Source organism: Saimiri boliviensis, chromosome 16 (assembly GCF_048565385.1).
Source record: "Saimiri boliviensis isolate mSaiBol1 chromosome 16, mSaiBol1.pri, whole genome shotgun sequence".
NCBI lineage: Eukaryota > Metazoa > Chordata > Mammalia > Primates > Cebidae > Saimiri > Saimiri boliviensis.
In genome coordinates, this window is record NC_133464.1 from 69,630,509 (window position 1) to 70,207,224 (window position 576,716).

The window sequence follows — 576,716 nt, forward strand, 5'->3', positions numbered from 1 at the left end:
GCTCTCCTGGCAAGACTGCTGGCGAGTTGCACCCTTCCTGCAGGAAGTACACTAGCCTTGCTAAGTGATCCATTGTCTTGGTGTGGATTTCCCCAATGTTATAAACCCATTTCCAACAGTTCTCAATGAAAAAAAGTAACTGAAGAATTTTATTCTTAGATAGGGTGAACAACTTGTCCTGGGTTACTTAATACCATCTCAGTTTTAACACTGAAATTCTACATCCTAGGAGTCCCCTTAATTCCCAGGCAAACTTTCATTTCAAGTATCCATACAATACTTATTGCAATGTCATGTATTAGGCTACAGTGAAAAGCTCGGGGAATTTCTGAGTATAATACGCATAACATTCTCTAGTTACTTGAAGTAAACCTAGAAGTTAATATGAAAGCTAAAAAGTAGAAAAATCTTACCATTGCCAATTTTCTTCCACCTCTGCCACCTGTGAGACAGCAAGACCAATGCACCTTCTTTCTCCTCCTCCTCAGCCTACTCAGTGTGAAGACAATGAAGAGGAAAACCATTATGATAATCCACTTCCACTTAATGAACAATAAGTATATTTTCTCTTCTTATAACTTTAATAACATTTTCTATTCTCTAGCTTACTTTACTGTAGAGGTACAGTATATAATACATATAACATACAAAATACGTTAATGATGTTTATGTTATAAGGCTACCAGTCAACAGTAGGCTATTAGTTAAATTTGGGGGGATTCAGAAGTTATACACATATTTTCGATTGCACAGGGGTTGACACCTCTAAACCCTGTGTTGTTCAAGAGTCTACTGTATAATGGAATAATTAAGGGAAGCAAACCGATTTCTTAAATTACTTTGAAATAAGTCAACACATTAAGATGGATTGCCAGATATATAGAGATAAATGTTATGAATGAGCATAAAGAAAATGCTATTGATAGAATCTATGAAATCAATACATCTATGTGTTCCCTGTGTAATTTTTTCAACTTTGTCATATGTTGAGAATTTTTCACAGCAAAATGTTGAGAAAAAAAATCTTAAGAAATTAGAAAGCAAATGATGAAAGGAAATCAATAGGATATATTTGGTAAGTATGAAAACTGAAATTGATGTCAAAACAGAAAAAATAATAATATGGAGTTAATAATTCCAAGAATGGCTTTAAAAATAATGACGTAGATAAACAACTAATTTAACAAAACAAATAGTATTAAGCAGAAGCATGTAACATTTACAAAGATAATAGGAAATTATCATAGACACACAGACTTTGATTTACTCACAGAAGAGTACCTCAACTGTCTGCAAATAAATTTGGAAACTGTGATATAAGGTATAATTGTTTATGACAATATAAAATGTCCAAAAAATGACACCAAAACAGATAAAACATTATTAACTATATATTTAAAATTTTGGAGTCCAGCCACAGTGGCTCACACCTGTAATCCCAGCATTTTGGGAGGCCGAGGTGGGAAGATCACTTGAAGTCAGGATTCCAGCCTGGTCAGCATGGCAAAATCCTGTCACTACTAAAAATACAAAAAAAAAAATTAGTCAGGCATGGTGGCAAGCGCCTGTAGTCCCAGCTACTCGGAAGGCTGAGGCACGAGAATCACTTGAACCCAGGAGTCAGAGGTTGCAGTGAGCTGAGACTGCACCACTGTATTCAAGCGTGCAAGACAGAGTGAGACTCTGTCTCAAAAAAAAAAAAAAATGTGGTTGCCTCATTTTATTCAGCAGTTTTGTATATGTGCTATAATGAGAAGGTTTTCTTCAGATATATAATCTACATACTGTCATAAATAGAAGTCTGTAAAAATCTCTTGGAAAGTTAAACTACAAACACTGCAAACACAGCACACAAAAAAGTGAACCCATAGACCATAGTCATTTATTAATATTGAATCAAAATCTTAAATAAAATACCAGTAAACATAATCTGTGAGAATCAATGCCTAGATCATTCGACATTAGGAAATCTATTGCTAAAGTATTATAGATCATCATATTAATTAGTCAAAAGAGAAAAATCATACTTTCATTTCCATGGATGCTTAAGGGCTTCAATACAATATAATAATATTCATTCTAGATTTTTTAAATGTTAAATACCAAAATTAGAATTAACATGAATCACACACATGTCTATCAGTCTATCTAGATACACATCTAGAAAGAGGATATCTGTTTGTCTGTCTGTATGTATGTAAGTATACCAGCTTCTTGCTAATGAGATATCATTGAAAGCATTGTTTTTAAAATCTGGAACAAGAAAGCATGGCCTTTGTAAGCAATCTCATTGATACTGTTCCATGCAATGAGGCAACAGAAAAACATTTTCTTAATTTAAGATGCAAAATTATTTTTATAGGTGATGTAATTGTTACCTGAAAAACTCAAGAGAATCAATCTAAAAGGATATCACAAATATGAGAATTCAGAAAAAAGACTGAGAAAAAATTCATAGTCATTTTATATATACATGTATATATATATATATATATATATATATATATGAAGAAGAACCAGTTAGATGGCATATTAACAAAAAGCATAAAAGCATTTAGAAATAAGCCTAATATAAAAACGTTAAAGTTATACTTAGGGGCATAAACAAAGACTTTAAAATATGGACATAAAGTCCAATCTTAAAAAGGAAGATTTAATATTATAAACATGTCAGTGCTCCTTAAGTCAATATATTTTAATTTAATCGACTCTCAACAAAAATACAAACAATATATATATATTTGAAATGCAGTCTTGCTTTCTCACCAGGCTGGAGCGCAGTGGCACAATCTGGGTTCACTGCAACTCTACAAGCTGTGTGTGTGCATATTATTATCTGCATTATTTTGAAGAGTAAATCTGAGTTTCTATTTGGTTCAGCCCTCACAGCATTTCCACAAAATGAAGAGTTGCAGAATAGACAGGGGCAGATGACAAAGCCATCTGGTCACATTTCTGCAGTCAGTCCCCAAGGCAGAGTTTTCTGAGATGACGTCACCTCCCACAACTGGAATGGTTCCAGAAGGACAAGGTCCTGCACTGGTTACAAGATGATGATGATCCGTGGGGTGAGCCTGTGAACAAATGTCAACATTCAAAGACAATGTTGCTCATGGTACAATTTCCTGCTTTGAATACCTCACATTCCTGCATGTTCACAGGGAGGGATGAAATAAAGGTTCATCCAGGACCATACACTGATTACTATGTGGTGGAGGATGTGTGAAGATGGAAAGGGCAATTAAGCACTCTGCTTATCGTTGATTATTTTATAGTGGTAACAGTTGTCACACAGGAAAAGCTCTAAGTATGGCATTTTGAGAAAATTCCATGCCAAAATATAATTTCTCCACACCTCTATCCTAAGTGGCTGAAATTCCATAGGAAGGAAGCATTGTTGCCTGCTGTCTGCCAACTGCCACTTTTTAAATGAAAATAAAATGAAATATATACAGTTAACCTTCACTATTGATGAAGAATTGGTTCCAGGATCCCCACAGATATCAAAATCCACCAATGCCCAAATCACTGATATAAAATGGTATAGTAGTTGTATATAACCTACTCACAATTTTCCCGAATACTTTAAATAATCTCTAGATTACTTATAATACCTAATACAATGTGCTTTGTTGTTATACTGTATTTTAAAAAATGTTTTAATGTTATATTATTTTTTCCCAAATATTTTCAATTAGCTGCTGTGAATGCCGAACCTGCAGATAGAGACAGCTGACTGTGTGTGTGTGTTGTATGCATATACGTGTGTATGTGTATGTATATATATAAATATATATGTATATATAAATCTATGTATAAATAGTTAACACAACAAATAATGTGAATTACATTAAAAGAGCAAAAGCATAGAATTCAGTCAGTTATTTGTTCAAAATTACTATGCCTCTTAGTAACTCTAGGCAGCCAGGCGATATTCATCTGTTTCTCCTCTGTAAATGGGGAAATTAATTCTCATTTCTTAGGATTGTAGGGTGAGTTAATACACACACACACACACACACACACACACACACACCACTTGATACAGAATCCAGTTAAATGCTAAAGCATGCAGTTAAATGTTCCACTAACACCAGTTTCCTCCCACACTTTCCTACCAATTAACCCCATCTTCTTGGCAGGCAATGCAAGAATACTTTGCTGAAACCAAATGTGACCACTTTGCCTGGAACTGGGTCCTTGTGCAGTGACCACCCACACTCTTTTTTTTCATTCCACTCCCCTGACCCTTGACCCAGTCTGCTCACTACAGTTCACAGCATGATGAGCCAACCTCACAATGAAGAGCAACATTTCCTACCTTTGAAAAAAAATGGGCAAAGAACCAGCAGACTTGTGGTGCCTTCCATTTCCCATCTGTAAATTTCTCAAAATACTTTCCAGTAAGCAGTCTCTTAGGGCTCATAATGTGATTAATAGTATTAAGTGTTTCAGTTGTCTTGAGCATTTCAGATGCAAATGTTTCTTAATAATGTATAGTCATTGAATTATGGACAGGAGACAGTTTGATCAGGCTTCTTTCTCTTCTCATGCATGCTAGAATCTCAGGGGGCTTATACAAATCAGTCAATCAACAAGTAAAAGTTTTGCTTCATTTCAGCAATGAATTAATTGGGATGCTCTGGGTAAAATCCAAGTGTCCCCTCTGGAATCCAGAGACCTCAAATCAGCAGGGCTAGTTAGAATTCACATCAGAGTGTGGCTCTTCCTGGGAGCCCTATAAAAAATGATTCTCAATTTCATATTTGTCTGAAATGCCACTGCTGTAAAGTTGAATCTTAAAAGTGCAAACGTAAGTGAGTACCACTTCCTCTCTGCAAAACCTGTTTCAATACCACTTACCCTATGGGGGTTGTCATTTTCTTGAAATGTGATTTCCAAACTGTCTAGTCCTAACAACTGTGCGTCTCCTCTCCACTCCCTGCCCACTGACAACAAACTGTAGGATCCCATGATCACCTAGAACCACATGCCCTTGTCCAGGCATCCACTATTCTCCTTTCACTCACTGTCAGCTGGATTAAAACAGGCCAAGCCAGTGTTCAGCCGCCCTCTTTATCTGCCTCCCCATTCCTTCCTCTGCCTATTCATGCTGCTGCAGAGGTCTGGACCAGCTTCCTGTAATCTCCTGGAGGGGGAAATTTCTCCTTTTAGCCTGGCCTCTGAGCCTGGTTGTTTTGGGTAACTGATTTCCTCCTCTCTTCTCATATAGCTTCCCTTGCTAGACTGCTAACCCTTCTCCAACCAGTGAGGAGTTTCTTCTAAGCCCTAGGATTTCAGTGTGCTTCTATGTTTCCTGCTGTCGTAGTACAGGATTTCCTGAACCAGGGATGCATATGGTTGAGGCACTGCTGGGCTCTATCCTGACTGTACCTCATAGGGATCATCCTCCTCTCTGTACATCACATTTATATCCCACGGCATTGATTTCTGTCCCGACTTTGACATACCATTTCCTTCATTCCCCAAAGCTGAGCAAAGTGGAAAATCCTCCATTCTCTAAGAACTCTTGACCCCTACTATCTCCCTGTTTTGATTTGGGAGTGGCCTCCTGCTTCAATTCCTAATCTGAAAAATTTAGTTTAAATACAAGATAAATAAGTAGAAAAACAAAATGTATGAGGTATAGTCTTCCAGCTGAGATCTCTTCTGAGTGCCCTATCAAAAATATTAAAATAATTAAAAAATAAAAGGATTAGCAGAAACACCTGTTAGGGTAAATTCTCTGATCCTTTTTGTTTCAGATGGAGGAGTGTTAAGTAGACACTGTTAACAATTTAAAGGACGAATTGTGTATACGAGAGAACTCCTGAATAGTAACTAGAAAATGACCATAGACATAAGGTAATCTTAAATCTGAGGAGAGCTGGTCTGATGGTAGTGGGTTATCAGAATGTATTAACATTAGTGTCAGAAAAGTTGGCATACAACCCCCAACTTTTGCTAAATTCAACTGGCTAGAAAAAAATAAATAAATCTGAGAAGGTAATATTTACCAGCAAAGACCCAAAATAAAATACTTAATTTCTCACATGGCCAGATAACAGGAAATCCAACCCCTTTAATCCCTGCATTACTACCTCCAGTTTTCCCACCTCCTCACAATATACCCTGATACAGCCCAGAATGCCAAGGAGTTTACCAGAACCTCATGGAATTCTCAGTTTTCCAGCTTCCTTTCTGGAGCAGGGACTCAGACACACCTTTTTTGATGACCTTCACTGTTGCTGCAAAGCAACTATGCTGCTCCCAAAGGTAGAGCCGGCTGAATTCCAGAGGTTCAAAGACGTTTTCTCTTGACCACGCTGTAGCCACAAGGCTGAAGCATATTGCAGTTGGTCATGACTGAGGCCAAGGACCTGAGACTGGGCCTTCACTCCAATTCCTGCCCCGTCCCTGGCAGTTCATCAAGTTAGACTTGCTCTTCCCTAATACATTGCTCATTTAGGAGTTCTCACAACCAAATGAGACTGACTTCAACATGTTAACCTTTAGACACATTTTTTCAGGCTACCAGACAGCCCCCAGGGTGCACTCACGTCTCAGTACCATATTCTGGGAGCTCCTGAACCACCAGCCTTCAGTGTGGGAGCCAAGAGTTTCCTCTCTTTCTACTCTCTTGAAAAATGTATTTGAAGGAGTTCACTGTTCTCCCCTGTTCCTGGGCCTTGGTTAAGGATATCATCTTCATCCAAACAGGTTTCCTTAACTTGGAATCTAACAGAACAGGAGCTGGAAATCTCCTTGCGGACATCTGGACAATTGCCACATGAGTTATTTGTTCCCTTACGGTCAACTAAAAGCTTTGATTATTTACAGTTTCCACAAATTTCACTTCAGTGAACTGCCTACTATGTTCTAAACTATGAACTCCTCGTGAACCTCTAGTCTTGCTGACTTCTATATCCAATGCTTAATGCCCCTTAATGCTCCTGGTGCAGGACAATGGTTAGCAAATACTAGTTGGATGGATCTGATGCACAGAGGCCTCCTGTTCCTTCTAGGTGGTGGTGGTCTCTCCTCCAGGTCTCTGTTGGAGTTTCTCAACTCATCTGGATTTCACCACTTATTGCTCACAGCTATTCCAGGCCTTGCCGTTACCCTCAAAGGCTCTCCTGAAGGTTCTGCACCTGAGCTATTCCTTGTAAATGAGGTCAGGTGTGCTGTACTCTTGACAAATAGGTATATCCTAAGCGTTCCATGAGTGGAAGCTCTTGGCCAATCATGAAGCTGATGACAGCTTTTCCAAGCACAGCCTTCTCATTACCTCTTCTTAATGTTAAATGGGCTGTGTGGAGTGGACAGATGGAGCCGGCCCTGTGTCCAGTTTTGCAGCAACCAGCTTGCTTCCCTTCTCACCACACTTTCTCTCCCCAGAATCATGCTGTTTGGAGCCACTTCCAGCCCAGCTTCCACTTCCTATGGGCTAGAATGAAAAATTATCTCACTTGCCTTCAGGTTATATGTTTATCAGAAACCCTTCCACAAAAAAGGAATGGAAAATGTCCTCGGTAAACTCAGAAGTTGGACTTCTATATGCAAATGGTGTTACAGTTGTATTTGGATGGCCACTTAGCTTGAGGAGGAGCTGCCTATAGATAAATGATGTGCAAGTGTGCTGAGATTACACTGAGACAGATTCTGAGACATCTGTTGGTTTGGGGTCAGAGTTCAAATTAAGGACTATATTTTATAATATCGAATATCTGGTCACTCTAGGTAGTTTGCATTAGTGTGTAGTCTAACAGTCCTCTGGGAAGTATTGTCCTTTTCAGTCTCACATGCATATTACTAATACTGCCAGTGGTAACATCATTTTAAAATAAAGACACAGTGCTTGACTCTAAGAATTTAACATCAAACCGAAGAGAATAGAACCATTTTAAAATAAGGCATTGTGTTTATGACATTAGGAATGGAAAAAATAAAACAAAACAGAATAAAAATGAACAAATATTAGTCATCTGGTAACTAAAAAATCCAGGCTTTTGTGTTGTTGAGCATCATAAATTTCTAAATAATTCCATCCTACTTGCCCAATGGCTACCACGCTCTTGTCAATGACAATATTTATTTCCATTTGAAAAGTAAATATTTCCTAACAAAGGGCATAGGATTGAATGATATAGCTTTGTCTCCACCTGCAGGAATAAAGAGAATGAATTCTTATTTGTTATTTGAAAGTAGGTAAAGTGTCTGAGATCATTAAAAATATGAGGTAAAATTAATACTCAAGCTTTACTAATACATCCTTCTATAATGAAGTAATTTGATAAAAACAGGGTAGTTTTAAAAATACATAATTAATGTGAACCACTATGTTTTTTTTAACTTTTTGTTTAGCTGTATGTATAGAAAAGTTCACAGTCATCAATATACAGCTTGATGAATGATCACAAAATAAACATACTTGTCTAATCATCATCCAGATCAAGGAACAGGATATTCATAGCACCCTAGAAGCTCCCTCATGAATCACACTTATTTTTAAAATCAGGATTCAAAATTCTAGTTTTTAACCTATGCACCAGTCACATCTCATGGGAATAAAGCATCTTACAGGCAGGTAAGCCACAGACTGCAGACATGCTCTTTCGCCCTGCACACCATGGTCCAGATGCTGCCCCTAAGGCCATCACTAGCCCCTGTTGTGATGGGGCAGACAGTCCCCAACTTCCTATGGCTCCTGTTTTCTACTGTGGCTCCAAACACAATTAGCTTGTGCTCATGTTCAAGGACAGATGTAGCCCTCATTTTCACTTCATCCTCAGTCTGGATGAAAATGAAGCAGAAATTGAGGTTTCAAAACCCATTTCTCATGCACTTCTGGAAGATCCATGGCACACAGTATTTAGGGAAGACTCCTGTCTGACCTGGACAAGAGTGGGGCTACCCACAGCTTACTAAAAGCAGCATGTCCAACATTCTACACTTCCACCAAGGAAAAAATTAAACTCCTTTGCTTATTACCCAAACTACAATTTCTAACTAAAATAGATCTGCATCTGCTTCAGTTTATCTTAAGCTTTCTGTTGCCCAGTGTCTTGAAGTGATTATTTCATAGTTTTTCAAATTTTTGGTTGTTTCAGACGGAAGGGTACATCTAGACCCTGTTACTCCATATTGGCTGGAAGCAGAAATCTGAAGAGTTATGGTGTGATGGACCTCTGGCTTCCTGAGAAGAGCAAGGTTTCTAGAAATACAAAGCATCTGATGATTCTTAGGCTTTTCTGTACAATGGGCAATGTTTTCCCCTTTACCCAATATGTGTGGTTGCTTATTCTGTGACCACAAAGTCTGTAGATATTTTCAGATTTGGATTTAAAAATCAATGAACAATGTCATCTCCCACTGATTCAGCTGGGAAAGAACAAGTTCACATTGTAAGTTAAGAACTCAAGGGAAATGAGCAGGAGAAGAGAGGAAATCAGAAATAAAATTACATAACAACCAAATTTAACAGGTTTAATTTTCTTCCCACAAAGTATTAATTAAAATCATTTGTTAGATCATTTCTATTATTTGTTAAAAATTATCTGAAAAACATTTGGATGTTTGTCACTCAAAGAGTTAAGCCAGACTCCATGGGGAGACTTGGGACTGGTGACCCTGCCAGGTGCTTTTGGTAAAAGGGAGGTAACAATGTGTCTAGTGCATACATATTGTGGGCACACTTCAGCTATTCAAACCCAAACAGAGGAAATGGGGGAATGGGGGTGGGAGAGAGATGGGGTTTAGAAAATGAATAAAAAGAGAAAATGGCCAAAAACTCTTTGCTGTGGCTCTTCATGCGATGAAAGCCTGCATTGTGTCAAGCTGTGAGTCAAAATAAGAAGGTTATTCAGCTATCACAGCCTGCATCTAAAATATGAAATAGTTCTATTTCAGTCATTTAGTTTCTCATACTAGAAAAAAAAAAAAAAAAAAAAAAAAAAAAAAGCCCTCTTCATTTGCTCCTACTTTTTTCAGCAGCCCACAGTCATTTCATATTTTCAGGGGGAAAAAATGTTAACTTTTAAAAACCTCTCTTCCCTAACCTGTCAACTGAATTTGCACATTCCAGTGAATTGGGATGAATGCTTGGACCTAATTTGATGTTTGCGAAAAAAAGAGTCCTCCAGCCCTCTAATAAGCGCCCATGTATTATGTGGGTAGCAGCTCTCACCTCCCCTTCTCTTCTCTAAAACAGCTCCCCTCTGCATCCTTGTCCCCACCCCCAGGCCCTTCGCCTCCATTTATTTTCCTTGGATGAGAGTCTCACAGTGAATAGGAAACATCTTTAAGAAGGGGAGAGGAGTTGTGAAAGAGATTTAGAGGCCAAATGGGGCCCTTGGAGAAAAAAGAATTCAGAACCGTTGATATAACTCAATGGTATTCACTGTTGCAGAGTAATGAACTTTTTACTTAGTTAGCAACAGTTCATCCAATGTCCTAGACTAATTTGAGGCCATTTTCCAAGAAGAAAAGAAAGCTACGCGGTTCACAGCCACACATCTGCGCACAGTGCCGAGAGCATTGCCTTTCCTTGTGCAGTTTTTGTGCAAGGAAAAGACTAGCTCTTATCTTTGTTTCCCTGCCTGGTTCCTTGTGTGGCATTTTTTTCATATGAATAAATACAAGCGGAAATTAAATGGCTCATAATCTATTCGGAAAGGTAAATTTTGCCTGAAAAATTATGTGCTATAACTTGAAAACAATATTCTATGTCCAGATCCCCTCAGACCTCCCTAAATAATAGAGTATATATAAAACATCCAAGCATTTATTCTAAAGCTCGGTCTTCTATTAAGTTGGCTGAAAGTGTAACACATTGAGAATCCATGGGATTTCTTTCCTCATTTCTTCCATATTAATATAGATACTGGGTCAGAAGCAGTATTTTTCACTTCGTGTATTAATATCTATAAATTACTTCACTTCACCACAGACATTGCCTTTGAATAGAAGGCACATTTCTTTCAGGGAAGGGTCAGCTGCCGGGGCATGCATGCCTGAGGGGAACATTTAGACTACTGGTGGTCTTGCCTTCCGTGGTGCCAGCCATCATGTTGCCTTATATATTCAAAAGCAAAGTTTTGATTATTTAAATTTAATTTGGTTAGATATCAGGAGTTGGGATATCCCGATCCTAGCAAACATTTTCTTTTCTCTTTTTGAAAGCAAGCTTCTTGGTGTGAGGGCTGTACTCGAGAAAAGTAGGGCTGTACTCGAGAAAAAGTAGATTTTGGTTTCTAGTTTGAACTCAATGCATTTGTAAGTCAAAAACTCAAAACTCTCTCCTCACTCAGCTTTCTGACACATGTTCTTGGAATATCACTGTGGACTTTGATTGGAAAATATAGCAATTGTTTTCTTTAAGTCCTGCGTGTGTTAAAATTCTATTCATTTCCCATCCATCAGCAGGTTTCTTCCAATGTAAGAAACACTGTGACTTGCCTAGAGTAGGCATCTAATAAATGTTTATTAATTTTATTTAATCTAGTATAATATTTCTATGGCCTCTTTGGTAGCCAGATTCTTGAACATTCTTGTAATGTTTGTTCATGATAGCTCAATTCTCAGAGGTGAACTTGAGGTGAATGATTCTGAAGTGATTTCTGGCCCTGGGTCCCCTTCCTATGACGTCAGAGACACAGCTTTCTGAGGTGACTTCAGGACAGAACCCTGGAGAGGTCTTTGTTCAATGAAGCCACACTAAGAATCTGAAAGGACCTATTCAAGGTTTCCTAAATGGCTCCTCGTGGCTCCAGCTGAGATTTATGCCTCTGATTTCAGCAGGACTCTGGGTGCCATTTGGTCTTTCTCATCTCCACGATTTGAACCTGAGAAGTCACATAGCCTGGCTGGCACTTGTCCAGAACACTTCCTCTGATGAGAAAAGAAAAACAAGGCATTGTAACACAGCAGAATGCATGCTGCCTGTCCTGGATCCACAGCCTAGGCAAAACAGTATCCAGGTTCCTCAAAGCTCAATAGTATGATGTAGTGATAACACTGTTGCTTATAGAAATGATCAATTTAAGGGACACGCATGACTGATGCCAGCATCTTTTGTTCTTATCTCTAGATTAGCTCTATCACAAGTTGAACAGACTCAGAATGGAATGAGTAATCAGCATCATTGCTAACACTTACTGAGAGCACTTACCATATACCCTGCACTGTTTTAAGGTCTTTACATTGATTTATTTTATTCTTACAACTCTATAAAGCAGATACTAATGTTATTTCTATTTTACTGGTGAAAAAACTGGAGCATAAAGCTTTGAAATAGATTACTTGAGATCATGCAGTGTGACAGTTTACAGCAGTATGCAAATTTTTTGATGCTACTTTCTTCAAAAAGTGGAGTATAATTTTCCTTCTCCCTTGATTTGAGCCAGACTTAGATACTCAATTCTAATGAATAGCATATGTGGAAGTGAGGGCATGTGCTTCTTAGGCTAGGATGTAAGACCTTACCCCTTTTACCTGGCTTTCTCAAGGGTTGTTCACTGTCAAGGAAGCCAGGGATCATGTGGTGAAGACCCTCAGGCAGCCTGAGTGTAGGCCCACAAGGGGAGGACCAAAACCAGACCAACGTGTCAGCCATGTGGGTGAGCCACCCTGACAGTGGTTCCCCTCCTGCCCCAGTCAAGCCTTCAGATGACAACAACCACAATAGCCCCTGAGGCAGAACTGCCCAACTATGTCACTTCTGAATCTCTGACCTAGAGAAACTGTGATATAATACCATTTTCAATAATTAAGTTTGAATAATTTGTTCTGTATTCATACATAACTAATATAGCTTCTAAATGGCAAAGGCAAGATACAAATCAAGGAGTTCTGAAGGCAGAGTCTACATTTTACTGCTATACCCTCTCCTGATACTAAAGAGATTATTAATAAGCTCAAATTCTGGTAATAAATGTCAGTAAATGTTTTCTCCAAGCTGTAGGAAATTCTGATGTGTTTTTAGACACTTAGAAATCAATGATGCACATGAGCTATGTAGTCACTTCTTTCATTGGCTCTTATGAACTAATGCTGGTCAAGGCCTTTTGCCCTATGCTGCATGCTGCGTTTTCTGGGTTCTAGGCAGATACTACCTTTCCATTAGCACATTACTTCAGAGAAGACTGTTATAGTTATAAATAGTCAGATTCTAGCTTCCTTTAGGGTCATTCCTGTCCTAAGAATACACCATATTCACTTTATCCAAATTGGATATATATTAAATCGATCAACCTCAAGTATTAAGCATCTTTCACGAACTATTCCTTTTAGGCTGGGAGGAAAATATAAGCAGCTCATCTCTTAGATAGGGTAACTTCTGCACATAGCTAGCTATTTCCCATAATGTATTGATTAGGACTGCTTAACTTTCAGAAGGCTGACTCTTTGCTGCCACCTTATTGATAACCATGAATGTTAATGCCCATGGCACTGGGCTTTGCACAGAGTGGATATTCAGTAATTGACAGTTCTTATTTCTCTCCCACATATGTAGTCAGGAGCACAATAGTCTTCTCAGAAATTGCTAGACAGCTGTCAATAAGTAACCATTATTTGACATAACCCCACTGGCTGCAGCAAACATACATTCCCAACTACCTTTTTTTCAGTATCTAGTTAACTGAAACATCTACTCAGAGCGTTAGAAGATACATGATGAGTAATTTCCTAGTCATTTAGAACCAGACCAGACAGACTTAAAGAGCGTTAGTGACTCTCCAACCAAAAAGAGTTAACCTGGGATTCCAACACTGGTGGCCCCTCCCCAGAGATGCCAGTCTCTCTGCTGCCTGTGTGTTCTTCACATGGCAGCCATACTTCTGTTCTTAAAATCCAAAGCATAGTTCAAGTTTTCCACCAGGTAATATAAACCTGGTCAGTTTCTGTCCCTGGCCTACCTCGTTTTCCAACAATTCTCACATTTTTCAACCTAATAACATTGAACTTTATGTAGTTTCCCTAGTAGTTGTCCTCTCCAGCTCCACATCCCGTCTTCTAACCTAGTTAACTCTTATTCTTACAGGAGTCAGCTTACAGGTCAACTCATCTGGGGTATCTCCTTCCCACACCACCGGACCTCTGCCCTTGTTCCTTGCTCTTCATTGCTGGAGTGGACCACCATCCTCTATGCTCCAGGATTACTCTGAAAATAGCCCCACACACTGAGTATGCTATGTTGACACTATGTGTTTGAATGCTTATCTCCCCTACTACATTATAAGCCCCTGCCAATGGTGGTAGAGTCATATTTAACTTTGCATTCTCAGTGTCTGGCAAACAGAAGGTGCTTAATAAATAAGATAATATATGTAAAGTACTTAGACTAACACTTGATGTAGCAAGCATTGTTGTTAATTTGGTGATGGAACCCATTGTTACTGCTCACCTATCCACAAACCAAAAAGAGCTATTTTATTCTCTTCCTGGTAACAACTAAACAGAGAAAAGCTGAATGAACAAAAAAAGAAAGAATTAGAAAAGACACATAGAAATCAACAGAATCTAAAGACACTAAAAAATAAGCAATTAAATAAAATCAAATGAGACTAATGAGAAAGTTAAACAAACACAAGGGGAATTTAACAAACTTTCCTAGCAGCGAGATAGTCCCCACTATGAAAGCAGCTTTCATAGTGGTAAATTCCCTATATCTGAGTCACTGAAGACCAGACCAGACCAGACAAACCGCTTGAAAGAATACAGCAGTAGACACCAGGGTACTAGCTGAATTAGTGGGCTTTTTTCATCTTCAATTTCTCTGATTCATTCATAAAATATTTATAACAGGGCTGCAAAACATTTGATACATCTTTTCCCATTTGTTCTCCTTCATTTTCCAAAGGAAAAGTATACAGTATTAATATTTACTTAGTTAACATTACCAGGAAAAAGGACTGTGCAAGATCAGAAGGGCGAATATCTAACAATAACAGTGGAGAAGACAGACAGCCATTTTACTGGAAACTTTTTTGACACAATCTGATTATTTTGATTAGGTCTATATTGGAAATAAAATACTTGGGACAGATTGCTTCTGGGTGTTTGTTGATTTATTCTTTGGATAAAATTGGTCAGAATACACCTCCTTAAAATAACAATCACACATAGCACATGAGTTGTACTTTCTCTTGCTCCCCTTCTGCCTCCTCCTCCTCCTCCTCCCTTCTCTGTCCCTTTTTTCCGTCTCAAAGTTCCTAGAAACCAAGCCAAGCACTGGAATGAAAGCACTGATATTACTATTCTTTTGCAGTTGTTTTTTTTAGCTTTTAAAATATAGTTAGGTTTTTCCAGCTCTTTGTTGATCAGAATTTTGCCTTAAAAAAAAAAAAAAAACTTTCAGATGTATCTTGGAAAGATTATTTTAGGATATTTCCCTCTTTTACTGTAGCTGGATTCTGGATGCTTTAACATATTTTGGTATGGCATTAAAATGTAAAACTACGTGGAAAAGAACTACATTATTAGGGCTTTGTGAGCCACTCAAGCAAGGTCATAGGATGTGAGGGGTGAATGGGAGCAGGGAGCCTCTTGTACAACCCTTTCAGTTTTATCGATGAGGAAACCAAATCCCAGGATGTATAGTAAGGTCAAAGGCTACTGAAAGTGAAAGTCAGGACTGGATCCCAGATGTCTTCATTCTTCATCTAAAACTTTTCGCATTATACCAGGTGGGTAGAGTGTGTGGAGACAACTGAGCTGTTGTATATTTTTTCTTTTTCTCAAATATAATCCTAGAAACATAACTATAATGAAAATAAGAACAGCTAACATCCAGTCAATGCTGACTTTGTGCCCTTCACTGTTCTACGCTTTCTACCTCTCTTAACTTATTTGAGTCACAACATCATTACCCCTATCTGATCAGTGAGGAAACTGAGGAAAAATAGGTTATGTTACTTTCCTAGAGTAACTTACTTTAGGTAACAGATGATAGAAAACATGGGACCTCCAGGCTTGGCTCCAGAGCAGACATACCCACCCATGATGCCTGATGGCTTCCCTGCAAAAGCAGACCTTCCTCCAAGTCTCAGATAGCAATTAAAATGCCCATTCCCCTGCCTGAGTGTTGATATTTCATTGTCATTTTCGTAGCTTTGCATTTTTATAGCCTCTTTTAATGTAATTATTAATAATAAATGTGCAATCTCTCAGAATTTCTGAATATAATCACACTGATTTTGCAATGGCATGAAAATATACTTTGAAATTTTTTTCCATCTTTGTGAACTATCTAGATGTAAAAATAAAATACTTTTATCAGCCCACTGATAAAAGTAAATTATAAACAATAAGATTTACAAAAGAACCAGCATAAAAATCTACAGATATGAAAAGAAATTTAAAAATATCCAACACCACTGAAGAGTTTTTGAGCATCAGGTGTACCAAATACTAAATATAGGTCTCAAATTTGTTTTTCAAAACCACATTTAACAAGAATTTTATATTCTGCTCTAAACAGCAGAAACAACTGGCCTAACAATTTGTGGAAAATTATTTTTCACTGACAAAAAGAAGCCTTCAAAACGTATATTACATTCAAAAAGTTTTAAAATGATATGCAGTTTGGGAAAGAATAAATAATGTGGAAGACCTTGAAAGTCAAGACTAAGGTTTCCTTTGGCAGCTATGAACTTGGGGTTAATTGCTGAGCATCGTATAAATACCTCTTATTTGCCTCCTACATATAGTCAGGGAAGCAGTCAGCTGGGCACCTCCTGCAATTTGACAATCCTGATCTGTGACTGTGGGGCAGCTACGAAACCTGTACCATCAGCCCACACCACATACTCCTATGGATTTCTACCCAAATGTCTGCCAACCTTCACATTCCCTTGTATGAGTAAGTTCTAGGTTTATTTCAGTCAGTATTTAGACACGATTGGGTAAAAAAATAAATAAATAAAAAGCAAAAATGTCAATAGATTTGTAATTTCCATTTACATCTAGACCGATTAGAGTATGCCATGATAGGTTTTACATGTGCTATCCACAGCATTTCTTATTCTAAAGAATGCATTGACTTTTAAACATAAGTAGCCAATTATAAGGTGAACAGAACCTAAGTCACCAAAAATAATTAACCTATTTCCACAAAACTGCTAGCTTTAAGAGAATCCTGATTTGAGTCAGGCTGGGACAGAGTTTCTATATTCCAGTGACTACTCTCTCTAAATAGAGTAATTCCTAAGTGATAATGGCCCAGCTCTCTTACTAAATGGGTACTGTCAATCTAAAATCATTCACTCTGCAGTTTAGGGCTTCTGTTTGTTTTCTTCTTGTTCTAATTGAGGCAGAGGTAGAAACAGACAATCAGCTTCTAGTAACTGAGAACTATGGTGTCCTTGCCTGTTTGGTTGTTAGATAATTAATGGCATTTTTACAGTTTTCCACTTTCTCTTTGTCAGAAGTTTCAGAAATAGACAATCTCCAGTGCTTATGATCATGGAAAGATCGTTCCCCTCACACTGCCAGGAAAGTAGATTTGGAAACTGCTTATTGTTGCTTCCATTTAGGCCTAAGCTTCTTCCCAAGAAATAAGTGATTGTAAATATCCCAGACAACCTGCACCCTTGGAAGGCATCTCCTCCCTCTGGTTGCCTTGAAGACAGACTGCCTATTTTTCCCTTCCTGGCATTAGGATGGAGGAAAGATAAAGAGAGAAGAGGGAGCAGGTGGTGGACACAAACGGCTTTGATCTTGCCATGCCACTGGGGCAAGTCCCTCCATCTCTAAGGCCCTTCTGATCCTCGACTGATAAACAGAGAGACCCATTTCTGCCTTGTCAATTTGATGTTAGGAGGAGATGTAAAATATACAAAGCTCCTGGCCCCAAATTGGTGATCCAAAATGGCAAATGTACAGAAAGAAACAGCCCCCAGAGACAGTGGCAGAAAGGCAAGTCTTCACCAGCTAGCAACTGCTCTGCAACTGGAGCCACTGGCTAGAAGATTTGGAGGCTCTGTAAAAGCCTTCAGTTCCTCAATGGGGGCAAGAGAGCCCAAGGTAAGAAATTGGAAGAAGGATGCCTGTTTCCTAAAGAGACCATAAGGAAAATCAAGCACTTGGTTTGAGCTCACAGGCCAGCACAAACAGTCTGAGAAGACCCCCTAGGCCAGGAAACAGATGATAGGTGATCTGACTCCATAATGCCAGGGAACTTTAGGAAAGCCTATGTAGGGTGTTTATTGACAGCTCCTCTAACTTTAAAAGACCCAGTCAATTCAACTGATGTTCAGAGGCTGATGTCCTGCAAAGAACACAAAGATGAGAAGGATCCAGCCCCCAGCCCTCAACAATGGAGAGCTGAAGAAATGAAGACTGCAAGCTCCATGAGGGTAGGAATCACGTCTGTTTGACTTAAAGTAGAATGCTTAGTGCTGAGCCAAATGCCTGGCACATGATAGGGCTCAAGAGATGTTTACGGAATAAAATATGCAAAGAATTATGATGTGAAGCAGGTACAGTAGATTCTGGAGGCTCAGAGGTTGAAGAGGCATTAATGGGTCAGGAGAGGAAATCAGGAAAAGTTTGATAAAATATTGCAAGAGTTTAAGCAAACTTGCAGCAAGAGAAGACATTTCAGGAAACAATGTGAGCAGAAGTAAAATACAAGATGTGTTCAGAGAACACCTATCTTCTGATACATGCTCTCAGTTCTAATCACACCAAGCTTGCTGTATGTGAGGAGCAGCGCCAGAACTGGACTGGACAGGACCTTGCTGGGGAAGATCTGGAAAGGAGGCTGAGGCCTTTGTACCTAATTCGGGAGACAGTTTTTGAATGAGACAGTGGAAGTTTTATTTCTATTCTGTGCCAGGCTTCAGCCTTCTCACCTCTACCTTGCATCCTTGGAAGATATGTATCTTGCTTAGTGCTTTTTCTCCAGCACCAAGTATAGTGCCAGGAACCTGGTGGGCATTAGAAAGGTGTTGGATAAATGAAAAAGTGAACCAGGCAGGGAGATGGGATGAGAAGGGCCTGTGGCCATTTTTAATAACCATAAGATCATATGTGCTTTTCAGTTACTTTATATGATTAAGATTTCAAGTTATTACTTTTGGGGATGCTCAAAACAATTTGGTGAGGTGGATAGACTATATATTTGTATTATCTTCCTCTGGCAAGTAAGAAAAGGCCAGTGGAGTTAAATGTACTTTGCCTCAGCAGCAGCTCAAATGAGAGATGGAATTGTGACCAACCTCCTTGACTGTGCCACTGAAATTCCTTGACTCTGACTCCAGTGAAGACCAAGTGGCAGGACTGAGCAGCAGAGCCAGGTCTCCCTTGGGGAGCCCTGGGCAGCGGGTAAGCCACCAGTTACCTATAACTCCATCCGGGTGTCTGTGGGACACACACACCTGGCTAATCTTGTCCAGTGTGGAGACGATGGATGAAGAAGTACTTAGAAATCTTTCAGGATGACTTAAACACAGCAAATGCCTTTCAGTACCTGCGGGAAACAAGCCAGAAAGATGGCTGGATCTGTTTCCTGCTGAGTGATACACAGAGGACAGGCCCCAAGTTGTTGGTAATTGGTGGCCCTGCCCATCAGCCTTGTATGGAATGACCCTGAGCAGTGGCAGGCTTTCTTCCCGCTGGTGTGGGAGGGGGTGGCGGTGCTCAGCAGTGCCGCATGTGTCTGCATGGACCTGATCTGCAGCTACTTATATGACATGAGGAGCAGCTAATGAGGAGCAGCTAATGCTTGAGCCCTAGAGAATGCGGGATTTTCTGTAATGAAAGTGAACACTAAAAGACAATTAATGTTATCAAGTGAGGTCTTGTAGAAACAAGAAGAGAAGGCAATGAGGCAGTGAAAGTCTTTTGAAAAAAACCTCTTGGCAATAGAGGGCGGTAAGTACACGCTTCAGTTGTTACTAAACTTTTCAGTAATTAAAACTTGATTGGGAGAAATGAAAGCCCGTGATCTTAGGCCTTTTTCATTTCAAATAAGCCTTTCACAATTAATTCTTGCACCATTCCTCTTAAAGCAAATTTGACAGTGAACTTTGTTCAGTATTCTGACTAATGGCTACTGCCACCTCTGGAGACCCAAATGGATTTCTTTCTCTTTTAAATATAATCAAATTGATTAAATTAAATAGCATTGAAAGGAAAAATGAATAAACACGATAAACACGTACTATGAAGCATAACACAGGGGGCAGGGTGAGGCAGTGGAAAAAAAATATAGGATCCAGTGACAGAAGACCTGGGCTTCAGTCAAGCTTCTGTCATATAAGACAAATCACTTAATTGTCTCTTACTCTTGCTGCTTTATCGGTAAAAATGGAATGAAAAATGACAAGTAACTCTGAGGACCTCAGTGAGGAGGGTAATGAGAGGCCATACATGAACGTGCTTTCTGAAAGCACTGTGAAAATCTTGGCTGCTCTTAGCATTTCTGCTAGCTGTCTCTAAGGACACCTCTGTCAATGTGAGGGAGACTTCATGTGGCATGTGCTGTCTTCCTCGAGTGCTGACGTCAGTGGCATTACACTGGACCCCAAAAGGAAAATCCAACTAATATGTGTAAGACAATAGTAGTCGTGGGTGTTATTAGATAAATTATCAAATTGCATGCCACCTGTGACATGAACCAGAAAATATTTTTATTTTCCGATATTGATTTCTAATTTTCTTTGGGGACAGATTTAAATTGTGAGCAGTACTGTAAGGTAAAGAGTTTGACAACGTGACTTAGCTACTTGCTTTAGTTAGTTCAGGCTGCTTAACAAAATACCTTAGACTGGGTAATTTATAAACAGAAATTTATTGCTCACAGTTCTTGGGGCTGGGAAGTCCAAGATCAAAGGCACCAGCAGATTCAGGGAGGACTTGCTTCTGCTTCAAAGATGGGAACTTCCATATGGTGGAAGAGGCAAAGAAGCTCTCCAATGCCTATTTTATAAGGACACAAAACCCTTTCATGAAGGATCCAGCCACATGACCTAATCATCAACCAAAGGTCCTGTTCTCTTAATACCACTACCTTGGGGTGTTAGGTTTCAACATATGAATTTCAGGGGGGACACAAACTTTCAGACTATAGCAGTACTGTATTCAACTATTTCCCTCTACTCCTAACTCCAGTTTTAACATAAAATAATAATTTCTAATAATTGTTGGACACTATTGTATGTCTAGTTCTGTACTAGATTATTTGGCTTTGCACAGATTATTTTAATACTCACAATAAGCCTATACCTTAATGCAATTTATAATTCCTACTTTGCAGATGAGAAAAGAGGCTGAGAGAGGGCAAGTAATTTTTCCAAGGTCCCACAGCCAACAGCTGGAATTCATTTCTAAATGAACTCTTAATATCACATTGGACACAAAACACTGCGGGAATCTGGAATACTGCAACTGCCTGGTTGGAGAAAGTATGAGTTGGTTCAACCACTACGAAAATCCATTTGGCACTCTCTTATCATCTCGAACATTCTCATATTCTGTAACCTAGAAATTTCACTCCAAGGTAGGGAAATTCTCATGCATTAGACTAGTATGTGTATGTAGAAATGTTATGGAAGCAACAAAACACATTAGAAAAGCTCAGACATTCTGTTGACAGGAGGGTGACTAACTTGTCACAGTGAATTATACAACGGTGAAGGTAAATGAACTACAGCTCCATAGAGGTGCAGAGATGAGTTTTTTTTGAGACAGAATCTTATTCTGTCGCCTAGGCTTGAGTGCAGTAACGCAATCTCAGCTTACTGCAACCTCTGACTCCTGGGTTCAAGCAATTCTTCTGCTTCAGCCTCCCAAGTAGCTGGGACTTACAGGTGCCCACCACCACACCTGGCTAATTTTTGTATTTTTAGTAGAGATGGGTTTCACCATGTTGGCCAGGCTGGCCTAGAACTCCTAACTTGTGATCCACCCACCTCAGCCTCCCAAAGTGCTGAGATTACAGGAGTGAGATACCACACCTGGCCCAGAAAGAAATCTTAATATTATATTAAGTGGGGGAAAAAAACATTACAGAGCGCTACCTACAGAATATTACCTTAATATGCAAAACTGAAAAATGATGAATAGGGATACATGCATATGTGAGAAAGTCTTTAAAAACAAGTGAAAGGTTGAGACAAAATTCAAGCAAATGCTTCCCTCTGATGGTCAACAGGGGTGGGATACATATGTACAGGCAGATGCAAGAGTATTAGAAACATTCCAGTTATTAAGTTGAATAGTAAAGTCCACAGGTGCCTGCTTGGTGGCTAAAACAGTATTATATAGTGTTTAAATGAAGCACATATCACATAATTACAACTTTCTTTTTAAAACTTACTACTGAGACTTAACTGCAAAAGTAGTATGAAGATGAGTGTATTAGGAGTCTCTGCTTCTCACTCCGACCCCCAGGAACCTAAAGCCTAAATGACTAAAAAGAAAAATCATCAGACCAAGGGCATGGTTATGATTATCCAGGTTTGTTTTTCTGGCCCCTCCAAGCTAGAGGACTACCTGGGGCTCTGAGCCCTGGATAAATAATCCTGCTGGTATAGCAAAGCAGATGAGAAAGATCTAGGCCACCCACACAGCAATCAAGAGCTCCACTGGGTGGGCCAGGAAATTGCAATTGTCCCTGCCCTATGGCAGCACTAAACCACCTGTGGAGTGGCAGTAGGGGCCAGGAGGAGTAGCAGTGTTCAAGGCTCAGCTGCCTAGCAGGCCCCCAGGGACCAGCAAGTGCCAGTGAGATATCAACACCAGGGCACTCCAGCTGAGGCAATTTAAAAGAGTGCATAATTGCACATAATGGAGTTAAAATATAATTGCCTCATTAAAATGGGTTACTAAATCTCATTGTGTGTGAGTGTGAAAGAGGTAGAGAGACGTGTGTTAAACTGCAAGAAAGCGAAGTTACACGAATGAATGTGAGCAGGTAACATTTGAGAGTGCTTAGCAGTGCCACCTAGACAGACGAGACCCTGGCTCCTAATGGACAGTGTGTGGAAACCCTCAGCTTGTGGCTGCTCTTGTGCAATGACAGCTCAGAGTTGGGACCAACTAAATGTAATCAAGTCTCGTCTTTTGCCGGCAGATCTCCATTTTTAAAATCAAAGCTCCAGTTTAGGAATACTTTTCTATCCCTTTGTTGTGTCTAGTTTACCTTGGCATGGCTACCAAAGCAAGCTGTAAAATTGGGACTTTTCACGTCTACTTGCCTTCATGGCGGATTCAGAGCTGGAGATGGGGCTGTTTGCTTGAGTGACAGGAGCATGGTTGCACGGTGAAATACTTCCAAGCAGCTGCACAAGTCCTTATCACCCTGTAAGGGAGCCCATAAAAGTAACATCTTCTGCTCCTTCCCTGAAAGTTTGTACACAATCAGGCTTTGGTTAGATTTAGTAAATGCTCCCACCACTAACACACACAGAGAGAATGCTCTTCTTTGCTAACATGTGGTACACAAACTACAATGCTTCCTGCCATTATCACCTCCATTTCTGTTCTGAAAATCATCAATGCCCACATAAGAACTCCTAGAGGAAGAAAAATGTTACCTACTCACCTCCTTTAAAATATTTTCAAGAAAAAAATCAGTAATTTCTGACAATAACCTAGAACTCTCACTATCCCAAGAGCCTCAAGGGGTCATGCTTCACTTTGTTCTCAATTTCCTAACATGAGTACAATCTGGCAATTAGCACAACTTAGCCTGGAAGGAGCAAAGTTAATTTTTGTCTCAAAACCCTCACACATTAAAATGTCAAGACTAATGAGTTATTTTCTTTTCTGTTGTAGAAAGCAGATAAACGTTAACAATCTGGTGTCAGTAAGTGTCACTAACAAGGCCCAAAACATGCTGAGTGCTTATTATACAGCTTATTGTACAGCTTAGGCAAGGAGATGAAGGAAGCAAATAGAGAAGGAAGGGGGAAAATGCGAGTTCGATACCCAGCCCTAACCTGTGCACAGAACGCTGATCATGCCCCATCACCCTTTAAAACAAGAAATGTCAAGTCAACATGAGAGGGCTTAACTTCACTCTAACCAGCCTACATGACTCATCTCTGCTGGTAAGTACCTGCCTTTAAAAGCAGATTTTCACTTATATGCACAGATTTGTTTCTATGCATGATTAAATACTCTTCTGATTCCTCAGATAAGTTCAGAAGTGCAAAAAAGTAGGAGGATAAGCTTTTTAATTACAAGCAATTCAGCCTGGCAAATAGAACTCTCAACCTGTCCAAGTCCTGGACTCCAAACCTTGCCAAGATCCCCATCTGCTTCTTCTGTGGGAGCTTGGGGAGGGGGTGCTGATTCAAGTTCCCACAGAAAGAATTAGAAAATCTTGGACCAAATGCTTAGTTCTAACTAATAAAGAGCCTCAGTTCTGGATAAAAGTCAAATTGTTAAGATATTCCGCTGCTCTGGTTTTGGGATTGGGGTAGTGGGTAGTAGTATGAGATGGGATAGGATGGGGAAATAACAGAACCAGATTTCAGCTCATCTTAATGAAATTTGGAGTCACAAAGGCTACTCTTGTTCCCCTAGGTTTTTTGGGGTATGGGCCAGGGGTGACTGGATGCCCAGAATCCTCTGAGTGGCTTTCCTTACCCCATTTCCATGCCCAGTTTCCTTGAGTGCCAGGATACTCCAGAAGCCTCTGAATGGAGGCCCCTGAAATGTTGTGAAACAGAAATTGGCAACCCTTTCCTTGCAAGTTGCCAAGCGGGAGAAGTGTTGGTAGGTGGTGAAGAGGGAAGGTGAATGCAATGTGTTAGCTAGGAGTCATGACTCAACATGTAAGGTGTCCCCAACGGTGTAGCCACTGTCCAAGTGACAGGCAGATGGAGAGCAGATGGGCAAGAAGGGTGGAGACAGAAGCAGTATTGGGGAGAGGGTCCAGAAGCCAGAAGCGGCTGGGTGGCAGCTGCTGTGTCGTAGCCAGGCTGGCACAGTTACCAGGAAGCCTGGAGTGCCATCCTCTGGTAAGTAAGCCAAGGGTTGGTTGCTAAATCCTGTAACAGAACCCTCCCTACAGGCACTTGGCATTTGAGCCTTAATGGTTTTGGCACTTGGCCTAATTGCTGAGAATATGTGCTCGGTTAGAGAGTAATTCCTTCATCACACTCAGTAAGTATCTGCACACAGCACAGAAGCTGTGATATTTTTATTCCAGTAGTTCTTTGTCGACCACCAAAATTCTATGAAACCTTCCTTGAGGCTATTGGATATAAACCAAATTCAGAGTTTTACATTAAATTGAGGCTCCAGATTATGAATAATTTTTAATGCAGCAGAATACATGGTAAGAAAACTGCTTTATTTTATTCAAGAAACCATCTAGAAGGAAAGTTGCAACATACAGTTAAAAAAAGGATTCATATTTTATTTTAAAAAACCGAAAGCTGGAAATCAGTCTGACATACTTGCTTATACTTGTTAATGTGATTAAGTACCAAAACTCATTTTGGGATTAAGGTCTTTTTAGTGAGTGAAATAAGATTGTTTCTAGTATATGAGATTTCTAGATCTTTCAGAGATTAAAGTCATATGCTAGTATTAAAAAAATCAGTCAGAGCCCATAGAATTTAACTCACCCAATCCAAGGTTTAGGAGAGAAGGATAAGTGAACAATATGAATAGGGCCTCAATATGCTGTGAGGATTCGCTTAATTTACCACGGGATCAAAGCAACTGGAGCTGCCAGTAATTCATATATCAGTGATTGGCTTAATTGGTAAGTCTACCAATTAGAAATAAACTGTAGACCAGAAGACAGAAAGAGGGAGATATCAGAGGGCATGGCAGAAGGAAATCTCTTAGTGATTCTTTTTTAAGAATCGCTCATTTCCTTGCTAAAAACTTTAATAGGAAAAATGCAAATAGCATAATTCTAAGTAACACATAGTTCAAAGAAGACGTCATAATAGATAGAATTTATATATCTAAAAATAACCTAAAAACATATAAAGCAAAAACAGACAACACTAAAAATACAGAAGAATCAACAATCACAGTTAAAGTATTTAACAAGTATCTCTCAGTAGCTGGTACACTATGTAGATTAAAAATCAGAAAGGGTATAGATGATTTAAACAACATTAACAAAATTGATCCTTTTACCATATGCAAAGCATTGGACCTAATACTATGGAAAACACATATTTCTAAATCTAAAAGGGACAATTTACTAAAACAAATCATATGTTGCACCATAAAGCAAGTATGAATAGATATAAAAGGATTGATACACAGAATATATTTTCTGGTTATAGTGGAATTAAGCCTGAAATCAGTAATATAAAGATAACTAGAAAATATTCATACGTTTGAAAATATACTTCTAAGTAACCTATGAGTCAAATAATAAATCACAATGGAAATTATACTTCTGAAGTGAAAGGTAATAAAATACAACATACAAAAACTTATGGATATAGCTAAACCTATGCTTCGATGGAAACACAGATGAACATATTAAATAAACATTTAAATGAATATATTTCAACAGAAAGGGGTCTGAAAATCAATAATATAAGCTTCCATTTCAAGAAGAAAAAAAGAGGAGAAAATAAAACACCAAAAAAGTAAAATGAAGGAAAAATATAGAGGAAAAAAAATGAAATAGAAAAGAAACATACAATAAAAAAAATCAACCAAATCAAAAATAGGTTATTTGAAAGGATGAATGAAATCCATAATTCTTACCCTAACCAAGGAAAAAAAGAAAGAAAACACAAATTACCAATATTAGGTCCACAGATCTTAAAAAATAAAATGATAGTAAGGAGCACATTATGACAAAAACATTTAGATAAAATGGGCATATACCTTGCAAAATAAAATTCACCAAAACTGACACAAGAAGAAATAGAACAACTAAAGAATCTTATATCTATTTAGAAAGTGGGATCTTTAATTAAAAACCTTTCCTTAAAAGCATCTCCAGTTTTAGTTGGCTCCACTTGAAACTCTTCTAAAACATTTAAGAAAGAAGTAACAAGAATCTTACACACATTCTTCCAGATAACAGAGAGAATATGTACCAAACTGTTATATGAGGCCAGTATTATCCTATTACCAAAACCTGACAAATACCTTTAAAGAAAGAAAAATTACAGAGCAATCTTTCTCATGAACAAAGATGCAAAAATTCTAAATGAAGTGTTATCACATAAAATAAAAAGATATATAAAAAGGATAGTACATTATGACCACTGTGTTTATTCCAGAATGCAAGGTTGTTTTGATGTTTGAAATTCTCCATATTAAGTAAACAAAAGAGGGGAGGCACAGATATCAATTCTCCCCAAATCCATAAATAGAGTCAAAGTAATCCAGACCATATTCCCAATAGTTGAAGAAATATAATTGGATTCTCTATTATTTTTCTGTATCTATTTCTAAATACAGAAAAAAATTTTGATAAAATTCAATACTCATTTGTGATTTAAAATAATCATGATACACCAGGAACAGAAAGGAACTTTCTTAATTGATAAATCTTATCTACAAAATACCTACCTAATGAACAAGCATAAGCTTCCTGTCCTTCCCCACATTTTGGAAAAAGGCAAGGGTGACCACAATTACCATTTCTATTCAGCTTTGTAATACTATAATGGTTAAATATTATGTAGTGCCATATCCATTAAGAAATGGATAAAACGTAGAAAGAAACTGTCACTAATCACAGGTTATGTGCTTGTCAATTCAGAAAATACAAAAGAATCCACAAATAAAGTTTACATTTAATAAGTAAATTTAGCAAGGTCACTACTCAATATACAAAAATATACAAAACTAAATCCAGTGATTTATACAGAAAGGGAAAATAGTATGATCAACTTAGGCTTATTTTGGGAATGCAAGAGTAATTTAATGTCAGGAAAATTATAAATATCATTATCACATTAACAAAGGAGAAAAGCCATATGATCATCTCAATAGATTCTGAAGGTCATTTAATAAAATTCAACACCCATTCATAATTAATAACTAACAGCATATAAGAATACAAAAGAACTTCCTCTCTGATAAAGATTATCTACTGAAAACTTATAGCAAGCATAATTTCTTATGGTGAGACACTGAAATCTGAATTAGGAAAAGTAACCACTATCATTACTATTAGTTAACATTCTGCTGCAGGTTCTAGCAGCATAAAAGAAAAGAAAAAAAAAAAAGAAAGGGTATATAGGCTGCAAAGAAAAAAACAAAACTGATTTTGTCTCAAATAGATCTATATAGAGAAAACTCGAAGAAAAATCACTGAAAACAATATTATAAAGGTGCCTGATCTATTACAATCAACATATAAAAATCAATTCCACTTTTTTCTTTTTTAATTGTACATATTTATGGGGTACAGTGTGATTTTTTTACATGCATCCATGCGTAATGATCAAACAGGGTAATCAGCATATCCATCACCTCAAATGTTTATCATTTCTTTGTGTTAGACACATTCAAAATCTTCTCTTCTAGCTATTTGAAATACACAATAGATTGTTCTTAATTATGGTCCTCCTACAGTGCTATAGAACACTATAACTTATTTCTGTATTTAGCTGTACTTTTGTATCCATTAACGAACCTCTGGATATCCCCACTATCTCCTTATATGTCCCTGCCTCTGGTATCAAATATTCTACTTTCTACTTCTATGAGATCAATGTTTTTATCTTCCATATGAGTGAGAACACAAAGTGTTTATATTTCTGTGCCTGGCTTATTTCAATTAATATACAATGTCCTTCAAGTTTATCCATGTTGGTGCAAATTAGCTAATTTTGTCATTTTTTATAGCTAAACAGTATTCTACTGTGTATATATGCCACATTTTCTTTATCTATTCATCTGTTGATGGACACAAGTTGATTCCATCTTGGCTCTTGTGAATAGAGCTGCAATAAACATAGGAGTAAAAATAAAATATCTCTTCAATATAATATCTCTTCAACATACCCATAATTTCCTTTGGATATATACCCAGTAGTGAGATTGCTAGATCATATAGTAGTTCTATTTTTAGTTTTTTTGAGGAATCTCTACACTGTTTTCCATAGTGGCTGGACTAATTTACAACAGTGTATTCATTCCCCTTTCTGTGCATTCTTGTCAGCATTTATTTTTTTTTCTTTTTGACAATAGCCAAAATGAGATACTATCTCATTGTAGTGTTGGTTTGCATTTCCTTGATGATTAGCGGTGTTGAGTGTTTTTTTCCCATATACCTCTTGGCCACTTGTGTCTTGTTTTGAGAGATGTCTTTTTGGCTCTTTTGCTCATTTTTATAATTGGATTTTTTTTTTGCTGCTCAGTTGTTTGAGGTCCTTGTATATTCTAAATATTAATCCCTTGTCAGATGAACAGTTTTCAAGTATCTTCTGAAGGTTGCCTCTTCACGCTGTTGATTGCTTCTTTTACTGTGCTGAATCTTTTTAGTTTGATATAATCCTATTTGTTCATTTTTGCTTTTATTGCCTGTGCTTTTGAGGTTTTCTCCATAAAATCTTCACCCAGATCAGGGTACTGTAATGTTTCCTCCATGTTTTCTTCTAGTAGTTTCATACTTTCAGGTCTTACATTTAAGTATTTTATCCATTAGGGGTCTAGTTTCACTTTCTACACATGAACATCAGTTTTCAACTGCTGTACATAGAAAACAATTCAATTTCTATATACAGCAACAAATAATTTTAAGTATAACTTAAGAATAAATATCATTTACACTCTTAACAAGAACTATAAGTTTCTTAGTAATAAACACCAAAGTTTTCTTAGATTTATATAAAAAAATTACAATGTTTTTGAAGGACATAAAAACTATCCTAATAGGGAAATTTTGACATGCTATGATTTGAATTATTTAATCTCATAAAGGTAACAATTCTCTCCAAATTGATATACAGGGTCAAAGTAATCTCAACCATATTCCCAATAGCTAGCTGTTGAAGAAATATAAATGGATTCTCTATTATACTGACAAATATACATTGCTATTTGTGGAATGGCAGAAAGCCAAGAATGGCTGAGGCACTCTAGATGAAAAGAAAATGAAGCACTGTGTCATATATTGAGACTTATTCTAAGCTTATAATAATGACATTCATTGTTAGTGCAGGAATGAATAAACCTATAAAAAGAGTGCAGTAAAAATACACATAAGTTTGTTCACATATGGGAATTTGATATACGACAGAGATGGTACTAGCCTTCCCTGACCATTATCATGCACAGAAAGAAGGAAGCAATACTAATTCTGCACCATCCCCCAGAGACGGGAGGTTACAAAGAGCAACACCATAGCTAATGATTTACCACTTGCAGAGAGTCTTTTGGTAAATCATAGTACTGACTTTGCACATTTTTTGGTTAATGCAAATTCTGTTATGGTTTGTAAATTATATGATTCATTATGTTAACCTATTAATATTCAGCTCAGTGGATAAATTATTTTCTTTTTTGTAAGATTTAGAATAAAGGCAGGGTACATTGTGATGTTGTTTCTGTTTTTGTTGTTTATTTTCTTTTTTAGCAGTACCTTTTTGGCTTTTTAATGCTTACTTTGTTTATATCTTTGTGAAAGAATATAATAGTTTTAAGCAAGAAAGATTCCTAGTCTGCAATTAAATATGTATGGCAACTATGTGGAATACTAATCAAATCCTTGGTGTCCTTTCTAAGACTTAGCTTCTAAGGTAAATGCATTTTTCTACCTCAGTTCAATCATCATTATCATTTTACCTTCCACTGCACTGAAGGCACAGCTAGCATGACAGTGGCCAGCTCTTGCCTGAATCCCAAAAATTAGACTTATATAGATGATAGCCCCAGAAAGACACATGGCATCTCAACACAGGAGACCCAACTTTTGATGCTGCCTTGCACTCTTGCTTCTTGTCATTTTGCTTTTAGTAGGCCAAAGCTAATGTTTCTACAGGGGAATTTCAGATGCTGACATTGATAGAAACAAAGAACATATTTAAGTAAATTAATTTCCTGATAGCAAAGTTATCAACTTTGAAATCCTAGACTGGTTTCAACTTTCACTGTTAAATTCACAATAATGTAACATTGCCAAAAAATGCTACATACCCTCAAAGCAAGCAAATATATCATATGAATACTTTTGGCCCTATCAACAATTTCCCCAATTCACCTAAGTTTTGTAAGCTTAGTACCATTTATTTTTATTTATTAAATTGTCAGTGCTAAGAAAGTTTTATTTTTAATGTTCATTGACATTAAGGTTAGTTGGATTTGATAGACTAATATGCTGTTATGAATATAATTATTAACATTAAATTCATTTCTCAGCTAGTTTATAGTAATTTCATATTTGGACTGGCAAAAATACATAATTATATTATCTATCTTCCAAAGCACACTCTCTCAGAGGTGAAGTATGCAATTTCAAGATGATAGGTAATCATGCTTAATACAATTACAGCCCCAAAGTAACCATTATGTTGGCCTATTTATAATATTATCTAAACAGCATATTTAACTAAATTAGGAAAAATTAACTGACCTGCTGTAAGTATTCAATATTATCATATGACTCTGCATTTTACTTATATATTTATTTTAAAGCCCATAGTGTATAAAAAAAACTGATAAATATTCCAAGACTGGACAATTATGTATCAGTACTATTGCCAGGTTCAAGGAAAATATCCCTCAATTTTTGGTTTTCAAATGAGGCCATCAAATCACAAAACCACAATAAGATCATAATAAAGACATGCAAACTGGCCTGTTTTAATTCCATTATACTTGTATTTCACTTGGATAAAAAATTTGTATAACATAAAATATAGCATTTAAAAAAGAGCACAATTCAGTGGCTTTTAGTATATTCAGTACTGTGCAACCATCATCACTGTAATTCCAGGGCATTTCTATCACCCCCAAAAAGTACCTGTTAGGAGTCTCTTCCAGATCAGTTCCTCTCCCTATCCCCTGGAAACTGCTAATCTACTTTATGTCTCTGTGGATTTGCCTATTCTGGAGATTTCATTAAAGTGGAATCAAATTATATATAGCCTTTTGTGTCTGGCTTCTAATTGGAATAATGTTTTCAAGATTCATCCATGTTGTAGTGTGTATAAGTAGTTTCTTCTTTTTCATAAATGAGTAATATTTCATTGCATGGATATATCACATTTTGTTTATCCATTCACTAGCTGATGGATATTTGGGTTGTTTCTACTTTTCAGTTATTGTAAATGGTGCTAGGAATATTTACATAAAAGTTTTCTGTAGACTTGTGGGTTGTCTTTTTACTTTCTTGATAGAGTCCTTTGATGCATAAATTTTAAAATTTTAATAAAAACCAATTTATTTTTTCTTTGCATGCTTGCACTTTTGGTGTCAAAGTTAAGAAACTGTTACCTAACATAAGACCATCTACATTTCCTTCTGAGAGATTTATAGTTTTAGCTCTTATATTCAGATCTTTCATCTATTTTTAGTTAATTTTTATATATAACATAAGGATAGATTTACAATTGTCACAGCCCCATTTTTTAAAAAGACAATTCTTTCCCCCATTGAATAGTCTTGGAAGCCTTGTTAAAAAAAATCAATTGAGCATAGATATATAGTTTTATTTCTGGACTCTTAAATTTTATTCCATTGAACTGTATGTCTCTTCTTATGCCAGTACCACACTATTTTGATAACTAGAGCATTGCAATAAGTTTTGATATTGGGAAGTTTCAAGTTGGATTGGCTATTTACAGTCCTCTGTATATCCAAATAAATTCTAGAATCAGTTTGCCCATTTCTTAAAAACAAACAAACAAACAAACAAACAAACAAACAAAACCCAGGCAGATGAAATCTTGATAGGAATGGTACTTAATCTGTAGATCGGTTTGGGGGGATATTGTCATGGTAATAATAAGTCTTCTGATCAATGAACATAGGCTGTCTTTCTATTTATTTAGGTCATCTTTAATTTCTTTCAACAGCATTTCGTAGCTTCCAGTGGATAAATATTTCACTTCCGTGGTTTATTCTTAAGTATTTTATTCTTTTTGGTGTTACTGTAAATGAAATTTTCTTAATGTTCAGATTGTTCTCTGCTAGTGTATACAACAGATATTTGCACAGTGAACTTATATCCTACAATGTTGCTAAGCTTATTAGTTCTAATAGTTTTAGGGCTTTTTAAAAACATTCTTTAGGATGTTATATATATTTTTTGATATTTTGTGTGTATGTATATATACATAAATACATTTATATGTATATATAACTATGTCATCTACAAATCAACATAGTTTTACTTCTTTCTTTTCAATCTAAGTGTCTTTTCTTTTTCTCAGCTAATTGCTATAGCTATAATATCAAGTACAATGTGGAATAGACCTGTTGAGCATCTATATCATGTTCATGATCTCAGGAAGAAAGCTTTCAACTTTTCACCAGTAAGTATAATGTTAGCTCTGTGTTTATTCATAGATTCCTTTCATCAGTTTGAGGAATTTCCCTTTTATTAGTGTTTTTGTTTGTTTGTTTTAATGATAAAGGGTGTTTCTTTAATTTAACTCTCACTCTGTCACCTGGGTTGGAGTATAGTGGCATAATCATAGCTCACTGCAGACACAACCTGGGAGGCATGAGTCACTATGCCTAGATGGTGCTGGATTTTATCAAACACTTTTTCTACAATCATTGAGGTGATCATACATTTTGTTTTGCTTTTATTAATATGATGTAGTATATTAATTGCCTTTCATGTATTCAATTGACCTTATATTCCTGAGAAAAATTCACTTGGTTGTAGCATATAATTTTTAAAAATATTGCTGGATTCTGTTTGCTAGTATATTGTTGAGAATTTTGCATAGATATTCATAAGGGATATTGGACTGTAGTTTTCTTGTGACGTCTTGCCTGCCTTTTTGTACCAATAACAAATATTAGCCCCATAGAATAAACACATTAGGGTGTGTTCCCTCCTCTTTTTTGGGAAGACTTTTTGATTAGAGTTAGTATTACTTTCTTTTTGAATGTCTAGTAGATTTCAGCAGTAATGACATCTAGTAGAATTCACCCGTGAAACCACTAGTGAATTCACCAGTGAAGCAATTCACTGGGCTTTGTTGTTGTTGGGAGTTTTTTGGTTACTGAGTCCATCTTGTTGCCATAGGTCTATTCAGATTTTATATTTCTCCTTGAGTTGATTTTGTTACTTCATGTTTTTCTAGATATTTGTCCACTTTCACTTGTTTGCATATTATTATTAATTCTGTTATCCTTTTTTCTGTAAGTTCAGTAGTAATGTCCCCTCTTTCACATTTTAGTAATTTGAGTCTTTTTTTTTTTTAATTGTTCAGTCAGCTAAAGATTAGTCAATGTTTCTATCCTTTCAAAGAATTAAATTTTGGTTTTGTTAATCTTCTGTATCATTCTTTCTAGTCTCTATTTTATTTGTGTCTGTTATAATCTTTATTATTTCCTTCTTTCTTGCATTAGGTTTAGTTTGCTCTTCTGTTTCTTAAGGTTATTTATTAGGTTGCTAACTTATTTTTTTCTCTTTAATGTAGGCTATAAATTTCCCTTAGAACTATTTTTGCTGCATTTCTTAAGATTTGTTATGGTGTTTTATTACAAACTTTCATCTCAAAGTATTTTCTAGTTTCCTTTGTGATTTCTTCTTTGGCCCACTGGGTGAGTGTGTGTTGTTTAATTTCCACATATTTGTATATTAAAAACATTTCTGTTATTAATTTACAATTTCATGTCATTGTGGTTGAAAACATACTTTGTGTAATTTCAATCTTTTAAAATTTATTGAGACTTGTGGCCTAACATATGGTCTATCTTGGAGAGTGTTCCATGTGCACTTGAGAGGAATGTGTATCCTGTTGTTGTTGGGTGAAGTGTTCCACTGATGTCTATTAGATCTAGCTGATTTAGAATAGTTACTGAGTATTTGATTTCCTTGCTATACTTTATGTCTTTTGTGGATTTTTAAAAATTATTATTTATTTATTTATTTATTTTTTGGTCTAGTGTCCTTTCATTCAGCTCCAAGTACTCTGTTGAGCACTCACTTAGGGAAGGTCTACCAGCAATGAATTCTCAGCTTTTGTTTATCTGGGGATGCCTTAATTTCTCCTATATTTTCACAGACAGTTTTGCCAAATATAGAATTCTGTGCTAAGTTTTTTTCCCTCCAGCACTTTGAATATACCATCTAATGCCTTTTGGTTTCTAGTTTCTGATGAGAAATTAGGTATTAATCTTATGGAGGATCACTTGTACATTATGAGTTACATCTCTCTTGGTGTTTTCAAGATTCCCTCTTAGCCTTTGGCTTACAACAGTTTGACTGTGTTGTGTCCCAGTGTAAATATTTTTAGTTAATCCAACTTGGAGCTCAGTGAACTTCCTGAATGTGTAATGTGTTACACCAAATTTCCAGTATCCTGACAATATTTCTTCAAATATTCTTTCAGATCCTTTCTTTTTTTTGCTCTGAGACTCCCATTGCATATTGTTGATGGTGCCCCACAGGCCTCTGAGGCTATTTTCTTTCATTCACTTTTTTTTTTTTTCCCTTTTCCTCAAATTGGAACATCTCAATTGACCTACTTTCAAGGTTTCTGAGATTTTTCTTCTGCCTGCTCTAAACTGTTTTTATCCCTGATAGTGAATTGTTTGTGTCCTGTAATTCTCACATCCAAGTAAGTTTCTTTTCCTAATTTCTATAAAATGTAACTTTAAATGATAACTTTAAAAATTTTAAATTCATAAAATCTTTTTATAATTGTATCCCTTTATTATATTCTGTATTTGGTGAGACACTCTTCTTATACTTTAGTTCTTCAGACTTGGTTTCCTTAAATCCTTGAGCAAATTTAAAATTGTTAAAATCTTTGCCTAGTAAGTTCAGTATCTAGGGTTTCTGTTGGAAATCAGATTCCCTTGCCTCACCCCATTTGTTGTTGCTGCCTTTTACAGCTGTGATTATATTTAGTGACTTTCATGAACTCATTCTATAAAATCTGTCTTGTCATGTGTGACCACTTATATGTCTGATTCATTAGCTTAATTGTCAAGTAATGATTGGATGAAGATTTCCTTAAATGCCTAAAACCAAAAAATTGCTCAGTATTTGCTGAAGGGCTCTGTGTGCCTGTTGAAACATGTCTTGAACACTCAGCCAGGCAGCTTCTAACTTTTCTTTTGCCTTCATTCCCTGCTTGCTCAGATCCTTAAAGTCAGGCAGAGGTGAGAGATTAGGGTCTCTGGTTGTTTGTGAGCACGCACACAGTCCTAAACATGCACAGAGCCTTCTGGATTTCCAGAAAATATGTCAGAGTTTTTTGAAGTCCTTATGAACATCTCATTCCCAACCTTTCTTCCAAAGCTTTCTGGTTTAATGTTTGCCCCAGTTGTTACCCATTGCTTCATGTAGCAGTGGCAGGTAAATATTTTAAATAGATTCCCCATCCACACTCCAGTACAGGGTCAGTTCCGTAATAGGCAAGATAAATTGTGAATTGGTTTTCCTGGGAGTTATCAGATGGCTCAAATAAGGACTCTCTCCAAATAAGGTCCATTCTGCTCTTTCCCATACCATGTATGTAGTATGTTCTTTTTAAGACTATTGCTGAACTAGGGAGCAAGGTATGGAACTGGCATAAGTTAAAATGCCAAAATGCTTGTTGTTCTTACTAACATTTGGCATTTTTTAAAAAAGTAACTCAGGTTACTATGAGTTTTTGATTAGTTTCTAGAGTACTGAAAAAGTTGAGTTTGACCAGTTTTTGAAGGCCAGTTTTATTGCTACCTTTATGAGGGCACAAAAATTTTAAAATTCCTTAATCTACCATTTTTGTTCTCACCATGCTATTATAAAATTTTACATCTTAACCCAATAGATAGTTAATAGAACCCAGTCATTATGATAATCTCAGACTAAACAATGGATAGCTGTGGTTTGAAACTGTTTTCTGTGTGTGCTCTCAACCTCTTATATATCAAGGACATCTGGTTGAATTATAAAGGATATTAGTTCACTCTTTTTTCTTGCCAACATGTACAAGCACTCTACCAAATTGCATTATGTTTATTTATAATACATGTAACTATCTCTGTGCAAGACTGGAATTCCTCAATGGGAAACAGATGAGTTCGCTATATTTTTAAACTCTGATGCTTATCACAGAGCCTAGTACCTACTAGATACTTAAGAAATGTGTTTAATAATAAGACTAATAAAAAAATAGCTATTATATATTGAATTCTAACTTTAGCCCAGGCCCTATGCCAAGCAAGTTTCTAAACTATTTTTTAAAATTGTAAAATATACAAACAAAAGTTTATATAAATATATGAAAAATTTTAAAGAATATTTAAACAGTACTAACAATCTAGCATAAGAATAAAACATTATCGGTAACTTCAACACATCCTGTGCTTCCCTCTCCATAATCTTAAATTGTATTAAGCATTTCCCATATTTTCCTTACACATTTAGCATATGTATATCTATGAATAATATATCATTTTACATTTTGTTAAAAATTCTATAAAAGTATTATATTATTCTGATTTTTTCCCTCAACATTACGTATTTGAAAACCTTTCATTTTCTCACTGCTGTTCTCCATCATATGGATATATCTAAAGACATTTAAGCGTTAACATTATTCTGGATAGAATGAGCTGAAGTAATAAATCCCTAAAGGAAGGATTTAAAAAAAGCATTCAGGATCAAGCCCTAAAGTATGGCAACTTTTAGAAATCATATAGAGGCAAAAGAGCCAGGGAAGAAGTTCAAAAGGGGGTTAGACTAATGAAATGAAAAGAAAATCAGGAGAAAGTGGTGCCATAGAAGCCTGGAAAGGATAGAATTTCAAACAGAAACGTGCGGCATGACACTGAAAGTTCAATAAATAGAGATACAGAAGAATCTGCTTGATCTGATAACATATAGCACTGGTGAAAAGCTTCTCAGGTAAGTTTCAGTATAGTGGTGAGAGACAAACTATACTGGGATACTTTAAAGACAGAGTGAGAAATGAGTAAGTAGATGACAGCATGTCCAAACCAAAAAAGGAAGCAGAGAAATGGACGTGTTAGGATCTCAGAGGTAGAGAATTTAAAAAAATATTATGAACATTACAACATTATGTATGACATTGAGAATAATCCTAGAGAGAGGTCAGTTGTTGCTGAAGCAAAATGAAGGGATAATCCAAAAAAAAGAAGACTCTAGTAAGGAGAAATGCAAGCCCAAGCATAAAGGGAATATCCTGTCACAGAAAGAGAAATAACGTCTCAAGTGCAAAATGAGGGAGGAGAGAAGATGGGTGTGATGTTTGAGAGTAGGAAAATGAGGAAGATTATATAATAGTTTCTAATCTTGGTGAATTATGAAGGATATTAACTGAGAATGTGGATGAAAAAGTCCTCTGGAAACATGGAAAGGTAAGTTTGCCAAAGAAACGGAGTAGAATTACAAAGTAATATTGAGTGTCTGTCTTAGTTCATTTGGACTGCTATACCCAAATACCATAAACTAAGTGGCTTATAAAAACAACAGACATTTATTTCTCCCTGTTCTGGAGGCTGGAAAGCCCAAAATCAAAGTGCCAAAAGATTTGCTGTTTAGTGAGGGCCTGCTTCCTCATTGATGGCTGTCTTCTCCCTGTAATGTCACATGGTTGAAAGGACAGGGATCTCTTGAGCCTCTTGGGTAAGGGTACTAATCCCATTCATGAGGGCTACATCCTGACAACCTAATCACCCCTCAAAAAACTCACCTCCTAATACACTCAGGTGTGAAGATTTCAACATGAATTTGGAGAAACATTTTTCAAACTATAGCAGTGCTCATTTGAACACTGTAATCACAAATTTCGAATCAAGTCAATCAGTCTATTTGTGTCATCTTCTTCCTCAGGTAATATCCATCTGCTCAAGTGAAGGCATAGAGAAAGAAATGGAAAAGTTCAACCACATAAGGGTTTTGTCATTCAAACACCTTCCTCTCTGAAAGAAGGGCAGACGGGCATTTTCTAGGTTATACTTATGCCAAATGAAAATACAAACAATGGAGTAATAGCAAATTAATGGATTACTACTTCCAATGTTTTTATTTTGCCTTAGTTCTCAAAATCATATATAGCACATTTGCCTATGAGTCTTTCACTAATTATCTCAGTTTTGCCCTACATTGTACTTCCATTTCTATTAGTGCCTTTTCTAAAAACACATCAATAAGATATGTATCTATAAGATAACTGCAATGATTGCTGCTCTAGAAATATTTTATTTGAAAAAAAAAAAACAGGTAAAAAGCAAAATATACTTTTTCCCTATAAAACAAAGGAGTTCACTTATGGCAAGGTGTCAATCTTCTTTTCACTGTAGAAATAAATTATATAAAATTTAAGTTCTTGATTTTTACTTTATTTTCTGTCTTATATATAACACATACTTATTGAAGGGAAAAGACTAAAAATACAGATTTATACCTAAATGGGTAATGATTACATAATCATTCTGACTCCAAAAATAATTGTATTAGTTATAAACAACTATAAACTTCAAATAGGCCATATAAATACTAATTTGTTATATACAACATAATTTTCTACAAATATTAGTTTTATGCTATTACTTTTCAAAATGTTTCAAACTAGTTATTTTTTTCCTTGTGCTTCAGTTTTCTCATTTGTAATTTAGGTACTTACTCCTTTTTATAGATCTACTAGACATTAAGCTTTTTTCTGCTGATAAGAATGTCAAATCAGGCACATTGGGATTTATCCCTTTAAAAATACAGTCATTCTGAATCTTCCTAATAGGTAATGGTCTAAAGTCAGAGTCCAGTTACACCATGGAGATAAGACACACTGCCCACTGGCAACTCCTTCTCTGGCAGTTTTTTTCTCCAGTGTTTCAACAGATCATTGTTTTAGTTTGAACGCCAGACAAAATTTGCAGTTGGTTGGATCTGGAACCCATATTGTATGACAAATACCTATCTTCAAACAGCAGACTTAGAAACAGCTCGGGCTGTCTACACGCCTCGAACTCATTGGAAAGGCTGAGCTCTACCTTGAGTTCCATCAAGGGCTCCCACAGAGTGGAATCCACCCTATTTAAATTACTTTTCGCGCTCCTTTTTTTCTCATCATTGCTGAGTGTATATTTAAAATTGCATAAAAATGTATGCAGTCAAATATATACAGTATGCTAAAGTAGAACAGAAATGAGATTCACTGCCATATATACCAGGAACATAATTCACTGTTATTTTTCTCTCTTTCAACAACTCTTTAAGGGTAGTTATTTTGGGGACAGAGACATAGGCTAGGTTCAGAAAAGCTACTAAGTATGCCTAGTCATATTAATAAGAAAGCAAATGAATCTTTAGGTAAGGAGACATTTATTAGGTCATATTCTTATACTAATTCTTAATTTAGACAGAATTTTTATATGCTGTTAATTTAGAACTAGTCTTGTAAAAAAAAACGTTCTTCAAACCTTTCATACTACTTTATGCTTCCTGAATACAGGGGAAACTGCAGAGCTGGAGAGATGGCTAACAAAAAAATAGAGCGTCTCATATTTAGAATAGATACACAGCAATACGAACTCAGGTAAACATGTTGCTTACTTCCATGTTACTGAGACAGAAAAAAAATTATCAGGACTCACAATCTTATGATACAAAGAAAACTGTAACTATCAATTTTTAAAGTAAAAATTCAAAGAATAAAAAATAATCTTCAGTGTTTTAGAAAGGCCATTATTTTGCTAACACAATGAAATAAGATAATCAGGAAAGAAGCGTCTGCACTTGCTGTGGTGATCTGTGAAGAATGTTCTCTGGATCTTTGTATTCATTGATTGGATTCATCACAGCTGCATACACTTCACCATAGGCTCTGCAGACTAATTCTGTAGACTGTTTTATGATCTGCTCTCTATAGATAAACAAACAAAGCATAAAGACATCATTTGAAAGAAATATATTTACTTAAGAATTATAAAACAGCTTGACACTTCAATCAATACAGTTCATTTTCATTATCATTACACATATACTATTTAAGAATCACTATATGGCTACACAGTTAATTCTGATTTGGGATAAAATATACTTTTATATTTATTATTTATTAAATCTTTCTCCATTACTATATAGGTTCCAGAGGGCATGGACTGTGTTTTGTTCCTGATATATAATGAACTGGTATATATTTGTGCCTGATATACAGTGGACTGCTAAATAAGAAACAAAAACTGTGACCCAATGTCAATGTATTGATATTGCAAAAGTAACTGGTAACACATTAAAAGGAAGATGCTTACAATTGTTCAAATTTATCAACACTTTCATCTCTCAGAAAACTTGAACTACTCTTTCGCCTATAGTTTTTACACTAACAACCTCATTTCCTAGCTTTCTTTTCATCTCTCTATATTACCCCAAGCTAAAATGTAACGCTTGCAACAAATCACAGCTTTCTCACAAATATACATTTCTACAAAAGCACACAAAAGAATGGAGTCTTGCAAATGTTTACAAAATTATCCGGCTAGAAGAAACAGTAAGTATTGGGTTCATTAAATCTGCAACAACTCTCCCACTCCATGACATTAACTTCCTGTCATCCCCAGCTACTTGTACTATTCATACACCACTATATCTCCTCATGAGAACACTGGCACTAGTTTTCTGATTTTTACAAAAACTAAATTAAAAATACGCCTTTAAAGCTTTGCTTCCAAACCTCCTTTTCTTGTAGTTTCCTATTTCTGTTAATGGCATAGCGATGTCTTATTACCTCAGCTCAGGTTCTAAAATGACCTCTTGCTTGGAGTACATAAAAAACCTCCTAGATGTGCGATGGTCTTCCCTCTTTCAGTCTCTTCCATATTCAATCCATCCTACGCACTGTTGTTAGGTTCATCTTCCTAAGGCATACTTTCTATCACATCTCTCTCTTACCTAGGCCTTCTAAGAGCTTCAATGGCCTCCTTTGGTTTCCAAGAAGCCAGCATTCCTTCTCCTACCATTCAAATTAATCCAACACTTTCCCTATCACTAGTCTAATTCCAGTGCAACCCCTGACTGTCCTCTCTGCTCTGGTCTTGCTGATCTCAGTTCCTTTACTCAATACTTCATTTCCCTAGAATGCCTCTTTCACCATTTCTAAATGCTAATGCTCAGCAAAAATGTTCTCTCTTATCCATGAAGTCTTGTCTGATCTTTAGAGCTTGAAATAATTACTTCCTCTGAGAATGTCCATGGCACTTTTTCTGTTCCTTTCATATGGCTTTTACCACTCCTAACTTATAATAAGCCTTCTACATTTTCTTGACGTTCAGATCCCAACAGCTTTATATTGAGAAGGGGTTAGTTCTGCATCAAATGTGGATGACTGCAATATAACCCAATTTCAAAATATACTTTAAAATTAATAATTACAGAAATATATGTTGTTCATGTCTTACCTGTCCTGCAAAATTTCAAGTAACCTGACACTGTTCATGTTCATATGTCCTTTAAAATCCAGTATATTTTAAATATGATGGATGCTCAATTACATGCTCACTGAATGCTTGATAGAGAAAAATAACTTTTTCCTTATTTACAGTCCTATTCTGGGCTTTTGAGCCACCACCATTTTTCATAAATGCCAAAATCAGTGGCTATTTCAGGACAAACTGTTTCTTCACAGTCAAGAGTACATGATTTTGACTAGTCAGACTAACGTAGTATTTATAGCAGTAATAGTGTGTTGTCATACAAGTCAATGTCATGAAGTCATCATCAACAGAACACATTCTTTGTTTTTCTAGGAATTATATTCTTGCATACAATGACTGTAACAAAATAATGCTAATAATGGAGAAAATAATACATTTTTAAGATGATCTGTAGAAATATATGCATCTGTAGTCTAGAATAGAACAAAAACAGTTGGATGGAATGAGGAAAGAAGTCCACTTATGATCTTGGAACATAAATACACTAATGGGGTCCAAACTAATGGGTTCTAATGGGGTCCAAACTCTTGGTGAGCTGAAGTAACTTGACATTTTCCAAAAACTGCCAAAGTTTCCAAAATGACAGTGAGTAGAAGAACGACATGCTCGGGGGGTGGGGAGTTGGGGAGAGACAGCATGGGGAGAAATGCCAGATATAGGTGAAGAAGAGAAAGGCAGCAAATCACACTGCCATGTGTGTACCTATGCAACAACCTTGCATGTTCTTCCCATGTAACCCAAAACCTAAAATGCAATTAAAAAAAAAAAGAAGAAGAAAAAGAAAGACATGCTAAGTAAATTTTCTGAGTGGAGTAGGGTACAACTACCAGTTATACTACCTTTCTGTTGAAAGGAAAGGGATGGTAGAAACTGGTTTAGAAAACTACTTAACTAAACGAGGCTTGGAGATTTTTTGTTTGTTTGAGACAGAGTCTCACTTTGTCACCCAGGCTGGAGTGCAGTGGCGTAATCTTGGCTCACTGCAACCTCTGCTTCCCCAGTTCAAGTGATTCTCCTGCTTAAGCCTCTTGAGTAGCTGGGATTACAGGCATGCACCACTATGCCTGGCTAGTTTTTGTATTTTTAGTATAGACAGGGTTTCACCATGTTGACCAGGCTGGTCTCAAACTCTTGACCTCAGGTTATCCACCCGCCTTGTACTCCCAAAGTACTGGGATTATAGGCATGAGCCACCGTGCCTAGCCTGGCGATAATTTTTGATCTATTGATTGGTAATATTTCCTATAATTAAATTTGCTTGACAATGTAACAAAATAATGCAAAAATTATTTTTCATTAAAAAGTACTATATGAAACCCCATCTCTACTAAAAATACAAAAAATTAGCTGGGCATGGAGGCGTGTGCCTGTAATCCCAGCTACTCAGGAGGCTGAGGCAAGAGAATTGCCTGAACCCAGGAGGCAGAGGTTGTGGTGAGCTGAGATTGCGCCATTGCACTCCAGCCTGGGTAACAAGAGCAAAACTCTGTTTCAAAAAAAAAAAAGTACTATAAACTAGTATTTTAAAACTTTGTTAGATATGACATACATTTGATATCCACTTTTGCAACAAGTCAGATACTGGATTTTAGAAATAATGTTCTTAGTTCTTTTCCAAGGGCAAGAACAGGTTTCTGAGAGGTGTATAAAGCACTCATTACTCATGTCTCATACTCAAGTCTATATTCAATCTCAGTACAGCATCTATTTGATAGTAGATAAAGAGCAGACAGAAACAAGGCTATCTTTCTCATAAAAGCATAAAATAAGAATAATGTACAATTATAAATACTAAATATGATTTTTAAAAGTTCAGAGTAACTTGTAAATGTGAATGTAGTTTTGTTGAAACTTCTGAAGTAGTGAAATTTAAATTTCATTTTCAAGTCCTAGTGATGAAAAATTTTAAACGTACTGAAATTTAGTTGTAAATTGACATATTTGTTTCTAAGCTAAATTAACTCACAAATGTCTGTAACAATGAAGCTGAAAATCCATTGTAAGTCTGCAATAAAGAAAATTAAAATAAAGCAGTACTGCATAAACACAGATAATTAAACAAAATCAAGCCAGTTAAAACCAAACAAGAGTTAATAATTTATTTTAAATTTTGGTGTTAGATAGTATAGCACATCTTCATTCTGCCCCTCAGTTTAAGAAGCCACTGAGATAGGGAAGGGGTTAAAAAAAGAATATGCATATGGTGGAGAAGATGAAGAAATGGCAAATCTCGTGGATAAAAAGAAATCTTCATGTACTACAAGAAGGAAGGAGGAAGGAAAAAAAGCAAAGGATAAGGAACTGCTCCTCCTGGCCTGCTAACTAACTGCTGAAGCCACTAGGATTGAAATAAATAGAAAAGGGAGATTCTCTAAAGGGAGTCTGAGTCAAACTCAAACTATGAAGACCAAGAACTCTGGCTGACAGTGTGATTCCACATTTCTGAACAAACATGAGTTCACTTATCACTACCAAAACAATAGGTTCCTACACATACTTCCATTAAATATTTTCTAATTAGTTTTATATGGTATAGTACAGATAAAATGGTACAGTGGAAGAAGACTTATGCTCTAATTGAAGCTCTGCCATTTATTACCATTGCCTTGAACACGTAATTTAACCTCTTCAAGACTGCTTTCTCCACTATAAACCAACTACTGAACTAGTTAATCTTTATAAGGTACTTAGAGCTTTTAAGCTATTTTATTCCATTGAGAGTTGAGTATTTTAATGAGCTATTATTTTTTAAAAAACTACTTATGTGAATAAATACATTACATGTACATACACATATATTATTTTGGGAAACTTAGACCTAATTTAGATGCTATTCTCTCAGACCTTATTTTGGATAACTAAATTTCCCAAAATAATGATTTATAAAAGCATTATCAGTCATTTGTATGTAAATGGATGCTTCTATAGTGCTAAAACCATTTTATTCTCTTGCCAGTTTACTATAATTTTTATAGTAATAATTACTATATAAATTCATCCTTTATCTTAAGAAGTATATTAAGTATCTGTGTATCAATCAATTGATCTATCTATCTATATTGTCTGCCAGCCTGCCTGGTGTCTTAGTCCAAATTATTCACTAATTACTAATATCACATATGAAATACAGAGTCTCAAATAATAACGAATCATTACTGTGATAAAAAATCAATGTTCAAAATGGAAAAGTTTCCAGTATTTTATAACTACATCCAAAATGACCAACGAATCATCTCAGTTCAGTCATGTGCGTCTGAAAGTTTGGAACGTCCTTATCAACTAAATACCCTATGCTGAGGCAGTGAAAGCAACACATGCTGAACACTGGTTCTAGCATGGGCATCTACCTGATTTTACTTACGTACTATTTTGATCAATCACAGCCTAGCCCATAGCTGATGGGGAGTACTTTCAGAATTGTTTTGCGTTCCTGCTTTTCACAAGAACAAAGGATGTGCAAAAAGACCAGTTGAAAAGGAGATGTAACTTTTTATTTGTATATAAGCTATGATCATCTGTAAAGGTAGGGTATTAACTTTCCTGGTCTCTTTGCTACCACGAAATCTTCATAAATATTAATTTATTAAGTGATGTCCTATGGGCCGTTGGATAGTTTAATTATCTTCCCAGTGTAAGTACAATTTTCAAAAAATTAAAAACATGATTCTCATAAAAATAAATAATGATGGGTCAAAAATCTAGTAACTCATTAATGAGGAAACTGCTAAGAAGGTAAAGCTGGTTCAAAGTGCATTTTGAGAAACTGGTCATTTATAGGTATTTGGAAAGGACAGTTATAACAAAACAGGTTAGGTAAAAATGTGCTATGGAGCAAGAAAAACCCTAACTTGGGGGCTACTTCTTCTACTGTACAGAATCTATAAATTAACATGTCCACAGAGTTTGGAACTTTTAATCAATAGTAAACAGAGAATCAGACAAAGGCCCATTCCTTAAATAATTATTGATGAACCTGTTAAAAGCAATGCTTCATTATAGGATTCATGCTACAATGACATGCTTTTTTCTCAGACCTTGTTTGCCTAAATTCCAAGTTTTAAAAGGTCTTTCTCAACATTTCTTACATTTAGGAAGTAGGTGCTATACCAGTGTATCATATAGCAAATATAATAATCAGGTAGTTAATTTACCATTAGGAAAAAAAAAGATTAGGTTACATAGTTTTAAAGAGGGTAACATTTTTTCAGTGACTAATGCATCAGAATACTACACATTGAGAAATTCAATTTGTCCAGTTACAAACATCATGGTGCCATAAAAATCTGGTGTTAATAAATTTTAAAATCTTGATAAATACTGATATATAACTAAATGGAGATATTGTCATTGTAAAATAGTAAGTTCAAAGAAATTTACTGTATTTTAAATAATTATTTAGAACTAAACTGAGATAAGAAATGAATTGCTTACTTCCAAAAATCAGTGAGCTTGTTGTTAATCTGTACTTTAGGATTTTGGTTGCCATAACAACATGATACAACTTTCATCATTAGCATAAACCCAGCATTTCTAAAAATAGATTATTTCAACATCAGGTTCTGTGATCACTAAAATTGAGCTTTATTTTAGCATCACAGTTAAGAGTGCAATCAAATGTGCCACGGGAGAAAAAAAGGTGTTAAGCCTAAAAACCCAAGAAGAAAAAATGATAATATCCTTATGAATAATAGATTAGTTAAAATTTTGATTTTTCTTTATCACCATATAAACATAAGAAATTTCACAATGGGTCAAGACAGTTTTTTCACCCCAGGTCAGCTTTCTGTCTGTGGGCGAAATTAAAGCATATTTTTTATGAGGCCAAGCTACATATTTCACGTTAAGTGTCATCTATCATCACATATGCCAAACGTCTATGAACATCCTTTAAAAGTAATAAAATAACCTCAATACAGAAAGAGCTAATAAAATACAGTATAGTCTAGTGTTGAAGAGAATAGGAGAATCAGAAATACTGGATTCAAATCATGGCTCTACTTCTTGCCAATTGTTTGATTCAATTACTTAATCTTTCTAATATCCTCTTTTTTTTTAATTGCATTTTAGGTTTTGGGGTACATGTGAAGAACATGCAAGATTGTTACATAGGTACACACGTGGCAGTGTGGTTTGCTGCCTTCCTCCCCCTCACCTATATCTGGCATTTCTCCCCATGCCACCCCCCCGACTCCCCACCCAGCACTGTCCCTCCCCTATTTCCCTCCAACAGGCCCAGTGTGTAGTGCTCCCCTCCCTGTGTCCATGTGTTCTCATTGTTCAACACCGCCTATGAGTGAGACCATGCGGTGTTTGATTTTCTGCTCCTGTGTCAGTTTGCTGAGAATGATGGTTTCCAGGTTCATCCACGTCCCTACAAAGGACACGAACTCATCGTTTTTGATGGCTGTGTAATATTCCATGGTGTATATGTGCCACATTTTCCCTGTCCAGTCTATCATCGATGGGCATTTGGGTTGGTTCCAGGTCTTTGCTATTGTAAACTGTGCTGCAATGAACATTAGTGTGCATGTCTCCTTATAGTAGAACGATTTATAATCCTTTGGATATATACCCAGTAATGGGATTGCTGGGTCAAATGGAATTTCTGTTTCTAGGTCCTTGAGGAATCGCCACACTGTCTTCCACAATGGTTGAGTTAATTTTCACTCCCACCAACAGTCTAATATCCTCTTTTGTAAAACAGAGATCCTAATTCATAAATTCATCGAAAGGATTGAACTAAGTAATTTATTAAAGGATCACTGTAGCTGAGGGTTCAGTTTAGGCTATAGGGGTTGGGTGAATGGTGGTGGAGAGGGCAAGTGTGAAAACAGAAGAGTTGAGAAGTTAATGTGATAATCCAGGCACAGATGATGCCACCTTGGGCCAGGGTGCTAATTGTGGAGATGTTCAAAATTGTGAGTCCTCTCTCATATACTTCTTCCTAGATAAATATTTAATGAAATGGTTCCATGAGAACTTTGATAAAGTTGAAGTTTTTTAAGTTGAAAAAACTTTTTTGAAAGTTCTTTTCTTTAAGGATATTGGATATTGGCCTCCACTTTCTTCTGGCTTGTAGGGTTTCTGCTGAGAGATCTGCTGTGAGTCTGATGGGCTTCCCTTTGTTGGTAACCCGACCTCTCTGGCTGTCCTTAGCACTTTTTTCCTTCATTTCAACCCCGGTGAATCTGATGATTATGTGCCTTGGGGTTGCTCTTTTTGAGGAATATCTTTGTGGCATTTGCTGTATTTCCTGTACTTGAATGTTGGCCTGCCTTGCTAGGTTGGGGAAGTTCTCCTAGATAATATCCTGAAGAGTGTTTTCCAGCTTGGATTCATTCTCTCCATCACATTCAGGTACACCTATCAAATGTAGATTAGGTCTTTTCACATAATCCCATATTTCTTGGAGGCTTTGTTCATTTTTCCCTCTTTAATCTTGCCTTCTCATTTTATTTCATTGAGTTGATCTTCAATCTCTGATATTCTTTCTTCTGCTTGGTCGATTTGGCTACTGAAACTTGTGTGTGCTTCGTGAAGTTCTTGTGTTGTTTTTCAGCTCTATCAAGTCATTTATATTCCTCTCTAAGCTGTTTATTCATATTAGGATTTCATCTAACCTTTTTCCAAGGTACTTAGTTTCTTTGCATTGGGTTAGAACATGTTCTTTTAGCTCAGAGAAGTTTGTTATTACCCACATTCTGAAGCCTGTTTCTGTCAATTCATCAGAGCCATTCTCCATCCAGCTTTGTTCCCTTGCTGGTGAGGGGCTGTGACCCCTTGTAGGAGAGCCATTCTGATTTTTGGTGGTTTCATCCTTTTTGCGCTGGTTTCTTCCCATCTTCATGGATTTATCTACCTGTGGTCTTTGTAGTTGGTGACTTTCGGATGGGGTCTCCGAGTGGACAACCTTTTTGTTGATGTTGAAGTTATTTCTTTCTGTTTTTTAGTTTTCCTTCTAACAGTCAGGCCCCTCTGCTGTAGGACTGCTGGTCGACTCCAGACCCTGCTTGCTTGGGATCACCTGCGGCAGCTGCAAACAGTAAGGGTTGCTGCCTTTTTCTTCTTCTGTTATCTTCGTCCCAGAAGGGTACCCACTAGATGTCAGCCTGAGCTCTCCTTTATGAGGTGTCTTTGGATATATGGGGATCAGGGAGTTGCTTGAGGAGACAGTCTGTCCCTTAGAGGAGTTCAAGTGCTGAACTGGGAGCTCTGTTGTTCCATTCAGACCTCCTGGGCGGGTACATTTAAGTCTGCTGCAGCAGAGCTCATAATCACCTTTTTTCCCAGGTGCTCTGTCCTGGGAAGGTGGGGCTTTATTTATAAATTCCTGATGTGCTGTTGCCTTTTTTCAGAGATGTCCTGCCCAGCAAGGAGGCAGTCTAGTCACAGTCTGTCAGCAGAGGCATTGCTGAGCTGCCATGGGCTCTGTCCAGCGCTGTGTGAACTTCCTTGTGGTTTTGTTTACAGAGGGTACAGTTAGAACTGCCTTGGTAATGGCAGTCTGCCTCGGTAATGGCGGACTGCCTCGGTAATGGCAGACTGCCTCAGTAATGGCGGACTGCCTCGGTAATGGCAGACTGCCTTGGTAATGGTGGACTACCTTGGTAATTAGTAGTGGCTGACACCCTTCCCCCCTACTGAGCTGGACTGTCCTGGGTCCAGCTGCGCTTGCTGCAAAACTGTCAATACAGAGTATTTCAGATTGGTGGTCTTTGTGCAGGTGGGACCCGCTAAGCCAGATCATCTGGTTTGATCTGTTTCAAGCCCCCTTTTTTTCAGTTGTATGGGCAGCTTTGTCTCTCAGGTGTTCCAGGTGCTAGTTGAAATGGCTGCCCAGATTTCTGTGAGTTTTTGTGTGGAGACTGGCGGCACTGGCTGACATAGCTGTGTGGGAAACTTGTGATGCTTTTCAGCCTGGGAATCCCCTGGTCTGTGGGCAGTAAAAAACTCATTTGGAAACGTGATGAGCCCTCACCATCTACATTATTCTCGCTGGGAACTGCACTCCAGAGCTGTTCCTATTCGGCCATCTTGGATCTCCCTGCACCACGCTTTTTTATCCAATCTAACAATTTTGTCTTTTAGTTAGAATGTGTAGTACTTTTACATTTAGTATAGTTACTTATTAGGCTACAGTTAAGTCTATCTTCCAGCTACTTGTTTCATATTCATCTCATTTGTTCTTTTACCCTTTTCTAGCTTCTTTTAATACAAGTACTTTTTTAACATTCTATTTTATCTTATCTATTGGTATGTTAAATAACTTTGTTTGTTTTAATGGTTGTGGGAAGGTTTACAATCTACCTTGGAACAACAGTATATATTTCCTGGATAACTTAATATCCTTAGAATATTACAATACCAAACTTCCACTTCCCTCCCACTGCACCTTTTGCACTTTCGTTGTCATGTTTTATTGCTGTGTGTTAAACATTCCACAATTAAGAGCAAGATGAGCAAACAGAAGCATCCAGCAATCATCCTCAAAGCAGGAACACCAAACTGAGTAAGAGAGAAGAATAGGAAGGACTTTGTTTTGTGTCATGGATGCCAGCTCAGCCACCGCAGAACAGAACCAGATATAATAGATTCTTAAGGTTCCTGCATTCCAGACAGGGAAACTCACTGCTCTGAAGGGAAGGACACAAGCCTCACTGATTCATTACTTGCGGACTACAGAGCCCTTGAGCCTTGAGGGAACATAGGCAGTAGCCAGGCAGTGATTCCTGTGGGCCTTGGGCAAGATCCAATGCTATGCTTGCTTTGGGTCTCATCCAGCACAGTTTCCAGTGGTGGTGGCACAAAGAGTCATGTGTCACCACTCCCTCAACTTCAGGCAGCTCAGTACAGAGAGGGAGACTCTCTTTGCCTGGGGGAAAGTAAAGGAAGAGAACAACAGTCTACACCTGATAATACAGGAAGCTCTCCTGGATCTCACCCAACACCACCAAGGTAGTAACTCATTGTGTTTGTAACAGCCACAGGGTTTGGGTGCCTCCAAATGCAGATATGGCTGCAATGACCAAAGACTTAACTCACAACACCCAAGTCCCCTTGAATACATGGAAAGCCTTCACAGGAAGGACAGGTACAAGGCCCAGACTGTGAAGATTATAATAAATACCCACCTCTTCAATGCCCAGACACTGATGAACATCCACATGTGTCAAGACCATTTAAAAAAACATGACCTTGCCAAATGAATTGAACAAGGCACCAGTGACCAACCCCAGAGTGACAGACATGTGTGACTTTTCAGACAGAGAATTCAAAATAGCTGTGCTGAGGAAGCGCAATGAAATTCAAGATAACAAAGAAGAAATTCAGAATCTTATCAGATAAATTTAACAAAGGGCTTAAAATAATCAGAATCAAGCAGAAAGTCTGAAGCTGAAAAACACTAATGACATGCTAAAGAATGCATCAGAGTCTCTTAGCTGCAGAATTAATCAAACAGAAGAAAGAAATACTGAGCTTTAAGACAGGATATTTGAAAATGCACAGTAAAAGGAGACAAAAGAAAAAGGAATAAAAAAGAATAAAGCATGCATACAAGATCTAAAAAATAGCCTCAAAGGAGCAAATCCAAGAGTTGCTGGCCTTAAAGAGGAGGCAGAGAGCGATAGTTTATTTGAAGGGATAATAGAGACCTTCCCAAACCTAGAGAAAGATACCAACATTCAAGCACAAGAAGGTTACAAAACACCAAGTGGATGTAATCAAAATAAGGTGATCTCAAGACCTTTAATAATCAAACTCCCAAAGGCCAAAGAAAAAGAAAGGAATGTAAAAGCAGCAAGAGAAAAGAAACAAGTAACCTAGAAAGGAGCTCCAGTACTTCCGTCAGCAGACTTACAGGTCAGGAAGAGTGGCATGACATATTTAAAGTGCTGAAGGCAAAAAAAACTTTTGTCCTAGAATACCATATCCAGTGAAAAGATCTTATAAACATGAAGGACAAATAAGGGCTTTCCCAGACCAAAAAAAAAAAAAAAAAAAAAGAAAGAAAGAAAGAAGGAAAAAAGAAAAGAAAAACAAAGGACTTAACACCAGATGTGTCCTATAAGAAATGCTAAAGAGAGTTCTTTAATCTGAAAGAAAAGGACATTAATGAGCAATAAGAAATCATCTGAAGGAACTAAATACACTGATAATACTAAGTACACGGAAAAACATAGAACATTGTAAACTGTAACTGTGGTGTGTAAACTACTCATATCTTGAGTAGAAATAGTAAAAAGATGAACCTATCAAAAATACTACATTTCAAGAGACAGGCAGTATAATAAAATATAAGTAGAAACAACCAAATATTAGAACGCAGGGCAATGAAGTTGAAGGGTAAAGAGTTTTTACTGGTCTTCTCTTTGCTTGTTTGATTATGCAATCAATGTTAAGTTGTCAGTTTAAAATAATGGGGTGTAAGATATTATTTGCAAGATTCACGTTAACCTCAAGTCAAAAAACATACAACTGATATACAAAAAATAAAAAGCAAGAAATTAAAATATACCAACAGAGAAAATCATCTTCACTAAAAGAAAGACAGGAAAGAAGGGAGTAAAAACCACAGAACAACTAGAAAACGAAGTTTAAAATAGCAGAGTAAGTCCTTATCGGTAGTAACACAATGTAAATGGACTATGGTCTCCAACGAAAAGTCACAGAGTGGCTGAATGGATTAAAAAAACAAGATCCAAAGGTCTGTTGCCTACAAAAAAAAAAAAAAAATACTTCAACTATAAAAGCAGACATAGGCTGAAAAAAAGAAAGAAAAAGATACTCCATGCCAGTGGGGGGGAAAAATAGGAGTAGCTATACTTATTTATATCAGACGAAATAGATTTGAAGGCAAACATAAAAAGAGACTAACAAGTTCACTATATAATAATAAAGGAGTAAATTCAGCAAGAGGATATAATAATTGTAAACATATACGCACCCAACATGGGAGTACCCAACACTGAAGCACCCAGATATACAAAGCAAGCATTATTAGAGATAATGAGAGAGGCAGATCCCAAAACAATAACAGCTAGAGGCTTCAGCCCTCCACTTTCAGCACTGAACAGATTTCCCAGACAGAAAATTAACAAAGACATATAGGACTTAATCTGCATTATAGACCAAATGCACCTATTCAATACTTATAGAATATTTCATCCAATGACTGCAGAATAAACATTTTCTCTTCAGCCCACAGATCATTCACAAGGAGAGACCATATGATAGGACACAAAAAAACTCCATCAAAATTTTTTAAAGATGAAATTATATTAAGTATCTTCTCTGACCCCCAAAAATATAACTAAAAATCAATAACAAGAAGAATTTTGGAAACTATATAAACACATGAAAATTAAACAATATCTTCCTGAATAACCAGTGGGCCAAGAAAGAAATTAAAAAGGAAATTAAAAAATTTATTGAAACAAATGAAAATGGAAACAACATACCAAAACCCATGGGATACAGCACAAGCAGTATTAAAAGGAAAGTTTATAGCTGTAAGTACCAACATAAAAAAGTAGAAAAACTTCAAATAACCCAATGACACATTTTAAAGAACTAGAAAAGCAAGAGGAAATCAAATCCAAAATTAGTAGAAGAAAATGAAGATTGGAGCAGAAATAAATGAAATTGAAACCAAAAAAAGTATAAAAGAGAGATGAAATAAAAGTTGATTTTTTGAAAAGATAAACAAAATTGACAAACCTTTAGCCAGACTAAGAAAAGAACCCGAAGACTCAAATAAATAAAATCAGAGATGAAAGGACACATTATAGTCAATACCCCAGAAATTCAGAGACTCATTACAGGCTACTATGTACAACTATAAACTCTGAAGAAATGAATAAATTCCTAGACACATGCAACCTGCCATGATTGAACCATGAAGAAATCCAAAACCTGAAGAGACCAGTAACAAGTAATGAGATCAAAGCCATAATAAAAAGTCTCCCAGCAAAAAAAGGCCAGGAACTGATGGCTTCAATTCTGAATTTTACCAAACACTTAAGGAAGAACTAATGCCAATTCCACTCAAACTATTCCAAGAAATAGAAGACAAGGGAATACTTCCACACTCATTCTATGAGGCCAGTATTACTCTAATATCAAAACCAAAGACAGATGAAGAAAAAAAAAAAGCAAAACAAAAATACAGGCCAATATTCCTGATGAATATTGATGTAAAAATCCTCAAAATACTAGGAAAAATAATAGAAAAAGAAAATGGTTTTAACAAATTCTTCCTTTTTGGCTGGGCACGGTGGCTTGCGCCTGTAATCCCAGCACTTTGGGAGGCTGAGGCAGGCATATCACCAGGTCAGGAGTTTGAGATCAGCCTGGCCAACAGGGCAAAACACTGTTTCTACTAAAAATACAAAAATTAGCCAGGCGGGTTGGTGGGGGCCTGTAATCCCAGCTACTTCGGAGGCTGAGGCAGGAGAATTGCTTGAACCCAGGAGGCAGAGGTTGCAGTGAGCCGAGATCATGCCACTGCACTCTAGCCTGGGTGACACAGCAAGACTCAGTCTTAAAAAAAAAAAAAAAAAAAAAAAAAAAATTCTTCCTTTTTGTATCCATTTCTTACAGTGCATTATGCTGGGGATAAATTTTCTCTACTTTGTTTATCTCAAAACATTTATTTCACTTTCAGTTTAAAAGATACTTTTGATAGATCATTTAAAGCTGACATTGTTTGTATACTCAGCTTTTTAAAGGTGATGATATTCTATTGTGTTCTGGTCTGTACTGTTTCTAATGAGAAGTCAGTGGTAATTTCATTGTTCCCTGCAAATGTCTTTTAAAATTTCTCTTTATCACTGTTTTCAATAATTTGATTATGGTATGCTTTGGTATTTAATTTATTGGGTCTAAGGGTTCCTATTTGCCATCACATTTAGAAAAATAATTCCCTTTTATTCAAATTTTTCTGCTTCGATTACACTGTGATATCTAATTATACATGTTCGACTGCTTAATATTATCTCACAGTTCTCTTAAGATTCCATCTATTTTCCAGCCTTTTAATTTTTTTCTGTCTGTGATTCAGTTTCTATTGTCCTCTCTTAAAGTTAACTGATCTTTCCCTCTGGAGTATTCAACTGGCGTATAAGCCAATCCAGTGAATTTTTCATTTTATATACTGCATCTCTGAGGTCTAAAATTCTAATTTTGTAAAATCCCCTATTTGTTCTCTCAAGATCATATTTTCCTTTAAATTATTGAATACATTTTTAATAGCTTTTAAAAACACCTTACCTGTTAATTCTGTAAACTTTACCATTTGTAACTATTTTTCTATTGATTGATTTTTTTTCTAGGTTTAGCTCATATTTTCCTGGTTCTTCACTGAAATAGTATTTTATTGCATGTTTAGCATTATAGATGTTACACTGTTGATTGTCTTTAACTGTCATCTTTAAGTATGTTACGTTTTATTCCAGAAGGCAGTTAATTTAATTACAGATAAAGTTGATCATTTAAAGCCTTGTTTTTAAGCTTAATTAGTATGAATCTAAAGTAGCTGTGATGGTTAATTTTAAGGGTTAACTTGACTGGATAAGGGATACCTAGTTAGTTGATAAAGCATAGTTTCTGGGTCTGTCTGTGAGGGTGTTTCCATAAGTGACTGCATGTAAGTTAGGAGACTGAGTGAAGAAGATTCACCATCAATGGGGCAGTTTCCATCCAATCAGCTGAAGGCCTGAATGGAACAAAAAGGCAGAGGAACAGCAAATTTGCTTTTTTCTCTCTTGCAGCTACGGTATTCTTTCTTTTCCTTCCCTTGGACATAGGAATTCCAGGTTCTCCAGCCTTTGGACTCCAGGACTTGCACCAGTAGTCTCCTGTAAGTGGGTTCTCAGGCTTTGGCCTCAGACTGAGAGTTACACCATCAGCTTCCCTTGTTCTGAGGCTTTTGGACCTGGACTGAGCCACACCACCAGCTTCCTTGGTTCTCCAGCTGGCAGACAGCCTCCTGTGTGTGCGTCTCTTTCTCTTGGTTTTGTCTCTCTGAAGAACCCTGACTAATATAGTAGCCTTTCCTGTAGGACTAGATTAACCCTGCTTTTAAGGTTTGGACTTTCTGAGGTCTCTAAAGCACTCAGTTCACAGCTGTCCAGTAGTTCTTTTCCTGGTAGTTTTTTTTTTTTTTATTTCACCCCAAACTTGCTTTATTTTGGTTTATATGGATATTCCTGATTGTACAGGTGAATAAAGGAAGGTAGTTAAAAGAAAAAAAATTTTTCGATTTCTCTAAAAAAATTGCTCCATTATAGATGCATGCTTTGCTTCTAGTGTATTACTTCTATAATAGAGAAAACATCTTGAATGAAAGTTACCAAATTTTATTCACTTTTCCATATGCTCACTTTAGAAAGCATCTACATTCTCTTTATTTCTTAAGTTATTATAGAAGTAACTATGTACAATAAGCAAAGATTTATTGAGAACATTTTATATATGCACAATTGTGGTTTCTATAGTCCAAAGAATCTCTATAGTCCAAAGTACTAATAGAAGGTGAATATCGGAGGTTTTACATTGAAAATACAGCTTCGAATTAATTCCAAAGGGAAGAATTCTTTAAAACCATTTTCTTTTCCATTTCTTTTCCCTATTTTCAATACCACCTTGTTTCCTAGCTACTTAAATTTATTCAATAGCTTATTCCAAGGCTAAGGTGCTCAATCGAAATCTCGTTGAAAGTCAATCAAACTAAGACAAGACAGTAAAAAGGGAGACATGAGTTACAGTTGTCCCAAAGGTATTACAACTGTGAAGATAAAGTTCAGGAGAAGAGAATATGAAAAAACAAAAACAGATAGTATACATGCAATTTAAAAGCCTGCTTTAGGGCAGGAGTGGTGGCTCATGACTGTAATCCCAGCACTTTCGTAGACCGAGGCAGGTGGATCATTTGAGGTCAGGAGTTCAAGACCAGCCTGGCCAACATGGTGAGACCCCGTCTCTAATATAACTACAAAAATTATCCAGGCATGGTGGCGCAAGCCCGTAGTCCCAGTTACTTGGGAAGCTGAGTTGGGAGAATCACTTGAACTGGGAGATGGAGACTGCAGTGTGCCAAGATGGCACCATTGCACTCCAGCCTGGGTGACAGAGCCAAATTCCATCTCAAAAAAGTAAAACAATAAAAATATGCTTTAATGTTAAATCTTTTTTTTTAAGATGAAGTCTCTCTCTGTCACCCAGGCTAGAGAGCAGTGGTGCGATCTCGACTGACTGCAACCTCTGCCTGCTGGTTCAGGTGATTCTCCTGCCTCATCCTCCTGAGTAGCTGGGGCTACAGGTGTAGCCATGCCTGGCTAATTAGCCACCATGCCTGGCTAATTTTTGTATTTTTAGTAAAAATGGGGTTTCACCATATTGGCCAGCTAGTCTCGAACTTCTGACCTCATGATCTGCCCACCTCGGCCTCCCAAAGTGCTGGAATTAAAGGCATGAGCCACCGCACCGGGCCTGAGGTTAAATCTTAAATGTGTAAAATGCCCTATATTTTCAAAGCAATCCTGATTTTGAAAATAAGTAGCTAAATATATACCATAATTTCTGTTCTTCTAAACAAATATTGAAAATTATATAACAGATCACATTTAATTTTATAATATTTTGCAAATAACATTTTAAAATATTTCTGAATAAAAACAGAGGTAGTTAAACAGGTACTAAGCAATTTCAAATTCTTGTTTGTACTATTAATACTTATAAAGATAATATGTATATCTCAATTTTAAATGTCATTATAATTAGTAAGGATTTATAACAGGATGTTAGGCACATACCATAAAATTATATTAAAAAAAAAACTAAATTAAAAATTCACATTAAAAAAAGTACCAAAATTTGTTCATTTGTCTGATAATAAAAACAAAGTTTACATTGTTACTGTTAGGCAATAGGTTAATAAGAGTAAATGGGAAACTAAAATATTCTCTTCAATAATAGAAGATAAACATTTAATTTCAAAAATAATTTAAGCTTTAGAAAATCTGAGAGGTTTTACAAAGAACTCAAATAGACCCACATACACTACTCAACCCCACCACTGGTTCAACAGTTTTTTTAAACTGTTACCAAGACTAAGAAAGAAAAATAAAATTTTAGAAGAGTCTAAGAATGTATAATTTTGAAATTTTGTGGAATGTTGCCAAATTGCTTTTTGAAAAGATTGTACTAACTTATACTCTCACTAAAAAAGTGTGAAAATGCCCATTTTCTCAGATCTGTTCCATTAGTATGTAATAAATGTTTTATTACCAGCAGTCTGATAGATAAAAGTGCTCATTGCTGTTTCAGTTTGCATTTTTTGATAATTACTATTTCCTCATATATTTACTTGCCATTTGCATTACTTCTGTGAATTGTCCATTCAGTGTCTGTTTTTCTCCAATTTGTATTAATTTATAGGATCTTACTACACATTAAGGATAATATATTAAGAATAATGTATCTGTAACATATTTTGCAAGTATTTTTCCATATTATTGTTTATATTTTAACTTAGTTTATATTATCTTTTTCTGTAAAAACCTTAAAATGTTTTAGAGCCAAATCCATCTGTTTCCTTTATAGCAGCAGTTCCCAATGTTTTTGGCAGCAGGGACTGGTTTCATAGAAGACAATTTTTCTGTGGCCGAGGGTTGGGGGATGGTTTTGGGATGAAACTATTCCTTCTCATAAGGAGCGCACCACCTAGATCATTCGAGGTGCAATTCACAGTAGGGTTCATGCTCCTAACGGGCCACAGACTGGGGTTTCTGGCCTGGAGGTTGGGGACCCCTGCTTCACAGCATCTGGGCTACATGTCATCCTTTAAAGTATATTAAAATTTATCTTCAATCATTGCATTATAAAGAGAATAACAGTAGATTTCACAGTTGTAGTGACACTGCTAACAACATTCAAATATTAAGTACTGAGATACGGTTAAGTTAAAAAGAATTACAGTATTCAGTTAAAAATTTAACAATTTAAGAAGCACACACAACCTGAGTCATAGCATAACAGTTTCTTTGGTAATCTCTTAAGTCTTTTGACATCAAATTCTGCATGGTGAGTTAAAAAGCTGCTTCCTTGCTCTGTTTTTTTTTGCTGTAGTTCTATGCTCCAGAACAGAAAATAAGCATATATCACCTCTATACCATTACATCCTTTTGGATATGGGAAATATTCTCTTCAACAGTTCTTTCCTTACTGTACATTTTCATATAAATATTTGTTCACATGTTTAACTGACCTATTAGGCTATAAGCTCCATGAAAACAGTCCAAATGTCTTTTAAACCTTAGCTCCTACTGCCTGTTATGTAACAGGAATACACTTACTGCACTGCTGTTTGAATAGAAAGAAAAAGAAATGTGTAGATAATGTTGCCTAATTTCTTACCTATAGACAATTTTGCCAATATTTTTCTTAAAATCAAGAAAGTCAGATTATATAATCTCAATCTCTGTTTCTTCTAATTATTATATTCTAATGTTTACCTGTATGGTTCTGTGCTCTGAATACATTCTTGATAAATGATTATCAAGTAATTTTACAGCTACAGAAAACCACCTTAGGTTCAAAATAGTCTATAAAACAGTTCATCTACATTGCACAATGAATACTTTATTGATTTTCCATAACATATTCAACATTGTTCTGACATGTTTGTTAACATAAGGAAATTTGGTATTGCAGCTATATAGCTTCAATTATATTCAAAGTAATTTTAAAAAATCATTTACTAATTAGAGATTTTGGAGTGACATATAGACATGTAATAAATACAGATATGTTCAGATCACATCCTTTGGCATCCTGAGGCAGAAGAAATGTTGAGAACTATAGATTTCAATGGTAAATTGTCTATTCTTAAAAATAAATTTTTTCCAAAAAATGTACTTGATGTTTAAAAATATATGAATCTTTACCAGCTACTTGGGACCAAAAATACTTACTTCACTGTGGCACTTAGAAGAAAGTTCAGCTGTGGCATTAACAGGTTGTCTGGGGCTGACAGAAAACGATCAAACTGAACCTAAATGAAACAGAGAAATACAAAATATAAAGTACATATATTTGCTAACAAATATCTCAAACATAAACACCTCTTTTAAGAATTAAATATATGAGACCAGTCGCAGTGGCTCACACCTGTAATCCTAGCACTTTGGGAGGCCGAAGTGGGCGGATCACGAGGTCAGGAGATCGAGACCATCCTGGCTGACATTGTGAAACCTTTTCTCTACTAAAAATACAAAAAAATTAGCCAGGCATGGTGGCACATGCCTGTGGTCCTAGCTACTCAGGAGACTGAGGCGGAAGAATTGCTTGAACTCAGGAGGCAGAGGTTGCAGTGAGCCAAGATTACACCACTGCACTCTAGCCTGGTGACAGAGCAAGACTCCGTCTTAAAAAAAAATAAAAATAAAAAAAAAAAGAAAGAAATATATGAGAAAAATTCCACACTCCAAATAGCTAGATTGTTGTGTTCAAATTGTGAATTATTTCCTAAACATTTTAACTAAAACTCCCTAAAACTATCAAATTTGTAATTAGTCAATATTAACAATATTTACTTTTAAAGTCCTGAATCCAAACCATTCATTTTAGTCTTCCTCACTGAGCTTTTAAGTAATAATATTAACAAAAAGTAAACTCATCAGGTTTCAGGTCTACTTTGTTTCTTGATTTTACTGTATTTGTTCATTTGTTCATTAATCCATTCATTAGTTCAACCAATACCTACCATTGAAACGGTACTATATTAAGGAATGGAAGTACAGTCCTTAGCTTCATAAAGCTTATGGCAGAGAGGCATTAAACTGATAATAATATAAATAAATATATAATTACAAACTTTGTTAAATGCTATTAAGGAACAAAACAAGGTATTATAAAGCATAAATCAAGGACTTAGTCTGTGGATTTGGCAAAAGCATCTCTCAGGAAAGGACATTTGAAGTGAAACCTTAAAGTTGAATATAAATTAAGTAAGTGGATGGATGGGTGAGGAGGTTTAGGGAGAGGAGACAGCATGAAGGCTTGAGGTGGATAGGAAAACTGCTAGAAAAGTAGAGATCATGTAGGACTGGCATGCTTACTTAAGGATTTTAATAATTTTAAAAGCATTAGTAAACTATTGAAGTTAAATAAGGGAGAAATCTGATTTAAGTTTTACGAAGCTAAATCTGCCCATAGGAAGAAGAACAGAATGGAAGATTGCAATAACACATGCAAGGACACCAATTAGGTACGCAGTGCAGCATTTTTAGACTATGGGGCAATCAAGGTGAAAGAAGGAAAATATTTGAGGACCATCAGGACTTGGCTATTAACAGAATGAAGAGGTTGACTCTCAGATTTTGGATCTGTAGAAATTAATTCGCCATATTATCATGACACGTAACTGTACTCGTCATCCATTTATTTAATTGTGTCGCAGCTGTATCCCTTACTAGATCATATCTGTTTTCATCCCAGTTCTTAGTATGATGCTTAAAAAACAGCAGAAACTTGGCTAATAACTATTTCAATGATAAACAGACATAAGGTCTTACAATTTTCTGAGTTAAGAGTGCCTGGAAGAGGACTTAGGTTGGGGTATAATGGGCAGGGTCAGTTTTGGACATGCTGAACTGAAGTGCCTTAGAAACCCCTAAATGGAGACAACAAATGGTTGTATATAATAACTTATTAAATACAAAATTCAAGTGAGATTTGCTTCTTTAGAGACATCATATATTGACTTTAATTGTTTTGAATATTAACACCAGAAGCATTAAGAATTTTTAATGGCACTTAAAAATATTTTATGAGTTGTATTACAGAGTGGATGTATGTCAAGAGAGAAGGAGAAACCAAGGAAGGAAACACACATTTGATATTAACTACTGTTACAGACTTAAGTGTGAACATAGATCTTCATTTTTTGGAGGGTAAATACTTGATGTGGAATTTTACTGGATAGTATGGTGAGTGTATATATAACTTCTTAAAAAACATATCTCTTAATCTAAAATTCATTTTCATCTATTTTTAAACTTTTTAACATTGAATTTTCTTTGCATTTCTAATTTTTGCTATTATATTTTGTTTTATATATAGAAATTATAACTGTTAATTCTACAGTGTCTTTTATCATGACATAATGTTTCTTGTTTGTCACATTTAGTCTTTTTAAATTCTACTTCAATAATTATATAGATAGCTCTACCTTCTTCTTTGCATCTTTAGGTATCATATGGGCCTATCCTTTTATTTTCAGTTAACTTGAGTTCTGGAAGATAATATATAGGAAAGCCCTGGCATCAAAAAACTATCCTAGAGAACTATCCAGGAAAGTCAAGCCATTATGGTAGTGAGTATATGCGAGTATTTTACTTAGGATCAGTAGGTTAGTACAGTAGTCAAGCCCATAAGCTCTGGAGGCCAACTTCCTGGATTCAATGGACTTGTCATGAGGATTAAAGACTTAATACAAGAAAAACACTTGCTATGCTCAGTAAACGTTAATGGCTGTTGTTCCTTGTTATTATTATTATTACCATTACTAGTAGTACTATCATAAAGCTTCCAAAAGGGATCATTCCTATGAAGGACAGAGCTATATGACTTAAATATCATACAATGAATGGTTATGCTTATAAGAAAAGTATATATTTAAGACACAGAAACACACTACAAAAAGTAGCGATCATGCAAAAAGACCTTCTTTACAAGGTCTTCCCTTGAAAAGAAGGTAAAGTGGAAATTCAGTGCAACTCACACTGATGAGTAACAAACTGTTTTAAGAGTAGAATCTAATTTCGATTTTGATATCAGGAAAAAGTCAAGAACTTTAAACCAAGGATTATGGTAGTAACAAGTTTATAATGATATACAGCCTAATTTCTTCATATGTGTCATTCCTGTTTCTCCATTAAATTAGGAATAAAACTCTAAAAATAAAGAGTAAACAGTAATCCTAAACAGTAATGAGGAGACTATCTGGGTTTAACGGAACACTAGTATGAATTTAAGACTTGGCCTGAACACTCTGGAATACAGGCTCAGTCATTATTATTGGACCCAATGTTAAAGAGCATATCAAGAGATAAAAAATATCACCCAGAACAAAATTATCACACAGCAAAAAATGAAGAATATTGATCCATAAGAAAATCTAAAGTGAAATGTTTTATTATGTACTTACCATTGCAGCCTTCAGTGTCACAGAATCTAGGTTGGGCATATTAGCTAAAGAGCCCTATTTTTTTTTTAAAAAAAAAAGCAGAATCAAGATGTAAAAAAGGAGACATACATTTCATTTCATTTCATTTCATTTAGTGAATATAGTCCATTATGCACTGCCCAAATTTGGAAAATCATTTAGCTTATTTGCAAATAACTCTAACGTAATTTCTTCGACCTCAGTAAGATCAGGGACTATGACTTGTTGGAGGGAGCAAGAGGCGTTTGAGTTTATTAACAATGGAAATATCATGATACTTCAAGTTTACTCATACCCAAGAAAAAGAAGGTAATGAAGCACTGGAAGATGCCAGTGACACATGGAGCCTTGAACAATTTCACTTTGATACTTTTAGAAAGTACAGAAAGGCAGCAAAATTGGTTCCTATTGGTAGAAATTTGCTTATCACTTTAGCAAGAAAAAATTGAAAAGTTGTGTTTTAAGAGCTTCATTTAAGAGTTCCTGAGTCCTAATACAGTCTTTATGTTAATGTCATTGGAAAGAATTCTTTGCTTTCTAAAGAAAGATGGCTTACACGATTTTCTAGGGTTCCCGTCACTTCTTTTTTTCTACTAGGGTTCTATAATTTAACAAAACCATATATTGGCCCCAGAAGTGACTATCTTCTCAAAGTAATGGGCAACTATTTGCTAAATTAAGAAGAAGATGACTGCTATTTATACAGTAATCTATGCATTCAATTAACTAACAGTGACATAGGAATCTGAAAAATTTGCCAGTATGAATATCCTTTAGACATTCTATAATACTAATTTTTGTATATTTTCATTACTTTTAACAAAAACTATGTGTAATAAAAAAAATGGTTAATACTTTGGGGCACTCTACCATATTTCAGGAAGTCATCTAAGAACAATAATGTATATGTCTTTTAATCTTAAGAAAAACCCTATCACACAGATACTATTATTACCCCCAATCCACAGGTAAGGAAACAGATACAGAAAAGTAAGTCACTTTCCGAGGAAAACATAGCTAATATGTGGTAGAGCCAGGAATCCAGAGTGAAGCTCTAGAAGCCATACTCTAAATTGGCATGTTCTTAGAATTAGGAAGGAATATCTATGCACTTACTTGCTCTGGTTTGTGTTGCTGTACAGTGTTATAGATGTTACTCAACCCTACCCTAGTTAAAACGTAAGAGGCTTGCTCATTTATAAGTGTGTCCAAATGTGCTTCGATCTAAAATAAAACACAGAAAGAAAACATTTTAGAAGAATAACACTGATGAGAGTAGAAGTAGACTACCTCAGACTCTTAGCTCTTCATCATGGAGTCTTTCCTTGTAGTGGCACAGATTATGAGGCACGGGGATGGTCTCTGTAACAAAAGCTTTTTCTTCCCCTAGACAGTAAGTCTTCCTATGAAAGGGGGAAAAAGTCTTACTTTAAAAATTATAAGCAAGGAGGATTCTAAGACTATCCTCCAGCCACAGATTTGGGGTTGCTTCTCAGCTCTTTTAAAAGCTGATAATAAACAAAACACAAACAAAAAACACTAACAAGCAACAACAACATGAAATAAAATATTTAGGAAGAATTCTGAGAAGATGGGGGCCTGATGTTCCTGACCTCCTGTCCTCCTCATGCTCCCAACTTGCTAGCCTGACTTAACAAATCAAACATACCATCTGGAGAAACCTAGAGGAAATCTCATTACAGCTCAGGCAGTAAATTCTCCTAAGGATATGGCAGATCTATGAATAGCAGGGAAGAGTTGAGGGCCCAGTAAAAACTTGGCCAAAGATTTCAGGTTCAGAAACTGCCTACAAAGATGCGGCTAACAGATGTGAGTAATATGGGCTCCCCACAAGCTTTGTGCCATTTTGGGGGATTCCAACTAATGCTAATGGAGCTAAAAACCACAGAAGAGGACCACCTTGACGGGTTGAAACATTCCCTGGTGAGAAAAACCTTGTTGTTCCTTTTTTTTTTTTTTTTTTTTTTGCCAGTACAATCTTGAGTCTGGAGGTCTTCCTTCTATTCCTCACCACAATGCTCCCCCAGGTTTTACCAGTTTGCTTGCTAATGACACAGTACCGTGTCACCTATGGTATATGTTACCATCTGAATGACTGCCATTTTCCAAGGAACTCCAATAGCTCTGCTCTTCCCACTAAAAAACTTAGAACTGACTTAAAAGAGGTGAGTAAGCTAAAAGAAAGCCCTTGTGAATAATCAGAACAAGTATGGTTTCTTTCCTGGGGCAATACTACTGAAAGACATAAAGTACTTTCATGATTTTTTTTTTTTTTTAATAAATGCCCAAGGAAGTACAATTAGAGTCCTTATTTGCTGGACTTAATAGAAATCAAAGAAAAACAAGATGTACAAAGGTAAACACTTAATGAAAGTGAAAAAAAAGTTACTGCTAAAAATCAAATTAGTGGTCTGAAGGAAACATGGAAGGAAGGAAAGTAATATAGGGCAAATAAATGTTGAAGAAATAGATTAAAGTAATGAGGTTTAAAAAGAAATTAGAGGACAAATCCATGAGATAAAACTGACCAAGGATAGGGGCGTCAAACCGTAAAAAGTAACATAGAAAAGTGATGATTAAAGAAATAGTGTAACTCTTTACTAAGCAAAAGAAAGTTTTGAATCTTTACATTGAATTGGTTCTCCAAAGTCCAAGATGGAAATAATTTTGAAAAAGAGACATACTAAAAATATCCTGGAAAAACATATGAACTCAAAGGAAAATCCCTGTATGTTTCCAGATGAATGGACTAGATAACTAAAAACAAAAGAGAATCAGACTACTCTGGACTTCTTGCTTGAAACACTGGAAGAAGCTATATAAGAGTGGAGAAAAAAAATAATAAGTTATTGGTAGTAAAGGTCCTAAAATCAAGAATCCTTTACACAACAAGGTAAATTGTTACTTTGGAGGAGCGTGATAAACCACACCTTCCCATATCCACACCCTTGTATTGTCCTCTATCACACTGAATCCAGGCTGTTCTTTGTGACCAGTCTCGGCTGACAGCACACTAACAAACATCATGCAAGTTTAGGTCAATAAGCACTTCCACACTGGGATTTGTCTGCTTGGAATATCCACTCAAGGGGTCTGCCAGTGGGGTCTAAAAAGGCACTGAGAAAATTGCTAGTGAAGTCTGGAGAAGGGAAAACCTCAATTATCTGCTGATAGAACAATTACTGAAAATGCTGCCAGGATTAATAAAGATCTGGCTCAAGAGATTTCTGGAGAATGTTGAAATACATGTGAAAAGTCCAGTTGATACATCCAATGGGGACAAAAGCAAGCAAGGACAGAGAGAACTTGAACTAATAAGCTCAATTTAGCATACAGACTAAGAATTTTTACCATGCATAAAATAGCTATGGAACACGTAAGAAAAACAGATAATTGGTGACAAAACAAATTGATAAACACCTAACATATCTGAACATCCTAAGATTTAGATAAATGGCAGAGATTTGAGTTGGAATTAGTGACAAACACAGAAAAACATGACATTTCTTAAATAAAAATGCTATTAGTTCCACAGAAAATGAAAAAGTTATCCAAGAAAGGTAAATTAACCATTTTTCATTACATGGTTCAGTCATCAATAGTATTTACACAGTGATAATAACTTAACACAGTATTGATCTAACCAAAATAATATAGCTGCATTGGAAAGACGGGAAAGCTCTATGTATGGCCATATTCTTATCTGGGAGGTTGATGGGTGGCAGTAGGTAACAAAATATTTAAAAACTTAATAGATAACTAAATTTAAACTAAAAAATTTAAAATTTAAAAATTTAGTAAATAACTAAATTTTCACTGTTCATTTCATAACGTATTAGATTATATCTAATGTAATACATTAGATATAAAACAAAAAAAAATCTTTAAGTAGCAATACACACAAGTGTTTAGAATTACAAATATAAGTACCAAAAGAAGCAACCATAAAAACTGAAAGAAACTGTGTTTTTGAGTGAGAAATGAGAGAGAGATGTTGGGGGTAGAGAGGATGGTACACTGGTGGCTTTTCATGAGAAGTTTTGTAGAATTATTTGACTTTAAACCACAAATCCATTATTTTTATTTTAAAAGAAAAAACTAGGCCAGGTGTGGTGGCTCACACTTGTAATCCCAGCACTTTGGGAGGCCAAGGCAGGCAGATCACAAGGTCAAGAGATCATGACCATCCTGGTCAACATGGTGAAATCCTGTCTCTACTAAAAATACAAAAATTAGGCCAGGCGTGGTGGCTCAAGCCTGTAATCCCAGCACTTTGGGAGGCCGAGGCGAGTGGATCACGAGGTCAAGAGATCGAGACCATCCTGGTCAACATGGTGAAACCCCGTCTCTACTAAAAATACAAAAATTAGCTGGGCATGGTGGCGCGTGCCTGTAATCCCAGCTACTCAGGAGGCTGAGACAGGAGAATTGCCTGAACCCAGGAGGCGGAGGTTGCGGTGAGCCGAGATCGCGCCATTGCACTCCAGCCTGGGTAACAAGAGCAAAAACTCTGTCTCAGAAAAAAAAAAAAAAATACAAAAATTAGCTGGGCATGGTGGTGCATGCCTGTAGTCCCAGCTACTTGGGAGGCTGACACAGGAGAATTGCTTGAACCAGGGAGGTGGAGGCTGCAGTGAGCCGAGATTGTGCCACTGCATTCCAACTTGGTGACAGAGTAAGACTATGTCTCAAAAAAAGAAAAAGAAAAAGAAAAAAAAAACACAAGAAATTAGAAAATTTCATAAATTTGGAAATATAAAAACTCATTGTTATACCCACTGACAAATTGTTGATATATGTGTGATAGCACAGAACATTGAGTTGTTTTTTTTAAAAAACAGTATATTTACCTATAATCACTGCTTAAAACTGGAATCCAACTATCTACTAAATTTTACAAATGGCTTTGTTTTAGTCATCATACACACTCTTAAGTGATAACCATTTTCTTTATAGGACTTGAGTGGTATAGCAATTTGTAATGTTTTGCCTAACACTAGTTTTCACATAGATAAAAATATATCTGTCCTCTGTAACACATTCTGAATTAACTATGCAGCTTGAAAAATATAACATATTATTCACAGTTCAAAAACTAAAATCTGCATACAGAATAACTGTTGAAATTCATCAGAAAATCTTCAATCTACCATCACATACTATGGTATGAATCAAGTATTTTAAACATTACATATTCTGGTTCCCCTAAAGCTGAAAACTGAAATACCAAATTTGTGTGTGTGTGTGTGTGTGTGTGTGTGTGTGTGTGTGCGCGCGCGCGTGTGTTGTATGTATGTGTGTGTCCTTTCATCAGATCATCAGATGATATCAAAAGATCTATAGGAATCAGGTCACTAAAATTAAGCCATTAACTTAAAGCTATCACATAGAGAAAAAGATAGAATCAAAGTAAACAGTCATTGCATAGAAAACTTTACCTGAAATTGTAGCATTTCTAGACGTCTGTCAGTGAATTCAAATAGCGCTAATGTTGTCTTCATCATATATAGTGAATTGACCATGAAAGTGGCCATGTCAGCTGTGCCTAAGTTGCTGGCTGATACAGTACACATCTGTAGGAGAGGATCCAAGACACATGATAAAACCTACAAATGAAAAATAAAATTAATTCTCAATCACTGATATGGTCTTCGGTTAACGACACTTTAGAATTAATGCCAAACTAGTTGGAAGGAAGTCAATTTATAGAAGCTTATAGGAAAACATTAAACATAGTTTAAAAAATAGCTGATCACGGAATCAATTCTTTTAAAATTATGAGAACTGGTTTAATATTTGAAGGAAAAACAACAATAAGAAAGGTTCTGTCAAAGTATATGAATTACAAAATTCCAGAATTGAAACAGAATGTACAATAGAAGAGTGAAAAACAATCATTAAAAATGAATTGACAACATACCTGCACAAAATCAGCTTGACGAGCATCTAATGGTACAACCGAAGAATCATGAGATGCCAAAACTTCACGCAGCAACATGAGTGTCTGATTTAGTGCAGAACTTGGTCCAAGATCAGGTGGTGGGAGTTCAACCTAAAATAAGAGATGATTTATCTACTCCTTATATTTTTCCACTAAATTTTAATGTGTAAATGTAAGTTAACAGTAAAAAAAAAATGTAAAATTACAAAGCATAGGCTCACGCATCAGATAGAAATCTATAACTTATTAATAGTTTGTTTAGAGCTACACTGACAGCACAAAAAATGAGAGAAAAGTTCTTTGTTAGATAATCTCAGAATATGTCACCTTGCACTCTAAAATTCAAAAACTAGTTTGAAAAGCTGGTGTTTACTTGAATTACAGAATTATATTTTAGTATGTATTTTAAATGGCGTATTTTATTTTTTAGCCCAAAACATAAGAAAAAAGCAGTCCACAGGCCAGCACTATCTCAATTATAATGTAATTGAGAAATATCACCTACTGTCAGGCCCAAATCTCAGAGATCTTAGTTATATGTATGTATAGGTTAGAGGTTCAGGAACTGACATTTCAACAAGCACCCCAGGAGTCGCTCAAGAAGGTAACCCATGGGTCACACATTTTGAAAATCACTTCACAGAAACAGTATAACAATACCATTAATTTCTTGGGCTCTAGAATTAAACGAATTAAGTTCAAATCTTGGATCTATCACTTACTAGTTGTGTAACCTTCAGCAAGTTATTTAACTTTTCAGAGATTCAGATGGATTCTGTAAATATTAAATGAGATTGTTGCATGGCTGACTAGTGTGCCTTGCACTTATTAAGTAGAAGGTATGCCAGGTTCACTAACCTTATTTGGTGGCACCATGATACATAAAAAGAAGTGCTTATGAATTTCTTTAAAAATATTTTCAGCATACTTACAATGTTAGTAATATTTCGTAAATTAAAAAAAAAAATAGGACTTAGAAGACAATGCAAAAGACTACAGCCTAGTGGTAGGTAGGTAGAAAGGTATAAGAATTTTTAAACATCAGCATTTAGTAAAAGACTGTTTCATGTAGAAAGTTAATGCATAAGTTACATAACTAGGCACAGCAAAGTAAGCATGCCCCAAAATACTCTCTCCTTCATTAAAGTAACGAGAACAAAAAACTAATAAAACATACCCCAAACATACAAGAAAATATAGGTCATGCTGAGAAAAACATCTCAGTAGAAACATTCCCCGAAGAAGTCCAGATGTTAGATTTACTAGACAAGGACTTTAAACAAGCTATTTTAGGTACGTTCAAAGACTGAAGGAAATCATGTCTGAAAAACTAAAGTACGAAACTAAAGTATGAAAACAATGTCCCACCGAATAGAGAATATCAATAAAGAGACAGGAATAATAAAACATAACCAAGTAGAAGTTCTGGAGTCAAAAAGTGCAATAGCTGAAATGAAAAATTCACGATAGGGGTCTTACAGCAGATTCTTTTTTTTTAAGACAGGGTCTTTCTCTGTCACTTAGGATAAAGTACAGTGGTGCTATCACAGCTCATTGCAGCCTTAACCTCCCATGCTCAAGTGATCATTCTATTTCAGTCTCCCAAGTATTAGTAGCTAGGACTACAGGCTCATGCTACCATGCCTGGCTAATTTTATTTTTTGTAGAGATGGTAGTCTTTTTATGTTGCCCAGGCTGGCCTCAAGCTCATGGGCTCAACTGATCCTCTTGCCTTAGCCTCCCAAAATGCTATGATTACCAGTGTGAACTGCTGTGCCTGGCCTTATAGCAGAGTTAAGCAAGCAGAATAAATAATCAGTGAACTTAAAAATAGGTGAATTATAGAGTCTGAGAAACAGAAAAAAAACGAATAAAAGAAAACGGGCTGGGCATAGTGGCTCATGCCTGTAATCCCAACACTTTGGGAAGCTGAGGTGGGAAGATCATGAGGTCAGAAGTTCGAGACCAGCCTGACCAACATGATGAAACCCCATCTCTACCAAAAATACAAAAATTAGCTGGGCATGGTGGCACGAGTCTATAATCCCAGCTGCTCAGGAGGCTGAGGCAGGAGAATCGCTTGAATCCAGGAGGTGGAGGCTGCAGTGAACCGAGATTGCACCACTGACTCCAGCCTGGTCAAAAGAGACTCAGTCTCAAAAAAAAAAAAAAAAAAAAAAAAAAGACCAGCACGTCAAAGATGAGACATCATCTAACAACATACATATAAAGGGGATCCCAGAAGGAAAGAACAAAGAGAAAAATGCAGTAAAGAAACAATGGCAGAAAGCGTTCCAATTTTGATTTTAAAAGACATTAATCAACATCCAAGAAGCTAACTGACCTCCCAGAAGGGTAAACTCAAGAGACTTACAGTAACACACATCAAAATCAAACTGTCAAAAGACAAAGAGATAATCTTCAAAGTAACTAGAAAGAAATAACTCATTATGAACAAGGGATTTCTGACAAGATCAATAGCTGATTTCTCACCAGAAAACATGCAGGCCAGAGGCACTGGATGACATATGCACAGGCTGAAATAAATAGACTGTCAATCAAGTATTTCAAATTCAGCAAAACTATTCTTCAAGAATAAAGGAGAAATTAAGACACTCCCAAATAAAGGCAAAAATTCTTCACTAGCATATCTGCCCTACAAGACATAGACTAAGGAAAATTGGACACTAGAAAGTACTTGATCCATATGAAGAAATAAAGAGCACTGGTCAAGGCTCCAACAAAGATAAGTATAAAAGATAGTTTTCATGTATTTTTTGTTCATAAGTCTAATTTAAAAGAAAACTGCATGAGGCAATAAAAGAAAAACTGCATGAGTCTATGTTGATGGGCATACAATGTAATAAGGTTTAATTACATTAATAATAGCATAAAGGAAGAGGAGAATTGAGCTATATAGGAGCAAAGTTTTTGTATACTATGAAAGGTATGTTGGTATTATCTTAATTAGATTGTTATAAATTAATATGCTAATTGTAATTCCCAGGGCACCACTCAGGAAATATAAGTAACCCTATGCCCACAAACATATATATTTAAGTGATAAGAGAATTAAATTAGTATACTAGAAAATATCTACTTAATGTAAAAGAAGTAACAGGGACACAGAGGAAAAAGGAAATCATTTAAGACATACAGAAAACAAAGAGCAAAATGCAGACATAAATCCTACTCTACCCCCACTTAAGTATAAATTGATAAAACCTGATAATCAAAAGGCAGAGACTAGAAGATTAATTTGGAAAACGACAACATGTACCAACTATATGCCAACTTCAAGAAACACACTTTTAAGACAAAAATAAATTGGATGTAAAAGGATATAAAAAGAAATACCTTGCAAACAACTGAAAGAAAGCTAGATTAAATTAGCTACACTAATATGCTAATATCAGACAAAACAGACTTTAAGACAAAAATTATTACTAGAAATAAAGCATGTCTGATAATAAAGGGTCAATCCATCAATAATTATAAACATACATGTACCCAACAAAAAAGCCCAAAAACACATGAAGCCAAAACTTACAAAACTGAAAGAAAATATTTCTTGTAAAGAGATACGTATTTCAAGTTCCCCAATTTCTTCAGTTTCATCTCCTTTTCTTTCATTAAATTCAAATAAATGTGAACTTAAAAAAACCCTCCAGAATATGATCTTACCTTCACAAAAGTATTCTTCTATCATTCCTACTTAAAATGGTATCTAGACTGTTGTTAAATTGATGATAATAAAGTTAACTAATATTATTTCTAAGTGGAGGCTTTTTAAACTTTCATCTTTGTGCTCTTCTCCATGGTTTAAATTAAGTATAAGTATATGCATATCAGTTTCACAAAATTAATAGAGTGATCTCTGCTCCTCTAAAAGCAATATGCAGTTAATAACAGTTAATTAAGGGTGAGAGGATGTGGATAACTGTTTTCTTCTTTGTGTTTCCATTTGTTTTTAAAATAAATGTACATTCAATAGAAATCAATATACTTATAATTCTAAAAATTTATATGTAAAGGTATTACATATATATACATGCATATACATAAGTAATATAAACTGAAGATACTCAAAAAATTTTTCAGTGTCATCTTTAGCTTAGTACAAATCAGAAAGATCTGCTAGCATTCTAATAGTTATAATATAGAAATAACCATAGAAACCAGAGCAAACACGTTATATGTGTCGGTTACCAATACCTTTCATAAATAGAAAAAAAAAAATCTAACAAATCCTCCAGGGAAGCTACATGAGGAGTACAGCTCTAGCAGAACTAGAAACCTTGTATAATTAAGAACCTAAACGTTCAATGTTTAATTTTCTCTTCTAAGTTATAAACTATAGTATATAGTAAGTGTGTGTGTATATACATATATATATATATATATATATATATATAGAGAGAGAGAGAGAGAGAGAGAGAGAGAGAGAGAGAGAGGGAAAGAGAGTATATAGTCTTTTGGAAGCAATAAATCTTAAAAATTTTTTTTTTTTTAAATTTTAATAGCTTTTGGTGTACAAGTAGTTTCCGGTTACATGGATGAACTGTACTGTGGTCCAAGATTTTAGTGCACCCGTCATTCAAGTAGTGTATATTGTGCTCAATATGGAATTTGTATCCCTCACTCCTCATCTTCTCCCACTTCTGAGTTTCCATAGTACATTATATCACTCTGTGTACCTTTGTGTACCCATAGCTTAGCTCCCACTTACAAGTGAAAACATACAGTTTTTGGTTTCCTATTCCTGAGTTGCTTCACTTAGAATAATGGCCTCCTGCTCCAATCAAGTTTTTGCAATTTCTTTATCCACTCATTGGTTGATGGGCACTTAGGTTGGTTCCATATCTTTACAACTGTGACTGTGCTGCAATAAACGCACATGTGCAAGTGTCTTTTTGATATAATGACGTCTATTCCTTTGGGTAGATACCCAGCAGTGGGACTGCTGGATTGAATGGTAGATCTTTTAGTTCTTTAAGAAATCTCCCTACTGTTTTCCATGGAGGTTGTACTAATTTACATTCCCACCAGCAGTACATAAGGATTCCCTTTCACCACATCCACACCAATATCTTTGTTCTGTTTTGTTTTTTTACTTTTTAATAATGGTCAGTCTTACAGGAGTAAGGTGGTGTCTCACTGTGGTTTTAATTTGCACTTCCTTGATGATTAGTGATGTTGAGCATTTTTTCATATGCTTGTTAGCCATCTGTATAGCTTCTTTTGAGAAATATCTGTTTATGTCATTTGCCCACTTATTGATGGAATTATTTGTTTTTTTTTCTTTTTGATTTGTCTGGTTTCATGTATTCTGGATATTAGTCCTTTTTCAGATGCATAGTTTGCAAATATTTTCTCTGTGGGTTGTGTGTTTCCTCTGATGATTATTTCTTTGGCTGTACAGAAGCTTTTTAGTTTAATTAGGTCCCATTTACTTACTTTTATTTATTTATTTTTGTTGCACTTGGAAGCAATAAATCTTAAAAAAAAAAACTTTCAAAAATCCACACAAGAGATTTTTAATTGCCAAACAAAACAGAAGATCAATGATGTAAAACTTACACACTGATGGGAGTAAGTTGAAAGAAAATTTTTTTCTCCCTTGAAATAAGTTCTTTAAGGAGCTTAAATTTAGAGCTAAAGTCACGCCTTGCCATAATTGAGTTGATGGTAAATTATTGCAAGTGAGTGCTACCTGAACTCAAATCATTCAACAAACTGCCATTCTATGAGGTGCTTTTACACACATCCATTAGATCAGCAACAGGTAAGAACCATACTTCTAAAGCAAAGTGAAAATTATGGCAGTTTATCAGATAAACAAACTTTGTGACTGAAATCCTATAGCAGAATAACAGAAAGAAAATGTGAAGAGGAAAAATAGCTCAATAATATCCTTCTGTCACTTTAGTTTCAGTTCATAAAATTAATTTCTAATGGTTAAACTCTGTATGAGACAAGTTTTTATTTCTTTTGAAGTCCCTCCAGTGCATTCTTGCACTTACTTTATACAAATCATAACCTTCCCTTAGGAAGAGACCCTCTTTACTATGTGTTTCATATTTCCATTTAAGGTTGTGGAGGCCAAACACTAGAATTAAGTAGGCTCTGTTATATAGAGAACCTAAAACAAGCAGTAGCAACCATTAGAAAATAAACAAAATACACTTTATGAACTTCATGTAAAACAATAATCACAATGCAGAAGATCCTATAAGCTTTAAGTTGTGTAGAAAATCCAAGTTTATTCACACTCTACTTCCTTGGAAACCAGCCAGCATCAGTAAGTGACTGGCAGATGCATTCTTAGAGTGATGTGACTGGGAGAAAGAGGTGTTAATATTATCACTGCTACTTATGCCAGGACTTGAGCTATTCATAGAAATCTTACACACTGATGGAAAAAAGTTGAAGAAAATGTGAACTTTTGCCTTACAAATAAAGATTTCCCTCTTTTTTATTCTGTACGTTTGACTTTCCCCTCTACTTTTGTCATGATCTTCAACTCTCAGAAATGTTAACGAGTTGTAACCTGACATGGGCCATACGACACTTTGCTGAATATCTACAGCAAGCATGCAAATACTTGCTCAGGCAGGTAAGCTTTGTTGTAAATATGGTCATATGTTACTTCCAAATATCTATATCATGGATATGTGCCATTAACCTAAGCTAAGCACGTTCATGTGAATGAATGGATATAAAATCACTGGTCATATTCAAAGCATACTCCCTTAGGGACAATGAGCAAATATCTTATGCTTGTTTTTAAATCCAAAGTACAAGGCTGCTAAAATGACATGTGAGAGTGTCTACTTCAATTAGATTAGACTCCTTATTTCAGGCACATATCTTCTTTACTGCTCTTTCACAATGTTTTAATCATAACGGATGTCAATAAAAACTGCTGACTGTGCCCCTTAACATTCAATTTACGTTCCTGCAGCATAGTTACAACGCAAAACATATATATATGTATATATATATGTATATATCACTATACATTTAATAAATTGTTTTGAAATGCCAATGGACTAAACAGCAAGTCATTTCTATTTTTTTTTTTTTTTTTTTTGAGACGGAGTTTCGCTCTTGTTACCCAGGCTGGAGTGCAATGGCGCCATCTCGGCTCACCGCAACCTCCGCCTCATGGGTTCAGGCAATTCTCCTGCCTCAGCCTCCTGAGTAGCTGGGATTACAGGCACGCACCACCATGCCCAGCTAATTTTTTGTATTTTTAGTAGAGATTGGGTTTCACCATGTTGACCAGGATGGTCTCGATCTCTTGACCTCGTGATCCACCCGCCTCGGCCTCCCAAAGTGCTGGGATTACAGGCGTGAGCCACTGCGCCCGGCAAGTCATTTCTTAATAAGTCTCTGGACAATAAACATGTTCCAACAGTACTAAAAGAGAATGCTTTGGCATTATTAACGATATTGAATAGGGAAAATGAACCAAAATAATTCATCTAAAACTGGCTTCTGCATGGAAGAATGGGAACCATAAGTACAGTATTGAAGATATTTGCAAAAATAAAGAATTAATATTTTATTAAGCCACAATAATATGTTAAATGAAAAATGCAAGACACACATCAGGGCTGGGCATGATGGCATACACATCAGGGCTGGGCATGATGGCTCACACTTCATGTCTCAGCACTTTGGGAGGTGCAGGCGGGCAGATCACCTGAAGTCAGGAGTTCGAGACCAACCTGGCTAACATGGTGAAATTCCGCCTCAACTAAAAGTACAAAAATGAGCTGGGTGTTGTGGCACATGCCTGTAATTCCAGCTACTCAGGAGGCTGAGGCAGGAGAATCATTTGAACCCAGGAGACGGAGGATGCAGTGAGCTGAGATTATGCCAGTGCACTCCAGCCTGGGCAACAGAGTGAGAAACCATCTCAAAACAAAAACAAAAACAAAATTGTATGCACATCATGTGTACAGGGGTGTGTAGACTCATTTTTAAAAGATTGAAATAAAAATACTGAATATTACCTATAGTTATGTTTAAACTTTATATTTCTATCTTCAAAATGAATAGATTATTTTGTAACATGTGAAAAAATAATCTAAAAACTGTACCATGTACTTTTCATGTCACCTTCATTTAATCCTAAAGCGCCTAAGGTATATATTATTCCCATTTTACAGAAGATGAGTAAGACTGATGAGAAGGAGGAGGAAGGAATAATGTCACATTTTATATATGAAGAAACTAAAGCAAGGACAGATTAAATAACCTGCCAAAGTGCCCAATGTTCGCAGAAGGGGCACAGCTTAGACTCTCACACAAGCATCGACTCTAGAGGTCATGCTTATAACCACGACACCAAAGTGTTAATTTGGATTTTCACAGGTGGTATTTTTACTTGAATTTTATACAATTAAGTTTTTCAGAGAGAATGCTGTAGATCTTAGATTCTTCTGTAGGATCATAGATCTTGATAGGATCATAGATCTATGATAAGGCAATATTAACAGCTGTTTCTTAAGATTATGACCGCATTGAAGTCTATGAGCACTAATGGCTCCAGTATCTTACAACCTATTTGAGGCCTTCTTCAAGTTTACAGAAAGCATCCTTTCTTCCTAAATGTTTGGTTACATTGAGATTTTGCTAGCTAATTTTATATCTTTGTGACTCACATGCTTTAAACTTTTCAAACCAGTGATTCTTACGTGTTACAGGGGGAGGAGGAAGACAGACATCTTTTAAGAATATAATTGAAATTACCATTTGTTTTTCAGAAAAAAAAGACAAATCTACGGAAAATTATACAAACAATTATAGATTAATAGAAGTCCACTCATGGGCTCCAATGTAATCTTAAACACAAGTAAAATTAGGTATACTGTTTTATAAGTTCAGAATTTTTAAAAGACAGAAATTAGCATTATATGGTAAGCTTAAATTTTTTATTTTGCCAAAAACAAAAGCTAATGTCAAAAAAAAAAAAAAAAGAAAAGAAAAGAAAGGAAAAAAGAACCAGCTAATGTCTTCATTAGCTGAAGACTAGGTAAGTAGTAGAAATTACCTACTGGGTGCAACATACAGTAATCAGGTAATGGTTACACTAAAAGCCCAGACTGCACCACTACATAATATATAAATGTAACATGATTGCATTAGTATCTTATAAATCTATAAAAATTAACAATAAATAAAAGGAAAATGTTAAAAAGGAACTATTATGTAGGGAACATCCACAAGGAAGTAGGTACAGGCTTAGCAATTAGGCAGACTTGGATTTATATTCACCCTCAGTAACTATGTGACCTAGGGCAGGTTTATCTAAGTTTACTGTGCCACAATTCTTTGTTATACATATAGTAAAAACTCAGTTACATAGTGACGACTTATTGAAAGTCACATAATGATTAGAAAAGTGAGACTTTCAGTCCAGCTCTAACAGACTCCAAAGCCTAGGATTTCTCCCCGAGCCATATATTGTCTTTCTAATGTGGAGCCATCAATTGCTTACATGAGATGAATTTTTAATTTAAGAAAGGCTTTACTTGTATTGCAGCACAAAAACCACCTGCAACTTCACTACTGGTACTAAGACAACCAATTATTAAACATCAACTTAACTGGAAAAAAACATAAAAATCAGTCTCAGGTAACCTAAGAAATACATATGTAGCTACAGACAAAGATGACTGAGAAGATTAGCTTCTAAAGCCCTTCCAGGTTTTCAAACTATCAAACATCTGTAGAAGACCTACTATGAGAACATGGTATTCGGTCCAGTTATATTTTACTAGACATTATGACATAAATCAAGACCAAAGGCAAGACAAATTTAAAGCAAGAAAAATAAACTAACTTAAACCACACTCACACAAATTAAACTGGACCCCTATCCTTATACCACACTAAAAATCTGAGATGGACTGAAGGCCTAAATGTGGAAGCTAAAATAATCAAGCTTCTTAGAGAAAAACATGGAAGAATATTCTCATGACCCTGGAATAGGCAAAGATTTCTTAAACAGGACACAAAAGGAACTAATCATGAAATGAAAGCTTGTCATACAAGCCTGAATTAAAAATTGAGACTTTCTGTTGATCTAATACACAATTAAGAAAGTGAAAAGACAGTTCAAAAACTGGTAGAAAATATCTGTAATGCTTATGATTCCATAAAGGACTTGTATCCAGACATTTTTGAAAACCGTTAGAAATCAATAAGAGAAAGATAACAACTTGATAAAGAATCTGTGCAACAGGCTTTAAAAGACAACTTCACAAGAAAGTATATCTAGCAGCCAAGAAATATGAAAAACTGTTCAACACCATTAATCTTGAAAGAAGTGCAAACTATAAACAAATGAAATACCACCACACACTTTCTACAACAGCTAAAATTAAGAAGACTAACAACATCACGTACTGGAAAAACATGGAACAACTGAAACTCCCACATTTCTGGTGGAGTGATCTAGCACAATTACTTTGGAAAAATGCTTAGTAATACCTGCTAAAGCTAATCAATGTTATAATACAGATATTCTATATCTGGGCATACATACAACAGAAATAAAAACTTATGTCCACCAATAAATGCATAATAATATTCATAACAGCTTTACTTAAAATAAGAACTAGAAATGTCCCAAATGTCCATCAGTAATAGAAAGGATAAATAAATTGTGGTGCATATATATAACAAAATTACTACACAGCAACTAAAAAATGAACTACTGAACAGGCAACATGTATGAATCTTACAGATATGTTAAATTAAACAAATCAGAGCCAAAAAAAGTATACACTGTATGAATCTATTTACATGAAGTTAATAGCAGAGAAAATAGGAGGCAGTCATCAGTCAGACAGCAGTTTATACTGGGGTTGGATATTGACTAGAAAGGGGAATGAGGATGCCTCCTGAGGTGCTAGGAATGTCTTATATCTTATCTGGGTGATAGTCAATGAGCATATGCAAATATAAACATTCAATGAACTATACACTTTAGACTTGGGAACTATATCTGCAGTTAAAAAGAAAGCTCATTTATTCTTATGTATATTATTGTATACATTAAAAATCAAGTCTTATTGTTATTATGAAATACTTATTTCATAATTTTAGTATTTTCCAAGTGACAAAGTTGAAGTACACAGAAAAATTTCACATTTAAAAGCATTTAAAGGCTGGGCATGGTGGCTCATAACTGTAATACTAGCACTTTGAGAGGCTGAGGTAGGTGGATTGCTTGAGGCTAGAAGTTTGAGACAAGCCTGGCTAACATAGTGAAACCCTGTCTCTACTACAAAAATTGGGTGGACATGGTGGTGGGTGCCTGTAATCCCAGCTACTCAGGAGGCTGAGGCAGGAGAATTCCTTGAACCAAGGAGGAGGAAGTTGTAGTGAACTGAGATTGCACCACTGAACTCCAGCCTGGATAACAGAGACACTCTGTCTCAACTCATCAATCAATAAAAATAAAAGCATTTAAGCTACTGAAAACTTCATATTCCATATATTAGAACCTCTCTTTTTTTTAATGTGTAGAGCTAGATACAGAAGTTCTCATTCTTCTTGTGACTACATTTTATCCCTTCTGTAGTCTAGGTGCTCTGACTTTTACTAGAGAAAAATAAAGAAGTTGCACCATAAAAATTCCAAAAGCTGTTTCTATGACTTCATCCACCTACCAACTTTAGTTTTATTCTTTCAGCTATCTTCCATTTAAGGTCCTCTAACTTTCTGTTCTGTAGTTTCTTAGAAGGCTCTTCAACCATTTGCTTTCAAATAATAAAGACGAACCAACCAAAAATAAAGTCCTCATATTTTTAAACTAATTTCCTCATTCTCTCTCTCTATATATATTTATTAAAAAAATATATAAAGGAATATATATATATATATATATATTCCTTTTGCTCTATCTAAATACATACCTTCTAGTAATTGACAATATGTGGAATTTAAGTTTTTAAGTCAATAAAATTGTCCAAGATAAATCTAAGAGTACAAACTAACATGTTTGAAATAATTTCAAATTACAACTTATTTTACACACTTTCATTTTTAAAAATGTTAAAGCATTTTGAATAAAAAAAATTTGTTTTTTTGTTTGTTTTTCCTGGCGGAACAATCTGTAAGGAATAATGTAAAACTCAAACTATTCAACCAGAACAGCACCTCTCAAACTTTAATGAGCACATGAATGTCCTGGGAATCCTATTAAAATGCATAATTTGATTCAGTAGGTCTGGAGTAGGGCCTGCGATATTTGCATGTCTAGTAAGTTCCCAGATGATGCCCAAGCTGCTAATCCACATATTATGCTATGCGTAGTAAAAAGATTCAAAACAGTAACCATATCCTAGAATTTAAATGACAATTTATTTAAAGAATCAAATTTTTTTCATTTGTTTGTTTTTCTCCAGAGGACTGAGCAAATCAATCCTGACTATTAATTTGATATGGGTTTCATTTAAGACAGGCTCTAGCCTTTCAATTAGAATTGCATTATTACTATAGTGAGAAATAATTTTAGAAAATGTCAGTCTAGCCTAAATTGATACAGCACTGTGTCTTTCGCAGTATAGGTACATATTCTCTTTAAACTTCAGTAGATTTGCAGTTATGAATATTTCAAGAGAGCTTGATAAGGAAGGGAGTATGCATACTTGAATACTCAAGTGCTTCAAACTGCTTTGTTAGAGAAAAGGTACGTCTTTCAATAAAATTATGTCCTTGAATTTTCTTTTTTTCATGCTGAATAAAGAATTAGCTCCCAAGTATGTCTTTTTAAAAGCACAAAAGCAACCATATTTTTTAAAATTCCTCTCTGGCTACACCTTTATTTTAAAAGCTGCTCTTTCTAACAATTATACTATCCACTTAAAATTCTATTAACAAAAATTTCCACTTGGGTGCTTTGCTAATGAAGAACATTCTACAATAAATATTGTTTTCTTCATAAAGCTACAATGCTTTTAGAGAAAGTGAAATGGTTTACAAGAAGCAGAATAAGGAAAAGATATAACAAATAGAAAATTACGGAACATTAAAATTTGATGAAAGGAAGATATTCTTTTAAAAAAACTGAAATGGTTGTAGATAAAAGCAACATATAAGTTGTAAAGAGAATCATAATACAGTCACAATCTAATGTAAAAATAAATCTAAATATGGCCCAGTTCATATTGGAGAAAAATATCGAGGGTTCTACTAATAATAATGATATCAGAACCCATTTGTTGCTATAAACTCACATAAGCTGCAATATTGATTGGTAATTAATAGATTTAAATTACTTCTTCCCTCATTTTCACCCTATTCTGTTCAAGTTTTAGTTGAAAGATGTCATCTTTTAGTTGCCTTTTACTATCCATTACAGATGACCCTTAAACAACACATGTTTAAACCACATAGGTTCACATTTACATAGATTTTCTTCTCCCTCTGCTACTCTCTGAGACAGCAAGAGCAATCCCTCTTCTTCATCCTCTTCAGCCTACTCAATGTGAACACAATGAGGATGAAGACCTTTATGATGATTCACTTCCATTTAATAAGTAGTAAATATATTTTCTCTCCCTTATGATTTTCTTAATAACATTTTCTTTTCACTAGCTTACTTTAAGAATATAGTATATAACACATACAACAAAAAATGTATTAACTGACTGCTTATGTTATTAGCAAGGCTTCCAGTCAATAGTAGGCTAATCAGCAGTTACATTTTGAGAGTCAAAAGTCATACACAGATTTTTCAACTGCACGGGGGGCAGCATCCGAACCTGTATTTTCCTGTTTCGTTGCCGCTTTCATTTTAACTTTAATGTGACTAATAAAATATACAGAAGTTTACTAAGGGGAAATAAATGGAAAACCACTTGGGGAAGAATAAAATTCTAACTTTTCAGTATGAAGAATAATAAACTTCAGTAGATTAAAAATTTGTTTTAAAAGTGAAACCAGGGCCAGGGCCAGGTGTGGTGGCTCACGCCTGTAATTAAATCACCGTGGGAGGCTGAGGCAGGATGATTGCCTGAGGCCAGTAGTTTGAGACAAACCTGGGCAAAATAGCGAAACGATGTCTCTATCCAAAAAAAAAAAAAAATTAAATTAGCCAGGCATGGTGACATGTGCCTATTGTCCCAGCTACTAGGGAGGCTGAGGCAGAAGGATGATTTGAGCCCAGGAATTCAAGGCTGCAGAGAGCTACAATCTTGGGCAACAAGAGTGAGGCCCTGTCTCTTAAAAAAATAAACAAATAAAGTGAATACATAGAAACATCTAAGAAAATACATCTAAATAAATGTATTAAACAATTTATCATTTCCCCACTAACAGATGCTAACTTTATTATACATTAAACTGTAAATGTATTTTCTTGTGGGAATACTTTCAAGCATGGAATGCTCCCAAGGGAAAAAACTATTTCAAAAGTTAATATTTAACTATAAAAAAATTAAAAGTTGATGTGTCAGAAAATACTACAGGTAAATTATAAAGGCAAATGATGTGTGGAGAAAATGTCTGTAATGTACATGATGGAGTTAATATTCTTAATGCATAAACAGTATCAGAAACGAACAAGACAACCCAATAGAAAAATGACAAAGGACTTGAACATGCAACTCACAGCCAAAAACATATCTCAAAATGTTCATTCTCACTAGAATCACAGAAATCCAAATGAGAAAAAAACCAAAGTATCTCACTTTTTGCTCATCATGGTGGCAATGATTCTTTTTAATGTCCATTATCCAGTTTTAGCCAGGGTTGGTACTTTTTTGGTAGGAGGTAGTATGGTAGATTTAAGGAAATAGGTGGAAGTAAGTAAGGTAAATATGAGTAGTACCAAAGGACAATCAGCATTTGCTGGACCTCACGGAGAGCTTTCCTGATGTTGGAGACAATTTTTAGTGACTCTTGTCTGTATGGGTATATAATTTTCTTTAGCAGTGCTTACCAGTCATAGTATGCACAGGAAAAATTGAAAAATTGAATTGATTCAAGGTGGTTTTGCAAAGCAAATGTGGTAAAATGGCAAGGGTGAAAGAGATTTAAAACTAATGGGAAGACAGTGATGGAATATAGGCCAGCAGAAAATGAACTGGACCAGTCATTCGTGTTATCAGTATTTACTGAGCACCTCATGAGCTGGCATATAAGAAAATTAATTACATTTGTATATTGATCTTTTCACCAACTATTTCAGTAGAATTCATTTTCTGGTTGTACAATTTCAGTTGATTCTCCTAAGTCTTCAAAATAGACTATCATAACATGCATAAAGAATCTAATGTCTCCTCCTTTAAAATATTTAAATTTCATTTCTTTATCTGGTCTTTCTACCGTGGTTATTATTTAAAAATATTGGCAAGCATTCTTGCTCTTCACTTAAATAGAAGAACCACCAGTGCATCCATATTAATTATGATGTTGGCTGTTAGTTTTACTTCTCTTTTTATGATTAAAGAAGTATTCTTCAATGACTTATTCACTAAAATTTTCCCCCAAACAATGTGATCAAATATGATAATACAAAATTTATTTTATATTCTGATTTAATATATTTCCTAACACTGAAACATTCTTATATTCATGAAATAAACCATCTTGGTTTTCATATACAAATGCTGAATTCTGAAGTTTTAAAACTTAAAAAGTGACTAATCTGTGTTTTTCACTGCTGACTACCTTTAAAAAGTTTATGTCAGTGTCGTATCACCTAGAACAAACTGAGAAGCTTTCCGTATTTTTCCATGTTCTAGAGAATTATCTGTTCCTCCTAAGTATGAAAGAAATTCTCTATATGATTTGAACTAGGCCTGGCAACATGTTCTTTAATAAACTTTTCTTCCTTCTTTAGGTATATTCAAACTTTCCACTTCTTTTTGACTTACATTTTACCAATTTTTATCACCTTAAAAAGCATTCATCTTACTCAGATTTCCAGATTATTACCACAAAACTGTACATGGTATTCTCTAAGAAGTTTTAATTCTCATCTGTGGATTGTCTCCAACTTCTAAAAACTTTTTTCTTTCTTGATTAGACTTGTTAGAAGTTTCTCAATTTCATCTTTTCAACAAATAATCAATTCTGCTTTTGTTTCCTTGTCACAAAATTTAATTCCATCCTTTCTATTTATCTTTAATGTTCTGTTTTAAATTTCTTAATACAAATGCCTAATGCATCTATTTTCAGTCTTGAGGCATGTATGCTTTCCAGTTGGTGAAGCTTTGGGTAACATGCTTACCCATGTGTTTTTCTATATACTGCAATCTGGCTCCTATTGTCCAGTAAGGTCACCTATCATCTATGTATTGCCAAAGATGACAAGCCTGCTACTAGAACTCTTTAAAGGCATCTGTCATTATTAACTATGCCTTCCCTCTAGAAACTCTCTTCTCTTGGCTTTTTCTGATAAAACCTTATCCTAATTTTTGTCCTGTCTCTCTGGTCATCCTCTCTCAGCATCATACTGTTGACTTTTTTCCTTCTCTTAGATGTCAGCATTTCCTAAGACTGTGTTCTGGTAGCTCTACTCTTGTTAAAAAATATTCCTAGTGACTTCATTCAAACCCATGAATTCAACCATCTCCTACATGTAAAACTCTCTAAATCTAAATGTATCACTCCCTTTTAGATTAGACCAATTCCAGAGGGATCTCTCATAGGGATCTCAAAATCAATTTATCTAACTTAGACAATACCATCTTTATCTCCCAAATTATACCCTCTTTTTGTATTCTAGATATTTGTAATCAGCTTAGGAATTATTCTAGATGACTCCCTTTCACTTACCAATATTCAGTCAGTCACCAAATTTTGAAGACTTTACCTTTACCCTTCAAGAATTTGTCTCCTCTTTCCTATTCCCAGAGTTTCTCCCTTAGATCATGTATGAATAACAACAACATCAATACTCCTTTAATTTTCCTATCTCCAACCTGGCCTTCCCACATACTATATATATATATATATATATATATATATATATATATATATATATATAATATATGTATACCATACGTGGGATATACATATATGATATATATGTATCATATATATCATATGGTATATGTATCTTATGTGGGAAGCACATTTTTCATTTATTAAAAAATGTCACTTGTAAAGTGGTATGTTTTTATATATACATACATGCAATATATGTATGTGTATATATGTTATATATAACATATATAACATGCTATATATTATATGCATGTTATATATAACATATATGCACATATATAACATATATACATATATGTGTGTGTTATAGATAACATATACACATACAAACATGCATATAACATACATATGTTTTTATATATGCGCGTATATATAAATATACATATATGTACATATATACATGCATATATGTACATGCATATATATACACATACATGTATATATTAAAACATACATACATGTGTGTATAAATAACATATATAACATATGCATATATAACATATATACACATACGTATATATGTACATGTGTGTTTTTATGTGTGTATATACGTGTGCACGTATATACACATATATACACATATATACATACACATAAATACACATACATGTATGTTATATATATATGCATACATATATGCATGTGTGCATGTATATACCTATGTTATATACATACATATATACATATACATGTATATAAAAACACATACACATACATATATACATGTGTATACATATGTATATATGTATGTGTTTTTATATACATGTGTATATATGTGTGCACATATACACACACATGTATACATACATACATATGTATATATATATAAACACATCACTTTACAAGTGATTTTTAATAAATGAAAAATGTTCTATGTTATATATACGTATATATACACACATATATAAACACAGCACTTTACGAGTGATATTTTAAAAAATGAAAAATGTGTTTATAGGTAACTCATAGCTCATGTTCGAACATATTCTATTTGTTTCTTCTATTTAAGATGACCCCTATCCACTCCTTTCTCTTTTTTTCTTCACCTATCTAAAGCCTTCATGTCCTTCAAAGTTCAACTCTACTACCTCTCTCTGTGGAAAGCTTCCTCTTTGTAAAGGAATACATAGAGTTTGCTAAATATACTCCTCTTTTGGTGCTAGTATGTACCCTAGGTACATTCTATAATAACCAGACTTATTTGGTTATTTTCCACCAAAGGAGAAGCAATCTTAATGAAGCCAACAGACCTTGAGTGTTCATCTTTGTACTCTAAATAGCTAGAACATATTTATTCAGATTTAATTTTGTATATCATGTATAAATTATTTTAGAAGAGGTCTGTCTAAATAAGAACTCATAAAAACAAACATAACCAGAAATGATTGTTAGTAAACTGCTGATGCAAACAGAAATACACTGGCAAGAAAAATTAAGGTAGATACTCCATCTCCACAAACTCATGTTCCTTTTCCAAATAAATCTGAGTCATGCAAGAGGGTCAGGAAGTATTAAGGCTTAGGAAAGTGAAGATTGAACTTACAAAAGTGAAGATTGACCAGGTATTTTGGACGAAATTGCTATTATTTTATACCATATTACAAAACCTGGGCTTAATATAGCTAGCCTATTAGCTACAGTAACAAAATGCCAGCATGGTGATTGTGACACACCCTTGAAAAACTCATGTCCTCAATAACAAAACAAAAATAATGATTTGATCACTGTAAATGTATTCCTTAAGGTCCTGCCACAATATCCTGCTCAATTTAAGATATTAGATCTTACAGGACTCTTTCAGGTTTTTGTTGCTTATTTGTTTTTTTGTGGGATGCTTTTTCTTGCTTGTTTTCATAAATAATTATATAACTCAGAGTAGCATACATTTCATAAGGACAAACCTGTAACATCAAAGGGTAAAAACATAAGCTGTCTGGAAAAAACATTTTGTAACATTTCTGGTTTTCCAGTCTGTATGTCATCTTATCCCTCAGCTAAATAAAGTAAGTTTGCTTTAATTATACAATTTTTGTTACAGAAAAAAATGGTAGTTAAATTGGAGCCTGAGACTCTATCTCCAATCATAACTAAATGTGATACTGTTTTAGGAATACAGACTACAATCTTAGGTCCAGTAAGCAATCTCAAAATGAAATTTGTTGGTCATAGGAAGACTCAAAAGAACATAGAATGTAATAGGAAAAATTACCAATCAATACAAAAATCATTAAAACATCTTTAATGTGAAAGATTCACATTCACATAATAATTACATTTTTCAAACATACCTTGTCCATTAATTTACTTGCATGAAGACTCAAGTTATTGAAGAATATTTTTTTGCTTAACAAATGCATTTCTTCAATGGTGGTCAATAACGTAGTTGCACTATTTCCAACAATGCCACTAAAAGCAAAGAATACTTCAGGTTGCAAAACAGAAACTGAAACAAAACAGTTCTTAACTGAGTAGAATGCTTTAGAAATATCTAGATTTACATAAAAGTTTTTAATGTAAAATACAACCTGTGAATTAAAAATACTCTAGTTTCATATTTTAAAAATCAGGACTTTTGTTTTTCTTTTGAGTTAGGTGATGAAAAAGTAAAAACAAACTAGTATGTTTTCAGTATTTCACAATCTCTTTTAGCAATACTGTCAGAACAGACATTTGTAATATATAAAATCCTCTCTCTATTTTTCCTCTGTTAGAGTAAATATGTCTTGATTATCTAAAACAGTCAATTTCAATTTTAAAAAGAGCATTAAATCAATAGCTCTATTGATAAAATATATAAATTGTATAAATACTGTGTTATTCTTTTAATTAAAACTGCTATTCTATAAAAATAACATATCTATAAATTAGGGTTTCTCAATTTTTATACAACAGGCCACAGAGCAGTATATTTACACTAACTGAAAAAGTCTGATGAGTTTGAAAAGTCTGATAACATTTTGAAATAACTAATTACATTAGTACATTCCATAATTCTCAATTTGCTATTTTATAAGGGTATTTCTTAGACCCGTTCAAAGAGGTTTCCCATTTTTGCCAAGATCTAAGACAAGTATGTATATAAAATAATTCCCAATTTTTTTCTCATAATTCACATACAAAAAGTGATTTATAATCTAGGGGAAAAGTTTCTTGTGGATATGAAAATATGCTATATTCCAGTAGGAATCATAATTTCTCAAGGCATAACAACATCTTCCATGCCTAAAAAAATTTAGATTGCTAAAGATGAATATAATGGCATTAAATACTAGTAAACAGTAAACTAAAACACAGCAAATTTACTGATAAATGACATACCACATATGATATATTATAAAAGCAAATACTGTAAAATGTAGTATTTCAGTACAATTCTGAAACAAATAAATTCTTACATAGTTCATGAAAACAGAGCAAATTATTAGTAAAATACCTATATAAGGCAAACAGCAAAATACTAGCAAATTAAACTAGTAGCCGTAATACTTATATTTTAAAGAAACAACACGTATTACAGTTAAAAATATTATAAGCCAAATACTAAAATAAATTGGATGGAATTCTCACACATGCCTACACATACAATAAAAACAAGTATTCCTCTGAATAAAAGTGTACATCAAACAACAGGGGAAGCAAATGAAATGAACATAAATAGAAACAATTTAATGAAAGATCTGGAGAGAGAGCAACATACATTTACATTCATTATGTTTTAAATTTGGAGTTATCAGCTGTACTTTGCAGTTATTCAGATCTAGAATTTACTAATGTTTACTGAGAACACACTATGCTCCAGTAACTGGTCCAGATAATTGTAGATGTTTCTTCTGACATTTCATTCCATACTTCTACCCAACATGCTTATATTCCTATTACTCTATTTTTCAGTTTTAGGTATTATCTACAAATTCCCTTATGTAGATGATGAGAGTTAAACTCTCTTACACAATTCTCCTCCTCCACCACAACACACCCAAACTTCACCTTCCCCAGGCTTCCTAATACAGCCATGGGCACAGAATTCTAGTAAATAACTGTTCAATGTTTATGTCACTACACTCATGTAAATATTATTCAGAGCTGACCAAAGAATCAGGGATACCTAAACAAGCCGATGAAGAGGTTAATGAAGAAGATAAATGCCAGTGTGACAGCCAAGCAGCTTGCAATAGGCCTGTAGGGCAACACATCTAGATTGGAGGGGAATGAGGCTTCCAAGAAGATTATCAGACAAAGGCAGGAGAGAGGGGGATTACTTGTTGGACTACATGGTGAGACAATGCAATGTCAAGTCCACTTTAATAGCTTGGATCTGAAATAATGATAAGGGCATAGGAAAGTAAACAAGTATAAAAGCAAAGTAATTATTAATTCCAGGGAGAAAAGTTTTACAAGAAAGGATATGTAATCCAAATATGTGCGAATCTCTGTTTCCTGGATTCTACATCTTCCTTTTGTTAGGAGTACATTTTTTGAGATCCTGCATGCGTCTTGTTTTTTCTCCAACTTCACTGGATCCCTTCCCAGTTTTCTTTGTGGTTTTTCCTCTTCTTGACCTCTAAATATTGGAGCTTCCCAGGACTCAGTCCTTAGCCCCATTCTTTATCTATATTCATTTCTTAAGTGATCTATTTTCTGAAAACTAAGAAACTTACAGCTTCAGCCCTGATTTCTCTATTATTTGCTCACTCAAAATCTCCTACTGTATGTTCACAGATATATCAAATCTGACAAGGCCAAAACTGAAGGGAACTCTTCCTTATCCACCACTCCCATCAACCTGTTATTTTCCAGCATTCCCTATCTCAGCAAATAATACCATTCACCCAGCTGTTCAAACCAAAAGCCAAGAATTCATCCTTGACTCCTCACACCTCACTCTATCTAGTATGTATATATGTCCTACTGGCTGTGGCATAAATTATCTCCAAAATCAACTACTGTTTACCATTTCTAAGACTATCACCCTAGTCTAACTCATCATCATCTCTGCTCAGGACCACAAACTGCTTCCTAAATATCTTCCTTATTTTCCCTTTTGTCTCACTACAGTACCTGATTCACAGGGTATCCAGAGTAACCTTGTAACACAAATCTGCTCAGGTCACTCAAAACCCTCACATCTTCCCCAATCTTATCCATTCAGTATAAAATCTAAATATCCACTATGGTCTTCAGAATCCTATGTGAGCTGGCCTCTCTCTACCTTTCTGATTTCATCTGCCCCTACTCCTTCCAATTCACTACACTCCAACTCCTGGTCTTCTTTCTAGTCCTCCAAAATGCAAGCTTTACCTTAGCTTCAGTACCAGAGTGTATTTTTGTCCAGGACACTCTTTTCCAAGATCTTTTCATGCCCAACTCCTTCATATTATTCACATCTGAATTCAAATATTGCCTCTACCAAACAGCCTCAAAAACAGTCATACATACACACATATATCTACTTACATGTGGTTACTCCTTATACTTCCTAATTATTTTCTTTTGCTTTATCTTTAGTACCCTTATCACTACCTAAAACAATTATTTTATATTTGCTTGTCTCCCCTACTAGAATGTAAGTTTAAACTGCTTGGTTAATTGCTGTTTCCTTACTACCTAGAAGAATGGCAAGTATACAGTCAACTTTTTAATTGACTAAATGAGGAAATGTGTGAACAAGTAGAAAAAGTACATGAAAAAAATCAATAGAAAAAGATTTTAATTGTCATCTTTAATATCTTCAAAGATAGAAAAATTATAATTCTCAGAGCCTAAAAAAAACCTACTATTATCTTCGGAATCAGAATTATTTTATTTCTAGCATTTTCTACATTAGAAACTAAGATATCAATATATTTAAATAATAAAATTGATGTAGTACTACCTTGGACATTATTAAATAAACATTTTAAAAATCATTTTACCAGCATCTTTTTATAACACAGTATTTGCTATGTCTAGCTGCTGTCAGCAGCCCTTGTGTTTTCTAAGGATTTATCATTCTCTTATTATAAGATACTATAATATTACAATTGAAACTAACTCACTGCTTTTGAATTGTGGGAAATGATGACAATAAGTTTGTATCTAAAATGTTAAGAAACTAATCCAAATCCTATCTCTGATCAGTTTTGTAGGCTATGGCTTGTTAGTTTTGTTTGAAAATCTACTATTAAGACGTAAAATCCATTTCTTAGCTGTGAAGTTCTGGGTGGCTACTCTGTGTCACTAAGGGGAAGGTGCTCCCTGAACCTTTCTTGGTAACATTAGTTATACTCTTCTTAGATTTTTAACAGTTGGCCTACTGTTCCTGATACTAACATACTGGATAACAAGTAATTTTGAAGTAATTGTTTAATGGAAAAATATAAAAACTATAAAAATATGGCTTGGAAAGACATGGTTTTTTTTTTTTTTTTGAGACAGAGTTTCGCTCGTTACCCAGGCTGGAGTGCAATGGCGCAATCTCGGCTCACCACAACCTCTGCCTCCTGGGTTCAGGCAATTCTCCTGCCTCAGCCTCCTGAGTAGCTTGGATTACTGGCATGTGCCACCATGCCCAGCTACTTTTTTGTATTTTTAGTAGAGATGGGGTTTCACCATGTTGACCAGGATGGTCTCGATCTCTTGACCTTGTGATCCACCCGCCCCGGCCTCCCAAAGTGCTGGGATTACAGGCTTGAGCCATCATGCCCGGCCGGGAAAGACATGGTTTTAACATAACTACACATATAACATAGTCTTGCAGTGACAGTTGTAATAAAATTCAAGGGTATATCACCAACAGACGTATGTCAACCGAAAATGAATGCAAATTTTGGAGTCAAAGATCACATTTTATATAAGACAAGTGGTTCCTAATTAAAGTTGCTGTTACGTAGAGAGGCTAACGTTCTATTTTACCACTTACAGTAAAATAAATGCTAAAAATTTAGGTTATTGACATCCAGAATAGAACATTTCATTCATCATGCTCTGTTGTGAGTATATGATACAGTTACTTTAGTTGCCTTGGAGGTCTTTTACTAATGCGGGAGGACTCAATAAAGACTTACATTATAGACTTGCACTGTTATATAAGTTGTGTGTGTGCAGGGGTCAAGCTTGGAGAGAAAAGGAAAGAGGAAATAACAGACCTCAAGTCATAGCATGTATAATATGCATATAATGATTTACACGGTGTGGTGGTTCTACTAGTTATGCTTAGTCTGTACTTACTGTATACTTACCATACACAATGTAAAACAAACTTATACTCCACTCTAACTGAAAAAAATATCACATGGGATTTAGCGATCACATTTTGCCATTCCACTTACCTGATTGTATGGTGATAAAATTTGAGGAGGTTAGAAATTTTATATAATAAAACTGCCCCAGGTTCAGCAACTATTACTTGCTCAATTCGAACCTATTAAAATATGTGAGAGGAAATTAAACATTTCTTAAATGTATAATCTTTCTTCATTAATAACATATGGTATAAATAACATAACAAAGATAAAATTTTATTATTGCAGAGATCACAAAATGCTTTCTCAATAATTTCTGAGTAGTAAGTCATAGAAGATGGTAAAGTAATAAACATTTTAACATAGATATACTCTACAAAAAAACGTGATCCATTATTTGCAGAATTTGGCTCAAGGTAGTTGTTACCAGAAATATCAACACATTGAGATAATTTTGAGATTTACCACCAGTATATAATGGAATCTGGTTCAATACTGAATGACAAAGGCAGCCACTACATCCCTAAAACAGATTATCAATGAAAACATACTACTTTACTACCAAATATTCAATTAAAAAATAAAATAAATTCCTGTCTATAAATTATTACATCAAGTTTGTCTATTGATCAAAAAAATAGAAAAGTAGACCAATCTTGAATTAGCACCAACATATCTGCCAAATTATAAGACTACCAGGGCAGAATCAGATCTGGTTCAAGATTAACTTGATCTGCCTCAAGATTTAGCAAATATGAATCTTTTCTAATTAAATTCCATCCCTCACTGATCTTATATTCTCTCATTAATGAATACAATCTAAACTACACTAATAAATGCTTACTTAAATATTGTATCTGCCCTTAAGCTACTGCTGACATTGTATCTTCTTGCTTTCCTAGTTTCTAAATACAAATACAGTATAGACATTATGTCTTCCTGCCTATTTTACATCTCTGTAGCATCTAGTAGAACAGTATACACACAACAGATGTTTAATAAATGCTTTTAAAAGTTAAACTTTGTTTGGTGGCTCACAACTGTAATCCTAGCACTTTGGGAGGCTGAGGTGGGCAGATTATGAGGTCAGGAGTTCGAGACCAGCCTAGCCAATATGGTGAAACCCTGTCTCTACTGAAAATACAAAAAATTAGCCAGGCATGGTGGCACATGCATTATCTCAGCTACTCTGGAGGCTTTGAGGCAGGAGAATCACTTGAACAAAGGAGGCAGAGGTTGTGGTGAGCTGAGATCATGCCATTGCACTCTAGCCTGGGCGACAGGGCAAGACTCTGTCTCAAAAAAAAAAAAAAAAAAAAAAAAAGTTGTACTTTCTCGGTATTTAAATTTTGGCATATCTCATAAAACAATTGTGATTTGCTAAAACGAGATTTTATATGTGCACACAAAAACCTCTTGTATTACAGAAATCAATTTACATTAATATGTTTATGAAACTGATTCATCTGTTGGTACAGGTGATACTGACTACCACAACACCATAGATCATGAATGGCATTTGAACTTAAAAAACATATTTTTCTATAGTATAATTTATTTTGAAATCAAGACCTTAAAAGTGACTTAAATTATATGTTACATCAATAAAAGTGGTATTTTCTTAGTTTTAATATCACAGCAAAATACAAAAAATGTTAATTTAGGCAAACAGCTCTTTACTAGCAGATTTTAAACACCATCTCAGGTATCTGGCCACCTGCCTTCCATAATTTTGAGGCATCAAGAAGATATTCTTAGTTCTAACTCCCTTAAGAAAGAAAATGAGAAAAGATAGGAGAGAAAGAAAGAAAGGAAAAGCAAAGAGGGAAGGGAAGGAGGAAGAAAAACCAAAAACAATTACCATCTCTCTCCATGAACACAAAGGTTTTGAGGGAAAAAGGCAATACAGAATACAACAGCTACAATACAAAATGCAACAGAGAAAGGCTGGAAAACCAGGAGACGGACAAACAATACACCAAGAATGCTTTGTTTGCCACACAGAAAGAAACACTCTGTCTTACGAGGGCTATAAAAGAGGCTGACCATTTTCAGCAAAAGCCAACAGTCACAGGAGAAACAACAAAAGGCAAGAGAAATAAAAAGTAAAAAGTAAAGGCGGTCAAAGAGACTGAAGAAGTGGTGGTAGCAGCAACTGGCTGGCAATTATCACTGTGATGACAGTACCGGGTAAAAATCATTAGCAGAGCTGGAAAGCAGCAATGGGAATAATGGCTCAGATACAAAGTGCGTTGGAACAGACCCTGGTACATCATAAGCACTCCATAAATCCTAGCTACATTGCGAGAAACGGCATCAATAACAAACGGAGATATTAATAGTAGCAAAATGGGCTTTAGTTACCTGACAGCAGAGAAGAGAAGGTAGGGGAGAGCTAAAAGACAGAACAGTGGCTCTTCTCTCCAAGGCAAGAGAGCTAGGAGCAAAAGCGAGAGAGAGAAAGAGAGAGAGAGGAGAGAGGAGAGAGGAGAGAGGAGAGAGGAGAGAGAGGAGAGAGAGAGAGAGAGAGAGAGAGAGAGAGAGAGAGAGAGAGAGAGAGGGGGTTTGTGTTCATGAAGGAGATACGGGAAGAAGGGAGGACTGAAAAAGATGATGATGAACTTCCTTTACCCTTAATATCATAGATAGCTGCTCAGGGTAGACATCTGATGCTATGTATACCTCAATCTGAGGGCCCAGTGACTGTCTTGTGTACAATATTCAGCTTTATTTTCCCTGCCATTAATCTTTTACATATACCTGCTTTCATAGAACCTACTATAATCTAAGGTCTGTAGCATTCACTACACTGAAGTTTTTATTAGAAGAGAAAATTCAAATGAGAGCTGGTAATCTCTCAGCAATCTAATTTAGCATAAAAGAAACACTTTATACCCATGGGCTTGAAAAAATTTTTTAATATTTTAGTTCTGATCTTTTCTAGCTACAGTTTTGGAGTAAAGACATGTACAAAGTAATAGGCTTGATGCTGATGAGCCATGGTACCCTCTACACAACATATGTAAACTTAAATTTAGAGCACCGATTCTTTAAACCGGCAAGTTTACAGATCTTATCTTAATGCATACATTTACAAATATTTAATCTACTACCTATGATGTTTCACTTTCCTAAGACAAAGAAAAGACTAAACAGGGTAGAATAAATCAAATATATAGTTTCTTAAGGATTACCTCCCATTACCACTATAACCTTTTCTTTATGCTTTTAAAAATAAAAATCTCCCATTCTAAAAAAAAATCATTTATACAAAGAAGAATGATGGACAGAAAAGTAGCTATAACATCCAACATCATATATCATTTGAAAAAGTTTAGTTGCTTATTAATTAGGAAGAAGAAATTTTGTATGAGTGGGTATAAGAGCAGATTGATCACTAAAAAAAATTGGAATTATAACTGCAAAATAAAATGTTAAAGTTGAAATTTTTCTAAACAACTATATCACTGAAAATATACCCAAATGAGGTCATACAGAAAGAAAATTCTTAAAATAGTATAACACTGTCTATCAATATATAAGGAAGGGAAGGTCTAAGAGTTGCTGGATTATATATCACTATCAAGCTAATTTGATATGTAACTATTGTGAACACCTGCTAAATATTCTCTGAACTATGTAATACATATTGTCATCATATGGAAAGATTTGAAGTTTCTGTCATTTCAGAAAAGGAATTTTTCTTCCTTTTACAACAAAAAAATACTTGTCTGCTTACTAGTGTCTTCTTTACCTTTGGCATCTCATATTTAAATTTGTCAGTGGATCACAATAATGTCCTACAATTGTCATAAACATCTTTCTGGGCATATACATTGAAGGAAGATGAAATAAGAATTTCTTTTATCTTTTTTTTTTTTTTTGAGACAGTGTCTCACTCCATCACCAGGCGCCAGGCTGGAGTGCAGTGGCGTGACCTTGGCTCACTGCAACCTCTGCCTCCCGGGTTCAAGCAATTCTCCTGCCTCAGCCTCCCAAGTAGCTGGGATTACAGGCACGCGCCACTGTGCCCAGCTAATTTTTTTGTATTTTTAGTAGAGATGGGGTTTCACCATGTTGGTCAGGAAATCTGTTGACTTCATGATCTGCCCGCCTCAGCCTCCCAAAGTGCTGGGATTACATGCATGAGCCACCGCGCCTAGCCATGAAATAAGAATTTCTAAGTGCATTTTGAAACAAAGGCAGACATCAGTATATAATGTCTAAGTGGTTGGTATTAAACATTTTTAATGTAATAACAATTCTTACTCAAACCAGGACAGGAAACTGAAAAGTCCATTATAAGGATTCAAAAGTTATAATATTTATACAATTACTTTTTAAAAAGAAAATGAAAAGCATATACCTACTATGTACTCACAAAAATTATAAATTCAAAAAAATTCTTTTAAAAAAAGAAAAGCTGTAAAAAGAAAAATAGTTACATAAGCAAGGAAGGGGGAAAGGTAAGGCAGATAAAGTACAATTTATTTACAAAGTGACTAGGAGTTTTATTTAACCATATGAAGTTATAAAAAGGTATAAAAGCATAGCAAAAGAAATCTCATTTTATTCTTCCTCTTCTTCTATTTTTCCAGTAACTGCCAGTATACAAAATAAGCAGCATTTATGTAAGTTATATATGTCTACATCAAACTATGACAAGTAAATATTTCATTTGGGAGAAATAAGTAAAATCATTTCAAAATACATTGCCATTTATTTACTGAATATATAGTTAGGTCCTATGAGATCAAGTTAGAGTAACAGTTAAATTTGTCAATATAATCAATTGTCACAAAGTGTGTCTTCTGAGATTTCCTTCTCTGGAACACATAACCCCCAAAAAACCTTAGAAATAAAATTAAATTTATTTTAAAGTTCAGTTCTTGATAAAAATTATTAAACTTCAGGATTTCAATTTCTCTGTATGAAATTGAAGTCAATCAACAAGGAAAAGTAAACCAACAATTGCCAAGTATTCTATAAATATTAATACAGGAAAATAAAGGTATTTACCATCTGCTAAATTCTTAGTAAGTGTCATAAACTATGTACTTCATCTACCCAGTTATCTTCACAACAACCCTGGATGACGGCTGTTTTAATATACAGGCTCCATGGGAGCATAATTCAGACACAGAATCTGAGTTAAGCAAATGGAGTAAGAAAACACAATTAAGTGGCAACATGGGAAGTCCAACTCAAATCTGATTCTAAATTCTGTTCCTTGTACTATAAATAGTATTGATAATCGCAATACATATTGTATCCTTGAATTAATATTTATTGCTATGATAAGCAAAAAATCTACTACGCTTGAAGCAATCAAGTAAACAAAATATTCTTAGTAAACTTCTGTTAAGAATTCATAGATGCACTGTTTAAATTTAATAGATTTTTTCTCAACTGAGTAAGAAAAATTACTACAAGAAACAATCTGTAAAAAATAAGTCAATATATGAAAACTATGAATATTTCCAATTTTCTTTCTCAGAGAGAAAACTGGCAATTATTATTTTAAAATGTTTCTTATTAGCCTACATTACTGTGCTAATTTGAAAAAAGTATAGATTGTGTTTGAGCTGGTATCAGTTTCTTAAGTTCCTATAAATAAAGTAGTAATTTAACCAGGTACCATATAGCATATGTAGAAACAAAATGTTTTACCTTGAGAGGCCTGCACACACCTTCAGTGATATGCCCAACAACTTCTTGAATATTTTCTTCAACACCTAAAATTAATACATTAATATTTGTTTTCATATTATACCTTGCTTCCTGTAAGTTCAAAAAGCTAACAAATAATAAATAATACATATAATTAATAGCACTAATAACTTTTAAAATAACCATAACTATATTTTAGTAAGTTTTATATCTTTTGGGCCATTACTAATTGTGATAATACCTAATGTGTTTCTAGAAAGCCTTGTTAATTCATTTGACTTTGAGTTACTAAAATGAATATTATTTCTTTGTGGAAAAGATTAAATTTATTAGAGAGAGGGAGAAAAAGAGAGTGTGAAATGTATTAATTGAATGAAGTGATGCCCAAATGTACTAGCATTTGTTTTAAAAACATCTTATTCCAATCAGTGCTGCTTAGCACATACACCGAGGGTTTAAAGATAAAAAACACACCCTGAAATCTAACAGAAAAACTGGTATTTTCTAAACACCAACTATTTATCAAGCTCTGTACTGAGTATTTGACACTTATTGCTTGTAACCATCTTCATTTTTACAGATGGAAAAACTGAGGTGCAGAAGATTAAAGTCATTCTTGTAGAATAACCTACTTCATCTAACTACAATCTATTTTTTTCCACCTCTTAATACTGTCTTATATATACTTTTCTAAAACATCTTTAAAGAAACACATTCACTTAAACTGGGTAATGATAATAATAACAGAAAGAGAGCCTAACAATGCACACTTTGTGCCAGTCTAACATATATGCCGAGTCTAATCTTGATACTGAAGAGTTGGAGGCTATGAGGTTAGTATTACCACCAATTTGTTAACACTGACTCCTCTTGTGATAATGTGGACCACAGAGATGTGTGGCTGATCTATATAAAACAGTCAAGTGATACCAGGCCACAGTGTCTCTCTTAACTTCCTATCAAAAATAGAACATATTTTAATCATACACTAAACTCTCAAACTCTAAAACAGGCCTCTTTAGGTAATCATAACTAAGAAGATTTGGAATTCTGTAAACAAGACATCAGCAACTCTCAACTACAGTTATTTGTCTTCCTTGCCATCAAGACAAAAATTTTAAGTACATTTGGATGTCTGTCTCCTCTAAACTTCATGTTGAAATATAATCCCCAATGTTGGAGGTGGGGCCTGGTGGGAGATGTTTGGGTCATGGGAGTGGATCTCTCATGAATGGCTTCATGCTGTCCTCATGATAGTCAGTGTTGCCTAAACGTGTGTGGCACATCCCCATCTCTCTGTCTTGCTCCCTCAATCATAATGTTACATGCTAGTTCTTCCCCTTTTGCCTTCCACATTGACTCTATGCTTCCTGAAGCCTTCACCAGAAGCAGATGTTGGCACCATGCTTCTTATACTGCCTGCAGAACTGTGAGTCAAATTAAACCTCTTCGTAGATTACCAAGCTTCAGGTATTCCTTTACAGCAATGCAAAAACGTACTAACAGATCTAATAACTGTTGTAAAATTTTAAAACAATGCCATGAGAATGAAAAAAGAGGTTGGGTAGCAGAAATGAAAGGATCAGTAGCTAATGACCCTAAACAACTTATTCAGCCTGTTTACTCACAGATAAAATTAAGATAATACCACCTTGTACCTTTAAAGTGTCATGCAGAAGATTTGAGATAATGTATGCTAGATATTCCAGAAATTTCATAAAAGTGCCACAGAGGAGTCTAGGCTGGACATGAAAGGTCATTAGGGTTGACTATAAAACTGAACAGTTGAGTGAGAGGACATAGGTGATGGAAGAGAAAGTCTATTAGCAAAGTGAGGGAGAATCTTGCAAAGAGAAGAGTAATCAGGATGCTTATTGTACCATCGAGGTGTTTATCTAAGTGAAGAAGATGGCAACAAGAACAGGAACAGAGATGCTTGTGTTATTTTCTGTATTTAGTCGTTAGCAATACTGTCGGTGGACCCACCTTGTGCAGTGACATGCTTTAAGAGAGCTTCAAGGTGTTCCTTTTCAGAAGCAGTAGCTTGATGGAGCCAAGCCAACATATCTCCCACATACCTAACGAAAACTAAATGTTAATAAAGATTTCCTTTGAAAAAACATCAAATCTTTTTCTGCTGTTTGATTACTATACCTCAAAGGGTCATGAGAGTGCATTTCAATTGGCCTAGGTGTACCTCCGGGGCCACCTCTTGTAAGCGCATCAATAAATCCACGAACAACTGTACTTCTCCTGGCTGTTCCAAATTCATCTAAGGTATATCTAGAAGAAACAAGTTATATAAAAAATGGTTGGGGGGTCTTTGTTTCTAGTGGCTATATCAGACTATTCATGCAATTTCGAGACAAGCAAGTACCTAAAGCTCCTTTAGGCACTGTCAAGCAACATTGCTTTCAAAGAAGAAAAAGCATTTAAAAGATAACTTCAGCACACTGAAAATTCAATCAAAAAGTAAAATCTTTTACTCCTCCTAAAAACAATGCTGGGATTTGGGACTAAAGCAGGGGCAGCAGTAATAAGCAATAACGCAATGGACTTAGTAAAATTAGGAAAATCAAGCCAATGTGGGAAGACTTAGTTTTTTAGGTTTTAGTATATTCGGTATATTAGGTTTCAGCATATTTTAGTATATATATTTGCAGTCTAAAAATATGGCTGTACTGTTTTACATAAAGCATAACAGTTCTCAAAAACTGATTATAATTAGAACTCTGCAATCCAAGGCTGGGTACAGTGGTTCACACCTGTAATCCCAGCACTTTGGGAGGCTGAGGCACGTGGTCACTTGAGCCCAGGAGTTTGAGACCAGTCTGGGCAAAATAATGAGACTCTCATTATTAAAAAAATAAAATAAAATTAGCCAGGCGTGGTAGCCCATGCCTGTAGTCCTAGCTACGCAGGAGGCTGAGAAAGGAGGATCACTTGAGCCTGTGTGGTTCAGGCTGCAGTCAGCAGTGACTGCTCCACTGTACTCCAGCCTGAGCCACAGAGCAAGATCCTGTCTCAGAAAAAATAAAAGAACTTTTGCAATCCAAAAATTAAGATTTTTTTCTTACATTAAAAAAAGTCTTTTTTATACATATTATCACAATTTATCACCAAAATTTGCTCCAAAATGGCTATCCATTTTTAAAAGCTTCTTTTGACTCCAGTATTAGACATGACAGATATTCCTTAAATTTACTGAACAATCACACACACAAGCAAATACCTTTTTAAAAAACATGTATTAAGAAGTCACCTATTTTAACTGAAAAGGTGTGGAAAGGCTTTTTAAGGTGAAGGAACTAGTTTGGGAATAGGACAATTTGGGATTCAATTTATAAAAATAGCCTGGAGCTGTCTAGAGTGCCCATTTCTTTGACTTGACTAAGACTTATTTCCCATTATCACCGATTCCTGACATCCATCCCTCAACTGAAAGTTCTTTCAATTTTAAAATTATAAAGACAAACAAAATACATTTCAGCAGTCTGATGTCAGCAGATTCTAGTAGACTCATTAACTTCTAAATCTTTAAAAGTATTCTACCATACTAAATTTTAAGAATGATATAATCTATATATAAACAAAAATTACCAAAACTTCCCAAGATGCCCCAAATAATTAATATCTTAGGCTACATAGCTTTCTTTCATATGCTGTTACCCGGATTAAAAAAATCCACATTTTGGTAAGCATGTGAAAGACAGATTATTTCCAAATCGAAGGGAAAGTCTAGAGAATTGCCGAATAGTTATAAATATTTAGGAATATGAACCTTTTTCGAGGACTGTTTACTATTAACTAGACTATGGTTCTTTGTGTGTTTGTTTTCAGTTAAAAAGAAATGGTTTTGAGATTCCCTGCGGTGCCATACTAGTACAGAAAAGTGAAGGCCCAATATCCAGCTAAGTTTTGCTAAATTGCATAATTGCCTTGCATTTAATTTCTAGTTTTTAAACAAATTAGAACCAAAATGCTCACTGCTGTTTTCCCTCATGTTTTCAAATTATAAATCATTTAGTATGAAGAATGCCTTCTTTTAAATGATCACCTGATTCTCTGAAATAATGAACTTATGACTCCTTATCACAGCACAAAATTCACAAACGTTTAACTTACTAAATATGTAAAACTAATCCTCATTCCCAAGACCCTACTAACCATAGTAAAAAATAAACAGCATACTTTGTTTCTAGCACTGTTCACTGGGACCACAGTTGTAACAAAATCCAGTGAATCTACTGGGATTTTAAATAGGGGGTAAATTACCAAGCCTGATAAACACTGGAATTTAATCTGTTTAATACTATAAAATATCAATAAACATTAATGTCATTCCTCCTATAGAACAAATATAAAGCAAAAACAGCATAAGCCTCATGAAACTTCAATATCTTTAGACATGAAACATCGTTTCTAGAGACAAAGACCAAAATCAGACATTCTTCCAACAATAATCAAAATTCAAAATGGAACTTCTTGAGAGTGAATGTTCGAATTATGTAAATATCTCAAATACCTCTAGTTAAAATTTGAAGTCTCATTTTAAAAATTGTGTTTAGCTACAGTTTAAACAATTCTGGTCAAAAAGCAAATTAAAAGAAGAAAAATTTTGATCAAAAAGCAAATTGAAAGATAATATAGAAGTGCCTCTTTGAAATACAACAAACAAAGAAAGAAGAAAAATCAGCACTGTACATATTACTACATTTTAAAATAACTTATATTTTAAAGGCTTACCAAAGGAAAGAAGAAATTATCCAATTTTTTCACTTCCATTTATAATTGTACTTGATTTATTATTAAAAGTCGATAATACATTAGCATTCCAGTTATATACTACATAAGAAACACTGAGTATGGTAATTTTCCCCAGGGACTTCAATAATTGACATTTTTCTTGCATATAATACTTAATTATTTGAGACACAATAATGGACAGCGAAGCTTTTATGCATTACTTATTAAGTTCATATGGTGCCATCTGGTGGTTAACATGATACATTATTAAGTTTTCCCTAAATATAAGGAAACCACCACTTGGAAAATAGATAATTACTTAATGAAAGGACAATTTTCTCTTTTTTTAGTATTCATTTTGACCTAATCATCTGGCCTTGAAAACTTACTCCCCCCACCCCAGCTTCTAAATGTCTTGAAAAATCTTCTAAATTGCCATTACTGCCCCCTGCTCCTTAGTATATGCCCTTCACAGATAAACCTTCTTTGCCTTTCTATTATAGTTCCATTCTTGACCTTCCAAGCTTTTCCCTGATTGCCATGTAGCCTTCAAAAACACCCCTCCTTAACTGATAACTTTCTAGTCACCTCCTCTCAAAACAAAAATAATATGTAAAACTCAGGATGTACCAAGTATTACACCAAGTACCTTAAGTGAACAAACTAACTTAATCTTCACATCAACCCTGTAAAATAGGCACTATTGTTATCCTTATTTTACAGCTAAGAAAACTGAAGCTTATAAAGGTGTAAGGACTTGTCAAAGAAATTTGACTCAAGAGCCCACGTCATAAGCCATTTAATATTGCTCCTTTCCAAGTTTTGATAAATAACTATAAAACTCAGTGAAAATGCATTTGCATGGCAGAAGCCTATGCTGCTGTTTTCAGGTGCCCAGAACACACAAAGGCTTTTTTTTTTAAAGATTAACCTTGTGAATAAATATTAATCTGTAGACAATGCAACACTTGTTAAAATCAAACACCAAATGTTTTAAGTGCTAAAAGACTCAAAATCAATGCCAATATGTTAAGTGAAAAATTTGGGAAAGGAATTTTAAAGCAGGAATAAACTGCTAAGCTGCTGATCAATAATAAACATTAACTTACCATATGTATACACATAACATTCAGGGCTATTATGATCTAGCTGTTGCTTGTAATTCAATAGCCCAGTGCAAGCTTTTGCAATGCATTTCCCAAAGGTGCATGTTCTCTCAGTGTATACCTTAGCATCACGGTTCCTTCAACCAGGAAACTGTTCTTTTTCTTCTAGGAAAATGCCTGTTCAGCCTTTAGAACTCACTTTATACCTTATTCCTTAGGAAACTTTCACTGATGTTCATCTCTTTCCCCTATACCAGAATGCTTGAGCCACACAGCATTTGGGACGTGACTTCTAGACTAGCAATTAGTATATTCAATTAAAATGCATTTGTCTATCTCTGGTTCCATAAAATAAAGCAGTTTGAGGGCAGTGCTTTACTGAAGTTGTGTTTCTAGAACTTAGAATGATGCTTAACACACTGTAATCAGTAAATAGCACTGGAGTGTTATTATTTTACACAGCTGTTCAGCATTTGTGTTCTGTAACCTTATGATAGGATAAGCAGTGTTCCAATCAGAAAGTAATGGGTATGTCCTCTAAAAATAGTATAAGGAGCATCTGAAAGGGATGATTCAGAGCAAGATGCACTACCTTGGTAAGAGTCCCCTGGTTTCCTGTTTTCAGAATTATTAATATCATCAACAACTCCTACATCTACCAAAAGTTTATGCTCATACTATTCCAGGCATTATTTAATTTTTATTTTATAAAAATTAAGAGAATAAGATTAAAATATAAAGTAATACAAACATCAATAAATTTAAAATGTATTAAATTCTTATCCAAAGGATTACCACACAGCTCTTGGTTGGCATAAATTACCAGATCAAAGACCTGGGTCCTGTATTCCTAAATCCTATTAATAGAACCTTGATATTAAATATTCTTTTTTTTCATCTCTGCATAACCATATTTCTCAGTCCTGATATGATTTCAATCTCTGTAGTGAAGGACTTATACAGGAGTTTTAGTTACTTACAATTCCAAGGGAGTTAATGAGATGACAGGGGAAAAAACACTGAGCCTCTGTATAAGTAAGAGGTAGTCTAGATACAGAGACTTCGTTTTTTGTTTCCATTTTGTATTCTATAGTATGTAATATTCAAATAAGCTGATACCCCATGAAACAAATTCAAGTTAAAGTAAACAATATTGTTGTAAATTATTATAAATATTACTCAAACGATTATATATGCTTTTGATAATACTGAAATTTAAAGTAAGTTATCAAAAGAAAAGTAGGCTTTCTTTTTTAATTAAGAAAAAGTCACCAACTTATATAAGACAGGTCTGTCCTGCAGGGCTTCCATTGCCTGTGTCAGTACTGCAGATATGTCACATGATTCTTGTGTCAATGTTCTACATTCACCTGAAAAATAATTAACATTATAACTTTTGTTAAATTCAGCTTAGGTGTTTATTATGTCTGTTGTATTCCAGGAGTCTAAATTCTATAGCAAATATCCCATGAAAAAAAATCCTCAGAAAAACCTAGAGAATACACCAATCTAAAACAAATTTATGTTGTCAACCAAACTAAAGAGTTAAGCTTAAGTAGTTATGTAAGTTTAAATGACCACATATGCTATCAGGTATGCCCCAAAGCTCTATTTTACTATAATAAAAACTAGAGTCCTGAAAAAAACCAATCAATTAACAAATATTTCCAAATAACTGCCATATACATGACAGTATTAGGGAGGCAGGGAGGAGTACTAAAAACATATTATCAGTTCCTTCCTTGGGACACAATCTTTAAGCAGTTTGCTAAAAATGTTAATGTGGTTAACTAATATATAGTAATAAAACTATAATTTCAAAATAGTTTGAACTTTAAACTCAAAAATCTCTACACCAACTTTTCTTTATTATTCTAATGTTATCTATAAAATGCTCACCAGTGCCTAGTACATTCAAAGAATTTAGAGCTTACCAGAAATTCCCAATCTTTGGTACACAAGGACTTTATACTAGCAGTATACTTTCTAGCATGCACTGACTGAAAAAAAAAACTATATATATGCATATATAGAATCGAAGACATCTTAAAATGACTTCATAGTCTCCAGGAGACAGAAGCCCACAATAGGGAATCACTATATAAGATGTTGTGAGAGCACAAAGAAATCTGAGTCAACGTCCTTGCCTTTGAAAAAGTAGAAAACTAACTTGTGAGATACGACATACATGAAAAAAATACAATGACATACAATAAGAGAAAGGCAGATAACACTCCAGATGGAAGCAAACAATGTAAAGGAGAGAGGTAGAAAAGCAAACAGGTATTAGAGATAAAGACTTAACCAACCAGACCAGAGAATTCCGTTTGCACAGTATAGTACAGGAGTAATTGGTTAACTAAATTACAACCTCTTTCAACAGTCGGTTAGTAACACCTACTAAAATATGTGCTCCTATTCCATGCTTGCTTGTTTTAAATACCTTCTCTCGTTTTAACAGGCTATTTTGCAAAACATCTATAGAAACATTTTCAAACAAAACTAAAGAAAATAAAGCATTCCTGATAGGCAAAATAATGGCCCTTCAAAGAGGGCCACACCCGAATCCCTGGAATCTGTGAATATGTCACCTTACATGGCAAAAGGGACTTTGTAGATGAAATTAAGGTAGTAGACCTTAAAATGGAGAGATTTTCTCAGATTACCCAAGTGGGTCCAAGGGAATCACACAGGCCTCACAATGGAAGAGGCTGGCAGAAAAGTTAGTCAGAGATATGAGATGGAAGAAGAGGCAAGAGAGATTCACACATGAGAAAATGACTTGACCTCACATTGCTGGCTTGGAAGATGGAGGAAGGGGCTGCAAGCCAAAGAATGCAGGCAGCATCTAGAAACTAGGAAAAACCCTCAGTGACAGCCAGCAAAAAAACACAGACCTCAATCCTGTGAACACAAGGAACTGAATTCTGCCAACTGAATGAGCAAGAAAACAAATGATCTCTTAGAGCCTACAGAAACAAATGCAAGTCTGTCAACATTTAGATTTTAGCATAGTGAGAACAATGTCTGATTTCTGACCTACAGAGGTGTAAGACAATAAATATGTGTTGTTTTAAGCCATTCAGTTTGTAAAAATTTGCTACAGCAATAGCAGAAAATTAATTTACCACTTATAACTTTATGGTTATGTAAACAACAAGAGATTCCTAATCTGCTTTAAGATAATCTAGGGCAGAAATATTGTCTTCATTTTTTTACTGTAATCCTTAATCAAGCATACCACTTGGCTGATAGCAGCTGCTCATGATACAAACACAAAAACAGTATGGTCAAATGTACGGTTTTTCTATTTTAAAATATTTTCGATTATTAAAATCAAAATATATCAAAGACTAAGTAAAATTTTAAAAATCAAATACAAATATTATTTTTATTTAAAAAATACTTTTGATTACTAAAATCAAAATATATCAAATAAAGATCAAGTAAAAATTTAAAAATCAAATATAAATATTTTTCTTTTAAAAAATATGTTTGATTACTAAAATCAAAATACATCAAGTGAAGCCCAAGTACAATTTTAAAAATCAAATACAAATGTTCATGAATCTAGACAACATGAAAGAAATCACTTACTTTGAGCCCATCGGTAAAGTCTTTCATAAGACGTTTCTTGAAGTAAGGCCATCTGTTCCATAATTTCTAAACTAAAAGAAATTAAATATTTATTTTAATTTAAATTTTAGTCAATAGCTGCATCTAAGTACCTAATTATTTTGTTGGTATATTACATATTACAGCATATTAACTTTTTATCATTTTATGAAATGATTTTTCAATAATTTTCTACAATTAAATGTCACATTTTAATCATCACTTACTTACCAACTGCTGTTTTATCCTAAACCTGTCAGGGTATAATGTCACCATTCTCTAAAGATAAATAAAGATTAAACTCCTATTTCACAAAATATTATACAGTTTCACAAACACTCTAGAATATCTTTAAAATTTTGGAAACGTAAGCAGCAATACAATTAGTTCAACGAGCAGTTACTCACCCTGCCGTTTGTTGATTTGTACGCAAGAGAACTTTGACATCATTATGAATCTGTTTTACTCTTCCCAGTGCCTTGAAAAAATCCTTTAAAATTAAGAATGTGACTTTATGTCCATGCTTCAGGTAAAATTACATTATTTAAAACTGAAAGGTCACTACCAAGGGCAAACAAACTATTTCACCTATTCTAATGAAGCCTTCCTATACTGATCTTAACTTTCTCTAAATTTTTATAGAAGGTGTAACAGGTATTTATTCACATTTTAAGACATTTTAATATACTAATCCAGTGCCTACTATGTGTCAAATAGTATTGACAGTTTCCAGGAATACAAAATTTATAAAGATAAAAATACTTGCCCTCAAGAAGTGTATGTAGTTTAGTGAGAGAGAAATGCAAAACTAAAAATTATTACATTGAAGAAAAACATACTAACTATTACACATCTTATTACTTACACCTGGCATTCTTATTGCTGAAGATGATGTTTTATATATCGGCTGTATATTCATTCTTGCTCCCTTATCCAAGAGTAGAATGCAAAGTTAAATATATAGGAGGTGACAGAGGCCAAACTGTTGCTTGACATGTAAATGTACTGGACGCTTAGGTGTCAGAGTGCCACAAACAGTGTTCCACCCATGAAAATAATGAATGTGTTATTTTTCTTTGATTAATAAAATTAATAATAACAACCTTCCTTTTCTAATTTCTATCAAGGGGAGGAAAAATGATATGTCAAATATTTCAATTGCGCAAAGTTCCTCAAAACACAAGGGCAGTAAATACTAATAAGTAATATCTCTATTAATTCTCTCACCTATTTACCTCTCTTCACACAAATGAGTGGTTCCATTTTAGCAAGCCAGTGAAAGTTAATACCTACTAAGAGATGCTCAGTGAGAATCCTTCCCCACCTCAAGAACCCTACTTGCCCTCTGATCCCAGAATGATGACAATAGGCTTAAGTTTACAGCTAGAAGACCAAAAGATTCCTTTCTGGAAAAACTGAATGTCTTAAAGGAAAAAAAAAGGAAATGAAACTTTTTCTTGTTATTTAACATTTTGAGAGGTATCATAATTCTGTCAGTTTGAAAAGAATGGTGTAGTTTTAAAAATTAATTAGATGAAAAAAATAAGCAATTTCTAATTTAAGGAAAGATACATAATTATAAAAGAAATAATACGCAAATATTGTAATGTCATTGTAATGAAAATGGAAAATGTATGGCTAGGTTCTATGGCTCAGACCTATAGTCCAAGCACTTTGGGAGGCCAAGGTAGGCAGATCACTTGAGCTCAGGAGTTTAAGACCAGCCCGGGCAACACAGTGAGACCCTGTCTCTACCAAAAATAAAAATTAAAAAAATCCGGAGTGGGCGGGCACGGTGGCTCACGCCTGTAATCTCAGCACTTTGGGAGGCCGAGGAGGGTGGATCACGAGGTCAAGAGATCGAGACCATCCTGGCCAACATGGGGAAACCCGTCTCTACTAAAAATACGAAAAAAATTTGCCAGGCGTTTGGCACACACCTGCAGTCCCAGCTACTTGGGAGACTGAGGTGGAAGTATTGCTTGAACCCAGGAGGTGGAGGTTGCCGTGAGCCGAGACTGCGCCATTGTGCTCCAGCCTGGTGACAGAGCAAGACTCCATCTCAAAAAAAAAAAAAAAAAAAAAATCAGGAGTGGTGGTGTATGCCTGTCATCCTAGCTACCTAGGAGGCTGAGGTGGAAGGATCACTTAAGCCCAGAAGGTTGAGGTTGCAGTGAGCTGTGTTCATGCTACTGCAGATCAGCCTAGGCTACACAGTGAGATCCTATCTCAAAAAAAGAAAAGAAAATAGAAAATATGTTCTAACTGTACCACGGCATATGAAGGAGATAAAGAGAACTTATGTGTGTACTGTCTGCGCTGGGGGAGGACACAGAGTGGGTAGAAAGCTAAATCCTCACATTTCACGACAGCAAATCAATAGAAAACAGTTAACATGGATAATCAAAGCATATTCTTTTTTACTATAGATCTAGAATACAGAATTTACAAAAGAAGAGATTAATAACATTGAAAATGGTTGACAAAAGACCTAGAAGCAAGAGTAAAAGAGGTGACACAGATTTTCTTTTCATAAGCTTTATTGACTCTGACTTTTTAAAAAGTAAATAACTTTGAAAAATAAAATTAAAAATTAAAATACACATCTTAAATTTCCAAACATAAAAATATTTTCAGATGAAACATTTTTTAATGGGAAATAAAGCTTTAAAAAAGCAATTTTCTCTCTAATACCTGTAACTACTAAACTTTAAATGATTATAACAGAAAGCCAGGATACCTCAGTAACGGGTCCTTCTCTTGTACCTCGGAGAAGAATCATTTCATCAGAAGTCAGTTGGAACTTGGATAAGAAGGCATCTGCAACTTGTGCTCTTATTTCTAATTTTTGGCTGTAATTTTCAAAACAAACAACAAAAATCAAGCATCCTATGCAGTTACAAAGCTTTAAAATGAATTCTACCTCAGACATAACTTTTAAAAACAAAGGTATGAAAACTTCTCAACATTTTCAAAAATCTTGTTTCTGCCTCAAATATTAGAATTTTACCAGACATGTAGGTGATAAAATTAGCTAATATTGTTCGATTTCAGATATCTGCACATAATAAATGGAGTTGATCATTATGCAAAAGAAAAAATAAGTCCATGCATGGTCCCTGCATTACAAATTTGTGGCTACTTACAAGTACTTAAATAGTTCACCTTGCAGTTTGCTAGGTTGGTTTTACAAGAGAGAAAATATGTACCTATTTACAACCAATTTCTTTTCAGTCACTAAAACAATTCCTAAGCCTTTAAAGTTTTCACATGAAGTACGTGTCAAATACCAAATCTATTAGTTTATTTTATGTTGGAAAGAGAAGAGCTTTATTAATTATCCATAAATTGCTAAAATCATTTATCCACTTTGGTCTTCTCCACTTTTTCTACAAAACATAGTAATATAAAAACCTTTTAAATTATATTTTCTGAATGCAACCTACCTAAACTAGCTGAGAGTTAGAAAAAGGCACACTCAAGGACCTATGGGACTGAGCAGAATCAATATCAATACCTACAGGCCAGTTAGCAACATGAACTACTTGAACAGAAACTCAACATTCCTGGTTTCTGTATCTCAGAACTGAAAACAAATAAATAAAATTATAAAAGTATTTCACCAGCAATTATCAGAGGTGTTTAATTATTCCACAATTAAACAAAACTCAAATAAGAATAAAAAAAAAAACGTTATTTGTATAGACGGTACAATGGATCTCCATCTCTGTTTTATTTGCACCTTTGGGATGGGAGGTTTTAAATTCAAAGTTGAATGCTCCTACTGAATAAAGACACTTACAAGGAAAAATCCTCCAGGTGGCAGCAAAGTTCTGTTTATTTCAAATGATAAATCACCCAATTGAGTCTATACAGATTTAAATACGTTGTTAATCATCTTACTACTGATATCTGAAAGTTACCTTAATATTCATCTTATTTTTGCTTTGTTGCCTGTGCTTTCGAAGTCTTATTTAAAAAATCGTTGCCCAGTCCAATTTCATGAAACAATTCTCCTATATTTTTTCTGGTAGTTATATAATTTGGGGTTGTATATTTTACTCTTTAATCCATTTAGAGTTTATATATGGTGAGAGGTAAGGGTCTAGTTTCATTCCTCTGTACATAGCTACCTAGTCTTTCCAACACCACTTACTGAAGACACTGTCTTTTCCCCAATGTGCGTTCTTGGTGCCTTTGTTGAAAATCAGTTGGGTGTAAATGCATGAATTTATTTCTGGGTTCTCTAGTCTGTTCCATTGGTCTATATGTTTTTATATCAGTACCATGCTGTTTTGTAGTATATTTTGAAGTCAGGTAGTATATAATGCCTCTAGCTTTCTTCTTTTTGCTCAAGATTGCTTTGATTATCCAGGTTCTTTTGCATTTCCATATGAATTTTAAGATTTTTTTTCTATTTCTGTGCAGAATGTCACTGATATTTTAATAAGATTGCATGGACTCTATAGATTGCTTTGGGTACTATGGACATTTTAACAACATTAATTCTTCCAATCCATGAACACAGGATTATCTGCCCATCTATTTGTGTCCTTTTCAATTTCTTTCATCAATGTTTTATAATTTTCATGGTAGAGATCTTTTACCCCCAGGCTTATTCATAGGTATTTTATCATTTTTGTAGTTATTATAAATGAAATTGCTTTCTTCATTTCTTTTTCATATAATTTGTTGTTAGTGTATGAAAACACTACTGATTTTTATACGTGGATATTGTTTCCTGCAACTTTACTAAACTCGTTTAACATTTATACAGTTCTAGGATTTAAATATAAGAAATAACCTAAAGAATGGGAAGTATTTGCAAACTATGCATCTGGCAAGAAGCTAATATCCAGAATATATAAGAAACTCAAACAATTCAACAACAGCGACAACAAATCTGACTTTAAAATGGGCCAAAAACCTAAATAAACATTTCTCAAAAGAAGACAGACAAATGGCAATGAATATATGAAAAAAAATCAACATCTCTAATCACCAGGGAAACACAAATCAAAACCACAATATCACCTCTCCCCAACTAGAATGGCTATTGCCAGAAAGAAAAAAAACCCAACAACAAATGTGGCAAAAATGCAGAGAAACAAGAAATCTTACACACTGTTGGTGGGAATGTAAATTAGTATGACCATTATGGAAAACAGTGTGGGGGTTCCTCAAAAAACTAAAACCTGTCATTTGATCCAGCAACACCATTATTGGGTATATATGCAAGGAAATAATATCAGTATGTCAAAGAAACAGCTGCACTCCCATGTTTGTTGCAGTGCTATTTACAATAGCCAAGATATGAAATCAACCTAAATGCCCATGTACAGAAGAACAGATAAAGAAAATGTGTGTGTGTGTGTGTGTGTGTGTGTGTGTGTGTCTGCACACATACAATTGAATACTATTCAGCCATAAAACAGAATGAAATCCTGTCATTTGTCGCAAAATGGATGAATCTGGAGGACATCATATTAAGTGAAGTAAGCCAGGCACAGAAAGACAAACACCACTAATCTCACTCATATTATATGTGGAACCTAAAAAAGTTGACTTCATAGAAGTAGAGAGTACAGTAATGGTTATCAGAGGTTGGGGAAGATAGTGGGGATGGGGGAGAGGAAGAGATAGGTTAACTCGTACAAAGTTACAGTCAGGAAGAGTAAGTTCTGATGTTCTATTATACACTAGGGTGAATACAGCAAATAACAATGCAGTGGTATTTAAGGATAGCAAAGAGTTTGAATATTGTCACCACAAAGAAATGATAAACGTTTAAAGTTGATAGATACGGTAATTATCTTGAAACATTACACTGTGCCCTATAAATACATATAATCATTATATGTCAGTTATAAATTAAAAATGAATTTTAAAAACCTTAAAGAATTACCTTAACGGGTTTTGTTTTATACTTTTAAAAGTTCCAGTCATTGTCCAGGCGTGGTGGCTCACGCCTGTAACCCCAGCACTTTGGGAGGCCTAGATGGGTAGATCATGAGGTCAGGAATTCAAGATCAGCCTGGCCAAGATGGTAAAACCCTGTCACTACTAAAAATACAAAAATTAGCCAGGCTCGGTGGCGGGAGCCTGTAATCCCAGCTACTTGGGAGGCTGAGGCAGGGAACTCCTTGTACCCAGGAGACGGAGGTTGCAATAAGCCAAGATCGTGGGACTGTATTCCAGCCTGGGCGACAGAGTGAGACTGTCTCAAAAAAAAAAAAAAAAAAAAAAAAAAAAAGTTCCAGTCATTATCCTAAAGAATTTAAAATAATTATAAAATTTCATGAAATTCCTTGAGACTATGCAAATTAACTATTTCAAAAAAAATGTTTTTGGGGGCTTTTTTGGATCCATCTTTAGAATCAATTTATTAGGCACAAAGGAAAATTTGAGTTTACAGTTTCATTTTGTTTTAATCAAAACAAGTGTTACTCACCTTGATCAAAACCCTTAATCATTACAACTGATTCCAAATGATGTGGCTGACTGGATCTAAAAATCAATCATGATATAAAGACTGAAACACAGGCTTTATATATAGCTACAGAAGAGATGGTGCAAAAATATTTTTATAATGGGTACAATACTAAAACAAGGGTTTGATATATCAAGATGGCAACTTTCAAAATAATGACAGAATAAATTCTAACATATTGTTAAATATCATATTACTCTAGTTTTACTACATGTATTCTTTCCAGGTAAATTTTCACAACCATTCTGACAGGAAGATATTGTTAGATGGCCCAGTGATTTGGTTTGGGAATTCACTCATTCAAATAACACCACTGGAGACTTACAACATATAAGGCCTACGCCAGAGACCAGTGTGACAAAAGGCACTTACGACACAGACCTTGTCATTACCTTACATCAACATAGGGAACTTTTGGAGGGCTTTTAATGTCTAAGCATAAAAAGTATATGAAATACGTATTAACATAAAATATACCTTCCAGAGTATTTGAGATTATGTTCAGGCAATCACTGTATATTATATAAATACATTAAATAATAAATCAACATGTGAAATATATACTATGGAAAAATATGTAGTAGATAAAACTGAGGTTGATCTACATGTGCTATCATAAAATGATCTATAAGGCATTTGATAGGTACAAAAAGTTGTAAGAAAGTATGTATAGGAATCCCCACTTCTTTTTAAGAACCACAATAGTCCCCCCTTGTCCTCGGAGGATACAGTCCAAGACCCCACAGTGGATGCCTGAAACTACTGATAGTAGCAAACCCTACACATACTGTTTTTGGATCTGATAACTGAGACGGCTACTAAGTGACTACTGGGTAGTGGCATATATAGCATCACACATTAAAAAAGGGATGATTCATGTCCCACCAAAGTGGGAGCCAACCACTTGAGATTTCATCATGCTACTCAAAATGGTATACAATTTAAAACTTATAAATTGCTTATTTCTGAAATCTTCCATTTATTACTTTCAGACTGCAGTTGATTATGAGTAATGGAAACTACACAAAGCAAAACCACAGACAAGGTTGGGAACTATTGCATATAAACACACATACATCAATTTTCAGTATATTCAGTCATATATCATGTAAGTATTTAAAATAAACAAACTACTTAATCTTCATGATTCCTTCAAATCATCCCCAAACATGATTTGTGAATCTTGTGGTACGTTTCTTTTTCTTGAAAACATACCTCTGTCATATTTTAATTCTACTTTTAGGTTCACCTACACCAAATAATTTCAAAATAATTTTTTTAATGGACATAAGATATAAACCAAAAAAAAAAAAAAGAAAGAAAGAAATATAAATGGCAAAACAAAATGAGAAACATGTTGATTCATCACTATTCAATGATATGTAAATTAAAATGGTGTGATATTTTTCATCTATATTGGCAAAGTTTTTAATGATGATACTTAATGCTGATAAGGGTTAATAAAATAGACACAGAATGGAAGTTGAATTGTTATTACCTTTTTCAAGAAAAATGTAGGCATTAAACTTCAGGACACTTCTAAAAATGATCCACTTGAAATAAAAAATCATAAAAAAATGCACATAAAATATTAAGTGAAAAAAGTAAAGTATTAACAACACACATACTCACTCTGGAAGGAAATACACCAAAATATTAATTGTGGTTATATCAGAGTGGTGGAGTTACAGCTAATTTTAATTTTCCTTAAATTTTATACAATAGATTTACATTATCATTATGTCAAAAAAAAGTTAAAGAAGAAAAATTGAAAGAAGAAAAGGCAGTTTTTTACACTTAAGAGATTCCTTTTAGCTAATTTATACAGTGGAAGGATAAGTGAAATAACCTGTTTGACAAAATCTTAAAGAATCTGGATGTCAATCACCATCTTAAGAAAAAGTGTTTCTACAATATTTTTCAGTCCTAAAATAGAAAAAAAAGAAACTTTTCACTTTAAGTTTCTATAAAGTACCAAACTGGAAGTTCAACATTTTTAAAACACTGGTTAAAACTCAATAGAGATAAAAATCCTGTAATGAGGTTGTTCACTTGTCAGCATTTCCAGTATCATGCCATGATTTTAAAACCTGATAAATTTCTAAATTTTTATCTTAGCATTTTAAAACAAGTAGACAAAACAACTTCAACATAAAAATATACTGAAAAATAAAGCATGTACAAATGACAAAAAACATAAAACTGAGCTACATCAAAATTTAAAAAGTTTGTGCTATAAATGATATGAAGAAAGTGAATATAACCCACAGAATGAGAGAAAATAGTTGCATATAATCTATCTGCTAACAAACCTACATCCAGAATATATAAAGAACTTTTACAACCAATAAATAAAAACACAAATAAATTTTAAAAACAGGCAAAAAATGGAAACAGACATTTCTCCAAAGAAAATGTGCACATACCAGTAAGCAATAAAAAAGATGCTTGACACCATTAGTCATTAGAAAAATGCAAACCTAAAGCACAATTACTAGTACTTCATACCCAGTAGCATGGCTATCATCAAAGTGGCAGATTAAAAACAAAGACGTGCAGAAATTGGAATCCTCATATGTTGCTGCTGAAATGAAAAACTGCGCAGCTTCTTTGGAAACAGTGTGGCAGCAGCTTCCCAAACAGTTAAACAAGGAGTTATCATACATGATCCAGCAATTCTACCCCTAAGTATATACATAAAAGGAATAAAACATATGCCCACGAAAAACTTGTAAACATATATTTACAGCAGCATTATTCGCAACAGCTAAATAGTAGAAATAACCCAAATGTCTATCAACTAGTGAACAGTGAACAAAATGTGGTGTACCTATACAATGGAATACTACTCATCCATAAAAAGGTTGAAGTAACATGGATGAATCTTAAAAGTATTTATGCTACGTGGAGGAAGCTGGCCAAAAAGGACCACATATTGTATGATCTTATTTACATGAAAGATCCAGAATAGGCAAATCTAGAGAGGCGAAAAGTAGATCAATGGTTGACTAAGGCTGGATGACTACTAACGGTCATGAGTTTTCTTTCTTGGATAGTGAAAATGTTGTAACTTCTGATCATAATGATGGTTGCACAATTCTTTGAATAAACTAAAAACCATATATTATATACTTCAATTTTATGATATGTGAATTATATCAACAAAGATGCTCTTACAATAAACAAAAAAAGGTCTACCTTTTGAATTACAATTACATGTATTATTGTAACTGTACAAACTACAGCTTGAGGCATCTAATACACTCTTCCAGCTTAATACTTTCCAGTCCTTAATAACATTTAGTTAAGTATAAGCACAATTGCTATTACTTTTATAAAGTAAGAGTCTTAAATATCAACAGGCAATGTCAGTAATAATTATTTAAAATGTTAAAATAATCGTGTAGATATATTCAATTGGTAAGTTTTCTGTGTAGAAATAAGTGGGTACAAAGAGCATTAATACACTGCCTTTGCCATCCAGGTAAAATAGTCAAAGACCATAATGTCTAGCAAGTGTTTAGAAATTAAGGGGCAGAAGATAAATGCTAGAAGAATAATGTATTGTGGGAGTACAAAGAAGAAACTAATTTTTTTTTTTTTTCTGGTGACTGAGTAAAGGCTCCTGGGTGAACATGGAAAACAGCTAGATAATAAAACTGTAAAGTACAAAAGTGGAACAAATTTCCTATAAGCTGAAGTATTTTTCAAAGTAAGAAAGACCTTCTTTGAAACATATATATGTACATACATATAGACACTCTCAAGGAACATGTACATGCATGTGTGACACACACATACACACACGATAGCCTAAAATTCTGAAATTTTGTAAAGTATTCTGAAATACATGATGGGCATAAACAACAGATGGAACCTTAAAGGACAAATGAGTTTTCAACAAATGAATTTTGGGAAATGGAATTCTAGGTAGAATGAATGAGAATGTAGAAAAAGTCTATCTAGTTGATAAATGTAGTTAAATCAGGAAATAAACAGCAATAGCCACTTTAAATGAAGTGTGCCCACAAAAAAAAAAAAAAAAAAAAAGAAGAGGAAAAAAAGTTCTTTTATATTGGTGGGGAAAATTCAATCAGACAAAATTTTCATTAAAAAAAAAATCCATCCATCTCCAAACCCAGTTTCTGAAATACTTACTTCCAAAGGTTATTTACAAATTTTTCCTGATACTGTTTCCCTTAGAGCATGTTCATCATAATCACAAGAAAGGTATAAGCTATACTATGCCTTACCCTCAAATTTTCATTTCCAGTCCAACATATGTGACTGAAATAAAATTATTATAGCTTGTCTGGGCTAGACCCCAGCATGTCACTGGTAATACCTTCTTTCGGATGGTTCAGATATCGCTACTATGTACAAATGAGAGAGGAAGAAGGAAGGAAGGAGATGTGATGCTCCCCTGCTTTCCCCTAACCTTTTAGTAGGTAATGCTTCTGCAATATATTTTTCCATGCAATATAAAACCATTTATCCAAGATAAAGTTTTATATTTTTATGCCATCAATTTCAAAACCTGAGTTAATGTAGTTTACAATGTACTTAAAGTTAATTAAAACTATTAAAAACTAAAATAGTAAGAAATAAAGGGAAAGGCTGAGAAAGTAAATAATACAGCTGAGGAAAGCTATTGCAATTAAGCACAAAATAGCTCTAAGCTTCCTAGTCGCCAGAGCAAAAGCAGAAATAAGATGTGTAACATAGATTTCTCTGTCGAATAAAAGGGGAGGAGAAGAGAAGGGTAACATTCTTTAATGTATGTCACGCAGTGTGTTCATCAACTTACATAAAACATTTAGTCATTTCAAAAACCCCATGACACAGATATTTTTCCTTCCTTCTTTCAGACATAGAAACTTAGGCTAAGGGAAGTTAAGAAATAGCTGTACAAAATAAAAAATCTAATAATCTCTTACCTAAGGTTTTGATTAAAATTCAGGTTTTTGTCTTAATTCCTATATTCCTTCCATTTTCACATATTGGACTTAAAAAATACACACACATAGCAACATTCTCCAGAGATTATTTTTCTGAGTCCAGAGATAAATCTTATAAGAGATAATAAAAATATAATAGTGATTTCAGTAGTATTTAAAAAATACAAAGGTATGTTCATGTACATATAGCCTTTCCTGATCATCAATAAAGCCCATCTTCTGACTATCAATGAAATATTAAAGGGAAATGCTAACCTACCATCCTGTGAAGAAAATGCTAATTGAGCTTTATCAATTAGAGCATCTCAGCTGTCCTCATGACCGACTTCCTTCCAACCCAGTTGGAAAAACATTCATATTATTATACATTTGTCTGAATAAGAATGTATTACTGAAGTAATCCCACAGTATTTCTATTTCTTTCTTTCTTTTTTTTTTTTTTTGAGATGGAGTTTCGCTCTTGTTACCCAGGCTGGAGTGCAATGGCGCGATCTCGGCTCACCGCAACCTCTGCCTCCTGGGTTCAGGCAATTCTCCTGCCTCAGCCTCCTGAGTAGCTGGGATTACAGGCATGCGCCACCATGCCCAGCTAATTTTTTTTGGATTTTTAGTAGAGACGGGGTTTCACCATGTTGACCAGGATGGTCTCGATCTCTTGACCTCGTGATCCACCCGCCTCGGCCTCCCAAAGTGCTAGGATTACAGGCTTGAGCCACCGCGCCCGGCCAGTATTTCTATTTCTAAAGCTATCTTCATGTTTGATGAAGTTTCTTTTTAAGTTTCTCTTAAAAAGATAATATTTTAAAATGAAAAAACAACTCCCTGCCAGCCTCTAGAGACCGGTTATCATTTTTGCTATGCAATTTTCCTAAAATATATTCACACAAATGTTCACTTGGCACATCATATCTATAGCTCTTGGGATACTAGAATGTCATGAATTTTCACTTCCCAAAAGCATATCAGCCCAAAACACTTCCATAGGCTTACTAAAATAATAAATATAAACCCTGCTTAGTTTTGAGAATACATGAACAGAAGCACAATGTTCTAATATTGTCTCCTGTATATATTATTTAGAGCCCCATATTATAAGCTTCAATATACAATGCTTATTTTTCAGTTTTCACTTTATATTCCTTTCCTGACCTTATAGTTGCTTTCCATATTCATTTACTCAAAAATTACTTATTGAATCTGTAAAATACCAGGCACTACAAATACAAAAAAAGAGCATAAGAAATTGTCACTGTTCTCAAGGAGCTCATCGTTTAGGAGAAAAAAAGACAATCAAATCAACAATTGTAAACAGCTGTAATACACATTACACTAAAGATGAAAACAAAAGCATTCAATTGAGAACAGGAAAAGTTTAAGCTTTGCATACAGGATTGCTGATCTGTTATCTTGGTTTTAGTCACAATTTTCATTAAAATAATGCTTGTTTTTGTATTCAGCATTAACTTAAGAGAATTCATGTCAAGGTCTCTAATAGGGAATGTTTTTTTAGAAAACTTTTATTTCAAAAGAATTGTTATAAAACGCAATCTAATTGTATGGTGAAGGCACAGGCTTAATTCTGATAAAAAAAATTTAACATTGCCTTTCCTCACAGAGCTGGCTACTTTGCAGGGTCAACAATCCCTCACATGGGCTTAGTCTACAACTTTTCTCACCACTGTCTACCCACCCCCAGGAGAGTTGTTTGTGGTGATGGAACTGTACTATATCGTGGCTATGGTGGTGCATTCAGGAATCTACACATGATAAAATAAAATATATAAAAATAAATACGCACACCAGTGAGGACAAGTAAAACTGCAAAATCTGAGTAAGACAGGTAGATTGTATGAAGGTAATTATCCTAGTTGTGGTACCACAGTATAGCTCTGTAAAATGTTACCTTTGGCAGAAACAAGGTAAAGACTACCTTGGATTTCTGTATTATTTCTTACAACTGCATGGGAATCTATAATTATCTTCAAAAAAAGATTAACTTTTAAAAAGTTAAAATGTGTTTTCAAGGAGATGAGAGAATTATGGTAGGGGGAGAGGGACATACCACAAAAAAATAAAAATACGAATAATATTTTATCTAAGGACAGGCCTTTCAAATTATAGTCTCTGGACCACTGCATAAAAATACCTGGGATACTGTTAAAAGGGCAGAATCCTGAGCCTGAATCAAGATTTACTGAGCCATTAATCAAAAAACACAATTGTTTGCTTTTTTCTGTCAGATTCTCTGAGGATGGAGGCCAAAACTTGCCATTTTATCAAGCTCCTTGATGGTTCTTATGTTTACTTGGATAAGGTGTGGGATACAGGAATGGTAACATAAAAGATTAGAAAGGAAAACTGAAATAAAAGATAGCTCCAAAATGTCACCTAATATCAGACTAAATATTTTCAGTGATTTAAACAAGAAAGACATCAACCCGCTCTCGTTTTGGCTTGTAGAAATCACAAAATGAGTGAAAGTGGATTTTAGTAAAAGAGACAGTAGCTAGTAAAAAAATGGGGATATAAATGCATGAAATTATGATTAAGTTTTACAAAGCTTTGATACTTAGTTTTTTTACGATTTTTCTCTGGCACAAAGAATAAAATCATGAGACTATTTTATTTGGTATTCTATCTTTCAACTAGTCTTAAAAATTGGGCAATATTTTTATATTTTCCTGCTGTCAAACCCTTTTTTCAAACAAAATCTTACATAGAATCCTATTATATTAAATGAGTAAAAGTGAAATTGCTCTAACTAAAATCAGAGTGAGAAAATCTGACCTCCAAAACTCTATTATCCTTCTACTTCTTACAAAGAAACCCTAAGGTTTAATGACCTATAGTTTGAAAGCCACAGGTCTAAGACAAGGTACAGTACATGCTCCAGTATCCAATAATGTATTTCCTATATGTGTAAAGAAAATGTTTGCTTCTTTTGTACTATTAAAGATAGTATTTTAAAAATAATATTGGTACATATATTTTATTTTGCTGATTATGTCACATTTTCTCCATGTTTTATAAGATAGAAAAGTAAGTTATATTGGTTACCATTTTAACTGCAATGGATCATTCCAGTTGATCTCTGAGTCCTTTGCAGCCCTAAGACCCATGATATCCTCTTATACAAGTAAATTTACACCTCTGCGCTCTTTATAATTTGTGATTCATCAATCTTAGTCTGAAGAGAACTGTGTTAAGAAGGATTAAGGGCTCAATATAAAAGAATGTCAAGATCAATGGATGTGAAACTAAGGAGTTGGGGGTCAGGCACTTGCCATGGGTCTAGGGCAGTGTTTTTCAAACTCTTGACTATGACCCATAATATTAAACCATTTAAAACCATTACCAGAAACGGAAAGAAAGGCTTCAGAAAATAATATTCACCCAAATTATTTTTACTTATTTATTTTTAAGATATAGGGTCTCACTCTGTCACCCAGGCTGGAGTGCAGTGGCAGCATCATAGCTCACTGCAACCTTGAATTCCTGGGATCAAATGATCTATCTTCCCACTTCAACCTCCTGAATAGCTGGGACTTCAGGTGTGCACCACCATCACGCCCAGCTACCCAAACTATTTTCTATTTTATTTTATCCTATTTTTTAAGGCTAGATATGATCTACTTAAATAATAATAATGATAGGTAAATCATAATTTGGAACCCATTGATCTTGACCTGAATTACAAAACACACCAGTTGGATCAGGAGTCACAGACTTTTTCTGTAAAAATCTTGACAATACATATTTCAGGCTTTGTAAGGCACATATGCTCTCTGTTGTAACCACACAACTCTGCTACAGTATGGTGAAAGCATCCAGAGACAGTATGTAAATACAACCATAGCTGTGTTCCAATAAAACTGGATTTACAAAAGCAGGTAGTGAGCTGGATTTGGCCTGTGGCCATAGTTTGATGACCTGTGGTCTATACTATAGTATATTCACCTACCCCAAAATGAGCAGTTAAAGTGGTAATATCTCCATATTACTGAAGACATACCTAGAATACTAAAAGATTTAAGTGATGTACCCAACTACTGAGAAGGAGACAGGTATACTGCATCATAATACAATGCTTCTCCCCCTCTGTACTACTGCACACATGAGAGATGCATTGTTAATGAGTTTTAGCACAATTGCTATGAGTTTTAGCAATATTAAACACAACACTTTACTACACAAACCCATATTGTACTCATCTTTATTCACTCATTCAATCAACCAATAGTACACCTACTGTATAAACTACAAGGATTTATAGAATTAACTCTTAATTATACCAGAGAGGATAAATCCTAGCTTAAAAACAAAAGACAATGAAAAAAACAGCAATAAAACTATTAAAATATGAAAACATTTACATTTTAAAAAGCAATCATTTCTCAAATCCACAGAAAACAGTAACAATACATTATCATTTCTATTCCAAAAAAGGAATAATCTCTCAACCTCAATATCAAGTTTAATGCTCCTTTATGCTTAAGCGACTATTGGACAACACAACAGCTTAGGACCTTATGAACCGTGTTTTTTATTATTCGGCTTTAATTTTGATTTAGAGTTATAATTTTCTTTGAATCCAATCTCCAAATTATTGAAAAGGTGGCTGTAAGAAAACAAACTTACCTTTCAGATTGAAGCTTAGTGGTTTTTACTATTAAATCTTGAGTCTGTTCCTTTGCTGCCTAAAATTATAAACAAATCGAATATAAGTACATTCCAACTTTATATTTTAGAAAACAAATACTACCACTTACTGAAATTTAGACTTAAATGAGATCACTCTATGAAATTCAAAAGAAAAGCATAAGAAAATGAAATATGTAGATGTTTCAAGGCTCATCCACTACTTTAATAGCAGGAACACACTCAGATTTCTTAATATACACATAATGCTAAGTCTTACAAGAAAGAAAAAGGTATCCAGATGCTAAGAAAGTTAATAGTTCATGAAGTGTTTTAGTGCAACAGAAGCACTGAAAGAATAGGTTAAGAATAAAGAACATGACCGCAATTATGGACATGTTGAACTGAGATACCACGAGACCTCGCCATGGGGTTGTAAACTAAGTCACTGAAATGCTAGTGTGGAGCTTAACAGAAATGTGTAAGACGGAGGTAAAAGTTTGAGAGATGTAATACACAAACTACCTGCCATATAAGGTTTTGGTGAGGATCAGAGCTAGTCCCATCTAAACGACACAAGGCTGTACCTAACCAACTTTCATTCTAAGCAATGCCCACTTTCTTAAGCCAGGCTTGAAAGGAACAAGAGTGCAAAGTCAATTAAAAAAGCATTTTCTCCAAAGATTAGAAAACATTCATAAAGTGGCTTTAAAAAAAAAAAAAAAGACAAGTGTGTAGCCAAAGAGATTCTCTCTCAAAGATCTGAACGAAGGAATATTACAAAAATAAGGCAGTAAACAACGAGAAGAGAAGCAAGCAGTCATGAGGCAGGTAGAGGAATAGGGTCCATGCCTTGAAGGAATATTAAACGAGCCTGAAATATGCATAAGTTAAGTCACTAGTAAAGTAAACAAAAACAAAAAATAGATCAGCCTGTTAAAGAGAAAATACCAGAGCAAATACCTGAAGAAACTGGGTCATTTTCATGTTTGAACACCATAATAAAGAATCAAGCTTCTGCTGCTAACGTTTCTTTCTAGAGCTGCCTTGGACCTAGACACCTCCAGTTCTGGGTTCTTAGAGGCCTAATCCTCTACAAACTCAGTTTTCAAACTGTGAGAGAAATTCTTTGTGTTACTGTTTTCTAGGTATCCTGTCAATAGCAGAGTCTGATCGCCGCCTCAAATGAAGCTATTTTGAGTATAAGTTCCTAGGAAATAGATTATTTAAGAAAATAGATTTGAACCTAGATAATTTTGCATATCAATTACATTTTTTTTTTTTTTTTAAGAGACAGGGTCTCACTCTGTTGTCTAGCCTGGAGTACAGTGGTGCAATCTTGAGTCACTGAAGCCTTGACCTCCTGGGCCCAAGGAATCCTCCTACCTAAGCCTCTAGAATAGCTAGGACTATAGGCATGTGCCACCATGCCTGGCTAACTTTTTAAAAGCTTTGGGTAGAGATGGGGTCTTGCTATATTGCCCAGTCTGGTCATAAAGGATCTTTCTGGCTCAGCATCCCCAAATGCTCAAAGAATAAATGTGAGCCACCACGCCTGGCTATCTCACTGACTTTCAAGGAATGGAGTTCAACATGATAGTTCCTAAGATAATCTTTTAAAATTGTTAGACTGCCAATAACTTTTTCAAATGCTTATACTTTTTAAGCTTTAAAGTTCCATTTCCACTCTTGTACATTCCTGCCTTATACAATTTTTAAAATATAGTATTCCCTCAAGTCAAAGATATATTTACATTTTAATATTTCTGAAAAAAAGAATGCTTTATCAACTCAGTATCAAAAAACATTTACCAGCTTTTTAGTCCAGTCATTATTGAGGGTGCACCTTACAATCAATGCCATTTATTAATCAGTGAAATATGACACTTAAACACAGTGTCACATAACAAAAATTTACAATTTTTTTGCATATTTCTTGATTTCTTCATTTATAAGCTATGGTAAGGATTCCAAAGTAATATTTAATAATATTAATGAAGATTATTATCTTCAATTTCCATTTATCATAAATGTTAAAGATGATTATTTTTCAATTAATAATAAACATATGCATCTAAATGTAATTTATCCAAGCAAAATCACAAAGGAATAAACAATAACACATATAAAGCTACTGATTACATTTTAAATGTTTTCTAACAATTTCTAAAAGGTACCATAGTCAAAGCATTTCAGAAAATATTAGATAATTAAATGAATCATTATAACAACATTCTATAAGAAAAAGGAAGAGTGAGGATACTCTAAGAAATACTTTCTTTATGAATAAATAACTTTAAACACATTAGAGTTGATATTATGAACATATACTATTAGAATTCCAATAGTACTACATCCAAATAAATTAGCTTTAAGCAAAATTTGAAGGAATAAACAAAAATTTCAAAATCAGGGACCTCCTGCTATTAGAAATAATATGTGGATCAAAAATGAATGTAAACAATAGGCAGTATCAAATAATTTAAATATTCAATTAAAAACCTATGAGAGAGTCTTGTAGGTGATGAAAATGTTCTGTGTCTTGATTGTGGTGGTGGTTTCACAGGTGTATAAAAGTGCCAAAACTATCAGTTTGAACACTTTGAATGGATGCAGTTTATTACCATTTCGTAAATTATTCCTCAGTAAAGGTGATCTGATAAAAGAAAGAAAATAGGCCTATGCCACCACAGAAGAAAAAAATAGGATGTGAGGTAGGTGCAAAGAAAATATAAAGGACTGGCCAGGCGTGGTGGCTCATGCCTGTAATACCAGCACTTTGGGAGGCTGAGGCAGGCAGATCACTTGAGGTCTAGAGTTTGAGACCAGCCTAGACAACATGGAGAAATCCCATCTCTACTAAAACTACAAAAATTAGCTGGGCATGGTGTCAAGCGCCTGTAATCCCAGCTATCTGGGATGCTGAGGCAGAAGAATTGCTTGAACCCAGAAGGTGGAGGTTGTAGTGAGCCAAGATCGTGCCACTGAGGATAGAGCAAGACTCTATCTAAAAAAAAAAAAAAAAAAAAAAAAAAAAAGAAAGAAAAGAAAAGAAAAAGAAAATACAAAGGACAAAATGAAAGAAGACACTTGGGTTGTAATTTAAAATTCTTATGAACTGTTTTAAAATAACACAAAGAATTAAAAATACTATGATATTTTTACATTTAAAACTCACTGATGAAAAGTATAAAAATATAAAGTACAAATTAAAAAATAAGAGATACTACCACTAAAAATCGGAAACCGAGTAATCTAACAAAGCATAATATTACTTAAAAAACACCAAAGTACAATATAGAAAATCTTATAAAGTATAATTTGAGAAAAGTCATTAAATCATGGAAGCTAAAAGATGAGAAAAGGAAAAAAAGTTAAAGAAAAAGAAGAGAAAAACAAAATAAATCACCGAGGAACAAAGTAAATATGTGCCAAAAATGTGAAATAGCAAAAATAATTAGTATATATTATACAATTATTTAAATATTGTCAAATTAACAAATATCTAAAGATTGGACTAAGAGACAATAAGTCTGCCAATAATATCTGATAGGTTAGTAAGAATATCAAAATTTAGACAAGACCAGAAAAGACAGAATTTTAGAGAAACAAGAAATAAACTAGTCCTGCAAACTGATGCTGCAAGTAGCCTGTGATTAATCTGTAGACTATGCATAGATTAATGATTCTTCCTAGAATCACTATTGATGCCAATGGTTCCAGGAGACTCTTAGAGATAAAAGCTTACTGTTAAAATGTGAAGGTAGTAGACATAATCATGATTGGCCCTTAGGAGGAAACTGCTCTATGTACTATTTCAAAATCAGAAGAATGAGGGGAATTAAGTCAAATGCTGATTCTACAGCCAAATTATAAGTTTAGGATTGTTTTGATAAAAAGACCTAAAATAAAACATATTTTCTCAGAATTTGTTTAGACCATGCATAAGTCAGAAGTAAGCTGGGTCTTTACAAGGCACAGCTTTAGTGAAATTATTCCTAAGGCTTATTACTAAAAAAAATCATTCCTCCTAGATTTCTAGAATATTATGGAATTAAAAGGTTTATCAAAATTCTACATAGTTAGCTCTGTACTGGCTAGACCAAAATATAAAGACTAAAATTAATTGAACAATATTAATAAATCATTATGCAAAGAAACACAAAGATACCTACAATTTTAAAGAACAAGCATTATATTTATATCCAAATTTCCCACAGGGCATGATGGATTAGATACACATACATTTTGTAGACCTAATAATATCTGAAAGTTTACTTCATAGCAGAAACTATGCCAAAATCTAGCCATTATACAATACCTGTAGGCGACTTGTCATATCTTGACAACAGTTGCTCATTGCTTGAACATCTTCACTTATGCTTTCAAGTTCCTGAAAAGGAGAAAAGTAACATCAAATATCTTAGATACAGAAAGAAAATTCTCTTCTCTTAGCTAAATCCTTATTTTAGTTCCATAGATTTTTTTTTGTCAAGGCATGACAAGAGATCCCATATTTAAAATTGGAAATTATTAAAAAGAATAATATCTAGCATTAGAAAAAAACGTAAACAGTCCATTCCTTTTAGAGAATACGACCACAGGAAAATGGTAAATGCTTTGTAAAAATGAATACGTCTTTATTCTTAGTGTTATTCAATTGTAGTTATTCTTACTGACCATCAAATAGTCCTATCTTTGGCCAATAGAATCCTCTTCACATTAGCTCCAAAGTCCTTTTGACATTTATCCAGTAGTCTCAGATAGCATCTTTGCTTTCTGATACTGATGATTGTTCCTTTTATCAGAAAATGGTATTTAAAACAGCCAGGCATGATGGCACGCACCTGCAGTCCCAGTGACTTGGAGGCTGAGGTGGAAGAATTGCTTGAGCCCAGGAGTTCAAGACTGTGCTGTACTATGATCATACCTGAGAACAGCCATTGCACTCCAGCCTGGGCAACAGAGCAAGTTTCTATCTCTAATGTAATTAAAGAAAAAAAAAACAACTTTCTAACTTATTAGTCTTCAGTCGATAAAAACCTACCAACTTGTTAAAAGCAATCTATTTTTATTAAACACTCATTGAAACCATGTGCAACACTTCCATAACTCACACAGAAATATGTTAATATTATAATATATTAATACAGGTAATAAAATATTACATAATAAGTAAGATATATCATAAATAAAATTTATTTTCACCTTATGGTGAGTGGACTACACTCACAAGTGTGATGAATCATTATTAATACATTGAAGTTACTGATCTTAATCTGAAATTTTTATATTTTAGGATACAGTAAAAGTAACTCAATTCTAATTAATCTCCAAAAGAGAAGTTGTTATCCAAAAAAGAGGGATATTTCTATTGGAAAGCCATTCAGGGAAATGTTAATTTTTTTGTTAAAAAAAGCTAAAGTTCCTAAGATAATCTTCTAGAACAATGTTACAACTTTCTAAGAACTAATATTTGTGGAAGTTACACATTAATACAAATAAAGACCCAGATGCAACAAGAGACATTAGCTAAGTTTTCTATTTAGGCATAGTACATACATATACTATGATATATAGCAAACATATCAACCTAATTCAAAAATATATATAGCACAGAGTCAGGCATATAGTAAGTTCTCAATATAAGCTAAGTGAAAAGAATTTACATACCTCCTTCACTTCCTTGAAAATGCTTACGAATTCTTCATTGATGGCTAAACTTTTACGTTCAATATCTCCACGTAAATTTCTTCGAGTCCGCAGAGTATTTTCAACAAAAAAGGTTGAAAGTGCCTTGAGAGCTTCTAACATCTCCTACACAATTAGTAACACAAGAAAGTTACTGAAACTAATTTTTAAATGTTTTCCAAATCTCAAGACCAAATGTAATAAAATCATTTTCAAATGATTTTTTATTAAACAATCCAAAGAGATGGCCTAAAGAAGCCAGCACCAGAATGCAGCTCCCAGGAAATGAGACGCAGAGGGCTAGAGGACTTCACAATTCCAAACGAGGTGCTGGGCTCGTTTTTGTGGGACTGATAGGGCACTGAAATTAGGCCCAGGGAAGGAGCCACAGGGCGAGAGCTGCCTAGGGGGTAAATCAAGATGGGGGGGGGGGCGCGTCCCAACTGAAACTGAGGGACTTAACCCCGTCGGGGCTTCGTTTAGGATCTTGTGCTTACCTAATCCCTCCTGCAACCCACGGTCCACCAGAGCCCTGCCAGGCAGTGGGGCAATGTGGGTAGTCAATGTAAATCTGAGCAGAGGCTACAGCCCAGTGTACCAAGTTGCTGCGGGGACCTGGGTGGGAATTTGGACTAACGCCAGCGGGAGGGACCATCCCACAGAGGGAGGCGGAGTTGAAAGCAGGGAAACAGACTATAAGGCCTGGCAGGCCTCACCTCCACAGAACTCAAACTGAAGCCCTGGCTAGAGGGCTTGGCAGCAAATACACCAGCTTGACCCCAACCAGGAAGATCCAGCTGGGGAAGGAGAGTTGCCATTGGGAAGGTGGGGCCAATCTCACCTGCAAATAAACTCCAGGGAAGGACCACCCACTCAACAACCTGACTGAATCCGAGAGAGGTCAGCAACGCCCTCTACAGGTCAAAAAAATACAGCTACAACCGCAATAGAAAAAAAGTCCACTAAGAGACTCCTCCTGAAATCACCAACTTCAAAGATTAAAGGTAGATAAATCCACGAAGACAGGGAAAAACCAAGCAAAAAGAATGAAACCATCAAAGAACAGGACATCTCTTCTCCTCCCAGGGATCACAACTCCTCACCATCACAGGAACAAAAAAAGGGCATGAATCTGATGAATTGACAGAAGCAGGCTTCAGATGGTAGGTAATGACAAACTTCTCTGAGTTAAAAGACCACGTTCTAATCCAATGCAAAGAAACTAAGAATCTTGAAAAAAGGTTAGATGAAATGCTAACTAGAATTTTTAACCAGCTTACAGAAGAACATAAGTGACTTGATGAAGCTGAAAAACACAGCACGGGAACTTTGTGAGGCATACACAAGTTTCAACATTTGAATCAATCAAGGAGAAGAAAGAATATCAGAGACAGAATATCACATCAATGAAATAAAATGAGAAGGCAAGATTAGAGAAAAAAGAGTGAAAAAAAATGAACAAAGCCTCCAAGAACTATGGAATTATGTGAAAAAACCTAATCTATGCTTGATCAGCGTACCTGAATGTGATGGGGAGAATGAATCCAAGTTGGAAAACACTCTTCAAGATATTATTCAAGAGAACTTTCCCAACCTAACAAGGTAGGCCAACATTCAAATCCAGGAAATACAGAGAACACCACAAAGATATTCCTCAAGAAGAGCAACCCCAAGGCACATAGCTGTCAGATTCACCAGGGTTGAAATGAAGGAAAAAATCCTAAGGGTAGCCAGAGAGAAAGGTCCAGTCACCCACAAAGGAAAGATCATCAGACTCGCAGCAGATCTCTTGGCAGAAACCCTGTAAGCCAGAAGGGAGTGGGGGCCAATATTCAACATCTTTAAAGAAAAGAACTTTAACCCAGAATTTCATATCTGGCCAAACTAAGCTTCATAAGTGAAGGAGAAATAAAATCCTTTACAGATAAGCAATTGCTAAGAGATTTCATCACCACAAGACCTGCCTGACAGGAGCTATTGAAGGAAGTACTAAACAGGGAAAGGAACAACCAGGACCAGCCACAGCAAAAACGTACCAAATGGTAAAGAATAACGACACAATGAAGGAGCCATATCAATTAACGGTCAAAACAACCAGCCAGTAACAAAATGGAAGGATCAAATTCAAACATAACAATATTAACGTTGAATGTAAATGGCCTAAATGACCCAATCAAAAGTCACAGACTGACAAACTGGATAAAAAGTCAAGACCTATCAGTGTGCTGTATTCAGGAGACCTATCTCACATGCAAAGACTCACAATAAACTCAAAATAAAGGGATGGAAAAAGATTTACCAAGCAAATGGAGAACAAATAAAAGCAGGGGTAGCAATCCTAGTCTCTGATAAAATGGACTTTAAACTAACAAAGATCAAAAGAAACAAAGAAGGGCATTATATAATGGTAAAAGGATCAATGCAACAAGAAAAGCTATCATAAATATTTATGCATCCAATGCAGGAGCACCCAGATACATAAAGCAAGTTCTTAAAGACCTACAAAGAGACTTAGACTCTCACACAATAATAGTGGGAGACTTTAACACTCCACTGACAATATTGGACAGATCAATGAGACAGCAAGTCAAAAAGGATATCCAGGACTTGAACACAGATTTGGACCAAGCAGACCTAGTAGATATTTACAGGACACTCCACCCCAAATCCACAGACTACACATTCTTCTCAGCACCACATTGCACTTACTCCAAAATTGACCACATAATTGGATGCAAATCACTCCTCAGCAAATGCAAAAGAACAGAAATCATAACAGTCTCTCAGACCACATCACAATCCAATGAGAACTCAGGATTAAGAAAAGCACTCAAAACCACACAATCACATGGAAACTGAACAACTTGCTCCCGAATGATGAATGGATAAACAATGAAATGAAGGCAGAAATAAAAATGTGCTTTGAAACCAATGAGAATGAAGACACAACATATGAGATCCTATGGGACACATTTAAAGCAGTGTCTAGAGGGAAATTTATAGCAATAAATGCCCACATGAGAAAGAAGAAAAGATCTAAAATTGACACCCTATCATCAAAATTGAAAGAGCTAGAGGAGCAAGATAAAAAAACCTCAAAAGCAATAGAAGACAAGAAATAACTAAGATCAGAGCAGAACTGAAGGAGACAGAGACACAAAAAACCCTTCAAAAAAATCAATAAACCCAGGAGCTGGTTTTTCGAAAAGATCAACAAAATAGGCCACTATCTAGATGAATAAAAAGGAAGAGAGAGACGAATTGAATAGATGCCATAAAAAACAATAAAGGGGAGATCATCACCGATTCCTCGGAAATACAAACTACCATCAGAGATTACTACAAACAACTCTATGCACATAAACCAGTAAATCTGGAAGAAACAGATAAATTCCTGGAAACCTGCACACTCGCAAGACTAAGCCAAGAAGAAGTTGAAACCCTGAATATACCAATAACAATGTCTGAAGTCGAGGCAGCAATTAATACCCTAACAACCAAAAAAAGGCCAGGTCCAGACGGGTTCACAGGTGAATTCTATGAGACATACAAAGGAGCTGGTATCATTCGTGTTGAAACTATTCCAAACAATACAAAAAGAGGGAATCCTCCCTAACTCTTTCTATGCGACCAACATCATCCTGATATCAAAATCTGGCAGAGATACAATTAAAAAAGAAAACTACAGGACAATATCCATGATGAACACTGATGCAAAAATCTTCAATAAAATACTGGCAAACAGAATCCAACAGCACATCAAGAAGCTTATCCATCACGATCAAGTAGGCTTCATTCCAGGGAGGCAAGGCTGGTTCAACATATGCAAATCTATAAACATAATTCACCACATAAACAAAACCAAAGACAAAAACCACATGATTATCTCAATAGATGCAGAGAAGGCCTTTGATAAAATTCAACAGCCTTTATGCTAAAAACTCTCAATAAACTGGGTATCGATGGAATGTATCTCAAAACAATCAAAGCTATTATGACAAACCCACAGCCAATATCATACTGAATGGGCAAAAATTAAAAGCATACCCTTTAAACACTGGCACTACAGAAGGATGCCCTCTCTCACCACTCCTATTCAATATAGTATTGGAAATTATAGCCAGAGCATATAGGTAAGAAAAAGAAATAAACGGAATTCAATTAGGAAAAGAAGAGGTCAAATTGTCCCTATTTGAAGATGACATGATCATATATTTAGAAGACCTCATCATCTCAGCCCAAAACCTCCTTGAGATGATAAGCAACTTCAGCAAAGTCTCAGGATACAAAATCAATGTGCAGAAATCATAAACATTCCTATACACCAATAACACACAGAGAGCCAAATCAAGAGTGAACTCCCATCTACAACTGCTACAAAGGGAATAAAATACCTAGGAATACAAATAACAAAGGCAGTAAAGGACCTCTTCAAGGAGAACTACAAACCACTGATCAAGGAAATAAGAGAGGACACAAACAGATGGAGAAACATTCACTGCTCATGGTTAGCAAGAATCAGTATCATGAAAATGGCCATACTGCCCAAATTAATTTATAGATTCAATGCTATCCCCATCAAGCTACCATTGATCTTCACAGAACTGGAAAAAACCACTTTAAACTTCATGTGGAACCAAAAGAGAGCCCACATAGCCAAGACAATTCTAAGCAAAAAGAACAAAGCTGGAGGCATCACGCTACCTGACTTCAAACTACACTACAAGGCTACAGTAATCAAAACAGCATGGTACTGGTACCAAAACAGAGATATAGACCAACGGAACAGAACAGAGGCCTTGGAAGCAATGCCACACATCTACAACCATCTGATTTTTGACAAACTGAACAAAACAAGCAACAGGGAAAGAATTCCCTATTTAATAAATGGTGTTGGGAAAACTGCTTAGCCATAGGCAGAAAACTGAAACTGGACCCCTTCCTTACACATTAAACAAAAATGAACTCCAGATGGATTAAAGATTTAAACATAAGAACTAACACCATAAAAACCCTGGAAGAAAACCAAGGCAAAACCAATCAGGACATAGGCACAGGCAAGGACTTCATGACCAAAACACCAAAAGCAGTGGCAACAAAAGCCAAAATAGACAAATGGGACCCAATTAAACTTAAGAGCTTCTGCACAGCAAAAGAAACAATCATTAAACCGCCAACCAACAGAACGGGAAAAATTTTTCGCAATCTACCCATCAAAGGGCTAATATCCAGAACCTACAAAGAACTAAAACAGATTTACAAGAAAAAAACAAACAAACCCATTCAAAAGTGGGTGAAGGATATGAACAGGCACTTTTCAAAAGAAGACATATATGAGGCCAACAAACACACAAAAAAATGCTCATCATCACTGGTCATTAGAGAAATGCAAATCAAAACTACATTGAGATACCACCTCACACCAGTTAGAATGGCAATCATTAGAAAATCTGGAGACAACAGATGCTGGAGAGGATGTGGAGAAAAAGGTACACTTTTACACTGCTGGTGGGAGTGTAAATTAGTTCAACCATTGTGGAAGACAATGTGGTGATTCCTCAAGGATCTAGAAATAGAAATTCCATTTGATCTGGCAATCCCATTACTGGGTATATACCCAAAGGCTTATAAATTGTTCTATCATAAAGACACATGCACACATATGTTCATTGTGGCATTGTTTACAATAGCAAAGACCTGGAACCAACCCAAATGCCCACTGATGATAGACTGGACAAAAAAAATGTGGCACATATACACCATAGAATACTACACAGCCATAAAAAATGACAACTTCATATCCTTTGTAGAGACATGGATGAACCTAGAAACCATCATTCTCAGCAAACTGACAGAAGAACAGAAAACCAAACACCACGTTTTCACTCATAGGCAGGTGATGAACAATGAGAACATTTGGGCACAGGGAAGAGAACAACACTCACAGGGCTAGGCAGGGCAGGGGAAGGGGAGGGGAGGGAGGTGCAGAGGGGGTGGGGAGGAGAGGATGGGGAGGGATAACACCAGGAGAAATGCCTGATGTAGGCGATGGTGGAGGGGAACAGAGACAGCAAACCACTGTGGTATGTATGTACCTATACAACAATCCTGCAGGATGCAGGACATGTACATGTACCCCAGAGCCCAAATACAAATTAACAAAAAAAAATCCAAAAAATATTGAATGACCTTCAAACTACTGAAACATACTTATTTCCTGGACACAATAAGGGCCATACTTACTTGTATATAATGTTATATAAACAAGATTATTCATTGCAGAATTGTTTGGAATTGCAAAGACTAGAAATAATTTAAATGTTCATCTCTAAGGGATTGGTTAAATAAATTATGATATACCCATCTACAAAAAAATTTATGCATTTACATGGGATGAGCATTGACATATGGTAGGTGAAACATCAAAGCATAGAAACAGTTATGATACCAATAGGTAAAAACTTAAAAGGAATATATACATGCATACTTACTTGCATATAAGTAATTTACACATATATAATGTATACACTAACTATCTCTGAAAGGATCTATTTAAGAATAAGTACTGCAAGCCTCCAGGCTAGGAACTGAATAACTGGAAGCAGAACTTGGAGAAACTTAAAGGGGAAGGCCTCTTTGAGGTGACTTCGAACTGAGGTCCAAGTGGGAGGCACAGTTAGTCATGGGGACAAAGCCTTCTTCAGACAGAACAAACAGTGAGTACAAAGGCCCTAAGTGATAGAAGGAAGCTATGACTGAAGCTATGAGAAATTATTACAATATTAGGCAGGGGAGTAATGTAATACGGATTTATATTTATAAAAGCTTATTCCAACCTTGTAAGGAAAATGAATGGTAGTGGAATGCAAGAAAGGAGGCAGGTAAGAGAAAAAAACTAAAATAATCCAAGTACGATTTGATAGTGGCTTAGACCAAGATGTCAATAGTACAAATGAAAAAGAGATATTCCAAAACACAGCACGGTGGCTTACATCTGTAATCCCAGCAGTCTGGGAGGTCAAGGTGGGAAAATCGCTTGAGGCCAGGAGTTCAAGACCAGTCTGAGTAACATAGTGAGACCCCTATCTCTACAAAAACTTAGCCAGGTGTGGTGGCATGTGCCTGTAGGCCCAGCTACCTGGGAGGCTATGGCAGGAGGATCACCAGAGACCATAGGTCAAAGCTGCAGTAAAACCATGTTCTCTCCATTTGACTCTAGCCTAGGACAGAGTGAGATTTGTTTTCAATAAAAAAAAAAGCTATTCCAAATTTTTTTTTTTCAAAGTAGAACCTATAGGATATGCTTATGGATCTGACAGGGATATTGTTTAAAAAGTGACAAGAATCCAAAGTTACTTATATGCTTCTTGCTTGATTGGGTAAATAGTGATGTTCTATTTTTTTTTTTTTTTTTTTTTTTGGAGACAGAGTCTCGCTCTGTCGCCAGGCTGGTGTCCGGTGGCACAACTTCGGCTCACTGCAACCTCCACCTCCCAGGTTCAAGTGATTCTCCAGCCTCAGCCTCCTGAATAGCTGAGACTACAGGCACGCACCACCACATCCAGCTAATTTTTGTATTTTTAGTAGAGATGGGGTTTCACCATGTTGCTAAGATGGTCTCGATTTCTTGATCTTGTGATCCCCCTGCCTCGGCCTTCCAGTGCTGGGAATACAGGAATGAGTCACTGTGCCCTGCCCTGGTGTTGTTCTTTAGTGACAGTGGAACCATTTTAGGGAAAAATCAAGAGTTCCGCCAGTGTTAAGTTCTATGATGTCAATCAGTATCCGATTGGAGGTATAATATAGGCAACTGATTCTACAAATCTGGACCTCAGTGGATGTCAGAGACAGAGTTATAAATTTGAGAGTAATCATGATTTTTACTATTTAAAACCATGAAAGTAAAATATTTTTCTTACAGAGAGAATATGGATGGAGGAGAGAGCCAAGAACCAAGTCCAGGACATCCCCATAGTACCCTAAATTCTACAGATATACATTTCTACACCTCCACTACTGTATATTCTAGTAGGCTTATCCTTTCATGTTTGTTATGTAATTTTGAAATACTGGCTGGACTGACAAAAGTAGTAAAGCTATTTATATAAATTCAATTTAATATTTAAGAGGAAGCCAAAATGTGTTTACAACTATAAATACTTATACCAAAAAAAAAAAAAAAAAAAAAAAAAAAAACCCATAAAGTAAAGCAGTTTCTTTTGACCATAGCCTTGAAATGTCCTAAGGTCTAGTTCGAAGCAGTGGTCAGTAATGTTGAATGAACGAAATCACACAGACTCAGATGCAAATTACAGTTCCACCAGTTACTAGTTATCTGACAACCTAGCTGCACTCTCTTCATGCCTTATTTTCCTCATGGTAATAAGAAGGCCATGTTATCTACATCTGAGTAGCAGTCTTAAATGATATAATAAATATCAATATGAGACACATTAAACATTTTATAAATTTTACAATAAAATTAATATTTGTTAATAAACAGTAAGGGCCAGGCACTCTGCAAAGGACTTCACCTAGAGTCTCTCACTGAGTTCTCAGATAACAACCATGAGAAACTTACTAGGTGTACTCCCAATTCCTAAACAGAAGCTGAGATTAGTTAAGGGGCTTACTCAAATCATAATGCACAAATTTAGTGGTTCTGTCTAATAAGTGGTGGCCCTAGAGCCCTTCTTTCTTATCGATTACATTGCAATGTTATTTTTTTACACAGAAGAGTCAGATTTTTATTGATAGCTTATTTTCATATTCACCTATAAAACTCTCTCATTTTGACATACGTTCGTCTTTACGTTACACCGTCATGACCAATTTACCTAGCGACTCGGAGAGACAGAAGAGATAGCTGGGTACGTGACGTGTGTAAAGGCCAACTTAAGTTTCAGGAGGTACTTAAAGCATGCGGACAGTTAACCTTCTAAAGAAATACAGCCTGAGCCCACAAATCATAGCCAGTGCTTAGCCAACAACAACAAAACCCAGCAGATAGGAGTTCATTTCAGCCATGGGCAAAGGTAGTTCTTTCGCGCTGCAAATGATTGCAGCTGCTGTCACTTGTCGATGCCTACCACTGCTCTCCCGGTTCCCTGACCCCCACTCGGGCGGCCTTATCTTGCAATCTGCTCTTCTGCATCTGTTTCCTATCCCGTCCGGTGCTCTCCTCCTCTGTCTCAGCTCACACCGCCAAACGCCTCCAGGGATGTTTGGAGGGTTCTTTTCGAGGCGCCACCGTTCACCAATCCCACCCAGAGAGTGTTTAAGGCACCTTTTCAAGTGGAGAGAACACCCAGGAAATCCCTTCGCTTTTTCGGAGGTTGCTGGGGTCCCCCTTCTCACCCGCCCGGCGCCCGCAGCGCAGCACAGCCCGCAGGACTGGGGTCACTCACGGCTCCCTCTGCAGCAGAGACGAGGGAGACGGCGGTGGGTCCCCGACAGACGACGCCCCCAGCCCGGCTGAGTCTCGCGGGGACCTGGGACCCCGCTCCCGCCAGCCCCGGTTACCTTGTCATTATCCAGCCGCGTCTCCAGGATCTTATGCAGCTTGCGCGACAGCGGGTTGTTGGTCGCCGCCGAGGTCCCGCCTGCTCCATTGTTGAGCCCGTTCGCAGCCCCAGTCGCCGACACGGCGACCACCTCCCCACTGCCCTCTGCCATAGCGGACCGCGTCCCGCCCCCTGCCACCTCAGCCAGGCAGGGATCCCGGCAGCAGCGCGAGTAGTGCGCATGTGCAGATCGGCTGCGCATGCGCTTCGGCCCCGGAAGTCTCCACCGTGTAAGCCTGCCTGGGCTTCCGGAAGTTCGACGTTTGGAGAAGACGCCTGGGGCGGGACAAGACTCTCAAGTGGGAGGAGAAATTTTATAGGATTAGAAATGACTTTGGAATTTTGCATCTGCGACCTTCTGAGCTAACTAGATGTCACTAGCTAAATTAAGTATGTAAAATCCACCAAGACTTGGGCCTGGCATATACAGTCAGTGTAAGTTAACTGAAAGTTTAAATTTGCCTTATCTGAATTCATTTTTTTGAAAAGTATTCATTTAAGGCATAGTATGTGCCAGGTACTCTGGTAGGCACTGGAGAATCTACGTTATGTGTCTGAGACTGACAAAGTTGTTAATAGATATTATTGGGTTGTGATGAATGCTCAGGGCATGAAGTAGTACAGTGAAAGAAATGAAGGAAAAGGTCCACTTCACTCAAGGAGGCTTGGAAAGGAGTGGACACTTAAACTGAGATTTGAAAGAGAATCAGAATGTGAGGAGAAATCATTGCCAGGTAGAAGAAAGTCCTCAAAACAAGATGAACTTGGCTCTAACACAAATGGACCAGAGCCCATGTAGGTGTAAAGTAATGGATAAGAAAGTAACAAGATGAGAAAACTTCCCAGAAAACTTTGGAAAACAAACATCATTGGTTTTTCTCCTTTTTTTTTTTTTTCTCAGTTTTTAAAATTTGGATAAAAATAAAATCGCTGGGCTTATTTGTCAGAAACACTATTTGGCTCTCGTCATAAATTTTCCTTGTTTCATATGTATGTATCTATATACATAGTTATATTGTCTATCAGACTTAAGGGAAAATTACCTATTATACAGGTCACATAAAGAAAGCACTGACAAAACCACTCATCTCTACTTTAATAAAGAAAAGTTTCAACTATCCAAAAGAAAAAAATATACGAAAAGAAACAATGGGTATGAATTCAATTAAAAAATACAGAGAACCTAGATGAAGAAAATTTTAAAGTGCACTGGGAGAACATAAAACGTAAATCAATGAAAAAAATATATCATTCTCTTCAACAGGAAGACAACATTGTAAGATGTCTTTTCTCTTTTACAGATAAATTTAAGTTCAGTGTAACCAAAATTAAAATATCAAAGGTGTACCTAAGTGTATATATCCAAATGAATCTTGACTATACAAAATAATAATATAACATAGAGTTTGCCAAAATGTACAATTAAAAGGAATGACAATGTTGACATGCCAAGTCAGGAGGGGTCATGAAATATCACATATTGTATGACTTCTTTATGTGAAATCTCCCAAATAGGTAAATCCATAGAGATAGGAAGTAGATTAGCGGTATCAGTTCATGGTATGGGTTAGATTTTGGAGAGATGAAAATACCCTAAAGCTAAATTGTGGTGATGGTTGCATAACTCTGTAAATATACTAAAAACCACTGAACTGTATGTACACTTTAAATGAATGAATTGTATGGCATGCAAATTTCATCTCAAAGCTGTTTTTTAGGCCAAGTGTGGTGGCTCACACCTGTATTCCCAGCAGTTTGGTAGGCTCAGGCAGGGGGATCGCTTGAGTTCAGGAGTTAAAGACTACCCTGGGCAACATAGCGAGACCTGTCTCTTAAAAAAAAAAAAAATACAACAACTAGTTGGATGTGGAAGTATGCCTATGGTCTCAGCTACTTGGAAGGTTGATGTGGGAGTATCGCTTGAGCCCAAGAGTTCAAGCCTGCAGTGAATCATAATCGTGCCACTGCTCTCTACTTTAGCCTGGGTGACAGAGCAAGGCCCTATCTTAAAATTGAAAAAATAAAACTGTTTATTTTAGAAAGTGAACGACAGGTAAATAGACAAAGTGTTTTAAGTAATTAAAAATATTAATTTATATTAGTTTTTAAAAACTTTATTGAGATATAATTTACAGACCATAAACTTCATCTGATTAAAGTATAAAATATGATAGCTTTTAGTTTATTTACAGAGTTGGCAAATATCACCATCATCTAATTTTAAGACATTTTCATTACTTTAGGAAGAAAACTGTACCCATTAGCAATCACTCCCCATTTTCCCCTCTCTACCATCTTAGGAAACCACAAATCTACTCTCTGTCTCTATAGGTATGCCTGTTTGGGACATTTCATATAAACAGAATTGTACAACATGTAATCTTTCATGTCTGACCTTTTCACTCAGCATAATTTTTCAAGGTTCATCTATTTTGTAGCTTGTATAAGTATTTCATTCCCTATTATTGCCAAATAATAATACATTATATGGATCTCCTATATTTTATTCATTTGTCAGATGGATATTTGGGTAGTTTTTAATTTTTGGCTTTTATGAATAATGCCTCTATGAATTTTCACGTGAGAATTTTTGTGTGGATATTTGTTTTCACTTTCCTTAGGAAGATACCTAGGAGTAGACTGCTCTTATGGTTAACTCTATGTTTAATGTTTTGAGGAACTGTCAAATAGTTTTCCAAAGTGATTGCCCCATTTTTCATTCCCACTAGCACTGTATAAGGGGCTCCAGTTTCTCCACATCCTGACTAACACTTGTTATTGTCTGTCTTTTTTATCTTTTCCTTCCTACTTACTCAGTGTGATGTGATATCTCATTGAGATTTGGCTTTCCACTTCCTAGTGACTAATGATATAGCATTGTAAGCATTGTTTACATATCCTGGATACTAGTCTTATTATTTATTTGAAAATATTTTTTTTCTACTTTTGTTTGTCTTTTCACTTTCTCAATGGCATCCTTTGAAAAACAATGGATCTTAATTTGATGAGGGCCAACCTGTCAATTTCCTTTTTTATTATTTGTGTTTTTGGAGCCTTATTCAAGAAATTATTACCCAACCTAGATCACAAAAATGTATTCCTGTGTTTTCTCCTATTACATTGGCACAAAAGTAATTGTGGTTTTTGCTATTATTTTCAATGGCAAAAACTGTGATAACGTTTGCACCAACCTAACAAAATTTTATAGTTTTAGCACTTATATTAAAGTCTATCTTGTACCTTGAGCTAAGTTTTGTGTATGGATATTAGGTAGGGACCCAATTTTATTGTTTTAAATATGGATATTCAGTTGTCTCCCGCACGTTTGCTGAAAAGACTATTCTTTCTCCCATCTGAGCTTTTCTATAGATTGAGAAAAAGCAGATGATAAAATCCAGTTTCCATTCATGATTTAAAAAAACAAGCAAACTCTTAGCAATTGAATAGAAGGGGACTTCCCTAATTGGATTGAGAGTATATACAAAACAAAACCAAAAAAAAAAAAAAAAAAAAAAAAAACCCATGACAAACATCACACCTAAGGAAATATTTAAAACTTTCTCCTTGACATCAAGAATAAGACAAAAACTATCCACTATCACTACTATTCAGTATTTCACTAGAGGCTCAAACCAGAATCATAAATTAAGGAAAAAAATCATAAAAGATTAGAGAGAATATACTTTTTGTAGGTGATGCAATTGTGTCCCTAGATAATCCAGAAGGATCTATAGAAAAAAATGTTAAAATTAAAATAATAACCTTTTTCACACACATTTTTTTCAAAACTCCAGAAAGCACAGGACCTTGGAATTCAACTAGCTTGCAAAAGAGGTTGTGTGATGCTTTAGTGCCTCATTGCAAAAATATTTTACATTGGTCACAACTTGCTTCATCAGTTATTATTGAGGAACCTGTAAAGGTGATTAAAAATCTCACATTAAAAGGATATAGAGCCGGGTGTGGTGGCACATGCCTGTAATCCCAGCTCCTCAGGAGGCTGAGGCAGGAGAATTGCTTGTACCCGGGAGGCAGAGGTTGAAGTGAGCCGAGATTGTGCCACTGCACTCCAACCTGTGTGAGAAAGCAAGGCTCTACGTTTAAACAAAAGAAAAAAGAAAAAGAAATGGTTGAAAGGAGGGCCTTTCCAAACTCCTTCTCTTCTTTAGATCAAGCTTTCCGACCTGAGGCGCGTAGCCTGCATGGATATGGCCTAGGACAGCTCTGAATGCTGCCCAACACAAATATGTAAACTTGCTTGAAAAGTTGTGGATTTTTTGCAATTTTTTAAAGATCATCAGCTATCATTAGTGTTAGTGTATTTTGCGTGTGGTTCAGGGAAGCCAAAATATTGGACACCATTGTTTTAGATGGTTATTTAAGCTTTCTTGCCCTTTGGCTTCTGAAATAATAGGAAGTCACTTTGTATTGGCTAATGTGGCTTCATCAAAATATAACATGGCATTTATTAAAACTATGTCTAATGAGTCATAGAATGTTCAGCCTTCTACATTTTTCATTGTGTTGATAATAGTAGCTCCCATTATTTAGCAACTATGTTTACTGAAAATTAGGCCCTGTGCTAGAATTTATTGTACACTATTTTTATCTTCACAGCTACCTTACAACATAAGAATCATTATCACATTATCATGTAATTAGTACTCTTATTGATGAGTAAACCAAGACTAAAGAAACCTTTCCCAGGATATATGGCTAATTCAGATAACATAGCTAGGTACTACCTAAGTTGGCATTTAGTTAAAGGGTCGGGCCTGGCGTGGTGGCTAACGCCTGTTATCCTAGCACTTTGGGAGGCGGAGGTGGGCAGATCACTTGAGGTCAGGAGTTTGAGAATAGCCTGGCCAACTTTGCGAAACCCCGTCTCTCCTAAAAGTACAAAAATTAACTGGGAGTGGTGGTGCACACCTGTAATCCCAGCTACTTGGGAGGCTAAGGCAGGAGAATCTCTTGAATCCAGGAGGCAGAGGTTGCAGTGAGTCAAGATTGTGCCACTGCACTCCAGCCTGGAAAACAGAGAGAGACTGTCTCAAAAATAAATAAATAAATAAATAAATAAATAAATAAATAAATAAATGGCTGTATTATTGCTTTCTTGGTTTTGAGTTGTGTACACCTCTCCCTTGGAATGTAAGCAAAAACTTTTTTGGCTAAACATTCAAATGTATTCTTGTTGGTGTTGCCTTGACCAAGTTCTTACTGCCTTCACACTGACAGCAGCATTATTTTTCTAAAAGAGAGATTTGGTCCTATCATTTTTTTTGCTTTAAAAACCATTATGGTTTGTGAAACAGGTATCCAATGGAGATCTTTTTTTTTGAAAAAGAAGAAAAGAAAAAAGTAATAAAATGAAATAAAATAAAAAGTGTGATGGTAGTTATCAAATAAATGAATTTTTTTTTATGGTATACACAGACCTTCATCATCAGATTTCATGTTATCACTCTGGCCTTATTTCTAGGCTTGCTTCATAACTGCAACATTCTGGCCATACTCTGTCTGCTAGGCTACAAATGCATTACGAACTTTCCTCTCACTTACATTGGCTCTTAGAACCCAGTTGTGTTAGTCCACTTGGGCCACTATAACAAAACACATAAACTGGAGAGCTTTTCAACAACAGAAATTTATTTTTCACAGTTGTGATCAAGGTACTGGCATATTCCGAGTCAGGTGAGAGCCCACTTTCTGGTTCATAAATGGCTCCTTCTCACTGTAATTTCACAGGTGGAAGGAAGTGATTAGTGAGTTCTTTGAGGTCTCCTTTGCAAGGACACTAATCCCAGTCATGAGAGCTCTACCCTCATGGTCTAATCACCTCCCAAAGGCCATGCCTCCTAATTCTAACTTGGGAATTAGGATTTCAACTTATGAATTTTGAAAGAACACAAACATTCAGATTATAGCACCACTCTTTCAGGAAAGCCTTCTCTTGTGAAAATGGCAATATTCTACTTGTCCTTCAGGCCCCACTCAAACAATTCTTTTTACCTTCATGGAGCCCCCTACCTCTCCAATGAGAAGAATTCATTGGTCCCTCATGCAAATTCCATATTATATCTTGTTTTTAACATTAACTTTTGCAATTGTTACTCCCCCACTAGATTCTAAGTACCTGGATGATGAAGACTATGTCACTCATCTTTGTCTTCCTAGTTTCCAGCACAGCATCAGGCACAATATATGTGCTTCAGTAACCTAAAGGCTTACTCAATGAAAAGGATTGAAATAAAGTTTTACAACTTTATAAGATAGGATTCTTAATTGCAATTGTTAGGAGTAGACTGAGGATGATTTAAATAGAAATTGATTTATTGAAAGAATAGTGGATAGGTCTTAGATCAACAAGAAAGAGGAAGAAACAAACTTGCAAGAGAGGTAAAAACATAAGGTGGCTAGGCACACATAACCATCATCAAAATCACGGCATGCAACAGCTCATCACGGACACATTGTGAGATGGACAGATTGCTCCACCCACAATGTAATGTCTGCAAAATGCTATAACAATGCCTGGTTATGAAATAAGATATATAGAAGTTGCATTATCAAATTTGGAAAATAACGCACAGCTGCCATGTTTATCTGAGCTATGTCACACCATCAGTGAAACTATACAATCAACCTTTTCAGTTTAAGTCTCATACAATAATTCCTCATTCTCAGACAAACCGTATACATTTAAACATATTTCCTATTCTGTTCCAGCCTCGACTTTCATCTGGCACACATATGTCCATGCATATACATAAAAACATAGTCTAGTATTAAGGTATAAATATTCATGTACTTTTTAAAGCTCTGGTTGTGTCCTCTTTCCTGTATAGATTCATTCATTCATCCTCTGAAAGCAAAATTCTAATTGTGTTCACTTGTCTATTCTTGTAGTCCCAGTCTGTAAGGTTGCCTTGCTTATTTAATACATACCACATTTAGCCCCTCAATAGCAAGGTCTCCAATTTAAATATCACAGTAATTTCATTATTCATTATATGCCCGGCCCCATATTTGTGATATACTCTTATTCCAGTTTTGGAAACACAAAGGTAAGCTACTGGATTAGGGATGGTGAGAGTGAAAAATAGCATAGAAACTAGAGGTTGCTTAAAAATATGCAAAGATCCACGATGAAGAGGAGGTGGAACACAGAGCACGGAGATGCCAAGTCATCCATCAGGCCAGGCTTTAGTGCAGCACCACTGTTAGCTCCGGATGAGCCTCAGCCCTGGAAGCATATGGCTAGTCAGTAATCAGAACTGGCCTTTAAGAGTATTCTAAACTCTGCCCCCAGTAGACGCCTAAGAAACCTCACCTTGTGTATGAAGGGGAGTTTGCATGCCTATCAATGAATCAAATCAAAGAGTCTAAATTAATTCTCCACTTTATCCAAACAATACCTTTATCTTACGCTTATCTACCACGTTTGCTCAATTCTCTTCACCTATTTAATTTTCTCCAATACAGTGAAAAGGAAAATTAACTAACCCAGATACCAGCAAAACACAGCATAGCTGTGTCTTGCTCTGTCACCCAGGCTGGAGTGCAGTAGCCGGCTGACTGCAACCTCTGCCTCCCAGGTGCAAGCGATTCTCCTGCCTCAGCTCCAGAATAGCTGGGATTACAGGCACAAGCCACCGTGTCAGGCTAATTTTTGTATTTCTGGTAGAGATGAGGCTTTACCATGTTGGTCAGTCTGGTCTCGAACTCCTGACCTCAAGTGATCCTCCAGCCTCGGCCTCCCAAAATGCTGGGATTACAGGCCTGAGCTGCAGCCCCCCCATGTGGCTTTTTAATCTCTGGCACAGAGCTACTGAATCTCATGAGTGCAAGAGGAGGAATTTTTGTGTTATAAAGGAGAAGGAGGAGGAGGGGGAAGAAAAAAATGAAAAAAGAAAATAGTTTAGAAAGAAAAGAAAATGTTCCGTATGTAATTTTTTACTGCTGACCGATTTTGAAAGGCTCTAATTAATGTTTTTAAAGTGTGATTCCCTAGAGCAGGCGTCCCCAAACTTTTTACACAGGGGGCCAGTTCACTGTCCCTCAGACTGTTGGATGGCCGCCGCATACTGTGCTCCTCTCACTGACCACCAATGAAAGAGGTGCCCCTTCCTGAAGTGCGCTGGGGGGCCGGATAAATGGCCTCAGGGAGCCGCATTCGGCCCGTGGGCCGTAGTCTGGGGATGCCTGCCTAGGTGATAAGCTTGAGCATCACCTGAAAACTTGCTAGAAATGCAAATTAGCAGGCCCCACCCTAAATCTAGTTAATCCAAAACTCTGAGATTGATTGGGTGGGGCCCAGCAGTCTGTATTTTAACAAGTCCTCCAGATGACACACAATAAAGTTTGCATTCTGCTCTGGTATAGTGTATATGGGTTTTTCAGTAAAGGAGGATCCAAATATGACAGACTCCTAAAAGAAGCTTTAGCTCTACAAAAACTTTGTTTACTCTCTCTGTCTCTCACTGATTCTTACAAACCTACACAGATTACACATTTATAAAAATAAATGAAGAATAAAAAGTGGAATTTGCATTCTGATAATTGCATAAATACCTCATCTATTTTCCTAATTAATACTAAGATATCTTGAAGTTTAAGAATGGTTGTTATTCATCTATATACCCCACAGCAACAATTAGTATAACGCTTTATCCATTTAATAAATACTTTGTAATAGAAAAATAAAATTGTTCCTTTATGGGAAGAAGGTTTTGTGTTTGGAATGTTCAGAAGTATCCAGTTAGAGGTGGGAAATTTTAAATTACTGTTTAAAACTTGTGTAACATTTCCATCTAGTAATAACACAATGGGTGTGTTAATATCTTAAACACAGTGGAAGTTAATGACTGCAATCAAGAAAAACAATTCAAATTAAGTATTCTACTAACTTCCAGTCGATAGCATCATTCTCCTATACTAAGGAAAATCATATTCTTAGGTCAGTCTCAGGTTCTTAAAACATATTGAGTAAATCATGGTTAATGACAATAATATTGACATTAGGGCTACAGGCCTTTAGGTAAGAAATCATTGGAAAATTTTATATCATTCCTGGCAACTTAAAACATATTTGTGCTGATTAGCAAATTGGCAAATATTTGTTAATAACCAACTGACTCGAAAAAGTACATGTTATTACTGAAATATGATAAAATTTGAAAATGATAAGAAAGACCATAAAAATCAAACACAGGCAGTTAAAAGCAATTTATTTCATGAGCCCAGATTTATGGTTCAGTTAATCAATATTTGAATTAAGTGTGTGTTGCTCAGTTGTTAAGTCATTTCTCTGTAAACTGCAAATTAATATTAATGAGAAATTCAATGGCATTCAGCAGCAACATTCTGTCACTGTGCTAAAGTAATCATTGATTTTAATTTTAAATATTAATGAAGTGTGATTTTTTTTGTCAGCTTTAGGCAATAATTTCAAAGAAACAGCAAGATTGGAGTCAGATGAGATCCTATCATAGGCAATTTGAGAGCAAAGCTGTCAATAGTGACTGGTTAGCAAAATTTGAATCACTCTTCAGCAATTAGCAGATGATTGTGAATAATTACTTCCTTTATAATGAACAACTGACCCCAGGGTTATTTGGTTTGGAGTTTGTGACCAGTATGTCTGAAGGGCTGCCTGGTGGCAAAGATGGAGCGATTCATTCTGAACAAGTAATTCAATCGTAATTCGAAGGAATAGAGCCATGAAAACCAGCTGGCGCTTTGTACCAGGGGACAGAATAGCTGAGAGAAAAGCCTGGGAAGCAGTGACAACAGGTGAGCCCCTCCACCAACTTTGGTGATATCCCAGAATCTTGGTGGGAAAGGCCTGACAGAAATTGACCAGTGTATTATCGAGCCTAGTCCTACTCTTTACATCTGGTAGAGTGAAAACAGGATATTTTAATCATCCTGAAGTAGAGAAAACTTTTCACCTTTCTGAAGGGATGGGGAACAGTTCTTTAATCAAGATGAGAGGATTCCAAAGCCTAATTTACATGTCTCAGAAACCTGGAGAATGAAGAGTAGCCAGATCTTGTCATCCTGGCAGGGTCCCTAAACCAGGTCCTATCTCTCTTCGGGACTTCTGACCTAGAAAGCATATCAGGTGGGTGACAACATACAAGGAGAAATGCTCCTTTTCTCTTGCATAAGTCCAGGCTGGATCCTCAACCTATTCTGAGGCCAGGCGCGGTGGCTCAAGCCTGTAATCCCAAAACTTTGGGAGGCCGAGGCAGGTGGATCACGAGGTCAAGAGATGGAGATCATCCTGGTCAACATGGTGAAACCCCGTCTCTACTAAAAATAAAAAAAATAAAAAAATAAAAATTAGCTGGGCATGGTGGCACGTGCCTGTAATCCCAGCTACTCAGGAGGCTGAGGCAGGAGAATTGCCTGAACCCAGGAGGTGGAGGTTGCTGCAGTGAGCCGAGATCGCGCCATTGTACTCCAGCCTGGGTAACAAGAGCGAAACTCCATCTCAAAAAATAAATAAATAAATAAATAAATAAATAAATAAATAAATAAAACCTATTCTGTTTTTTAGGGTAAAGGATAAACATCATTATTGCTGTTATTAGAAATGAAAAGCTTGTGAGTCACCTGCCTCTGACAGGAATTGACATCAAAATAAAAATTGCTTATAAAGTATGTGTCTACATATTTTCCATGTCTGACATAAATTTATGATAATGAGTTTTTAAACTGAAATTTTCTTTCAAAGTGATTGAATTAATGTAGCTCATTTCTATTTAACTTTAAGAAGCAAAGTTTTTTTTTGTAGTCTCTAATAATGTTAATATCACCTTTTTCTTAAATAAAAAAATGAAAATGACATTTTTTGATGTATTATAATTTCACATGTTCTGTGACCTTTATTTCTGAAGAAATACATGTCAATTTACCGGGCAACTCTCTTAAAAATAAAAAGCAAACTTAACTATTTGTTGAAATTATGATATCCTTCAAAAGGTAAGAAATAGTTTAAAGTATAATGAAAGAGTAGTTAACTGCCAGTAACTTTTTTATAAGCAATGACATTAATAATTTCATAATGAGGTTTTCCCTGTCAGAAAGGAGCATAAAATATAGACAATGCACAGAAAAATAAATACATATTATTGAGCCTAATATTTCCATTTGTTCCCAGTAGGGTGCAAACAATATACCCTGACAATCAAAGCATTAATTTTAATTCAAAGAATTAAAATATTTCCCAAAACCCCTCAGATAATATTTGATCTCTCATTAGAAATGAAACTACTCTCTTCTAGTTTAAAATGCTGTGCTTGCAATAGCTATGTATATGTTCAAAACATTTTTGAATATCCATACACTATACGGAATTTTGGTTATTCAGTGACTATAAGAGCTATATTAAATGCATTTTTGGAATAGAACAGTATATAAATATTAAATTAGCAAGTTTGGGAATATTAATATAAGCATATTTTATGCATTTATATGTAAATACATGTTTATATACATAAGTGATATAAACAAGCATTGTTTATGTCGTGATATATGAATGATTACATAAATATGAAGAAAAAAACAGATTGTTGAAGGAATAAGAGAGATCATGTAGGAGAAGGGGAGATTCACAGAATAAAAGGCTTCACTAAACCGTGTCTCTACTAAAAATACAAAAAAATTAACTGGGCACAGTGGCACACGCCTGTAGTCCCAGCTACTCAGGAGGCTGAAGCAGGAGAATTGCTTGAACCCAGGAGGTGGAGAGTGCAGTGAGCTGAGATTGCGCCACTGCACTACAGCCTCGGCGACAGTGTGAGACTGTCTAAAACAACAACAACAATAAAGGCTTCACTAAAACGATAGCATGTGTTCTTATTTACGTAAAATTTAAAACGTGTGAGTAGAAAAATTAGACCTAAAAAACAGTTCCAGGAAAGAGTACTTTGGGAAGATGGAGAAATAGAAAGCATCAGGAATTAGTCTGTACACCTTAACAATTATACAGTGTTTGTCTGATGTAACTATTTTGGAACTTTGGAGTCTATTCAAACCTTGCAAATTCCAGAGGAAATTTTGGAAGGTAAATTGCAGTTAATTTTGGTAAATTTCAGCTCTTCCTTCAGTAGTGGATACCCATCGTTCACTCCCAGTCCTGTGGCAGGCAGCTGAGAGGAGGAGTTTTGAAGCATCTTATATGCACTTAGTGAGAACAAAGGTGGGCATTAAGGACTCCGCCCTCCAAATATCAGGGATTTGTGTTCTAATTGCTGATTGCTGTTTCTGATGCAAGACTTTGGCGTTAGTTCTGGATTCTCTATTCTGTTCCATTGGTCTATGTGCCTATTCTTATATCAGTACCATGCAGTTTTGGAAACTATAGCCTTGTAGTATAGTTTGAAGTCAGGTAATATGATGCCTCTAGATGTGTTTTTTTCACTTAGTCTTGCTTTGGCTATGTGGGCCCTTTTTTTGGTTCCATATAAATTTTGGGATATTTGTTTCTAGTCCTGTGAAGAATGATGATGGCATTTTGATGGGAATTGTATTGAATTTGTAGGTGCTTCTTGCAGTATGGTCATTTTCATAATATTGATTCTACCCATCCATGAGCATAGGATGTGTTTCCATTTGTTTGTGTCATCTATAATTTCTTTCAGCAACATTTTGCAGTTTTCCTTGCAGAGATCTGTCACCTCCTTGATTAGCTATATTCCTAAGTATTTTATTTTTTGCAGCTGTTGTAAAAGGGGTTGCATTCTTGATTTGATTCTCAGCTTGGTCATAGTTGGTGTATAGCAGTGCTACTGATTTGTGGACATTGACTTTGCATCTGAAACATTGCTAAATTCATTTATCAGATCTAGGAACTTTTTAGAAGAGTCTTTAGGGTTTTCTAGATATATGATAGTATTACCTGTGAAGAGCAACAACTCCAACCTGGAGTTGGATACTGGGAGTGCCTACAAGGCTCTCTGACTACTGTTTTTGATTTTATATTCATGCTAAATCTGTTTTGGCTCTAGGTAAGGTTAAATCCTTCTCCCACAACCTGGCTTTTCAGGTTCCCCAGTGGGGACATGTGTTTGGAGGCAGGTTTGCCCCTCCTCTCACATTTTGGGAACTCAGTTTTTCACCTGTCTCAGGAATTTGCTGTGACCTGTCACTTCTTTCAAAGGATCTGTGAATTGTTTGGTTTTCCTGGTACTTTCCTGTGGTGGTTCTTGGAGCAAAAGTCCATGGTGTGAGTCTCCACATGTTCTTCCTGTCTGTCCAAATGGAAGCTGCACATCAGCCCTGTCTCCAATCTGCCATCTTCCTCCTCCCTCTTCTTTATTAGAATTTAATGATGAGAAACTTGTGAAGCGTAGAAAGCATTTTGAAGATGATGCCATGAGTCCTGTGGGTGGGTTCTGGCTTTTCATTTAACTCCTTGTATGACTTCTAGCAGGACACAACTTCTCTGAGTTTGTTTTTCATCTCTAGATGAAAATAATCTCGTCAGGCCTGCCTCACAGGACTGTTGGTGGATGTTTACATGAGAAAAATCATCTGAAAACACATTCTAATCTGTGCCATGTCCTTCAAATGTGAGGTGTAGTTGGGCATATTGGCTCATGCCTGTGATCCCAGCACTTTGGGAAGCTGAGGAAGGAGAATTGCTTGAGGCCAGAAGTTTGAGACCTGGGCAACATAGTGAGGCCCAATCTCTATTTAAAAAATGTGAGGTGTTATCCACAAGAATGTCCAGCTCAGAGAAGGACGTAGAGCAAGTTCTTAATATATTTTTTTTAAATTATATCTTGGACGTGGCTCTATGGCTTAGTTGGTTAAAGCGCCTGTCTCAAAAACTATATGTTGGACTACTTGGAAATTTACAGAAAATTTGCAAAGACACTGTGAAGAGCTCCCATATACCCTTCACTCAGTTTTAGTTTTCCCTAGTGTTATCATTGTACTAACATACATGGTAAATTTGTCCAAACTAAAAAGACCAACATTGATACCATACTATTAACTAAACCCCAGACTTCCACCAAACTGATATCCCAGTTTTCCTACTAAAATCCTTTTTCAGCATCAGGATCCCATGCAGAATACTGTGGTGCATTTAATCCTCAGGTCTCTGTAGTCTCCTGTGCTCTATAACAATTTCTCAGTATTCCTTGATTTTCATGATTTTAACAGTTTTGAGGAGTTCTGGTCAAGGATTTTGTAGGACAGCTCCCAATCTGGGTTGGTCTGTTGGGGTTATGGGATTTTGGAAGGAAAATCATGGTGGTGGAGTGCCCTTTTTTCATATAATACCAGGGATACTTGGTGTCCATATGACATTATTGGCGATGCTCACCTGAGTCACCTGGTTAAGGTGGCATCTGCCAGGCTTCTCCACTGAAAAGGTACTACTTTTCCTTTTCCATACTCTAGTCTTTGCAAGTGAGTCACTTAGTCCAGTCCATCTTCAAGGGTTAGGGGGATAAATTCCACCTCTTTGGTGCAGTGGGAGAGGGGGAAATATGTTATTTTTATGTATAATATATGTATACATACATATATTATTTGGAATTCTTCTGTAAGGAAACAGTATCTTTTTTTATTTTTTGAGATGGAGTTTCAGTCTTGGTGCCCAGGCTGGAGTGCAATGGGGCAATCTTGGCTCTCTGCAACCTCTGCCTCCTGGGTTCAAGTGATTCTCCTGCCTCAGCCTCCTGAGTAGCTGGGATTACAGCTGCCCACCGCCATACCCAGCTAAGTTTTGTATTTTTAGTAGAGATGGGATTTCACCATGTTGGTCAGTCTGGTCTCGAGTTCCAGACCTCAGATGATTCATCCACTCAGACTCCCAAAGTGCTGGGATTACAGGCATGAGCCACTGCACCCAGCCAGGAAACAGTATCTTTTAAACCTTTGAAAAACAGAAACAATATTGATTGATACGAGGTTCAATTTGTATTCTCTACTTGCTTAACTTCTGGTAAGAAAGCTAAGATTAGTCTTTGAGCCAATAGGCAGAGCACAGGTGAGAGAATGAAGAGTCACCAAAGACCTAGAAAACCCACAGACTAGAGAATAAACCTCTATGCCTGAGAGTTGACTGTCATTCCAGCTAACTCAGTGCCAAAGAGCAGAATTTCGTAATACTCCTGGGAGATCAGCAGATGTCGCTATTGAGTAATGGCCATGTAGCTTCTCTCTCACTGGGTCTTTGCCTGAATACTAAGTTCTTGCCGTAGACTGAAGAAGCAACATTCTAAACCTGTCATTTAAATTCTTCCCTGGAAAATATTTTAAAATATAAATAAGTAATATATATTCAGTTTCTGCAAACTGATCGAGGTAAAACAGCGTGTGGGGGTTTTTACATCAATTCTAAAGTCTGATATAGACTATTTTAGTGGAAACCTGGGTAAATATTCCATTTAATTTACTATTTTGTCAGGAGGCTTTCTTAAACATTTGATACTCAGATGTGTCTCTATTCTTTCAATGATAAATATGGACAGTAATGCGAAGAATTAGAAGGTCATGGATATTTTTGCAGACTACTGTTTTGTATTTTATCCACAAAACTCATTTTCAAAAGTAATTGTTAGCTAGAGTTGATATAAATCAGTTAGCGCTATTGATTGTATGTATGAGTTAATGTTATTTAAGAAGGATTTCGAGATTGTACTAATGAACCCAAAGTGCTCCATAGAACCCAAAGCACTTTCACATCTTAAAGTTACTTAGTAGGACCATCTGGGCCTCAAATTGTGGGTCTGGTGTTTTTTGTCTCTGTTAAAGTGGCTACTAAACTGGATTGTCAAAATAAACTCAAAAATAGGGAGAGAGAAAGAAAACAAAGTTAGAGTTGGACTTAATTAGAGTAAGAAAAATCTCACTTTTGGAGGCTTCGCGCTCAGATTTCTTGAGCTCAGAGTGAATGTGTATTCCTATCACTTCTCCATTGTTTGATTTTCATTAAAATGTATCAAAGTATCAAAGATCATGTTCATTGGAAAATCTTTATTGGCCACCGTTTTGTTCAATGTAGTAAGCTGATCAACGCATCAAAATTAGGGTTCAGTCTGATATTTTTATTTGTATGAAAAACTTGGTCAAAATTTATCTTTTCTTTAAAAAGGAACTGTGGAAAACATAATAGATTGCAGGTTGAATAATCACGTTTTTAAAAGAAGGTTCGTGTTAGTTTCATATAACAATTCATTTCAAAAGGGTAGGTCAGACGTTTATTGTAAGTTTGAATGTGTTGAATTATTTCTTGCTAACTAATTCTAGAATAATAGAAGAGAAACATTATTATTGATACAATAGTAGCCACCATTTATTGAGCAGTACATGCCAGGCATGGTTTTATTTATTTATTTATTTATTTATTTATTTATTTGTAGACGGAGTTTCACTCTTGTTACCCAGGCTGGAGTGCAATGGAGCGATCTCGGCTCATCGCAACCTCCGCCTCCTGGGTTCAGGCAATTCTCCTGCCTCAGCCTCCTGAGTAGCTGGGATTGCAGGCATGCACCACCACGCCCAGCTAATTTTTGTATTTTTAGTAGAGACGGGGTTTCACCATGTTGACCAGGATGGTCTCGATCTCTTGGCCTCGTGATCCACCTGCCTTGGCCTCCCAAAGTGCTGGGATTACAGGCTTGAGCCACCACGCCCGGCCACCAGGCATGGTTTTAAGTACTTTATGTACATTTTCTCGTTTAGCCTTTAGAATAACACTATGGTCAGAGATTATCATCTCTACCTTGCAGATGAGCATATTGAGTTTTAGACATGAGCCAAATGTATTAGTCCATTTTCACACTGCTGACAAAGATATACCTGAGACTGGGCAATTTACAAAGAAAGAGGTTTAATTAGACTTACAGTTTGATACGGCTGGAGAAGCCTCACAATCATGGCAGGAGGCAAGGAGGAGCAAGTCATGTATTACATGGATGGCAGCAGGCAGAGAGAGTGCTTGTACAGGAAAACTCTTGTGTTTAAAGCCATCAGATCTCATGAGACTCATTCACTTTCATGAGAACAGCACAGGAAAGACCCACCCCCTTAATTCAATCACCTCCTACCAAGTTCCTCCACATGGGAATTGTGGGAGTTACAATTCAAGATGAGTTACAAACCATACAGCTTTGTTTGGAAGAGAGAATGGAAGGTGGGAACACAGTCAAACCATGTCACTAAGTAACTCATCTAAGATAAGAAAACCAGTGAGTGGCAATGCTCAGATCTGTCTGTTCTAAACTACACCTAGCCGTCCCCTCATAGAAGGTATTTCTATGGTAAAATCAAATTCAGATCAATTCTGTCTTGGTAGCAGCAAATCATTATGCTATTTCTGATGTTTCTGCTTACATTTATTACATGTCAACATTTAATCCAAGAAAATCTGGAAAAGCACCTAGACAAAAAAACAAAAAACAAAAAACAAATTCTTTCTAATATTAAAGAAAAAAGTAATTGGAGTTAGGTTAATTGTACTATGTTTTTTTAGGGTCTCGACCTTAGCATGCACCTGGCAAATCAATCGTTCCCTGTAATTCATCTTAAAAGAGCTTGTCAGACCTTTACTGTAGATTTGAATGTATCAAGCTTTTTTTAAAACTAAATAATTTCTAAGATGGCAGAATAGAAATTATGTAGAACCTGGGTAGGGAAATAGATGATTTAAAACTGATGGTTTGGATTAATTTAGTACATTTGGAAGCCTGACATCAGATTGTTCTATCATTATCCTGCACTGATTAGTACTGATTAGTGCAATAGAATTATTATTATGGCTTTAAAAAAATTAAAGATTATTATTTTTATCTAAGCAGTAAATGAATATGAAATGGGAGAAAAGTTAATCAGTGGCACAGTGGTGCATTCATTCACCTATATTCCTGCTGTGGTTTATTTAATCTTCAAAATGCTTATCTCACGTAGCTAACATACTACAGCAAGAAATTTTCTGCTACCAGCCTGATTGGCTACTGGTAATTACTTTATCAGTCTCATTCTGTAACCGGGTTTTTTCTTGGGTGCTGGTGAGGCACAGCTCCCCCAAGAGAATGCTGTGGGTTCTTGGTCTCCAGTCTCTTAAAGAATAAGCGATGGGACCACTGCAGGTACGTCACATGCTCGTAAAAGTAAATATCGGACCCAAGAAGTGTTGCAGAAGGGTGATTTTATTTAGGTAGAGAAAACAGAAGGAAAGGAGAAGAGAAAGACTTCCACGAAGAGTGTGGAAGGGGATTCCAGAGGGGAGATCCCAGAGGGGAAAAAGAGCTCCCACCACGTGAGAGGGGATTCCAGAAAGCTGGAAATCCGGCATGGGTGAAGGAGCAGGGGAATTTATCCTGGGAGAAATTGCCACCTTCCCAAGTTCCTCTGGCCAATGAAAGGAGTTCCTTAGAACTTCCGCTGGAGTGATGACTTTTAGTTTCTTCCCGCACCCTCAAAATTCGAACATAAACCATTAAAACTCCTGGAGGAAGAGAGGGGGGCATGATGCTGCGAGGTTCTTACCCTTAAAACGACCCCACCTCATGGACCCGGAAAGAGAACATGTTCCCTCAATTCTACAAACTTTATGTGAATCATTGCTATATGCTGAATGTTTGTATCCCTCACAACATTCAAACATTGAGACCTAACTCCCAATGTGATGGTATTTACAGGTGGGGACTTTGGGAGATGATCAGGTTATGAGGACAGGGCCCTCATACTGGGATTAGTGCCCTTATAAAAAAGATCCCGAGAGCTCCAGTAGCGCAATCGGTTAGCACACAGTACTTATAAAAAAGAGATCCCGGAGAGCTCCCTCACCCCTTCTGCCTTGTGAGGGTACCACAAGACAAGACAGCTGTCTATGAACCAGAAAGCTGGTGGTCACAAGGCACTGAATCTGCCAGTGTCCTGATCTTGGATTTTCCAGCCTTTAGGACTGTAAGAAATACATTTCTATGGTTTATAAGACCCCTGATTTATGGTATTCTGTTATATGGTGTTAAGTATTCTGTTACATATATTTATGGTATTCTGTTGTGGTATTCTGCTATTAAAGTAATGGCAAAAACCGCAATTGCTTTTATACCAACCTAGCAGCAGCCCTAAGGAGCTAAGACAACCACACGGCTTTGTTTGGAAGAGAGAATGGAAGGACGGCCAGATTCCTCATTTTATGTTGTTACTTCTTCAAAATCAAGCAACAGTTTAACAGCTATGCCAAGCCCAGAAGTGGGTGTTCCTGACTTCTACCGCTGTGTTTAGATGTGGCATTGAGCTTCTATTTGTGTCTCTCTCTTTTCTGTTTCTTTGCATACAAAATTGCAAGTTAGAAGGCATCAATCAAACGCCGGATGTTTATTCTCTATTTAACCAGACTCAAAGCCTTCTTTGAATCAAGGAAATCAGGTTTTTCCTCTCTTTGCTATACCACAGTTATTTGTTTTCTAAGCTATGTCCAGGTTGAAATAAAACTTGCAATGTTTTCAGATCAAAAGCAGTGTAAGTAAAAACTTAAAACTTAGAAGTAAATACCTTTACATAATTTCTGATTGAGAATCATGACCATGAAAGAAATAATGGCCACATATGTGAAAACAAAAGCAAAGGAAGAAATATAATTAGGCGACAGGGAGCTTATAGCAAAAATAGGATGTGGGCTTCTCCTGGCTTAATGCCACTTTCAGCATACCTGTACTAAGCCAATCCTGTGCCCATGTTAATGTGTTAAGAGTAAAGACATTTGAGATGCTAATCAATTAACAGAAAAGTCAGTCAAAATTAAGCTGAAATCTACCCTGTGTTTTCATACCTAGAAGAAAAATTACTGAAGATTCAGTGTCCTTTTTGCTGCATTTCTACCACTAGGAGGCGCCTGGTATAAAGAAACAAGTACTTAACATTCAGGAAAATTGCATTACAATCCAAGCACTATCATTAATTCAAACTCTACCACTTACTAATATGAATAAAAGAACGGATTCATGTCATCTCAGGCAAATGATCATATAGAATGGTGAATAATTTTATTAGAGACACTGTTAAGTGTAAATAGGTTATATTTGAGTCATAATTAGTATGTCCAAGATCCAGTCTCTGAGTTTGAACTCAGGTTTCTGACTCCCTGAACTCAGGTTCCTTCCACTCCTGAACGCAGTGCATTCTGATTGATGGTCAGAAGCCAGTTTTGACTCCTTTTGGAAAAGGTAGATCTCTCTGAAGGCAGTTGAGCAATGTATTTTACATGTTTTTTCTTAGACCAGTAATTATATGGCATTCTTATTTTAACATTTTGGCTCAAAGTATCTCTTTAAGGCAATATAGAATTCGTGTTAAATAGATGAAAATGTGTTGTTCTTAAAGAGGTTTCCTTTCTAATAATACACTTTAAATAAGTTTATTTTATGTTTTTCGAAAGCAAACTGCCATTTGAGCTAGTTAATTTTTTAGAAAGACGCAAATCTAACTCCCTTTAGCAAGATCACTTTGTTCTTTAACTGGGGCAAAGAGTGGGACCCAGAAAAACTCTCCTAATGCCTTTGGTCATGATCACTCCAGAGGATGAACAACAGGGAGACGCAGGGCGAATGCTGAAATGCCAAACAGTACAGAGAACAGAACAGAGACTTTCCTTTCCAAGGGCAGCCTAAGAGAGAGGTGTTAAGAGACTCAGAAGAAGCTAGGGGTGCAGGAGAAGTCATTGGAGGAGGGGAGGGAGGGACTGGCCTGGCTATAGGCATTGGCAGTAGGCAGAATTCCCTAAGGCGACAGCAGCCTGTGGGAAATTCCCATGGCAGGGAGTTCCAGGATTGGGAGGCCCAGTATTCCATTTTGGGTGAATTGCTAATGAAGTGCCAAACTGCAGTCCCCCTCACTTGTCATCCTGTAAGCTTTTAGGAAAACCGCTACCTGGAATGGTCTTACTTGGGAGATAAAGAAGTCTGTTACCACTTGGGATTTAACAGGGTAACTCTAGGATGAGAAAGATGTGAGATCCACAGCTCAGAGAGAAGAGACCAGGGTTTCTCCAAGGAGTATGCAGAAGTGCAGGGGCTTCACTGGATAGGGGAGTGAGCTACTGCAGAGTGTGAAGGGGACCCAAAGTTAGGCCTTTGGGACGTGGAAGGCTCAAAGTCAAGGTAGCATACGAAATTTTAGTCTTCTATTTCCCTCTCCTTATCTTCTTTCCTTTCTCTGTCCATCTCTGTCTCCTTCTTTCCCTTTCTCTCCCTCCTACCCAACTCTGCTGTCTTCCTGCTGACATGGTTGATGTTGAATGCTGCTCTTTACTCTTCCTGTATCTTCTGCCTCCTGTCACCTTGCCCTTGCTCTTTAGCTGCTTAATACACAGAGACATGGATCTTTCAAAGGCAAAAGTAGTGAAATATAATAGCATCTCTTTTCATCCAGTCATTCACTCAGACTGGCAAATCAACCAAGTACAGTATTTAAGATACAATCTTTGACAATTTAACTCAGTGCTGACTGCTAAAAATTAGTTCCTGCTTTTCTTTTCTTTTTGAAAGGAAGTCTTACCCTATGACCCAGGCTGGAGTGCAATGTTGTGATCTTGGCTCACTGCAACCTCCATTTCCTGGGTTCAAGTGATTATCCTCCCCCAGCCTCATGAGCTGCTGGGTTTACAGGTGTGCATCACAATGCCTGGCTAATTTTTTGGGTATTTATTTATTTATTTATTTAGTAGCGGTGGGGTTTTACCATGTTGGCCAGGCTGGTCTTGACCTCCTAACCTCAAGTGATCTGCCTCCCTTGCAATTTGCTCTTTTCCACATAACTCCATAGTACGACCCTGGCGTGGCCAGCACACTGATCAATAAACAGTAATATTTCACTGACATTTAAATGAATGTGCTAACATTCACTTTGTGTTAGTTCATCTTGGGGTCTCTGAAGGAGGCCAATAAATAGTACTCCTTTTTCCCATCTGAAATCTGAGCTAATTGAGGGGGAAAAGTGGCAGATGGAGAACAAACATCATGTTTCTTCCTGATAAAGGCTAACATGAAGGCTATAGCTTTGTGAGGGGCAAACGGGTCTGCTAACTGAACCCCAGAGCTCAGCAGATTTGTCCACCTGTCTCAGTCTCAGCGGTGTGGACGGGGAAGGCCTTCTGGGTAGCACACGGACCCTCCTGCCCCATGTGGGGGATTTGCCCATAAGAGAAGAGCAGAGCAAACCAGGTATACACGGGATGTTTCTTCCAGATTCTCTAATTGCCCCAGAGGCTCAGAGGAGGGAACAGAGTACAGGTGCATTGAGGGAAAATTCTTCCTGAGGAAAACCAGGGACCTGGGGAAGACGCATTTTCCCTCTACCATTTTACCAGAGTTATAATATGAAATTATTTGCTTCAGGAAAATTAAATGCAAGAGGGACTTGTTAAGCCCCTTTTAGTATTATAATGCCAATTAAGTGTTTTCAATTTTGATTTTTTCCTGTACGATCATTTTATTATGTTAAAATGTATAAAAGTATATTCATTTGATCCTTGCAATGCATCTTATTTTGGTGCTGGAGAGACTTAAGATTTTAAAAGGCTGTAGAAATAAACCTTTGTGAATTTTCTTAGAAGACTTATTGGTGGCAAATATTATACATAAAATTTTCTATCTCTTTCTTTGGTACCCACAATACTCATTTTTCTACATATTATGGGAAAATAAAAACAAAAACCAAAATTTAGGTCATAATGTTGATCAAAACAAGAGCTGATTTTTGACACTGGAAGAAACAAATAACTTAAAAGCAGCAGAAACGTGGCACCAATTCAGTATTAGATATATTTATGTACTGCTTTAAAATGTAAACTGAGTCATGTAGCAAATGTATATATGTATTATGTATTATGGACATTTTCAATTTTGATGGTTTAATATGAAGTATTTGCTATGTTAAATCTGATTTAACACTTCACTTTTTTCTTTATAAGTAAGTTATTAATTTAATATTTGTATGCTACCTTAACTCATAAAAGAATAAAACATAGAAACTATATGGCACTTCATAGTCCAAAGTAATCTGCAAACTTTAAATGAATAATGCAGACAGCACTACTGGGAGCAGGTCACAGACTGTGTTTACCTCATTTCCATGATAGCTCCTGGGGAATTTACTCAAACAAATCATATGTTTAGAAATAGTATGAACTAGACAAATACAATTTCTATGGGGTGGGGGGTGTCTTGAGTCTATCAAACACATGAAAGAAAGTTCACTGAAAATGAAATGGGCAACTCCGATTTAATAGGATATTGGGATAGCTATGGTAAATATATGCATACAAACAGGAGAGTTAGCTTTCTAAAAGCAATACACTATCTCACTCATAGACTACTGGAGATGGAGTCCAGGAAACCTGAGAGATCACTGTCCCTTGAGATTTTCCCCCATGTATGGAATGGATTCAATGCAGTAACATATCGTAGCAATACCCCTTTAAATTAGTCTTCAGAAGGGATTTGTGAAGGGAAAGACAATTTAGAAATGAAGGGAGGAAGGAAATGGCAGAATGGGTGAACTTACCATGACCTCAAACTATGTTTTTTAAACCTCATTCACTGTATTTGTACTGAAAACTGTGACTGTAGGTTTCCAGCTGGCAGAGCATTTCTTGGGATATCTCACAGCATGTGTTGAGGAACAAAGCATGTGTTTTTTCATCAACAAAGAAAAGATGAGCTCCACATCCAGGAGAAGTTAAGGAAAAATCTCTCCTCCCCGCTCCTTCTTAAAGCCTCTCTTCTGTATCTCCTGGTTCTCATTTGGACCTCCCACCTGCCTGCATCTCTCTCTTGCTGGTTTGTATTTAAGGGGAACCTTTTTGTATCAGGCTATTTCATAATGCTGAGAATTTCTGCCTCTCTGAATTGATCAAAGTTGAGCCTTTAAGAAGAAACATTTTATAAACCATTTTGATAGGTGTTCCTGTTTCTATTGTCACACTCAACAGAGGGTCCATCTTCTGCAATACGTGATGTGGGCAATGAATGCCTCCACAGCCACCATTTGCTTGAGAATAAATTTTCCCTCGACACTGTTACGTTCTTTCCTGGTTCTGTTTCATACTCCCACACTCTGTGTCTTTGCTGTGGCGCTGGCTTCTTGTAACGGAAGAGTTGGTATGAATAATGTAGGAAGTAACATCAGTGACTTAACCAGGTAAGGGTTACTGATCTTACCCTGAGAAGTGCAAGGAGCTTAGATCAGATAGTGAAGAGGAAGACTCTTCTCACCACTTCATTCCACCATGGTTCGTGTGCCGGCTTTCCTCCTCATGCCTGTCGCCTCATGGCTGCACGATGAATGCTGTGCTGTGAGGTGCTATCACATCCATTCTCTGGGCTGGAAGAAAGAAGAAGTGGAGGTGATGGTACCAGCACCCTTCAATGGCCGGTACTGTTAAATGGTGTTTCTGGAGTCTTTAACCAGGTTTTTCCTCTGCTTTCCAACCAACACACTAACAATCAACACAGAAGACTTCTGTGACTCAAGGGTACATGGGGATATTTCCCCTCCAGCAAACAAGCAATCAACTCTGCAGCAGACACCAGCTGGGTGTCCTCCAGTTCAGTTCTAACAATGTCTACCTGGAGACGGCATCAGCTCCCACAGACTGAGGCCTCCGTCCCTGAGGCTACCCCTGTCCGCCACATTCATTCCAATTCTAGACCTTCAGAACTTCTGACCAACTGGCCTCAAGTTGGGGTTCGCATGACCCTTCTTTGGGTTCCATTAATTTGCTGGAGCAGCTCACAGAACTCAGGGAAACACTTTTGCTTACCCGTTTATTATAAAAGGATATTACAAAGGATGCAGATGAAGAGATGTACAGGGTAAGGTATGGGGAAAGGATGTGGAGCTTCCGTACCTTCCTGGGGCACACCATCCTCCAGGAATGTCCGGTCCCCTTGGTTTTGTTTAGTTTTGTTTTTGAGATGGAGTCTGGCTCTGTTGCCCAGGCTAGAGTGCAGTGGCATGATCTCATCTCACTGCAACCTCTGCCTCCCAGGCAGTGATTCTCCTGCCTCCCAAATAGCTGGGACTACAGGTGCCCACCACCATGTCCAGCTAATTTTTGTATTTTTAGTAGAGACAGGGTTTCACCATGTTGGCCAGGCTGGTCTTGAACTCCTGGCCTCAGGCAATCTGCCCACCTCGGCCTCCCAAAGTGCTGGGATTACAGGAAGGAGTCACCGAGCCAGCCCTCTTAGGTTTTTATGGAAGCTTCAGGATGTTACCATTCCTTCCCTAAGGATATGGGGCCGGTCCCTCTCAGGGGAGGGTCCTAAGACTCACAGTCAGAAAGGAGGAGAAAAGATTAGAGTCCTGCCTTGGGGCAGGTGAAAGGACGGCAGAAGCAGGTTAGAGAGGTTGTTTCTTAAGGTCTGCTTCTGAGGCCTAACACACACGCCATTATAACAAAACACCGTAACAAGGGTTAGAGGTGTTGGGAGCCAGGAACTGTAGACAAAAATTAATACATATCATAATACCACACGTTGTCCTCAAATTTCAAGGGAGGCTGGGAAACAGAGAGTTTAGCTTTCACTGCTTCCATAGGCATTAACAGTATAAAAGAAGTGAGTTGGGAATGGTGTCTATCAGCCAAACTATAGTGTTTGCCACAATTGTGAACATACGAAATCCCTTTCCAATCTCTCTCCAATGGTCAGAAGTGATTGATTTCATTATGTTCTCTATATTTCATTATCATGCTCCTTCCTTAATTTCACATAGCATACCATTTGTTTAAAAATTAAATATCCAGTCTGTAGGCTGCATTAGAAAAAGGATAATAATCACAATGATATTGATTTGTTCATTAAATCCCACAATTACTGTTTGATTATTGAGTATCTGCCTACATCACCAAGCACTGAGATAGTGTTCACTGATATATATTATAGATAAGACATATTGAACATGTCTTATCTATACCATGCTTTATCAATTAGGAATGCTTTCAGCTACCAAAAGGAGAAAATTCAACTCACAGTGATTTAAACCATATTAACAAGCTGTAATTTACTTTTGAAAGAATTCAAATGGAGTTGAGAAGCTCTACAATGTTAGATCACTGGGATTATGTCTTTGTGATCCCCCACCTGGTTACAAGAAGGCTGTCAGAGCTCCAAACACCTCATCTTTCAAGAATGGGCCCAAAGACAATCATGTTGGTGAGAGAACTATTCTCTCACGTCTCCTTATTTTATCAGAGAATACAATCTTCCCCAGAGGCCTCCTTAGCAAACTAATTGGCTAGAGCAGGATCAACTGGCCATTATTTGCTTTAAGGGAAGCTAGAAGAGTATCTGGTGAGAAGGGAGAGGGGATCCTGAATTAACGTTAGGTAGCCAACCAAGAGTGTTGTCATAAACACTTTATAGCTTTCCATTTACTTTTGCATTCATGATCTCATCTTGTGACACAATGAGGCTACTATCCAAACATACTGGAAACTCAAACCTGGAATAGGTGTTATAAGCAGCATCTGCTATGTGGGAACTTCTGGCTGTGAATTAATTTAATGGTCCTTTAAAGGTGCAAATTTAAGGCAAAGGGACTTAAATAAATTATAATGCATTTTGCTTATAAAGTGTGCATGGAAGAACATAAGGAGTAATTAGAAGATTTTATCATTTAGTAAGATAATTAGAAAGAGAAATCAAGATATGTGGATTCTTGCCTCAGATATGGGTAACATACTGGAAGAATTTTGAGCCTCTTTCCTCAGCTGTAAAATTACATGCCTGACAAGATTAGATGGTCTCTAAATTCCTTCTCAAAGATAAGAGTACCTATATAACCATGATGCTGAAAGTCGTGAACTTAAAAAAAAATTAAAATAATCTATTCCAATCTTTTTTCAACAATGAGATAACTTAGGCTCAGAAAGATCACTGTTTGTCTAAATTCACTCATTTAAGTTAGAAACTTGAGTTCCAGTATTATACTTTAACAAATAATTGATACTTCATCCTGACAGGTTTTTTAAAATTTGGCCTCTTCTATCATTTTTTTTCATTTTAGGCAGAATTTCTGTGATAGCATTTACTTTGCTTAATAGAGTGCAAATAACGAGTTTTTTTTTTTTTTTAAGTCACTTATTAGCTGCAAATTCTGGGCAAATTACTTATCCTTGCTGTAAAATAATAATTGTTCCTTCGTCATCGTTTTTCTTTTCTTTTTTGAGGACCAGATAAGTAATCTATTACGAAATCTTAACATACTAACACACAGCAAAGAGTCATTCTGTGGTAACTACAATTATTATTAATATCTCTCCAGCCAGCTCAAGTGCTTAAAGCTTGAGAAAGTGTTTGAGAGCAATTTCCCCAGCAGGTGTATGGAGGTGACTCTGATTCTCCCTATTATTATTTTGTCTTTTATGATCATGTCTTCCACCAGCACATTATAGAGGTATGGACCCTCTGTGTAATAACTAGGGGTGTGGTACCTAACTGGAAGTCAGACCAATTATTCTTATGCTGTCACTGAGCCCAGTAACTGGTGATTTGTACAAGAAGAGTTAAAACAGCTTAAACTAAACAAAAACAAACAAACTTAAATTGGGGATTCTGAATGTGGGATTCATGGATGGGCTTTAAGGGAATGGAAACCACCTGATATTTCATTCAGATGATTGACATTTTGGTAATTTTGTGGACTGTCCTGTGCACTGTATTTAGCAGGATCTTGGGTCTTTATGCACTAGATGCCAGTAGTACTCCCCAGCCATGGGTAATGATAACATTATCTTCAGATCTTGCCAAATATCCTTTTTCTTCTTCAGAATCACTGTAGTAAAGCTTTGTATGTAGGTGCTTTTTTTTTTTTTTTCTGAAAGGCTCATCAGTTTCATCATATTTTTTAAAAAGACCTATGACCTCAAAAGGCTTGGAACCAATCACTTAAGATCTTTCAAAATAATAAAAGAACACATATCTCCAGCTGTCGTTGTGGGAAAAATGAACACCATCAGGGCTAATTAAAATGGTGCAGTCTGGAAATCTGCTATGAAATCTATATCTTCCCAATATTACTTTCAACTCCTTTAAAAAGGCACCTCACAAAAACTATATCTGGGAAACTACTTCAAAAACTGCTATTCCCAGATGGCATACTTCTTAAAATACTGTGTTCAGCAGAGACTCCCACAGTCATCTACTGAATCTAGCTCTAAACTTCTAAAGAGGTTAGTGCTAATGGCAAGTGGAAAAAAATCAAGTCCAGAGGGAACTAAAAATCAGTTGTTTCTCAGAAAAGAAATCAAATGAGGGAATAGATTGCAAAATTGACCAGGACGCAGGATGGAGCAGCAGGGAGAGAGAAAGTGAAGGGACAGCAAGGCGGGGAGGAGGGAGAGAGAGAGAAAGAGCGAGAGAGTCCCGAGCAAGAGAGGAGAGAGCCCTTTGAAAGAGGGTATCTCTTGGGCGATGCTCGCTCGAGGTCCTACCCTGCCTTCTCCCCGGCTCGTCTGGAAAGGCCTCTGCTCCCATGCTATACCCGACCCTTAGGCCTCTGCTGTGCTCTAATGGCCACGTCCACGACCGCCTCATTCACCGCCTTCCCAACTGACCACTTCTCAAGAGCTTCCTGAAAGCTCAAAAGGGCCACTTCACTCACTCTTCAAGGCCCTCCTTCCCGTCTACGGCTTCTTCCAAAGGCGGCAGGAAAACTGGAGCTTAAAACCCGAACAGGAAGCCCAGCAAAGCCAGCAGGGAACGCGTGTGCTCCTCCGTGGCCCCTCGGCGTCGCCCAGGAAGACCAGCAACTTAACTCCCACACTGCTCCGTCCGTCTGTCTCCCCCACTCTCAGCTTTGAATGAGACGCAGGGAGACTGGGCGCGAGCGGGCTCGAGGCGAGGGGAGGAGCCGCGGAAGCCGCCCCCGGGGGTGGGCCTGGACCCGCGCGGACGGCGGGGCGCGCCCCCTCCCCGCCCGGCGCTCCAGGAACGTCCCGTCGCGTCCCGGGTCTGTCAGCCGGAGTTCCCCGGGGCGCGAGGGGAGGGGACTGGAGCAGGAGGAGGGCCGGGCCGCGGAGGGGAGGAGGCGCTGCGTGCCGCGCCTGCCAAAAGGAGCTCCGCGGCTCTGCGCGCGGTTCCCGGCGCCCGCGCGCGGCCTGAGTGCGGGTCTCCGCGGGTGCCAGCCCCGCTCCTGGAGACCCTCCGCCTCCTGCCGACCCCTGCTCCTCCAGGTCGGGCTCTGCGGCGGTTAGGGACCGAGGCGAAGAAGGGCAGGACGGTCTGGTCTGCCGTGGATGTTCCCGCCCGGGAAGGACGGCAAGTTGTGTGCGCGCCCGGGACGCGGGAGGGAAGGTGGCCGCCGCCCGCCAGCCATGTAAGTGAAGCGCTCGGCTGCCCCGTGGGCGTGGGCTCCGCTGCTCTATCCCGGGCTCCCTCTCTGCCCCGGAGCCGGAGTTGGGCTGCGCCCGCCCGGGCTCCGGACTTCCTGAGCTCGGCGGATCCGTCGGCTCTCCCTGCTGGCCGCGTCCGCTCTCGGCGTCTGCCTCCGGGGGGTGCTGCCTTCCCATCCTTATCCCCTCCCTTCGCCCAGAGCCGGCTGGAAAATGCCTCCTGCTCCCTTTTAGAATGGAGGGATCATTGTGTGTCTCCATAGGTGGGGTGGCTCGGGGAGGCAGTGGCAGGGGGCTAAATATGGGCTTGTCTTGGCCAGGGCGCCTCACCGCAGTTGGAAATGGGGGTCCCCCGCCCCATGCCACCCCCTACTGCTCTTCCCCAGTCTCGTGGCCCAGATAGATCAACTTCAGCCACTGACTGCACTTGACAAGATTAAAAAAAAAAAAAAAAAAAAAAAAAAAGTGGTGACTGGACCTCCGTTTTGAGTGACATCTAGAACTGAAAACGGGCAGTGGTTAAAGAGGGTAGGGGCCACAAGAAATGGGGGAATTTGCTGTGGACCCTGAAAGCTGGAGTTAGGAGTCCTGGAGGTGGATCTCTAGGGTGGATGGGTTGTGTGCTTCTGTATTCACGTCTTTACAGAAAATGCAAGAAATGGTTAAGGAACTCTTTAAAAGGCTGGGGTGGAAGTAAATGCCTCTGGAACCATTTGGATGACTGGGCTTTGATGTAGAATACTGGGAAGTATGGTTTGCTGTTCGGATTAGACAGTCATTCAATGGGAGAAATGATTCCAATCGATGAATCAAAATTGCAGACCCAAAATGTCATGCACAGGCATTCTTTTACACTAGATGATGTTAAGACTAAAGAAATTCTGAAACGCTGCTGAATGAGTACAAAGAGTGTCTGGTAATAGCTCTGTACTGTATGTGCCTCCGCAGACCACAATGTTTGTTAAATTTATGGTACTCTGCAATTGTGAAAAATTATCCTAATTATTTTGTTTGGCTCATGCAGGGAGTTAATGTACCCTTAAAGACACACAGAAAAGTTGCAAAAAACTATGAGCACGAACTTGCAAGCCAAAAAGAAAAGAAACCATGGCATGGTTCATTTTATTTTAATTGTTTATTGCCAGTGAAAATACTACATTACTTTTAATGTGAGTATATAATATATAGAATGAATTCATTGGCCTGTCAAATAAAAATCAGGCATTTCCTTAAGTAAAATAGCTATCAGTTAATTTGGGAACATTTATAGGAGGTAAAGATATGAAAAAGCTTTGAGCTGGTTTGACAAAAATTGAGTTATGGAGAAGCTCATAAGGAGAATTAGTTCTTCCCACTTTTAAAGTGTTGAGGCAAGTCTGAATGTTTATTAACTGAAGATTGTAGACTAGCTGAGACAGTGTTATCACCTCTCTCAATGCCTTTAACTTTTAATGTTTCCCGTTGTTTTATCAGGGACCATCATCTTTAGTACACAGGATGGCAAGTTGATGCCCAGTAAGACTGAAGATCTATTCTGCGTTACGGAACTGTGGATTACCTCTGGGTCCCTGGTGATTTCACACCTTCATTCACTCCTGCAGTCCCTGAACATTTACTTGGGGGTCCTCATTGCCCTGTCTGGTGAGAGATGGCATCCAGCCTGACTTGTACGGGAGTAATCTGGGCTTTGCTCTCTTTTCTTTGTGCTGCCACCTCCTGCGTGGGGTTCTTTATGCCTTACTGGCTCTGGGGATCACAGCTGGGCAAGCCTGTGTCCTTTGGTACCTTCCGGAGGTGCTCCTATCCTGTGCATGATGAGAGTCGGCAGATGATGGTGATGGTGGAGGAATGTGGGCGCTATGCCTCCTTCCAGGGCATCCCCAGCGCAGAATGGAGGATCTGCACCATTGTGACCGGCCTGGGTTGTGGTCTCCTCCTTCTGGTGGCACTCACAGCCCTCATGGGTTGCTGCGTTTCCGAGCTCATCTCCAGGACGGTGGGAAGAGTGGCTGGAGGAATTCAGTTTCTTGGGGGTAAGTGACTTGCTGAGCTTGAGTTGTTTACTGGAATCCCAAAGCAATATTAAAAATTATGTTTCAGTTGTCTACTGAGATTATTATAATTGACGTCTGGAATGCATAAGAGAAATAGATTTGGAATGGCTTTGCTGATAGTTTGCCAAAGTCAAGATTATTGTCAGAATTGCTTTACAACTTCAAGAGTCCTTAATTTCTGTACATACACATCACTGTCCTGCTAAGTGCTACCTATGTGAAAACACTAGCATCTAGGTTGTTTTTAGTGTAGTAGGGGAGGCAGTTTGGATTTCATAGCTTCTCGTTCTTTATGATCAATAATAGGCAATTAGGTTATCTTTGTCTTAATATCCTTGGGTCTTTAGAGGTAAAGATTTAACAGAAAAGTGGAAAAGGGTTTTGATCCACCATGGTTATCATGAACCTCTAATACACTTTGGTGGATGCAAAATTTATTCTTGCCCAATCTTAAGCTGTATATCTAAGTAAGTGGTAACCATTTTAAATGAGAGATTAGTTTTATATAACAACTGTGAACCTAACTGTTCTACAAAGGTAGCTATCAGCTTAATTATCTCGTTAGGTTTAACTTTCGTGGGTGCTCTTGCAGAGTTTGGAAAAAAAAAAAAAAAAGGAATATTTAACAAATGATGTGTACTAGTCCCAGACGGACTGGATAGTTTCAGTAACACCAGAAAAGGTTTGATTTTTACTTGGATTTCCTCCAGCAAGTATTGCTTCAATATCTCTGGTCATATGGTTTTAATTGTACTTTATGTATTTTCCGCTGTGCTTTTCACCTCCATTCTTCAACCTGACTGGCTGAACTTGTCTGATTTACAGTCCACCCTGGTGAAATATGACAACCTCCATAGATAGTGCAGAGTGAAAGGAAATAGGAAGCCTGGAAAACTTATACAATGTATTTGGAACTTCATTACAAAGTAAAGGTCTGTTACTCTCCCATTTGGTGTTTTCTTACAGTCTTTTGTGAAGAATCTAGAAGAAGAAAAACAAATTAAAAATGAATAGTTGTGAGACAGTCTCCCTATATGAGAGAACCCCAATGGATTATTTCAGATTATTAATATAAAACTTTCAAGTGATGTTTTAAGTAAAGTTTAGTTCTTGTGCTGAAAATGCAAGTGGCAAAGTTTTGTGTTTTGAAGTGACATAGAAAGTTTTGTTTTGAAATGAGGTAGAATTGTCCATTCTTTCCTTACTGATGTAATTGTGATCTCATTTGGTTGGTTTGGTTTTTTTTTCCCCATTGGGTTTGCACCTTCATCCCTCCAGGGAGGCAGTGTGGGGGACCTATCTGTCCTCTCTTGACAGCTTTGATGTTGAACACTGGCAAAAACCTTGCATGTGATATGTATATTTACACAGGTATGTAGCTAAAACTCTTAGGAAACCTAAATCAGTTGTCATTGAAAGTGGAAATGTAAGTTCAGAGTTTGAAAACTTGTTTCTATCACAGATTTTCAGAATAGAATGAATGCCAAGAGAATTTAAGATTCTTTTCTGTAAGAATAAACTTGGTCTGCTGTTTGTGTTTCACTTGGCTCAGGAAAAACGCTTAGGCAGTTTCATTTTCTCCTCTTATGGTAGATATTACTTTACATTTTTTCTTCATTTTAGGGCAGGGCCTGCTATGATTTCTGGCAGAACAGGAAAATGCTTACAAAGAGAAATCAGTTTTTATTGATTATCTTTAAATGTGTAATGAAGGAAGGCAACAGGAAGTGAATCTGAGACCCATGAGATTTATGGTTCCCTCTCTAAGCTATGTATAGATTTTTTTTGAATTATATAGAGCTAAATGTTCTCCTTTACAGAATACGCAAAAGGACAGACAATTGGGGAAGTTATATGTATATATTTTTAAAGAACCGTTTTTTTTTTCTTTGTACTTTTCATGAACTCTGGCTTGGTAAGAGTTTCTGACATCAAGCTAAGAGAATAATTTGTTAGTAGCAGCTAGTATTCTCTCATTTATCAAAAATGTTTCTTATACTGGCAAAAACAATTCTGGATATAAAATCTAAGAGGGCTTTTCAGAATCTCACCTCTTGAGAGCACAAGTAAACATACCCATTACCAAAGATAACAGTAAATTTAGAATTAAAAAATAACTTGAACTATGGAGAAGGGTTTAAAGAATCTGCTGTTTATCACTGTTATTTAATGGGAGACCAGATGACCAAAAAAAAAAAAAAAAAAAAAAAAGAAAAGAAAAGAAAAAGCTTCAAAAAGAATTCCCTAGGTTGTTCATTTCATAATTGTTTAGGTTTTTATTCACAAGAACTTGTTTTATTTTAATAAATTTTTTCTGTGATGAGTTGAGTTTCATAAAGACTCTGCAGGATGCCAAAGCAGTAAGTTCTATGAATCTCATAGACTGCCATGCTTCAGAAATGTAATCAACTTACAGGGAACTTTGCTATGAGGCAGATTCTTCTGCTAAAATTGATATGCCCAGGAGAGTTATGTTTAGCTAAAGTTAGGTTGCTCCAGAAACAACAGGAAGCAGGACAATGGCAAAATACAGAGGCATCCTGCTTAACCCTGCCTGCTGTGTCTAGAGTTTGCACATATGGTGTAACATCAGGCAGTAAAACCCCTGCAGTACTTTGGAACAAGTTAAAGGACAAAATGTCAGACTTAATTCTGAATCTTTTTGCTGTGAGGTTAAAATGTCAGCTGTCAACTGATGGAGCTGTGTAAAATTGGGCTGCTGTACATGGGTATTTTCTACCTAAAGTTGGAATCCCTCAAGGAGTCAATGACTATCACTTTTCCTGTGGTAACCTGTACAGAAATTTTAATTGCTACTATCTCCATTTCATATTATAAGGTATGTTTATGTCCTAACTTTAAAGAACTAGTGTGGGTTGAGTTTTACCCTCAACTGATTTTTTAAAAGGCGTATAGAAAGGCTTTGGGAAATACAATGTAAAATAAAAATGTTAACATGTATATAGTGTGGTAAGGGTGCTGGGAGAAAATACAGGCTTTAAAGTTTTTGATTGTTGAATATAAAATTTTGTGCTTTCAAATGCCATTTTTGTCATTAAGGATTTTAACAGAATTTTAAAAAATAAGTAACAAACTTTTTGATGCACGTATTAGTAAGATTTACATGCTCTGTAAATGATACATGTAAGAACATTGTAAAGACATATTAAGTGTATTTGTAAGTTCTGTCAGGTGGTGCTTGCAAATGTCAGAATCTGAACGCATACATTTCATCTTAGCAAACTGCTGGTGCACTAATGAGGAAGTACCAAGGAGAGTCCCGGATTTATATTATTCCATGTTTAGTTTGAACATTAGTCATATATACATGTGAAATGTGTGTGGAATGCTAATCAGCAGCAAACCATTACCTTTCCAGCTTAGACACTGTTCTGTTTAAGAAGCCGGAGGAGATCATCTCAACTAATGGATAATTAAGCACTGCTGAAGACAGTAATGTCAGAATGTTTCTTTGAGCATCCCTTGCCTGCGTTGTGAAAGCATCATTGCCTTTTCATAGTCTCCTTACTGTAGAGTTTCACCTGGGCCTTTCATGCCTTGAGGGAGATGCTTGGGGCTCTCCTTCCCTTGCTTTACTGTAAATCTGACCTGCCATATGATATGCCATGTTATGCTTTTCTTTATATCCAAACTCTCTGCCAAGTGACAGCTGAGTAATAGCTAAATAATGAGTGTTGGCACATTAATGGGCATAGTGGCTGTCTGTGATAGTGTTTTAACTGAAAGCAGTTGCTCTAATTTTAAGAAATGCAGGGACTTCTTAGGCCACTTGGGGAAGCAGGAAGGGCACATTTTTTTTTTTTTTTAATTACACCTTATAGATTACTATAATACTCTTGTTTTATTTGGCTCACTCTAACCTATGATAGAAGGTCCAGGTGAGTTGTCTTGAATTTTAAGCCAGCAGTTTCTAAACTCTAGTTTGCATTGGAATCACCTGCAGTACTTTTTAAAACACGGATTGTTGAGGCCTGCCCAGAATTTCTAAGTCAGTAGATTTGCTGGGGTACCTGGTAGTTTGCACATCTAACACTTTCTCAGGTGATGCTGATGCTGCTGGTTTAGAGACCCCAGTTTGAGAACCATTTTCTAAGTTAACCATATCCTATTTAAGAAAATGCAACTTCTGGCTTACTTTCAGAACTGAGTTAAAGTGTAGTTGCATCATGATTTGCTATAATCCTCTCTAAAATTGTACCATAAAGGAGCTCTACCTCTGTAGTTTACTGTTGATTTAGCACATTCTTGTTCCATTTCTCTTAGTTCTTGTCATAACAAATTGCCTGGAATTCTCTCTCAATACATATTAGATACATACATATGTGTACATGTTATAATATATGCATTATATACACAATTTTATTTACCGTTTTCTTATACCAGACACAAGATTTTATATAAGGAGAATTCAAAATAAAGCCTTAATACAACTTCTGAAGTTTGCATGCAGTGGATTTTCAGTAAGAAGTTGTGAACTGAAAGAGATGAAGACCATACCATAGACCACATAGATCAGGCGTCCCCAAACTTTTTACACACGGGGCCAGTTCACTGTCCCTCAGACCACTGGAGGGCCGCCACATACTGTGCTCCTCTCACTGACCACCAATGAAAGAGATACCCCTTCCTGAAGTGCGGCGGGGGCGCCGGATAAATGACCTCAGTGGGCTGCATGCAGCCCACGGGCCGTAGTTTGGGGACACCTGATATAGATGGTCCCAGACAGCCAGCCCTTGGCCAACTCTGTACCGGCATGTATATCTTGGAAACACAGAAGATTAGGCCAGAAGGGCACCCTAGGAGCCAGTCCTTCTGAATTTCTCCTGCTAGGTAGAATGGCACTTGAATCAGCTTTGACTAATGAAAAGATCTTCTGGTCTTCAGCATCTTTGGGGAAGAAGGTGATAAACTCTTGGTCAGTGGTCATACTTCCTAGGGCCATAGATCATGCCTTTCATGACAACCATGAACACTGGTAATATAAAGGAGCAAGCTTGAGGTGGAGGCCTATGTGGTGAAACAGTGGGAATGGGGCTTTGCCAGCCAGGAAGGAGTGAAACGGAGATGCCTGCTGGGCACAGTGGCTCATGCCTGTAATCCCAGCACTTTGGGATGCCAAGGCAGGCAGGTCATCTGAGGTCGGGAGCTTGAGACCAGCCTGGGCAACATGACAAAACCCTGTCCACTAAAAATGCAAAACTTAGGTAGACATGGTGGCATGTGCCTGGAGTTCCACCTACTCTAGAAGATGAGGCATGAGCATCACTTGAACCTAGAGACCCAAGGTTGTAGTGAGCCAAGATTGAGCCACTGCACTCCAGCCTGGGTGACAGAGCAAGACTCTACCTCAAAAAAAAAAAAAAAAAAAAAAAAAAAAAAAAAAAAGGAAAGAAAGGGAGATATACTATATACCAGACAGCTGACTGAGCACCAGAGAGAACATGAACCCTAAGGTCTGGATTTGTTAAAGGCAAGAATGCTAAAGAATGAAAAAATATTTTACAATATAGAGAACACAAAATTTTATATGGTTGTATCTCATAATGCTTTTAAATGATGTTTCCAAATTGTCATGGTCACCAGTTTACTTTTTTACATATTTTTTTTTCTAAAAAATCTTGCTTTCTAAGCTTTAACATAAGAAAGATTTTTATTATTTTGATTTTTATTATTTCGTTGCTTTCCTATGAAGCTTCTAAGTTCTCCATATCAGAATTTATTCCTTTTTTTTTTCTTTTTTTTTTTTTTTTTTTTTTTAGATGGAGTTTTGCTCTTGTTGCCCAGGCTAGTGTGCAATGATGTGACCTCAGCTCATGGCAATCTCCTCCACTTGGGTTCAAGTGATTCACCAGCCTCAGCCTCCCTAGTAGCTGGGATTACAGGGACCTGCCACCATGCACAGCTAACTTTTGTATTTTTAGTAGAGACAGGGTTTCACCTTGTTGGCCAGGCTGGTCTTGAACTCCTGACTTTAGGTGATCTGCCCACCTCAGACTCCCAAAGTGCTGGGATGACAGGTGTGAGCTACTGCATCCAGCCTTAATACAATATTCATTTAGCTCTCTAGCAGGCTTAAAACTCACCAGAGAGCTTATTCCATGTGGGAAGTCCAAGGTCTAGCCCCAGAGAGACTGCTGGGAAGGTCTGGGTGGGGCCAGGGAACACTTTGAACAAACTCCGCAGGTATTCTAGACACAGATGGTTCACAGACCATATCTGGAGAAACACAAACTAATTTTATTTGCTTAAAACCTCATATTGTACTAGTATTGGGGTGTAGACTTACCCAACTGTTAAGCTTAGAGTGAATCATCATTACCTCTGTAGTGGTCATTTTGTGGGTGAATAATGTGCTGCAGAACATCAGAATTGGTGTAGGATCAGATGAGTTTAATGTCGGTTTTGCTTTTATATTGCTTGCTGACCTTAGTGTTAAAACAGGTGCTCTGAATGAAGAGACCCCCTAAACAGGCTTTGTGTGAGCAACATGGCTGTTTATTCACCCAGGTGTGGGAGGGCTGAGTCTGAAGAGAGTCAGCGGAGGGTGAAGGGATAGGGTTGGTTTTATAGGTTTGGGGTAGGCAGTGGAAAGTTACAGAAGTTACAGTTCAGGGCAACTTTTGCAAGATGGAAGTGGGGGTCGTAGGTTCTGGAGTCACAACATTGACCAAAGTCAGTTACAAAGTCTAATTGCCTTATCAGTTGAGGCAGGTATAAGGAACAATAAAAGAATGTCTCAAAGTTAATTAGGTGCTGCAGGGGTTGGTCATTTCTTTTCCTTTTGTGGTTTTCCAGTTACTTCAGACTTTCTAGTTCCAGGAACTCATCTGAGTGTATGTGCAGGTCACAGAGGTTACCATGGCGTAGTCCATGGTGCTGTCAGTCAGCCTAAAAGACCTTACACTTAGGTGATGGTTAGCCTTGTATATATACTCATAAAAAAGAATGCAATATTTTCCATACTATACTTAGATGAGGACTGTATTTTGATGTATGACTCCAGCTGCAAATTGCAAACCCACCATCATTCCCAGTGCTATGTGTTTCCTCCTTCATCCTGCAGCAAGGTGATGTTGCTGCTACATGTTCTGTTAGAGTGGGCTCAGATCTAGTTTCTTTTTTGCCATATTTACTCACTTTTTCCCTGTTTTGAGTTACTGCTTTTTACTTCTTAACATTGTATTTTTGAAGTAAAAATAGTGATAATAATAAGTCTTAAAATAGTGGGATGTAGAGTTTTCCATTACACCTGAACTTATTATTAGCAGCTATGCAACTTTTTTTTCCGTAGAATTATTTAGATTAGTTTTTGACATGGTTCAGTTCTCCATTTACGTTAGGTGGGGTAGAGTCTTTCTTAGAGAGTCATTTGATTTTTAACTTACTTCCCTTAGTTTCCACCAGCAAACACAGCCATAGCCAGATACCCCTGAGGCCATGGTCAGTATGATTTAGTTAGCCTCACTAACTGATAGACTGAAATGCAAATTGTTGACCTGTCTTGTGAAAACAAGTTGTTAGTCACAAAGGAAACCAGCTAAGGAATGTGAATTCATAAGCATTTCCACCAAAATAATTCAAAAACCACACTCAAAAGATCTTTATGTCATTCTATATAAGTATCATGAGATGCATACAATTTGTACTCCACACAAAGTCATCACTGTTAAATGCTCTGTATTTGAACTTTCCAGCTTGGCTTATTGTGGGTGTTGGTTATAATCAGAAAGAATAAAAACAGCTACTCAAAACTTTTATTCTTGAATGACACAAGAATTGATCTTGTGGCTCCTTTGAAGCATTAGCCTCAAGTGAGTTCTGAGGAACATTAATTTCTGGGTGTACCAATAGGTGTTACTAGGAAAAAGAAAAATGGTTTTAGGAACTCAGAACCACACAACTTCATGGACATTGAATAACTGGCTCCTGAATGTCAACTAGATAAACAAGGAAATGAAGACAGAAATAAAGATGTTCTTCGAAACCAATGAGAATGAAGACACAACATACTAGATCCTATGGAACACATTTAAAACAGTGTCTAGAGGGAAATTTATAGCAATAAATGCCCACATAAGAAGCAAGAAAAGATCTAAAATCAACACCCTGTCATCAAAATTAAAAGAACTAGAAGAGTAAGATAAAAAAAAAAAAAAAAACCAAAAAAACAAAACAAAACTCAAAAGCTAACAGAAGACAAGAAGTAACTAAGATCAGAGCAGAACTGAAGGAGATAGAGACACAAAACACCCTTCAAAAAATCAATAAATCCAGGAGCTGTTTTTTGAAAAGATCAGCAAAATAGACCATTAGCCAGATAAATAAAAAAGAGAGAAGAATCAAATAGATGCAACAAAAAACGATAAGATATCACCACCAATTCCAGAGAAATACAAACTATCATCAGAGATTACTACAAACAACTCTATGCACATAAACCAGTAAACCTGGAAGACATGGATAAATTCCTGGACACTTGCACCCTCCCTAGCCTAAACCAGGAAGAAGTTGAAACCTTGAATAGACCAAAACAAGGGCTGAGTTGAGGCAGCAATGAATAGCCTACCAACCAAAAAAAGTCCAGGTCCAGACGGGTTCACAGCCGAATTCTGCCAGATGTACAAAGAGAAGCTGGTACAATTTCTTCTGAAACTATTCCAAACAATACAAAAAGGGAATCCTTCCCAAATCCTTTTACGAGACGAACATCATCCTGATACCAAAACCCGGCAGAGACTCAACAAAAAAAGAAAACTTCAGGCCAATATCCATAATGAACATAGATGCAAAAATCTTCAATAAAATACTGGCAAACTGATAGCAACAGCACATCAAAAAGCTTATCCATCAGGATCAAATAATCTTCGTTCCAGGGATGCAAGGCTGGTTCAACATACACAAGTCTATAAATGTAATTCACCACATAAACAGAACCAAAGACAAAAATCACATGATTATTAAATGGATGCAGAGAAGGCCTTTGACAAAATTCAACAGCGCTTTATGCTAAAAACTCAATAAACTAGGTATCAATGGAATGTATCTCAAAACAATAAAAGCTATTTACAACAAACCCACAGCCAGTATCATACTGAATGGGCAAAAACTGAAAGCATTCCCTTTGAAATCTGGCAATAGACAAGGATGCCCCCTCTCACCACTCCTATTCAATATAGTGTTGGAAGTTCTAGCCAGAGCATTCAGCAAGAAAAGGAGGAAGTCAGATCGTCTCTATTTGCAGATGATATTATTATATATTTAGAAGACCCCATTGTCTCAGCTGAAAATCTTCTGAAACTGATAAGCAACTTCAGCAAAGTCTCAGGATACAAAATCAATGTGCAGAAATCACAAGCATTCCTATACACCAATGACAGAGTAACAGAGAGCCAAATCAAGAGTGAACTCCCATTCACGATTGCTACAAGGAGAATAAAATACCCAAGAATACATTTAACAAAGGATGTAAAGGACCTCTTCAAGGAGAACCACAAACCACTGCTCAAGGAAATAAGGGAGGACACAAACAGATGGAGAAACATTCCATGCTCACGTTAGGAAGAATCAATATTGGGAAAATGGCCATACTACCCAGAGTAATTTACAGATTCAATGCTATCCCCATCAAGCTACCAATGACCTTCTTCACAGAAATGGAAAAAACTACCTTAAACGTCACATGAAACCAAAAGCGAGCCTGCATAGCCAAGACAATCCTAAGCAAAAAGAACAAAGCTGGAGGCATCACACTACCTGACTTCAAACTATACTACAAGGCTACGGTAATCAAAACAGATGCTACTGGTACCAAAGCAGAGATATTGACCAATAGAACAGAACAGAGGCCTCGGAGGCAACACAACATATCTACAACCATCTGATCTTTGACAAACCTGACAAAAACAAGCAAGGGAGAAAGGATTCCGTTTTATAAATGGTGTTGGGAAAACTGGCTAGCCATGTGCAGAAAGCAGAAACTGGAACCCTTCCTGACACTTTACACTAAAATTAACTCTAGATGGATTAAAGACTTAAACATAAGGCCTAACACCATAAAAACCCTATAAGAAAACTTAGGCAATACAGTTCAGGACATAGGCATAGGCAAGGACTTCATGACTAAAACACCAAAAACATTGGCAACAAAAGCCAAAATAGACAAATGGGACCTAATTAAACTCCAGAGCTTCTGCACAGCAAAAGAAACAATCATTAGAGTGAACTGGCAACCAACAGAATGGGAAAACACTTTGGCAATCTACCCACCTGACAAAGGGCTAATATCCAGAATCTACAAAGAACTAAAACAGATTTACAAGAAAAAAACAAACAAACCCATTCAAAAGTGGGTGAAGGATATGAACAGATGCTTTTCAAAAGAAGACATATATGATGCCAACAAACATATGAACAAATGCTCATCATCACTGGTCATTAGAGAAATGCACATCAAAACCTCATTGGGATACCATCTCATGCCAGTTAGAATGGTGTTCATTAAAAAATCTGTAGATAACAGATGCTGGAGAGGATGTGGAGAAATAGGAACACTTTTACACTGTTGGTGGGAGTGTAAATTAGTTCAACCATTATGGAAGACAGTGTGGCACTTCCTCAAGGATCTAGAAATAGAAATTCCATTTGACCCAGCAATCCCATTACTGGGTACATACCCAAAGGATTATAAATCATTCTATTATAAAGACGCATGCACATGTATGTTCATTGTGGCACTGTTTACAATACCAAAGACCTGGAACCAACCAAAATGCCCATCAGTGATAGTCTGGACAAGGAAAAAGTGACATATATATACCATGAAATACTATGCAGCCATAGAAAATGATGAGTCTGTGTCCTTTGCAGGGACATGGATGAACCTGGAAACCATCATTCTCAGCAAACTGACACCAGACCAGAAAATCAAACACCACATGTTCTCACTTACAGGCAGGTATTGAACAATGAGAACACATTGACACAGGGAGGGGAGCATCACATGCTGGGGTCTGTTGGCAGGGGGCTACGGGATGGACAGCGGGGAGTGGGGAGGCTGGGGATGGGTAACGTGGGGAGAAATGCCAGATATAGGTGACGGGGAGATGGAGGCAGCAAACCGCATTGCCATGTATGTACCTATGCAACAATCCTACATGATCTGCACATGTACCCCAGAACCTACAGTGCAATTTAAAAAAAAAAAAGAAAGAAAAAACAGTTTTAGGGACAAGTGAATTTGAGAAGCACTTGGTTTTGGAAAGTTAGTAGATTCACTGCAGCAGAACTTCACAGAGCCTTTGGTGTGTTGATGCATATTGCCTGTCTCCTAGATAAAATGGGGAGGAATATAGGATTCAGGATTTTCCTAATTTATTCTGGTCCTGCACCCTGAAGGGACCCTTGATCTGTGGGACATATTTCGTTTTCACTTCACCTCAGTGAAGCAGGTGATTAATTTTTTTTTTCTCTAACAGATGAGAACACTGAGTTTTAGAGCATGAAACCCAAAGTTATTCCATTAGTTACTGACTGAGCTACGAATACTGTCACTGTACATTAAAAATGTTGATTAAATTTCTACTTCATATAATATTCAGAATTCAGAATTTTTGATTCCCATGAATAAGTCTGAACATAAGAGAATATTTTTATTGTCTCTTCAGCCCTCAGGTTATGCTTCTGGTATGTAGAAATACTTGTAATAAAATATAGCAACATTTTGCCAATATTCAAAAATTATACTACAGGTTAATATTAATAATGTAATGTGTAGTAGAGAGGCCATTTGGGGAGAATGCCAAAATATCTGACTAAAGCAAGCATACTGTCTTTTAAAATTATTTAACAGAAGATCACGAGCTGGCTAAATTTTCTAGTGTAAGCACCCATTGTTGGAAGCCTGTGTAATAATTCTTTGTTAAGGTTAACGATAATATTCCAAAGGACACGTTTCTTAAATAACGAAACCAAAGGCTTTGTGTCTCTCTTTAAAAATGAAGGATAATGTCCTACTTTATCTATATGGATCAATAAAATATAGAAACAAATAGCTGTATCCTAATAAAAAGTCTAGAGATTTCTCAGAGATTTTTAAATGGTCATTTTTAGAGGCTCATGGGGTTGGATACATTGCCTAGTTCTGGTCATTAATATTTTTGAGTTATTATTAGGGATCTCTTTATCTGGGCTGTGCACAGTGGCTCATGCTTTTAATCCCAGCACTTTGGGAGGCCAAGGTGGGCAGATTATGAAGTCAGGAATTTGAGACCAGCCTGACCAACATGGTGAAACCTTGTCTCTACTGAAAATACAAAAATAAGCCAGGTGTGGTAGCATACACTTAGAATCCCAGCTACTCATGAGGCTGAAGCAGGAGAATTGCTTGAACCCAGGAGATGGAGGTTGCAGTGAGTTGAGATTGTGCCACTGCACTCCAGGCTGAATGACACTGTGAGACTCTGTTTCAAAAAAATTTTTTTTCTCTATCTTATAGATGTCATTCCAGTTGGTGATTTGCTCTTAGAATTCATGAAACTCAAATTGTAATGTAAGCTCCAGAGCTGACATGCTTATCACTTCAGTAAATAATTACCCTCCACGGGTCTCAGATTTTTAATAATCAAACAGCACCAGGTATCTTGATGTACTAGCATGTGTAAAAATATTGTTGGATAAGAAAGACAGTTTTATTTTATGGTCCTCTGTTCTTCTTATCTCTTCAGGTAGGGTAGGAACTAACACTTATATTTTTATTCTTGCCTGGCAGTAACTAGGATAGTAAATGACACCTTATATATCCAATTAATACTCGATGTGTTCTTTAGTTTTAATTATTTATTAGTGACACTTGTATCTACAAGGTATGATCTTATTCTTCTGTACTTCATGGGAATATTTCAAAGATGAAAGAAAGTAATGCTATGAGTGTGAAGTTATTGAGGCAATGTCCCCTTAGAACTGAGATTCCTACATAATGTTAGTTCTTTTTTTTTTTTTTTAAAGACATAGTCTCACTCTGTTGCCAGGCTGGAATGCAGTGGCACAATCTCGGCTCACTGCAACCTCCAACTCCCTGGTTCAAGTGATTCTTCTGCCTCAGCCTCCTGAGTAGCTGGGATTACAGACATGTGCCACCACGCCCAGCTAATTTTTGTATTGTTAGTAGAGATGGGGTTTTATCATGTTGGCCAGGATGGTCTCAAACTCCTGACCTTGTGATCTGCCTGTCTAAGCCTCCCAAAGTGCTGTGATTGCGGGGATGAACCACTGCATCTGGCCTGTGTTAGCTCTTTGGAAAAAGTATTTGGTCGTCATGTATGTTGAAATGATGCTCTGTCATACTACAGTTTACTCTTCAAGCACATTTTAAAAGCTCTGAATAATTCTGCAATAAACAAACCAGCTTAAGTTTATTTAATACTTTGTTTCACAAACTTATTTGGAATAGCAGGGCCCTATTTACCTGTAGTATGCATTAACATCTCTTTGAATTCATGGTCAGCAAAACAAACTTTGGGAAATACCAAGTATGTTGTAAATCCAGGAGACTGGTGATTAAAGGCATTTACTTATCGAGTGCCTACTCTGTGTCAGATAATGTGCTACATGTTGGGATGAAAGTTGGGTTCCTCCTATTGCTGAGCTCACAGTCTTATAGAGGAAACCAACAGGTGAGGTATAATTACAGTCCAAGGACTCACGGTAAGTAACGCACACACTTGTGTGTTTTGCTCAGACATTGATCAACTGGTGAGGCTCACTCAGCAGCCTCATGAGTGGCTCAGGAGCCTCACATACTGTGTGCCACTCATTTTCCATCCGGCTCTTTCCCTGCTTGGCTGTAAATCAGAAGGACTACATTTCCTGGAAGGCTTACCATCTGGCAGCTGGATATCCGGCCAGTGGGAAGCACTTTTGGAAGACAAAAGGAGACTGGGAGGATCCAGGGTATTTCTCCTTCTCTTGCTCTTCCTTGGGCAGTCTTGTGGGCATGGTTCTCTCCTGCTAGAAAGCCCTGCCCTTCATAGTCCCAGCTCCCATCAGAAAATCACGGCATAATCCTCCCCTAGTCAGGCAGCCCAGCCGTCTCATCGCTGGTAATGCCATCTTCTCTCAATATCACTCCGCTCTAATGAACGGCAGTAGTTTTCTGTTGATGCTACTTTCTGGCTTGCCTCTTTAGCTCCTGTTTGGCGTTTCATCTTTTCCATCATCTGAAGAATCAATTTCTTGTACAAAATTCTCTGTGCTTGAAATATCTAGGATAGTTTTAGCCTCCCTGGCTGGACCCTGGGTGAAACACAAGACATAATTCAAATTCATACTGCCGCCAAGGCAGTATGGAGGATTATGTCCTGCTATGAACTTCTAGGGTTTTCGGTGACTAGACCACAATCACAGATGTTTAATCTAGGAATATCCAGGATCCACTGGCATCTGAACAAAATGCTGCAGGTGTGCAGGGCAGGAGTGACATCGTATGTGGGAGAGCATCATAGCAGAGATGCTGGTTGACTTGGGTCTGGTGCTGGCCTTGTCAGCCTTCAGGCAGGGGAACACCAAGTCCTCAAAGCCAAGGAATTGTAAAGAGATCTGACTGGAGTTCAGGGAATGGTAACGGATTTACTACAAGGTATGGAGTGAGAATGATGTGATAGGGACTAACGTGGAGAGGACAGATGGAGTCAGGTTATGGAGGCCCCTATTTATATTCCAAGCTGAAGACTTTTATTTTGAGACAGAGTTTCACTCTTGTTGCCCAGGCTGGAGCGAAGTGGTACCATCTCTGCTCACTGCACCCTGTGCCCCCTGGGTTTAAGCAATTCTCCGGTCTCAGCCTCCTGAGTAGCTGGGATTACAAGCACATGCCACCATGCCTGGATAATTTTTGTATTTTTAGTAAAGACAGGGTTTTGCTGTGTTGGCCAGGCTGGTCTCGAACTCCTGACTTCAGGTGATCCACCCACCTCAGCCTCCTAAAGTGCTAGGATTACAGGCATGAACCACCGTGCCTGGCCCAAAGCTGAGTGTTCTGTACTTAATTAAATTGAAGCTTTTGAGTGGCTGTGGGTGCAACTGACCTAGGAACTATATAGTCTAGTAGCAGTGAGGAGCAGATTGGTTTGGGGAACACTAAAAGCAGGAAAGCAGTTACAGGCTTGTTATAGCAAGGTTGGCCAGTGATAGTAAGCTGTGGGAATAGAGAGAAAAGGATTTTGAAGACGTTTCCGAAGTAGAGTCAAGCCTGGCTGTCACAATGAATATTTTAGATAAATAGATGGATGAATGAATATCTCAGTAATTTTATATCTCTGTTTATATAAGGAGCCAGCATTTTCTTTTATATATATATATATATATATATATATATATATATATATATACAGTTCTTCAAAAGTTAACAAAAAGGGGGAAAGAAGATACAATAAATTACAACTGTTTTGGCTTTCAGGGGGTTATTTTTTAAACTAGTAAATATTGTTGTCACCATGGAATGTAGACATGACTTATTATACAGCTTTCCAATATGAATATCTCTGATTTTAGAATCATTTGCACATTGGTCTGCATGTAAGCATGGGTTGTTAACTGTCCAGCACACCTGGAGGCTTCCAAGGGGATACTGATGAGAGTTAAATCAGCTCACAGTGTCACTGAACACTGCCTCACACAAAAGACACTCCTTCTTTCTTCCTAAAAATGCAGGAAATACTGTGCATGATATATATGCACAATAATTAGTTGTAAGAGTGATTTTATACATTTCATTTTCATCAACAATTTGACACTTTTTTTGCCCTTCATGTTTTACTTAATGAATTGGTTCTTATTTTATTAGTCTAGAGATCTGATAGGCATTCAGGGAATAGAAACAGATTTACAACAAGGTGTGGGGTGAGAGTGCCCCATATCTTTTTTTTTGAGAAAAATCTAGTGGGTTTTAATCATAGCTAAAGTTAAAATCTCCTAAATGTTATTAGGTTAAGCATGCTGAAATAGCCATTAATGGCTTCCTTTTTACCCAAGAAGGATGTCTCATAATACATGATCCATAATTACTATGAAAAGAGAAACTTTTGACAAATGGAATTTAACAGCTTATTTGAGCAAAGAATGACTCTCCAATCAGGCATCCCTCAGAACCAGTGGAGGCTCAAGAGAGTCCCATTGGACAAATAGGTAAGCAGGGAACATTTACAGATGGTAATGGAAGTGAGGTACAGAAACAGCTTGATCAACAATTTGACATTTTAAATTACATCTGTATTTTACTTATAAAGAAATAAATGAATATTATTTATCAACCTGTTTACCACTGAAAATTGCTGTCAGTTACCTGTAGTAAATTGATTGTTTAGTCTGGAGACCTAATAGATTGCTTTCACAGCTTGTGTTAGTTGTGTTACAGCTATATATTAAAGTAAAGCAAGTAAAGAAACTAGCTATCCCCCTTAATTGTCTGTGAGTTAACGCTCATGATATATCCCAAGAGCCAACTGCATTGAAGGTCATGACACACAAAATGTACCCTTGTCAATCTACTGTAATTTATAGTTCTCATATATTTGCCATATCACGTTTTTAGGAAAAGCAATGTTCCTGTAAGCAGTAAAATGTTATGATTCTATGATAAAATGTAATCCTCATTTGATATTGTGCTCCTTAGCAAGACTCACTATATATAAGGTATAGATTTCCTAGATGTTTCTGCATATTTCCTCAAGCTCTAGAAGTTGTACTGAAGCATATTCCCCTAATGCCATCTTATGATGAGATTATCCAGCTTGCCCTCTCAGTAATCTACTAAGGCACCTATCATATGGGTTCATTGGGGTGGTGTGGGGTGCAATTGGGTGCACACATAAAGCAGTGGACTCCTTACAGGACTATGCCATCCCAACAGGTGTGTGGCTGGAAAGTAGGAACCTAGGTACATAATCAGAGTCACCATAGACTTCTCACTCTTGGCAAGACTTGGCTCCCCTATCAATCCAAGCTCCCTGTATTATTTCCTCTTCCCGCTGTGTGTGCACAGTCATCTTGGGTTGAAGTATGAGATTTTCCATGTTCTCTTCATGACTAGAGGGGAACTAAAATGGAGTCATTATTTTCTGCAGTTTGGTATATGTTGGAATGTTGTTTTTGTTGTTGTTTTGTTTTTCTTACTTGGGTTTGCATTACCCAATCTAAAGGGAAAATTACAATCCTAGACATTAAGGCTGTTCCTTTATAGACTGTATGGGCAGGTCTAAGTAAGAATTACTTACCGTAACATTACTCTAAAGAAGAATATTAACTTTAGTCTTAAAGGAAGTTACCGTGGTACACACTAGATATAAAAACATAAAGAAAAAAAATTAATGTATATGGGTTCTTTTTTTTTTCATTCATTTATTCAACACATGTATTTTAGGTGCCTACTATGTGTCGGCTCTGTTTTAGGCCCTGGAGATAGAGTGTCGCTCAGAAAAGCCTGGTGCTTGCTTACTAAGAATCTAAATCTAGTAAGAGAGACCAACATTAATCTAATTCTCCCCAAAATGAATGCAAAATTACAGACATGATCAACATTAGAAAGAGAAGGTATGTCACAGGCAGGCATGACCCAGATGGATGCCAAGGAAGACATTCCTAAGGAAGTCAGGCTTGAGTTGAGACCTGGCACAGAGGAGCGCGGGAGGGAGCTTCCCAGGGAGGGAACAGCAGGGACCAAACAAGGCACTTGGCTGTTAAGGGAGCAAGTTGCCTTCGAGGCACACTAGACCAGGGGACACCAGGAAAGATGGGTCAGGTGAAGCTGGAGAGGGAGGCAGCAGCCAGAAGGACTTGCATTGAGGATTTGTTCAGGTTACTTATGAGATCAAAAGCCAATGAAGAGGTGAAGAGGTGAACCAGGAGACGCTGTTTATCCCTATACTTGCTTGCATGAGAAGTTTGTTCATTTGGGCAAACTGTGAGAGTTAAATTGAGGGGTTGTTGGCTGGAAAGCACCTGGATTCTTTCACTTACACTAGTCCTTGTGAGGTAGAGGGAACCATTATTGTGATTTGGAAAGAGAAAATGTCATTATGGAATTTCTCTACATATCGTTTGAATGTATAAGTTAACATTGATGTCTAGGTATTTGATTAGGAGATAAAACTGTTAGAATTTTGCACACAGCCATGTGTGGTATCTCACACTTGTAATCCTAGCACTTTGGTAGACTGGGGCCAGTGAATTGCTTGAGCCAAGGAGTTCAAGACCAGCCTAGGCAACGTGACAAAACCCCTGTCTCTATTTAAAAAATACATAAAAATTATACAGGCATGGTGGCATGTGCCTGTGGTCCCAGCTACTCAGGGGGCTGAGGTGGGAGGATCACTTGAGCCTGGGAGGCAGAGGTTGCAGTAAGCTGAGACTGTGCCACTGTACTCAGTCCTGGGTGACAGAGCAGGACCTGTCTTAAAAAAAAAAGAAAAAGAATTTGCCATCCTGTGCATTTTCTTCATAGAATATTGTATGCTTGTGATAACTTACTTAGTTTTTGCAATTAGGTGTATAATGTCTTTCTTCTCTGATTGTAACTCTCTGAGGTCAGAGGTCTGGTCTGTTTTAATCATCATACCATTCCAGAACCTAACAAAGAGCCTGATAGAGAGTAGGCAATAATAATTTGCTGTCTGCCTGAGACTTAATATAATATAGCTTCCCTGAAAAGCTGTTGTATACATACCTTTAACCCAGATCAATTTTGCAGCCATTGGTCCAATCAGATGCTAAGCCTTGTGTTGAATAATGACTTAAATATGATGATGTCTGTCTTCAGGAGGCTGAAAATCTGGTGTGTATACAGTAGTACAGATGAATGATGCATCTGCTGAAAGGATTGTTATTTGGTTGATATTCTCAAGATCCTATGAGATACACATATTGAGTATGCCACGGAACAAGGTCTGTCTGACCTAGCCAAACTCAGCTGCAGACCCTGAATCCTTTTTCTTGAATCTTCAGTGTTGCCATGAAAACTACCCCCGCCCCTAAAAGGTCCAGGCAAGGGCACAGTCAGATCTCTTGAATATTTGCTACTGATCAAATTCCTACATTGTGAAACGCCTTCCCATTGGTTGGGGGTTAGCTGTGGTAGCCACATGATCATGAACTTTCCATCCTCTCCCCTGACCCTGCTTTATAGGATTGGTTCTGCATTGATTTTGCTAATGGCCTTACCCTCCAAATCCCCCAGTTTAATAACAGTCTCATCAGACTACAGTTCACATGGTTGGATCTTGTCAACCTCTCCTTAATGATCTGCAGAGTGAGATCCTGGACTCTGGGACATGTAAGACAGAAATTGAGAGAGAGAGAGATGAAAGATGGGATGAGGAGAGCAGTTAATGTGACTTGGCAACTGACTGTCATGTGCAATTGTGCATTGGTAGCAGCTCTCTGTTTTCAAGTCTGTGTGCCTCCTAGAATGAGGCTGCCGCTTTTGGAGACTGATATGTCTACAGGAGGCATGCTTTAGGAAGCAAGGGGAGGAGTTGAGTTCTTGACAGTTTTTGGTTCAGGTTCTGCAGGGACTTTAAGGTGGAAGGCCGAGTGGGCAGTTGGAAACACTGGGCATAGAGCTCATGAGAAAGATCAGGGTAAAATACACAGATTAATAAAAACAGTGTTTTGAAAACCTTTGCGTGCGTAGATACTAGTTCATTTACTCTTAAAAACACGTGGCTTTTGAGTCTTGACATTTTCTTTTACAGTTGACAGTACTGGTTGAAAGGCAAGCTCCTAGCTGTGTCTACTTTAATCGTTAATTTTAAGCCTCCCCTCAGATAGTGCCAGCTGCTTAACAGTTACTAAGTTTGTACTTTATAGGAATAGCACTTTTTTTCTCTATTTTGTCTGGAATAGATTGCAATAAAAATTAAAGTAGGAAAAATATTGATACGTTCATTAACAAAAGATGCCTTGGGGGAAAGCAGAATCTAGAAATGACCATGTAGTAAAAAAAAAAAGAGAAGAGATGTAAAGATTGAATGTTTTAACTTCTTTTTCGTCTTTTTTTTTTTTTTTTTTTTGTTCTCATGCATAAAGATGGCATTCTATTTTGGTCGCCTGGTGGAAGAAAGTCGGTTCATTTATCTCATCCACCCACTGGTGGCTATCCTGATTATAGCCTCCTGGTAGGAACCATTTAAGATTCAATTTGACTGTCTGTGCCCTTGGTGCTCAGTAGGTTTCATTAAATTACACAGTGGTGAGCTCTTCTTCCCTGTGTGGCACCTTTTGATGTACATTTGACTTCAGTGTAATTTCAGACAATTGTACTTTGCGTGGAGTGTTGTTACCATAATAATCTTGCAGTCCAGATAGGGTAGATCTGGAAATCTGAATCTGTTGGGATTCTAGGGTGGTGGAAAATATTGGACCAGGGAAATATTTTCATTTCTCTGTACTTTCCTTATTTAGCTTGTTAGGCTTGTAGGTTTTGGCAGATTGTTTCTGTAGCATTACTTACAGCATGAGATTAGAATAACATTTTCCCCCCATGTGGGACGCTTTCGAATTTTACATGCAGTCAGATTCCAGAAAAAACTGTTTCCTTGAGTCTGTAAGTAAAATTAAGTGTTAGTACTTTTTTTCTTGTATTAACAAGTCTTAAGGAACTGCCTTTATTATTGTGTTCACACTATTCTGTGGTCATGTGTTGTCATGCAAAGCAAACAAACACAGAATGTGGACAGACAGGGTTAAGTTCTGCCACTCCTCAGCGTCCCGGTTCTGGACAAGTTACAGACTCTTGGCCTCGGGTCCTTTATTTACAGAACCTAATAGTAATGTTAGGTCCTAATAGTAATATTAACTCTTTGATTTTTTGTGAAGTTTAAATACATGTAAGTTACCTAATATCAAGCCTAATAGATTCCCAGTTAATAGTCACTATTACTAATAGTTGGTTACATAAATATTTATTGACTCCTGTTCTGTGCTAGGCAACATTCTAGATATTGGGGATAAGGTAGCGAACAGAAGCAGACCGAGAAAGAACAATAAGGAGTTATAAAGAACTATAAAGGAAGGACTACAAAGAAGGGACTTTGGTTCTGTTTTCATCTACTTTTAGTTTTTCTATTGCTTTCCCATTGCATTTTCTTAGCTAGCTGATTATTGAACTTGTAATATGCTTATTGGTAAGTGACTTCTTACACAGGACTTGGTAAATATGTATAGTGTCACTAGGTGTATGTGACCTCCACAGATCATAATTTGAGATGCCGTGTAGGTATCCTTATGCATGTTCTTGGTGACTTGACAAGTTTTTTTTTTTAAAACACCTGTCACCACATAATGGATTTTCTTACTTCTGATGGCATTTTAAATATGATCTGTCCCTTATGTGAGATCCCATCTTTAACTCCCCTCCCATCTCTCTTCCCATAGGCTTTCATGTGTTTATGGCATGATTACTACCTGTTCATAAATTTGTATTTTTATTTCTTTTGCATAACCACAGAGACCAATTAAAAGTACAGTTAGGTCTTTAGAGTTCTAAGTCAACTAATGCCATATACTTTTAATAAAGCACTTTATAATATACAAAAAATGTTTGTACACATTTTCTCATTTATTGTAAGATTCTGCTGCTGCTTTGTGCTTGAAACCGTGATAGGTACTATGGAAACAAAAGAAGTAAATACACTACAGGGCTGTGACCCTGAGGAATTGGTAAATTCATTGCTTTGGTCACTAGACTCTTTTCCTCAGAAAGATGCCATTGTTATGCTACCAACAGCAGGCTTCAGTATCATATTATATTGCTAGATCGTTATTCTGTCTTCACAAAATGAAACTTGCCAGTGATATTTGCAGTTGTATGTTGAAGTGGTATTTTCCAGGATTAGAGCTCAATTTAGGGGTTTGGGAGCTTTCATTTCTGATCCTCAAGGGAATTGAGCAAAATAAAAAGAAAATAATATCTTTGATGGTTGTATATAATTCTTTAAAAAGTATAATGAGTATATTATTAGAAAAAGATAAAGAAGTTTTTGAAATTGATGTCAGAAATGGGACAGAAGAATGTACTGTAAAACTGAATTGTTTTGAGACTAGAAGCTGAATCTGATAGAATGACAAGAAATTTCATTGTCTTGAGTTTACTACAAGAGAGTTACTTCATGTAGTGTGTACCTATATGTCATGGAAACATGGTGTTACAAGAGTCATGACCTGCTGGGTCATGACCTGGTGGGTGACTATTTAAAAAGCCTTCTGGCATTAAATATTGTTATCATTTAGTGTCCTGGTGCATTATCACATTTGTTTCAAAATGGCTCAGAAGACTGTGGTAGGTGGAGAGTATCTGTCCTTGGCCTGGGTTCCCTTCCTGCATGCCTGCCTCCCTCCCATGCAGCCTCATGCTGCTGCCAGAGTAATCTTCTTGGCTGTGAGCATGGCTCTTTCATGCTCAAAATATCTTGGCTTCTCTTTAAGATAAACACCTCCTACAGTGTTACCCCAGGCACTGCTGGACATATTACCATCCATTCACCCCCTTCTTGTTTATTCTGCTTCAGCCACACTGAATCTTCTAATGTTTCTTGGGTACTCGCTACAGAAGAGGCTACATAAGATGAGAATGACACTGTTGTGCCTTTGCTGAACACTGTTCCTGTCACCTTTCTCTCCTCTCTTCACAGGCCTCAAACCTCTTTGCCTTCCAAGGCCTGGTTTGAATGTTGACTTCTCCATGAAGTTGCCTCTGATTGCCCAGCTGGAGGCAATCCTCTTTTTCCTGAGCTCCTGGGAAACTTTATGAACAATACTTTTGCTGGGGGTTGGGAGAGCACCATCCACCATGGATGATTGTCAGCTCCCCCGGCCCCCCACTGTGGCCTCTCAGCATAACCTGTACATGTCACATTTTTGTATGCGTTTGAGTGATGACTTATTAAAATGTATTCCAGAAACTCTTGAATTCAGGTGTTCACCTGAGTGAGGTATTGATTTGGGGTTCATGACATGCTTGCCCCTGGCCTCTGTACTGTGCTGCTAATTTCCCTCCTTCCTTTGGATAAGTCACTTCCTGTGTCCATCACTCTCACACTGCAGATTCTATGCAGTTTTCTGTCCTGGATGCCAATTACCCTATGCTTAAAGTAAAAATCTGTTTAACTATAATTATTTCTGGTCTAGTTAATTTCAAAAGATGAATTTCTTATATCTGTTCCCACTTTTCCTGCACTCATAGAGGCAGCACAGAAATGCTGAATAGTTGAAAACGTTACTGTGAAGTAGTCTGAAGCTATTACTTCATGCTGATTTAATCATTTTTGTCAGGGGTCTTTGGTAGGGTGCTTTTGTCCTATCACTCCACGATGGGAGATTCACCCATTTACTTTAGACAACAACTAACCTGGTTGCTCTTTTCTTGAAAAGGAAAAAGAGAAATTTCTAGTGATATGAGTTGAGACATGCTTCCCATGTGTATTTTAAAGGTGGTAAACATACTAAGAACACTCCAATTCAGTCTTGGTTGATGGATAATGTGTCTTTTCTGGCAAGCTGCCAGGACATGCTTTGTGTGCTACCAGACATTTCTATTTTAAAACATTATCAAAGATGAGCATTAATATTGAGTTGTTGGGGCTGGGTGTGGTGGCTCATGCCTGTAATCCCCACACTTTGAGTGGATGAGGTGGGCAGATTGCTAGAGGTCCAGAGTTTGAGGCCAGCCTGGCCAACATAGTGAAACTTTGTCTCTGCTAAAAAAAAAAAATACAAAAAGTAGCTGGGCATGGTGGCATGTACCTGTAGTTAGCCCCAGCTCCTCAGGAGACTGAGGCAGGATAGCCATTTGAACCTGGGAGGTAGAGGTTGTTAGATAGCCAAGATGGCACCACTGCATTCTAGCCTGGGTGACAGAGTGAGACTCTATCTTAAAAAAAAAAAAAATTTCGTTGTTGGAAAGGCACCCATAAGACACCAATTAATGCAGATACTGTGTTTTTCACCAAGACCGTCACACCAGACTGTGTCTCATAGATGAGCCACATACATCTAATGGGATGATAGCTCACTGGAGTGCTTAGAGCTTGATACTTAGAGACAGGTGGAATGCTTGAGTGTGTGTGCACCTTGAGTTTTATTCTTTTAACTTGTACTTGGAAGCACATAAGCTCCTTCCTAAAATGCTAACCTTTCTAATTTGAAAAGCAGTTTCCTGAAACGAGTACAATTGGCCCTCAAGTACTGGCTACTTCAGTTTTCCTTGGAGGAACACTGCTTTCTCACTGAGAGTGTAGCCTGGTGGAGAGAAGGGGCGGGTGCTCTGGAGGACTAGAAGGAGCAGCACACTCAGGCATATTTGTTCAATTTAGGAATACGGTAACCTTTTTCACTGCCCAGTGAAATTTTTGTTCAAGCTTTAAATGTCACGTTAGCACTTAAGTATTTTTCTTAAGTGTTATCATTTTTCACCATTTTGTCTTTTCTTTACACTTTTAATTCCTTGAGGATAGTGAATGTATCTGTCTTATTGAAGTCTTTTGCATCTTTAGCACACAGTAGGTCTCAGCAAATTAGGTCATTGGATGAGTGAATGAATAAATCCATTCTGTTGGTAAGAAGGTAAGGGTAATAGAATAATAATGTTCCTACATCTAACGCAGGACTGGTGATAAAATTTGAGGGACTGAATGCAAAATGCAAATGCAGGACTCTTTGTTCAAAAATTATTAAGAGCCTGAACAATGTAATGAGACCTTGTCTCTAGAAAAAAAAATTTTAAAAATTAGCTGGGCATGATAGTACCTGCCTGTAGTCCTAGGTACTCAGGAGGCTGAGTTGTGAGGATCACTTGAGTCCAGGAAGTCAAGGGTGCAGTGAGCCGTGATCACACCACTGCACTCCAGCCTGGCCAATGGAGTGAGATCCTGTCTCAAAAAAAAATTAAGAATTTCAAGATGATGACAGCAGAGCAAGTTTGACCGTCTGAAGCTGCATGGGTCGGAAATCATGAAGCCACTCTTTCGTAACAGAAAAAAGCCAGATATTTGAATTCCCATTTTTTATTTTTGCTTGTGAAGTAAGCGTACTTTATTCTTTCTTTTCTAGTTAATAGTATGAAAGCTTTGCTTCTTTGCTTCCTAATGAAATAGGGAGAACAACTGTTTAATACTAGTACCTGTCACACCGCAAATTGGAACTAATGCTTAATTTACCATCTTGGATGTCAGCCTCCGCCAGTTTTCTTAGCACAAAATTTAAAGCAGTAAATGCTACCAACCTAAGCAATCTATTCTCATTCATGGCCCCAGTATTTTTACTGACTTTAACTGTGCTGCACTAGTAAATCATTTTGACCCAAATCTACTCTGTATGAACTCTGTTAAGATGATTTGAAATTAGAGCAGTGAAAAATGAGCTTATTTCCTCTTGACTTTTGGAGGCATAGGAACAAGTCCCAGATGGAATTGCCGAAGAGCCATTGGGCCCAGGAAGAGGTAAGCAAAACCTTCACATTTAAGAAATCCCCTGGGGTAGGTTTCATTTATAAGCGAAATTGAATTGTAGTAAAGCAGAAGGAAGAGATACCTCCTCTAGGACTCCTTGCAAGGTACATAAACCTGAATAGAAAGTAAATGTCGGCCCCTCTGTGATCTCCACATGTTTGAAAGTAAACTGGTGATTTCTAATCAGACATGTCAGCACAGGTAATCCTTCAGCTGCTGAAAGTCAATCTGAAGATCAGGAGCAGTCTAGAGTCTGCACCAGGGCTGTCCTGTGGCTAGTAATGAGATAGAAAGAGACACCCATGCACACCTGGGCAGAAGAGATCTGGACTCCACAGTGGAGGGACCTCCCCGCTCCACTGCTGTCCCCACATCCAGCCCACTTCAGAATCTTGAACTCTTTGACTGGCAAATTGCTCCCCCAGTTCTTTGCTGCTTCTTTCCCTTTGGTTGACTGCCTTCACAGCATATCACTTGTTACTAAAAGCTAGGCCTTTTGGAACTAAAATGCTAAAAATAAATCTGGCCACTTGGACTTCTTAATTCCCAAACACAGAGATTTTTGTAGTAAATTAGCAAAGCGTTGTAACTAAAATAGTATCTTATGACTATTTGTGCATTTTCATGATACTAGTTTTTAATTTTAATATAGATAATAAAATGCTAGCAACCTTGGGGAAAATGTATTAAAAATCATTACCCAATTGTGTGCTAAAGTCTGAAATACAAGCAAGTGTACAGATAGCTTTAGAAATGATTGTCCTGTGGGCATTAGCAGAATCACAAAACAGGATATTAACACATCATCTTTAAGTCTTCACATCTGTGCTCTGCTATTCCCAGGAAAGGTAGTATATAGCTCTGGTCACCTGTGTATGTGGCCATCATTGTGTTTTCATTTGATGAGGTATCCTATAACAAAGACAAAGGAGAGGGATGGGGGGAACAGAATGAAAATTCCTTAGACCCCCCTTGTTGTTTTTTTTGTTTGTTTGTTATTGTTTGTTTTTGAGACGAAGTTTACTCTGATGCCCAGGCTGAAGTGCAGTGGTGCAATCTCGGCTCACTGCAACCTCTGCCTCCCAGCTTCAAGCGAGTCTCATGTCTCAGCCACCTGAGTAGCTGGGATTACAGGTGTGTGCGATCATACACACCTAATTTTTGTATTTTTAGTAGAAACAGGGTATCACCATGTTGGCCAGGCTGGGCTTGTACTTTTGACCTCAGGTAATCCATTAGATTTTTTGTATTTTATAGGTGTCTCCTATAAAGTTTCAAACTGATTAACTATTAGCCTACCCATAAATACTAATACTGGGAAGAATTTACTAGGTGCAAGATTATTTCTTTTTTTTTTTCTTTAGTTATTTTCCTAGATGCAAGATTATTTCCAGTCCTTTTTGTGTGGGGCAAAGTAGAATAAAGATACACTGTAATTTAAAAACTTGTAACTTTATTTATTTACTTATTTATTTTTTTGAGACAGAGTCTCACTCTGTCACCAGGTGCCAGGCTGGAGTGCAATGGTGTGATCTCAGCTCACTGCAACCTCCACCTCCCGGGTTCAAGTAATTCTGCCTCTGACTCCCAAGTAGCTGGGACTACAGGTGTGCACCACCATGCCCTGCTAATTTTTGTATTTTGTAGTAGAGACGGGGTTTCACCATGTTGGCAAGGATGGTCTCAATCTCTTGACCTCATGATCTGCCCACCTTGGCCTCCCAAAGTGCTGGAATTACAGGCATGAGCCACCGTGCCTGGCCCTAAAAACTGGTAACTTTAAACCAAAAGCACTTTGTAAAAAGTTATACTATGTAAAGCAAGGGCTTTTAAAATTCTTACCCTCAAGATCAGAAAATTTCTTATTTACAACTTTGGCTGCTTTTCCTTAGATGCAGATGTGCATTCATATTTAATCTATTTTGATGATGATTGTTCTATTTAAATAGTTTTCTTTATTCTATGTTTTCATGAAGATCTTCCAAGTATTTTCTAGTCCCAGATCAAACTCCATGTGAGCATTTCTTTTAAAAAAGGTAAGTACATAAAAAAAGATGCCTTCCTTTTGAAGGCTAAGACCTATTAATACATACTTATTTTAAATTGTAAAATCTGTTTCAGGAATTAATTTGTTTTTACCTAGTTTTTTTTTTTCTTTCTAGAAATAGGCATATTTAGGCAAGAATGAATCTCTGGTCCACATTTTCACCTATATTGATAGGGGAAAATCTCTATCAAATGTGTTTTGTACCTAAAATATTATATTTAGAATACTGTACCATACATTTTTAGAAATCTTCAAAACACAATAGAAGTGATGGCGTTGGCTAGGTTAAAAAACAGCATGCAGTACATTTAGTTTCAATCCTGGTTGTTTTTTCTTTATGTGCAAATAAGCTAGGACATTTGCCATTGTCAGATATTAGATTGCATGTCTCTCCTTTAACCTCAGAAACATTATTCATTACTTTCCTATGAATTCTGATCCGCTTGCCCTTAGCCTTGTGACCCAAAGACCATGTGACTGGCTGACCTGGAGGAGAAGCTAATGGTCACTGACTGGTATCTCACAAATCCAGAAATCCTTCTACTTAGGAGAAAGATAGCTTTTTCCACCAGTTTTTGATGGCTTGGGTATGCAAACTCAGAAGGTTAAGATCTGGCTATTTGTACAACAGCTGAGCCTTAAAGTAGAAGGTGGTGATTACAGCAAGCAGAGGACAGGAGAGGCAGGAATGGAGGAGAGACAGAACGGCCCACACATTGTAGATGTGAGCAGAAGGAAGATAGGTGGCCAAACCTACTTTGTGTAGAAAATTGGACTGTGGTGTGTCTTCCTTTTCAAAAGCCATACCAATTAGGTATAAAGCTTTTACTTCTTACGGAGAAGTTTCTTGAGTAATAGGAGATGCATGTACTGTATAATACCCTTTACTGAGCATGGGTCTGAAACCTCTGAATTATGGCTTTATGAACATACGTTCATAGAAGATATATGTCTGGGCCCTGCATTTGTGTATGTGTATGTATTTCTGGAAAGAGGTCTCAGACACACACACACACACACACACACACACACACACACACACACTTTAAAAATATACTACTACAGCTCTGAGCCGTAGATGACTCATTAGATTGTTTTATCTTCAATGTTTTATTTTATATTTGATTGTATGCAATATTAGGTGTCTTTCAAGTATTTCTATGAAAGCTTACTGTGTTGCTATCTCATTGCTACTTATATAGGACACAAGTACAATTCTAGGAGTTTCTTGTCCTGTGATATAATATCCTTGGCCAGTTCATGTCCTTTGACCCTGATTTAATTGTCACATTTATAACCTTGGACATATTAATACAGGATTTTTCTCAGCCCCTTCACCAGACTCATGGCAGGGGAGCCCCTTCTAGTTGGCTCACCACACTCAACTGCTTGCAGGAGAAAACACATGAGTGAGCGAATGTGGGATCCAGCCAGCCATTCTGGGTGCTGACACAGGAGCAAGCTCCAGCCGGGCCCCATGGCCAGACCAGGCGTGTCACCTTGAGGGGAACGCGGTAGCACCCATGTGAAGGTGCCCACGACCCTGAAGCCCCAGAGAGGATGTTATAGTGCTCCTTTAGTTCCACCATCCATGGCAGCTCAGCCTTTTGCCTCGTTGTGTGGGGTGGCTGCCCTCTGCCATCAAGGATAAAGGGGCAGTGGGACAGCCTTTCTAGATATTCGCAATCAGTGGGTCCCAAGCTCTTGTCCAGCATTCAAGAAGAATCAGGTCACATAGACAGCTGAAGGATGGTAAAGGCAGATAATTTTACTGAGTGATAAAAACAGCTCTCAGCAGAGAAGAGAGATGGAAAGGGGATAGGAAGGGCAGGTCATCTTCTCTGATGTCAGGCCATATCTTCCCCAAAGTCAGGCCATCTCCTCCTCTACTGACTGCGTCTGGGGTCTTTATAGGCATAAGATGGGGAGTGTGTGCTGATTGGTTCATGAGTATACAAAAAAGGTTCAAGTGAAGACACCACTCAAAGGTGGGCATGACAGTGTAGAAGACCAAGTAGGAAAGGGTAGACATATGTAAAATAGTCAAAGGGTAAGGATCAGTCAGAGGAAAGTGTACCAAACAGGAAGACAAGTTCTCAGTCTGGTCTGAGGATTTAACATGTAGCCCGGGTTTCAGGCTTTAAACTGTCCTTGGCTTGGAGGTGGAGTTTTACTGGGGACCTGCCCCATCTGTCTGCACATTTTGCTGCCTCCTATTGCTATCGACATGCAGTCACAAACATTTATTGAAGTAAAGCCTGATTTGTGGTTTGTGGCATCTTTTGATATTTCCTAAAAAGAATAAGCTTGCCTAAAATCTGAACTACATGAAGTGGTTAGTATGTTGTTGTTTACACCTTCAATTGAATAGTGTTTACACTAAGGGAAATTAAGGATTCTTGCTTACTGAATCTGACTTGATGGGGAGATAAACAATGTTTCTCCATGGGTAAAAGAAATTGCAGGGTTCTTCTTACTTTGAACATTCATCTTCAAGAGAGCCTGGTTTACTTTAGGCTTTTGCTTTAAATATTTAGGAGAAAAACACACACAAATGCATGCACATGTGCACACACACACAGAGACACTCCCTCACATGCACACACTGTTGCCCCAGACTGACCAGTGATAGTATTAATACTTAAAATAAAACGATTTTATATCTGCCAGAGCTATAATCATGATTAAATCATTGTTGCTGCACATGCTAATTGCATGGCAATCTTCTTACTTGGTTCTTTGATTATCATTCCATATATCATTGTAATATATAAAGTATATATATTCTATTCTATAAGATTATCATTTTATTTTATATTATTATTCTGTTATATATTACTCTATTATTTTACTCCCACATTCTCTGTTCTTGCCATGTTTTTGATAAATCCTGCTGGATATTTATAAATAACATAAATCAGCTGGGCATAGTGGCTTATACCTGTAATCTCAGCACTTTGGGACAGCAAGTCTGAAAGATGCTTGAGCCCAGGAGTTTGAGACCAGCCTGGCCAATACAGTGGGACTCTATCTCTACAAAAAATGTAAAGATTTTAAAATTTGAAGTGGTGGCTCACTTCTGTAGTCCTGGCTATTCAGGAGGCTGAGGTGAGAGGATTGCCTGAATCCAGGAGTTCCAGGTTACAGCCTGGGTGACAGAGCAAGACCCTGTTTCTATAAATAAATAAATAAATAAATAAATAAATAAATAAATGAATGAATGAATGAATGAATGAATGAATAAATAAAAATAAATAAATTTAAAAAGAGTAAGAAAGATTAAGTTTGAAAGCTAACATGGAGACAGAACCTGCCCATATGAATTTTTCTTAGGCCATTTTTTCCTTCTGTATAGATAGTTCATAGAATCTAGAATTTTGATGTGAAAAGTATGCAAGAATTCCTTTTTCTCCCATCATTCTAAATCATTCCTCCTAGACAATCAGAATCAATCTGTGCTGAGCAGGCGCTTAAAGACTTCCCGAGGTTGTTTCATTCATGTCATAACCTAATTGTTAGCATTTTCGTGATTTTCTAAATGAGCTTGCGCCTCCCTCTCACTTCTGCTAGTTCTGGTTGAATGCTCTGTATATGTAAGAAGGTGAAGATATTAATTTATTAATAGTATCCTTTAGTTATAACTTTTCAATAGTTTGAATACACCATACTATCCTGTCATCCAAACTTGACATTTCCATTTTGATCATAAAGAATATTAATTCATCAACTATCTTGCAAAAACTAAGACATGTCATGCCTGTAGGATTTTCTTGTCAAAACCAAAGTTGAGGTAAATTTAATACAGTTTATTCTTGGTGATATAGTGTTGCTTCCTGGTAATCTACTTTTTCTTGAGTAAGTTTTTTAGACCATCTGGTTAATAATGCCATTTGCAGTTTTTTCATGTTCTCAATGTAAAATTATTGACCTGTGTTTCCAAAAACTAACATTTTCTTCTATTGAAAATGAGTGCAGTAGTTTGCTGGGTTCCAAGGGGGCTATCTAGCCTATTTATGCTTGCTGAAATCCTTGTCATCATTCATTGCTAATAGATACCTTACATTTATTAACTTCAAAACCACTATGTTTATTCAAATAGGTTTGCAAAGACATATGTGGATAAGCAGTGTATGGTTTAGAAACCAAGCACATTTCTGATGTTTGCAATTTTCATCCATCCATCCATCCATCCATCCATCCATCCATCCATCCATCCATGTTTACTAAGCCTCTATTGTATGCCAGACACTGAACTAAGGCCAAAGATACATTGCTGAGCAGGGCAGACATGATCTCTGCCCTCATGGATCTTATTCTGTTGGGGTTTTCAATTCCAAGCAGTAATGAAAACCAGTATGGGAAATGGTTTTAAGCACCAATGAAAATTGATAACTGCTCAGGTGGGAGGATGGATGATTGAGGTGGGTGGGTGAAAGTTCAGTAGAAAACCCTCTGTGTTGTTGAATCCTGAACTCTAGAGTTGAGGTCACTGGATGTGATCAACTCAAATTCTGGTTTGCTGCTGGAAAGCAAAGTAAGGGTCCATTTCTGGAGGTAGCACTGGCCTCCACCTCAACTGGACAATGTGGACATTAGGGAAGGTGGGTGTGAAAGGAGCCAGCGCCTGGAGCTTCTGAGATGAGCAGGAAGGAGTTTTTGAGTTATGCATCATGCAGAGAAAAAAATGAAATATAAATACTGGGTCAGGGGGAGACCCCGCAAGAGCTGAGGCAAGGGTCTGAAGCCTTACCATATTCTCATATAAACAGAATTAGAAAAGAACTAGAGATACAGTTACATAGTTATTCCTATATATCATCATAAAATAATCACATAGCTATTCACATGTAGTCGTAAGTATATACACATATATAATCATATAATCTTTAATCTTACTAAGAAGTCTCAGGTTAAGAAGTATGGGATTGAAGTGGCACTGGAAAAGAGGAGACCCTAAGGCAAGATGCTCTAAGTCCTCTGTCACGCCCGCATAAGGGCTGCCGAAGGAGGCCTTGGTTGTGCGACAGTGTCAGCGCTGTGAAAGCGCCCGCTGTTTAGCCAGCTAGGGAAGGAGACGTCCAATGTCTCCTTCCCTGGAGGAGTTAGGAGAAAACGCTGCTTGGGAGCCCTTGTGGTAGGCCTGAGGGCTGTCAGGTAAGCCCGCAGACATCCGGAGACTGACTTGTCTCTATGTAGCGGTCACGTTCCGTGGCTGCTTTCACGTTCTGCTTCTGCATTTGGTTCTTCTTTTTCTTAGAAGATAGGAGTTAGCATGAATCTTAGTGACCTTGTTATTTCTTGACAAGTCTGAAAAAGTGCCGACGCCTTAGGTTTTCTCCTCACCTTGGCTTCTTCAAAGTCTTGGGTACTCTGTCTCCAAGACCCGTGATTGACCTGACCCTGTCACTGACTGCCATCACCTCGTCCTGCCTGCCCGTCCCCCAGCTTTGCACGCAGTGAAAGTCAGAGCATCCAGGTACTCACGGCCACTGCTGGTCTCCGCGATTTGGTAGCAGTGGACCCCTGGGCGCAAACTCTTGTTTTCTCTTTCTCGGTGCCTTCTGTCTTTTATTACCACAGTTTCTCATCTCCTCGCCAGCAGAGAAGGACTCACAGGACCCTGTAGGGCTGGACCCTATAAAATACACATAAAAACAATTTCATAGTGCTTTCCAAGTTTAACTTCTAGGATGAAATATTCTGCTTGTAGAATTGAGAGAAAGCTAATTGAGAAATGTGACTTTGGAAATGATTTGATTTGGGTTAGATTTTTTTTATCTATACAGGCAGATATGTTTGGCGTTTTGTGTTTACATGGCTTTATCCTTTTTTATATGCTAAATTGAAATGGATAGGTAGAAGTGATAGTTTCAGAACTGAGTAGGTCATTGTCCTGAATAAAATGAGCAACTGTGTTCTCTGAGGCACCATACAAGCTCACCCAATATTCATGTGCCACAAAAGAGTGTTTTTTCTGCTTAAGTTTATATTCTATATCATGTTCTGTTTTTTTTTTCCCCCTGGATATTTCTACTTCATATTGTTATCTTTCAACATTTTATAAGAAGCCGTATTTCCTGTTCTTTGCTGCCACAAAGTCTATGAAAATACATGCAACCCATTTAAAGAAACACATGAATGTCTGGAAGTTTTCTCTACCTAACACTTTCATGTATAAAATTTATGATGTTTCGTTTCTATGGCATTTAACATTGGCAAGAAAAAAATAACTCCCAATGAAGTCACTAAAACCACTTCCTCTAGTTCTTCCTGCAGTGGAAAGGGATAGAGAAAAGTGATAGTAACAAAGCATTCTCATTACTCTAGAACAGAGATTGGCAAACAGTTTTCTGTAAGGGCCAGATAATATATATATTTTTGGCTTCGTGGGCCATAGGGTCTCTGTTAAAACTACTCAGATCTGTCTTTGGGGTGGGAAAGCAGCAATAGACACTTTGTAAATGAATGGGAATTGCTGTGTTTCAATAAAACTTTATTTACAAAAATAGGCTGTGGGCTGTAGTTTGTCTGTCCCTGCTCTATAACAAGAGTAGGAAACTATACCCTGGGGCCAAAGCCAGCCTGAAGCCTGTTTTTGTTTGGCCACAGAGCTAGGAATGGTTTATGTGTTTTCAGAGAGTTGTTAAAGGAGGAGAGGAAGAAAAAGTTAGAAGAGGAGAGGAAGGGAGAGAATGGGAAGAGGAGGAGGAGGAAGAAGAAGAAAACTGTTATGTGGTTCCCAAAGCCTAAAAGTTTGCCAGTTGGACCTCTATGGAAAAAGTCTGGTAGATCTTGCCCTGAAAGATTGTTAACTTCTTCCTTGATAATTTCAACTTATGGATTTGATTTTGTGCTTATTTTTTATTTTCCTGTGCTTATAGTCTCAGTAATATGGAGCAAGTAAGTTTGTCAGATAAAATACAGAATTTAAAATTTGGTAATGTATTGGCTATCAAAAAAATGCTAATTGTTTCCTTTGTTACTTTATTCTTTCGAAATTTGAGATTTTAAAAGAAATTTTAAAATGTATATTATTCTCTTGTCTGGAAAATGTTTTCAAGTGAGAATATAAGAAACAAGGATGTATTTCTGCTTAATTCTGTGCTTGAACTTTGGAGTCTTCTGATCTGTGTTTGGGATAGAGAATGTTCTATTTATGCTTGAGCATATTCAGTAATTGTAATGTTTTTTGATGTTAGCAAAATACAAGAACAAAAAACCCTGGCTGACATTTATTCAGTGCTTAACTATGTGAAAGGCACCATGCTAAATGCTTTTAACAGTATTTTTTCACTATTCTAGGAGGCATGTGTGATTATAAACCTGGCTTTAAAGCTGAAGAGATCAAGACACAGAGAAATTAAGTATTATTACTTGTCCAAGGTTAACAGCGAGGTAGTGGTAGAAATGGGATTTAACCTAGGTTTAGGACAGTTTCTCCAAGTAGAGGTCATTTTCCATTTTTTTACAAAGCCCTTTAAAGCAAGCTCTTTTTTTTTTTTTTTTTTTTTCCCTGAGACAGGGTCTTGTTCTGTTGCCCAGGCTGGAATGCAGTGGTGCAATCTCGACTCACTGCAGCCGGGGCTTCCTGGGCTCAGGTGATCCTCCCACCTCAGCCTTCTGAGTACCTGGGACTACAGGTACATGTCACTATGTCCAGCTAATTTTTTGTAGACACTGGGCCTTAATGTTGCCTAGGCACATCTCAACCTCCTGGGCTCATGTGAGTGTTAAGTGTGTACCACCATGCCCTGCCAATTTTTGTGTTTTTAGTAGAGACGAAGTGTCACCATGTTGGCCAGGCAGGTCTTGAACTCCTGACCTTGTGATCCGCCCACTTTGGCCCCTCAAAGTGTTGGGATTACAGGCGTGAGCCACAGAACCCAACCAAACTCACCATTTATTACTTCATCAATCTCAGTAAACTTTTGCAAGTGATGCTAAAATAGGTAATGTATCCTGAGAGTCATTGAGACACGGTTTCTGCTTTCTAAGGATTTATTAATATTTCAAAATGATGCTTGATGTCTAGCAAGTAGAAGAATCCAGTTGTCTTATTAGCACTTAACAAAAATGAGTGGGTTAGAAAATTAGGCCGGGCGCGGTGGCTCAGCCTGTAATCCCAGCACTTTGGGAGGCCGAGGCGGGTGGATCACGAGGTCAAGAGATCGAGACCATCCTGGTCAACATGGTGAAACCCTGTCTCTACTAAAAATACAAAAAATCAGCTGGGCATGGTGGGCGCATGCCTGTAATCCCAGCTACTCAGGAGGCTGAGGCAGGAGAATTGCCTGAACCCAGGAGGCGGAGGTTGCGCTGAGCCGAGATAGCGCCATTGCACTCCAGCCTGGGTAACAAGAGCGAAACTCCGTCTCAGAAAAAAAAAAAAAAAAAAAATTAGCAGTCATGTGTTCCTCTGTTTTTCTGCACAACTAAATATGATTTCCAACCTTTTAAAGAGGAGGTGAGAGTTCTGTATGAAGACTTCTTCCTCCTTTTTCTGTTTTTTTCCAACAGGATAAAATCATGTGTTTGACATGTTGAACTTGAGAGGCACATACTTGCTATAATAAGCATACACGGTTTTCCACATTCCCAAAAGTCTTTTTCTTCATTTGTTTGAGTTTGTGTTTCAGATAGATCTTAGAGCATAATAATATTAAAATCCAGTTAGACCATAAACAAAGTGACCTTACTGTTTTTCTGTTGGTTTTGTGTCTTTTATTTGGCAGCAAACTTTCTTCATGTTATTTCCCATGTAACTCCCGTGAACTGGTGGGTCCTGGAATTCCCATATACCGTGGGTTGGAACCCATTCTGCCTGGGAGCCCCAGTGTAGGTGGCTGAGGCAGTGAGTCAACAGCACTGGAATTTGCTTGCTTCAGAGTGATAATTCTCATGCAAATAGTTCTCAGATTTTCAAAAGAAGGGCTTGTCAGCCTCATACTTTCAAAGTGACTCTGCCAGGAATTTACAGTTTTACGAGATTATACACAGAATGTTCTGTTATAATAATCAAATGTTCATTCAGAAATAACCCAATTAATGCAGACTGTACAAAAAAAATCTCCACCATTCACACCAAAATTTCTTTCAAACTGCCAGTCGTTTCTCTTCTGTTTCTTTGGTCCTTTCCTCCTAATTCAGCAGCTTGGTTTCTGCTGTCTGATAGTTACGCCAACATTCCATCTTATTTTAACAACTACACAAATATAAAAACCACAGCACCAAAATTGAAGTTAGAGCTTCATTTTGTACTATTTAAGAACTGTATTGTCATATGTAATTTGCGGTAAACTGGAACGCAAAATGAGATTAAAAAAAAAACTTTTTTGGCCAGGTGCAGTGGCTCACCCCTATAATCCCAGCACTTTGGGACGCTGAGGTGGGTGATCACGAGGCTAGGAGTTCAAGACCAGCCTGGCCAACATGGTGAAACTCTGTCTCTACTAAAAATACAAAAATTATCTGGGCGTGGTGCTGCGTTCCTGTAATCCCAGATAGTCAGGAGGCTGAGGCAGGAGAATTGCTTGAATCAGGACCTGGGAGGTGGAGGTTGCAGTGAGCCCAGATGGCGCCACTGCACTCCAGCCTGGGCTACAGAGCAAGACTCTGTCTCAAAAGAAAAAAAAAAAAACACCAAAAAAACAAACTTTCTTTCTGCCTATAATGTTTAGAAATGATATTCTCTTTGAACTAGACTGGATTTTTAAGAGTACACTATCACTCTTTGATGGGATATATTGTAATTTGATTACTCTCTCTCTGTTTCTAATTTCTTGGCTTATCATCCTCCTGGACATAAGATGATCTAGATGGCAAGATTATTTCAGGACAGTTATTTTTTATTTTTTATTTTAAGCAAATGGTAGTTTTACTTTAAGCAAATGGTCAGTTTGCTCTTCGGAGATCAGCCTTTCATTCTTAGAGCACTGGAATGTAGAAGAGGTGTTTATGTCTTGGGATTGCCACTCATCTGGAGCCACTCTTCTGTGAGAATACAATCTTTGATTTATTGCCCTTTATATTTATTTTACTTATTATTGAATGATGCTTGCTATACAATAGCAAGATATAATAAGGTATATAGACAGAGTTTACAGAAACTTGCCCATCAGCATTTTAAAATTTTGTCACATCAGAGTCAGGATACTGCCCCAATTTTCAGATGAACATAGCTTATTGGCAGAAGATGGAAGTAGTGTTCTTAACCCTTTTACATAAAAGGCTGTCTATTTAAATAAGCAGATTTATTCTTCCATCAGCTTTTCTATTTCTTTAAGTCCAAACTGAATTTATTTACCCATGGTTAGATACTCTCAACTTACATATTTCCCAAAGGCAACCAAAATGGTATAATACATAGTGCAATTTTATGGGAGTCTCTTTGGCACCACAGTAATTCTTTTTGATATATAGTTCACCTCTGGGTATGGTGGCTATGGGTGGTGTGTCACAAGCAGAGTCAAAGGCCATTTTTAGTGCTCTTGCATTTTGTACTGGGCCATTTTTGAAGTTTAGCAATATGAAGATGCATGTGTTTGTTGCTCTGGCTCAGTATGGATATCATAGACCAGGTAGGTTTGAGATAGAGAGACACATACATATTTAATGTTCATTTTCTTTCTTTATTGCCTCTATTAGAAGGACTCCAAAGAGGTTACCTCATTTAATCCTGGCAGTAGACTTTACTATTTTTTAAATCAAATACTCCTCATTAAGCATTCTATATTTATAATTGTGTGTTAGATGCTATATTCAGAGCGTACTAAACAGACTATTCCTGGCTTTGACAGTTTATCCGCTGATTGGGCCAAATCTGTGCTGTATTTCTTTTGAACAAAAAATAAAACACTCCAGAGGAAAACAGCTCCCAGTCTCCTGGAGTTAATGACTTTTGATGGTGGGAAGCCTTCCAGTGCAATGATAATAGCAGCACATGTTTACTGAGTGTTCACCATGGGCCCAATATGATACTGGAAGGCTTACACCATTTTTATCACCTTTGGGGGATATATAACAAGTGTCTGTTCTCTTACATGACAGCCCTAGGGGTTAGTGTCTAGTAGCCTCATTTTACAGGGGAAAAGCAGAGGCTCTGAGAAGAAAGGGAACACACCATACCTCTTTCTTAATTTTGTTTTCAATCCCCTGAGTTAGCAGCTATAGTTTATGACCTGAAGACATGGATAAAATCTGTTACCCTGGCAGGAATAATAAAACATAGAGACATGACAATGGATTAATAAAGATCTGATGAGGAGCAAAAACCTCCCAATCATCGTAAGAAATGCTGCTCCCAGGGAAGTAGAAATTACGTTCTAAGTCTCGTATCTCCACTTTGCCTGTCTGCTTTATTCTTACTAGCTGAGAGGGCATTAAAATATGTAATAATTCTGCTCTTGAGAATGCTTCTATACTGCTGACTTGTGAGCTTTTACCCTCTAAGAATATTTTTGCTCTCTTGTCTCATTACCTAACACCTATTCGATCTGTATCAGTCACTCATCAACCCACCAGACTCATTTATTCCAGTCACTTAGGAATATGTTTGCTTTTTTTCTGTGTACAAGATGTATCTCTGTGTTTTGTTTCTGTCATCTGCAGATTTAGCGACTTGGGGCAGCATGGACTGTCACGGAGGGGTTTTCTTATTTGATCCATTCTACTTTTCTGCTTTTATATGATCTTTATAATTTTTATGTGAAATTTATAATTTCAACTCCCTTTTATTTTTGGTTTAATCCTGATTTTATTTTTAAATTATTTAGCTCTTAAGTTAAAAAAAGCCATTTTTAACATTGTTGCTTTGCTGGATAATTCAGAGGTACTGTGTGTGTTTGTGTGCGTGTGTATGTGCGTGTATGTGTGTGTGTTCACGTCTTTCTAGTATTGCCCCATGACCTTTATGATCTTTATGACTCATTTAATGAGGAATTTAAACAAATTACTATTACTGCTACCACATTCATTATCAACTAGCAGGCATCAGCTTTCTGCATAAAATATTTTTTTTCATTGAATACCCTCTATTTCCCCTCTGTGAGGAATTTATTCTCCCCTTGGTGCGTGGGGACAGATTACATTCATAACAGGCATTAATGATAATAGGAAGAGTGTGTAAATCTTTGAAGCATTGAAAACTGAATGGCGCTCTGGTGGGTCTTTTTCTGTATCTTATCTTAACAGATTTTGTTTTGCAGCATGTGCTATAGGCTGGGTAAAGTGCTGTTCCTCATGTTTTTCTCTTTATTCTACACATATAGTGTGTACACACACAGTCAGAGCATGGTTCTTCTCACACTAGAAGAGGCTGACTCTTTATTTGTTGGTATCTCCATGAGGGCAGGAACTGACTTGATTCATTTCCTCTCCATGTTTAGAACTGCACACAATGCACCACCCATGCTGGGTAGATATTCCTGCCTATGGGAATGAATGGGTACATTCACTTTATGAACATGAAAGCAAAGTGGCTGCTAATTCTGCCTAGGCAATATTCTTATGCTAAAATACATATTGTATGAGTTATTACATAAATATTTGTTCTTATTTATAATGCATGGGAGATAGTTTAGAGAAATGAAAAGAATATAGAACTTGAAATTAGAAGATTTGGCTCTCATCCTGCTAATTATTGACCATGTGTGAATTTTAGGAAAATTTTTAAAAGTCTCTAGTTTCAGTTTTCTCATCTATTACATGGAGATAATAGTTTCTAACTTAGAGGATTGTTGTGAGAATCAAGTGAAAGCCCATATTCACCTTGATTCAACAAACATTTACAGAGTAGTCACTCCGTGGTGGGCCCTGGGGTGAGTTCTGATAATAAACAAGATGCCACTCCTGGCCTGGTGCTGTGACTCACACCTGTAATCCCCAGCACTTTGGGAGGCCTAGGTGGGAGGATCACTTAAGGCTAAGCGTTCAAGACCAGCCTGGGCATCATAGCAAGATCCCATTTTTACCAAACAAGCAAAACAGACATGGTGGTATGTGCCTGTAATTCTAGCTACTTGGGAGGCTGAGGCAGGAGGATCACTTGAGCCCAGGAATTTGAGGCTGCAAAATTGCACCACTGCACTCCAGCCTGGGTGACAGAACAAAACCTTGTCTTTTAAAAAAATTCAGAATAAACAAACAAAATGCCACTCCTCTCTGCCTAAAGTTCAGACACTGAGAGAGTTTCTTCTCAAAGTCCAAAGGACACATAAGCTGTGGAGATCTTATTAACAATGCCGATTCTGATGCTGTTGGTTTGGGGAAGACCCAAGATTCCCTGGAGACATCAATGCTGCTGGTCCATGGGCCACAGCTTGGATAGAAAGGGTTTAGGGAGAGGCTGACAAACAAGTAATAATTCAGGGTGGGTGGGTGCTGCTATGCTGGCATTCTAAAAGCAGAGTGAGCATAGAGAGGGGTCTGGGGAGTGGGGAGGAGGTGGGCAAAGCCTCCTGGAAGTGGCTGACCTGGGCCCTGAATAGGTGAGTCAGTTTACCAAGCAGAAAAGTAGGAAAGGCCTTTGGTCAGAGGGAGTGACATGGATATGGACACAGGCTGGCTCCTGCATAGAGTGAAGAATGCAGAGGAGGGTGGTGGGACGATGGCCAGAGAGGAGGCTGGAAAGCTCACCAGGGGCTGGATGGGGAAGGGTCAGTCCTGTTCGCCGTCGTAAGACCTGAGACTCCAGTCAGCAGGGAGTCTTGAGGTTTCATAGAGGTTTAGTTACACAGGATGTGACAAACTGCTTTGAAAATAGCCAGTACTATATCGTGTTAGAGAATTTGCATAACCCAAAGGAGATTGTGCTTGAACACTCCCAGGCAGTAAGTAATCTGCAAAGGAATAAGGCCGTAGGTGAGAGGCAGGTTTTTAGACTTTCACAGCCTTGGGAGACAGAGCAGGAATTGATTTCTGGTTCCCTGCTTTCTTGCTTTATAACCTCAAGAAAATTAACTTTCTGAATCTCAGTTTTCTCATCTGTAAAGTGGATGCAATAAATCCTCTCATAAAAGAATTGTGAAGAGGAAGTTATTCATTTAATTCATTGAAGCGCTACATTTTGGCAGAGCGTGCAGTTTGGTGACAATAGGAAGTATTTGCTAACTTGTTATTAATGTTGATTTTGAGCTCACATAAACTTTTGCCTAGGAAATGACCTGGTGGATCGGACAGCTACCGTGTTGATGGATTGCCAAGTGCCTTTTCTCCTGTGTGGGGTTCTGATGCCGTCGTCAGCTGGCAGCTCAGTTGTCTTGCCGGCGGCATGCACCGCCAGTTGTCTGATTCAGCAATGCTGTGGGAGAATTTAGAGGGTGTTCATTCAGTAAAGAGTGGGAAGGATTTTTTTAAATCTTTAAAGATAAAAAAGTCAAAGAAATGTTTTCTCTTTAGGGGAGGGAAGTTGGGGGACTGGCAGAGTCTTCCCCAAGGATTTAATTCAGTCGAACGTATTGTTAATAATATAGTGGAGAAGATTTTCCTGACGCAACCAGATCTAGGTTAGGTGGCCTTCTCTGTGCATGCAGTGGCCATTTGCAGCCTGGCACTCCTCACAGTTAATAGATTCTGTACTTTTCACCCTGTCTTCTAGATTTGAGCTTCTTGAGGCAGAGAGTTGTCTTTTTGTCCTTGATTTTCCACTGCCTGGAGCAGGGGCACAGAGTTGGCTTTCACTCAATGCTTTTCTCTACATACTTATTCTCGGAGCTGTGTTATCCTTGCTAGAAAGGAATGACCCTGGAGGAGGTGGGGCTTACAGAGCTCGGCGTCATCACTCTGGGGCTCTGCAGTGTCCTTGTTGATTAGTCAGTTCTGACTCTGTTTCCTACTTTGGGTATTGTTCTGAGATCGAAGTGCCCCTCTTTAACGCTGTCTGCCTCTGCATCATTCTTCCTCTGCATTAGGCCAGTCCCATGAAAATAAACACCTTGTTTCCTCTGGTCAGCTCCCCTCCTCAGATACTAGCTCCTGCCTCTAAATCCCAGTCTAGAGAATGGAGCCTTTCAGCCTCTACCGTGTGTGCAGAATGTGGCCTTTGGATGAGGACATCTCCACTTGTCCCTGGAGGAGAGGCACTGAGTGCTCCCTTGGCCTCCAACCTGCTATCTTCTCTGACCCTGACAGTCGGTGAGACTTCCACTGGCTGTCTGCTGTTGTCTCCTTGGATGTTGCCTTTGGTCTGATAGGGCTTATTTAAGTGCCTGCAGCAGAACCTGCCTCTCAGCAGCTCTCCAGTAAGGAGGGTGTAGCCCCTCCTACTCTGCTTTGTTTAATTAAAGCTTGAATGGACCAAGACCAAAGGCATAATTTTATGAAATGAACAAGAATTTCATAGAATAGAATTTTCTTATGATATTCATCATTTCCAGTAAGGATTTTAAAAAGGTCAACTTTGCTTAAATGTATGCAAACAGAGTGGCATTTAAAGATGGGAAAGCATTATTTAAGAAAATGATAGATTTCCTTTCCTAAAATAGGATATCCTGCCTGGTACTGGGGAGAGAGTAGGCAGGTCAAGGGCTTCTACTCTAGCATTTCTGTTACCCAAAATCATTTCAGATATCCCTGACTTTGTTTCATATGCCAGCATACAACTTAAGCCAAAACTTATGCAGGACTGTTTTAATGAATATATTTACTGTGACTTTTAAAAAATGATATCATCCTCCTGTCATCTAGTAAGGAGAGGAGATAAGTGACTTGGAAGCAAGTGCTATCTGTGAAAAAATATTTCATCATTATGAGAGAATGTTGAATGATGAAAAATAAAGCAGCACGTTATACAGTTGAGAGGTAACTTCCAGTTATGTGTTGTCACAATGTCTTATTGAACTTTCTTGGGGATGGTGGAGAAAGGGTAATTAACACCTAATGTTTATTTAGTAACTGCTATATTACAGGCATTGCATGTACGTTGTCTCATTCAATCCTTATAACCTTACCTGTTCCCTACCATGAGTCAGGAATTATTTCTGTTTTTCACGTAATGAATTGGAGGTTAGGTGACCCGTCCAAGGCCCCACAGCTCATCTATAAAGTCTGTTATTTTTCTACACTCTGTATGACTAGTGTAATATTTTAATATTCACAGTAATATTCCTGATTAACTGAAAGGTGTGATAGTGTGTTAGTCTGCTCCTGCATTACGTAAAGAAATACCAGAGGCTGGGTAGTTTATGAAGAAGAGAGGTTTAATTGGCTCCCCGTTCTACAGACTAGACAGGAAGGATGGTGCCAGCATCTGCTCGGCTTCTGGTGGGGGCCTCAGGAAGCTTCCAACCATGGCAGGAGACAAACAGGGAGGAGGTGTGTCATGGCCAGAACAGGAAGGAGTGAGAGAGCAAAGCGGGAGGTTCCAGACTCTTAAACAACTAGATCTTGCGTAAACTGAGTGAGACCTCACTCAACATCAAGGGGATAGTGCTAAGCCATTCATGAGGGGTCCACTCCCATGAGCCAACACCTCCCATGAGGCCCCACCTCCAACACTGGGGATCACATTTCAACATGAGATTTGGAGGGGTCAAATATCCCAACCATATTTTTCTGCATGTGGCCCCACAAATCTCATGTCCTGCTCATGTAAAACACAATCATCCCTTTTCGGTAGTAGATCTGCCACGGTATCTACTGCCTGTGGGATTGAAGGGTGGCACCCCCCTTGCCGCAGCTCCACTAGGCAGTACCCTGCTGGGGACTGTGTATCGGAGTTCCAACCCCGCACTTTCTCTCCACACTGCCCTAGTAAAGGCTCTGCAGCAGGCTTCTGCCTGGGCACTCAGGTTTTCCCATACATCCTCTGAAATCTATGGAGAAGCCACTAAGCCTCCTTCACTCTTGCATTCCATGGGCCTACAGGCTTAATACCACATAGCAGCCACCCAGGCTTATGGCTTGCTAGAATGTAGGGAGCAGTGTCCTGAGGCTAATCAAGGCGGTAGAGCCCTGGGTCTGGCCTCTGAAACTACTTTTTCTTTCTAGGCCTCTGGGTTTGTAATGGGAATGGCTGCCTCAGATTTCTGAAATGTCTTTTAGACCTTTTTCTCATTGTCTTGGATAGTAACACTTGGCATCCTTTCATGGTAATCTCCCTAGCAGGTGGTTGCTTCTCAGTGTGCTTGGATTCCTTCTCTACCATATGGCCAGGCCACAAATTTTCCATACTTTTATGCTCTGCTCCTATTTATTTAAGGACAGGATCTTGCCCTGTCACTCAGGCTGGACTGCAAAGGTGTTGATCATGGCTCACTGCAGCCTCAACCTTCTGGGCTCAAGAGATCCTCCAAGCTCAGCCTCTTGAGTAGCTGGGACTACAGGGATGTGCCATTATGCCTCTCTGTTTTTATATTTTTGTAGAGATGGAGTCTCATTATGTTGCCAGGACTGGTCTCAAACTCCTGGGCTCAAGCAATGTTCCCACCTCAACTTCCCAAATATTCTGGGTTTATAGCATCACCATGCCCAGTCACTGTTTTCTTTTAAAATATGCATTCCAGGCCGGGCGCGGTGGCGCAAGCCTGTAATCCCAGCATTTTGGGAGGCCGAGGCGGGTGGATCACAAGGTCAAGAGATCGAGACCATCCCAGTCAACATGATGAAACCTCATCTCTACTAAAAATACAAAAAATTAGCTGGGCATGGTGGTGCATGCCTGTAATCCCAGCTACTCAGGAGGCTGAGGTAGGAGAATTGCCTGAACCCAGGAGGCGGAGGTTGCGGTGAGCCGAGATCGCGCCATTGCACTCCAGCCTGGGTAACAAGAGCAAAACTCCATCTCAAAAAAACAAAAAAACAAAATATAAATTCTAACTTGAAGTCATTTCTTTGGTCCTGTTATCTGATTGTAAGCTGTTAGAAGCCACTAGGCCACTTCTTGAATGTCTTGCTGCTTAGAAATTTCTTCTGCCAGAAACTCTCTAGTTCATCACTCTTAAGTTCAAATTTCCACGGATCCCTAGGGCATAAACACAGTGCAGCCAAGTTTTTTGCTAGGGTGTGATGGGGTGACTGCTACTGTAGTTCCCAATAACTTCCTTATTTCCGTTTGAAATCTCATCAGTCTGGACTTCACTGTCCGTATTTCTATCGGCGTTTTGGTCACAATCACCTAACCAGTTTCTAAGGAATTCCAAACAATCCCTCGTCTCCTGTCTTCTTCTTTGACCTCCATACTCTTCCAACGCCTGGCCATTACCAAGTTCCAAACCTGCTTCCACGTTTTCAGCATCCCACCCGTCAGTACCAATTTTCTGTGTTAGACTGTTCTTGCATGGCTCTAAAGAAATACTTGCAGCTGGGTAATTTATAAAGAGGTTTAATTGACTCATGGTTCTGCAGGCTGTACAGGAAGCATGATGCTGGCCTCTGCTCAGCTTCTGGTGTGGGCTTCAGGAAGCTTCCAGTCTTGGTGGAAGGCAGAGGGGGAGCAGGAGTGTCACATGGCAAGAGTGGGAGTGAGAAGTGAAGGGGGAGGTCCCAGACTCCTATAACAACCAGAGCTTGTGTGAACTAACTGAGTGAGAACTCACTTACCACCAAGTGGATGATGCTGTTCATGAGGGACGTGCCCCCATGATCCAGTACCTCCCACTAGGCCCCACCTCCAACATCTTTGCCATGTGATTTTGTGGGGACAAATACCCAAACCATATCATGTAGAGATGGAGTGTTCTTATTAATTGAAATTTCTTGTTGAAGGCCATGAAAATATTTTTCAGCTTTGTTAAAAATCTTTCAAAATTATGTTGGTTTCTTTTGCTATCTTTATAAATATGTTCTATGCTATGCACAATTTAATACTTAAATTTTTGTTACTAAATGTCTTGCCTTTCCTTATGTTTATGATTGTGAACACCAGTTTCAGTAAACTGATGCTAATAAGCTCACTAAAGTTGAGTGCTAAGTTAGCCTTGGTCACTCATTTTACAGATGAGGAAATAGTGACCCAGAGAAATTGAGAGACTTTGCTCAGAGTCACTGTGTTTCTTTTTAGAGGCACAATGTGTGTGTGTGATTACAGAACTTTCATCTGAATGTTAGAATATGTGCCTGAAATAAATGGCTATCACATGAGTCCTGGTAGCACCTTATTTTCTTTCTTAATTTCACAGCAGAATGAAAAAAAAAATTCTACTTAACAGCTATGTTTTTCAAAGTTTTACTGTGTTCAGAAACCATGTTTTGCTTATTTGATTCTGCCAAATATGTCAGACAGACAAGGTTGAAAATAGAAAGGGATTGTAGCACTTCTGGGTCCTGATTCTAATCGAATTTAACATAGTCATATTTGTCAGTTTCTGAGTAGGAGTGAAGTAGCTGATGCTGTATTGTAATATTGTTAGGATTTTGAAGGAGCCAAAAGCTAAATTTCCCTTGTTCATAATATTCCATTTTTGGTCATGGAGGAAGACTATTTGCACCACATCTGGATTTGACTCTTGGCAAGAAAACAAAATTTTTTCTGAACAGTTTCTCCCTGCCCAAGACCCCAGTATCCACAACACATTGCGTTTAGCCTATCAAGCATCGTGCTGGTGTATGAGGGATGCAAAGGTTCATATGTCACAGTGTCAAAAATTTACAACCTTCTAACACTTGACTAAGTAGAGGTTAAACTTCAATCAAAACTTTACTATAACAATGGAGGCATATACAAGGTGCTCAGGGGAAAGGACAAATCCACAAAAGGCAGTAAGTAGGTGGGGATGTGAGTGGCTGGAAGTATGCATCCTACTAGAGACGAGGGTAGGATCAGGAAGTTGTCCGTAGTTGAATCAGCTTGTTGGAAGTTCTGTAGGTGGGGAAGAGGAGGAAGATGACAACATTTGAAAACATGGAGATGGGGAAAAGTGTGGTGTGTTTGGGCAGTGGTTCTGGTGTGAGCTAACTGTACAAGTAGGCAAGGATGCAGGGAAAACAACTACAAGGAAAAGTTGGATCAGATAATGAAGCATCTTGAATTCCATGCTCAACTGTTCATAACATTCTGTAGGAAACTGGGGGTTATTAAAGTTTCTGACTTGCGTGTATGGAATGATATGTCTTGACATGCATTTTAATAAAACAGTGATTTTAATTTAGTAAGAAAATTACTTTAGTGATTAAAGAGTATATGAAAGAGGCAAAAGAATCAGGAAAGGAGACCTTTTAGAAGACAAATGATGAAGACCTTTACCTGTGGTGTGGCAGAAAAAAATGGACGCTAGCAGATAGCTTTGAGATCTACATCTGTGTAGAAGCTGCCAGATGAAGTGACTGATTATGGAAAGTACAGGAGAGGGAGATGTCAAAGTAGATTGCTTAATCCAGAGTCATAGGACAAGTAATGGTGATGTTGGTAACTGAGAAAACACAAGGAGAGTTAATAATAAAGTTATAGAATAAAATCCAAGGAGCAACTTTTGAAAGGTAGATGAGCCTTTCACAAGGTGTAACAAGCCACCTCAAAATTTCATAGCTTAAAATGACAATCATATATTAATTATACTGTGAATTGTTGGGTTGGCAGGGTGGTTCATCAGGTCTGGGCTGGCCTAGGTTAGTCTGACCTTTTTTTCAGTGATTATCTGTCATCGGCAGGGAAGTTGGCAGGCGGCCGGCTGGTTTAGGATGGCCTCAGCTGCAATGATGGTCCTGTTTCTCTTCATCCAGCAGGCTAGCTAAGGTTTATTTTCATGACAATCGGGCAGGATTCCAATGTGCACATGACTTTTTGTGATTTACTTATTATTTTTTGAGACAAGGTCTTGCTCTGTCACCTAGCCTGTAGTGCAGTGGTACCATCATGGCTCACTGCAACCTCACACTTCTGGGCTCAAGTGATCCTTCCACCTCAGCTTCCTGAGTAGCTGCAACTATAGGCACACATCACCATGCTGGTAATTTAAAAATATATATTTTTTGTAGAGATGAGGTCTCACTATGTTGCCCAGGCTGGTCTTGATCTCTTGAGCTCAAGCGATCCTCACATCTTGGCCTGCCAAAGTATTGTGATAACAGATGTGAACCACCATGCCTGGCAGTGCCTGAAGTTTTGAAATCCAGTCTCAGGATTGCCGTAGTGTCTCTTCCACTGCATTTTCTTCTGGCCAAAGCAAGTTACAAAGCCTGTCCAACTTTATGGGGTAAAGCTGAAAATTTACATTCCAGGGAGTTGGATATAGGAAGGGTTGAAGAATGGGGTTTTTGCTGTAATTAGTCTACCACAGTTATTCATAATTATTAGGTGATTATCAAAATAATTGCTAAACTATATTCCATTAATTGTATTCATATGCTTGCCAGTGAAGGCTAAAATGAATGATTTTCTAATATGAGCTTAAAAATGTTAACATATTTGTTTCCATGGTTCTCATTTTGTGGGATATTATTCTGGTTGCTCTTGGCATAGTTCCTGATGCTTTACATTTTAAAATTTACCCTCATTCAAAAGCATTAATAAAATTTTTTCTTTTATTCAAAATTACCTCCAGAAGGATAAGTATACAAGAAATCCTGAAAGTAAGATATCCCAAAGCCTCATCTTCACTCTTGGTCACCACCTCCAGAAAGGAACCCATTAAATTAAAAACATTGACTGAATATGTAACTGTGCTTTCATTATCTTTGGGTGAAGGCCTTCATTTCAGAAGCTTCATGAGCTGTTTTTTCAGTATCGCTGGTGCTTTGTAAGATGTTGCCCTTGGCAAGATGTGCCTTGTCTCTGCAGTTCTTCTCTATCATTCTTAAGAATGATATTTTGCTAGTCCCATGCAGAGCCTTTGACTAGCATTCCAAGAAAGGACCACCCACCGTGAAATATCAAACCTATCCAGTAGTCTTCCGTGTGTCCCTTATGAGGTGGAATCTTTATGTAAAATAGACACTTGGGAAGCAGTTATTATTGATTACGGACCCTTTCATCACAGCGTTTGATCCCTTGCATGCACCAGTACTCACTCCTGCTGTTCATGACAGTCACAGTGTGTTATAGACCAACAATGGTTTTTGTGCCATTAAAGAACAAAGAGACTTTTTGAAAAATATTCAGTTTACCAATTGCTGTCACAATCGTAGTCTTTGAATAGGGTTGTGTGTGGTGTTCTTAGTTAATGGATTCTCCTTATATTTATAATGAGCCTTGTCTCTGTTACAGGCTTCAAGGATGTGTGTTTAAACTGATCTGTTGATGTTGGGGTTAGATGATCCATGTATGCAATTTGTTTTGATCCAAAAACCTTGCGAATGAGATAATCACATAGAATTTCTGATCCATGAAGGGAATGATATCTGGCACAGAGGGTACTTCATATTCTCATGATTTTTTCTAATGCTTGAAATAATTATCATTCTTTAATTAAAAAGAACAGGCCAGCTGTATGTAGCCCATTCACTCATAATTAAAGAAGTTAGCCAAGATATTCTCAGTTATTATTCAGTCGAAACTTTTAGATACAGAGGGCTATTAATATGTTAGTAACTGACAACCAAAAAATGTAAAAATGTTACTTTCGTTCCTGTTTCAAGCACATTCTTTCAAATGTCAACACTTGACTTTAAGGGATGGGATGAGGGATAGGCAGGGATGTAAAAGAAGATGCCAGATATAAAAACTATGTTTTTCCTTAGAAAAAAAATTAAACATCTGAATAAGTGGATAGAGATACTGTGTCCTTGCATGGAAAGAGTCAATATTGTTAATATCGATTCTCCTCTAGTGGATTTATAGATTCAGTGCATTTCCAATCAAAATCTCAGCTGGACTTTTTGTAGATGTTGACAAGTTGATTCAGAAACTTAAATGGGAAGGCAATGGAGTTATGATAGCAAAAACAATTTTAAAAAAGGACAAATTTTGAAAACCATACTACCTGATTTCAAACTTGCTGTGGTTTGAATGTGTTCTCCAGAAGTTCATGTGTTGGAAACTTAATCCCCAATGCAACAGTGTTGATGGGTGGGGCCAAATAAGAGGTGGTTGGGTCATGAGAGTGGAACCCTCAGGAATGGATTAATGTCATTACCACAGAAATGTGTTAGTTATCTCAAGAGTGGGTTGTTAGAAAGTAAGTCTGGTTCCTGGTGCTTTGCTCTGTCTCACACACTTCTGCCACCCACTGGTCCCCCATGGGATGACCCTCATCAGATGCCAGCACCATGCTCTTGGACTTGCTGGCCTCCAGAGCCATGAGCTGAATAGACATCTGTTCTCTATAAATTGCCTAGTCAGTGACATTCTGCTAGAAGCAACAGAAAATGGACTAAGACAAAGATTTATAGACAGCTGCATTAATCAGGGTCAGTTGCTACTGGCAAAAGAATAGACAAAGGATAGATCAATGGAGTAGACTAGAAAGCCAAGAACTAGCCCCATAGGTATAAAAAAGAGCAAATGACAACGTGTAGGTAAAAGGTTAATAATCAGTGAATCTGGGTAAACGTTATCTAGAAATTCTTTATGCTATTCTGATTCTTGCAAACTTTCTGTTTCATAATTTTTTTGATTTAAAAAAATACAACTTTCCTAGTAGAAAAACCTGACATACTCTTTAAAAGCATTCAAGACTGGAATAATTGAATTTTGGAATGTTTCTCTTAATTAGGCACATCGTTTATCAGAATGTAAAGCCCATTGCTAACTTAATATTAAGCACATGTAAACTGAATTTATCTTATTCATAACGCCATAATAAATGGAGTCAGGTCTAGTTAATAGCTTTATAATTGTTACTGGAAATGCACATGCCCGCATTACCTCTTGTATTTATTCAAAACAATTTAAAAAGTGGAAAGGAACTACTTCAATGATAAAAAGTGCAATGACATATGTATTCAAAGGTATTATGACTGTGCACTCTTAGAGTATTAGTGGGGGAGGGTTGGTGAATAGTCTTATCACTCCAATATACAAATTAAAAACTATAAAGCAAAATACAGTTTTTTTTGGTGGAAAATATGTATGTAGATATTTAAAAGTCAAGTTCATTGAGGTATTATTTACTTGCAGTAAATTTAATCCTGTTTAGTTAATAGTTGAGTTTTGACAAGAATGTACAATTGTGTGACCCCACCGCAACCAAGGTATAACATGGATCCATCACCCCCAGATGGTTCCCTCCAGCCCTTTTGTAGCCAACTCTTCCTGTTTTCTGTGCCAATAGTTTTGCCTTTTCCAGAAAGCCATATAAATGGAATCATACAACATGTAACTTTTTAATTTAAAAAAAGAGCTTTATTGAGATAAAATTTACATATCATTCAACTTCCCTTTTATTATATAATTCAGTGGTTTTTGGTATATTCACAAAATTTTGAAGTTATTTTCACAATTTGAGAACATTTTCTTCACTTAAAGAAACTCAACACCCATTTATTGGCATTCTCATTTCCCCATTTTCTCCCAACTTCACAGCCTCAGGAAGCCACTAATGTTTCTGTGTCTAATGTAGCCTTTTGAGTCTGGCTTCCTTTACCTGGGATGATGAATTTGAGATTCATTCATGTTGTTGCATATGACATTACTTTGTTTCCTTTTATTGCTGAGTAGTATACCATTGCATGGATATATCACATTTTAGGTATCATATATATTAGCTAAAGGATGTTTGTTTTATTTTCTTTTCAGTTTATAGTGATTATGAATAAAGCTACCATAAACATTTTGCCTGAAAGATTTTTGTGAACGTAAGTTTTCATTTCTCCTGGGTAGATGACCAGGATTAAAACTGCTAGGTTGTATTGTCTATGTATGCTGAACTTTATAAGCCAAACTGTGTTCCAAAGTGGCTGTACCATTTTTTTTTCCTACCAACAGTATATGAGAATTCTAGTTGCTCTACATCCTTGCCAACATTTTGTATAGTTTGTCTTTTTAATTTTAGCTATTCTTATATAATGGCGTTTTATTGTGGTTTTTGTTTTATATGTAGGAAATCATTGTCTAACTCAAAATCACAAAGATTTCTTGTATGCTTTTTCTAGAAGTTTAATTGCTTTAGATTTTACATATTGGTCTATTTACTGTATATGCTAGAAGTCAAGGTTGTTCTTTGTCTGTTTTGTTTTGTTTGCGTATGGATGTACAATTGTTCCAACATCATTTTTTTGTAAAAACTATCCTTTCACCATAGAACTGCCTTTGTACTTTGGTTGAAAATCTGTTGAGCATATATATGATTTCAATTTGTGTTTTCCTGATGGTCAGTGAACATTATTTCATATGCCTATTTACCATCCATCCATCTTCTTTGATGAAGCTTCTCTTCAAAATCTTTTGTTTATTTTGTAATAGGATTGTTTTCATATGATTGAGTTCTGAGAGTTCCTTAAATATCCTGAATATGTTACTTGATAAGATAACGTATTTTGCAAATATTTTCTCAGTCTGTAACTTGTTTTTTCATCTTCTTCTGAACAATGTCTTTCAAAGGGCAGAAGTTTTAATTTTGATCAAGTCTAAGTTATCAATACTTAGCTTTATGGGTTATGCTTTTGATGTTTCCAAAGTGGCTCCTGCATTTCCATCACATAATCCCATCTTGTTTTGCAAGCACTTCCTCATTTTCTGGATTCGCAAGGTGTTCCAGGCCTCACTTTACTCTTACCCTGCCTTACCCTGGAATCAGCCATTTCTGCGGACAAGCCCTGGTTTCTTTTACTGAGGCATGGTATTAGGAAGGGAAAATTTTGAAAAACTTTTGCTATCTCTTTTCTCCCTTAACATGCATCATAGATTTATGAGTCATTCCACATTATGATTTTGGACATGAGTTTGATTCTGAAGTTAGATAATACGATTTTTTTAACCAAGAAATAATAAGGAGAAAAGCTCATCTTCAGTGACTGTGAGTTGTTTGAAGACAGATTCCGTGTGCTCCACGCCTACTCTATGGCAGCTGCTGACCGTCAGGAGATATGTTGTCCCAATAGTGGAAATACAGCAGTCACTAGTCTTTTCCACATTTTACACACATCCAGGTGGTTCTTTAATTTGAATTAGAATCTATTGTTTTTAAAAGATTTTCTTTCACCTTGCTAGAGTAACAACAACCATAAGGGGACACAGTGTATCTAATTCCTAAATTTGCCCACTGGTTTGCCTTTGGGGAGGAATGTCTGCTTTGAATTCCCAATGCATATCCTATTATTAAATCTTTGGAAGGAGGTAATTTCCCAGGTAATGTTTTCATAGTATTCTGTTTAAACTTAATTTTATTACCTATATGTATCCTTTTGGAAGCAGTCCTTTATAATACTTTGTGAACATCTCCTGGCCTTTCTTATCTTGCCATGGTAATTATTTAATCTTTGAGGTAGAACAATATCCCACTGAGTTTCATGACCTTTAAATTTTGTTGATTTTCCAGGGAGTGGGATAAGGGTCGGTGTACAGAAATCCATTGTGTTTCTAAAAGAAAGTGACTTAAGTTTGCATCTAAGGTATAACATTATCTAGCATTCTTTACTTTGGGGCATTTCAGCTCCACTTAACTTATTCTGATCATTTAAATACATAATATATATGAGAATAAGACTTCATTCCTTACAATATTATTAAAAAAAAAGAATAAAGTTTTTAAAGAGCTTGGAAACATTAAATATGGTCTTTGATTTGTAAAATGTTTATGGTTTGAAATTGGCCGAGCCCTTCTGTTTGAGGTTTAGCAGCATGCAGCACAGAAGCCTCAATTCTCAGGAGCTGGTCCAGGTCAGATTTGCTGCAGTAGCTCACTGTTTTGCAAAATGTTCAGAATATAGTGTCTGCATTCTAATTTAGTTAATTTGAGAATAATGATTGTGAATTTAAGACCAATTCCTTGGAAAGACTCACTACACAGAAAATTACCTGGCTGCAGATCACAACCCTGATCTCAGCCAGCAACATAGTAAATCTTGTTACTGGTAGATTAAATGGTTCAGCAAATTGATTTTGATTTCTCTCTGTGACAAAGCCCCTTGCTGGGTATTGGTAATACAAGATGAATGGAGCAATGAATGGGTGAAATGGACATAAGGAAACAGACAACCAGAGATGAGGCAGTGTGTCAGAAACCACTGGATGGGCTGTAACTCTACCTTGGGAGAAAGGTAAGAAGTGCTTGGGATTTTTTTTTTCCCCATGAACTAAATAAATTAAAATTAGTACTAGTAAAATTTAGTCAGGTCACTGGAGTGGGGAGTGTGGAATGTAGAAGGGAGTGAGCAGTAGGAGCTGAAGTTTGCAGGTAGAAAATAGCAGAATTTGTGGAGGAAAATTCTAAGAGGCTTCATGCTGTTAGAGCAGAAAATTGGAGACAGGGGGTGGTTATTAGGGAAACCAGCATGCTAGGCGGAGGCAGAGTCCGAAAGGACTTATAAGCCATGTTAAGGATCTTTAACCATCAAAGCAGTGGGAGTTTGCCGAAGGGTACTAAGCAGGAGAGTGACAGCGTCAGATTTGCAGTTTAGGTGTAGCACTGGATTGGAGAGTAACATGACTGGAAGCAGAGAAATCTGGTAGGAGTCCTTTGTGTGAAGTCAAAAAGCAGTGGACAAACACGTGGAATAGAGAAATAAAGGTTGGGATGGAAAGAGGACAAAATAAAATAGACAGTACTTGGTGGCTGATTGGCTGCCATATGTGAAAAAGACAGATGGGGGTGGAGTCAAGGGTGACCCTGGATTGCTGGTTCTGGTGCCTGGGTCTCTGGCTGTATCTGAATGGGAAGGGACAGGTTAGAGCAGTTGTAAAACCCAGCTGGAGGGTTGTAAAACCCAGATGGCTGGTTTATCCTAAAGCTTCTGATTCACTAGGTCAGGTGGACCCAAGAATTTGCATTTCTAACAAGTTCTCAAGTGTTGCAGATACCAAAACTTGAGAACAACTTTATTACTGGTTCTCGAATTAAAATGTCTATTGGAATCTGCTAGAGTGTTTATTTAAGAAAGTAAATAAATACCCTAATAAACACTTATGCCCTAAAACTAATTGAATTGCAGTCTGTAAGCATTGACCGAGAATCTGTGTTTTTATAAAGGATCAGAAGTGATTTGTAATGCTGATGAGAACATTGGCCACATTTGAAGACACTCTGATTTAGATTAAGGGCCGGTCTGCGGCGTGAGTTAGGTCTGCATTACTAGCTAGATCATCTGGCCCCAATTTTCTTAACATAATCTCATCATAAGATTTCATAGTCTAATAGTTATTATTTATTGGGGGCTTACCATGGGCTAGGCATTGTCTAAGCATTTTACAATATATAATTTTATTAAGTTTGCCAAACTTTACAAAAGAGGTAGAGTTGGCTCTTCATATCCAGGGGTTCCACATCTGTGGATTCAGCCAACCTTGGATAGACAATATGAGGAAAAGAAAAACAATAAAAAATAACAATATAGCAATAAATATACAATTTTAATTTAATTAATTAATTTGCTTGTTTGTAGAGAAGCAGTCTCACTATATTGATAGGGCAGAACTCAAACTCCGGGCCTCAAGCAATCTTCCTGTCTCGGCCTCCCAAAGTGTTGGGATTATAGGTGTAAGCCACCTTGCCCAGCCTAAAAATATTACATATTTTAAAAATACAGTATAATAACTATTTATGTAGCATTTACATTATATTAGATATTATAAGTAATCTAGATATGATTTAAAGTATATAAGAGGATACGTTTAGTGTATATGCAAATACTATACCATTTCATATCAAGGACTTGAACATCCACCTGTGACGAATGCCTCATGAATAGGGAGGGATGACTGTGCAACTATTATTATTTCCATTTTCAAGGTGATGAAACTGAGAGAGGTTAGTAACTTGCCCAAGATCCCAGAGCCAGTAAGTGGATTCATATTTATCTGTGATCACACAGCTTTAGAGCCACTTACTGTCTGCATGGTGGACAGTGCTCAGGGGTATAAAAGTGATGCATTTTAGGAATGGAGACAATATGGTATGGCTGAAGGGAGGTGGTGAGGGAGCCCGTACCAACTAGGATTCTTTCCCTCTCTGCTTATTCTATTAGATTTTTGACCACTTATCCTTGGTCACTTTTTATTCCTCTTTAGTAATCTTGGTTTGAAAATTAAGTTGGTTGTTTGCCTATTTGTAGTAAGTCTTCTGGTGTCATTTATTAAATGACCTTCATATAATTAATTCAATGAACAGTGCAAAATTAGCCATGAGAAAATACTTGAAACTTTTTGCACTGCAACAGCTTTTTGCCATCCGGTTCATTCCTTAGGACTTTTCTCATTAATAGTTCTATTTTAGCATCACTCCTTTTATCAGATTCTTGTAGGTTTCTTTGTCCTTTGCATGTGAATTACTAATGTTAGTTTATTATTTTATTAGGAAAGAATCATTCCCAATGTAGTCTGAGAGGGTTTCTCTTCTTTTAAGTTGCGTTTTTTTGTTGTTGTTGTTGGCAATGATTATCTCATTGTCATCGCTCACTGAGTAGACCAAGGATTGTCACTTGGAGCTCCTTGGGTTAAGGGAAAGCTTAATGAAGAAAAGTGTTAGTTGTATATCATTAGGAGGCCACCTATGTATTAGCGTTCTGAGTTTTGGTTCCCCCTCTCAGATTTTACCAGTTCATATCTGTTGCCTGCAAATAGGGGAAATAGTATTGGATGAGCTAGAAAGGTGTTGGATTAGCTAATTTCCTGCTCCTGCATTCAGAGAAGTTGCTAGAACTGCAAAAAAGTTATGTAGTGGGGAAATGTACTAGCCAAAGCTGACTGTAAAATAAATTCCTCCTCAGTGAAAGAAGCCAATTTTCTTTCAAATTGTACTTGTTATCAATTTCCCGCTCTCTTTTTGCCTAAAGAGAGGTAATATCTTCATTTCATTCTTCAAGTTTTTAGGCAAAATGAATATAATTTTCCTTCATTTTTTTGTACTCTTCAATGATGGTAGCTAAATAGTCTAGTTACAACTGGAAATTATACCTCTCTTGCCCACTGAAACAAAAGTCTATGATAGTTTTCCAAGTAGTCAAAATAGAAAAGAAAGGACACAGTAGAATGTCTAAAGAAGCTGTAGGTAAACAGTTTTCATAATTATAAGGATTTTCAGGAATCTTTTTGGCCATTTTCCAGATGTGTCTGAGACTGAGACATGTCACCAAAATATTGCTTTGTCTGCTTTATGCAAATTGGCATTATGCAATTTTATAACTGGACAGGAACAGTTAACACCTTTATTTTAGGCTACAGTCACAGATTCCTGAAACCTGAGGAGCTTGTAACTTGGCATAGTTATGTCATAAAGCTGGTACTGAAATTCACATCTCTCGACTCCCAATCCAACTCCATTTGTACTTACAATTTCTCATAGATACTCTTTTCTCTGGACTGAGGGGAGGAGTTTGGTAAAGATTTTTTGTCCGCCAGGGGCAGATCCATTAGTCTAATGCGGGAAAAATGAGTGGCAGGTCGAAAGTAGGGACTGCAACTAAGTGAAAGGAACTTCAGAAAGAGTCTTCTCCGAAGACCCCAGGGAACGTCTTTCATGCACCAATAAGTGACTTTTAATTGGGTGCTTATTATGTGCCGGCACCATGATAGATGATGGGATGAAGAGGTGGAAGAGTCAATGTGTTCCCTGCAAAAACCAAACACAATGTTGATGGAAGGTTCTGGGTTTGAGAGGACAGATGCTGGACAAAGGTCTGCAAACTAGTGGGCAAGAACTGGCACGCTTTCCTTTGCTAGACAGTAAATTCCTCCAAAATAGGAAGCAGCGAATGGCTAAAGAAAATGTGATGTATACATGTAGTGGAATATTTTTCAGCCTCAAAGGAAACAGAATTCTGATAAGTACTTCAATATGGATGCACCTTGAAAACAATAAATGAAATAAACCAGACACTGAAGGGCAAATATTGTATGATTTCATTTATATGGGGTCTCTAGAATAGGTGAATTCATAGAGACAGAAGGGAGAACGGTGATTATCAGGGGCTGGAGGAAGAGAGGAACAAGGAGTTTGTCTTTAACTGGTACAGAGTTTCCACTTGGGAAGATGAAAAAGTTCTGGAAATAGATAGTAGTGATGGTTGTACAACATTGTGGATGTACGTAATGCCACTACATTTTATACTTAAAATGGTAAATTTTATGTTATGTATATTTTGCCACATACACACAAAAACTGGAGATACATCCTGTTTGTCATTATAACCCATTCCCTACCACTTAACAAATAATAGGCTCGACAAGTGTTTGTTGAGCTGAATCGAACCAAGTTCCAGAGGACAAGGAACTGAAGAGAAAGTTTATTAAATCATATTGAGGATTGCAGAGAATTGGGGATTTCAGCTCACTCAGGCAGGGTGGATTCCCATAATGGCAAGAAAGTTTTTCCCAGAAGTTTGACATCCTCACAGTGGAGTGGCTTGTTAAACAGTCTTATGGAGTCAGGGGTGGAGCCTTCTTAGATGGTCTGGGCTGATGGCAGGTGCAGAAGAGGCACAGTGGAGTGATGAGCCAAACGGGAAAGACATTCTGTGGTGTGTGTATCTGTGTGTGTCTGTGCTTATATTGTCATTGTCATTTGAATATTTCATTCTTACTAAATGGTGAAGCTGGCATTGTGCTAGTTGAAACAACAGTGAGCACATGGCCATGTTTCCAATGTTTAATAATTTGAGTAATTTCTGTCACTAGTTCACTCTTTTATTTCTTCCACAATTTTTTTTCATAGCTCAATACATTTTTACTATGCAAACACACACATAATTATGATTCAGGAGAAGATACTGAACATTGTCAGCAAGCCAGGAGTCTCCCTAATCCTTCCTTCTATTCAGCCTCCCTCACACGCCTTTGGTAACCTGTCCCATGCATTTTAAATGAGGTTCTGCTACATGCCAGGCAGTGTTCTAGGCACTGGATCAGACACAAAAATAAATAAGGTGATTCCTGCTCTGTAGCAGATCATAGCTCGGAGATGGAATAGACACACAGACAAAGAATCAGCTGAATACTCCAACAGATGTGTGTGAAAGGCCAGTGAGAGTGAATGGAGAGGAGTGAGCTGGAGTAGTTCGTAAAGTTCATGCACTGGACTTTAGTTGAGTCCTGAAGGATATAGGATTTAAAGAAGCAGAGTTAGAGGACGAGGCCTCCAGTTAGAGAGTCAAGGCTAATGGCAAGAACAATCCCAGCAGCAAATTATGGAGGGTACCTGGCTGCGTCATCAATGATATAATGTGGCACAGCTATGGGAGGGCCTGTGAAGAGCTTTAAACACCTTGATGGGGCAATATGTCTGCAGAAATGAGTTTTGTTTTTTTCCTGTCTGAATTTTTTCATAAAGAGCAAACATGGAAAAATGGCAGGACTTCATTGGTGTTCAGGCTATATCTTTAAAGCAGCCCAAACCAAGCTTTTCTCCACTGGGGTGTCCATAAGATCCATGTACTCATCATTGGCCCAGCTGGAGTGGGGAGATGAAGGATGCTTTCAGGAGCAATACTGGGCTTCCCAGAGGTGGCTTGTGTTCTCATGCTGTATACCCTAATGCTTATCATTAACAAAATACCTGCTACATTTCTGGAGAAATGAACCTTTACTAATCTTGTCAGGCTTACTTCTCTTGTATAGAAAGTGTATGTCTGGTATAATTGTTTCTCAGTGTCAGAGTACTTGTTAAGTATTAACTATTCTTGTTTCGTTTTAAACTTCTCTTCAACACTGAAATGTACATTTTAGTTTTTCTCTCTGTTAACATGTATTCTAAAGGTTTGAGGGAAAAAAGTTTCTAAATACATTTGTTTTTGCTCTTTGGTAAGCTATTCTTTATTCAAGTTAATAAAGAAAGAGGTATTCTCAATTTAGTTAAACAGAGGTTTGGCAACTTAACATGCTTTGAAAAGGAGTGTGTTTTTATGATTTTCTCACTAAAACAGTTGTTTCAACTCTAAGGGGAGTATTGTCCCATGGAAGCCTATTTTACAGAAGCACAAAACTATTTTATAATTATAATATTAATTGCTAACCCCCAAAACTTACACAGTGTATTAAATGCTTATTATAGTAAGTAGATTACAGGTATTCTTAATATTTTCCATCAGAAAATCCTTTCTGCTGGATTAGGATAGAGACAGATTTCCCCTTCTCTTGGCAAATTAGCATGCATTTCATGGTGCAAATTATTGTAGAAATACAGTAGTATATCTAACAATATACATATTATGTCCCTAGGTGGATAGAATTCTTAAAAGCAGATAAAAATAAATAATGTTTCTGTAAACAACTTTCTAACAAGACTTAAAAATAGGAATTTTTCCTTATATCATTTCTGGTCAATTTAAATTAAGAATCCTAACTAATACATAAATATTAAGAAGACTCTATTATGGTATTTTTTTCATGAGTATCCTACTTTACTGACTCATTTGAACCATAAAGTATATTACCATGAAAAATGTCGTTCTATATATAGCTTTATGTTCTATTTCAAGTACTTTTATGACCTTGAAACTTGGCAGGAGTTTCACCCCTCCACCCTCACCCTCATTTCCAAAGAATTTATAGGCTATCTTAACACTGTGGATTTTTAAAAAATGGAATCATGATTTAGCTTTCTTTTTATTAATAGAGAATCTATAACATGAATTATCTCTCAGTTTTTACTCATCATCTGTATGGAACTCTTTTAAGAAGTAAGTCTATTTGGGTTTCATGATATGCCATATTCTATCCAAGTGTATTACATGCAGTTTTAATGGCAGAGCACAAAACTGAATAGATGAAAGCTCTCTGTTATAGGCAAGCTTTTAATAGGTAGTCTGAACCAAAGGGACAACTTAATTAATCCTGTAAATATTTAATACTGACTTCTATATTTCTGATGTCATCTTGAAGAGCAATCTGGGTTTGTTGGAATTATTCTTAAAGGATTGCTCATTTATGAGCATCCAGATAGACAAACACACATTTTAATCGAATCTGCACCTGCTTGGTAAGAGATAGTGACCTCACCTATGCCATATGCTGATTAATTGAGGCCATTTTCCAAGTGGCACCTGTGTTTATTCTCCCAGGTCACATACATGTGCAGCATATTGTTCAGGAAAATGCTGCTTTGCTGAATTGCTAGTGTCCAGAGGACGTAAAAGAATGAGTGGGGTTCCAGTGGCAAAATGAGGGAAGGGCCCAATGACTTTTCCACTTATCTTCAAAAGCTGTTTGAGTGCTAATCAGCTCCAGGACCAGAGATCACTGGTGATTTGGTTCATTGGATGAATGAGCCTTTGAAGGGTTCAATTTCCTTCTGATATGATTATATCATTTTATGGACATGTTGCTTTTTTTTTTTTTTTGAAAAAATAAAATCTCAAAAAAAAAAAAAAAAAAAAAAAAAGAAAACCCAAGGGAAAAATAAAATAAAATAAAATAAAATCTCCAAGTCACATGATAGAGAAAAGACTAGCTGTGCAAGAAAACACTTGGAACACTTGGCAGATAATATGAAACCATATGTTCCTGCTTTTCTAAATGCAAAAGAAAAAGAACTAAAAGGCTAAGGTAATGACATGCTGTAAACTGGGGCCAAGGACTATATTTGTCATAAGCCCAGAATCTATTTTGAACAAAAGGACTGATCAGGGGTCGGCAAACTATGGCCTGTGAGTCCCTCTGTGTTTATCAATAAAGCATTACTGAAACACGGCCATGCACGTTCATTTATGTATTGTCTATGGTTGCTTTCCCGCCACAACGTTAAAGTGGAGTAATTGCAACAGAATCCATATGGCCCATGAAGCCAAAAATATTTACTCTTAACCTAAGAAGTTTGCCATCTGGTGTAGATGAATAACTCTATGGTAGATGAATAAAGCACATTTTATATCAAGATATTTTAGTGTAAAATGCAGGTATCCTTACATTCTACTTCTAATTTCTTAATATATTGAGTATCTCAAAAATAATATTGCTATATAACCAAATTAAAATTGTTATACTTAATAAAGTAATAGTTATTCCTTAATGAAATTTGATATCAATTATTTAAAATTTTCTGAATTGCCTCCAAAATATTATTTATAACCAGTTTCTCCATGTCACGATCTAATTCAGGGTTATTCCTTCCGTCTCGTGTTTGTGTCACCCAAGTCTCCTTTAATCAAGATATGTTCCTTTTGTCACGACACTGACTTCCTGAAAAGGCCATGCCATTTGTCTTGTAGAATAGATCTGAAATATATTTGATCGCTTTCGAGTGGTGTCATCTAGTATGTTCCTCTCTGCCCTGGATTTACTTAAGCTGAAATTTAGATCTCAATTGAATTCAGGTTAAACATGGTTGGCAAGAAATCGTGCAAAGGGATCCTAAAATCTGCATCAGATCTGAATATTTGTGTCACTATTTGTGACACTAAGATTGACCATTAGCTCAGTCAACAAATTATTTTAAAGATAAGAAAAATGGGCCAGGCGCCCTGGCTCACACCTGTAATCCCAGCACTTTGGGATGCTGAGGTGAGTGGATCACCTGAGGTCAGGAGTTTGAGACCAGCTGGCCAAAATGGCGAAACCCCGTCTCTACTAAAAATACAAAAATTAGCCAGCTGTAGGGGCGTGTGCCTGTAGTCCTGGCTACTTGGGAAGCTGGGGCAGGGGAATCACTTGAACTTGGGAGGCGGAGAGTACAGTGAACTGAGGTCGTGCCACTGTACTCCAGCCTGGGTGACAGAGTGAGACTCCAACTCAAAAAAAAAAAAAAAAAAAAGAAAAGAAAAGAAAAGAAAAGAAAAAAAAATGACATTCAGGGTACGAGAAGAAAAGAGCTAGAAGTTGAACTAGCTACCTGATACTGATTTCCTGTTCTAGGATGCCAGACTGTCTTGTAACCCAGTCTTGACTCTCCATTGCTTTCTCAGTGATTCTGTGCCTGAAGTATATTCTCACTCCATGAAAATTTGTTGTAATGGCTTAGCAGAATGGGGATAGGCCTATTTTCCTAATAATTGTCCTTTGTTTGGGTTCTGTGGTTGTTGAGGTTTTTGCTTTCGTTGTATTTCTTTCTTTTTAAATGGAGGAATATCAGTGAAAAGCAACAAAATGATTAAAGATGGTAAAGCTTGATAATGGGACGTGAAAGAAGTCTAAAGGACTTGTAGTTATTGAGACTTAAATAGATAGAGAACCTCATGCTGTAAGTTCACAAGTACATTTAGGTAATTATCACCATTAAAAAAATTGGATGCAGTTTTAAAGCCCTGAAATTTCCTAGTGTGGATGGATGCAGTCTCCTTTCCCTGGCATGAAATATTCCAGACCAGTAAGGATAAATCTGCCTGAGGCAGACACATGCCGGGACCTGTGACCTTTTAAAACAGACTTCTGTTGTGTTAGTCTAAGTTTCCTATTTTGCTTTATACCTGTTATTTCCTTGGTTCATAAACTTCTGTTCTATAGACCGGGCCTAGGTTTCGATGCATTGTCCCTAAGGCCATGTGGACTGATGTGGTGTGTATGCTGAGGACTGTGAACTTAGAGCTGCCAGTGACCCAACCTGTTCCACTATTTTCAGGCAGGAATGTGTTTAAGGCCTTTGCAAGAGGAGGGCTAGAGTGAAAGGCAGGACAACACTGCAGAGAACCATGAATGAACTTTAAAAATTTCCACAAGACTTGAAGGGCTCCCATCAGTAGGAAGACAGTTAATCAAAGGGACAGTGGCAGAGGAACAGGCCCCTTGGAGGGAAGATTCTCAGCAGCTTCTTAATACCTCTGGGACATTTCTGAGCTCCTCTTGGATATGGAAGTATTAGACTAGGTACAGAGGAGACAGCTAAGGGTCAGGAGTTGAAAAATGACAAATCATGCTTCATTGTTTTAGACCAAATGACTGCTTAAAAGGAAACTACCTATTGCTTGCCCTTGAGGTCTTAAGTAGGCAAGAGGTAAATCAGAACTGGACTCGTTACTGACTGATTCTCTATTAAACTAGTTCAAGTAGAATTTTAACTGCATTCTGCTGGTCAGATCTGCAAGACATTTGGGTGAGGAGAGGGAAATACTAATGAAAGATTAAGGGGGAAGTTTAAGGAAAAGATGAGAGCTGCTGGACTGGACAGCAGTCTGAGACCTGTGGAAGGAGAGAAGGAAAGAAGGACGTTGAGCAGAAAGAGCTTCAGACTTCAGTGCAGTTCTGAAAGATCTCAGCCAGGCCGCCAAGTCCCTGAGCAGGAGCTGCACATTAGGAAAGCCTTGACTTGGGCAGGAAGGTTGAATCTAGTGACCTCACAGTGCTCAGTCATTGGCTGGGAGTACCTTGGAAGAGGCACGGCTTTGGCATGAGTGTAGAGAGCCTGGAGGTGTAGCAACTGATGCCTATTCTGTTGACCGCTCCCCTCTCGAAGGGAGATCTGAGTGGTGTAACTCCGTGGCTGTCACACATGGTCCTCAAAAGCAACTGATGTCACTCTTCCTTCTTGACATTCTTGGTCCCCTACCAAGACCAAGACCATTCTTGGTCCCAGGAATCACTTGATGTGTAATTAAATTGAACAAGAGTGTTCGAATGTCAGAGTGGCACCTTGCCATGTACAGTTCTTTAAAATTTTAGAACTTGCCCTATAGAATAAATATTTTGATAACAAAAGTTTACTACTTGCTGCTTGTGAACTGAAAGCTGTGACCTGGCAAACAGACAGATCTTTTACCAACTAGATAATGAGAAGGCATGAATGCATAAAGTGAACGGGGTGAGGTTGGCATGCCTCCTCTTTCCTTTCCTGTGTAGTATCAAACAGAAAACGGAAGTAGATAATCAGATAGCTTCGTGAGTGGTTGATTACATTTATTCCGATCTCTCCTTGCTGGAGTTATTTATTTAGAATGCTAACGGTCTCCCCCAGACCCTATGCTCATTCTTTCTTAGGTCCTGAGCTACATTGTTTATTCACTGTAATAAGTAGGAACAGGTGATTATGACTCTCAAAAGAAGAGGTAAAATCACAGTGGAAGAATGGTGTTTTTATCTCTAACAAATCTTCAAGTTAATTTCTTATTTGCTTTAATTTAGCTATAAAATGTAATAGCACACATGTCTATGTAGGTCAACTTCAACCAGGTAAAAATTGATAGCTAGTAAATCAGGATGTGTACACTGTCCCTGAATTCATAGAAAATCCTGGCTTAGTGCCTGAAATTCCTATTCGGTGATATATGATGACCTTGATTTCCTATGAAAATAGCCACCTTCTGTTCTGTAGAATTTTTTCTAAATTTCTTCCTCCAAAAAACACATTTTATTTATTTATTTATTTTTTCACAATGCCAGCCATTAATCTTTAAAGGAACATAAGTTATCATTGGGGTTCCCCAGCCACTCTGCTGTGTTGAGCTCAGAACAAAAAGAAAAAGCAGAGAAACAAGCTCTATAAAATGTTGTATATGATGATGGGGGTTATGTAAGTGTTAATAGGTTGAATTGCCTCTCACAAAAACATATGTTAAAGTCCTACCACCAGGTACCTGTGCATTTGACCTTGTTCAGACACAAATTGAGATAAAGTCATGAGGGTGGGCCCTTCTCCAATATATGATTGATGTAAGAAGGAAATTTGGACAGAGATACGCAGAGAAAATGCTACATGAAAACAGAAGTAGAGATTGCAGATACGCTGCCACAAATCAAGAAAGGCCCAGGGGTGTGAGAAGCTGGATAAGGGAGGGAAAAATCATTCTCTAGAGGCTGGGCGGAGAGCATGGCCCTGCCTACATCCTGATTTCAGGCTTCTAGCCTCCAGAACAGTGACGGAACACACTGTCATTGTTTTAAAACACCCAATTTGTGGTACTTCGTTATGGAAGCCCTAGGGAAATAAAATGAGTAATGAGAGGGTGATGGTTGCACAGGTAGCAATGAAAAGAATGCTTATAATTATTAATTTTAATTTATGTAAATTGGTAATGCATAGATATGGTCCACAGTGATAAAGGCATGAAAGGATATATATATAGCAAAAGCATCTCTGTCACTACATTTTCCCCCACCTACCCAGGGCTCCACTACTCTTATCCATTTTCTTGAGTATCACTCAAAAAGTATGCAATGCATTTACAAGCATTTAATAATATCCACCTTTCTTTCCCATCTCTCCTTAATAAATAGCAATGTGCTGTTTACACATTTTGAATCTTGACTTTTCACTTACAATATATTTTGAGATATTTGGAATATTAACACTTACAGAGCTATTATGTAATAGGGAAAATTTAAATTTGACCTATACATGAAGCCCAGTAATTGCCTTCTTGTAGTTTCTGTTGTTATTACTGTGTTAGTGTACTACATAATCATACATGGGATGCTTAACACCACTGCATTTTGAACACTGTCATGCACTAGGTGCTGCAAAATGGCTTACATGTTTTATTTAACTTCTATTGGGTGAAAGTAGAAGAATTAACAAGAAAGCTTCAATTTCCTTTGCCTAAAGAACATAAAAAGAAAAGTTTGCTGTTGGAACAGCATCAACTTCCATTTGTGCTGTAGGCTCCTGAAAAAAATTTAAAAAGTGAATTTTTATAGGTAGTTCCAAATACTGCCAAATTGCCTCAAGGTTAGTTTTATGTTAAAATACTTATCTCTTGTTTTTTGCTTGTCATCACTGAGAAACATCATTTCTTTGGTGTTATAGATCTAATTTTTCTTTGTACAGAAATCATGCCAGAAAGGCAGAGTCTGTTTTTGATATTTCTGAACATTCCTAACTAGGGTGGCAACAAGGGTACATATGTATTTTATACTGAGGATGTGAGGAATTACATGTACAACTCAATGTCCTACCCTAAAATTACTATGACTGTCACCCCACCCACCATTCAAATATGGGTTCTTCACTGGAGCCTTGACAGCTGGGAATTGGAAATATGTGGAATGTTGTATGTGGTGGCAAAGGACTGGATCAGTATTCGTGGCATTATTGTCATGCTTCAGACATGGAAATATGGAAGACCATGTGTCTTCCAATCTGCCCTAGAAATTGGATAGATCAGTCCTTCTGAAAGCACACAGAAGACTTCTGTTCTTGGCATGGACTCCAGTGGTGGGGAGGACTCCCTTCTGTTTGACTTGGTTATGTATTTTCCAGAGATGTGTGGTGGCAGAGATGTATGGTTTTCCATTAGCGTCCAAGCTAGGGAATTTATGTCAGCCTCCTTTGCAGCTAAGTGTAGCAGCTAGCCAAGTTCTGGTCAATGAGATGTGGGTGAAAGCAATGTGGGGCTCTTCCAAGCCATACTTTTAGAAGAAAGGTGTGAGTTCCTTTGCTGTTTCCTTTTCTCTATTCAGACATGCATGTGATAGTGGAAACAGGAGCTGCCATGTTGGATTCAAGAGGGAAGCCACATGTTGAAGATAGCAGAACCACCTTACCATCCTGGAATATCCCTTGAGAGAGAAATAAACTATTGTCTCATTTAAGCCCCTGCATATTGGGGGTACTTTTTGTTTCAGCAGCTTAGATTGTGTCCTAACACATATACCCATATACCCAGATATTGGTAAGGACTTGGGCCACCCACATGTTTTAACTATCTTCTGGGAACAAATATTGAAGATACAAATGACTAGTTTTAGAGCAGCCTAGAGTCCAAAGATGCAATATATTCTCTTGTTTCCTTTATTTAAGTCTGTGCTTGAGAAACGTCTATGGCTAAAAACGGGGCTGGTTAGTTTAAAGTTGGTGATAGCAGTATTTTCCAAAGTGCTTTTCAGGAAACTTATATTAATGGGAATTCTTCCAAAAAACGTGTGGGAAATGATTTGAAGATAGTATGTTTGAAAAATAGTAAGTCATGTAACTTTAACTAGTTTCTTCAGAGCCTATAGTGGGAAGTAAATACCCATACCCTCCCAGTGGGACGATGCAGCATGAAATGTGGTCCAGTATAATTTGTCCATGAATCTCTTTATTTGGAACACTTATTAATGTTTTATGGAATCTAGTGTTCTTTGAAACATAACTTGGGATGACAGCATTATAGGGTTATGACTGTATGGTATTCTAGAAAGCATTCTGTCTCTATTAAGGATGACTATGTTTCTCATATATTTTGATTGATTCAAACTTTAACTCATAGAAGATACCATGTTTATTTTAAAGGTCTAGAGGAATAGTGCATATTTGGTTCCATGGGGTATATACATGGTACAAGTAAAAAGGATTGTATTTGTCTTTATAAAAATAAAATGATGTAAATTTGAATAAATGAAATAGCATAATAGGGAATTATTTTTATCTGCTTTAGACTATGGGTAGGATTTTACTGGAAAAAATGGTGATGCAGCAACAAAAATAAGTTGAAAAACCATCACTGATGTTTGTTGTGAAGTGGCGGTTGTTAGATGGGAAACATCAGTTGGGGCTGTTCTATGGAGGGCTGGAAATGCATATTCAATTTGATAGGCACTTGGGAACCACGGAGGGTTTTTAAGCAGTGGTTAGGGCAGGAGTAGGATTAGTGTTGTTATTTAAGAAGAACATTCTGGGCCGGCTGCAGTGGCTCATGCCTGTAATTCCAGCACTTTGGGAGGCTGAGGCAGGCGATCACCAGAGGTCTGGAGTTTGAGACAAGCCTGGCCAACATGGTGAAACCCCGTCTCTACTAAAAACACACCAAAAAAATTAGCTGGGCATGGTGGTGGGCACCCGTAATCCCAGCTACTCAGGAGGCTGAGGCAGGAGAATCGCTTGAACCTGGGAGGCAGAGGTGGCAGTGGGTCAAGATCGTGTCATTGCACTCCAGCCTAGGGGACAAGAGTGAAACTCCATCTCAAAAAAAAAAAAAAAAAAAGAATATTCTGACAGCGGGACAAAAAAAGAGGCCACTAACACCCAGGGAGAGGAACAAAGGGAAGACGATTCAGGGGTAATTTCCAGAGTTTCTGTTTTACATTCCTACTGTTGGCATTATATTTTGCATACAGCTGAAATGTGGCTTTTGGGAACATAAACCAGTAACAGAAGATGAAAAATTAGAAGCATATGAACTACACTTGAAAACATGAAGGTCAAACCTGTCTCATGGCTGCTTTTGATACCCTGAAGTGCTTTTCAGGGTGTTGGCCTCTGTCACGGGACCTTCCCCCGCATGACTCTCCGTTCTTGAGCATACTTGTGGCAGAAGGGTTGAGTTATGTAATTATGTTCTGTAATAGGATATTTGTCCAGCAAAAGGTATTTACTCTTTAGTTGAATTGTCTATTAATGTGTTGGTCACACTTCTGTCAGGAGATTTTGCAGCATCTGTCCACACACATCTAGTGTTCAGGGGCTGATGGGAAGCTGTGGATCCTTCCAGTAAATTTGAAGGAATTTACTTGAAGTCCGAGTAGCTTTTATGATCTAATGCTCAACCATCAGAATTCTCCATTTAAATTAGGTACTTCTGTATACCCTCTTATTTCCAAGTGTATAGGCTTTGGTGCCCCCAAAATAGTTTGGCTTGTCTGAAATCTCATGAGACCCCTAAGGTACATTTTTTTAATCTAAAATAACCTCTTCCCTTTTATTTAGGCACACCCTATTTTTTTTATTTTCTTTAAAATTTTATGTGTCCAAAGGGGAACAATATGTAAGCATGGCTGTCTACACAGAGACAATGAGGATGACTAATTCTCATCTGCATAAAAGCCATTTCCACCAGCACAGCCCATTTTTGTATTACAATGACATGCAATATATTCAGAAAAGGATGTTTCCTAATAGTTATGTCACTAGGGTATGCTCTGCATTTAGGTTGCTTTTAATACTTTTAAGTTAATGCCAAACATTTTTCTCATAACGAATCATTAGAAAAAACTGTAGTTTGTTCATTAGCTGTAATTCATGACCCTGGCATGAGTTAACTTGCAAATAATTACTCTGTGCAAAGTAGAGCCAGTTAAGTATATATTGCTTGTATTAGTGAAGACACCTCATGAATGCCCCCTTTGTTACAATTCTTAACTGAGTATCTCCCCTATCTGTAGCAAGCTGGAGGCAGTGCGCCATTTTCTGCTTGATTCTGTAACCAGCATTGTAGTCTTGACAATGAACATCCTCTAGGGAATTTTTTTTGTTTGATGTTATATAGTTGGGAGTTTGGAATCTCATGGCTTATTTTAGGCCCTTTTCCTTACCCTACTTCCCCAGGTTCAGTCACAGATATGCAGTATCCTTCATTTACCTTATCACAGGTGAAATAAGAAACTGCAACATAATGCACAAGAGAAAAAAGTGATAATGCCAAAGAAATTTGGTACAAAGTGTCAAGAAGGAAAACATTGTATGAAAGAGGTAGTTTTATTCTGAGGTTCATCCAAGGATTATTTTATCCAATCCAAGTTTTTAGGATTTATGAGTTGTGTAGTTCCAGGGGGACACTATTCATTTACTTTGAATTTGTGCCACATGATGACACTGATCTTGTTTACCTGCACTGGAAAGTCTCTGGTGACAGAATGTCTCTTCACACCGGGTGGAATTAAGTTCAAGCCCTTAAGTACAGGCAGATACGGTGCTCCAGTCTGCCCTGCTGATACCTCCAGGCACCTGTCTTCCTGCTTCCCTCCCCACTCTGTTTCAATTCATGGAATGGGATCTGGGCTTTTTTGATGTCTCCATGTCTTTACATATGCTACTCCCTTCTGTTTTTGTTTTCTTCTTAATAACTTTTTTTTTTTTTTTTCTGAGACAAGGTCTTACTTTGTCACCCAGGCTGGCTGGTCCCTGGGCTCAAGGGATACTCTTTTTTCAGTCTCCTGAGTAGCTGGAATTACAGGTGTGCACCACTGCACCCAGCTAGTTACTCTCTTCTTTAGTAATGGTTTTCCTACTTTATGTTCACTCAAAGAAGCTCTACTCAATCATCCAATATTCAACAGTTGTTTACTGAATACCTACTATGCACAATGCATTGAACTAAGCATATAGTCAGTGCTCATTTATAGACTTGGATTGGATAAATTAATCATTAGATAAACTTCAGAATAAAGTTTTCCCTTTTATAAAACCGTTTTCTTCTTGACACTTTCTGTAAAACTTCTTTTTATGTTATCACTTTTTTTGTATTGTGTTGTGGTTGATTATTTTATCCTCATGTTTTCTCCTTTGGGATTATAAATACTTTGAGAACAGGACCTTACTTTGTATTTGTTTCCCAACAAACAGCTTAGTAAATTAGAAACAGTAAAACTGTGAGTAGAATAGACTTTGAAGTATCTCTTCCTACTAGTGGGTAAGTTAATTAATTTTTTAAAATCCTGAATTCCCCGTTTGTGTGCTTCAGGTAAGAATATCCAACTAAATCAGCCCAACAAGGTTTATTCTTTGTTCTGACTGTTTCTGTAGACTTTAAACAAGAACATATTTGTATATTTGCAGTATAGTGCCTTACACACTAAGTATAAGGCACTGTATTAGTGTTACACACTAACTATAAGATGTTCATCCGGTAGTCAAAGTCTTCTTCCCCTGCCTAGGACTTTGAGCATGCTAGGAACTCATGAATGTCTAGTAAATAAATGCACAAGGCACACAAGGTCTCTGCCATTAAGTGTATTTAAATGGAAATAAGGGAATTGGGCTGGGCATGATGGCTCACACCTGTAATCCCAGCACTTTGGGAGGCCTAGGCAGGTGGGTAACCTGAGGTTAGGAGTTCGAGACCAGCCTGGCCAACATGGCAAAACCACATCTCTACTAAAAATGTAAAAATTAGCCGGGCATGGTGGTGGGTGGCCTGTAATCCCAGCTACTCAGAAGGCTGAGGCAGGAGAATCACTTGAACCCGGGAGGTGGAGGTTGCAGTGAGCTGAGATTGTACCACTGCACTCCAGACTTGGTGACAGAACAGGACTTCATTTAAAATAATAATAATAAAGAATAAGGGAATTAGCATGAATTTTGTATATTATTTTTTGGCAGTGGCATCTCTGCAGAGTGGGTCCTGGGAAACAGTAAGCTTGCCCTCCAGGTGTCTTAAACAGAAGCCAACTTGCACTGCCTTAACCATCTTTCTGTCTTTTGACAAGATAGAGTAATTCTTTGAAAATCAAGCCATATACATTTTTTCCCTTTGAAAGTGTCTAAGCAACAAAATAAATAAATGTATTATTCATTCTGGGTTGTGTTAATTATTCCTGCCAGAGGAGAAAAATGAATTTACAGGGAATTCCTGGAAGAGTATCTTAGGACCTAAAAATAAAAATTAAGGTTTTATTTTAAGCTTGTCAACAGGGATGACAAGTGCAAGAATTGTAGCCCAGATGTGCGGGAAGCAACTCATAAATTCTGTTTTCTACTATGTTTTATCTTGTCTGCCACTTTCCCTAAAATGGAACTCATTTTTAATATCATAGAGAGAGATGGGAAAAATGGAAGTTTATTTGTAAAAGTGGCACTATGGTGAGCAAGCATTCGCAGGGACATTGGCCTATTTTAGTAGCTGGCCTCTGGGAGAGAGGGACGCCGTACAGCCTGGCACTCGAGTGATTCAGGATGCTGCTGGGCTTGTCATTACTGTTCCTCTTTGGGGTCTCCAGGCTGTTTTCAAATTCTCTAGGAGGTGACCATGGGACCTTCTTAGACATGCTTTAATTTTTCTATCTAAGTTGGCTTGTACAAATACAGATGACTAGTTTTCTTTTCAGTCAGTGGGGAAAGGAAGGATAGAGTTGAGAAATGGGCAGTAAGCATCCCCATTCAGAGGCAGATGCAGCCTTGTTTGGGGAGATGGTAGAGGAATAGAGCATATTTTTAAGTATGGAGCTGGCCTGGGCACTGAGATCCAGAGTGAGGAATGTGCCAGAGAGTCCATCTGTTTGAGTTCTGGCGTGATTCATAGTGTGAATCAGTAGATCTCTTTTCTTAGCAAAAACCAACAAAAGCCAAAATGGTGAATTCCCTTCTTGTGGTTGCCATGTGAAGTAGAAGGAGATGAGATTCTGTATGATTTAGAACTAGATCATAAGCTACCAAATCTAAAAACTAGGAGTCAGGTCGGATAAAATAGCTTAAAATTTCTAGCTTAAAATTTTATGATCATGAATCTTACAGGAATAAAATTCACTTAGAAATTAAAGATTTAAAATTAAATTAGAAATAGAAGTTGCAGGCCAGGTGCAGTGGCTCACGCCTATAATCTCAGCACTTTGGGACTCCAAGACGGGTAGATCATGAGGTCAGGAGATGGAGACCATCCTGGCTAACATGGTGAAACCCCATCTCTAGTAAAAATACAAAAAATTTGCTGGACCCAGTCTTTACTAAAATACAAAAAATTAGCCGGGCATGGTGGCACACACCTGTAGTCCCAGCTACTCAGGAGGCTGAGGCAGGAGAATTGCTTGACCCAAGGAGGTGGAGGTTACAGTGAGCCGAGATTGTACCACTGCACCACAGCGTGGGTGACAGAGTGAGACTCCATCTCAAAAAAGGGGAAAAAAAGAAAAAAAAAAGAGGCGGGAATTGGCATTAATTTTGTACATTATTTAGTACCACTTAACAGATTTTTGAACTTGTTAATTATGTCATTTTGAAATTGGAATAAATATGTAGTTCAAAGGTTGATTTTTCTGAACAAAAGTAAGTCAAGTCAAAGTTTTCTCAGAATCTGCCATTTGATTCTTGAGGGTATTCAGAATCCAAGATTGATGTGCATTTCAACATTTTCTGCCTAACTGAAGATTCACTTAAATCCTTTGAAATTACAGACGTAAAATGAGGTTGCATGTGATGTCAGTAGCTATAATTCCTACTCTTGGGGTAGCTTGATGCGTCTGAAGGCTGAGTGAGCTGGGGCAGAATGAATGATCTTTGACTTCACGAGATGCTGTTTTAGTCTCTAACCTTGTCATGTGGAATCAGCACATCTGATGCCGGACACTAACCTGAAATGACTGGGCAAATGCAGAGTAACACATCAGAGTGTCAGACAGGTAGAAAGAACCTAGATTGCAAGTCCAGTGAATTTTCTCCATCTTCATTTTGTTAGTTGTAGATTTACTTTTGTTATTGGTTGCAATTGCAATATTTTCAAGTCATGATTATAAGTTAACCCCAACTATTTCTGAAACATTGGTATTTGTGTCATTTTTAGTCTAGCTTGGATTTTGTTTTCTTCTTTCTGGTACAGAAACAAGTTTCTCTCTCCAACCCCATCCATGTATATCTGTATCATGTATATCTATATCTATATATCTGTCTACTATCAATACCTGCTATTTACAAGGTAGTTCAGTTTGTTTCAGATCGACTAGAATTTAGTTGAGTACCCTGCATGGTAATCCCTGTACCAAGGGCTTGGGATGTAACAGTGAATAAGTTCCTGGAGCTTATGTCTGTCAATATAGGGTTATTGTCTATTGAACAAGATTATTTTTGGGTTTCTGTCTATTTCGGGTTATGATAATGCATGTATTTATTCCTAACCAGCACATAGATAATATTATGAAACAATGTTAGAAGGAGGAAGGTGAGAGCCTTTTTTTTAACTGGCAGGACTTGGTTGTGTCTAAGATGTTGCTTTTGTTATGGGTTAGTGCCTATTAGATCACATTTTGATTTCTGTGACTCATTATTTCTTTTTAACCTTCTTATATCCATGGAGTTTTAGGTTAAAAAAAAAAGGAAAAATTATTATCATGAATCTGTAACCTCAAGACTTTTTAGAAGGATTATGATTTTACTGTGTTTGATAATACATGCCTTTTGTATGCACTGGTTTTCAGCATGCAGTTATGTACATTTCCTAATGGATCAGCTTAAAAAAGGGAAAAGCTCCTTGAATTCATGATGAAACTTTTGGCCACATTTCTTTGTCTTGGCCATTCTTGGCATTTTTTCTTTTATTGTCATTGTTCTTCAAGGCCAAAGTGCATAAAGAAGACACAGGGCTATGCAGGGCCTGAAGTGACATTTACTGGTCACCCTCCATTTCCAGTGGCCTAATGCTATTTAAATTAACCCTTCAGCATTTAATCTTGAATTAGTGAGTGACATTACATTTATTACCACTCACATAAAGCCTTAAAACAATATTAAATGCAGAGAGATTTATTGCCAAGTTAGATAATATCCTTCCAGAAATACAATATTATGACAAAAGATATTTTTATGGAAATTAGTTATTTCATTATCTCTTTAGTATAAACTTTTTAAGTCAGAAGGAGAACTATGTCACAGTGCTTTTCATTCTTGAAGGCTGAGTGTTAAAAGGGACAATAGTCTTTCTCAGGCAGCGACCTCAGAAACAAAACCCATGACTGGGGTCTGTAATGAAATTGACTCTTAAATGAATCTGAGAGTGGGAAGTAGGACTCAGATCCTAAAAATGTAAAAAAACAAAACAAGAAAGCAGACCCCTCAAAGGGCTGCATACAGATTGGAAAGAAAGCAATTAACAGTACCTCTTGCCACCTTCTTCCCATGGACCCTGTCTCTTCTCTGGCTCCTTTGTACAGAACTCAGATGCCCTGAGCATTTACCATAGGTGGCCCTCAAATGCATTTTTCTTTTTCTGCCAGACATGTTCACTTCCGTTTATGTCAGTTGAGCTTATTTTCTTGCCATTTTTTCATCAACAGCATGGCGAAGTTGTCAGTCCTGGCAGAAAATAGAATGATTCTGTAAGTTTTATTTCCCTTGATGATTATATATTCTCATCACTCCTATGCCCCAGACTTGGTTAGAACCTCAGTTATATGCAATTTTAGTGCAGTTTTCTATTTTCTCAGAGCGTTTACCACAAAAGTAGTTAATTATTTCTGTCCTTAGTTTTGTTAAAGTCCATTTCTCCTAGTGGCCTGTAACTTCTATAATAGCAACAGGCCTGTTTGTCTCATATTTTCCTAAACGCACTGCTGCATAGTTCATGTCGAGCAAAGCAATCAAGCATGGTTGATATTGGTGCCACTCCTTCAAAGTGCTTTTAGCCAAAAGAAGACAGGGCTTTTATTAAAGTCCAGGTACCTTCTTCCCTTTGCATAATATGCCTCCTGTGGATCATATTCAACCCATACAGAGGGTTGAATTCAGACTTGTTCTTTTTTCTTTCAGTGAGCCTTTGAGCCAGACAGTCATACCCACTTCAAGTATGTCCAGTTCCTGCAAGTTATGTGATGGTAATTGTAATTAATCTTTAAAGGTGCATTAATAAATGTGGTTTTTATGGACCCACTTAGAGACATCTCTCTTTCCCTCCTGCTTTTTTTTTTCTAGGTCTTATCTGTGAGTTGATCACATCTTTCCTATAAACAAAAGCAAAACAAAACCTTGCTGATCAAGCATGCTTACACTGAGTATAATTCAGTCTCTAGGAAATCAGTATAGACTGGCTTTTTCTCAAAATATATATTAAATATATATTTGTTGAATATTTACTTCTTGAGTGCAGTAGCATTCCTATGTCCCTTAGCCTCTTTCTTCCCTTTATCTATGCTTCTATTTCATAATCTTTATCATCTGTGCTTTCTTTACATCTTTAAAGTATGACCCATTTGTATTTTAACCATCCTGGCATTGGCCATTGCTTTTCATTATCTTTTATTTGTACTCTGCCATCTTTTCTCCTGTTTCTGCATAATACAAATCTTCATTTTTTTTCTTTTTGTTAAGTTAATGTTAACTTTCCTTTGAAGCTCACCAGCTTATTTATGGAATCTTTCTTTACCTCTTAAGCCTCTATGCCATTAAACTGTTTTCTGTCTTTCTTGTCTTATTTATTCTAATACCAGTTTCAATTCTAGAACTTTTACTCACTATTTAATCTTTTGTAAAAATAAATGCATATCGTATTGATATACCTACTTAGAGAACAGAGCAGTGGTGGTAGTAGGCAGTGATAAAAAAGTAAATTCTGTACCTAGGATTTCTCAGGCTGTTACATCTCATTGCAAAGTTCTCTGGAACTGCCAATGAAGAGTCCAGCTGGATCATTCTTATGACCTGGATCTTCCTCTCTGTTAGTGTAGCTTAAGCCTTAACTAACTTTTTAATAGTCATGTCACATTGATGGTATTTATTTAGTTTTCAGAAACCTAACCCTCCATAATAGGAATAACAATAATAGTTAACAGAGACTGCATACTTTCTGCATATCTGGCACATTATATGTATGAGTTGTAAAGCATAATATTCTATCAAGGATGAAATAAAGGCCCAAAGTTGTTATGCAAATTGTCTAAGGTCATACAACTAGTAAGAGTTGAGGTAAGTGTTTTTTTTTTGTTTGTTTGTTTTTTCTCTACAAAGTCTTTTGAGTTGTATTTTCCTCATCTTGTATTTGAATGTTGCTGATTTCAGATACCTACTCATATGGTATTCCAACCATGTTAGTTTTTCTACCCGTTCTTTAAGGTTGATTTACAAGCTACGAATCCATCTAATCATGTGATCATTCAGCTAACATTTCTACATTGTCCATACAAATTTAATGGAACTGAAATCAAGAGTGAGACACTCTATTAGATCCTGTGCAGATGACAAGAACAAAACCCTTTTTGTGGTTGGCTGTCGGGGAGGCGGGAACAAACAAATATACAGATCATTGTGTATAAACCGTGTTATATTTTCTCTCCAATATACACAGACCAAGAATACATCTTGTTTGGGGAAATAGGAAGGCTGTATCTCAATGGCAGTGTGAGAGCTGAACCTTAAAAGTGATGCGGAGGGCTGTGCAGGCCATGAGGTCATCACCTGTGTGTATGCAGTGAGACTGGTGCAGGCCATGTGTGTGGAACAGTAAGTTAGGCTGTGACCACAGCATGGGGTGCTTTGGGGAGTGCAGTACACAGTAATATTGGAGAGCTGGATTAAAACTTGAACTTGGCCATGCTAACAACAGTATACTGGTTAGGAGCATGGACTCTGGAGCCAGACTGCCCGAGTTTGAATCCTGCTGTGCCACTTACTAGTTGTGTGACCTTAGGTACCTGAGGTAATTTACTAAATTTGGGCCTTAGTTTATCTATCTGCAAAATGAAGTTAAAATATCAACTACCTTTTAAGGTTCTTGTGAGGTTTACTGGATTAATATTTGTTAAGCACTTACACAGTGCCTGGCACGTGGTAAGTGCTAAGTGCTTGTTAAGTAGAAGATAGACTTTGTCTTTGGGAGAGAAAAGTGACGTGACAAAAGTTAGAAGGCAAAACAGTCACTGCAGTGGTAGTGCACACAGTGGATTAGTAAGAGACTGTGTGTATCCCAGGGGGTTGGGGTGAGGCAGGAGTTATAGTGAAGGCAATTGGGAAGCCAATGGAATGGGCAGGATATAAAAGAGAATAGTAAGAGTCACTTTCATTCAGGTTTCCATTAACTTTCACTTCATCAATTGGTGTATCCTTTTTGGCTGGTCATAAGCTTTCCTTTGGCTCCCTTCTGCCTTTTGAAAAAAGCAAAGCAAAGCAAACCAACAGTCAAGAATTTTTCAGCTGCAGTGCAATAGACACAGTAAGACATGTTGTTGGAAATTTGGAGAGATAATGACTCTGTATCATGACTGTATTTTACTTCTGTAATCTGAGGAAAGCATATAATTCATGGCTTTCTCTGTAGATGTGGTTAATAAACACACACACACACACACACACACACACACACACACACACACCCCTAGTCCACTGGATATCTTATCAGCAGCCCTGTTGCTATGTAAAATTTTGTAACTGCTACTGGCCAATTGATATAAACCTGATAATTGAGTCAGAAGCTCTCCAAATTTGTTAGAGGAAATCTAATTCTAATCTTAAACTTCTAATCTCCTTTTCAGCACACGAAGTGTACATGTAATACACATACAGCAAATGATAGGTTAACTGTAGAACTTGGCTATTTATAATAATTGCTATTTCAGGACACTCCGAAGTTCTGCTTGCTAAGATTCAATTCAAGATAAAAGATCACATAGGTATTGTAACATGCAACCCTGGATAGCAAGGTAGTTTAAAAATAGATAGTCTACTTCAAACTTGGAAGAAGTATTGATTGAAGCTATGAGGAATGGCCTTTGTCTCCATTTCTGATTTGTCTAAATGATCTGTCTTAAAGCCTGCAGTACCTTATGAGTACCTTACCTCAGACCTATGAAGGTAAGACAGATGTTAAAAGAAAGGAAAATAAGTGGGGTGGGGGACTAGGGGAGGAATAGCAGGAGGTGGGGGGATTGGGGAGGGATAACATTAGGAGAAATACCTAATGTAGATGACAGGGTGATGGATGCAGCAAGCCACCACCATGGCACGTGTATACGTATGCAACAGATCTGCACGATCTGCACATGTACCCCAGAACTTAAAGTATAAGAAAAATAAAATAAAAAGAAAGGAAAATAATTGTTGTCCAAGTAGACATAATTTTACAATTAAGCAGGATTTGACATGGACCTGTGTTTTCAGATCCTGCCCGGTCCCAGCATTTCCAGTTGCCGCCTTCTCAGAACTGAGGCTGTCCATGACCCATCAGTAGTCCCTTCCCAGCCCCGTAGTCATTCTCAACCTTGGTTGCACAATGAAATCACCTTGGGTACTGGAAAAATAGCAACGCCGAGGTCCATACCCAGAGATTCTGATCTAATTAGATGGGGAAGGGATCCAGGCATCAGTGATTCTAATATGCAGTCAGGGTTTAGAGTCTCTGCTCTAGAGAACATTTGTACCTCAGGCAGGCGGGATTTCAGGAGATGGAGGTGAATGCTCTTCAGCTCAGCGATGCCACCATGGCTGTTGTTGTCTGGCCTTGACATGGCTCCGCAAGTTGATAGCTCATTTCTCTACCAGCGTCCAAGACCCAAATCCCACCTTTGACCACAGTTCTGATAAAAGGAGTCCTGCTTTCTTTTCCTGTGGCCAAGTCCACAACTTGTTAATCTGCCCAGTTCATCATAGTCTGGAAGACTGGGACTCTGTTTTTTATTTTTTATATATGGGGATTAAAGCCTTGCTCTAGAATGTCCTGTGCTCACTGAAAGTTCCACACAGCACTCTTCAGGAATGCCTGCTTTCAGTATTCCTTCTCCGAGGACACACTCTTGTTTGGGTTGGGTGTCTCCAATAGGAGGGCTGGTCAGAGCAATCCGTAGGGCCGCGTTCTCAGGGTAGCTTGGTGCTGGTTGACTTGACCTGCTGCATTTCTGGCTGAGTCCCATCCTCTCTTTCTCAGTGTTTATTCCAGTGTAGAGGCTGGATGTGGTTCTTGATGTAGGCCTTTCTCATCTACATTCCTCTGCCCTACTGTAGGTCACCAAATCTTACACAACCTTTTACATGACGAAAGGTATTGATTCAGATGAACCGATTCTGAAGACCAGACTGCTGGGCACTGCGCTCCCAAACAGGGATGGTGGATCAGAACCTTCCGAGGATCCTGAAATTTCCTACTTTCTGCTGAGATCACTAATATACAAGTCTAAGAAATCTTTCTTGTGTGAACCAATCCTCCATCTGGTGGCTCTGGTGGTTAGTATATGAACAGGGGACTACGTATGTCCACAGACAGTGGCTTGAATGTGAAAGATTTGCTTTGGGTAGATTTAACCTCACTATGGCTTTTTTTCCCCATTGTTAGTAATACCCAGAGTGTTTCATCTATTACCTCATTAATCTTCCAGAAATCTGGGAATTAGGATTTGCAGGTGCTCACTTTTTATTGCTAGGAAAGGAGAAAGCGTGGATCTTACCTAAAGATGAGTGAGAGAGAAAAAATAGATTATAGCTTTTATTCTTGGCCTGGATTACATAGTTCTTGTGTATCATATTCAGCTTCACAATATTAGCTGGTTTGAAGGAAAAATTTTTAAAAAGTATTAGTGTTCAGTAATTGAAGGTTTTGTTGTTAAAACCACGAATTGAGAGAATTTCCCTGGTCTCATTGATCTGAAATAAATTGCAGACTGAGGGAAAGATGATGAGAGATACAAACTAATACGTGATAACTTTTTTCACACTCAGGGATCTGGGACATTGATGCTGACCTGGCCAGTTATTTGAAGAAAACGTCCCTACTAGCTCCCTTGAAAAATTATGTTCAAAAGTCAAGCTTCAGTCAAAGAACTGGATTTATTGTAGAATTTCTAATGTAAGCAAATTTCTCAAGTATATTTATGTTGGTAGTATCTCACCTACTTGGCTCTGATTTTTTTTTTTTTTTTGAGACAGAGTTTTCCTCTTGTCACCCAGGCTGGAGTGCAGTGGCCTGGTCTCAGCTCATTGCAGCCTCTACTTTCTGAGTTCAAGCAATTCCCCTGCGTCAGCCTTCCAAGTAGCTGAGATTACAGGCACCCACCATCACGCCCTGCGAATTTTGTATGTTTAACAGAGACAAGGTTTCGCCATGTTGGCCAGGCTGCTCTCAAGCTCCTGACCTTAGGCGATCCACACATCTCAGCTTCCCAAAGTGCTGAGATTACAGGTATGAGCCATTGTGCCCAGCCCTGGGCTCTGATTTTTGAAGCAGCTACTTTGCTTAATGTCTGGTTTATTAATTCATTCTCACTCTTTGATGTGTTCCATTGTGGATTGGATACTACTCATCATTGTCCAACTTTAGGGAACATCAGCAGACACATGTGTTTGGGCCTCATCTCTGGAGTTTTTGATTCATTAAATCATGGCAGGGAGGTTGGGGAGGATGGGGGTAGAGACCTGAGTGTCTGCATTGTTCAGAAGCTTTCCAGGTGTTTCTAATAGATCCGAAAACTTAGAAATACTATTGTAGATGGATACAAATATTACACAGGTGTGGCCTTTAGAGATGTTTCCGACTCTGAGATTCCTTATAAGTTGATCTGGTGTGAAGTGTCAAAAAGTTTTGGGAAGATTTAGAAACTCATAAAAATTTGAAGTTAACAAAGAAAAAATATACATTATAGTAGAATTATTTACCAGTCAGAAGGATTTTCTACTGGGCTATTTCAAATAGAAAGAGTCTCTAGTACATTCAAAATATAAGTTGATTAAAAAATATAAGGTGTTAAAAAATACAAGATTGACATACAGTTTTTTTAAAACACATCTAACTGGAGAAAGTAGCCAGGATGTCTCAGGCCACTTACATTTTGCTAGAAAAGAAGTTGTTTGAGTCCCAAAGTATTGGTACCTTAATACTTTGGGATCTGGGAAAACTAAGTGTAAGTTTGCATTATTATTATTATTAATAGGGAGGTACCAGTACAGTTGAATTAGACAAACACATAATAGGAGATTTATTGAATGAAGTGAAATTATGGAGGTCTTTGAGCTTTGCTATTCGAAAGTGTTTAAACTTTATTCTGAAAGCAGGGGAAGCCATCGAAGCAGGGGGTGACCTGTTGAGATTTTCACTTGAGAAAGATCACCCAGAGAGAATGGATGACGTGGAGGAAGAAAAGGGCGGTGTGGAGATTGGAATCCCAGTCAGTAGCTTACTTCAGCAGTCTGAGCTAGAGACGATGGCACCCCCAAAGCTGGGGATGGGTGGAACAGAGAATGTGGGAGTTGTGGAAATGATCTCCACATAACTTATCCTCTTAATCTGGACTACTGTGAGAGTAAAGGGAATTACAGTTAATAATAACCTCAGGCTGGGCACGGTGGCTCACACCTATAATCCCAGTGCTTTGGGAGGCTGAGGCAAAAGGATCCTTGAGCCCAGGAGTTCAAGACCAGCCTTGGTAATATAGAGAGACCCTATCTCAGTGTTTTAAAATTATAATACCCCAGGACAAAAGGCATAAATGGAAACTGTCCCAGACACACAGGGACATATAGTGGCGTTAAATGTGGAGAGAACAAGGACAACTTCTAGGAATTTTTAAAGGAATTGAGGAAGCTGGCCAGAAATTTTATCTGGAGCTCGGGAAACATGTTTGGGCTGAAAACATGTATTTGGGATCCCCAGTATAGACAGTAGTGGCAAAGGATAATGCCTGGATTAATTACATTCATTTAAGAATTGGGATAAGAATGAGAGAACCAAGGATCCTGCACCTATTGTAAAACGAGAGCAAAAATGTATTGTTCATCCGATCCTCTTGAAAATCTTGAATGCTCAGAACATGAACAGACAGGGTTTTTCTTTCTTTCTTTTCTCTGTACTATGAAAGTTCACTGGCTTAACATGTGGTATCTTCATTTATCCTCTTTGTACTTCATTATGTCTTTTCTTTCCAATCAGCAAATTGCATTTTAAATAGTCTTAGGTACTCAGAAACTAATTATATAATTTAGAAGTTTTCATTAACCCCCTAGAGTCCACAGAATTTTTCTTTCAACCCTTTAGAGCATTTGGCAAGCCTTTCCCTTTAGTACCATGGTGTGTTTCTTTAAAACAATTTCTAGAAAATGTATTATTTTTGAGTCATGTAGGGAGATCGGATTTTTTTTTTTTAACCTCTTCTTCTGAAAGGATATAGCACACTCTATTTCCAACGTGAAAGATTTAATCACCATCATGTGGCGTGCATTAAATTAATAGAATGCTACATGAACTGATTTAAGAGGCTTTGAGTGATATGTCGATCAGCTGCATTGATAACCACTCCCTCCTGTGCTGGTACTTTGGATGTTTGCTTTGTGTTCTGACTATTGTCTTTAGGACTGTAAATTACTCAGGAAAGCTCATCAGAGTAAATTAAGTTCCACATCTAATTTTCGTCAAGATTTTTATTTTATTCAATTTTACTATTTGGCTAATTGAGGCTTACAGAGGCCAAGTACCTTGGCCAAGGTCATCATGTGTGTTAATGTCTTAGATGAGTTTTCTTTCAGTCCCTGTTGATTCCTGCATTATATATTCATCAGTCTGTTAATTAACATATGGTCATCCTTGTTGCTCTTGTTATGAACTGGCTGTGTATAAGAGTCTTCCACACCAGTGGGATTTATGGCAAGTCTGCGTGCCCATGCATTATCTTTTATCTGAAAATGAGAAATGTATAGAGATCAATTATGATAATCTGTGTGGCAGATGCAGCTCTCAAGGGATTTGTTACCCCATGACAGCCAAATCAAGCCAGGAGCTGCTCGGCTTACCACTCGGACACTTGAGCAGAGTGGAATGATAAGTCATAGACTGGTATTTGAAGCTGGCATGGTAGAAGGCAGGATGGCCTGCAAATAAATTACTTCATTTCAGGGGTATGAAGCCTTTGCCAGAATAGAAATATTTTGCATTCATTTCCTAGAGGCTACTGGAAGTGTGGCATAGCTGTTAGATTTTTGTTGCTTGAAGGCTTTGTCTGCCCAGATACAGAATGTGAAGCTTGCAGAAATCCAGCTAGGAGACTATTCCAGAAGGATCAGACAATAGGAACTCATAATTAGCCTCCATAGTCCTGAGTCTTCTAGGATATGCTAGAATGCAAAATACTTTGAAAAATTCCTGGGTTGAAATTTAATTTAAACATATCAAATTGAGTACTATGAATAAAGAGAAGGGTATACTGTAATTATGTCTAACTCTCAAGGTATGAATTCAACTAAAACTATATTCAAGCTATGTTTTTTCTCTCTGGTGAGACTGTATTTCTATACTAATTTCTTTTTTGGAAAAACAAATAGTTTTTAATATTGGTCTCCTCTCTTACTTAATAATGCTTTTTATTTTAGGTAATTCCTATAATTTGTGTGTCTTTTCTTCTGTCTCTCATCATCACGCACACATCTGCAAGGCAGGGAAGACAATGTTAATGTTAATATAAGGGCAATCAGCGAGCCAGTTAATCACCTACCTCAGCACAGATAGCTGGGAGCTGCTTTGCTGTCGGGCAGAGATAAATTAGAAAGGGCGAATGATGATTTAAAACAATGCCTTAGAATGATTATCAAACAAAGGCAAGCATTTAGCAAGCTGTTAAGCCGAGAGAAATCCCCAGGAAGGAGAAAGGCGACAGCCTTTATCTAGCAATAGGGCAAATGGTAAGAATGAAATGTCAGCCCAGGCACACTTTATGTGAATTCAAGTGACTAAAGGCCAATTTGGCACAGCGTGTTTGGATCATATGTTGTAAAATGCATGACTTTGTTTCCTGATGCTGATTTATAGCTTGGTGTACTTTGAGCTTTATTTTCTTTCGTGAAAAAATTCTCAACCCTTGATGGTAAAGTGACAAAACTGAAGTAGCTGCAGAGGTGTGAAGGCGCATCACTTCTTGAAGGCAGCACAGCTCATCCCTGGCTTGGATTGCTTTGTGAGTGGAACTAACAGGCAGGGACAGTGTCTTGTCAGAAATGCCATAAAGTGTGAAAGAGTCAGGTTTTTTGCCAGGTGAAGTGGGCAGAGCTGTTAGAGGTATAACCACTCCACTTAAAGGGGATTCAGGTCTCATCAGGGTCAAATGCATGCAGTTCAACAGCAGAGGCTCGGATGGTCCTCAAAGGAAGGTGGAGGGCTGATTTGGGAGTTTATTGGATTGATCTATTCCTGAAAATGCCTAGAAAACTCACATGTTCATATTACACATTCTTGGAGCTTGTTTTCTAGTATGTGACATTACATGGGGGATAGGAGTCCCTGCCTTTAGCACTTTGCTGTTTTTCTTCTGGGTTTTGGCTGGCTGAAATTAAAGTTTCTACATCAATCGTGTCCTTGGTTGGCTTCTTCCACTTTGAGAATATTAATCGCTTTCTTTTATATGTAAGTATAGAAATGCATTCACATTGAATTCAGCGTTCTGCTGCCCTTTTTCTGTGCTTGCTTTTGGAGCTCTGCTCAGGCTGGGGACATGGCCTTGCCTGCTTCTTATCCCCTGGCACTCAGTTAACCTTGGTTGGGTAATTAATGCACTGCCCAGGTGGGGTTTGGGGCTCACGTTTCTTTAGTGAATTTTGTATTCACGGGTAGCATGGTGTTCCTGCCTAGATTATTGTGGTGCTCATTTTTGACTGGATCAGAATGATAAGCTGCTTTTCTTTTCTTTCTTTTGTTCTTCGAATGTCCTTGAATTATCCGTTTTTTTAGAGACAGAGTCTGCTTTTCAGAGCAAGTACAAACACAGTGCCAGGACCTGTGCTGATGCCAGAGCACTTTGCCGTTATTAGTGTAAATAATGAGTACTAATCCCTAATCGTCAAGAAAACAGACTTCCAGTCATTTGCCTTGCTGAGCCCCGGATGTGGAGAGGGGTTGGGACTTACGTTGCCTTCTTTCAGAAGAGACTCTTGCACTTAGAGCTTTGTCCCTTGGGACCCCACCCTTCTCTGCTTGTTAATCCATTCCAAACCAGGGAAATAAGAAGGAATTGTAAAATGCTGAAGCTCTAAGAGACTTTAGTCCCTGTCGATTATTTAGTTTACATATGAAGGGAGTGAACCCAGACTTTAATTTGGCCAGTTTAAATGATCAGTAGCTAGGACTAAACCAGAACATGGGTCTCCTGATCCTCAGCTAAACCTTCCGTGACTCCATCACTCAGGTTCTTTTTGAGATGAGCACGATGAACGGGAGCAGGGATTAGGGATAATTGTTGGAGTTCCAGAGTCGTGTTGCAGAGTGGGCTGAGGATGGGCTCATCCATTTTTTTTGACTGGTTCTCAGAGTTGGAAAGGACTGAATTGTATATATTATTTATCTCATAAAATATCCAGTACAGTAGAGATCACCCTATACATACTAATAAATAGAAAGGCATTATGTGAACTGATGAGGGTTATATATATGTTGTCTAAAGGCCTGCATTTGGATCTTGAAAGGATATATAACCTCGGACAATGAAACTTATCCTCTCTGAATTGTAGCTTCCCACCTGTAAAATAGAAGTAATACCTACTTTATAGAGTTATTGTGAGGAATAAGTATGGTAACATGTAAAAGCTCCTGATACAGTAACTGGAACCTAGTAGGTACTCAGCAAAATGCAGTTTACTTTCCTTACATTGACACTTTTCCATGGCTGAGCTTACTATGAACCCTCTAGGACATGTAGACTTATTTCTTTACTCTCAGAACTTTCTTTGTATGGTTTTAGCCTTCAAGACTCCCAGAGAATATTTTGGGAGAGAGATTCAAATAAAGCAGGCCACTGGTAGACATAAGATAGGAATAGAAGCCAGAAGTAAGACTGAATGTAGACGATGATACAAATTGAGAGTTATAAGAGATGAAGGCTGAGAAAACTGCATCCTGATGATTAGAACAAAATAATTGTTTTAGGTCAGAATCCCATGTAATTCTATAAGAAGGGTCATGCCCTTCTCATGCAGTTAAGCAGCTCTTTTAACTGTTTTAAAAGAACAGTCAAAACAGTTCTCCTAATGAGAAGTTATTTGATTTGCTTTCAAATGACCCTATCTAACCTAGGACAAAACCTCTCACAACTGTGTCCAGTTAGTAAAATTTTAAGGTTATTTGCTGTTATTCAGAAAATGCCCATTTGATGCTCCTAAAGGACAGGAAATGGGAGTTGGGAAAGGGTACAGACACACAGGCAGCAAATGGAGAGGATGTTCTTCTCTAATAACACCCAGGACAGCTTGGTCATCAGTCATGACACTGGCCAATAGCAGAGGAATGGAAGGCAGATGGTATCGTGTGTGACTGGGCATGTCTTTCAAGCCTGCCATCTTACTCCTCCAACGGCCAGGAATGGGCCTTAGCACAAAACTGGCAGAGAGAGAGTCTCTTCTTAGATACTTTTCTTGTCTTCTTCCAGATTCCAAACATGCTAGGCCTGGTCAAGCTGTCCTATCTGCTTTTAGAATTGAAGAATTGTCTGGATACTTGAATATTTTCCAAAACAACTACACAAAAGAAAATTTGAAAAAGGGAACAGAACTGGCTAATCATTTTGTAAATGATGGAAGAGAAATTTGGTCTTATTTCTTAAATATCTGACCGGTTTTGAAAATAAGGAATGAAAGGCATTATGTGGTGTTGAGTCCAGGAAACATTTCACATAGAGCTGCAGAATGACAGTGAGATGAGAACGAACAGGAAGACAGTCTTAATCAGGAAGAAGAAGGTAAGGCTTGGGAAGCTGTTGAAACAGTAGCAGATGTTTAAGACTTGACATGATCTTTATACCTTAAAAGTCTTTAAATTAAAAAAAAAAGTATTAAAAGCCCACTTTAACCATCCATCCCACTTCAGAACCAGAAAACTCTAGATGTTAATAGGTGGTCTCTTGGAGACTTGTGAACTAACTGCCTGTCAGAAGAAGAAAATGTTCAGAGGTATTTCCTGGGATGGGTGAGAGGTATAATTTTCAGAAGGTACTATAAAATCCTGAGTGAACAATAGGAGGCTATGCTGGAGGGTGCCTGTGTGATGATTATTATCAAGAGCGTTTCTCAAGGACTGCTCTGTACTTGTTTTTGCTCCGCGAAGCAGATACCTAAAAACAGGCGTAATCTTACCGTGGAGCACCAGGTACAGACAAATACATAGCGGATACCTTTTCAGGCTAACTCTTGATCCAGAGAAAAGTAGACTTTAAATTGGTGATTGATTCCAAAGAGAAAATTCGTGGCCTGGGGTTATTTATTTTCATAAAGCAAAACTTCTGTGATGGTTGAGTAGTATATTCTAAATATTCTTTGTTCATAAAATCAAGCTAGTTGGCCTAAAATGCTCAATTTTTTTCCCTGACTTTAGTTGGATCCTTTGTTTACTTCTCTTACATATTCATCAGAGGTGGTGAATGTATCTCTTTTTTTTGTTTTGTTTTGAAGAATTTTAATCAATTGACAGAGGTTAGGAACAAAGAGTGCTGTGATTGATTACTAACGTCGGCCAAAATGAGAGGAAATATGTTATTTTTTATGCCTTCTAGTTCATCCTCACTTGCAAATTTTTAGCCAAAAATGATTGTATATGTAATATTGTATTACTTTTAGAAATAAACAAATTTGACAAAATGTTAAGTTTCGACAAATTGGGAAGTGGATACAGAAGTAGCCATTGCATTAAACACCCTTGACTTTTTTTGTCCATTTGAAATACTGTGTAAGAAAATATTTTAAAAGTAATGATTAAGAATACCAGTATTTTACTTTCAGGTTTAAATTTTGTATTTCAAACTGTGGTTTTTCTCTTCAATTATTTTTTGTTTTATTTAACTTTTTCACCTAGGAAGCAAAGCTGTCCACTTTTATAAATTTCAATTTCTGTAATATTTCCATTCAGCCAATTCCATTCCCTCCCTCCCTCCCTCCCTCACTCTCTCACTCTCTCTTTCTCTTTCTCTCTTGCCTCTCACTCTGTTACCAGGCTGAAGTTCAGTGGCACGATCTCAGCTCACTGTAACCTCTGCCGCATGGGTTCAAGTGATTCTTTTGCCTCAGCCTCCTGAGTAGCTGGGATTTCAGGTGTGTGCCACCACACCCAGCTAATTTTTGCATTTTCAGTAGAGACAGGGTTTCACCTCGTTGGCCAGGATAGTCTCATGATCTGCCCGCCTTGGCCTCTAAAAGTGCTGGGATTACAAGTGTAAGCCACTGTGCCCAGCCTCATTCAGCTAATTTCTGTGACTCCTGACTTTCTACCTGTTTCTCCATTGTGTGTGTGTTTTCTCTTTCTAGAAAGATGCATTTTGATGTCTTGATTGACATAATGTTTGTTGAAAAACTGAGGTTATAGATCGAATGCTTTCAGCCTTATGTAAAACACTATAGTTTCTCAGCATCTGCCATCCCCACCCCACAAAGCCAGAAGTAAAACACCTGCAGCAACTGGAGAAAATTAGTTCTGGACTTTCAGTTTCTAGTGACCAACACCTGGGAAGAAACAAACAGCTTTCTTGGCAGTTACTACAGACATCGCCACCTCAGTTTGCCCCAGGGCAAAAGTAACACTTCTGGAAAACAGTGTCATGTGAAAAGGGGTTTTATAATTAAGGACGAAAAATAAAGATAAAGGACACCCGATGAATGTTTCTTATAAACCAATGCTGCTCAGAATCTGTAATTTGACAGATTTAACTCTACCTTCAGTGGGTGGTGCTGCAATCTTTAATTAGTTTTTACTCTCAAGTGAAGTGCGTTGATTGCATAGGACTCCAGAGCAATGCATATTTATTGTTACCCTCATTGTTACCATCTGCAGAGCAGTCAGTAACTGTCAGCAGATGGGCAATTGAGTGGGATTCAGTCTTCCTGAAGGATTCTCTTTGAGCACCATGAGTTCCTATCCTAGAGCTTATTCTATTTCTTGTAACCTGTAAATTGTCACTTTGGTTCATTCCAATTGTAGTATTTTTATTTTATTTTATTTTATTGAGACCAGGTCTCACACTGTCACTCAGCCTGGAGTGCAGAGGAACAATCACGGCTCACGGCAGCCTCACCCTTCCTGACTGAAGCGATATGTTCCCACCTCAGCCTCCCAAGTAGCTGGGACTACAAGCACATGCTACCATGCCTGGCTAATTTTTAAATTTTTTATACAGACAAGGTCTTGCTATATTGCTCAGGCTGGTCTCAAATTCCTGGACTCCAGGGATCCTCCCTCCTCAGCCTCCTACAGTGCTGGGATTACAGACATGAGCCACCGTGCCTGGCCCCATCTTTATTTTAAAGCCCCTTCTTTGTTGATCATTTTGGCATTCCTAAAGAAAAAGCATTGATAATACTGGTATAGAAGAAAGCTTTAAAATAGTCCAACATTTTTTTAAGGAAAGCAAAATAGCAAAATAAAAATAATCAAATTTTAAAATATACATATACAAAAAGGAACTTCTGCACATACCTTAAGTCAGGCGTCCCCAAACTTTTTACACAGGGGGCCGGTTCACTGTCCCTCAGACCATTGGAGGGCCGCCACATACTGTGCTCCTCTCACTGACCACCAATGAAAGAGGTGCTCCTTCCTGAAGTGGGGCGGGGGGCCAGATAAATGGCCTCAGGGGGCCGTAGTTTGGGGACGCCTGCCTTAAGCCATATACAGAGTTAATCTGATCCATATTATGTTTCTAAATCAAAACCCCCAACTATAAAACCTCTAGAAGTAAAGGAAAAAGAAATATTTATAACCTTGTATTAGGTTAAGATTTCTTAGATACAACATTAAAGGTGTGATCCATAAAAGAAAAAAAATGAGTAACTCTATTTGTAAATCACATACCTAATAAAGGACTTGTATCCAAATTATTTAAAAATATTCAAAACTTTATAATAAGAAAACAATGCAATAAAATGGGCAAAATCTTTGGACAAATATATGGAGGACAATTATGTGGATGGCAAATAACCACATGAAAGGATGTTCATCATTTATCATTTAGGAAATGCAAATTAAAACCACCATGAGATACCATTCAGCACTTACTAGAATGACTAAAGTTAAAAAGACTAACCATATGAACTGTAAATGAGAATATGGATCAACTGGGAGTTTCATATACCTCTGGCGGCAATGTAAAATGGTACAACCATTTTGGAAAACAATTTAGCAGCTTCTTTAAAGAGTTAAATATACACATGCTGTATCACCGAGACAGTCCATTCATAGGCATCTAAAAAAGAGAAATGAGGGCATGTATTCATATAAAGAGTTATATATGAGTTTTCATAGCTGCTGTATTTCTAGGAATGCTATTAGCCCCAAACTGGAAAAAATGATGATGTCTATTAGCAGGTGAACTGATAAACAATATTGGGGTATATCCATACACTGGAATATTATTTACCAGTAAAAAGGAATTAATTTATGATGTATGCAACATTGTGGATAAATCTTAAAATAATTATGCTGAGTGAAAGAACATAAACAAAAAGATTACATACTCTGTGATCCCATTACTACTAAAATTCTTGAAAATTCAAACAGGTCAATTGTGAAAGAAAGCAGATGAATGGTGTTCCAGGATGGAGAGTGTAGATAGAATAGGGGAGGAAGAAATTACAAAGCATCATGAGGAAATGTGATCTGGTAATAGATATGCATATTACCTTAATTGTGGTGGTGGTTTTACCACTGTGTGTACATCAAAATTTATCAAATTGTGTACTTCAGGTTTGTTAATATGTAAGTTACAACTCAATGACACTATTAAAGAGAAGAAGAGAGAAAAGAAAGGGGAGGGAAGGAAAAAAGTGAAGGAATAAAGAAAGGGAAGGAAAAGAGAAATGGTAGGAAGGGAGGGGGAGAGGGAGAGAGAAGAAAGGGAGGAAGAAAGGAAGGCAAGATAAGACCTGGACTTGAAATCAGAGACAGATCTTGAGTCTATCATTTACTTGCTGTGTACCTTTGGATAAACTGTATAGCCTCTCTGACTTTTCTTTTCTATAAAATGAAGTTAATAATATCTACCACATACTCAGATTCTGTAGGTAAAACTATTTTTCTATATGCAGAATGCTCAAGAAATATTTTGCATTATTATGAATATTACTGGTGGTATTTGACAAGCAGATGCAAACTGCAGCAATTTGGGGCATTTCCCATATACTTTGGGGAGAAACGTCTGCAGTCCTTAGAGATGGGGGAGGTGCTAAGGTGGATGTGATATAGAGAGAAGCAGCAAGAATGTTTATCTTTTCTGTGAGAGGGAAAAACAAAACCCCACACTTGCTAGACCTCTGATAGCACAGAAAATGCACTGCAGCTTCCCTCTTGCCCGGGGTCTATAGATCCTAGCATGCAATGGCCCAATTTCATGTGGGCCACAGAGCACTGCTTGTAAGGACACATAGCTTCTGTGGGCTACCCCTGACAGAGAGGGACCAAAGCAGAAATGGGCAATAAATTCTTAATGCATTGCACACATTATGCATATTATTTATAAACAAAAGGCATACCATGCATTTTTCCCAGTAAGCTAGAATGCATTTAATGTTTACCAAAAGGTGGCCAACTATTGCTTGGATAACACAAAAAGCTTTTATAAGCACAAACATGTTTATAAAAGCTTGTTTAGAAACATGCATGCAGTGTTCGAAAGAATTCGCCGTTTTTCTTTCCATTAAACATCTCCTTGCTAGCTCAGAGTGTGGAAGCAGACTCAAAGCACTAAGCCATTTAAAATCTAAATCAGAATTTAATAAGGGAATGTCATGTTTCATTTAAAAGCTTATCTTCACCTCCTTTTCTTGTGCTGTCAAGTGAAAGAAAAGCTAGCTTTATAATTACATAGCTGCCTCAGCTTTAGATTATATGTGAGATCTCACATTATTTTTCCACACCTTCCTTTTTCTCTCTCCCTATCCCACCTCCTTCCTTCTCTGCTATTCAACCCTTTCCCAGCCTGGCTTGCTTTCATGTGCTTCTTTCTTAAGGAGCTGACAGAATGATGGAGCTCTGTTGATTAAGCTGCTGAGTGGTGGTGGCCCTTATTAATTTAGGGGTGACAAGCAAAAAATGAAATGAAATAAAATAAATGACTTCAGTGTGAAATGTTTCTCACTGTGGATCATCATCGTAGCCTGGCTGGATAGAAAATTATGTGATTTTGGTTTCCACTGCTCAGAAGAGCGTGAAATCCAGTGGAACTCAACTTTGACAAATGTTTACTCTTTCTCTGAGGTCCTTTCTCAGAGTTGGTTTTTTTATTCATCACTGAACACCGTGAGGATCCTCACCCCTTGTTAAGAACCTGGCCAAGGAAATAACAGTAGGACCCACAGGTGCTCTTACATATACATTTTATGATGGCCTTTTCTTGTTTTCCTAGTCATCTCTATTAGCCACACTGTTGATCACAGAATATTAAGTCCACAGAAGCCAGAGTTGAATATTGGAAATCATACTGTTCCCCAGAAACTGCGATTGCAAGGAAGTAATGTAAAAGATCATAGTGTAGAATAAAACCATATTATACTTGGGGCTGTTTTGTGTGTAAAAAGAGATAGGTCTTGCTTGATCACCTGTATGGCAAGGTGGTCCATTTTGAATGTAGGCTTCATCTGAGATGAGTGGTAGAGGTTAAGAGGAGAAATGTTTCACAGATCCCTTATGAAATCTGATGAGGACTGAGAAATTATTGATAACTCTTCTGTGACAGTAAGGTAATCCAGACTGTGTAGATGATAGTATTTTTATTTGTAATATAGACAGAATGTCATTTAGAAATGTATAAAACTGGATATTACCCTTCACTGTATCACTGGAAACCTGTAGTGGGTACAGACCTAATGAAGTTTCTCAGCTTTAGAAGGAACCAAGAATGTCACCCCTTCTCACCTGTGAATCCCTCCACAGCACCCTCAAACCTTGTTTGACACATTCAGTGAGAAGAAACTCACCACATCACTGTTACTGTACAGTTATGTCAGAAAATTCATTCTTCTTTTAGCTAAAATCAGCCTCTCAGGTTTTGAATTAGTTGATTGAACTCTGCCTTCTGGAATCTCTGAGGATAAATCAAATCTGTTTCTGCCGGGAAACCCTTCATGTGTTTTCTGTTGGTTTGTTTTATTTTTCAGACAGTTCTCATATATCCACTGAACTTCTCTTTTCCTCTGTCAAGTAATAGATCCTCATTTCAGTAGTTTCTCACTAAACCTCCTCTGGAGTCTTGCACAATTCGTTATGCATAGTAGGCCTTCAGTGAAGGTTTGAGTTGACAGATTCCCGACACCGTTTATGGAACCAGTTCTGAGTTCCACTGAGATTCTACTGACAACTGTCTTCTACTCTGATTCCACTCTCTAGAATGTGGAAATAGCAGTGATTCCTAGGATGTTTTGATGCTGATAACATCCCTACCTGGTTGATGTTAAACCATTTGCTTTACCTCACGTTTCCTCTTGGAATGGTTGACTGGTCCTCCCTTCCTTTTTCTTTCTCATTTGTATCAATTCCCAGAGAAGAATGCTTAGGAGAAAACGGTATGTTTATGTAAATGAATCTAAAATGAAAGATCTAGGAAAGAAGTCTAAGCTTTGGGGAGCATACAAGTCCTTTCATCTTTCCTCGTTGATGGAAAAAACTAGAAGTTGTAGTTGTGGCTAAATTAGTTTTAATTCATTCATTTATATAATGAGCCAAGTCAGTTTTATTCTTTTCAGGAAGGTAATGTACATTGAAAATGAGATTATGCAATTTCCTCTGAGGTTTTGGTAGCGTATATGACAGCAGGTAAAGATGCAGGGGAATATGCTTATTCCTGAGCATAAGTACTAGAATTAGGAGTGTGAAGTTTCCTCCCCAGATTCATGTGTGACGGTACTAACCTTCAGTACCTCAGAATGTGACTGTATCTGCAGATAGCCTTTAAAAAGTTTATTAAGTTAAAATGAAGTCATTAGAGAGGGTCTTAATCCAACATAACTGGTGTCCTTAGAAGAAGAGGAGAGTAGCATGCAGTCAAGTACAGAGTGAAGGACCACGTGAGTGCGAGCAAGAAGGGGGCCATCTGCAACGTCAGCCAGGGAGAGAGGCCTCCAGAGAAATCAAACCTGCCAGCATTTTGATCTTGGACTTCCAACCTCCGGAACTGTGAGAAAATAATCTTCGTTGTTTAAGCCACCTGGTGTGTGATACTTTGTATGTAAGCTCTAGTAAGCTAATTCAGCAAGGAAAGGCTTACAGTTGAAATTCTGAAACATGAAGTCCAATTAAGATTAAAGAGATACAATTTAAGATCCCATAAGATATAACTACAAATATTTGCCCATTAATGATCATATTGGATCTACTCATCTTATTCATCTTGACTTTTTATTGGAAAAAATACCAGTCCTTCCCATTTAACAGTTTTGAAAGGAAAATTCGTAAAACATTGCGATTAAACTATATGCTTTAAAACATTATTCTGTGCTATAGCTACATTAATATAGTTTGAAAAATGTTAGTGACCCTCCTGGTGACTCACTGACACCTTGCCTCACTGCAGTCATATATTTATTATTTAGGTTGGTGCAAAAGCAGTTTTTACCATTAAACATCAAAACTAGCATTTTGCCAAAGCCATGATATCCCAAAACTTCTACTTTTACCGTGTTATCTTTCTTATTTACACATAGTCTGTCATCATGTATAAATGATAGTCTCTTCAAGAACTTTTGGAGGAGGCTTTTTGCATTTGACTTGTTGAAAGGCATATTCTGAGAAATTGATCTGGGACCTAAATAGGTCTTCAGCAAGTTACTGGCAAATGTGTCTGCTTTTCAAACTGGGGTGGGGGGGTGCCTATCAGAGTACACTCATATAGTAAGGTTAAGTATTGTGTAAAATTTCTTTCAATTATATTTAGTAATTCAACATACATTGAGCATCTACTGCATACCAAGCCCTGTTCTAGGTGCTTGGATACATCAGTAGACCGACACAGATCCTTGGTTTCATGGGGCTTACTCTGTAGTAGGAAAGGTAAATAATAATTAGCATAATAAGTAAATTGCCAGGCACAGTGGCTCACGCCTGTAATCCCAGCACTTTGGGAGGCTGAGGTAAGCAAATCACCTGAGGTTGGGGGTTCGAGACCAGCCAGACTAACGTGGATAAACCCCATACCTACTAAAAATACAAAATTAGCTGTACATGGTGTTACATGCCTGTGATCCCAGCTACTTGGGAGGCTGAGGCAGGAGAATCGCTTGAACCCAGGAGGTGGAGGTTGCGGTGAGCTGAGATCGTGCCATTGCGCTCCAGCCCGGGAAGCAAGGGTGAAACTCTGTCTCAAAAAAAATAAAATAAAATAAGTAAATTATGTGGTATGTTAGAAGCTGATTGTGCTATGGCAAAAAGAAACAAAGTGGCAGAATGGGATTGGGAGTTACCGTAGTGTGTGGATGGGATGGTTGCAATTTTAGATATTAATAAAATGGTCAGGGTAGGCCTTATTGAGCTACTGTTTGATCAGAGACAGGAGGTAAGAGAGTTGGACATGTGGATATCTGGAAGAAAAGTGTTAGAGGCAGAGGGAACAGTCAGTGCCAAGGCACAAAGCTGGGAATTCCTAGAATGTTTGTAGAATGGCTGGGAGACTAGTGCATCTGTGAGAAATGAGTGAGGCAGTGATGTGGTCAAGGGGTGAGGGTGCCAGGTCAGGTAGCATTTATAAGCTATCATAAACATTCTGGCTGTTCTGCTGAGTACAGCTTGGAACCACCCAGAGTTCTGGGCATTGGACTCTTATATGTATAGAATATAATAGAAAATGTATTTACTGGCCAGGTGTGGTAGCTTGTGGCTGTAATCTCAGCACTTTGGGAGGCCCAGGTGGGAGAACTGCATGAGCCTAGTAGTTTGAGGCTGCCATAAGCTGTGATCACACCACTGCGCCCCAACCTGGGTGGCAGAGCAAGACCTTGTCTCCAAAATAAATAAATAATTAGAAACAACAATAATAAATAAGAAAAATTTAAAAAAGAAAATGTATTTATTACTCTGGGTATCTGAAGAAAGACTAGAAGAGACTGTCATGTTAACAAATCTGTAAAACTCTCATGAAATGAAGTTTCTATGTTTAGCATGCTGGGAGTAAATAGAAAGTTTCACACATGGTCTTTTAACTTTTTAAACTGATTTACCAAACCTGAGGGAAAATAAGAATCACTTACGGCTTTTTATAGATCCTGTGTTCCAGCCTCACCCTTACCCTGGACTTACTAGATCAAAATGTATGTGTGTGAGGGTGTTTTTAGAGACAAGGTCTTGTTCTGACTGGAGTGCAGTGGCAAAATCATGGCTTCCTGCAGCCTCAGCCTCCTGGGCTCAAGTGATTCACCCACCTCAGCCTCCTGAGTACCTGGAACCACAGGCACAGCACCGCACCTATTTTTTTTTTTTCTTTTTTTTTTTTTTTTTTTTTTTTTGTAGCGACAGAGTCTCACTATGTTTCCTAGGCTGGTCTTGAACTCCTGGGCTCAAGCAATCCTGCCACCTTGGACTCTCAAAGTGCTGCAATTAGAGGTGTGAGCCACTGTGCCTGGCCGAAATGTGTATTTTTAATATGCTGCTGAGATGACTCTTGTATCTGAGTTCAGTTCCTGCCACTTCCTAGCAGTCAGGCATTGGCCAGGCTACTTAACCTCCAGCCTCAGAGCCTTCCTGGTAAGGAAGTGTTGAGGTGTTTTGAGGTGTTCTGAGGTGTTTGTGCACCATCGGTGACACACACAGCAAACACTGTGAATGGGAGCCATGTGGGGCCTGGGGATTTTCTCAAGAGTGCACTTCAGAATCAGAACAAGTGATAAGGGATCCACAGAGAGTGATTTACAAGAAAACAGAGTTCTGCCTGTGAACAATTAGTTGCACTGCAGACCTCCTGGGCCCTTGGCTCACTGTCCGACAAGAGTCATGTGGCCTGGTGAAATCTGTGAGCCCAGGTCCCCTTTGATCTGGCTAATTATAGTGAAGCATGGAAAAAATGTTAATTGCTTGACTCTTGGCTCTTCTTTTTCTTAGCATCATGCTTCTCTGCCCTGGTTTGCTCTGGGCCAGCCTCTTGTCAAGCTTTTGAACATATGGTTGATGCCTCTTCAGAAACTCCATGATCACACGAAGAGCAGGGGTTCCAGCTTGCCCTCTCCATGGGGTAAATGGAGAGAAAACATTTCACCTCATGAATCTTGTTTCTCGATCCTTCATCCAGCCTCAACCTCTTCTTTTTTTTTTTTTTTTTTTTTTTTTTTTTTTTTTTGTGAAATGCCACAAATAACCATCCTCAACAGTGCCAGTAAAGTTGAGAATCCCATAGATAGAGCCTGGGGGAAGCCTTAGTATGTTTTGTAGGAAAATTGTAAATAATTGTTAGGGCGAAAGGAAACAGGGTGAGTTTTAAACCCATTGTCTAATTTCTTTTAAAGCACAGGCTGTCTAAACATTGAATTTTAATTGAATTAGGGAGGCAGAAGGAAAAAATACATTCTGTGATATAAAGGAAAAATTCTGGACTGTTTAGAGAAAGATAATTCAAACATTGTAGAGTAGAGTAATAGAATAAGATACAAGAAAGGATAACATGAGAGGCTGGCATTATACCGAACGGTGTATCCGCATGGGAGGTATTATGGCAGAGTTCAAAGAACTCTGGACTGGGAATCAGGCCTGCTTACGAGTCCAGCTTTAAACATTAGCTTCCTGTTGCTACCAGGAAATACACCACCACCTGGAATAATAGAACTGATCAGGTGCCTCCAAAGTGGGCTTCTGGATCTAGACCTCAAAGGTGCCCATGCTCTTCTCAACAACTAAGATAGAGGGAGGAAAGGGTGAGACTACAGGGCAGCGATCCCCAAAGGAGAGTGTCAACATCACTTGGGAATGTGTGAGAAATCCACATTGTCACGCCTCATCCCAGACTTACTGAAAAACAACTTGTGGAGGTAGAGCCCAGCAATCTGTGTTTTCCTGTTTTCCAGGTGATTTTGATGCTCACTCAAGTCTAAGAATCACTGGTTTGGGAGACACAATCCAAATTTCTTATCCAAGATTAATTTAGGTTTAATACTATGAAATATTGGGTTTGCTTTTGGTCAGAATACTTAATTTATTTTTAAATTAAAAGATGAGTCAAATTTTTATACTTATCAAGAGACGTGGTATAGGTTTTAAAAGGTTTGAGAACATTTAATATTCAATTCATGTGCCTTTTCTTAAGAAATTTATAATTTAATTGAGGGAATGACATCTTTGTTAGTCTATCAGCAGGTGCATAATAAGGACTACAGGAAATGAGCTAAGGCTGACGGAAGTAGAATGAAGAATTGGGATGGGGGCCAGGAACGGTGGCTTATGCCTATAACGCCAGCACTTTGGGAGTTTGGGAGGTGGGATGATTGCTTAAGCCCAGGAGTTTGAGAGCAGCCTGGCCCATATAGTGAGACCGCGTCTCTAAACAAAACAAAACATTAGCCAGGCATGGTGGCATGCACCTGTAGTCCCAGCTACTTTGGAGGCTGAAGTGTGAGGATCACTTGAGTCCCCAAGGTTGAAGCCCTTTGCACCACTGCACTCCAGCCTGGGCAACAGAGAAAGACCCCATTTCAAAAAAAAACAAAAACAAAACAACAAAATAAAAAAAGCAAAATGCAAAGGGCTTCTACTTAGAAAGTGAGATGATGAGGGGTTTGAAGAAACACTGAGGCAGGACCTGGAGGGTCAAGACAGAGAGAAACTCACTTATCTGCAGGTAAAAAGGACCCAACTGGTAAGAGAGAGGAGTTTGGAGAAAAAAGAATGAACTCATTTGGATTTTACAGGAAGCTTTCTAGAATCCCGGACAAAGAAGCGCAACAGAAGAGTTCTCAAGCAAGAGTGTCATGTCATCCACGTATGTGATTATGTCAGCCATGACTGTTTCAGCTGCACATGACAAAATCCCAATTCAAAATAGCTGAATCAAAAAAGAATTTATTGGCTCAAATTTCTGAAGACCAAAGATAACCTGGCTTTTGGCCTGCTGGATCCAGGGGCTCCAGCAAAGTCATGACTTCTGGATCTCTTCTTGCCATCTCTGTGCCAGCTCCTTTCTCAGGGAGGTGCCATTCTACTGCACTAAGCTGATGGCCAGAAGCTCTAGGTCTACATCGAATTCACAGAACCCAGGTAGTGTCCTAGAATTGAGCATCTGGTTTCAGATAGGCTAGACCAGGTTCACGTCTCTTCTGAAAGGGTGGTGCATACAGCCATCTGCAGCTGGACCCCATGGACTGAGAGTGGGCATGGGCTGGTTCCACCTTAAACAGGAATGTGGTTATCTGAAAAGAGGTGCTGAGGATGCCTGGGATGCAGAACTTCTCTCTAGGGATGGTGAAGGGAGGAGAGGACTGAGGGAAGAAGACCAGCAAGGAGGCTGCTGCTGTGATCCAGGTGCAAACTGATGAAGGCCTGGCTTGGAATCATTCCTGTAAAACCCAAGAGAACACATTTTGACCATTACTGTAAACGTAATCAGTGTGACTTCTAAAAGGGCAATAAAAGAAAAGCAGCTCATTGTCATGCCTTGGGTATAGAAAAAAGATTGGTTGGTTCTCTTAGTAGTCACCATGAGGTTAAGAAGTTAGGGGAAAAGTCAGGCTGGGCATGGTGGTGCACATCTGTAATCTTAGCACTTTGGAAGGCGTAGGTGGGTGGATCACCTGAGGTCAGGAGTTGGAGACCAGCCTAGTCAACGTGATGAGACCCTGTCACTACAAAAGTACAAAAAAAATTAGCAGGATGTGGTGGTGCACTCCTGTAATGCCAGCTACTCAAGAGGCTGAGGCAGGAGAATCGCTTGAACCTGGGAGGTGGAGGTTGCAGTGAGCAGAGATTGTGCCACCGCCCTCTAGCCTGGCAGAGCAAGAATCCATCTAAAAAAAGAAAAAGAAGTTTGAGGAAAAGGCAAAGCCTCACAATATCACCATGGGAGGATTTTGTAGTGGCTGGTGGGAGATCCAGGAGGCACAGTTCATCTCTGTGGACAGAGATGTGGAACTACAGACTTCACTCCTTGCACTCTTTATCCTCGAATGGTTGGCACAGAGAGCTGGCAGTGCCAGCTTTGTTACCTTTGTTAAATTAGATATTTGGGGGCTTCTGTATCTCTTACTAATGTAGCTGCAAGCTTTGAGAACTGGGCTGTGTTTTGGACTTCCCAACCACAGCTGCATACTTGAATTTTTCAGACTTTCAGTCTCTACTGATTGATCTTTTCTCCCCGATTTTAAACTTTGTATTAAATAAACCTCAAGGAGAAAAAGCAACCAATATGCCTTTTAGAATTAAAAGGTATCCTGATACCCCCTACTGTTCTATGTGTAGATAGAAAACGTGTACGTCATTTAAAGTACTTTAACAAATAAGATGTGATTAACTTGTGTCAGCCAGGTTTAGTACAACCGTCTACAGAGTAGGTGCTTGGGAAATGCTCCTTCCTTTAATGGAACAGCCAACCAGGAAACAAAAAAGGTTTTCAGTTGATTCTGAGTTGGGCATTGGGTAAGGCTGATCTTGGGAAAGTCATTTGTTCTCTGGAGGTTTAATTAGAAACCGGACCCCTTACCTTTGTGGAGTGGTTTGGGAATAATCACCAGAAGCAGAGTAAAATACTTGGAAATTAAAGAGATACTAAAATGTTAAGTATGCCATGTGGTAATAAAGTTTTAGAGCAAAATGGAAACGTTCGGTGGTTTTTAATCTCATAGCTGATAGGGACTCTAGGTGGGGTTGATTTATCATAGTTCACTGCACAGACTTCAGTTGTAGCTAAGAGGAGCAAAGCTTTGCAAGTGTATACTAGCACTGAAATCAGTGTCTTCATTAGAGTATTAATCGTGTAGAAGTGGGAATTGAACTTGGCAACTTGACAGGGAAGCTGACATCAGAGTTATTAAATTAAAAAGATTGCTACTGAAATCAAATCAGATAATGCTATTACTGTCATCTCTGGCACTCTCAACACCATAAAGAGAGAGGAGAAAATAAACCCTAAGTTAAACAGCTGTGCGCTCCTCCCCATATCTTTGGAATTGCTGTCAGAAACCCAGAAGATTAAATATGTAATCAAAGCAGAAGGCTTATCAGTTTTTAATCCTACACACATATTACCAGTTCATTAGGTCCAAATTAATTTTACCTATAGCTATACAAAATGAAAAGAGAAAAATCTAACTGCTAGAGAGAAATAAATTGTGCTAGTAAATGTTACCCAAGTGTTTTTAAAAAGGCACACTTTGTTCTAAGGAGCTTCCTCCAGGTGCCTCTGTAGCATGAGGGTGGCACTAGAGATGACACGAAATTCCTAGTGGGAATTTGGTAGTCCCCTATAAACAGGAGCATTCTCTCAGCATTTCTCTCCCTTAATTATGGCAAAGACAGTAAAATTGGAGCTCATGTATTGAGAATAAAATCAGCTCTTTCATACCTCTCTTACCTTGACCTTTCCCTCATAGTATTCAAAGTCAATACCAGTAACTACAGCCTTTGTGGCTTTGTGATAACCTGATTTTTTACCCACTTTTGCTAAGCATTACCATAAAACCTGACATCATGCCATCAGACTGCCTCTTGTGGAGACTGTAATAAGTGGGGCTTGGCTTAAAGCCCATCAGTAGATTTTGAGTGTAGTTTACTTGCTCAAGATGATGAGCAAAGTGATCTATAGCTGAATCTATACTCCTTACTGAAGGTAATAGTTCAATTTTATTTTTCTGGCTCCACAATTTATAGCCAGCAGTTAGATCTGGGATAGCCTTCTGCATTTTTGATTGCAGAGTGTTGTGATTTTAGTACAGAGGTTTCATGGAGCCACCTGCAGCCTGCACATCAGAGATGCGGCCAATACTGTGGTCATCTCTCCTAGGGACTGAGATAAACCCCTGGGTATCGTGGAGAATTATGACAGCACTTCACTCCCAGTTGGTCATTGGAAATGCCTCTGGCACCTGCAACCCCTGGATCCCTGTGGTGTCCAGTAGAGCAAAATCCTCTAAAATGAGATGTAATTAGCCTTTTCACTAATAACAGATTGCCTGCCTTCCTGTGGTGACTATTTTTGGTCTAGCCATTCATGAAGCTACATGCTCTTTTCTGTAGCTCTCTACCGATGAATTATCCAGCCTGTTTTCTCCAGAAAGGATGTCTTTCTTTGACACTCAGACACCTGGCCTCTGCGTTGGGGAAGTATAAATGTCATTGCATGCCTGCATTTTTAAAGTAAGTGCTGAGTTTTGAAAGAGCCTTCTTTAGGGTCTTGTTATATCGTGTTTTATAAAACTAGGTCTGAATGTTTGTGCCCCTCTCTATTCATATATTGAAATTCTACTTCCAAGGTGTTGATATTTGGAGATGGGGCCTTTAAGAGGTGATTAGGTCACGAGGGTTGAGCCCTTATGAATGGGATTGGTTCCCTCATCAAAGAGGCCTCTGAAAGCTGCCTTACCCCTTCCATCTTGTGAGGACACAGAAAGAAGAGAGGTTCTCACTACATACCAAGTCCACCTTGGTGTTGGACTTCCCAGCCTCTGGAATTGTCATAATAAGTTTCTGTTGTTTGTAAGTTACTCAGCGTATGGTATTTAGACACAGCAGCCCAAACAGACTAAGATGCAAGAGATCAAGTCGGCTGAACTGTCTTTTTTCTTTCTTCTTCTCTAATCTCCCTTTCATTGACTTACCATTGACTAAATACCTGCCAGGTCCCAAACTCTTTGTATTCACTATTTTATTTTACCCATGTTTCTCTTGACTCTTGCCAAACTGAATCTCAGAGAGATATAATGACTTCCTTGGTCATCTAGCTGGCTAGCAGTTGAGCCAGATTTAAACCCAGGCTGTTGAATTTCTGAAGCGTGGACTCTTTCTACAGTACTACTGGTCCCAACCTGGCCATGCAGCAGGATAATCTGGTGAATTACAAAAAAGAAAAAAAAAATCATTGAGTTGCATCCCGAGTTGTTCATATCCCCATCTTCAATGTTGGTGTCTGACACTTAATAAGCTTATTGTAAATATTGATTTACTACAGCAGTTTTGGGAGATAATGATACAATCTAGGAATCTCTAATGTTTCAGTTATTCAATGATCATATACTTACAAAATAGAAGTCTAGTATGGTTGTTGAAAGGAAGGACATCCAGATGGAGCAACTGAGTTTCTCCATGTGGTACCACAACGTGCCTTTTCACTGCTAGCCTCTACACTGGGCATGATTTCTTTTGATGCCTGTAATGGAAATATTGTGAGCACTCGACGAATGATTTGAGAACAGCAACATACAATACAAATGAAAGGTATTATTGCCATAAAGTGAATTATAATTCCATCCATGATTGACCAGAGCCTCTGAATCCTATTAAATGAAATCAACTGGTCAGCGTGAGAGAGGCTGTAAACTGCAAATATAGCCTAATAAAGAGGTTCTGAAAGACCAGTGCCCTGAAATCTGAGTAGATTCATTAATTTGAGACATCTTTTCATGTTCATAAAATATGATACAAGGTCTCAAAGCAATACACAGCAAATGTACATGGAAAATAATCTTTTCTCTGTTAGGTCCACATCTGTTTTCCTAAGCCTGGAAGTTGATCAAGTTTACTTGTTTTCCACTTGCTACCTTCTACCTACAGATAGGAATGTGGTGAGCCAGGAGAAAGTGAGGTAGGACAGTGGGGTGCAGCAATTTCATGTTCTAACTACACGCCAAGAGTGACGTATGCAGTGGTGGGGCGGCATAGACAGCTCACAATTGCATAGATGACTTTCCTGCTGCCGGCTCATGTGGTCAGTAGTATAAGCAACCTGTTAATATAAATGAAAAATTCTGAATGAATTAATTTGAAAAGGAAAGGCTATAATCTTAGTCAGAGAAACATTTATTTTGGCACAGCACAATTCTGTTCTCTTGCGACTATGTCAGTACAGTAAGTGTGGCACATTTGATTCCAATTAAATCAATGACTATAGAGCCTAATTCCAATTAAATACCCTAGTGAAGCTATAGTTTTGTGAGCTGTAGCTATAGAAAGGGGTTTCTGTGATTTATTTTCCTTTGCCTTTGACATGATTAGGATTATTTTGCACATTAGCTAGAAACTGTTCATATAAAATAAGTATATCAACTCCAACTGATTTTGTAAATAATATTCAGAGCAGAGTTTATGAGCATGGTGGCCAGGAGTCAGGGTGGATACCCAGTCAGGATGTGAAGGTGGAATCCCATCTCTGATGCTCCTTAAGTTAGGGACCTCAGACCACTTACCTTCGACATACTTCAATTGTCCCATGTGTGAAATGGGGTTATTAACAAGTCCTTAATGATTATTTCCCCATCTACCACAGGGGGAACTGAATGGTAAAAAATGCCATGAACTGCTTAGCACAGTGCCTTCCATGTGGGCAGCACGAAGAGCTGTGACTAGCAATCATCCTGCACATGGAATGATGGCATCTGAGGCCAGTGTGCTTTCACAGTGCTTCCTGCCTTTTCACAGGGTCAGTTACCTCCGCACAGTGGTCGTGGCTGTTGAACAACACCTGTCCAGGACATTTGAATGGCATGGTGGGGTGCCCTTGGCAGATTCCCCTACATGAGGCCAGAGACTGACATGGAAATGTAATGATTTTTTGTTTCTAGTGGGGAGCTGGTGAGATTAGCATTCTTTAACTATTGTCTGAGGTTTAAAGGTAGGTCACCTTGCACCTTCTAAAAAGCGGAATGAAAACATGCAGTGTGCACACTTCCTGTGAAGTGTTTCTTTGCTTAGAAATCATGCTGGTTTGCTTTTCTATATAAAAATAGAGAGAAACTTGTCTCACAGTGTCCTAACCAATAAGAGAGAAGGTCTTAGATATCACCATGAGCCCTGATGTCTTTCCCGAGGACATTGATGATAGGGTCAGAGCACCCTGTATTCTTAACCAGGACACTCTTGATTCACTGCAGAAAATTGTGTCTAGTATAGAGATTTTCATACATGGGGGTGGAAGCAGATAAAATTACTTTATAGTTTCTTAGCCAAGGACAACCATTGCCAGTATTTTGCCATCCCTAGGCTTTTGTTCTCTCTCTATGCACAGGTTTTGGTTTTGTCTTAAAAAGTGGTGATTATTCTATCTGTGTCACTTGGTTCTGTGTGTTTTTGTTTTATAAGTATTTCCTATCTCATTTCAATTTTTTCATAAACAACCTTTACAAGTGTTATAAAATTCATTTGACATAATTTATGATTACTTCATTATTTGATGTAAAAGCCCTTTAGCAGTCTTACTCTAAATAAGTAACGCTTTGATGCTCATTGAGGATTCTTTTCTTCTCTTTTCTTTCTGTCCTACCTTCCTTCCTTCCCTTTCCTTCTTTTCCTTTTTTTTTTTTTTTTTCTTCTGTGACAGAGTCTTACTCTTTTGCGCAGGCTAGAGTGCAGTGGTACAATCTTGGCTCACTGCAACCTCTGCCTCCCAGGTTCAGGTGATTCTCCTGCCTCAGCCTCCCAAGTAACTGGGATTATAGGCACCCGCCACCATGCCTAACTAATTTTTATATTTTTAGTAGAAACAGGGTTTCACCATGTTGACCAGGCTATCTCAAACTCCTAATCTCAGGTGATCCACCCACCTTGGCCTCCCAAAGTGCTGGGATTACAGGCGTGAGCCACTGTGTCTGGCCTATTTTCTTACAATGTATTTCTAACACTGGAGATCCTAGGTCAATGCAATAAGTATTTTAATTTTTCTTAATATAAATTGCCAAATGGCATTCTAGAATATTGGCATGAACCTAAATGACCAACAGTAGGGTTATAGTTATATAAATTAGGGCATAGTCACATGATGGAACATTATACAGCTATTAAAATTGTTTTAAAAGAATACTGACATTGATTATAATATAAACATTTACCTTTTTTGGGAAAAATATGTATATTATACACAAAAAAGGCATAAAGAAACATAACAACATTGAATGTCTTTGATTTAAAAACTGTAGGTAATTTTTATTTTCTCTTTTATTTGAATACATTCCAAAGTCTCTACAAGAAACATGTATTCCTTTTATAATCAGAAAACTGATATCTAAAAGCATTTAACTATAAATGTATGATGATGCTAAGGTTCCAGCATTCATGTACATTCTTTTAGCTGTTTTAATGCTCTTGAACAAAAATAGCATTATCCATTTCACTAAGAAAGTGAATGCTAATCATTCAGGCTGTTTAGTTCATATGCTCTAGATTTTTTATTTCTGGGGCACTCAGGGAATGACATTATGGAGGCAACCCACAATTGCTACCTTCACCCACGAAGAGATTTGCCGAAATCAGTAATTCTTTAATGGTGGGTTCTAGACTTCATATTCACAATGTACTTATCCATTAACTCATTCATTTATTCATTCAGAGTTGTTCACTGAGTATTTATAGTGCTTGGCAATGTACTAGAGGTAGGGAGATAGGAAGAAGAAAGAAAACTGTTCCATCTGCCAGAAGGTCACAGCTTAATGTATTTTAAGAGACACTTGGCTCACACCAAACATTTTGAGAAACTATCAAAAGTAATGCAAATTTCTGTCATCTCTTGTTTAAATGTCTTTAATGTTATTTTGTCTGATTTTCTTGACTTCTTAGCTGTACATACTTACTACTTGAGCATTGTACATTCAATACAATAGTGACTAACCACATGTAGCTATTTAAATTAAAATTAATTAAAGTTAAATAAAATTAAAAATTTACTTTCTCTGTAGAACTAGCCATATTTCACATGCTCAGTAGCTGCATGTGGCTGGTGGCTCACATTGTAGAAATTTGTACTAGACAGCCCTGCTTTAGAAGGAGAGATTTCTCTCCTTTCCCCTTATCCCCACTTCATATCCTTACCCAGTCCTTTCTAAGCTTTCATTGTGGCTTCCCAAGTGAACTCCAGGTATCTCCCTTGAATTTAATCTTTCACATCCTCATCAGAAAGATAATCTTGAAAAAACCATGTTAAATTTGTGGCTTTCCAATTAAAAACTGTTAGTTGGTTTATCTCTTGGCTTCCAAATAAAATGTAGACTCTTGAGCAGGCCTTCAGAGCCCTCTAAAACCTGTTTTCCACTTTCTTTCCAGACATCTCTCTCTGCCACTTCAGCTTTCCAGCCATTCACCAACTCTGAAGCTCCCTCTGCTCTCCCTCTCCCTCCTTCCTTCCTTCCTTCCTTCCAGTCTCACCCTGGCTGGAGTGCAATGGCACGATCTCGGCCCACTGCAACCTCCGCCTCCTGGGTTCAAGGGATACTCCTGCGTCAGCCTCTCAAGTAGCTGGGATTATAGGTGTCTGCCACCACGCCCAGCTAATGATTTGTATTTTTAGTAGAGACGGGATTCCACTATATTGGCCAGGCTGGTCTCAAACTCCTGACCTAGTTATCCGCCTGCCTCGGGCCTCCCAAAGTGCTGGAATTACAGGCATAGGCCACCACGCCTGGCCCCCCTCTGCTCTTTCTTGCCCCTGAGTTATCCTTTATGCGAACTCAGCTGTCAGAAATGCTGTTTTCCCTCACAGCCCAGACTAGGAATTACTTCAGATGTCACCTCCGCCATGAGTCCTTCTTTGATTCCCAATTATCAGTTACCCCTTCCTTCTCCTTGTATATGGCTCCAAATTTGTGAACCTTATGTGGCATCATTGCCTCATAAGGGACATTTTGCATTGTACTCCTTGCACATACGTTTCTCCTTTTCTAAAGTCTTAGAGTAGTTTATATGTGCCAAGGTAGACTCACAAATCTCTGTTGACTAAACTTAGAGGTACATCGCAGTCAGTATCTTTATTTTAATTACACCATTTGAGTGCATTAAATAGCAGAGTGGCCCTCTTTCCAGTGGAGTTTGAGTTGGTTGTCTGTTGTAAAGAGCTAATGTTTTGCCCACATACCTGAAATAATTGGAAGGACTTGGATTTAATACTGATTTTTTTTTTTTTTTTGGTAGGACTTCCAGGAAAATCAGGGTTCATTAAATGCAAAAGAATGACATTAACAACAGAAAAATCCCAAAGCCAAATAAGTAGTCATGAGTAAAGAAAAGCTGTATCCTTAGCAGCTGTCCCCTCCAGCTTAACTTTTCAAATTAAATGAATAATTAAAGCTTCCTTGAGACTTTATGACGTTATTGTTCTAATTGTTGGTGTTACCAGTTCACATGTCATAGTGGCAATTTTGTGGCAGATGCTTCACAGTAAAGCTAATTACATGGCCACAGAGGTAGCTGTAATTCCAGCAGTAGAGGCTACTGACTTACTGTAGCTCAACATTTTTCCTGAACATTCCAGCAAATCTGTACTCATTGCATCCAGCATGAATTTTTCCAGGGTGGAGATAGAGTTAACACAGAGACTGCTGCACCTGAGAGAGAGCTTACTGGTGGCTAAACCAGGACTGTTCTCTTTTGGGTAAGCCTGATTTATCCATGCACCCATTTAGAGACTATGACTTTTATCTCCCCTGCTTTGTTCCCCTAGCTGGCTTTTAAGGACTTTTCTCCCTCTTGGTTTGCACTTGTATTGTGGCCCTGTTCTCTCCAAGAGATTTCTGCATAAGAAATTCCTGCAATTCCTGCGTATTTTGGAATTCCTGTGTTTTGGAATTCCGTGTTTTAAAATCCAAGCAATTCCTGCGTGCTTTGGAATCAGTGAAGAGGAAGAAGAGAAGCAGAGCTTCTCTGCAGGATCTTCTTAATTCCATGAGCTTTTCTGATTTTTTTTTCTGTTTTTTTTTTTTTTTTTTTTTTTTTTTTTTTTTTTTAATGCCTCTAGGTTTCCAACTGTATGCAAAAGAATAGCAGTTTGGATTTGATTTAAATTGGTGCTTGCTTTTAATTTCATCTGTTACCTTTTCTTGTTTATGAGGACTGTTAGTTTTGTGGATCTTTAAATAGGTGTCTAAACTTTAGCTCTTCAGAAATTGTGTAGTAAATCCAAAACTTGTATAGTAAATTCAAATTCAAAAAGCCAGGCCAGGCAAGGTGGCTCATGTCTGTAATCCCAGCACTTTGGGAGGCTGAGGTGATGGATAACTTGAGCTCAGGAGTTCAAGACCAGCCCGGGGAACATGGTGAAACCCCGTCTCCACTAAAAACACAAAAATTACCTGGGCGTGGTGGCACATACCTGTAGTTCCAGCTATTTGGAAGGCGGAGGTGAGGATCCCTTGAGCCTGGGAGATAGAGGTTGCAGTGAGCTAAGATCACACCCCTGCAGTCCTGCCTGGGTAGTAGCACAAGACTCGGTCTCAAAAAAAAAAAAAAAAAAATCCCACAGTGTACTTCTCCATTCCTTTGATATACCTTTAACATGAACATGTATATGAAAAGCCATGGAGTCATATTGTTTACTATATATTTTAAGAAGGAGCTGAGAGATGGTCAAGATGAATGCTTTTGAAAAAGCATTGGTGTAGACAGCTGATAGATCTTCTCCAAAGACCCAATCCTGCTCAGTGCTGGAACTGGAACCCAGGCTCCCTGACTTCCAGGTTGGTGCTCCAGCAAAGAGATTCGTTTGCTCGAGAAACAGAAGAAGGTATCAGCTGTGCAAAACAATTCCTCAAGGTTCCTAGGCCTCCCAGTGTGGTCAGCATTTAGGTTTTCGTACCATTGTTCAGTGACTTGCACACCCCTTTTGATGTAAATATCAAACACAGCTACTTAAAGAGATGCTGCAAAACTATGTGTGTCAAAGAACATGTCAGGACTGAACATTTTTTGGGTAGATCTTCTTATGTAAAAGAGAAGAGATGGGAGTCCTTAAACGATATTGTTCAGATGATGCACAAGGTGGAGTAAAGCAGGAAAGCCAATAGACAAAGGAAAGGAGCTACATAAACCAGATGGTTTTCCGTTGGGACTTTTCTGTCCACACCCTCTGACTTCATGATGAAGGAGATAGAATCTAAAGCAGTATCTGCAAAGTCACGTGTGTTGAGTCCAAGCAGTGGGTATTGACGCATTGATAAATTGATTTTCGAAGCCCCATGCTATCTATGGTAAATATCTAAAGATGTTTTCAATCTAATTAGTGCCATTCATTGGGTGACAATAGAACTGAAGAGCACAGTACTTGGCTTCATGTTTTTAGAAAGGAGAGTCCTGGGCCTGGCCACTAGGCACTCATTATAAAGTACATTATAGTTAATAATTATATATTACATGATCCAATTAAACACAATTGCAGTTTCATCTGGTAGTTAGAATTTCTTCATGTGCTGAGGAGAGTGTGTCTAATCAGAAAAGTCTGCCTTAAAAGTTGTATTTGAGGCTAGCCATGGTGGCTCATGCCTGTAATCCCAGCATTTTGGGAGGCCAAGACAGGTGGATCACCTGAGGTCGGGAGTTCAAGACCAGCCTGACCAACATGGAAAAACCTGGTCTCTACTAAAAATATAAAATTAGCTGGGCATGGTGGCGTGTGCCTGTAATCCCAGCTACTCAGGAGGCTGAGTCAGGAGAATCGCTTGAACCAGGGAGGCAGAGATTGCAGTGAGCTGAGATCACACCATTGTACTCCAGCCTGGGCAACAAGAGTGAAATTCTGTCTCAAAAAAAAAAAAAAAAATTACATCTTTGATAGGAGAGAAGCATGTGATTCAGTGGAGAGTAAGGGAGGAGGCCCTTGTAAAGGGCAGGACTGGAAAGGAACAGACTGCTGGAGTAAAAGGGAGAGTCACCCCACTTCACAGGCTATCCATCACTCACTTTCAGAGCTCACAGGTAAACTGTCAAGGCCTGTCCTTTTACTTAGATACTTTTATAATTCTCACTTGGATGTCTTAGTCCATTTGGATTGTTATAACAAAAGTAAATTGGATAGCTATAAACAATAAACATTTATTTCTGACAGTTTTGGAGGCTGGGAAGTCCTAGATAAAGTTGCCAGCAGATTCTGTGTCTGGCGAAGGTTAGTTCCTTGTAGATGTTGCCTGTGTCTGGTGAAAGTTAGTTCCTTGTAGATGATGCCTTCTCGCTGTTCCTTTGCATGTGGGCAATATGCTCCCTGGAGTCTCTAGTATAAGGGCATTAATCCCATTCATGAAGGTGGGGCCCTTATGACCTAATCATCTCCCATAGGCCCCACTTCTTAATACCATTCCATTGGGTGTTGGGTTTCAACATATACATTTTGGGGGGTGGGGCATCAACATTCAGACCATAGCAATGGATGGATGCAATTTTTTAAACTAACTTTCTTGTTCCTCTCTGGGGTAAATAGTGAAAGCAATTAGAGAACATATATTTCTTTTAATGTCACCTAAAGTCTTGTGCACAAAGTAACCTGAATGCACTGTATCATGCAAAGTCTCTGACGTAATCCTATGGACCATATGTAGTACACTAATGTGGGAATTTGCTAACTGTTATCAAATGCTTTTAAAGCATAAAACCACTTTCAAAGCTCAATATGATTAATTCATAAAACACTTCAGTGAGGTATGTAGGTGCATTATTTTTGTTGTCATTATCTTTCTTATTTCACAGTTGGCCACACTAAAATGCAGGAAGGTTAAGTGCTTTAGCCAAGGTCACTTAGGAATCTGTTGATGTGGCTAGAGCAAGACATGAGAGCTCTAGGCTGAAGCACAATCATTTGTCCACTAAAAAGGGAGAGTTTGCTCCTTTGTCTGCTAAAAATCAAGCCCAAAAGGCACTATAAAATTTTGAGACTTGAGGACTTTGAGACTTTTCCATCTCTATTTGTTTCTTGAATAATATTGGAGGGGTATATAATATTGTCCAAATTGACTGATTGTGTGTTTATCATTTTTAACAATTTTTGGAAGAAAGTATTTCCAGAGTGGCTCATTTAATCTGTTGGATGGTTTCCAAAAGTTTTTTAAGATTATATGTGTAGTTTGTGAGAAACAGCTCACATTTCACATATCAGTGAGTCAAATACATCTTCCTTTGGAAAGAAAGGGTAAATTTACATTTCACTGAGTTCAGTTTTGACCCTTGTGCAAGCTGCGGCTGCCTCAGAAGATAGCAGCATTTGTGCTGAAGTCTTTGTCGTGTGCTGATTAAGTACCACTGAATGGATTAACAGGGATATTCAAATAATTTTTAGTAATTTTTCATAAGCCAAGACACAATTTCAATTTTTTCTTTAGAGCCACTCACTTGTTCTAAATCATTGAGGCAGAGTAATCCAGCAAGGAGCTACACTGTTTTTCTTTTGACATTAGATATCCTGATAGGTTAGCATTTTCCTTTATTCTATAAAAGAGGCTCAAAGTGACCCCTGCCTTTCAAGCTGGTGGGATTGAACTACCCTTTGTAGTGACAGGTTACAGTGCCTCTTTTACCAGTAAATCTGTCTTTAGATTGGAACAAGACACCCTGACCACAGTCATCAAATTGGCAGTGAAACTCAGTAACCACTTGGGATGATACAGTTTACACTCCTGTGTCTGCTCCCATTGGTGACCTGTAAGTAACCACTATTTGCCTCAAAGATTTCTGGTTCATAGGGCTCCCTAGGATAGGTTTGTATGTATACCACCCATTTGTAAGTGGTAAAACAGGGTTGCAAGACATTTTTTTAAATACTGTGTTAGCTGACCCAGCCTATACTGTTGGTAGCAAAAACATTACTATCTCTCCCCACGGTAACTGCATTGCTGCGACTAGCCCTTCTATGGAAAGAAAAAATGACCTGAAAACAAACAAAAGTCTCCTGATACAATGGAGATCCAATCAATAGTAGTCACTAAGTACTCCACTGGAAATTAGTGATATAAAAATATGGAAATTCCAGGTCTTGTCCCACTAGAAATTCCACTTCCACTGTCCAGTCGATGTTTACAGTCTCGCTAAGAAAGAGAGTGAGACCTGTAAATAATTCTGTCTGATGTTGAGAAAACTGCGTGGAATGGGTTTGGGGTCAGCTGGTCTTGGGTTTGACCCTTACTGATCCAGCAGACTTTGTGGTCCTGAGCAGGTTATTTACCTGTGAACCTTGGTTTTCTTCTCAGTAAAATGGGAATGATAGTATTTATCTTGGAGGTTGTGGAAAGGATTGGAAACATTGTTATAGCCTAGAACTTAGTAAAAGATCAGTTAATACCTGTTACTATTGTTGTTACTAACAATGATAATGGCGTGAGTCAGGATGCTAAGTGCAAAATTGGTGGTACAAGTATTTAGTGTTATAAGAGGTCAAAGCAAATTAAATTTCTTTCACTACAATTTCTAGATTTGAAAAAATGGGCTCATTCATCGTTTCCTTTAGTTCCATTCTGATTTCTTTTGTTCTCTGAAAATGTACCTTATTTTCATAGCTGCCTTCATATTGGCTGGCTTTTGATTCTTCGTAGTGGTAGAAGCCAAGGAGCACGTAAATAATTGAAATTCCAAGGTAGAACGCTGGAAAATCTTATTTTAGTCTGTTTTCTTCTCTAGTCTTGCATTTACCAGAATCCTATCAGAGCTCCACTAAGCAACACATTGAACTGGCCAGTATCTTCCTTCTGTTTCTTTCCCATTGACCCATAGTGTTGCTAATGACTTATGAAATGACTTAAAGGTGGCTATCAGATGGGAAAAGAAGAGATTTCTCTTGAGTAATTTATGAATTAAGTAATTAATTGTAGAATGCTTTCAAAATGGCTGAACCCATTTCTTTGAGACACAAGTAGAAGTTTCAGAAAACATTAAAATGCCTCTAGGTATTGTTTTATTGGAAAATAGTGACGTTGATACTCCCCAAAACATTTCTTCTTATCTTTTGTGTGCAGCATGATTTTTTCTGCTGATTTATCTCCCTTTAGAGTTTGCTGAATCTGGTACTAAATGTAGTGGGTGAGTGGTCACTGACTCATGAGGCAAAGTGAGCCTGAAATTTATAAGGCATTAGTAGAGACCTTTATAGAATTGAAACTAGGTTATAGAAAATCCACAGCATAGTTGAGAATTGTCCATAGATGAAAACTGCCCTGTTTGGGCGTATGTTTTCATCACTGTAAATAAAAATCAGGTTCTTCTGGCTATTAAGGAAAGGGGAAAAGTCCATCAGTCATTCTGAAGGTTAGGAAGATGGTAGGCAGTCATCTACACAAATCTCTAGGGAACTCTTCGACACACAGGTTTTTTTTTTTTTCTTGTGTAGCTGAGTTTTTTTTTTTTTTAAATTGCATTTTAGGTTTTAGGGTACATGTGAAGAACATGCAAGATTGTTGCATAGGTACACGCATGGCAGTGTGGTTTGCTGCCTTCCGTCCCCTCACCTGTATCTGTCATTTCTCCCCATGCTATCTCTTCCCACCTCCCCACCCCCCCGTCCCTCCCCCATTTCCCCCCAACGGACCCCAGCGTGTAGTGCTCCCCTTCCTGTGTCCATGTGTTCTCATTGTTCAACACCCGCCTATGAGTGAGAATATGCTGTGTTTGATTTTCTGCTCTTGTGTCAGTTTGCTGAAAATGATGGTTTCCAGGTTCATCCATGTCCCTACAAAGGACGTGAACTCATCGTTTTTGATGGCTGCATAATATTCTATGGTGTATATGTACCGCATTTTCCCTATCCAGTCTATCATCGTTGGGCATTTGGGTTGGTTCCAGGTCTTCGCTATTGTAAACAGTGCTGCAATGAACATTCGTGTGCACGTGTCCTTGTAGTAGAATGATTTATAATCCTTTGGATATATACCCAGTAATGGGATTGCTGGGTCAAATGGGATTTCTATTTTTAGGTCCTTGAGGAATCGCCACACTGTCTTCCACAATGGTTGAATTAATTTACATTCCCACCAACAGTGTAATAGTGTTCCTATTTCTCCACATCCTCTCCAGCATCTGTTGTTTCCAGATTTTTTAATGATCGCCATTCTAACTGGTGTGAGATGGTATCTCAATGTGGTTTTGATTTGCATTTCTCTGATGACCAGTGATGATGAGCATTTTTTCATATGTTTGTTGGCCTCCTGTATGTCTTCTTTTGTAAAGTATCTGTTCATATCCTTCGCCCATTTTTGAATGGGCTTGTTTGTTTTTTTCTTGTAGATCTGCTTTAGTTCGTTGTAAATTCTGGACATCAGCCCCTTGTCAGATGGGTAGACTGCAAAAATTTTTTCCCATTCTGTTGGTTGCTGATTCACTCTACTGACTGTTTCTTTTGCCGTGCAGAAGCTGTGGAGTTTGATTAGGTCCCATTTGTCTATTTTGGCTTTTGTCGTTTGCACCTCCTCATCGTGCATCCCCCTGCCCAAGTGAGAATTACTGCGTATGACAAAAGATACTTCTCAGAGTGGCTTATTACAAATGTAGATGAGGTGAAAACTTAAACCACCAAGTATTTAAAATTCTCACAACTTGACTGCAGCCTCCTGTGTAGATGCTTGGTCCTTCCAGAGGGAGTTCACATTAATGGAAAGGATTTCAAAAGAGAAAATAAATTATCCCTGTACATAAAGGAGGGTGGATGAAAAGAAAGGAAGGGGAGCAAATGAAAGAGAGAGAGAAAGGCTGTCAATTTTCCACCAGTGGATGATTTTTCCCAGGAGATTTCACGCTGTTTACAAATCAGGATCATATTTATTGAAAAATGAGTTTCTCTGTTCAGCCAGGGTTTCCTCTCATTAACTTTTCTAGCAACAGCAGCAAACTGAAGAGACCTCAAGCATGACTCCAAAGTTGAGAGCTGGTGTAGTAGATAGATGCTGGTGCCTACTCTGATGTCTGCTAAGAGGGGAACACATTTTAGGGTGAAATATCCTGGATATGGGGAATCAGAAGTTCATTCTGGCTGTATTTGGTTGGATATGAAGTGCTTTTGTAGGTGGTTGGCTCTGTGAATCTGAAGCTGGGTGGAGAGGACAGGGTTGGAGAAAAATGTGGGGATGATTGTCATGTGAATGGCACTGAAAGCACAGCTCTGGATGGAAGCATATAGAAAGTGTAAATAGTATTTGAGAAGAGCCAGTACTCATGTAGATAAGGTGAATTGTCCTCTTCCAATAGAATCTTTTTAAATTAATTAAAATAACTTATTATTCAACTAAGAAGAAAAGCAATACTTGTAATTCTGATGAGTAATATCCTTCTCCTTATGGAATGCCAGGTTTTATACCTTAAACATCTAGTCTCTTATATATGTTAAAAGCAGTATGAGCTCAGTGAGACCGGGCCATTCCCTCCCCATGAAGGAAGAGGGTGGCAGATAATCACAGCGAATGCTGGCTGAATATTTCAGCCTCTTTCTGTTGCTCAGTCAATAAACTGTTTACATTTGTGGCCCCATCTTCCTCCTCTCTGCATTGATTTTTGGTGCTTCTATAAACTCCTAAATTGCATCCACGTGGCTTCTGAAACCAATGAAGAAAACTGCCTTAGTATTTCATCAAAAAATTAAGGGAAAAGGCATCTATAGCAAAACACTGTCTGTTTCATGGTATCACAGAATGCTTTTGCCTGAGGCAGAATTGGATGAAAAAGCAGGAAATGGTTTTGTGAAAAAAAAATTGTAATGAAGAAGACAGGAGTTTGGAATACTCTAGGCCAATTGTTTTTGTATATATGACATTTTTATGTTAGACTTGACATATGGGGCAAAGAGAACTTCCATTTTCTGGTTCAGCTCCAAAGTTACAATATTTGTGCAGTTTCTCAAGTCCTTGCTCCAAGCACAACCCTTAGAAAGAAATAGCCAAGGAGGGTGCATATTTTGAAAGCTAGAAAGCTGGAACAGGGCAGAGAATGTGCCACAAAAATTTTGCCTCTTTTTAATGTAAGTTCAAATAAATCTCTTGTATAACATTACCAGTTTTAAAATTTCCACGTATGTTTCCAGTGCGGTTTTAAGTTTTATTCAGAAAGCAGTGTTTTTAAAATTATGAATATAATATATATTCACTATAGAAACTTCGGAAAATACAAAAAAGTATTGCAACAGTAGAATAAAATTTATCAACAGCATGTGAGATCACTATTAAAACTGGGAAGATAAAAGATGAAAGCTCCTTTATCCAGCCTTGGCCGTGTCTGCCGTTTTGCCTGCATCTGTACTGTATACTCTGCCTTCCCTTGTGTTACAGCAGTGAAGGACGGCCCCTCCGCTTGAGTTCTATATCGAATTCCTTCTCTTTTAATCATCTTTCGTATCACCCACCTTTAATGAAACCCTGCATTCCCTTCCAACTACACTTGCTTTGGTAGCTTTCATATAGTTGAGTTTTCTTATTTGGTGTCTGTGCTTGCCTCCTTTCTGCTCTCTTCCTCCAGTGTCTTTCTTCTCATCACTCTCCCAAAACTGCCATTGTCTAGGTTACCTATGACCTCAGTGTTGCCAAATCCAGTAGTTAAGTCTCCGTCCCACTTTACTAGGTCTCTCTGTAGAATTTGACACAGTTGGTTATTTCTCCTTCCTGAATAATTTTTCCGCTCATCTTCTATGACATTATGCCAACCAGTTTCCTGATAAATCACCAGCTATTCTTATCTTCGTATGCTTGACCTGCTAATTTGAGAAAGATTGTTCTTCTCTAATATTGTCTTTTCTTGTTTTTTTTTGTTTTTTTTTTTTTTTTTTTTTTTTTTTGAGAGTCGTGCTCTGTAGTCCGGGCTGGAATATAGTGGCATGATTTTGGCTCACCACAATCTCCACCTCCCAGGTTCAAATGATTCTCCTGCCTCAGCCTCCTGAGTTACAGGGGATTACAGGCACATGCCACCATGCCAGGCTAATTTTTGTATTTTCAGGAGAGACGGGGTTTCACCATGTTGCCCAGGCTGGTCTCGAACTCCTGACCTCAAATGATCCGCCCACCTCGACCTCCCAAAGTGCTGGGATTACAGGCATACGCCACCACGCCTGGCCTAATATTTTCTCTTTATACTTTTTATATGATTCCATCCAGTACTTTAAATGACACCCACATGACAGTAGTTCCCAACTTTTCCACCAATTGTGTCCTCTCTACCCAGCTTGAGATTCATATAGCCAGTTGCCTGCTAAGCACTTTACATCCAACAAAACGTGGCCAGAATGAACTTTTGATTCCCCATATCCATGTTCTTTTACCCTATAATCCATTCCCTCTTAGTCATCAGAGTGGACACCATTATCTATCTACTGCTTCAGCTCTCAACTTTCGATCCATGCTTGATGTCTTTTCTTCCCTCAACCATTACTTTTACTCAGTCAGCAAGTACTCACATGATATCACACTACTGCTGAAAATCTTGAAATGAATTTTTATTAACTAAAATAAGATGTCAGCTCATTACCCTGGCCTTGCATCATCAGATCCCTGCCGGTTCCTGTGGATGCATCCTGAATTCTTTTCCCACCCCCGTCCTTTTGTGTTCCAGTCCCAATGAGCTCATTGAATCTAGGAGGTCTTTTGTCTTTCCTGTTATTTAAATTCCTTTATGTCCTTACATCTTCATGTGCTGGTCTTCCTGTGTTATTTAGGCTCCACCCCATATATCTTTCTTCAAAGACACAATCCCCGATTGCACAGTGTCAAGTAGCCCCATCCGTCACAATGACCTTCCATTACATATGTCTATTATATTTTCTTCACAGCACTTACTAGCATCTGAAAATATTTTGCTTCTTTAATTATTTGATCATTATATCTTATTCATTTAGAATGTAACCTCCAGGAAAGCAGCAACCTTGTCTTTTTTAATTACTACTCTGTACTCAGGGAGTGTAGATGCTTGGTGTGGGTTGAATGATTATTAAATCAATAGTTTGAGGTTATTTGCCTCTAATCTTTATTTACTGTGAACTAAGTCATTATATTTCAATCATACCATATATAATACCTTATTGCCTGGTATCTTCCAATTACTATCATAAAATTAAGCATTTTCCTGTATTGTTAGACATTTTAAAACAAAATTAATTATAAAACTAATAAAAGTTAATTAAGCAAACTTAAAAATACAGGGAGAAGAATAAGAGGGAAAACTAACCCATAATATGCATTAATAATTTGCCACAAATCCATCATCTGTAGACATATAAATATTTAATACATTTAACTTGCATGCTGATAACTGTAATTTTAGTAACTAGTATTTTGTTCTTATGAAGGTGTCATAATTCACTTAGTATCCTATGATCATTCAGTTAACTCCAGTTTTCCAATACTAAATACTGATGTAGTAGGTACCAATTTTGACCTTAAATTGATTTCAAATTCTATAGATCAAATATTTGTTCTTTCAGCACTGTTGGTAAGAGATAAACCTGAAGTCACTGTTGTGTTTTCGTCATGTTGAAAAGTACGGTATAATGATACCATACTTGCCTGATTCTGCCTTGACTTACTACCTCTTTTTCTACAGGGATTTTTCTTGAGTGAAAAAGAGTGGCCTCTTAGACCAAGGAGTCCCCATGAGAGGGAGGGACATGAGCGGCCCACACAAAGCTGTTACCATTATGGCATTTTCTCTAAGACCTATCCTCAAGCTGCCACTCAAGACACATCCTTTTGGCATAAAAGTAAATGACCTATATCTCAGGAGGTTCTGCCTTAGTAGCTCCTTATTAACAATATCAGAAGTGAACTTTTATCTTGAGACAACAGTAAACAAATGACAGGGCCAGTTGAGGAGAAATAAAGTAAATAGATGCTCTCTATGAACTATATGTATTTATATTAATATATTCATATATAGCTTCTATATCAAGATGCTGTTAAAAATTCAAATGCAACTATCATGTTTTGAGTAGTAAGTGCTTTCATTTAAATACGCATTAACAGTTTTATCTAGGAGATTTGCATTACCTCCCTCACAGTCCAGGTCTAGGTCCAGATTGATTTCTTCTTGTTCTTTTTCCCTCCTTTGTTCTTCTCAGATAAGACCCTCTTCAGACTGGCCCATGGAAGAATCTGTGCAAAATGTTAATTGGGGTTATGCATGCTTGTGGTGTTATGGGTGGTATTTTTTCATACGTTTTCTAGTTCATCAAATTGTTTGCAGAGTTTCCAACAATTTGGGAACATGCTAATTTTGTAATACGGATTGAAGAAAGAAGTCACGCCATGAAATACTATATAAATATGCTCAGACTCAGGTTCCTGGTTTCTTGGCTCTTCGAGGGTACACCCGGCCTTGGCACTTGTAAGTAGGAATATGGTCATGTCAGTTGTTGGAGATTGTGAATGTTGATCTGCCCTTAAACTATGTTTTCTCACTCAGCTACACAGAGTTTAGCTGCTAGTTTGCTATTACTATGCAGACTATATAGAAATGCTTGCATGTTTATATGTCTAGCCCCTTTTCTAGTCTGTGAGTTCTTTCGACTGTTTTTACTCATTATTATATTTCCAGTATTTAGCACAATACCCGGCAACCCACAAAGATTCAAAAAAATGTTTATAATGCTGATTTCCAAAAGAAAAATCCGATAAATGTTTATCTAGATTTGACTTCTCTGAGATTACTGTTGATGCTTCTCTATTCCCTATCCCTATTTTATTCTTCTCTTCATTTCTGTCTCTGTGTTTCTGTTCCACATTGTCAGCACTCAGTAGCTTTGCAGTGATGTCAGGACTACTCTGGAAAGCTCTGCAGGGCCTGCTTCCATAACAACAATGGAGCTCCTCTGTAGAAGGGGTTCAGAGACCCCCTCTGTGAACTTGGTAAAAGTACTTCTCAGCCAGCTTCTGCCTACAGTTTTCCCAGTACCCAAACGATGCTTTTAGAATTGTTATTTCCTATCTCTTACTCCAAAAAGGCATTTGGAGTAAGTGGTATCCATCTTGCTGTTACTCTGTTCATAACCATTATAGGTAGGTTCCTCTCAAAACCTAGTGTATTAGTCAGAGTTCTCCAGAGAAAAAGAATTGTATATATACAGATATATAGATAGACAGACATAGGTGAACCTATATATATATATGTATATATATATATATATATATATATATATAGAGAGAGAGAGAGAGAGAGAGAGAGAGAGAGAGAGAAAGAGAGAGAGACATATAGCTATGTATAGCTAAAGAGATTCATTATAAGGAGTGGCTTATGTGATAATGGAGACTGGGAAGTCCCATAATCTGCTGTCTGCAAGTCAGACACCCAGGAAAGCTGGTGGTGTATTCCAGTCCAGTTTTGAAGGCCTGAGAACCAAGGGAGTTGATCATGTAAATCCCAGTCCAGCGACAGGAGAAGACCAATGTTCCAGCTTGTGCAAATAGACCAGAAGCAGGAGGAGTGAATTACTTATTTCTCTGCCTTTTTGTTCTGTTCAGGGGCTTTTGGATTGGATCATGCCCACCCACCCTGGAAGGGGCCATCTTCTTTACTGAGTTCACTGATTCAAATGCTAATCTCATCCAGAAACAGCTTTACGACACACCGAGAAGTAATGTATAATCTGGGCACTTCCTGGGGCAGTCAGATTGACACAAAAAATTAACCATCACACCTCAAAAATTCAGCTAGATTTAAGAGAGACACTGTATCTATACCAAGTACATTTAATGTGCTTTTAGTATGCAAACTATATAGAAATGCTTATGTGCTTATATGTCTAGCCCCCTTTCTAGTCTGTGAGTTCTTTCAACTGTTATTTCGCTCGTTATTATATTTCCAGTATTTAGCACAGTGCCTGGCAACCCACAGTGACTCAAAAAAAAAATGTTTGTAATGCTAGTTTCCAGAAGGAAAATCTGATTAATATTGATTTAGATATCACTTCTCAGAACTTCCATTAATCTCCAGGTGGAACGTGTCAACTTCTTGAAGGCAGGGATCCTAACTTCTTCGAAAATTCCCTGCCCCCTCCTCTCTAGAACAGTGCTGCATACACTATCAAGTTTTAGCTTGATTTTGTAAATGAGAGGACTATCTTGGTTTTGGGACATTTTCTTGATTTAATTCTTCTCAAAACTGGACATTGGTTTCCAGATGGATGCTGTTAAATCAGCAGTAACTTGGCTTGTAACCTCATAATTCTATCATATTCTTTTTGGGTAAATTTAACCATTATTGATGTTTGTGAGATTGATATACAGATATTTCATACTCAGTAACACCGTCATTATTAGCTATCTGTTGATTCTATGATATGCTTCCAGGTGCTTGACATAAACCATAAGAAGAGCTAAAACTAGAACCAAAAAATTATCTGGTATTTATTCTCCCAAAAGTTACATTTTCTTCTCACTTGACTAGGGAATAGATACAGGTTATCCATTGGCAAACAAAAGACATTATGTTTTATCTTCTTATCTAGGGAGAATATACAGGTTATTCATTGGCAAATGGAGACCTTATGTTTTATCGAAAGATGAACTCTCACTTGCTCTGAAAGTGCCCCTTGGTTAACACATAGAACTCCTTCTCCTTGACAGTATCTAAAGGCAATCACCTAGGGGACTCAGTAACAGGGTCACGTTGCTCTGTACAGATTTTCCTGGGACAAAGAATATGTTTGCAGATCAAGTTCTGCTGAAGAAAGATTTCAGTGCTTAGCATGATATTCTGTAATTCTTGTGTTAGAGATGCAAATAGAATTCTAAAAATACTTGTGAATAAGTTTCTGCTCCCAAGAAACTTAACGCAGAGTCAGAAGTGCATAAAGTGCTATCAGCCAAACAATGTAGCTCTGACTGTATACGCAGCAGTGGTTTGGGGAAAGGAGAGAACCTGACAAAAGTGGAATAGTTAGAAAAGCCTTCAGACTCATGAAGGAAGAGTCTGAGAATGAAGAGCATCATCAGCTCAGAAACAGAGGTTGCAGTGGCAGAGGGACCAGGGGGAGGTAAAATCACTAGAGATCGGGGAGGGTTGGGTCTGCGGCAAAGGGAGAAGACCAGGTTCAGAAATCACAGAATGAGTGCTAGAGAGTGAAGGGCCACGAGTCTGAGTTTATAAAATGTGAAAACCTCTGTTTTACTACCCATCTTCGATCTGTTACTATTTGCAAATATTGTCAACAGCCGATCAAACATTTGCTTTATGTAACCACGCAAGGACCATGTAGAATATCCCCGCTTTGCACTGGAGCAATGGGCCTCCCATTTAGTGAGGCCAAAACCTCCACATATTTTGTTAAACCAGGACACTGCCTTAAAGCTTATGAGTCTGTTTGCCTTCATCTTGAAGGAAGGAGGCTCCTCACAGGTTTTCGATTATTGAGTCCTTTTGTAAATACGGTTTACAAATTCTTCAGACCTGCAATATTTTCTTTTTACCAGATTTATGTTCCCAGAGATGTTGTACTTGATATAAATTATTTTGGAAGCTTAGGAAATACAGTAAGAATGTATTTAGCCCTTAATTCAGTTTTTATTAACATTTTTTACTTACCTGCAGCAGAATCTCGTTAGGCTCTGCTACCTTGGCAAATTGTTAGTAGATCTTTACTAAAAGAATGTATACCAAGGACCAAATAATTCTTTGGCACATGGTATTTTATTTTAGGTGCCAACCTTTATTCAATTAGTATCTATGTAATTTAATTTAGAGTTCAGTTTTTCTTTTAGAGTTCAAATTTTTATTTTCAATTTAATTAACATGTGCTGAAACAAAAATAGATGCTTTCAGGCTGGGCATGGTTGTTCATACCTGTGCTTGATGGTATGAACATGGTTGTTCATATCCCAGTGCTTTGGGAGGCCAGGGCAGGAGGATCACTTGAGCCCAGGAGTTCAAGACCAGCCTGGGTAACATAGCAATTCAGTCTCTATTAAAAATAAATAATAATAAATAAACTTAAACAAATAGATGTTTTTATATAAACTATAAAAACCAGGATATGTGTTTCCTTGGGTTAATCATGTATTTTTGCCGTAATTTGTTAATAGAAATAGTAAATCCTCAGCTTATGGAAAAAGGTAATTAATTCTTTCAGTTCACATGAAATAACAAAAAAAAATGGCTGATAATATATAGTCAGGACACAGATATATGCACATACTCATAACCTACATTATTTTTTATTCCCTGCATGGTGGAGCTCTTTCTTTGGGTTGGCTGATCTTGGGGATAGGGAGATGGGGAGATGCTCTGCCCTCCTTCCCAGCCACAGTGCTGCACATTATTGTCTGTGCTTCCTCTTTGGTGGTGAGGGATAAAGAGTAGTGATCCTTAGACGTTTTACTGGAACTGATAACTAGTGTTGCTTTTGGTGTACTGTGATCATGGCATCCTGTGGCTGCTGTTTCTCATGTACCCCTCCCTGTGAAGTTAACTGGCATCTCCCGGCAGTGATCTCTCCTGGGCCGCAGGCTGCAATAACACAACTGTCATGGTGCCGATGAGAATGTGGGTGCTGTCTGGGAAGCCCCCTTGTGCGTGGCTGTGGGTGATATCTGGAGTATTTATGGGCCACCTGGCATCGTCTGTTATGAGATATACTTCCACCACAGCATCCCTGAAATTTTGGTGGGCATGTTAAATCACTGTATTCTGACATTAGTGCCTGCATTAAAAACAACAAAAAGGTGATTTTTATTTCTTCATGGCTTTTTTCCAAAAAAAAAAAAAAAAAAAAAAAGATGGAGCAGTTAATTGAATAGAAATAATTGAGCCTCAGTTTTTTGTTACTAACAGTGAAATTTATTAAGCACATCTAATCTTATTACTCATTCGTTTTAAATACTTAAACTGATTAGGATCACGTACAAGCAGCTACACATGGCAAGCAAGGCCCTCACGGTCAGACATCTGCCTGCATGTCTGAGATCGTCACCCACCAGTTTCTCAGTCCTTCTGTGCCTGCGCCCACTGCCCTACTCCAGTCTCACAGATAGTTCTTCTGCCTGACGTACCCCTCCCAGCCCCACGACTCCGCTCTGTCTGTCAGCTGTGTGGCTCTCTGAGGGTGGTCCTGGGACCACTTGAATCAAGATCAGTTGGAATTCAAAGCGCAGTCTTCTGGGTTACATCTGAGATCGCTGCTTGCAATTCTCTGGGAAAGCAGTGCCGGACTGCTTTGTTATTCTCTGTTACATATCAGAGTGTTTAACAGGTTCAATCTAAAAGGTGAAAAACACTAATCTACCAAACAAAATCCTTCTGTGAAGAATCATTTCCAACACTGTCCATCTAGAAGGCCCTCCCCTGCTCCCCATGGGCTGATGGGGTCTCTCCTCTCTCTTCCTTTTACTGTTCTAACAGCCTTGTGCGTTGTGTGAGATGCATCGCCATCTAAGGCACTTGCCTGTCCCCACCATCGGTCCGTGAGTTCCCTGTGGCCTGGGACATCATCTGACAGCTCCCTTTGTCCAGTACTTATCTCAAGGCCTTATTTTTTAAAAAGCAAAGTTTAATAAGTGTTTATAATTTATTCATTGCCAATTCAGAATTAGTGTGTCATGGCATTTGATTAACCTAAGAATATTTTTAAATTAAAGTCATTAACATCATAGTTTGACTCTAGAAGGGTAAGAAAAAAGGTGAGGGAACATGATTTTCTTCTTTTTAAAAAGAGATCCTGTTTAAACAGTTGAGGGGAAAAACAATATCACATTTTACATTATGAACTAAAAGCCAAATATGAGTAAAATTAAGTTGTTACCAATCTATAAAGCCAAATTATTTCTCATGTGAAAAGTGAACATTGACTCAAAGAAAATGGAAAAATAAAACAAGTGAAATTCTCTTCATGAAACTGAAAAATCATTTCTATTGTTATTTTAAACAAACCCATAAAATTGGAAAGCTGTATTATTACAACAAGTCGACAGTTTGTTCCTCTCTTTCCAGAGTGATATGGCTTAAACCTTTTTTTATTACATTTTCACAGACCAGAAGCTACAGAATATTTAATACAGGGTCATAAAAAAAGCATACCCATAAAATACTGTTAGCAGAGGCTTTGTGTCAGAATTCTTTTGGTGTTGCAATTGCAATTTTATTTAGGAAGATAAACCACCCAGCACTGGCCTCAAATCAATGACTATATTGAATAGTTACCCTTTTCCCAAACTCTCCCCTAACATATTGAGGACATTTTGTGTAATTGGAAATGTGCTGCATGGTCATTTATTTCTGGGAGCTTTTCCTTCTCATTTCTCTTTTTGTTTCGCTAGAGGAGCAGAGAAAGAAATAAATTAGACTTATCGTGTCCCGTAGTCATACAAAAAGAATCCAAAGGAGATTCTGAAGTAGCATTGATGGTTTTATTAATGTTAAGAGTCTTAAAGTTGCTCATTGCCAGCACTTCAAGTCACACATCTAATTATAAATTTGTCTCTGTAAGACCCTGTCATTAGTAAAGCAGTTGGCCAAGGGTCACTTGTGGCAGATTCACATAAAGTGACTCAAGCCGGACTTTTGTAGAAACCAAGGGGACTGCTGTCAAGGTACCCGAAAGAAAGAAGACCTCAGTGTGCTCAACTATATAAACCTTATGGAGTAATCTAACAGAGTAAGTAAAACTGGACACATTTATATTGGAAGAAATTAAACTAAGTCTGAATAGCACTGTGGAGGAACAAAAATGCCACATCCTGTGACCGAATTGTGGGCAATGGGCTCAGGTTGCTCCCTGATAGGATGTGTTCTTCCAGGCCCTTGGTCCCTCACTCACCCAAGAATGGGGCTGAGGACCCCGCCGGACGGTGAGCTCGTTTTAAGTAAATATCAGACCTGCGGAAAGTTTAGGCAGAGAGAGGAAAAGGAGAAAGAAGAGCAGCTCCCATGATGTCGTGGTTGGAGATCCAGAGACGGAATCCGAACAGATGTGAGAGAAGGGGACTTTTAACCTGGGAGTTGTTCTCATCCTATTCAAGTTTTCGGTCCTATGAAAGGAGTTCCTTTAAACTTCTGCTGAAGTGATTGATCTTTGATTTCTGACATCTGATTTGTTGTTTGGCCTATAGTCCTCCCATAGCTTCTCGTGGGCTTTTCTAAACAAAGGAAGCTCACCTGACCAGTCTATCTTCGGGAGGCAAAAGTTAGACAAAGAACTCTGAGCTCCGGGATGGAGAGGTAGGCGGAGGTATGGTGCTGGGAAGTTCTTGCGTTTGAAACCACGTGCCCTTATGGGCCCAGGAAGAGAATACATTCCCTCAATCCCTCACCTGAACTATTGTTGGCTTTTATTCTTTTACTCAGGAGTCCCCGAGGAACCCAATGATTCTCTGCAAATTTTATAAAATATATCTCAGCATGGCATATTGGACCAGTGAACACAAAGTGTATTTGTGGGGTGTGTGTGTGTGTGTGTGTGATCTATTGTCTTCTGTTTTTATTCTGGAATAAATGGGCATTTCTCTGGAGAACTTTGGTTCTTACAGCACACCTGTTCAAAGGAGTCAGATGAGGCAGCATCAAAACATGGCTGGTGTAGACAGAGAGGACCTGGCCATCTTTAGAACTCTCGCTTAAAAGGAGGCTTCCATGGAAACCTGTTTCGCACTCTGCATCTCCGCCCTCCAACCCCAGCTTGCATAGCTATCACCTGGTGGTTTGAAGGTTCTGTGAGTGCTCCATTATCTGGAGACACACACCCTAGCTTTGCTTCAGCTGTCTGGTTTACTCTGTAAACTTAAGCAGTGCAAAGTTATTATTGAAGGGCTCATACATTCAAGGGATTTTAGCTGCAGTTGTGGAAAGGACTATACCAGTGTGAAGGACTATTGTTAATAAAGGAGGGAAGAAACTTTCAAGTTTATTAAGAGGAGAAGTCCCACGTCTCACAGCTGAACCTGGCATATTCCCCAGGAAGTAAAACAAATGGAAGCTGTGTGTTGTTCATCAGACTTCAGAGCACAAGCCCTGTAACAATGTAGACACCACGAGAAAGAGAAAGGACCCAGATTTGCTTGTGTGGACCTCATTTTGTGGACTCATTACAGTTGTCTTCCTTGAAAACATCCAATGAGCAGAGCCTTTAAGAGAATGAATGGAAGCGCGACATGGAAGGTTGCTAGTAACCAAGAAAGGGAAGGCATCTTGGATTGGATGGAAAGGCATCAGTGATTTTACTTGTTGCTGTCTGAGTCCTTTTTCCTGTGCAATGGCTCGGTAGCATATATTTGGGAAAGGATATGCACAGACAGCCACAAGGAGAAGGCATGTTTCTAAACTATTACGTCTAGGGCCAGAGAGATGAGATACAAAAAAATGAATTGAGAACCAGAGGACCTGAAAGTCTTAGGTTCTATTCTCTGCTCTGTCACAGTTTCCTGTGTAATTTTGGGAATACCTGTCTGGAGTATTTATTTCTTTCCATGATTACAGGTAAACAAGAATAAATGCATTCCATGTATCCCATCTACACCATCTTCTGGAGACAGGATAAAAATCATTTGGTGATTAGTTGCTGAAAGCATATTAGAGTGAGTAACTTTTTCATGAAAAGTAACTTTGGATTCTTCTAGGATAACAATAAATGGGAATGATTATCGTGTTTATATGAGGTTAAAGCTTTTTCCTACAAGAATAAATTCAAATGACGTAAAAATGAATTCTAGTTCCTTGGTTAATTTCTCTGCAATGTTCAACATCCTGGTCTCTCATGATACACACAATACATGTGGTACAATAAACATGTAAGTAATAATGCATAACATAAAGCTAGTTATTCAACTTAGCAACAGAGCTATATGTATTCTTGGTGAATCAATGTGCAGGGGGTTCAGAAATGAGAATGGGAGACAGAAAGGTATGGAAAGATTCTTTGAGGCATTGGGATGTAAAGGCCACCACTTTCACAGAACGTCCTGGATGGGCTGTGTATGATTAAAGAAGCTGCCTGCCACCACAAAGGGATTACCCTCTTGTTTCTGCTCTCACTAGGCCTCTACTTACCATGGTACCTGAAACACTCTAGGAAATTAATTTATTAATATCGTCCAGGAGAAAATACTGAAGGTATGAAATAAAGCAATGGCAGTGAGGGTGGAAAGGAGGGAACAGACTTCAGTGATGTGCTCAAGGTGGAAAGGTGGAGATGATAGAAATTCATGCCTCCTTTGCCTGATGTAGCTTTCTCTCCTCCTCTGGCCAACACTCCTGCATCCTTCAGTCTTTCTATTTTCAGTGCAGGAAACTTTTCCTCCAACAAACCTTCCTTAGTCTGCTGGGATGCCACATTAGCTAGCATCCAGCTTCTATTTTTACCATAACTGCACGATGGTTGTTGATTTTCTTGGCTGTCTCCCTGGCTGGTCTCTAAATCCTTTCAGACAAAACCCCTCTTGCTCAACTGTGTAGCTCACAGTGCCTAAAAGAGAGATTTGCTCACTGTGGATGTACACTGAATATTGATTGAGCAAGTGCCTGTATATATGAAGTGGAGAGAGGGAGAAGGAGGTGACCACGGTGATGATCAGACTTTGTTTTGTGCCACTAGTAGAAATGTTTAATATTCGCCATAACATCTGATGAATTGAAAAGCATTATCTAAAACCTGAATTACTATTAAACTTATTTTGAAATTAGTGGAGGTTTTTTAATTCAAATTCTTTTAAAAGTTAACTTCCAAATTCAGAAATGTGTTGGACCAAGAATCAGACTTTTTTCTGTTGTTTTCATGTTTGTCTATGTTAACTATTTATTATAAATAATTCATGTATCACAGAACATTAATTTATGGGAGTACCCATTCCTTTGCTTAGTAAGTTAGAAGCAGTGTGTATAGATGAAATGCAATATATTATATCCCAAAATAAAATAAGTGATATAAAAGAAATCATCTTGACTTCTTAAATTTTTTTGTCTATGTTTATGATTAAAAGAGGTTCTCTTCTTATTCTAGCTTTTAGTAGCCAGTATCTAATTACCATATACAAACTGGAATATAGTAATGATTAGAAAGTTGACAATGTGAAGAAAAATGAACCAAGAATGAATTGCCAAATATTATTATAATAAAATTGAAGCTAATTTTTCTCTAAATTTGACGAGAGCTTTCTTAATAAACATATTACATTTGTGGGGGCTTTTTTGGCACTTCTTTAAACATATCCAGTACAAAATATTATATATATTTGAGACAGAGTTTCACTCTTGTTGCCCTGGTTGGAGTGCAATGGAATGATCTCGGCTTACTGCAACAATCTCAGCTCACTGCAACCTTCGCCTCCCAGGTTCAAGTGATTCTCCTGCCTCAGCCTCCCAAGTAGCTGGGATTACAGGCGTGTGCCACCACACCCAGCTAATTTTGTGTTTTTAGTAGAGACGGGGTTTCCCCATGTTGGTCAGGCTGGTCTTGAACTCCTGATCTCAGGTGATCCACGCACATCAGCCTCTCATAGTGCTGGAATTATAGGCGTGAGCCACTGTGCGCAGCCAAAATATTACATTTGAAGAGAAGAAATATTGAAGAAGAATTCCTCTTCACCATTTCGTTTAGCAAAGCTTTTACCAGAGGAATTTTTCATTTTAGCTAGCCTATTTTGACTCTGTGTGACACACACACACACACACACACACACACACACACACATATATATATATATATATATATATATAAATTTTTTTAAGTGAGTAGAGAAAGGAAATGGTTAGCTGGATTATTCAAGCCTCAAATGCCTGCTCACTTTAAGTTCTGCAGATAGATATTGCTTCCTGCAGTACTTTCCTGATGTTCCTTCACATCTTTGTGTTCCCCAAGGCATAAGTAATTGCTGGTAATTTGAGCCCTCTAGTGCTTTGCTGTGTCTCTACTGCAGTAGCAATGCTATCTCAGTGTGATTGTACCTGTCTGCCTCTGGGTCTACAGCTGGTTGTAATGACCTTGTAGAAAGAGACAACATGTTGCATTTTCATTGTTGGTTTCCCCAGTGCCTAGTACCCAGCAGATGTTCAGCAAATTCTTTGAGAAATTAATTACCTTTTGATTATATGTTTCACATTGGTGAGAAGCTCTATGTAGCTTACTTGGTCAATCAAAACTCACAAACATCTACTACAAGTTTATTCCATTATCCTGTCTGGCCTTCCAAAGACGGAGATTATTGTATGCTCTTGATGACCTTTTTTTCTGATTTATTTTCAATCCTGAACATGAACCCATTTGCTTTGCCTCAAGGTGAGCAAGGAAACAGGGCTGACATAGGGAGGATTTGGGGGTCATGCCCAGGTGTGGGCAGCCTGATGTAAAGTATCCTGGGGGAGCCCCCTGTATTCCACAATGGATGTGAATGTAACACCATGAAGGAAGATATCAGCCGCCTTGAAGAAGTAAAGGAACCAGAGTTATTTGAACTACATTGGTAAAGAGGGAAAGTACATGCTGGTGGGTGGTTTGTTGATGGCAGAGGAGAGGGTAGGGATAGAGCTATGAACTGAATGGCCATAAGAATCTCAATCTCAGAAGTATTTTGAACACTAAGTTGCATGCAGCACATAGCGTGTATGTTGCAGGGTTACCAAGTGCGAGAGAAGTGGGGAAGGAAGGAAAAGAACGTACTGGAAGGTCAGGAGACAAAAGCAGAGTGAAGTCCTTTGAGGACAGCTCTACTTCTAAGAAAGTGAAGAAATGTCTTGCTGTGGTGACTGGTGCCTTATAGTTAAAACCTTTATGAATAGGATTTTTTTCTCGTAAAACAGTTACTGCTATCCTAGGCCTTATACAGTTAGGCTAACCTGAGGCACACTAACTTAGTTAAAATATTTCTAGCATTAGAAACAGTGCTTTGGGGTTTACTTGATACAGTGTTGCAATTTGAACTTGATATAGGTTTACATTGGGCATTTTCCAGCTGTATAAATGGTGAAATGAGGATGCTGATCGTAATCTTAATTCCCCTATGAAATCAAGATTGAGTTTCTGATACATGAAAAACAGTCCAAGACTTGGCTTCTTCTGAGAATTGTAATCATATGCAGAGAAGTCATAAGCGGTTGTTAATGAGAATGTAAGAGGGTAATGTTAGATGTTTTTGATCGGGAAGGTGTATTCAGACCATTTCCTGGGGATATGAATAATCCTTATGGATTTCAGAGTGCAAATCATGACATTATTTTTAGGACATGGCCAAGGATAAAGAGATACATCATGAAAGCATTATGCCACTGACAGAAATGTTAAGATATTTCATGGCTCTTGGCCCAGTCCAAGAAGTCAGCCAGCACTTTTTTTCCCCTCAGGAATTGCTCAAGACCAAATGGTTCTCCAGTTGATTGGAGCACCAGGGATGTCAAAGCACCCAGTTCCTGCTGCCCATACTTAGCTTACTCTTTGGGATCAAATGATTAAAAGCTGAGAGGAATGCAGCATTACTCCAAAACAGCTATAAAGGGAACTGTTTAATGTTCATTTTCTATTATGGAAAAATAAGAGAATAAGTAAGGAGAAAGAAATAATGAATTTTCAGAAAGGAAATAGGAGAAACAAGATAAAGGAATATCAAATACATAGGCTTGCACAGATTAGCTAATACTAATCAGTGGGTTTACATTATGTAAAATGAATGTGAAGACTTGGGTTTATGTAGGTTGGTGAAAAAGATAGCAGTGGAGTGGTGCCATTGAGGAACGCTTTATTGGCATTGAATGTAAGGGATGTAGAATCAAGAGGAACAAGGACTGTATTCATTTGACAGGCATGGGGCAAAGGGGAAGACTTCCCCTCTGTTTTTTGACGCTTCCCTGAAAATGACCTTACAAGGACAGATTAATAGAAAAGACATACAAACTTATTTAATGTGCACAGGAGAAAAATCACAGGAAAGTGATTCCTCAATAGCCCAATGGGGTCCAGATGCTTACTTACCCTTCTTCATAGGGAAAGGTGAGATGGGGGAGAATATGGCAATTTCAAGAGTGGTAAATAATTTTTATGGGGAGTGAATGAGCCAAATGCTCAGATGAGGATTAGCAAATAATTCTTTTTGGGAATGAAACAGAGAGTACTTTGGGACAAAATTCATCTGGGCTCTAGGTGTGGTGTTCAATATTTAGTTTCTTCCTCTATGATGTGAATTTAATTTTCTCTGATTAGTGTGAGTTTAGGGAGAGATCAAAGCAACTTGCATCTCTGATTGGTGGATGTAGTTTTCAGGTAGGTAGAGGAACTTCAGAGAACAGCTTCATCCAGTGCTTTTGGAGAGAAAGAGGAATCAGAGACAGGAGAGGGGTTGGTCAGAGAGACCTTGAGGCTGCTTCTTTAATTCAGCATGTCAAAGTGCCATATTTCAGGATATTGTTTGCTGAGCCCCAACACAGGCAAGAGGAATCCTTAACCCTGTGGACTTTGCAGATACCTTTCAAAAATTATGAAAGATGAATGCTGAAAATAGTTGGGAGGAGATCCCTTCATTCACTCATTCAGCAAATGTGTATGAAATGCTTTCCATATGTCAGACATGGTACTGAAAACACAAATAAGACATGGCACCCAAACTCAGGAGACTTAGGGTTTAGAAAAAAGATGTGAATCATATGTGAATAAGGGCAGTTAAGGGGAACAGTAAGGTGGGGACACAAAGGAGACAGAAAAGATAATCTTACCTGGCCGGGCACGGTGGCTCATATCTGTAATCCCAGTACTTTGAGAGGCTGAGGTGGACAGATCACCTGAGGTCATGAGTTCAAGACCAGCCTGGCCAACATAGTGAAACCCTGTCTCTACTAAAAGTACAAAAATTAGCCATGCGTGGTGGCAGGTGCCTGTAATCCCAGCTACTTGGGAGCCTGAGGCAGGAGAATCGCTTAAACCTGGGAGGTGGAGGTTACAGTGACCCAGGATTGTGCCACTGCACTCCAGCCTGAGCAACAGACTTTATCTAGAAAAAAAAAAAAAAAAAAAAAAAAAAAAGAAAGAAAATCTCAGGCTCTCTGTGAATTGGGATCATATTTGCTGTAGCTCCTTGTCTAATTTTATCAGAACTTTGTTTTTCTATTCACATGGCCCACCCATGTGTTTTATCACTTTGTCACTAAGTAACAAAGATCAATTTACACAAAATAATGTAAGACATAAAACAAAGCAAACAGATGAATGAAGATGGTGTAGAATTTCTATGTTTAGCTTTTATATATTTGACGTATGGTTACCTGAAGTTACTTAGAAAAACCTGCATCAGAAAAACAAATGCGATTCATTCCGCTGTGTCATTATATGCAAAATACTTAAGAAATCTGGTTAGAAAAGTGTTTTCCTAATGAAGTGCAAAGTCTTATATATTAGTAGATCCTCATTTATTACTTGTTGCATATGGGGATGAGAATGAAAACCAAGGGCTTTAATTACTTTTGTAAATGCTGTAAAATGAGAAGATATTCCAAATCACCTAGAGTCACAAAATTTGCCATTCGCTGATTAATAGTTCAGACCTGGCCATCTGATTCCAAAGCTGGGGCTCCAAACTACTAAATGGATCTTTCCACTCTGTGACCTTTGTAAGGTCAGGACCTGTGTAGTAACCATACTCTTAAGGTGCTTCAGATCTTTTAAACAACATGATAAAGTACAAATAGAGAAACATATTCATCCCTGATTTTCTTGCAACGTGCAGCAGTCCTTTGCATTGCCCAGGGCATAATCAACACTTTTCAACTTGAATTCATGCTGATGTCAAGTGGAGGTGAATCTAAATTGGGAGATATTCCTCTTCCCCTGCGGCCCGTTGTGCCTAAGTGTTCCATTTTTCTCAATCTGGGAGTATCTAGAATTATGTGGCAATATTGAGAGAACCTTAGAAAAATCAATCAAACAAACAAACTCAGATTCAAACGTTTAGGCTGAACGTTTTTAAGACTTACTAAATCATGTCTCCAAATCTCTTCTAGTGAAAGATAGCTGAAGAACAGAAAGAAGTAGCTGTTCTCCCATGAAGGGGAACTCACTCTACTCAAAAGCCTGGCACTCAAGATGGGAGTGCTTTTTTCAAGAGCATAGGGCTCCAGGGAAGACCATGAACATTCTACCCAGTAGTGCCACACTCAGGATCCCAGTCACAGGACGGTGGAGGAAGCTGCCATTCATCCTCTCTAGTTCAATCTTCTGAGCAGTGCAAGGAAATCCTCCAGACATACACCTTGCTAGGTCATTGCTAACTGCTGCTAGAATCTTTTGCAATGAAAGGGACTCTCTTTTACCATGCAGCTGCCTCCTTCCTTTTTCTTCATGTTGATTCAAAGCCAGGATCTTTATAATGTGCTACCTCTGTTCTGCGAGGCCACCCTGAAATTCTATCCCTGTAAACCATGTGGGATGGACTTGAGACTTCTTTTCCTACAAATGAACATTTCAGATATTTTCAGACAAGATGACTAAGTCATTTTCCAGACAAGCAACCCTAGTTATGCGACACGCTCAACTCTGAACTATTCCCCTTGGAATTGGGTGCCTGGCACTGAGGGTAGCAGTTTGGTGGGATGTGATCTGAAGACTGTGGGAGTCTGATTTTTAAACTTACAGTTGCATTAATTAAATAGTAGTAATTGAAATTTTGGAGTATGTTGGAAAAGTAGTTCCTAAATTAGGGGAATGAGTTCTTTGGAGGTCATAGAGACAGGCAAGAGCCCAGAATTTTTTAGCTCTAACTCATGTTCTGTCCGGGAATCACCTTGCTGAATGTCTTGTGAATGATAGGTTGGCATGCTGCTAGCAGTGTCCATCACTCTAAAAATTTATATTGGTAAAGCCATTTTAACACTTCAAAAAAAGTGATTACAAAATATTATTATTTTATGGCTACAGTTGATAAGCTGGTGGGCATTTTTTCTTTGTAGTTTCTGATTTCTCTGAAATCCCATGAGAAGAAGGAATCTCTCAGGTGATCAAATCTTCCATTTTTTCTTTATTGCCATAGCAACTAAGTCTGTCTTTACTGCTCAAATTAGTTAATCAATTGTGGTCTCTGATTTATGCTGTTTGACAGCAGTCATCCCTGAAGATTATGGGCTCTTTGTTCTTCTTTAGCTAATAAGTGCCCCATTAGAAGACAGTACTCCCAGATATAAGATGCACTGAACTATCTGAAGGCCTCCTTCAGTATGCGAGTCTGAGATTTCACTGCAGTATAATTAACTTGAATAACAGTTAAGGCTGTGTTTTCCCCCATTGTATGTTATTGATTAAGGAGTGAAATAAGTACACAATTCCCAGTTCTCTGGAATAGGTCATATACTTTATTTCTGTAGTAACCAAATATTCAAAATGCAAGTCAAGACATTAGGTCAGACAAAAAAAAAAAAAAAAAAAAAAGACTGTGCTTTTTTTCTCCCAATTGAGTCTTTCAAACTATATTTAGTTATGCTGTTAGTTAATAGAATCATGTAATAGAATAAAAGAACTGCAGATTTGGGCTTCTCTATATTGTTTCGTAGTGGGCTGGTATTAAAATATGTCTTTTACATGCATTCTGTCATATAGGATTAACTACTGTGGTTCATTCCAAATTCCATATTAATTGTCTTTAGTAACTATTTGTTTTATGGGTTTATCTTCAGTTTCATTTTATTTCCTTCTCTGTTTAGCTATTTTCACTTTGTTGGTCTGAGTCAAATGTGAAATGATTATCCTTTGCTGTTGTATATAGGATCTTTTTCCATCAGCCCCTCAATTTATTGATTTGTATCAAAATTATTATTGGAAAGATTTAACTGGCCCCCAAAGATCACTTCTAGTATTATACAATCCACCCATTCTCATGCAGTTTCTATGCTCTACAGGAGACTTTTTTAATGCATCACTCTTTTGAGTCCTAATCCATGGACTGCTTAATTGCTGAGCTTATAAAAAAAGGAATGTACCAGCCTGGCCAGTGTGGTGAAACCTTGTCTCCACTAAAAATACAAAAATTAGCTGGGTATGGTGGCAAGTACCTGTAATCTCAGCTACTCACCAGGCCGAGGCAGAAGAATCAATTGAACCTGGGAGGTGGAGGTTGCAGTGAGATGAAATCAAGCCACTGCACTCAAGCCTGGGCAACAGAGTAAGACTCTGCCTCAAAAAAAAAAAAAATGTAAATTACAGAACTACTTGAAAACTCACCTTTTTGAGTACCTCCCTAGTTCACAATGCCCTCTGTACCTTGCATATTTTGCTTATGTAGAATGTCTGAGTTATGACTCCAAATTTCAATTCTGACATAGCCCTGTCAACAGCAACACAAGGGCTACCTCTGTATAATAAGGGCCTTCATTTCTAATCAGCATCAGTATATTAGTTTTGCTCAATTTGCATATCTAGAAACCTACAGCCAGGTGGGCAGGAATAGCAGACTGTCTGCAGTATGTCGTATTTGCAGTCCACAAATCAGGGCTTGTTAACTTGCATGCAACCAATTAGAGCATGAGTGTGCTGCAACAGAATCCTCAGTAAATCAATTACTGCAAGAGAATTCCCCACTACAAAGAATGAGAACTATGAAGTTTCATACCTCCCTGCCCTTTTCTCTCCTAACTTGCCTAATTGAAAGTCTGTGGCTGAGATATTCAGACTTTTCTCATTCAACTGTAGAGCCTCTATACCTACAATAGGACTCATGAACTGTTGGAGGCACCTACCTGGAGACTAAGGTACTATGACCTTTACCCCTACCTCAAATAAATATTGGTAGGCATGATACATGTTAATAGGAAAGTTTGAATAGGTTACTTTATATTGGATATTCTTTTGTTTTGCTGAATAGTTTTATAATCAATATTATTCTGAGACTTCCATTGATGAGTTTTTAATAATTATTATAAAAACTGGTGGAATAAGCATAATAAAATTCAGTGTCAATTTGAGCTGTACCTTTCTTCAGCTCAGTTTGACAGTGTGTAAATTAACAATGAACAAAATGGTTTCATGATTGGGGAGAAGTTGTAGGGTTGATGGTAGGGGAAGTTGAGTCATACAGGGTTAAAATAATATGACCAGACTCATACCAAACATATAAGTGAAAGGAGGGCCATGAGCATTTGCTAGTTGATTCTGCACTCTTGCCATGGCCCAGAATCTTTTCCAATTATCTTTCAATCTGGGTTGACAATAGTGTTGAAGCCCATTTCCTGTCTCTGCCAGAGATCGCCTTATGGGTGAAGTAGAGGAAGACTACACCCATGTGATTCCCTTGGGATGCTGATTTTCCTTGGGAGCTACTTTTCTCTCCTGAACACGCTTATGATACCCTTGTCGGAGAACCGGAGAGCATGAGTTTATACCATTACAGCCAGATTTGACTAAGCCTTTTCCTTGAAGTTAAACATGATAGCACCCTGATCCCCATCCCAAAGAATGAATCCAAGCTTCTCAGAGGTGATTTTCACCTTGTCCCCACAAACATAAATTCCTGAGGCTTTTTGAAGGTCACAATAGCATTGGAAAGGACACCCCCGGAACTTGGAGTGACACAGACTTGAATTTGATTCTTGCCCTCTGCCATGTACTGCTGTGGGACTTGCCTGGCTTTATTTTCTTATCTGTAAAACAGACAGGAATGTCCACTGCCCACTTCACAGAGTGAGAGGGTAATGAAAAGTACATAGCCTGGTCTGTGGCACTTACTTGTTGCTTAATACAGGTTTGTGTACTTTCCTTAAAAGCCCTTGAATGATATATAACTTTATAGGGATAGGATAACAGAGTTTGGACATATTTGTAGGAGGAATTGACTTGCAACATCTTGACAATTAAGTGAGGGAGAGATTATTTGCAGTTTGCTAACATTTCCTAAAGCTGTGGTGTGTGAGATACACTAGGACACACATTTATTTTTTAAAGGAAATCAAAGCAAAGGAATTTTAACTAACTGTAGTATATCAAGGCAGCACTGCTTTGAAGGATCAAGGCTTGGCTGTAACAATTATCATGGTGACAATTTGATAAATAAATCCTTAGGGGAGTGTTTCTGAGGGTTGAGCCGCCTCTTCTTCATAGGTGGTGTTAGCACAATGTCATCCCCAGGCTGTCTGAAGAGGGAAATAATAAGAGAAATGGAGTTAGTTGCTGAGTGTCTGCTCTGTCCATAGAGAGTTAGAGAATTTGTAGTTCAGTGAGAGGAGAGTGGAGCCTGTTGGAGGCGGAAGACTCAATAGTGTCAGGCCCACCTCTGCTAAGCACTGCCTCGGGATGAGAGCTGACTTTGAAACATTCCCAGATGACAGACTCAGCCACAGGGTAGCTTTTTTTTAAAGTGAATCCTGGTCTACTCTTCTGTCTTTGTTGTGAGAGATTTCTAACCCTAAAGAACTCAGGAATTAAAAAAACAATACTGATAGTTGATGATATGGCAAATGCCTGGAATAGGCACATACTTAGGGAAGAAGAAATTGCAGTGGGATGTACAAATGTATCCTGGGCTGAGACTGTTTAGTGCAAATACTTCAGCAGCAGGTGTTTCTGGGTAGGTTTTTTTTTTTTTTTTTTTTTTTGGCTTTCCCAGCGGTCTCTTCACCTTCATCCTTTTTGGCTCCCTTCCCCAGGTATAACTAGTTAAAGGTCATGTTTTTTTGTTTGTTTATTTTTTCCTTTTGGGCATAGACTAGCCTTAGCATCTCTGAATATAAATCATCTTTGATAATGTCTCAGCTGTCAAGCGAAATTTGCTGAAGGGATGATGACTTGTTATGACGTTAAAGTTCTCCAGTGTGTCTGTGGCTATGGAACCAGACTCCTCCCCTCGTTGCCCTCATGAATGTAGCTGTAAACATTACACAAATGATGCTTATACACTGCTGGTGGGAATGGAAATCAGTTCAGCCACTGTGGAAAGCAGTTTGGAGATCTCTCAACGAGCTTGAAACAGAATTACCATTTGACCCAGCAATCCCATTACTGGGTATAGACCCAAAGGAATAAATCATTCTACTAAAAAGACACATGCACACATGTGTTCATTGCAGTACTGTTCACAATGGCAAAGACATGGAATCAACCTAAATGCCCATCAGTGATACCCTAGATAAAGAAAATGTGGTACGTATACACCATGGAATACTGCGTGGCCATAAAAAAGGACAAAATCATGTCCTTTGTAGCAACATAGATGGACCTGGAGACAATTATCCTAAGCGATTTAATCAAGAACAGAAAAACCAAAACTTCATATTCTTACCTGTAAGTGAGAGCTAAACACTGAGTAAACATAGACACAAAGAGGGGAACCATAGGCACTTAGGAAAACTTGGGGTTGGAGGGTAGGAGAGGGCAAGGATTGGAAAACTACCCATCAGGTATTATTCTTACCACCTGGGTGACAAAATAATCTGTATACCAAACTCCCCTGACACATAATTTACCCATGTAACAAACCTTCACATGCACCCCTTAACCTAAAATAAAAGTCAGAAAAAAAAAAGCACCATGCATGTCTTGTTTTAAAGTGGTGGCAGAAACACAGAGCAAGTCTTTTCTCCCTATTAATATTTTCAAAGAGCAAATGAAATGTCTGCTTCAAGGGAGCTAGTATGTAGAGTGTCTGTTAGGAGTTCAAGTCATTAAGGAGCATGACTCTCAAAATAGCCAACAATGTTTGCATTTGTTTTGCCATCAAATACTGTTTATTAAGTATGCACACATGTTGTTCTGGGTTCTGTACCAAGCCACTTGAAAGAACCCGCTATTGCTCTTTAAGAAATCAAAATTCAGAATTGCTAAGAGAGAGATGCTGTGAATCCTGTGCCAGCTGCCTGTTTGGGTTGTTTTCCGCTCTCAAGCTTAGACCAATGCTCACATTGTGTCAAAAGCCAACGCTTTTAATACTTCCACCATGGTTCTTGTTGTGTCACCTCTTGAGACTCAGGAAAGGATTGGAGTTCTTATTAAGTAATTTGATCAGAGCTCTTTTAATTATCTTACTTTAGGTATTAAACCATTGGATTCTTGAACCTTGACTTGTGTTAAGGTAGATGGGAGCTATGCTCTTTCTTGAGCCTGTCATGTTTTATGGGTTGTAACAAGTAAACTACCAAGCATCCTATGATGTGAGCTTTTGGATGAAACACCTGCTGATTTGCAGAGATCAATTAGTCATAGCATAAGAGAAATTTCCGTAGATGTTCAAGGCATTAATTGAATTGTGTAAAGTAAGTTAAGAAGGGGAGGGATTAAGATAAAAAGATATGTATCTTTTTGTTAAAAATATCCTCTTATTCCACATTCTTTGTAATAATTGTTGAAATCTAGAAGAGTTGTAAGGTATGCTGATATGTCAGCACCAGTTAGGATATTGTGAAACCTAGTTTTAGCAATTCTTACACATCAATACCCCTGCTAAAATGAGGCACATTTTTCTGAAGGTGTTTAGGTTTTAGGTTGCTGGAGTTTTTGTTGTTGCCACAAATGATTATCCCTAAGTTCACATGATCATGTTTATAGCTTCAACTTTGCGGGACCCTCAGGCTATCTTGTCAGGCTGAGTTTTAAAATTCCAAACTGAACTGTGAAGACATGACATTAGGGAATGGGGAGGCAAATAAGAGTGTATAACTAAGAAAAATGTTGTACCCCAAAGGTTTAAATTCCCATAGGAAAGAAAGTCTTGCTTTCAAAGGTTAATATTGCAGGATAGAACAGTCAATAGTTGTTTCTCCTTAATGTTAAAGCATTGAAAATTAGTATGAATTAGCTACCTTCCAGCCAGCCCAGATCCTGAGCAGGGTAGAACCACTTGTGGCTTTGTGTCCCTGGCAGCTGGCACAGTGATCAGCCTTCCGCATGTTCTCAGATTTGTTGGAAGGGAGAAAGAGAAGGGAGGGAAAGAGAAAGGTAAAAGCGTGAAATAGAATTAAGGAAATGAATGAAAACAGGAAAGAGTAAGGGAGAAAGAAAACAGAGTGAAGTAAATGGAACTGGAAAACTGGTTTGTTAACACACACAACGCATGCATGCGCACGCACACACACGCACACACGCACACACACACACACACATTAAGAAATTTGTCCAACTATTACGGACAGACCTGGAACCAGAACACAGGCAAGTCTTCATAATCTATCTCCCTATTGCCCCTCTGTTTTGTAGTAGGAAGTCATTTCATGCACATTTTGAAAGGCTTGAAGAGAATTATTAAAATGTATAAATTAAAAGTCCTTGGAAGGGAAACCATGCCTTAAACTGAGTTATTTACATTGTAGAGAGGCAAGTAAGATTTTAAAAGGCCCCAGGAAGGTTACATTTCATAGGAGGAAAAAAAGTGCATTGAAAATATCTGGAAAGTAATTCTTCAAGTTATTTATTTGGTATTTCCTTACAATATTTTAATTTTACAACAAAATAATATATTGGAAGTCTCACGTCTCATGTTCCCATCCAAACGTGGACTTCCTAACCCTCTTTTTTTTTCTTTCCTCATTTGTAGTTACTTTTCTCTCTCTGCCCATTGTACTTGATGTCTGACTCTGCCTGCCTTTTTTTTTTTTTTTTCCAAAACGAGATACTGCTCTGTTGCCTGGCTCACTGCAGCCTCTCCCGGCCTCAGGTGATTTTCCCATCTCAGCTTCCTGAGTAGCTGCAACTACATGTGCAGGCCACAATGCTTGCCTAATTTTTTTGTATTTTTTGTAGAGAAGGAGTTTTGCCATGTAGCCCAGGCTATTCTCAAACTCCTGACCAAAAGTGATCTACCCCGCTCAGCCTCCTGAAGTGCTGGGATTATAGGTGTGAGCCACCACGCCCGGCTTGCTTGCTTTCATTGACCTCAACATTCCTTCTCACGTCTTTTGTTTTCCTAGACGTGTGTCTATTTGTATTGCTCGGTTCTTCCTCTGCTTTTCCCATAACCTTTTTTCCTGGCAGGTATTTTTCTACTGTTTTGCTTTGTTTTGTTTTGTGGTTTTTGTCAGCTGTTCTTTCTCCTGCTTGGCATTCCTCTCTCATTTTCCTTTTTAGCTCTCTTTCTTCTATTCTTCACCCCCCCATCCTTCTTTCTCCCCTTCTTCAAGGTTTACTAATGGCAAACTGTCACTGGAAATCTGTTACAGGATTAAACTATTTCTCCAATATGTAATTGAATGTACCCAGAATCTGCTGTTATTACTGTCTTACAGGTTATAACACTTTCCCCCAGAATAGAATAAAAGCTCCTGGATGACATTTATAGTGGTGAAAGGTAGTTTATTTGGGCTGGACTTGATATTTTAGGATCAATATTTCTGATCATTCTTTTCTCAAAATCTTAATTTCACTGTGTTACTCTGTGGCCATTTTCTATGTTCTTTTCTATAATACCAACAGGCAGTGGATAAATAGGAATATTTATGTAATTTTAACTTTTATTTATTATTAAGGTATTTTATACAGTACAGTTTCCCTATTTTAAGGGTATGGCCTGAGGAATTTTGGCTATTCAATTGTTTAGTCACTACCACTGTCAAAATATATAACAGTTCCCTCGTCTTAAAAAGTCACCAAGTCACCTTCTCCCTTTACCACATACCTGCTTTTTGTCATTGTGGTTTTGCCTTTGTGCAAACAGAAACGGACTGCAGAGTCATATGGTAAGTGTACCTTTAATATTACAAGAAGTTGCCATACTGCTTTCCTAAGTATCTGTATGATTTGGCATTTTTACTAGCAATATATGAGAGATCTACTTGCTCCACATCCTTTCTAGCACTTGGTATCATGAGCCTTTCTAACTGTAGCCAGACTAGTAGTGTGTAGTGATATCTCACTGGGATTTCAATTCACATTTCCTGAATAACTAGTAATGTTGGACTTCCTTTCATGTACTTACTGCCCATTTGTATACCTTCTTATGCACAGTGTCTGTTCAAATCTTTTACTCATTTTTAGATTGTTTTCTTGAATTATAAGAGTTCTTTATATATTGTAGATACAAGCTATTTGTTGGACATATTATTGCAAAGATATTCTCCTAGTATGTTCCCTATATTTTTGTTTACTTAACTGCGTTTTTTTCAAATATAAGATTTTTCATTTTGATAAACTCATTTTATCATTCTTTTATAATTTGTGCTTAATAAATTTAATATCACAAATATTTTTTCCTGTTTTCTTCTAACATTTTAGCTCTTATGTTGAGATTCATAGTTCGTATAATTTCTGAATGTAGTATGAGGTTCTTTTGTTTTTTTTCCATGCAGATGTCCAGCTGATCCAGAACCATTTGTGGAAGTCTCTGCCTTCCCTCATCGTATTTCCTTGATGTCTTTGTCAAAAATGTGTTAGTATGGTGAATTACATTAATGGCCTTGCATTCCTGGGATAAACCCCACTTGGTCATAATATATTGTCCTAATTATATATTATTTCATTCAATGTATTAATATTTTGTAAATAATTTGTTTGTTTAATTTCCTTCAAGCCAGGAAATTCATAGATCTCTTGACTTTTCCCAATTTATCAGAAGTGAAATTCTGTATTTCTGCTATCTAATATTAGTGTTTTCCAGATTTGGGAGTAAAGTCAAATCCTTGAATAGTTATTTTCTAAACCATCCTCTGAAGTTTGGAGGAACAAATATATTTATCTCCAAAAGGCTTAATTTTCTGCTAGTCTGCAAATTATCCCCGGGAAGACGTGGCTCAGGTTGGTTCATAGGCACTTTTAAGAAACTGACACGTGTCTAGATGTGAGACCAAATAAGTTAGCAATGGCTTTTGCCCTCAGGAAGCTTGTGTCCTTCTCTTGCTTGCTACTAGATTGTTTCTGTTTCCTTGTTAACCACTCTGAGTACACATTCCAGCTCTTACCACTTCCAGCCTCTGGCAATCAGAGCTCTTAAGAGTCAATATATTTGTGTCCTGTTTAGATGGCGATGATATGGATTTCAAATAAATGTGTTTCTATATTCGTAACATGGTTCATCAGAAATTTAATCAAATTTCTTTGTTTCCTATGTGTTTCTTCAATTAAACAACGTGGGCTGTGTGCTTTAATGTGGTTAGAAAAAACAATTCTTTCTCTGCTGTCTCACATGGTAATCTTATTTGCTTCTGATGATTGGGGCAGATGAAGTAATCACTTTGCAGCATTTGATAAATACATTACCTTGACTGGGAGAAGCAACAAGAGACTCGAAAGCCTTGTTCCCTGGTGAAATAAAATCAGGTTATTGTCCTCATAAACCATTTCTCTTCCTTAGGTTTCTGAGCAGGAGTCATTGCTGCTGTGATAAGCATGTGTACTCTCTCTAGAACTAATGAAACTGTTGGCAGTTGAAAATAAAGGTCATTGTTTTTGACAAAATGGAAAATGGGATTTGGGATTCAAATGATTTAGATATTTTTATGCTACAAAAATTGATGGTATGTGGAAAAACAGTCATACCTTTTCTTCTTTGATGGGAGCAGTGTGTATCTTCATATTCCATTATTTCACAGCATGCTGTGGAACTTCAACTTTTTCACTCCCTGTGTTCTTCCATGACTAACCCAGACTGCAGCTCAGCGTGAGAGGCTGTGGCCAGCCCAGCTGTAGCTGCTCCAGGGGAAGTGTTCTGTGTGCTCTGGGAGCCCAGGACATTTTGTTAAATGATTTAAACATGAAACAGCTGAAACCACTTGACTTGGGTGTGTGTGTGTGTGTGTGTTTGTGTGTGTGTGTGTGTGTGTGTGTGTGTAGGGCCGGGGTGGCTTCTAAACAACAAAACTTTCTTTCTCACAGTTCTGGAGATTGGTAAGTCCATGACCCAATGTGCAAGCAGATTTAGTGTCTGCTGAGAGCCCATTTTCTGATTCAAAGGCAGCTTCTTCCCCCTGTATCCTCACTGGGTGGAAGGGCACTTGACTTTCATTAACGGAATCTCCGAAGTGAAAATAATGAAAGTAAAAATGTGAAGGACACTCTACAGTCTACAATAATATAGTAACAACATGTATTTTTTCAGATGAGTTTAAAATGCCAGGAATTATATGCATTGTGACCTATTGTATGAAAATATTGTATCTCCACTCCTTAAACATACAGTCGAAAGACAAAAGGGATAAATATGTGTAATAATAAATTCATTCTATCCACAAAAGGCAGCTCTTTAATGCACTAATGATAATTCAGTGGTGTTAAAATGGAATTACAGAAAGAATTAAGTACCAAAATGGAACCCAGCTCTTACCCAGTCATCCTTTGATTATACTCTTAAGGAAACGTTAGAGAGAATAAATTGGAGTGTCACCAATCCAGAAGATCAAATGGTATTGATTGTATTTTAAAGTATTAACTATAGGTTTTGATCATCTTAGTTTCATTTTTTGGATTATTAACCTGTCCTATAGAAATATAATACTTGCTGGGCGCGGTGGCTCAAACCTGTAATCCCAGCACTTTGGGAGGCCGAGGCGGGTGGATGACGAGGTCAAGAGATCGGGACCATCCTGGTCAACATGGTGAAACCCCGTCCCTACTAAAAATACAAAACATTAGCTGGGCATGGTGGCATGTGCCTGTAATCCCAGCAACTCAGGAGGCTGAGGAGAATTGCTTGAACCCAGGAGGCGGAGGTTGCAGTGAGCCAAGATCGCGCCATTGCACTCCAGCCTGGGTAACAAGAGCGAAACTCCATCTCAAAGAAAAAAAAAGAAATATAATACTTTATAATAAGACAAATTAGAAGATTATACTGGTAGTTTGAGATCTAATATTCCTTTGATTCTCCATTTTTCTTGAGAATCAGAAATCAGCTCTTGATTATCCCCAGGGATGAAGGGAAACTGGGTTGGACCGTCCAAAGCAATCAGTAATTCTGAAATCAATTGCATTTGCCCAGGGGATGCAATAAAAGAACTCAACTGAAGTATATCTCAGGAAGTCTGTATATACACTCAAAACTCCTGGGCCTGACTTTGACTTTGGGCTTATCCCATTTTTCTCTGGTGGCCGATGAGCTAGAACTGTATTGAAGAGAAAGTTAGATTCTTTTCCTTAACCATATCATGAACATGACTTGCTTATTGAATTCTTTCTCCAGTCATGGTAAACATTGCCCTAATTTGTCTGTGTTGTTCAACTCACACCCATGCTGTTGAGTTAAAGAACGAATGTATGGACTACCTGCCCAGGAAAGGCAAGGGAATCACTTCATATCAAGTGGTTAGTCATGGGTAGAAGTAGAAATACTCCCTTACCAATAGTGGGGCCTGATTTTCACTTAGTTGCTTCTTCTATCAGTCTGTATTCCTTAACTGAGGTTCTAATACTTGCCTTGCCAATGTTGAATATTTTAGTGAAATTTAAATGAGATAATCCATGTAATTTTTTAAAAATTTAAGCATTATAAAAATCACGACACATAAAGTATTTTATTTTCTTTTTGAGATAAGGGGTTCTCTATTTTTAGGCAAAAGGTACTGCATGAGTTAAATGCCCATCATGATATACTTCAAGTCTATTCATAATAGAAATACTGCATAAGCTGAAAATTTATATAGCTCCATTCATGCTTTTTAATTTGCCAGATGATATCTTTTATTCTCTTGCTCTAATGTAAATTTAATGAAATATTGCTTAGATATTTTATTTGAATAAACTAGGCTTGTTTTAAGCCATAACTGCCATACCATCACTTAAATGTAGTTCTTCAAATAAAGCCAGTGAAAATGTATTCTATTAGATGGAAGAACAACCCAACTCTGAGGGTAAGACCAAAAAAAGAATAGTCTTGTGTGTTCTTCTGCCTGGTATATGCAGGTGAGTGAAGTCAGCAGGCTTCTCTTTATGCCAAGTGTTCATAAAAAGCTTTTGAAAGGTCAGGATTGTAGGGAGGCCTCTTTGTTCCTGGCATTTCAGTTTTTCCCAGGCTGCCTCTGGCGCAAGTAGCAATAAGGTCACACTCTCTGGGGGAAGGAAACTGAGACAGATGGGCAAAACCAGAAGATGGTACAGAACTAAAGAGAACAGCGCCAGCTAAGCAAGAGGAGGCCATTATGAAAGGAAAAGGACTAGGATGCCCTGTTTTTAAATGGAGTGTCTGTCCCAATAATACTATCAATGGAGATGTCTGTTTTTCACATCTAAATTTATGCATTGGCCATTATTCTTGCGACTCTTCCTTTAGCTTGAATTACAGTCTTCAGCATCTTAACTGCGGCGTTTGAATGAGGCAGCAGAGAGGAACGTGTGTGAGATGCCCAGTGTCATCGTAATGAGCCTAGCAGAGCCCTGCACAAAGTCATCCTGTCACCCCACACTCCGATAGACATGTGAGACTGCACTGGGATCTGTTAGGAAAGGGAGAAGCATCTCCCTACTGCTCCACTCTACATTTTAAAGGAATTATTATAATACAGTATAGGCAATTGTGATTTTATATTTGCATTCACCAAAATGTGTGACCACCCACCCCCCTTCTCTTCTCTAAGTTGAAGGCAGTATTTCTGAATTTCGTGATTTTGTATCAAAACCTGGGCTAGCTGGCTTAGTATGTAAGAATTTCTCTTTGAACGGCAAACATTTCAGATATTCAGTTCTTTTATTACTCCATAATCTGGACTGGCTGCAGATTCTTTTTCAGTGCAGTTTGCTGTGTTGATTTTCTTTTTCTGTGAAGCCTTGTCTGGATTAAACCTGTGTCCTGTGGATTGCTTCATTTCCCCCTGCAGCCCAGTGGGGAGTGGGACCAGCTGGTGTAATTCTGTTGACCTCATTTAAACTCTCTGGTATATACTCTGTCTCTCTTTCTTTCTTTTTTTATTTTTACTTTTTTACCTTGATATAGCTGTACATAACAAATTTTCTGTAGAAAGTTTTTGTTTCTGTAAAGTATAGGGTTCCTCTTGGGGCTTCATGAAGATCATGTTCATTCAGTTCATGGCCCTGGTCCAAAAATATTTTTTAAACTCATCTGTTCTCAAAAGAGCAACACATACGGACATGCACGTGTGGGCACACACACACACATTTCCTGTAGTTTTACACTTGCGTTTTCTATAGTTTTATTACTATGCTTAGATAGGATTTTTCTCATAATATTTAACTGGAATTACAGGGATATACTTGAATCTTTAGATCTTTAGGAATATTAGCAAAGGGTGTAACTTGGTAACACTTTAAAAAGGACCAGGAAAAGAGAATCTATTTGGTTCAGTCTACTTTATGAGACTTATTAAAAAGAAAATATTAACAGTAGAGACATATGCTGATGGGACATGTAAGGAATTAAACTATCATTATAAGGCCATGCTTTGTTATAAACAGCTTTTATGTACTTTCTAAATGTACTGCTTTAATCTTCTGAATAACACACATTTGAGTTCAAAACAAGCTCATTTAATAGCTTACAATAGTGCAAGTTTGGTTTCGTGGTTTTTGTGAAACAGTTTTCTTTCTTTGGCTAGGTTATGTAATAGGTTGACTCTGGGTCAATTGTTTCTCAGAAAAGGTTATCAATGATTATAAAACCTGATCTTCCTAAATCACAAAACATATCCCAGCTTGGAAATCAATTTACTTGTATGAAAATTATAATGCCAGTTGATGTTTTTCCGTTATCTGTTATTAATCACCCAATATCTTAGTTGCTGCAGAATAAAACAAAAGTTCAGGTTTTTTTGTTTCTACCAGAAATATGAACAAACTTCATAATATCTTCCGTTGACTATGTAAATGATTTTTAATCACACCTCTTTCTCTTTCTAAATAAATAAACAAACAGTGGATCTCATGACTGGGAGAGTAACTGGACAAGTTTCATTTTAGCTTCAGTGCACATTTCCTGGGCGCTCATAAGCCAGCAACTGGTATTTACAATCCAGCTGTCCTCCAGAGAGTAGAAATAAAATATTACCTAGTATTATTGTGAGTTGGAATAAAACTCTTCATGGTAAATTTGTGATAATTGAAGGTCCTAATCTTTTAAATAGAAGCTTTTGTTTTATTATTTTGACTTCTATTGTGACATTAATCACATTTTTCTTTCCAGGTCAGGGTCCCTACTGCTCAGTTACTGTATGTTTATAGTCTAGTTTAATTTTATAATTGAGCTAAGTAAAATACTGTATGGGAAAATTATACAGATCACAAAATGTCCCATAATAATATTAGCTGGAGCCATATGAAATGGCTGATATTCAACTGTTCTTGACCTACAGTAACGGTATTCTCTTAGTTCAGACCTCTACCAAAACCTCACTATTTAATGGTTCAAATCAAGAAGCCACCCACTTAGTACACCTGGATGTACTAGCAGCACCCACTGAGTGCAGGCAAAACTTGCTTGAAGTTCTTAGAATCTAAGCACAGATAGATAGAGATACAGGTATCTCTTTACATAGCTGTATCTAGGTAGATATCTCACACCTCTCCCACACACACATACATATTCATATTGTTTTAAGCCTTTTAATTGGGTAGCTTCTAAAATGGATTAGTACTTTTATAACTCATTAAACTGACCAAACCGAACAAAATAGGAACTTTCCAAATGAATCAGACATCAGAATGGACGTCAACTCTTCTACCATGAATGTAATACCACGATGCCAGTGAAACCAATTGAGTTATATTAGTTCTTACTGCAGTATCCCCAGAATATTGTGCTTTTTAAGCTTTGGTCAGTTTTAACAGATTTTCTATTTTGTCTACTATTGTATCTCTGCTCTCATAGGATCTATTACAAGTCCTAACCCCATTTGTTTATGGCTTCTAACATTCTTTGGATTTAGAAAACAGGTCACTAAATTTGTAATATATTTTAGGTGAAGCATAAAAGCAAATATTCTATGAAACTGATGGTGTATGGGTTTCTTCTCCAAGGGAGAGCAAAGAGTTTTATGGCTTGACTTTTGTGACTTGACTAATTGATTCTCAGTTGTGTTCCAAATACATAAGATTGCCAGATAAGTATTTGTGGATAAATGAAATGTTATAGGAGGAAGCCAGGGAGGGTAAATCTGATGGAAAGCTGGTAGAAATTTGCTAACTATTCTCTTAGTTTGAAATGCCTTTTTCATTATTTTTATTTTTTGTTACTTTCAGAATCATTGAACCCTTAACCATTGACTTTGGATGGACGTGGCAACTTTTAAATCTTTAGGTTGAGTTGATAGCACTCAGTTTTTAGTGTGGTCTCCAGGGGTATCCACAATAATGAAATCTTAGTTCCTTGGATGATTTGCTCAATCTGTATATGTTTCTTATGTTCTGTCTTAAAAAACAGTTCCATCGTATGAATTAAAGGTAAGGAAGCCTGTGGCATAAATTTAAGCTCATTTTAAATCCTAAACTTTAAATTAAATATTAGCTGTTTCACAGTTACAATATTTTTCAAATGGCAAAATTGCAAATCTGCTTCTGTAAATAATATTGTGGGAAAATCACAACAATTGCAATGTTGGAAAATACTTTTCCTATCAATACTACTTTTTCATATTTTTTCATTTCATATCCATTCACACCCTTGACCAAAACAAATTAGGACATTTTTTATTATAACGCTAACCCTTTATAACTGTATAAGTAAAAATTACTTTATTTAATTTGTCAGGTTTAGAATTAGGTGTTACTGTCTTTGGTTTGCCATTTAAGTACATTTTACACATGTGTTTAGTGCATATTTCAAGTAACAGTTGTGAAATGTAGTAAGGAATATCACTGGTCTTTCAGAGCAGATGATCAATTCACAGTCGATGTGGACATCTGTATCTGTGAGCCCTGGTGGCCCATGCAGTAGAGATGCGGTGGAAAAGCTTCCCCACTTTGTGAGGCAGTTAGCGCCTCCCTTGCCCTATTAAAGCTGCAGACTAGGAATAAGTTTCCATTTTTGCATTGACATGGTTGAGGCAGTTTTAGAAGGTCTGACAGGGAAGGGATTATCTTCCCAGATCAGATGACTCTTAATGCATCTGTTCACATTGTTTTGCCAGCTTTCAATTGGCCAGGTTTCCCAGTAAGTTCCTTTCATTGCAAATTTAATCCCCTTTACAAAATAGAATACTACTCTTAGTTTTGTCCTGAAAAAAGCACATAAAATAATTCATTATAGTCTTCCAGTAAATGATTCCTGTTATAGGCATTTTAAATATTTCCAAATGATGTTGGATTAATATCAGTAAATTAGAAGTGTATTTCACCAGTATGAATTTAGAGTTCTCTCATGAATGATGGTTTGGACAACCAAAAATTCTGTTAAGAAGAATTATAGCCATGTGATTTCTGTTAATGAGGCTTTTCTGTATTTAAATCTAGAACTACCACCAAACCTAATCATAGCAATTTTGTATATTAAGTTGTACATCGTTTACAGAAAATGAAAGTAGAATGGGAATGATGAATTTCTATTGTGCCTAATGTCTGCTCTTACTTTTCCTGATTACATGATTTAGCCAATGCACCCGATTCTTTAGGTAACCTTGTTTCCACCTCTTTCAAGTGTCTTTCTCTATTTTGCAAACTTCACCACTTTCCTACCTAATGAATAAATACCCGTGAGGCAGTACAGACAAAGCTCCTACATAGAAGCAGGTCATGTTCCATAATGTATTTGTTTGGACCTATGACATGTAGGATCTGAGGCCGACAGACAAGAGCGTACTTAACACAAAATGTACACTGAATAACAGTGCTATCGAACTGAGTCATCTTGGAGAACATTATTTCTATGAAAAGTGAGGCTTCCAAAAATTTAAATGCAAGCAACAAATCTGCTCTTACTGAAACTCTTTAGCTTTGAGATCTGTGCCTTATCACCACCCCTGAGAAGTGGGAAGAGACTCCCACAGTTCTGAATGTGTGATTGATTTGAGTTGGTGCCTGGCTACAATGAAGGAGATTAGGAGTTTGGGAAGAGGGGAGCACAGATATTCTGGGTCAAGGAGTTAGAGTGAAGATGGGAGGACTATGTGAAGGGTCTGGACTGATGAAAAAGGAATGGAAGAACATCCCACATGAATTCCCTCCTTTTTTCTTATAATTTCCCCTGATCTTTTCTGTTTCTCACCTTCTAGACTTTTCAAAATTATCAATAATTTATGGAGGTAGAGAACAGCAATGGCCCAAATACTATACTAGATCGAGGATGTAACTCCCTCTTCTCACGTCCTTCCCTGTTCCTCTCTTGCTCTGTGAGAACTCAACCCTTGAGTGACCTTGGTGCCATTGGGTGAGGCTGAGTCCTGGGTGCGGAGTATACTCCTTGTGTTGTTTAAGAGGACTGAAGTCCAGTGCAACAGGTGAGGGAAAGAGGATTCTTCTTTCAGGCTCTCTGGGCTTACAGATCTTATTGGTTAGATTACTGCTTTTCATCTAGGACACACAGTATCTTTCATGGAGTACTCTCCAACTCAAGAATTCAAGACCTGATCTTACCTATGGGGTGGAGTTTAATGAGTCTGATGAAAAATTGGCAATTTGACCAGGATCTTCTAAAAGACTTGATTCCTAAGTTAGATACATCAATTAAAAAAAAAAAAAGGTGTAGCGAAGTATAGGCATTATGAACAGCAAGAGAAAGTTTAAAAAGGTTATAAAATTTTCCCTTATAATTTCATCTGTTTTGGGATACTCAAGAGAGTCGGCACTGTACTAAATGAGGCACACTCAAAATCAGTGCATACTGATCTGTTTGTGGTTCATAAGTGTGATGATGAGTTTTACCATAATGTGTGACATGTGCCTCCTTTAGCCTTATTAGAATGTTGGCACATTACCCATCTGATATGAAAAAAAAAATCAGTATATATTTAACTCTGTGTTCCTATGCAAGGCTGACTTAAATTTGTGGTTTGAAAGGATTTGGGCTCTGATTTGTTCATTTAATAGTCTGTGGCTAATTAACTGAGTTGGTTAGAATTCAGCTCTGGAGAGCTTAAAGTCAAGGGCTCAATTTCCCTGTGGACCAGTTTATCTTTTCTGTTTCATGGTCATTGATTATGCTCCTATTCCCTATTCAGGTGACTTGCAAAGTTATATTATTATTATGAGGGATTGGATATGGACAAATTAAAACAAAACCTTTACAAGAACAAATTTATTGTATATAGTTGACGAGTCAAAATGGCATGCCACTTAGTATGGTGAAGTTTGGCGTTGGATCGGACCTAGGTGAAAATACCACTTTGCCACTTAACTAGAGCACTTTGGGCAATATGGTTTACTTTCCTAAATGTTAATTTCTCTACCTACAAAATGAAGATGATGTCAGCCTCATAGGGAAGCTATGAGGATCACTGAGATCCTCAGATACAATGTTGGCTGTGGTACACGACTGGGACATGATCTTTATTTACACTGGCCTAGTTCTCTCAGGGTATACTGTCCCACGCTGAATGTCCTAGGGCCTCTGCTAACTCTGTGCTCTGCCAGTGGTATCTGTTAAACTCCTGCACCCACCGTAGTTCATCAATAGCTGTCTCCAGCTATACATCAGGAGAGCTTGAGAGCTTGCCTATGAGGACAATTTGTTCCATGGTTTATCTTATTTCATAGCACCTTTCAACTAAATGGTTCTGAGTGGTAGGAATTACAGTACACAAGGAGAGGATGGGAGTGTCATAGAAATGTACACAAAAGATAAGTAGGCCTACTCTGTTGGAGGAGATTACATAGATGGACTTCAGGCTGTATCTGAATCTTAAGATTTCTTCCACTTTATCAGGACCTTCCAATGAGTTCTCGTCCTAAAGTCATTTTCAAGTTTGTGCTCCTAACTACTCCGTTCATTTCCTCATTTGTAAATTTGTTCATCTCCCAGGAGAGGATTGAAACTAATAGGTATCATAAAGAAGACTTGGCATACAAATTATAAATAAGATCAATAAAAATATGATGGAACGATGCTTTTAAATTCTCCTTCTAAGATTATTAGCTTTTTTTGTGGAGAGAAAAATGCAAATGTGATGCTAATTATGAAGATCCATCTGTTGTACTTAAAGTACCACAGGAAAAAAAGCCTAAATTTAAAGCTCTTCTGTAGTACTTTGCAATCTTTGAAGACTCACTTTGGAGAGGTTGTTTCCATTTCAAACGAACTTTGATATCCTCTAAGGTAGGATGTCTACTTGAAAGACTCTGCGATGCTATTTGACGAGGCCAGTTTACTCTGATGTACCACTCTTGTTTGTTTTATTCTGCTCTACCAAATATGTACTTAATGGGCAATCGAATAATTATTTGGAAAGAACTGTTAAGTAAATTATGAGAAGAAAACATCAGGTGACTACCAACCCCTGAGTACTTACTCAGCTCAGAATTTGTTTCTTTTAATGCCTGTCCTGGGCAAGGATTCTAAAAAGTACTTTAATAAATGTTTATTGAAATCTGTTCTATACTCAGTCTTAGACTGAGCATTCACTTAGTAATTTGGGTCAGGTCCAATTTAGGAGTAGGGTGAGAAATTCATCTGACCTCTCTCATTGTGTGTTTTTTAACTTGTAAAACTGGAAAATTTACTTTCAATAAATCTTCACAAAGTCCTCTGTTAAAGAACCTAAGTATCGTTAAAGCCCCAAATCCATGTTCTTTCCGTTGGGTGATGTGATGTCGTATGGTATAGAGATAGAGATTTATAAGTTATCATGGTAAAGGGACTTAGTCCATGTCATGCTGCTATAATAAAGTATCATAGAATGGGTGATTTATAAACTATAGAAGTTAACTGGGCTTATAGTTTTGGAGGTTGGGAAGTTCAAGAGCAAGGAGATGTGTCCTGTGAGGACTTTCTTGCTGCATCACAATAAGGCTGAAAGCATCATGTGGTGACAGTGTGCACAAGAGATAGCAAGAGAGGACTGAACCCACTCCTGTGATAATGACAAACTCACTCCTGAGGTGATGATGCCTATTAATAAGGGCAGCCCTGCTTCTGTGGCCTTTCTGGGCTCAGTCCACCAAGCAGCTCTCACAGGTTAAAGTCTTAGGCTGCTGTTTTTCCAGGCTGGAGTTGGACATTGGTGACTCTGTGGTTGGTGGTCTCAGGGTCCACACCACTCCATAGCTCCACTAGGCATTGCTCTAGCAGGGACTCTCTGCAGTGACTACCCCTGTGACAAGTCTTTGCCTGGCCCCCAGGCTGTCTGTAACGTCCTTTGAAACCTAGATGGAGGCAACCATGGCCCCACAGCGCTTGCATTCTGTGTGCCTTCAGAAATAGCACCATATGGATATTACCAAGATTTATAGCTTGTACCTTGTGGAGTGGCAGGTCAAGCTACACCTCAGCTCACCTGAACCATGCCCAGGGCAACTGAGGGGTGCTGTACCAGAATTCCAGGAGTAGAGTCCCAAGGCAGTGTAGGGCAGTGAATGTTGAGGTCATGTAGGTGCCTCTCTGGAAACCTTGCCCTTGAGATACTAGCTTGCCTTGGAGATCTTTGAAATGCCTATTGTCCTGTAGTCTTGATGAGTAGAACCTGGCTTCCTTCTATCCATATGAATCTCCTTAGCAAATGTCTCTTGGCCATACCTTAGTATTCTCTCCTAAAGAATAAAAACAAACTTTTTAATTATTTACATGGTCAGGCTGATAGTTTTCCAAATCTTTCCATTCTGCTTTCCTTTAATTATAAATTCCACTTTTACATCATTTCTCTCTTCCTTCATTTTACTGTAAGTATCTAAAAGAAGCCATGCAGCAGCTTGAACAGTTTGTTGCTTAGATATATTTCTTCTGCCAGATATCCTACTTCTTCAGTCTTAAGTTCTGCCTTCCACGATGTTCTAGGACATGGACATCATTCCATGAAGTTCTTTACAACTGTATAACTAAAATAAAGGATGGCCTTTATTCCACTTTCCAATGCTCCTTGACTTATTATGTGGTTATATCTTGATAAACAAAATCTATGTTGAAAATACAGTAAGTCAAAATACATTTAACATACCTAACTTGCTGAACATCACAGCTCAGCCTAGCTACCTTAAACATGCTCAGAATGCTCACATTAGCCTATAAGCAAAAGCCTATTGTATAATCAAGTGTGGAATAGCTCATGCAATTTATTGAATACTATTTTGAAAGTGAAAAACAAAATGATTGTATAGGTACTGAAAGTACTGTTTCTATTGAATGCATATTACTTTCACACCATCATAAAGTTAAAAAAATTGTTTAAGTTGGGGACCATCTACATCTTGCTTCTCATGTCTGTCTGACACTGTATGAAAATAGCCCTTACACTCTGTATTTCTACCAACATTCTGACCATGACCAGTTAAGTAATCCCCAGGGAGATTTAAGTTCTCCCTACAGCTCTTGTCTTCTTCTGAGCCCTCACCAGTATTGCCATTCTTGATCCATTTACAGCAATCTAGGCTTTTACTAGCCCGAGGCTCCAGATTCTTCTAGCCTGTATGCATTACCTAGTCCTAAAGCTGCTTCCACTTCTCAGGTATTTGTTAAAGCGGCAACCCCATTCTCTGTACCAATTTTCTGTCTTAGTCTGTTTTGTGCTACTATAACAAAACACCAGAGATTTGGGAGTTTATTTAAAAAGTGAAGTTTATTCTGCTCATGATTCTGGGGCTGGGAATTCCAAGACTGAGGGACCGCATCTTGTGAGGGTCTTCTTGCTGTGTCATCCCATGGCAGAAGGCAGGAGGGCAAAAGAGTGCATGAGAGAAAGAGGAAGAAAAGGGGCCAGAGCTCATCCTTTTATCATGAACCCACTCCACAATAACTAACCAACTCCCATGTTAATTAACTCACTCCCACAGTAACACCATTAATGCATTTATGAGGGCAGAATTCTTACAAACCTACTCACCTCTTAAAGGTCTCACTTCTAAACACGATTGCCTTGGGGATTCAGTTTCTTTCTTTCTTTCTTTCTTTTTTTAAGGAAAAAGCAAAATATTTAATCCCTTAGTTATTGTTATCCATCATAGTGATATAGGACTTAAGAAGGAATCACTTAGGCAGATAATGAGGGTACTGGAATCCTCAGTAAGGTTTTCCCTTTTAATGAAAAGTGGTCCCCAAATCATCTTCTAACAAAAAGCAGCCTGTGAAATCAGTTTCTAACACATAAACTTTGGAGGATGCATTGAAGCCACAGCAGGGACTAATGGAAGACACTAGATATTTCCAACTCTCTGAAAAAGGAGAGAAAGAGAGAGAGAGAGAGAATAAGAGAGAGAGACAGAGAGGGAGAAACAAGCTTTCAGTTAGCTCAGGAACTGAGGCATGAGGGCCAGCTCTGATTGAGGACAGTATTTGAAATGAGCCCCTGAGTTGTTCTTACCATAAAAGCCAGGGATGGAGCTTTAAGGAGATGGTTCTCAATGGCGCCAAATGATGCATAGAAGTCCAAAAGAGTGAGAACAAAGACAAGGCAAAAATTCACAGTACAAGGGAAAAAAATAGAATTACAGAGCCCAAAGAACTTCTGAGCTCTCTATTAATATAGTACACTTACTAGAGAACTAAGATCAAGAAAGATAAAGACACTCAGGCAGAGCTACACAGCTCATCAGCAGTCGTACCCAGATTGGTTCTGTCTCCTGATTCCCAGCCTACATCGTCTCCTCTCATGCCTTCCTTTCCCTTTTAGCTAGTCAGCGCCCATACAGACCCTTAGCACTTTTCAAAGTTTTGATTTTAGTGACATTTTAAATGTGAACATGAATCTCACCAGAAAGTTTCTCCACACATGGAAACTTATTTGGGGCAATATAAGTGTTAAACATATTTTTCTTAAGGGTTGCTCAAGAGCTTCTTATATTGAAAAACTTACATGTCGTCTCATAATAGCTAAAAACATATACCCTGATAAGTAGTAAAGGGAATCTGTGATATGACATTTGTAACAATTTAACAGAATACTTATTGATATATTCAGATTTTTCAATTATCTAATATATATATATATATTTTTTTAAAGACTTAGTTTATTTCCCATGATCATAGAAGACTATTTAATATGTAGAGACACCTGTAGAAGTTTTAGCTGGCTGGTCGCAGTGGCTCACACCTGTACTCCCAGCACTTTGGAAGGCTAAGGAGGGCTGATCACCTAAGGTCAGGGGTTCAAGACTAGGCTGGCCAACGTGGTGAAACTCTGTCTCCACTAAAAATACAAAATTAGTCAGGTGTGGTGGCATATGCCTGTAATCCCAGCTACTCAAGAGGCTGAGGCAGGAGAATCACTTGAACTTGGGAAGCAGAGGTTGCAGTGAGCTGAGGCCGTGCCATTGCACTCCAACCCCAGGCAAGAAGAGTGAAACTCTGTCTCAAAAAAAGAGAAAAATTTTAGAACTTTTAAAGGTTAGAAGTTTTTTGTTTTTGTTTTTGGTTTTTTTTTATTTTTTTTAAAAAGTTTTATCCCAGGTGCAGTGCAGTGGCTTACAGCTTTAACCTTAGCTCTTTGGGAAGCTGACTCAGTCAGATTGCTTGAGCCTGGGAGTTCGAGACCAGACTGGGACACATGCTGAAATCCCATCTCTACGAAAAATATAGTAATAAGCTGGGCATGGTGGCATGTGCCTGTAGTCCTGGCTACTTGGGAGGCTGAGGTGGGAGGATCACTTGAGCCCAGGAGGTCAAGGCTGAAGAGGGCCATAATCATCCCTCTGCACCCCAGCCTGGGTGACAGAGCAAGACCCTGTGTCAAAATAATAATAATAAGTATTTTTTGTTTTCAGGAATTCTGAATTTAATTGATGAGAAAATTGAAGCAATATATCAGGAATGGGGTAGACATTTTCCTCCATTTGCCTCCATGGTGGTCCTATAAATTGCTGCCCCAGCCATATTTTAAATCCATACAGCTAGGGTAGTTGAGGTGTTTTGTTAGGTATTTTTGACTTCCTGATCAATTAATAGCCTAATAAACAATGCATTTAACAAGGCAGGGCCAGGTACTGTGGCTTACACCTGTAATACCAACACTTTGGGAGGCAGAGGCAGAAGGATCACTTGACCCAAGACTTCAAGACCAACCTGAGCAATGTAGAGAGATCCTTTTAATCTTGGCGAAGGCAAATGGGGAGCAAGGCATTTCCCATAGCCAGAGCAAGAGGAAGAGAGGGAGTGGGAAGGTGCTACATACTTTTAAACAACTAGATCTCATGAGAACTCACTAATACAAGAATAGCACCAAGGGAGTTGGTGTTAAATCATTCAGGAGAAACTGCCCCCATGATCCAATCACCTCCCACCAGGCCCCACCACCAACATTGGAGATTACAATTCGAGATGGTATTTTGGCAGGGAGACAGATCCAAACCATGTTTATTGCCGATTATAATGGTATCTAAGGAAAGCAGGATTAAATTGAGAGCTAAAATCTAGAATTAAACCAATAACAATAATACTAATATTATGATTATAAAAGCACAGCAGCTTACATGTTTTGAGCTCTTACCATCTACTAGAGTATGTAAGCCTTTTTCTATTATAATAAATCTGTAAAGTGTCTCACCTTTTGAATGAGGAGAGGTCTAGACAGGTTATAAAATACATCCAGGGATTTAGAGCTGTGGATTTCATCACAGGTCTGTCAGGTTCCAGTGGATTAACTACTGTGCAATCAAGTGGCTAAGTGGACCCAACATGTAGGTCACTCTTAAGATTCACATGCACCTCCCATTGTTGGGGCCATAGCTGTATTTAACAGCTATTGTTAGGCACACACTGGGATGTCGAAGGTTTTTTTTTTTTTTTTTTTTTGAGACGGAGTTTCACTCTTGTTACCCAGGCTGGAGTGCAATGGCACGATCTCGGCTCACTGCAACCTCCGCCTCCTGGGTTCAGGCAATTCTCCTGCCTCAACCTCCTGAGTAGCTGGGATTACAGGCATGTGCCACCATGCCCAGCTAATGTTTTGTATTTTTAGTAGAGACGGGGTTTCACCATGTTGACCAGGATGGTCTCGATCTCTTGACCTTGTGATCCACCCGCCTCGGCCTCCCAAAGTGCTGATTACAGGCTTGAGCCACTGCACCCAGCCAAGAAATAAGGTTTAATTTAGTTTGAAACTCAAAAACCCATTACACCATTACACAAGTCCTTTATCTCAAGATAGCCATCATCTTTCTATGTGCATAGTTCTCATTTTGTCACAGAATACTAAAAAGACGTGCTCAGAGGTTGATTTACTTCTTTATCAAGGATACTCTCAAGTAACATTGACATTTTTTGATTGCAAGTGTAGAGCTGAAGTCTACATGGCCAGGAGTAGTACAGTTTGATGCTACAACCTTGATTCATGCTAAGGTCCATGCAATTTAACCCACCATTTCATTTAGGCCATCAGTGGGGATGTCACCTAAGCAAAAATGGGAAGTAACATTGTAATGTTAACGTGAAAGCAAGTTTAAAAACAATTTAATTTGGTACCAAAATGATTAACACATTTATAGCAATTTGACTACTATATAATATCAAAGGAAAGGTGAAATTGGAATCACTCATGTTGCAAATGCTTGATAGAGAAACCATGTCAGAGCAGAAAGCATGGACTCCAGAGTTAGAATCCTGCTGCCTTCTTTGTATGCTTATTAGCTGTATGACTTTGGACGAGTCATTTAATTTCCCAGATTCTTCATCTGTAAAAAGTCAATAATATATTTTCTTACAAAGATGTTGGAAAGGCAAAACAAGACTATGTGCAGAAAGTGCCGGATACAGTACCCAGCATATAACTAGAAGCTGTTATATGTTTATTAATAACATCCCCAAATCAAGGGCTGAGGCCAACAAATCTCTTACCTAGACCCATACTGCCTCTGAGCATGCAAATCAAAGAATCCATTGGCAGATGTAGTTGCAGAAGGTGGGAAGAAAAATGGGAATACAAAAGCCTAATACAAGAGTCTGTAAGAGTCATCAAAACAGAAAGAGGGGCAGGCTATTTGTTGTCTTTTATTCCCCAGAGAGCCAGGGAAACAGGAGCAGGAAATCAATGGGTTGAAGGGAGTAGAAGAAAGAAAGTTCATCCCAAAGGAGACTCCTGGTGACTGCTGTATTATTCAGACTTCCTGGCTGAGAGAGCAGGTTTACAGGGCCAGGGTGGGATGGATAGGAATTCTCATATTTTTAGGCTGAATAAGAATTTTCTTGTCAACATGACAGCTTTGAGTGCAATCAAGGGCTTCAAATTTTCACAACATCTGAGGTTACTCAATTTATACTTAACTTGCCGGTTTTGTTATTATCTCCAGTGTCATATTGGATTCTTGGTAATATTTGTTTGTCACTGAATATCAGATTGACACTAATTCTTTCTCTGGGGTCTTCTGTACAGATCACTGACCTTGAACAGGTGTACATGTCCAGATGTCTGCAATCTTGTCAGGAGTTTCCTCTGGCTTAATTGATGGTTTTTGATATTCATTAAGCACTCCTCAACATGATAGATCATCAAAGGGTTATGTGTATTACATGCCCTTTACTTTAAAAGTGTATTAAAGATAGAATTGCACATATGCCTCTATCATATGTTATAAAGCTCTTGATCCCCCAAAAATGCCAGTCACTTCCAGTACTCAGCTTTGTTAGAATTTATTTTGTTTCATTTTTTAGATGATTGGTTGACTTATTTGCTAGAGTTAAATACACATCATGGTGAAGATTAGGTGCTGTTTAGAAAATTAAAAATAATTACTTACCAAATTAGTTGTTTCTTAAAAACCGACTGATACTTACTGATACCTAATTATCAGAGCCTTACAACAACTTAGAGGTAGGAGAGCTCAGCTGACCAGCTTAGTTCCCCTACCTCTAAATTGGGATAAGGCTCCAATCTGTTGATTTTAGCATCAGAAGGCAAGATCTGCTGACTGGATAGCTTGAGTGGATTTTTGCATATGTATTTCTTAGCCTCATAGGAGGATAACTAGAAAATAATTTATTTTCTGTTTTAGTATTTGTTTTTATATTAACAAGATACATATTCTGTACTTCAGCCATAAGATTAGGGTAAAACAAAAATGTTTAGTCATCAGTTCAGTGATAGATTGATTGACTAATTAATTGTCTCAATGATCATGTATTTGCTGCTTATTATGTGCCAGGTAGTGTTCTAGATCCTACAGAAACGGCAATAAATAAAACTGATGAAAATATTTGTACTTGTGGGGTTTAAATTCTGGGAGTGGAATGGGAGGAGTGAGAAACGAACAATTTTTTAAAAGTAAATTATAAAACACATTGAAAGATACTAACTGCAAAGGAAGGAAAAACTAATAAAGCCAGGAAAGGAAACAAGAACTGCCTGGAACAGGGGTGGGTTGCAGTTTTAGTGGGGCAGTTGAGGAAGACCTAACTGAGAGTGAGATTTGAACAAAGATGACATAGGAGAGAGGATGAACCCTGCAGAGGAAGGGAGCATTTCAGGCCAAGGGATGAGCCTACACAGAGGCACTGAGGGAAGACAGCAGGGATGGTAGCATGTATAGAGTGTGAGGTCAGAGAGAGGAGTGAAGAGGGAGGGAATGGACAGAGGAGAGAGCCATTATGAAGTCTGAGCACAGTGTAAAGTGATCTGCCTTATGTTTTAATAGAATCACTCTTGTCACTGGGTTAAAAAGACTGGAGAGGGTGTATCTTAAATTATTTGTGTTATTATAACAAAATACCACAGACTGGGTAATTTTGAAATAAGAGAAACTTGTTTCCTCACAGTTGGAGGCTGGGAAGTCCAAAATCAAGGCACCAGCAGGTGTCTGGTACAGGCTCATTCATCTAGGTGTCCTCACTTGGTACAAGGGACGGAAGGGTAAAAGGGATCTGAGCTGGTTCCTTCTGGTCCTTTTATAAGGCACTAATCCATTCATGAAGATGGAGCTCCCTTGACTTGATTATTTCTCAAAAGGCCCTATGTCTTAATACCACCACAATGGAGATTCAGTTTCAATACCTGAATTTGGGGGGACATATGCAGACCATAACAAGGAATAGAAGCAGACACAAGGAAAACACTTGGGAGGCATTGTAGATAAACCAGTTGAAACATAAGGGTGACTTGGGCCAGAATAATAGCTGGGTGGTGAGAAATGATCAAATGTTTTAAAAATAGAACCAACAGGTTTGCTGACAAATTTGGTGTGCAATATGAGAGGAATTCCCCCAGAATTCTCCAGGGCTTTTGGCTTATGTAACAAACAATGGGAGTTGGGAGTTTTCATCAACTTAAATGGAGAAAGACAGTGTATGGGTAATATTTTAAGTGAGGAGGCAATATTGATCTAGTATTCAGTTTCAGACATGTTAAGTTTGAGATTCCCATTAGACATCAAAGTAATAAGAAATGATGGAAGGTTGAGAAGAACAATGGATATTTCAGTCTTGGGATTCAGAAAAACGGTATGTGCTGGAGTATGAGTTCGTAGGTGTCAGTATGTAAATAATGTTTCAGATCAGCTTTCCCAAGAAGCCAATAATGAGATGAAGATTTGCACCCAGACATGTATTGGCAAGGACTTTTGAGATCAATAACTGTGAGGAGTAAACAAGTAGGAATGGACAGAGGGAAAAGTTGGGCTGCAATGAGATCAGAAATAAATCCTTCCACCAGTCTTATGGAGAGCTCTAGAGTTGGAAAAACTTTGCAGAATTGTCATAATTTATACCCCTACATTAGCCAGTTACTTGATACCCAAGCTTGTGACCCTGAGTGAGTCAACTTTCTTCAGCTGAGGGCAGATGTTTGCTGAAGATGGGGAATAAGTTTTGAGAAATCAACCATTAGCATTCTAAAGGGCAGGGCATCTGAGTGGTACACCCAGCATCCATTACAGGTAGTATTTAAATCCACAAGAAGATGAGAGCACTAAAGAAATGAGTGTGTTGAGCCCTGAGCCTTATGGCATTATGAAGTTAATAAGTTGAAGTAATAAGATAGAAAGAGCAAAGATCTCAGAGGCAGAGTAGTCAGTGTGGCTGAATGATTACAAGGAGGGTATGGTGTGCTACAAGCCAGGGAAAGAAACATACTTTAAGGAGACAGTGATCACCTATGTCAAATGTTACAGAAAGGTCAAGTTTAATGAGAGTTGAGAATTGACCTTTGGATTCAGCAAGATAGAGGAAGTGAATGGCCTTGACATAGACTTGTTTCAGTAGAATAGTAGGAATGAAAACCAGAAAAAACACGTTCAAAGTAGAATGGGAGAAAGGATTTGGAGAAGTGAGTGTATATAATTCTTTTCAGGAGTTTTGTCATAAAGAAGATTAGAAAAAAAAGTATCAATAATCACATTAAATATAAATGGTCAATATATTGATATTGAAAAATCAATGTCAGTAATCACATTAAATACAAATACAAGGCAAAGATTGTCAGATTGGATAAAAATGTAAGACCCAACTATATATTGCCTATAAGAAATGCACTTTAAATTTAAAGGCACAAATAGGGTAAAAATAGAAGGATGGAAAAAGATATACCATGCAAACACTAATCAAGAGAAGGCTGGAATGGCTATATTAATAGCAGACAAAGTGTTCTTCAGAGCAAAGATTGTCAGGAAGAAAGAAGATCATGTCCCAAAGATAGATGGACCAATTCATCAGGACACTTTATAATCCTGAAGATTCACACCCATTAGAATTGCTAAAATTAGAAAGAAAAAAACATACAAAATATGGGCAAGGATAATCCTGAAGTCTCATAAAGTGCTGATGCAGTTTGGCAGTGACTTCAAAAGTTAAACATTTACCTTGTGACTTAACCATTCCAATCCTAGGTATTTTCCATAAGAAAAGGAAATATATGTCCATACATACGTAGACTTTTATACAAATGTTTATAGCAGCTTTGTTCACAATAGTCAAGCACTGGAAAGAACACAAATATTATCAACAGGCGAATGAATAAGCAAATTGTGATATACCCATGCAATAGACTGCTACTTACAATAAAGATGAGTGAACTATTGATACATGCTCAATCATGGGTGACTCTCAAAATCATTATGCTGAAGAAGCCAGATGAAGAGTGCATATGTATTATTTCATTTATATTTTCTAAACTCTAGAGAGTACAAACTAACCTGTTATGACTGAAAGCAATCCTTAGTTGCCTGTGGATTGGAGGGAGAAGTACTGGCAGGGATGGAAGGGAAGGTTACAAATGGAAACCTTTGGGGAGTGATAGATATGTTCATTATCTTTATTGTGGCCGTGGTTTCCTGGGCATACACATGCCTAAGCTTATCAGATTGTACCTTTCAAATATGTGGCATTTATTATATGTGTTGTACCTAATGAAAATGTCTAAAAAATTTTAAGAGTACAAAATAAAACTGTAACTTTAGTACTCAAATGATGCTAAGATTCTTTGCCCTATTATTTTTAAGACTTCTGGGAAATAGTCTGGGAATGTGCAGTGTCCTCTCTCTAAGTTTCGTATTAATATATTACAGAAAATGGGATGTTATATCCACAGAGATTCCAGATCTCTGAAATTATACCAGGACATTTTCACCATTTTGAAAAATTGCAGTAACATTTTTTTTTTCACTTTGTAACAATCCCCATGATATTGAATTGGATGTTATCTTACTACCTATTTATGTGACTGTGAACTGACACATCAACAGGTGATAAATTTTTCTGTAGCTCCATTTTGCAATTTCCTTTACTTGTATGCCCTTCTACTTCACATTCACATAATAGGGATATTTCCTTCACAGCGCACATTGTCCTCCATACGAGGCTGAGCTCTTGGCTCAGTTGCTGACAGCTTTATTCAGCAGCCTATTCATAGCTACTTGGTGTTTCTCATTTCCAGTTTTTGTTTATTTAAGCTTTCTTAAAATTTTATTCCTTTATTTTTTGATTCCTTTATTCCTTTATTGTGTGATTCAGACCCTAAGATGGAAATTTACTTCTTTGAATTTTCATTAGCTTTCCAGATCTAAGGTCAAACTATTTTAAAAGCTCTTTTATTATTCACTTTCACAGAATTTGTGTTACACTTTCATTTTAATGCATGAGCTACTTTAGAAAAAACAATAATTTTTATAACTATTTGGTGTGTACTCTTTTAAAATATGTAATATGTGTTATGTATCATATACAATGTAAATAATACATATGCTGACTCATAGGAGTTCAACACAAAGGAGATTTCACCTTCTTCCTTCCCTCTGCCTTTACTGCGCAGCTCCTGCCCCTCCCATTTCTCACCTGCTACGCTGCTTGCTGCAGTCTCTCAATTGGTTTTCCTGGCTCCAATTTCGCCTGCTTCCCATCCAATTCTAACCAGAGTGAGCAAGTTAAAATATAATCATGTCACAATACTGCAGAGAATCCTTTCCCAATTCCTTCTTGCTTTGATGAAAGCATCCAGACAACTCCATATGACTTTTGTGAGGTCTAGTGTGCCCTGGCACTACTTTATCTCACTAGCTTTGTTTCCCTTCATGTGCTTGATTCCTTCTACCTTGAAATTCTTTCAGGGCTTTGTCATAGATATTGATTCCTATGCCTGGGATCACTCTTCCTCTCCTCATGTGATTCTCATGTATCCTTCGTGTGTCAGCTTATGTATTATTTTCCCTCAGAAAAATTAGCCAGGTGTGATGGTGGACACCTGTAATCCCAGCTACTCGGAAAGCTGAAGTAGGAAAATTGCTTGAACCCAGGAGGCAGAGATTGCAGTGAGTCAAGATTGCACCACTGCAGTCCAGCCTGGGCAACAAGAGCGAAACTCCGTCTCCAAACAAACAAACAAAAAACAGCAAAAAACAAAAACAAAAACAAAAAAACCCAAGCCTTTCTTTCCCCAACCTAAGTGTGATGCTTTGTCTTTGTGCATCGCAAGCCATCCTGTATTCCTCCTGTCAGAGCCTTTAGATTTACTGCATTATGTATTTGAAAAGTATATGCTTCAAATACTCCTGAAGCAAGGTTTAACTAAAGCCACTTGGCACATGGAAGTTGTTGATATTCTAACCAAGTAAGTCTTTGTGTAATATCTTAGATAATCTGACTACTACAAGGGATCTATTGAGAACTATACATATGCAGCATCCTTTCTTTGATTCTTGACGTGGTTTGGCTGTGTCCTCATCCAAAGCTCATTTTGAATTGTAGTTCCCATAATCCCCATGTGTCATGGGAAGGACCTGGTTGGAGCTATTATAATTTAATCATGAGGCACTTATCCTCATGCTGTTCTCTTGATAGTGAGTTCTCATGAGATCTGGTGGTTTTTTAATGGACTTTTCCCCCTTTTGCTTGGCATGTCTCCTTGCTGCCATGTGAAGGAGGATGTGTTTGCTTATCCTTCTGCCATGTTTGTAAGTTTCCTGAGGCCTTCCCAGTCATGTGGAACTGTGAGTTAATTAAACCTTTTATCTTTATAAATTATCCAGTCTTAGGTATGTCTTTATTAGCAGCATGAGAGTGGACTAAACTACTTGTCTTCCTTAAAAGTCACACAAATGAAGCTCCTTACCCAAAAATAAATTGCTGAGGGAAAGGAATTGGCATGAGAACTTCCCAGATAAAAGAGTATATTTTTATAAGGAATTTGTAGCCTTTGCTCATTATGTTTTCTTCTTGATGTTAAGTGTACCCGCATATTTATTTTAGAATTCATTATACCTAACATTAGAACATACCAGGTAGTCTGCTGCCACTTAATAGAAGATCGTGATACCAGCACAGCTTCCCTCGTAAATTGCCATTTACTGGTATTTGCTCCCAAGTTATTGACCTGTGATTAACAAATAAGGCTAGAACAACTGGATATTTAAATGCAATATAATGAAATAACAAAATCTGCTACAAAGGACATGAGATATGATCATCTCCTGAAGACTTAATCATTAGTCCTAATAATAATGGTAGCAACAATAAAAAACCCAAACCAATTGTTTATGATTGCTTCGCTCTTTGTATTACTCAGCTAGCCAAGTATTAAGACAGCTAGTCTACCTGACTGTTCTCTATGAGTGTGCATATTCCTCGCATTGGTTTTGTAGTTGTGCATTTCTTCATGTAAAGGAACAGAATTGAAATATGTCATATGAAAAGATTTTTTCCTATAGCCAACCTTCAAATTATTAATATGACAGTCTGAAACAATTTTTCAACCCTTTTCCATCCTCTCCCCAATATCCTTGTATTAGACTGCTTTGGGGAAGTAGAAACAAATGACAACTGTGAATTTCCAAAATAATCCTTATTAATTTCTCCACTGTTTACCAGTGGAAATGAGCTTATCCATCCATTAATGTAGGATATTGCCATTTGAATGTTCAATTGGAAATGATGATAATTTTTGTCATGAAACATCTGATTTCATATCCTGTAAACCAAAAACTGGAACAGTAGACTGTCATCCATCCGGTGAAATCTCCTAAATGACAATAAGAATTTTTTTATTATTTCAATATGCAGGATCGATCATAATGCTGGAATCTGTTTCACCCCAGTATGTGTGTGTTTGGTATGTTATGAACCTAAGACTTAAAGTTGTCTAATTCAACATTTACTAATACCTCTGAGTGATTTTTAAATTATTATATTTTATGAAAAATTTTAAAGCAAACATTTTTATCATTAAAGAATTTTTAAACCAATAAGCAAATATACCTGAGCAGCACTTTGATGCATTTTTGAGTTTTACTTTTAATCTTTTGGCTTTTCTCCATGACTGATAGGCTTTCTTTTAGGGGATGTAACTGGAGAATAAATGGGCATTCACAGTTGAGATTTAGTTTTTGTGTATGTATATGTGATCTGATAGATAGATATTAGATATTGCTACCAATAAGAATACGGATGCCCTCCTGGCAAAACAGACATAATAAAGCACAACTCCTTTCAGTTCTGTTACCAAACTATTTCTAGTTTTGAGGGGAAAAAAACAAACCCAGATTCAGAACCTAAATATATGATATTGTTGTCTATAAGAATGGAACTTTAGGAACGAAGTTCTTTTCAGGACATGTGACTTCAGGACTACTGGTACAAATTGAGAAACTTCTGGGTAAATACAGTCTCTAGAACTTATAACAGTTTTTATCTTGCTACTGTTGTTTGCAGCAGCATACCATGAGGGTCTTCTTTTCCTGTCTATTACCAAATTCATATCCCTCAAATATCTCTCACAATGAAGGAAAGTGAAAAGACAATTATTTATGCTTTTCAAATAGCATCTTGAAAGTTTTCTAACTTTTGACAAAGTCCACCTTCTTCCCTACTGAAAGTTTTGAGGTATTAATTTCCCTACTCACATGTCTCAAACCTCACCTCCCTTGGAATCTACGTCAGTTCTGGAAGGGGGTCTTGGGTTATACTTATTTATTTAAAAATTCTTGTCATTTTGATATGTTAAGGAAACCTGTGTGGTGGTTCCCAATTTCTGGCTGGGAAGCGCTTTTCTCTTTGCTTCTTATAGAACAGTTCTTTTAAATGCCTTTCTTACTTTTTCTCCCACATGATGCTGGCAAGATTAATTGCTACTTATAGAAAGAAGACACAAAGAATGAATGGTCCATTAATGAAACCTACCTAAAGAGGTTCAAACTGAGATATGGATTACATTTTGATGGGCAAAGGCGTACTCTGTAAGTTGAGGATTGTTTAGTAACCCAGACTTTAATCTTCAGACACTCCAAAGTCTTTAGAAAATAAGCCTCATTTCTGAGTGTGTGATGTACCTCAATTAGGATGGGAGCTGTGGGAGAAGAGTGGGTATAGACTCCAGATAGCCTAATTTGAAGGAGGCTTGCCTGTTAGTGTAAAGGCCAGGGGCAGCTAAGCAGGTGCAAACACAGCTGGTGATCCAGACCTTCCAGGAATACACAGGCTGTTAGGTTGTGCATTTTATATCAACGTGCTCTGTGCTTTGCTCACTTTATTGAAAATCATCATTCTCAAACTTTTTATTTCTGTAAAAGAGATATGTATCTCATTAACAGTTATGAAAAGTACTTGGATTTTTAAAAAATATTTTTAGAAAAAATTTAATCATAACCTATTTTGGTGAGCTTTACCTTAGGAAAAGACTCTTAGGATAAAATAGAAAAATAACTTATGAACTCTTTGCAAGCAGGAGAATATGGTTTTTAAAAATATATATGGGACTAATATGTGTACCACTCATAATTATTTAATTTTTACAAAATTTTTCATCTCGTCTTCATTTGTGAAATGATTAAAAACTTTAAAGAAAATAAGATTTAGAAAGAATCATGAACTTAACTAGTTTGCCCAGTTAGAAATATTACAGCTTTCACAGAAGCTAAAACATTTAATTAATTTCAGAAGACTAATTCAACTCTTATTTCACATATAGTGAATGAGACATTTATTGGTTATAAAACTTTTTACTTTTTGTTTCTTACTTATTCAGAGAAGAGAATGAAAATACCAAATATGTGTTGAAACTATTTCATCCAAAGCTGGCTGGAAATGTTCCTCTTTTTCTTTACTCACTGATAGATAAAACACTTTGACTTTAGACCACCTATGATCACACTAGTGACATCAGCTTAAACTTCATGACTAAGGAGAGATGAAGGAATTGTAGGTGTATTTCACAAGAAGTCTTGAGTAGAGAAACAACTCATTATTATTTTTCTTTTTTTTCACATTTAAAGTGTTCTCTTTTGTAATCAAGATTGAGGTCAGGACAAAAGAGGGTGCAGCTTGTCCTGGGTTTTGTTGAAGCTGTCTCCAAAAGTTAAGTAGATGGACTGGTACACCCCACATTTGAAATGTAGACCGATTTATGTGATCACCAATTAGGAAGCTAAATCCATGCCCTAACCATTTCTTAAAAAATAAAAATTATGAAATAAAATAAGGAAAACATGACTGAAACATTTAAGGAATGTGAATCTTTGGAATCCATAATCTGATCATTGGGCAGAATCACTAAATATTGCCCCCATTTTCCACCTTGACTCCCCTGGGCTGCTCAGGGTGAATAGGATTCTCTACATGTTGTAAAGTCGGCAGGGCTGTTTGGTCTCAGCAGAAATTTTATGTCAATGCCAAAGCTTACCAGAGTAGAAGACAGGAAAGGCAAAGCTGTTTAATTTTGTCAAGATAAGACAGTATTATGAGGTTTCTGTGACTGAATCAGATATTGTATTTTATAAATGAAGAAAATGCACAACCACTGTTGGGAGATTTAAGAAATTCTGAGGGGTCTTGCTGATCTTTATCACTTAAAGTGGATGATAGTCATTAGTGGCTGCACACATTCAAGCCAATATTCTTGTCCACCCTACTTTTAATATGCAGCTTTTACTTCCTCCAGCTGCTACCTGCATTGTTAGGAGATTTCTGGATAAAATGTAAAATATACACAAGTCTGTTAAAAATAAGGGAGTAAGAGAAAAGTTAGACATGGCCAGTTCCTTTTACTCAGATATTAGTTATATGGCATCAGAAAAAAAAATAGGCAAAAAACTTTATCCTTTTTAAAAAAATCTTGTTTTAGGAATCAGAGCATACTTCTAGGCAATCATTTTGTTTTGAATCTATTAGACTCTGTTTGTTCTTTAAGTTCATTGAATATTTAAAAAAATTCTGCAGCATTTTTTCAAATCTTATAAAAAAGAATTAGCAGCTAATTTGGCATACATACCACAGTATTCATAAAGAAAAATATGTAAGTAAGATTGACCATTGACAAAAAGGACTTAATTATTTCGTTCATTTGTTTATACATTTATTTTGCCAGAACAGGGTGGGAGTGGGATGGTGGAGTGGGAAGAGTAGATGTGGGGTTTGTTTGGTTTGGCTTTCATTTGAGCTTATCTTAGAAGATGTGAAATGCCTTCTTTCAATGCAGATCTGTCTGTGGATTGGGTGCTAGGACATGAGACTAATTCTCTTTCTCTACCCACAGAATGCTCTAAATCTTGCAACAATACTGACTCAATGACTTCAAATCCCATGCTCCTTTCTTCCTTTCTTTCGCTTTCTAAACATGTTTGTGTTATGAATCATACTCAGACACAGGGCCCATTGGAGGGCTGGGGCTGGGTCTCCTTGTCACCACCTCAATAAATTGGAATGCAGCCCACAAAGTCACCCCTGCCCCGGCCCAGGAGCTCCGCCTGGCTGGGTGAGTTCATTGATGTGCTGAATATCACAAAGACTTAATTCTGTGCTGAAAGGTTAAAAAGAAGCAGGGAGGGGAAAGAAGAGAGGAATAAAGATGAGGTCTGAGGAGAATGGTTTATTCAGCTAATGAACTTTTGCAGAATGGCTAACAAGGAAGAATTTTGCTTAAGGAAAATTGGTCCTTGATGTGACTCCTTCCCTCCTTCTCTTTTTTCTTTTGAGGGGGTGGAGAGTTAGAGGAGTTAGAGTGAGTTAGTTAAATGATAGTGGGAAATAGAAAGATATATTTTCAAAAGGCAAAACAAAAACTCTCACTTTGGCTTCCAATCTTTGAGGAATGTCAGCTTCTCATAGAGCTGCTCCAGCCGCCCCTGCCTCATTTAATATTATGCAGCTGCTGTGACCTAATTTAGCTTCTGGGGCACACACGTCAGAGCAGTTGAGGGCTTCACACAGATTCTTCTGCAACATGTCTGTTAACCGACAGTGTCTTTGGGAAAAAGCTTGGGTAGTTAGTCTTTTTTGGTGAAGTCCAGTCTTGTTCTGTCTCAAGAGGGGTATGAATAAGGCAGGATGCTTTCAAAGAAGAGAAAAGACAGTGGACGCTGGTAAGAAGCGTAATAAACGCAGCTTGGCCTATTCCACCTTTGTTTCTTCCTGGACTTAAGAGGAGTCTCCCTACACCTTTGAGCTCTTATAAACTTGTACTAACCTAAATGTATAGGCAGGCTAGAAGAAATTTGCAGATGGCATTTTAAAACAAAAACATGTTCACGTTTAAGAAAACACCCTATGTGATTGTACAAAGTGTATTTGTTGTTAAAGTACCTGTGACAAATGTTCATATGCCTATTATACAGCGGAAGATAAAAATAGGTGCTGGGACTCACAGAACTCAGGTTTTAACAACTTTAGGAGGCAAATTTGCTTTGCAGGCCATTTACAAATTATTTCTACCACCTCTGGCATCAGAGTGATAAATGTTTAAAAAACTGCACAACGACTTCATAACTTTCCTGCATTTAATTTATGTTCACACAAACTGTAAAAGAGAGAAAGCACTATTTTTCTCTTGCTGTTACATAATGCATTCACACATTAAGTACACAAAATTGATCCTACTGTTCTCCAGCTGCAGACTTTTGACTTTATTCCCCAAATATTCAGGGGTTGTATGGAAAAGGAGCTCAAGGTAGGGGAAGGGAAAAGACATTTTATTCTCTACCTTTTTGTCCTTTAAACTGTATGATCAAGAGTATCATTGTGTGGCACCGCAGTGGGGGGAAATATAGAGTAAACAAACTGGAGAATGAATTGGACTAATGTAATGGAGTTTCATACTTCCCCTCTTTTTTTTAAACATATTAAGGTTTATTCATTCCACAAACATGTGCTAAGCATCTGTAATATGTCTGGTGTTGTTCTAGACCCTTGGGATACATTAATGAACAAAAAAATGAATAAAGATAAAGCCTTCCTGAGGTTTATATTCTAGGGCTTGATCATTGAGTCATAGAACCCGATGCAAATTGTTCAGATTATTTTCCCCAAATAGTGTTACTACTCTTACTCTCATGAAAGACTTCAGTTCCTATTAATTTTCTTTACCATTTCTGTTGCAATTTTCATTTGCTCAGTGCTCTAACTCCAGTTGTTACCCAAGGAGACTGCATAATCTCATTTCTTGGACATTTCTTCAATTCACATCCATTCTGTCTGTCATTATACGCTTGCTATGGACAGAGAAATAGACAGAGGTAATGACTGAAGAGTCTTTCTAGTCCTAGTTCTGTAAATATCTAAGCATCAGGTATCTACTCAAGGTAGGTTAGTATTGTTCTCTTTCTTTGAATGTAATGAACAAAGTTCAAGGAGGCAGACTGGCTGCAAATGGGAAAGGCTTGAAAAGAGTCAAGGTTTAGACTTCTCACTTTGAATTCTATACTGAGACTATGAAGATTGCTGCTTGTTCTGTTTATTCTGCCATTCATTTATGCATTCATTAGTCCTTCACCCAGTACACCTTCAGCTACTGCAAAACTATGTGCCAGACACTGCCCTAACTGGTGAGGGGAGCTAAGATACACCAGAAATCCATTGCCCCCCTGGAATTCAGTCTGGTGGGAGACCAGGATGCTTCTTTGCAAGCACAGTTCTTAATTTCACATTATGAAGGACTTAAGCATTTCTTCAGCTTGCTTTTGTCTTTTTCAACATTTTTATGGCAAGTTGTCTTTGCCAGCAGAGGAATACACTATTAACATGTTGCATACAAACCTGAGTTCTTTGGCATGTAAGTGTGCTTACACATGCATAGGCAGACACATGCACAAAAATTTATTTTTTCTCAACTTCACTGAACTATTTTTCCTTCAGTTATCTGTTGAGGGAATATAAAAATGTGCAAGCTTTTCAGAAATCCAGTGGGATTCATGCCCAACTGAGGTATTTCACTCTGCACTCTGTGTCAGTTCCTGGAAATTAACAATAGACCATTTCACTTTGGTCTTTGATCCCACCAGCTCTGTCATGGTATTTTTTCCAGATGTTTCCGTCTTAAGTTGCTATTATAAAAAAGCACAGCACAAGTTAAACTAGGACAAGTTGGCCTATCCTGGGGTCTGAGGAATGTGTTTTCCACCAAATACTGGTCATGTGCCACAGAAGGGTTAGAAGGAAAAATTCAGACTTCATAATCAGAGCGATCCTTTCAATTTTAAGTGTATTTAAGAAAAAGTACCATGCCCACCCCCAGTAATTTGACCTAAGATCCTATAGCTTCTCAAAGACATTGATTTGGCCTGGTTCTAGTAAAATTGATTTATGTTTAAAAATAAGTTACCATGATATTTTCTCTGTTTAATTTTTGCTGGAGTTGAGGTCTATCAAATTTCTGTGGGCTTTTTTTTTTTTTTTTTTTTTTTTTTTTTTACCATTTGTATAGTACGCTCAGGGGACTAAATGCCAATAGGCATAGGAAGAACCTCAGTTGCTAGTAATTATATTATTTAGATGGTTGGGCAGGGATAAGACAAATAATTGGTGTTATCATGGCTTCTATCCAAGTTTTGTAAGCAAGAATTTCATAGCATGTTTTAACACAAATGTCAAAAAAAAAGTAAGCCCACAGAAACTTGAAGCATTATATGTGAAATTTACTAAACTAAATAAGGAGAAGAACTAAATAAGGAGAACTAAATAAGGAGAAAAAGTGAAAACAGTACCCCAAGAAACTGTACCCCAGAAGACTGATAACACCAAATGAAGGCACCCTTGCTCTACCTCAATTCCAGCCAAGATCCACCATGAAGACTGTCTTAAAACACACGCCCTGAAGCTTAATGTGATATTATAAAAGCAATTTCCTGGAAGGTGACACAATAAGCTTCTACTGAGCTGTGGCTAAAATCTGATACTAGAAAGAGGAAGATGGAAGATGGGGCTAGGAAGATGTTGTGTGAATGTTGACACATATTCTCACAGATAATGCTTATTTTACGCATTTCTCATTTGGTTTGTGCTACTACTAACACATAATGTTATTTACTGGGCTTGATTTCCAAATAGGTAGTATCTTTTTAAATCCATAGAGTCCATACAAAAATGTATACATATGTGAATAAAAAGACATGTGAGAATGTTCACAGAATTATTTTTTTGTAGCAAACACTGGAAATCATCCAAATGCCTATCAATAGTAGAATGGATAAACTGTGGTATATTCATATAATGAAATGCTATGCAGCAATGAAAATAAACCAATTCTAATTATACTCATCACTATAGATGACCCTCGTAAACATAAATTTGAGTCAAAGATGCCATGGCAAAAGAGCCCATAATTTAAGATTCTATTTATTTAAGTACAAAGAGCAGCAAAACCAATCTATTTTGTCAGGAGGTTGGATAACCCTTGGGAGGGGTTGGTGATTAAAAACGAACAAAAGGAGGGCTACAGGGGTGCTGGTCATTTTTTTTTTTTAATTTGAGTAAAGGTTACACAGCGTATTCAGCTTATGAAAATTCTTTGAGCACTGCCCTTATATGCACACTTGTCAATATGCATGTTAGAGTTTAATATACTTGTGCAAATGCAAACATATGCTCACTTAATAAAGGGAGCAACACAGCAGAAAAATTTATTTAAGACATACTAAAAGGAAAAAAAAAAAAAAACCTAGTCAGGTATGATGGCACACACCTGTAGTCCCAGCTACCCAGGAGGTTGAGGCAGTAGGATCTCTCAAGCAGAGAAGTTGAGGGCAGCCTGGGCAACATAGTGAGACCCACCCCCCTACCTCCAATCCCTAAAATAAAAAGATCCCGAGTAGCCTTGGGCTTGACGTTTAAATAGGAACATAATTCATGAATATTTTAATCTTATTTTCCACTTTAGAGTAGGATATTTTCCTGAGTACATATCAGTGTGGATACATTTTGTAGCTATTATTTGACCACAGACTCTGAAGAACTGGCATAAAATATCGTTTACTACAAATATGTTGAATTGGATTAAAATGAATAACAAATGCTATTTTTTCTTCGTAAATATTCCAGATGTCTTTGATTAAATATCATCTTCTCCCTTTTTTTCAAAGTCCAAAATATTTTGTGTTTTACTTAATGATGCATATATTGTACTACTTTGTATTGCATATAATTTTATCAACTCTTTGGGGTTGAGTTAAGTCTCATTCATCTTTGAACCTACTGTGATATCTGCAGAAGGCAGGCAATATAGTGAAGTTGTTAAGAGAGTGCTTACTGATGCTAGACCTGGGTTCTGAAGTTCTGGTTTCCTCGCTGTCATTTACGATTTGTATAAATGTGGGGAAGCAGCTCTTCTGTACTTCAGTTCCTTCTCTACTTCAGTTCCTTCTCTATAAAATGGGGACAGTTGTGACATCTGCTTCTTACTGTTGTAAAGATGAAATGAATCAATTGACATAAAGCTCTGAGGACAGTTCCCAAAACATAGTTAGTGCTCAGGAACTGTTAGCTGCTCCTTTTTAGGCATTGCAGTATAATTAAGATTCCAATGGTGATTCCTGAATGAGTAAAAGAAAAAAGAAAATTAGACAGACCTAGAAGTAGTGGTGAGTCAAAAGTCATATGTAAAAATATAGAATTTCTTGGTAAAGTTTCTGTCTGCTAATCCCCCAGTACAATTTGTTTCTTAGATGTTCTTCAAATAAAGTGCACTGATCATTTGTAGTTAAATATATTCAATGTGTTATAAACCATTCTGGTCATAACTAATTCTCGGATTTTTTTTTGTAAATATTGATAGTCTCCTGATTCAGTTAGATAGGCAGGACTATGGTAACAAATCGACCCCAAAATGTATAATGACTGAAACACAATAAAGGTTTATTTCTAGCTCACATTACAACCCAAGTAGATATGACTAGTCAGCTTGCATATGGTGATTCAAGAACCCAGGTTCTATCAATAGGTATAACATCCCCTAAGTCTATTCTATACTTATGTCCTGCTGACAGAAGGGAAAGAGAATGTGGGAGGCTGCATCCATCTACTTCTCTTAAAAGCCATGATGAGAAATAGCACACATCACTTACTCCCATCTTCCTTGGCTAGATTTCACCTAATGGCCACAACCCACTGAAGAGACACTGGGAAATTTAGTTTAAGTATGTGCCTCAGAAGAATAAATTGAATTTTATAAATAGCTGGCAGTGCTCTTCATTATTTAGAGGTAGATGAGGGCTATAGTTTTACTTCCTGGCAATTCCATTACAAATACAGAAGCATCCTCGTAACATTCCCACACAGGTATGTAGTAGCAACCAGGCTTAATAATCAGAGTGCCTTTTCTGAAGCTCATCACAGTCCCAGGTCTCTGTCCCTGTAGGTACTTTAATCACAGCTGACATGAAAGGGTCCTCTGGAGATAAACACAACACTATTCTAGGGGCAGGACTCAGTTAAGCTTAGAGATGGAATCAGGCAACCGAAGTCCTGTGAATCATGCTTGGATATACCACTGTTTTGGAATCAAGCTCAGCAACCATTTCCAAAAACAGTTCACTTCCAAAAAGTAGCTCACCTCCTTAACTCACTGGATTATTCTAGTATTACACATAATAGGGAAGATGTCTTTAGATTCTATCCAATTTACATATTTTGGGCACTAATAATTTTACTAACAAAACTCTCCCCTCTTATATCCATTTTGCCAATTAGAAAAGCTTCTTAGGTTAGTGTGGACATAAAAATAAGGAAAGTGGATCTGCAGCAGCCACCCTGGAGTGTGGCCTCTTGACGAAATACTAGCAACTACAGTTGACATGCATATTCCTACAACGAGCAACTAACCACCCCTCGGGTATAAAAAGGTTACTCACACATACATATCATACTATCCATGCGGAGAGGTATTTATTATAGGCAGCAAAATATAAAAGGTAAATATAGCCTTTTATTTAAATATTCCTCTGACAAGATAGTCAGTGAAGAAGGCTCCCCTGTAATAAACCACTTATTTATAATACAATGGCTTAACATGTTATAATTGCTTGAAATGTGGAATATTGCCCATAAGTCAAGCAGCTGTGCTGTGCTATTAGGAAGTTGTTGTAGCTTTCTATTCTTCCCCTGCAAAGATTGATAGGGGGCAATGACTTCTTGATTCAATAACCCCCAGAAAAGGAAGTAATGAAATGTTAACATTCTTCAAAGACTTCACTTTTGAAAAGCATCCTGAAGCTACTGTGGGCTGATTGATCATCTCAGTGGGGTGTCTTCTGGGAGGTTTTGCACAAAATACTCTTAGATTGTGCAATAAGGAGCTGCATTTCCCCAGAACATGAGAAATATCTGTTGTGAAGGTTATTCATTTATTTTTTTTGCGTACTCAGAAATCCTTGTTTTTCATGACGGTCTTTTGTTGGTTTTGTCATTGGTGGGATGGGGAGAAAGAGAATCTGTTTCTCTGAAACGATATTCGAAGTGACTTTTTAGATCCTAGATGGAGAGTTCATTTCTAAGTTGTATAATAACATCGTTTTTAAGTTTAGTGGTGGTGTTCCATGCGGATGTTGGAGACCACCCTACTTGTGCTTGGGGGCTGCTATCTTCATTCATTGTGGTTTTCACCATGGCAATGGGAATAGAATTTTCAGTTCTCTGAGCTCTTCTGCATCCTTAAGTAAGCTTGCATAATACTGCTGAGGACAAAGCAGTTGCCTGCTGAAAGCCAAATGAATGCATAAATTTGGCCTCAAGATTTTTGAACTGTTGTGAAAGAGTTTTTGTGTCTTAGGTTTCTTTTTTTCTTTCAAATCACTACTAGCAAATTTTTTCTTCAGATGATATCTTTTTTATCCAAAATATGTATAATGAAGATAGGTAGACAATTTTAACACATGATTTACAAATGATTTTCAGAGTCTAGGTAAGTGTTTTAAGAATTTTTACATTAAGTGAAAGCTTCCATTTTAAACATTTGTCTGGTATTTTGTGCTGGCCATGATCCAACACAAAATTATTGCTTCTGTAACAAAAATGATAAACTCCGTAGAACCTGGCTTACAGATCTTACCTTATTATTGAATAGCATTGAATGGTATTGAGTTATGTTTTTCTAGATGACTGAGCTAAAGGAAGCTATTGTTAGAGAACAATTTATTTTTGCATTCTTTTCCTTTCCTTTCTTCCTTTCGTTTCCTTTCACATTATAGTTTCCCTAACCAAATGACAGTTTTAATTACTGTTACCTGAAGATGTTCTGGTATGTTTTACCCAAATAATTCAATGGTTACTTCAGGAAACATAAAGAGCAAGTGCATTTATTGAACTGTCATATCAAACCTGTATACTGTGGAAGGCAGGCATTTGAATCAGTAAGTACAGCTTGGCTCAGAGACATACAAGTCCCTGAAATTCATCAGGAATGAGAACAATGTGACAACAAAGAATGCCTATCAGTGGTAGTCATGCGTAGTATCTAAGTACATTTCCTTTTTTTTTTTTTTTTTTTTTTTTTTTGAGACAGAGTCTCACTCTGTTGTCCAGGCTGGAGTCCAGTGGTGCTATGTAGTCCAGTGGTGCTATGTGAGCTCACTGCAAACTCCGCCTCCCGGGTTCAAATATTCTCCTGCCTCCGCCTCCCAAGTAGCTGGGATTACAGGCGTGGGCCACTATGCCTGACTGATGTTTGTATTTTTCGTAGAGATAGGGTTTCACCATGTTGGTCAAGCTGGTCTCAAACTTCTGACCTCAGGCAATTTGCCTGCCTCAGGCTCCCAAAGTGCTGGGATTACAGGCATGAGCCACCGCAACCAGCAGCACATTTCAGTTTGAGCTATGAAGTCTATAGACATCAGGTATGATGACTCAGGGAATGTCTTGAGGGACAAATCATTTAGAAATATGAAACAAAAGGCATTTGGCTTGTAGATTTAGGTGATGTCAAAGATACCTGCTTAACACTACAAATTCCTCATATCTTATAGTGCACTAAGGTACTTTCCCACTATGGTACACAAACGGACCACTACTTTGATTATTGTGATGGCTCTTTACAAAACATTCAGGTGGCTTTGGGTTGGGAAAAGCCACATAAGAAGTTTTTACTTTCTTAGAGATGACCATTGTGGTGAATTAAAGAAAAAGGATAACAACACAAACCTCTCATTCCTTCTATTACTATTTAAAAAGTTTTTCTGAATTACATTTCTGGTCATGCTGCTGGAAGCTCCAGACTTGATCTCCTTTCTGTTTTGGATGTTAACAGACAGGGTGTCATGGTGACAGGGCATTGGCTGTTTTTCACGGTTCGCTTATAGTTGAACTTGACTTTTATTTTCAATGGCTCAAGCCATAGCAGTTCAAAGATGAGGAATAAGTGTTTGTTGTTTGTTTGGTGCGAAATAGAGGAAAGCACTATAATGAAAATAGAATGGGCTCAAATCATGGAAGAATGCATTATTTATTAAGTCATTTTAGTTTCCTGTAATAAGAACTGGGAAGTCTCTGAATGTTTATAATTGGCTATATGTAAGCAGTAATCCTGCAAGATCTGTGTAAGGATCAAATGAATTGCACTTAATTAAAGTGATTGTACCAGAAACTTTCTAACATTGTTTTCAATTTGAGGATGAAAAGATATCTTCATTACTATGCAATAATTTCCTGCCCTTCTGTTCTGATAGTCTGGGGAAAGACTTCTGCCTGCATTAGGGCAGTTAAGTTTAGTCTACAAGTTAGACAACCAAGATATTTCCATAAATCAAATAGCAATTTCAATTTATATCTAACTTATTAATAAATATACATTAAACTCAGCTATTTCTTAGCATAACTGAATAACTTATTCAATGGCTTTTGACACTTTGGAGAAAGCATATATGTTGTATTTACTTATTTTATTTCTGTTGTATTTCAAAAGGGATTTGAGATAGCTAAGTATAAACATACTGCTTTAGACCATGTCAGGTACAAAGATGCATAAGCAGTCTCTGGCATCCATTTTGGTTACCCAGTTATGCAGAAGGCAAGTGAACTAGACAGCATCTGCCACCTTCCATTCATTATCAGAAGAAAAACTACCCTGTTTCTTTCCAAGAAAATCAACTACTGTTTATCTGACTCTAATAATTGTTTTTTTAAAATATATACATCGATGGCTAATTAAATGAGTTGACCTTTATAACATGGTTCTTGAAGAAACAAGTTGATAGGTCATAAATTCATTGTTAATAATTATGTGCAAAGGTGTATGTTCTCTGTGCTTGTATATGAATGGCTCAGTGACTATTAAATTGAAGCACCCTTTAAACAAATATTTGTTAGGTAGCAGAGCATCACTTTCATAGTTCATTAAATTTAACTCTTATCTGTGGCTTAGATATTTTTTCCATTATAGGCAGACATCTTCTAAAGCATTTCTAAGTTATTTTCCTTAGCAAATCCATTTTATATGGCATGACCTAATTCTTCCAGTTTTCAATTTCTAAGATGTTTGGCCCATGTCCCATTTGACACTCACCTGGGAAGGATCAAGGACGGTTAGTGAAGATGTTTGTGGCTAAAAGTCTAGAAAACAGAAAAGTTAATTGCTATAGACAAATTCCTTAGCCTGCATCAAGGTGAACTTTAGACTGCAGTATGGCCAGAAGGTGGGGGTACTCAGAAGGGCTTGGTCTGGAAGAATCAGGCTCTGCCCTGGGAGTTCTTTCTCAGGCAGAGCATCTATAAAAGGACTGGAGAGATTGAGAAAATCATTAATGACTTGGTCAGTGCCGAATTGTTTTAAATGAAAAGGGGAACCTTTGGAATCCGATGGAGAAATTAATTGTCTATGAAACTCAAATAAATACAAATTAATACAGTGGAAGCAGTGAAGGATATTAGCTCAAAGCTTCATGTGGTTTGCAAAATTCTACTCATAGAGGAAAATTAAATAAAGATATGACTTCCATCTAGACATCTGTGCTGCAAGACCACTCTGTGTAGAGGGCATGGTCTGGAGACCCATGTTGGCCTAATGACTGTCAAACAGGGTTTCCTTGGTGTGTTGATGATGTGGTGAGAAAAATTACCTTGGCTCTCTTGCAATCTCAGAACTTACCTCTAGGCTAAAACCTGCAATTAATATGCAACCACTCCTAGTGGTTGCTATTTGCTTGTCAGCATGACCACAAAATTATTTGAGGTGATTCCATTGTTTCTATTAAGACTTAAAATTAAACGTACGGTATTTAAGAAAATCACCCCATAATATTAAATGCTTTTGTATTAATAAATCCAGATGTATATGGCATTTTAAGTGTGTATCTTCACTGAACAGTGATTACATTAAAATGGGTAATTGACTATTTTATTCAGACTTGGGTTTTTAAGTTGAAAATAAGTGCATCAAAAATATTTAACAAGTTGAGATATCTTAGGATCCATTGTGTTTGGACTTTAATTTGTTATATTGACAAGAACAACTTATGTATGTGGTAGTGTTTGTCCTCAAACAACTGAGGCAATTAAGGAAATTAAAAAGAAAATGTATAAATGTAAGCTTAAAATCTTTAAGGAATTTGATTAAATACATGAGACCAGGAATTGATCAAAGATTCCCTAAAAGGAATTGTTAATATTTCCTGAATTTCAAAAGAGAACTTTAAAATATTTTAATTTGGATTTAGAAACTTTGAGAATATTTATTTTGAAAAAAATAAATTTTAGGTAATCTTAACTGTTAACCAAAAGCCACACATTGATAATATCCTGACACAATTCTTCCTCAAATGGTGTATTGTTTATTAGGGGGGAAAAAAAGGCCCCTGCCTGGGCACGGTGGCTCGTGCCTATAATCCCAGCACTTTGGAAGGTGAAGGCAGGCAGATCACGAGGTCAAGAGATCAAGACCATCCTGCCCAACATGGTGAAACCCTATCTCTACTAAAAATACAAAAATTAGCTGGGTATGGTGGCACGTGCCTGTAGTCCCAGCTACTCGGGAAGCTGAGGCAGGAGAATCACTGGAACCCGGAAGGCAGAGGTTGCAGTGAACCAAGATTGTGCCACTGCAGTCCAGCCTGGCGACAGAGCCAGACTCCATCTCACAAAAAAAGGCTCCCAAACAGACAGCATTTTACATAACAATGTAAATTGTTATATAAAACACATCTAATACATTGTTATGTCAAGCCCTGATTGGGAAAGAGTATAAGCCATTTTCTGTGGCACAGGACTAAGCTGGACCAGGGACGAAACTGCATTTTGAACCCTTATTGTCATTTCCCATTCATCACGAACTCTGGTGAGCTCAGTTACAATACAGAATAATAAGTTAATGTCAGTCACACCCATGAGGATTCTTTTATGTTACCCATTGCAAAAATACCTTGGACAAATTCCATCCTTTGCTTTAATAAGATGAGTCCTGCGGTTAACTCAGATTTCATTTGGGTAAAGAGCTGTCTCTGCCCTCGAGCAGCTCGGACTAATCTGGTGTATCCTTCATTAGTACTTTTACCACATGCCTGCTTTCACCCTGGAGCTCCCTAGAATTTATGCGTACTCTGTCTCTGATGTGGCCTGTGAACACTACCTTAATTTGCAGCACCTGCTTTTGTTATGAGACAGAAGTGCCTGAGAGCTTCTTCTGGTCTATTTGTGAGACAGCTCTTTGAAATTAGCAAGAACGTTTCTTGTCCCCTCTCCCCAGTCTGAGTTTCTGCTCAGAAGTTATCTGTTCATGCTGAATGTTGGAATGGTAGTTTGTGGAGACAGCCCAGAAAATGTTTGTGTCATTAAGGATTTGGGTGGAAGATAAAAATGTGAAGAGAGTAAATATTTTAGAGAACATAAACCAATCTGTTTATTTTAGCGCTGCTCTATGATTCATCAGGCTAATCATTTAAATATTATCACAAATGCTTGATTAAAATTAAATATGATAGTTTTCAAAATGGAGCTCTTTCTTTCACATTTTATGAGTGAATCTGATTTTCTGACTCAGATAAACAAAAGGCTGCTAACTTATGCAAATGTTTCATATAGCTCAGGAAGACTTGCTGGGTAATGAAATTCAAGACTGAGACAGAAGACAAAGTTGGGATGGATGGAGATAGCCTGTACTACATGATTTATAAATTAGACTGTCCATGCCCAGGTTCACTCATTTAAGTCAAGGAGGACAGGTGTCCACATATGTGTATTACTCTATTACTCTTTATCACCTTGCACTCAATTTTATTGGTCTTTATTTTTATATATTCTGTATTATCCAGCTCTCTTATGGTTTCATATACATTAATTATGCTTGTAAAGAGGTTACAGGTTTTTTTCTGTCACTCCAAAGTACCTGTTAGAAAACTGATCACACAGTATTCAAATATTTGGTTAGATGGCTAGTTTTAATTTGGGGGATTAAGCATCCATGAAAAGGTAAATACAGGCATTGATCGACTTATGACCTATGCAACTTACGATTCAACTTTACGACCACATTTGCTAGCCATGACTGCTCCGTGTCTGGCAGCGCAAACGTTGCCCAGCTGGGCGTACGACAGTGTGGACCAGCTTCCGGCAGCACTACCATTTCTGCGTGCACCATTTCAACTGTACATATAGCGTACTCAACTTACAACCAAATCATGTTATGAACGTTCCACGGTCCCGACCATGGTCGTAAGTCAAGCACTACCTGTATTGAGTATATTGACTCATTCATTTGCACAAATAGATATCATCCTGTCCCAGGTACTGTACTAGATGCTTAGATGCTGTGATGATAAAACAGTCAAGGTCTTGGCTCTTGTAGGGTACACCATCTGGGAGGCATAGGGGGAGGATAGGAGCAAATATGGCACAGCTAAGGATAAAACAAGAAGTACAGAAAGCTATAAAATGGCTCTCATAAATGACAGAGAAACCTAAATTAGCTGGATTGATTATTGAAGTCCTTGATGGAAAAATAACATTGAAACCAATAGTTCCCAAACTTTGGTGCTGAATGGAACCATCTAGGGAATCTTTAAAAAACAAGCCGGGCGCGGTGGCTCAAGCCTGTAATCCCAGCACTTTGGGAGGCTGAGGCGGGTGGATCACGAGGTCGAGAGATCGAGACCATCCTGGTCAACATGGTGAAACCCCGTCTCTACTAAAAATACAAAAAACTATCTGGGCGTGGTGGCGCGTGCCTGTAATCCCAGTTACTCAGGAGGCTGAGGCAGGAGAATTGCCTGAACCCAGGAGGCGGAGGTTGCGGTGAGCCGAGATCGCGCCATTGCACTCCAGCCTGGGTAACAAGAGCGAAACTCCGTCTCAAAAAAAAAAAAAAAAACCACTGCTTTTTAAAACTGGAGCTCCCACCTCCAGTTGTTATTATTTAATTTGTATAGGCTGTGACCTGGGCAGTGGAATATTTGAAAGCTGTCTGGGTGATTCTAATATGTATCAGTTTAAGAGCCAGTGATTTAGGCTGAGACCTGAAAAGTGAGTCGGAATTGACCAGGTGAGGAATGTTGAGGGAATATAGTCTTCCTGAGTTTGAAAGGACTGCATACCCAAGGGACTGAAAGAAGGCTTGTTTGTTGGATCAGGGTGAGAAACAAGGCTGTTGACTACTGACCTAAACCAGTTTGGTCATGAACAACACAGATTGATTTTATTAGCTAACAACTAATAAGTTTAAAGTATTATAGGTACCCTTATCACCTGGCTACTAGGCTATAAAAAATGTAAATTTCAAACGGAATTCCTTTTTTTTAATTATTATACTTTAAGTTCTGGGGTACATGTGCAGATCGTGCAGGTTTGTTACATAGGTATACACGTGCCATGGTGGTGGTTTGCTGCATCCATTGCCCTGTCATCTACATTAGGTATTTCTCCTAATGCTATCCCTCCCCAATCTCCCGACCCACTGCTATTTCTCCTCAGCCCCCCAGCTCCCCAGTTCCCAGTGTGTGATGTTCCCATCCCTGTGTCCCTGTGGTCTCATCGTTCAACACCCACTTATGGGTGAGAACATGTGATGTTTGGTTTTCTGTTCTTGTGTCAGTTTGCTGAGAATGATGATTTCCAGTTTCATCCACATCCCTGAAAAAGACATGAACTCATCCTTTTTTATGGCTTCATAGAATTCCATGGTATATATGTGCCACATTTTATCTAGTCTATCATTGATGAACATTTGGTTTGGTTCCAGGTCTTTGCTATTGTAAACAGTGCTGCAATAAACATACATGTGCATGTGTCTTTATAATAGAATGATTTATAATCCTTTGGGTATATACCCAGTAATAGGATTGCTGGGTCAAATGGTATTTCTATTTCTAGACCCTCAAGGAATCGCCACACTGTCTTTCACAATGGTTGAATTAATTTACACTCCCACCAACAGTGTAAAAGCATTCCTATTTCTCCACTTCCTCTCCTGCATCTGTTTTCTCCTGATCTTTTAATGATCAGAAGATCATTCTAACTGGCATGAGATGGTATCTCAATGTGCTTTTGATTTGCATTTCTCTAATGACCAGTGATAATGAGCTTTTTTCATGTTTGTTGGCTACATAAATGTCTTCTTTTCAAAAGTGTCTCAAACAGAATTCCATCACATACTTCTTTAATAAGCAGCCTTTAGCAAAGCAGGCACAAAGCAGTTCACACACTGTGTTAGTTAACCTTCACAAAGTCTCAGCTTTCTGTACATCCAGGTAAGCTGGCCTTGCCTTATATGAAAGGTTTATTAAGGCAAAAACAACAGCATTTATCAGCCATGATTCTAGGCCTTCTAGTTGGCATCGTAAATCAGAAAGTCTCCTAAACCAATGCTGGGCACATATCCAACTACGTATTAAGCCACAGGCACCATTTCTCTAAGAGGTACAGGATTCAAGCCTAAGGGATACATGATAACAGGCCTGGCTAGATTCTTACATGTTTCTACAATGGTAGGGGTATGTCTAACATATTTCTACCCATGCACATACTTTGAATATCTTAAACATCACCTAATGAAATTTCATTATTACATCTATCATGCTAATTAACAATACACTACTTTCACCAATGAAAACCTAATGTTGATATTTATTGGCTACTGGCAAAGTTTCTGCTCTTGATTGATATACAGCTGATAAAAGGGCTTGTAGTCACTGCCTCTGGAGTGTGTCTCTTTCTGATTGAATGTTACCTTGCCACCCTAGTCTTGCCTCCTTTATAGCACATTGCCTTGATGACTCCTGAACATGAAAGTATAAACCAACTGGTATATGCACAATATCACTCTGATTATGCTGGAGTAACTTAAAGTAAATTATAGACTGTAACAGAAGAGTAATGGCCATTTCAGAGCCTGCAAAGATTGAAAAGGAGGCAAGGATAAAATTCTTCTTGCATGAGAAAGCTGACGCTAATTGACTTTCTTCTTGCCTATTTATAGAATACAAGTGCTTATAGAGAGCAAAGAAATAAAGGAGGAAATGGAGAGCTGCTTGAATGTTCACTTTTATAAACTAGCAAATGCCTTCATTGTCTAGCTCTGTGAATGACTTGAATTGCCACTTGAAAGCATTGCTTCTTCCATATCTCATACAATGTATTGATCCCCATTTTTCCCTATTTCTCAATATCTGGAGCTTTAAATATTCATCAGAAAACTCTTGATACAATTATTAAGTTATCTTGTTATCTCCCTGAGTCACTGTGTATCCGGTTGAGGGAATTCCTTTGAAGACCCTTTGGTGCTTTTTTCAGTAATGAGGTTCCATCTTTGATCAAAAGTAAATCAAAGTGAGGACTTGAGTACTGCGGGAGTCACAGCCCTAGCCTCTAGCAGACTGTGAGAATACTTTCCCACAGCCAATTCAAAAGACAAGGCAGGGATTTTGAAATCTGTGTTTGACATCTTATTGACACTACTAGATTACATAGATTCAGCTGCTGGCTACGCCTTTATTCCATTCTCAATAGCAGAGATATTTATGAAGCCTTCTCCATTTCCAGCTACTCTTCTGCTTTTGCTGCTGGAGGATTAGTTTGCCTTCATAGCAGATCATTTTTAGGGTTGCTTTTCATGAGTCAGCATTTTCTGTGCTCTTTTATGTTACAGACGGAGCCTGTGATCCTGGTCTGTATTTGTGTTGTCAATGGAAATATAATTTGAACTCCATATTCCATTTTAAATTTTCTTGAAGCTAAATTTCTACATTTAAAACAGCAAAAAGGGCCAGGCACAGTGGCTCATGCCTATAATCCCACCACTGTGTGAGGCCAGGACTCGAGGATTGCTTCAGGCCAGAAGTTAAAGATCAGCTTGACCCACATAGCAAGATTTCTGTCTCCACAAAAAAATTGCAAAAATATTAGCCAGGCATGGTGGCACATGCCGATAGTGCCAGCTACTCAGTGGCTGAGGTGGGAGGATTGCTTGGGTCCAGGAGTTCAGGGCTACAGGGAGCCATGATTGAGCCACTGCACTCCAGCCTGGGTGACAGAGCAAGAACCCAACTCAAAAAATAATAATAAAATAAACAATGAATGAAAATAAAAAAGCAAAAGAGACATGAAATTAACTTTAATAATATATTTTATAGAAATCAATGTATCAAAAATATTGTTATTCTAACATGTAATCAGTGCAAAAATTATGAGGTATTTTACTTTCTTTTTTTCATATAAAGTCTTTGTAATTGGTGTGTCTTTTATACTTTTCCAACACATTTTGAGTTGGAATAGCCACATTTCCATTGCTCAATAGCCACATGTGGTTAGTGGCTACTATATTGGACAGTACACATCTGTTTAAGAGTACTAAGAAATGTGTTATCTAAATAACCCATTGTTCATTCTGTAAAGCATATGCCTGGATCATTCCCTATCTTCCTAGTGGTTTTTGCGACCAAGGCACCTACTATTGAGATGACAGGCTTAGGAGATTACTGGAGGACAGCTAATTGACTTTTTGAAATTCAAACATATAAAAGTCTTTAGTTCCATGCCCTAGTCATTTTGGTTAATTGTTCACAGTGATATAAAAATGATAGAAATAGACTGATTGCTGATAGTAGTAGAGCATTGGCAAGTCAGGAAAGGTGTGAGAATGAGTAAGCAGTAGAACTCATGGTACTTTTGTGAAACCTAAATTTTAAAAACTCAGAAGAAAAAGGCTGAGCATGTGTATCTCCAAAAAGCTCGTGAATACTCATGCTGCTTATCTTTCTGCTTCCGCACCAGCCTAGTAATGACTACTGGAAAGAACAGACACAAATGGTAGAAGATGCCCCCTTCCCCACACCTTATTGAATCTGACAGCATGAGACAGTGAGGTCATCATCTCTCACTGTTGATTCCAAGTCTCCCTCATCGGTATCACCATGAAGCTGAGGAATTTCCCCTCTTAAGTGGAAACAGTGAACTCTCAATTTTAAAAGAGAGACAGAGAGGGAGGAACAAACTGTTCTTGTTTTTCTTCCTGCCTAGCCCTTACTTTCATTATTATGTAAGAGGTTCATGCAAATGATTTTGGTGCCTGTGTGTGCATTTCTAAAAATTAAAAAGACGTTGTAAAATCACCACCCAAAGTCCACGTAAAAGGATTTCAGGGGGTCTATAATTGTTGAACTTAGACTACTGCATGTGTCTACTGTGGATATTTGTAGTTATGCTCAACATCATCATGAGACTGCAATTTAATGTCACATCTGCTCTATAAAGGAATAATTTGAATCACTTTTCTATATGTTAATTATAGGATGGCTTGCTCTATGGTTTTAATTATCATTTTCTCTAATACTTCTTTGTTTATTTCTTTGGTGATTCAGCTTAAACATAGTTGAAACTGGTACTTAGTAATGAAAAGGAATGAAAAAGGTTTAGAATAAACACGGTAGTTGATACTAACAGGCATTTTGGTGCTGGGAAGATACAGAAGGATATTACTAATATTTATCATTCTTACAATAGTCTGAAACGTCTGAAAGCCATTTCCTCTAACACAGCACTGTCCAGTAGAACTGTCTGCAAATGATGAAAATGTCTCCTGTCTGTGTTATCTAGTAAGGAAGCTAACGGCCACATGTGGCTATTGGACATGAAAAAATGTGACTTGTATGACTCTGAAACCAAAACCTGATTATTTTCTAGAAATTTACATTTCTATTGAACTCACATCAATGTTTTTTCCAAGTTAGTATCGACAACAAATACCAGTTTGAAGTGAAGGTATGCTGAGGTGCACATTACTGGCAACCTTCATTTTAAATTTAGCTATTAATAATTTTCACCTTACTTAGGCCTGGTTTTTTGGATCAAATTTGGTTTTACGAATATTCTTACTTAACTGTGGTAGTCAAAGTTTTCTGATCTTGGAGCCGCTTCAGCTTTTTTGAGCTGCCGATGATGCCAGAACTTATCTTGCCTCAAATGTAAGAGGCAATATTAGTCAGAACATTTTGGTTTCTCAGCGAATTTCTTTGCTTTTTACAGCTTGATCTTTATAGAATACCATCCTTTCAATACCAATGCTTCTCTGTCTTTCACAAACAAGAGTTCATAATTCTTGTCCTGATTTGCCAATTTTGTTATCCTAAATTTCCAATTAAGATGTACCTATATAAGTGTTGTGATAGGAATTTAGAAAGAACTTGTTCAACTCTTGCTTCCCAGTTTTTCTCTTTCCTAATTATCATTTTCCTTCTCTAATAAATGCTAATTAAACTACTTTTCTTGCTGGTTTAGAGCCTTCTGTTTTAATATTCTTCTGTGTAAAGAGGCTAAATTTAGTTTTTCCTCTGAATTCTTTAGACCATTTTAAACAGGAATGAATATGTAAAACCACTTTAGACTGTGGTTTCTTATTTTCTCAACAAGACAGCTTCAAATACTATAGATATGTGTTCATATATTTTAATAGAAGTCACAGAATAAACCAGATTGACCCTATGCTCTTTTGGCTTACAAACATGTATGTTGAAACTTTGAAAACCCCTTTTCTGGTGTCTGAATAACCACAGGGTTTTTAAAACTCGAATTCCGGCACTAATCATTTGCTCTAGGAAAGACTTGGAGTTGTAGGGTAGGTTGGCCACACTTATGTCAAATGATTATAAAACGTACTCTGCTGTTCTAGAGCAGCAATCCCCAAAGCAATCCCCAACTTTCTGGCACTAGGGACCTGTTTTGTGGAAGACAATTTTTCCTCGGACGGGGAGGCATAGTGAGGGATGGTTTTGGGATGAAACTGTTCCACTTCAGATCCTTAGGCGTTAGTTTGATTCTTATAAGGAATGCACAGCCTAGATCCATCGCATGCAGAGTTCACAATGAGGTTTGTGCTCCTTTGAGAATCTGATGCCACTGCTGATCTGACAGGAGGTAGAGCTCAGACAGTAATGCTCACTTGCCCACCGCTCACCTCTTGCTGTGTGGCCCAGTTCCTAACAGGCCAGGGACTGGTAGTGATCTGTAGACCAGGGAATGGGGAACCCCTGTTTCAGAGGCTGGTGGCACTTGGTTAAATCCAATAAATTTACGTATCCAAAAAGGCAAGCTAGTGCTACCAAAGCTTTCCAGTTGCAGAGTCACCTCAAATTTGGGCTAGTGAAGACTGAAGCAGCTTCCATTGCTGTGCGCTTTGCAGAAAGGCTTTATCCCTGAGGCAGTTGAGAAATACAGGTTTCTGGAAATCCATCTTTCTTACTATTTGGTAAATTAAAGGATGAGCCTCACAGGTCAGGTCCAGAGAACTCAATGATAGAATGTTTAATAACTTTGTCCTTCAAAGAGCTCAAAGAAACGGACTGTTCTTTCTTAAATCTTCATGTAACATCCTTAGGAGATTTTACAATTTTATTTTTTTGTTGCATTGAGCCTAGTCAGAAACTCAGTAGGAAAATGGGCAAAGGAGAAGCAGCCCTGGTTGAAATGGGGTTTGCCTCCAAAGCCCTTCCTCCTTCCCTTTCCTTGATGATGTTGTGTCTGTGTGTCCCAGCTGTGCAGTCCTCAGGGGAGTGCCCGTGGAATACACCCTGAAGACTGGCCAAAAGCGTCACTAAAGATGTGATGAACAGAAGTTTGGTTGAGATGCTGCCTCCACCCCAAAACACTGTTTATGTCATTCTAATGCTGCTCAGCAGAATTATTGCTTCTGTCTCTCTCTACACAAACACACTCGTGTGTGCACGCACACACACACACACACACACACACACACACACACTGTGAGTTTCCTAGATCTCAAAATAATGCATTAGTTAAGGCTGTAAATAAATGGTAATTTCAGAATAGATTGGGACTTTCTGAGTTACACCCCTCCCCAGCGAAAGGGAGACAACGGAAATTATTCTACTCACCAGGAGCTCCCGGAAATAGAGTTTATATGGAAATAAAACATCAGCTTCAGAATAACAGTCTGTGCACTGGGAGAGGAGAAACTCAACAGATGTAGAAAAAAAAGAGAAGCACAAGTGGCCAAACCCTGAGGTGCCAGAGGAGAGAGGGATCTATGACCTTACTTTACCTTCGTCATGGATGACTTAAAGGATTAATTAAGTAAAAGTCGGTACCTTTCTTGAAGCTCTTTGGAGAAAGAAGCTATTTAAGTATAAATTATGATCATGCAGCTTACATCTCACATGTCAGGCATGCATGGTTAACTGTGTCTGATGTGTAAGTTATAGCCATGAGGATCCTGGATCGACCTCCCTCCTTTGACATGGTGGTAAGACAGAGATTGATGGTGTTATATGTGGCATCTGAGTCCAGGGCATCTGAGCTGTGACGTTGTAGTTGGAGAAACCAGAGCCTCTATCTGTGCCTCTTCTTGAGGGCATTTTCTTAAGACATTTGAGGAGGGGGTGGGAAACAGAAGTTAGTAAACTGAGAAAAATCTACTTTTTTTTTTCAATTTACTTTATTAACTTATTGCCTAAGAGGGTAAAACAAATTAAATGAGAGAAGAACATATTTTTAACCAGACGTTTTAGTTTCCTAGGGTGTCTATAAAAAAGGACCACCAAGCATGAGACTTAAAACAACAGAAATAGATTCTCTCACAGTTCTGAAGGCTAGAAGTCTAAAATAAAGGTGTTGGCCTCTTCCTGGCTTCCAGTTGCCCTAGGCATTCCTTGACTTATGGCAGCCTTGACTGTGACTCCAAACTCTGCCCGTGTGTGTGTGTGTGTGTGTGTGTGTGTGTGTGTGTGTGTGTGTATGTATGTATATGTGTGTATGTGTGTGTGTGTGTGTGTGTGTCTTCACCTGCCTTTTTTCCCCTTTCTCTTTCCTTTCATCTTTCTTTCTCTCTCTCTCTTTCCTTCCTTCCTTCCTTTCTTTCTTTCTGTCTGTCTGTCTGTCTGTCTGTCTGTCTGCATGCCTGCCTGCCTGCCTGCCTGCCTGCCTCATTCTGTCACCCCAGGCTAAAGTGCAGTGACACAATCACAGTTTGTTGCAGCCATTACTTATCTGGCTCAAGTGATCCTCCCACCTCAGCCTCCCAAATAGCTGGGACCACAGGTACACACCACCACATTTGGCTAATTTTTGTATTTTTTGTAGAGCTGGCGTCTCGCCATGTTGCCCAGACCAGTCTTTAACTTCTGGGCTCAAACAATCCTCCTGCCTTGGCCTCCCTAAAGTGCTGGGATTACAGCATGAGCCATAGCACCCAGCCTAGCTGTCTTCTTATAAGGACACCAGTCATATTAGAGTAAGGACCCAGCCTTCTCCAGTGTGATTTCATCTTATCTAATTAGATCTGCAACAACCTCATTTCCAAATAAGTTCACATTCTGAGGTACTCAGGATTAGGACCTTAATATATCTCTTTTTTGGAGATAGGAGGATGCAGCTTAGCCCATAACACCAGGTTTAGGATAGTTTTCAAAATTATGGAGGAGTTGAACCTTGCCCTTTTGTAAAATACCAGGTACAGCCCCATCAGAAAGCAGGTAGAGCAGCCCCGCCCTGCTGGGAGCAGCAGTGGAGGGCAGCCCCTCTGCTCTGCACCCCTGCCAGCTCACCTGGTTTCATCCCACCTGGGCACATGTTCTTTAGACGCCACAGAGACACCCCCACCCCCCACAGGGCTTCAAGGGTCACAGCAGAAAAAGCTGCAAAACTACATGTTCCATTGGCTTCCTTCCTCAAATAGCACCCTGTGCCTTTATAACAGGCAGCTTTAAGGAACACAAACTCTGAAAATAGTCTGTTTGGAAGGCTTGTTGGAGAGCAATTGCATTTCCTCTGTTTTTTGGTTTTAATATAAAGGAAATAGAATCTACTGAAAGCAGACTTTTTCCAGTGTCACCTTAGCACTGCCACCAGCACCCATTCAGAGTTGGGTAAAAAGCCTCCGACAGACTGAGGGCTGATTTTTCCCCTCTGCACGTTCACGTCCATGGAGAATGGTAGCATACAGCTCACGCTCTAGAATGTAACTCCCTCCTTTCATAAAGATTGGGAAAGTGGGAAATTCATTCTTGGCAAGACTGAAACAGGGGGAGTCACAGCCAGTCCTGCTTAGCAGCACAAGCTCCACCCACAAAACCAATTGACTCCACAGCAGAAACCCTGACTGAGGTCCATGCCGCCTCCCGCCTGCCCGGAGTAATGGAACTCTTGGGAATAGTTGCCCAGGCTCCTGGGAGGAATGGAGACTTGCTTATCAGTCTTTGGGAGGCTGTGATCTCCCTGGCAAGGAGAATTATATTTTTTAGATAACTAGATCCAGGAAGAGGAGGCTCTGGGAAAGAGTACACAAAGCTGCCCAAGGGGAAAAGTCCTAACGATAACTCCATAAAAGGCAGCTTTAAATGGTCTCAGCTGATCCATATTTTTAGAAAATTGTTTTTACTCAGCCTGCCTGACTGTAATACTATTGACAGAAACAGCAATGAAAGGGAGATAAACATGATGTTGTGATCTTTCTTTTTTTTTTTTTTTTTTTTTTTTTGAGACGGAGTTTCGCTCTTGTTACCCAGGCTGGAGTGCAATGGCGCGATCTCGGATCTCGGCTCACCGCAACCTCCGCCTCCTGGGTTCAGGCAATTCTCCTGCCTCAGCCTCCTGAGTAGCTGGGATTACAGGCACGCGCCACCATGCCCAGCTGATTTTTTGTATTTTTAGTAGAGTCGGGGTTTCACCATGTTGACCAGGATGGTCTCGATCTCTTGACCTCGTGATCCACCCTTCTCGGCCTCCCAAAGTGCTGGGATTACAAGCGTGAGCCACCGCGCCCGGCCTCTTTTTATGCCTCCCATGAAGCCCCAGGTAGTATAAATTGTGCTTGACAACCTTTGATTAGCAGCTGCTCGTTCTGCTGAGGAAAGGAGGCGTTTATCTGAGACACTGTTCTCCCTTCATAAATAAGCTAGAAATTTGCTGCTGGTAATAGTTTCCCAGAGGAAGCCAGGTCTGATCCTCCTCTTTCACACCTCTGGACACTTCTGTTTGCAGCCCTGTGGGAAGGAGCAGTGGGGAGTCCATGGGGCCATTGGGGAAGTCTGTGTCTCACTCTTAGGGCAGCGCTGGGTGACCTCAGAACATTTTTGAATGTGATATGGTCTATACCAGCAGATCAAGTACTTTCTTCTTTTCTCTGTGACAGTGTGGTGCTGCAGAAAATGCTTTGGACTAAGCAACAAAAGATTTCATTCCATTTCTGATTCTTTTACTAACTGTGACTTTGAGCATGCCATCTAATCTCTTTGATCTGCAGCCTAGATTCATTCCTCTAAAACCAAGCTATCCATGTACTTAAAGGGAAATGGCTCCAGATATGTGAAGCCACAGGATAAACCCAAAATATCTTCTAAGAGCATCAATTTTACTCTGTCATTTTAAAGAAAGAATTTTTATGTGAGAAACAAGGCTACCCATGGAGTAGAATGGAGAACTTCACAATAATTTTTCAGTAGGTTCAAGGAAAACCTATTTCAGAGAAGTAATAACTTAAGTATGAGTTCACTACTCTTTGTTTTTAGGAATATTGTCATGACAAAAAGTTTGAGAAGCACTAGATTAGATCATCTTGAGGCTGCCTTTCTACTCTTATATTTGGGGATTCAACAATAAACCTCTGTTTTGGGCTGAACATTGCCCCCTACAAGTTCAAATGTTGAAGCCCTAACCCCCAGCACCTCAGAATGTGACTATGCGGAAATAGGACCTTGAGGAGGTGATTAAGTTAAAACGAGGCTGTTAAGATGGGTCCTAATCTAATCTGACAGGTGTCTTTATCACAAGAGGAAATTTGGTGCTAGGTGGAGTGGCTCACACTTGTAAACTCAATAATTTAGAAGGCTCAGTCAGGAGGATTGCTTGAGGCCAGGAGTTTGAGATCAGCCTGGGCAACATAAGAAGAAACATGTTGATAAAACGTATCTTAAAACAGATTTAAAAAACCTAGCTGAGTGTGGTGTCATATGCTTGTAGTTCCAGCTATTTGGGAGGCAGAAGCCAGAGGATCACTTGAGCCCAGTAGTTCAAGGCTGCAGTGAGCCAGGATCAGGCCACTCTACTCTAGCCTGGGCGACACAGAGGGACTCCATCTCTATAGAATAAAAAAGAAAAGGAAATTTGGACTTACATTAGGGATGCCTGCTTACAGAGGAAAGACCATGTGAGGACACCATGATAAATGGCCATCTCAAAGCCAAGAAGAGAGGCTCACAAAAAACCCAGCCTGCCCACACCTTGATCTAGGACTTCTAAGCCTCGAGAATGGGAATAAATAAATACATACATAAACGAATGAATGAATGAATGTTGTTTGAGCCACCCAGTCTGTGGTGTTTTGTGACTGCAGACAGCAAACGACACAGGTTCCCTTTGCCTACTACATAAAGGCCAACTTCCTTGGCCCAGAATTAATGACCTTCTGCGAGGGTCATTGACCCCATCCTCACCATTTAGCCACCACTGCCCTCTACTCCCTTAATTCCTAACTTGCTCTGTTTTCATGTTGTGCCTGCCCATCGCCAGGCCTATTCTCTTCACCTGAGATGATTACGTGTCTACTTCTCAAAATGCACTCATCCCTAACCACCTCCTTCCCCCTTAGGTCCAGCCTGAAATGAACAGACTTAACTGGTAACTGCGGGTTTTGCTGTTAAATGACACAAGGGTAGCCTTGACTTTGGGTTATCTCTGCGTTACTCTTCTTCCTCTCAGATGCCAGAGTAAACAGACCACTTCTTCCGTGTTTCGAATGTTTGTTTCCACAGCAAGACGTCCCATGCTTGACGTAGAGTCAAAGCCCACCAGCTCAGTACATGGAACAGAGGTCAATCAATATTGTTTTCTCTGCCAAATACGTTTTTAAATATATAGTCATTCCTTATTGTCCTTGGGGGGATTGGTTCCAGGACCTTTCTTAGATATCAACATCTACAGATGCTCAAGTCCTTCATATAAAATGGCACAGTGTTTGCATATAACCTATGCATACTTCCTGTATAGAGTAAATCACCTCTAGATTACTTGTAATACCTAATAGAGTGTAAATGCAATGTCATAGTTGTTATAGTGTATTGTTTAGGGAATAACAGCAAGGAAAAGAAGTTTGTGTTCAATGTGGATGTCATTTTTTTTCCAAATATTTTTGATCCATAGCTGGTGAATTCATGGATTCAGAACCCATGGATACAGAGGGCTGATTCTATCTTATAAATATATTTTACACAAATATATTTCTTATATGTAATTACATTTTAAACAATACCTTAAAATATATGTCATATTTTGATTCGTGGGTATACAACTGGTGTTCAGGTTTTTGTTTGTGGAAAATTCATTCTAAGATAATTAAAATATCAGGCTAAAAATGAGTATTCCTGATTCTACCTTCTGCTAGTTCTGCAATGTGAAATGCAGCATTTGCGCCCCACCCTTTTTTTTTTTTTTTTTTTTTTTTTTTTGAGATGGAGTTTCACTCTTGTTGCCTGGAGTGCAATGGGGTGATCTTGGCTCACTGCAACTTCTGCCTCCCAGGTTCTAGTGATTCTCCTGCCTCAGCCTCCCAAATACCTAGGATTAGAGGGGCCTGCCACCATACCTGGCTAATTTTGTGTTTTTAATAGAGACAGAGTTTCACTATCTTGGCCAAGCTGGTCTCGAAATCCAGACTTCAGGTGATCCACCTGCCTTGGCCTCCCAAAGTGCTAGGATTACAGGCATGAGCCATCACACCCAGCCACTTTTACCGATTTTGAAGTCTGTTTTTTGTTTTGTTTTGTTTTGTTTTTTGTTTTTTACTATACTGGTTGGATAATCTATTCGAAAATATGTAAGTCATTGTGACTGCTTGTGGCAGTATTTTAAATACGTTTTCCTTTGTAAAATACTTTATAATCATATTTCAAGGTATGTTTTTATATCTTTTAATATTTAAAAAAACACTAAAGACAGATGTGGTGATTTAAATTGAGTCAAAGTGGAAAAAAAGTATTGAACTGACTGGAAACAAAATTCTCAAGTACTTTCAAAACCTGTTTGGGACTGATCAGCACATCACAGATGGAAAAGTAAAAAGTTTCAGTTATCCTTGACATTTCAAGAGAGAAGGAAAACAGGAAAATCATGATAGCTGTCTTGAAAGAAATTGCTTTCAAACTGCTCTCTGTCAGCTATTCCAGATGGCTTTGCTGTTTTTTTTTAGCAGAAGTGAAGGTATTTTAAAAAGACCTGAGGAAAATAAATGAGGTTCTTCTTTCCTGATGTCCCAGAAGGAGGATGAAGGGAATACTATTTTTAAAGAATTGTTTCTTTTAAGTGAGTTGGCCACCTGTACCACTGTATTGATGGTGCATATCAGCAATCTTATGATACATTCATATTCTCTAAATTTTAGTGATGAAAAAGTTGCTATATGAGTATAAATAGTGAAAACAATATATATCCTAAGCTGAAAAGTTGGTAGAAGTTAGTAAACGTCTGTTATAAGTGGCTTATATATTTAAAATGTATGGTATATAACTTGTATATATTACATTCATAAAAATAACAAAATAAGCTCCATATATAATTTGTAGATAGAAATTATACATGAGGTTGTAGATGATCATACATAAGGTTTGATACACACATAGTATGTATATGTATGTTTTATAAATCCCTACATAAATGCTTACAATCCTTAAAACAGCTCTGTGATATGGATTTTATGCCTTCTTTACTGATGAGGAAACACACTCAGAGAAAGGCAAGGAAGTTGCCCATGATCACAAAGCCAAAGGGGAACATAGCCATACTTCTAAGGCCATCCTTTTCATTACCATACAACACTGCAGTAGTGTTTGTGAAATTCATGGGTGTTTGGTTCACTGTGGCATCACAATCAGTAGTAAAGACCTGGATTCAGGCCAGGCATGGTGGCTCATGCCTGTAATTCCAGCACTTTGGGAGGCCAAGGCAGGCAGATCATGAGGTCAGGAGTTTGAGACCAGCCTGGCCAACATGGTGAAACCCCATCTCTACTAAAAATACAAAAATTAGCCCAGTGTGGTGGGGCGCACCTGTAGTCCCAGCTACTTGGGAGGCTGAGGCAGAAGAATTGTTTGAAACCAGGAGGTGGAATTTGCAATGAGCTGAAATCGAGCTGCCACTGCACTCCAGCCTGGGTGACAGAGCAAGACTCGGTCTGAAAAAAAAAAAGACCTGGATTCAAGTCTATCCTGTGGTACATCAAAATAAAAATCCATGCAATGCATGCTTTAATTTTCTTGTTTGCAAGCTAGGCATAAGTAATATTTGCTATCGGAATACCTAGGACTTAAAGAAGCGTACTGTATTAAGGCATGATATACTTATTTTCATTAGTATTAGGCTTTTCACTTGATACTTTCTGCATTACTGTTTTTGGATTGGATTTTTAAAGTTTTTATTTGTATGCATTTAGGAGTACACATAGAGGTGTGTTCCACAGATGTGTTGCGTAGCAGGGAGGTCTAGGCTTTTAGTGTGCCCAACACGGGAATAGTGCACATCGTACCTGACAGGTAATACTTCATCTCTCACTCGCTTCCCACTCTGTATTACATTTTAAAAGTTTGTTCTGGCTGGGCGCAGTGGCTCACGCCTGTAATCCCAGCACTTCGGGAGGCTGAGGCTGGTGGATCACAAGGTCAGGGGTTCAAAACCAGTCTGGCCAACATAGTGAAACCTCGTCCTACTAAAAATACAAAAACTTAGCCACATGTGGTGGTGTGCACCTGGTAATCCCAGCTACTAGGGAGGCTGAGGCAGGAGAATCGCGTGACCCCAGGAGGCAGAGGTTGCAGTGAGCCAAGATCACACCATTGCACTCCAACCCAGACAACAGTGTAAGACTCCATCTCAAAACAAAACGAAACAAAACAAAAACAGTTTGGTTTTTTTGTTCTTTATTTTTAGAGACAGCATCTCATTCTGTCTCCCAGGATGGAATGCAGTGGTTCAGTCATAGCTCACTGCAGCCTTGAACCCCTGGGCTTAAGCAATTCTCCTGCCTCAGCCTACTGAGTAGTTGGGACTACAGGCATGTACCACCATGCTTGGCTAATGTTTTTCTTTTTTAACAGAAGGAGTCTTGCTGTGTTGCCCAGGCTGGTACTCTTATTTATTTGTGTAAGGGGCTTCAATTGGCTCACTGTGGCAGGACAAACTACACAGGGCCTATATAAATTTGTAGAAGGTCTTTCTTTCCTATCCATTTCATCAAATGTAGGTTTTACTACTTTTTAAAAATATGTCTGACATTCTACTTTGCTGTTGGCGTGGGGCTCGTCATTTACTTAAGAACCTTAGAAATATATAAGAGGAATTGCTTCTTACCCCAACTATTTTTTTAAAAGTTAAGTAGAAATGAATGAAGATAGTTGGAAATCTGTTGGTGCTTTGGCTCTTGATGTGTTGGTTAAGGGCACTCATGGGGAGAAAGGTTTAACTCTTCCTCCTAAATACTGTTATGTTAGAACTGAAATGAGTTTCTGAAATAGAACTTATATAGGAGAGAAGCTGAAGTGAAAGCCCCAGGGAACTCATCACTCCTTTGGAAGATTTCTCTACCTGAGTTCTGCACTGTCTTGGGTAATTTTATGATATTAGTATATCAAAACTAAGGAGGAAGATATTTTTCCTCAGACAGTTTGCCCTCTCTGTGTGTGTTTCTCCTGAGTGATCTCGTATAGCACATCTTCCTTTATCATATACAAACGTAACATGCCACCGTCTACTGCACACTGGGCAATTGGTGCGCATTGCTCTGATGGTCACACCATCCCCAAGAGTTGCAGGTGGCTTTGTTCACACTTGCCCCAAGAGAAACGCTGAGTTTCAAAACAAGTGGCCTGCCTAGGCCACACTCACTAGTGCAGAGGCTGGCTCCACACCAATGGCTCTCTGGCTCCAAAGCTTCCAGCCCTTCCTTTACAGCAGGCTCCCAGTTCAGGACCCCATTTGAGTTAAAACCTGGCCATGCTTCTTCTTTATACTTTTTGGCCTTAGGTAATGATTAAAAAATAATAGATCACTATTTCTCACAGCCATATGAGAAGGTGCATTTCCTGGGCCCCTTCTTCTCAACCCACAAGCCCACTCTTCCTTTCTTCCCAGGGAGTTTTATTACTCATACCCCACTAGTTCACCACTCATCAGCCCCTCCCCTGAGGTCATGGGACCCAGTGTAGAAGCTGTGTATGAATTAGCATGACAAACAGTGTAGTTCCTCATATGATCTGCACAGAATCGGGGTAACCCGGTTCTACCGTTTTGTCTCCATTCAAACAAGATGCAACCCCTAACTCTGTCCAGTTCCTGCAGGAGACCGTGTATTTATTTCAGGAGTCTCTTCTCCAGCTAACTCTGTCTATGCACGGCTTGGCTTTCAGTCCCATCACAAAGTCCCTCATATCAGCTCACCCAGAATCCCTGAGAGAATTGCACAGTGAGTGCATTCTGTAGAAAAGATGTTATTTCCCAAGCCCAGAGTAAATCACTGTACAAGCCTGCGGGAAGGAGACCGTGGGTTAGGGTGTTAGCAGGAATTCCAGGTCTGTACAGATGTCGGGGAAAGCTTGGCGGTGGCCAGCGATGCCATTCTATTTCATGATGCCAAGGTGTGTCGCCTGTGAGACTTCAAACACATGGCATCATCTGCCCTGCACTTCCAGCAGAAGTTTTGCAAATCTCTCCCACAACACTGTGCATCCTGATGTAATGATGGTGCACTTTGTTTTCATAAAGTCACTGTTATATAAATAAAAATAAAGGTTCAAAGTGTCACCTCCCCCTCCTCAAAATTTCGTAAGAGGGAAGCTGCTTCTACATGCTCTGCCACTGCGCTGGGATTTTGAAGGCATTTTCTCCAATGCGGTCAGTAACTCCGTGAAGAAGCACTAGGATATCCATGATTATGTGATTTGAGTGCTTGTCCCTTCTAAATCTCATGGTGAAACATAATCCCCAATCTTGGAGATGGGGCTTGATGGGAGGTGTTCAGGTCATGGAGGAGTATCCCTTGTGGAGTGCCTGCCCGGTGGTAATCAGCTCTTGCTAGAGTTGGTGGTTTAAAGAGCTGGGCAGCTGTCTTGCTTCTCTCCTTCACCATGGGATACGCTGGCTACCCCTTTGCTGTCCACTGTGATTGGAAGCTTCCTAAGTCCTCACCAGGAGCAAATGCTAGCACCATGCTCCTTGTACAACCTGCAGAACCATAAGCCAAAAGAAGCCTCTTTTCTTCACAAATTACCCAGCCTCAGTTATTCCTTTATAGCAACACAAATGGACTACCACCATTTTTTGGAAGAAAGTTCTGAGGCTCAAGTTTACAAGACTTGCTTGGGCAGTATCTAGTAAGTGGCATGCCTGCTATTTGAAGACAGCACTTTCTGACTCCTAAGCCTTTCATTCTGACACTTTGCCACTGGAATATTTATTTTTGTGAGTAATCAGTTTACGAACATACGACTGGAGTCTGGTTTGGCATTAACTTTGGATTTTCTTTTCTTTTCTTTTTCTTTTTTTTTTTTAAGATGGGGTTTCACCATGATGGCCAGGCTGGTCTTGAACTCTGGACCTCGGGTGATCCACCCACCTTGGCCTCCCAAAGTGCTAGGATTACAGGTGTGAGCCACCACACCCAGCCTAACGCTGCCTTTTCAAAGCAAGGGTAGAATGCATCCAGAGTTTGCCTTGCAGATTTACTTACGCACTTTTGCTTTTGTTTTTTCTGGTCAGGACTTTTCTGACAGAATATTGTTGGAGCCTAGCCCTGCTCCTGGAAGATTTCATACTGAAGTGTGATGATTATATGCATTCTTTTTTTTCTTATTGAAGAAGGTCAGTGTCAGGAGTAATTCCCTTTTTTGCACAAAATGACAGTTATCATTAAGAGAAAATATGTCTACTGAAAAGTCTGAGCTGAGCAGCTTATCTGTGCTGGGATTCTTTATTTTGTCATTCTGAGGTTTGTGAAATGGCTTATAAGGTTCTTATTGGAATTTCTGGGTCAGGTAGCTGAGGCAAACTGATCCTATTTTAAGTTGTAGGATAGTTGTTTGAGACATGTGAAAGGCTTAAAGGTATCCATTACTCCAGATTTGTATAAAAATCACTTTCCAAGCTGGTGGATCCCAGTTTAATACTATCAGGCCTTCAGGATACAGTCCTGTCTCAGTTACAGCTTTGGGGATCTAATTGTGTGTCTGTGTCATAGGTCTGCATAGACTCCTGGGCCAAAGAAAGAAGAAGATAGAGTGTGAATGATGACAGGGAGCCGTATATACTGATGCCTGAAACAGACTATGACAAGCACCCCCCATCCCTGAAAAAAAAAAATGGATTTATGGATTAATAGAGGAATGGGAAAATAGGTAGATCCTAATTTCAAAAACCCGTTAATCGTAGAAACTAAATGGTGGGTATTTGGATATTCACTATACAGTTCTCCCAACTTTTCTGTAAGTTTGAAATTTTTCATAATACCATGTCAGAGGGAATAAAAAGAAATGTATTAACTCTTAGGTGTAGAGATGTGGTTAGTTCCAGCAAATTGTATTTGTTGTGAAGATGTGAGCAAGTGATACAGCAGAAACTTCTGCTTCTGATTACGTAGTGTTTGGTTTCTTTGTTTGTTTTTAACTGGTGAACACCTATAGGTGCTAATGAAGAATCTGAAAACGGCAGGTATAATAGAATGAAACATTTGCTATTCTGGAACAGTGGTAATATCTGTATTAATATTGACATAAACAACTATAATATGCTGCCCCCTGTTAGATGGCAAGCCCTAGACCTGTCACTTTTATCAAGTCATTAATTTTTTTCTAATAACAGTGCTAAAAATACAGGTATCATGCTAAATGTACAGGAACCATTAGCTCTGCTTTATACAGATGAAAGACTGAGCTCAGAGAGGTCGAAGGCGTGCTCCTCAGGGTCACATATCTAGTAAAGGCTGGTGTCAGAATTCAGGCCTGACATGATGGACGTCAAAGTCTATGCAATTTCCACTTGACCCTCGAGGCTCAGTGTGTGGTTCTGGACAGCAGCCTCAGCCTCATGAGGAGCTGGTTGGAAATGCAGGACATCAGGCCTCATCCCAAAACTACAGAACCAGAACCTGCATTTTAACAAACCCACTGGCTGTTTCTGTACACATCAGTCTGAGCAGTGCTACACTGGACCATGGTACTCTGGATATTTGGGACCATGTCTTTATTTTTCTCTCTTTGTAATGTAGGACACCATAGGGTCTATGAAAATGGCATTTATTTTTTTCCAGAGGGGTAGCTGCAGTACTGAGCCTTATTAGCTTCCTTTCCAGCAGTATCAGAGTGGCGGCAGTGAATCAGAGCTCCTATTCCGATCACAGGACTCAGATGCCTGAGTTTGTGTCCCAGCCCTGCCTCTGGTCATCCGTGTGATGACGGTACTTAGAGCTCCCCATTAGTGTGTGACTCTATTTCTTCAACCATCAAGTGGGTGAATCAATTCTGGCTCTACCTGCCTCACAAAAAGGCCAAAGGTGCCTTTAAAGACAAACAGCTGGGCATGGTGGCACATGCCTATAGTTCCAGCTACTCAGGAGACCAAGGCAGGAGAACACTAGAGCCCAGGAGCTTAAGGCTGCAGTGAGCCATGATCCTGCCACTGTGCTCCAGCCTAGGCAACAGAGCAAGACCAGGTTTCTAAAAACAAACAAAAACGAACAGACAGAAGTATTCTTATCATGGTGCCAGGTTACTAATCCTTCACTCCTGTGAGGATCTCCGCAGCTCTTTCACTTGTGCTTTCTGGGGTTTCTATGGCTGAGGTGACTGCTGGGCCAAGGTTTCATTGTTCACAGATCCAGCAGTGTCCTTGCTGGGGCCCTCCCTGCATTCCGTCTGAGAAGAGGAGCTTCTTCAAGAGAGGAGGACTCGATATCAGACAAACATGTACAAAAACACATTGGCCTTAACAAAACTCACATTCTCCCTGCCTGCAGGACAAGGTCTATAGTTTAACAATAAAGACCATAGGTTGAACTATTCCTGTGAAGCATTGTATCCACCCCTTTACACACACACTACCTCCTTTAATCCTTGCAACTGTCTCAAAAGGTAGACATTTCCCCCCATTTTATAGATAAGGAAAACTGAGTCCTAAAGAAGTGAAATGGTAGAATTGAGGTGCACTCAACTATTGGGTTTAGAAAAGTGTTGCTTTTAATCAGATGTAATTTCCCAGAAAACTGTCCCATAACAATTGCAAAATCTCCCCCAAATTTTCATCATTTGAAACAACTTTCTTTTTTTCTCCCAATGATTGTCTAGGACTCCAGGAAGAGAAAAGGTGACGAGTCACTCATGACTGAAATTAGCTTGTGAATTTTTGCTCTAAGCTAAGGAACAAGTATTGTGGTACAGAACACATTGTGTATGTCTTTTGTGTTTTCTGTTACATGAATTGAAGAAGAATGAGAATCAAGGTACCATTTTGAAAAACATTTTAAGGAAACAAAGTATGCTGTCTTCTGCAGTATGTTTTCAGCCAAGAAGTTGTCTTATTTTGATTTGTTAAAATATTTTTGATAGGTTGTCAAATTCTCATAGTTCTGTTTTATATTTTAGTGTTTGAATAAGATAGGCTCTACTTGGCTAACTTTCTGATAATAACCCATTTCCCATCTTTGTACCTCCGTGTGCTCTTTTTGGACAGATGCTTTTTGTGTGCCAGCTCTCACATCTGGGCTTCTCACTCACTGACATGCAGGAAAGGGATTTGCAGAGTTTCCAAGAGCCCATCCCTTGTCGTTAATCACAGGTAGCAATCTTCCCTATACCTAGAATCAGCGTCAGTCTTGGACAAACGGTGACTGGAAGTTTGGCTTGATATTCTGCCCTATTCCTCCTTCCCATTTACACATGGGGTTCGGTGCACATGTGGATATGGAAAGTAAGCTCAGAGATGGGTCAAGAAACACTGGGATTTGGGAAGCATTGGAGAAGAGGGATTAGGAGCACTGGTTCAGGGCTCAGACCTGGGTGTTTGTCCCTGGATCTACCACTTGAGTAGATGTATGAGCATAGGCCTGCTTGTGCAAGCTTTAGTTTCCTTTACCTATTAAATAAGGGCAGTGATATATTCTATAACTATGACTCGATATCTGGACTTCAAAAATACATGTGTACAAAAACACGTTATTCTGAGGATTTTTAGGTACCGAATAAATAACATTACTACTATTTACTATTTAACAAATATTGTGAATGAGTGAGTTAGATGCAAGTAAACATAGATATCTGGTCTTCCAGGACATGTAATACTTACAAATGTCTGCAATGCAAGATGGCCAGCCTCAAGTAAAGGGTAGAGAGTGCATCACAATAGCAGCTCACAGGAGAGGCAAAACCGATAACTCACTGCTGGGATGACCAGGGAAGGCTCTGTGCTGAGGTTTCTAGACCTTCAGTGCTAGTCTTTTCTGAGCATTAAGGTAAGTAGTGAGAGTGTCTCAGTCAGAGAGAAGGGATTTGACTTTCAGAGATGAAAAAGCTCAAAACATAGTCAAAGAACCAGTAGTAGGTGCAGTAAGTCAGGGATCCCCTGTCAGAAATGCCTTTGAGACTGGCCAGGTTACCCAAGCAGTTAGCAGGATGACCAGGACCTGGCTCCAGCCAGTCACTTGCAGGCTCTGTATTGTTTCAATTATTCAGGAGATACAAGAAATCTGGCCTTAGACATACTAAGTTCCACTTGGTAAAACATGATGCTGGCCAAATTCAACATGTGTCTGGTTGACTCAGATTATGTGTGGTGAGTGTGTGACCATGGAGTGGACTTATGTCCAGTCACTGGGATCATGATAGGTGGAAAGGAGCCCTGGCCTGGGATCCAGGAGGCCCAGGATTAATCTGAGGTCTATGTCCTTGGACAGGCTTCTTACATGCTCTGTGCCTCAGTTTCCAGAAGGCACCTTGATGGGAGGTGTGGTTTACTAGAGCCCAACCAAGCCTTGTTTTTTGTTTGTTTGTTTGTTTCTGTAGACTAAAGAATGTACTCCTTGGGTTTTCAGGGTCTGAAGAATTATACTACGGACCTCTGCTCTTGTTCCTCCCCCTGCCCCACTGTATTTGTTTTATTGTTATGTTTCTTGTTCTTACATTTTGTAAAGGGGCTATTATCTAGGGATGAAAATGGATAAAACTTGTGTACATAAATTAGCATATGGAGACTTTGAGATGGAAATGTGCCAACTTCTTTCAAAGAGAAGTCCAGATAACAGGCCGCAAGATTGAGCAGCTTTCATGAGAACAGTAAAGAAAACAATTTCCCTCGGTGCTTACCACAGAAAGGAAGATAAAGGAACTGGAGGATGGATAAAAGTATCCAAAAAGCATAAAAGATGAATTGATGGGAAACACTGGTGTGACCACTCAAGGGGTCATGGGTGGAAAAAGTCATTCCATTAGAAAAAAAATAAACAGTGGAAAAAGAATGGAGCCATAGTCATGGAAAAAAAGTGAGATCACATTTAAAAACTTTCAAGATTGGCCTGGAAAAATCAGGCTTTATGAGTTTAACATGAGGACTCTATTCTTACCACCTGTGGAGAGTAATTGGCACTGGCTGACTAGAGGTTTGTTTTGCCTTCTTGGCAGGAGCTGAATTGTTATGTTAATAGTCTGCTGGCTAAGTGTTAAGTACTGTGTTTGAATAGATGGAGTTTTGCAGAGGAGAAAATTCCCAGTCCCAGGTTCCTATTCTGACCACTGAGTGCTTTACAGACTTCAGACTTCACACACTCAAATTCTAAGAAACAATTAGTATCATGGCCGATATTTCTAGCACTTTATGAAAATGAAAAGTTTCTACTAGGAAACTCTCCTGCAGGTGGTTCACGGCCAGACAGAGTGTATCCAGGCTCGGGTTTGGCCCCAAGAGCCCATTTGGAGCTAAAGAACAAATTTCATCACAGCAGCATTACCTACCTTTTCGTAGTTATCTATGCCAGCTCTTTTCCATTCACATTGGCTTCTCCTTAGAGGTCATTCCACTGATTTGGCTCTTAAAATATTTTAATTGTCCTTGAACAAGGTGAGCCCCCAAACCTCAGGGCACTCAGGATGAAATAGCTTAGTAGTCAACGCGTTATTAAAACGAACTTTTTCAGATTTAAGAATTATCAAGTCATCTGTTGGATGATTGGTGTGTCTTTTTTAGGAGGCAGCATCTCTCTACAGTCCTAAAACCGCTTTTAAAACAATCTTTCATGTGGCCTTTTGACTCTAGATTGCTGATTGCGGCAAGGTTGCTGATAAAAAACTAAAGATTGAACTAATTTACGGTAATTTGTGATTGACTTATGACCCCTTAAAAGTTTCAGATCTTTAGGGTTGCAGAAATAGATTGCTTCTTAATTGCAGATGAGCTTGTAGCTGCAAATGATTTCACACCTCTTCCTGCAACTCACCTTGCTTCCCACCTTCCTCAGGTTGCTGACTTGCTTCACAACATCTTTCCTCACTTCCACTCGTATGCACAGATTTCCAAAAGGTGTGATACTGTGACTTTTTTTTTCATGTTGTCTTTTATGGCAGTGACAAAGGAATTTGGTTGAAAATTAAGCCCATGTGGTAACCACGAGGTTTAGAAGCCTAATAAAGAAAACCCATGTAAATAATATGAAAGCTTGCGAACTAGAGATTCTAATTGAGCCATTTACTTCCCCAGAAGCAAATTAGGGAACTCGAGCTATTAAAATCTGTCAGGTCTCTAAGACATCATTTGGGCAATTACTTCAAATTCCAAATAATTTTCTGAGCTTCATTTCTGCATATTACATAATACCCAAGTAGTACCTTAATTCAGAGATTTCTAAACCGTGCTTCCGTCAAACATAGATTTCTGCAACATGGACTAAGATTTAACACTGCCGGAACTGAACAATGTCAGATTTCTTCCATTCAAAAGATGTTCTCTTTTACATTTAATTGCCTCTACTTTACTTTACAAAATAGTACTTTAGTATAGACAACAACATGCTGGTTGAGGTCAGTCCTCCCTCAAGAGGCAGTTAGTTAACATTTGAAGTATTCTCTTCAGAAACCTACATTTCAGGAGAGGTTACTTAGCCTGTTACATTTCCTAACTGGAGACCCCACTGCAGACATGCTTAAAGGCAAAGCTTTGGACGAAGACTGAGCACTTGTGTCGGCGTTGCCAACTGCGAGCAGCAGTCGGCTTCTCCACGTAGAACCCGGGAGGAGGAGACTCAGAATCGAATCTCTTCTCCCTCCTCCCTCCTGTTTTTGGCTTTGTGAGAAACCTTATCATCAAACACAGTGGCCAGCAACGTTACCAACAAGACAGATGCTCGCTCCATGAACTCCCGTGTGTTCGTTGGGAATCTCAGCACTCTCGTGGTCAAGAAATCTGATGTGGAGGCAATCTTTTCGAAGTATGGCAAAATCGTGGGCTGCTCTGTTCATAAGGGCTTTGCCTTCGTTCAATATGTTAATGAGAGAAGTGCCCGGGCTGCTGTAGCGGGAGAGGATGGCAGAATGATTGCTGGCCAGGATTTAGATATTAACCTGGCTGCAGAGCCAAAAGTGAACCGAGAAAGAGCAGGTGTGAAATGATCTGCAGCGGAGATGTACGGCTCCTATTTTGACTTGGACTATGACATTCAACGGGATTATTATGATAGGACGTACAGTTACCCAGCACTTGTACCCCCTCCTCCTCCTGTTGCTCGGGCTGTAGTGCCCTCGAAACGTCCGCGTGTATCAGGAAACACCTCACGAAGGGGCAAAAGTGGCTTCAATTCTAAGAGTGGACAGCGGGGATCTTCCAAGTCTGGAAAGTTGAAAGGAGATGACCTTCAGGCCTTTAAGAAGGAGCTGAGCCAGATAAAACAAAAAGTGGATTCTCTCCTGGAAAACCCGGAAAAAACTGAAAAGGAACAGAGCAAACAAGCAGTAGAGATGAAGAATGATAAGTCAGAAGAGGAGCCGAGCAGCAGCTCCGTGAAGAAAGATGAGACTAATGTGAAGATGGAGTCTGACAGGGGGTGCAGATGACCCTGCTGAGGAGGGGGACCTACTATATGATGATGATCATGAAGATGGAGGATGACCAGCTGGCGTTGATCAAGGATGGCAAAAAGGACGCTGAGGAAGGAGAGGATGACTCTTAAGCACATAGTGGAGTTTAGAAATCTTATCCCATTATGTCTTTACCGAGGCGCTTGTCGAAGATCACATTTTTCACTGGATCCTCTCCCCTAGTATCTTCAGCACATGCTCACTGTTCTCCCCATCCTTGTCCTTCCCACATTCATTAATTCATATTTCCCTGTGCCTAGTCCCATTTTCACTTCCTTTGACCCTCCTAGTAGTTTTGTTAAGTCTTACCCTGTAATTTTTGCTTTTAATTTTGATACCTCTTTATGACTTAACAGTAAAAAGGATGTATGGTTTTTTTTTTTTTAAAAAAGGCAAAGCTTTACAATATCACTGTCTATACTTGCCCCAAAAGTTTAATAATTAGCATAAATTGTGAATTAGAGATAATTTTTAATTAATTAAGGAAATAGTAATGTTCAAGAAATACAGTAGGATAATAAGATCAGTATTGGCTCTTCTACCCTTTTGTGAGTGGGCGTGTACCAGAGTTTGACCAGTGAGAGAAACCACTCTAGATATTTCCAGCAGGAAGAGATGTAGCCCAGGGATTTAACGTTTTGTAGACCTACTATTAGGTCTGAGAAAGTGAAGGTCAGAGAAGCTGCTTTGGAGAATTCAGGAAACTGGGAAGTGCTGGGATCAAAAGAAGCTACAGCTGATAATCCACCCTTAGGGAGTGACGAAGAGGGGGACACGTGGAAATCACTCCCAAAATCTCACTGTCTACTGTCTGCAGAAAGGCTTGTCCCTGGCTGCAGGTGTGAATGTGGAATAACAGTTTATCCCTTCTAACTTTTATATTCCACATGGGAGCCTGTTATTGACAGAGTATGACCCAGAACGCCTACTAGTTGATGGAATATAGTTTCCTGGCCTCTAGGTCTAAGTAAAAGGAAGAATTTTAAAGAGAGATGGTTTTGATTGTTAACAAGCACTGTCAGGCTAAGGCCTAAGGATCTGACAAGTCCAGCATTCTTTTAAAGTGTGTCACATCTAGTACACACATCCTCCAGTAGAACTACAGTTACAGAAATGGTCTAATTTACACTGCCCAATATGGCAGCCACTAGTGCCAGATGGCTATTGAGCACTTGAAATGTAGTTGGTGCATGTTGTAGTGAACCCCAAGTTTCTCTTCAAAGAATCAATATATCAGTATGTTCAGCTCTCTTATTCTTTAATTCTCTATTTCAAAGTTTCACATCCTTGTAATTCCAGTAAACAACTTTCTCCACTGGTTTAATTAGTAGTTCACATCTGTTCTCCCAGCCCCCAGCTCTATCCTGACCCATCTCAGTCACCTGCTCCAGTCACTTGCTCCAGTCACCTTCTTTGACCTAGGTCACCTCTGGCTATCTTCCCTGACCCACCTGTAACCATCCTTCCCACCAAAACACCCACCTTGCCACTCCAGCTTGGACCCCTGCTCTCTTTAAAATAGCCAATCAGGATCAGTCTAGCTTGTGTGGTCTAACCCTAGCCAATAGGGGAACAACACAGCAGTAGGGATGACTCCCGTCAGGCGTAATTGCCCCTTCTCCCCTTGTCCAGGCGAGTGGCCACCATTGCTCCATCCGTGAGCCTCGCTCTTCTATGGAAGTAAATTGCCTTGCTGAGAGGATTTATCTTCAAGTGCTGTTTCTTCTGTGGCACCAAAATTTCACTTCTAATAGTGCAACTGAGGGATTGAACTATTGAGTTGTATTTGATCTTATTTATTATTTACTTCAGTTTAAACTTAAAGGGCTACCTGTGGCTGTTGGCTACTGCCTGGGGCAGCGCAGGTTTAGATCTCTCTTTGGACTTGTGCTCCCTCTCCATTTCCATTTAGTTGAAAATATTGTGGCCTGATCTGACCTAAAGTCTCCCTGAGCTGTCTCGTATTTGTTTATTGTGTGTTGAAAATTTCATGTGAGGACCATGTTAGAATGACTATACGATGAAGTTGTGTTGGGGTCGGGGGCAGGCCACTGGATTTCACTGAACTTACTGAATTGGTCTTCTGACTCTTTTTAGTGCCAGCTTACTAATAAACATTTGTTGCGTATTTGGCCAAATTTGGTCTGAAACTCCCTTTCGCCATAACATACAATGGTAGCAAGTGAGTGGGGAGGCCACTGAAGTGTTTGCTATATATCCTAATAATTCTGATAGCCAATGAACCTGATCATATGGTTTGTAACATAGGTTTTTCTCCCAGATATGTTTCACAGATTTTTGGAGTCTGCAGTATCTTTCCTGCTAGCAAATACTAGCAGGCAACAGAACAAAAACTACACAAATATTAACAGAAAAATTCCGATAAGCTAGTTGCCTACCACTGAACAACTTTTTAAAAATGTGAGCATATGTTCATGGCCTATTTTAAAAATTCATACATATACCACAAATTTTCTGTGTATAAAATTGTTCCTAATTTGCATGGTTGAATCTACATTTCAAAGTAATGTGGCTGGGCATGGTGGCTAACGCCTGAAATCACAGCACTTTGGGAGGCCAAGGCAGGCAGATCATAAAGTCAGGAGTTCAGGAACAGCCTGACAAACATGGTAAAATCCCATCTCTACTAAAAATCAGCTGGGCATGGTGGCACGTGCCTATAATCCCAGCTACTCAGGAGGCTGAGGCAGGAGAATCTCTTGAACCCAGGAGGTGGAGGTTTGCAGTGAGCTGAGATCACACCACTTCACTCCAGCCTGAGCAACAGAGCAAGACTCAGTCTCAAGAACGAACGAAAAAACAAAGCAGTGCAATGCAGCCTAGGTTTGGCTGCTTGCTGGTAGAAAGCCAGACAGAACACAAGAGGCAAAGTTTGGTGGGAGGAGAGCCAGTTTAATTGGAGAACCAGCAACCTGAGAAGATGGTAAACTATGGTTCTAAACACGATCTTACGTTTTAAAATTTACCATAGGGCTTTTACAAGAAAACTTGGTATGAGAGACATTCAGGAGCAGTGCAAGGTACACGGTCTGTATATTTCGTTCTTGTTAAATTGAACTAACCATGGCCTGAGAAAACCTCCATACTTCCATACTTGAGTCCTTGAGAATGAACCATAACCTAACTTAGTAGGTAGACAAGTAGGTAGCCTTAGTAGAAAACCTAATTTAGGAGTATGCTTCTGTAACAGTAGCTGGATCTCAGCCAATCCCAGCAGGCATGCTTCAGCAACTCATGCTGCTGACTGTTCAAACCGTGTTCAGATAAGTCAAATGCCAAGCTGTAACCAATCCAGCTGTTTCTGTACCTTACTTCTGTTTTCTGTACGTCACTTTCCTTTTTTTTTTTTTTTTTTTTGCCTATAAATTTGCTCTGGCCATAAGATTTCCCTGGAGTCTCCGTGAATCTGCTGTGATTCTAGAGGCTGCCTGATTTGTGATTTTTTTTTTTTTACCCTTGCTAAATTAAACTCTGTTAAATTTAATTTGTCTCAAGTTTTATTTTAACATTCTGATGGCCATCTTGGGTAATTGCCTGTCCAGAAGTCTGACTGGCATTATCTTGTCTTCGATGGTGGTGGACTAATGGGGGACTCTCCCTAAGTGAGAGGATTCCACAATGGGGCTCCAGCCTGGTTTGTTTCAAGAGCAAGAACATAATTAGATAAGTGTACATTGTTGGAGGGGAGTGTCTAGAGAGGGAAGAAATAAAGGGGTGAGAGGGGAGAGAAGGAGGAAAAAGAAAGTGGGTGATTTTGAAAACTGAGGTCCCTGGTTATAGTATCACAAAAACAGTCCAGAATTCCACTAAAGACCCTGGCTGCCAAATGTTCTGCCCCTTAGAGAGCCCCTGGCCTAAGTGTTCCATATGTAAGCTCCTTTCTATTTAGTGTCCCAAAGTGACTAGCATAAGGCTGGGCCAAACTAGGTGTTTTCATGACTTCATGGCACATATTTTTTTACCTGTAATGAAAAGAATGTTAGCAAATAAAACTGTTTTTCATTTATTTGTCTGTCAGGTAAAGAGGAAACTACTGATGAGTTAAATCAGAAGTCCCAGCCTTTTTTGCACCAGAGACCAGATTCATGGAAGACAATTTTTCCATGGACTGGGTGGAGGGGGATATTTTTAGGATGATTCAAGCACATTACATTTAGTGTGTACTTTATTTCTGTTATTATTACATTGTGACATATAATGAGATAATTATATGACTCACCATAATGTAGACTCAGTGGGAGCCCTGGGCCTGTTTTCCTGCAACTAGACAGTCCCATCTGAGAGTGATGGGAGACAGTAACAGATTACCAGGCATTAGATATTATGAGATAAGGCATGAACAACCCAGATCCCTTGCATGTGTGGTTCACGATAGGGTTCATGCTCCTATAAGAATCTAATGCTAGGTCGGTCATGGTGGCTCACACCTGTCATCCCAGCACTTTGGGAAGTTGAGGTGGGTGGATCACCTGTGGTCAGGAGTTTGAGATCAGTCTGGCCAACATGGTGAAACCCCATCTCTACTAAAAAATACAAAAATTAGCTGAGTCCATTCACGGGAACCTGGGAGGCAGAGGTTGCAGTGGGCTGAGATTGCACCACTGCACTCCAGCCTGGGTGACAGAGCAAGACTCCATCTCAAACAAACAAAAAAAAAGAGAATCTAATTCCACCACTGATCTGACAGGAGGTGGAGCTCAGGTGGTAATGTGAGCAATGAGGAGCGGCTGTAAATACAGATGAAACTTCACTTGCTTGACTGCTGCTCAGCTCCTGCTCTATGGCCCAGTTCCTAGCAGACCACGGACCTTTACTGGTTCATGGCTCAGGGGTTGGCGCCCCCTGGCTTAAATGTTAGTATTTTTCATTTTCTTACACTTATATACTTTTTGTCCAAATGCCTTTCTGCATTTGTCATCCTTTAAAAAAATTGCTCACAAGAACTTATCAGAAAGTGGTGTTACCTACTAAGACGTGAGTATCACAGAGAAGATATGCCATTGTTTATTAAACATTCATGGAATTCAGTTTGCATTCTCATTGATAATTTCTTTACTTGATAGTGCCTAAAACTAGTTTGGAGTTGTCTTTAGAGTCCTGTACATTCTATCCTGAGGAAAAAAGCCCAAGGAACTTGGCCACTAGGACATTTGCCTCATCAGCAAAAGCTTTTATAACTGCTTTTAGATTATTCTTCAGCTTCGACATAATTTATATTTATGCAGTTGTGTGGAGGACATCCTGGGACTAGTGATTCACAGTTTGAATGATTCTTTCTAGCACTCACACTGACGGCCCTCTGCAGATGGCCCTCTGCACTGCGTATAGAGGGCCCTTCATGTCAATCAAGGGACAGACTGGAGAAAGCATTACCAGGGGCCGGGCGCAGTGGCTTAAGCCTGTAATCCCAGCACTTTGGGAGGCCGAGGCAGGTGGATCACGAGGTCAAGAGATCGAGACCATCCTGGTCAACATGGTGAAACCCCGTCTCTACTAAAAATACAAAAAATTAGCTGGGCGTGGTGGCGCGTGCCTGTAATCCCAGATACTCAGGAGGCTGAGGCAGGAGAATTGCCTGAACCCAGGAGGCGGAGGTTGCGGTGAGCCAAGATCGCGCCATTGCACTCCAGCCTGGGTAACAAGAGCGAAACTCTGTCTCAAAAAAAAAAAAAAAAAAAAAAAAAGAAAGCATTACCAGGGTCGGAAATGTATCAGGATGGGTGTTGGGGGTGAGGGAGGCCTTTCCTTAGAGCTTTGCAGGGTGGTTGAAGACAGGAAAGCAGCTAGCTCCGCCTTAGATACCTGTGAGGAAACAGATTATTTGTATGGATTACTGCTACTCAATTTATCCACCAGGTGTGATGGGGATGGGGAGGAAAACGACAAAAGAAGACCAGTAAGGACTTGGTGCAGAAATATTGAAGATCTCTCCTAGATACATTGGAGCCCTGCCATCCTCCTCCACATTACCATATTAATGGATTTTCTCACTTAGGGGGCTCTCTCATTTAGCGCCTGATAACCCACTTCCCCCTCATTAGACTAGTATCAGTTGGTCCTCTGAGTTTGCACATTTGCGGGACTCACAGCTGTTGATAACACCCGTGATGGACACAACAAGATCTTACTTTCAGATTAGCCCACACATTCAAACAGTGAGTGCTTAAATCTCATTTAGCTTCTTGTAAAACCATATTAGGCTTTGATGCAAACTAAAGACTCACCGATTGGAAGCTGTCAGCTCAGAGATGGCTGCCAGGATCACTTAATTTGTATTAAAAGAAAACTGTCACTTTCTTCAGTTTCATCATCAAAACTTTTGGTTTTGACTGCAAGGCGTACTTAGATTACAATAAATGTCTGTCTTCCTGAGTCTTTCTGAGATGTGTGGATGCTCTGTGATTCTCAACACCGCTTATTAATGGGCAGTACGGTTCAGAGGTTTGATCAATGTGCCAAGGCCATTCATGAAACTCTTTATGTTCTTTCTGCCCCTGGCAAAATTTGACAATGCTGAAACGTTCTATTTTGATTCTTAAATAGGAAACGAAAACCTAATGACCAAGAAATCATAGCCTATTAGGAACTTTTGCTTTTTCTTGAAATACTTGTTTGCATGGATTAATGGTGGAATTGGTTGGCTTTTTACAAGAGTGATTTAAAAAGCTTCAAAACTGCATTTCCTAAACAGGATTTGCAAGGGTTTTAATGCTCTAAAAGGCCAAGTTAGACTGAAACTGTGCCATCGAGATTTTTTTTTTTCTTTTAAGCAGACTTGAAATTGTTGGAGTCAAACTGACCTTAGATTGCTTAAAAGAGTTGTGGCTGGTGCTGTCTAAAAAGCAGATGCTATAGTCTTGTTATATTGCTAAATATTGATCCCACCACCTTTATCTAGTGATACAGAGATGCTCTGGTAAAGCCTTCTTGTCTTATCTCTTTGCAGGCTTACTGATTGGTGCTGGCTGTGCCCTCTACCCCTTGGGCTGGGACAGTGAGGAAGTCCGGCAGACTTGTGGCTACATTTCTGGCCAGTTTGACCTGGGTAAGCTCTCTTCATGGATGGCATTCCTTTTAGAAAAAGAACCTCATATGAGGTTTCATAGAAGCAGAAACTGGAAAGGTGACAGATGAGAAAAATCCAGCTGGATATTACAGCCAACAGTCATGTGTAACAATATAAATGTATCCATTTATTTAGTGAAGAGTTATTGATAATCTACTGTTTGCCCAGTACTATGATGAGTAGTGTAGATAGAAAGATAAGAAATGACCCTTGCCCTGAAGAGTTTATAATCATTGATTACTTCATTTTTCAAAATCATGTATTTATTACCCATTTCATGGGCTAAAAATAATTCTGTAGAATTTGCAGTCTGAGAAGAGGAGGCAACAAAATAGTCAAGGAAATGATGATAAAAGCTAAGCCATCCAAAGCAGTTTCATGTCAGCGGTCTGATAAAGAGGTGAGAATGGAGTTCAGTCGTGAGCAAAGTGCTGCCTGCGGATTATCAGGATTCGATGGAATCTCCTTGCATGTGAGGAATACAGTGCAGCAAAGGCACAAGGAAGGAATGGGAAAAGCTCATCAGGAGACCACAGGGATTCCAGCAACAGGAAGAGTAAGGTGCCACTCTGATAAATGCAATGATTGGGTGAGAGCTTGCACATTGATAAAGGGCTCTTTTTTTTTTCTTTTTTTTTTTTTTAGGCGAGTCTTGCTCTGCTGCTTAGGCTGGAGAGCTGGAGTGCAATGGTGCAATCTTGGCTCACTGCAACCTGCACCTCCTGGGTTCAAGCAATTCTCTTGCCTCAGCCTCCTGTGTGGCTGGGAATACAGGCACACATGACTAAGATTGTCTAATTTGTGTACTTTTAGTAGAGATGGGATTTCACCATGTTGGTCAAGCTGGTCTGAACACCTGACCTTGTGATCCGCCTGCCTTGGCCTCCCAAAATGCTGGGATTACAGGTGTGAGCCACCACACCTGGCCCTGATAAAGGGCTCTTAACTCAAAAATTTGGTTTTTTTGCAGACTAATAAGAAAATTTCACGTAGTTTTCACTTGTAACCACAGTGTAGTATGTTGCAATGTATAAAATATTTTGCAGATTGCTCCATGGTTTGCATCATTTTAATTTGTAATAATTGAGTAATATTTCACTTGCTTGATAAACTTACATTTACTTAACCACTTTCTTATTTCTTTCTAGCTGGGCATTTAGTCTATTCCAGTTTCTGTTGTTTTAAGACATGTTATTATGAGTAGTTTAATGAATATAAGTGTTTTTCTTACTGAATTATTTTCTTAGAATATTTTTCTAGAATTGGTATCACTAGATCAAAGAATATGAAGGCATAAAACACTTATTGTACAGAAAAGGAAATGTATTTTATCTTCCCCATTGCTAGATTCAAGCCTAAGGCTCCTATAACAGAAGGGAGATTAACAAGAGAAAAGCATACACATTTATTTAAAAGAAAAATTTCGTGACATGGGACTTTTCATAAAGAAATGAAGACTTGGAGAAGCAGGTAAACCTGTACACTTTTAATGCTAGGTTTAATGAAGACGTGAATTGTTGTGGAGAAGCAGATTGGACAAAGTGGGTGTGATCTAGTGGTGATAAGCTGCAGAACTTAGCAAGACCTGTTTGTTCAGATTCCTCTCTGTGTCCTTGTATGGGGAGATAAGAATATTCTTTTCTTCCGTGTATGGTGAGAGCATCTCTCCAATGAAGGTCTTATGGCCTGCTTCAGATGAAGGTCAGGTAATCCTTTTGAGGTTTTATGACATGTGTTAGGAGAGAAGGGCAGTAGGGGAAGGGGAGAGAGACTTTCCTGCTTCTGCTGTTTTCTCAAATGCCAAGGTGTTGCATTTTAGGGTAGCGTGTCCTGAAGCCCATCATTGCTAACTGATATCAAATATATTTTCCTCTACTGTGTGGATGGACAGACGGAGATTCTGATAATTAGTACATAGTTACTACCTTAGACATCTACTTTTTATATTAAATATTTTAAGAAGAAAAACTGTGAGGGAATTGGTCTAATGGCAGTATTACTATACTCCAAATATCAATTTTAAATTTTTATGTTAGAACATCTATGAAAAGATAGATTCTGAGAAAAAGGGACACGTAGGATACAATAACAAAAGTCTGTGAATTTGAAAATGCTGCAATTTTTATTTGACTTCGTGGATGACAGCCACCCTAGTTCTATCAAAAATAATACTGGCTCTTCTAGTAGAGAAGACTGCTCTAAAAACCACCTAATTTGCATGGATAAAACAAATAAGAGATTTCCTTTTGCCTATTCTTCCCTCTTTGATGGCGAGACTTTCCTAAATCTGGTTTAATTTGGGATTGCCATAAATGTAGAGAAGGGGGAGAAAATGCTGAGATTACTGGCGTGCAAAGCTGACTGCCAGCTTTTTTTTCATTTTCTTTTTTGGAAAGCAAACCATGTCTAGGGGAGATATTTTAATACAGTGCTTGGCATTTTTCTTTGCCTGGTGTTTGAGGCATTCTTGGCTGTTCAACACAGGCCTCAACTTGATTATGATCCCGTGTGTGCTGACCTGTTGTTATTGTGTATTGCTATATTAATTAGCAGATTATAATGAAATTCAGGTCCTGTTTTTGCAGTTTTCATTACTGCACCCCAGTATTTTGTATGTCCCAGCATTGTGGAATAAAACTTTGAATGTCAAACTAAACATTGAAAAATATTTGCCTCTTTACTACTGGTAATAGTTATACTCTCTAAACCCATTCTGGCAATTTAAAAAAACTATAAAGTCATTTTCATTTCTGCTCATATGCTTTTAAATTTCCTTAGATTGGTTGATAAGAAAAAAAGAACTGGCATCATCCACAGATGAAATGAGCTCTAGGTTCACTCATAAGTTTTTTGGAGTTTATCAAGGTCTGCTTCTCTATTATGTTTGTGGACTCTTATTTATTCTTTGAATAGAAGACCTAAAGAGAAAATGGCATAGAGATATCTCTAGGCCCATCCCATTTCACTTTCCTTTTTTTTTTTTTTTTTTTTTTTTTTTTTGAGACAGAGTCTCGCTCTGGTGCCTAGGCTGGAGTGCAGTGGAGAGATCTAAGCTCACTGCAACTTCTGCCTCCCAGGTTAAGCAATTCTCAAGCCCCAGCCTCCTGAGTAGCTGGGATTATAGGCACCCACCACCACGCCTAGCTAATTATTGTTGGGTTTTTTTTTTTTACGACGGGGTTTCACCATGTTGGTCAGGCTGGTCTTGAACTCCCGACCTCAGGTGATCCACCCGCCATGGCCTCCAAAGTGCTTGGATTACAGGTGTGAACCACCATGCCTGGCCCAATTATTGTATTTTTTGTAGAGATGGGGTTTCACCATGTTGGCCATGCTGGTCTCCAATCCCTGACCTCAAGTGATCTGCCCACCTCAGCCTCCCAGAGGGCTAGGATTATGGGCATGAGCCACTCCACCTGCTCGTCCCACTTTACAGTCTATGCTTTCTACCTTTTAAAAATCATTACTATTCCCTTGAATGCTAATGAAAGTTGAGCTTCAGTGAATTAGTGAAGTCACAAATTGTGAAGTTAAATGGGAGGGTACCTGGAATAACTGTAGCTAGTTAGCTACAGTGTGAGGTCATGAGTGAGCATTCTTGGTTATGATGGCAGGCTGGGCACAGTGGCTCACACATACAATCCCAGCACTTTGGAAGGCCAAGGCGGGTGGATCACCTGAGGTCAGAAGTTCGAGACCAGCCTGGCCAGCATGAAACCCCATCTCTACTAAAACTACAAAAATCATCCGGGTGTGGTGGCACCCGCCTGTAATCCCAGCTACTCTGGACACCAAGGCAGGAGAATCAGCCAGAACCGGGAAGTGAAGATTGTGGGGAGCCGAGATCACGCTACTGCACTCCAGCCTGGGCAACAGACTAAGACTCTGTCTCAAAAAAAAAAAAAAAAAAAAAAAAGGCTCCAGCAAACATGATGCTTGTCTCTGCCCAACCCTGCCTCTCCGATTCTAAGAATCCAAGTTTGTTTCTGCCTCTTAAAGAGACAGCACATAGACAGATCTTCCTCCCAAGGGTTGTGAAGTTTCGATGTTATTAAAGCTCACGCCCTTCTTATTGGGAATACGTGTCTCTTTTTTGGCATGCTGTTTTTGATATGTTGTTACTCTGCGATCTGGAGCATCCTGAAAGAAATAATTGCTTTTGCTCCTACATGGAAGAGTATTTAAGTAGTGCTTTTATCTCAATTAGTCAGCCAACAAGTATGTATGGAGTGCTTATAATGTGCCAGCCCGTGGGCTAGGTGCTGGGGATGTGGCATCAGCAATGAGTAAAAAATGGCACTATTCACTGCCCTGAGGGAACCTAAAATTAGCAAGGGAAGCAGATGTTCAAAACATAATATACACCTGAAGTATCTCAGAAAGGAAAAGTTTTGGGTGCCATATGGAAATTGTGGTTGACTGGCCGACATATTCTACACTAGTTGGTGCATGTAAGCCAGAGGTTGGCCAACACTTCTATAAAGGATCTGATCATATCTTCAGTTTTGTAAGGTATTTGGTCTCTATTGCAGCTACTTAATGCTGCAGAAAAGATAGATGGTCCCAATAGAATTTTATTTTTATTTTTTTTTATAATTTCAACTTTTATTTTCAATTCAGTGGATGCATGTGCAAGTTGATTACATGGGTATATTGCTTGATGCTGAGATTTGGGGTATGATTGATCTCACTACCCAGGTAATGAGCATAATAGCCAAGAGCTAGTTTTCAACCCTTGACCCCCTCCCTTCTTCCCTCATAGTAGTTCCCAGTGTCTATTGTTGCCACATATATGTCCATGAGTACATAGTATTTAGCTCCCACTTATTAATATAAACAAGCATATGCAGTATTTGGTTTTCTGTTTTTGTGTTTACTCACTTAGGATAATGGCTGTATCCGTGTTGCTGCAAAGGACATGATTTTATTCCTTTTTATGCCTGTGTAGTATTCCATGGTGTATATGTACCACATTTTCTGTATTCCAATCCACCATTGATGGAAACCAAAGTTGATTCCATGTCCTTGCTATTGTGAAGAGTACTGTGATGAACGTATGGGGTACATGGGTCTTTTGGTAGAATTATATATATATATATATATATATATATATATATATATATATACACACACACACACACACACACACATACACACACACACACATACATACACACACACCCAGTAAGGGGAATGCTGGGTTGAATGGTACCTCTTTTTTAAGTTCTTTGAGACATCTCCAAACTGCTTTCCATTCCACAGTGGCTGAACTCATTCACATTCCCGCCAGCAGTGTATAAGCATTCTTTTTTCTCCATAGCCTCGCCAGCATCTGTTGTTTTCTGACTTTTTAGTAATAGCCATTCTGACTGGTGTGAAAGGGTATGATCATTATGTTTTTGATTTCTATTTCTTTGATAATTGGACGTTGAGCAATTAGTGATGTTGAGCATTTTCTCATGTTTGTTAGCCTCTTGCCAATTAAACTTTATTTACAAAAACAAGCAGTGGAGCCACAGTTTGACAGTCCCTGATCTCAGGCAAAGAATACCTCTGGCGTGCCAGAAATGGTTACGTTTCAGCTGTGCTCATTTATTAATCCCTGCAGCTCTCAGGGCAGCTGGTCAGGACCCAGGACAGTTTAAGACTCTGCACTGAGCAACCCCATCCAACTACCCAAGTACGCTGCATAAATACTACAGTTTTCGGTGGCAGTGGGGAGGAAGGTGGCAAACACTGTACCTCAGCCTTGGTCACCCAACCCCTAACACTGGCGTGGAATAGAAAGGCTTAGGCTCATTTGAACCAGTGAGTCTAGAGGCATCTTGGGGAAGATGGGATCCCACGCCTAAGGGGAAAGCCACACATTCCTGGCTTTCCTGCCTCTGGCAGCCCCCTCTGACCATGGGGACCTGCAGGAGTAAGCAGCCTGTGGGGTAGAGGTGAGCAGAGAAGCCAGAGTGTGTGGAGCAGTCATCCCTGAAGCTGGCCTTCCCTAGGAACGTCCATCCTCACTGACACACAGTAATTTATTTCCATGTTGGATGATGTTTGAGGCCTGTTGAGTGTTACTTGGAACTGAAAGTAGACCAACTTATATTTAGTTGCTATCTCATATTTCAAGGGGACCTGACCTCACCTGGGAGCTTCCTCAGGAGGTATTGTGCAGGCAGAGCTCTCAGCCCATGTAGGATCTAGGTAGGTAAAGGGTTTCAGCCTGGATGTGGTTTGGGGTGACCTGGAGAGGTAGGTTGCAGAGGGCAGGAGGAAAAGTCGGGAATGAGGCTACTTTATGTACTGCTTCTCTGTTTGGACAGGTTTTAATTCCCAGTATCAGCCATGGTACAAAATAATACTTTATTTAGTTTTAGAGACCAAGAAGAGCCTCTCAAGATCAAAACATTTAAACCAAGTTCAAAAATGTAAGTAATAGGCAAGAAGGACTTTATAAAAACCTCACATTTGTGGTTGTAGTATAATGTATAGGAATCTGCAATAACCTACTTAAAAAAAAATTCTTTTCCTTAGAAAGGAGAATTGGAGAGAAATTCTTTTTATATGCCTTTAAAAACAATTTTATAATCGTATTGATTCTTTCTCAAGCATGTCTATATTTTATTACGTGCAAACGTCTGAAGCAATCTTGCAAAAAGCGTTCCCTTTCACAAATCAGACTGTTACTCTGCTCACTTTTGTATCACGCTAATTTATGAAGAAGCGAGGAGTCGGTGTGATTCCACATATTTTTTAAAACAGAGAAACAAGAGTTCAGGCAGGTTGCATAATTCTATCATTTGTGGTTTAAACAAGTATCCCATGTGATTTAGGTGCAAGTGGTCAGTGAGTGTACTTTGAAAACAATTGTCTTTAGTTGTATAGAATGTTTTTTTTGTTTTGTACATTGCCTTGCTTAACAAACATTCATTACGTTTTGTATAGACTAGGATGCTTTAGGTTCAGGTTACAAAAGTCTGGCTTAAACAGGCCAAAAACAAAGATGACATGTAAGATCTCTCATTATAGCAAGGCAGGAGCAAAGGTGAGCTGCAGACTTGACTGACTCGGGAGCTCAAAGATGTTTTCTGGGGCCATGTTCAGGATGAACTGTTTGTAGATTGGCTGTAACCATCGCCGCCCGCAGGCTGGCTTCATTTTACATTGGTCCTCCCCATGGTTGTAAGTGTGTTTGGCACTCAGGGCTCTAAACATCCTTGTTCATGCCAAAAGGAGAGGACAAGCTTCTCCCCAGGAATGGAAGCAAAGTCTCTCTCCTCACTCTAGTTGGGCCAGCTTGGTCATCTGTCCACTCAAAGAGATCATGGCTGCCAGGGAATGCCACGTCCTTCTTATGGTTCAGCTTAGATGCATGTAGACTTTTATACGACTCGATTTTACTGAGAAGTAGTGGGATTTGTGAGAGGAAGATGAGGTAAAGAGGAGAAAAGGCACTTCAGTCTTTTCTTTCTTTTTCAGACTTCATTGTCTGTGGTCCTCCATCAGTGTAGCCTGTGATTGTGGACAGAGGGTCAGTCATAGCACATGTTAACAGTGCTGATTTTATTTATTACTTTTTGAGAGAATAAACAGTACCAGTAATAAAAATATGTCACATAGCATCTGGCACATAATAAAAGCCCACTCATGTTTGCAACTGGACAGGACCATTTTAATGCATATTTGATGATCAATCTTTATTATCCCTTTTACATTCCACAACAGTAAGTTTGGATTTACACATTAAGCATAAGGGCTTTATAATCAGGTTATCCAATTGATTTAATTCATGCCTCAGAGATATTCCCATCCACCAAAGACTTTTCTAATTATATCCTTGTGATCAAAAGTAGTGTTTCAATTAATTTGTCTCGCTATTTTGCCAAGTAAATTTGAGTAATTATTGCTTTCATTTTGCTATTCAATTTGATTAAGAAGCCATCATGTTTCCTGTTCTTGAAATTATGCTCTGGCTTCTTAAGAGCAGAACCATAAGCTCATAATTCAGAGCCTCTCAGTGTTGAAAAAGATGAGTCTGTTTCTTGCAATTTTCAAAGAAAGAAAGAAATTTCTTCTACTCTAATTTGAACAGTGACCATCCCATATCTCTCTGGACACACGTGCTTTAGCTCTTTGACTCCTGACTCATGCTGTCTCATCTCTCGAATCTAATCAGACTTGAGAAAAAGCTCTTTGGAATTTCTGGGTAGGTAAGTTGGGTACAAATACAAACAAAAGTATAATATTTTTTTTAAATTTTGAACTTTTGGTGTGAGTGGGTTCCTCTCAAGCAAGAGAACCTGCTATTGATCTCTGTGACAGTATCAATTTTGGACAGAAGCTGGAAGGCTCCTATGACTCCTGTGGACTTTTGGGGTTGCTTCATGCTCAGGCAGGCCAAGCAGCTGAGGCTCTGTGCAGTTTCTGTGGGCATCTGAGTTGTGTGCCAGAGCAGGGGTCTCCCGACTCAAGCAGCAAGTGTTGGCAGAGGGTAGAAGTTAAAAGTATGTATCACTGAGCTCAGGAAGAGACTCCTAACACTTGATGCATTGGTCATTGCTTAGAGTAAATGGATTATTCCATTATGAGATTGCTATTTGGGAGGTTGGTTAATAGTAAGGTATTGAATATGCATTGAAATGTAGGCAAATTTAAGGTCATTAATGCAGCAATGATGTCCCACCTCCCAAATGCCTATTAAGTGAATGCTTTCCAAATTTTTGACACTTAAATCCAAGTCACTGGAAGTCATTTAGAAGGTCCAGCATGAGCCTGGATTCCCTCACCCAGAGCTCTAGCACAGGAGAATGACAGGAAAGCCAGGCAGCTGCTGTGAATTCAACAAAGACCCAAATTGGGTAGGAACCCATGGGGGCCACTCAGGAACTTGGCTCCAAATGATTCAGGGAAACTTCTGCAGGCTGAAGGAGCCCACCATGGCCAATAATGACATGACGGGGCAGCGTGTCCAGGTACCTCCAAGGCAACAATCATCAGGTTTTCTGGTTACTCAGCCTTTCTTAGAGGCCTCTTTCCATCAGGTGAAGAGTTTTCTGCCTTTACTCCAGAGGTAGAGAGAATGCCACATTCTTTTAGGGGGCGTTCATTCAGCCTGCCCATTCCAGTAGGTTCCACATTATCAAAATCAGGGCAGAAACATCTCTACTTTGTAACTTAGGAAATACCTCTTATCCCGCTTTGGGAAAAAGGACCCCATTCTGTACAATCACAGATCAAATTTGATCTGCTTCCCTACACACAGCTTTCCAGGTCGAGATGAACCTGTGGGATAGGATTTTCAGAGCCTAGCTTGGGGTTTGGTGTTCGATAGATTCACTTACTTCCTCAGCAAATATTTATTAAGCACATTCTAGGCATCCAAAGTTGTGCCACAAACAAAATTGTAAATAAGATAGACATGATTCTTACTGGCATGCTATATATCTGCCATCTATTGAATGGTTAAAAAATTTGGAGGGAGAATAAGACGAAAGGAAAGGGGGAAGGAGGGAAGGAAGGAAGGGAAGGAAGGGAGGGGAGGGAGGGAGGGAAGGAAAGGAGGAAAACAACCTGCTTTGAATTTTGTGATCATAGAAACAGCAGCTGCTATCATGTTTCTGTATATATTTTCCCACTTATGTCCTGGCAAGAATCATGGCATCACTCTTTAAAAGACTAATGGCCTAACCACCTCCCAGGAAAAAAAAAAAAAAAAAAAAAAAGAAATCCGAGTTAGGATCATCGTTTAAAGAACAAGATACAGATACCCTGATAGGTGGGAAAATATATCTATAAATTGTTTTACATTTTGTTTTCTCAAGTCTTTCTTGGCTTGGTTATTTCAGTGTGGATCATTCTTACTCTTTTATTTATGTGTTTGTAAAGCTTCATTCAGTAGCTTGCAGAGATTTATAGCAGGGGAATTCAGCAATTGTGGGAAAACAGAAATCTGTTAGAAAACCTGTGGGAAATAAGATTTCTTGAAATATGGCTACAAAACTATTGGGGAGAATATGGTAGTCTCCCGTTTAAAGATTCTTCTTCATTTTTTAAAATGTTGTTCTTTTATTAGGTTTTTGTTGTTGTTGTTGTTGTTGTTTTTAAAGATGTACCTGAGTTTGCCTTTTCAGATAGAAAGTACTTAAGGACATTTAAGAAACTGAGCTGTTTTATTCTAATTATTTTTTGTATTATTTGCTTTCAACTATTCTTTTTTTTTTTTCTTGGCAACAACCAACCCGCTACCATACTAACCATTATATTCTTTCCCATCACTTCAGCCAGAATATATCAAATATAAAACAGAAAGAAGCTCCTTTTTAACATTAGTGGCTATGTTGTCACACACTCATTCCTGAGAGCTGTGGACATTTATAGAATGCTGTTGCCCTTGTACTGAGAAATCAAGACTCAAGTTATTTTTTTTGCTTTTTCTGGTATCGCAGTTGTTGCTTTGCAGTTGCTCACAGTTACTGATTATTCATTGTAGTCATGAATGATACCTGTTTCTCTTTATTATCTCACTTCCAATTTGTGCCCTTTCTAAAGATCATAAATCATTTTAAAATCATTCAATGAAGCAACACTCTTCAGTTCTCTTTTCTGAGGATTTTGTATCTTTTTTTTTTTTTTTTTTTGAGATGGAATCTTGGTTGCCAGGTTGGAGTGCACTGGCACAATCTTGGCTCATTGCAATCTCCTCCTCCCGGGTTCAAGCAATTCTCCTATCTCAGCCTCCCGAGTAGCTGAGACTATAGGCATGAACCACCACAGCCAGCTAATTTTTGTATTTTTAGTAGAGATGGATTTCACCATGTTGGCCAGGATTGTCTCGGTCTCTTTACCTCATGATCTGTTTGCCTCAGCTTCCTGAATTGCTGGGATTACAGGTATGTGGTTTTTTTTTTTTTTTTTTGAGATAAAGTCTTGCTCTGTTACCCACTGAAAACTTCGCCTTCCGGGCTCAACTGATTCTCCTGTCTCACCCTACTCAATAGCTGGGGTTACAGCCATGCACCACAGTGCTCTGCTAATTTTTGTAATTTTTAGTAAAAACAGGGTTTCACCATGGTAGCCAGGCTGGTCTTGAACTCCTGGCCTCAAGTGATCCGCCAGCCTTGGCCTCCCAAAGTGCTGGGATTACAGGTGTGAGCCACTATGCCTGGCCGGATTTTATATCTTTGAAGCACTGATGTTTATGTGTTCTGGCTAGTAGTTTTTAACCGCCTGATTCGGGGTCATGTTTTGGATAGCTGGAGATGTTATTAATGCTTATGTGATATCTGGCTAAGTAAGCTAGTTTGGGTTAGCAACTTAATGTTGTGATGACACTGGTAAAAGAGTTAAATGTTACGGCAGCCTTTGATCTTCAGATTGATTTTAATGTAAGGTCTCCAGACCATTTAAGTGGCTCATAGTCTATCAACAGGCTTCAGAAAAATCAAGAACCTACTGAAATGCTGTGCAATTTTTATAGACTTTTGGACATGTGTTTTTTTTTTTTTTTCTGGAGAGAGTACTCATAGTTTTTTGTTATTATTCAAATGAATTCTTGGCACCTAAAGACTTAGAACCTCTAGTAAACAACATTTGGAGGTCTCAACGTGAGAAAGCTTAGAGATCTGAACTCTAGACCTAACTTCCCAACAGTCCTCGAATCCCCACAGAAAGCTAGAACATGATTGAACCCTTTTGACTTGATTTCATTATCTATGAAAATATTTGTTAAGGGATATTGTAGAGAAAAGCACCTCTGCTTACAAGAAGCATTATGCAAATAACTACTCCCATGTAACAGTTCCTTTTTATTTTTATTTTTTAAGGCATTTTTGTCTTTTTTTTATTATTTCAGTTTTTGTTTTAGATTCAGGGGTACATGTTCCAGATTGTTACATGGATATATTGTGTAACACTGAAGTTTGGGGTACAAATGGTCCTATCTCCCAGGTAGGGAATATAGTACCCCATAGGTAGTTTTTCAGCCCATACCTTTCCCTCTCACCTCACTCTAGTGGTTCCCTGTATCTGTTGTTCCCATGTTTATATCTATGCCATGTACCAGTTCTAATTCAAAATCATATTTGTGAAAATGAGTGTTCAGCATTCCTAGTGAACTGAATATGCATCCACTTAGGATCTTAGCCAATTTCATTAGTGCTGCTGTTGGAGATGGTTCCTCACAGATCTCTGTGTCTTGGCACAACTTGTCAGCAGAGACACACTATTCTGAACTATCTTTTCAAAGATGTTTGTATAGTAAATAGTCTTGAAAGTAGAGCAGAGGACAGGTATGTTTAGTGTCCATTATAATAAAAATAATACTTTCTCTGAGGCAAATAAAGATTGGGCAGATTTTCTTGCAGTCCATTATAAAAGATTCAAGTTCCCTTAGTTTGGGTTCCTCATCTGTGACCCGAACCCCTTATGTTTGCTACATTCATCTGGGCTGTTTTGCTTCAGCCCCTGTAAGGAGAGGATTGCAAGGGGACTGGACATAAACATGAAGCTCGTGCTACCTGTGAGTAATTCAGTCCTTTGTCTCTGATCCAGGAGTCTCCTATTTTTTACCAGCATTCACAAAATTGTGATAGTATAACTTGTTAAATTGCAAATAAACTATCAAACCCTTCACAGTTCTTGACACTACTGTTGCAATGCCTATAGTTCCTTGAAAAATATTTCATCATAGACAGTGATATATGCATATTATTTAAGGGAAGCCACAACTCAAGTGTGTACTCCAGAGTGGATACTCATGGATGCTAGTTCGAGTGCTTCTATTATTCATATCTTGACCAACACTGAAAGCTTTACTAATTACCATAGCAGTGGTCAAAATGGTAGAATTAGTTTTTATTAAATAGTATGATGAATGTTAAAAAATGGGCTTTCATTGGTGAAATTAAAGATAAGAATGTGGATTGGTAGAATCCACATAAGTAGTTAGAGACACTTCCTATTGTGGCTTGAAGAGATTTAAGCATTCATCCAGCCATAGTATTATCACTGTAAATCTGAGTGATATTCAAAATATTTAATAATCAACATGTCATACACTGTGAAATGTGAGCTAAAACAAATGCTGGCCACGTGCAGAGGTAGGTTCCCATGGGGCCCTCCTTTGCCAGGCATTAGCTCTTTGGATTCTGGGATGTGAGGCAAGGATTCCCTAAGGTTTCCAAGGGAAGAAAGGATTTTGGGGGAACTTGGGGCAGGTGGCTATTTACCTACAGACAGAGGTACATATTTCAGTATTTTGTTACCCATACAGCCTTACTGATGCATTCCATCTGTGCCCTCACTATTCTTAGGAATGATCATCCTTAAAGCATTCAGTTTCTAGTCTTTGGTTTTGAAGATTTCTGGTTGTTTGTTGCCAGAGAATACAGAATCCTGCCTTGGAAACTTGCTGCATTTTCCCTGGTAATTTTTTCAAGAAGTTGGTAGTCCAAATACCTAAAAAGAGAGCTAGGACTTAACTAGCTACCAGGCCAGTTTGATCTTTTGTGCCTGCTTTTTGATGGCTGTTTGTTGAATAAGCATCTGTATGTGTAGGAGGATTTGATCTGAGATTTGCTTTCATTGTAAGTTGGAAATGAGATTGTGGAAAAGTAGCTTACCATGTCTCACACTTTTTCAACAGATTGTAATTTACTGAAAAGAGTCTTGAGGCTGTGCTTGACCAAATTAAATGAGGTTCATTCCCAAGAGCTACTGTACAAGCAAAAAGGAATCATCAAGGAAAACCTTTTAGATTGAGGGTGGCTAATCAACATCAAAGCAGTGCCTGGTGCAATTCAGTTCTATGTAACCGGATACCTAGAGAGTATATTCAGAGACTGCTTGGTGACCAGTGGAAGTATGACCAGTATAGGCAAGGGAGGGCAGATAAATGACATCAGGATGAAATATAGCACTTCTTCACATGGGTTTATAGGAAAATGGCTGCAGCCATAGTTCACATGAAGGAGCAACAATTAGAGACAGACTGGGTCTTTTCACACTCTCTTCTGGGCAGTCATGAGTCACAGGAGCTGGGTTTCAGGTATTTCCAGCCTTTATAAATAGCAGCTACAGAGAGAAACTGAAGGATAATCTTTATCACCAAACAGTGATAAATCCACATAGTCAGGCTAAATAAAGCCCGACTGGTTATCTCAGCCACCCCCACCTGGAGATCAGATTCCGTGTCAGTTCACAGTGTGAACTCAAAGGCTACCACTATATATAGAGCCAAGGTGTTTGCCTTATCATCTTAACAGTCCATGTTCTTTAAAGAAACTTTTAGGATGGATTTAGTGCTAAGGGACAAGGATTAATAGCAGCTGTGCTAGCAGATATAGCTGGCCACACAAGACAAAGGGTAAACCATTTTTTTATGTGTTAAGTGGCACAAATGTATATGTTAAGAAAACTATCCACCGGGCCACAGAACAGAGGTCCATTTGATTGCTGTGATCATAAGAATTCGCAAGCTGTTCCACTCGTCCTGCTGAAACGTGGTTCTGTTCCTTGAGGAGCCAGGGTATTTCTGTTTCTTTTGCCATTTCTCTGCATGGGGGGAATGATAAGTAGGCAAAGCATCTGCCACGCTTTCTATGGCATGTGCTTCCTACTAGGATTTCAGGATGGAATGACACAGGGCCTTTACTCAGTGGAATTTGGGAGGAAGGACCCTGAATGGATCAGATGGAAGAAAAAGTAATTAGGTTTGGTGTGGTAGGAAAGGGCAACCCCACAGGACTCTAGATAAGAGCGGAAATGAAGAGAGTTTGTTCCTGTGCAGCCATACCTAGCCACATCACCTGGACGTCTAGTTCTCAGATCCTCCAGGGCCAGTTTCTCTGACTGGCCCATCTCTACTCTCTTCCCTGCCACATAACCCCACCCCTTTTGTTTTATATTGATCTTATTTTCACAAGAAGTTTACTTATATTGACATGAACTACAGTCACACATTATAATGATGTTTCAGTTAATGAGGGGTCGCATGTGTGATGGTGGACCCACCAGATTAGGATGGAGCTATGTAATGGAGTAGGCTATACCATCTAGGTTTGTGTAAGTACACTCTATGATGTTTGCAGAATGACAGAATCTCCTAATAATGCATTAGGAGGATGTATCCCCACTGTTAAGCAATAAATGTCCCAATGTATGTATGTCTCAACGTCCTGGTTTGTTGATAAAAAAGTTTTATTGTTTTTTTCCCACAAATTTATAGCTTTTTATTCTGGGTGTGTAAAATTAAAAGGGCAGGCAGGTAATTATGTGCTATATGTACCCAAAGAGTCAGGACTGTACTTTTCGATAAGAATAACCCAGCATCACCAGCTTGCTTTAGACTGGGAGCCAGGAAATAACAAATTACAAAGACTCAGCTGTAGAAGAGAACACATTCCACACACATGGGAAAGCCCTGTAGGTGTCTTGGGCAGCAGCGCTCTCATTGGGAAAGTATAGGAGATGGCTTACACCAGGGGTTGGCAAACTATGGGCCAAATCTAGTCTGCATGTTTTTGTAAATCAGATTTTATGGGAGCAAAGCCATGCTCATTCGTTTATTTGGTGACTGTGGTTGCTTTTAAACTACAATATTTACTATCTGGCTTCTTTCAGAATAAGGTTGCCAACCCATGACCTAAATGATCCTTCTCCTAGGTCCCTCTGGCCCTAGAATCTGTGATGCTGTGATGCTCTGGGTGGCAGAAGTGACAAGGACAAAGTCAAAAGGACGCAGAAATGGAGGTGTAATGCACTGCCTTTTGACAAGGCTTGAATTTAAAAGAGGCTCTGTCCTGTTCAGGTCTAATCCCTTTCGTCTAATCCTGCCTTCCATCCCTTCTGCCTTCCTGTCTGCCAGGAGCACTCACAGCTGGAGCTGCCTGGGGATGACTTTGATTGCACAAAGAAATCCGTAGTCTCTCTCTTTAGAAGACAGGCTTTGCTTATATAAAATCCTTCAAATACATCAGCTGGAAAAATCCCCTTTTTTCAGTGGGAAATATTGTTTCCCACATAGAATATTTTACTGCTTTACCTTGCCAGGCTGGGGAAATTTTATGGAGGAAAATGGGCTCTCTGTGCCCCCATGCGTGGCCCTCATCCTCTGGGCAGCTCCTGCTAGAGAAGATGGATGGCACTTTCTTTCTTCCCCGCTGGACACGGGTCCTACCCACTTGTCCACCTCCTATATTGTCTCACAGGAACATTGTATGATTTGTACTGGGATGTCATCTTTATTTAATTGATTCAATTTGTAGGTTGTTTGCTCAGTTGGCTGTGGTTGGCAGGAATGGGATGAAGTTTTGCGTTAGATGGGATGTGGCCAGAGGGCAGGAACCAACTGAGCTACCTTACCGTGTGCTGTGCTTAACAGAGCCACACTTGCAAATGGAGTGTCAGCGGGTAAATGAGTATTTTCATGAGGAAAATGACAGAATAAAAGTGGCCATGATGCAGGTGTCTCATTTTGCATGTCATATGGTCAGGATGTGTATTGATTTCTTGCTCCTTCTACTTACAAAAGTCCCCACTGATTTTGTATATACTCATACAAATAAATACACACATTGTGTTAGTCAGTTCTCACACTACTATAAAGAACTACCTGCAAGTGGGTAATTTATAAAGAAAAAAGGTTTAATTGGCACACGGTTCCACAGGCTGTGGAGGAAGCATGGCTGGGGGGGCCTCAGGAAACTTATGGTCATGGCAGAAGGCAAAGGGGAAGCAGGCATGTCTTACCTGGCCAGAACAGGAGGAAGAGAGAGAAAGGGGAAGGTGTTACACACTTTTAAATAGCCAGATCTGTGATAACTCACTATCATGAGAACAGCAGAAAGAAATCCACCCCCATGATCCAGTTACCTCCCACCAGGCCCCTCCTCCAACACTGAAGATTACAGTTTGACATGAGATTTGGGCAGGGACAGAAATCCAAACCATATCACCTACATGTATTTAAATTTTTGTTTATATTTGTGTAATTATGATTTTGAAGTAATTTAGATATATAGAAAACTACAGAATAATATAAAGAAGTCTTATATTCCCTTCACCTGGATTCCCTTAATGTTTTATTTCGTCACACTGGCTTTATCAGTCCCTGTCTCCCTCCTGCCCCATTCCTTCCTTTGCAGACATGCTGCCCTCCCAACCCTAGATACTTAAGTGAGTAATTCCTAACAATAACATTCTCTTATCTAGCAATACAATTACCAAATAGGAAACTAACCTTGATAAAATGCTATTATCTAATCTACAGACTGTATACTGATATATTTTACATACAGAATTATTAATAAAAGAAATGGAACTCATTTCCTTGTGCTGGGTATTGTTTGTCATGGGCTTTCTTTATGCTTATGGCTTTCCACTTGCAAAATATAATAAATGCAAAGCATGTTTAAAATTTCCAGAGGCTCAAAAGTTGGAAGAAAAAAAGACGGCTTTCTAAGCCTTCATTCAGATGTTAGAAATTGTTAAGATTTTACAAAAGTATTAATAATGACAGCATTAGTAGTAATGATGATGGCTAGGAATGTCTTCCATCCTCTGGTGTATAATTTGGGCTCAGCACTGCTGACCCTTGTGTCAAGTCTAGTTGCTGGTCAGGGTGTCCTGCCCTTTCACAAATTTGAGCAGCTGTGCAAGCATGAGATTTCAAATAGGTATTTTCTGGTAAATTCCTGCATTGATGATGACCAGCACCATTTCTTTGGGAGGCAATAACTGGTATGAATAAATGGGCAAAAAGCTGTTATTTTCTTTTGCCCACAGTCTCTCACCTCAAGAGTGGAGCTAGAACATTTTTGCGGGGACAATGAGAGACTCAACAGAGCAAATAAAAATATGACTTTGTAGTAAAATTTTAGTAGGAATCCAGAAAAGAAACTTATACTGTTGAATATAAAAGAATGCATTTGTAATTCAGAAAGGTGGTTTTTTGGTTTTTTTGTTTGTTTTTTTCTTTTTGCCCCATTACAACCTGAGGCCCATCTAACATGTGCTCCTATTTGAGCTTAGTGATTGAACAGCTGGTCATTGCCTCTAATGCATGTCTCTGCAGAGCTCTCTCCTTACTCCTCCTACTCCAGCTACAGAATGGATTAACCTAACTGGATACAATTTACAAGGTTGACATATATTTTCCCATCAAAATTCACCTTTAACATGTCTCCTTAGACATAGTGCTGTTCCGTTATGAGCTCTTTGCAGATACACATCTTATCTTTACCAGAGCATAAATCTCTGCTTCCTTTGACGTACATGGTTATGGAGAATGCTTAATGCCATAGCTTGAGTGTGTCAGTTCCTACTGATGAACACATATGCATTTTATCTTCTGGTTAGTTCTGTGGAGTAAGTAGGGCAAACAAAAAAGATGAGGGAGGTCTTTTAAAAAAAATCTTGTCTTCTCTTTTTGTTGAAGTGGCTCCAATATTCTAAGCTAGAACATCATACGTCGAGGCACATTGCCTGCCTTGGGGAAAGGTGTCATCCAACTTTTAAGAGAGTACAAATCCTACCATTCAGTCCCCTAAATCTGGTAATAAATAACAGGACAGGTCAAAAGAGCCTTGTATGCTAAAGTCATGTTAGAGATGAGAGCTGCAGGTTTTTTTTTTTCTTTTTCAATGTTTATTTTGGATTCTGGGGGTTCATGTGTAGGTTTGTTACAAAGGTATATTGCATGATGCAGAGATCTGAAGTATGATTGAATCTGTCACCCAAGAGGTGAGCATAGTACCCAATAGGTAGATTTTCAACCTTTGTCCTACCTCCTCCTCCTTGTATTCCCCAATCTGTTGTTCCCATCTTTATGTACATGCTTACCCAGCATTTTGCCCCCATTAATAAATGAGAATATGCAGTATTTGCTTTTCTGTTTCTGCATTAATTTGCTTAGCATAATGGCCTTTATGATGATTTTTTTTATGGCCATGTAGTATTCCATGATGTATTTGTATCACATTTTCTTTATCCATTCCACCATTGGTGGGCACATACCTTTGCTATTGTGAAGAGTGCTGAAGTGATCATACAGGTGCTTGTGTCTTCTTAGTAGAATAATTTAGTTTATTTTGTGCATATACCTAGCAGTGATATTGCTGAGTTGAAGGGTAGTTCAACTCTTGGTTCTTTGAGAAATCTCCAGACTGCTCTCCACGGTGCCTGAACTAATTTAAATTCCCACCAGCAGCATGTAAGTTTCCTTTTCTCCACAGTCTTGCCAATACCTGTTATATTTTACTTTTTAACAAAAGTCCTTCTGACTGGTGTGAGATGGTGTCTTGTGGTTTAGATTTGCATTTTCTGATTAGTGATGATGAGCATTTTTTTTCTTTCACATGTTTGTTGGCTGCTTGTATATCTTCTTGTGAGAAGTATCTGTTCATGTCCTTTGTCCACTTATTAATGTGGTAATTTGTTTTTTGCTTGTTGAATTGTTTAAGTTTCTTATAGATTCTGGATATTAGGTCTTTGTCAGATGCGTAATTTGCGAAAATTCTCTCCCATTCTGTAGGTTGTCTGTTTACTCCATTGATAGTCTCTTCTGTTGTAAAACCTCTTTAGTTTAATTAGGTGCCACTTGTTGGTTTTTTAAGTTACAATTGTTTTTGAGGACTTAGCCACAAATTCTTTACCCACACCTATGTTGAAAGGGTGTTTACTAGGTTTTCATCTGGAATTTTTAGTTTGAGTTCTTACATTTAAATATTTAATCTATCTCGAGTTAATTTTTGTATATGATGTAAGGAAGGTGTCCAGTTTTATTCCTTTGCATATAGGTAGCCAATTATGCCAGCACCATTTATCGAATAGGGAATAGTTTCTCCATTGCTTACTTTTGTTGATTTTGCCAAAGATCAGATGGTTGTAGGTGTGCAGTTTTATTTCTAGGTTCTTTATTCTGTTCCATTGGTCTATGTGTCTTTTCTTGTACCACTACCATGCTATTTTGGTTTTTGTAAATTTGTTGTATAGTTGAAGTCAGGTAATGTGATGCCTCCAGCTTTATTCTCTGTGCTCAGGATTGCTTTGATTATTCAGGCTCTTTTCTGGTTTCATATGAATTTTAGAATTTTTTTTTCTAATCCTGTGAACAATGATGTTGGTAGTTGATAGGAATAGCACAGAATCTGTAGATTGCTTTGAGCAGTATGGGTATATTAATGATAAAGATTCTTCTAATCCATGAGCATGGAATGCTTTTCCATTTGTTTGTGTCACCTCTGATTTCTTTTATCAGTTTTTGTAGTTCTTTTTGTAGAGATCTGCTTAACACTGTCAGTGGGGTGTTGAAACCCCCTACTTTTATTGTGTGGTTATCTAAATCTTTCTATGGGTTTAGATGTGCTTCTTCTATGAATCTAGTTGCTCCAGTGTTGGGTGTCTATACACTTAAGATAGTTAAGTCTCCTTGTGGAATTGAACCCTCTATCAATATGCATTATTTTATTCTTATTCATGTGAGATGGGTCTCTCTTGAAGATAGCAGATGGTTGGGTCTTATTTGTTTTACCCCACTTGCCATTCTGTACCTTCTACGTGGGGCATTTATTCCATTTACACTCAAGGTTTATGTTGATATATGAGGTTTTGATCATGTCATCATGTTGTTAGTTGGTTGTTTTGTGTGCTTAATTGTGTGATTATTTTATAGGGCGTGTGTTAGGTACTTAAGTGTGTTTTTGTGGCAGCAGGCTATTTCTCTTTTGCTTGTGAAGCTTAGTTTGGCTAGATATGAAATTCTTGATTGAAATTTGTTTTCTTTAAGGATACCTAAAATAGGCCCTCATCTGTCCTGTGTTGTAAGGTTTCTGCTAAGAAATCTACTGTTAGCCTGATGAGGCTCCCTTTGTAAGTGAGCTGACCCTTTTATGTAATGGCCTTTAAGATATTTTCTTTCATGTCAACCTCGGAGAGTCTGATCACTATGCATCTTGCTGGGGTTCTTAGAATTTTTTGAATTTGAATGTCAACCTCCCTAGTGAGATTGTGGAAATTATCGTAGACTTTATCCTCAACTATGTTTTCCAAATTGCTTACTCTCTCTCCTTCTTTCTCAGGACTGCCGATGGGTCATAGGTTTGGTCTCCTTACATAGTCCCATATTTCTCAAAGATTTTGTTCATTCTTTTAAATTCCTTTTTCTTTATTTTTGCCTAAATGAGTTATTCATCAGACTGGTCTTTGAGCTCTGAGATTCTTTTCTCAGCTTGGTCTATTCTGCTGTTAATGCTTCCAACTATATTATGAAATTTGTGTACTGAATTTTTCAGTTTTACAAGTTCAGTTTGGTTCTTTCTTGAAATGGCCATGTCTTCTTTCAACTCTTGGATTATTTTACTGTTTTTTTTGGTGGGGGAGGATTGGATTTTAACTTTCTGCTGAATGTTGTTGAACTTCTTTCCCATCCGTATTCTGAATTCTATGTGTTTTATTTCAGCCATTTCAATCTGGTTAGCAACCATTTCCAGGGAGCTAGTACAATCATTTGGAAGTACGGAGACCCTCTGACTTTCTGAACTGCCAGAGTTCTTGCCTGATTATTTTTCATGGACGAGGGCTGGTGTTCTTTAATTTTTTAAAAATTGCTGTTGTTTGGGTGGGGCTTTTTGCTTTAATATTCTTTTTTCTCTGATGATTTGGCTATGGTGTATGTCATGTATAGTCAATTGGCTTCATTTCTGGGTGCTTTCAGAGGCCCCAGGCTCTGTACAGGATCTTTATTTGTGGCTAGATTTTTGTGCTGGGTTTCACCAGTGATGTATGCTGCCAGAATTTTTGTTTGGTGGTGTAATTCAGGCTGCAATCCAGTAGATGGCCAATAAAGGTAAGGGCTGGCAGGTGGGCTCTTATTCAATGGCACACTTCTTTTGTATTTCAGTGCATTCACAGCAGCAGTGGAGAGCTGCAGTTTTTGAGGGGAAGTGATGTTCCTACCCACTATAGTGCTGCTGTGGTGATTTAGGAGGAATTAAGATGGCCAGTGTCTCCTGGGATATTTTGTAAATAAACTCAATGCATGGGATTTGGGGGATTCTACCGTTACACACACCTCCTCACTACCTATTCTTTTGGGGAATACTATACAGGAAGTGCTATTCCCACTATACTTGTGTGCAGCACTGCCTTCCCCCCCCCAGCACCCCGATGGCATTTCCATTAGGAAGTGCATAAAATGCAAAATAAATAGATCCCTTGGAGTTGTGTACAGGACAACCCTGACAATCAATATGAGTTTATACTTACTGTAATAAACAGACATAAACAAGCAAAGGAGCTTTTTTTTTCTTTGACACGAAGTCTCTCTCTGTTGCCTCTGTTGCCCAGGCTAGAGTGCAGTGGTAGGATCTTGGCTCCCTGCAACCTCTGCCTCCCAGGTTCAAGCAGTTCTCCTGTCTCAGCCTCCCAAGTAGCTGGGATTACAGGTGCATGCCACCACACCCAGCTAATTTTTTGTATTTTTAGTAGAGATAGGGTTTCACCATGTTAGTCAGGATGGTCTTGATCTCTTGACCTTGTGATCTGCCCACCTCAGCCTCCCAAAGTGCTGAGATTACAGGCTGGAGCCACCGTGCCCGGCCCTAAAGGAGCTTTTTAAAAGAGCCACACCCCACAAACATTCTTCTCTCAGCCTTTTTACTTCTACATTTTCTGCCCACCAACCAAGTTTGGGTGGTCTTCTTTTCACAGACACATGACATATCATTTTTACTACTTGTCCCTTTAAAACTTTTATTTAGGACCAGACCTGGTGGCTCACGCCTGTAATCCCTGCACTTTGGGAAGCTGAAGCAGGTAGATCATCTGGGATCAGCAGTTTGAGACCAGCCTGGCCAACATAATGAAACCCATCTTTACTAAAATACAAAAATTAACCAGTCATGGTGGAGTGTGCCTGTAATTCCAGCTACTCAGGAGGCTGAGGCAGGAGAATCACTTGAACCAGGGAGGCGGTGGTTGCTGTGAGCCAAGGTTGTGCCACTACACTCCAGCCTGGACCACAGAGCGATATTCCATCTCAAAAAAAAAAAAAAAAAAGTTTGATTTAAAGCTGTTGTATGTTTAGGTCAAAGGTTCAATGCCTGTTTTTTGTTTGTTTGTTTGTTTGTTTACTAGTGACACCTTTGTTTAGTAACTTCACAAAGAGCCAGTAGAATTGGTCCCATGACAGATCGTTTTTGTTCTTTATTTTAATGCATATGCAAACAAGCTAGTCAAAATATGATTAGGCATGAAGCTATTTATTCAGGAGGAAAAAGACCTATCAAACTTTTTTTTCATGGTATTTAAAAATATAAATGTTTTTCCTCTTTTCACTGATCCTTCAACTTTCCTGCTTTTATTATTAATATTGCAACAAGCATAAAATCAAATATGCCTGCTTCTTCTTTACCCAAACTTTACATTTAAATATCAACATGTTAAAATTTTCAAAATATCACAGATGGAAGATATTCTGCCTGGATAAATGACGTCAGCTTATCATTTCCTGACTCAGGCAATATGACTACAAGGCATTCTAGGTGCTCAGCAGGTGACCTTGTGGGAAAAGAGAAATAAATGGGGACTCCATGGAGCCCAAGTTCAAGGAAAGGCACTGCAAACATGGAGGTTTTGTGAAAATGGCATACAGTCAGAGGGCAGGACCTGCCTGAGTTACAGTGTCCTGTGCTGCGCTTTCCAGAGCAATACTCTACACAGTGGAGGGCGCTACCATGGAGACTCTGGGTGAAAGTTAGGATGGTATGGTGCACCAGCCAAACTTCTAAGGGTTCAGAGGTAGACAGCAGCTCTGGAGGGGAACTAAAGTGTACCCAGGAGCTGAAGCCCTTCATCAGCTAGGGCTTAGACAGAGTCAGGAAAGGGTCAAAAGCACTCAGTTTGGGAGCATTTCGAGAGCCAGGTTCTCCTGCAGGGAGCATCAGTTATTTGAATTCCTCAAGCAAGCTTATTCTAGGCATCACCCTCCCACATCCTTAAAGAAGATGCAATGCCAAGAGTGCCAAGTGTGGTTTCATTGGCTCAGGAGTTGGGGCTGTCGAGTCTTTGCAAGGTACATACCTTTAGTACTTAATACAGTGCAAACTGAACATGGGCATTGTTCAAAGAAAGACTTCGACTGAATTAAACTTCAAGGAGTTTAATTGAGCAATGAACTATTTGCAAATCAGGCAGCCCCCAGAATCACAGCAGATTCAGAGAGAACGCAGGGGTGCCTTGTGGTCAGCACAAATTTATAGACAAAAAAAGAAAGCGACATGCAAAAATCGGAAGTAAGGTACAAAAACAACTGGGTTGGCTACAGTTTGGCATTTGCCTTATTTGAACACAGGTTGAACACGCAGCAGTGTATGAGTGGTTGAAGTCTGACTGCTGGGATTGGCGAAGACTCAGCAGTTGTTACGGGTGTATACGCCAAAGCTAGGTTTTCAATCTTGTCTGCCTATTCAGCTAGGTTACGGTTCATCCACAAGGACTCAAATGTAGAAGTACAGAGTTCTTCTCAGGCCATATTTAGTTCACTTTAACAGCAGGTATTCTTTTAAGAAGACTGGCAAATTGAAGGGATAAGATATAAGTGCCATGACAAGTACTATTTAACAAGTATTGAGATCTTTCTTTTCTTTTCTTTTTTCTTTTTTTTTTTTTTTTTGAGACGGAGTTTCGCTCTTGTTACCCAGGCTGGAGTGCAATGGCGCGATCTCGGCTCACCGCAACCTCCGCCTCCTGGGTTCAGGCAATTCTCCTGCCTCAGCCTCCTGAGTAGCTGGGATTACAGGCACGCGCCACCATGCCCAGCTAATTTTTTGTATTTTTAGTAGAGACGGGGTTTCACCATGTTGACCAGGATGGTCTCGATCTCTTGACCTCGTGATCCACCCGCCTCGGCCTCCCAAAGTGCTGGGATTACAGGCTTGAGCCACCGCGCCCGGCCAGGAGATCTTTCTTATACATTATCTGAGCACAGGAAAAAACTCTGGAATCTGCTTGACCCAAGTTCCAAGTTCAAGCTTTGTTATTTATTTGAGATATTGGCTAAGTTACTTATCCTTCAGTTTCTAAATCTTCCAAGTGAGAATAATGTTGAGAAAGTATAAACAGATCAAGGATCCTAGACAAAAAGGATTCAAGGAGAGACCACTTATAGCCCCTCACTCACAGTCTATATGTGACAGCTGTTATATGACTATTAATTTTATATTTATATTCTTAGTATAGGTATAATGTCTAATATCCATTCACGTCACAAATGCGTATTGGTTGCTGTGATCTGCTCATCATACTGAGTGCCCGAATAGAACACTGAAATGAGCAAACGGTCACACTTGGTAGGATCCAAAATGTTAACTGAACAAATTAATGAAAAGGTAGAGGTTATACTCTAGTGTCCTTAAAGACGAAAAGATCACCAGAATTCCATTGTTATATGTAATAAGACTGGATTCTTTGTACCTCTCTTTCTGTCCCCAAAACTTCCAAAAACTATACTAAAAACTAATTTGAGCCACCCTAAAAACTCAGCTACATCCCTACCCACCCCTGTTTCTACTCTGGGGCTGCCCTGGAGTTCCGCCACAGTCTTTTTCTGTCAACTTGGCAGGTGGCTATGGTAGGCTGCTTCCTGTCCCATTAACCTCTATTTTATCTGTCAAGAATAGTATTCCCCATTGTTGAAAGCAGCAATTTGCCAACCAAGCAAGCTTGGAGTCCTGTTTGATGGAGCATTACAGAGAGCAAAAGGGAAAGTTTAAACAGATTTGCTTCTCTAATTTCCTGAAAGGATCACAGACAAAACTTGCCCTCTGGAAAAATGCTTTCTGTTTGCATTATAATAACAAGCATTTATTGTCGTGACGGGGGTAGAGAGAGGTCATGGAAGACTGGCCCTGTATTTCCTGGTTTTATTTAGTCCCATTACTACTCATGAAAAGTATGCAGAAACACTTTTTTTCTATGACTGTAAACATGGTACGAATTTCTTATTATTGAGCACATGGGTTTTAACAATAGGTTGATGCTCTGAGAGAAAAATGTATTTTTCCTTTTCCTTTGGAGAAGTTCAAGGTGACAAGCCTGTGCCTGGTAAACCCTTAATCTCTCACAGAATTCTGAATGTTTTGCTTTCACATTTATAGTTTTGTGGAAAAAAAATATTCTGTTTTATCTGGTTTATTTCTTTGAACTGAGTTTCTACAAAACGTGTGTGTAATATACTAGGAATGTTTCAGAATAATACAGCAGATCTGAGTCATATGAACTGGAAAGTAAGCTTCATGAGACCAGAGACTCTGTACTGTTCCCTGCTGCATCTCCACTTCTATAACATAGCAAAATAGGTAGCAGGGGCTTAAGATTTATTTGTGACTGTTAAACACCTCATATTCCTATCCAAAAATACAAGTGACAGTTTCAAAGAGGAAATTTTCAGGCTTCAAGCTCTCGAACTCTGGAAGTGGTCATACCCAAGCCCATCTTTTTCTTTACATCCAAAATAGCATCCATCTCTTACTTGAGCAATACTTTAGCAAGACCCAGATCTGTCTCCATTTCTCCGTTACATTTTTCATGCCCTCAGTCCAAGCATACTGTTCCCTGGCTCCCTACATTCATGCTTGGCCCACTCCTGAACATCTGCAGGTCTTGGCTTGGATTTTACTTCTAATGTAAGGCTCTCTTTCACTGACCTGAGCACACCACGTAGATCCCTTGCAATGTGCTGCCTTCGCATCCTGAATTTTTTTTTTAAAGCACATGTTGCAATTATCAGTGTATAAGTGTCTCAGTATTGCTTAATGCTTATTTCTTTGACTAGACAATAAGCCTCTTGATAGCAGGAATTATATCTATATTATTCCCAAAAAAAGCTCCCAGTACCCAGTGATTCAATCATAGTTGGAGCTAGCACTCAATGAATGTTTGTTGAATCAATTAATAAATTGAGAGAGGGAGTGGGGAAAGGAAAAAGGAAGGGAAGAAGAAAATAAAGAATCCGGATTAGATGACAGTATTTTTTCAGATTTGCTTAAATTCTATTGACACACCTTACTCTTACTAGACTGATCTTCACTATTTTTTGTTTCTCCAAAGACATGTATGTGTATGTACTGTTGTATATTTTTTGAGGCTAGTTTGATTGGCTGGCTATATCTCAACATAATTTATAATACTAGAACAAATTTATATTAAATCACTTTTTGATTTAATAATTATTTTATAAATTACTTAGTAAATGAAAAGGCCTTCATGTCTTAAATGAAGGACTCTTTGTCTTGTAATTCACATCGAACATTAATAGCTCATTTGGGACCTTAATCAGTTGTTGAATTTTAACCCCCAATTTTGTAAATCATATACACAAACTTGCATATATGTCTGATTTGGTGGCCATATTTTCTTATATCCTCAAACATTTTTTCCTATTATGGTACACTCTTTAAAGATCTTTGCTAGCCAGGCGCGGTGGCTCAAGCCTGTAATCCCAGCACTTTGGGAGGCTGAGGCAGGTGGATCATGAGGTCAGGCGATCGAGACCATCCTGGTCAACACGGTGAAACCCCGTCTCTACTAAAAATACAAAAAATTAGCTGGGCATGGTGGCACGTGCCTGTAATCCCAACTACTCAGGAGGCTTAGGCAGGAGAATTGCCTGAACCCAGGAGGCGGAGGTTGCAGTGAGCCAAGATCGCGCCATTGCACTCCAGCCTGGGTAACAAGAGCGAAACTCCGTCTCAAAAAAAAAAAAAAAAAAAAAAGATCTTTGCTTAATTTCCTGCCAGTTTTCATCTACTAGACATTTGGCCTGGTGCATTAACTGTTTTATGACATAAACAAGAGTGGATCCAGATACAACAATTACTAGAAACTATAACTACACCTGATCAAGACTAGGAGTTGGCTTTGCCCTAGGAAGAAGGTAGCGTGGGGCGAATGGGAGACAGCTGGTGCTGAAAGCTCTGCTCTGCCTCTTTCTGGGGATGGCAGGGCTCGGATAGGTGGGTGGGTGGCTTCGCTTCTGACAATGTTAGAAACTTACAGATCCCTTGATAAAGAAAAGTAAGAAAGTCTTTGTTCATTCACTCCTGTCTTAGAGCTGCTTCCCTAGAGTAGATACCGAGATGAGGATTTTTGTTCATGTGATTGAGGAAATGTGCCAAGGAAAAACCAGTGGGGAAATGGGAAAGCAAGGTAGGGAAGGAGTAAACTCCCAGCAGGGTGCAGGTTATCATGAGAGTTCGGCTTCAGCCTGAGCTCACCGTGCTGGGAACATTCCTTGCGCTGCAGACCTTGTTCCACCTGGAGGAAAGAAAGCCAGGTGTGCACTACAAGTCCATCACTGGCTACAGGTCATGCCAGGGGCATGTCAGCTGTCAGAGAGCTGCGGCAGAGTAACATCAGTCAACCATGGGTCCTCCAAAGAGTGCCGCAAATATAAGCTGTTAGGAGCAAAGCACAAACAGAAGCTGGAGATTGAAAGTCCAGAACCAGCAAAGGGACCCAGAGGAACTGGCTGAGGAATCTACAGCATTGGCTGTAGCTCTCCTGCCACTTACAAGACTCTGACATTTAAACTTCTATTTTATTGACTTCTCTGCCGAAAACAAAAGCAAAACCAATTATCCTTTCTCTTCTTGGTCTTCGGATAGCCAGTCCTTTACTAGCTTCTTTTTCCATCTTTGTTTAATAAATGTGTCTACTGTCACATACACTGTTTTCAAATAATTAGGCTCAGCACATTTTCTTAAGTGCTGAATAATTAATAAAGAATTATATACTCTAATTTTCATGTTAGGTCATGATACTATGCATAGGTCAATGCATTATTAATAATGAACAGTTGTTGTATTCTATATTATGAGCCCTGTGCTAAACAGATGGGCCACAAATGTTGCCATCTCTTTGAAAGGTTCTAAACCATTGGCCATCTCTTCTCTACCTATTAATTCTCCCTCCTAGATTTATCTAATCCAGCTAAAGAATAATTCAAAATGGAGATTATTCCCAAGACTCACACCCACAGTGGCCTGTGGTTGTCCGCAAATCTGACCTATGAAGGGGGACTCGGTTACCCGTGAAAAATGCTTATTCTCTCTATCAGTATTAATGGAGGTCATTGTGCCAGTGTGATTTGCCCAGAGGTGGAGATGTGATCTTTCAGAATCTATTACCCCGTTAAATTTAACACCCTCTCTATGAGGCCAGAAATACGTACTTGGTTTGGGATGTTCTCTCCAAAATGTCAGTGCCAAAACAGGACTAGAGTTACTGTTAAAATCCTAGATTTACTGTTTTTCAGGTATTAGCTGTCTGCTTGCTTTTCTTCCTTTCTGCTCTTCTTTTACCTTGCCTTTCATTCAACAATTATTTATTGGGTGCTTGCCATAGGCCTGGCATTTCCACAATCTGGAAGTGGAATTTCTGCATGGAAGGAATCGTAAGTGTGACACTCTCATGCCAGCGACAAGCCTGATACACTCCAGAAAAAGTGGTTAGTGCAGCCAGAGACAAAACACAGGAGAGAGTGGTCATGAGGTCTGAGAGATCAGCAGACTTTTAAGGCCTCGCAGGCTAGGAAGGACATTGATTTTTGATAATTCATTAGAGGGGCCTTTTTTTTTCCGTTTTTTTCTTTTTTCCTTTTTTTTTTTTTTTTTTTTTGAGGCAGAATTTCACTCTGCCGCCCAGGCTGGAGTGCAGTGGCACAATCTTAGCTCACTGCAACCTCCACCTCCTGGGTTCAGGCGATTCTTACGCACAGGCCACCACACCAGGCTAATTTTTGTATTTTTAGTAGAGACAAGGTTTCACCATGTTGGCTAGGCTGGTCTCGAACTTGTGACCTCAAGTGATCCCCCTGCCTTGGCTTCCCAAAGTGCTGAGTAATTAGAGTGTTTTAAGGTAGAGTGTGGCTTGATCTTGATTTTTAAAAACACAGCTGCCTACCTTGCTGTTGGTGATGATGTAAGTAAAAGCAGGGAGACAGGGAAGCAATGACAGCAGATGAGACTGCCTGGGGGATGATGCCAGCCTTTGAGAAGGGACAGGACACAGGCTAGGTATCAGGGAGAGTGGCAGAGGACTTGCTCCTCTTTAATGGGAAGTCCTTGAAAAGGTTACCAAACTTTACTTGGCTTCAGTCTTCCCTTCTGAAAGATGGGAATGATAGTCATATACCTACCACATTGTGTTCCTATGAGAATTTAAGCAGTTTTACTCAACGTGAAGCTCTATGACAATTTTGAGAAAATGGTCATCAGTACACATTTGCTGTTTTTTAATTGTTGACTGGATGTGGAAAGGGAGAGATCAAGGATGACACATGGGTTGAGGATGGCACGCCATAGCTCAACGTCTGTGCTTAGGTCACGGCCTAAGAACTTTTCAGATGTGGAGGCTCTCGATCAGATGTTGCTGCTGTTGACACATGGTGACCACAAGCAAATAACTCCCTTAGCTCTGCCTTGCCTTGCCTTTTTATCCATGCATGGGGCACATGCTAACTACTTTTCCAGTAAATGCCCAGTGGAGATTTAAAGTTTAGTTGCATGTTATACCTAACAGTCTTGGTAATTTTCAGCAGAGAAGTAATTCATTTTTCACAACTGAATAAGGTAAAAATGACTGTGTTCCGTGGCAAGCAGATCTATGCAAACCTAACCCCATAGACTGAGGAAGCTGAGAGGCTGAAAAAAGAAGTGAGGAAAGAGGCTGACAAGTCCAGTTGCTCCCAAAGAAATGTTTCATAGGGACTTATAGACAGAAGCCATGTCTCAGGCAGCTGCAAGATGGTGGATCCTTGTACCTGGCCTCCAGAAAGCAACCTTGATACAGCAAGCTTTTAGGGTACAGACACTTGCAGCTCGCCACATCTCACACTTTCTTGCCAAAACTTGTGAGCTTGGGGAGATGAGATAAACATCTTTATGAAAGGTTATCTGTACCATGGGCGTTGTTTCTTTATGAGGGGTTATCTACCTCTGGGAACACCTCGGTATGCAGGAGTCAAACGTTGGTCGTCACTGAGGTTTCGCATCAAGCTGGTGTCACTCTTGCCAAGCAACAGGCTCTTTTCCTGCAGGCTGACTTGTGAAAAGAAGGGATGTGATTTTTCAATCTGTGGTTTTTATGTTCAGTGACTGTAAAATCCAAATGTCTTGGTGTTTGTGTTTGTATGTAATATAATGCAAAGCAAGAACCAAAGGGAGGAACATGTTACTGTTGGAGCATCTTCTGATAGGATAAGACCAGCTGAAAGAGGAATTAGAATTGGAACAGAAAGTACAGTGTCCGATATAGGATACAGAGGCCTTCTTTACTGTGCACATGAAAAGAATAACTTGGATGTCATTAAGAAAGAAAAGCCTAATGAATGCAGAAACCCATTCCATTAACCCAAATACGGTATTTGGGGATACCAGCCTATTCTTGGGATCTGGAACCTAGGTTTGAGTCCTGGCTCAGTTTATTACAAATTATAAGCATATGACTATGGGTAAGTCACCAACTTCTTTAAATGCTGAGAAGCTGTTTTGTCAACCATTTTGAGCTAGTATTCCACCTTATAATGTTGATAAAGGAATTGACAAAGACAATATATATAAGGCTACTCATTATATTTTTAATATTTTCTGTGTATTATGACTATTAAGACTAATCTATTGAGAAATCAGGACCCATTTGGACCCTTCTCATTATATTTTCATTTAAATGACACTTTATCTTCAAGGTGGTGTTGCTCCCAGAAGAATCTGGGAGTTTCTGTTTTCTGACTCAGACAGTAGAGTGTAAGTCACTTGAGGATTCCACATAAATAGCAGTATTTACCTTAGCATTCGCCGTTATCTTTCTAATGGGTTGCCTCCTCTAAGTGGCCCTTTTGCAGAAAGATTGCACCAATATTTAGACTTTTTCCTTAAAGTACTTTGTTATGCATGTGAGCTTAGGTGATTTAAATTAGAATTAACTCTTTCATCTCCTATCCTGGTTGCTGCCATTCCTCTCTTTTTTTGGCCAGGGCGTGGATATTGGCAGAGGGGACTAGAGGTTTCTTAGCCAGCGTGAGACGTGGACCTTGAGATCCTTCTGAAATGCACCCAGCCATTCTTGCTTTCTTCATGTCAAGATAACTTTTGAGCACATTATCATTCCATTGAAGCAAGGATGCCATATTCCTAAATGGGTATTGAGGAAGTCGCACGTTGGAAGCATTAAGAAAGGCTGCTGCAAAATCATCCTCATCTGTGACTTTCTTCTCTCCCCTTCCTTTGTCCCCAGGGAAGTGTGAAATCGGCTGGGCCTACTACTGCACGGGAGCTGGTGCCACTGCCGCCATGCTGCTGTGCACATGGCTGGCTTGCTTTTCAGGCAAGAAACAGAAGCACTACCCATACTGAGATGGAGCCACCAAGAGCAGACAGAGGAGAAGACGGGCCAAAGGGGCTTGGAGAGGTCAAAACATCCATCTACCTTCAAAAGGCGGAATAGTAGTTCTAATCCAACACAATGCTAATAACATGAAACCCGATAAAATCAGGAACATGATATAGGAGGGAAGGGTTGTAGGAGATTAGTGAAAAAACTAAGTGTAGAATGATGGAGGCAAATGGACCAAAGGCAAAAAATATTGCAGGGCATCGGGTGTTTCCATTCCACAAAGGATTATTAATGTACAACACACACACACACACACACACACACACACACACACACACCAAATCTATATATGCAAACAAGGGTTTTGTTTTTGTTTTTGTTTTTTCAGGTGAGGACTTAGAAAATCAAAAGGGCTAGTAGAAACAGTGTTATGTTAGGAAGCAGGGTACCCCCAAAGATGTTCCCTGTAGGTCACGGCACTCCTGAAAGCACACAAGCACATACAGACATATGCATCCCCACACACACCCATGCACAAACATGTGGCTTGTCGCACAGACTGTATGGGAGGCATAGGGGTGCGTTACTCCTCTGTTTTCTTTTTAATATGCATTTAAAATACAGTATTACCACTTTATAAAGCATACATTAAACCTAATAAATGGACCGATAGGCCAAACTATCAGTATTTTGTATATCCTGCATAAACTCTAATTTAGTTCCTCAACCTGTTTTCAGTGTTTATGCAGAAATTTAGAGTTAAGCTTTTGTATTTCAATGTTATTCAACTATATGCAATATTTCTCTGAGTAGCTTCTGCTATGATATTCTTATGAAGTAAAAGGACAACTTTCTGTCCACGGTAGGAGAGAATTCAACTGAAGATATGAGAGTGATGAGAGACATTTTTCGGTCATTGGATCGTGTTTTCTTTTGTCCATTATTGTACTGTGCTGTACCACATTTATTTCTATATTCATTTTGTAAAAAATTTTAAAGTGCTATTTGGTTTGTATTTGAAAATCTCTGTGAATAAATTCTCTCTTTGATCAATAGCTAGATGAGTCATGGAGTGTTAATTCAGTTATTGGATTTGCTTCTTTAATTTCTTAAATGTAACTCCTCAACTACTGTAGGCCTGTAAAAGTCCTTTTCTCTTGTAAGGTCTCTCATTAATTCACTCACTAATCATCCAACCAGGCACTGTTCTACGCACCAGTGTATTAAAGCCGAGTTAGACAGTTTCTGCTTTCAGCATGAATTCTTTGCAACCAGAATTCTAACTTCCTGCTTATTCCATTTCAATCATGGCCAAATTCTTAGGAGAGAAGAACTTCAGGTCTGTCTTGTATTAAGTTTGAGAATATAGATGGTGTTCAGATGTGATTTAGGGCAACAAGAGCCAGATTGTCGTTCAGGAGGTGACTGGATCCATAGTCTCCAGCGTGATAGCACAATTGTCACAGCTGCCAGCGACTTAATCTTCCTCCAGCTTCTACAAAGTGCTGGGTTTCTTCTGTACTTCTGTACCAGGGGCAATTTTATATCATTATCTTTCAGGGATGTTGGCCATTTGAAAAAGTTTATCTCATAGCCCTGCCCCTCAAGCAGAAAGCCTTCACTGAAGAGAAAGGTTTGGACCCTGACATGACCCCCTAACAGAACCGGCTCTGTCAGGGCCACACACAATGGCCCATGCCTGTTATCCCAGCCAAGGTGGGGATGTCACATGAGGCCAGGAGTTTGAGACCAGCCTGGCCAGCATGGCAAAACTCCATCATTGCTGAAAATACAAAAAAAAAAAAAAAAATTAGCTGGATATAGTGGTAAACTCCTGTAATCCCAGTTACCCAGGATGCTGAAGTACAAGAATAGCTTGAACCCAGGAGGTGGAGGTTGCAGTAAGCCGAGATTGCAACACTGCACTCCAGCCTGAGCAACCAAGCAAGACCCTGTCCCCACCAAAAATATAAATAAAAAATAACAAATAACAAAAACTAGCTCCTTCAGGAGCAAAGATTGCATACTGGATAGTGGATCTAGCCTTTTGTTTAGTAAGCCTGCGTTACTGTAGCAAATCCTTAAGAATTCAGTTTCAATTAGCTTCCAAATTCATTGTACTTTTCAGATTTGGAAATTGAACATTCTGGCTATTTATACATGTAATTATATTTTCTATGCTATCTATACATATCTATCAATTTAATTTGAATATCTGACTATTTCACTTGCTTCTGGTACTTTTAATCATTGCAGGATGAGAATCCATGCTGCTCTGGATGGACAATACAGTATCTGGCCAATAACATTCTAGACTTCCTGAGACTTTGTTGGTGTGGAGAAAGTCATGCCACTCTCAAATGCTTAATTCATAATGTGCTGAATGTGATTTGATTGTGTCTCATTGTCTGCTGAGCTGGGACTTCTCCGTTCTGTGGCTTCCTACAGAGAAGAAAAGATTGCACTCTGCTTCCTCAATTAGCCCATTATTTTCATGTATAGCTGGTGCTTTTCAAATTTCTTTTAGCTGCACCTTCCTGTCAGAATAGTGTTGTGACTTCTTAGCTCTCATTATCAAGTTGGAGTTCTCTAGGGAAATCATTAAGGTCTAATTCCTTGGACAGATTTAATGATGACATTGTCATTTTTATGTAGTTCATGTGATTTTAGACACTAGTGAGCCTCACTGAAATAAAAGGTCAGCCACTCTACATGGTAAAGTCAAATGACAAAGTCTTATAGGGCAAATTCTGGCTAGTCATATAAATTTTTTGCCCCAAGATGTCCCAGCATTTCATTAGGAACATCTAAGTTATTAAGAATTACGTATACTGCTTTCCAAATGAAAATCAGGATTCATAAGGTAATAACGATAACAAAGTCAGTGAAAAATATATATTCACAGGATTCTTACTGATATACACTTGAGAGCCAATAAAAAAATCTCAGTTTTCACAAACTTAAAAGCTGTAATTCCTTTCACATACCTCTGCAGTAAGTGGGGAGTTTACCTTGTTTTCAGGAAGAGAAAATGACATGCAAAGAAGTGAACCGATGAAATTTAATTGACTGTAATCATTGAACATCTGCTACTTGGTAGGTATTCTACTAGACATAAAACACTAAATAAAACATAGCCCATGCTCTCAAGTCAGTCGTAAGCTTATGGAGAAAAATGACAGGAGAATCAGTGATTACCGTATTATATGTCAACTGATTTTCAAAGACAGGGAGGAAGTTCCTCCCATGTAAAAAATTCTGCACAGACGAATTTAAAAGGTATGAAGGAAGATGGTCTATTATAAAGTTCTGCTCTTCAAAAATCATCATTAAGAAAATGAAAAAAATATGTCAAGACTGGAAAAAGTTATATATCTGATAAAGAGCTTGTATTCTGAGTGTTAAAGCTTGTGCTCTGAATGAAGAGACCCCTCTAAACAGGCTTTGTATGAGCAACAAGGCTATTTACTCACAGCCTTGAATATTATTGTGTGAGCAGGCTGAGTCCGAAAAGAGAGTCAGTGGAGGGTGGAGGGCTAGGAGTTGGTTTTATAGGTTTGGGATAAACAGTTACAGAAGTTACAGTTTAGGGCGGTTTTTTGCAAGCGGGGAGGGGGTCGTAGGGTGTGGAGTCTCGAGGTTGACCAAGTTCAGTTGCAAAGTCCAGTGGCCTTGTCAATTGAGGCCGGAATAAGAAACAATAGAGGAATGTCTCAGGTTAGTTAAGTGCCACAGGGGTTGATCGTCCTTCCATTTTTCGTGATTTTCCAGCTACTTCAGGTTTTCTAATTCCAGAAGGCCCTCCAAAGGTGTACGTGCGGGTCACGGGCGTTGCCATGCCGTCCATGGTGCGGTCAGACCTTACATTGAGTACATGCATGACTCTCAAATGAATAATAAAAAGGACAACCCAATTTTTAAAGGGTAAAAACCTGAATGGGGCATTTCCCAAAAGACGATACACCAGTGACTGATTACATTGAAAAGGTGTAGGCCGGGCGCGGTGGCTCAAGCCTGTAATCCCAGCACTTTGGGAGGCCGAGGCGGGTGGATCACGAGGTCAAGAGTTCGAGACCATCCTGGTCAACATGGTGAAACCCCGTCTCTACTAAAAATACAAAAAAAATTAGCTGGGCATGGTGGCGCATGCCTGTAATCCCAGCTACTCAGGAGGCTGAGGCAGGAGAATTGCCTGAACCCGGGAGGCGGAGGTTGCGGTGAGCTGAGATCGCGCCATTGCACTCCAGCCTGGGTAACAAGAGCGAAACTCCGTCTCAAAAAAAAAAAAAAAAAAAAAAAAAAGAAAAGGTGTTCAACATCATTAGTTGAGAAGAAAATGAAACTTCAAGAACCACAGTGAAATGCTGCTTAACATACACTAGAATAACTAAAACATAAAATATTGGCAACACCAAATGTTGCTGAGTGTATGGACACATGGCTGGGAAAACACTAGGCACATTTTTATTAAGTGAACCATAGTAATTTCCTTCCTAGGTATTTGTGCCAAAAAACAAAACTATGTTCACAAAAAGATTGTATAAGAATGTTCATTTCAATTTTGTTCATAATAAGCCTAAACTGTGGTTTTTATTGTGCCTGTTTGATTCTTCTCTCTTTTGTTCTTTATTAGTCTGGCTAGCAGTCTATCTATTTTTTAAATTTTTTCAAAAAACCAGCCCTGGATTCATTGATGTTTTTGATGAGTTTTTCATGTCTCTGTGTCCTTCAGTTCTGCTCTGATCTTAGTTATTTCTTGTCTTCTGCTAGGTTTTGAATTTATTTGCCCTCACTTCTCTAGAGGAACTCCAGACATTATAAAACATCTAAAAATATTTGTTTTAAATGCTATATCAATACTTGACAATAAAAGCTAGACACAAAATAGAGTTTCTGATCCCTGCCTGAAATTATTCTGAAGATCCACTGATCCCCCTTTTCCACGGAAGCTAAGGGAATGGTTCTTGCTGGTTTAGTTTGTCTTCTCTGTGATCCACATGGCTTTCTCCTGTGAGTTCTGATACACTTTAGAATGTCTTCTTCCAAAACACAGATCCCTAGTCCTAAGTCTTTATTAGTGTATTTCTCTGCAATGTTTTGCTTTCCTCCAGTGGCCCTGAAACATGTGCCTGTGATTTTGCTGCTGCAGCTTGCTGAAATTTCAAGCTGAGCTTTCTGAACCTTTATCTATGTTCTCTCTGGAAACTGCCTCCTCCCTGTTATGCCTCTTTTCATGATGAGAAGGAAATTTTTAACTGTTTTCTCAAGAAGAATTATTTTGGTTCACACATGCACCAAATAATTGTGGACAAGGTTTTCACTGAGGCATTTTCAACAATAGCCAAAGTCTGGAAGCCACTTAAATGACCATCAACTGCAAATTTCTCAAATAGGTTATGGTAAATCCATATGTAGAAAATGGTATAGCCATTTAGAAGGCAGCTTTTCTGTACTGATATGGAAAGCACTTCAGTGTCCATTAAGAGGAAAACAGCAAGATGTGGAAGAGTTTATACAGTATGCCAACATTTCTGATAACATTTTAAAAGAATATACATGTATTTGCTTTCTGCAAATTGAATGTTTCTGGAAAGATAAATAAGAAACAGATGATAATGTTTCCCTTTGGATAAAAGACAGGATGAGAGGGTGACTTGTTTTATGTACCTTTTGCATTGTTGAACTTGTGACTATTATTAGCTACTTGAAAATAATACAAAGAGATAAGTTAAAATATGTATAACCCAGATATGAGATGATCGATATGCTTATCCTTCAAACTCTTTAGTAAATAAGTCCTTCAATTTCACAGTTTATCAGAGTTCAAAGCCAGTCCTCAAATTTCTGCAAATTCCTTGGGTGAGAAGTGCTATTTTTAATGGCTGTCTCAACCACTGCTTTTGTATATATCCATATCCTGCCTTTGTTCCTTGTCACTTTGACCCCAACATGAAAGTCAGCTCTGTATCAAGCATCCTTGACATAAGTTACTCCTTCTTAGAAAAAGACTCCATCTTACATTTCAAAAGGCACTCTACCAACAGGGACCAGATGTTTTGCCTGATCAATAAAGACTGCATCCAACCAAATAAGGACATCATCAAGCATGCTCCTCCACCATCAGTCCTCATCAGAAGATTCTGTGGCCATAAAAAGCAGGATTTCAGCAGCTTGAAACAGCCATCTTAAAAGACACCATCTTTCTGTCACTTGTGATAAATACCTAGCATCTGGCACTGAAGATTCCACCCACATCAAAGGCTCCTCCTTGCAAGACCAAGGGACCTCCAGGCCTGGATCAGGATATTCTTTTTGTCCACATCATTCTTCCTGGATTAGTTTGTTAACCTTTTTTTCTATCCCCTTTCTCTTGATGTTAAATGTTACTTTGTTTGCTGTGGAATGTTTAATCTCTAACATTTATATCTTGATGAAGTGTACTATTATGTATAGTTTGCAATGTTGACTGACTTGTGGGGTGGCTTGAGCTTGTGTGCCTATGGCTCTGATTACCTGGTGAACAGGAAGTACTAAGGGGAATTGCCTCCTTGGGAACTCTGTGGAGCTTATGGGTTTTGTTCTTTTGGGTTTTTTGTTTTTTTTTTTTTTTTTGACGGAGTTTCACTCTTGTTACCCAGGTTGGAGTGCAATGGCGCGATCTCGGCTCACCACAACCTCCGCCTCCTGGGTTCAGGCAATTCTCCTGCCTCAGCCTCCTGAGTAGCTGGGATTACAGGCACGTGCCACCATGCCCAGCTAATGTTTTGTATTTTTAATAGAGACGGAGTTTCACCATGTTGACTGGGATGGTCTCGATCTCTTGACCTTATGATTCACCCGCCTCGGCCTCCCAAAGTGCTGGGATTTACAGGCTTGAGCCACCGCGCCCAGCCGAGCTTATGGCTTTTATGATTGAAACAGCAGCAATAAAAGTCTGACATTGTGGAAAAACACAAACATGCATGGACCTGGTCATCTCTGACCTTACGTCGCTCGTGATGAGCTTCTTCTCTGTTTCAAACAAGATAAAACAGACAAAAAACTCAGTTGTGATGCAGCATCATGAACAGCTGTAAATGGAAGAGTAGGCAACCTTCTTTCAGCTGCCCTTCCACTGTGATGTTTTAGTTACCCCACCAAACTGGCCTCTCTCCTTCGGGCTGCCTCCTATGTCCTCTTGTTTAAAAGGCAAAACAAAATTTTAATCTCCACTCTGTGATGCTATTTCACAGCATAAGTATGCCATTGAGTCTACTTCAGTGCTGTCTATCTCAGCTGGCTTATCAATGCATTTTTCCAAGTAAAGCCAGCTTACCTGAAAATGAATTTTGCTATCAGTTCCTAAAATTACGTAAAACGACACATATTTGCTAGAGTTACAACACCAGAATCATTACTGATGTATGTTGCTCCAATATTCAGCCTCTAGACGTTGGCGTTCTTCAGTGCCTTTTCCCTTTCTTCTACGTCATTAACTACCTAGACCATCCCATGGCCTCCTGTGGCTTCAGTTACATTTTCTTACTAAAACCTCCAAGTACTTCTTCAGCCCCAGACCTCTTCTATCCAACTACATATGTAATATCTTCATTTAGCAAACTCAATCATCTATCAAACCCAATCTGTCCAAAACCAAATTTGTAATCTTCCTCCCAAACCAGCATTGCCTCCAGTGTTCCTTATCTCTGTATACTGCATCACCGTGCACCAGGTTGCTTATGCCAGAGAACCGACATTCTCGCTTCTGCGCTTTCCCTCATCCACATCAAATCCACCCCTTCAGTAGATCCGCTTTCCTCCGTCTCCACCACTGCTATCTTAATCCCATTATTGTCAATTAACCTGAGCCAACTTGGCCAACCAATCCTCTTTTCAGGTTCGTGTTGACAGTATCACTAGCTTAAGACATATGGAGATTGATGAGACCTCTAGTATCTTCCTCCACAAGCTTGCCACCAGATGGGATGCTACAATGAAAGGAAATCCCCGACCAGATGCTGCCACATGGCTTGCAAGTAAGCACAGAAACTGTCATATACTGTGTTCCATTTATTTGTACTTTAGGCACTTTGCAAAGTACTCAGCATGAGAAGTTCTACTGAGCTGTTGCAATAGTGTAGCAGCAGGATGCAGCTCACCTTCTTATGGATCAGAATTCTCTGTGAAGTGGTGGGGCATAGAACCAAGCATCCCTAGGCCTAGGGTACCACTCCTACATTAAGAGGCCGCTGGGCTTGCCAGATTCTCAGAACACTGTTCATGCAAAGGTAGTTGCTGTATAATTAGCCAGCATCTATTCATTTATTTTAAATGCTACTCATTTCACTAATGAAATATTCTATCTAGCATTCCTTACACCAATTAACAAATGCTCTGGTGAAGATGTAACAGTGATATTTGAAGTCATTTGTTATAACTGTCTTGTCTGATGAGGACATATTAAATGTTAAGTAATCTCCAGGGTAGAGATTTAAAAGAATGTATATATATTTGTATGTAATTACATATATAATATTATATGTAATTGTACTCAAAAGGTATATTTTTGGATACCCATACCCACATTTGTATACATATATATATATAAACAATTAAAGTTGCAATTAATTACTGATATGAAAATATACATATGTATACATGCATATACATGAATACATATGTGGGTATGTGTAGACTATTATAAACATATATATGCTTATAACATAAACATATAAATATAAACATATTTTATGATATAAAAATATATATGTTTATAATATATATATACATGTGCATATTTACACATGTGGGTATGTATAGAATATACATATATGTATATATACACATGTGGGTATGTGTAGACAGACACATATATGTACATTTATATATCACATTTTAAAAGTACATTATGGACAATATATTCCTTATCTGCAGCCTCCTATTCATCATCCTGCATCCTGGCTTTCTCTCCTCTAAACCCATGTTTCACAGTAGTGAAATAATCAATTTTTAAAAATCATAATTCTCATTCCTCTGCCTCAGTGATTCTCAATTCTCTTTTTCTGACCGTTCTGTATGTATGTTACCCTGTCTCTTGACACTCTATTCTTTACCTATTGGGCCTGATTACATCATTGCCCCCCTTTTTGTTCCTTCACCTCACCAAGACATTTTGAGTCTTGCAGCATTTTCACTTCTGTCCTCCCTTGCATAGAACATCATTCTTCACCTCTCTTGACCTATGCAATCCTCTGCATAAGTGAGATCACAGCTTAAGCCTGTTCTTCAAGGATTCATTGCTGAATCCTCCCCGGTTCAGAGGAAGTGAGCTTCCTGGTAGACCCACGTATGACAGAGTTGCAATTAATTAATTACTGAATCGTCTGCTTTCTCACTTGAGTGTTGTCATTACAGGGACAAGTTTCGTGTCTCTCTTACTCACTTAGCCTTTGTCTGTGTGTTTAATAAATATTTACTGCATGACTGAGTGAAAGTAATGGCTATATTGTATCTGATGAATTTCAGCCACATGCTTACGTTGTGTGTCCTTTTGGAGCATGGATTTGTTGGTATTTATGCCTGGGAATATCAATTGGTGTTGATGTTGACTTTTTAATGATATTCTCTGGAAAACGATATGACACGTTAATTCCTCAAGCTGGATATACAGAGAATACATACATCTGATATCCTGTGAAGTTTAAATCTTAAATCCTCCTTATCTGACAGCTCCTAACAGTCTTTCTGAAGAAAAAACAACATTTAGGACAAGAATGAATACAAGCATTGCATACCATGTCTGGAAGGAGTTTCTTCACTTTTTCTCAGGGCCTTCTTAGGAAAGCAAAGCAGGGGTCAAAGGTGACCACAGGAAGACCTTTAAAATGGGGCTCAAAGGAATTTTCCCAGCAAACTAGTTTGAAAACTGTGCCAAGAATTAACTCCATATGGGGAAATCTTACAAAGTGCAAAACCCATTTGTGTGCTTTGCTTCGGTAAACACAAATTAGAAGTCTATTTGCTTATATTGCAAAGATTGGGTTTCTTTTATGGTATTGTTCCATAATGTCTTGGAGGCAATACAAGAGATAATTTATGCATTGAAACATTGCCAATAATCTCTCAGGCATTAAAATGATCATATATTATCTCTCGACTTGTGTGGTTTATTTAAAAAAGCAGATGCTCGGGCCTAACAGAGATTATCAATCAGGAGACAAGGTGTGGGACCCAGTAATCAGCACTTAAAAAATAAATTTAAGATATTAAAAGATAGAGAAAGCCATTAGGAAAATAGAGCAAGCACATATTAATCCTCTTCATTCGTCTAGACCTGAGTCTTTTTGTCTGCTATGGAAAGTTCCATCCTATCACATCCTCTCTACTGGAGAGATCAGTGATGTTGGAGGGTATTTATGGATAGCCTGCTGAGGAAATGGGACATCCTGAGTTGGAAGTGGAAGTGGATACCATTGCAAGTGAAAAAACAGGTACCTTTTTGTTCTTCCAAGCAGTGGACTACGTTGTCTTTTCAGTACAATTTGTTAGGATAGATGTGCCTTCCTTATTTCTTTATTTTAGAAAAAAATCTCAATTTCTTTAACAAATAAGTGATGGGTAAGAATTAAAATGGCATACTCTAACACACTGACTCTTTAAATGTACTTCCAATATTCCGACTCAAAATTTCTCAGGAACACACCCTCTTTCCAAAGAAAGATCCACTTGTGAATCTACTTTCAAGTGAAAAGAACAAAATTTTGCTCACTTTGCCGTTCTTAAACAGAGCTGCTATTTGAAACACATGACCCACATATTTTGCTTTGAAGTTAGGATTTGGAAGTGTAATAAGTTTTTTGACTTTTTGGTAGGAATCAAGGCTGAGGAGAAGAATGTGAATTGTGAGCAGGGGTGGATAGCATTGAGCTGCCAGATAAATAGGTCTCCTCTTTATCAATTATCTTTTGGAATCTGTCGGGAAAGAATTCAGATCTCTTAACTCTCAGGGTCCCTGGGACCTTGTTTTCTTTGGAGGATTAAGACTTCTCAGAAGAGCAGAACTTTCCAGAGAAATGGGGAGGAGGCTGCTAAGAGTTTTACAATATAATTGAATCTGGATTCTCAGATTGGAACTGAAAAGAAAAGGAAATTGAAAAATTACAAAAATCTGACCAAAAACCACTGAACTGGATACATTTTCTGGAGACAAGGCATGTGTGCCTGCACGTGTGTCTGTTTGCATATGCGTTGTGCCTGCATATGTGTGTCTGTGTGTGTGCCTGCATGTGTGTGTGCATCTGCATGTGTGCATCTGCATACGTGTGTGCCTGCATGTGTGTTCATACATATATGTGTGCCTGCATGTGTGTGTGCATGTGCATGCATACATATGTGCTTGTGCCTGCATGTGTGTGTGCATGCATGTGTGTGCATGTGTGTGTGTAGATTTGTGTGCATGCATGTATGTGCCTGTGTGTGCCTGCCTGTGCATGCATATGTGTGTATGCATGTGTGTGCCTCCATGTGTGTGTGCTTACGTGTGTGTGCAGCCTGTGTGTGCATGTATTTGTGTGTGGATGCACATGCGTGTATGTATGTGTGCCTGGACTGCATATGTGTGTACATGCATGTGTGTGCACCTCCATATATGTGTGGGTACCTGCATGTGTGTGTGCATGTGTGTGTGCCTGCATATGTGTGTGGATGTCTACCTGTGTGTGCATGCATTAGTGTGCATGTGTGCATGTATGTGGTGTTTGCATGTGCGTGTTCACACATATACCCATGCACACACACATGCGTAAGTGTAGTGATGGGCATAGGCAGTTTAAGGTTAATAAGAGTCTGTATTTTTCAATATTTTCATATTTTTCTCAGCTTTGGCATCCAACAGTGACAGAAACGAATGACAGAAAAAATTTCAGTATAAATAGCTGACTCTTGCAAGGATGGCAGTAAAACATACAATACAATTATGAAGCAGGCTTCAGAAACCAGAATGGGTGGTGGGAACAGTGCATATAGTTTGGATTAATTTGGATACTAGTACTGTGTGGATGGAGTGAGGGGTGTCTAGTAAGTCCCTCTGGCCTATTGGAAATCTTCATTCTCTCTATAATTGATTTTTCTAGAGGCAAAAGTTAAGCCAGAAGAATATGATAATAAAATTCTGGTTTTATTAGAACAGTTTGAGTCACAAAGGCAAATGATTATACAGAGTTCTGAGTGTCTGACACGGGACATTTGTTCTTTCTTCCTAAGCATATGCCAGCTGTTGGCAATGTGTTTTTTTCTCCCATGGCTCTGGAAGTGACACCAGACAAGAGACGCTATGTAAGTTTCTCCAGAACATTCCTCTTCAGCCTGGAAAGGGTCCCACTTGCTCACTCTCTGAGTCCTGGACAAGATTGCTTTGACCTTTCCTGTTTCATGGTTTTGCTTCTTTAGTTCCTTTTTGGATTAAATCATTCTTTATTGTTGTTTTCTTTTAAGCTGTAGCTATGTTGGAGTTCAAAGCCGTAGAACAGTAACAGTGTATGTCAGTGTAAAACAGGCTTGATTGGAGACCCATTCCTGCCACTTACTAGCTGGGCAAGTGTTGAAACCGTGAAAACTTTGTTTCCTCACCTTTAACTGGATGTGAAAAGAGTACTTAATGAGAAACTCACAGCATAGTACTTGGCAAATATGAGTGTTCAACACTTGTATTATTTTTTTGCTGTTAATATTTTCATGTTTTGAAGTGACTGGAGCTCTTTTATGACTTAAGTCTACAGGAACGTTTTTTACATAAAGTGAAGAGCATACATCTGACTCTGAACTGGAAATTTGCCTCTTTGTCTTCTCTAAATTTCTCTGGCAATAAGCTTCCTTGGAGAGCATTTTAAAGCCTATGAAGTGGTCTTTAATTGTATTATCCCACACACTGAAGACCTATTTTATCAGATCGTTACCCAAGGAGGACTCTGCACAGCTATTCCATGAACTGATATTTTTAATAACAGCTCACAACACTCATCACATTGGATATGGTGTTTACTTTACATTAAATCAGCTTGGGATGGAACCCTTCAGCCCTATGTGTATCCAATCAGGCTCTGGAGGAGGAGATCTGCCAACAGGAGGAGTAATGAAAGGACCTTAATATGAATCCGATTCACCGTGCAGGCATTACAGAACTAAGCCTTTCATTACGTTGGGAGACAGTGCATATGAAAAGCTACAAGTGCTGTTACACTGCCAGAAGTATTCACAAATGTGAATAAGAAACATTCAGCAAGAAGCAAAGACCCCAGAGCTGATGTCTAGGATGAGTTCTTTGTGCTTTTCTGAGCTTGAGATCTTAGAAATTTCTCCAGAGCCCAATCTTCCCCTCCTCTGCCTCTGCAAGTTGTCAGGAGCCATTCTTGGACATCGGGAGCTGTTTGGGGACATGATTAGGCTCGCCAGGAGCCATTCCCATGAGCCTTTGCTGAAAGTGTCAGGTTGCTGAAGCAGACATTTTCAGTCGCTTGATTTCGTTTTCCTGCCTCTGGCAAGTGGTTTTGAGCTATTCAGTTAGTAAAGAATATGGTTGGACTATTTGGGAAGATACAGGACATAAGAAAACACTATTTTGACCTAGTTAAGTAAGTGAATTAATTGTTGTATTTTAATGATTGGGGCTATCTTTTTTTTTTTTTTTAAGGAAAACCATAATTGTTCATCATGAATGCTTATTAAATAAAGTATTAGGAGCAACATAGCTTTATGAAACATGCCATATGCAATTCCCTTCCTTCTCTCTCTTCTTCCTTTCCTCCTCCCTCTTCCTTTCTTTTCTTCTTTCTTTTTTCTGTTCTTCTCTTCCTCCTTCCTTCTCTTTCTCTTGACCTTTATCTTCTCCTCCTTCCCTTTTTGTCTTCTTTCTTTCTTGTATTTTATTTTAAGTGACAAAAACTGTGCTGTGTGTGAGAGGCTACACTACAAGAAAAAGTTTCTTGCCGTTAAGAAGCAGGCTGATGGGGAGACACACATATTAATAAATAGAGCTAGCCGGGCGCGGTGGCTCAAGCCTGTAATCCCAGCACTTTGGGAGGCTGAGGCGGGTGGATCACGAGGTCAAGAGATCAAGACCAACCTGGTCAACATGGTGAAACCCCGTCTCTACTAAAAAAATACAAAAAATTAGCTGGGCATGGTGGCACGTGCCTGTAATCCCAGCTACTCAGGAGGCTGAGGCAGGAGAATTGCCTGAACCCAGGAGGTGGAGGTTGCGGTGAGCCGAGATCGCGCCATTGCACTCCAGCCTGGGTAACAAGAGCGAAACTCCGTCTCAAAAAAAAAAAAAAAAAAAAAAAAATAGAGCTACAATTACAGAAGCGTGTGCAGGGTCCTGTGAGGAACACAGCAGGAAGTGGTCATTGTATTTGGAAAGTTAGGGAATGCTATCTGGAGGAACTGTCACTTGAGCTTTGTTTCTGTTAAAGAAAAAGCGTTAACTGAATTGAGCACTTTTCAGAGTTTATTATAATCATGTATACATACACATGCACACACACACAGACAGTAAAGAAATGGACTCCTCTAGAATCTTAGAGTAGGATTTTAGGCAGAACAAGAAAAAAAGTTGTTTACCGAAACCCAAGACTGAATGCTTAGCCTGGATTCTTAACAAATTGCCCCAGCCTTTGTGTTCAGACCTTTAGGACTCAACTTTGGGGTAGTTAAGAATGTAAATGTTCATTGCTGTAGTATTGTCATTGCTGTTGTTGTCGTCACGTTTTTGGGGGGAGAATTGTTAGACTTGCAAATATTTGGTACAGATTTTGGTTAACATACTGTTAGTAACATATATACCAGGTATTACTTGCAAATTCTTCCTCGGTCATGAAAAATGGATATTCACCAAATTCTTTCTTAGTAACAAAAAATGGATAGATAGCTCAGCAGGGTGGTAAGAGAAGGTACTCCAGGAAACAGGGGAAGCATGAGCAAAGGAATGCAGGCAAAGAATAGTTCTGATGGAGAAAGGGAAATGGTTTATTACGGCGGGAGAGTGGGCCAGAGGGAATGAGGCTAGGAGTGCTGCAAGGGTAAAAGCTACCACTTAAGTCCGGATGGCAGGTATGTTTGTGAACACAGTCAGGATTGCTTTACTGGTGGGTTGCTTAACTCCTGATCCCTTCTGTTTCTTTTTTCTCTTTGGGTACTTCCACTGTATTTATGTTTATGCATGTAATAATGTCCCACATTCCAGTAAGGCTGTTTATTTTTATTTAATTTTCCCCTCTCTTCTATGTGCATGATTTCTACTGATCTGCCTTCAAATTTGCCGATTCTTTCCTTCTGCCAACTCACATATACTGTTCAGTTCTTCAAGTAAATTTTTCATTTTGCTTTTTTTTCTTTTCAGCTTCAGATTTTTCATGTGATTTCTTAAAAAAAAAAAATGACTACCTGCATTAGACCAGGTTCTCCAGAAAAATAAAACCCATAGAATATGTATAGGTATATAGAAAGAGATTTATTATGAGGGTTTAACACACATGCCTATGGAGGCTGAGAAGTCCCACAATCTACCTTGTGCAAGCTGAAGATCTTGGAAAGCTGGCAGTGTAGTTCCAGTCTAAACCTGAGGACTGGGAACTGGGTAGGGGGCTGGTGGTATAAATCTCAGTCCTGGTCCAAAGACCTGGGAGACCAGCTGATATCTGAAAGTAGGAGAAGATGGATGCCCAAAATCTAGCAGAAATAACAAATTTATCCTTTCTCTACCTCCTCGTTTTACTCAGGCCCTCCGTGGATTGGATAATGCCCACTCATCTGGTCAGGATGATCTTCTTTATTCACTCTGTCAATTCAAATGCTAACCTCTCCCAGAAGACACATCCAGAAACAGTGTTTTACCAGCTATCTGGGTATCACTTAGCCCAGTGAAGGTAACAGATACAATTAAGCATCACATTATCTCTATGAATATTCTCTATTTGATGAATCATTGTTTTTATACCTTCCTTTGATTCTTTAAATATGATTTCCTTTAGTTATTAGAACTTTCTTTTTTATAATAGCTGCTTTGAAATCTTTGTATACTAATTCCAAACTGGCCTCTTTCATAGGCAGAGATTTTTACCTGCCCTTTTTGATCTTGTGTGCGGTTATACTTTTCCGTTTCTTGCATGTCTCCTAATTTTTTGCTAGAAATTATTTTTTAAAAATCACTACTTGCATTAGACCAGGTTATCCAGAAAAATAGAACCAATAGAGTATGTATAGGTATATAGAAAGAGATTTATTATGAGGAATTGGCACACATGATTATCTAAGATAATAGAATATCTTAGAAAACATATTATTATAGCCACATTGAATTGTATTCCCCTTCCCATTTCTTAGAACTTAGTATTTTTTCATTTAGTTTGGTTATGTATTTATTAGGTGGGGCTGGACTAATTCTGTGGAGTCAGTTTCCCCCACAGTGTGCAACCTCTGATGTCTTGCTCAGATATTTTTTCCAGGACCTTTTATCCTGGCTTCCTGCGGGTTCCATATGGGTTTGCGTAAATCAGATATTGGTAGAAGATTCTGGTTAAGCTCTTATCCAGTTATATCCTCATCCTGTTTTCACAAATTACTTATGTATGTTGCTTAGAGATTGCCCTCACATTTTGGGGCATTTACCATTTTGCCCATATTACTCCAGGAGCTAGAAGCTTGGAGATACTCTCTCCATTCCCTCCTGAAGGGACATAGGGATGGACATGTGCACAGACTTCCAGTCCACCAGGGATGATAATGGTTTTATTTTTAAGCCAAACCTTCCAGGACATGCCCCTGGGTCAGAGTAGCTTATTTTTAGCCAGCATTTGATCAGAAGTTGTGCTTAAGCCGTTTGATCCAATAAAACTAAAAAAATCTTTGCTGGTAGATTGGTGCATGGCCTGGGACCCTTCTGAGGCTGCCCCCTATCCTGCTTCAGTTGTTTCTGGGAGGGTGCAGCATCCCCCAAGGATAACTTTGATCATGGAAGGGCTCTTCTTGGCTGACTTCTTCACTGTTTCTCTCTTTTTTGGCTGCTCTACCCTTTTGCTCTTTGCTCAAGTATCTTGGAGCTACCAGCCCCCTCTTGATTACTTGTCACCATGGTTGCCATTGTTTTTGACAGTATCTTTAGACATGAACTTCTCCATGCTCTGTTCCAAAGTAGTTCCCCTCAGGCAGAGCTGGGGAGTTCTCTATTCCTACAACCTGCTCCTTCCCCTGGGAGAGCCTCAGAACCATTGTGCCAGAGCTTGGGATAATATCCCACTTCTCTCAGAATGACACCCACTCTATAGGATGGGCTGAGTGGATGGTTACCTTTTACTTTCTTGGCTGCCTCACTGGTGAGGAAACTCCTCCTTCTGAGCAAGCTGTGGTAGGTACAGTAAGCTGGCCGCACCTGGGCCAGAGCTCTCACCCTGTGAATGTGAGCTAGGTGGGAGAAGAGAGCCCCAATATCATTGGCCATGCCTGCTCAGAACAGTGCCTCCATACTGGGAGACTGTGAAGAATGAGAGATGTTAGTGGCCTATCCCTTCCAAGGTGAAATTATTGTCCTGGAGTAGAAGCTGAGGAGACCAGCAGACCCCCGCTTTTTGCCTGTGCCCACTGGAGTAGTTCTTCCATCTCATGGATCTGGAGCTGGGGTGGGGTGCTGGGAGCAGCCATCATTCAAATGCCAGAGACTCATGTTGTTTGCATCAAGATTTAGTAAAACTTGACTAAATCATTTTCCATTTGCTGCATACTTCTATGACAATATCTGGAGATGTAAAGTGGTGTTTTTTTGTTTGTTTGTTTGTTCTGTTTTTCTATTTTTCACCAGTTAAATGCTTACTTTGCTGGGAAAAGCATTCACCTAGATCTTCCCTTTGCCATTCCCCATGTTCCTTCTCCTATTAGGCCATTTATAACATTTTGAAATTTGGGACTGTGTTAATTGGCACCCAGCAAGCAGGCTGCCAGTTTTATAAAAGAGTAAAAGAAATGCCATTGCTACTGTTAATGGAAATGATTTTTAAATGATTTTACAATGATAAACTCAGATCAGTTAAATGGATAGCATCTTACTGAGTTATTATATTGAGCTTGATGGTGATAACATCAACTATAAGTCAGACTCTTCATCTGGTGTTTCTTTTTCTTTTTCTTTTCTTTTTTTCTTTTTTTTCTTTTCTTTTTTTTTTTTTTTTTGAGATGGAGTCTTGCTCTGTCACCCAGGCTGGAGTACAATGGCATGAACTCAGCTCACCACAACCTCCACCTTCCAGGTTCAAGCAATTCTCCTGTCTCAGCCTCCTGAGTAGCTGGGATTACGGTGCATGTCACCACACCCGGCTAAATCTTGTATTTTTAGTAGAGTTGGGAGCCTGTTGATCAGGCTGGTCTCGAACTTCTGACCTCATGATCCTACTGCCTTGGCCTCCCAAAGTGCTGGGATTACAGATGTGAGCCACCATGCCTGGCCTGGTACTTTTCTTTTTAAAATTCTTTATATTTTGCTAAACTAGAAACTTCTAAGAAAAAAAGGATGCAAGCGCTTGGTGACTCTGTTGACTAGATTTCAGGGAAAGGCAACGGCTCAGAATTCCTGGGGCCATTTCTCATTGAAGATGACTTCTGGCACTCTGTCAGGTGTAAAGCCAGCAGGATTAGGAGGGTTTCGGCCTGGGATAAAGCAGCTTATGGTTTCCTAATCTACTCTCTTATTACATTCTACTCAGGAAAATAATTTTTCCCATTTTTATTGCATTATGTGGAGGTGGCTTTAAAATGTAACTGACTAGTATGAAGTCTACTAATTCCCTGGTTGAGTGAAGAACTTCGCAAACTTTTTGGAGAAAGTAAAACTCTCAGCAATTAGTCTATCATATTTTGGCTTTCTTGTAAAATCCTGGTATTACATCCTCAGCAGTAACAACTTGAAATGTCACCTCTGAAGTGACAGCTTTAGGCTATCTAGAGTTCATGATCTATTGTTGAGCTATGACACATGAGCAAGTTTCACTGAATCATAGAAATGGTTTTCAGCAGCCTTGTAAGTGTCAGGGTGAGCTGATTTTGTAATAACTTTAACTTCAGTCGCTGAAGTGAGCATGTTCTCAATGGTCAGAAAATTTCAGAGTGGAAAAGCAGATATATATTGCCAATTTATTTGCAGAATAAGCTGGAAACGAATGTATTCTGTTGGCTCAATTTGACTGCCTCACAGTTGTTCCTCTCACCGTAACCATTGAATTAAGATGAGGAGTCATTGTTGACTGCTAGCCCGTGAGTAGAGTGCTCACTGGATGATGGTGTCAGAGACCCTTCCTTATAGAGCCCTTAGCTCAAGCTTTATCAGTACTGAAATCAACACATTGTTTATCAGTCTACGCTACTATCAAATAATCCTTAACTTTAAAAAGTTTGTTTTTCTAAGACATGATTTCAGTGCTAAATAGGTTAACACGTCCTCCAGTCCATCAGTTCCATCCACACAGTGTCAGGAGCTGACGGACACAGCACAGCACTGCAACTCACTTCTGCTGCTAACTACCCAGAGTTAGTGCAGAATCCGTGAGTTCAGAACAGATCCCCAACAGGACTGTACTTATGTCAGATGCTAGCTGTAAGTTCAAGAATCCTCAGGCCTCCTGCACTTCTGACCAACTGCCTACAAATTTGGGAGTTCCCATAACCCCCTCAAGTTTCTTAATTGGATAGATAAATGCACAGAACTCAGAAAATTGCCATACTTACAATTACAGTTTATTATAAATAATTCAAATTAGGACCAGCTAGAAGAAGAGGCATAGAAGACAAGGTCTGGGACAGTCCTGACTATGGGGTTTCTCTGTTCTTTTCCCATGGTATTAGGCTACATAACCCTCCCAGCATATAAACATGTTCACCAACTGGCAAACTCAACTGAGCTTCAGTATTTAAAACAAAATGTTATTGGGGTTTCATTACCTGGGCATGATTGACTGAATCATTAGTCAAGTGACTGAACTCAACCCCTAGACCTCCAGCCCTTCCCAGGAGGTAGATCTGATACCACATGGCTGCTCAACGCCCACCCTCTCATGGCATAGTTGACCTTTCCAGCATGGCCAGCCTCGATCCTGAAACTATCTAAAGGCCCATTATAGGTTGTCTTGTTAACATAAATTCATAAGGTGCCTACTATGAATAGCAAAGATACTTCTATTACTCAGAAAATTCCAAGTGTTTAGAAGCTCCATCCCAGGAACCTAGGACAGAGATCAGACAAATTCATACACAACATGTGGCTTCATCCAGCAGTGTGTGTATTCATCACTGCCTTCCTGCTGGTATGCTGTTTATAACTTGCAGTCTCCGTGGCTCCACTTGATAAAAAGCCTTTGCCAATATCTTATTAAGCTATTTCTCTGAGCCCAAGATTATTATCATTTAAAAACATAGAGGAAATCTTCTTGAAACTGGTCTAGGCAAAGATTTTTTTTGAATATGACCCCAAAAGTACAGGCAACAATAGTAAAAATAAACAAATGGGATCGCATTAAGCTAGAGAACTTATGCACAGCAAAGGAAATAACCAACAAAGTGAAGAGACAACCTACAGAATGGAAGGAAATGAACCAGATATCTAGTAAAAGATTAATATGTAAAATATAAGAAACACAACTCAATAGCAAGAAAACAAATAACCTGATTAAAAAATAGGCAAAGGACCTGAATAGACATTTCTCAAAGTAAGACATACAACTGGCCAACAGCTTTATGAAAAAATATTGACATCACCAATCATCAGGGAAGTGCAAATTAGTGAGATATCATCTCATACCTGTTAGGCTGCCTATAGTCAAAGCAAGAAATAAAAAATGTTAGGGAGAATATGGAGAAAAGGGAAACTTTGTACATTGTTGGTGAGAATTCAATGTGTACAGCCACTGTGGAAAACAGTATGGAAATTCCTCAAAAAGTTAAAAATAGAAATATGATCCAGCAATTCTAATTTTGGGCATGTATTTAAAGGAAATGAAATCAGTGTGGTATAATATCTGCATTTTCACATTCACTGCAGTGCTGTTCAGACAACCAAGATCTGAAATCAATCTAAGTGTTCATTCACAGATAATTGGATTAAGAATATGTGATATATATATATATAATATAATATAATTTTTATAATGGAATACTATTCAACCTAAAAAAAACAGAGTAAATCATGTAATTTGCAATGGCATAGATGAAGCTGGAGGACATTATGCTATATAAAATAAGCCAGACAAATACTACATAATCTCACTTATATGTGGAATCTAAAAAAGTCAACCTCACAGAAGCAGAGAGTAGAATGGTCAATACCAGTGCCTAACAGGGCAGGGGCTGAGGGTGATGTTGGTCGAATAATACAAAATTTCAGTTAGATAGAAGGCAAAAGTTCAAGAGTTCTATTGTATGACATGGTGACTATAGTTAATAATAATGTGTCATATACTGAAAAATTGCTAAGAGAATAATTCTTTTTCTCACTATAAAAAAAGGTAAGTACATGAAGTAAAGCATATGTGAATTAGTTTAATTTTGTCATTTCATAATGTGCACAGATTTCAAAACATGCTGTACTATATATATATATATATATATATAACTTTTGTCAACTAAAAAAGGAAAATACCTTTAAATAATAATTTCATTCCTCCTTTCATAGTACTTTGTATTCAATAAACTATTGTGCTGAAAATAAATTTTAAAAAACCTTTTGTACCTGTGTATACCCAAAAATGTGACTTCAAGACTGCCTTCTCTGCATTTGGACTCTTCTTTATCTTTAATAATTGCTAATGCTGAGTATTTAGTATTTCCCAGCCATTCATCTCAGCACTTTACATGCATTTTACCCTCTTTACCCTTGTAACAACTCTATAAGATCAGATACTTATTAGCACCACTGAGCACAAAAGGTAAGTGGGACAAAGAGACATTATGTTCAAAGTAACTTACTCAAAGTCCAAGACTAGAAAGGGACAGAGCTCAGATATACACACAGGATGCTCAGTCTCAAAGCCTATGCCCTAACCTATTAGACCATGCCACTTGTAACAACAGAGTCATCAGTTTTGCACTGAAAAGTTCTGGAGAATCTCAGTTGGTTCACCATAAAAGCAACTGTTCTTTATTTGAAAAATGATGCAAAAATATCGATGATTTTAATGCCCTAATATGACATGCTGGTTTAAAAGAAATGCATCAAGAATTCAGGTCAATCCAATAAAATCAATTTTTTCAACATTTGTCATTCATTGGATTCTTGTGAAAAATCTTCACTTGTAAATTCACTATCCTAACACGTTTTATCTACATTGGAGACCTCTACACTATTTATTATGAAGTTAGTCTAAGTTGCACTGTTAATGTTTCTATTTTTATGACTATTTTTACACCTTAATAAAAAACTTCTTTTTCTTTTTGAGATGGAGTCTCGCTCTGTTGCCCAAGCTAGAATGCAGTGGCGTGATCTTGGCTCACTGCAACCTCTGCCTCCCAAGTTCAAGCAAATCTCCTGCCTTAGCTTCCCAAGTAGCTGGGATTACAGGCACAAGCTACTTCACGTGGCTAATTTTTGTATTTTTAGTAGAGACAGGGTTTCACCATGTTGGTCAGGCTGGTCTCGAACTCCTGACCTCAGGTGATCTGCCCGCCTCAGCCTCCCAAAGTGTTGGGATTACAGGTGTGAGCCACTGTGCCCAGCCAATAAAGGACTTTTGAGTCATTGGCACATTAAAAAAAATTATAATCATAGCAATAAAAGTTCAAGTTTAAGAACACTGAGAAAACACTTAAATGATATAAAAATACATTAATCAATAAGTCATCTCCTGTCTGTGAAATGGGGTAATATACTACCTAAGTGGACTGCGTGCATCCTCCACTAATCTAATAAAGACCATAAGTGAATGGAACAGCCCCAAAGACACACGGAGCTGGACTCTCCATTGCTGGTGGGCAGGTGCCGACAGGCCTGCTGGAACGCTTTGATTACGCTCCTTTCTTGCTGTAATCATTTCTTATTCTGAAAAAAAAAATGTTGTTTCTCCTGTGGCAGGGATTTTTCCTTTGGTTTTTGCAACCATGTCAGTCTGCGTAGTCTGAGAAAGAAGAGTGATGTTTTTACGTAGAGACGTTAATGGAGAACAGACAGGATGTAACATCAAGAGCAAATGTGCAAAGTAATGAGAGAGTGTCTTGTCTTTCGTTCTGTTTTTATTGTACACGACACTGATATAATCTATTTTACTTATACGCATTAATTATCCTAAAACTTGCAATGTATTTGAAAAGCGATGAGGTGTTCTTTATTAACATATTTTATAAACCTTTCCCACAATTATGAAAGAAGAGATAGAAGACACATTTAAATTAATTTGGTCATGATTCTTTATTACTTTTAATTTTTCCTAAAACTCAGCAAGCTGCCTTTGAATGCACCTTAGTGAAAAACATTTTTTTTATTAAAAAAAAAATTCACATCCAGAGCTTTTGTGCTCAGCTGCCTTGATCCTAGCAGTTCTGATAGCAGCAAGTTCTCATTCAGAAATTCAGCCCTACAGATCCCCCAGGGCTACAAGACAGCAAGCAAAACCCAATTTCAGCTGTTGGAACTATGTAAAGGAGCCCATTCCAAGGGCCTCACATAGATTTTCCAAATATATTTAGTTAACGCACAAACATACACTACACACACACGCACACGCACACACACACACACACACACACACCCCTCCTCCTTTGAACTAAAAACTTTTAGAGCCAGCAGTTTACTGATGTCTAAAATGTAAACCTCCTTTTGAATTTGTTTTTGGTCTAGCTCATGATAAGGTCCGCTGTGTAATTAACTGAGTGATGTGCTTTAAGACCCGGGTGGGGTTCAGGTTCTGCGCAGAGAAGGTTGGAATTTTTATGCAGCACTCACACGGCCTGGAGCTCTTGGCAGCACTTCGTTGTTGGCCTCTGACTTTCTCCTCTTCCCTCTCAGCCACTTAATTGTCTATGAGTGTTTCTGCTTCTTTCTGGCTTCCTTCCTGGGTGTCTGGATATTTCTCTATCTCAGAGAATCAAACCCCTACCTTCATTTATTCAGCATTCTCCACTTCCCATCACTCACGCAGGATTAGAGACATCACTCTGAATTTTGAACTGCAGGCCACCACCTACCACCTGTGTTAACTTGAACAAATTACTTAACCTCTCTCAGCCTTCTTTTGTTTGTCTGTAAAATGGGAATAATGCTATTCCTCACATATTAGAGTTGATTAAATGAGGTAGTAAGTGTAAACTTAGCACAGAGTCTAATACACATTAATGGCTAGCAGCTCTTATTTACTGTTCACAGAAGAGCAAGAAGCCTATTTTTTGTAAGTATATGAAGATGTCTCCTGATGCTGCTTAACAGGACAGATGTCAGCAAGCCCACCTCCATCGTTTGCAGGGCTTAGGGGCAAGACTACAAATGTGCACCCACTCCTACAATCTTTCCTCCTTCCACGGATACCCTCGTTACAAGGAGCCTCATCCATGCAAGTGTGTGACACCCTAGTCTGCATGTCAAAGTTGTGTCCCAGCCCATCCTCTTCCTGTTCTGCAGACAGCTGCCCCTCAGCTAGATGACCCCTTCAGAGGACACACCCAGGGCAGGGTCTCTTAGGACCTGGCAATGGCCTGAGCCCTGGCAATGGCCTGAGCCCTGGGATAGAGAACCCATGATCTAGGGTCCCTGGAGTGTAGTATAGAAAAGGAGAGTGGCCTGGATTTAGTGCCTTGGAATTCTTTTTAATGGGGAGGTACGGCAAGAGGGTGGCCAGAGCAGAGTGCTCCAACAGGATGGGCCTTGAAGGTCTGGGGCTAATTACGTTTGCTGGTAGAAAGAACCAAGCTTTGGAGAGGGAGGTTTCTCCATGCTGTGTCGTGCTAGCCAGCCCAAGTCCCTCCTGTCCTGCTCAGTCACCACGATGCCAAATCTAGTGTGTACAAGAGCCTGCTCCTCTCGCAGAGGCCCGGACAGCTCCCAGGACACCAAAGGGCATCATTTTTGGACCAACTCCAAGGAATGCAAATTCCTGTAGAGCTCAGTGCTTGATGTTGTAGTGACTGTGCACCCTTTCCTTGGCTCCCTCCCCCGCTGCAACACAGCCCATTCTCCTCCTCCCCTCCCCACCCCTTTTTTGGTTTCTTTGTTTGTTTGTTTTGAGACAGAGTCTCACTCTGTTGCCCAGGCTGGAGGGCAGTGGCACAATCTCGGCTCACTGCAATCTCTGCCTCCCTGTTTTAAATGATTCTTCTGCCTCAGCCTCCCAAGTCGCTGGGACTACAGGCACGTCCTACCATGCCCAGCTAATTTTTGTAGTTTTAGTAGAGCCAGGGATTTCATCATGTTGGCCAGGATGGTCTCGATCTTTTGACTTTGTGATCTGCCCTCCTTGGCCTCCCAAAGTGTTGTGATTACAGGTGTGAGCCTCTGCACCTGGCCCTTCCTCCCGTTTTCTGTAGTTTCTTTGGCATTTGCAGGGTGAACATAGAAGTAACACTGGGAGGAACTCAAATACCAGGGATCTGAAAAGAATCTTAGGTACAGTGGGATGGGAAGGGATGTGTGTGCTGTTAGTAACATCAACTCCAGAAATCTCAGTAAGGAAGCCCTTGAGGCCAGCACTGTCCCACTTCCTGCAGAATTGAGTTTATAATGCATCTGCTCCTTTACAATGTATGATTATGTCTACATTAGCAGCTCTTTTATTGCTGAGAGTTGCAGCACCTGCATCTTCCGCATATTGCTGCAAAGGATTTGAGCTGAAGTATTAACTTACTGAGTTCAGTTCTTTAAGAAATAGTTCAGTAAGAAAAACAGTTATGAAGAATAATTCAATAACCAAATATACAATAAAGATGGAGCATATGTAGTAGCTAGTAAATCTTTCCCAGAAAAGGAAATCAATGCCTTCAAGCACAATTTGTCATTTGGAATTTGGAATCTGAGCAGCAATACCATCCCTGGAGAACAAAATATTGAATGCTGGAAATAGAAGCTTTGCTTCTTTCTCTCCTGAGCAGAAATATTTTGCTCTGCTGTCCCCAAGGCTTGCCAGATTCCAAGTGCATGGCCTAACTGGTTGACACAGCCAATGGCTTCAGAACCGGATTAGTCTGGTGAAGAATTCTTATGTATAAGGCTATGTACAGAACCAGAGAAGGGACCTCTTTTAGCACTTTTCTGTTTGTTTTTTGTTTGTTTGTTTGTTTTATTTTTCTAAAAAAAGAAAAGAAAAGACCTATCTGACTGACATTTCAGCTAGTGGGCCAGAAACATGAGTTTCTTATGATGTTAGCAGGGATTTCTGTGGATCGAATGTTTGTGTCCCCCCACCCACATTTATATGTTGAAATTGAATCCGTAATGTGATGGTATTTGGAGATGGAGTCTTTGGGAAATGATTAGGACATGAGGTTGGAGCCCTCATAAAGGAAATTAATGCCTTTACAGAAAGGAGCCCAGAGAGTTCTCTCATTCTCTTTTCATCATGTGAGTCAATGGGCTGCAACCTATCAGAAAAGCCTCACCAGAACTTGGCTATGCTGGAACCCTGATCTTGGACTTCCAGCCTCTAGAATTACGGGAAATCAATTTCTGTTTATGAGCCACCCACATTATGTTACTTTGTTGTAACAGTCTGAACCAAGAGGGATAATATAAACAGTGCTCTGCAGTTTAAAAGTTTGAAAAATGTTAAACTAAAAATTAATCTAAGAATGTTTGTTTTAACTGCAGGATATCTCAGAGTGTTTATTACACTCGAGTGCAATATTATTTGAAATGAGAGGCTGTAAAATATGTTTTCCCAAAATAGAATATACAGTAGAAATTGCTCATTCAGGTCACTTTTTATGCCATGGTCCTTTTTCCTATCTCCTTTCCAGATAAATATTTTAAATACCTAAGTTTAGAAATGATATTTAAGATATGATGTTCCATGGGGGTGGACAAATTGATTCATGAGTGTTGAATTCTAATATTATCCAAATTGTCCATCTAAGGGGAAAAACAGGAAAACATTCTGCCAAGTTTCTCATGGAAAATCAGATGTAGGGGAACAATTTCTGGCATGGAATATTCCTTGGCATCTGTGTGGTTTAGGTACCACATAACTGCACAGTCCCAGCAGGGACCACCCGGAGTTGCAATGTCCAGGCCTCATAATTAGTCTGTGCTCCTGACTGTACTCCTTCAGTTCTCAGGATCTCGTCTAAGAGACTGATCCCTATGCTTAGTGACTCTTAAAAACAAAGGGCTGAAATATGGGAGAAATGGCAGTTAAGTTAATCATTTAGGAAAACATTCTCATTCTCCCACATTACTTACATTATTTATCCCTTTTCTATTCTTTTCCTTTCTTCATTTAGTTCCACAGATAACCAGTGGCCCCAAAAGCATCAACTAACTTTGTGACATTTGAAGTTGTTTGCCTTCGTTAATTCAATTGACTTTCAGCCTTAGCGAGGTAGTGGGTTTGACTCAAGGGAGAGGAAGCACTGAGAAGTAAGCTTAACACTTAAACGAAGATGCTGGGAGCTTCCATATGCATTTCCTTACATTTCTAAGATGGAAGCTACTTTTGGACATAGAGTTTAGCTCTAAGGAGAGCATTATCATGAATTCCATAAACATGGTGATCATATTTTCCAAATCTCAAATTGGGACACATTCCCTCGCTGAAGGAGTCTTATTTTTTCTGTGAGGTAATTTACTCTTTATGAGGTGTACATTAATCTCATTCAGCTAGTTGGCAATGGAAATGCCTTGATTAGAGAAAATAGAATTTCATAAAACCCTAAGTGTACCAGGAAATCTAGCTTAGATGCTCAATATATGTGATTCTATTCATGCAATGTTTACCTTGCAAAATCATCACTAAGAATATTTTTGGTGCCTTTTGTACTGTTTTAAAGGATGAATTCTTTGTATTTATCTTGTGAACCAAGGCTTAGTCTGCTCTACCACGTTTTTTTAAAGGAGGCTTTTATCACTCAATTTGCATCAGTGAGTGAAGCTGCAAGATATTTTTTCTCTTTCAGAACTACAGTTTTTCCACCCTGAGATATTGCACATAAAGCTCTGGAGTGTGACTATGCCTCAGGGTTTTGGGACTTTCATTGCCAACCCAGTCATTCGGAAACTCAAATCTCTGAGTTGTGTTATTTAATAGCATCTTTAATTAGGCTGCATCTATCAAGGTCTGGTTTGTGTTTAGGTAAATAGGTGAGTATAAATGCATACCACCTGTTTAGGAGGGGCAGGAGAGTGGATGCCCTGGAGTATTTCCTATCAGGTCTTCGTATTTGGATAAGAGTTGGATTTGAAACATAATAGGACAGCTGGACCTTAAGAAATATAAGAAAGTTGGCAAAGAAGATCTGTGGGTCACCTCACTGTCCCTCTTCCCCTGGATTCACCTTATCCAGAGTAAAACCTGGACTGTAAATCCTTAAAAGTTGTACCACCACAAGAAACTTTCTTTTTTCTTGCTTTTAAAATGAGTATTAGCTCACTTCTTTAAGCCTTTCAATTTTCACGTTGCTAAGGGAAGGTGCCGAGTCTGACAACTTGAGAACTTTGAGTTTCTACTATACTTCTTAAGCTTGTAACAGAATCCCTGTCAGAGAATGTCAGCAGGGCCAAGTTTATCCAAAGCATTCTCTTATGGGGAAAGACCAGAGCTCTGATGTCTTATCCAGTGGAGTGCTAGTAAATGTTTAACAATGTAGCCTCCATGACTGATTTAGTCTCCAGTGTGTCATCACTGGAGACAGAGTTGGGAAGAGATGGACATAATTAGTCCTTTCATGCCTAGTAGGAGCTGGCTTCATTATCACTGACTTTATGCTCCTAGGACATTGGTCTCCAAATTTTAGTATAAATCACTATCACTATTATTAAAAGTATAGAAGTTGATTCAGAATCTCTGGGGCTGAGGCCAGGGCGTTTAGCAAGTTTCCCCAGGTGACCCTGATTCTGTAGTTTGAGTTCTGGTTCCCATGTTCATTCCTATACAAGCCCAGTCTTGAGTGCACAGCACTGCCACCCCAAATCAAGAACTCTACATACTTTTTTTTTTTTTTGAGACGGAGTTTTGCTCTTGTTGCCCAGGCTGGAGTGCAATGGCGCGATCTCGGCTCACCGCAACCTCCGCCTCCTAGGTTCAGGCAATCCTCCTGCCTCAGCCTCCTGAGTAGCTGGGATTATAGGCACACGCCACCATGCCCAGCTAATTTTTTGTATTTTTAGTAGAGACGGGGTTTCACCTTGTTGACCAGGATGGTCTCGATTTCTTGACCTCGTGCTCCACCCACCTCGGCCTCCCAAAGTGCTGGGATTACAGGCTTGAGCCACCGCGCCCGGCCTCTCTACATACTTTTTTATGCCATGAAATTCACTAAGCTATAATTAAAATAGACTAAATTTACTAAGACATAATTAAAATGGATTCTAATGTTCAGGATGAATAATGATCATAGTATTCACTTTTATATAATAGTCTATATTCAGTTCATTACTTTTCATTATCCAGAATGTAAAATGTGTTATGGAAAGCCAAATTCCACATATTTTAGGAATTAGATGAAATCTTTATGGAGCACATAGCTCATCTTAGAGTTGTGAGAAATATTTGCATCAGATTTTTTTTTTTTTGTAAAAAAGAAAAAAGATTCACAGGACAGCCTTCTTTGTTTCCCATCAATTTTCTTCCAATAAGTTTGTGCCAAATGTGTTGTGAACTTAACGATTTGTTTAGGATAATAAAATTCGATAAAGATATACTAATTTTCTCTGAAAAAATATTTGGGTGATGTTTTTAAAGGCTTTGTGCAATTAGTTTATTCTTCTTCTGTGAAGAATATGTTTCACTGGAGATGACTGTACTGCTTTAGACTCAATCTTTTCCCAAGGTCTGCATTCCCTCCACGAATATCTACCAAGACAGCCTCCCTATTCAAAGGAGTTTACAATCTAATTGGAGTTTTAAGGATTCCTTCTATTAACAATTAGAGAAGAATATGGGAGGCATTTGACATTATGGCTAGTATCGATTGTTGCATGCATTTTCCTGATTGTTTGATGGGGGAGACAAACGTAAATAATCACCATGGAGTGTCACAAATGCTGGGAGACAGTGACTAAAATGTCCCTGATGATTCAGGGCAGCTTCACAAAGGAAGGGACAGGAGCTGATACTTAAGGATAATTAGGAGTTGGGGAGGTTGAAGCACAAAGGGCTTTTCAGGCAGAGGAATGACACCAGGCACCTGGCTTAAGAAGAGAGATTTTCAATTTTCTCATTTGAATAGCAAATATTCGCCTACTCTGTACAGAACTGTGCTTAGCACCTGGGGGAAGGCGAGGAGATGGCACAGCCCTTTAACTCAAGGTATTTATGTGCTTCTTAGATGCCTCTAAGACTTGGAAATATTAGAGAAGGAGAAGAACAATAGTATAGCCAGATACCGTGGAGCTAGTAAGTAATGTGGGCTATTGTCAAAAGGTGAGATAGGTGTGGGCTGAAGTGTTTAGCAAAGTCTTTCTGGGCTAAAGGTGTTCAAGCAAGCAAGAGAAGCGGTATTTAAACAGACAGGCGGGAGAGGGGGTTTCATGGGAGACAGATAGAAAATCCCTGTGACCAGAACAGATAGTGCTGCTGAGTAGTGTGGAGGCTGAAAAGGAGGACACAGTGGAAAGCGCATGCTCAGTCCCAACTCACTGTGGGGCTGGTCAGGGACTTGTGGGGAAAAGAAAAAAGCTTGTCTTTTCAGAGCCTCTATTTCTTTAGCTATAGAATGGGCAGAGTAAAATTTAACTCACAATCTTGTGAGGATCAGATGAGGCAATTTATGTGAAAACATTTTATAAACTGCTTATATTATAATTATGGGTGATTATTAATGGATGAGATTCATTCTTCTTGAATAGTGGTTCCTTTCTAAGAAGCCATGACTTCACGCCTGTGTATTTAGGCTCTCATGAATGGTGTCCCTTGGCACGAGGATATATATTGCATGGCAGATGTAGATATGCCACTGAGAAGAAAAACCTCAGAGCCAAAATATTTTTTATTAAATAAAAGTTTATTTAATAAAATATATAGGCCAGGTGCAGTGGCTCACTCCTATAATCCCAGCACTTTGGGAGACTGAGGCGGGTGGATTACAAGGTCAGGAGTTCAAGACTAGCCTGGTCAACATGGCAAAACCCCGTCTCTAGTAAAAATACAAAAAATGTCTCAGCCTTCTAAGCAGCTGGGATTACAGGCACACACCACTATGCCCAAGGCTGAGACAGGAGAATTGCTTGAACCTGGGAGGCAGAAGTTGCAGTGAGCCAAGATAGTGCCACTGCACTCCAGCCTGGGCAACAGAGCAAGACTGTCTCAAATAAATAGATTAATTAATTAAATTAAATATATAAAGAAATACGTAAAGAAATGTGGATTTTGTTTCCAGTTGATTTTATTATATTTTAAATGATAAACTTTAAAAATTTAATAGCTTAAATTACAAAATAACAATATTAAATACTTGTTAATATTGAAGTATGTTTTATTGTATGTGTATTTTCTTCAGTGGGTCACACTCTCAAAGGAAAAAAAATATATATGGAAAGACAAACTCACGTTATTTATACAAAAAAAGTGTTAATTGCTGATCTGATTAATGGATTTTTTTTAGGAAGCATTGTTTTGAAATGGAAACAGTGCCACTGAACTTAAAGTATCCCTTTGAGGAGCTGGTTTGCCCATCAAGTAAAACAGTAGTGGTTAAAATAAATGAGCCTTATTCTAGCCTAGTGTACTAAAAGGATTCTGCCTCCGTTCTCCCATCCAGCCTCCAAGATATGTCCATTAAAGTGACACAAATACAATAAAGATGATTAAAAAGCTCCTTTTTAGCCGGGCGCGGTGGCTCAAGCCTGTAATCCCAGCACTTTGGGAGGCTGAGGCGGGTGGATCACGAGGTCGAGAGATCGAGACCATCCTGGTCAACATGGTGAAACCCCGTCTCTACTAAAAATACAAAAAATTAGCTGGGCATAGTGGCGCGTGCCTGTAATCCCAGCTACTCAGGAGGCTGAGGCAGGAGAATTGCCTGAGCCCAGGAGGCGGAGGTTGCGGTGAGCCGAGATCGCGCCATTGCACTCCAGCCTGGGTAACAAGAGTGAAACTCCGTCTCAAAAAAAAAAAAAAAAAAAAAAAAAAGCTCCTTTTTTTTGTATATCAGAGAGTGACATTTTTAAAAGAAAGTCATAAATTTTATAAAGACGGTTTTCTATTTGCACAAAGAGAGAATTTCTAAAATAGATTTCAGTTATTTTTCTCATTTACACAATTACACTCTTTCTCACATAAAAATTTCAATCTTCAATCCTCCGTCCCACTCCAGTCCTTAAGTTTTCATTGTTTGCAAGGAGCTACAGAAAGTGAAGCTGTTAGCTTGCTGCACAGAGCTCTGCCTCAGCTGTGCTCTGGGGCCCTTGCATCTATTTTGGGTCCAGCATCTGTGCAGCACATGAGGGCCAATTGCACTTCACTTTTCAATTTAGTTTCATCTCATGTCTTGGTAGACCCACCCACTTGGATCTGGCAAATGACACACTCCAGGATTCCTCACCATCATGGGCTCAACCCCCACAACACATCTGCAATAATATAGAATAAAAAATGTAAATACCAATTATATTTCTATATTTGAGGAAAGAAACAGGTTAGTAGGTGGTTATCACTTTCCATTTCAAACTGCTCAAAATACTTCTCAAATATAGCTATAATCCTTCATATTTTTAGCAGCACTGTACTTATTACCCTTGGAGGGAGAAAGTGCCTTTTTTGGTTATTTTATAGGTGTAATTAGAATGGTGGCTTAGCTAATCCGATACATTCTACAAAATGAATGAGGGCATTGAAAATTCCAACCATTTTGGATATTCAAATGAATAAGTCATGTTAAAATACTGCCAAAACAATGTGAAGTGAAAAATTAGTTTAATTAATTTTTTGTTGTTGTTGTTAAGACAGTCTTACTCTGTTGCCCAGGGTGGAATGCAGTGGCGCGATCTCAGCTCACTGCAACCTCCACCTCCTGGGTTCAAGCAATTCTCCTGCCTCAGCTTCTTGAGAGTAGCTGGAACCACAGATGTGCACCACCATGCTGGCTAATTTTCATATTTTCAGTAGAGATGGGACTTTGCCATGTTGGCGAGGCTGGTCTTGAACTCCTGACCTCAGGTGATCCACCCACCTCATTCTACCAAAGTGCTGGAATTATAGGCATGAGCCACCACATTAGCCCTTATTTTTATGCAATCCTATACCCACCACTTCTTTGGTTGAATCAAATTCCTGTTGCTTTGGTGGTTTGTTTAGTAAAATTTACTTCTCTGTGGCCTCAGGAACTGTCACCCTCCTATATGAGTTCAGAGCCACTGCTGGCGATAATCTTGGTTCTGTGTATTTGTTTCTGCTTTTCTCTCAGTGGGTGGGAAGAAGTGAAGCCAGCTTGCCTCTACACTGCCATTTTGAAACTGGGAGTCCCTGATTTTAGTCTAATGTCATGGTAGATTAAGGATGGCTGTAAATTCTCTGTGACTCCTGCCATTGAGAGTTAGAGTCTGACCTCAGAGACTTGCTTGATCAATGAAGTGTGGTGGTGGAAGTGACACTATGGGACTCACAAGAAGTCTTAGAGCTGCTGCCTTTGCTTCTTGGAGCACTCTCTCTGGAGCTCTGAGCTGCTCTGAAGTAAGTCCATCTGCCTTGACGCTGCCATGTTTGAGAGGCTCCATGTCAGTCCTCTGGTTGACAGTCCTAGCTGAGCCCAGCCTTTTTTTTTTTTCTAGTAGAGATGAGGTTTCATCATGTTGCCCGAATTGATCTCAAACTCCTGATTGCAAGTGATCTGCCCATCTACACCTCCCAAAGTGCTGGGATTACAGGCTGGGATTACTGAGCTTGGCTTGAGCTCTGCCTTTTTGGACAACCTATCAAGTCACAGGAGAGTCTAGCTCTCTGGAGACCTCCAGACCAGCCCGTTCAGTTGACACCACATGGAACAATAGAACCCTCAGCTGAGGAGCCCTGCCTGAACCCCTTAACCACAAAATTGAGCTATAATAAAATGGTGGCTGTTTTAAGACTGATAAATAATAAACACACGGAAAGGACGCCCTTTGAGATAGTTAGATTCTTGTCCATTGGTGTCTTCACTTTGCCCTGTGACTATTACAAATAACATAACTCTCACAATGATCTTATACTATGTATATTATTATCCTCAAATTACAGATGAGAAAGTAGGCACCAAGAGAATAAACAACTTAGCTAAGTATACACAAGCATGGTAGATACAGCATAGAAACCTGAGGCTGTTTAGCTTGAAAGCCTATGCTATTACTGGAGAGAGAAGCTTAATTATTGCTGATGTAGTCACATAGCTAAGAAACAAAAGTTCCTCTGGATCTTCAGGCTGTGATTCCATGAGCCTCAATCAGGGGTCAGAAAACGTTTTCTTACAGGACTAGACAGTGAATATTTTAGGCTGCAGACCATATGGTTTCCATGGCGACGACCATACTTGCTTCTTATAGCGTAAAAGTCGCCACAGACAACATGCAGGCAGATGATAGTGGGTATGTTCCAAAAAATTTTATTTGCAAAATCAGTCAGTGAGCCAGAGTGGCTTCCAGGCCATAGTTAGCTGACCCCTGATTTACACATCTGAGGTGATCATATTTGGATCTTTTTGAGTTTTTGGAAAAGAACTTCAAATCTCAATGAACACTTGATGACACCTTCTTATGATTCAAATTTTAAATCAAAGCTCAAGCATTTATAAATTTGTAAGACTCAGCAGAATATGTGTAACTCAATGGAATGTGTAAATCAATGTAGAAAGTAGCCAAAAAAAAAAGTACGTTTAGAAAAGCTATTTTTGAGGTTCTTTTTGATTTACTAAGTTCCAAATTCTGGAAGAGGATTGTTACACATAAAAATAAACTGAAGAGAATGTGGAATGGTCTCCAGAGGGGCATTACATATGAGAGTATCTTTAGTCAATTGTTATTTTCTTTAACCTTTTGGAGTTATAAAAGGATGTTCTCAATAGTGATGATACAGTGTTTTGTGAAAGATTCTGTACACTGTTTATGTAACTTATTCTCCCTTCTGTGTTCTTCATGGTCTCTGTCGGCTGAGTTACTGGCTGTTCAACTGCTGCACATCTATATTGTCAGGTAAGAACAGAATACTCCCGTCTAACAGAGACTGTGTTAGCAATTGTAGGCAGCTAATGATGATTGGATCTGGAAGAGTTTGTTCTTTTTAAGGGAGTTAGTAAGATCTTGGAAGTCAGAGAGGGCCAAGACTTTAATTACCGTTTTCCTTCTGAAAGATATCTCTACAATCATCTTTTAGTGTTACCTGAGCCACCCTAAGTTATTTTAGTCGTGCTGCTCATTTTTCTTTCTTACTATCTTGGACCCACTTGTTCTATTAAGTATGAAGTGGTGTAAGGGTAGGGAATGTTTTTTCTTCGTTGTATTTTCTTTTCTGTTGCTTGATGTATAATTGTGTTTAATACATTTTTGAAACTGCTTGGTCATTGCCTTAAAGTTTTCTTATGTCAAATACATACACACACATGGGAACATACACATATGAAGACTTTTAATATTGACTCTTTAACTATCCAAGAATACTATGAGCACAATATGTAATATTACCATAGCTAGCTCCTGTTGCTATAACCTTTCTTTTACAATTTGATTTTGTGAATCAGCTGCCCACAAAATTTCCAATGACTTTGAATTTACGTACTCACTTAGAAGAGGTAATGTATACATATGGTGCACAATTTTTTAAAGTACAGAATAATATATAGTGGTGTAAATCAGGTTTTCTCCCCATCTTGTTCTATAACCTTGGTTTCTCCTTGCCGTACCCAGCCTATTGAGCATCATGCTATAGACACACTGTGCCTACGCCAGACAAGCACATATCCTATCTCCCCTTTAATTTGCACACACACTAGAATATTGCACATGCTTTTCTATATCTTGATTTTTTTCATTTGTTATTATATTTTTGAAATCTATTTTAGGAGATAAAGAAATGATTTCTAAATTTTGTTTGTATTTTATTTTGTGCCGTAGTTGAATTATTGAGGTACATTTGGCTATTGCAAGCAGCACTATACTAAATAGCCTTTGACATATGTCTTTGTGCACATGTGAAAGACTATGTGTAGAAGAAATTCCAAGAAATAAAACTGCTGAGTCAAAGCAGTATGAATTTTGAATTTTATTAGGTGTTTTCTAGTTAACCTCTATAAACTTGCACCAATGTATATGCCAAGCCACAATGCACTCGCGCTGTTGCCCTGTTCTTCCACACAGAATATTTCATCCAACTTTGATCCTTATACATTTAAGTGAAAACATATTCTCTCCATAGAGTTTTAAGTTGTATTTTCCTTTTCTTTTTATTTTTTTAAGTTGTAGTTTTCTGAGTACTACATGGTCAAGATCTTGGCTTGATTTTTTTAAATTTAATTTTTCTTTTTTTTTTAACTTGAGATGAAGTCTTGCTCCATTGCCCAGGCTGGAGTAGAGTGGCGTGATCTCTGCTCATGCAAACTTCACCGTCTGAGTTTAAGTGATTCTTGCGCCTCAGCCTCCCAAGTATTTGAGACTATAGATGTGTGCCACCACTCCTGGCTATTTTTTATTTTTTATTTTTTTGTATTTTTTAATAGAGATGGAGTTTCGCCGTGGTGGCCAGGCTGGTCTTGAACTCCTGACCTCAGGTGATTCCCCCCACCTCAGCCTCTTAAAATGCTGGGATTACAGGTGTGAGCCACCATGCCCGGCCAAGACTTCTGCTTGATTTTTAATACAAGTATTAAATCTTTTTCTTCTTGATTTATAGTTCTTTGGATATTAAGAAAATTAAAACTTCGTTAGACATATGTTCTGAATGTTTTTCCCATTTTTTTTTCTTTTATAATGTAGTCAAATTTGTGGGTTTTTTTTTTTTTTTTTTTTTTTTTTTAGCTTAGGAGTCTTTCCCTTGCTAACACTGTGTTAAAAAAATTCACCCATGCTTTTTTCCAATATTTTGTAATTTCTTCTGTTTTTTATTTTAATGTTAGATTTATCTGGAAATTTTGGAATGAAAGACGAACTTCTTTTTTCCAAAATGTCATCAAGTTATCAAAACTTCATTTATTGAAGAATCTATCTTTACTCACATTTACATCTAATGCCTCCTTAATCATGTTATAAATTCAATTATGTAGTTTTTAAAATATATTTCTGGTATCCTTTTTTTCTTCCTTTAGACTATCTTTTGCCACATACCACATTATTTAAATTATTTTTGTTTTAATTGTTTTAACCTCTAGTCTTTATATTTTTTTCTAGAATTATTCTAGTTATGCATGGATATTTATTTTTACATGAATTTAAATATAAGTTTAGTTAAAAATTTTTTGCCTATCATTTTTTGTGTGTGGTGACATTTGATAGTGGGATGAAATATAATTTATAGATTAATGTAAACAGAATTGATATTCTTATAATTTGAAGTCTTCTTACCTAAGAACGGAGTAACCCTTACATTATTATTCAAGTCTTCCTTGAAGTATTTAAATTTTTTTCTTACAGATCTGACTCATAACCTTAAATTTATTCCTATTGCTTGTTTGTGGTTGCTTTGTAAGTAAGTTTTTCTTCTATTTTTTTCTGTTGGTGGTTATTTATATACAGTAAGGCTACTGATTTTTATATTCATTTTGAACCAGCCACTTTACAGAAATCTCTTATTTTTCACAATATTATTGTTAGTATTCTTGAGTTCTTTTAGATAAAAAAAAATTGTGTACTTGTTTAAATTTTTTATCTCATTGTTTGTCAAAGTTTACAAAATTTCAGTTAGACAGGAAGAATAAGTTCAAGAGACCTACTGCACATCATGATGGCTATACTTAATAACAATATATTGTCTACTTAAAAATTCCTCAGAGAATAAGTTTTAGTGTTTTCACCACACACAAAAAATGATAGGTTTGAGCAGTAATATATATGTAATATATGTTAATATGTAATATGTATGTTAAATGGCTTGATTTAGCCTGGGCATTCCACAATGTATACATACCTCAAAACATCTTATATATATACTATTTTATATATATCACAAATATATACTATTTTTACTTCACTAAAAATAAATTAAAAATTTTATCACTTAATTTTTTATATTCCTTGTTACTTTATTTTTTAAAAAAGTTAAGTAACAGTATTGATAAATAACAGTCACGCTTTGTTTGCTTCTGATGTCAATAAGAATGCTTCTAACATTTTTAGCACCAAGTATGAGGCTAGCTTGAAACTCACAAGGAAATATTCAAATATACAGACTTAAATACGTATTTATTTAAATACAGAAAGTTTTCAGGTTAGATATATATGTGTATGTATGCACACACTGCCTATGTGTATTTATTTAAGGGAATTTTAAAAATTTTTGGTTGACTTTGTGTATATACACAGGAAATGTATATTAGAGAATGTTTACATGTGTTTAGATAATTTTTTTTCTGCATTCCTCTTTGTCCTCAGGAAACATGAGTTTCTTCAGCTTTTTGCCTCATGTATCTCATCTTTCAGTCTCTGTAGCAGGTTTATTAACTATGACTAAAAATTGAATCATATGGGCCCCAGAGTTCTTCCTAATTGCATTTTAGGATTATAGAATTCTCTGATGTATTGAATTCACGTCTCCTGGGAAGAGGCCACAATATTTTTCCTCTACAATGCATTTCCAGAAGTGTAATTGGATTTTGTGAGCTCCACTTAGTTTACCAAACACCTACAGAAGAAAGATTGCAAAACACAAATATGATGAGACACTCAAGATTGACGAATCATGAATAATTGCTGACTTGTCTGTGATGGTTAATTTTATGTTTCAACCTGGTTGGGTCACAGGGCCCAGATAAGTGGTCAAACATTATTCTGGGAGTTTTTGGATAAGATTTACATTTAAATTGGTGGGCTTTGAGTAAAGCAGATTGCCTTCCCTAATGTGAGTGGGTCTCATCACATGAGATGAAAGCCTGAATAAAGCAAAAGACTGACTGCTCCTGAGCAAGTGAGAATTCTGCAGGACTCGGCCTTCAGACTTGAAATGCAGCACTGGCTCTTTCTGGGGCTTCTGTCTTCTGGCCTACTCTGCAGATTTTCGACTTGCCAGCCTCCATGATCATGTGAGCAAATTCCTTAATGTAAATTTCTTCCTATATACACACACACATGTCCTATTGGTTCTGTTTTTCTGGAGAAACCTAATACACCGCCTTTCTGCAAAATAGTGACAGGGAACAAAAAATGACTTTCTACATTATTTTACTTCTTTTAGAACAAGTTCTGAGGAGTGAGATTCACTTTTGGCAGCTAGAGGGAGTTGGGGACAAGAAGACCAGGTTACCTCTTATACTCTGGACATTCCAGATTATGCTAAGAATGAAAGTGGAAATACCAGAAAAAGATATGTGATGATCTGGGCCTGTGGAGTTTCTGGTCTGACTGGAGTTCTGGGAGATTTACAAATTTTGCAGTAAATCTTACACTTGGACTTTCTGACTGCTGTGTTTATTTTAAAATCACACACATCCACATACTGAAACTAGACTTAGAACCCCTGCTGGTTTTCCTGTTTAGATCACTTCTGTCACCATCAAGACCAGTTCCCTGGAGCCCATCTTTTCTCCTTTCTTCTTTGGCAAAAAGTGAGATAAATTTGATCAGTTACATGTTTTTTGTACAAATCGTGCTGTCTTCCTGAAGTTATTATTTCTCCTATATTAGTCTGTTCTCACACTGCTACAAAAATACCACCTGAGCTTGAGTAATTTATAAACAAAAGAGGTTTAATGACTCAGTTCCACATCACTGGGAAGGCCCCAGGAAACTTACAATCAAGGCAAAAGGCAAAGAGGAAGCAAGACACATCTTACATGGCAGCAGGAGAGAGAGAGAGAGAGAGAGTAAAGGGGGAAGTGCCACTTCTAAAATCATCAGATGCCGTGAGAACTCACCGTCACAAGAACAGCTTGGGGGAAACTGCCCTCATGATCCAGTCACCTCCCACCAAGTTCCTCCCTCAACACGTAGAAATTACAATTTGAGATGAGATTTGGGTAGTGACACAGAGTAAAACCATGTCATTCTGCCCTGGCCCTTCCCAAATCTCATGTCCTTTTCACATTTCAAAATGCAATCATACCTTTTCAGCAGTCCCTCAGAATCTTAACTCATTTCAGCATCAACTCAAAAGTCCACAGTCCAAAGTCTCATCTGAGACAAGGCAGATTTCTTCCACCTATGAGTCTGTAAAATCAAAAACAACTTGGTAGCTTCCAAGATACAAGGAGAGTACACACATTGGGTAAATGTTCCTATTCCAAATGGGAGAAATTGGCCAAAACAAAGGGGTCACAGTCCTCATGCAAGTCTGAAACCCAGAAGGACAGTCATTCAACATCAAAGCTCTGAAATGATCTCCTTGACTCCATGTCTCACATCCAGGGTATGCTGATGCAAGGGTGGGCTCCTAAGGCCTTTGGCAGCTCCACCCCTGTGGCTCTGCAGGTACAGCTCCTGTGGCTGCTTTCATGGGCTGGCATTGAGTGCCTATGGCTTTTCCAGGTGCACGGTGCAAGCTGTAGGTGGATTTACCATTGTGGGGTCTGGAGGTTGGTGGCCTTCTTCTCACAGCTCCACTAGGCAGTGCCCCAGTGGGGACTCTGTGTGTGGGCTCCAACCCCATATTTGCCCTCTGCATTGTCCAAGTAGAGGTTCTCCATGAGGGCTGTGCCCCTGCAGTAGACTTCTGCCTGAACATCCAGGTATTTCCATGTATCCTTTGAAATCTAGGTAGAGGCTCCCAAAGCTCAAATCTTGTCTTCTGTATGCAGGCTCAATACCACATGGAAGCCACCAAGGCTTGGGGCTTGCACCCTCTGAAGCAATGGCCTAAGCTGAATCTTGGCCCTTTTTAGCCACCACTGGCCCTGGAGCAGCCAAGACACAGGGCACCAAGGCCCAGGGTTGCACAGAGCAGTGGGGCTCTGGGCCCAGCCCACGAAACCATTTTTTTTCCTCCTTGGTCTCTGGGCCTATGATGGGAGGGGTTGCCTCTAAAGATCTCTGACATACTCTGGAGACATTTTTCCCTTGTCTTGGCAATTAACATTCAGCTCCTCATTACTTATGCAAATTTCTGTAGCTAGCTTGTCTTTCTCCCCAGAAAATGGGCTTTTCTTTTCTACCACATGATCAGGCTATAAATTTTCTAAACTTTTATGTTCTGCTTTCCTTTTAAACCTAAGTTCCAATTTCAGATAATCACTCTCAAATTCAAACTTCACAGATCTCTAGAGCAGGGGTAAACTGCTGCCAGTCTCTTTGCTAAAGCATAGCAAGACTGACCTTTGCTCCACTTCCCAGGAAGTTTCTCGTCTTCATCTTCATGAGACCAGTTAAACTTGAACTTCATTGTCCATATCACAATCAGCATTTGGTCAAAACCATTCAACAACATTTTAAGAAGTTCCAAACTTTCCCACATTTCCTCTTTTTTTTTTTTTTTTTTTTTTTTTTTACTGAACCTTCCAAACTGTTCCAACCTCTGCTCATTACCCAGTTCCAAAGTCACTTCCACAGTTTCAGGTTATCTTTATGGCAGCATCCCACTACCCTCGTGCCAATTTTCGGTTGTCATGCTGCTATAAATATACTACCTGCGACTGGGTAATTTATAAACAAAAGAGGTTTCATTGACTCACAGTTCCACATAGCTGGGAAGGTCTTAAGAAACTTCCAATCATGGTGGAGGTGAAAGGGAAGCAAGGCACATCTTACCATGGCTGCAGGAGGTAGGGGGTGGGGGAGTGCCAGACACTTATCAAACACCAGGTCTTGTGAGAACTCACTCATTGTTATGAGAACAGCATGGGGAAACTGTCCCCATGATTCAGTCACCTCCCACCAGTTTCCTCCCTCAACACATGGGGATTACAATTCCCATTACAACTGGGGATGAGATTTGGGTGGTGACACAACCAAACCATAACAGGGGGCTTCACAGTAAACTGGAAAAATATCCCTCCTCCTCAGTGGCAATAAATGGAGTATGTATGCTCTTTGTTCACCTAAAAGAAAAGATCAATGGCAGTGGCTTGCTGCTGCTCTCTATAGCTATGAAGCACCTATATTGTGGAGGTTTGAAAATAGACTGTGGTGAGCAGAATAACAAGCTTCCAAAGATGTTCATGCCCTCATCCCTGGGACCATTGAATATGTTTCTATGGTTGGAAAAAAGACTTTGCAGGTGAGGTGAAGCTTGTGATTACTAGGCCCTTTAGAAGGGGAAGAGGGAAGTAGCAGTCTGAGAGATATGCTGATGAAAGAGAAAGCAGAAGAGGTGGCAGGCTGAGGAGGACTTGACCTGCACCTGGGGGCTTTGATGATGGAGCAAGGGGTCCATGACCCTTGGAATATGGGCAGGCCTACTGTCTGAGAATGCCCTGGTCCACAGTCCACAGCCAAAAGGAAATGGGGACATGGGACATAGCCCTGCTGCTGCTTTAATTTTGGCACTGTGAGATTCTACACTGATGCCTGGTTGAGCCATGCAGTTCTGGAACTTCTGCCTACAGAAACTGCAATGATAAATTGGTGTTGTTTTAAGCCACTAAATGGTGCTGATTTATTATGGCACCAACATCAAATGACTACAGAGATGTCACAGAGGTGGTTCGTTTACCTGGCACCCAATCCACATCTATATACTTCAGCTCATGCACAGATACCTCATGCAATCCTTTGATGATGAGTTATCAGGACTTATTTTGACTTCAAAGTAGGGATTAGGAATCAAAGCAGCATATGCCTACCCCAAAAAGATAGTGGTTTGGGGTCACTTTGATTAGAAGGCAGCAGTATAAATGTAGGCTTGTGGGACTTCATGGATAATGACTCCTTAGCCCAGGACAGTTGGGAAGTCCTTCATCATCTTTTTAGGATGACATTACTTTTAGGTCTGATGTTACTTTCTCTGTGTTCAGCCATTCAGCCACTCAGCAAACATATTGAGAATGTCAAGAACTACCTGGCATTTGTACATATCTTGATATATCTACAATGATTTCTTTTCATCCTAGTTTGCATCTTCAACTCCTACTATATCACTGGCACATAGTGGGCCTCCTTCATAATTGGCTGTAAACAAATGAACTCTAATTAATTACTGACAGTGAATATAATTATTTTGACACAAAGTAAAATACTCTCATGTTCTTCTTCCCTAAACTATTGCACAGCAGCCTTTCTACTCCTTCTAATTCCATTATGGCCTCTTATTCTAAAATAAGAGAAATACATTCTATTTATTAGTGTGGCAAACCATAATTTAAATTTTTCTTGATTTTCATTTGTGTCATTTCTCTATTATTGTGACCATAGCCCTCCAATCCTTGTTTGTGTGATTCAATATAAAATATTCAGAGAGTATCACAGAGAAGACTAGCTCTACTCTGATTTACTAATATAGGCCTAGGCATGCAATTTAAAACTCACATGTTCATGTTTCAGCTGTTCTGTCAATACATTTTTAAATTTTTTTTAAATTGTACATTCCTAAGGGAAAGCGGAAGTCACAGTTGCCCATATCTCCTGGCATACATGTGTTGCTATTTTAAATACTAATAAATTTGTCCCTTCTGGACAGTGCTGTGTTATCTTGACCTTGCTCAACCAGGCTTGTTGGTGAAAAGCAAATCATTTGAAAAGGCAGTGCCAATTCATTAGTTGTATTATTATTATTATTATTTGCAACATCAACTCTATGTATTTGATCATTTTTGTAATGGAACACCTTAACATTTTCTTGATGTTCTCATTCTTACTATGTTCATTAGCCCTGGAGTTCTGAAACAAACTATCATACCCCTCCCAGAGCTACAGTTTCAAACCTATCCTTGTACTGAATTCTACAGTAAGTCCAAGTTCAAAGCACACTTCCAAAGAATATTCCTTCGTTAAGGTTTTGAACACAGGGCCTGAGAAAAGACCTGAAGCTTGAGATACATGCTAAAAACAAATTTTGCACTAAGCCTACATTTTGATGGCTGCTTACAAATATTTTCTCCCATTCTACAGGTTGTGTGCTTACTATGTTGAAAGTTTCTTTTGCTGTGCAGAAGCACTTTAGTTTAATTAAATCCCATTTGTGAATTTTTTGCTTCTGTTTAGATTGCTTTTGGCATCTTCATCTTGAAATCTTTGCCTATTCCTATGTCCAGAGTGTTATTGCTTAGGTTGTCTTCCAGAGTTTTTATAGTTTTGGGTTTTACATTTAAGTCTTTAATCCATCTTAAGTTGATTTTTGTATATGTTATAAGGAAATGGTCCAGTTTCATCTTCATCTTCATCTTCTGCACATGGCTAGCCAGTTATCCCAGAACCATTTATTGAATAGGAAATCCTTTTCCCATTGCTTTTGTCAGCTTTGTCAAAAATCGGATGGTTGTAGGTGTGTGGCCTTATTTCTGGGCTCTCTACTATGGTCCATTTGTCTAGGTATCTGTTTTTATACCAGTACTGTGCTGTTTTGCTTACTATAGCCCTGTAGTATAGTTTGAAATCAGATAATGTTATGCCTCTAGCTTTGTTCTTTTTGCTTAGTATTGCCTTGGCTATTTTGGCTCTTTTTCGTTCTATATACATTTTAAAATAGTTTTTTTCTAGTTCTGTGAATTATGCCATTGGCAGTTTAATAGGAATAACATTGAATCTGTAAATTGCTTTGGGTAATATGGACTACTTTAACAATATTGATTCTTCCTATCCAGGAGCATGGAATGTTTTTTTCATTTGTTTGTGTCATCTCTGATTTGTTTGAGCAATGTTTTTAAATTCTCATTGTAGAGATCTTTCACCTCCTTTGTTTGCTGTATTTCTAAGTATTTTATTCTTTCTGTGGCTATTGTAAATGGGATTGCCATCCTGATTTGGCTCTTAACTTAGCTATAGTTGGTGTATTGAAATGCTAGTAATTTTTGTACATTGATTTTGTATCCTGAAACTGGAGGTCAAGTTTGAAAACCACAATAATAATGATTATTATTCGATTATATATATAATTTTGTACATTATTATTTACAGTTGAGTAACAGTGAGAAGGCATTTTTGGTGGCCACATGCGTTTGGCTCTCTTTCCTAGTACTGTAGTTAATAAATTCTAATGATTGAGAGAAAACGAGTGTTTGCCAAGGGAACAATGTCAATAGAAACATTTCCAAATGGGAGTGGGCAGATTAAATGTTTAATTCAGCTAGCTTTGCAAACTGCATCATTAGCACAAATTACCTTAAAGGCCTCCCTAGATATTTCTTTCTGGCTCAATTCATTGGGCTTTTTTCTTCCCTCCCCTTCCTTCTTTCCTCTCTCTCATTTTCTTTCTTTTTCTCTTTCTTTTTTATTTCTCCTTCACTCCCTCTCTTCTCCCTCCTTCCCTTCTCTCTTTCCCTTCTCTCCTTCCTTCCTTCCAGCTCACAGTCTACTTCTTGGTTAAAACGTGATTATTTTTCTGTCAAAAGAGTCTGCATAATATGGAAAATGGAGAATTTTGAGGTCTATGATGTATAAAAGGAAATGAAATATACGTGAATCTTCATAGATGAAGGCTAGAGATACGTATGTGTCCACATGTTTAATACAAGTATACATTATACATGCACGTTGAAAGTAAGCTCCATGGTCCCTCTGGATTGTTAATGCAGACTTTCCACAGTTGCATTTAAACAATTACTGTAAACAATTACTTTGAAGTTTAAATGAACCCTATCTGCCACAAGTCTGTATTAATCAGTATCATGGCTATCATTGCCCCCGTGGCATCCAGTAAACAGAATGTGCAGCAGATCAGCACAGAAGATCATAATTAGACACTAATTTTTTTATTTCACAGAAAAGAAGTACATGGTACAAATCAGTAACTATCCAAATGACTTAAAAATAACCACCTTTTCAAGACTTCGATATAGGAACATGAAAAAGAAAGAATAAAAATATTTGAGGCCATTCAAATATAAGCCAGTAGCCTTCCATCTTTTCACATCGGTCTTATAAGAGATATTATTGTCTATATAATACCAGAAAGGGAAGGAAGCCTCAGAAAGGTTAAATTCCTTTTCAAAGATCCCAACACCTAGGAAGTGACAGAAGGGAATGTAAACCCGGGTCTCTGACCCACTCTCATTTTTCTTTTCAACCGACCGCATTGACTTAAGCCGGGAATAATTACTCTACCTCAACAGACTGAATCTAATTTCTATATCTATCCAAGAGATTTGCAACCCTAAGCCAGGACACTTAAAAAATGCCTTTGCTTCCTGAATGTCAGATGAGGAAAAAAAAAAAAAAAAAAAAAAAAGCCTTTGCCTCACCCAAGACCCACTGAATTCCCCATCTGGGGAAGGGAGACAGGCTGCTTCCAATAAAAGTTCTGCAGATTGGCCGGCACGGACACCTGTAATCCCAGCACTTTGGGAGGTCGAGGCGGGTGGATCACGAGGTCAAAAGATCGAGACCATCCTGGCCAACATGGCGAAACCTCATCTCTACTAAAAATACAAAGATTAGCTGGGCATGGTGGCACGTGCCTGTAGTCCCAGCTGCTTGGGAGGCTGAGGCAGGAGAATTGCTTGAACCCGCGGAGGTTGCGCCACTGCACTCTGTCTCAAAAATAAATAAATAAATAAAGTTCTGCAGATTATTCCAATGTGCATTTTAAGTTTGAGAATCTTCAGTCTCGCTCGACACCCTCCTTTTTCAGTGCCCTTTAGTTGATCCACATTACTACAAACTCAAAATATCTGACGCAGTTATCAGGCACACCATCTCCCAAACCTTCTCAGTTTCACCAAGGGACTATCATTCTTTCAGGCTTCATCGAGCCTCCAAATTTTAAGATTTTCTTTTTTCCTCTAGGCTTTTAAGAAGAAGACTTTAAGCCTCGCTGGGTGGTACCCACCTGCAGTCCCAGCTACCCGTGAGGCTGAGGCTGAGGGTGAGACTGAGGCAGGAGGATCGCTTGAGACCAGGAGTTGGAGGCAGCTGTGTGCTATGATTGCCCCTGCACTCTAGCATGGGCAAAACAGAGCTCTCTTCTCTAAAACAATTTTTCTTAATTTAAAAAACCCAAGATGTCATTCTTAATGACTTGCATAGCTGTACTGAAGGGAAGGTAATCCTTTACTTGGCAGCGTCAGGTTGTTCTGCAAGTGATTACTGCTTCTGATGCTCTGCAAAGAACTGATCTCTTTACGTCCGGGATAAAAACAGAAAAGGAGATACGGGATTGATTATACACATGTTAGGTTTGCATGATTGACATTAATTTACTCTGGAAAGAATTTTTTTCTCTTTTTGACATTTTAATGACTCTCCAGCAAAATGTCTTTAAAACAATGCCTTGACATTAATATAATCCTGAGTTAAGTAGATTCAAAGAGCACTATATATGCCTGAATACAAACTAATCCTGATAAAATAATTTTCCCAAGGATAATTTTGTTTGTTTTTGAGATGGAATCTTGCTCTGTCACCTGGCTGGAGTGCAGTGGCATGATCTTGGCTCACTGAAACCCTCCTCGGTTCAAGAGGGTCTTCTGCTTCAGCCTCCTGAGTTGCTGGGACTATAGGCATGTGCCAACATGCCCAGCTCATTTTTGTGTTTTCAGTAGAGACGGGATTTTACTATGTTGGTCAGGATGGTCTTGATCTCTTGACCTTGTGATCTGCCTGCCTTGGCCTCCCAAAGTGCTTGGAATATAGACGTGAGCCACGCTGCCTGGCCCCATGGATAATATTTTGACCAAGTTGAATATGCACATTTTTACAATGTTTGATGTGCTCATTTGTGGTACATATGTTAATAATACATAAAATAATGTTTAATATGTACAGTCATGCATTACTTAACGATGGGGACATATTTGGAGCAATGCGTCCTTAGGTGATTTTGTTGTTGTGCAGACATTACAGAGTGTACTTACACAAACCTAAACAGTATAGCCTGCTACACACCTAGGCCATATGATACAGCCTATCGCTTCTAGACTACAAATCATATGGCATGTTGTTATACTGAATACTGCAGGCAATTGTAATACAATGGTATCTATGTATCAAAACATATCTGAACATAGAAATAAACCTGGAAAGGATATAGTAAAAACATAGTTGTATAATCTTATGAGACTACCGTAGTGAATGTAGTATATCATCGACCAAATTGTTGTTATGCAGTTCATGTCTGTATCGTAAGTACAGAGACTGTTTCAAAATATATACCATAGTGTTGTTTAATTTAGAAATATTGCTTTTTTGTTATACTTTATGAAAAAATTTATTTGAGCCCTTTACACATATTTTTATAACAATCTCTGTCATTACTCAACGCATTTTGGCATCATCAAACGCATTTTTCTGGAGTATATCCTCTTTACTTTCATGTAACTTTTTGTGAAACCGAATTCACATATGATACTATTTTGGAAAATTATAGCCAGTGCTGTAAGTACCCATTTATATATTATTCATTTATTTAACAAGTATTGCTGAGTATGTACTGTGGGCTGGGAACAGAGCTAAGTCCTCTTCTTATGGAGAAGACAGTAATAACTTTATGAAATAAAAGGTTTTTTTATAATTTCAACTTTTATTTTAGATTCAGTGGGTACATGTACAGGTTTGTTACATGGGTTTATTGTGTGATGCTGAGGTTTGGAGTATGAATGATCTTTCCACCCAAGTAGGGAGCATAGTACCCAGTAGGTGTAGTTTTTCAGCCCTTGTCTCCCCCTTCTCTCTCTCCACTGTAATAGTACCCAGCATCTCTTGTGCCCATCTTTATGCCCACGAGTACTCAATGTTTAGCTCCTACTTACAAGTGAGAATACGTGGTATTTGGTTTTCTGTTTCTGCATTAATTCACTTAGGATCACCACCTCCAGCTGCATCCGTGTTGCTGCAAAGGACATGAATTCATTCTTTACCATGACTGTGTAGTATTCCATGGTGTATACATATACGTACATTTTCTTTATTCAGTCTGTCATTGATGGGCACCTAGATTGATTCCATATCTTTGCTATTGTGAATAGTGCTGTGATGAATATTTGCATGCATATGTCTTTTTGTGTAGAATGATTTTTTTTTCTTTGGGTGTATGCCCAGTAATGGGATTGCTCCGTTGAATAGTAGTTTTTAAATTTTTGAGAAATCTCTAAGTTGCTTTCCAAAGTGGCCGAACTAATTTACATTCCCACCAACAATGTGCAAGACTTCCCTTTTCTCAATAAACTCACCGGCATCTGTTGTTTTTTAACTTTTTAATAATAGCCATTCTGACTGGTGTGAGATAGCATCTCATTGTGGTTTTGACTTACATTGTAATATAAGTTCTGATGGAGTTATTCTACTGAAGAAAGACATGTGAAAAGTATTTATCAGATACATTCCATGAAGCGCTATCAAGTCAAATAAAGGAGCGGAGGATAGAGACTGGTGGTGGGGAGTGGGATGCTTCCTTAGGGTGTAAGGGAATGCCTCTTTGAGGTTGCCTTAACTGTGTCTTTTATTTTCTGTTCTGATGCTTTGATCTCGGAGTCTGGCTTACCCTGGAGGGACTGCCTTGCTCAGGGATAGCCAAGTCTTAGACATGGTAAACAACTCATGGGTGTGCTTTCCAAATCCAAACCAAAGAATCCAGAGCCCAGCCCACAACCCCCTCCTTTATCATGTTACCATATTCTAGTCCACTATCCATCTGTCCTCATCACCCCAAGGCCAGACAGCAGGTAACTTTAGGCAACCCCACTGAAATTATTTAAACCAGGCCATCCTAAACCTGCTTACCTTCCCCTAGACACCGTAATAGAGGCTCTTGCCCACAGCTGTCCCCACAACCGTCTGCCTCCTGCCTGGCTCTGGCGTTTCCCTGCCAGGTCCACCATGGTGTATCATGCCCCTGTTCTTGGCAACTGTGAATAACAAACTGTCTTTTCAGTGGAAGTTGCCTCCTGGTCTGTTGCCCTTACAATACCTTAATATTTCTATTAATGTATTTTAACACAGAGTGGGTGACATCGAAGGAAGGGGAGACTTGGATGAAGTAAAGAGTGAGACTGAGGTTATGCGGAGAATGAACGTTCCACTCAGAGAACTGCATGTGCTCGTGGGCATGTTTGAGGAGCAGCAGGTTGGCCCTGTGGTCAGAGCTGAGTGGGCAGAGGAGAGAACACTACATATCCATCAGGAAGTAGGTCTTCTCTCAGATTCCTTATGGAACAAAATTCCATCAAAGCAAACTTAAAAGGAGCCTGTATGGCTAATAATTACTTTTGCTATGGTTTATGCAAATAATCAAACCAAATATAATAAGACTAAAGACTATCTTGCAAAAAATCAATCTTATGATTTTTTAAATAAAAATGAGGACTGGAGAGAGAGAAAAATGCTACACCTCTTACTAGATTCTACTCTCATTCTCGTCAGTTGCTTTTGAGTTTTTGTCTGGAATTTAACACTGATCATTCCTGTGATCCAACCAGTGATTTCTGACTGCGCCTCAGAATGAACAAGATGGGTGGATAATGGAAAAATCTGGATCAGTATTCTAATTCTGGGCATATATTGGAATTGGCCAGTAAGCCCATGTACCCAAACCTTGGCAGGCATGACCATAGCCACCCACTACCTAGGCATGTCAGCAGCCTCAGGATTTTTTGGAGCCATCCTTACCTTCTTATTTTGTTTTGACATTCTTCTATATCTAATAACCTGATTTGTCTCCTCTCACCTTCAGGTCATAATGCTCCACATGATTCTCAGTGAGGAATACCATTGTCTCAATATTCAAGAGTCACCCTTTTACAGGTGACCCCTAGAGTGCCCATCAGTGGGACACAACAGAGGTGAAATCCTGCCCTATCTCCCTTGGACCTGGCTGGATATTGCTTTCACCAACCCATGCAGCCACCCTGCCCTGACAGCCAACAAGAGACCAAGGCCCACAGAACAATCATTGCTGCCTCTCTGTCAGCAGGAAGCAGGTACAGAAGACTGGCCTTCAGCCATTTTCCCAGAGGTTTAAGGTCTTGCACTCTTGAGAAGGGAAATGTTACAGTAGGTAGTCAAGCAGACATGGGCCGGGCAGGAGAAGCTACTCCCGTTGCCCCCTGGAAATGTCAAGCGACCATCAGGTAATGGTCAGGTAATTGTTAACTCTCTAAAATAATAATAGGTTGCAGCCACCACCAGGGAAAGGCAGTTTTCACAATAGATCAAAACACCTGAAATTGGTGCTTTGCAGTTTTCCAACAAGATCTCAGGCGTTGAGCAAGTGGGCTCAAGCATGCACGTGAAGAGACAAAATAGTGGAGTTTAATATATGACCTTCTAGAAACATTCAACCGGTAAGGGAAGACCACCTCCAGTGCGCATGCGTACAACTCCAGTAAACCTACTGCATATGCAGCTCCTCTCCAGAACTAGCAGGCCAGTGCATGTGTGGAAAGCCCATCCCAAGGGGAAAATCAGGGGAGAAGTAACCTAGACCCTGGAAGAATGCCAACATATAGAACCGCAAGTCAAAGGTCAGACTCCATACCTAATTTCTCAGTTATCCTCTTGGCCCTCTTCCATGTGTACTTTGTTTCATTTGTGCCTGAAAGCTCTTTAATAAACTCTCCCTTCTGCCCTAAAACCTGACCGGGTCTCTCACTCTGCTTTATGCCGCTCAGTCATATTCCTTCTGAGGAAGCAAGAATCGAGGTTGCGGTAGACCCGTATGAAGTCACTGCCTCTAACACTTATCTCAGGTGAAAAAACTTAGAAAGTCAAATAGTGCCTGTTCTCACAGTAAGTGGGAGCTAAATAATGTGCACACATGCACATACAGTGTGAAATAATAGACATTGGAGGCTTAGCAGGATGAGAGGTTTAGAGCAAGGTGAGGGATGAGAAATGACCGAAAGGGTACAATGTATATTACCTAGGTGATGGATACCCTGAAAGCCCAGACTTCACCACTATGTAATGTAACAAAACTGCACATGTGCCCCTCAAATTTATACAAATCATCATAATAGAAAGAAATTAGAGAATACTTTTTGGCTTTTTTTTTTTTTTTTTTTTTTTTGAGACGGAGTTTGGCTCTTGTTACCCAGGCTGGAGTGCAATGGCACGGTCTCGGCTCACCGCAACCTCCGCCTCCTGGGTTCAGGCAATTCTCCTGCCTCAGCCTCCTGAGTAGCTGGGATTACAGGCACGCGCCACCATGCCCAGCTAATTTTTTTGTATTTTTAGTAGAGACGGGGTTTCACCATGTTGACCAGGATGGTCTCGATCTCTCAACCTCGTGATCCACCCGCCTCGGCCTCCCAAAGTGCTGGGATTACAGGCTCGAGCCACCGCGCCCAGCCTACTTTTTGGCTTTTAATTCCACAAGAACTTTACACTTCTAAACAGAGGGCAAGGTAAATTAATTTTGGACTGCAAAGTCTTTGGACTTCAACCTGCAATGGGATTTAACAATAAATTATCCTTGGAAATTTGAGATTGAAAGAGGGGTTTATATTAAAACTGGAGGCACTTCAGCCATTACAGGTGAAATTGTATACCACGTCTACCCTTCCCTCCCATTCCCATTAATTTTTAGAAGCCCTAACTCCCAGTACCTCAGAATGGACTGGATTTGGAGATAAGGTCTTTAAAGAGATAATTAAGTTACTGAGGTCATTAGGGTGGATTCGATCCAATATGACTTTCTTTTATAAGAAGAGAAGATTAGAATAGACAGGTACGAGGGAAGGACCTACGAAAACCCAAGGAGACAACCATTTGCAAGCCAAAGAGAAACCACAGAAGGAATTAAACCTATTAACACTTTGATTTCTGAATTCTGGCCTCCAGAATTGTAAGAAAATAAAATTTTGTTGTGTAAGCCACAAAATTCACAGTATTTTGTCATGGTAGTCCTAGCAGAGTAAAGTATCAATGTTGTTGAGTTGTATTGCTGACATATGCCCATCAATCTTATTATTGGAGAAACAATGGTTTTATTGAGAAAATGGCCTAAAGATGGGAACAAAAATATTCTGAAAGATTGCTGGTACCTTCTCCATGGGGGATTGAGAGATAAGCCCAAGGAGTCAAGAGATCAAAATGGGAATTCCGAGGGAAGTTATGAGGGAAGTTTCTTCAACCACTCTTGATGTTTCTTTCCTATGCTGGGAACACAGTTAAACGACTCCTAATCTATCCTAGATTGTGGGACGATATGCTAACTCCGGGGCTCTGTCTGTCATTTACTCATTTCACCCCAGGGTGGCAGTGGTGTGGTGATTTGTTCTATTGGTTAGTTACGGAGAATTACACTGAGCATACATAGTCCAGTTTTGCCCTTCTTTGAAAGCAAGCCACTTGCAGGGAACAGGCGTTCTGCTCTGCCCTTCCTGGAATATGCTCTGCCCATGAGGGGTGAAAGGGCGAAAGAACTACCTTAGAGCTCTTTTAATTGGATGCATAGTGTTTCTAATTTGTGGGTTCAGCTAGTGGATATACTGGGCTCTCTCACTCAACTAGGAGCTCCCAATTTCACTTCCAGTTATAAAGACAATGTTTTGATTTCCCATCTGCCTTACTGTTTATTACTCAATTTGTTCAAAAGAGGATGTGCAGGAAAAATTCCCCCTCAACGATGCCGATGTGATTCTATGTGATGTTTTTCATTCTAAGGAGTCTTTTGAAAGTGGGGATTTCTGTTATTTTTGGACACTTGGATGGATTGATAATGTTCCCAGTGTCATCCCACACTCTAGGACAGAATCAATGACTGATGGCCCCCTTTCATTCTAGGCCTAAATTGTAGCTAGGGAGGACCCAACATTTATAACATATATTTAGCTTATTAAGTATTCTGCTCCAATTTAATGTTCATTTAAAAAAATCCGTAATGTGGATAAGGATATTCACCATATTATGTGTGACCTAGTGAGTTTATATGAATTATAAAAGGTTACAAAGATAATCAATAGCACTCACCCAAGCCTAATTATGGTTCTACTTCAGGAATCTTTTTGCCATGTAATGCAGTCGATTTGCAAAATCCATTAACTCTGCTGTTTGATAAGGAGTCGGAAAAACAGTAAGCTCTGAATAGACAAGATGTTCAATGGCATTTGTGTTTAAAATGTAAAATAAAATTTAAGAGAATGTAGGGATTGTAATATTACCTAGAGCAGCATGGGATCTGTGGGGTTCTCTTGTTGGAGTCCAATCTCACTTCGTCTGGTTCCGAGGCAAATGAGCATCATTATCTTCCCAGCAAGAGTTTAGGGTTAGCAACTGCTACATCATTTTTAAATGAGAAAATGCTCGGATCTCTCCTGACTGTTCTTCTTTCCAGAATCAGAGAGGAAACTGCAGCTCTTAGAAGCTCCTCACACAATTTCTGGTTTGTAGCATCTTTAAAGTTCAGTATTGATGGTTTGCCTTTGCATCTTCTAAATTCTTTTTTTTTTTTTTTCTCTTTTCCCCATCTTAATCTTTTGTCTGCTACAGCTGATGATGGGTACTGATAAGCAGAGAAACTAATAAAATTCAGTCTCTTCCCTGAAAACCTGGCCCTAGCAAATGTTAATGGAAATAGATTTCTCTTCATCTGGGGGCTGCTTCCTCCTATTGGCCTTCATATTTCTTTAAATTCCCATTCCATCATCAAGAAATCAGCATCTTAACTGTGGTGGATAATTTCTCCTAGGGTGTTAGTGAGAGAGGAGGGCCCAAAGGCCATTGTCAGATGGTATTTATACATGTTAGACTGGAGCTTTTCTATCTAGACATAGTTAATGTAATAATACAGATGCCTGCCCAGTAAACTTTGTGGATAAGATTAGTTTTTTCAGGCAGGGCTATTCACAGTTCTCATCACAGCGTGAAGGCAGGTTTATATTTCCCTTGGAGGACAAAGCTTGCTCCCAGCGAATAGATAAAATAAAACAAAGTGAAAATGAAAGTGCTATCTCACAGACCCCAAATAAGTGGTAATTTCACTTTAGTACTCTGTTGGTGAAATTGTATTGTTTTGTGACACATAAAGTCCTTATCATTCAAAGCCCTACATTTAGAGAGTGATAAAAGTCTTCTGTCCTCTTGGTTTCTTTAGCTTTCTATTTTTAAATATTGAATCACCCAAAGGTGAATAAAGAAACCTCTTGTGTCTGGAATTGATATCTTTGAGATGATGTATTCATCCATTTTTATAAATTGTTAATAAAACATAAACCAATAATATATTATCAGCCCAGCATGTTTTAATCACATTTCTTACTATTTTAATCACATTTCTTACTATTTTATTAATAATTAAATAGGTAGTATTTTAACTAAAATATAACTGAATATTATCATCTGTGGCAATCCACTTTCACTAAGAGAGGAGGCCAGGTAGGTACTTTGGTGCTTCTAAATCCGTTTTTCAAATTTCAACATGTTGTCATTGTCAAGAAGATTCCACTGACCCCTCTCTTCCCCCAAGCACATGTCACTGAGCTTGGACTTGCACTAAGCCATTCCCATCAGATCAGAGGCTCCCAGAAAAGCAGGGACAGAAGGTCATGCATTCCAAGGCGCATAGTTCCAGATATATGGATATACTCTCAGATGGAGCCAGAGTCCTTGAAGCAATCTGTTTCAAAGGGCAAATGTGGGTGATTTTGCATAGATACATATAGTTTTCCCCTCCCTGGCTAGCTGAAATAAGTCCCTTGTGAAAAAGAAAGCAAGTACCACTCCATTTCATCAACTCAGTATATGTTGTGTACAGTCAGCTGTAAATACTGTTTTATACAATATCCAATGCAGGGAATGACTGAAAAAATGCATTTTGAACACAGTTCCATTGACTTATATGCATTCATCTAACACATATTCATGACTGGCACTTTACTGAAAATGAGTTTCAGTTAATATTAACAATACAAAGGGAAGCAGAGATTTCAACAAAGTCCTCCCTGTAAGGCTGGTTGCCTCGACGGGAGTTCGAACACGCCCATCTCCCTCCCTGCTCGAAAATTATGTTATCAGAATATGCCCATCACCTAGCTTGGCCTTGGAAATCTCCTCTGCCCTCAGCACCTAACCCCACCCTTGGAAATCCCCTCTGCACTCAGCACTTAGCCCGCTCGCCAGAAGTCCCACCTGCCTACCAATAGCAGCTCACCCCGTCCACATCCTGTTTCTCCAAATCCAATCGAACGCCTTCACTCCCTATAAAACCCCACTCCTGAGAGGAGTCTGGCATGAGTTCCCTGGCCCCTCTCCCCGGGACCGCAGAACCTCACCTGGGAGCTGAATAAATTAGCATCTAATTTTCTTGTGCTGGCCTCAGTTTCCTCGTTTTTAACTTGGCAATACACCTACAGAGAATAAACTTTACACTTCCCAGATGCCTTGATAAATAACAGCAATATGTAGAAATCTGCTGATTCATATTTTCCAAGAAATCCAAAATGGATCTTAAATAGGAAATATTTTCAGAATCTGAGGTAACCACTTCATCTATAGTAGTACTTTTCTCAGTATTATAGAGTTTTAAGAGTTTTCTCTTTAATATCTGCTGGAAGGTGGCATTCAGCTAAGAATTAAGTCCTGAAATGAATGTGGCTTTCCTTAATTGGACATTTCAATCAAATACCAAGAATTGACATCTTGAAGCTAAAGACTGCCGATGAAAAGAGTCGAACTCTGTAAAATATTTTAAGAGATTTATTCTGAACCAAATGTGAGTGACCACGGCCCATCACACAGCCCTCAGGGGGTCCTGAGAACATGTGCCCAAGGTGGTTGGGGTACAGCTTGGTTTTATATATTTTAGGAAGGCATGAGACATCAATCAAATACATTTCAGAAATACACTGATTTGGTTCAGAAAGGTGGGACAACTCAAAGCAGGGGCTTCCAGGCTCTAGGTAAATTTAAACATTTTCTGGTTGACAATTGGTTGAGTTTATCTGAAGACCTGGGATCAATGGAAAGGAATGTTCAGGTTAAGATAACGGATTGTGGGGACCAAGTTTTACTTTGCAGAGGAATGTCCCATATAGCAGTCCTGAGAGAGAGAGAAAGAGAGAGAGAGAGAGAGAGAGAGAGAGAGAGAGAGAGAGAGAGAGAAGATTGTAAACTGTTTCTTATTAGACCTAAAAGGGCGCCTGGCTCTTGGTTGCTTATCTCCTGGATCAGCAAAGAAGGGAAGGAAGGAAAACAAAGGGGAACAGGATTCTCTATAGAGTGTAGATTTTTCCCAAAAGAGACTTTGCAGGGCAATTTTAAGGACTGTCAAAGAAATATATTTTGGGGTAAAATATTTTTCCTTGTCTCGTAATGTTACGCCAGAGTCAGATTAAAAAGTAAGTCATGATATATAGAGCCAAATAAAACCCATCTGATGAGAATTTACGGTTTGCAGGGCATGACTCCCTAGACCCCTTAGGTAGGAATTTGGGCAAGAAAAAAATCAGAGCTTGCTCCTCAGGATTATCAAAATTACAGGCTTGGAGGTAATTAATCAGCCTCCTCAAAGGGTTTCAAAGCCCTTACCCAGTAAAGAGTGCATTCTAAAATGCCTCCCAGTCATCCCAGCAAATTGACTGGGGAGGTCCCTGGGTTAATAAGACATCCATGTCCTTGTTTTTGTTTTGTTTTGTTTTGTTTTGTTTTGTTTTGTTTTGTTTTGTTTCTGAGATGGGGTCTTGCTGTGTCACTCAGGTTGGAGTGTAGTGGCACAATCTTGGCTCACTGCAACCTCCGCCTCCTGGGTTCAAGCCTGGATTTTCCTGCCTTGGCCTCCCAAATAGCTGGGATTACAGGTTCATGCCACCACACTCAGCTAGTTTTTTATATTTTTGGTAGAGACGAAGTTCCACCACGTTGGCTAGGCTGGTCTCAAACTCCTGACCTCAGGTGATCCACCTGCCTCAGCCTCCCAAAGTGCTGGGATTACAGAGGTGAGCCACTGCACCCAGCTAAGAAATCCAGTTTCTTACACAGATTCAGTTAAGAACTTTCTGATTACTTATTTTCTGATAGCTTATTTATGTGACTGTTGTCTTCACTAGACAATACATTCTTTGAAAAGCAGGGGATCCCTTCTATGCTGTCATAGCACAAGCATTTTGCTAATAACTTGTAAAAAGAAAAAACTCTTTTTCTATACTTTCTCAAACGTTTGACACCAAATGTTTGGTTTTATTCCCACACCAACCAATTCCACAACTCATGGTGACCCTGACTGGATGCCCTGGTGTTTAACTCAATTCTAACACTAACTGCCCAGAGTCAGCCCAGCCTCCACAGGTTAAGGGCTCAGTGCCACAAGACTGCCCCTCACCTCAGACGCCAGTCACAAATAGTGAGTCCCCAGGTTGCCACAAACTTCTATCTGACATGGCTACAAATCAGAGGTTCCCAGCACCTCCTCCTCATGTTTGATAATTTCCTAGAATCGTTCATAGAATTCAAGGTAATTTTATGTACCATTATGACTTATTAAACAGAAGATTTTAAAGGACACAAATGAATAGCTGGATGAAGAGATACAAAGGGTGAGGCTCAAAAGGATCCTGAGCTTAGGAGCTTCACTCCCTTTTCACAAATAGATGCATTCTAGTTCACCAACCTTGAAGTTCTCTGAACCCCTTTGGTTAGCATGTTTATGGAGGATCTGTCACATAGGCATGACTGATTAAATCACTGGCCATTAGTGATCAACTCAGCCTTCAACATCTTTCCCTCCCCACCCTCCAGAGTTCAGGGGGTGTCACTGAAATTTCCAAGCCTTTAATTATGGTTGGTTCCCCTGGCAACCACCCCGTCCCCACTGCCTCATGCTTAGGGGCCTTCCAAATGTCACCTGATGAACATAAACTTAGATGTGATTGAAAGGAGCTTGTTTTTTTCTTTTTCTTTCTTTCTTTTTTTTTTTTTTTTGAGACAGAGTCTTGCTCTGTCACCCAGACTGAACTTCAACCTCCATTGCTTGAGTTCAGGTCATTCTCCTGCCTCCACCTCCCGAGTAGCTGGGATTACAGGCATGCGCCACCATGTCTGGTTAATTTTTGTATTTTCAGTAGAGATGGGTTTTTTTTATGTTGGTCAGGCTAGTCTCAGACTCCTGACCTCATGATCTACCTGCCTCAGCCTCCCGTAGTGCTGGGATTATAGGCAAAAGGAGCTTGTTATGAACAACAGAGATTATTCCTTCACCTTTATCTCCCCAAGCTATTTCAGAAACTGGAGGCAAACAAAACAAAAGAAATATTATAACAAAAGATATTCCTATCACTCTTATCACTTAGGAAGTTACAAGGGTTTTAGGAGATCAGGCTAGGAGCTGAGGACCGAAACCAAAATACACACAAACATGTTTATTTTTGCCTCTTATCATTTCATTTTTAAAATTAATTTTATTTTATATATTTGAGGGCTGCAACATGATGTTATGGGATACATATAGATGGTAAAGTGGTTACTATACTGAAGCAGATTAACATATTATCTCATATAGTTACCTTGGTGTGTATGGCAAGAACAGCTAAAATCTACTTATTTAACAAAAGTCCCAGCAATCTCTCTTCTGCATATATGCCTAAAGGAGACAGAATCACCACCTTGTAAAGATACCTGTACTCCTATGTTCATTACAGTGTTACTCATAATAGCCAAAATGTGGAAATAACCTAAATGTCCGCTGATAGAGGAATGAATAAAGAAAACATCATGTATATTACAATCTAATATTATGCAGCTCTTAAAAAGAAAGAGAGCCTTTCATTTGCACAGCATGGATGGATCTGGAGGACTTTATGCTAAATAAAATAAGCCAGACAGAGAAAGAAAAATATTGCATGATCTCACTTGTATGTGAAATATTTCTTCTTATATCACAATATCACACTTGGCAAAGAGTACATACTAAATAATATTTTGAATAAAGAGTGACTATTTAAGAACCTCTTGGGAAACCAATTTCCTCATTTTTAAAATAAAGATGTGTAATTAGATATTCTATAAAGTACCTTTGAGCTCAAAGAATCTTTACTTCTTTTCTTTGAGAAATACACTTTTCTTTTTTGAAAAATTTAATTAATTTATCTTATTATTTATGTTAACTTAATTGATTTTTTTTTTTTTTTTTTGAGACAAAGTCTCACTCTGTTGCCAGGCTAGAGTGCAGTGGCACTATCTCAGCTCACTGCAACCTCTCTGCCTCCCAGTTCAAGCCATTCTCCTGCCTCAGCCTCCCAAGTAGCTGGAACTACAGGCATACGCCATCACGCGCAGCTACTTTTTGTATTTTTAGTAGAGATGGGATTTCACCATGTTGGCCAGGATGATCTCGATCTCTTGACCTCATGATCCACCCACCTCGGCCTCCCAAAGTGCTGTGATTACAGGCGTGAGCCATGGCGCCCGGCCTGAATTATTTTTTAGAAGATACTTGGCCGGCATGGAAGCCAAGAACTCCATGCACTTGGAAAGGAGATTGCAGTGGAGGAACTCCATATGTATTAGCTGGATCTGCACATAGGCTGTCAGCTTATCCAGCAGCTCTTCACTGACCACCAGATTCCACTGGCAACTTTGCCCATTATAATGTAGAAGGAGGTGTTACTGGGGCCCCTGACTGCTTCATAAGATACCAAGGCATCACGGTATAGATGTCAAGATATCAGTCAGAATACAGGTCTCCACCACATATATTCACATACCCAAAGCAAATGGTTTTAAGACCCCTTTCTACAACCCAACTCTTGGCTGCCTCAGCCAGACCAGAGAATGTAAGTCCCAGTGAGAACGTAGAGAGGAGACTTGTGGAGACTTCTTTGAAGGAAGTGAAGGCCTTGCTGTGCTGTGCAATGGGCGCTCCGGTTCAGCTTCAAGCCTAGCAGGGAGAGGTTTAGGAAAGGCACTGGGTGAGCTTTGAAGCGTGTTCTCCTCAGTAGCAACCTCAGAAGATTAAGGCCCAATTCTTACCTGAGAAAACGAAAGCTGCATGTGGACCGAGATTCACTGCACCCTTGAGTGTGAGAGAGCACTGCCTGGTCAGGGGACAGACCCTTGGGAGGAGGGAAGAGACTATGTGGTATAAATGTAGAACTTTTTCTGGAGCTATGAGGAGACTCTGGGAAGGGTTAGGGAGTGACAAAAATAAATCCGTGTTTTGATCTCAATGCATGAGCCGTGCCTTGTACAACACTGTAGTGACGTCACGTTGCCACAGGTTTGCTGGTTTTGTGGCGCTCCCCTGAATTGGATTTGTGTTTGAAGTTTTCCAAGATTGCATGTTGTTTCTCAGTAGACAAGAAGAAGAGGCCTTGCATGAGAGATGCCTGTTTTGGATACGGCATTACCAGTAAGCGGAACTGGGATCTGATCTGCTAAATCATGAGAAAAGCTTCAGGTTAGCTGGATCTGCCTCTGGTCTTTCGTGGACACTGTGATACATGGCCTAGATCCCACTTCAAGGACTTGTTCCCCCACCTGCTGGGCCTGCTGTCAGCTGACAGGTTTCCACTGTTAGGCTTTTCTGGGATTGCCTCAGTTGGCTGCAGACAACTCCCTCACCCAAGGTCAAATCCCTGTTTTGGGTAGTCTGCATCCAATGACTGACTAAGGCTCTGACGCAACTCAGAAACAGCTGATGAGCTATTTGACCTTCAGAGCTTCCAGTGAGGTCATCTGAAGCTCATTTGGTCTGCATTGCAGCTCCCTTCTCCCTCCCTGCCTCTGCCCCCACCCTCCCACAGGTGTGGATACTAAGGGCACTCCCTAAGAAACATCATGCTCACTAAGTCCCCAGGAAGCCCTCCCTGCAGCAGAAGCCCTGTAGATGCAGCTCGTGATTAGTTTCTTTCCTTGAAATATCACTTGCTTTCAAATTTGCAAGCACACATATGCACAATGGTATGAAGGTATGAGCTTAGAACAACTAAAGTAATGTATTTTTGAACAGAAATGTGTACACTTAATTTTCAAAATTATAATTTGTGAAATATGTTATTTGTAGGATTTAAATCACAAGGCACAATGCCTTGAGGCTTCTTCACAATGAACATCGAGCCCCTGGTGATATCCCATCTTCTTGCCCTAGACACAGTCACGTATACTTACGTAGAAATCAGTTTCTGGAACATTTCCATGTACTCTGTCCTAAACAGAAGTTTCTGTTTAGTTAAAAAAAAACCAGAAAATTAATAATTGTATCACTCTCTAAAGAGTAAAGCAATAGTGACAGAACAAGTGTTACAAATTCTGTGCTTTTCCAGGCAGAGGTGATCAAGCAATGCAATCCCAGGCTTTCCTCTCCACTTCATTTTGAAGTAGTGTGTGCACACTTTCACTTCGGAGACACAGTCCAATCTTCTGCTTAATGAGTCTTTAAAATGAACTGTGCTCTTGTTTAGCCCATACATATTTATTATTAACTCATTATGAAATTATATTCTCCATTATGTCAGGAGGCTGCACTGCCTTTCCACTTGGCCCCATTAAAAATTTGATAAACACATTTATTAAAACTAACTGGTAGGGGTGAATTGTTCTTTACAGTAATTTGTTCTGATGCCAGTTCTGTTTCAAATCATTGCTCCTTCAGGGCAGAGAATGATTGTAAAGCTCGGCATTTGCTCATAGGTATGTTTAAAACAGGGCCTTGCATGCAGCACAAGACTTAATTGAATTCAACAAAACTGGGTCAATGGCGGCCGGGTGCGGTGACTCGCGCCTGTAATCCTAGCACTTTGGGAGGCCGAGGTGGGTAGATCATCTGAGGTCAGGAGTTCAAGACCAGCCTGGCCATCATGGTGAAACCCCATCTTTAAAAAACAAACAAACAAACAAACAAAAAAACTGGGTCAATGTCATGTGATTTAGCAAACATACCTGTTTTGAGAAGTAATTTTATTATAAACTTCCTTCACCATGACTTTATTATTGCCTGTGCACTGGGAAGTTGAGATTGATGAGGGGCAAACTTACTTCTATGTCCTCTACGCCTAATTTCACTTTCGTTACAAGCCCATGCCAAGCCCAAGCAAAGAAATTCTGAATTAGCTTCTGGTTCCAGCATTTCTATTCATGCCACGGAGGAGTACTCAAAGAAGCGACAGAAAAAGGAAGCAGGCCCCAATTTCTTGTCTCTTAGACAATCTTTGAATTATTCATGTTTTTATTCTGATTCCTGGCCCAGTGCAACTTCATATGAGCACATATGCTCACACCTGTCTACATGAACACACACATATGGTTTTCATGTATTTTGAGAGGCTGCAGTAATGTGCAGAGTTCTGCATTCTTGCAAGGGCATTTTGTCTTTGTACGATTTGTGGCTACCTGACTTTCCATGTTTGTATGTGTGATTATTTCACCGATGTCTAGTGTTCTCCTGGACTTCACCTTCTTTGAGGGAAGACGTCGTTACTTTCCCTATGCACCTAGCACAATGCCCAGCACACAGTAGACACTAGTAAATGTGACGGTCTAGCCCTGGACTTTACAGTCCTCTATGTAGGCACAGCTGATGTTTTTCCATTTCTCTTTTCTCTTTGAAAAATGCTGAGAGTGCCTTTGCAAAGCTTTATCATTCAAGAATTGAGCTGCCGGAGTTGTGACAGTAAATAAAGTTTTTGGTGACATTGCCTTTGACACTTAAGTTCTTGAGTGATTCCCAAGGGGTACTAAAGATGTAAACTGGGTAGATGATATCCATGAAAAGTAGAAAGTCATGCTTGCATACTCAGGCAAGACGCGCACACACACACGCGCACACACACACACACGCACACACACACGCACACACACACGCACACTTTACACATACCATGGAAGCCGTTGTTATTCTCTGCAGAGTTCCTGGATTCCCATGGAGAAAGAAAGGTAAGTTCTACCTCCAACTCCTGGGGACCTAAACAGAGAAAGCTGCCTAAATCAGGACTGCAGTTTTGGCTAGAAGAAATTTGAGCCAGGAAAAGCCGAGAATGATAGGCAGGAACTATAGATTTATTAAATGTGATTTAGCATCCAAAAGACCTCACAACAGAAGTTGATAGTTTAGAATATAGGATTGAGAACAAAAGCAAAGGCATTAGGGTAACGGAGTTGAAAAACCAGCAGTAAAAGGGAATCGGCACTGAGACAAACGCCTTTTGAGGTGCATTTCCTTGTGTTAGATGTCATGGGCAGAGGTGAGATGTCATGGGTTAGATGTCACAGGCAGAGGCAGGAGAACACCTGGGCTGTCAGCCCAACAGTGTCGTCGTCTCTGCATGGGAAGCACTCTGCGCAACTTCTGAATACTTATTTATTGACATCCTTTTACTGTTGTCTTTTAAAACAGTAATAATGAATGATAATGAATTCTGAAATTTAATGCTGTGCTTCCTAGGATGTCATGGGATGTTTTGACTAAGTTGGGCTCTTTAGTTCTCTAACTCTTTAATAACCAGAGTATCTTCGAACTTGTACCTGATTCGAATACATTGGTCAATGCCATTTATACTGTCAAAGTGGTGATGTTCTGGCCACCTAGTGATGAAAAGTCTCACTGATTTGCATTCAAAGGTAGTGAGGCGCTTAGAATCTATGAGGCTCAAACTATACATGTCCTCTGATGGTGGAGTGTTATTCAGTATCCTGTGTTCCATTGGAGATCTACTTACAGTTCCCCGCAGAGAACATGCCCTTTTATGTTCTGTTATTTTGTACAGTGTTTCTTCTAGTGGGAACCTTTTTGTTCTTTTTCATGCCTATGTAAATTCTACTCATTCCAGAGTTCAGAGCTGAAGCATGAGGTACATAATTAGTCAAATGCATAAATAATATCACGTCTTGTACCCCATTTATTGATGTGTAGTAGTCAGCCTCTGAAAGAGCCCCAGTGATCCCTGCTTCCCAGTAATCATGTTTTGTGTAATTGTGGAATCTACTCCTATTGAGTGTGGGCTGGACTTAGTGGTAGGCTTTTAATCAAAAGAATAAAGCAGAAATAGTGGCATGCCTATAACTTGGCGATTAAATCAAAACAGTGTGCTCTCTTTCTCCCTCTCATAACTTTCTCTTGGGAAAGCCAGCTGCCTCATCACAAATAACTTTATGGAGAGTCCCACTGAGGCCTTGGTCAATAGCCGCATAAGTGAATATGGAAGCGCTTCTCCCAGCCTCAGTCAATCCTCGCTAACTTCAGCCCCCAGAAACCCTGGGGCTTCATAAGGCAACCTGAGCCAGAACCAGCCAGCAAAGCTAGATTCCTGACCCAGAGAAACAATGAGATCATAAATGTTTATGTTTTCATATGCTACATTTCTGGATAATTGGTTCACAGAAATAGATAACTAGTACCTCATGTAACTTATGTTTACTGAATTCCTACTCTGTGCTAAGGGATGTCAGGGAATACACCGTGACAATCAAAACCAGATAAATACTTTATCCTCATGAAAAAAACCCTATTCTGGGCCAGGCACGGTGGCTCACGCCTGTAATCCCAGCCTTTGGGAGGCCAAGGCAGGTGATCACGAGGTCAGGAGTTCAAGACCAGCCTGGCCAACATAGTGAAATCTAATCTCTACTAAAGATACATAAAAATTAGCTGGGCATGGTGGTGGGAACCTGTAATCCCAGCTACACGGGAGGCTGAGGCAGGAAAATTGCTTGAACGCAGGAGTCAGAGGCTGCAGTGAGCCAAGTGAGATAGCACCACTGCACTACAGCCTGGGTGACAGAGTGAGACTCCATCTAAATAAGCAAACCATAAAAAAACCCTGTTACTAAGTTTTTAATATCCATATTCATTAATATTAACCCGAATGCACAAACAAGGTTTTCTGGAGCTAAGAATATTATTATTATTTACTTACTACATATAATTATAGGGTTCTCTTGTGCCTCAATTCTTACATCTAGTATGACAAAATGAGAGCCAAATGCATTCTATACATAAAGGGGATTGTAAGTAAGGAAACTTGAAAAAAATCCTAATTTTTATTATAGGAGATGCAGCTATTTCGCCTCTCCTGAAAGTTTCTTTGGTAAGGATCCTGGGTTCTTACTTTTATTTTATGGAATGAAAATAAATATCCCAGGGGAAAGATAAGCTCAGATCTCTTTATAATCCTGCATCTTACCCTCCCTTGAAATGTATATTCATACCTTCCGTCGCTTGCTTTTAGCAGCAGTCCCAAGTTTTAGTAAGTGGGTAAGTTTTAGTAAAAGGTTCACCAGGAACCTCTAACTTTGCAGCTCCACAACCATAACATGTTCATCATAACATTAATCAGAAAATAAAAATTCTGAAACAAGTTGAATGTTTTATAACATAGGAATGGCAAAATAAGTAATGAAAGAGAAACTAAATATTCAGTGCATGTGGCATCAGAAATATATCAGATATCTAGAATAAATCTGACTAAAGATGTGCAAGGTATACAAGAAACAGAAAACTACAAAATATTACTGAGAAAAAAATCAATAAAATAGTAATAAATGTAGGGAATATATGCTATAATCAGTGATGGAAAGTCTCAATATTGCTAAGGTGTCTATTCTTCTCAAATTGATTTACGGATTTAATGCAATGTCAATGAAAATTCCAACAAGCTCTTTTGTAGCAATTGACAAGCTCATTCTCAAATTTTCATAGAAAAACAAGGAACCCAGAATAGCCAATGTAATATTTTAAAAAATAAAACAAACTTCAAAATCAAGCATTATTATAAATCTACCTGCTACAAATCATATACTTTATTATCTTCTCTAAATTAACAACTATGATACTGGCTTAAGGATAGATAAACAGATGAGGATAACAGAGAGAAGCATCCATACTTGTATATACAAGCGCCTGATTTATTACTAATGCTTTATTGTAATATAATATCTTTAATAAAAGGTGCTGAATCAACCAGATGTCCATATAGAAAGAAACAAATACTGACACCACCTCACACCATATGTAAAACTTAATTCAACATGGGTTATAATAAGAGTTAAATCAATCAAGCTTCTAGAAAACAATATAGAAGAACATCCTCATTAATTTGGGGGACACAAGCATTTCCTAAATAGAACACAAAAAAGAATTAACCATAAAATAAAATATAGGAAAATCAGACTTTATTCACATTAAAAACTTCCGTTTGTTTAAGAACATTAAGAGAATGGATGCACTAAGCCAATGGGTAGACAAGCTATAAACTGGAAGGAGGTATTTGGAATACGTCTATCTCTCAAAGGACTCTAATCCTGAAATATAAACTCCTACAAATCAGTCAGAGAAAGAAAGGCAACCCATGCTGTGTCACAACCTATGGCCATAAGGTTTCAAGGAGTTAAGGCTCATAAACAGTGCTTTAAAATTTTGGCAAATAGTTAATACTATCATTACTGCCACTCAAAGGACAAAGAGCTGTCAGCCCAAGTTTAGTCTCTGTATGAGAAGCCCTCTACACAACTTCAGAACACTTATTTATTGACCCTTTTTTACCATTGTTTTTTAAAATAGGAATAATAAATTCTGAAATTTAATGAAGTGCTTAATAGGATGTCATGGGATATTTCAACTGAATAAGTTGAGCTCTTTAATTCTCTAACTCGTCGATAACCATAAACTCTTCAAACTTGTACCTGATTTAAAGACACTGATCAATGCCATTTAAACTGTCAAAATGGTAATGTTCTGGTTATCAGGTGATGAAAAGTCTCATTGATTTGCATTCAAAGGTGGTGAGGAACTTAGAACCTATGAGTCTAAGTCATAGGTTCTAAGATTCTAAAGTCTTATTGATTTGGTTCTAAGGCTCTAAAAGCCTCATTGATTTGCATTCAAAGATGGTGAGGAACTTAGAACCTACACCTGTCCTCTGATGGTGGGGCACAGACATTGTGACACACCTTTATTTGTTCTTTGGTACAGTTGTAATTTGCAAGTCTGATTACGTCATGATTTTGAATGTAACAAATCAAGAAAGTAACAGATCATGAAAAATTTTTATTGAGTCAGGAAATTATGAGCTAGAGAAGACCTTGGTCCTATTGACTTATAAACTGGAATAGAAATACCATAGGCATATGAGGAGCCACAGATTATGTATAGCATGGATCTCCCATAAATAACAATTTTATTTTTATATAGATGGAAAATGGCAAATAATTTAACGATGCTAATATAATAGTAACCAATTCGAAACATTTTTATATTAAAAATATTGATATGTCATGAGTGAGCTCCCATTCACAATTGCTACAAAGAGAATAAAATACCTAGAAATACAACTTACAAGGGATGTGAAGGACCTCTTCAAGGAAAACTACAAACCTCTACTCAAGGAAATAAGAGAGGACACAAACAAATGGAAAAACATTCCATGCTCATGGATAGGAAAAATCAGAATCATGAAAATGTCTGTACTGCCCAAAGTAATTTATAGATTCAATGCTATCCCCATCAAGCTTCCGGTGACTTTCTTCACAGAATTGGAAAAAACTACTTTAAATTTCGTATGGAAGTGAAAAGAAGCCTGCCTAGCCAAGATAATCCTAAGCAAAAAGAATAAAGCTGGAGGCATCACATCTCAAACTATACTGCAGAGCTATAGTAACTAAAACAACATGGTACTGGTACCAAAACAGATATATAGACCAAAGCAACAAAACAGAGGCCTCAGAAAAAAATGCCACACATCTACAAGTATCTGATCCTTGACAAACCTGACAAAAACAAGATATAGGGAAAGGATTTCCTATTTAATAAATGGTGTTGGGAAAACTGGCTAGCCACATGCAGAAAGTTGAAACTGGACCCCTTCCTTACACCTTATGGAAAATTAACTCAAGATGGATTAAAGACTTAAATGTAAGGCCTCACACCATAAAAACCCTAGAAGAAAACCTAGGCAATACCATTCAGGACATAGGCATGGGCAAAGACCTCATGACTAAAACACCAAAAGCAATGACAACAAAAGCCAAAATTGACAAATGGGATTTAATTAAACTAAAGAGCTTCTGCACAGCTAAAGAAACTGTCATCAATGTGAACAGGCAACCTACAGAATGGAAGAAAATTTTTGCAATCTATCCATCTGACAGGGCTAATATCCAGAATCTACAAATAACTTCAACAAATTTACAAGAAAAAAAACCAAACAACCGCATTAAAAAGTGGCTGAATGATATGAACAGGTACTTCTCAAAAGAAGAAATTTATGTGGTCACCAAACATATAAAAGAAAGCTCATCATCACTGGTCATTAGAGAAATGCAAATCAAAAGCACATCTCACAGCAGTTAGAATGGTAATCATTAAAAAGCTGGGAAACAAAAGATGCTGGAGAGGATGTGGAGAAACAGGAATGCTTTTACACTGTTGATGGGAGTGTAAATTATTTCAACCATTGTGGAAGATAGTGTGGCAATTCCTCAAGGGTCTAGAACTAGAAATACCATTTGACCCAACAATCCCATTACTGGGTATATACCCAAAGAATCACAAATCATTCTACTATAAAGACACATGCATAGGTATGTCTATTGAGACACCGTTCACAATAGTAAAGACTTGGAACCAACCCAAATGCTCATCAATGATAGACTGGATAAAGAAAATGTGGCATATATACACCATGGAATACAATGCAGCCATAAAAAAGGATGAGTTCATGTCCATACAATCCCAGCACTTTGGCAGGCCAAGGCGGGCAGATTACCTGAGGTCTGGATTTCGGGACTAGTCTGGCCAACGTGGTGACAGGGACATGGATGGAACTGGAAACTATCATCCTCAGCAAACTAACACAGGAACAGAAAACCAAATACCACATGTTCTTACTCATAAGTGGGAGCTGAACAATGAGGACACATGGACACAGAGAGGGGAACATCACACACTGGGGCTTGTTGGAGAGTAGGGGGCGAGGGGAGGGATAGCGTTAGGAGAAATACCTAATGTAGATGATGGGTTGATGGGTGCAGCAAACCACCATGGCACGTGTATACCTATGTAACAAACCTGCACATTCTGCACATGTACCCCAGAACTTAAAGTATAATAATAATAATAAAATTGATATATACTATGAAGAGTATATAAAGTACACAAACATTTCAAATAAAACCTAAGAATTCCAAGATTTTATCCACTTGCTGAGGGTCCCTTAGGCAACAAATCCTAGGACTCTGGGAATGAATGTTCATGTTCCTCTTAGGGAGTGAGGTTTATGAAGTTCTCATAGTCATCTAAACTAACCCTCTAATTTTACAGTTGAACATTCTGAGTTCCAAACAGGCAAAGTTAGTGGCAGAGCCAGGGCCAGAGCCTAGGACTTCTGCCACCCCCTCTGGAGGGTTTTCTCTTTTGTTGCCAGAATATGACAGGTGATGTTGTGTGAACCATTAACAATATGCCTGAAGTTGAAGCTGTGTTCACTGATTTACCAAGACTTCTTAGAAAAATACCTTGAAACACTGTCATGGTTTTTGTTTTTGTTTTTGTTTTTTGCCAAGTTGCCCTGAAATCATGGATGGATTAGTCTCCACCGATTACATGACAGATATTTAGTAATTAGCCCACAGGGTTAAATAGTGTTCTACCAAACTCACTCAAATGGAACACAAATGCCCTAATTACGTTTCAGTTTTCACAAGCAATATGCCTAAGGAGGAGCTAGAGAGAAAAGGACAGCACTGTGATGTATGTGCAGTGACAACCCTTCACTATCTTGGCTTAAAAATAGCCCTGAAAAGAAGTGGCCATTAATGATACAACATTCATGCAGGGACACACGGTCCAACTCTAATCAGAGTTATAATTTTTGGAGCATTTCTAAGGCATTGTTGTTTTTTGTTTTTTTTTTTTTAATTTTCCTTTTAAAGTTTCAGAAATGGGGAAAGTCGGTACATATCAAATTTCCAGCAATCAGAATGAAATATGTAATCTAATTTGTATGAGAATGTTAGTGTTTTCCAAGTTTTTCTCTGAGAATAATGGAAAGAATTTGAGAGGATAAACGACTTTTAAAAAGTGCAAATCGGGGCTCTTTTGATTTTGCCAAATGCTCTGTCGTGATGGAAATGATCTGTCAACTGCTTCCTTGAAGGTGCTGGAAAGGTCTTGAGCCTCAGAGCAGCTGCAGACATCACGCACTCCGGGACGGGTCTGCTTCCCGTTCCTCTGCCATGTACGTTTATGTCACATGATGTTTGACTTCGGTTTTCAAGGCTGTGTGTGTGCATGTTGCTTTCAGCACTATCCTTCCTCTTGCCCACCATGAGACTCTCACCGTAATTTCTACTCCTGCTCATCTGGTACAATCAACCTGACCCCCATTTCATTTTCTTACTTGAAAAAAAAAAAAAAAAAATGCCGGGCGCGGTGACTCACGTTTGTAATCCCAGCACTTTGGCAGGCCGAGGCGGGTGGATTGCCTGAGGTCAGGATTTCGGGACTAGTCTGGCCAACATGGTGAAACCCTGTCTCTACTAAAAAATACAAAAAACTTAGCCAGGCATGGTGGAGTGCACCTGTAATCCCAGCTACTCGGGAGGCTGAGGCAGGGGAATTGCTTGAACCAGGGAGGTGGAGGTTGCAGTGAGCTGAGATCGCACCACTGCACTCCAGCCTGGGCGACGGAGCAAGAATCCATCTCAAAAAAAAAAAAAAAAACAAAAACAAAAAACAAAAAAAAAAAACAAGTAACTGGCAAGAGAGAAAATATACATAAATTTTTTTAATAAAATTTTTGTGTTAGAACAGTTTTAGATTGATAGAAAAATGATAGAGATAATACAGAGAGCTTCCGTAAATGCCACAGCTTCCCCTATTAACCATATTGCATTAGTATGGCACATGCGTCACAAGTAGTGAGCCAATATTAATAGACTATTAACTAAAAGTCATACTTTATTCAGATTTCCTTAGTTTTTACCTAATGTCCCTTTTCTGTTCCAGGAAACATCACAGTCCGTAATCATGTCTCCCTAAGTTCTTTTTGGCTGTGACAGCTTATCAGACTTCCCTTGGTTTTGGTGACCTTCAAGGTTTTGAGGGGTATTAGTCATATATTTTGTAGACTACACCTCTAATGGTATTTGCCTAATGTGTTTCTCCTGATTAAACAGGTTATAAATTTTGGGGAAGAAGACCACAAACTAAAAGTGCCATTCAGGTAACCTCCTATGAAGGCTACGTGCATCAACGTGACTGATGTGATGTTAACCTCGATCACCTGACTAAGGTACAGTTTGTGGAGTTTCTTTCACTCTCTCTCTCTCTCTGTATCTCTCTCTCTCTCTCTCTCTCTCTCTCTCTCTCTCTCTCTCTCTCTCTCGTCTTGGAGACAGGGTCTTACCATTGCCCAGGCTAAGGTGCAGTGGTTCAGTCACAGCTCACTGTAGCCTTGACCTCCTGGGCTCAAGCGATCCTCCCACCTCAGCCTCCTGAGTCGCTGGGACTGCACACATGCACCACACCACACCACTAATTTTTCTTCTCCTTTGTTTGTTTGTTTGTTTGTTTGTTTGATACAGATGGAGTCTCACTTTGTTGTCTAGCTTGGTCTTGAACTCCTACACTTGAGCAGTCCTCCCACCTTCGCCTTTGAAAGTGCTGAGATTAAAGGCATGAGTCACTGCGTCCAGCCTGGAGTTTCTCAACTGTTCAATTGTTTATTGTCCTTTCCAAAGTGTACCTGTAAAGAAAGTCACTATGTGCAATGCACACTTAAGGAAAAGGAAAGAAATTACATTATTTGGAATTATTCTATATGAGAGATGTGTCTCTTCTCTGTTTCTTTATTCCATCATTTACTTACACCAGTATGGATTTATGGACATTTATTTTGTATTTTGGGTTCCAATCCAGTAATACTTTATTTCATTAGTCAAATGATTCCAGCTTTGGCCTTTGGAACATCTTTCAGTTGGCTCTCGTGTCCTTGTGTTTTATTCCTATCAGTGTGTGGCTTTTGTTTGGCTGGGTTTTCATTTTATTGTTTTAGCTTTTCTGTCATTACAAGATGCTCTAGGATCATCTTATCTATTTCCTGCCCAGATCCTAGGCATTTCTTCAAAGAACCCTGGGTTCTTTTATTAGAGAATGGCATCAGAAACTAAGATTTGTGTGCCAGGTGCATGTATTGATATTGGGGTATGCATGCTTCTAGGCCTGTGTATACTAACTTGTGCCTCTGTGTGTGCACACATATCTGTCAATATTTCCATATCTGTATTAAGCTAAACATGAGTGTATTTTCTTTTATTTTTTTATTTTTATTTATTTATTTTTTTAAATTGCGTTTTAGCTTTTGGGATACATGTGAAGAACATGCAAGATAGTTGCATAGGTACACACATGGCAGTGTGACTTGCTGCCTTCCTCCCCATCACCTCTATCTGGCATTTCTCCCCATGCTTTCTCTCCCCAGTTCCCTACCCCCCACCGTCCCTCCCCTATTTCCCCCCAGCAGACCCCAGTGTGTAGTGCTCCCCTCCCTGTGTCCATGTGTTCTCATTGTTCAACACCTGCCTATGAGTGAGAACATGCGGTGTTTGATTTTCTGCTCTTGTGTCAGTTTGCAGAGAATTATGGTTTCCAAGTTCATCCATGTCCTTACAAAGGACACCAACTAACATGAGTTTATTCTAATGTCTCAATCCTAAGCTGTCACCACAGAGATCATTCTAGCCATTTCCCCTTGCATATCTGTAACTTCCCACTCCAACAGTGAGAAACATGGCTCCCACCACCTGCCATCCATTTGATTGTTAATTTTCAGTAAACATGGGTAGTATGACACAATTGTTGGCCACTCTCCCTTCAGTGAGGTTATTCCAAACATTTGCAATAAAGTTAGACTACTTCAGCACATTCTGTTTTCAATTCTGGGATTTCTGACCTCCTAAATAATTTTTTAAAAGTTTTTATACATTAAAATTCACTATATTGGTGCAAAGTTCTATGGATGTTCACAAATGCAGACTGTCATATATCCACCATTATAGTATTATACAAGATAATTTCACCACCTAAAAAATCCTGTATGTCACCCATTCAGCCCTCCTTCCTTTCCTGACCATTTTACTATGTCTGTAGTTTTCCCCTTTCCAGAATGTTAAATGTTCAGAATCATATAGTATCCAGCCTTTTCAGATGGCATTCCTTCACTTAGTAATATGCATTTAAGATTCATCTGTGGGCTGGGTGCGGTGGCTCACACCTGTAATCCCAGCACTTTGGGAGGCCGAGGCAGGTGGATCACGAGGTCAAGAGATCGAGACCATCCTGGTCAACATGGTGAAACCCCATCTCTACTAAAAATACAAAAAATTAGCCGGGCATGGTGGCACATGCCTGTAATCCCAGCGAGGCAGGAGAACTGCCTGAACCCAGGAGGCGGAGGTTGTGGTGAGCCGAGATCGCGCCATTGGACTCCAGACTGGGTAACAAGAGCGAAACTCCGTCTCAAAAAAAAAAAAAAAAAGATTCATCTGTATACGTTTGTGGTTTGATAGCTCATATATTTGTTGCTGAATAATATTACATTGTATGGATATACCACAGTTTGTCCATTCATCTATTGAAGAATGTATTTGTTTCTTGCAGATTTTGACAATTATGAATAAAGCCGCTATAAATACTTGTGTTTAGTTTTGTGTGCATGCGAGATTGTGTAGACATAAGTTTTCAAATCAGTTGGATAAACACCTAAGAACATGATTGCTAGATCATATGGTAACACTATGTTTAGCTTTGTTGTAAACTGCCAAACTCTCTTTCAAAGTGGCTGTACTATTTGCATCTCACCAATGACGAACGAGAGCTCCTGTTGCCCTGAAACCTTGCCAGCAATTGATATTGTCAAGCTTTTGGACGTTAGCCATTCTAATAGGTGTTTAGTGGCATTTTATTGTTTATTATATACTTTTTTCACTCAGATAATAAAGCCCATTGATTTTTTTGAAAGACTTGGGGGCCTTTTAGCTGCTTCTCAATCACTAAGTATGCTGCATTCATAATGTAGGAATTGAGGTTAATTTTCTAGAGCATACAAAGTGTTCCATTACTGTGATTGCCATTGAGTTGTTTTATAAGTAGAATGTTAATTCCTTACATTTTTTCCTGGGAGCAGAAGGGCTGCTGTAGACATTTTATATCCAAAGTGAAAGTCATTGGCCCCTTTTTCCCGTTACACTCCATGCACTTTCCACCTATCTACCCTTCAGTCTCTATACTTCACAAGATAGGAAGGATAGGACAGTGCAACCCATTTAACAGATGAGTCCATTCAGCCCTAGCTACAAAGGGTGATAAATAAATACCTCTTTGGTAGCCACTGGTAGAAACACCTCATAGGTAGGGACTGTGTACTCCTCTTTTGTTTATTCCTAACCTCAATCTAGTATTTGGTAATTTTGACTAACTAGACCGGTAAGAATGGCTGGATTGTCAGATTTCCTGACCAAACTCTATGCGTTACCTCTGGCTGCTGATTCAGTTTTTACCTCTCTGAATTATGCCTGAATTATTCCTAAGTTTACAAAATAGCCCTTGATTATCAACCCCAGGTCGCTTATCAGACCTAGTGGTGCGGGCAGTGGTGCTGGCGGTAAAGGCAGACCCCAGAAGTCTGGCTTTATTTCAAAATAGGGATGGAAGCTGTAAGTCAGCTTGGTGTGGGGCTGGGCTGGGGGCTCCTTTCACACCTGATTGTCCTGTTCTTTGCATGGACACCTGCATGGGGATGCCTAACATGTTTCCTGGGAAGATGGGAATAGCTATATTTAACTCTCACACGTGGACTCACATGTGTGAGCTCCATATTTGCACAAAAACTAGCCCTTTGTCTTCATGCACTGGATTTGCATGCTTTGGGTAATGTCTTGCACTAGAAAATAAGCTTACATTTCCTATTTTACATTATTACAGAGTCACGATGTGTGGTTAATTTATGGCTGTGTTAGGAACTTGCTTGGAAACGCACAATTGTGTATTCAAAATGTACAGGGTGAGAGGAAGAGATAAGAATAAGATGAAAAGACTCAGAAGATGAAAGCTGTAAATGAAGACAGGTATAAGTGGCTTAATTCATCTTTTATTCTGTGGCACACTAGATGAACACAAAACTCAGTTTCAAAGCTATGTCACACATGCTATTATGTGTGTATAGAGAACACTGACAGTCATCCACTTGACTATGTCCAAAATTAATTACTTCTGGGGAAGAAATTGCATATGACAGCTATTGCCCTAGAACCTCTGAGTGCTTTGTTTCTAAATTTTATCAATGCTATAATTAATGAGGATGAAACCATAACTAGCTAAGTACTTTCCTTACTGTTTTACCCAACATCCTTGAGTGAGGACTTAAGCTGGCTATGTGCTGTGAAATCAGGCGTGTACAGGCAGGTCTGTGCCTATCAGCTGAAAGATTGACAGGGACTCCTTTTATGTGAGGACAAATGAGTCTCATGGGAGAGGCAGTGATTGGATTCATTGATGAGTTATCCACAAGGTTAAGGTTTCCAAGTAAAAAGAGCACAAGGGGTTGCCGTTTAACTTCTCAGGCAGCAAACTTTTATGGAAACAAAATTCTCCCTCAGGGGAGCAAGAGCTCCTTGTCCTCACCGGATCCAGGAAGCCAGAATGTGAGCGAGGTGTGTGGATTTTAAGGAAATTACACATGGAGCCTAGCATCCATGGAAGGTTCATCAAGTTCCTAGAGAAAAAGGTTTGAATAAACTAAGTCAAATGAAGGGGCTGTGTGTCATGTGGTAGTTCCATTGCTGCGATGGAAGGAGAGGGTTTTGAACACTGGTGAGATTCGGCATATTTCCAAGACTGTGCAATAAAAGATGGCAGAAAGTTTGGTTAAGACAAAATCAGCACCAAGGACGTAATGAAAACCTGCTGGATACAGAGCCAGGCCCAGAAGATGTACAGAGGGGCGGCAAGTACCATTAAAAGGAGGAGAAGAAGTAAATAGCAGTGTTTACCCAGTGGCACCCATGACCCATTCTGGACACCCCTATAAGGACTGGGACCTGAGAGGCTGGAGTTTCAGTGATTTCACCAGTAGAGGGATATAATAAATCAGCATAAATAAAACAGTGACCAGTGACCAAAGGCTACTTGTTGGGGCCCATATTCCATTAGCAACCTGTCTTCAGGAGTCTCCTATTTGACTTTTCGGTCCTGGAGATTACAAACGTGAATGAGATACAGTCTTTGCTCACAAGGCAGTCACAGCTAAAAGAGAGAGAGAGTGAGAGAGAGAGAGAGAAATAAAACAGTAATGACATCGTAGTGTCCTGTGTGCTAGGTTAAATGCATGCATGGAGCAGGGTGCCTGATTAGACGTGAGGGAGATTTGAGTCTTCGAGGAGCTGATATTTCAGCTGAGTTTTGAAGGACTAGAAGAGGAAGCATATTCTAAGCCGTTATTCATTGATTTCTTTAACAAATATTTGTTGAGCCCCTGTGGTGTGCAAGGCCCTGCGTTAGGGATTGGGATATCATGGTAAGCCAGACAAACATTATTATCAGAGACGCACGGAAGGAAAGCCTCACAGAGCAGTGCCTGCCAAAAAAAAAAAACCGTGAGCGAGTTAGCAGTTGTGAAACAGGTGTTTACAAAGAGCAAATGGACTTGGTGTTAGGAAGGTTGGCAGAGGTCAGGTTATGATGGGTCAAGAATATTATAGCACGCCAACGATCGATGTTTTCCTCCTCCTGGTGTCCATGGCGGGTTACGCTGACTTATTGGAAGTGGAGTAAATAAGAAGGTGTGAAGGCACCCAGTAACTTTAAAGTACTATATACATTTAAGGAATTATCATTGTGTGATCATGTGATCCTGCCTGACATCACAGTTAAGAAGAGGTAAATTGTATCCCTGTATGAATTAAACCTGTTTGACGGAACTGGTGGTCTCAATAATTTTGGTTTTGCCAGAATCAACAGGCCAACCATGTTTAATGCCAGCAATCAATGTAAATCATAAAGAGACGAGTTGGGCAGCTTGTCCTGAGATGACTGCTCCAAATATCTTCACTCACGGGATCTGGGAAAGGAAATCTGGTTGTCTCCTCAATTCAGACATTTACTCTGTGAAGTGCAAAGTTTTAGGTTCCTCCATGGAAGTCCTGATTTGCCCACACAAATGGCCTCACTAGTCCCACCTGTAATCCATTCAAATGCATTTTTTAAAACAGGACACAATAAACGTACTTTGTTGTCTATTTTGATTTTAAGAGGGCTAAGAATGTTCTTCAGACTTACGTATTTTACTTTTGTTGTATCCTTCACTTAGGCTGGAGGTGGTAGCTGCTGTGTCCTTTGAATATGCTCCTTAAGGAAATGAGGGGGCTTTAATAGAATAAAGCCATTTTCCATCTCACAGTTATGGCAACTATCTTCTACACTTCTCAAAAGTATGGGGGAAATTTTCTCTCATTTGACAAATATCATTACTACATCTGGAAAAGCCTTAACTAACTTTCCACCAAACATTTTCTAATTATAGTGCACAACTATAACATTATAAACAAATGCGTGCCAGACATTGCCCAACTTCTGAATCTACTTTGAAACTTTTTTTTTAAGGCCAGGCACAGTGGCTCATGCCTGTAATCCCAGCATTTTGGGAGGCTAAGGTGGATGGATCATCTGAGGTCAGGAGTTCAAGACTAGCCTGGCCAACTTGGTAAAACCCCATCTCTACTAAAAATATGAAATTTGCCAGGCGTGGTAGTGTGTGCCTGTAACCCCAGCTACTAGGTAGGCCGAGGCAGGAGAATCACTTGAACCGGAAGGCAGAGGTTGCAGTGAGCTGAGATGCACTATTGCACTCCAGCCAGGGCAAAAAGAGCAAAACTCCATCTCAAAATAAAATAAAAGCAATAAACTTTTTTTAAAAAAATAAGCAGGTGTTATTTCTTATCCTTGGGCCAAGTATCAGTAACACAAGGACAAGGATACTTGTTAACCCTGTGCTCCCTCAATTTTGCCTGGAAAAAAATCCTGTTTGGTTATCTCCTTTGTCAACTCATTAAATAAAATTAGGGCCTGAAGTGATTCATTTCCAGAAATGACATAAATTACATTAATAATGGGTCTTTAAAATATATTTCACTTTTGGTCGAGGATTCAAATAACCCAAATAATGCTTAAAATTCATTGGGCTTTTAAAATTCTGCTTGTTTCACACATGAAATCCAATCACCATTTACTTATTCATTCTGTTTAAATTTTGGGATATTATTCATTGAATTTAAATTATGTGATGCTAATTCTTGAAATATGGGATCTGTTCTTTTATTAAAGGTAACATCAGAGTCTGATTCCTCAAAGAACTGATTGAGTGTGAGTTAGATTTGCAACAAGCCACCTAGATTCACTAGTCCCAGTGAATTTTCAAATAAACTATATTAAATTTAAAAAATTATTCTAAAGAGACATCAGATGAACTGAGTAAAACAAGGTGTCTGATTTAGGATTAATTATTGGCTAGAGAATGTCTGATAAAAGAAAACATACAGTAGTCACTATGTAAGGGTCTTCAAGTCCATTACAAGATATATCCTGAGAGCTTGATGCCAGTGTAAATAATAATAAGATGAGCAATTAAATAAATAAGTAAACAAATGAAAGCGTTATCATCTGAAATGATTCATAAATGTACTGCTGATGAAATAGGGTGTTTCTGAAATTATCAATTATAACAAAGGGTGTGTTGAGGGGTAAGGCTGATGTCTATCTGCATGGATAATAAAAAAGCAAACTGCCATAAGAAGGAATTCTTGGTATTTCTCCATCTCCAGTCAAGAGATATGCCATATGGAAGATTTGACGTTTGAGTCATTAAAAAGGTGGGTAAGTCACATTTTCTTGGATTTTGCAATAGTTGAGGTAAATTATTTTATAAGCTTACAAGATTCTCTTTATTCTTTCTCCTGCTTAGATACTAAATTATGTTGAATTGTTCCTTAGTAGTAGAATTGGAGGAGAGCTAAATGGAGGAGGGAGATAGGACAGGAATGGTGACAGGAAGGAAGAGCTGGAGAAAGGAAGCCTTAATACAGGCTTAATTAGGAATGTATTTATCAAAACTCATCCAACAGTACCAAAGACATGTGCATTTCACTCTCTTCTCATTCTACCTTTGTAATAAAAAAAACTCCCATCTTTAAAATAAATAACCCCAATTGTGAATGAATACATTTATATTTAGATTTATGTCTATAAGACACATGAATTTGTATAAATACCTTAGAATTTAGTTTCTCCTAGAGACATGGATAAAGTTAAGTTTCTGAGCATGCAAAGCTGAGAGTGTAATCATGTCTATGATTATCCTAACTTCATCTATTTCACTAGCCCACTCCCAGTTTCAGTCTCCTGAATTACAAGTTTGAATCATGGTAAGAGGGATGACATACACTTTAACCTCATATTTACATCATGCTTATTCCTTGTATAGAGACAAAGGTGTGGTAGATGAATTGAGTACCAGTTGGTAGCCTTGTGCTATCCATTCTGCTTTTGAATTTTATTAAACTACTTAATTGCTCACCAACAGCATGATTTCTTTTCTGACAGGTCTAATGCTGTACAGACTCCAGAGTAATTTGTATGTGCTTCAGATTTATCACATAATCATGTAAACCACTTAGGAGCTAAATTTACTGATCATATATACATTCCAGAGGGAATAAAGCAGATCACCTCTGCATGGTGTTTTCAAAAGCAGAATGTTTACAAAAACATCTGAAATGAACAGGAATGGAACTACATCCTAGGAGCAGCAGTTTCCAAGACGTGTTCCCTGGAATACTAGTGCCATGGGTGTTAAAAGTTGTTAATGACTAAAGGGTCCCATGGTCAAATATGTTTGTGTTAATGCAGAGTCAAACAAAATTAAGCTGATTTCTTTACTGCAAGAAGAAAAAGAATTAGTTTTTCATATGCTAATAATTTATGAATCTTTCAGAAGAAACTATAGTAGACAGCAACCCCATTTGACCTGGAGAGTGGGTGCATTGTGGAAGGTGGTACTCTGTTGAATATATTGGGAACATTACTATAGAGAGCAGCTTGGTACTTCTAGGAGAAATCCTGGTAGGATCTGAGTTTCTGATAACACCTTGAGATTGACTAGATAACAAAACTAGGTGTAGGTATAATGTAGCCCTAAAGGTAGAAGCAGGAATTCATTAAACAGCAGCATATTTGAGCTGTTGTCATTAGGGCATATTTAATGTGTGATAACATGAGAGAGCATGGAGCTGTGTAAGAGAATTCATTTTCAGCGGGTCGAAGCCTAAAATCTCCTTGAAAGTAGGTTTGAAAATCGTCTTGCAGCTCCACCTTGCATCAAATTCTGATCTTAGTAGAGAGGGCAATGGTTTCCATCCTCAGGTGGCATAGGGAGCCAGCATTCTACAGAGCACACTGGAGAGAAGAAATGGCCATTCATAAAGATTCTGTGAGCAGTGCTACTTGCAACATCTGCAATACAAAAAGTAGGCAATTCCTGAAATTAATGGTAAGGCCTCTGACCAAGAAGAGGTCATCAAACCGATGATTCAGGGGACAAAGAATTAGGCACCCAGGGGGCAATACCAGAGACTATTGTCTCTTGGTCACTTAAGGGTTATCAACAGATTTATTAGTAATAAGGAGCTGGAAGTTGGTTTCATAATCCTTTATATATCCTTTTGCATTTTCTGCAGATAGTAACCTTGTTGAGCATTTACCATGTGTTAGGTATTATTTCACCCAAGTTTCACAATAAGTTTACACAAGTTGCTAAAGACGAAACTGAAGCAAAGGATAGCAATGCGATGGGGCCCTGGTGCACGCTGAGCTGCACACCAAGGTCCAGTGCCAGAGCCTGCTCTGTTCTCCACGGTGAGCCATGTGGACTCATACCATCCACGGTGGAGATTCTTTATGCTTCCCGTCATTAGCAACCAATCCTTTGTCAGCTCTTGTGATTCTCAAGTACAGCTCCAGGTATCATGCCCAAGAACCTGGACAGCTGTCATCTTCATAGCTATTGAGGTAAAAAGAATCACATCTTGTCTTAATGGGAATAATTCTATCTGGATATACTTAGGGTGATCTGATGGCACTTTTTTCCAGAACCGTCCTGATTTATGTGTTTTTCATAATGATTCCCTATTTTACCCTCAAAATTATCCTGTGAAAATTATCATGGGTTAGATCACAAATTCTGTATTTATCAAAACTCACGCAACAGTAAACCAAAGATGTGTGCATTTCACTCTCTACAAATTTTATCTTCATAAGAAAAAAAGTCCCATCTTTAAAATAAATAACCCCAATTATGAATGAATACATTTACATCAATAAGACACATGAATTTGCATAAATCCCTTAGAAGTTAATTTCTCCTAGAGAAATGGATAAAATTAAGTTTCTGCACAAGCAAAGCTGAGCATGTGACCATGATCTATGATTATCCTAACTTCACCTACTTGAGTAGCCCACAATGGACCATGAATTGTACAGTCACACTAGATAACGAATTTCACATTGTAAAAATATTCTTTGCCAAGAAATGCAAATAATATACCTTTGAGTGGAAAATTGAATATTCTGTAAGGAAAAAATAAGACAAAAAGAGGCCAGTTCAGGCCTTTGATTTGAGTCCACTAGGCAAATGTGAATGGTTAAAATATGGACAGTCAAAGAAAGAGTACCCGTATTTACCTGGTATCTATCAGGGAGAATCTTTGCTTTTTGAGCAAAAGGCACAACTATTCCATCTTAATATAATGTGTGATACAGTTTAAGATATACCAGATCATCTTAAAGGGATCATTTTGTAACATCAGTTTTCTGGTTAAATTTACGTGTATTATCTAAAGTTTATTAGAGTTAACCTTTCCGAAGGAGTGTAAAATAGAACAGACAATTCAAAACGGAAAAAAAAAAGACTAAAGAAAATTCTAGCTTGCTATTACTTACGAAAAGTATATATTGAAAACTACATTTATATTATTTAGTTTTTGTACTTTTATTTAATAATAATTATATGCTTTCTTTTTTATTCCAAATTCATAGGGAAGAAAAGAGAATGAAGAAAAAGAATTGCATATTGTACACAGTATTTCCAATGTTGAATATTAAATCTTCTGGATAAAGATTGAAGGTCCTTAATATAGCCTGCAGGTCACGCTATGGTCTGGCTCCTCCTAACCTCTCTGGCTCCACTTGCTCCACGCTGCTGCTCATTCTCTGTAACTCCGGCTGCACTCATATTCTCTGTATCTCCAACCCATCATGTTCCTTCTCACTAGAGAGTATTTAGTCAAAGCGTTTCCTCTCTGCCTTAGTTCCTATTCAAATTTTCCACTATATATTCCCCTTGAACCATTGTGGTAGGTTGGATTATTGTTTAGAAATATACCCCTCCCCATTTCCAAGGGAAGAGTGTAGCTCCCCATCCATTGATGTTGGACTTAGTACTGACTTCCTTTGGCCAGTATCATGAAAGCATGTGTAATACAGAAGAACTTTGAGAAGTGCCCGCACAATCAGTTTTGTCTTCTTTTGCCTCTGCTCTTGTCATGAGAAGAGCACTCCTAGGCTGCCTACTGGTTCCAAAATGAAGATAAAAAGCATGACAGCAGAGCCACCGCAGCAAAGCCCTTCCTAGATCAGCCAACCCCAGCTGACCTGCAGAACTAAAGAAATGGCTATTATTCCTTGGTGCTGAGATTTTTTATTTTGTTATTTGCTATTAGCAATAACTACCTGATACTACCAGATATTTCTCTTTTGCAGTATTTGCAACAGTTGTAATTTTAGATTTAGTTGGGTTAATATGTGATTAAAAATATCTTTTCACCACTAAAACCTACATATGGTAACCAAGAAGGTGCTTCATCACCAGCACAGAATCTGACATAGAGCAGGCACCTAATAAATACTTTCAAAAAACATAAATAAATTAACTATCTCTCCTAAAGCTGACAGATGAATAACAGAAGAAAGTAAACAGGGAGACTGAATTTTCTAATTTGTGTTGGTCAAATAGTAACCAACTAGATGTTTGTAATCGTCTTTAATCTTTCTGGGAATTGTCATTTGGATTCTCCCGTCATCCGTGTGCCAAAATCAAGAACAAAAACTTGAAACAATTGCACATGTTTACAACAGGAATCGGTGCTACCGATGGAAAAAAGTCAACTATCAAATTAAGCAAGGGAGAGATTGATTCTCTTACACTAATCACTGACACAAATCTATTTCTTCTTTCTGCATTTCTCTTTAATCTACTCATAGAAGGAAGAACAGAAAGAAAAGGAAGAAAGAATGTGTTTAACATGAGTCTGGCTAAACATAACACCAGGCCGGCTAAATGTGATTAATGAGGAAAAGCTACTAAGGACCAGTACTGTGTTTGTGAAGACAATAAAAAGATGGTTTTTAGGGCAACATTATTCAGCACTGCAATTGTACATCACACAATGGCAATTCTTTCCAGTAATTTGCTTAAAAGAAGATGCTTCTAAGATTCTGTAATATAGAAAGAAATATACATTTGGTCTTTTTTGTGGCTTCTGGCACATAGCTCTTAAAACTCATGGAATTTCTGGAGTGGTAAGAATGTATTTTGTATGATAATGAGATGATTGTGGCCGGGGCCCCTCGGTGGCTTCATATTATGAGCTGGTGATCAGAAAGACCAAGGCAACATCGGGGGTTTCAACTTTCAGTCCCATCCCTGACCTGCAGGCAGGAGAGATGGGCTGGATATTGAGTTGATCACCAAGAGATAATGATTTAATCCATCATGCCTGCATAATGAAATCTGTAAAAACTCCTAAGTCATGGAGTTTGAAGAGCTTGAGTTGGTAAACATACTGAGCTGTTGAAGGGCTGGCATTCTTGGAGAGATCATGGATGCTCTGAGCCCTTTTCCTCAAACCTTTCTCTATACATCTCATCCATTTGACTGTTTCTGAGTTATAATCTTTGTAGTGAATTGGTAAACGTAAGTAAAGTGTTTTCTTGAGTTCTGTGAACTTTTATAGCAAATCATCGATCCTGAAAAGGGAGTCATAGGAACAACCGCTTTATAGCCAGTTGGTCACAAGCACAGGTGATAATTTGAGACTTGCAACTGGCATCTTAAGTCAGTGGCGGGTGGGGAGGGGGCAGTCTTGTGGGACTGAGCCATTAACCTGTGAGGACTGTGTGGACTCCAGGTGGTTAGCAACAGAATCGAATTGTTGGACACCCACTTGGTGTCTTGAGAGTCAGAGAATTGATTGGTGTAGGAAGAAAACCTCTACACATTTGGTGTCAGAAGTGTTCTGAGTAAGAACAGTTTAGGTGCTATACAATGTTTCTTCAAACAAAGACCCAAATCCTGATTTTCGTCTCTCCCTATTTCAGCTTATTGAAAACCTTATATAAACTGATTTCTCATGGGGCTGTATAGATGGTGTTAATAACAACTTATGTGCTACCTGCTGTACATACTACTGTAGGCACCAAGTGTTATGATATCTAACTCCTTGTGCTATGCTCTCAAGACTGTCTTATTAGTCATAGGTAATACTGAAAGTTCCAGGGCAAAGGGCAAAGTTACCTGCAGGCTAGAGGTGCACACAAAATTCAGGTCTCTGGATGCACTCTTTTGGCTATGGGAATGTGTAATAAATGCGGCATTTGCAAACATTTCTCAGAGGGAGCAGAGAAGTAAGTGGAGGTATGACAACTCTGTGGAAAGGACCTAGGTGAGTGTTAGACTACATGGGTCCTTCTTTCATTCCTTATTTGTTAATTTGTTCCACAACACATATCGAGGGCCTACTATGCGCCACGCACTGGCTGGGTACTGGGGATAGGAAGATACTACAGTCTTCCTGGAGAAGGCAGAGAAACAGACAAAAAATGTTCATACACTGGCAAGGGCCGGATAAGGCATGAGGCAGATAAGGCAGGATGCCGAGGGATCATACTGAAGATGCAACTGAGTCAGTTTAAAAGTGGTCAGGGAATGCTTCCTGGATGAGGAGACATTTATCTTGATACTCGAAAGATAATTGGCACTTATCTCGAGTGATCAAGTGGTAAGGAAGGCTGCTCTAGACATTGAGGTCTAAGGTGCAAGGCTTGGCTGTGGTATTGTGAGGTTGTAGCACAGGTTGGGGTTGGGATAAGGAAAGGGGAGTATGAGATGATAATGGAGTGGTTAGGGTTCAGTGCATACAAGGCTTTGCAGGCTGCTGGGGAGTTTGCAATTCAGTCTTTGGGAAATGAGAGCCACAAGGGACCTTAAATAGGGATTGACGTGATTAAGTATGAAAGTTAAAAAGCAGCAGTATGTTGCCTTTCCTGGGTTTCTCTGATGCGTCTCAAAGCTCTGAACATACACAGTCAGTTACATGACTGCCTTGAAATGGGTCCCTCTACTCATAAAGGGCCAGGCGTGATTATAAATTGCTCAGCAAAAATATATAACGGCATTTAAAGGCCACCCCCAAACACACAACTACCACATATAGCAGGTTTGTTGAAGGGTTAGAAAAACAATGGGAGCAATAATAAATACTTACACAAAATGATGGCATAAAAAAGAACTCAGATTTAGGATTCAGGAAAGTCACATACACACTCCAGCTCGGCCCTAAACTGAAATTTCTCTTTGCTGTACTTTTCTCATCTGTAAAATGTGGGAAGTTGGCTGAGATAAAAATTTACAGGAACACTAAAACGCATGGACATTTTGAAATGTACACAGTGCTTACTTTGTTTTTACCAATCTTCGAAAATCAAAAAAGTCATTTTTACTACTTTAGAAATGTAAAATTGAATTACATATAAGTTGTTTTGCCTTTAAAGTAAGATTGATTTCTTAGGATATGAAGCATTAAAAAAAGTTCAGACCTCTGGAGAAAACTTTCCTCTGAAATATCAGAAAACTCATTAAAAAAAGTATTGAACTGGAAAAAAATGAGTCTATCATAACTTTAATTAAATTAGATGATCACTAGTTACTTTTAAGCTCTAAAATTTAAATCTTTTTTTTTCATGGATTAGACACATTATATATTTTAATCTTTTAAAAGTGTTTTTACATATATAAGTTAATCTTTTTTTTTTTTTTTTTTTTTTTTTTTTTTTGAGACGGAGTTTCGCTCTTGTTACCCAGGCTGGAGTGCAATGGCGCGATCTCGGCTCACCGCAACCTCCGCCTCCTGGGTTCAGGCAATTCTCCTGCCTCAGCCTCCTGAGTAGCTGGGATTACAGGCATATGCCACCATGCCCAGCTGATTTTTTGTATTTTTAGTAGAGACAGGGTTTCACCATGTTGACCAGGATGGTCTCGATCTCTCGACCTCGTGATCCACCCGCCTCGGCCTCCCAAAGTGCTGGGATTACAGGCTTGAGCCACCGCGCCCGGCCCAAGTTAATCTTTAATAATCATTCTTGGCAAATTATTATTTTGAACTTTGAACTGAAATATCTACAGACCACACTGTCCAAATAAATATTTTTAATGTCTCCCCACACCAGAACACATTTCTCAATCCTGCACCAACATTTAACCCATTTTTCTTAAATGTTGTCTTCTTCCAAAATTGAGTAACAATTTAAAATACTTCCCCATGAGACTAGAAGTAATCATTCACCCAGAATGAGTGAGGGTAGAGAAAATCCTGACTAATTTCCTCATATACTAGTGCCATTAGCCCCGGGGAGTAATGACATCTCTGTGGTCCCTTCAGTAGGGATCTTAGAAAGAAAACAAATCAGGATAATGTATTCGAGAATATTCGAGAAAGGTGCCAGGAGTAGTGTTCTTGACCTGGCTGGGTAGATTCTCTCAGGAAACAGCATATAATAGGCAGAATAACTGTCCCCATGGAGGTCTACGCTCTGTCATGTTATGTCACACACAAGAGTGAATTAAGGTTGCAATAAAATTCTTTTCTAATCAGCTGACCTAGAAATAGGCAGATTATTCTAGATAATCTGGATAAGCTTGATTCAATCAGTTGAATGAATTTAGAAGCAAAGTTGAGACTCCCCAGTTCTGCCTGTGGACAGCAGCTCCTCCGGGCCTGAGATTCTCAGCTTGCCCTTACCACCTGCCTGCCTGCAGATTTCAGACTGCCTAGCTCTTCCCCCGCAACTGTACAAGTCAATTCCGTGCGATAAATCTCTTACTACATAAGACCTAATGGCCCTGCTTCTCTGGATGAACCCTGAATGATACAAGGGATTAGGCAGTTATTTTGTAACAATGCATTGACCATTTTTCAATAAGAGTATCCTTGTATTATAAACCAGAATAATAAAAACTCAATTTGAAACCCTGTGTAACAAACGATCCTAATATTGTTTGAGTGTCTATAAGAGCATAAGCTGTTTTCTCTGAGCATAACCACTGAAGATCTCCAGTCCATTATATTTCTCCTGCTGAGTAGCATATACAGATAAAAAGTTCCTGCAGATTTAAAAAACAAAAATTTAAGAAACAAAATAAACTTGAAGTAAAATAATCTGCTAGCAGTGTTAGAAGCAGGCATTTAGGGAAATTAAGTATGTATCTGTGATGGTTAATACTGAGCGTCAACTTGATTGGATTGAAGGATGCAAAGTACTGATCTGGGTGTGTCTGTGAGGGTGTTGCCAAAGGGAATTGACATTTGAGTCAGTGGCCTGGGAAAGGGAGACCCACTGTTAATCTGGGTGGGCAGCATCTAATCAGCTGCCAGCACGGCTGGAATACAAGCAGGCAGAAAAATGTGAAAAGAGAGACTGGCTCAGCCTCCCAACCCACATCTTTCTTCAGTGCTGGATGCTTCCTGCCCTCGAACACGGGATTCCCAGTTCTTCAGTTTTGGAACTCAGACTGGCTCTCCTTGCTCCTCAGCCTGCAGATGAACTATTGTGAGATGTTGTGATTATGTGAGCTAATACCTAGTAAACTCCACTATGTATATATTACATTAGTTCTGTCCCTTTAGAGAACCCTGAATAGTACAGTATCTAAACATGGAGCCCTCATTACTCATATACTGGTGCCATTAGCCAAAAGGAGTAGAGATCTCTGTGGCACATGCTTAACATGTAGCAAGGCTGAGCTGCATGCTACCATGTTCATGTGTACAGTATAGACATGCTACAATCTTTGTGGATTATTGTTTGTGAGTGAGCTCATGTTTAAGTTTTGCAGAGCACATCCACAACCAGTGCTAGAGACCAGCAGAAATGGTGAGCTTTTGTTTCATTCTCATTGTTTCTTCCGTGTGGGAGAACAACCTTTTCTCTCTCTTTCTGGTGAAATTCGAGCTATCACACTGTGGATCTTTGTGAGCTCTGGCAGGTCTGTAGATTATACAGAAGTTTGATCAAGGAAAAAGACTGCTCTCTGGAGGTAAATCTTATAATCCAGGCTGCTGGCTGCTTCAAGATTTGAGATAAATTGACTTGCTCATTAGGACTTAGCAGCTATCAGTCACTCTGACATCCTTGGAGTAATGAGGAGAGAAAACTACTTCTCTAAGGAAAATAATGTTTTCATTGTCTTCCTATTTCATCCCTAGTCCAAGTTTGCTGAGTTGGGCTAAGAGGGTACTTTCACGGGTGGTCTCCTGGGAGAGGGTTGCTGATGGAAGATCATTTTATAAAGAACTGTAATGGACTGGCTTCAGAAATTTATTTTAGATCATCTCTGGGATAGGTGGCAGTCTGCAGTTCTGAGGTTGGGAAAAGCTAGTTTTGCAGGAGGTTAGCAGGACTCACAAATGCAATATCTACCTAAGCAACCAACTTAACAGGACAAATCTTCGTTTATGACAATGGGCTGGTTTCCAACAGTTTCTACTTGAGTTGAGATGCCACTATATTGTAATAATGAGGAATCTGCTTGGTGGTGGTGGACTCTTGCTCTTCAGAGCCCCTTCTTTTGCATTGCTTGCATTATATAATAATTTTATCTCTGGCTTGGTGCTGTGAAATGTGTATGGATTGCTGTTTGTTAAAATCTTCAAATGGGACTTATTTGTATTAATCAAAATGTATATATACTGCTTAAATTCACCTGTGTAAACTGCTTACTGTAATGAGAGGGAAGGATTTTAGTAAAAAATTTAGTTATAATTTGGAGCTAAGATGGTTTCTAGAGAAAATTACAGAAAGTGTTTTGTATGAAGGAAGAGGGAGTCCAGAGTCCTAAGAATATGGTAAAGAGGGTCTGTAGAGAGATGTGGATTAAAGGACCCCCAACGTGGCCAGAGGTCTGGGAGGGAGGGCTGCCAGCGCAGGCAACCAGGTAACAGAATGGATCACCTCACTCTTCATGATGATGCCTGGTGGAGTGTATAACATTCAGAGCAATCCACCCCAAGCTGAGGCCACAGCATGGTCCCTTTTCTGCCTTACAACTCCTTAAGATGACCCCTAAAGTCCACTTAACACCCAGAGCCCAGAAAACTGCTTAGTGTGCCCCCTCACTCCTAAAGAACGCTGGCTGGGGGTTCAGAGGTGGACCCCATTCCTCCAACAGAGCTGAGAGGCAAGAGCCAGCAGGGAATTTGAAAGCCCCTCCCCTTTTTAGTTCAATTTGATTCTCTATGTAGAGGTGAAAAAAGAGCAAAACAGTAACAAATAAAGAAGAAAAGAATGAAAGGACACCATGAGTGACAGACAGCCAACAACATTTTTATTCTGCTTATCTGTTCCTACGTTAGGGACTAGATTAGTCAGGATTTTCCAGAGAAACAAAACTAATAGAGTGTGTGTGTGTGTGTGTGTGTGTATGTGTGTGTGTGTGCGTGCATGCGTGTGTGTAGAGGGAATTGACTTATTTTAGGGAATTGGTTCATGTGGTTTTGGTGAATGGCAAATCTCAAAAATGTAAGGCAGACTGATGGGCTGAAAATTTCAGCCAGAGTCTTAAGTCTGAAGACCCTCCGGAGGCAGAATTCCTTTCTACTTGATGGGCCTTACTTTTCTCTTAAAAGCTTCAACTGATTGGATGGGACTTATCCACTCGGTGGAGAGTAATCTGCTTTACTCAAAGTCTACTATATAAATGTTAATCACATCTAAAGAAAAATGGTTTCACAGCAACATCTAGACTGCTGTTGGGCCAGACAACTGGGCACCATAGCCTAGCCAATTTGATGCATAACATTAACCATGGCCAAGGCAAAATGTCTCTGGGAAAAAAATTAAATTAGAGTGTGAAAAATGAATTGGGGGTTTTAAAATGCAAATCTTAAGTATCTGCAGATGGAGGAAACAATTTTAGCCTGATAAGTAGATAATGCATAAGTAGATAATGGTCCTAGAAGGACCATTTTAGTAACTCTCTGGCTGTGTGACTTCGGGCAGGTCTTTGACATTCTAAGCCTCATCTCTGCTCCTTCCTGCAAAATGAGTAGACCAGACTGTCTGTATCAGTTTATTTGTTTTTTTTTTAAAAAAATTGAATCAATAAAACCATAATGAATCTAAAGATAGGCTCACCTGAGTCTATGTTATATATCAGAACTTCCCTGGAGGTCTACATTAGGGAGACAGTTCTGTGAATTTCATTTGAACCTTGAACAACGTGAGTTTGAACAGCTTGGGTCCATTTACCTGTGGATTTTTTTCAGTAAATAAATGGAAAAATTTTTTGGAGATTTGTAACAATTTGAAAAAAACTTAAAGACAAATCAGGTAGCCTAGAAATACCAAAATAATAATAATAAGAAGAAGAAAAAGTTAAGTATGTCATGAATGCATAAGATATGCAGATACTAGGCTGGATGCTATGGCTCATGCCTGTTATCCCAGCACTTTGGGAGGCCAAGGCAGAGAATGGATTGAGCCCAGGAGTTCAAGACCAGCCTGGGCAACATGGTGAGACCCTATCTCTACAAAAAATATAGCAATTAGCAGAGCATGGTGGCATACAGCTAAGAACCCAGCTACTTGGGAGGCTGAGGTGGGAGGATCATCTGAGCTGGTGAGGTTGAAGCTGCCAGCAAGGTTGGAAATGCAAATATGAGTCAGTTTTATCATCTCCTACCATAAAATAAACATAAATCTAATATAAAGAGTTAAAATTTATCAAAACTTATACACACCCTTATAGACTATTCAGATCTCTATTCAGAGCTCTAGTCACAGTCAAAAGAAATGTAAACATGAAGAAGCAGTATTAAATGAAAATTGTGTAAAATTAACTCTAGTCCATACCGTACTACTATGAATTTTCTAGCCACCTCCTAGTTGCTATTGCAGTGAGCTCAAGTGTTGTAAGAACATGTTTAAAAACCATGTGATGTTGCTATCTCCATGTGAGCAGCTCATCTCTCCAGTAAATTGTATATCATAGCAAAATAAGATTTCTTAGAAAACAATCTCTTGGACTGCACATAGTGACTCATGCTAAAACCCAGCACTTCAGAAGGCCGAAGTGGGAGAATCACTTGAGGCCAGGAGTTGGAGAACAGCCTGAGCAACATACTGAGACCTGGTCTCTATAAAAACAAACAAACGAACAAATAAATAGAAAATTAGCTAGACATGGTGATGTGCACGTGTGGTCCTAGCTACTTGGAAGGCTGAGACACAAAAAATCACTTGAACCCAGGAGGGCAAGGCTGCAGTAAGCTATGTTCACACCACTGCACCCTGGCCGGGGTGACAGAGCAAGACACTGCCGCAGAACAAAAACAAAAACAAAAAAAGAGAGCAAACAAACAAATGTGATCTTCTGTGGTTCTCACACGTTTTTCATGTTGAGTACAGTACCATACACCTTGAATGACACCATGGGACCCATACAAAGTGCCACTGCTTATGCTGGCAGTGCAGTGCTCTCAAGAAGCAGAGAAAAGTCATGACATTACAAGAAAAAGTTTAATTGCTTGATATGTGTTGTAAATTGGCCTGCTACTGTAGTTGCTGCCGTTCCAGATGGATGATTCACTCGTCTTGAAAACAGTTGACATACGCTTATGTTATCAATAAATAGAGTACCATACTGTAAACATATATTCTTTTCTTTAAGATTTTCTTAATACATTTTTTCCTGCTTATTTTACAATAAGACCACAGCATATGACACATGTAACATACATAATATTTATTATCAATATATGTTACTGTTAAGGTTTTCAATAAGCAGTAAGCTATTTGTAGTTAAATTTTTGGGGAGTCAAAAGTTAAACTCAGATTTTGATTGTGCAGGGGTCTGTGCCTCTAACCCCCGTGTTGTTCAAGGGCCAACTTTATTACGAAGATAAAAGATTTTGAAAAGTAGCTGCAACAGTTTCACAGCTAGTTCTGATTTTTCTCTCAGCATTCCATTTTCCTTCCAGTGTGAGGCAATTTGCATTCCAAGACCTTTCTACATGAAGAGCTGGAGGCTAGGATTTAAAATATTGATTTTTGCAAAGTATAGCTTGTGCTTGAATGTGATGGGTTCTTTGGTTACTGTCTAATTAATGGCAAAGCACGGCTCTATCATTTAATGAAAAATATCTTTAAAATAATAAAAACGTAAGTGACTTCCTGACCTTCAGATATTGCTTTCAGAAATGAAAGCTATTTTATATCAATTTAAAACCACAGCAAAAGGTACTTAAAGAGACATTTTTAATATACTATTGAAACGATAGTTGATGCAGTCATCAATGTGTTGTATAATATTTAAATACCTTAAATATATTATTCTAAAATAATCATTGACATTAGATGATCGCCATTCTAGACAGTTCTCTATGCATATATTTAGAGAGGACAGATGCATAGATTCTTTCTCATTAAGCACTTACTATATCCCAGACACTATTCCGAGCCCTGGGGCACAGATGATCAAGACTAAGTTCCTTCCTTCATGAAGCTTATCCTGGAGCAGGAGCTGGACAAAAGAACAATTTTTTTAAAATGGATAATTTTAGATAGGAAAAGTGATCTGAAGAAAATGCAAATGGATACAAGAACAGAGTTATGGTAGGAAACATTTTTTATTCATCACCAAAAGCTTCCCCGTGGGATCCCTTCTTTTATTTATTTTTTATTTTGCTCTAAGTTCTGGGATACACGTGTAGAACATGCAGGTTTGTTACACAGGTATACATGTGCCATGGTGGTTTGCTGCACCCATCAACCCATCATCTAGGTTTTAAACCCCCCATGCATTAGGTATTTGTCCTAATGCTCTCCCTTCCCTTACCCCCTACTCCCCAACAGGCCCCAATGTGTGATGTTCCCCTCCCTGTGCCCATGACACATCCACACATATGTTTATCGCAGCACAATTTACAAGAGCAAAGACTGGGATCCCTTTCTTTTGGGAAAAAAACCTAAGTGAAGTAAGAGAGGGATCCAGGAGAACACATAGAGGCATAGCATTCCAGGCTGAGGAAGGAGCACGTGGGAGGGCTCTGCAGTGGGAATGACGTTGGGATATTTGAGAGAGTTCACACATTCCTCTCTGCCTAGACAGCAAGACTTTCACCCACCCAAAGTAGGTCCTGCTCTTTTTTTTTTTAACCCTAGCATTGGACTGATTGTTACAGTATCACAATTCATTTTAAAACGCTTCAGTTCATCAAAGTGATATTATGTATGTGTTAATTCTATGTTTCCATGTGGAATGGAGAACTACTGACCACCCTTAGCCTGGGACATTTGGGTGGCAGGCTAAATGCCATCCAAATGCCCAGGCTAAGGGTGGTCAGTAGCTCTCTCTCCCTGGGAAAGCTACTGCAAGCCTGCTACAGACTATATCGATGCATAAGGGATACTACTTTATCATGATGAATGTCAAGAAAAGCTAGTGATCTATTACCATGATGCCTGTTAGAAATGAGCTCCTATTGACAAAATTAACGGTATTAGTTATAAGTGGGGGACTCAACCAGGAAGAAGTTGAATCCCTGAATAGACCAATAACGAGGGCTGAAGTTGAGGCAGCAATTGATAGCCTACCAACCAAAAAAAGTCCAGGACCAGATGGGCTCACAGCCAAATAGTACCAGAGGTACAAAGAGGAGCTGTACCACTCCTTCTTAAACTATTCCAAACAATACAAAAAGAGGGAATCCTCCCTAACTCATTTTATGAGGTCAACAACATCCTGATACCAAAACCTGGCAGAGACACAACTAAAACAGAAAATTTCAGGCCAATATCCATGATGAACATCGATGCAAAAATCTTTAATAAAATACTGATAAACTGAATACACCAGTACATCAAAAAACTTATCCACCACGATCAAGTCAGCTTCATCCATGGGATGCAAGGCTGATTCAACATATGCAAATCTTCAAATGTAATCAATCACATAAACAGAACCAAAGACAAAAACCACGTGATGATCTCAATAGATGCAGAGAAGGGCTTTGACAAAATTCAACAGCCCCTTATGTAAAAGACTCTTAATAACTAGGTATTGATGGAATGTATCTCAAAATAATAATAGCTATTTATAACAAAACTACAGCCAGTATCATACTCAACGGGCAAAAACTGGAAGCATTCCCTTTGAAAACTGGCACAAGACAAGGATGCCCTCTCTCACCACTCCTATTCCACATAGTATTAGAAGTTCTGGCCGGGGAAATCAGTCAAGAAAAAGACATAAAGGATATTCAATAAGAAAAAAAGGAAGTTAAATTGTCTGTATTTGCAGATGACATGATTCTATGTTTAGAACACCCCATCATCTCAGCTCAAAATCTTCTTAAGTCTCAGGATACAAAATCAATGTTCAAAAATCATAAGCATTCCTATACACCACTAACAGACAGATAGAGGGCCAAATCATGAGCGAACTCCCATTTACAGTTGCTACCAAGAGAATAAAATACCTAGGAATACAACTAACAAAGGAGGTAAAAGATCTCTTCAAGGAGCTTACAAACCACTGATCAAGGAAATATGAGAGGACACAAACAGATGGAGAAACATTCAATGCTCATGGTTAGGAAGAATCAATATCATGAAAATGGCCACACTGCCCAAAGTAATTTATAGATTTAACGCTATCCCCCTCAAGCTACCTATGACCCTCTTCACAGAACTGGATACCACCACCTAAAACTTCACCTGTGCTCCCAGCTACTCAGGAGGCTGACATAGGAGGGTTGTTAGAGCTCACAAGTTCGAGGCTGCAGTGAGCTATGATCGCACCATTACACTTCAGCACAGGTGACAGAGGAAGCCCATGTCTCTCTCTCTCTCTCTGTCTCTCTCTCTCTCTCTCTGTGTATAGATATATAACAAAATGGTGTAAGAAAGTGCTCCAGTTTCAATTTTCTGCATATGGCTAGCCAGTTCTCTGAGCACCACTTATTAAATGGGAAGTCCTATTTATTAAATGAATAATAAATATTATTTAATATTTATTAAATTAATCCATTATTTAATAATCCTATTAAATAGGATTTAATAAAATAAAATGATGCTATAATCTCAATTTAATTATGAATCTTATAGACTAAAATGATGTTATTATCCCAATTTAATTGATGAATCTTGGTTAAAGCTGAGAAAACAGAAAACCCCAAGCTGTATAATTCTTGAATAATAGAACTTGGATCTGAATCCGTGTCTGTAGTTAAGCTTAAGTCACAACCACTATATACTGTTCTGAAAAAATCAAAGGAACTTAATTTAAAAAACATTTTGCAGTATACTTATTGACAAAACTTACTTTAATAAATCATTTATGACATAGATTTGTTCTCATTCAGTAGAGTGATATCTTAAGTTGTCATCACAGTTATGGAAACTCTTAAAGCTGTCCAAATTTCTGTGTTTAATCTCTTAAAGGCAGAAGGATCCTGTGGTCCACAAAATGTAGGAGAAAATGTAAAATCTCATCTGGCTTAAAATGCTTTATAAGCCTGTAGAAAATGCATATGCACCTAAGGAGCCTATCAAATTCAAGTCTTTAGATTTCGAAAGAAAATACCTGTACATTTCTTCAGAACTAAGGACATGTAAAATTGAATCAAGTAATCTGAGTAAGAGTCACTGAGTAGACTGAGAATAGCTACTGTGAGCACCAAAACTAACACACCCCCTTCCAGATCTCTCTCCCTTCCAGATCTGAAGCCATGACATAACTACAAAAGGCAGCTCCATACACTTCCTCAGTCTAAAAAGAGCTATGTATTGTATCTTCACTCAGATCATGAAATAATCTTACCAGCAGCACAGAAACCTCCCGTATGCCTTTCCAATCACTACCCCATCATTATTAGTGTTGTCTACTATTTATACATTATGTAAATAGCATCTGATATGGTTTGACTGTGTCCCCACCCAAATCTCATCTTGAACTGTAGCTCCCATAATTCCCACGTGTTGTGGGAGGTACCTTGTGGGAGATAATTGAATCATGGGGATTGTTTCCCCCATACTATTCTCATGGTAGTGAATAAGTTTCATGATATCTGATGGTTTTATAAGGGGAAACCCCTTTCGCTTGGTTTTCATTCTCTCTTGTCTGCTGTCAAGTAAGATGTGGCTTTTGCCTCCTGCCATTATTGTGATACCTCCTCAGCCATGTGAAACTATGCGTCCATTAAACCTCTTTTTCATTATAGATTACCTAGCCTCAGGTATGCTTTATCAGTAGCATGAAGATGAACTAAGGTAGCATCATACACTGTACTACTTTGAGAATAGCTTATTTCAATCAACTTTACATTTGTGAGGTTCGTCCATGTGGTGGGTGACTGTTTATTTTTATTGCTGAATTCCACAATTTATCTATCTATTCTATGGTTGAGGACATTGGAGTGGTACTGGCCTGAGCACTCCAGCACTTTTATCTTAGTGAGTTTATATGCATTTCTGTTGACTACATATACAGTAGTGGACTTACGATGTCATAGAATGTGCATGCAGTCATCTTTAATAGAAACTACCAAACATCTCTGCAACATCACTGTACCAATTTACAAACCCATTAGCAGTGTGTGAGAGCTCTAGTTACTCTACATAGATTTTCAATACTTTCCATCTTTCTCATTTTAAATATGCTGAGTGTATCATGGCAACTTGTTGTATTTTATTTACCTGTTTCTAGAGCCTACAATTGGAATAATTTTTTATTTATTAATCATTCGGATATACTTTTTTTTTTTAAGAGATGGAGGTCTCACAATGTTTCCCAGGTTGGAGCACAGGCAAGATCTTAGCACATGATGGCCTCCAACTCCTGGGCTCATGGTATCCCACCCCAGTCTCCCAAGTAGCTGAGACTACTTAGTCTTTTAATTATGTAACTCTATATAAAATGATCCCAGGGGCAGGGAGAGGAGGTTGGTAGTTTAGCACCCAGGACACATTTTAAAATAAGAAGGCTGTTTTATACTGAGGAAAACAAAACTGGAAATATTTGCAAGTATCTTAAGCTATTAAACGATATTTGTATGTAATCGTCAGTTGATTTAAGTTTATAGTAGTCTGCATTGTCTAGTTTTGAGATATCCCTCCTTCGTAAGTCAGTCTCTCCCTGAAAACCAGTATGTCATTATTTTGTTATATGATGACAGTTGCTAAATTGTTTCTGTCAGTTAATGTACCGTTAGCTGAGCTATTTCACGAGGATATTCTTTCTAAGATGAAGAGGGTGTATTTTACCTAGGGATGTTCATTTTAAGGACTTCAAGGCTATGGTTTCTACTGAACCATGTAGGTAACAAGGAGACATCTGAAGACACAGGATCCAAGCCCCGATAATTCGGAGTTGCTTTTGAATTTCTTTATTCATCTTAAGATACTGCCAGGGGACACTGGCTTTGAAGAGTCAGCTAAGTGGTGAACAATAATCTTTGAAGTCCTAAAAGGGCAGGGGAAAGAGGATGAAACACAACAGATGGTTTAGCAGAGAAGGCAAATTTCCCTAGGCTTTAACTGGAGCAAATGCTGTCTGGCCAGTTTCAAATGATCATCACTAAGACCACCACAGATTCCAGAGCTCTGCTGTATTAATTCTCGATTTCAGATACTTTTGCAACTGTTGACTGACCAAACTTTACCTCAGGCTCCCAGCTACGTCATCAAAATTGTCGTCATCCACATCATAGCAGTAATTTCATTGAGCTCTTCATAAGAACTCAAAAATCTTGGTGCTATAATTGTTATTCATAAGTTTCAGGCTCTGTGCTAATCAATTTAAATGTGTCTTATCATTCATTCACATGGTCCTCTCCAACTTTACAGATGATGGAACATCACCTCGTTGATGTGAGGTGACCTATTGAATATCATGTGACTGCAAGTCATGGGGCTGGCATCTGAGCTCAGTTCTGAGTGCAGGGACCACATGCTGTGTCTATATGTTATGCTCTCCAACCACGCCCTGCCACCCACTCCTCATGAGCCTCTCCATCTGCATGACCATGTGCCCTGCTGTGGTAGGTAGAATAACAAACACCCACAGATGCCCATGTCCTAATCCCTGGAACCTGTGAATATGTTATGTTACAGGGCAAATGGGAATTAAGGTGACAGGTGGAAATAAACTTGTGAATGAATGACCTTGTAATGGAGACATTATCCTGGGTAATCAGGGTGGGTCCAAGGTGATCACAGAAAGAAGGAGGCAGAGGATAGAATCAGAAAATGTATGATAACAGAAGCAGTGATTTTATGTGAGAAAGACTCAACTTGCCGTGGCTGGCTTTGAAGAATGAAGGAGGAGCTGTGAGCCAAGAAATGCTGGCAAATTTTAGAAACTGGAAAAGGTAAGAAAACAAATTCTCTCTGTGGTAGTTAATTTTATGTGTCCACATGACTGGGACCATGAGGTACACAGATTAAATATTATTTCCAGGCATGTCTGTGAGGGTGTTTCCAGATGAGGTTAGCATTTATTTAAATTGGTGGACTCAGTAAAGTAGATGACCTTCCTCAGTGTGAGTGGCTCTCATCTAATCCTTTGAGGGCCTGAGTAGAACAAAAATCAGAAAAAGGAAGGATTTGCTGCCTTTGCTTTGCTGCTTGAGCAGACACGCAGTCTTCTCCTGCTCTTGGATTGAGGTTTACAATACTGGCATCCTGGTTCTCAGGTCTTTGCACTTGGTCTGGAATTACATCATTGGCTTTCCTGGGTTTCCAGCTTGCAGGCAGCAGATTGTGAGACTCTTCAGCCTCCATTTTTTGGTGAGCCAATTTCTCACTACATACACATTTCCTATCGGTTCTGTTTTTCGGGAAAACCTTGACGCATACACTCTACTAGAGCATCCAAAAAAGAAATGTAGCCTTTTTGATACCTTGATTTTAACATAACGAGACTCATTTTGGATGTTTGACCTCCAGAACTGAAAGATAATAAATTTGTATTGCTTAAGCAAGTAGGTTTGTGGCAATGTGCTATAGCAGCCACAGAAATTTATTACACCTGCTATGACAGAAGGAAGACCTGAGTTAGTGGTGGCCCTGGACCAAACCAGGGAACACTGGCAATAGCAGCCAAGCAAGACCCTCTGCAAACAGACAGCATGCAGCCAAGCACAGGTGTAAAACCAGAGATCAGTTGTTTCCTCTCATATGCCAAGCACTGTGAGGTAGGAGGTAGAGAAACACATTACAAGCACAGAGAAAACTAAGCAGGAACATGACAACGGGTGAGGCAGCCTGGCATATAGGGCATCTGCCATGTCAAATAATTAACTGTCATTTTGTCTAAATTATAAAAATGTGGAATGATTTCTTACCCTTAACTGACTTTTAAATATTTATTCTATTAACTAACTCAGAATTAAATAAGTTTTGACAATTAGACATAGTGATGTTCATTGGTTTGCCATTATTACTAATTCATTCATCATCAAAAATAAACTCAGTGTTATCTAATTCCAATTATATTCAAGGACTTTCAAAATTTATAAGGAAGGACAAGGACAGATACTCAGATACACAGTGATGAGACCACTCCGTATGGATTTGGGTTTTTAAGACTAGGTCTTCGTAGAGACTTGTGTGAATTTTTGTTTTGCTCCTTAATATCTAAATGAGCCAAGGTGACTTACTTCTCCTTGATGATAGTCAATTATTTTTGCCCATAAAATAAAAATAACAATATCTACCCTAGAGAATTCTTGTGAAGATTAAGTGGGATGGAGAGAGACAGAGAGAGACAGGGAGAGAGAGAGAGAAAGAGAGAGAGAGAGAGAATCTAATGCACAGATGATTGTATTATCTAAAATGGAGATACCAAAAATCTACTTGTCAGTGTTGTCCAAAAAAAATAGAGTTATTGTCTTAGAAATGCCTGACATTAGAAAAAAGAGCCCTGTACACTGTTGGTGAGAATGGAAATTAGCCATGATGGAAAACAGTATGAAAGTTCCTTGGAAAATTAAAAATAGAGCTACCATATGATCCAGCAATCCCACTGTTAAATATATATGTGTGTGTGTGTGTGTGTGTGTGTGTGTGTGTGTGTGTATCTCCAAAGAAAATGAAAGCAGTGTGTCAAGGAGTTAATCTCCACTTGTATGTTCACCAAAGCACTTTTCATAATAGCCAAGTTATAGAATCAACATAGGTGTCCATTAGAAGACAAATGGATAAAGAAAATGTGTTGTATACATACACAATGGAATACTATTCAGCCTTTAAAAAGAAGAAAATCCTGTCATTTGTGACAACATAGATGAGAACAGAGGACAATATGTTAAGTGACATAAAGCAGACACAGAAAGATAAATATTACATTATCTCACCTTTATGTGGAATCTAAACAAGTTGAGCCCAAAGAAACAAAGAAAAATGGCAGCTACCAGAGGCTGGGGAAGGAGGAAATTGGAGAGATATTGGTCAAAGACCTAAAATTTCAGTTACACAGGAGTGTAAGTTCAAGAGATCTATTGTATACCATGGTGACTACAGATAATTACAATACATTGACTACTTGACAATTGCTAAGAGAATAGAGTATAAGTATTTTCACCTCAAAGAAAGATAAGCACGTGAGGTGATGCCTATGCTAGTTAGCTTGACTTAGCCATTCCACAACATATAAATACGTGAAAACATCATATAGTGCATCATAAAAGTTTACACTTTTTACCTGTCCATTAAAATCAAAGAAATTCAAAAGAGAAAATGCCTGACATTATACCTTGCATATAACTGAATTTCAACATGTAGTTTTCATCACTAGGGCTACCGCCACTTTCATTACTATCCAACCATGGTGGTCACTGAGGGACAAAGAGTGTCATAAAGAGAAAGGAGTTGAAGACTCAGGTTTTTTCTACTCCTTCAAGACCTTGTTTGTGTCCTGATTGTGGAGTGTAAAATTGGATTGGATTTACTTTCTCTTTGAAAGATGGTCTTGACCTTGGAGGACTGAGGTTTTAGGAGAAACAAAGCAAACATAAAGCTGATTGCTTAAGCTTAGTTTTTAGAAAAAATAAAGGGAAATCTTTGGGTCCACCAGGATTGGAAACAGAAATAGTGTATTTTCACAATGACTTTCCTTCTTAAGCGATGTACCTGAGATGCGATGCTCAAACAGGTTATAGTGAGTCCTGGGCTATTGGCCTTATGATTCAAAGGTAGTTTTCACAGAGAGGCAATTAACTAAACACTAGCTATATATGCTTTCCCAATCATAAGAATTATAACTTTTAAAACTATAGCATAGCAATAAATTAGAGTTGACACAACTATTTAAGGGGATAAAAAATTTAATTTACGTAAGTATCTTAATCTAAAAGATCCTTCTCTGACCTGATTTTGAATAAAACAAGTCTCTTCAACACAATACTTGGTTTGGGGAGAGCAGTCTCTCCCACTGAGGTCTTGAGCATCATCCCTCTTTCTGTTGCAGGATTTAATCAAGATCCTTAGTTACTAATGGGTTTCCTTGGCTTGAAGACTAGTGCAGTGTAATTACGGTCTCTACTCCACACGATTTATCTGAAGAAAGAAGTTACCAGCATAGACAGTTTCCTTTTGTCCTGAAGAAGTTATATTTAATCACCAGCAGGTTTTCTGCTGCTGTCTGCGAATCCATCACTTGCATCTATATAAAATTTATCTTTTTACTAAAAGTGCTAAAAGAAATTCCAGTTTATTTTCAAACCTGCTTTTAATGTTTTTTTAAAGTTCCTTTATGTGACATATTTTATTTCTTTATATTCACCTTGTAACACAAAGGACTTGGCTGATGAGTTTCTATGGTTCTCCTATTATTTCTCTGACCACTCTTTCTCAATTTTTTTTAATGCTGATGTTTCCCAGGAGTGCACCCTTGACCCACAGCTGCTGGCAGTTATTCAGCATTTTCTGCATGTTATGTCTTAGCTTAGTGTTATGTCTTAGCTTACTTAAAACAAGACAATAGTAATAATTCTCTCCTTGTGTAATCTCATGTGTTAGTATAGTGTTAGCTTCTGTGAATCTGCTGACCACTCCCACTCTACATTTGTAGCCTCAATTCTAGGCTCATATACCCATCTGTCTATTCAACTTCCCTACTTGATTATTCCATAGGCAGCTGACACTTCTGTGTTGCTCGGTTAGGCTATGTTACATTCAGGGGCTTAAAATAATAGAGGTGTATTTCTTTCCTATGTTCAGTGCACCTCATGGGTTGGTGTGGGGGCTCTTCTCCACATTGTCATCGCCTGGGACTCAGGTTGACAGAGCAGCCATTATATGGAGAATTGTCAAGACAAAGGAATAGAAAGCTCTGAGGGTCTCACACTGGCAGCTTTTTATAAAGAACTTATTGGCTAGAACTAATCATATGGCCTCACTCAACCATAAGTGATCTAGAAGATATAGTCCCTCTACATGGAGAATTGAACATATTTGGGAAACAGTATTAATAACTGTCACAGTATTCATAGCAAAATTCAGCATAATTCTCCTGAACCTATTTTTCTTCTCAGTTGGTGGCAGTACCATCCACCCAATCACCCACTGCCAGAAAGCTGGACTCAAGGAGAAGGACTAGCACCCATGTTGCAGGCTCACCATGTCATGGGAATCTTTCTAAATGTCATTAATTTATTTGCGGGTCTAATTAATAATGAACATGATGAATCTTAGCACATTCTTCAAATGCTATTGCTTATAAGATTAAATACCATTTCCTAAATATTTGTTTTTAAAAAAACCTTAATGAACAAAATATTCAATTACATATGGACATAAAAATATGCCTAAACACAGAATGTTCTCTTAATCTTTTCTAATTTAGGTACATACATGGTGGAAAATAACTATTGATGTGATTAAATGAGAGACGTTCCTTTTCCGGCTGGTATAGGCAACAACTTAGACCCATAACTCTAAAGAGCCTTCCTCCCAGGATGCTACTTTAACAAAATCCTTGCCCGTGAGTTGAGAATCTGCCTTGTGTCTCAACTGCTTACGTTTCTTCATTCTCTCTTCTACTCCAGAATGATCGCGTGGCATGTACCCTACTAAGCATTAAAATCTTGAAAGTGAATTTCTTCTCTGTGCTTGAGGAGCTCACAGCTGCTGGGCAGGATGGCTGGCAGTGTCATACTGACACAATATTAGTTTACACGGACAGTGAACACAAAGTAAACAGCAAAGAGCACCCCCTGGGTGGGTCTGAGACGGCTTCACAAGGACGTAACACTTGAATTGGGTCTCGAAATTGGAGTGAGAGTTTGGTGGCCAGGGGTTTCCGAAAAAGCACTCCGGGTTGAAGAAGAACACAAACAAGGCTCTGCATCCAGGAAGGGTCAGATGAGTGGAGAAATGCTTTGAGGCTAGGGAGTTAGGACAGTGGCAATGAATGATGAGACAAAACTGGAAACAGGAACAGCTAGATTTTAAAGGACTCTATATTATGCCAAAAAAAGTTCTGGATTTTAATCCTGCAAATATTTTGAAAAAATGAAAATGTAATATGGGACCCAAATTGAACCTAAGAGATAAGGTATGTGAAGCTCTTGATGGAAGTACTCTTAAGACTTACTTGATTTAATTAAAATTCATGAGAGCTAAAGGGACTTCTGAGAAAAGATCTCAAATAATAACAACAATTGGGCTTTAGACATCTACACGAATGCCTAACACACTGGAGACAACCAATGGAAGCTGACCACAGAAGGCTCAGGGATGGCTGAGAGAGAATAAACCCCAAGGGAAGAAATATTTGGTTCTCTGGGTCCAACTAGTAACAGAATGAGAGAAAGGGAGAGAAGTGGTTCCAGGTACGGGATAAATGTATCCCTGACCTGGCCACCCTAAAGGGGTGTGTACAAGCCCTCTAGAGGTAGAAGACAAGAGTACAAACACTACCTGTGAAAAGTCAAAAGAATGTTAAAACATCAGAAAACAAGCATAGGACCCTATGCAGAGCTTAACATTTATCACAGGAGTTCACTTTTCAATACATATCACAGCAAAGAAATGTATGAATAATCCTAAGCCAATGATGGCAGACCAGACAATACGGGTGGTGGCCCAAGTGGAATGATGAGGCACTGCCTGAACAGTGATATGGGTGCAGGTGTGCCTGGGGCAACAGAGGCATGCTGGTTGTGAAAATTCTGGTGTTGTAGGCAGTAGCCCAAAAGATGAACCACCTGATGCACATGTGTATTTTAACATTTCCAGGCACTTACAGAAAACAAGAAGAGAAAGAGTCTTTTTATGCTTACAAAATTTGGGTGTGTATTATTAACGCAACTTCAGTAGCTCAATGGATTGCTACGTTTACAGGTAGACTATGCCTCTTTATAAGAAGGGGAGTGACATGCCCTCATTTACATTTTAGAAGTGTCATTCCAGGAGGTGGAATAAAAGATGCTTCAGAGAGGACAGGAATAGTAGCAAATTAGTTAGAGTATTTATAGTAATGTCCACATTAAAGATAATAAGGGATTGACCAAAGGCAGCAAAAGTTAAAACAGAAGGAATGGAGTTTGAGAGAGATTTTGGAAGTAAGATTGATTAGAGTTGGTGACACAGGAGAGGAGAGAAGAGAGAGAAGATGAAGAACTACCTAGATGTCTGGAAATGCCATTATCTGGTGATAGGGAACTCAGGAGACGCAACAGATTTCCAGGGAGACCTTGTCTTCCAAGAGAATGTGAGCTATGAATAGATAGAGACATCAGGCCACGTTTGAAGACAGCCTGGCACTGCTAGCTTCAGCACTGACCCCATTCTCTCCATTGCCTTAATGGCTTAAGGGTACAGAGAGTACTTAAGCATTTTGGGATATCTTTGCACATGGAACTTTGAGACATTCTCTTAACAACTTCTTGTTTTGTTTTTTTCAACTTTGATATAATAATAATGTTCTTGGGTAAAAATTTGCAAGGTAATCCTTGCCAAGCCCATTGAGAACTTTGGCTGAAGGCTCATTATAAATGAATTTATGAAGTATTGATGAATATTTCCAGTTTGCAGGTTAGCCTGAAAAGATAAAAAAAAAAAAGAACTACTCTTCTTTGAAAAGATATCTTCCTCATATGATTGTTTTTTACTGAGTGACAGGTGAGAAAATTGTGAGAAGAAGGGAAATAAGAGGGAATGAGTAACACTAGAAATGCTACTAGGATGAGTATTTCTCAGGTGTGGGTTTCAGAAAGCCAGTGATTAAAATCATGCAAACACATCACATGGACTTGTTCCAGGGAGGCAGGATTCCATTCCTCACTGTCAACATAATTCATGGCTCCTGTGGGCTCTTGCCCACGGAGGCAAGGATCAGGCCCAAGCTTTGAGTACATATAGAGGCTGATGACGCTCTGACAGGGACAGAATACTGCGTAGTAACCAGAGCCCACAGCTAACTTTCAGGAGGCAGAAATAGCCCTGGATCCCTGAAAGTGTCAGGCAACAGGGCTGCCTGGTGATGAGCATTTGTCAAAATAAGAAGTGGCTCAATTAGTTGATTTTTAAAAAATGGTACACACAAGCCATGAACACAGAGACCCACAAGCCAAGGACTAGATCATCTACATGAGCTGCTCAAACTTGTAATGGGGCTGAGAAAGTCATACCCCAAAAGACGGTATTTTGACATGTTAAACTGAAGAAGAAACCTCAAGGTCTCTCTGACCTCCCCATTTCTTGCCTCTCAATCGTTTCTCTCTCCTAAAGTGCAGGATAAAGTTATTCCCTAAGTTTCCTCATCTCTCTAAAGTCCAGACCCATCAAAGATGAAAACAGTGACCTCTGGCTCCTTCCCTGAGTTTTCATTAACTGAACTCCTGTTACAGGAAGAAAGCCTGAAATCGGTCAATACACCCGAACAGACGTTTGTCGCAAACCAGTCTGCTCTATAGATCCAACAGACTCTGTCTCAGATCATTGCATGTCTTTTAAGCCCATTGAACATTATTTACTACCACCCTCAAATCATCCAGAATTTCCCATCTGCATTGTCTCTAAGGAGGAAAGTAGAGAAGCATCTCCACCCCATTGTGTGGTGGGTAATCACTGTGGTTCACCCGGTGCATGTTAATAAACTTGTGTGCCTTTTCTACTATTAATCTACCTTTTGTCATTTGATTTTCAGCAAACCTTCAGAGGGTGAAGGGGACATTTTTCCCCTGACTCCTTCACCTGCATATTGTTTGGGCTTCATTTCTCCATATTGTTCATTTTAATAGGAGAAATGGAGAATGGGGCCTGAGTTTTGTCCTTCTCTCTGATCTGCTTGTGCATTTTTCCCTTCAGTTATTTTTGGTCTTTGCTTGACATTCTGACCTCTCAGACTTTGTTTAAAAGCAGTCTTCTGCATCGATCTCACTGGGAGCCGCAGACCAAACCTGGCAGAGACACAACTAAAACAGAAAATTCCAGGCCGATATCCCTAATGAACGTCAATGTGAAAATCCTCAATAAAATACTGGCAAACCGAATCCAGCAGCGCATCAAAAAACTTATTCACCACAATCAAGTCAGCTTCATCCCTGGATGCAAGGCTGGTTCAACATATACAAATCTATAAACGTAATCCATCACATAAACAGAACCAATGACAAAAACCACATGATGACTTCAATAGATGCAGAAAAGCCTTCGATAAAATTCAACACCCCTTCATGCTAAAAACTCTCAATAAACTATGTATTGATGGAATGTATCACAAAATTATAAGAGCTATTTGTGACAAAGCCACAGCCAATATCATACTGAATAAGCAAAAGCTGGAAGCATTCCCTTTGAAAACCAGCACAAGACAAGGAAGCCCTCTCTCATCACTCCTATTTAACATAGTATTGGAAGTTCTCGCCAGAGCAGTCAGACAAGAGAAAGAAATAAAGGGTATTCGATTAGGAAAGGAGGAAGTCAAATTGTCTCTACTTGCAGATGACATGATTATATATTTAGAAGACCCCATTGTCTCAGCTCAAAATCTCCTTAAGTTAATAAGCAACTTCAGCAAAGTCTCAGGATACAAAATTAATGTGCAAATATCATAAGTATTTGTATACCCCAATAATAGACAGAGAGCCAAATCATGAGTGAACTTTCATTCACAATTGCTACAAAGAGGATAAATTACCAAGGAATACAACTTACAAGGGATGTGAAGGACCTCTTCAAGGAAAACTACAAACCACTGCTAAAGGAAGTAAGAGAGGACACAAACAAATGGAAAAACATTCCATGTTCATGAACAGGAAGAATCAAAATTGTGAAAATGACCATACTGCCCAATGTAATTTGTAGATTCAATGCTATCTCCATTAATCTACCATTGACTTTCTTCACAGAATTAGAAAAAAACTACTTTAAATTTCATATGGAGCCAAAAAAAGAGCCCATATAGCCAAGACAATCCTAAGTAAAAAGAACAAAGCTAGAGGCATCATGCCACCTGACTTCAAACTGTACTACAAGGCTACAGTAACCAGAACAGCATGATACCAAAGCAGAGATCTAGACCAATGGACAGAACAGAGGACTCAGCAATACCACCATACATCTACAACTGTCTGATCTTTGACAACCTGACAAAAACAAGCAATGGGGAAATGAGTCCTCATTTAATAAATTGTGTTGGGAAAACTAGCTAGCCATATGCAGAAAAGTGAAACTCGACCCCTTCCTTATACCTTATACAAAAATTAACTCAAGGTGGGATCAAGACCTAAAACCATAAAAACCCTAGAAGAAAACCTAGGCAATACAATTCGGGTCATAAGCATGGGCAAAGACTTCATGACTGAAACACCAAAAGCAATAGCAAAAAAAAGCCAAAATAGACAAATGGGAGTTAATTAAACTAAAGAGCCTCTGCAGACACACAAAAAACTATCATCTGCGAAGGAGAGGATGCAGGGAGTGATGTCAGCTCACACAGTGCAACTCAGGAAATAGCTCCGGGTACAGCAGCAAGGGTACACATTCAGGTAGGACGCTCTTGTTCTTCCCAGGAGGTTTCATGCTTCTTGATTCTATTTATGTGCCGCTTCAACTTACAGATGTTTACTCTTCTCTTCCAAGAAGCTATGTTTGTATTTTATAGAAAGTAGATTGCAATCAGATGAATGTATTCCAAGGAATAAAGTTCCAAAATAATCACAGAGTCTGGGATGCCAATGACCTAATTCCCCATTGCTTCTGTAACATTCTCATTGCTTATGAGTCAGGAATTTGATTTTCTTTCTTTCTTTCTTTTTTTTTAAGTGTAAAAATGCTACTTATAAGATTTGCTTCTATTTAGGGGTCATGGCCACTGCTTTCCAGGACTGTAGAAATTGGCTGTCAATTTAATTATTTTATTTATTTATTTTAAAATTTGTACAAAATTTAGCTGGGTGTGACGGCATGTGCCTTTGGTCCCAGCTACTTGGGAGCCTGAGGTAGGAGAATTGCTTGAGTCTAGGAGTTCCAAGCTGCAGTGAACAGTGATCATGCCACTGCACACCAGCTCTTGGTGACAGTGTAAAATCCTGTCTTAGAAAAAAATTTTTTTTTCTGCTGTTGCCCAACCAGTGTGTTGCCATCCAGCAGCAACATGCAATCTGTAAACTTAATCCTTGCTTCAGCAGCAGAATCACTGTTTGAGTGGGCTGGAATTTTAGAGGTAGCATAAACTGCCATGTTGACAGTCGCTTTAGAGAGAAAGTGAACTTGTAAACAATCATCTTTCTGGTCCCATGTCTGAACTAATGAAGCCTTCAAAAGTTTGCAGACAGGTCACTCCAAAGAGTTAGAGATGAGCCTCTAAAATTCTCCTATCAGGGATAAAATGATATCACCTAGCAGTCCTAGAGTGTAATGATACAATAAAATAAGAACATAAGCACTCACCAATTTATTCCTGGTTTACCCCATCAAGGTAAATGCCTGGGTTCCAGTCCTATATAAATCTACCAAGGTTTCTGAATCTATGGCAATACTAAACTCTTCCAGATACGTTTGATGTTTAGTGGCACTGATGCTCCAAATGGTGTTGAAGCATTGCTGTTACTGCCAGAGAGCACCAACATTGATGCATGTGGGACTCTGCTTTTTCTAGTTGCTTCTATTCATTCCAACGATTCCAGAAATGGTATCAAAGGAGAAAAACACTAGGACTAAACTCTGGGTTTTCATAAGTTTTCTTAGTTTCCAAGAGAAACTTTAGTGAGTAGTAGAGCTTTTCCTTAGCTACTCTCAGCTCTGCTTCCTCTCATTTAGGTTTCTGTTGTCTTCCCTAATGAATCAGGCTGTTCCTTTGTCTGCAGCTGGCCTCCAGGTGATACTTCTGGTTTTCACCTTGACCAATTTCATATACCCCGAGTCTCTCTCCTATTTCTTTTCTAAGTACCTTCCCCATCTGGTAGATAAGAGGATGGGTCTTGTTTTTTTTTGTTTGTTTGTTTGCTTGTTTTTTGTTTGTTTGTTTTTGTAGCTGTTGTTGTTTGGGAGTCTCGTTCTGTCACCAGGCTAGAGGGCAGTGGCGTGATCTTGACTCACTACAACCTCCGCCCTCCCGGGTTCAAGTGATTCTCCTGCCTCAGCCTCCTGAGTAGCTGGAACTACAGGCACGCACCACCATGCCCACCTAATTTTTGTATATTTACTAGAGATGGAGTTTCACCATGTTGTCCAGGATGGTCTCGATCTCTTGACTTTGTAATCTGCCCACCTTGGCCTCCCAAAGTGCTGGGATTACAGGCTTGTGCCACCGCGCCCGTCCGGTACTTTTTCTTAAAGGAGCTATGGCCTCTTACTCTGAAGCTGACAGTCGACTTCTTGGGGTTCACTCATATTTCTTTCCTCCCAAATTCTGTTTCTTGTGCAAATGTACCCTGGCATGACCACTCAGCCAGATCTTCAGATACGATAGAATATTCTGAATGGAATAAAGACACATTACCTAGGACCATGTGCTGAGATTCATGTTTTGCCTACTTGAGGCTTTGACATAACTAAAAGAACCCTAAGTTTTAGATTAGTGTCTTCAATGGGATTCTCAGGGAACCAGACCTGAGTTGGAGATTGGATTGCTGGAGTTATTGGAGGATATTCTGGGAATATTTATAAGAAAGCAGCCGGGCGCGGTGGCTCACGCCTGTAATCCCAGCACTTTGGGAGGCCGAGGCGGGTGGATCACGAGGTCAAGAGATCGAGACCATCCTGGTCAACATGGTGAAACCCCGTCTCTACTAAAAATACAAAAAATTAGCTGGGCATGGTGGTGTGTGCCTATAATCCCAGCTACTCAGGAGGCTGAGGCAGGAGAATTGCCTGAACCCAGGAGGCGGAGGTTGCGGTGAGCCGAGATCGTGCCATTGCACTCCTGCCTGGGTAACAGGAGCGAAACTCCGTCTCAAAAAAAAAAAAAAAAAAAAAAAGCAAGGTGGCAAGATTGGGAAGGATGCAGGGGGAAAACAGCAAGGTGGCTGCAACAGAGACTACAGCCAATTCCATGGGGAATTCTGGAGCTGGGATGGTCTTTCAGATTTGTCCAGAATTGAGGCAAGGAGGCCAGACTTTTGTATGACTGAATCTACCAGTCATTGAATGTGGACTGCCAATCACACTCCCAGGAAGGGTAGAACCTTGGGCAAGGCAGCTGCCTTCATCGGAGGACAATTCCCAAAGAGGGAGTCACTAGTTAATACTCCTGGCCACTGGGGGAATGAGTACTTCGATCCAGGAGCGGGGACTCGTGCGGCCCACTCCAGCATCCACTCCAAGTGGTAAGCATTTCTTGTTGAGTTTTCTTCTTTTTTTCCCCCACCATGGCCATACTGAAGACTTGGTACTATGTAATCCTTCAAACCCAGGGATAGAATATAAAGTTATATCAAAAATTTTCGTATTTTTAATGAAAGAGAATTTCTTCTATAGTTTTGTTGCTATCATTTTTTCTTTGTATTTGTCATTACAACATAACACTATAAAATTACCAGAAGAATAATGATGCTTTTATTATACAATTTTTTCTACAAATACTAAATGGGCAAGTTTTCCCCTTTTTCATTCCATGCCTCCTTTCGGTCCACATCTGATGAGTGAAGCAGGCAAGATGATGCAAATACATAATCACATGATCTATTGCCCAGAGTCAGTGACAGATGAAACCTGTTAGCTGCGCCCGAATGCCCCCTCCACAAGGTCTGTCTGACTGGTACTGTAACATTTACTGGCTCAACAAATCCTTTTTAAAATTCGAGTTAAGCTTCACCTCCTGTAAAATGATCATCCCCCTATTTAATAATTCTCACTCAATATTCCCCACACCCTACTTATATCTCTTTATTTTTCATATTTTTAATTAAGGACAATTTTAAATGTGGTTTTGTTACTGTCATTTTTAAAATTTTTCTTCAATGTCTTTGTTTTTATAGTACTGTAACACCACCAGAAGAATAATGTTACTTTTATTTATGTTTCCTACAAAAATTAGGCAAAATACTAAAAACTCTAATTATAATTAAATGATTTGAATTTTCTCGTTCAGATGTTCTGTGCATGATTCCAACTGGAAACCAAGTCAATGAAAAGAAAAAGGCATGCAAGCCACCTGTGTTTCTGAGGCAGATCTGGGAGGTTCGGTGTTGTTCTGGTGCTAACAGTTTTGGTGTTGGGTCCTTGCTTCCTAGATTGTGGCTGAGACATGATGGTCTTGTGGTCATCAGTTGTTCTGGCAACTTCCTGACTCCTTCCCTTCCTGCTGGTGCTAGAGGTAGTGCTTATCCTGGAGGAGTATCTCTGGTATTACTCTTGGAATTAATCCTTCACACTCAGCCTCTAAGGGTTTTGCAAGCATCTAATTCCTTTAATTACATTTCTTTCTATTTGTTCACTAAGGCTAAATCCCTATGTGTTAAAAGCCAGTAAATTATTTGAAAATGTATTTCCACTTACTTAGAAGCATTAAGAAGCTATTTTTTGACTATTTTGTCCTAATATGTGTCGTTTCATTGTCCTAAATGTTACAATTCCTGTTGTGCGGTCCCAACATCTCTGCCTACCCAGAAATGTTCTCACTTCCCATTGAGGAAAGGATCTTTTGTGAAGTGCTAGACCTTTTCCAAGTCAGTTCTTTTATCCTCCTAACTCTTCTTTTTCTCTTGGATCTTTGAATTTAAAGGGTGCCCAGAAGGCGTGAAACAGAACCTAGGTAATCTCTCGGGAGTCCTAATCTCTAGGCATGCAAACTCTTTCTAGCAGAGATAACTTGACCCTCTCTGACAGATTCAATTTTTCACCCTTGAGTCTGAGGCCAGTTGCATGTGGCAGTGGCTGTGATCTGTAAATGAGGAGATATTTCCTGCTGTATCCCCTAGTGATCACGGTTCCCATAACATTAGCAGTTACCATCCCTATTTGGTGACAGACCCACACGAGAGTGTCTCTTTGCTTCCTGTCCTCCTAAGATTCTTTGCAAGCCTGGCATAACTCCAACACCAGCCAGAAAAAACTAGCTAGGGATCTTACGTATTCTCATTCTCCCACCATTTTGACCTTTACCTTGGCCATATCAAACAGAAGAGCCTTCTTATCTTCAGACTCCTGCTTCTAAGTCATTTTCCTCCTCTGGTCCATCCATTAGGCCAAACTTTTTAGAAGAGTCCACTTGTCCTGGTGACTCAGCTTTCAAAACTTGCATCTTCCTGGCTGACTCTGCAGCTAACCTCTGTAGCAGGTTCCCTTTCTCCTGGCCCCCTGGTTTTTCAGCCTTTTCCCCCTCATCTAGTGATAGCTCCTTGCATTCTACAACTAGGGCCACCCCCATAACCCCACCGTAAAGTTTCTTGAGGATTATAAAACAGTTTTCTCTCTTCCAAACTTGAAAATGGATAAATCAAATTTACACTGACCTGGATTTAGTGTCCTTGTAAGAAATTTCACAGTATGAGATCATGCCAGGCATGTCCTGCTCAGCCCTAGTGTGTCTTCATAGAGACCAGTTTAAACACACTGCTCAATATGCTGTGTCTATAACACGCCCAGCCCTCGGAGTCATGGTCAAGTGTGAACAGCAATCAAAGGATGCAGGAGGCTGCCGAGTTTGCTCCAAATACAGGTCAGTTTTTATGGGGCACCCAGACAGTAGTTTTTTCCAGCATATAATTCTTTCCAGCAGTGCTGATGTGTTTAGCAGGTGAGACAATGTGGATGTGTGACTTTGTGATTTATTACTGTACTAAAGGCCAGAGTCAGTAAAAAATTGAGTAAGTCAGCAGTACCCAACAGCCCTCTACACAAGGTCTAACTGACCTGTACAGTTTCTCCCAGGAAGTGTTGACTTAATTCCACTTATTACTACAGACAGCCCTTAATACCTTTCCCGCTTTTTGTCAATGAGCTTACAAAACTAGGCCACCAGATTGCAGGGGTGCTGGAAGAAATTTTTTACACATATATTTATTTTTAGTCAATTTTTTAAACTTTTATAAAGTACATATATATATATATATATATATATATATATACACACAATATATTACGTATATAGTCACTTAATGAGAAGGATACATTTTGTGAAATGCATCATTAGGTGATTTGGTCATTGTGTAAACATCATAGAGTATATTTACACTTAATGATGTAACATCATGGAGTATACTTACACTCTATAATGTAACATTGTGGAATATACTTATATTCTAGATGGTGCAGCCTACTAAAACCAAGTGTTAAACACCATTGCTCCTAGGCTACAAAGCTGTACAGCATTTTACTGTACAGAATACTGTAGGCAATTATTACACAGTGGTAAATATTTGTGTCTCAATATATCTAAACCTAGAAAAGGTACAATAAATATACAGTATTGTAATCTTTTGGGGCCACTGTCATATACTAGTTCTTCATTGATTGAAATGTCATTATGTGGCACACGACTGTTGGTCTAAAGATAAAAAAGGCGTCGTGAAGACATGGTGTAATATTTAAAATGGTTTACCCATATTGGGTACTTATCATGGATGGAGCTTGCAGGACGGGTAGTGGTTCTGGGGTGAGTCAGGGAGTGAGTGGTGAAGGCCTAGAATATTACTGTTCACTCCTAAAGACTTTATAAACCCCATATGCTTAGGCTACATGGAATTTATTAAAACAGTTTTTCTTCAATAACAAATTAACCTTAGCTTACTGTAACCTTTTTACTTTATGCACTTTTCTTTTCTTTTTTTTTTTTTTTACTTTTTTACTTTTTTGTAATAGCAGGTTTAAACATAAATACATTGTACAGCTGTACAAAAATATTTTTAATATCCTTATTCTAGAAGCTTTTTTTCTATTTTTATTTTTATTTTTTACTTTATAAGCTCGTTTGTGAAAAACTAAGACACAAACACACACATTAGTGTGGGCCTACACAGGGTCAGGATCACCAATGCTGTCTTCCACCTCCACATCTTGTCCCGCTGGAAGAGCTGCAGGGGCAGTAAGATGCATGGAGCTGTCATCTCCTGTGCTAACAATGCCTTCTTCTGGCTATCTCCTGAAGTACCTGCCTAAGGCTGTGTTAGAGTTAACTTTTTCATATATATGTAAGTAGAAGGAATACACTCTAAAATAATGATAAACAATTTAAGAGATACATAAACCAGTAATGCAGTTGTTTATCAAGTATTATGTACTGTACATAATTGTGTGTGCTATACTCTTACGTAACTGGCAGTGCACTAGGCTTGTTTACATCAGCATCACCACACACATGGGAGTAATGTGTTACGTTACAATGTCATGATGGCTATGACATCCTTAGGTAATAGAGATTTTTCTACTCCACTATAATCATATAGGATCACCATCATATGTGCTGTCTGTTGACCAAAATATTGGCTGTGTATATATATATATATATATATATATATATATATATATGTGTGTGTGTGTGTGTGTGTGTGTGTGTGCACGTGTGTATACAACATGTATGTGCATAGTTATATGTATGCTTTTTTAAATAAATACACATATATAAAGGTGTATGAGGTTAGTTATTTTTTTAAACTCTTAGTGCTGTGTGATCAAAATCTGGAAAAATAATACTACTTTAATCAGCCAACTCAAGATGTAGCACTGTACTAGTTTCTAAATATTTGGAGCACCGGCATCGATGACATAATAATAATTTTCCTTCTAGTTATTGTTTGAAAAAAATAGAATATTATGAATTCAGTAATTGTTGAAAATGGCAATGTATTTTATCACTGTGGCCTATACACATCGGAAAAATAGTAAATGCAAAATACATACTTTGCCTATGTTACACTTGTAGATTTTTTTTGCAATTAATTTATGAACTCCCCAGGGAGTTCAACAACAGGTTAGCAGCAGCTGATAAGCGTGTTTCTTTCTATGTGCCTTACAAGGTCTTAGGTTCCCAGCATTAAATATATCTGACAACTTGTTTGTCTGAAAAGAAGTAGCTGTCTAAAGTGAGGTGTGAGGAACGGTAAGACTGAATCCCACTAGAGAGCAAATAAACCCTTCAGAAAGTTCTCTTTAGTAAACCATTCATTAACCAGGGAATACCTGTATAGCTTAACAGAGTTACTCCTCTCTCAGGAAGTGAACAGCACACTATAAATGGCTCAAGGGTGGGACAGTAAAGTCTACTGAGGTTTGCAGTGGGTGAGAAAGTGTCTTTTAAATACCATACACTGAAAATATTACTTGCATTAACTTTGTGCTGCTTTTCTTTTACACATATTAGCACTGATCTCTGTAATTTAACTTTTAAATTGAAGATATGTGACATCTATAATTAAGGTCATGTCCTTCCTAAAGAGGATGCTTTAGGTGGTGCTAAGGAAATTACGTCATCCTCAGAGTCCTCCAGAGGCAATGATGGACCAGAATGAAGCTGACAAGCAAAGGTTTTCATTTCCTCAGTCAAAATAAGAAATGGAAATGAACACGCAAATGAATCATGAGCCCTATCTGATTGTGATGATTTGAAAGTGAATACCTGTGTGGCTTACTAGTAATGTATGAGGAAAAGAAATAGTTACATTTAAATGTTCTTATCATCATGATTGGTTTTCTGTTTCTCCTGAAGCTAATGGATTATGCTTTTGTAACAGTGTGCACTAAGGAGTTGGTGCATTCTTCGTGACCAAAGCAGGTCACTTAGTCTTCTTTTGTCACCTCCTTCTTTAGAATTTAATTTAAGATACTGTCAAAAGGAAAATGTTTACTGTAAATGAGTCACCCTCTGCTGAAATCATTTGGCAAATACAACCCTAACAGAAATAAATTCATTGTAATTGTTTCATATCCCCTGAGCTCCCTTAAGTGCCCATCTGGCTCTTGTGCTCTAGATGAGGGCACAGAGGGGGTAAAGAAAGCTTGTTTGCACCATGCAGCATTCAAAGATTCTATTTCTTCTGCCTGGAAATCCCCCCACCCCTGTCCATCTCCAACTAAAATCTACTACCATTTAACACTTTTGCTTAAATGACACTTCCTTGGGGCCTTCTGATCTCTATTTAAATTAGGCTATCTTGTTATAATCCCTCATTGCACACTATATTTTCCCTTCATGTTGCAATTTGTTATAATTTTCCTCATAGCAATCTACATTGTATTTATGTGTGTGATTGTTTGATGTAATATACACAAGAACAGGGTTTGCACCTATCATGTCCCCACCTGTATCTCAGAATGATCTGTGGCTCATTAGATAAAGTTCAAGATATATTTATTAAATACATAGACCTTGTTCTACATAATTTTATTATCTTCTATTTTAAGGCATTAGAATTTAGGCAGATAAGAACACCCTTGGTAGCTTTTGTATCAACTTGTCACTCACTGCTACTCTCAAAGAGAAATGAAAAACTCTCAATTACTTCAAGGTATTGGGATTGTTGACGTATCTCTTTCAAGAACAAAGTAATTTAGTAAATGATGGTTTGATTTGCTGAATAGGTACCAAATCAACCATTTATTTTTAGGTTTGGTGACTCACACATCAAAATTTCCACTAAAAGGTTAATATACATGAAGAAAAATTGGGGTTCACATTCTTGGTTTGGGAAAGAAAACACTTTGGTATTGAATGCCTTAAGATTTGCAATTAAAAACACAATGGAAAACAAGGCTCAATTGGTTGCAGGATACTAGTAGTCTTTTCCCCAAGATTCTATTAAGAAATAACGAGAGTCTAAAAGTTGTTTTCAATATTGTAAAAAACACCAAGAAACAGCATACATTCCCCCTCAGTAAGATTTCACAGAATAACTAAACTCTTATTCCTTTGATTTTGATTGGAATTCGATTAATCAAACATGATTGTGCATGGTGGTCAGTTAGTTTTTTAGGCTAAGAGCAAATATTGCATCAAATTAAAAAAATAGAAGTCTATTATTTACTTTATAAATGTAATTTGTTTGCTAGACAGCATTGTTCAAATACATAAGAGCTAATGAGAAAAATATTCTAAAAGGCATCCCTGATGGTAAAGAGTTTAGGAACTTCCATATCCAACAGTTTCAAGGAGAGGGATGAATGTCTTCTTTGCTAAATAATGTGACAATTTTCTTGCTGGAGAGCAGCATAAATTAGGACATAAATAATGAAAATCAGCACTTACAGTTGGCCTATTAAAAAGCCTTAATTAGTGATGGTTCCTGGGAGTCCCTAAGGGCATGACATATGTTCTATGGAAATAGAAATTAAGAAATTCCAAGCAACCCAGGAAATTAATCATTTTCTTTAATTCCCAGCAAATGATCTTGACTCCTGCTTTACAGAAAAATGAGGTATTATCAAATAGGAATTTCATTACCTTGCCTGCGCCATATCTGGCTTGCATCTACCTGGAGGGGATGCAGTACCCCTCCTTTGTCTAAGACTGATACCTCTTCTGTACTTTGAACTCTATTCCCCCGACCATCTCAGGACTATACTGTTGAAGGACTACCCTTTTCTTTGTTCTGATCTTCAGTCTTCATTTTCTGTCTCTCTAGTGGTCTGAGCTCACTGGCTCTATCACATCAGTGCTTAAACAGTTAAGTGTCCCAGATCTTAAAAAGCAAACAAATAAAAATATCTCTCAACACACAATACCTTCCAAGCATTGCTGTTTCCCTCCTTTCTATGGAAAGAATTGCCTATACTTTCCACCCTCACTACAGTGCTAATCACTACCCCTCAGCATACCTGCAGGCTGGACTCACCACTCGCCATTCCACGGAAACAATTCTGGCCAAAATCACCAGCAAAATTCTTGACAGTGAATTTAATGTACATCTCCTTGTCTTTATCTTACTTGGCCTCTAAGCAGCCTTGAAAATACTAAATGAATCTTTTCTTTATTCATTTATTCAGCAAATACACCTTGATTACCTTCTAAGAGACAAATAGCGATCTCTGTGCTGAGAATACAGCAGAAAAGAAAGGTAAGTTTTGAAGCATTTTTTTCTGTTGGCTTCAGTTACGTGAACTTTCTTGATTTGCTTCTATTCTTCTGATCTCGCATTTTTAAATGGTTTATTCTCTTCTTCTCTTGCAAATGTACTATTTTTAATCTATGTTATGCCTGAATTTCTATCCACTGCACCATCTGTATAAAGTTATTCCCAATATGAGTTTGGAAATCCACATCTCTCTCCTGAGCTTCTGCTCCATGTTTCAAGCTTCTCTCTAAATTGTCCCCTATCAGTCCTACAGGATACTCCAAGTCAACACATGCCAAACTGGATGCTGATTCTTCTCTGGGAGTGACCCACTGTTCCATCAGTTGCCTAAACTAGAATCCTGGTCATTACCTGCGATTCCTCCCTTACTTCTCAACCAATTCTACATCCTTTACAATCTTCCAGTAGTTGCCGTCCCATTTTTCCTCACTTCCACAGTCCACTTTAAGGCCATCATCATTTCTTACCTGCCTTCTCATAACACTCTAACTTCAGTTTTGACTCCTCTAATCCTGTATCTTTCAGCCTAATGCGTCTTTCTAAAATGATGTATCTGATCATTTGCTTCTTCCTTAATACCTTTCAATGGATCCCAGGTTGTTTTCTTTTCTTTTCTTTTTTGACATCGAGTTTTGCTCTTGTTTCCCAGGCTAGAGTGAGGTAGTGCAACCTAGGTGCACTGCAACCGTGACCACCTGGGTTCAAGTGATTCTCTTGCATCAGCCTCCCAAGTAACTGGGATTACAGGCACACACAACCATGCCTGGTTAATTTTTTGTGTTTTTAGTAGAGACAGGATTTCACCATGTTGGCCAAGCTGGTCTCTACTAAAAATACAAAAACCAGCTGGGTTTGGTGGCAGGTGCCTGTAGTTCCAGCTACTCGGGAGGCTGAGGCAGGAGAATTGCTTGAACCTGGAGGCAGAGGTTGCAGTAAGCCGAGATTGCACCATTGCACTCCACCACTCTGGGCGTCAGAGCGAGACTCCATCTCAAAAAAAAAAAAAAAAATCTAACAAGCTTACAGTCACCTCTTTTCAAATTCTCTTGTGTAATCTGTTACAAAGTTCACTGTGGTGACTGACAGCTGTCATTTTAGAATTTCAGCCAAAACTTTCAGTTTAACAGCCTGTTGAACTAGCAAAACAATTCCTGTTTTCTATTAAACAAGCCAACCAAACTGCAAACTATCATGACCATATAGGGTTTGCCCCAAGAATGCAATGGTTGTCCAATCAGAAAATTTATAATTTTAATTCACTGTAATAATGAATTAACAGAGAAAAAATGTAGTCATTTTATTAGGTGTAGGAAAAGCCTTCAAAGATAAAAGATTAAAAATTCCCAGAAACCTAGGATTGAAGGAAATTTCATAAGTTTCACTTACTTGATAAAGTATGTTTTCCCAAACATACAGTAAACATAAATTTCAATGATGACATGATAAAAAGATCCCCATGAAAGTAAGAAAAAAGACAAATATGTCTACTGTCATCCCTGCCATTCAATATTAGTTCTTCTAGTCAGTGACAAATACCGTAAAACACAGAAGCTATAGAAAGCTCTAAAGGGAAGACAAAATTGACATTTTTTTTCCTGACAAGATGATTGTAGACATAGATAACCCAAGAGGATTTACAAACTATCAAAACTAATGAAAAATTTAATCAAGGCCAGTTGATATATGATCTACATAAAAATTAACTTCCTTATAAACAAGCAATAAACAGTAAGAAAATGTAATAGGGAATAGATACAAAAATAAATCTAATACTAAAACTACAAACCCTTTATGGGGAAAATTATAAGACATTATTTAAGGGCATAAAAATAGATCTAAATAAGTAGAAAAACATACCATGTTCACGAAGAATCAATATCATACGGATAAGTCTCCTTAGCTTAATTGACAAATAAATGTCATCCCAATAGAAATTCCAAATATGCTTTCCATGAAATAGAGCAAATATTCTAAGATTCATATGGAAGAAAAAAGTTAAATAACATCCAAGATAATTATTAAGAAGCAAAATAGGGAGACTCCTCTTGCCAGATGTCAAAAGATTTATTACTGTATAGATGTATATTCTAATTAAGACAATGTATCATCACGTAACAATAGACAGACAGATCCTTAGGACTGAATAGTGAGCCCAGAAATAGACCCAAGCATATCTAGGTTCTTGATAGAGAATTGAGAAGACAATGTTAGCAAAATAAAATAATAAGGTGTTCAATAAATGCTGTTGGTATAATTCAAGTTCCATGTCGGGAAAGAAAATAAAAATAGGACCTAACTAATATGATACAGAAAAATAAACTCTGGACGTATTGAAGACCAAACTATTTTTAAAAAGGAAATTAAAAGTCATTGGAAGACAATAACTTTAAGATTCTGGAATGGGAAAGATCCTTAAACAATTCAGCTTGCAAAACAAAGCAAAACAAAACCAAAAGGGAAAACATTAATAGAGGAATTAATAAGAATTAATAAATAAATTAACTGATACATTTAATATAAATAAAAGTTTTAAGGACTTTAATTGACAAGAGGCACTATAACAAGTAAAAAGACAAAAAGCACACCAAGAGAATATATTGGCAACTTATAGCCACTAAAGATATGAAAATATGCTCACTTTTATTGTGTATTAGAAACATGCAAGGCAAGGAAATATGGAAGGTTGGTATTGGAGGAGGTATCATTTTTAATGATAGGAAACAGGAGTATATTTATGATCAAAAAGAAGGAATGGTAGAAAGGAAAACACAGTAAATAGATCCTGAAGAGAGTGGTAACCTGGAGTTAGAGGCGGCGTATGGAATCAAGACACGAAGAACTTAGGAGCATTAGGGAGAAAAACCAGGTTTTTCTCCTTAGAATAAAGTAAGAAAAGACAAATGAAGATGCCAAGAATTGTTGAGTTGGAGATGCAGAAATGCTAAGATGACATGTTTTATGATCTTAATTCTTCACAATGAGGGGAGGTCACCTATTGAGAAAGAGTAATATGGAGGCGGATTTACAGAGGGTGGGAAAATTGTGGCTTAGTTGTTGGGGCAAATCCTAGATAGGCCAAGGCTTCCATATGGCCCTTGACAATCCTACTGGAGTAGAGATCCAAATATGGAAAAAGAGCAAATGCAAAATGATCTCACTCACTTTAAATACCTAGGCTTAAAAAATTAAGTTGCCCTGTGGATATTTCTCCCTCAAGAAAAGTCTGGATATCAAAAAGGCATTTCTCTAGAGCAATATCTACTAATCTAAGAAATGCTAATATGTTAAAAGAATTCTAATAATTTAGGCCAACACCCACCAACGAATGCTGGTTTCTAGCTGTTCACAAAATAGTTATAATAATTAGCCCAACAATTTTGTTTTAAAGATCTGAAGGGAAGCCAAGTGCGGAAAATACTGATGAAAATGTGTTTTCTGTTCAACAGGTTATGGAAGAAACCCAAAAATACTGACGTAGCAAACATTTCAAACAGAAACAGTGGAGGGAGTCCAATTTCCCAGTAATCCCACTGGAATAAATCCAGTAAGATTTGTCTGAAGTTTAACCCCTTCTCATCCCAAAATAAGTCACCAATACATAGCAAAAGGTTTTCATGTTCTAATCAATATAGAGAAAATAACTCTTTAAAACTGGATTCAACTAGTGTAAAATTACTGAAGCCAAATCACATGCAACTAAATCAGGGATTTGCACATGATAGCTAGTGGGCTGATTCAACCTACATCTGTTCCTTTTTTCTTATGATCCATGATCTAAGAATGACTTTTAAATTTTTTAATGGTTTCATTTAAAGTGGTTACATAAGTACCTTTGTAATATCTTTGATTGTGGTGCTTGGACAGCAAAGCTTAAAATATTTATGACTTGGCCCTTTAAAGGAAAAGTTTGCCAACCCCTGAGCTAAATGATCATGAGACCAGGAAAATAAGAAAAACAAGCAAGCTTCAAGAGCAGAGGATATATTTCCAGATGTAATCGGAATATGATTATGATGTTGTTTAGCCACTACTATTAGGCCATTTACACTAATTTTTCTGTAATAATGAGGAAGTGTGCCCTGCATTTTTATCATGTATCTCCATAGTGACTTTAAAAGAATCAGTCCTATGCATTTGCAGATGGCTGGCATGGGCACACAGATTTACTTTGTGATGCTGTCTTGCTTGTACGGATCACTGGTATTGACTGTGGTTAAGGTTATTGTAAGATAGATTAATCAAAGGCATGGCCTCGAGGTGCATACCTGTGTTTATGAGTAACTGTGAGTTACTGAAGATGGTGGGTTCTGGAGCTAAAGGGACCATCTGTTGAATGTGATAAAGCTGAGTATGATGATTAGCCCAAGTGGAAAGCAATGAGGATGGGTCTTCTTTGAGATCACTATACCTTTCTAGATGAGCTATCAAAAAAGGCAAAACTTCCACCAAACAAGATTCTTCAGCAAATAAAACTTGCAGTTTCCAGGGTCACAATTCCTTTCTGAATCCTCTGCATGTAATGCAGCTGTACATGCATGTCTATAGGCAATGGTTGCCTCTGAATGAGTGGGTTCAGATCTGAATGAGTGTGGACGGTTAGTTCCACCAAGTGTGTTGTGGTTACAGTTCCCTCTCTTTGGGGTGATTCACGCTTCTGTAACAACAGAGGTCTGGAAACAAAATCACAGTGCTAACAGACGATTTTTCTCTCGCTTTCTCTCTCTCTCTTTTTTTTTTTTTTTTTTTTTTTTTGAGACGGAGTTTCGCTCTTGTTAACCCAGGCTGGAGTGCAATGGCGCGATCTCGGCTCACCGCAACCTCTGCCTCCTGGGTTCAAGCAATTCTCCTGCCTCAGCCTCCTGAGTAGCTGGGATTACAGGCATGCGCCACCATGCCCAGCTAATTTTTTGTATTTTTAGTAGAGATGGGGATTCACCATGTTGACCAGGATGGTCTCGATCTCTTGACCTCGTGATCCTCCTGCCTCGGCCTCCCAAAGTGCTGGGATTACAGGCTTGAGCCACCGCGCCTGGCCCGCTTTCTCTCTCTTATGCTCTTGATAATCTCATGAGTTAATATTATTTTTCCCATTGCAGATAGACAAGCTGAAACTTAGAGCAGTTATGCAACTTGACCAAGGTCACGTCTCTAGTGTTCTTTCAATTATATATTCCATAGACAAATAGTGTTTGGCATTGAATTTTGGGCAGTGTGATTTTTTTCCATCACTTGTAAGCCTCCTCACGACAGACATGTTCATTATTTTTACTATGGGTTGGTGGTTTCACAGGTAGATGCTTATGTCAAAATACATCAAACTTACTCTAAATATGAGCAGTTTATACCACAATAAAGATGTTAAAGATAAAAGTAAAAAACAAAAAAAGAACTACCAAACAAACCAACAATAGAAAAAAAATTCTTGTCTGAATTAATTATTGCACTGAGATTGGAAAATGGTAGTTTTCTATCATTCCTTCTACATTTATTAGCTAAAATACTTACTAACAAGAGCTGCCTTCCATATACACACTGTTAAATTTAGTATCATTTTGGTCCCAGGAATTTTTTAACTCATATATTACAGTCCATTACTGTCATTATCCTTTTTGATGCTCAAACTTTGATGTTTTAAATTTCACCTGATCCTATATTCAGTTCACCTAGTTCCATTAGTCTTTGAATACTGTCTTACTTTTTGGCACAAATAGATGTTCCAGACTCACCTTGCATTTTACCTAAACATTATGCTTTTTCCTCCTAAAATGTCTTCTGGAGATTTCTCAAATCACTTTACTAAGCACCTCTTCGTTTTTTGACAGATACATAGTAAGTATTTTATCCTATGGATTGTTCATTAAATCTGTTCCTTTGCTGAACTTGAAGTTTTCTCCAAGCAACCCTGCACACATGTGTTTTTATTCCTGCATATTGGTAGAATAGATTCCTGAAAGCAAAATTGCTTAGTCAATAAGATGCATACTTAATTGTTGTTAGATGTTGCAGAATCCCCCATATGTATTGTACCATTTTGCACTTCTACCAACAATGCAAGAGTCATGTTTTCCCTCAGCTCCACAGTGTATACTGTCATACTTTTGGATTTTGCCAATTTCATAGGTAATAAATGATTTGTCAGTCCAATTTTAATCAGCATTTTTATTTTTATAAAGGAGGAGGAGCACGATTTCATATGTTTAAGAATCATCTGCATTTCTCCTTTGGTAAACCATCTATTTATACATTTTGCATATTATTCTCTTGGGTTATTGGTTTTTCTCATCTTAATTTCTGTGATTGGTTTACATAAGGAAGATAAGCCATTTGTCTGTAATATAAATTGCAAAGATATTGTCCCCATTTACCATTTGTGTCTTTTCCTTTGATTACTGTTTTTTTCTTTTGTTTTGCAAAAGTTTTTTTTATTTTTATTTAGTCAAATTTTCTATCTCCTTTGTATGGTCTCTGCATTTTGATCAAATTTATAGGTCAAAGGTTATGAAGAAATTAAAGAAATTGACTTAGATTTCCCTTTAGTTCTCTTACGGTCTCATTTCCCTCACTTATATATTTGGCCCATTTGGAGTTTTCTTGCTCTGTGATGCAAGGTATATATTCATTTTTATCTTTTCCCAAATGGATAACTTCCTATCCTGACATTATTTATTACAAATTACATCTTTACCCTACTTGAGATGTCATCTTCATCATATACTGAATTTTGGTATATTTTGAGATTTATCTAAGAACTTTCTATTCTCTTCCATTGGTCTATTTATTCATGTGCTAATGACATATTGCATTAACTGATGAAGATTTACAATATATTTTAATATCTATGTAAGCTTATGCTCTGTTACTACTCTCAAATTTTAGAGGATTTTTTTTTCTGGCCTTCCTTGCTTATTTAACTTTCCAAGTACACTTGAGATTAGTTTTTCTGACTTCAGAAAATGTCTTGGTATTTTCATTAAGATAGCATGAATTAGTGATTATAAAGTAACTTAGAGTTGAATTCTGAAATGGGATCTGCTTAGCCAAGAATAAGGTATATCTTTCTATTTATATACATCTTTTCATTTAGACACCCCCCTTGGAGGGTTTTAAGTTTTAATCACCAAATTTTGCTTTGCACATTTTTATTAAGTTTATGTCAGGTATTTTGTCTCTTTTAGTTGCTATTAAGAATGAGAAAAAAAAGTGTACAAGATTAACCTGGAATATCTTATTACAGCAGAAAGAAAAAAAATTAATTATCAAAGATTTCTGAGGACATATATAAAAGATATAGGACCCAATGGAAAGGCCTTCAGCTGGCCAAAGCTGAAGCAATTTGAGTAGCCAAAAGAATGATGATCAAAGTGGATTAAAACACAGTCAAACATGTTAAAATCCGTAAGTTAACAATAAAACTTAAACATAATAATTAGTGACTCTTTGAAGTTGCCAGATCTATCAAGCCGTTATGTTGATAATTGATGAGAAAAGTAATAAAATATATAGCTTGCTTTCCCGTGTGAACTCCATTTCAAGACAATTCATTGACAAGGGAAAGTCCTTTTTTTAAATAGGACAGTTACAAATGAAAAAGCAGGTCGGGTGTGATGACTCACACCTGTAATCCCCAGTACTTTGGGAGACCGGGACAGGTGGATCACGAGGTCAGGAGATGGAGATGATGGCTAACACAGTGAAACCCTGCCTCTACTAAAAATACAAAAATTAGCTGTTCGTGGTGGCACACGGCTGTAGTACCAGCTACTTGGGAGGCTGAGGTGGGGGAATTGCTTGAACTCGGGAGGTAGATTCAATGTCGAAAAAGGAGGTAGATTCAATGTCGAAAAAAAAAAAAAAAAAGGAAAGAAAAGAAAAAGAAAAAGCCATGCTAGAATTAGAATATCATCATTTTTGCAATCCCTAATGAAATAGCAGGCTTAGATAACCATCATGAGATGATGACTAAAACCATTAGATAAGAAGCTAATGAAGAACTTTATAACTGATGGATCAGTCTGACAATACATGAGCTCTCTGTCGCATAATGTCTGAGACAGACATTTATGTCTCTCAATGTGATGCAACAGGAAGTACACAGAACCAACTATTGGTAAAATATTTAGTTACTACTTCACAGGAAATTTAGGGATAGAACATGCCAAAAGGCCCTACGGCAAAATCCAGAATATGGGAATATACTCTCAGACGAATGACCCCATCTCTTCAACAAATACATGACAAGAAAAAAAAAGAAAAGGGAGCTTTAACAAATTAAAATAAACATAGGAGAAATATCAACCAAATGCAGTGAGTGGACCTTGTTTAGATCCTGGTTCAAATAAACCAACTGAAGAAAAAAAAAAAAAACTATTTAAGCAATGATGGTCATTAGGTGATGTTAAAGAATTTGTTCAAGTGTGATGATTGTTGGGTATGGCTATAAAATATTCCAATGGTATGGGGCAATGAGGGGAAAGAAATGAAGGAAGAGTGATTCTGAATGTTAAGTACATTCAGAGTGCATTCTACTATAACTCTCTACTTTTGTGGCTGCTGGAAATTTTCTATAATAACAGGTTTATAAAACAACAAATTAGAAAAAAAATAAATGAATGCAGTGCTCTAACAAATAATTGATTGAATCATGCAGCTTTAGGGATACTAAATTCTTGGGTTATAGAATGCTGATTTTGACTATGGTCACCAAAGAATCACATGTGAATTCGGGTTATAGGGAATAAAGTCTCAGGGCATGCATAGGAAACCTGTCTTTAATAATGTAGTGGGTTGAATGGAGGTCCTTCAAAAGAGATGTCCTCCCAAACCTGTGAATGAGACATTCAGAAAATGCATCTTTGCAGCTGTAATTAAGGATCTGGAGATGAGATCATTGTGAATTAGACTGGGCCTAAATCCAAAAACAAATGCTATTATAAGAAGAGAAGGGGAGAAATCAAAGAGGAAAAAGTAACATAAAGACAGAGACAGAGATTAAAATTATACATCCGTAAGCCAAGGAAAGCCAAGGATTGCAGCAATTCTCACAAACCAGGAAGGGGCATAGAATGGATTTTCCCTCAGATTCTACAGAAGGAACCCACCTTTCCAATACCGTCACTTCAGACCTCTGGCCTTTAGAACTGTGAGAAAATAAACTGAGTGTTTCAAGCAGCTTAGTTTATAAAAAATGGTTATGGCAGCCTTAAGAAATAAATACAGGTGAGAAGAATGAAAAGGATGTACAGAAAGAGGCAGAGATGAGAGACAATACAGACTCGAAGACAGATGAGAAGAGCTGTCTTCGGGTCTGGCAGCATCCCTTTTCTCATGGAATCAAGCAGGCTGTACTTAAATTGCATTATTTCTTGCAAGGATAGATATCAAACTTTCTAATGGTGGATTTTGGGAATCCAGCCTTCTCACATTTTTGAAAACAGGTATAATATTGGCCTAGCTCTCTAGTCTTCTGGCAAGATAGTCGTTCTTCCTGATTCCTCAAATATCTCCTAGATAATATTGTTAAGTGAATTAATCTTCAATCAATTCTGCAAGCCCAAATCCATGGATTTTAAAACCAGGTTGTTAATACTAAAGTATATGAATACGTTTAGTGCGATTAATGATTCTAATGTTAAAATTTTGATCAATTTGTAACCCAGTTAACTTTACATTGCCCCCAGGGAGACAGATCCAAGATGGCTGATCACTAGCAACTCGGGATTGTAGCTCCCAGTGAAAGCGCAAAGAACGAGAGGACGCCGTACCTTCACATGAATTCTTGTTGCGCACGCACCAGGAGATTCCCAGCGGAGGAGCCCCACGGGTCGCCAGCGTGAGCGACTCTTGTGACTGGCGAGGCGGTTTTGCCGGTGCCTCGGAGCGTCGGTTCTTGGTGCAGAGTCAGAAAAGCACCATCAATCTTAACGCCGCTGATTTAGTCGGCACAGTGGGTTGCCCAGATTTTGGCGCTGAGAATCAATAAGTTGGACATCCACTCAGAAACCCAATTACAAAGACGGTAATTATAAAGACCACATGGATAAATCTACAACGAAGGGAAGAAAACAGCCAAAAAAGGCTTAGAATACCCAAGATCAGAACGCCTCTCCCTCAGCAGGGGATCCCAGTTCCTCATCAGCAACGAAACAAGGCTTGATGGAGAACGAGTGTGTTCCAATTACAGAAGCAGGCTTCAAAATGTGGATAAGAAACTTCTGTGAATTAAAAGAACTTGTTCTAACACAATCCAGAGAAACTAAGAACTTTGAAAAAAGGTTTGACAAAATGTTAACAAGAATACACAATTTAGAGAGGAATATAAGTGAATTGATGGAGTTGAAAAACACAATACAAGAACTACGTGAAGTATGCACAAATTTTAACAGCCGAATTGATCAAGCAGAAGAAAGGATATCAGAGGTCAAAGACCAACTCAATGAAATAAAACAAGAAGACAAGATTAGAGAAAAAAGGATAAAAAGGAACGAGCAAAGTCTCCAAGAAATATGGGACTATGTGAAAAGACCTAATCTACGCTCGATAGGTGTACCTGAATGTGACGAAGAGAATGAATCCAAGCTGGAAAATATGCTTCAGGATATTATTCAGGAAAATTTTCCCAACCTAGTAAGGCAAGATAATATTCAACTCCAGGTAATACAGAGAACACCACAAAGATATTCCTTAAGAAGAGCAACTCCAAGGCACATAATCGTCAGATTTACCCGGGTTGAGATGAAGGAGAAAATACTAAGGGCAGCCAAAGAGAAAGGTCAGGTTACCCACAAAGGGAAGCCTATCAGACTTGCAGCAGATCTCTCAGCAGAAACCCTACAAGCCAGAAGAGAGTGGGGACCAATATTCAACATCCTTAAAGAAAAGAACTTTCAACCCAGAATTTCACATCCAGCCAAGCTAAGCTTCATAAGTGAAGGAAAAGTAAAGTTTTTTGTGAACAAGCAAGCACTCAGAGAATTCATCACCACCAGGCCTGCTTTACAAGAGCTTCTGAAAGAACCACTACACATAGAAAGGAATAAACAGTATTAGCCTTTCTAAAAAATACCAAAAAGAGCATCAATATAATGAAGAATTTACATCAACTAATGGACAAAATAGCCAGCTAATATTAAATGGCAGTATTAAACTCACATATATCATTGTTAATTCTAAATTTAAATTGACTAAATCCCCCAATCCAAAGACAGACAGACAATTTAGATAAAAAACTAAAACCCATCAGTATGCTGCATCCAGACCCATCTCACATTCAAGGATACACAAAGACTCAAAACAAGGGATGGAGAAAGATTTACCAACCAAACAGAGAGCAAAAATAAATAAATAAAAAGCAGAAGTTACAATTTTTGCCTCTGATAAAATAGTTGTTAAAGCAACAAAGATCAAAAGAAGCAAAGAAGGACATTATGTAATGATAAAAGGATCAATGCAACAACAAGAAGAGCTAAAGATCCTAAATATGTACGCACCCAATACAGGAATACCCAGACATATAAGACTAATAAAGAGACTTAGACTCCCACACAATAATAGTCGGAGACTTCAACACTAATATTAGACAGATCAATTAGACAGAAAATTAACAACGATATCCAGGACTTGAACTCAGATCTGGAACAAGTAAACGTAGTTAACATTTATAGAACTCTCCACTTTAAACAAAATATACACTCTTATCAGTACCACATCATATCAACTTAGAAGTTTAAACGAAATGTTGGTTGGCTCCTTGTTTGTTATTCTCTTCCCTCATTTTATTTTATGTCTCCATTATTAAGGACAATTATAGGCATACCCATATTTAGACTGCATTCTAGCCCGGGCAATAAAGCAATACCCCCATTCTCTCTCCCTCTTCCTCTTTCTCTTTCTTCCTCTTCTTTATTCTTTTTATTATTCTTTTTTTCTTTCTCAAAAAAAAAAAAAAAAAACCAAACAAAAAAAAAAACTTTACATTGCCCTAAGACTTTATGCAGGCTGCATCTTAAGTCTAAACTATACCTTTAATCATCGGTACGATCAAGAGAGTGTGGTTGAATGAGTACAGATGCATTTACTTTTTCTTTTTTTCTTTTCCTTTTTTTTTTTTTTTTTTTGAGACAGAGTCTTACTCTGTCGCCAGGTGCCAGACTAGAGTGCAGTGGAGCGATCTCAGCTCACCGCAACCTCTGCTTCCTGGGTTCAAGCAATTCTCCTGCCTCAGTGTCCCGAGTAGCTGGGACCATAGGCACGCACCACCACCCCCAACTAATTTTTGTATTTTTTAGTAGAGACGGGGTTTCACCATTGTCTCGATCTCTTGACCTCGTGATCCGCCTGCCTCAGCCTCCCAAAGTGCTGGGATTACAGGCGTGAGCCACCGCGCCCGGCTAGATGCATTTACTTTGAAGAAAAAATAACTGTGGAGGACACTGTAGATCTGCCTACTCTGCATCATTCCAGGGTCCTTCAAGTGCAATTTCCTCTGCTTCAGAATAATAAAACTCAAAGCTGCATCTCCAGGCTTCCTTGCAGCTAGGGTTTAGTTTCCGCAATCAGATGCATTTATGGAAGATTTGGAAAGCAGAAATGAGATAAAAGACCAGGGTTTGGATTACTACCATTTGGTTGGCAGCACTGCCCTGGCAATAGGTTGCATTCTGAAGTAGATTTTAGTTACCAGCTTTATAGGGATAGAGACTGGGTGGCAACCTCCTTTTTCCTTTTTTTAAAAATATATATTTGACAGATACAATGTGACTTCACTGCAGTGATATCAGCATGCTGATCCCCAGATTGCTGCTAGGGAGGTGCGTTCCTGAGTTCCAGTGCTGCTTTCTGAATTTCCCATCTTCCTGATTGAGGTAGCAACTCCACTGACGAGCCAGTTCAGTGGTGATTTCCTGAAAGTTATTCCTGAAGGACCATTCTAGAGCCCACTTTTGCATTCATCCCGAGCTTTTATAAATGCCTGTTTTCCAGTTTAAATCTCTTTCATTTTAAATACCACAGAAGCTTCAGCTTTATCAACCTGAACACGGACTGGTATGACTCAAGGTTCAGATCCTGACTCAGGTGTACAATACTCTTCTACTGAGAATAAGAGATGCTTATTACTGTCAGGCCCTACTATTGGGGAAAGGGCAGGTTTAAAAAGATTGCATTTGCCTTCTCATTTTATGTTTTAAAATGCTCCTGGAAGCACATACAGTGGCTCACCCCTGTAATCCCAGCACTTTGGGAGGCCGAGGTGGGCAGATCACCTGAGGTCAGGAGTTCGAGACCAGCCTTGCCAACAGGTGAAATCCCATCTCTACTAAAAATACAAAAATTAGCTGGGTGTGGTGGCAGGTGCCCGTAATCCCAGCTACTCAGGAAGCTGAGGCAGGAGAATCTCTTGAACCTGGGAGATGGAGGTTGCAGTAAGCCAAGATCGCACCACTGTACTCCAGACAAGAGTGAAACTCCTTCTCAAAAAACAAACAAACAAAAAACCCAAAAGAAATGTAAATAGTAGTGACCTTTGTGCAATGAAATGATGGGGCTTTGTGTGCTTGTTTTAACAAATGTAGTAGATGCTATAGGTTCACGGCTTATATCTTATTGGCCCACCTGGGATCACCTGTGGTTTCAATAAATAGTTTCATAACATATCTACAGATTCCTACCTCATGCCTCTAATGCGGGAATGTGCTTAGCTTGAATGTGGTACGTCAGAACTGCTGGAAAGTTGATGTTTTAAGAGTGATGGTAAGTGGGTAGATAAAGAGCTCACATTCCCTGTTTCTCTGGAATGATTCTGAGACTTGATACCATCTCTGGGAGAGTCCTCAGTGAGATTCAGTCCAGTTGCCCACATGAGAAACTGACTCAGGAACACAGTCCTTACTGGCTTCCCTCCCTTTCCTGGCTTTCTTCCCCCACTCCCTCGGGATCACTCCCACTTCCTAAGATCACATCCCAAATAAATAACTTGGGATCCCTCCGCTTTCTTCCCCCACTCCCTCGGGATCACTTCTACTTCTTAAGATCACATTCCAGATGAACAACCTGCATCTCCAATTTTGCAGCAGGGTCAGCTTTGGGGGATTCAAATTAAGAAGCAATGAGCATGTATCACTCTTAAGATTAGGTGGAAAAGTTATTTTAAATCCTGTTACAAGGGGTTGTCAATATGTCAAAATACAAAAAAAAAAAGTTAAAGAGGATATTTATATTTGGTTGTTGATTTGGATTGAAGGTACAAGTCTTTGTTTCTTATTATCATGAGATCAAATTTAAAGTATAAACATGGAGTCTTTTCGCACATCCCTGAGTTCACTGAAAATTTTTTTATTCCTCCAAAATCTGTTTCAGTCATTCACAGCAGAGTCGGAAAAGAGGGCCCAAAGGCAAAGCAAAACAATAAAACAAAATGAACAAGCAAATAGCTATCTGACCTAAAAGAAATAAATATTTGGTTGTATACTTCAATAGTAATATTTTCCCATACCGAGAAGCTAAATGACTTTTGCAGTGTCCAGGAAAAAGAAGTGTGGAAGAGAGGGAGCCTGTGTGTACACGGCAGCGTGTGAGAGGGCAAGAGGGCACTGAGGGCTGGAAGTCTCCCTCCCCAGCAGGACCACGGGGCAGGCGCAATCTAACACAGTACCCTGGTCTTACTGGCCTCTTAGGACCACTGCGCTTCAGGAGTTAGCACTGTGCTCATCAATTGCCTCTTTGGGACTTAGCCTCAACTAAGCTCTGGTCAGATGGTGAGCTCTTGCCCAGCTCACCATCTGATCCATTCATGTGGGCAATATCTGTCATATACACCAATATATTTACATACTCCACCTTCCCAAACAAGACGAGGAGGTCAGGACCCCTTGGTGTGAAGGGTAAATCTTGCCTTTGAGCAAAGTGTAACCCTATAAAACTGCCTTGAAATTGCCTACTGAGCAGGGAAAATGATGAAAGCATTCCCCCATTACATTATGACTGCTATTACTACTAATAATTGCTGCTTATTTGGTCCTTATGATCTACACTTTATATTTAATTTCACAGAAAACCTTTGAAGTAGGTATCTTCTTCCTTTCAGTTTACAGATGGGGAAATGGAGATGTGGACAGAGTAAGTAATGCAGTGATTGGACCATTAGTGAAGGCAGAACTAGGCTTCTGACACCAATGTCTGACTGAACATTTAAAAAATATAGTATATATAGCACAAATTCTTACTACTGTTGTATTGCAAACACAAGAAATGGAAGAGACACATTTAAAATTGGGCAAAAAAAGGTTAAAAACAGTTATCATGTTGTTGGATTAAGAACAATTAATCACCCCCCGTTGTCCACTAAAATACGACATTATTTATCATTCTGGTGTTATTTTTACTCCTTCTGATATCTAGCTAGAGCCTTGGGCTTTAAATCAGGAGCATTAGTTTTTCATTTTAATATTATGGAAAAAATAGTCTTGGTTTGCACCATTTCTTACTTATGGTATCACCAGTACCATTAGAATATACTCATTCCTTGTTCCCATTACAAATTTTATCACAATAATATGGTACAGTACTAGAATTTTAATGGTTCATATATTCTGTGGAACGTGATGGTAATAAACTGTAATGCTTTGACCTCAGCTTTTTAAGTTTAGTTGCACTGTCTATTTCCAGCTCACCTAGCTCTCACCTTTCCTCATGCTACATGAATGGGGATGAGCTAGGACGGAACGTCACTCAAAGCAGGAACTATTTACCAAGTGGAATAAAACTATTTACCAGCCTATTAAAAGTGCATAGCTGCTCGTGTTCCATTTTGAAAAAAAAAAAAAAAAAAACAAATGACCATTGCTCCTCAAGACAGAGAATGCAAGGAGAATGCAGAACAGAGAAACACGAATCAGCTCTTATGACAGGGATTACAACAAGAACAGGAAGCGACACATCCATCATCCATTCTTGCGGCAGCGGCCGAACGGAGCGATGGAAGCACTGCAAATGCAACTTTCTTTTTCCTGCCGTTGGCTGCATCTACCTGTTAACAAAGTGAAGATGATTAAAAGATGAATCAAAGGCAACTTCAGTATCAAAGAACAGCCTCATTATTTATTTAAGACTCATACCATAATTCAGGTACAACCCAGAAATAGGATCATACTCTTTATAGAGCTAGCCAAGAAATATCCTGACTAAAAGGAATAGTTGGATCCTATGTTTCATGGTTTGAGCTCCCTATCACTGGCCGTTTATCACAGACAAGACTCTTAAAGACAACAACTACAATTATTCTTGCTACAATTTTCCATGACAAATGAAGTGCTGTGTTCTTCTGGTAGCAATTTTGTGTCTGTCACTTTTCTACAAAGTGGTGATATCAAGATGAAAAAGCTCTACCCCAAGATGCTGTTGAAGTTCAGAAGAAAGTCTATGGGAAAGTAGAGGGTGCTGGCAGAGGAAAGTGAGTTGAATTATCTTGGAAGATTTAAAATGTTTTACTGATGAAACATGGTGGCTCACACCTATAATCCCAACACTTTGGGTGGCCAAGGTGAAAGGATTGCTTAAGGCCAGAAATTCGAGACCAGCCTAGGCAACATAGTGAGACCCCTGTCTCTACTAAAATAAAAAAAATTAATTAACTGGGCATGGTGGCTCACACCTGTGGTCTCAGCTACTTGTGAGGCTGAGGTGAGAGGATTGCTTGAGCCCGGGAATTTGATGCAGCAGGGAGCCATGATCGTGCCACTAGACTCCAGCCTGAGTGGCAGAGACTCTGTCTCTTAAATAAATAAATAAATAAATAAATAAATGTTTTATTGTTTGACCATCATTTTGTAAATCCAGAAATTCAGTTTTCAAACCCCGGAATTAATCAAGGTCAATTGATTTAATCATGCATGCATAATTCATGGAGAAGTGTGTAAGTATGTATTACATACAAGGAGAATGCTAATTTATTAATGCATTAATTTATAAAGAGAAATATTGCTACACACGGACTGCAGGTTTAATTAATGGGATAGCCTGATATTGCATCCACCCTTATAGCAGGGAAATTCTAGAGACTATATTGGGCAAGTCCACTGAGAAGGCCACGGCATTCTTTTCCCTTGTGAATTCTTAACTATTCCTCTTTTGTCTGTATTTTTTTTTCTGTCTTCCTATGCTTTTTTTGGTCTGTATTTCTATGCTTTATTGATAACCATCTTGCTTCTCTTGATATAAGCCTTCTTTAGATTTGTTACTACTGTGTACACTATAATAGATGGTCCCTGCTTCTTCTTACTTTATTATTTTTAGATCCAATGAAAATTTTGCATTTAAAATACATTTGCAAATGCATAATCCATGGTTTCCAGTTGGTATTATATAAATTGTCCCAGAGATAGTCTGAAAAAAGTGGCTTACTGTAAAACGGTTTTGGAAAATGCTACATACTACATGCCATTATTAATGATTCATAGTGTACTTCAGCATATTAAAGAATCTGAGAAACTCTATGTCATAAATACATTTATTACGTTTGTCAACCTGGTGTTTCCCCAATTTTCTGTCCAGGAAAATCCTTCATCTTGTAGCATCTATTAATATCTTGTAGAAAACACTGATCTAATCACATGTGCTGTGTGCATCTTTGATCATTTAATTTCCAACCGATTTCTATAAATGATCTGGACTATTGATGTGTCTCCTAAAAACATATCATTCTGAAATAATTTAGGAACCAACAGTGTTAATAAATCCATAAGCATTTTCCCAAACTCCAAATCCATATATACAACGTCAGAATATTATTAATCACCATATCTTATTTCCTCTCTAAACATTTCTTTAGTTTGGTTCCCTCTCTTCATCCTGCAGCCATACCTTTTCTGAGCTGTTTATTGCTTTGCAAAATGACTCACTCCTTCATTTGACTCTCCTCAAATTTGTCTGCATTCCCAGAGTGATCTTTTAAATTATTCTTTTTCCATTAACAAAGAACTTTAAAAGTAATATATGATTATTTTAGATAATTTGGAAAGTACAGAAATAGATACAAAAGACACTAAAAATAAGGCATAATTCCACCATGTACAGAAAACCATAGTTAATGTTTTATGAATTGTCTGTATGTTTCCTTTTATTGGGCTGGGCAAAGATTTTATAGAGAAGATCTCAAAAGCACAGGCAACCAAAAAGAAAACAAACAAATAAAATTTTATAAAACAAAAGTGTCTGCACAGCAAAGGAAGCAATCAGCATATTGAAGAGACACCCTGCAGAATGAAGAACATATTTGCAAGCTAGTCGTCATAGGACAAGGGATTGATATCCAGACTATACAAGAAACTCAAACAACTCAACAGCAAAAAAAAAAAATTACAATTTAAAAATAGGCAAAATAATTGAATGAACATCTCTCAAAAGAAGACATGTGAATGTCCAACAGGTATATGAAAAAATGCTCAACATCACTAATCATTAGGCAAAGGTAAATCCAAACCACAATAAGATATCATGTCACCCAGTCAGAATGGCTGTAGACAAAAGGACAAAAGATTTAAAATGCTGGTGAAGATGTGAAGAAAGAGGAAATCTCATACACTGTTGATATGAATGAAAAGTAGTCCAGCCATTATTGGAAATAGTATGGAGGTTCCTCAGAAAACTAAAAACAGAATTACCATATGCTCCAGCTATTCTGCTACTGGGTATATATCCAAAGGAAAGGAAATTAGTATATTGAAGAGATAGCTTCACTCCCATGTTTATTGTAGCACTAGTCACAATAGCCAAGATATGGAATCAATCTAAATATCTATCAGCGGATGAATAAAGAAAATGTACTCTCCATATATACCATGGAATACTACTGATATTCAGCCATAAAAAAAAAAAAAAAAAAAAAAAGAATCCTGTTATTTATGGCAACATGGATGGGTTTGGAGAACCTAATGTTAAATGAAGTAAGCCAGGTGCAAAAAAATAAATACTGTGTGGTATCCCTCATATGTAGCTAAAAATATTAATCTCATAGTAGAGAGTAGAATAAAAGTCACTAGAGGGTGGGAAGGGTAGGGGAAGGGGAAAGCAGCCAGAAGTTGGTTAAGGAATATAAAATTATAGCTAGAGAGGAGAAATAAGTTCTAGTATTCAATATACCACAATTATTAATAATTTATTGTATATTTTTAAATAGCTAGAAAAGTGGATTTTGACTGTTCCTCACAGAAAACATAATAATGTTAGAGGTGATGGATATCATTACACATCATGTGCATATATCAAAATATCACATCATACATTAATTAGTGTCAACTAAAAATAACAATAAAAGCAAAAAACTTTGCCTCCATTGGAATGCTAGTACTTTTCTTAACTGATTTTAAGACTATATATTAAGAATATTAATCCAAAAAATAATGTATTTTATTTGTTACAAATATTACTCTTAGCTGTTACTTGCTTATAAGGTCATTTTTTTTCTTCCCCTTTGGTTAACTCTTTCATAGGCAGATAATATGCAAATGTGATCATGTCACTCTCTTAGGAATAAACCTTCAGTGGCTTCCAAAGTGACTCAGAAGAAATTTGCTTTTCCTTCCAAGCCTCAGGGTAGACCTCTCCTCCACATGTATTGTGCTCTAGCCTTTTTTGTTGTTGTTGCATTTCAGGTTTTGGGGTACATGTGAAGAACATGCAAGATTGTTGCATAGGTACACACGTGGCAGTGTGATTTGCTGCCTTCTTCCCCATCACCTCTATCTGGCATTGCTCTAGCCTTTTGCAACTAAAGATAATTCTCCTAAAGAGGCCTGCTCCAATCAGACTGCTTCCTCTCACCAAAATATCCATCCTGCCCCCTACACCTGGAAAACCATCATTCACCCTTTGAGACTCTATCCAAATTGAATTCTCTCATTCTCTTCTGCTTCCTCTATCATCAAAGTTTTGACACCATATTATAATAACTATTTATTTATCTTTCTTTTTCACTGATCTAAAAAAGCAGGAAGTTTTCTTATATCTACATTCAGAATCAGTAAAATATGTGACATATAGTAGACTTCAGTAAGTGACTACAGAATGAATGAATAAAGGGACTAGTAGAGGTATCCAGAAGAAAGTGTGATTAATTCTGCCAGGAGAAATAAAGGAAGGTTTTACAACAGAAAGTGGTATGAAGCTATGGAAGGATAAGTAGAAATCTGTTAAAAAATAAAAGAGTGAGGAAAAATTATCTCAAACACAGACATTTGTCAGAAATTACTATGTACTTTTACACAAAATTGGGAGCATGTGGTAGAAGATTATCTTCAGGTAAATATGATTAATGCAGATATTTGGGGCCATGGTGCAATTCAATGATGGGAAAAAATTTGTAAAGGGCAGAAGACAACAAAAACTACCACCCTTCACAAAAAAATGGAAAACATATTCATGCAGGTTAGAGGGTCTCAAGGAATTCACAGGAGGTAAGTTTAAAAGATGAAAGACTTGACAGCCTGACAGAGCAATCTGACCAAGTTTCTTTCTAATCCTCTTAAACAACCACACGTCACCTTTCAAGAAAGTAGTTTACTATTGACATCAAAGGAAACTTCTCCTTGAAGCAAGATGAGATGAAGAATCAAGCAAGAGGGAAACTGGCCCAAGATAAATATTTTAAGGCAATATGAAAATATTTGGGACATTTGGGGCAAGATAAAAAGGAATTAATGGGTTGTTGCTGAACTCTTGAAAAGTCAGTAAAGATATTAAAGGAAATCTTCTGGAGGAGCTGATTCTAAAAGTGATGTGATAAATGCCTCTTGAGCATGCTCAGAGAGCAGCAGTGCATTATCAGGGCAGGAGACAGAATAAATTAAAACAGTGATTACATATATATGTGCATGAACATTCATTAGCTGGCAGAAAATAAAACACATTTGTTTGATCTCTGTTTAATTTAGCTGCAGGGGATTCCATGATCTGAGATGAATTGATCATGTAAAGAATGTATAACCACTGACTACCTCCTTTCACCCAGTCCTAAAATTTCCAAGCTTCCCATTTTCATGATTTCATTCCCATCCTCTCTAACCAGAGACATCATCCCTATTGAGACATTGTGAGGCATCGCCCTGATCCTCTCTAGAGCATCCATTCTGGGGTGCGTTCACCCAGCTGCTAGGAGTGTTGGCTCCTGATGGCTAGTCCTGTACCCTTCTCTGGGGGCTGCCCTCTGGGAGATGCCTCACTCAAGGTCATACCCCCTGCCATGTTGATATAAGGGTCAAAGGCCAAGCTTCCTCTTCTGAATTTAGAACAATTCTAAATAGCCATCTCAGCTGCAGAGAACTCCATGTTATTAACTAAGATTTAATTTGAGTATGTATCACAGGTCAGCTTCTATCTCCACCCAATTTTTATTCCATCATTTTCTTAAATGCGTTGTTTCTGAGTGTGATTGCCAATAAAGTTTCTGTACACAAATTTTCTTCTCAAAGCCCATCTCCAGAAACCCTGTGTCAAAAAGTGGTAAAGTGGTCCTTAGAAACAGAATTTAAAGTGGGATTTTGGAGCTGTGTCATTCCCTGCCCAAATGACAGTGAAGATCCTTTTTCTAGTAGTAGGTGGAGTCCTCCTGGTCCTGGGCATGTGACATACTATAGTTGTGCGATTTGTTAAGATTTTCACTAATGAGGAACTGGGAAGGGATAGCAGGGAAGAGAAGGTGCTAGCTGGTATAATATCTAAAGCATTCAAAAGATACTAGGAAACTAGCAATGATAAAGCCTGCAGAACTGGGTGGCCGTTAAACTAAGTGCTACTACTGAGGTGCTGGAGAAATATGATGGAATGTTGAGAGTGATTGTCCTAGCTATCAATTGCTCTGTAACAAACCAACTCGATACTTAGTAGCAACCAAAACATTTATTTTTGCTCATAAATCAGCCTCAGATGGGGTGGCCTAAATGCTAGAGGCTGGGATCGCTCCTTCACATGTCTGGCAGTTGATGCTAGCTGTCAGCTAGAACAGTTACCCATGGCCCTCTCACATGACTGCTTCAATTTATCTCACCTTGGTAGCTGAATTCTTAGGGAGAAAAGTCTCAAGCAGGGAAAGAGAGTGACGTGGAAACTGTATTGTCTTTTATGAATTAGCCTCTGAGGTCATGGAGCATTTACTCTCAGCGTTCTATTTGCTAAGAATAAGCCACAACAGCTGGCTGGGATGTCAAAATCTGCTGATATGTTTAAACCCATCAGAATGATTAATCACTAATTTAAGGTAAGTTGTAAAAGTCAGAGAGCCCCCTTTATCACATTTTAAAAGACTCTCATCTTCTCTGCAGGTAGAGGACAGAACAAAGCTGATGATCAGCCTCAGGACCTCTCAGAATATTAAATGATCAACCTCAGCAAGTCTGCTATGCCAAGGTCAGAGCCTTAATGAGGAAGAAAGAGGAGGGTGGAACTTGGGTTGAACATCTTGGTCAATGCACTCAGGAACTTTGAAACTCCGGGTCGTTCTCTGCACTCTGGGCCTGCAGAAGTGACCCACTCCTTCCTTTAAATGCTGGCACCAAGGCTTTTGATGACAGTGCAGGTGCTGACCCTCCTAAGGGAGGGAAATGACTGTACACTGAAGAAGCACAGGCCACAGGAGCTGGAAGACTAAGATGGGCCTGGGTCCAGGGAGTGCTGATCAAGTCACATAATGGAGTACTCTTCTGAGGCACAGAATGTAACACCGTGGCAGAGATCTCTTGAGACAATGCTAATATGCCAGGAGGCTGACTCTGGAAAGCCTAGGAAAAATAATGGTTAACACTCTATGAAACAGAAACACCAGTCAGGTGTGATGGCTCATGCTTGAAATCCCAGCACTTTGGGAGGCGGAGTCAGGTGGAATGCCTGAGGTCAGGAGTTCAAGACCAGCCTGGCCAACATGGAGAAACCCTGTCTCTACTAAAAATACAAAAATTAGCCGAGTGTGGTGGCGCATGCCTGTAATCCCAGCTACTCTGGAGGCTGAGGCAGGAGAATTGCTTGAACCTGGAGGTGAAGATTGCAGTACGCTGAGATCACACCATTGGGCTCCAGCCTGGGCAACAAGAGCAAAATTCTGTCTCAAAAAAAAAAAAAAGAAAAAAAGTAGAAACACCAGATGGTTTGGCAAACAGTGGTGTAAGGAATCAAAAGACTCAGGAAAGTGGACATATTAGGAAAAAAAAGCATGCTGTATAGAAGGTAAAAGGCCACAGGTTGACTATGTACAATGACAGGACCCAGAGGAAACCAGTCTTGCTGTGAAGCTCAGTGGTGTCTGGGTTCTGTAGGCCAGGGTGATGACAGGTGATGCTGTCACAGAACTGTTTCCCTGATAACAACAAGGACAATAGAATATTGAAATAATTGAGGCAAGTTGTAGGTGCTGAATAGCCAAAAGCAAGTGAATAAAATGATCATTAGAAGTGCCAGGGTCAAGTGGCAACTAGGGGAACCTTCCCCACAGAACGTTATGGAGATCGTTAATAGTACATGGAATCCTGGGGGACAAGGTAGATGAATAACCAACAAGTGTACTGTTCAATCTGTACCCTGAAGAAGCACAGGCCATAGGCGCTGGGAGAATACGATGGGACTGGGAGAATAAAATGAGACTAATAGTAACGCTGATCTGACAGGAAGCGGAACTCAGGTGGAAATGCCGCTCACCCACTGCTCACCTCTGGCTGTGCGGCCTGGTTCTTAACAGGCCACGGACTGATCTGTGGCCCAGAGGTTGATGACTCGTGTTCTGGAGAACCTGAGATGCTTCCTGGAGGACTTGAGAATTATTATTTACTCTAAAGACGAATTGGGATGCCAGATCATTGTGCAACCAACAGAAATCAATGAGAAATATTAGGAGGCTGAGGCAGATGTCTCATTAAAATATTATGATCCCTGTTCAGTTTCTTGATCAGAGCCAGAGCCAGAGAGTAAGTATAGCAACCCTGACCCCTAGATTATCCATTACACTCACTGCCTATCTTTCAACTCACATCTATGGCTACATATGTAGGTCCCCTAAGGACAGCTGACAGAAGGAAAGAGGCTTAAGAAGGGCTTGACTTGGTATATGGGTGCAAGCCCAAAATAAACCGCTGCTCTCATACAGCCCCACTCCAGGTGGCATTGAAAGACACAGGTGAAGGGAAATCATTCCAGTTATCAGATATGTGGGCAATATTCCCGATCTCCTACTTTGTCAGGAAAGAAAAATGGTTTGCTATTAAAAAAAATCTGGACTGAGCTGGCCGCAATGGCTCATGCTGTAATCCCAGCACTTTGGGAGGCTGAGGCAGGCAGATCACCTGAGGTCAGGAGTTTGAGATCAGCCTGACCAACATGGAGAAACCCCATCTCTACTGAAAATACAAAATTAGCCCAGCGTGGTGGTGCATGCCTGTAATCCCAGCTACTCAGGAGGTCAAGGCAGGAGAATTGCTTGAACCCAGGGGGCAGAGGTTATGGTGAGCCGAGATTGTGCCATTGCACTCCAGCCTGGGCGACAAGAGCAAGATTCTGTCTCAAAAAAAAGAGAAATATCCAGACTGGATCTGTGTATGAATGGCTGTGGTGAAAGGCTGGGTGAATGGCAAAGGCTCGTTGGTCAGGAGGCTAGAATAAGTAGCACAGGTAGAATGAGGGCTGGAAAGAGACATGTGGGCATACCTATGGAAGTGGACACAAGGTATAAAGACCTTGTCTTGCATGCTAACACCCACCAGGGAGCATTCCCCATGGAAGAGGCGCCAAACAACCAAATAGACAAAATAACTCAGTTAGTCAGTGTCTGCTGGTTTCTGCCATCAGCTGTCCTGTTCTGGCACAATAAGTGCATGTGTCAAGTATCCATGATATCAGAGAAGAGGGCTACTAAAAGCATAGGCTCCTATACATGAGGTTGATCTAAATTTCTATCACTCTGACCATCCAAACTGTCAGCAACATAGATCAACACTGACCTGGATACAGAATTATCCCTAGAAGGAATAAATCAGTCATTTGGCAAATTGACTGCCTTTGACCTCTTCCACACTGAAAGGGGCATGGATTAATTTTGGCTGGAATACTAACAGGTATGAGTTTACCTTTCCTTGACTTCAGATCCCAAGCAGCACCAATACCAGAAGACTTACAGAATATTTGATCTGCTGACATGGGATAAGGCAGGTCATCACTTCGGACCAAGAGACCCACTTTTCATGGAAAGTGATGCAGCTGTGGGCACATGGAATCCACTGATCCTATCATAGACTGCACCACTCAGGAACTGCAAAGTGGATAAAATGATGAAATAACCTTGTAAAGATGAGGTGTTGATCCTGGCTCTGTGGGCAACCTACATTCCACCCTCCCATAGAGAGTGAACCTGCTTCCCAAGACCCATGTGTCATAGTAGGTTTCAGAGACCCTGAGCCTAGGACTCTAACCCCATAGCCACTTTGAGGACTTGTGCCTAGAACCCAGCACTGCTGTAGCTGCTTGTAGACCATGTCAGACTTGATACCAAGAAGGATTCCTTCAACTAAGTCTCCCCATTGTGGGGTAAACAAGAATAGGAGGACCCCCAAAGCTGTTGATACTTAGGATACTAACAACCTACTCTGCCACTGCCATGAGCTTCTCTAGCCTAGGCCACTGAAGCACTCAAAGTTATTATTGACACTGAACAAAGCTGAATAAACTTCATGGTTACTATACCATTGCAACCTATCCAGAACAGAGTCACCACACCCTTCCCAACAGCATCCTAAAATCCAACTGTGGGTGAAAGTCTTTCCCTATAAAAGCTACTCTAAAATATTTGGAGAGGCAACTGTTCCATCAGATGCAAACATATTAATGCAGGGAAACAAGAAACATGAAAAAGCAAAGAAATATTACACCACTAAAGAAACATAATGCTCTGTTAACAGACACCAGTGAAAAAGAAATCAATGAGTTGTCAGAAAAAGGAATCCAAAGTAATGATCTTAAGGAAACTTAATGAGATTTAAAGACTACAGATAGACAATTTAATGAAATTAGAAAAACAATTTGTAATATAAAAAAATTCAACAATGAAAAGAAATTATTTAAAAAGAGCCAATGAAATCTTGAAGCTAAAATCTAAAAGCTAAAATATATAAAGGAATAAATTTAAAAATACAATATAGAGCTTCAACAGCAGATGTGATCAAGCAGAAGACAGAATCTCTGAACTATAAGATGGGTCATTTTAAATTAAAAAAGAAATAAGAATGAAAAAAAGTGGGAAAAAAGCCTATATGATTTATAAGACATAATTAAGTGAACATATATTTGTATTATGGGTATGTCAGAAGGAGAGGAGAAGGGAAATGGTGTAGAAAATATATTTAACAAAATAATACCTGAAAACTTTCTAAGGCAGGGGAGAGATACAGACATTCAAATACAGGAAGCTCAAAGTTTCCCAAATTGGTTCAATACAAAAGTCCTGAGGCACAAAATTTGCAAAAGTCAAACTCAAAGAGAGAATTCTAAAATAGTAAGAGAAAATCACCAGGTCACATATAAAGGAATCTTCCTTAGACTAACAGTAGATTTTTCTACGGAAACCCTACGGGCTGGAAGAGAATGGTATGATATATTAAAACTGCCGAAAGAAAAAAATATGGCAGCCAAGCTATCTTTCAGAAATGAGGGAGAAATAAAATATTGCCCAGATAAGCAAAAACTCAGGAAATTCATCACCACTAGACTGGTCTTAAAAAAATGCTCGAGGGCATCTTTTCATCTAGAAGCAAAAATAAAATAATCACTATTGTGAAAACACACAAAAATATAAAACCCACTGGTAGAGCAGATAAACAAAGGAAGAAGAGAAAATAATGCAAAGCAAAAGAAAAGCACTACACACAAAACATCCCACCAAACAACAATGATAATATGACAGTAAGAAAGGAACAAAGGATATACAAAACAACCAGAAAACAATTAACAAAATGACAGGACTATGTCTTCACCTGTCAATAATAACCTTAAATGTAAGTACATTAAGTTCTCCACTTAAAAGATATAGACTAGCTGAACAGATTTTAAAAAATAACCATATGCTGCCCACAAGAAACTCATGTCACCTGTAAAGACAAATATACCCTGAAAGTGAAGTGATGGAAAATGTTATTCCATGCAAACAGAAACCAATGGTAGGCAGGAGTAACTATAGTCATATAAAAGAGACTTTAAGTCAAAAACTTTAAAAAGTCAATGAAGCTCATTACATAATGATGAAGGGATCTATATATCAAAAGTGTATAAAAATTGCAAATACATATGCACCAAACATCAGAACCATACATTTTAATAAATAAATCAAATATTATCAGATGTAAAGGGAGAGATACACTCCAATAAAATAATAGTTTTGGAGTCAAACATCTGAACCTCAGCACTGGACAGATAATCTAGATAGAAAATCAACACAGAAACACTGGGTTTAAACTGCACATTAAATGAAATGGGTCTAATAGACAACTACAGAACATTTTATCCAACAACTAGAGAATACACACTATTTTTGTCAGCACATGGAGCATTCTCCAAGACAGACCATGTTAGGCCACAAAGCAAGTCTCCACAAATCTAAGATAATTGAAATCATTTTAAGTACCATTTCCAACCACAATGGAATGAAAGTATAAATCAATAACAAGAGGTACTTTCGAAACTGTACAAATACACAGAAACCAAACAACATGCTTTTGATTGACCAATAAGTCAATGAAGAAATTAAAAAGCAAATTTAACAATTTCTTGAAATAAATGAAAATAGAAACACAACATACCAAAACCTCTGGTATACAAGAAAAGCAGTAGTAAGAGGGAAGTTTACAGCAGTATACATCTACACCAAAAATTTTAAAAAGATTTCAAATAAGCAAACTAACAATGCATCTCAACAAACTAGAGAAGCAAAAAGAAGCCAAATCTCAGCTGGTCACAGTGAATCACACCTGTAATCCCAGCACTTTGTGAGGCCAAGGCAGGCAGATCACTTGAGGTCAGGAGTTCAAGACCAGCCTGGCCCCCATCTCCACTAAAAATACAAAAATTAACTGGGTGTGGTAGCACACACCTGTAGTCCTAGCTACTTGGGAGGCTGAGGCAGGAGAATCGCTTGAACCTGGGAGGCAGAGGTTGCTGTGAGCTGAGATCACACCACTGCACTCCAGCCTGGCCAACAAAGTGAGACTCTCTCAAAAAAAAAAAAAAAAAAAAAAAAAAAAGAAAGAAACCAAATCTTAAATTAGAAGAAAGAAAAGAAATAACAAATTAGAGTAGAAATAAATGGAATTGAGACTTTAAAAAATAATGAAAAGATCAAGGAAACAAAAAGTTGATTTTTTGAAAAGATAAACAAACTGACAAAATGCTATCTAGACTAAAAAAATTGAAAAGACCCAAATAAATAAAATAAAAAACAAAAAAGGAGACAAATGATACCACAGAAATACAAAGGATAACTAGAGACTATTACAAACAACTATATGTCAACGGATTAGAAAATCTGGTAGAAATTGCTAAATTTCTAGACACATACAATCTACAAAGATGAAACCGAGAAGAAATAGAAAACCTTAACAAATTAATTATGAGTAATGAGATGGAATATGCAATAAAAAGTCTCACATAGAAAACAAATGAAAAGCCAGGACCCAATAGCTTCAATGCTGAATTCTACCAAACATTTAAAGAAAACATAATAACAGTTTTTCTCAAACTATTTCAGAAAATTGATGAGAAGGAAATTTTTCTAAACTCATTCTATGAGACCAGCATTATCCCAATACCAAAACCAGACAAGGACACCACAAAAGAAGAAAACTACAGGCCAATATCCCTGATGATGACAGATGCAAAAATCCTCAACAAAATACTGGCAAATGCATTCATAATCACATTAAAAAAATCATTGACCATGATCAAGAAGGATTTATGCCAGGCATGCAAGAATGGTTCAACATACCCAAATCAATAAACATGATAACATCACATCAACAGAATGAAGGACAAAAACAATATGATTATCTCAAAAGATGCAGATAAAGCACTTGGTAAATTCATCATCCCTTCATGATAAGTACTTTCAGCATAATAAATCCATATACAACAAATTCACTGCCAATGTCATACAAAATGATAAAAAGTTGTAAGGTTTTCTTTTAATATTTGGAACAACGTAAAGATGCTCACTTTGACCATTTTTGTTCAATATAGTACTGAAAGTCCTAGACAAAGCTATTAAACAAGAGAAAGAAGTAAAGGGCATCCAAATTAGAAAGAAGAAAGTCGAATTGTCCCTGTTTGCATACAACATAATCATACACATTAGAAAACTCTAAAAGCTCCACCAGAAAACTTGTAGAACTAAGAAACAAATTCAGTAAAGTTACAGGACACAAAATCAAAAGGCAAAAATCAGTAAGATTTCTACACACCAACAATGAAGTAACAGAAAAGGGAATCAGGAAAGCAATCCCATTTACAATTGTTGCAAAAAATACCCAAAACTAATCCAACCAAGGAGGTAAAAGATCTCCATTAGGAAAACTATAAAAGATAATTTAAATAATTGAAGAGGACCCCCAAAAAATGGAAAACCTTTAATATACATGGACTAGAATTGTTGAAGTGGCAATACCGTCAAAAGTTATCTACAGATTCAATATAACTCCTGTCAAAATACCAGTGACACTCCTCACAGAAATAGAAAAGAATACTAAAACTTATATGGAAGCACAAAAGATCCCAAAGAGCTAAAGTAATCCAGAGCAAAAGGCACAAAGCTGGAGGCATCACACTACCATACTTCAAAATACGCTACAAAGCTACAATAACCTAAACAACATAGTACTGGCATAAAAACAGACACATAAAGCAATGGAACAAAATAAAGAACCCAGAAATAAATTCACACATTTACAGACAACTGATTTTTAACAAAGAAGATGCCAAAAACATTCACTGGGGAAGGGACAGCCTCTTCAATAAACACTGTTGGAAAATAAATGGATATTTTATTATCATCCATATGCAGAAGAACAAAACTAGGTCCCTGCCTCTCATCATATTTAAAACTCAACTCAAAATTGATTAAACACTTAAATCTAAGCTAGAAGAAAAAATAGGGGAGATGCTTCAGGAAGTTTCTCTGGGCAAAGATTTTATGAAGAGATCATCAGAAGTCCCAAAAACAAAAGCAAAAATAGGCAAATAGGATTGTATCAAACTAAAAACTGTACAGCAAAGGAAACAACCAACAGAGTGAAAAGACAACCTGCAGAAACAGAGAAAATACTTTCAGACTATTCACCTAACAAGAGATTAATACTTAGAATATACAGGAACTCAACTGCATAAGTGCATAAATAAAAATAATCTGATTTTTAAAATGGGCAAGTAAGCTGAATAGACATCTTTCAAAGAAGACATACCAATGGCCAACAGGTATATAAGAAATATTCAACATTATTAATTATCAAGCTTTTAGGGTTTTCTAATATATAAGATTATATCATTTGCAAATTGGGACAATGTTTGCATGCAATATAAATCAAAACCACAATAAGATATTATCTCTCCCCAGTTAGAATGACCATTATCAAAAAGACAAAAAAATAACAAATGTTCACAAGGATGCAGAGAAAGGGGAACTCTTGTATACCATTCATTGGAATGTGAATTAATATAGCCATTATGGAAAACAGTATGAAGGTCCCTTGCAAACCTGAAAATAGAACTACCATATGATCTGGCAATCCTACTATTGGGTATCTATCCAAAGGAAAGGCATTCAGTACATCAAAGAGATATCTGCACTCCCATGTTTACTGCAGTACTATTTCACAATAGCCAAGATGATGGAATCAACCTCAGTGTCCATCAACAGATGAATGGGTAAAGAAAAGCAATATATATACTCGATGGAACACTATTCAGCCATAAAAAAGAATAAAATCCTGTTATTTGCTGGAACATGAATAAGCTTGGAAGACATAATGTCAAGTGAAATAAGCCAGGAAGAGAAAGATAAATACTGCATATTCTCACTCATATGTGAAAACCAAAATCATTGATCTCATACAAGTAGAGAGTAGAATAGTGGTTACTAGAGGCTGGCAAGGAGAAAGGGTGGGGAGAATAGCCAAAGGTTGGTTCATGGATACAAAAGTAAAGCTAGATGAGAAGAATATGTTCTATGACATTACAGGGTGATGATTTATAATTAACAGCAATTTATTGTATGTTTTCCAATGGCTAGAAAAGTAGATTCTGAATATTCTCAACACAAAGATAAGTATTTTGTGTGATAGACACACTAATTACCCTGATCTGATCATTATATATTGTATACATGTGTTGAAATATCACACGATACCCCAAAAATATGTAGAATTATTATGTGTTAATTAAAAATGATAAAAATAAAGAGTTTTAAGAAAAGAGTCTATCAATAGTAGGGCCCCAAAATTTTATAATTTGACTTGTACTTACTGTAAGGATTTGAATGTTTTTCTGGGAGTTGGTTATATTTGTTTTCTGTTGCTTAGAACATCTTAAATGCCTACCCATCTCCCACTCTACCCACTTTAGCTACATTATCTTAAAAAATAGTTTTTATTTGGGTACTCCAAGCCCACTCATTCCACTATGAAAAAACAATCACTATGAAAAAAAATGTTAAGCCATCCAATATATTAGTGAGAAAGCCAGATCTAGATTTCATGTTTGCTCCCTCTCAGCCCATGTATCCAAATTATT

The 576,716-nt window shown here is 38.3% G+C and overlaps 2 protein-coding genes, 1 non-coding gene and 1 pseudogene across 5 annotated transcripts; 3 read left to right on the plus strand and 1 right to left on the minus strand.

Annotated features, from left to right (window-relative positions):
- Positions 1–26,875: 26,875 nt before the first annotated feature.
- Positions 26,876–169,273, minus strand: COG6 (component of oligomeric golgi complex 6). 3 transcript variants are annotated; one of them, XM_074387813.1, is made up of 20 exons: positions 169,171–169,273; positions 164,570–164,732; positions 130,798–130,941; positions 129,446–129,517; positions 125,125–125,183; positions 111,779–111,890; positions 109,446–109,528; positions 109,021–109,091; positions 106,700–106,793; positions 101,726–101,854; positions 101,558–101,649; positions 99,572–99,636; positions 93,989–94,080; positions 88,970–89,087; positions 69,687–69,818; positions 69,205–69,372; positions 64,862–64,969; positions 63,728–63,781; positions 60,492–60,571; positions 26,876–40,949 (listed from the first exon to the last, which is right to left on the minus strand). In XM_074387813.1, the coding sequence occupies exons 3-20, from the start codon at positions 130,936–130,938 to the stop codon at positions 40,802–40,804; spliced, it is 1,818 nt and encodes a 605-aa protein (XP_074243914.1). In that variant the 5' UTR covers positions 130,939–130,941; positions 164,570–164,732; positions 169,171–169,273; the 3' UTR covers positions 26,876–40,801. The 3 variants fall into 3 exon arrangements, with proteins under 3 accessions (XP_074243914.1, XP_010343247.1, XP_003934444.2); XM_010344945.3 differs by having other exon boundaries at positions 169,017–169,273; XM_003934395.4 differs by lacking the exons at positions 164,570–164,732; positions 169,171–169,273 and adding an exon at positions 140,338–140,559.
- Positions 169,274–169,351: 78 nt separating this feature from the next.
- Positions 169,352–425,901, plus strand: LHFPL6 (LHFPL tetraspan subfamily member 6). Its single transcript, XM_003934397.4, has 4 exons — positions 169,352–169,730; positions 171,220–171,779; positions 392,348–392,446; positions 424,748–425,901. The coding sequence occupies exons 2-4, from the start codon at positions 171,395–171,397 to the stop codon at positions 424,864–424,866; spliced, it is 603 nt and encodes a 200-aa protein (XP_003934446.1). The 5' UTR covers positions 169,352–169,730; positions 171,220–171,394; the 3' UTR covers positions 424,867–425,901.
- Positions 326,939–327,039, plus strand: LOC120365855 (small nucleolar RNA U13). The gene has a single exon (XR_005580698.1). It is a non-coding gene; the product is annotated as a small nucleolar RNA U13 (small nucleolar RNA).
- On the plus strand, positions 372,741–392,303 carry LOC141581654 (heterogeneous nuclear ribonucleoproteins C1/C2 pseudogene; annotated as a pseudogene).
- Positions 425,902–576,716: the final 150,815 nt, after the last annotated feature.

Bases quoted from the DNA above. Each gene is read 5' to 3' on its own strand.
- LHFPL6 (XM_003934397.4), top strand. From the start codon at position 171,395: ATGGCATCCAGCCTGACTTGTACGGGAGTAATCTGGGCTTTGCTCTCT. The intron at 171,780-392,347 runs GTAAGTGACTTG...ATCTCTTTGCAG, and splicing joins AGGAATTCAGTTTCTTGGGG to GCTTACTGATTGGTGCTGGC. The intron at 392,447-424,747 runs GTAAGCTCTCTT...CTTTGTCCCCAG, and splicing joins TTCTGGCCAGTTTGACCTGG to GGAAGTGTGAAATCGGCTGG.
- COG6 (XM_003934395.4), bottom strand. From the start codon at position 140,490: ATGGCAGAGGGCAGTGGGGAGGTGGTCGCCGTGTCGGCGACTGGGGCT. The intron at 130,942-140,337 runs GTAACCGGGGCT...CTAATTGTGTAG, and splicing joins CGCGGCTGGATAATGACAAG to GAGATGTTAGAAGCTCTCAA. The intron at 106,794-109,020 runs GTAAGTGATTTC...ATTATTTTTCAG, and splicing joins ACTTTACCGATGGGCTCAAA to GTGAATGTAGAACATTGACA.